Source organism: Camelus dromedarius, chromosome 14, assembly GCF_036321535.1.
Source record: "Camelus dromedarius isolate mCamDro1 chromosome 14, mCamDro1.pat, whole genome shotgun sequence".
In the NCBI taxonomy this organism is placed as follows: Eukaryota; Metazoa; Chordata; class Mammalia; order Artiodactyla; family Camelidae; genus Camelus; species Camelus dromedarius.
The window spans coordinates 65220256-65782603 of NC_087449.1; the positions used below are offsets into that span (position 1 = coordinate 65220256).

The 562348-nt window shown below is 43.9% G+C and overlaps 3 protein-coding genes, 1 long non-coding RNA gene and 4 other non-coding genes across 16 annotated transcripts; 6 read left to right on the plus strand and 2 right to left on the minus strand.

The window, feature by feature from the left end:
• The first annotated feature begins 29440 nt into the window (after positions 1–29440).
• On the plus strand, positions 29441–299116 carry RERE (arginine-glutamic acid dipeptide repeats). Of its 5 annotated transcripts, XM_031463992.2 has the most exons (23): positions 29441–29562; positions 67639–68107; positions 95345–95415; positions 104002–104127; positions 143866–143971; positions 145412–145508; positions 153511–153615; positions 181044–181092; positions 187890–188014; positions 189062–189161; positions 209799–209897; positions 244776–244856; positions 287054–287216; positions 288099–288191; positions 288676–288875; positions 290106–290267; positions 290647–290760; positions 291039–292366; positions 292446–292668; positions 292890–293610; positions 295392–295538; positions 295987–296167; positions 296459–299116. In XM_031463992.2, exons 2-23 carry the CDS (start codon positions 67783–67785, stop codon positions 296490–296492), a joined length of 4650 nt encoding a protein of 1549 aa, XP_031319852.1. In that variant the 5' UTR covers positions 29441–29562; positions 67639–67782; the 3' UTR covers positions 296493–299116. The 5 variants fall into 5 exon arrangements, with proteins under 5 accessions (XP_031319852.1, XP_064350162.1, XP_031319854.1 ...); XM_064494092.1 differs by lacking the exon at positions 104002–104127 and having other exon boundaries at positions 29442–29562; XM_031463994.2 differs by lacking the exons at positions 29441–29562; positions 67639–68107; positions 95345–95415; ... (2 more) ...; positions 145412–145508; positions 153511–153615 and adding an exon at positions 167048–167425.
• TRNAA-CGC (transfer RNA alanine (anticodon CGC)) lies at positions 169601–169673 on the plus strand. Its single transcript has one exon. It is a non-coding gene; the product is annotated as a tRNA-Ala (tRNA).
• On the plus strand, positions 224207–224278 carry TRNAT-GGU (transfer RNA threonine (anticodon GGU)). The gene has a single exon. It is a non-coding gene; the product is annotated as a tRNA-Thr (tRNA).
• On the minus strand, positions 234402–247006 carry LOC135322914 (uncharacterized). Of its 2 annotated transcripts, none has more exons than XR_010383992.1 (5): positions 246694–247006; positions 244530–244629; positions 237290–237387; positions 236585–237063; positions 234402–235344 (listed from the first exon to the last, which is right to left on the minus strand). It is a non-coding gene; the product is annotated as an uncharacterized LOC135322914 (long non-coding RNA). The 2 variants fall into 2 exon arrangements; XR_010383991.1 differs by lacking the exon at positions 234402–235344 and adding an exon at positions 236229–236482 and having other exon boundaries at positions 246694–247005.
• Positions 299117–305353: 6237 nt separating the features above from the next.
• SLC45A1 (solute carrier family 45 member 1) lies at positions 305354–325135 on the minus strand. 2 transcript variants are annotated; one of them, XM_031463989.2, is made up of 9 exons: positions 325033–325135; positions 320245–320665; positions 319615–319707; positions 318940–319164; positions 313818–314557; positions 311413–311566; positions 309555–309731; positions 307863–308068; positions 305354–305715 (listed from the first exon to the last, which is right to left on the minus strand). In XM_031463989.2, exons 2-9 carry the CDS (start codon positions 320639–320641, stop codon positions 305449–305451), a joined length of 2259 nt encoding a protein of 752 aa, XP_031319849.2. In that variant the 5' UTR covers positions 320642–320665; positions 325033–325135; the 3' UTR covers positions 305354–305448. The 2 variants fall into 2 exon arrangements, with proteins under 2 accessions (XP_031319849.2, XP_031319850.2); XM_031463990.2 differs by lacking the exon at positions 319615–319707.
• An 86371-nt stretch (positions 325136–411506) lies between these two features.
• LOC116157000 (U6 spliceosomal RNA) lies at positions 411507–411613 on the plus strand. Its single transcript, XR_004140965.1, has one exon. It is a non-coding gene; the product is annotated as a U6 spliceosomal RNA (small nuclear RNA).
• Positions 411614–441363: 29750 nt separating this feature from the next.
• On the plus strand, positions 441364–441436 carry TRNAA-GGC (transfer RNA alanine (anticodon GGC)). Its single transcript has one exon. It is a non-coding gene; the product is annotated as a tRNA-Ala (tRNA).
• Positions 441437–531907: 90471 nt separating this feature from the next.
• Positions 531908–545625, plus strand: ERRFI1 (ERBB receptor feedback inhibitor 1). Of its 3 annotated transcripts, none has more exons than XM_031463987.2 (4): positions 531908–532055; positions 541892–542085; positions 542196–542272; positions 543040–545625. In XM_031463987.2, exons 2-4 carry the CDS (start codon positions 541964–541966, stop codon positions 544212–544214), a joined length of 1374 nt encoding a protein of 457 aa, XP_031319847.1. In that variant the 5' UTR covers positions 531908–532055; positions 541892–541963; the 3' UTR covers positions 544215–545625. The 3 variants fall into 3 exon arrangements, with proteins under 3 accessions (XP_031319847.1, XP_031319848.1, XP_064350164.1); XM_031463988.2 differs by having other exon boundaries at positions 542199–542272; XM_064494094.1 differs by lacking the exon at positions 531908–532055 and having other exon boundaries at positions 536351–542085.
• The last annotated feature ends 16723 nt before the right edge of the window (positions 545626–562348 follow it).

Consider the following 562348-nt stretch of genomic DNA (forward strand, 5'->3'; position numbering starts at 1 on the left):
ATACTTTTAAAAAATAGACTTTATATTTCAGAACAGTTTTGGATTTATAAAAAAGCTGAGCTGATAGTACAGGAGAGTTCCTGTATAGCCAACACACACACATACACACACACACGTTTTCCATATTAATATCTTGCATTGGTATAGCGGTATATTTTTTATAATTAATGAACCCATATTGATATGTTATTAACTAAAGCCCATAGTTTGCATTAAGATTCACTGTTAGTGTTGTATAGTTCTATAGGTTTTGAGAAATGCATAATGTCTTGTGTCCACCATTACATTATCATGCAGAATAATTTTACTGCCCTTAAACTACCCCGTTCTTCACCTGTTCACCTCTCCCTCTTTCTCCCTTGAAGCCCTGGCAACCAGTGGTCTTTTTACATTCTGCAGTTAGCCTTTTCCAGAATGTTCTATAGTTGGAATCATGCAGTATATGTAGCCTTTTCAGACTGGCTTCTTTCACTTAACAATATGCATTTTAAAAGGTTCCTTCATGTTTTTGAGTGGGTGTGTGTATTGAGAACTCATTTCTTTTTATTGATGAATGGCATTCCATTGTGTGGATGTACCACAGTTTCCTTGTACATTGACCAGTTGAAGGACATCTTGGTTCCTTTCTGGTTTTGGTGATTATGGATAAAGTAGCTATAAATATCTATGTGCAGATTTTCGTGTGAATGTAAGTTTTCATGTCAATTAGGTAAATACATAGGAGTGCAATTGTGGGGTTGTATGGTAAGACTATGTTTATTTAGCTTTGTAAGTAACAGCCATGCCATTTAAAATGTTTGCTGTAGGTGTAGGTGCCAGATATTTCAGCTTCCTATAGTTTTTCTTGATTTTTTTCTTCCTCTGTTGTCTTTGGGTTTCCCTAAGAATTCCTTCTTAAATAAAGTCTGTCTTGCAGATGTAAGCCTCTGATATTTATCCTGGAACCCTGTTGATTCGGTGGTGAGACATTCCATAATCTTATATTAAATCTCAGTTTTTTAGTGGGCCTTAAGTCCATGGGCTGTGACCTTTAGAAGTTCCTTAGTGTTTTTTCCCCTCCTCTTATTTGAGACAGGAAGACAAGAGAGGGCTGGAGTTGATCAGTTGCCCTTTCCTCACATCACATAGTGAGTGATCTGGCAGAATAGTTTCCCTTAGAGAACAGGCCTTCCTTTCAGAGAAAGCTCTGATCTATTTCAAAATACTCTCCCTTCCCCCTGCCCAAAACACTAGGGGATTTTTTCCCTGATTTTCATGTGAGCACCTGGTGGGTCTCCCTGAACCTGAACATCCAGGAGTTTTTACTTCTCAGGCTAGTCCTTACTCAGTCTTTGGAAATTTGTCAAAATTACCATTTAAGTGTTCGTACCAGTTACTGGCTCCTGTAGCTTTTGCTTCAGGCCAGCTGAGCTTGGCTGTGGCTCTCAGTATTTTCCTTTGTCTCCAGATTTTGGAGGTGGTATGACTTCAGTTCTAAGATCTAAGAAAAGTCATTAATTTCAGGTTTTTAGCTTTTTTCTTGCTATGAAGATGGGAGTGATGATAGTCCAGGCTCTTCATGAGTCAGGGCTGGAACTGGAAGTCTGGTGCTCAGCAGTCTTTGTTTAAACAAATCCCTCTAGGTGATTCTGATGAATGCTGATGGTTGAGAACCGCTGATTTAGCCCATTTCCCTCATTTTACAGATGAGAACACTGAAGTCTGAAGAAGGGAAATGACTTTTCTAAGATTATAAGATTCAAAACCTAGAGGGAAGGGTATAGCTCAAGTGGTAGAGCGCATGCTTAGCATGCATGAGGTCCTGGGTTCAATCCCCAGTACCTCCTCAGAAAATAAAACGAATAAACCTAATTACCTCCCCCCTCAAAAACAAAACAAAACAAAAACCAAACAAACATAAAGAATCAAAACCTAGACTAGAATCTGGATCTCTTCACCAGAGCATCTTCATACTATTTTTTGTATTTAGATATAGTTACCTACAAAGGTATTAATCATATTTCATATTGTAGATTATGGAAAAAATCTTTATTTTGATGGTTCATTAATATAAATCCTTGGTATTTACCTCAAATTCACTTTGGGATCTGGATATAATCATACTCATTGTTGTAGCTATCTTGAGTCTTGCTTGAAATGTTCCCTTTGATGTAAATACCAAACCACCTTAGAAATGAGCTCTTAATGTAGCCTGGCTGTGAGTAAAATAGCATCCACCCCCCAACTTTAGAGTTCTCCGTTCAGTCTTTTGGAAAGCCTGATGTGAACCATATTATGGGAGGAATCAGCTGCATATATCACTTCTTCCTTGCTGTACATTCCCATTGTCTCATTTGCTTAATTGTTAGTATAGAGTGGACAGCAGCTGTAATCCCCCTTTCTCCAGACCAGCCCCTCTCCTGTGCTTGTACATGTGAAATGCTTCTAAATGTCTGGAAAAGGATGGGAATCTTTGTTCTAGAGCAGATTTGGCGGACTTTTTCTGTAAAGAGCCAGCTAGTTAATATTTTAGCTTTTGCAGGCCATGTGGTCCCTGTTACAACTACTCAACTCTGCCCTTATAGTGAGAAAGCAGCCATATGCAGTATGTAATGAATGGACGTGTCTGCCTTCCAGTAAAACTTTATTTACAAAATAGGCTGCTAGCCCATGTTCTAAAGCCTACAGAAATCCTATTTTCACTTTTGTGCCCCAAAGGATGCTATTTTTATTTACTGGATTGGAGCCCCTAGATCATTTTTATTAGATAGCTTTCAAAAGTAATGGTAGAAATTTTGTTGTGGAACATTGCATCTTAGTTTTGGTTTCTTTAAGACATGCTTTTTTGGTGTTGAAGATATCTACCTACCTACCTACCTACCTATCTATCTATCTATCTACCTACCTACCTACCTACCTACCTACCCCTATATCTATCCCTATCTCTATATCTATATCTGTATATCTATTTTTTTTCTTTAAATAAAGTCTGAGCAGTGTTGAGACCCTTATGGTCTTATGTGAATCTAGATTAAAACAAGGGCAGAAAATCCCTGGTTAATTACTATAACAGATAAGACAATCTATACTACCTGTGGTGCATGGTAAAACATGTCTTTTAATAAGTTCTTAAAGCTAAAGAATAATAAAAAAAAATCTCAAGTTATGGTATGTTATAGGTGTCTGTAGGTTTATTAGGTTAGAAGGATGGTTTTAATTTACTTTGAGTCCTTGGTAGGTTGTTTATAAGCATGCTTAGAAAAAGTGGTTGTTGGTGTTTGTGCTTTGCAGCTCATACAGGTCTTTGTTGTTTTAGGTTCTCATTAGCTCCTTAAGATCCCTTTAGGGCTCTGGTTGCCTGGCTAGAGAAAAGGTAGGAACTGTTAGGAACTGAGAGTTCAGAAGCAAGCTGAGAAGTAGCCCTAGGGAGTGCTGGCTATATGGGGCCAAGGCCTGAATGTTATGTCAAAGGTATGAACTTGAAGTTTTGCTAGAGAGAACGCCTGGCTAGCTGGTTTAATTACTATATGCTACAAGTCATCTTTGTTTTAGGGATCTCTGCAATTTGAGTTAATTAAAAATTTAAAAAATGCACATTATAAAATTCTGTTTTGGATGCTTTGCTATCCTTTGGGAAGTACTGCTGACCTTTAATAATGGTGGGTAATTGAAATATTATAGGTTTTAGTAGTGACTACTACCGATCCATTTAAAAAAGGTCAGTCCACAGTATTAGAACACTGAAAGCTTTCTTCTTAATTAGAAGAGTCTTATGATTAGAATTTAATTATTCTAGCCAAAAAGAATATCACAAGGAGACTCTAGAGGGCAGTGTTACGCAGCATGTTCATGCTTCTGGCCTTTTAAGTTTTGCTTTGGAAAAATAATCTTTGTGTTCTGAACTTTCTCCACTACATCGTGTCCCAATTTGGTAGATGTGAGTTTTGGAAAGAAGTGCTCTTGTTTGGCTTAGAGAGGTTATTTAGATAATATATCATAGTCATTGGCCCTTGGGAATATCCATGCTTGGTTTAAAACTTACTGGCTTACAAAACCTGGAATTCTCTTATTGATTCAACTAAATTGAATTGCGTTTGCTTTTCAGGCACCTGTGGAATATTAAGCAAAAGGAATGGCATATCTTGTATTTTCAAATATTTTGGGATAGGAAGTAATGTACACTCTATTAGAGAATTCAAACAAATGGGAAAAGTTTGACTTATTCTGACACATTTTTAAACATCTCTGCAAAGTGGAAAGGTTGAAGCTAAATGCTTGATTGGGGAATGTCTGAATCAGTGTTGAACTTTTCAGAACTTTTCAAATGTTTACATTTAGCAAAATCCAAAGGCCAATCATTTTCTCCCTGTAATTTTAAAACTTCTGTATATTTTTGGGAAGTCTCTGATTTTTTACTTCATTGATACATAAGTCATCAATTGCAGTTTAGAAAAAAACTGTCTTGAAGTCTAAGGAGCTTTTGGGTCGTTTACATTTTTTTTCCCTTAAAAGCAAAAACAGATTAGGGCAGACAAAATAATTAATCTCCTAGAACTTTGGGTTTGAGATTTGTAAACCATCAATCGTAAATTTAGGAAACATTTTGTGACTGTGTTTCCTGGTGTTACTACACCGTGGAAATTAGTATGTCCATTCTAATCATGAAGAATAGTATAAAGTAACTGTTCATGTGTGTAAAATGTATAGTACACACCAGTGCTTTCACCTGAATTGTATGTTTTAAAAATTTGTAAGAATTGGAATGGTATGTAGGTAAGCCAGAGAGGTTTTTTTGGTTGTTGTTTTCTTAAAAGTGAAGTTAGTTACAGAGAGTTCTTTGGAGAAGGTTTGAGATTGAGTATTTATTTACACTGTATCTAGAAATAGAAAGTAACATTTTTAAGCAGCTATATACTATGTAGAGAAAGCAACTGAATCTGATTTTACAAAGAGTTTGAGAGACATTTGCTTCATTATCAAAACTTGAAATTAACAGACTTATTTAATTTTTTTTTTGTTTTATTCTAGCAAATTCACAGAATATTACTTTGGTGTAAATAGTATTACTTTTTTTTTTTTAATGGAATTTGTCAAAGTCTCCTGTTATTTTGAAATACATATGGGGAATTTTCCTTAGCCTAAGAGTTAAATGGCATTTAAGTTTGTTCCATTCATTATATGTATTCTACTCAATTTATTACACTTTTGAAAACTTCCCCATGTACAGTACCTCACCCCCATCCTTTGAAATAAATTTTAATTACTGTTTTCTCCCAATTTCCCCAAACCCATTGTTTTGGTTTCCCCAATTTACCTGTTTGGTTCTCCATTTGGCTGATTTTGTTTTTGTTCTCTTTGATGTCAATAGCTCCTTTTGCTTAGAAGAAACATTTTCTCACGTCTGATTATAAAATGTCTTGAATTGTCTGTCTGAATGTCTTGTTTTCTATGGATACACACCTTTGGTTATTTCTTAGGTGAATCACACATCATGGTTATATGGCAACTTCAGATCTGGGATATTTCATGAAATATCTTGGTCAGTGCCAGCAGGAATTTCCTTTCCAACTCCAGATTTGCCTACCAGAGCATATTTCTTTCAGTAATTATACCCCTTCTGGTCATGGTGCTGTCCATTGCTGCTGCTGCTGGTGCTGGTGTTGCTTCTTCTTCTTCTTCCTCCTTCTTCTTCCTCCTTCTTCTTCTTCTTCTTCCCCCTCCCCCTCCCCCTCCCCCCCCCCCTCCTCCTCCTCCTCCTCCTCCTCCTCCTCCTCCTCCTCCTCCTCCTCCTCCTCCTCCTCCTTCTTCTTCTTCTTCTTCTTCTTCTTCTTCTTCTTCTTCTTCTTCTTCTTCTTCTTCTTCTTCTTCTTCTTCTTCTTCTTCTTCCTCCCCTTCCTCTTCCTCTTCCTCCTCCTCTTCTTCCTCCTCTTCTTCCTCCTCTTCTTCTTCCTCCTCCTCCTCCTCCTTCTTCTTTCTTCTTTCTTCTTCCTTCTCTCTCCTCTCTCCTCTCTTCTCCTTCTCCTCCTTCTCCCTTCTCCTTTCTTCTTCCTCTCCTTCTTCTTCCTCTTCTTCTTCTTTTTTTTTTTTGCTGTCCATTGCTTCTTAATAACATGTTCTGTAAGTCTCTGGCTTTTTCTGAAGAGGGCCGGATAATAAACACTGCGCTTTGTGGGCCATATAGTCCTGTTGCAATTACTCAGCCTTGCCTTTGCATCACAAAAGTAGCCAAATACAGTATGTAAATGTGTGACTGTTTCCAATAAAACTTTATTTATGGATACTAAAATTTGAATTTAACGTAATTTTCCTGTGTTGTGGAATATTCTTCTTCTTTTGATTTGTTTTTTCCCCAGAACATTTATAAATACAGAAATCATTCTTCACTTATACAAAAGCAGGCAGTGGGCTCTGACCCCTGGCCCACATTTTGCTGACTCCCTGAGCTAGTAACCCTGAGAAGGAGGCACACGGAACTGGTCACTTATTGACAACTTCAGTTCATGGAAATGTATATCCAGGGTTGCTTTTGTGACTATCAAAAATAAAATACATTATTTCTGGATATGGTGTAAGATATAAATGATGCCATTTTTAATGGTGCCTTCAAAGTTTGGGTTTAGTTATACTGAGGATTAAAGTTGGTTTGCTTCATCACATATTAAATATGGAAAATTGCTAAGGGCTCTGGAACAAAATCTTTCATTTACACTTTGTCAAAAGACTAAAACACACAGGAATTGTAAAGATTTATTTGATATAAAGGTTTCATTTAAGGGAAAGAACTGCCTTCAAGAGTATTTCAGCTCGTGATTTCTATTTTGGTGTGTTCTGTCCCTACCTGATGATCTTTTGCAACCTAATGATGGTAGTTCAGAGCTGGAAAGTAGGTTGTCTCTTAACTTTTATCCTTTCTTAGCATTATACAGTTTTTTTATCTGAAATAAGAGGCAAACTGTCTTTACAGGTAGGGAGTGCTTTCCTTCTCCTGCTTAAACTGAAAAAATACAGCCTGTTTGTATGCTTTTGTTGGCACTGAATCGTTCTTTGACACTAATGTATTTCACAGTGGGCATTTTTTCCTACTTAACATTGTGAGCAGTTGGTTAATTTGAAGACCTTACTTCTGTTGATCCTTGCTATGACAAAAATCAATGTACACAGCACAGTCTGAATTAATAGGGCTCAAACTCATTAGGCCATGAAAATGGTTTAATCAACAGTGAACCCTTTAAAGACCTTGTCAGATAGTATTTTAAAATAGATTCAAGGAAAAAAATGGTTAGCAATTTAAAGTATTATGTTCTTTTTAAAGCTTATTTGAGTAACTTCTGGGGTTGCCCCTATGTTCTATTTAGAGCAAAAAACCTCTGTTTTTTATATTGAACCGCAGCCATGCAATCTAATTACTAATCTCTTTTTAGTGAAGGCCCTTTCAGACACTGAAAGACACTTTGTTTATTCATCCTTATTTCTAACCTGAGGGTATATTCTGGACAGGTATTTAGATTTTCTTCTTCTGGGTTCTCATCCTGCAGTTTTAGGGTTCTCTGTCTTCTTGCCCTTATTTCCTCCCCCACTTCTTTAAGTTTGGTAATGCTTGGCTGATTGGATATTTGTGGGGTATTAAGGATTTGGTAGCTGTTAAGTGTGGATCAGCATTTCTTTCTAAGCATCCTTTTTCGTTTAATGAGAGCTCTCATTGGATTGGGCTCTGGGTAACTTGTGATAGCGTAGGTAAAAGTCAAAAGAGAAAACCTATGTTGACTAATAAATGGAATCTCCCTGTGGAGAGCTTTTTATTTTGGGGTGCAGAACCTGAGTTTAAATCTGGTTCTGAAACTTGCTAACTGCATGGCTTTATTGAACAGATGTCGTTACTGTGTTTGTTCATTTATAAAATGTAAATAAGTACCCATCCTACAGGAATAGTGCCATACATTTAAAGGGCTTAGAATAATACTGGGTGTACACAGTTAAGCACTCAGTAAATATTTATATTATCGTCATCATCATTATTCACAGTTTGGATGAAAAACAGCGAATGTGAGTTTTAAGCAGGAAAAGGACATTATCAGAAATGAATTTTGGGAAGATTGCTTTCATAGTTGGGGAGTTGGATGCAGGGCCAGGTGAGCAAAGGCAGAGGCAGGAAGACTAGTGGTATGGATTGAATTGTGTCCTTTACAAATTTATATGCTGCAGTCCCTATCCTATACCCCAGAATGTGTTCTTATTTGGATATTGGGTCGTTGCAATGTAATTATTTAAGATGGGGTCACTAGGGTGGACTGTAATCCAACATGCCTGGTGCCCTTATAAAAAGGGGAAATTTAGATACAGAGATGGACACATACAAAGGGAAACGATGTGAAGAGACATAGACCATCAATGAGCCAGGGCAGAGGAACTAGGACATATCCTTCGTTCACAGCTCTCAGAAGGAGCCAACTCTGTGGACATCATGATCTCTGGCCCAGAGCCTCCAGGGCTGTGAGAGAGTGAATTTCTACTGGTTAAGCTGCCCAGCTTGTGGTGCTGTGTTAGTGGAGCCCTGGGAAACTCATCCACCGACTAGGGAGGTAATGAGGCTCTGAGTGGAGGCGGCGGTGGCCGTACTGAAGAGAAGGAGATGAGGGATATTTAAGATGCAGAACCAAGAATTCAGTAACTGGCTGTGAGGAGGCGGGAGGAGTAAGAGATTGTTTTACTTGAGTGGATAATGGTACCATTAAGCGACACTGAAAATAGGTGAGGAAGAAAAGGTGTGAGGAGCCTGCTGAACTTAAGGAGCAGGTAGGACATTCATGGAGGGGCCGAATGTAGCCAGTTGGGTAGTTAGGTGTCTGAAGCTCAGGATGGAGGTTGGATCCAGAGATTTGGTAATTATCATTTATGTAAGCAGGAGTTGAGAACATTGTTGGAGGGGTGATTAGAATGAGTGTATATAAGTATGTGAAGACAAGCCCGCGGGTAGGTCCTCTGAGGAATACTCAGATGTAGAAGTGGCAGGCAAAAGACGGGTAGTTGCGGAACAGAAAAAGGAGCTGAGCAGAGACATGTAACAGGATGGTGCTAACAGAGGAAGACATAAATTAGTAGCATTTCCAGTCTACACGTTTAGGTGGTTTTGCCACTGTTGAGCGGCCCATATATAGAAGCTAATATTTTTAGTGCTTATTAAGTGTCAATCCGTGTGCCAAGATTTTATATGCATTAGTTTCTTTAACCCTGACACACAACTCTAAGCTAGGTATTACTGTTTTTATTTTTCATTGACGTATATAGTCAGTTTACAATGTTGTGTCAGTTTCTTCTGTACAGCAAAATGCTTCAGTCATATAGGAACATACATATATTCATTTTCATATTCTTTTTTCACCATAAGTTACTACAAGATACTGAATGTAGTTCCCTGTGCTATACAGTATGAACTTGTTGTTTAAGCTAGGTTTTATTCTTATAGATGGGGAAATGGAAGCTTAGAAAAATTAAGTAACTTGCCTCAGATTACACAGTGCGTAGGCAGTAGAGTCAAAATTTAAATCCAGGTGAGCTGACTCCTGAGCCTGAATTCTTAATTGCTGCACTAGGATGCTTCCTAACCCAGATTCAGGGTTGAAGATTTTCTGGGTAGATAGGAGGCAGGAGCAAAGGAAGTTGAAGGATGAAGATGCTAGAAAGACCAGTGGAATAAAAATAGAGAGTTCAGTTCATTGCAATAAGTGATACCTTGGGACAGAAGGAACAGATCAATGGACTGGAGTTCACATTTAAAGCCAGAAGTGTGACGGGAAAGATGGGCATGCAGGGAAAGTGCTGTCAAAAAGTCACATGGACCAAAGGCTTCTCTTACTGGGCATAGTTAATGCTTCAAGCTGAAGGCTGAACTAAGAACATAAAACCATTTTTTCAGTTGCCTATGCCAATCCTCAACTTCTAAAAACAGATGAAACCAAAGTGTATTGAGATTTTCATGGAAATAGTTTTAATTAATTTGAGGAATAAGGTGGAGGACTTTTTCTTGTAGAAACATATTAGTTTATTCAAGCCCTCAGTAAATTATGTGTGTGTATAATTTTAATATGACAAACACAACAAAGTTTTGTTTATAACATCCTATGTGTTTCCTCCTAAATTTATTCCTAAGAATATTTTTGTAGGTGAACCCCTCAGTTTCTAATAGGCTATTTTTAGTACTTAGGAAAGCAACTGATACTTATTTATTGCATAACAACATTACTAAACTCTTATTAGTCTAATACTTTTCTAGTTTATTCTCTTAGATTGTTCCCAGTTAAGCAGTCATATTGTCTACAAATAATAATTGTCTCTCTCTCTTTTTACCTCTTATTTCTTTTTCTTGCCTTAACTTCAATTAACTGGAACTTCCAAAAATAATGTTAAAGGTGGCAACAGTATAAATCCTTGCATTATTCAGGATTCCTCTAATATTTCAAATTCATAATGATGTTGAATATTGGCTTGAAATGTAGTTTTTAAATCATATTAAGGAAGAGAGTTTTGTTTGTTTGTTTGTTTGTTTTTAATTGGAGAATTTTATCAGTTGCATTTTTGGCAAGGCCTTCTTTAACAGAAATATCTTCATCTCTGCCATTGTGGGGCACTCTTGGCTGAATTAAGGATGGGCTTTGGAGATTTCCTGAGGGAAAGGGCTCCCAATTAGCCAGTTCTCTGACTGCCGCATCTGTGTCATTTAGCAGTTAGCAAGGCAAGCTCATGCTAATGTCTTATCGTGATCCGGATGTTAACGGAGTCTCCAAGGAAGAACAGGATGACTCTCTAGAAGTAGTTTGTTTGGATGAAGTTGACTAAATCCATCCAAATCAGATACATCAGTGCCTTTGTACTTAAAACTAGCCAAATTCCTAGAGCAGAGACCACTGCTGGGGCCCATAATCACATTCCCAGTCCTAGACCTGGAGTAGCTAGTCTCCTGGACCCCACAGATTGATGTAGCAGTCTAGTCACTATCTCGGGGGCCTGGAGAGTTGGGAGAGGACTCTACTTGTCCTGGGGCTTATGCTGAGCACTAATGCTTCTTAAAGCAACAATTGACCCTTTCCCCAAGGTTTTATTTCATTTTGCGGTGTACAAGGAGATTTTATTGTAGTGCGTAGTGGTTGAAGGACAAGCCAGGTGTTTTAGTTCTGTGGCCCACCTTTTTAAGAAAGAAAGGAAAAGGAGAGAAGATTTAGCAAATCTACCATTTGCTTAACTTTTTTTTCTAACTTTCTTATCTACTCCCTACAATTGAAGGAGGTGGGTGGGTTTTTGTTGTTGTTTTGTTTTGTTTTAAATAGCTCAATTGTAATAAAAAGACTGTGAACCAAATAGTGGGCAAATGTATGCAAATACTTCCCATTTGCATTTTTGCAGTACCACAGTTCCTCAAAGTAAGAAGTGTGAGATACCTCTTTTGAGAGAGTTGATGGTTTCTGTACTGAACTGTGGAATTTGTTTTCTTTCAGTTACCCTCAAGAAGAGTGGATGGGAAATTGTACCTTTAAAAAAATTTTTTTTTGATTTGGATTTGAATTGTGAGATTGTTATACAGTTCATTTAGGCAATTAAGATACACAAAAATACTTTGAAATTGACTTAGTTCAATATAAATGTCTAGAAGATTGGATCTGCTCTGTATAATCCAAGTCCCTTTCTCACTCTAGAATTCTCTTTTTCTTCAGACATTTGCACCAAATACTACGATAGCCTTAAGATCATACCATGTGGGTGGATTATAGGCAGAAATCTGACTAAAATGCCATGGAAAGATAAGGCGGTGAGACAATTGAATGTGCTGGTGAAAGTATTAAAGAGCTGGCTGGCCTTTGCTGGACAGGGAGTTAACTGGGGTCTTTAGAGAGCATTTGGCGGCAGTAGTTGAACCACGCCTATCAAGTTGGCTCTCCCTTGGAGTAAGTGGGACATTGTCTTGAGGATTGAAAGGACCTCAAAAAAAAAAATGTTGAAACTTGAGGGGCTTAGAATTTGCTGGCCTCTTGTTCTTCCCCTCTTAGCTTCACACAGCTGACCGATGATGTCTTTTGGCATGGCCCCTCTGTCATTCTGTCCTCAGCTCTGTCCCGGAAAGTTCTCAGGGACAACTGTCTTCCCCCACTCCCTATCTCTGACCCGTCCATACTGGGCTCTGCACACGTTGTATCACTAACTCCCTTTGCCTCAGCCTTTTCTTATCCATTTCATTCTGCCTCAGATGGTTCTTCCTGTCCATCGTTTCTGCTTTCTCTTTTAATTTTTCCCTTGGTTAGCCCAGGACAATATTTCTTTCCAAAAATTGCCCCTGATTATGACTGGTTAAATATAGAAAGTAGAACTAGTAATATTTGCACTAAGGAAGAGAAAAGCTGTCTATTTTACAAGTAAAAGCCAGTGTTGGAAAGAACCTCTTCATAGCCCTTGAAAATACCCAGAAGACCCATTTAAGCCCTCTGTAAGTATCTCCTTCTTTGTCAATTAAATATGTTTTTGCCTGAAATACTGACGTTCAAAATAAATAGAAAATGATTCTTAATTCATTTAAATACTTTTATAGGTATTCAGTATTTTCTACAGTTTTTCATTGGAAAAGTATATGCCAGCTTCTTAAGAGATTTAATAGGTTAGTGACCTAGCCTGGGAATGTAACTATGATTTATAAAATTGTTTCTGTGGAAAGGTGAACTTTAAATTATGAATCCACAAGTGAAATTGTGGAACATACTGAGGTTATCAGCTGAGAACAGCTTGTGTTTCCAAATATTTGTTTCAGTGGCTGCATTTTGTTTTGTTGTCTTTTTCTTGTATTGTTTGTTTTCTGAGGGGGAGGAAATGAGGCTTCTTCTTTGATATCTGCTTGGAGGCGGTATTGGGATTGAGCCCGGGACCTTGGGTGCTGAGCATGCGCTCTACCACTTGAGCTGTACCCTTCCCCCGAGAACAGCTTGTGTTTTATGTCATGTCTAAAAAATAGCCATGTTTTTACTTTTCTGATTTATCTCACCCCCTACCAGTTAATCATCATCTAGCCTTGTTGATCCTGTAACCTATATCTTACCTGATAATATCAAATTGAATTCTCATGCCTTTGTTTAAAGCTTTTTGATGGCTTCTGCAGCCCCCAGTGGGAAAGGGGGAGAATGCAAGATGGCAGCAACCTTAGCATGTCATGTCTTAGGAATCCTGCCTTATAAAATTAATAGGTGCCAGAGAGAGTGAGCCCTTTTAATATGTAACGATCATCCCAGCCATCAGTGAATGTGGTATAATCAGGGGCCTAGAATCTGACTTACCGTATTAGCAGTTCTTTTTTCCCTGGTCGGAGTAGAGTGATGGGATAACCAGTTTGTCTCTGTGCCTTTTCTGGTTTTAAAATGGTAAGTCCTGTGTCCTTCAAACCCTCTCAGTCCTGGGAAACTGGGACAGTTGGGCACCCTAAGTGGGAGAGCTAGCAAGAATGTGAATGTTTGAATTTATCATTCAGTCTCTTATCTCTGGGCCTTTGCACATGCTATTCCCTCTGAGTAGAAAGTACAGTGTAGATAGTACAGCTGTCTACAGAGCACTGTGTGCCAGGCACAGTGCTGGCAGTGTAGAGGGAAGGAGCCAGGCAGACGGCCTTGGCCTCGTGGTGCCTGCACTTGAGAGCTTTCCACCACAGCACTCTCCCTCAGTGTCAGTCGTTCACTCTGTGCCCCCTCATGATTTCTGCTACTTCTCCAAATACTTCTGAATTTATGAAAGTGTATTTATAAAAGTAAATTCCTGAGTGTGAGAAATAAAGCTGTTTATGGTCATTTAGTTGTAGGTGACTATCCAATCCCATGTCATGGCTATTAAGATAGAGATGAGGATTTTGGATTAATCAGATGGTTTAGTTTTGAGTTTTGATGTTAATTAGTGCTGAGAGATGAATTTCAAATGTTTAAGAGTCAAAAAGGCCAACATATTTGCCAGAATGTAATTACATTTTCTAATAGAGGCCTACAGCTCCCAGCAGAAAGAAAGGAGGTGTGGGACCAAATTGCCAAATTTCATTGGCTTAGGTCGGGTGGTTCTTTCCTACCCAGGAGAAGAGGTTTTAAGAAACTCATGGATGGGGGAAAAAATCCTCAGGCTGTTCCAGTTCAGCCCTTCTACAACCTGGATCTTCTGTAAGGCCCACAGAGAAGTCCCAGGCCATGCTGAGGGGCTCAGGACAGCAGACCCTCTGCACTGCTCCCAGGTGTTAGGCGAATACATTGTTAGCTGTCTCACCTGTGATAGCATAGGGCAGTGGTCTTCGAAGTGGGGTGCTGCTTCTCCAAGGGATGGGATGTGCAGGATGATCCATTGGGGTGCAGGAGAAACACCAAAGTCCTGTTTAAAAATTGTAATGGTGCCTGAGTACATTTCGTGTAAAATGTCTGTGAAATTTGGGATGTGACCTTCTTGTCTCCTCTTGGAGTTGTAATACAATTACAAGAACACTCCTGTAATGGCCTGTGAGGCCCTCTGACCTTGTTACTGGTGGTCAGCATCCCCCTCCCCTCCCCTTTCTATTCTAGCCCCTCTGGCCTTTTTGCTGTTTCTGAAAGGCTGCTGAACCACCAGCCTTCCCTCTGGCAGTCCCCTCGCCCTGGAACGCCCTTCTCCAGAGTTGCCTTTGATGCTCTTGGCTAACTTCCTCACCTCCCTAAAGGGTCTGCTCAGATGTGATGTCTAAGTGAGTCCTACCGTGACCACCCTTTTTAATACAGCAACTGGTGCCCTACTCTTCGCACACTCTTAATCCTCTTGTGTCTTACTCTACTTTTTCTTTTTCCTTAGCACTTAGAGCCTTTGAGTATACTGTGTAACGTATGTATTATATATGTTGGTTATGGTTTGTTTCCCCATGCAGGACTTAAGATCCATGGGGCCAGGCCTCTCTTTCTGCTTTGTTCACAGATACGTTCCAGATGCTTATTAGAACCATGTCAATTCAATACATTTTTGTTGAATGATTAAAGCATCTGATACATAGTAGGCTCAGTAGGTTTCTTTTAATAAGTGAATAAATTATTTAGGAAAATTGGAAATACAAAAATGACTAAAGCATGCTCATTGCCCTGAAATAGTTCTGTATAACAGTGGAGACCAACATATAAGAAAATAATTTTAAATATCTGAGAATTGTAGCAATAGAATTACGCGGAGGGTAGAGAGGTTGCATTGAGAAGATTGTGATTCACTCTTGGGGGTGGAGGCACTCCAAAATCAATGCCTCTGAAAGGAATGAGTCTAAATGTGAAAGCTTTAAGCATGAAGATACCTGCATAAACCCAGTATTTAACACGTATGTCGAGTGGACTTTGAAGAGGAAGAAGATGTATAAAACCAAGATTGCTATTTTATTTTTCATTTGTTTTTAAAGATTAGATTAATAGTAGTCTGTTCTTGGAGAATGATCTCATGGAAATTTTCAAATCATTTTATTTTCCCCCTGAGCAAGCTATTAACCAGAAAGGGAAGTGCTTTTCCACACACATTCACCAGTCCTTAATTCCTCCCCACTCCACCCCCCTTATTTCACCCTGTATTTTCCATGCTTTGGGCGAATCTAAGTCTGGGTTGTCTTCAAGCAACTGATAAGTCCGTAAGTATTTATTTGTTAAAAACTCACTATGTACCTAGCACTGTAAATAGAGAAAGAGTAACATCTCTGTATGAAAATATGTAGGGGTAGAAATTGCTTACCGGAAATACACTGATTACATTAAAAGCAACAAGAATAACAAAACCCCATGCCTTGACCCTCTTTGGATATTTAATAATACCTTAAGGACATGAACTAGGAACAAAAAATTTCATCAAAAGCTATGACCGGAATGCTTAGACAATAGCACTTTGACGTTGCGCTGCTGCTGTGTGCCACTGCACTGCTGGTCCATGGGGATGAGTAGGGAAGGGGAGGCAGGAAGAGGGAATGGGTTTGTTGCTGAGACCAGCATTGCCTGTTGTGATGGATGCTCTGCTTACAGGACCCAGCTGAGCATCTGTCCAGACACTCCTCCTCCATTCAAATAAATAATGCAGCAGTGGTGGTAACAGGACTGAAAAGCAAAATGCTGATTTTCCTCCCTCCTCTCTCCACCCTTTTTACAGAGCGATGTACTTTGTAAACAGATAATGAATTGCTAACTGCAGTGATGGGGTGATTCAGGCCCAGGCCGATTGTTTTAATCAGTTTCTTACAGTGAGTCCATGATGGAGCCTGTGATCACAGTGCTAGTAGTGCCTAGTATCAGAGAACGTTTCCTGAGGGTCCAGCACTCCACTCAGGGCTTTACTCGAATCGTTTCATGGTCATGATAACCGTGTGGGATAGGTACTGTTATTAATCTGCATTTTACAGATGGGCCTATGGAGACGTGCCCAAGGATACCCTGTTAGTACATCGTAGAGCAGGGACAGTCCTGGCCCTCTGTCTCCAGAGCTGATGCTCTCCACCGTTAGACTCAACTACCCGAAGACTGGGACGCTCAGTCAAGCTGGGCAGGAAATACTGCCTCCTGCTCGTAGAGCACCAGGTGAGGAGAGCATCACTCACCACTCAGGTCGCCTGGAAAAATGCACAGTGAAATGAAACAACGATTTTATCCCCAGAAGTGAAAAGAGTTTCAGCTGACTTAGTGCCTTGTTGCAGGTCAGAGACCTTTGGCTTGCACCATTGCTTTTTTCTTATGAACTAGAAGACATTTCTGCTTTTGCCTGTCTAGTTTGCTTGATTTTTCTGAATTTTGCCACTCTTCAGTGTGGAAGCAGGCACACTGCCGCAGCTAGTGGGAACTGAAAAACAGCAGACAGACTGCATTCTCATCTGACCTTCTTCTTCTTCTTCTTTAAAGTACATTTTTATTGAAGTATAGTCAGTTTACAATGTTGTGTCAATTTCTGATGTATAGCACAATACTTCAGTCATACAGGAACATTCATATATTCGTTTTCATGTTCTTTTAAACCATAAGTTGCTACAAGATATTGAATATAGTTCCCTGTGCTATACAGTATAAGCTTGCTGTTTATCTGTTTTATATATAGTATTTAGTATTTGCAAATCTCAGACTCCAAATTTATCCCCTCCCCGTAACATAAGTTGTTTTCTATGTCTGTGAGTCTGTTTCTGTTTTGTAAGTAAGTTCATTTGTCTTTTTTTTTTTTTTTAAGATTCCACATCTAAGTAATATCATATGGTATTTTTCTTTCTCTTTCTAGCTTACTTCACTTAGAATGACAATCTCCAGGTCCATCCATGTTGCTGCAAATAGCATTATTTTTTTTTTCTTTTTTTTTGGCTGAGTAAGTAGTCCATTGTATAAACTATACCACAACTTCTTTTTCCAGTCATCTGTCGATGGACATTTAGGTTGTTTCCATGTCTTGGCTATAGTAAATAGTGCTGCTATGAACATTGGGGTGCATGTGTCTTTCTGAGTTAAGGTTCCCTTTGGATATATGCCCAGGAGTAGGATTGCTGGATCATATGATAAGTCTATTTTTAATTTTTTTGAGGAATCTCCATACTGTTTTCTGTAATGGCTGCACCAAACTACATTCCCACCAGCAGTATAGGAGGGTTTCCTTTTCTCCACACCGTCTCCAGCATCTATCATTTGTGGACTTTTGAATGATGGCCATTCTGACTGGTGTAAGGTGATGACCTTACTTCTTAAAATCTGTAAAGTTCTAGAAATCTAATAGCTTTAGAATTTATAATTTTAGGAATGTATGTGCAGGGCCAGTATTCCCTGAGGTAAATTGACTTCTTTTTGTTTCATGTGTCATACCTGCTCTCACATTCTCTCTGAGCAAAGAAATGGAGGCTACAGCAAGGATACTATTAGGAAAACAGATGTTTCTTACTTGAAATTGGATGCACTTATGGTCTTGTGTGTTAACCACTCTTAACAACTGTGTTTACTATTGAAACTGGAAATACAGATTTGATTATAGTTGAGCCAGCTTTATTTTTGTATTGCTCTCCTGTAAATGGATTACTTTTAGGTTAAATTTTTGCTGCAAGTTCTTTCCCACTACTTAATTGACTCTTCCATCACTGCTTGCTGTGCACATGTCAGCATTCCCACGGACGCTAAACACACACAATGTAGTCAGCACAATGGCAGCTTCGCTGTGAATCATTGGGCTTTTTCTGTCTTTTAATGCTGAGAGTGGAATCTATTCTGGTTTCTTTCCAGTTTTCTAATGAAAATCTTGGGCGTGTATTGACAGTCTCCTTTTAAAGTTTATCAAAATAGCTCTTGGTGGTCATCGTAAAATTATTCATCTGAAACGTTACAGGTTGTGAATGAAATAGGTAGCCTAGTATTTGTCTTGCTGCTGCCTAATGATACCTCTGCTTGAGTCATTGAATGCTTCCAAAGCATAACCTTTAAAGTTTGTTCCCACATCTAAATTTGCCACTTGGCACATTTGATTCTAACAAACCAAAAGCAAATCTTGTTTCATGAGAAGCTGCTTGCCAAGCTTTAATTTAAGTCTTCTTAGAGGATTATTAATGAAGTGGACGTGAACACTTTTTATTGACAAAACAGTGACATTAAAATTCAGTGTTCTCAAAAGACAAGGCATGGCATTTGGGAGATACTGAAAAACACCACTGTTAACATAGTGATATGCTTGCAACTTTGCCTCTAACTAGTATTTGAAAACATCCTCGATTTTCCTTTATTTTATTCATCTTATTCTCTTCTTTAAAACCTTTTAGCTGATTATAGGACATAAATTTGAATAGACAAATTGGTAAAATGCTCCACACTGTTGAGAAAATTTATGTTAAATTCTTTGAGGCTACATAACGTCTTTGTACTTTTGCTTTTATGGCATTTATATTTAAAAGCTGTTACTATAGTTAGTGATGTCTGTATGAAATATATACTAAAATTATAGTGATTGAATTTGGTCATTGTATCATTTAGTTTTTGAGATCTTGGGATTGTTTCTATGTTTTTCCTTTCCTTTCCCTTTCCCTCTTCCTTTTCCTTTCCTTCCCTCTTTTCTCTTTCTGGCTAAATTTTAAGAATCTTGCCAGCAGGTGGCAAAATGTAGTACAGCTGCTGCAGGAAGAAAAATAAATTTCAGTTCTGGTGCCTGTGTCTTAAAATCCAGCTTCTTTGACTAGATTGATCTTTCTTCTGTCCCCTCCCTCTCCTACCCTCTGCTCCTCTGCCCTTTCCTGAAATTTCCAACTCTGTTCACCAGGTGACCAAAGGCCATCATGAAATGTTAATGGTGTGTGCTGGTCAATTTTTATAAAGAAGTAGCTAAGGTCTTTCAGCAACGTTTTTGTTAATATTTAGATTTAGGTAATTCATGTATATGGACTTAACCAGTCAAATGTGTTGCAATGTTTATTTATTTATTTTTTAATAGTTTTTTCTTCTATTCCTTCCACCCTCGAATTTCACTCCCCAGAGAACCGGTTTTAACTTTTAAAACCATTATTTTTGTTATTTCAGTATTGATAAAGAACATGCTTACGTTTTTACTTTCTATTTTAGACATTATTTGCTGACTTTGCCCAATCAGAGATGAGGGTTTCACCTTTTCATATCACCTGCCTTCTCCTCCATCTTCCTAACCTAGTCATGTCACAGTTCGTGATTAAATCAGTATCAAATATTTGTTATTATGACAACGTGTATATTTTTTATAGCTGAAGCACATATTGTATTATGATTTAATTCCTTTTCTTGTACAATTTCTTCATTTTCTTTGCTGGAGTTAATAATTCACCCTCCACCCTTTCCTTTGCTTAGGTTTATTTGTTCCCGTCTTGAAATCAGCCTCATATTTTCCAACAGAACTATATAAAGCTCCTCTCAATGTGATGGAAAATATTAGGGAATCTGTCAGTCACTCTTGGTGGTACCCTCCTGGAGCCCCTTTTCTTGATTTGCTCTCTTCACCTGCCACCTAGCTGTTGGAAGACATCTTCCCTTTTGTGTCACTCTGGACACCATCATCTTAGAGATGATTTTTTTGCAGAGTTTTGTTTAGTTCCTTTTCATTTGTGGAGTAACTCCCTGAGAAACAGTGCATGGGAAGTAAACGTTTTGAGGCTGTGTATGTCTGAAAATATCTTGATTTTACACTTGATTCATGGTTTTGCTGGGCATAGAATTTTAGGTTGGATACTATTTTTCCTCAAAAATTTGAAGGCACTGCTTTACTGTCTTCCAATTTTCAGGAGAAAAGCCTGAACATTATATAGTATACACTGAACTGGAAACCAGTAAGACTCTTTTAGGGTTAGTTGTTGCTAAAGGAATGCCTTTTGAAAGGTAAGGAGGACACCTAGTTGGTTGAGAGAATGTCGTTTTACTCCTATGTGTTAAGTGAAGGTAGTGCAGTCCCCTGTAGGATTACTGTGGAGGTAAATATTAAACTTTTTTTTAAGGTAGTTTTAACTATCAAATAGAAAAACATTTTCATTTGTTTCCCTTATTGACATACCTTGGGGTAAATGACAATTTTTTGTGGTAATAGCCCTTGTGTTTATATTTTAAAGGACTTAATTTTGATATTACAATTTTTCAAGCAGTGCCCTTTAGAACCCAAATGGATTTTAAATGGACAAGATGCATATAATAATATTGGATTTTTGCCTTAATGTTTTTATAGTATTTTAATTCCATGTGACAGAGTCCACAAATGATAAAACCATTCTTTTTTTTTTCACTTTAATATGTGCCATTTATTGTGTTGATAAAGCCATTCTTGATTGCCTGTGTAAACAAATGCCAAATAAAGAATAGAATCATGAAATTGAATTTTTGAAATAAAATATCTTTTTTTTAAATTTAGTGAGCTGACATTTTTATTGAGATACAATTGACATAACATTATATTAGTTTCAGGTGTACAAGATGATTTGATTTTTGTACATACTGTGAAATGATCACAGTAAGTCTAGTTAACATCCATTATCACACATAGTTACACAATTTTTTACTGTCATGAGAGCTTTTAAAATTTACTCTATTTAGCAACTTTCAAATCTGCAGTACAGTCCTATTAATTATAGTCACCATGCTGTACATTACATCCAATGACTTATTTATGAAATGAAGTATCTTTGGTGTTGGATATGTTAGGAATTTCTTTTGCAGTCTAGTAGAATTTAAAAAATTATAATGTCTTTAAAAGCAGAAACGAACCATTTTGTTGGGGATAAAGTTTTTTAAGTTAATTGACATTGATTTGGTTTTCTAGCAAGAATTTGCATTCAAGAAAGATTGTCATTCTTATATTTGATTACAATAATTAATTTAGTATAATGATAAAAAATGAGGTAATCAATAGACAACATGTTTTTATATAAAATGACAGGTATCAATTCTTAACTGCTAATTGTTGCTAGGCGGCTGTCTTAGCATTGGTTTCTATGGTTTTCCTCTAGCCTTTGTAAATGATCACAAAAGATAAATTGTTTCTCCGACTCTTACTAAATTAGCTCCTATGTAATGCTGAAAGGGGTAGCTAGGAAGATTTATAGTTCAGATTCTATAACAAGTCTTATTTTAGGATAATGTGCTTTCCCTAGTTGTTTGGGCACTTTTTTGGCCTTTTCCCCATGGACGTTAATCCTTGGCTGGAAAGAATAAACTCTAGTCCTCCATAACACCTGACTGCAAACTGCAACCATAAAGCCTTGGACTGTTAAAACAAACATTTCTCAACCTTATAGCACAGACTTCCTGTTTTTAAAGCTTGTCTGACCTTCCTGAGAAAAAGACCAATACAGCGATGGTTACATCCTGTGGTTATTGTCATTAAAAAATATCTATTGAATTTTTCTAAAGCCCTTGAGTATAAAAGTGATTAATGCACCCCAAAAATGTAAATAGCACCGGGCTCATGTCTGATCTTTGCTAGGCCTTCAATAAAAGATAATAGAACCAAGCCAGCTTTTAATGCGTCTCTGTTTGTTCAAGGTCGGCTACAATTGGAGTGTCAGGAAAAATCTCACATTAAAGGGACCTGCCCTATTCTGGAGAGACTGTAAAGGAAGCATTTGGCAGTCATTTCCTTTCACTGAGAGAATGAACATGCTTTACATTCTAATCGTTTAAACATACCAGAGTCTGCTGACAGGGCGCTCGCAGGTTTCATTGTAGAGTTAACTTGCTCTGAAGATTAGAGGGGATGATCATTGTTTAGAGTTTATTGTTAGAATTAATCAAATGGTGTAAATGTTAGAAGTTAGCCCGTGTCTTCCTTTGTGCTAAGTTGTGTTTCCTGCAGCCTAAATATTTGCTTTTTCTAGTCAGTTAAAATTAAACTTGAATGCATGTTCAAAATTTGTCTCCCTCCTCCAAAGAAAAGAAAAGAAACCACCCTGTGTTGTTTAGAGCAAATATTCTTGAGACTGGCCTTTGATTTTTGTTTTAGCTGTTGTACATCTAAGTGGATATTTTGAACTAGAGTCTTCTGATTTCTTATAGAGAGCTGGTTTTTAAGCAGGAAAGTACTGGATCGTTAACGCTACATGTGATGTTGAATCTAGCAAATGGTAGTCATTTATTGTTTTGAAACACTTTCATTTTTATTTTCCCTAAAAGAGATGTTGGTATTATTATTTTAAAGAGTTTAATTTATTGGAGGCATATTGCCAGAGAAAATGTACAGCAGAGTTGTTGTTGTTTTAATGAAAAGGGCAAAGCAGTGTTTTGTATTTGTAAGCATTATCTGGTTGATGCTTTGAATGCTTGGTGTAGTGATTCCAGTTGAGGTTTTTAGTTGTCTTAAGGTTACTTCCAATAAGCTTGGCTGGATCTCTACGCTGGTTTTACCACATATTGTCAGGCCCCATTCTCAACATCCTGTTAGGGTCCCGAGTTTCTGAGCCATTTCTTCCAGAAGCCTCTTTGTTTTTTTATTTGTAGCACTTTTTCAAATGAGAAGTCTCTCTTAACTGTGTTTTTGCCCTTTCAAAGTATCACTCTATTGGAACACTATAATTTCATCTATATAATCTGAGATCTCTAGTGAGTTTTAAAATAGAGATGAAAATGTTCTTAAAATGCTTAAAGTATATGCTGTCTTCAGAGTCTCTCTGTCTTCTCTCAAGTTGCTTTCCGGCTTATTTCATATCCTACATCCATGAGAGGGCCACACACTTCCAAAAACTGAAACCTGCAGGTCTGACCTTTGTTGACTTACTACATCTGAAGAGTTTGCTGTGGGTGCATAGTGGAGTTGGTGCCTCTGCTCTCTGTTCTTATCAAAGTGGGACTTGGTGTCCTGCAAGCTGGTTTTTTTTTTCCCTTTCCAGGAATGTATTTTAATAATGTTGATAATTTTGTGCTTCATGAAATAACACCTTAACTACTTATTAGCAGTGTATCACTGAGACATATACTTGGGGTTGTGTTGGGAAGTGTGAAACAAAAGGAAAGTTGTAATTAATGTCTAACGCTAATGTTGTAGCTATATGAATTAATTTTGGAGTATGTGCTGTTCATAGTTTTACTAAAGGTTAACTGCCTTGATTATTAGAATATGATGTTATTTCTAATTATTTTTCAAGGGTATATTAAGTAGATTCCAACATTTTCTAGGTTGAAATTAACTCAAATTTTATTCTTAAATGTAAGAGTAAGTATTAAGATTCTGGCATTACAGAACATAAAAACTCATTTCCCCCCAATAATTTGGAATATTTGCCTAATTATTGCAGCATACATGTTAATAGTTCTCTGTGTGAGTCTTTTTCTGTAGGTATAATTATTATCACCTAGTTTATTTAAGGCTGTTCTTCACACCCTTACCTACAAAGAAACTGTATGAGTTGATCATTAATGTTGGCTGAATGGAAAGTGATGTGATATATAAAGTAATTAGGAAAGTTATTTTAAAAATTCATATTAGTGACCTTGGTTTGCATTTAAGACTTAGAAACTATGGATTAGATGATAGTTACCTATTATTAAATAATACATCATTCAACAGTGTTAAAAGCTGAGAAGTATGCTGTGTTTAATGTGCTGATTCTGATTCCAGCTGCATTTTAGGATATAAGCCATAATCTCTTTTAAAAAGAAGCAGCATGGTATTAATACTTACACCAGGGTAACAGGAGCATCCTGAGACTGTGTTGGGGAAACTAGGGCATGTGGCGAAGAACATTTTGATTTTGTTTAGGATGGTAGGAGAGTGTGGAATACCATTGTGGTAGAACCCAGAGGACATTTGAAAACACGAATCTGTTGCTAAGAAGCAAGCTCAGGGCTAGAAAAATAAAATTTTGCAATCAGTAGTAACATAGAGGCAGCTTGAGAGCGAATCTTCTCACTCATGAGAGATGCTGGAGTGTGGTAAGAAGAGGCTGGACCTGGACTGAGTGTATTCAGGAGCAGTCATGGGGGGAAGTGGGGAATGGCCAGCGCCATAGGAGAACCAGGAGAGCGCGTGACGCAAAACTCAGACAAACCACCAGGATGCAAGTGTGGGAATGGGGCCTCTGTCGGGAAGACTAGTCTAAACTGGTCCACTTCTTTGGAGGGCAGCTTGAGTTAATCTCTTTGACTAAAAAGTTCATAAGCATTGAACTAGAGATTCCAGTGTAGAAATACTCATATATGTGCACAAAGATGTGCACAGAAGTGGGTTGCAGTCTTGATAATTATTGTACTCGCACGTAGTAGAATTTTGTGCAGCTCTAAAGAAGAGTAGGATGTTAATGGTCTGCTGTAAAGTTAGAGAGGCAAGTTGCCAAATAGCATGAATAGTAGAATTTTATTATCATGAAAATAAAATTAACAGAATTAGCCCCCAGGTGAATGAATATACATATTTAAAAATATTTGTGTATGTTTGTATACATATGTTCTAGAAGAAAGTCTGGAGAGGTACATTTCAACTTGTTGAATGGAATTGTTTGGATTTTCTGTAGGAATATAATAAATATTCCAAGAGGGCTTCAAAAAGAACTATATATTTTTCTTTTTTCTTTTGAAAAGTCTAGAGGTTTTGTGGTGGGGTGGCATTTTGTGAATTGGAAAAGGGAAAAAAATAGATGGTTTGCTTAAAATTATAACTCTGGCTTATACATAGTAATATGAAACAAAACCTCCACAGTCCTAGTCACTGACTAGTACTGACGCAGTCCCTGATTCAGTCACTGTTTGCTTGATTGACTTTGGCACTCTTTTCTTTTTCTTGATGGCGGTACTGGAGATTGAACCCCAAAACCTAGTGCATGCTAGGCATGCCCTCTACCACTGAGCTATATACCCTCACCCCCAATTTTGATAGTCTTTTGATACTTGGGTAAGCTAAATTACTTGATCTGAATGATAATACTATAGGAAGGAATGTTGATTGTCTCAACTTGATAGCTATAATTTTGGCAGACCTCACTAGTTATTCTTAGATGAATGTCATTTTTAAACTTTCCTGTAAAAATGCAGCCTCCTTCCTCCTTTGATGATCTTAGAGGGTAGTCCAAAGCTGCCATCTTTAGAAGAATCTTCTTGCTGCGACAGAAGCAAGGTGGCAGAGAGAGGAGAGGCAGGGTAGTTGTTCAAAGTTAAGGGTCTGGAATGACCTGAGCCCTGTTCAACTAATGCTAAGGTTATACTTCACATTTCTCCTGTGTACTGTTCCTGGTCATAGCTTTAATGTCAGTTTAACTAGACTTTATATTTAATTGTTAATGTTAGGGTAAAGTCAGATGTCAGCTCACTTGGCTGCATGCTGAGGCCTGTAGAATATGGAGTGCTTTGCTTCTAACCGCATCTGTTGTCTCCTCTCATTATCTGTTAATGGTACTCAACTTGACAGGGTTGTTTTGATAAGTGAGGAGTGTTATAAAACCTGGAGATGGAATTTACATGGAGTGGAACTTAGGACAAAAGGAAGCAAGAAGTATGACATAGAGAGGGCTGAGATCATGCGGGAACCAAGCAGTGCCCTGTGGAATGCTGAAAACAGCAGTGAGGGTTGACTTGGGAGTGAGGATGGGGTATAGCTCATAGTTTTCTATTCATCTCACACTTTCTCTTTCACTTTTTCTTATGCTTGTGTGCAGAACATCTGAGAAATTGTTGTTCTTGTTTTAATAACTCTCCTTTCTTATCTACAGGTCCCTTAATCTACAGGCTCACTTTAATGGGGTTTAAAGTGAATTCTTCACTTTGAGGAGTTGGGGAGGACAGTTTGGTAATGGTTCGTCGCCTGCGATTGGCAATCCTCGGGTCAGAAAAGCTCATAAAAAGGCTTCCATGTCAGAGAAGTAGAGGTTTTTCAGAGAGGAAAAAAACTGAAACTAAAGAAAAAATTCAGTGTAAAAGAGAGGTGAGGGTCAGCTCCATCCCCCCAATTAAAGCAGAATTTGGTAGTACTTTTGCGTTAAGAGAAATGTTGAAGACAAACTAGTCTTTGAAAAGCGGCATGCTTTCAAACTTTTGTATTCTGTTTATATTGCTCTCTGTGTCCGTACAGGATTTAGTAGTCCATCCAGTTTACCTGCTGCTGTTTGCCCCTTGCTTAAATGTCACATAAGTAGGAAGAACTTGTCTCGAGTATATTAATGATCGCCTCTGTACCTTATTACCTCTTTAAAAAAAAAAAGTATGGCTTGCATATTGGGCCTTAGTTCGGGTCTTAGTGTTTTTATGAGTTATCCCAGGCACAATTATGTGCATCTCTATCAAGTGGGGATAAAGATCTTCATTTTACTTAGACTTTTAATTATTTTTACTTATTTGCATAGATGCTACTTATTTGAGAGAGGCTTCTTTTGTGCCAGGAACTGTGCAAAGAACATACAAAATAAGTAAAGGGTTGTTACCCTCAATTCACTTATTCATTTTATAGATGTGTGTGCTTAATAATCGTTATTTGATGTTGAGCAAACATAGAGAAGTTTCTCTAATGGAACTTGCTGTCTAAAGGGGGCTATGGATATTAATCAGAAAATCACACCAATGAGTTACAAACTGAGAGAAATGCTCTCAAGGAAAGGAACACAGTTCCCGGAGCACTTACAGTAACAAAGGAACTTGACCTAGAATGAGGCCTCAGGGGAAGCATCTCTGACAAAGTGATATTTGACCTGCGATCTGAAGGAGTAGGCTTTAAACTGTGTATGTGTGGGGAGATTGGTGGGTGGGGGTGTGGGTGGCAGGGAGATATTTCTGTTCCAATGGGAAGAAGTAGCGATGGCCTTTGGTAGAAATCTCGATACCGTGGTGAAATGGAAAGACTGGTGTAACTAGCAGGTGAGGGGATGTGAGTGGATGGATTAGCAGAGGGTGCAAGACAAGGACAAAAGAATATAAATGTCATAAAGTACTGTCAGAGCATTTAGAATCCCTGTGAGAACAGGTACAGCATGGATTTAGAATAGAGCAGTTTGGTTGTTCTCACCACACTTTCCAACTTAGGATAAACCAGCACGTTTTTTAAAAGTACTGTAGACAACAACAACAAAAAACAAAACAAAACAAAACCAAACCCCTCTCTTCAGGCTCTGCCATGTGTCGATACATAGCTGGTGGGAAAATGGAAGTGTGTCCTAGGACAGGAGTGGCTTTTGTAGCTGGGCTTTAGGGTTGATTTCATCTCTGACATGGATGGAATGATCTTAAAGCCACTTGTCATGAAGCAGATTTTCAAGCCGCAGGTCCTCTCAGGATGGTCTCATTGAGGAGTGATGTTTAGCGGAGCTTATAGTAGGGCTGCTCTTGGCTGAAGACCACCTCTGATTTGTATTGATCACAGCCACCTTCAGGGTGGCAGAGGCATTATGCCTCATCAGCTTTTGCTCGCAGTACATGTGCTATGTTAGTAGTTTTAGATAGGTATTTCTATCTCCTGTAGAATAACTTAATTCTTCTTTAAAAGAAGTCAGCAGAATGATGTTTAAATAGCAAATGTGCATGTTGGCTGAGTTATCTGTACCAACAAGGCAGGACCCCTGGATTCTACTCCATGCTTCTCCTAAATCCTCCACTCCCCTGCTGAGAAACTTTGGGCAAATCACTTAATCTCCAAAATGGACCTTGGAAGGTCCAATAACATTTATAAAGATATTTGAGAGTTCCATGAAACTTGCCTGGAAGGCAAAATGCGTAATATTAAAGATACCAAAAGTGATCATTTAAATTTTGAGCTTGTAACTTTCAAGTTTGGGCCAACACTGAATGAGCTTAATATTTTGAATTCGTATTCTGTAGGGATAGATTTTTAAAAATTTGCTTTAGAATGTCTTATTTAATAGGACAAAATGGTTGTGGCTGTTATTACTAGGGAATACATGGTGTCAGTGTAGTTTAATTTTGGTAAATTTTAGAAAGTTGTTAGATATTTACCAGATTGGGGGTGGGGAAGAAACCAATTTGATATTTACTGTTGGCAGTTCTGTTTAGATGTACATAACAATGGAACTATTAAGGAGTCTGTAATCTGGTAGCTGGTGGGTTATCTGTTTATTTAAGGTTACGTGGCAAGGAATGTGCATTTATTTTGCTTTTTTATTAGATGAATTTCAATCAAGCCCAATTTAAGCTATGTCTTTTCTAGCAGATGGATCTTTATTTTCTTGGGGAAAAAAGGATCGGATAGGAGACTTTTAAACAAATGACTTACAGAGAATTCTTAAATCTTAAGGAAAATTGGGGTCAAAAATACTGCAGTGTTGTTCGACAGCACAGAATGCTGCTTTCTCTTGTGCATCTTTGAAACAAATGTTCGTCACGTCTGTGATTGTTGGTTATTTCATCTGCGTTTGTTAGACGTCAGAGGAGGTTGGCATTAATATTCCTGGCAGAAGCAGAGGCAGCTCTAGGATGTGTGAACTGCTGATCACTCCCGGGGATGCGCTGCCTCTTTAATATCTTGCTTGCAGATGCATTTTCTAGCTGACCACGCTATTAAGAGCTGCCATCAATCACACAGCCTCCCGGATCCGGCTCTCGGGAGGGGAGGGGGGGAGGACCGAGGAAGAGGAGAGGCTGGCCAAAGCTAGGCAGGAGAGAAAATTGCAGCGGCTTTGTGTGAGCGCGCGCCCGTAGTGGCGGCGGTAGGGGCGCGCGCGGAGCCGGCCGGGCTCCAGCCCAGGTTTTGCCGGCGGCCGCCGCCGCCGCCGCGGGGAGGCTGCTCTTTCTCTCCCACCGTCTGGGTCACAGGCATGTGGCAGTGTTGGCCCGGCCGCCCGGGCTGAAGGAGTGCGAGCCGCGGCGGCCGCTTTCCCCAGCCGCGGGCGGGGCCCGGCGCGGCCACCGCCTCCCGGAGCCGCTGAGCCGCGGGAACCTGCGCCCGCCCCGCGCTTTGCTGCCCGGCGGCCGCCCGGGCCTCCTTTTGTTTAGCAAGTGCATTTCATGCCGACCCCCAGCCCGTCCCAACGGTGCCCGCGGGCCTGAGTTTGTGGCGGGGTGGGGGGAGCTGAGGCGGAGGCCGGAGGGCTCAGCTCCTGCAGCGACCGGCCGCAGGCAAGTGGGCGGCCCCCCTCGTGCTGCGAGGGGGACGCGGGGCTCCGGCCGGGAAGTTGGACAAGTGTGAGCACAGGGGCTCTCGGAGGTGGGTGTACGCGAGTGTTGTCGCTAGCCCTAGAGAGATGAACAACTCGGGCATTAAGAATGGTGGTGGCTTTCCAGGAATCAGGAATAGGTATTTGTTGTGTCCCATTGCATTTCTCCTGGGCTTACTAGTTTTTTTAAATTGCCAAAACTCTAGAAATCCCAATTAAATAAATCAATTAAGCATGTTAAAGGCAGAGAAACCACTTTTTAAAGGTAGGTGTGTGTGTATGTGTGTTTGTGTGTCTTTGAAAGGAAAGTGAAAACGGGCCGTATATAATCCACAAGCCGCTGTTTGATCAGAAACTTTAGTTTAAAACTAAAGTGAATTGGATAGATTTGATTATAGATTAGTTTGGGGCTGCTTAATTGACAAAAATAATTTGTTTCTTGATCAAAATACTGTTATTTTAGCAGATTAGGTAAGATGCAGATACAGCTTTGAAGACGATTGCTTTAAGATTAAATTAACTTTTTCTTTTCTTCTCTTTTCTTTTATTTTCTTTTTTGGCTTGAGGTGGTGGCTTCTGGGCCCTCTCACCCTGTTTACTCCAGTCTTGCACTCTAGTTGAAGCTATGGGGAGACCTGCTTGACCACTTTCTGTTTGCTGAGAAAGAAACTCTTGTGATAGGTTACTTTGTTTTACTCACAGCCTTTCCCCTTCCTGGCCCACATGTGCCACTTCTCTCCTTGGGGCATTGTTTGGCTGGAGGCCTTCTCTCAGCCATATGGAAATTTAAAAAAATGGTATGTGAATGAACACAGGTCAATAAAGAGATTAATTTTTCCCTTTGAAATGTGTGTCTGTGTGCTTTAAGATTGAGACACTGAATAAAAGTTGAGAACAGAGTTGACAAAGTCCTTTATATTATGTGCCCAAATTACTACATTCTGGCCTTCCCCCAACACCCCCATTTAAAGTAGACATGGTTTGAAACCTTACAGACGGAAACAATATTCCATGTAAGCCCGTTGATCTGTGGGCAATTATTTCCAGATGCACAACCAACTCTACATTTTTATGCGTGTGTTAGATTTGGGCTCTAAGAGGCAATTGCCTTTCTGAAAATTTACATTGCCTAGTAAAATAACACAAAGCAGACATTTTAGAGGCTTAACAGCAACTTCACAATAGTATGGGAGCAGCAGTTAGAAGCCTTGTGTTTGTTTTTTTTTTTTTTCCGAACTCTGTAATTTAGTAGTGTTTAAACTATTTTATAAAGATCTCTGGGACCAGTGAAAGGTGGTTTTCAGTCCAGAGCACTTGAGTGCTCATTGTACTCTAGCAGGCCCTGGTGCTTGGCAGGCTGTGCTTGAAATGTTATTTGATCTGGTTGCGTGATAGAATTGACTAAGATTACACTTTTTCCCTCCCTGTGGCTGTTGAAAGTGAGGCATCACCAAGTACTGTTCAGTAACATAAAGACTTAACCTACATTCATTCACTCTAAGAAGGTTTCCAGCAAAAGGCCATTTAGGTTTTTGTCTTGTTTTGTGGTTTTGCATTTATGAATTGAGGCGAGAGCTGACGTAATGTAGCTGTACCACTTCCTTTGTGTGTGTATGGGTTTTTATAGCCTATAGGATACGTCTCAGTCTATGTGGTAGTGATTATTTCTGAAAGGCTTGAATGTATATATATTTTCAAATACGAGTACCTTCAGCTATGTGCCGATTAATTTTTTTTAGGTTGTAGGTCTGGCGGTGGTGGGGGTGGAGGGTGTCATGGTGAACCCTGTCAACTTATCTGTAAGGTTCAATGAATTGCCTGTGTGTTATGCAGACTAGCTCTTAATTTTAATTAGTGCAACTGTGTACAGCTGTTAGGTCAGAATGCATTGGCTGCTCCTGCAGGGTAGTTTTATCTTACACTGGAGGTTTTATGGACTTGTCTGGCTGTGTTTCTTAATCCCTCTCCCACAGCCAGTGTGCTTGCTTTTAAAAAGCAAATGATAGAACAAGACAAGCTTTTGTTTACTCGTGTAATAGTTTGCTTGTGAGATTTATTTTTGGTTGTGAGGAAATTGGTAAACCTTGTAATTTACTAGTAGGTATTACATTCACTATGCTTTTCCAAGGTCAGAGGGTTTTGCTTGCTATTGTGTTAGTCTGAGTAGCCAATGGAATCATCCATTTTATAGTGACATAGGAAACCATTTTTTTTTTTAAACTGGTTCTTTGTTTGCTATTCTCGGATTAGTTTGTAAAACTCAGAAATAAATGTTAGCTCCATGGAGATAACATGGTTAAAATGTTTCTCCCTGTCTCTTACCTCTTGTTACAGTGTACCAAAGGGACTGAGAAAACCATTGATTAACAGCACTTTGACCATGGGCTGGATGATTAATATGAGGGTTTTGAAATACCTCTGTTCAGGGACATGTGTGGCTACCTTTAAATTTTAAAATGTGTTTTTGTCTCCAAGTTATTGGAAAGTATTTATTATAAGATTGAATAGCTTTGAGTCTTTGAATATAGGTCTGTGACAAAGTCAGGCTTTTCAGGCTGTAAAATAGATTGTGGTTTGAATGGCATCATATTTTCTTAATAGTTTGGTCTCCTTATGGTCTGCCTTTGTCCTGAGGAGATGCTTACCACCACAGGTTTCTAAGACTGTCTACTACATTTTTTAAAAAGCAAAAATCAAACCCAAAGTTGGCTGAAATCTGTTTATATATAAAGCTAATGGGATGCCTTTTTCACTGGCCCAGTTTACTGGTAGAAGAACATGGGGCTGTGTTGTTGGAGGGACTCGCGCAGGTGCAATGGGGACTGGTGGAGTAGCGACGGGAGGGAAGTTGGCTCAGGTTGAGATTTTTTAAAAAAACTCATTGGAGAAGTGAATCCTGAAAATGACCTGGGATGAGGAAAGAGTGCAACATTTTCTAGAAAATGTGACATGTATAAAATGTTTTCTCTACATAAAAGAAACCAAGACATTTAGATTGGCAGCAGAGACTGCTGAATCCAAGTCAAAATAGAAGGAAGTATATAGTTAATATTTGGCCAAAAATCATGGCCCAATCATAAAAGGAAATATTATGCAACACTAAAAACCATGGTGGTATACAAATAAAATGTAAAGCTCAGTGAAAAAAAAAAAAAACTGTAGATGCCAAATGTTTATGCAGTATGATTCCAGTTACATGCACACCCACATTTACTCACAGAGGCTAAGGAAAAAGATTAGAAGAAAAATACCAAATGTTTGTAGTGCTGATGATGACTTCATTTCCTTAATGCTGTTCCTACTTTGCACGATTGATTCAATCCCTGTAGGTCTGAAGGCCTCAAGCGATTTTACCAAGGCTTCTGGCTGGTGAGTGGTGAGGCTGGGATTTTAAGCCAGATCCTGACCCGTTCTTACTTTGCCCACCTCATCCTGTAAGTGGTTACTTTTGTGAAAAGCAAATTCCACCCTCTTCCTCCACACAGCAGTGGCCCAGAGGGCTTTGAAATTTGTTGATGCTAACCAGAGGCTACTCACTGAATCTCACATAGGAGGATCCAGTGCTGAGGCAATGCTGTGCATGTAGTTATTGGAAAAGAAAAGCCAGTACTCTGGCAAGAGGAAGAAATGGAAGAATGATTTGAAAGAGGTCTGAAAAGTAAAGCAATATAAAGAGGATAAAGGGAGGAGGGTGCTTCAGGGTGGGGGTGGGGTGTGTGTTCTAGGTTTGGGACTAGGGAACGAGGACTGAGAAAGTTTAGTCAGGAGTCAGTGGAACCCCTGAGAATTTGTTGAAAGCAGAGCAGCCTGCGAGGTGGAGGATGGCCAGTGATGCTGGTTTGCAGTTAGTAAGAAACGTTGCAAAGTTTGATGGAGAAGTGATAGAAAGTAGCTGAAAGGGGCTGCAGGTTAAGGACATTAACTGGGTGATGCATGAGGAGGTTAATGGCAGTGGTGCTCAGTAGGTAGGCTTTTATGATGGTTCGTATGACAGTTGTGTTCAGGTTTTTGTGATAAAATGAGTTAATGGATGTGAATCACCTTAGGAAGCAGAAAACATTTGAATGTTAGAGGATTAGTCAAAAGTTACTTGTGAAGAAGAGTTTTAAGAATATGGCAGGTAAGTATGGGGCCCCTTTATAAAATTACTTTTGCCTGTAAAGCTTAGAAATAACCACTTGGTTCTAAAGATGAGCGATTAGATCTGTTTCTCTTGTCTTGTTTCCGCAAATTGAGTGAGCTTTTGTAGTTGCGTTTTTTAAAAAAAGGTCAGTTTATAAGTGACTCTTGAGCTTCAAAGAAATCAAATGGACCAAATATATTGTGCATTTGAAAAATTGCTTAAGTCAAAAGCCTCCAGATGGTGTATGCTGCTTTGTTCACAGCTGTATTTACCACAAGCTCACCAGATTATCTTCTAATAATTTAAAAATAGCTGGTTAGAAACTGGTATAGTCAAGTCTCTGATGGTTTTGAACCTCAACAGCAATACTGCTTTCACTTGTACACTTTTAGTAAAATACCAGTTGAAATTACTTACTTCCTTTTGCGTTGTTTTCAGGATTTCTTATTGGGCCAATTTAAGCTTTGTACAAACAACCAGTGTGCTTACATCCAGGTGCAGACAACCAGGTTCTTTTTATGTGGTCTCAGGAGAGAGACTGGAGAATGGCTCTTGATTGTCTTTAAAAGATATTTTTGTTGTTTTACTAATCGTTTATTTTAAAAAATATTTTAAGTATGTTAAACACATGCAGTTGATACCTTCCTTATATGTACGATGAACTTTCTGTATTTTTTAATATTACCAACAAACAAAAACCAAGACAAAAACCCTTCAGTACTCACATCTCCTTCCCAATATAAATGCTTTGTTCTCTTACAAAAATTTAATAAAAGTTCTTTTGGAAAGACTCAAATCACTAAATCTTAATTTTTTTGGCCACACATACTACTGTTATTTTTGCTTAACAAAACAGAGTTTTCATAAATTAGATGTAAAACATAGGAAAATAGTTTGGAACATCATCTAGGAGTTTTACATATGTGAGGGAGGTTGGTGAAGACATGCACATTTTTATTAACTGACTAAAATTACATAGAAAAACATCTGTATTGAATCATTTGAACAGTAATTTTCTCCTTTTGGTTTTAGGTATTCTTACTCTTGTGGTTTTTTTTTTGTGTGTGGGTATTTTATAATGAGAAAAATTATGCAGAAGACTTTACCTGTGTGTGTTCTTTGACCCCCTGCCTAGGCAGTCTGTTCTTTCAGAGACTGTGCTCTTTGCACAGAGCATGGTTCTCACACTGAACAGGTAAGGGGAGTGGTCAGTAAGGGAATGTTCACCTTTCAGAAAGCATGTTAGAGGTGCATGGAAGGAGGTACAGCAATTAGTAGTCACTCTTAAGTGTCCTGGAGGCAGGAGCAGTTTAAGTTTGGATCTTTGGAAAGGAAGATCAAAAAGTGCTGGAAAAAATGTAGTGTCTCAAGTAGTCTGGCATTTTTGGGGAAAGATTTCTTCAGTTTTGCTAACAGGTTTAAGTTGATTGCATAAACACTTATTATTGGATAAGTAATACTTTATTTATATAATACATTAAAACAGTAAAAAATAAAACCACTATTTAATAAATTGTAATAAGTTTTCAGTTCATTTGGATAAATACCAAGGAGCATGATTTTTGATCTATAATAAGAGAATGATTTTGTAAGAAATTAGCATACTATCTGTTTCTGTACTATTATGCAATCCCAGCAGCAATGAAGGAGAGTTCCTGTTGCTTCACATCCTTGCTAGCATTTGGTGGTGTCATTATTTTGGATTTTAGTTCCCTTTATTTAAAGAAATTAAAAATATCCACTCATTTCTGGTGTCAGCTATGCTATAGTTTTGACTTTTTCTACTATTTGCCATAGAGAAGGAGGAATGAGGACCATAAATGTCATGTACTACATGTGCCTAATTCTCCATCCTGTAGGGGAAAGGCATAAGGTATAAATTTGGGAATAATGCAGTCTGATTACACTTTCTTAAAAAATGGGCCTAATGCTGATGTAATGATGTCAGGTCATGGTTCGGGTAAAATGTAGCAGTATTCGTTTTTTTTAGTGATTCCATGTAAGCATTGTTTTCTCTCAGTTACCTCTGTTCCTCATTTTGCAAAAGATTTCATTTATAAGAAGGGAAAGGAATGCTTTAAATTTTTGAAATAGTCATTCTGGCCAAAGGTACTTATTTGCTTGATACTTATAAATGTAAATATTTGTATTAATTTCTTTATTGCAAGACCATTTATTGAATGGTCAGGGCACACAGAAATGAGGACCATTTGATCCTGTCCTTGGAGGGGATAATGTATCTAATAATTACAGCAATGGATGTTGATGGTTTAATAGGGTAGATACTGTGCACTTCTAAAATGAGGTTAGAATTACTTCCCAGCTATGCTTATTTAATGAGTATTTTTGACTTTGTGTTTATCTAGTTACTTACTGGAATTTAACATCAGCCTGTGTTCCGTACCAACCCCAAGCTTTGATGTGAAGATGGTTTGGATAGGCTCTCCTGGGGGTTATGCAGCTCATCAATTCCTCTGTCAGGAGTTCTTACCTTTATTTTTATCAGGGACTCCATTGAGTATTGGTGTAAGCTGTGGTTTTTCCCCCTGGAGCAGAACTGTGAACCTTGGCCTCCATGTTCATAATACGCACTTGTAGGTAGTTTATGGCAGTCCTGCATTGAAGAACATCTATTCTAGTGAGCTCTAAATCTCCTGTTTCAATTACTGGGAATCCTTGGCATTTCTTATTTTTGGCCAATTTGTTTTACTTGAGTAGTGTGGTTGTGAGGCCGTTGACTTCTGTGGAGCTTTGTGAAGCTTGCTGTTTGTGTTTCCTGAATGGTTTATCCAGGGAGTCCCAGGCTGCTGTTGGCCATGCAGACCTTGCTGTCTTTGTGAGGACCCAGGGGAGAAACTGTTCTCAGCTCTAAGTACCAGAAGGAACTGACCTCCTGAGTATGTGGTTTGTTTCTAACATATGGATTTAAAATCCTGTGACTGATTGTTTCTTTCGGGCACTTTGCTTATAAAATTTTTGCCACATCTGACAAAAGGTATAAAATGAACCTGAACACGTCTTTCTTTCTCCCCCTGCAGTTTTCCTTTGTCCCAAGGGAAAGAGAAGCCCTATAGTGTAAGTTTAGAGGGAGTACTGGGTCTGTAGCCGGCGTGACTGGTGAGACTTGCCGTGCGGCCCGAGGAAACTTGTTTCACCCCTGTGTGCCCAGGGTCCTCTTCTAGAAATCATTCCTACTTTGTGTGGCTGCTGTGAGGGTAAAATGGAAAGCTCCTAGAGCAGTAGCTGGTAGATAAATGCTGAATAAACTTAGCTATTGTTATCATTCCAGGTCCCTCATCTTTTTTATTTTTATTTACTTTTTGAGTAAAGATAGACTTATTTAGATAGATATATACTACATAGTGTAGGCTAAGAGAAAGGCCAAGAGGTGTAGGGGTTGGGTGCTCGGGTTAAAGTAAAAGTAGATACACACCCCATAGACATAGTGCGGGCTGTTTCCGAAGACTAGGGAGCGAGAGAGGCCTCCCTCATCTATTTTAAATTTTGTTTTATATTGTATGAATCTCAGTAAGCTGCCTTAAGTTAGCCCTTTTAAGAGTAAAGCATCCTTTAAATCTCCCCTACCCCCTGCTTATTTTTTTATACAAAGGTTTAATTTCTGCCTGAAGACAGTTGTTAAATAAATTATGTAGGAGAGTGCTATGGGCTGAATTCTGTTCCTCCAAATTTCATATGCTCTAGTCATAACCACCAGCTAAGTATTTGGAGGTGAGGCCTATGGGAAGTAATTAGGTTTAGCTGAGGTCATGAGGGTGGGGCGCCATAAGTGTCCTTATAAGAAGAGAGACTGGAGTCACTCTCTTTCGCTCAGCCGTGTGAGGGCCCAGAGAGAAGGCAGGGCACCAAATGAACTAAGTTGTCTGGAACCTTGATTTTGGACTTTCCAGCCCCCAGGACTGTAGGAAATACATTTCTTTAAGCCACCCAGTCTTTAATACCAATCTGTGGTATTCTGTTGTAGCAGCCTGAGCACACTAATACGGAGAGTAAATTTCATACATCCAGACTAGAAGGTGATCAATAGCTTATTACAGAGACAGCTTTTCAAGAGTGAAATGAGGATTATGCTTCTGTTTACAGAAGACTTTACACCTGCTGAATAGCCTTCCCTGACCTCTTTTGGTCCTCACAGCTAGCTACCTTATGAAGGAGGCAGAGCAGATGCCGGCTTCTCAAATTACAAGATGAGAGAGCCAAGTCTAGAGAATCTATTTGGGTTGCCTATGTTCACAGTTTCCATTTTGAAAGTGGGTGAGCCTCTTTTGTAGCTATGTTTTTTGACTTCTGTATCTATTGTTCCTATCATGAACACCTTAATATTGTCAGTTTAGTGTTATAATTCTTTTGTATAGATGAGCGTAACCTTTACTTTTAGTCTTTGTAGGGATATTGTTTTCAATGTGGAGAATGCCCCACTTTTTACATTTCAACATGGGAACTTTTGAAACATCAGTGGTGAATTTGTTGAATTTATATATCTTTCCTGTCTGAAGGAGAAAAGTGGAATTTGTGATTCTTTGGCCTGCCAGTTAGATTTGAAGTATAAAATTTCTGTGAATATCGTAAGTGTGAATTAGTACTTACGGCATTTTGTTCTTTTATTTTGGTCTAGATACTGGCTTGCCATTCAGTCTTGCTGATAAGTTTCTAAGACGTAGGAGTTATTTGGAGCTATCCACAGTCAAAATAGTCAAGGTGATTTGAGTATGTCTTGATCGAAAGAATAAAACAGACTTTAATTAGTTAACAAGGGAAAAAAAAACCCCAACTCCAAACCTCCAGCCAAATTCTGCCCTTCATTCTTAGTTCTAGATTCCTTCAAAGTTAATATTTATGAACCATCAAAACATACTGTATTTGCTTCATTTCCTGTTAAATTTTAACAAACTAAAACAAGAAATCAAACTTTTACTTCCTGATGATAAAATGATTTATTTGAGATGAAAAACTTAGAATAGATTTAAAAACCTTATTGAGATACTCTTTGCATAACAGACAATTCATCTTTTGAAAGTGTACAAATCAACAGTATTTAGTATATTCAGAGTTGTGCCATCAATCACCACAATATAATTACGAATAGATATTATAGGGCAGTTTCTGGTGATTAATTGAATGGTCCTGGATCATCTTTTATATATAAATTTGTACTTCTTACAATAAGAATATAACTTTACTATATGCTTTACTATTACAGGATATAATTGTCTTAAGGCAGTCAAGCCCAGCTTTTGTTTACAGGAGTCTGACAGAAGTTAACTTCAACCCAAGGTTGTGAAATCCTTCAGTGACTGATGACTCCCTCCAAGGGATGATAAAGCAGTTATGGATTTGGTGTGCAGATGGATTGTAGTCTCTTTCAGCGTATTATCTGGAGAAATTGCAACTTTCCCAGAGCATTGTTTTTACATTTGATGTGCTCAAATATGTTAGACATTTGCCATCCTCAGCAGTTTGTGTGAAAGACTCTTTCATTTGTGAACAGAAAGGCAGACAGCCACTGTGTCTCAGATTAGGGGAGTTTCTTAGTGTTAGTTCCTAGTTGGTTCGTAACATTCAAGTGGGCCCTGTTGGCTGCTGGGCAGTCATCCACCCTCCCCCCTGTCCACTCATTTGCCTGGTTTCCTAGATGGCCGTTTCTTACTTCCTCCCTGTCTTTATGCTGGGTTTCCTGCTTCAGCGAGGAAAATCAGAGCAGGGCAGAGAGTTCTGCAGACGCCCCCACCACGGGCCCACCTGGCAGCACAGACCCCTGCCCCCCACTGCCTGCAGTAGACCCCCAGTCTCCCCCCACCCCAGGCCTGTCCCACCGGCTGCCACCTCTGCCCCTCACAAGTCGTTTTCTGTCTCTCTTATCATGCGTGTTTTGCATTCTGCTGGATCATTCTCAGCAGCTTACAATTTTCCTGCTCTTCTCTCATCTTAAGACAAATACAAAAACACCCCCCCCCCTTTTGGACCCCACTCCCCCTGCCAGCTTTTACTTACTTCTCTGCTCCTTTTTGCAGCAAAACATCTCAACTAGAGTTTTCTGTACTTAAGGTTTCCAGCTCTCCTCTCCTGCCTTAAATCCATCACCCATCACTCCAGGGAAATTGCTGTGGTGAAGATTGCCAAGTCCTCTACACTGCTGTTCCCTGGAGTGTATCTCCTCAGATGACTGTGTGTCCTCACTTTCAAGGCACTGAGGCCTGCCTTGACCTTTGGTCTCTGCTCCTGGTCTCTCTTACCCTGCTGTGTTTTTTTTCTCAAATACTGTTTATGTATGTATTTTCATTGCTTACGGTCTCATTCCTCCCACTAGAATGCAAAGTCCTGAAGAGCAGGGATTCTTAACTGTCTGGTTCACTGATACATCCCCAGCATGTGGAACAGTAACTGACACACAGTTGGTGTCTGATAAATTTTCTCTGCACCATGCCCTAGGACCCATGGCTTTAAAAATTATCTAAATGAATATAGCTAAAATTTTATCTCTAGTCCAGGTCTACTGAGCTACTTCACATTTCCACCCTGATGTCTAATGAGCATCTAAAACCTAACATGCTCAAGTAGATGTGTTCCCCTACTCCACACATAGTTGTGGGGTTTTATGTTTTAACTTCTTCAGTCAGTAGGAACTTACTTGTCACCTCTTGTCTTTGGTGTATGAACTGTACCACCTGGAATGCCAGAGGGAGACTGGAGCAATCTTAGGTTACTTAGTTTTCATCTGGCACTTTTAAAGCAGTTATATTTTTGAATGCTGACAAAAATTCTAAACAGCATTGTACCAGTTTTAAAAAGTCAATGTCCATTATTTGATTTATTTTAATAAAATTTTTATTGTAGATTCCATAGAACCATTAGTTAGTATTTTGTTGTTTGATACTTGGAATTGTGTTTTTACCTTTCACATTAAAGAAAATATTATTGAAACTTTGATTTAAGGACATGTCAATTGCCATCTACTTAGCGAATATAAAATACTTTTTAGAAAGCTTTTATTAGTGTAGTGGGTGAATTGTTGAATCAGGAATTTGTACTTAGAAATTCTTCTCTGGGAGAATCAAATCAGCCCTCTTAAAATCCAAGCTTGAAGTTTGTTTTAGCGAGACATGGAGTTTAATGGCATTTCTTCAATAAATGCTGCTCAGGTCTCACAGCATCATAAATATTGAGGTAACTTTCTTCACATTGGCAATTACATTTACTGTCTACCAGTAAATTATTAGATTTCTTGCCCAAGAAACTCTTTCAAAGAATCCTACCCTTGTAGATTAATGTATGTTGATAGTTTATAGGACAGCACCCGAGCACTGTAAGCAGACTTGTTAGGTGGAAAAATTACTAGTGGTTTATTTAAATATATACATGTTTAATTTACTATTATATTTCTCTATGATGATAGAGATAAAAGAAACTTGCAATAATGTTTTCTCTTTTTTGGAACCTGTAAAGCAGCAGAACAATTCTGTTTAGCCTAATTTAGTGCAGTGGTGTCATAAAGAGAATCACAGTGTGCTCAGACCATGCCAGGACAACCCGGTGGATCAGTGAAAAATTCGTTTAATATATGATAGGTGAGGAAAGGATGAGGAATTTGCCTGAAGTTTTTACTTTTTATCTAATGGAGTTTCCTTTATGTGTCCAGTGCATTAACGTGGGATCTGTTTTTAAACAGTCTTGCGAAAAGTTTATTATGTGGTAGGTCTGTGATGAGCTGTAAAGATAGAGATACAGTCCTTGGTTTACAAGTCTAACACTGCCTTTCCTTTGACGCTAAAATTCTCTAAACTTAATTCTCAGCTTAACTGACGTCCACGATTCCCCTTTAACAAAGGAGAAAATAGCTGAGAGGTGAAGTTGCCTTCCTCACTGCCCCTCAATAACCTAGTTTGATTTCCATGTCTGATGTTATCTGCAGTACATTACAGGAATAGATGAGAAAGACATAGGAAAAGTGGATCACCGGGAGAGAGATTTCTGTAGACCAAAGGTGACTGAATGCACATGTGGAGGGAGAGCAGGAGAGAGAGGAAGCTTACTCTGAATGTTGTTGATTTGGCTAGATGACCTTTGAGAGGATCCTTAGAAGCTTGATTTTGGCCGTATCTAAGTATATCTGTTCTCTTTTGTGTAGGGTCGTATTAGAGAATTGTTTTGAAAGACAAGATAGTTTCACTGGACTTTTTCTAATAATGTATCTTTAGAATGAAAACACTGATCTGATTTCAGTTTTTCAGTTTCTCAGGAGATTCTCAATTTAGTTTGCCACAGGTTGAGTTTTAAAATAAAAAGATTCAGAAAAGAGTATGTTCAGTGTCTGTAAGAAGTCAGTTCCAGCATTTAACACTAAAACACAAGGAAGCAAAAGCTTAGTCTAGTGACAGTGCTAAGATTAATTCTACTTGTTGGAATTAATGTTCTTTTGATAAATAAACAATTTTCAGATTCCTGGTGGATGAATTTAACTGAGAACTGATTACAATTATTACATTAATTCACATGAGTTGTGCCAAATCTGAAAACAGAGAAAAAGAAACAACTTGTTTTTGCTGTTAGTAGATGTCCTGGTTTGGTCATACAGGTTCCACCCCCTTTTATCTTCTAATGCTTTCTCTTCTAAGATTAAAACCAAATCTCAGTATATTGACATGTAGCATTCAGATACTCTTATTAGTTAACTTAATTTCCTTTGATTTTTATAACACTCATTTGAAAAAAATGATGGAAACTTTTTCTGGTTTTCATAGCAATAGAAACAGTAGATAAAAATTTACTCAGAAACTAATAAGCTAAATTTTTAGACTTACCAGTTGGAATCTGAAGAGGATTAGTTTAAAAATGGACTTCAATCAGAAACTGATTGGTTAAATTGAATGCATCTTGAATTATGTAGTACAATTCAGGAGGTTAGCTCTAAATATCTGGACTGGTAAAGGGGTTTCTAATCCAACTTTGATATTTATCTTCTGAAGGTGACCAGTTTATCTTCTGTGTTCACTGCCATTGCAGGAGGAAAGATGGGATGTATAGACCTTGTCATCATGGGGTGGTGAGACCAGGGGGCATAAATTGGGCTTCATCTTGTCTTCCGTAGGAGCCACAATGATTACTTTAAGTATTTTTGAACTTGATTGTTGCTTAATTCATCATTCTTGTTTGTTTTTTAAATCCCTAGTTGAAATACACTGTTTTTGTTGTTTTGTTATAAGTCTGACACTTAGTGCTAATATAATAGTTTGACAGATGGTTTCATAAGCTTGTATGTTTCAGCATTAATTCCATCATGTGAAAGGAAGGAAGGACTTTTTGTTTATGCCTAGGACATTTTTAACATGAGAAACTATTTCTTGTTTAGTGACACTGGCTTTTCTAGTAAACTTGTGTATAGTTAAAGAGGATGAGTGTCAATATGCCTAATATATTATTCGGTGAATTGATTCTTTGAAAAAACATTTGGTCACTGAAGTATACTTTGAAATAAAGGCTTTTGGCACTCTTTGAACCATGAAAAATTTAAAGCATCCTTCAGCATGATTCTAAATGGAAATTTTATTTAGTATCTGTCTTTTATTACTAAAGAACCTCTAAAGCCAACAATAAAAACTAAAAACAAAAACAAAAACCAAGTAGCATTTTAAACCTGTTAAATAGTATTGTTGACCTAGCTTTGAAGGAGGACCTATGGAGTAAACTCAAGTTTGTTTTTTAATTGAGATTAGGTTTAATAACCCTGTAGAGTTATAGTTGTGATTTAAAAAAAAATCATACAGGTAGATATATTTTGTTTCTATTTTCTGCCATAAATGAATATTTTCTGTCTTACATCTTTATAGGTATTTTGTTAAAAGCAGCACCAGTAACTCTGGGGGATGGTTTTCCCCCAAGGCAGCAATCTATAGGACACAGTTAGTACAGTTTCTGTGCGTTACTGAAGGGGTCTATGGAGAGGTTCCCCCTCTTTTTTTTTCTTCCTTTTTTAAAGCAGGGTCCAGCAATTTAATTTCTCTAGTCCTCACGTAGAATCATTAGGTCTAAGCAATGCCCTTTGGTGCCACTCTCAAGCAGATAATTAGGGAAAAGTGAAGAACAAGCCTGGAGGGAGGAATGGGATAAAAAGGCAAAACAAGGGGGAAGAGGTGCATATGTGGGGTGTTGAGCTGTAAAATGCCTGCAGGTGGGGGAATGCCACCCGGCCTCAGTGATACCCCATAGCTCCTTCTATCTGAATATTTAAGCTTCGATGTTCTTAATCCTACAGGAATTTGGCACCTAAAATATTGAGAATTTGTAACATTTGGTCTATGAAGTTATTTAACTGAGATTTGCTGAATCATTCTAGTAGAACTTTAGAGTCCTATTCATTTAGTTTTTAAGGTGAAGAAAATGAGGTACAGAGTTGGCACGTAATACAGCCTGAATTCTGAGTGTCATCTTTGGGCTTCACCAGTGCTCATTCTACCAAATCGTAGCATCGAGTAGTTTTATTTCCCACTTTTGAATCTGTTATCTTCCTGAGACTCAGATTCTTTTTTGAAAATATTTTTACTTATTCATTTTTATTATTTGGGTAGGGGAAGGTAGTTAGGTTTATTTATTTATGTTTGTTTAGAGGAGGTGCTGGGGATTGAACCCAGGACCTTGTGCATGCTAAGCATGTGCTCTACCACTTGAGCTATTCCCCGCAGATTTTTGATTGCTCTTTGGATTGAATTAAGGCGTGTGAAAAAATCATTTGTCATTCTGATAAAGGCTTGGTTAACAAAACCTGACTGAGGCTGGTGTACCTGTGAAACACACATCATTACTTGCCTCTGTGATTTTTATTCTTGATTGTGTTACTAGAGTCAGTGTTTTTCTTAAATAACCACTGCATGCTTCACATTCCTGGACATAGAGACATCAGTGACTTAGTGTGCCGTTATCTTTGTTTGCAGATAACATTAATTTTTGTTATCTGTACATTGGAGGGCTTATTGTTAGTACATAGTGAACATTTTGACCTCAAAGAAACCAGGAAATACATTCATGAAGCAAGACGTGTCAGAATCATTTTGAGAGCATTTATGATGGATTATACTCAATTGGACGGATTATTAAAGTCAGTATCACAACAGAAATGTACATAGGTAAGTTTCACTTAAAAAAAACTCCCAAGAACCGCATAAAATTTTTATAGTGCCTCAGAACAGAAACTGGTTGCATAACTTAAGGAGCAAGGTCAAAAGCTCTACTTTTGATAGCAAGATTTGTGCTGAAATGTGAAGACTTTGTCATATTCCATAAATCTTATAATTATAAAGGACATGAGATGTAATTTACTTGCAATTATTAGTCATGACATTATGAGGAGTATAGAGCCTGACTCTGTTATAGATGGCCTGTAGTGTAAGGAGAGGAAAAGCCCCCAGTGCACACATGAATAAATAGGCTTAATTGCATATTGTGACAGAGCTACAGTATAGGGGACAGCCTGGGGGTGAGGAAGACAGAAATCTTTGTCGCTTAGCCAAAATAGGCTAGGGTTCCGAGTAAATCAGGTTTCTGATCAAAATGAGCCCCAAGTTTCATTAGGGCTTTGCATGATTATGCTGAAATGAGAGTAGAGTATAGAAAAATATTTTTGGTGTGGAGTTTATTGTACTTAGTGCGTACTTCTCAAGCTTAGAACCAAGTTGAATTTACTGTATTTGCCAAATCTCTCAATATGAATATTAGGGTATAAAATAATCAGTCTCTCCTTTCATTCCTGCCCTAATTCCTTAATGCTACCCTTAACATTCCAACTATGACTGTATGTCTTTATTTTTACTGGGCTCTGTGAAAATCTGTGGTGTTTATCTACTTCAGGTAATTTTTGTCTGTGCTGGTCTTATAGTATAAATAACTTCCATTTCATTTTCTTAATTTAATAGAGGGCCTGTGATGCAGAACTTAAAATGTTACCCAATCTCACATTTTGTTGAGTGGCAAATTTTAATTTGTGGCTGAATTTTGGCATTAATGATTTTAGGTTTATCTCACATTTTATATTTACAGGAGAAGTAGAATAATGTATAGAGAATGATTAAGCTAAGCAAATATTTGCACATTGCCACGGTGTTAGATGTTCTAAAGTCAAATGTTTGCTATAGAAATTAAAGCTTAGCCAAAGAACCTGCTGTCTTACCTTTTAAGATGGGTAAGATATGGCTTCCAAAACTTCATTTTCAAAGCACCTGACAAAAATATTAAGAAAAAGACTCTCTGGTTAATATAAATAATTTAACGTATGAACAGTGAATCTGTGAGGTCCTTATAATTTATTCCTTTTATGTAAAATTCATATCTGGTTTGGTTTGGAAGTACTTACGCATCTAAGAGCTGTTTGATGGGAGTGTAGCTCTTCTTGCTGCTCCTCCCTCTCCCCCTCCCCTGATTGTTTTTCTTTCTGGATGGTTTCTATTAGCATTTTTGTAAGTTAGAAATGACAAATAGTTTTTTTTTTAATTGAGGTATAGTCAGTTTACAAGACAAATAGTTTTAAAAGCCCAGGAAATTTGTTTCTAGGGACCTCCCCTCCCCATTTTCAGCATTTCTGTGTCTCTGTACTTAATCATTATTTTACAATGAATTCTCACACTTCCATTCTCGCTTTTGTTTTGCATGCTTTCCTACCTCCTTTCTCTGGCCCTCCACTCAGGTGTTTGAGCTATTGGAAAATTTTTTTTTGTCCTTTATTTGCCATTTGTAGAAGACGCACAGTACTGTTTTCCTGACATGTTTCTCCAGTTCCTGCAGAATTGACCCATATTAGCGAGAAGCAGTTTTATTCTTTTATTTACCTGTGCCTGTTCCCTGCACCATAGTGTTTGCAGTTCCTAATCTGAGCTGGATGTAAACAGTGAAAGGGTGGTGGTGTTCTCTCACTTCTAAACTGGTCAGGTTTTTCACACCCAAGTGGGGAACTAAGGTATAATTTTTTTCCTTTTTATCCTAGATGAGTGCTTTCTCTTCTCCCAAGGATCCATTTAAGCATAGATGTTATATTTCACAGTCTTTCTTTGGAGTCTGTAATTCTGATTCTCATGCCTCAAGATGTAAAATTTTCAGAATCCTCCTCTACCCTCCTCACTTGCCACTTTCCTCCCATCCCTTTGACATCACGTCCTTGTTCTCAGATTGCTCCTCCCTATTGTCAGAAGCCCTTCTGGAAGCATTTTCTGTGGAATCCTTTGCGTTCAAGCCAGAATTCCCTGGGGGGAAGTTGCTTTGTAGGCCACCACCCTACTTTGGTTTGCTTTCTCAGACTCTGAAGCTTTTTCAGTGGAAAGGAGTAGTTGCTGCTCACATATGGCCTCCTCTCCTGGCTGATGGCTGACCTTGCCTGTCAGAGATCCTTGGTGCCTGGTACCTGGGACTTGCAGGGTGAGAGGAAGTGTTCCAGAGAAATGCAATTCACACATACACTCAAGGCTTCTTATTTTCTTTGTTTTTGTAATGAAATAATAACCGAAAAGCTAGAATGGGTCACCAGTGAACACATTTTTCTGCCTTTCCCCACTCCCCCTCCAAGTCTCTAGGAAGAGGCTGTTTTCAACATTAAATCCCTTGCCCCACACACCCTTGTTGTAACACCTCCCTCAACATACATCACTCAGAAAACAGGTCTTCTTGATTATTGTTTTAAAGCTGGTACCGTAAGTGTGGCATTATGGAAAGATGTTTATAGTTCAAGTTTTAGAGAGGAATTTTATTAAAATATCCTTGCCCAAGGTTGCGAGTTTTTCCTCCCTTTGCCTCTTTTCTTGTGTATAAGCAGCCTGTTATAATCTGAATCTGCACAAGTGACAGATAAAACTGGCGAAGAGCTCAGGGAATGGTTTGAGATATTTCAATCATTATTGAGAAATAAGTGATTGAAAACGTATGCTCCTAAAAGCTCTAGTTTTGTAGAAAAACAGAATTTTGCCTGTCATCTTGTGTTATAAATACCGAGGTAACTTATCAACTTTGCAGAAATTGGCGTTTTGTTTTTATTTTAAAGAAAAATGTGCAGCCTCCCACACACCCACACAGCAATTGCATAGGATTGGAAAAATCCTCCTAGAGCAGATTAGGCTTATGATTTTATCCAGACTGTCATTACACACAGCCTGTCTGCCAGAGATTCAGCCCTGATTTGAGAGTGATGGTATGATACGTTGAGTGAGTCAGAAGAGATCAGTTTGTTAAGGGGAGTCTACAGCGGAGGAGTGCTGACGGAGTCAGATAAAGGAACCTGTGATTCGGAAACTTGGCAGATGTGACTGTGTTGGAGAAAAGATACAATACAATTGAGAAAAATGCTTTCTTGCTCTTTTTCCCTCAGGTCAGCCTGTGTAAATTGCTGAAAGAACAGACGAATGAAGCCCTAGGTTGCTATGGGATTCTCTCACTCTCTTTCGTAAGAATTGTGGTCTGTTGTCAAGGCTCAAGCCCCTCGGTTCATGTTTATGCATATTCTTGTACTTACAGCTGTTAGAGTTGATTAAAGGGAGTGACTTACTGATGAAATGGGAGTCTTAATATTTTTATGTACATTTAGATCTAGCTCAGTGCTAATAAACCTTTCTGTAACGTTGGTAATGTTCTGTATCTGTGCTGTCCAACGTGGTACTACTGACCACGTGCAACTGATGAGCACTTGAAATGCAACTAGAGTGACTGAGGAACTGAAATTTCTATTTTGCTTAATTTCAATTAATCAAAATAGCCGCATATGGCTAGTGGTAACCATATTGGACAGCACAGCCCCAGATTAAAGCTCATAAGTGATCACATGGCTATACAGTGAATAACATGGGAGGCGTTCTCATGTACACACAGGTTATAGTTGAGTTAAAATATAAAAAGGATACTCTTTTTACAGAGAAAGTTGAAATGAAAGAGGGAGTCTAAAGGTACTACTGGCGTGTGACAGGGAGAATTACAATTTAATTTTTAGAACAAAACCCCCAAAGGTAGCCTGTTTTAATGTATTTAATAAAAACATTAATGAGAACCTTACTATTCTTCCCTAAGAATCTGTGCTCTTTGATTATAAGAGGAAAGCTTGTTAGTGGGTAATGAAAAATGAAGTCTAATTAATAAATGGATTTTGTTCATTCATCAGATATTTGATTGCTGTCACAGAATGTGGCACCAGTTCCTACTCTGAGGAATTGAAACACAAACCAGGAGACTACGCTTGCACAGCCAGAGCAGGCCTGGTGTGGGGAAAGGTTCCCAGAGGGCTGTCACAGCCAGTTAGAGAGGTTTGAGGATTCAGAGCATGCTTCTCTGAGAACTGGTAGTTCTGTTGAGCAATACAAACGAAAACAATGTTCCTAGGACCAGCTGGATGTATCCTGACACCCTGTTGTCTGCCTGCAGAATGTTTACTGAGTTCCTCCGTGCTGTGGGAGGCTAAGCTGTGCAGAACTCGGGCTGTCTGTGAGCTGACGCACTGAGCCTCTTTCATCAGCTAGGCCCTGTGCAGATGAGTTCTTCACGTTGGGTTGTCTTATTTATTCCTCACAGCTCCTCGCCAGGTGTGCTGTATTACTATTTTCATTTCATAGATGAAGAAACCAAAGTTTAGACAGAGAAATTGACTGTTCACGGTTATAAACTGAGCAGGGACCAGGGTGTGTTTCTGTCAGTAGAGCCTTACAGAGAAGATGAAAGGAGGCAGTATGTGAAACATACAAGCTGATAAATAATAAAGTGTTTTACATTAGTAATGTATGTTAAAATGCTCAGCTGTAAAATACAGACTGTGCTTGCAAAAGACGTTAAAGAGGGGCAAGAATGGCATGGTGCGATTTGGCGGCATCAAGGATTACTTCTTGACAGTGTAGGGCTTGGAGTGGACTTGGATGAAGCGCAGTTAGTCAACAGATGTTTATTGAGCTAGCAGTAAGGACTGTGAGCAAAGGCGGAAGAGAGTGAGCCCAAGTAGGGGTACATATAGAGAAGGCTTCTCATTGGAGACTTGCTGGGGAGCAGGGTTAGGTACTGAGGACTGGAGAGGTGGTTTCCTGAAGGAGGAAATTGAACCTCATATGGTCTTTACTCAAAAGTTTCTTTTTTAAATTAAGATACAATTGACATAAAACATTACATTAGTTTCAGGTGTACAACACAGTGATTTGATACTTGTACACCGTGCAAAATGATCACCACAGTAAGTCTGGGTTAACAGTTCCTCACCCCACATGGTTACAAAAGTTTCTTTCTTATAATGAGAGCTTTTAAGATCTACTCTCTTAGCAACTTTCAGATATAGTCAGATGACTATGTTCCTGGGTTTTCCATCTACAATTGACTGATTCCAAGGATGCAAAACCCAGGGATATGGTGGGCCGACTGTATTCATTGTACTAGCCATTTTATAGGAGGAACTTGAGCATCAGAAGATTTTGGTATGGGTGGGGACCCCTGGAACCAATCCCTCTTGGATACCAAGGGACAACAGTATACAATACTGTATTACTAATATAGTCACCATGCTGTGCATTACATCTGTGACTTACTTACTTTGTATCTGGAAGGTTATTCCTTTGACTCACTTAACGCATTCCTCGAACCTTCTTGAATGAGGATATTAAAAAATGTGATTAAGGGTAGGTGTCATTTGTGTTTAGAGAGAGAATTGGGTCCCAAGATAAATGAGGGTGCTGGGAATGGGGAATATTGGCCATATTTTCCCAGTTTTCTTCTAAATACATGTGGTTCAAGATAGAGGCCTCTTGCTCACGTTATCTCCAGCCTGTTACGTGGTGCTCGTCGCTTTGGTCACCTCTGGTGACCACAGGGAGGTTCGGCCCTTTCCCTGGCTTAGAGGGTTGTGGTTGGGGCTCACTGAGGCCAGAGATACTCCCATTGCCTTGGCACCACAAGGTGGTTTTAGGATCTAGAGTCTTTTTTCTTGAGTTCCTGACGTCCCCCGTCTGTTTGTTCACATTTTAATGTCCCACTCAGGGGAGTTGTTTTCTTTTGCTGCTGACTGGCTGGCAGATTTTCTTTTCCTTTTCCTTTTCCTTTTCCTCTTTCTCTTTCTCTTTCCCTCTTTTCCTTTTCCTTTTTGTAAAAAAATACCTGATTTGCTTTATTTAGTTCTTTAGTTTGCCGTCTAAGAATGTTTTGTGAAGTGGATCATTCTTTATGTGGTTCTGGAGTTCGAGTTGATGCTGGTCTCTAAGAACTGAATAGAACAACCAGTTGAATAGTTTAGATTATTTTCTACAACCTGGTCAGTTGTTAAGGCACATGCTGATGGGGCAGGTTATCTGGGGAGCCATATTCCTACGAAGAACTCCTGAGATTAGTTAAGTACAATTAAATTGTAGAATTTCTGTTACTCTTATCCATGACTCATACTGTTCTAAGGAAGAATGAGGGTTGGCACTGATGATTTATAAGTTCTGTAACAAAACACTGGGAACATGTGCTTGGTATTTGAGTCTGTTGATAACTAACTATCTGAACAGTTTTCTTATCCACAGTCATCTTAGACAGTTTGGTATGACAAATACAGTGTAACTTTGAGTATTTGTAAGCAGTGTGTCTCACGCTTACTTTACATGGAAGGTTTTATTGTTGTGGTGGTTTTGGGCTGTCTGTCAGAGGGTCTTCAGATTTTTTTGGAGGGAGGTGGGGAAACTTGTTTTGGAAAATGCTTATGCTGTTTGTGTTTAGCTCTGTATTCTTCATCTAATGCTCTTCTGGGGTCATCTCACTTAGTATTTGTAGATACTGTATGGCTCTGACTCTCAAGGCCTTGCCTTGCTCGCTCTTCTCCCCCAGCATCAGACTATTTTTCTAGCTGCCTAGTAGATACCTCAGTCTTGATGGCTTTGTATTAACAGCTGAAACTCAACACTTTTCAAAATTAAAATCTCTTCTCTGTTCAGTTACATGCATCAGATCCCCCGTCTCTGCCCCCTTGTTGTCCAAGCTAGGGATAGAAGCCCTTTTATCATCTTCAGTTCACTGTCTTTGATTCTCAGCTGGTTGATTACCAGATCTAAAATCTATTGGAATGGCTAGTAGTATCACGAACAAACATGTACCCTCCTGTTTTGTTCCTGGTAGAGGGTAGGATTGGCTTAGTTGTGGATGTGGTAATGAGGCTCTCAGGATGCTTAAATTTTTTTCTGTGTTACTGGGGACCTTTGTGAAGTTTTCATTGGTGTGAAGAGCTGCCTTTTATATCAGTGCCTTTTCTACATGATTCTGAAATTCTGTAATATTCTAAAAAATGTTTTTTACCTATTCATATCATATCATTTGTTTAAAAAAAATACCAGAAGTGACAGACCTATAGGGAAGAAGCAACACTTCATATCCAGCTGGTGAAAAAAGCCAAACCAAAACAAAACTGTAAATTACCAATTGTGAAAATGGCACATGTGTCTCTAGGTAGTTAGTCATATCGTCAGTCAATTTGCAAGTTTCAGGATAAAGCCGGGAGGAGAATAAAGAAAGGAATCTCTGCATTTCCCGAAGGTCCCATAGATTTGATAAAATTATCTTTAATAAAAAGCAGTGGTTTTTCCATTGAAAGCATTTGAGGATAAATTCCCCTGTTTTCTAAAGTGAGGAAGAAGATTTCTTTTGAGAATGCTGTTGTAACCTCTGCTCCATTTACGTTGTAGCCTTCCAGGTTGCGTTTGTCAGTTGCTTTTGAAATGTATGTTCTCTCATGTTGAATATTGCCTTGCTTGCATTTTCCAGGTGTTCTTAAAGGTCACTAGAGACTAGAGCTCTTCAGTATGTGTTTACATTGGGCAGTAAACTGAGCTTCTGATATTTTTGTGGTTGTGGAGTATGGGATGAGTATTTTGCTTGTAGGTTTAATTTTTCCTTGACAGCAAAATTGAGGAAATTTGTCAAGGGAACTTGACTTTGAACAGTTGAGATACAGACCTTATTTAACCTGGCAATTGCTCTGCCATCTTTATCTTACACTATATGAGATGAAACCTTAGGAAAAAGTGCCTGTGTGGTATTGACTGTCTGCCAACACGTGACCAATACTAGTCTTGTTAGCAGATGTGCTTGCTTCTGGAAGAAATGCAGTCTCTGCCTCCTTCAGTCCTGCTCAGTGTTACCACAGTTACTGTCCATAGGTGTGACCCTATTCAGTTGCTTTCATATCTTTAAAAATCTTAGTTTGAAGAGCTCTGAAGACATAGCATTTCATTTTCTCTCCTCCCTGTGTTTCTTTCCTTCTGATGATAATGTTCAGGTCTGTAAATCAAAAGATTCTCTTATAGTCAAGAGATAGTTACAAGGCAGTGTTAATAACTTATAAATGTCAAAATGAGGCCTCTCTTAGGCCATTAGTCTATAGAAAAAGCTGCAACTTTGTACATATTATTTAATAACAGTTTGTGTTTTAAGTTGTAACGCAGTAGATTTAATATGGGTGTGTTTTAGTATAAACTGTAACACTGGGCTTTCTCACCCTAGGCTTTAAAGAAACATGATACTCAGCTTTCCTTATTTTGACACTTACCTTTGGAGCCCTTTATTTGTTTCACAAATTAATGGGGTTTCTCTGTAAAGATCTTTGCGAGATCTTGGCAGACATTTGCTTTAGAGAGATGTCTGTCTGTGTTGGAAACCCCTAATGTAGGCTTGATGGCATTCTCTTTTCATTCCCAGGAGGACCTGGCTTGAGAGGTACATGATTTTTTAAAATTAGAGAATGTGTTACATGCTGAGCTGGACTGGGGTGTATTACCTGTGATGTTGGGGCCATTATGTCATCCTCTAAAGCTTGTTGTAATACACAAATTAAGCTACTGCATAATAATAGGGGCTATTTATTCTTGAGTGCATGGCTGTTTCTCTTACCAAGAGGGTAAAAGTGAAAAACATTCTGCCCTCCATATGAATTTATTCTACTTATTGTTGATTATATATATTCAAGTTTTCTGGCAGAGAGAATCGGTATTTTTCCCTCACTATTTTCCCCTAGATGGATGTTGGCATGTTCTTAAGAGCTATTTTTATTTTGCAAGGGGACTCTTTGAAAACTGTGAAAGCACAGCAGGGTTAACATATGGGGACCAGAAGCCAAGAATATCTGAAGCTGAATAACCAGAGAGGTTACTGGTGACACCAAGCAGTGGGAGCTTCAGGCAACAGACATTCCATAGGTCTCTGCTGTCCTATGCTTCCTTTCATAGTTTCCTTCTTTCTACTTGGAGTTTCCACATTTCTAAGTTCTGAAATGGAAAGTGTCCATTCCGCTTAACCGTGCCCACAGATTTGACTGTTGGGCTTTTCGGCTTTTTACTGTATGTGTCATGTATCACCTGACTGCTCTGGCAGGCTTTGGGTACCATTTCTGGTCATGGAGAGACTTTAGTGCTGAGGAATCATTGCTGCTAAATGATAGCAGCTCACTAATTCTATGTAAGAATTCTTATTTAGAATCTAGACTCTGTTACTGGGCAGTGATACCACCCCCCCCCCACACCCTTGCCTTTTATGGCTCTTCCTACTCTGAATGTGAATGTAATCAGTCATCTGGTGCCAAACAAGGACAGGGAATCTGAAACAGTCAACTACAGAAGAACATGCTTGCGCTGTCAAGGTTACCTGGAGTCCATGCTTCCTGCTGTCCTGCACACATTAGAAGGTGGTGTTTGTAGAGTGTACTGGGTAAACTGGAGATATTTTGGGAGTGTTTATATAGGAGTTTGTGCAAAATTCATTACATATTCTCCCCCATTCTTTTATTGACAAATATAGTTGTAATTTTCTTGATAATGCAGTTTATTTTGAATGAAGTTAAACCTTTTCATATTAATTATTTTAAAACTATATATATATATATATATATATTTTTTTTTTTTTTTTGTCTGTTAGACTCAACAGTTCTTTAGGATTCAAATTATGGCACCCAACTAAACATCACTAGTGAGCCTACTAAATCTATTTTTTCTGGGATTGAACTTTTGTTTTAAATTCATATACTTAATCACTACGTGTTTTCTTTTCATGTGAACCTTAAAATAGTCAATTTAGGGCCTCAAAAATGTTACTTAAGAAAACTATTTTTTAGATCCAGTAATGCTCCTTTGTTAATTTGCTAGGTGAACCCCCCCCCCCCCGCCCCGTTCATTTGGATAGCTGGTGTATTTCCCTTTGAACCGGGATTTAGGGGAGTGGGGTGGAGTAGAGAGGGTATTTTCTATCTTACGTGTCTTCCTAAAGTGGAAGCCAGCCGAGTGTAGCAACCTGGATTTTATTAAATGCAGCACTTGGTAACATCATTAATATGTAATTTGTCTATAGGTAGCTGTTACTGTGTAGAGGGCTTCTCTATGAATAAAACTAACATTTTCACCTGAGGATTTTCAGATCACGGTCCTGATGCAGTCTTTCCACCATCCCATCACTGAAACTTCACTGGCAATTGGCTAATTTATTTGGCCTGTCTGTAGTGTCGTACTGGCTTCAAAGTATTCTCTTGCTGCCTTGAATATTGCAACTCCAGTAGTTTGTTTCCATACCATACAATCCCATGGTTGTTGGTGTGGGGTTTGTGTGGTGAGGACTCCCAGATTTAAATCTCTAGTCCTTTCTGACCTCTCAACCTGTACATGTATTTCTGCTTGGATATCTACAGGCATCTCAAATTTAACATGTTCCAAACAGAATTTGCAGTTTTCCTTCTCTTCCCCATCAGTAACTGACAGCTCTGCTCTTCCAGTTGCTCAGACCACATCTCAGCTTCTTCTTTGACTGTCCTTTGTCTCACCTCACATCCAGTCTGACAGCAGGACTTGCAGAACCTGGGCACCCACCACCTTGCCTGAATCGATAGTTTCCTAACCTTGCAGCCAGAGGGAGTCTGTTCAAAAGTAACTCAGGTCAGATCATTACTTCTCTATGCCAAAACCTTACAATGGCTTTTCTCTTATTTCAGGTAATTTACCTCCTTGACTCCCTTCCCTCTTCATCTGTGACTTTCCTTTTTGCTGTTACTGCTTTGGCCACCTTGGCCTTTTGCTGTTGTTTGGAGATGCCAGGCATGCCTCTGTCTCAGGCCTTTGTACTTGCTTCTCTCTCTACTTGGAATGCTTTCCCCCAGATAACCACACAACTTGCTGCTTTACTTCCTTCAGGTCAAATGACCCCTTATCAGTGATTACCTTACGTAAATTAGCCACCTCCCTTTGCTCAGTTTTATTTCTCTCTATAGCACTTTTTACCAGCTAATATAGTATGTATTTTCTTGTTTGCTTATGTCTGCTCCCTCCACTGCTACACTTATATTAAGCTCTCTGAGGCTAGGGATGTGTGCATTCTGGTCACGTGTGTATCTGTAGCTCCTAGGACAGTGCTTGGCACCTAGTAGATGCTCAGTATTTGCTGAACGAATGGAGGAATTGACAAGAACTCTGCTCTGGACATTGGTGTTTATTTGATGATTAGTGTTACAGCTGCAGCATTCACGTGTTACGATCCAGGCTCTGGGACCAGGGAAGGACCCCCCACCCTCCCTGGTCACTCTCTAGTTATTGGCATCATGAGCAATTCTGGTGGCTCGTCTGCTTTTCTCTTTGAATGACATCAGGGTAACAGAGATGGCAGGGAAATACATTTGGTCAACCCAGAGAGAATCATACCCAGTTAGAATAGCTCAGCCATAGAAAATGGTAAACTGAGTTTTGGCTTAGACTTATGCTTTTAAGTCAGAGCTATTTTGCATCTAAGACTCAGATTCTAAGTGTTTTTAGAAGGACTACTCTGGTGAGTTTTATGTTTCTATTTTTCCCTTGATAGAATTTGTACCCATGGATTAGAAGTGCATTATGAATGCTTTTGATTTTTCATATATATGTGGAGTGTAATTGTATTAAGTATAAAATCCACCCTGTCATTTCCTTTCATCAAATGCTGAGAGCTTATGTGCCATGATTGCAAATTAACTTTGAATCTTGGAGCTCTGCAGACTGAAAGAAGCCCTGTTTGACTTATCTGCTTTGGAGCATGTTGTGCAGAGGTAGGAAGCCTGACGAAGTTTTCTGCATAGTGAAGATTACTGCGATCCAAAGAAGGCTCTCTTTCATTCTCAGTGTTACATGAAATAATACTTCTCCTTCTGTATGTTTAATTAACTCTGCTTTTACAGTAAAGCTTTAAGAGGAGGTTTTTCTCAATTGCAGAGGTAGAGCTCATCTTTGCAAATTTTATAGCTAGATGCATCTTTTTTTTTAAGCTGTAGCAAAGCTTGAGCTTATTCTTATTAGTTTGTAATGTTGCTGTTTGTGTGTGTTGTGTTTTAATGGCTTTATTGAAATAATTCACATTATCATATAATTTACCTATTTAAAGTGTACAACTTAATGGCTTTTAATATAATCACAGATATGTGCAACTATCACCACAGTCAACTCTAGAGCATTTATATAGCCCCTAAAAGGAACCCATAACCATAGGACTCCCCACCCCGACCCCTAGACAACCACAAACCTGTTTTATGTCTTCATGGATTGGCCCTTTCTTGATATGTGATATAAATGAGATTGTACAATATGTGGTTTTTTGTGACTGGCATTTTTCGCATAGCATGGTTCCCGGATTCATCCATGTTGTAACAGGTATTGGTAGTTCATTTCTTTCTGTTGCTGAATAATGTTCTCTTGTATGGATGTACCATCTTTTATTTATCCATCTGCTTGGTTTTATATCTGTCTTTTCTATGTTTGGTTTTCTATTTGCAGTCATGCTTTGGTAAAGTGAGTTTAGGAATTCTTTCCCCTTTCACATCAGAGGCTTAGTTTCATAGGCATTTGATTTCCCTTGTTCTTGGCATCGTGGACACCAGGTTTTCTCAAGTACGCTGTGTCATAACAGACACATCCACTTAGCCCCAGGACCAGAGCAGTTCACCAGTGAGTAATTTATTCCTGACAACCCTTAGGGCTTGCCAGGAAGCATCAAGATTTTCAGAATATTTACTTCTGTTTTCCTAATTCAGCTTCACACATCTGTGTAATTATTATTTCAGGCAGTGTTTTAAATTAGTCCCGTTTATTTGAGAACAAAGACCATGCCACATGGTATAGTGTTTGTAATGGTGTCAGCCTTATGGATTCCGTGTTAGTCAAGAATGATTTTGAATAAAGCAGCACAGAAGCTTAGCCCTTTGAAATCCCTGTGATAGACAGAGCAGTGGCTCTCCACTGTGAACAGCTTTGCTCTCCGGAGGGTGGGTGGCAACATCTGGAGATATTTTTTGTTGTCCTGATTGGAACCTTGGGTTGTGTTGCTAGAGGCTACGTGAGCAGAGATCAGGGATGATGCCCCAGGACGCCCCGACCCCAAGAGTGGTCTGGCCCAGAAGATTAACTGTAGTGTGGCTGAGAAGGCCTGGTTTAGAGTGAGCAGTGCGTTTTCCTTCACACTGAATACAAGAGACACAACTGTAGGCAACATGCGAGGGGGGAAATTCGTGTGTAATTGGAGAAACTTAACAGTTAACAGTATAGGAAAGTAATTGCTCATATGAGTGAATTTGTGTGTCCTTTAAAGAAAGGAAGTTTTTTGTGTGTTTTTTTGTTTTTTTGTTTTTTTTTTTTGGTGGAAACCTTCTTGGGCGCCTCATCTTTGGAAATTCTTTGCTCCTACTTCAAATAAAAGATTGTATATTGTTCCTTAATTTTACTTGAATTGTTAATTGTAACCCAGAGTTTTGCTGTTCTGGGTACTTTCCCCACCTTTTGCAGGTCGTATGTTTTATTGTTATTAAGCCTTTTTGGAAGACATTAAGATATTTGTCAGAGTTCATCAATCATAGTTCCCTCAGTTTTTCTCAAGGAGTTGAGGAAGTGCTGCTCTAAGCATTGCACCCGCTTGTGATTGAGGGGCCTTCTTTCTGAGTCTCCTGTTTTGATACCACAGAGTCACAGACGTTGCTCACTGATTTTGACTAATGCATCCCATCTCGGTATTTAGGTTCTTTTAGTAAGACATGTATTCCAGGAACGAGTACATAAACTCAGGATTGATTGAGCTTAAATATTTATTAACGCCAAACATAGAGAGTGGTTGGTGGTGCACGTGTAGCTGTTTGCTTACATGGTTGGGTTTGGTCAGGTGAAGAACTGCTCTCAGCACAGTTTCAGGTAAACACAGCCTTACCTCTCCTGGGGTTTGGAGACCTGCTGACCCCATATGGCAGGGTACCTGCCTCTTCCTCAGTGATTCTCCAGCCTGTAGCAGTTTGCTGTTTATGGGAAAACTTTATTTCTTATCCAGGGAGTACAAGTGTTAGAGTGACATTTCCTTTTCCAGAGAAAAGTCAGTACGTTTTTACTCCCAGGAGGCTGACATGAAAGCGAGCAGGAGAAGAACACGGGCCTCCCTTTGACAGCAGTCGCCCAGCTGCCCGAGCTTCCTGGGGGTTCTGCTGCATGCTGGCTGCAGCTGCGTCTCTTGGAGCTGGAGTCCAGCAGAGTGGGTGGCTCATTTAGGTCTTCCACACTTTGACCATCCCATTTTGTTCCTTAAGGACAAGGTTAAAAGCGTTTATTGAGACACAGTAAATGTAGAGGTGGCAAAGGCAGAAGTTCTTGAGGTCCCTTGGCACTGATTTGGGCTTTCAGAAATAGTGGATGTGAAAGCAAGCTTGTTTGGATTTCACTAACAACTCTTGATGGAAAATACCTTGCCAGACAAGATGAATGTTCCCAAAATGCTATTTTCATTGTAAGAGCCTGCAGTGACGCTCTATTTGCTTAGCATACGGTATTGGCTGATGGGGCTTTTGAGGCCCTGTGATTGGAGGCAGTGTAGCCTTGTGGTTGAGAGCACAGGCGCTGGGGTCGGCGGCCCGGGTTTGTGTTGGCTCGCTAGCTGTGTGATCCTGCTCTGCCAAAGTACTGGCTGTGTGATTTTTTTCCTTGTCTGCTTGCTCAGCCCGTCAGTGCTTGCTTTTTGCATGGGGAGAATATACATAAGAGGAGCATCTGCTGAATACTTAAGAGTTAGGATGATCATATGACCTGGTTTATGTGTCTTTCCTGAGCAGTTATCAATCTTTTTGCTCTCAGATGTGTTCCAGTTTGAATGGTAAGTTATATTGTCATTCTTATTATAGTGCAAATGGAATGAATTAATGTGTAGGATGCTTAGCGCATGATAAGTGCTCAGTGAGTATTAGCTCACCTAGGCTTTCCCTCTGCTGCCATCAAGGATGGCGATTTAAAGGATGGTTCTTTTTACTGAGCTTCCTTGCACCTAGAATGTTTTCTCCTTCCTTTTGCTCCTCCACGCATCCTGTTTGTGGTAAATAAGCCAGCTCTAGCACTCCCGCAGTTATTCACTCATGCAATATTTTCTTTCCTGAATAACAGTCTCATCATAATGCCCTCTTGATTGATCCAGCTTAGGTGTGAGAGGGAGGGCAGGGAGAAGTAAACAGTGGCTTCGGATCTGAAACTACAACACAGAACAAAACAGAGTCAAACCCCACACGGAGCTTGGAGCTTGGAGCTTAGAGGTAGAGACAGATGTTAATCACGTCACACAGATAGATGTGAAGTGATAGTTGTAGAAAGCACTACAAAGGGTCCTTTTCGACAAGAAAGGACATCTGAGGAAGCAGCTGTTGAGGGAGGAGTGGGGACACCTAGGCCACGGAGAGTTGCTGAGCGTTGCAGCAGAAGGAAGCGCCTGAGCGGGGCTGGCTGCTGGTGGAGGACGCGGGTTTTCAGGAAACTGAGGGGGGACGGCAGAGTGTGGGACGTGGTGGTGGGAGAGATGGATACGGGGAGAAGGGCTGTGTAGATCATGGTAAGGAGAGCCTTGGCTGCCGTGTAGAAAGAATTGTGAGGGCTCAAAGGAGAGGATTTGAAGAGGAGCCACGTGAAGGGCTCCAGAGAAGCTACACTAGTAGCTTTAACGAAGATGTGGCGGTGGCGGTGTTCCAAGTAGATATGTTTGAGAGAAATTTATAAGGTAGGGGACATGGATTGTTGATGGTAGGAGGAAAGAGGAGGCGCTAAACATGTGTGCAGCGTAGGTGTCCAGAATGGGCAGGGCATCAGTCACTGAGAGAAACACCGTCTAGAAGAGGGGCTAATTTGGGGCCGGAATGTTTTGACATGTTGAGATACCTGTGAGCCACCCAAGAGGAGACTTCAGGTGGGCAGTTTTCCCAGGCATCTGGCTCTGCAGAGGCTGGTAGGCACTTGCATCTGTGGATCCCCTGTGTGGACATGGTACTTGGGGGCTGATGAACACGTTTGAGATTGCCTAGGGTGAAAGTGGAGGATGAAGAAAGACTGTTCCAGACAGCGCCCGAAAATCTTCTCCATTAGCTGGCCCAGTACTGGTGGTGGAAGAGCAGGTAACTGGACCTGGGAGGGGACTGTGCCAGGAAAGCCAAAGGAAGAGAGCCTTTCCAGAAGGAGGGTGTGTGGTCAGCTCCGTCAGATGATGCTGAATGGTCAAATGATAATGAGGACAAAAACTAGTGGATTTGTTACAGAGAGGAAATTGCTTTAGTGGGAGTTGTTCTGGTAACTACGATGCAGTAGCCATGGTCCTTGCTGGTTAGTGGAGACAGTGACACAAGTTAACAGCATATTACAGTAGTGAGATCTTGAGGCCACTTTATAGGCAGGGTGGGGAACAGTAAGAGGCTGGACTTTGGGTGGGTCTGGGAGGCTTCCTGGAGCTGGCCAGCAGAAATGCGTGAGGTCCTAGCGGGTGAGGAGGGGCTTGGCAGACAAAGGGAAGGAAAAGGGAAGGGGTCCTTGGCTGGAGCACACTGGAGGGGTGGAGGTGGGGCTGGAGAGGTGAAGGGGCAGTCAGAACAAGAAGGTACTCTAATCTTTGAAAAGGACTGATGGGTGATGCATTGTACTTTTAAGTGGTGAATTGTATGGTGTGTGAATTCTATCTCAATAAAGCTGTTTTTTAAAGAAGTGGTAGTGGGTCAGATATGCTTGGCTGGCTGCGTTGGAGGATGAATTGGAAGGAAGGCAGAAACAAAATCTTACAGTCACGGAGACAGAAGGCATTTGTATTAATCTGTGTGAAAGATGATGATGGCTTGAAATAGACACTTTCTGTTTCAGTTGGAGCAATGAATAAATTATAAAGGTATTCAGTATGTGACTGGTAGACCCTAAGAGCTGAGCAAAATGCTTAGTGTGTGGTTGGGCGTTGGACAAAAGTAAATATTTCCTGCTGTGGTTGAATGAGGAAGAATTAATTGGACCCCATTAACAGCTTTTGGTGTGAGTCAGATGTCTTCCAGAATCTGACCTGAGCAACTGAAGTGACTAGAACTCAGGGGCTGGGAACTCAGGAAGGAGGAGCAACTTTCTATGAATAAGTGAGTTTTACATGATCCAGGAGAAGATAATTTAAAAGTTTTACTCCATTTGTAGTCAGTTTTAGATGATTTAGTTCTTTTTGTAAAAATTAAAAAAAAATTGGGGAGGGGTAGGTAATTATGTTCACTTATTTATTATTGTTATTATTTTTTTAATGGAGGTACTGGGGATTGAACCTAGGACCTTGTGCATGCTAAGTACTGCACTCTAACACTGAGCTATACCCTCCCCACTTAGTTCTTAATCATGTGATAGGATCCCCCTCCTAACAAGTAGACAGTAAGTTCTTGAGGGTAAGGATGGTGTTTGGTTTGTATGTCTTGTATAGCGCAGTACACTGTTGGGTATTATCTGCTGTAGTAGATAGTAAGTCATGACTGCTTGAGGTATGTATTTGTGATAGTTTACACTTCAGTACAGCACGTTGCAATCTATAAGTGCGTTTACATGGAAGTATATACTGAAGGTAATTGCCACAACAGCTCTGTGAGGTAGCTACTTGTTGTCCCTATTTCACAGCAGTGAAACTGACTCAGAGAGGTAGAGTGATTTGCCCAAGGCGCTTGCCGTGGCACTGCCAAGAACTTGAATCTTGGCTTCTCAGTCCGGTATTGTTGCAGTTCTATTAAGGGGCCAAACCTCCTGGGACTGCTTAAATGGTGACAAGAGATAGTTTCCTTAAATTAGGTTTGGACCCTGAGCATGACCAAAATTTTAGTACTTTATGTAAATCACTTCTGATAAGTAATGTGGGGTTTTTGCTGGGAGTTGTTCGCTTCCTTTTGAACAGGCAAATGATGTTTGTGTAGAGATTTTGTTACCGGAGAGTAGGTTCTTGTTTTGCGCAGGAAAGAATTCAAGAGCCAGCCATAGTAAAGTGAAAGCAAATTTATTTAGAGAGAGAGACACATTCCATAGACAGAATGCGGTCAGTCTCAGGAGGGAGAACAGCCCCGGGGTTGGAGGCAGTGGGGTGGTTAGTTTTTATGCGCTGGGCAATTTCATGTGCTGACAAGTGGGAGCATTATTCCAACTGTTCTGGAGAAGGGGCAGGGATTTCCAGGCATTGGGGTTCAGCCACTTTTTGGCCTTTTATGGTCAGCCTGGAAACTGTTGTGGTGCCTGTGGGTGTGTCATGTACCATGCTAACGAATTACAGTGAGCCTTTAGTGAGGCTCAAGGCCTACTGGACGTCTTCTGCCCTCTTGGGCCTAAGTTGGCCCTAACCAGTTTATGTTGTACCTCAGCTGCTGTGTCATTCTTTTAATGGTTGTGTCCTGCTCCCTTCCCTCCTGTCTCAGTTTAAATAACCTGAAGTAATAAAGAACAGTTTTGTATCATTGACTCTTTGATTGTTGGCTTTTTGTTGAAGGACATTGATCCTGATTAGATTATGACAGAACTAAGCTAGCCAACCAAATTGTATCACTTAAAATAAAATGATGATGTGCAATCTGATAAATCTCGAAATTAGTGAGAGTAATATACTTTAAACAAATTAAATCCTATGGGACATTGTGCTGTACACCAGGTATTGACACATTGTAGCTGACTACTTCCATTTAAAAAAACATAATGATAACAAAATGCAAAAAAAAAAATCAGTTCTACTGGTACTGACTTCAGAAATGTGTAACTTGTAAGTCTCTTTTGAATATCCTCTCCATTCAAGTATGAGTAATATATGTTTTTATGGATTTTAAAGTTTTTGTCAGAAAAACAATACACACCCACTTCCTTGGTGAACTCACTCAATCTCATGGCTTTAAAAACTAAATTTTTATCTCCAGCCTGGACTACTGCCTATTTAAAAATCTTTATGTGGTTTTTATAGGCTTCTCAAACTTAACACATTCATACCTGAACTCATCTTCCCCCTGGACTCATACGATGTCAGCTCCATCCATCCAGGTGCTCACGTCAGAGCCTTTGGAGTCATTCCTGTCTTCTTCCTCTCACACCTTACCTCCCAGGTTGTCAGCATGTCCTGTTTGACTCTTACTTTGAAAATACATGGAAAGTAAGACTTCTTGCTGTCCCTATCACCCTCCACCCTGGTCCGTGCCAGTCACCTTCGCCTCTCAGCTGGGTTGTGGCATTAAGCCTCTTCCGTTACCAGTCGTCATGCTGCAGCCCTTTGGGGTTTTTCTCAACAGCCAGAGCGATCTTAAACAGGAGTCAGATCATATCTTTCTCTGCTACTTCGATCTCTACAGAGGCTGAAGTGTCATTCAAGTCACTTCATGTCACTTGAGTAAAGGCCAAAGTCCTTCCACTGGGCTGCAAGGCTGGATCCAGCCCCTGTCACCTCTCTGAGCTCATCTCTGGTCGCTCTCCCTCTTCTTCATGCCGCTCCAGCCCCTCTGGCCTCCTGTGTCTTGAATGTACCTTGCTCACTCCTGCCTCCGGACACTTGCACCTCCTTCTCCCTCTGCTGGAATGGTCTCCTTGTTTCCTCTGTACTCATTCTGACTTGAGGCAAAGCCACCTCAGTGAGGCTTCCTCTGATTGTCAATTAAAATTGCAGACCCCTTATACCTTCTTGTCCCCATTAGATTCCCCATTTAAGATCTTTTAATATAATATATACATTCCTGGAACATCAGTTCCATGAGGGCAAGCAAGTTTGTATGTGGTTCTCTGCTGTTTTCCCCACAACTAGACCAGTAGCTAGCACATCGCACACTGTAGGCATTCAGTAGACATTTGTTCATGAACAGATGAAGATTGATTTGAATCTGAAATGTGTTTTATATTAGACGTTTTTCCTTTTGTTATTTGTTAAGGTTATTTGTACCGTGTTTCCTGTTTAACTGGGTTGAGCAGTGGATTGAAGAGATATTTTCAGTATTTTGTCTACTTACTGGAGAAAATACCTTCTATTTTTTGGAGGGAGAGGTTAAAGTGAGTGTATTTCCTAAAACTGTGCGAATTATCAGCACGGATTCACGTGGGAGAAGTTGGCACCTGTGAAGGTACAGATTGTAACCTGAGCAGCACGCTATCATCAGGTCAGGTGGGGTTCAACTTTGGAAGAGCTGCTTCAGAATCACGGGCTGTGGGGCCTGGTGCGGGTGAGCTCGTCTTAGCTCGCCTTTTGTGGTCTGTAAAGCGGGGACAGCAACTTCCGTCTCTTTCACAGCACTGAGGTGCTGAGAGAGAGAATCGAATGAGATCCTGGCAGGGACCTGCTTTGTAAACCCTTTGTTTTATAAAGTCGCTGTGGTTGCCCTGTCTACTGGTAGGTCACGACAGCTACCCTTCTCAGTGCCACCTGCTTCCCCTCTGGGTCCCTTTCTTCAAATGTTGCATTATTGTCGTATTTGGTCATTTTTAAATGAGGGTCAGAAAAACTATGCTTAGTGTAGTAAATGCAGAGGGAAAAAATACATGCTTACTGGGCTATATTTTAGAGCCAAATGTAAATGGTGGTTGGATTGACTTTTGCTTTGGATTGTCAGTGTTCCCAGTTAATGAAAGCTACACACACACACACACATACACATTTCATTTTGTGGGTGCTTTCTCTAGTGATTATTGAATTTTTCTTTCTTGTTAACTCTTGACAGAAACAACGCAGATTTCTTTGTAAGTAGAAATACAGCATATGAGTTTGTGGGAAGTAGTGTTGAATGTACAATTTGGACTTCCTTTTTTTTTTCTCTTTTTTGAGTATTGAAATCATGTTTTTACAGTTTTCTGGAGCAGTTTTCTTCTTAACCTTAGGGAGAATGGTTTTTTTTCTTAAATTTATCAGAAGTATTGTCTGTCTTGAACTGCATCTGAGAGGTTTTCAGCCTAAACTCCTTGTTCTTTTTAGACACCCAGTAGACCTTGGTGTGTTTTCAGTGTCAAAGAGGAATGTTTCAACAACTGTGTTAGCTGATAGTTTTCCTTCTTGCATGATTGGCTTGTTCAGGCTCTAAACTTAAGCCTAGTGGAGAAGTAATATTCTCTGTGTGTGTTTTCAGTTGCTAGCACTAGTGGCTACGGGGCTTGGGAGTTTTGTTACTTTCTGTTTAACAGATGGTTCGTCTAGGCAGAACCTTTGCAGTTATTAGAATAATTTTTCATTTTCTGGAAATATGTTTTGAAAATTGAAATCCTATCTGAAAGTGCATTTCCTATGTAGAAGGAAGCAATTTAGGTTTGTGGTACATGCTTTCCCTTTCTGACATTGCTTATAGATTGTCAGCATTATTGCTCCTTCATCTGTCTCCCAAAGATGGTTGTTTACATTTTTATTGTCCTGAATGCCTAAGGGTATTTGAACTGCTTATGGCGAGGTCCTTCCTGATATCAGGTTTGACCTAAAAGCTTTGGAGAGAGTATATGATAATTGTTATGGTTTTGGCATGACCAAAGAGAATTTTCTCTGCATCTGAGGCATGTAATTACAAACTGACTGGTTTATTGTTGTCTAAGTAAAGAGGAGCAATCTTTTGTTTGTTGTGCATGTATTTTCCTATCCGGCCTTAGTAACATGAGAAACAGATGGTTCTCGTATTGATCAGTTGTTTCCATTTTTTTTGCATTAGAGCATTGAGGGTAAGAACCATGAGCCTTTCCCTCGTGGTATCTTTAGTTCCAAACACTTGGCACATAAATAATGTTTAGTACAGATTGTTGAACAAATAAGATGAGATATTGATGAAGATGATAAACGATAGAAAGAGATAAATTGTTGGTTATTATGACTTTTCCAAAATTAACTTGCCATTAAAACCGTATTCTTCTTGCCCTTTTAAAATTTTTATAAGAATTGTGTTCAGTTGGAGTTTGGGATTCACTTGTCTTATGATAAATTCTTAAAAACTTCAGACTTTCCTTTTTGGTTTAGTTCTAGGGAGGAGTTTGTTAGGGAAGCTATTAACAGTGGAAATTTGGAAGAGTGTGTAAACCACCTAATATCCCCTAAAGGTGGAAGGTGGTTTTGGGACGCTGTTATATTTTGTTAAGGCAGAGATAGTAAATCTTTAGAGAAAACAGTGGAAAGTAACTAGAATAGTAGACTCAGAAGGTGTAAAATGTTACAATTGAAGGCAGAAGAATCTTGCTTTGAGGTTGTCACTTTCGAGTCAGTTCTTAGGTTTATTCTTGAGAGGAGCCCTGGAAGTTTGGAGAAATTTGGCTAGAGTCTTCAGAAGATAGTTCACTGTGAGACATCCGGAGACATTTTCTGAGGCTGTTCGGATTGCTCTTTTCTTCGTGTGGAAATCATTTTTACTACAGATTCTTTCCCTTTTAAATTAATATTGTGGGTTATGAAGCTTCTTTTGTATAATTATACCCATTATATGTTGTTTACTAGGGAATACTTTATCCTTTAAAAGGAGAAAACAATTTGCATACAGAAAGTATAGTTTACTCTTATGCATTTAGACATGTTCATTACTGGTGTGCTAGAAAAATCCCAAACCATATGCTGGCTGAGGCCAAAAATTGCTTTTAAAAAAATTTTATATCACTTGTCCTAACTTTTTTCCTATGAGCAGTTAGAAGTTTTTAGTGCTAAAGCATGAGTAAGTTAAGTGATTTAACAAAACATTAGTTTAGGAAGAAAATATGAGAAAATGTTAAAGGACAAAAATCAATCTCTCTTTCTCTCTCTCTCTCTCCTCTCCTAGCATTTTTGAAACGTGGGGGTTGTTGGAGTGGTTGGATTTTCCCTGGAATTGAGTGAGAAATTCAGAAGACTGAAGCCCAGGCTTACTGTCTACCTTTCACGGAGGCCCAGCCGTGAGAGGACAGAAGAAGGCACGTGGCGAATCATGACAGCTGACAAAGACAAAGACAAAGACAAAGAGAAGGATCGGGACCGAGATCGGGACCGAGAGAGAGAGAAAAGAGACAAGGTGAGAGAGAGCGAGAACTCCAGGCCTCGCAGGAGCTGTACCTTGGAAGGAGGGGCCAAAAATTATGCTGAGAGTGATCACAGCGAAGATGAGGACAATGACAACAACAGTGCCACCACGGAGGAGTCCACAAAGAAGAACAAAAAGAAGCCCCCGAAAAAAAAATCTCGTTATGAAAGGACAGATACGGGCGAGATAACCTCGTACATCACTGAGGATGACGTCGTCTACAGGCCCGGAGGTGAGGCGCATTTGGGTCTTTCAGTGTCTGGGGCGGAGAAACGATGTCAGCGTAGACGGAGGGAGGCTTGGAACCCTGCGAGGAGGCAGTGGGTTTGGGCCGGGAAACTCCAGTCAGTGAACACTGGCTTTAACCCGCTTTGGTCCGCTGGGTTCACTCACTCCTTCCCTCTTGTCTGCCTCCACTCTCGCTCCTGCCCTGGCTGGTGCGCTTGTCAGTTCTTCCCTTGTGTCTGCCTGCTCCCTGTTCTCTCGCCTCACTGTCCCTGAGTAGTTTTCCTCTTCTGACTTCCTCCTTGCTTGAATCCTTAACACAGATGAGGCCCTGGTGAGACCCTGCAGAATGGAATGCATGGTGGGTCAAGTAAACTTTACAGGTCTTGGAAACAGGGAATTTTACATTGGCTTCAGGAGTGACCAGAAGGTAGAGAGGTATTTTTAATGGCCTTCAGACCAAGGTTTATTCCTTCTGATAACCCCTTTTTCCAAAGCATTGAGCTACAGGGTCTCTGTCATTGATAATAGATGAAGCCAACTAACCTGCTTTGTTTTCCAGAAAAGATAACTGTGTTCAGTGTATTGAGGTTTACAGCATTGTTCAGAGAGAGACACCCAGCATTCAGATGAGATGCAGGGAAACAAGTGGTTTCAGAACCTGTTGGACACCAGCAAGACCTTCCTTTTTCATTTGGTGTAATGGGTCTAGTAAGGTATTTTGCATACAGAAGTCAGTAAAACTAGCTAAAATCATTTTGTTTGAATTACCTGTAATGCTGAGGAATAACATGAATTTCATGAGATGTAATTAACAGGTTAAAATCCTCCCAGTTTGATGTTTTTCCAGGGGTGGAGATGAAAGAGATTATGTTATGTCATTAACCTCATACAGTTGTCTTCCTGAGAGCACTGTAACTGTTCTGGGCCACGTAAAGTACCAGATTTTTTTCCCCCATATGGGAATTAGTTTTGAATTTCAAAACATAATCAATATTAGAACTTACACAGATATACTTGTATTCACAACTACAATTTTTTGGTTGACGATTAACTGAAAAGATACTTATGTGAGAGAAAATTATCAAAGTTGATGTTTCAGGGAAGTTGAAGCTCTGCTGCAGAGACTTGGATGTGTAGTTTAGTTTATAAGATGGTCAGGAGTTTTGATTCGAACTTAAATATTGGACAAATTGGAATATCTTAGCCACTGAAGAACACGTCATTATAGACTTCACCCAGGTGGCTTGCTGTGGGCCTGTGCAGTTACAGATCATGAGAAAGGAGCAGAGTGTGTTAACTTCTTAGACATAGATTACAGGATGGTACGTTAAAAATAAGTAAAGACTTTATTTGCTGTCCTTTTCTCTTGATGCACAGCAGTTCAGCGTGGACTGGGATCATTTGGATCATTGTCAGAAGGCCGGCCGCCTTGTGTGGTACTGAACGCCAGCCTTTCTCAACGGAATGTTACTCCTGTGTCAGTGGGGACCCTTTCCCCAAAATACTTGTAGTGAGATACATGTGGGAAATGTCGCACACATGCTGTCCCTCTCGTGAGAGATTCATAATTAATAACTCTGAGAAGTCCTGCAGTTAAGGAAACCTTTTAAGAACATCTAAAAAAAAAGCCATTTTTCCCATTTTTGGGCCTGTGGCATCCTGTTTTTACTGAATAACTTCCTAAGAAAAACCGTTTTTGAGAACACTGGTAGAGCTGTTGCACATTCGTATTGCGCCTTCTACAGGATGATTTCCTGCTCGGTGTTTAGAAGACCGTGTGGAGGGAGGTTGCTAATGGCTTATTTACAGAATAGTGAGTTCTTGTTTTGATGAAGAACTTTGTACTAGGGAGGCAGACTTTGTTTCGGTGAATCTGAGGGCCTTTGTGAAGTGTAAAGAAGACACAGGCTCTCTGGAAGATACATGTGTTTGAAAGATCTCCAGAAACCCCAAGTGGCTTGAAAGTTTTCTGTGGCACTCAGCGCATAACCACTTCCTGTGAGGTGCCTCGTGTGCTTGGGAGAGCGGCAGTGCTGTGGCCTAGGGTTTGCACCCTGCCAGGTCCCTGGGTGTTCACTCTTTGGTAAGGAGACTGTCTTTGACCTTCTCGGTGGTTTCATTTCTTTTGAGGTTATGCATTTGGAGCCAAATGACTTGGTTGCCTTCTCCAAATAGCTCCTTTCTAAATGGAGGGCTTTAAAATAATGCCTATTCTTTAGGTTTACTTAAACCGAGGACTCAGAAGTTAGGGTACTGTGATTAGATTCCTAGATAGGACTTGGTTTCTTCCCCTTTCCTTTGTCTTCCTTTCTGGTCGTCTTCTTTCTTGGTGCGAAGTCCTACAACATCATCTTTTGTTAGTGGTGAAAAACCATCACCCTCGCCCAGCTGCAAAGGTTCTGTGTGGTTGTATCTTAAGGGTTTCAGCAGGGATTTTATGGAGCATTATAAGGGATTTCTTCAGTGTGTTACTAGTTTGGAATGGTAAATATTTTATACTCATTTGTTTCCTTAGGAAGTAAATCACAGATTAATTTTTTCCTTTTTACTTCTCAGAATTGGTTTTAATACTCAAATTAAGTATAAATTATAGATACCTCCCAAAATGTCATTAAGAATGAGCCAAGCAGGGAGTGATACTGTGCAGATAAAAATAGACTATTATATAACTATTCTTCCTTGTCCTGGGGGATAGGCCTATGTTCAGATTATTTGGTCTGAGAGAAATGAGATTTTATTGAGAAATTGGATATTTAGAATTTGTTACTAGGTAAGATTTATTTCATGCATGGTTACAACCAGTTCTTTTTTGTTCCTGCTCCTCATCTCTGTGTGTGTCTTTATTTTACCCTTTGGAGCTCAGCATAATGGGCTTGTAGTTAGTTGCACTACTAGTGTTACCTCCTGCCTCAGGGCCTTTGCACTTGCTGTTGCCTCAGGTTAGTGAACCCCATACACATGCAGACATTTAACTTAATTTCTGTCCTTTCTTCAGTGCTCTCATTCCAGTGTCATTGCCTTTTCCCTCCCAGGTTATCCAGATTTCCTTAATAGATACTGTCACAGCATCATGTATCTTTTCTAGCACTTATAACTAATAATTTACTATTTATTTCTGTTACTGTTTTAGGATTACTAGCTATCTCTCTCCTCCGTAAAGGCAGCAACTTTGTTTTTGCTTATCATTGAATTCTTGGAATCTACAACAGTAGTGTATATTCCATAAAAATATTTGTTGAATAAGTAAGTTTCTGAAAATTTTTTTTCAAAAGTGTGTTGACTGATTAATGATGTCAGAGTTAGAATAATGCTTCTGAAAGTCCATGTTGAATAATTTATTTTCCAATGAATGATTTAACAGACTTGTTATAAAATAAAAACCAAAACAAAAACCTTGTGGGGCTCTGTTTATATATTGCCTCTGTGTCTAATCTAACTTCTTTGTTGTCTTTCAACCATTACTCTGCTTTTGAGATGACTGTCATGGTAACAAATTGATTTATTACACATCTGTGTGCAGCCAGATTTCCCTTGTGGGCCTTTTTTAGCAAAGGATATTGATTGTAAAATTTGCTGGGTAGCATATTAATTTCTTTCTACTATTTTCTTCCTTCTTCTCCCTAGCTTTATTGAGATATAATTGACATAAAACATTGCTTAAGGTGTATAACATAGTGATTTTATATATGTGTATATTGCAAAATGGTTACAATGAGGTTAGTTAATACTTCCATCATCACCCATAATTACAGTTTGTGTGTGTGTGTATGTGGTGAGAACTTTTAAAATCTGTTCTTCTAGCAACTTCAAAAATATTCACTGCAGTATTCTTAACTATAATCACCATACTATGCATTATATCCCCCAAACTTACTCATCTTATAACTGGAAGTTTGTACCCTTTGACTACTTTCACCCATTTCTTTTACCCCTTGCCCCCACTTCCCTACCTGTGGCAACCACTAATCTGTTTTCTGTTTCTGGGTTTGATTTTCTTAGATTCCACAGATAAGTGATATCATGCATATTTCTCTGTCTGACTTTTTCACTTAGCATAATGCTAAGGTGTTGCAAATGGCAGGATTTCCTTCTTTTTATGGCTGAATAATGTTCCATTGTATATCTGTACCACATTTTCTTTATTTGTTCATCCATCAGTGGACACTTAATAGATTGTTTCTGGGTCTTGGTTATTGTAAATAATGCTGCAGTGAACCTAGGGGTGCAGATACCTCTTCCAGATAGTGATTTTATTTCTTTCAGATATATACCCAGAGATGGAATTGCCAGATCGTATGGCCGTCCTGTTTTTACTTTTTGGAGGAACTTCCATGCTGTTTTCCAGTTTACATTCCCACCAAAAGTATATCCACTATTTTCAGTTAGATACTATGATTCCTTTATTCCTGATCAAGTAAAACAGTCAAAAAAATTAAATTCAAATCAGTTGGGAGCGGTTTTTTCATTTTGGCGTGTCAGTTTTGCTTACTATTTTGATAAGGAAACGTGTCCTTTACAAAGTGCCTATTAAGCTGGTTCTCTGTTTCTTGTATTCTGTCATTTCAACTGATAATATTTTATTCTCTGATTGACCTTAGGTATTTTCCTAGAGTAGCAGAAACCTCTAGCACATACATGGAGGGGGAAAACACCAAGACAGGAATTTCAAGTTTGTTATATTATGTTCCTTCTGCTTTCATGAACAAAGTGTGAAATTTTTCATGAATATAAATTTTATATATAAAAGGCTAAAACTTTTAAGTCTGTGGTTTATGAAATCTTAGATGAAATTAAAGATTTCCTCTTTTATTTGCAAATTTTCCTCATTATCGTGTGGAATTGGGGACTTGACCTGATGAAGGACCTGGAAACTAGAATTGATTCTATATTGAACATTGAGGTGTTAATTTCTTTTGATGCAAATGGAATTTAAGCTGGAAAAATCTAAACGAATTGAAACCTGGGGATCTGGGTTGAATCAATATGAACTATTGAAGTTAAAAGTAGACTATTAATCAAGCATAATGTTGAGTGGACACAAAAGAGTTAATACTATCGATTCTTTCTATATAAAGTTAAAAAACAGGCAAAACTAATCTTCAGTGTTTTGAAGTCAGGATAGTAGTTACACTGATGGACACTGGGTGTCTGAAATAGAGCGTGAGGGGGAACCTCAGTGGTCTGGTCCTGTTCTGTCTTGTGGTGACAGTGCTGGTTGTAGACTTACTCACTTTGTGAGAATTTATCATGCTTGTACTTCTCTGCATGTGTGTTAGACTTCAATGAAAAATTTACTTAAAAAGAAAAAGTAAAGTTAAAACATGGAACTTTTGAAGATGGATAGTTCCCCCTTTGGTACAAGTTCCTATTTAAAGAGGGAAGAGAATTACCAGCATTTTAACAAACAGTATGTCCTAACATTTAGCTACTGATTCTTGCGGGGTTGGTCTCAGACCAATTATGAGGCTGAATTTGGTTTCAGAGTCTTGCTTTTCTGAGTAATTGAAAGCCTATCTATTGCAGTCACTCAGACAAGAATTCCGTCTCTAAAATAAAGCAGAACCGAACTCTGGCACTTGGTGTTCCAGGACATATATTTTGGGCAAAATAAAAGCACATTTGATTTGTAACTTTTTATCCATGTTTCATGTCTAGAAGAATTGTAGATAGAAGTGACATGCAGGTGAAGGTGTCTTCTTGAGACATTCTTATTTGGTGTAGGGGTGGCATGAGTTTTTCTGATGATTGTAAGAGTATTTTTTGTGTAACAGGAAACACAAATTCTGGCATAAAGGAACCTTTAGGACCAGTTTGAATGATAGTGGTTTGCCTTGTGTTACAAGTTCATTTGCACTTAATAAACCTAATATTAACCTGCTTAAAGCCTTTCATTGGATCCTTTTTACCAGTAGGATTAAGTCCAGAATCTTCACATGGGACACCCGACTGATGTGATTGCATGTCTGCACAGTCATCTTTAGATTTTGTTTTTTATTTGGGAAGAAGCACAGTGAGGCAGTGCATTAGTTTGCAAGGGCTGTCATAATTACCACAAACTCAGTAGCTTAAACAACAGAAATAATATTGTCTCACAGTTCTCTAGGCCACAAGTTTGAGATCAAGGTGTCAGCATGATCCTGCTCCCACCTAAGGCACCAGGAGAGAATCTGTCTGTTCCAAGTCTCTTCTAGCTTCTGGTTGCTCCTTGACTTGTGCCAGGATAACTGCAGCCCTCACGTGGCATTCTCCTTGTGTGCCTATTTTTGTGTCTGACCAAATTTCTCCTTTTTATAAACACACCAATCATACTGGCTTAGGGCCCCACCACATGGTAGCTAATTATGTCTGCAGTGACCCCTCTTCAAGGAAGGTCACATTTTGAGGTCTGGATGGTTAGAGCTTTAACATATGAATTTGGGACGGGGGACAGGGATGCAGTTCACTCCAGAACAGGCAGGATGAGCTTTGTTGCTAGGTGGACTCAGGTTTGAGCAAGTTTTAACGACCATTTCCGCTCTCTTAGTTGTGTGTCCTTGGAACAGTTGTGAAAATGTCTCTTATTGTTAATCACATTATTGTGTACTTTTAGTTGTGAATTGCATTAATTTTTATTTCTTCTCTTTCTATGGAAATTTTATTTAATCTTTTTCCAGGCCTCAAGTAATGATTGCCTTTTAATGTTTATTAGGAAGTTATTCAACTCTTGCATGTGTAAAAGAAAAAATTTTAGCACATAAAGTGCTTTATGAGGGGAGAAGAAGCCAGAGAAACTGCTGAAGTTATTCTAACCAAAAGAATGGAAAGTGGTGAAAATTTTGAGACTAATTAACTGTATCTGTTTCTGTGTCGTAAGGAAAGGGTCGTTAAGTATAGTGCAGTGTGTGCTCTAGACAGGTGTTCAGTGTTGGCCACAGATGGGCATCCGTGAGGGTTTACTGGAAATGCAGAGTCTCAGGTTCCACCTTGGATTTATTGAATCAGAATTTTTGTTTTTGTAAGATTCCCAGGTGATTTAAATACGCATTAAAGTTTGAGAACCACTGCTCTGGGACCAGTGCTTCCCAGGCCTTTTCAGGCTAACGCACAAATAGAATATGAGCGCACTGCCTTGAGCTCCCAGAGGCTCGGCGTCCCAGCACGCTTGGCGCTTCTTCACACGGCCTAGAATTTAGGCAGGTCCCAAAAAGGGGGGAAAGGGAAGATGGTCCTTCATGGCTCGTGATTTTGATGTGAAATAGAGCATATATAGTTCAGGAGGAACAGAGGTGGCTGTGGAGTTAAATTCCGACCAGTCAGTCTGGAAGGTTAGGGTCTTCTCCAGTACCTGATTGCAAAGGGAACTGTGAACTTGGGTGCAAGTAGACAGACACGAGGGAGAGAGGAAGCTGTAACCACGGATGAGAACCCACCATCGTTTCAAAAGCACCTGCTCTTTTCTAATAGTGGACTTGCTTTACACATGTTTAGTCCTTCAAGTCTCTGCGCAACTGAGTCTTTGTTTTCCTGTTGTACGTATCGGGAAACGAAGGCCAGCCAGCTAGTTTGTAAGGTGTCATGGGCCTCTGAGGACTGGTTAAAGCCATGGATGGATGGATGGATATTTGCATAAACTACTGAAGATAATAAAAGAACAAACATTTATGTTGAAAGGAAAAGAAGGGATAGGCCCATCTCTTAGAAAATGAAAATCGTATAATTACTTTGTTCTTTTTCTTTCTGTTACTGCTAAAATTAGTTGTATTTTGCCTGCTTCTGAAAATTGTTTCTCTCTCACTTGGTAGATATATATATATATATATATATATATATATATATATATATATATATATAAAGAATGCTTGTTAAAAACGGAAATGAGTAACAGTTACGGGAAGTATGCTGAGTAGGGAGAGGTAAATTGTTCCAGAATATTTAGGCGAATGTTGGTTACTGGATTTGAAGTCTTAACTCAGCAACTGAAAGGGAAAATACATAGTTTATGTGATCTAGTAAGTGTGAGCATATTGTAGTCATTAAAATTTTTTTGAATGCAAGCTGGGGAGCATTGGCCACATCACACACAAAAATAATTTGCTTGTGGAGTAACTCACAGGATGGGTGGAACCCTGCCTGGATCGAGGGCAGTTCAGATTTTGGGTCAGTGGGAGCTGCTGACCCTTCCGTCTGGTGCTCCCGCTGGAATAGGTGCCCTTCAGCATATTCCTGTCTTGCTGCCACTCGGCTCCAGTCACAGCCTCAGAAGAGTAGTTTCAGTTGGTGAAGCCTGAATTGCATGTCCATGTCTGGGGTAAAAAAAAAAAAAAAAGAAATCTTGATTTCTTGCTCCCCCAAAACTGCACATGGTCAGGCTACGGTAATGCCCCTCAGTGAACCTGGGGAGCCTTAGGGTGGAAGAAGTAGATGAGAGATGGCCAGAAAAACAAATGTGTTCACTGTGTGCACTTCATTGGGAGACTCACACTGCGCAGGAGATTCGGTGAGAACTGTAACAACATATGGGTATTTATAAATAGTTTGTTTTGCTACGTATGTGATAGGTAAATAGAGGGATGATGCTGGTGGAGTGTGTAATTTGTGCTGGTTCATATGCAGCCTTTTCTAGGCAAGAGGTGTGTGAATAGAGGGAGTAGGATCATAATAAATAATTATATGCTGTAATACAGGGTTATATTTTAGCAGAAAACGAAAAAGTAGGTGAGAATTTAAACCTTCAATTTGGCTGTTGCACTGGTGAGAGCCTTTTCAGAGGTGCACGCCACCTTACCTGCTTTGTCTCTAGGAGGTTGCCTTGCCTGCTGCGCTCACCTTCACAGAAGCCTCCTGTTAATCTGCATTGTCTGGGTGCCTTCAAGCCAGCATCTGTTACTTTTACCTATCTTAAATATTCTCTTAAGGCAGCTTTAAGTCACTCTGGTTACCTGCTTGGGCTGGGCTGTCTTATTTCTTGAGTTTATAGCTATTGCATTTTCAAAAAAATGGTAATCTGACTTTAGAGTTGCAAAAGTTTTGAGTAATCTGCCCCTTGCTCTGTATTTCATATACACCCTTTTATTTTCAGTAAACATTTTTTTTTGCAGAACATGAGGTTTTCCTAGCAGCATATATATTGTGTTACAGCAGAAGTGTCTGTGTGAGAAACACTGAACCAAAATGTATTCTCAACCTGTGTTTTCCAAAAGAAGTAGAAAGGTTCTATATGTGGCCATTGAAAAGTCACCCTTGACAATGTCAAGTACATGTTAAATGGTAATCCTTTGAAGGTGTTTTGGTGAGCAGTTAATCTCAAATTCAGAAATGTAGCTTTCTGGTAATCTCCTCAGCTCAGTTTGCTGGATTCCACTCAGCCAGGCAGGCCCTGAATCCAGAAATTGTTTGACCCCACTAGGACCTCCTGTCTGTGTCTCACCACCTTCTCACAGTCCCTTACCCCTTAATGTCTCACACCTGGTTTAAATGCCACCATTCCCATTCCTCGTGTGCCTTTTACCTGCTGGCTTACTCCAGAAGGACAGGGGTCTTCTTCCTTGTAGCTCATTGATGTACCTCAGGTGCCTAGAAAAGTGTCAGCACATCCTAGGCACTTTGTTATTCATTCCCCAAATGTTCAGTAGCATAGGCAGGGGGCGTGAGTGTTGATTTACCCTGTGTTTCTCTAGTGGCCCTGCTTGAACAGCACTGTCTCAGCTGTGCTTCCTTCAGGAGCCGGGCAGTAAGTAGTCCCACGTGCTAGTGGTTGACGTGAGGACTTTTTTGGGGAGGGTCCACAGGCTGCTGTTTATATGTGGAAAAGACTATCCTGAAAGGTCACTTTCATTTAAAAAATTGGTGTTCAGTTTGTTAAAGTTATAAATTAAAAGACATGGCTCTCCTTTTTTAAAGTTCAGCTTATAAATCTTGTCCCTTTTATAAGTTAAACAAATTTTAACAGTCAGTTTTGAGGTATTTTTGAATTGTGATTGGTCTTGTTTATAAAGTAGTTACTATCTTCAACAGTTAGGCTTGCTTATTAAATAAAATAAATTAAAATTTTGATTTCTATTGTTATGGGATCTTTTAGTACAAACCTTCCCAAAGTACTTAATGCTTATTATAAATGAGATAAATCATACCAAAACTGAAGTGAGCCTAAATGGTGCCTTAGATATCTCAGTGCTGTGCATAAACTCACTGCAGTTTCAATCTTGACTGCCTGTCTGAATCATCTTCACACAGAGAAGCACTGCAGGGCAATCCAGTTCCACCACTGGGGAAGGGGGTCGTGGCAAGGGACAAGCTCTGTGCCTTTTTTTTTTTTTTTTTTAATCAGTAAAATAGGGATCAGAGTACCCACCTCACAGACTGTAAAGGGAATTCCATGAGTATATGCACATGCATGTGGGGTTTCTTCAGAAAGGGCCTGGCGTGTAATAAGGTCTAGGTAGTGTTACTTTGTAAAATTGGAGTTACAAGGGTATCATTCTAAGCCACATTCTTCTAACTATAAAAAGAATAAAGATGTCAAATACGTCCTGATTTCTTATAAGCCCCAAGAATGTTAATATGCTTTTGATTCTCTTAAATCTTTCTTTACTTAATTCTAAATCTTCTCAGGGATAAAAGATACATATCAATTTAAGGAGATAATTACCACCACAGTTAATTCGGGTTACTTAATTTTTAATCTTTCTAGGTTGAAAAGATATGTACCTACTAAAGGAAGATATTTATAGTCGCTAAACTTACGTCTTCAAAACTCCGAAAGGAATGGCTTCTGACCTCACATTATCTAAATCTTCTGACTCTTCATCTAAGTCTGAAACTGTTTTATGGTCGCCTGCCTATTTTTTCTTTTTTTAAAATGTAAACATTTATATCACTTTTGGCTCTGAAGGCTGTTGAACGCGATGGCACCGGAAGATTGTGTGCTTCCTTTGCAGAGGTCTCTGGAGATCTTTGAGTCTGTTAGGATCTTGTGTTCTTCTGTTTTCTTAGGACTGTGTATTCCTTATGAATATTTAAAATGTTCAGTGGAACGTTTGCCTGCCTGGTGGTGACGACAGCTCATGAAGTTACTCTGTGACACAGGAGTCGGCTTGGGCCAAAACTTTTCCTGGGAAGCTGCTTTGCAGTGCAGATGCTCAGAATGTGTCTCAGTGAAGTGTGGAAAACCCACGCAGTTCCTGGCTGAGGTTCTTTTGAGAGGAGACATTACACTGTTCTCACACCTCTGCTCTGACGTTAATGTGGCCACTGTTGAACTTGAGCTCTGGCTGTTGAGGACTTTATTTGGGTGGGTCTGTCAGGACGCCTTCCTGGTCGTGCGTATTTGTGTGTCTGAATCCGGATTGGACTTGCTTCTTGCTATGGCTTGTTTGCCATAGTGGATACAGAGCTTTTCTTTTGGTGGTAATGGTTGCCAAGTTTAGCTGTTGGTTCTTTTTTTTTTTTTTTAATTTTTTTTGGGGATGAGAGAGGTAATTAGGTTTATTTATTTACTAATTTATTTTTGGAGGAGATACCAGGGATTGAACCTAGAACCTTATGCTTGCTAAACATACACTCTGCCACTTGAGTGGTACCCTTCCCTAGCTGTTGTTTCTTAAGACCCTCTCTGGAGTAGCGTGGTAAACACAGAAAGAAGCATTTTATTTATTTTTTTGGGTCACAGTAGATTCTGCATCTTTGTAGTTCATTTAAAGCATTATAGTTAAAGTTATATATATTATATATATTAAAGTTAAAAAAGGAAGCAGGATGCAGAGTTTATCAAGAACCCCTTCATACTCAATATTTTCATAGAGACTTAGAAGCTCCCCCCCCCGCCCCCCAGCTTTTTAAAATTGGTGATATGTTACTTGGCCTGTTAATGCCATGTTAGCAGATCACCGAGATCAGGCACACCTGTTCACTTTCGTTTCGCTTTTGTCTTCTGCGTCAAGTTCTGAGCATGGCTTTCCCACAAGCAAACATACAAGAACAATGATAAAGGAAAAATGAATAGTGAAGAGGCCCAGACTAGATGAGAAGACTAGGTGAGATCATCTAGATTAGACGGCAGGTGGAGTTCACCTCCTGGTCCAGGTGCTGGGGGCTGAATGTGGCCTATTTGGAAGGACAGTGCTGTTCTCGGAGATAGGTGTGGGAATGGGGACCATCCCTGGTCTAGGTTCATAAAATGAGCTGAGTTTTCAGCCTATATGGAGAACGTGACAAGGAACTTGGAGATGCAGTGTTGGAGGCCCTCTGCTATCCTTGTAGGCTTTGGTTAAAAGATTTATTTTGTAAGCTTCAGGTCACTATGTTTGATATTAACCACTGGAAAAATTCTTAAGCATTTTATAAACAGAAGGTTTCTGAGCAAATATATCATTAACCAGTAAAAACCCTTTTTTACAAGGTAGTCTCCTGTGGTATACATCTTACGTTATCAGCTAAGCTGCTTTACTTATTTCGTGAGCATTTCTAGAGCAGTGGTCAGCAAACTCTGTAAAGGACCAGAGAAGAAGTATTTTCAGCTTTGCTGTAGGCCACATGGCCTCTGTGGCAGCTGCTCAGCTCTGCCTTTGGGGTGTGGAAGCAGCGACAGGTAAGACACTAATGAATGAGGTGGCTGTGTTCCAGTACAGCTTTATTTATGAACACTGAAATTTGAATTTCATATAATTTTCACGTGTAAACAAATGTTCTTTTTTTCCCTCCCGACCATTAAAAAATCTGAAAACCATTCTTCACTTGTGGGTCTTGAAAGAACTGGCAGTGGGTCAGACTTGCCCTGCAGGCCGTCCTGCCTGCCTTTGCTCTGTGGGTTTCTTGCCTCAGCCTCTAGTTCTGCCTGTTCTTAGAATCCTTAAAATTCTTCCATCACCTAGTATTTTATGCTCTGTTAAAAAATATAATTTGATTTATCTAGTTAAATTAAAAAATAATTTTAATTGTATTGTTGAAACTACTTAGATATTAAATTGTAACTTTTTCTGCCTCCTATCAAACTCTGCGAGGCATAGAATGATGCCTTATAAACAAGGTATTTGTTGGGATGATGACACGTTGAGACTATTTCTGTTTTCCTTTTGAAAGAATTTACATAGGTATCCTCTGTATAGACTGACTAGAAACTGAATGGGGAAGAAAATGAATCAAGATGTCATCATTGTAAACTGGCACAAATCATGAACATCTTCAGAGATGCTGTTATCTCACAGTTGTGTGATACATTTTGGGGAGTCTTCATTGGTTGGTTGTAAAACGAAGCTAACAGCCTTCTGGAGACTTCAGTTCGATGGAACCTGGAGTAACTGGATAAAGGCGGTCGCATGAGGAGGGATCCGAGGGAGGCAGGGGTTTCTTTTGTTTGACTCTCCAGGCTGGGTACCAAGATCAGCCTGGTGGACTGTGACGAACAGAGTCCCAGTCACAGTGGAACAAGATTTATATTTACCTAGAGTCTAATTGGACTGAGATTTCCTGCAGTTATGTTAAAATCCTCTGCCCTTTTGCTTAGTGAGCAAGCGTTTGAACTCGTAAGCTCTGGAGGTTTAGCTTTTGCTGGCTCAATTAATCGTTAAATGTTCCCTTTATTGTAATTGTACATTGATGCCTTGCTTTTTAGTAGCTGAGGCAACTGCTGAAAGAGTTGTTTAATCTGTTATACGCTATCAGTTTCATAAAAACCTCTTTTTAAAAGGAAGCAATTTTGATTTGAAGTGGCATGGTAGTATTTGGGTTGGATAACATCATTTAAATTGAAATGCAGGAATTTGGCTCTGCTCTTGACAGAGATTGGCTTGTATTTGACATTGACCCATGTGTTTGTCGTCTTTCCAGATATTGCCTTCTGTTTATTCTGACAGCTTCACCAGCTGAGAGAACTAGACTTTCCACAATTAAAAATATTGTCTGTGTATTTAAAGATGGAGCAGTAGACTCTATTTGTTGAATTACTTTAGGACGTGTGTGCATAAGAGTGATTTGTTTTCCTTTTGCAAAACGTTTAAATACAGCAGAATAGATACTTGTGTGCCTGAGTTTTGATTTGGAGATATCTGAGTACCCTAAATACTAGGAAAGGTAAAAACATATGTTTTTGTTTTCTGCTCCTTCATACATTTGTGTTGGTATACGTTTTGTAATGGATTTTAAATACCATAAAATAGGTGGGGGAAGGTCAGTAAGTTATCTAATTCTTTTAAGTTAATTCTTAAAATGCCTGAAATGGATGAACTTACAAAGTCACTTTCCAAGTCTGTTATGACTCTTTATCATTATTTATGCATTAAATATCCAGTACCTTTAAATCTTTTTCATTATTTCACCATTAAATAAATATGTGCTCAAACTGATGAGACAGCATGCTTATGTTACATATGAAAGATATTCCACCTTTGTTCGCTCATTTAACCCCTAAATTTATTTTCTCACATGTCTCTAAGTTTCCTTACTCATTTGCCTTTGCAAGGAATGCCTTTTCAGTGATGTCCAGTGTGATAATTAGTGTAATGTGTAAAAGGTGTAAACTGAACTGTAAAAGGCCAAGGTATGGTGTTTTATGTTCCCTGTGGAGACAGTGGGCATTGTTCTGGCTTCCTTTGTGTGCCGGGCAGATGCTGATGCTTGACAGATGGTGTGCTAGTCTCACTTCAGACTGATCAATAGAGATACAGTAAAAATACATTTGGGGTGGGGGATTTGATTATAGCTACACGTTCCTTTTAAAAAGGAGAAATGGATTGAGTTTATAATACAGATTTTTAACATTATTTCTGTATGTTGCTTTTCATTATTGTCAGCTTTTACGTTAGTATTTTTATTTGTAAAGCTTTGCATAACCGTTGGCTCTGAAGCAAGCTATTAGTATTATTAAGTGATATTTAGTTCTTAGACTTTACTTGTCCTGAATATCCCATTGGTGCTGGTATTATAAAACATAGGTACTGTACAATTACCAAACTGAGGGAATGTTAATAATACTTTTCTCTTTAGTAGAGGGAAGGAAAATGTCACAAAAAGGTCTCACCTGATACGTTGTATTTTTATATTGTCAGGAATAGTTTAGCTGAAGAATAGTGTTTTAATTACCACTCTTCACACCTGAAGGTTTCACGTTTGCATTTGAGAATTAATTCTAACAGTACTTAGAATTGGAGAAATTATGCTTCTTCCTTACAAGGGATTTTATACCTCATATTTCCAGCTAAACAATGGAGACTCGATTTCCAGTTTACTCTCTGTACTGGCTAGAAGACATTTTGAGGGAGAAAGCCCCTGGGCTGTCTTTCAGGCTCATAAACTAGAATGCTTTCAAAGTCTGCAGCAACTATCCAGAAAATAGATACTTGGCATCATGGAGGGCAGTCTTTTTACAGACTGCATTGGCGTTCCGATCATGATTGGTGGAGGCTAGTTGTTGCAGAGACCATCAGTTTTGTCATATGTTTTACTTCTGTTATCTCCCAGCTGCTAGGATTCTCGTTGCTGTCACATCTGATACACCAACATATGGATTTCCAGCTCTTTTCAGCATTGTCTCTGTTTCCCAGCATTAGAGGTTCTCCATTTTTATGTTCTCTCCCCAGGAATTTACCTGCTGCTTTTTGCCTTTGCTCTTTGAGTGCATTTATAATATTTTGTTATGGATGTTTGTTTTTATTTCTCCCCCATATTTTCCTGCATTTGTTCTCTTTGATGAACAGATAATGTATTTTCAAGGAAGAAAATTGAAATATCCAGAGAAGCAAAAGATACAAATTAAAGCCCCTAAATTACTGTTAATATTTTGTTGTGAGGTCACTTTCCGTGGTAAACATGTATAGGATTATGCTAGTCACTGTTTTATAATAATGCTTTTTAACTTAACATGTCCTGAATTTATTGCCATGTCAGAAATTATCGATCTGAATCATTATTGCTGCTTAGCATGCCATTAATATTGGAATTCTTAACCTGGGATCAATGGTCAACCTAGGGGACTGTGAATAGAATTCAGGAAACTGAACTTGGGTAAAAAATTACATCTTTACTAATTCATTACATTTCAGACGACATTTAGTATTCACTTCAATTATGAAGGTAGGCAGTAGATCGTAGTAGGATTTGTAGTGCCTGTGACATCAATAAAAATGACAGACATTCTCATATCACACCATGTAGAGAAAAATAATGTTTATGCTCATCACTGCTTTGAAATTATGGAGGTTATTAGATGTATAACCCAGCCAATCTTATCATTTAATGAATCAGTAAAGAAGTACATATATTACATTGCAATTTTTTCTCGTATTGTGCCAAGTGCGCGTTTTTGTGAATTTAAAACTTTTTTTGGGGGGGTGGGGAAATGGGTGTATAAATTGCTAAAGGCATCCGTGACACAAAAAAACATTCGACACACCCACATTAGTTGATAGATTCCATAATGTAGCAAGTTATATATAGTTGGATTTTAGGTTCCTTCCAAATTCTGCATTATAAACAACAGTGGTGAACATTTACCTGTTCATTTCCACTCACTTTCCTTAGAAGTGGGATTGCTCAGTTAAAGGATATGTCTGGACTTCTAAAGATTTTTAATGAATTGCCATTACAGTTCTTCCTACCTAGCCCTCGTGTGCCATAGGACTTTGGCCTCTGCAAGTGACTGAATTTGTGATTTTGAAAGTGGAGAAATGTTCTCTAGGTAGAGCAGGAGACTTTATGTCACCTTTAGATAGTAAATCTTCACCTCAGAATGATCAGACACATATGTGTGCTGTGTTTTTTATCCGCGGTTAATGGTGTGGAAAGGAGGAGATAAAGCTGTGACATCGTGTCTTCTTTCTAGTATGAAGTAAAATATGGAGTATAATTCTGAGAACTTAGTATCATATGAATTCTGGTCCGCTTTTAACTTCAATAAATGATACAGTGTTATAGAAAGTTTGGGTATCAGTGGTCCTTGTATTTTCATTGGAGGAGCAGCCACATAACCTCTCTAAAGATAGTCCTAAAATCAAGCCCACGTAGAAGTGGAAAGGAAAGAGGGGAGCCTGAGCAGTGGCATTAGACACCATCAACCTGCCTGCCGCACAGGTGCCAGTCAGGATGCAGGGGGAGAAGTTACTAGCCCCTGTTCCTGCTTGTGAAACCTTGGGGTAGGGTCATGCTAGGAACTTGCCTTAGCCGCCAAGTCTCTTCAGGGAGGCAGTTGTGGCCTTTGTTCTGCCTTATTTCATCTGCCTCTAGGGCTTGATTCTTAATCCGTCTGGAAGGTAATGATTTCAACTGTCTAATCAAACTGTTTTAGGGATTCTGAGTCAAGAGCTCTGTGGTCTGTGTTTTTATATACTTGCTGGGGTCATCTGTTTTTCCCTAGCTTTTCCTATTAAAGAAAGTAGAATATTTCCCCTCAATCATTGTTTTAGATGCCACTCTGTTCATGAATATAGCTTAAAAATTTTGCCCCATTTAAAAATAATGTAAAGATAATTGTGTACAGTGGCCAGAAGTGCTGAATTGTGAACCAGCAAATTCCTGGTCTGGTTCTTTGGCTTCGGTCAAGGATTTTGTTACTCCATTCTGCGTGGCCTCCATTCTCATTGTCCTGTGAACCATCTCATGCTTCACCGACAGATAATATATTTGCCTTCAGTTTAACAGGAAGGCTAAGAGAAGGGCCTCTTCTTTTAAGGCTTCAGTTTCCAGAAATTGAAATACGGTGCCTGCTTATATCCCATGCCCAGAACGTAGTCACGTGACCAAGTCAGCTGTAAGGGAGGCTGGGGAATGTGGTCTTTATTCTGAGGGGCCACGAGCCTGCTAAACACCAGATGTTCTTTTATTAAGGAAGAAGGCAAGAGTGGAATTATACTCAGCTAGCAGTCTCTGTTATAGAGAGTAAACAAGTACAATTCAAGTTCTTGAAGACATACAGTTACTTATTGGTTCTCATGTCTAGCTCTAATATTAGATGGTGACATGTCAGGGAAGGACAGTATTTTTATTCACCTCCGTATCTCTAGCACTTAGCTGGTATGTAGCTGATACCAGGAAGTCTGTATGTGAATGTCTTATAAGAGTTTATGATTCTGTTCCTTGTAGAATTTATGTATCTTCATTTCCTAGCTTTAATGTAATCTTGACAAGATTTGCCTGTTACCACTTTGGTTAAAATGGAGAAGTCTGAGTTTCCTCACCCAAAGTTCTGATTTATTTTGTCTCAGCAGATGTTCGAAACATGATTTCTTTCAAGGTACAAATTACAAAAAGCAGAACTCTCATTAAACGTTATATTGGCCCAGAGCAACTGCACTCATTTGTTGAAGTGTGTTGAGTACAGTTTCATGTAGAGCATCCAGAGCTACTTATGGCCCCAACATTAAATGAAATCTCTCGTCCCATTTCAGGCATCAGTAGGCCTTTAGATACTCTAAATACTGCTGCCTTGCTCAGGTCTTTGCTGATTTTGATTATAAAAGTGAGAGGGGTTTGGCAGATTACCAGATAAGATTCTGCCTGCTTCCTTCCCCCAGTACTTTTTAGCCTGAGAAAGATACATATGTTATAAAGCAAAATTATTACACGTAGAATCCTAAGGAGATAGATAATTGGAAATTGTTGTGTAGGTGGAACTGTCTTTTTCCCCAATACCTGTTAAATACTTATAAAATGACATTTATAATTCACAGTGGACCAAAGATCGGTGATGAAAAGCTGAGGTCTCTGCATCCATTCAGTCAGGTGAAAGTGACGCGATGGTTTAAATTAATCTAAAAGCATCTTTAGTCTTTGACTTTAACCTAAATGAAGCACCTGACCAAACAACAGTAACTGCAACAACAAAAACCCAAATGAAAATAATAACGATTTAAGGGGGAGACAGAGATGCGGGTAGACTAGGAGAGTCAGGGAACAGGCTTTATTTGCCCTTAGAAGTTTATGTAAATTAAAGCAAATGATTAAATTTGAGGTCCACTGAAACTGGGATAGGCTTTGAGTAAGCGAGTAGAATTTAATGGGGTTTGTTACTACAGGCTAATACTGTAGTATTGTAATACTACTAATACTAAGAACATTTTGTTAATCAGCTAATAACAAAAAAGCACACTCCTGTATGTCTATAACTTTGCGCAGGATGTTGTAGAGGTGAGATAGGGCAGGATTCAGAAATACACAGGATTTTTTTAGTCTTTCATTCTTCGTTTTATGGGAAGAAATTACACTCATTCAGGTAACATTATATATCAGTAACAGGCAGTGAGTGGGCCATACCAGCTGAACAGGACAGACTGTACATTGGTGCATTGGGGAAGACGTGAAGGACCATGCAAACCTTGATTTGGGTCCTGGAGGTTGGACAGAATTGCAGTAGGACCAAGTGGAGGTAGAGCATCTCTAATAGGGGCAACAGCGTGAGGATGGGGCACGACTGGAATGTGCCTGTGGAAGAATCAGAAACCAGCTGAGCATATGTAGAAGATCAGGCTGAGAAAAGGAACGAAATGGGTAGCTTGTGGTTTTTCTTTACTTCTGTTATTTTTGTGTGGATTGCTGTCTGTCAGTCTGTGACCCTGGTGGTTATAGTTTTAGGGCAGCAAATTTTGGATGTTTGCCTTATTACTGTCTGAGTCTTGATTGGTACGTTTCTCTGAAGGTGTTTTTTTGCATGCCCTTTTCTCCTTTAAGATACAGATTCTTAGGTGAAAGACTAATCACTCAGTAAGGAAAACCACTCACAGGATTATTGTGTTGTCTGGTAAATAAAACTCAGAAGTAAACTGATGTTAAACAGAATATCAATCTCAGAGGCAATTCAGTACAGTGTTTATTAGTATGTGCTGTGTGCCTTGCTTGTCTGTCTAAACCCATGTGGTAAGTTTAGCCTACTTTTAATAAATTTTCCTTAATGTTGACATTGTGACTGATTTGAAATATATAAGAAAACCATCCAGTGGTACACAAAGAAATATATAGAGAGAAAACGTTCATCTTCAGGTTGGCTAGCTTAAAAAAATCTGTAATAATTGAGCATCTCTGTTCAGACTGACAATTAAACTTTCATTTCCCCAGCCTTTAGTTATAATTTAAGTCCTGACTCTTTCTGGAAAGTTGGTAGTAAATATTTGATTGAGAAGAAATATTAAATGAATATGTACATTTAGTCTTATAGGGAAGGCTTATAAGATGTAGATGCCCATAAAGTACAAAAAAATAATTGGTGTGGGAAATTTTGTAGCTTGATGCTTGAACTGTGGAACACTTGCTTTTACAAAATTGAGAACTGCAGACTACAATTAACTGTCATTAATTTCGTTGAGTAGAAATATGTTCCATTTACTGTACAATCAGGAGCCAGGCTTGAACGAGTTTAAATAGATGGAATCTGAATTATACTGACAGTCCATTAAACAGTAGCAGAAAACCCATAAAGAAAATGGATTCACTGTGATACGAGTTTATAATAAAATCATTTGCCAAATAGGAATTACAGCCAGGCATTGTGAACTCTCCTGTGTGTTTCCAGTGAGCACTGCAAATTGGTTGAACCATTTATTGTAAAGCCCAGGCTCCTAGCACATTGTTTTCAGAAAAGGAGCAGGCAGTGTTGCTTGACATCTGCTCTGCAGGATGTGACACCAGAAGATCAGACTAGCAATTTGTTTGTTGTCAGCCATATGGGAGAGAAGAGTCTTCACTCCAGCCTACCTGTCACTGGTTATTTTCCTATGAACACTGGGTATTCCTGGAAGTGTTTGAACCCTTTCCATGTTGGTTTCCTAAATATACATATTTCAGCCACGTTTTAGTTGTAATCTTTCCGTTAAGGACATTTCCATTAGCAATCATCCTCTAATTAATAGGGATTTTATAGCAGAATTTATTTATTTTTGATAGGAATCACTGAATTGGGATTAGAGTTGTTACCTGCCTTCTCAGGCATTAGAAAGGTAGATACAGTGGGGCCGCAGAAGTGAGAGTGGCCTCGAAAGTCCCTTCCCTCGTTTCTCTAATGCCCTAAGACAGTTTGCTTCATGGGGCAGATGGCTGTCACTGATTTGGAAAATAGATTCCTCCTCAGATTTCCTGTGGTCTCTTATGGCATGTAAGCTATATACTAACACAGCAGTTAGTAAGTATAAGAGAGATCCACATCACTTAACTGGAGTCTTGATGTTAAGCTGGCTAGAACCTTTTTCATAATATGGACTTAATATGGGTTTGTACAAGGAGGGCTTCTTAAGGAACATGTTCAGAATGAAATGTGGTGATGAGAGTGCTTAAAATGTTTTTTGCTTGAGTAATACAAGTATCAAAGCATGGCTAATATTTAGTGTATCAGTATAACTAATAAGATTTCTGCTACTGGCAAGATGATCTTGCTTTTTCCTGTTTTGCAGTGTTTCCAAGTTGGTGTAACATAGGATTCATTTGGGAGTGGGGGAGAAGGTCTCGCTGCAGCAGTTATCCCAAAACTATCAGCATCACTTCTTAAAGTTAGAAAGAGAATCATCTTCAGTCAATCTTTAAGCTTTTGATATATTTTACATTGGAAGATTTTCCAACTTCTAGAGGAAAAGAGAAAAATATGGGAAATTAAAACAAATTTCCATTTAGTTTGTTATGACCTGCTTCCCTGTCCCTCTCCCCCTCCCCAAACTTGGTTTTTCTCATAATTTAATTCCCTGTTAGCATGATAATTCCCCTGTTAGCAATGAGGATAAAGATAGGTAAGTGGTTTCTAAATGTATATAGTGTTCTGTTTTTAGACAAAACCCCACATCACTTTTGTAGTACTGGTTGGAAATCTGTAGACGTCTGAGTACATGGAATTTAATTTTCATGAAATCTGAAAAGGAAGGAACCAAGGATATATGGTACCTGAGATCTCTTCCCCCAAGTTTAGAATCTTTAACAAGATGTTATCAGCCAATTTTGGTGGCAGTGTTGAGGGTCAAAACATAGGATAAGGATAAGGACTAAAAAGATTTCACTTGCAGAGATGCTGTGTTCCCAGTTGTTGTTCCCTTTTCCCTTTTAAGTTCTCCACGAGTCCCACCCAGTGCAGGGACCCTTTCCCCGCAGAAGAATCTAGTGGAAAACTAAAGGTAGGTCATCCTGCAGTTGAGTTATTTATTTCTTAAAGAAGTATTTATTAGAAACCAGCATCCTTCATGTTTGTGTTGATAGAGCATGGCTTTCTTGCTAGGATTTTATATAACTTCTTTTCAGTTTTAATATTTTTGTTCAGTTCATTTGTTTCTCATATAGTTTTTGAGTGTTTCCTGTCTCGATGTAGTATATCGTTGGTGGGGGTGAGGCACGGTGACAGGTTTGACTGTTGTCTGGAAGGGGAAAGGAGACCAGAGGCTGTGTTAGAGGCCTCGCGCTACGCGTGGATTGAAAGTTGGGGTTTCCGTATTCCTAGTGCACACGCCCACACCAACACCCTGTTGTATGTTGGAAATTTGGAAACAGCCGTATTCACTGGTGAGATGCTTGTGGACTTTATTCTGCAGGATTAGACTAACTGCTGTTACCTCACTGAGTGGTTCAGAGTGTCGAGGGTGGAGGAATCCTGTGTAAGAGAAATGGAAAGCTGATGGAGCAGTCCTGGGGGTCAGCCTCCACGCCCACCGCTGTGCCACCCAGCTGGGTCTTTGGGAAATTTGTTGAGGAGAAAGTCTTTGTTCGTACGTGCTTTTCCTAAGTAAAGGTTTTCTATTGGCTTTGCAAAGGGGTGAGAAGATATTTCAGAGATTAATGGCAGAAATAGGTCCATGGAGGGGAAACTCTTTTATGGGACAGAGCACCGTGGCTGAGCGATGCCTGAGCGCAGCTTTAACACCGGGCTCCCAGTGCCGCGTGCTCGGTCAGTGGGCAAAGTCTGTGTCCACTGTGCTTGTGAGGAGGCTGTCAGGAAATGTGCTGACAGGTTCTTTGTGTTTCAGGATGACAAACTGCGTGATGCTTCAGGCTGTGGTTTTTACCCTGGAGAGGACCCTGCTCTTGTTCTATTTACATAAACCTGCTGATTTGCTGAGGATTGGAAAAGCAGAGAGAGCTTTCCTTGCCTCCAGAATCTGCCTTTCTGTTTTGGCTGACTTCCTTCTCCAGCCTAGCGAATGCTCTGTTGTTTGCAGATGGCACAAGAGAGTCTTGGACACAAAGCTATGCTGAGGTTGTAAGAAAGAGCCAGAAACACCCTGTTCAACGTCATGGCCCAAAACATGGACACAGGATTTGAGATCACTTAATCGTGTGATCCATTTCCAGGCAGAGGCTACGTGTTAGAGAATAAGTCTTAACCTGGACCCATGGTTTCATTTCCAGACACCCCTAGTAAGAAAAAAAAATGTATTATCCTGTGTTGTTTGGAATAATTGATATTGATGGTAATAGCCTCACCCATTTTTCTGGCCCATTTCAGGCTTGCTGATTTTAAGATTAAAATATATATATATTTGCCCTGCAGCAGCCGTTAGCTCAGTCTGGTAAATATGCATTTTCATGTGGGCAATTTTGAAAATGTGCATTATGCACTTAATGGATTGCATCAGCTTTGCTCAGTTCTTTCAGAACTGCTTGCTTGCTTTTAAAAAATTTTTTTTTTTCTTTTTTCTTTTCTTTCTTTTTTTTTTTTTTTTTTTCAAGAAAAGGTGTCTGCAGTACTTGAGTTGGCCATGGGGAATTTTCAGGTTGAGGCTCATTGATCCAGCTGACTGAAACCAATTTTATCATCAGCTTCAGACAATCTATACTCTTATAAATTGCATGAAAACTCTTGGCAAATTCTTTTGGCTTTAAAAGATTACTGGGCACATATCCTAACTGAGAGTGTAACGTTGCATTGACTTATGTTCTCATCATTCCCTTCCCAAATAAACCTCTTTATTTTTGTACTAACTGAACATCTATATAAAGTTACTTTCTTAAATAGCTGCTTAATCAGTGAGACAGGAGGGAGATACTTCTGAGTGTTTGGCCTTATTTAACCTTGTTTTGAAAATCGTTGAGAGTAATAATAAGTAGATTTTTGTTTGTGTGTGAGAGACTTAAATTCCGCATCGTTTCTTAGGAGGTACTCTTTTTTAGTTGGATCCTCCTAATTTTTTATGAGAGAGTTACAAAGGAAAGTTTGATTCTACAATAATTTTTCATGCTTTTGTTTTAAAAACGAATTAGGGGGGAGGGTATAGCGCAAGTGGTAGAGCTTAGCATGCACGAGGCCCTGGTTTCAATCCCCGGTATCACCATTAAATAAATAAATAAACCTAATTATCTCCCTCCCCTTCCCAAATAACAATACAATAAATAAATTTAAAAAAATGAATTAGAAAAGTGAGATCAAAACAATGTATTTTTTTCCATTCCTATGGCAAGTTTGACATGGTGTGAAAAATTTTAAATCTGGTCAGAAATTTTAATGACCTGATCTTGGTCATTTTGTGTCTTACGACTCTTTATGTAAAATAAACTCTTTAAGTTTTGTCACTTAATTTTGAAGTGAACTTATCTGACTTTTTCACATACAAGTTTCAAAATACTGATAGAGATCACTTGATACAGTGACCTGTTTTACAGATTACTACCCTTATGCATTGGAATCTCATAAATGAATTTATAGCTTTGGATCCATTTGCGTTGCCATGATAACCTTTTAAACAAAAAGAGGTGACCTTACCTAGTACTAAGGCATCAGTAAGTAAATAGGGTAATTCCCTAAGTTAGGTTTGAGGATCTGCCCCCTCCCTCTGCCTTGTCCCTCCTGGCAGCATTCCTCAGGCGGGGCTGCAAGGCGGCCTCCAGGTGTGCAGGCAGAGGGGCATCAGATTTACATCCAGGTATATTTACAGATAATCATTTTCCTGAATGTAACTTTGTAGTGAGAAATGAAAAAATATAGATTCTCTCTCTCATTCTGGAAACCATTCTTATATACCAGTTAATAGCTACTCTATGTCTTTATGTAAGAGGGTTTATAGTAAATAATGATTCTGCTGATTATGAGCAAAATATATAATAAAGCTTTTCTTTGTGTAAAAAGAACATTGTTATACATAATCCTAACTGTGTTACCGTCTTTCATCTACTTCAGTTCTCTCTGGTCTCACCAACACCAGTGTCAGACATTAGTCTCCTTTGGGGGTACAGAGAATGCAGAAATGAGTAAGTTTATTTGAGCTCAAAACTGAAAGTGGACAGTGTAGACCGTCTTGACTGCCAAATAACTGAACAAACAGGGAATGTGAATTGCCAGTTTTATATAAAGGAAAGGAAATTTTATAGCAAGGAGAGGAGGCGTTGTCATTTCTTTACCGAGGAGCCACGAGAATTTACTGCCACTGAAGGTCACTCATAAAGTTGCAGGTACTTGTAGAACAAAGCAGTGAAGGGGGTTTGGTGTGGAGATAGGGGATTGGTGTTTCTTCAGGACAGCGCAGCCTAGGGGAGGGTGAGGTGTACTGTGGGATCAGACCGTTGAATGCAGCAAGTTTGCTTATCATGTGAGCTCTACAAAAGTAGAGATAATTAGTTAGGAAGGGACCTATTAGTTTTGAAGTCAGTGAATAGTAGCTAGGTATGACAGTGATACGTTATGAGATACAAAAAATACTTCTTTCTAGAAGAAGATAGGGAGAAGCGGGCATATAGACTGATTTGTGTTCGCATTGAGTGAGATGAGTAAATAGTTGATATCTAGATGTTTGAAATGCTGGTAGTGTGTACAACAGGGATTAGAACACAGAAATTAAGAATCTGGCATTGTCCCCAAGTTGTGCAAGTTGGGGCTGCAGTTTTTATTTAGGGAGTGGTGTCGTCGGTTTTTACTCAAATACCGAATTAGGCGTAGGAAGAGAAATATCCACCACAGTGGAAAGAGTTGTTTTGTTTGTCCCTTAAAGTGATCAGCATGTTAAATGGATGTAGCCTGAATGTTGAATGGAGTTTTTTTTTTTTTTTTTTTTTTTTAGCGTGTTGGACTTTGGGATAAGATAGAAAGCTCAATCAACAGTTTGTTCTTGAGCTGCTATTTTACATGGATTCAGAGCTCGAATCGCTGCTGCTGAGTCTGTGTCTGAGTAGAGAAATCAGCTGGGAAATCTTGGATGCCTCAGCAGTTGGCTTTTAGGCTTCTTCTTTTTCTGTAGTAACTTTGGGCTACAAGAATCCTGATGCCTTTCAGGAGGTGTCCTGGAAAGGAGTGCCCTTTAGTCTTTTTCACGTCTTTTTTCGAGGTCTGCCTCTTGGTGGGTCTGCTAGGGCCATGGTGGGACTAGAGCTTCCCCTGGGCTGAATCTCCCAACATCTGCTCCTTTGCTTTTTTATTTTTGAGGCTCTTAACATGTGTGAAATGAGGAAATAGAGAAGTCTGTCTGTGTTCTCAAGCATCTGAGTTAATCTAAGGCATGTTTGTTGTTAAGGCATGTTTGTTATCAAGGGTCATGAAGAAGGATAAAACAAATGGTATTTTAAATATGGGCATTGTGGTCACTGTCCCTGGAACATTTGGTTGACTGCAGATGCCTCTACTTCTCAGTAAATAATACATAGACTTTCCTGTCCTAAGTGTCAAATGTAATTACCCATCCATTGCCATGGCAAATACAATTTAAGGACGTACTCGTCTTCCCTGAGGAAAACGTAATTTGGTTTATTTCATTCCATCTCTGATTGGCTGCCTTGGCTTTCTTTACTATTAGAAAATGAAATATGTTTAGGTTAAATTTTACTAGAAGGTTATCCGCAAGATGCTAGATTGGCTTTCTTTTTCTTTCTTTCTTTGGGTGAAAAGGTCATTGTAATAGCATGTTCAATCTAGTCTTCTTTACACATTTCATGTATTTCCTCACAAAATATTTATTAAAAAATAAAGCAGAACATGGCAAAGCTGCTTCTCTTTGTGAAGACAGGGAAACGTCTATCTAAATAAGATGCTCAGGATTTCGTCTTGGTGTGTAACCTTGAGCACGTAATTCCCTTTATCAGAGTCTCTTCATCTGAATGTGGATGATCCCATGGGATTCCCACCCCTCCTATTTTCAGGGATGCTGGGAACAGTAATTGAGGCTTTATCAAATTCTTAAATTATCAGAAAAGTTGTCAAAAAGAACCCAAGAGCTGTTTTCCTTTAGCTTAAAATTATTTGTAATTTAATGTCACCTTTGAAAACTTTTTTTAATGTAAAAGGTATGTGCTTTGTCATTTATTTGTTTATGCAGTGGCTTTAGGGGCCCTGTCTGTGTTCCCTTAAAGGTAAATGCCATTGTTTTTAAAATTTCTTTTTCTTTTAAAGACTGTGTGTATATCGAGAGTCGGAGGCCAAACACACCGTATTTCATCTGTAGCATTCAAGACTTCAAACTGGTAAGCATTTTCCATGTGCTGTTGATTCTCCTCTGTACCTTATCTTCCCTAGTCCCATCGGCTGTCTCTCTGGGTTGCTTCTCTCTTGTATTGACTTGATAACCAGTTCACCTTCTGCGTGCTAAGGGCCTGGTGGCTGCAGCACCCCAGGAAGGCAGGGCGCAGTTTTAGAACACTTAGTGTTATAAAGCTCCTACTGTAAACAGATGTTTCTGAAGTTTTTATTCCTTTAGTAGCTGTTCTGAGAACAGTTTCAGAGATTCCCGTGTTCCTACGGTAGTGGTTTTTTCTCAGCCATTGTGAAGAATCTGAAGTAAGGTAAAATTGGGATTTGATGATGAGTAGGGAAAAAAAAAGAATATCAACGGGCCAGAGATGAGTTTTCTGTGGCAATTGTAATTTACTTAGGTATTTTAAACAAGTAGGGAGTATATTTTGAACTTTGTTTTGGGGTTTCCTGGTGTTAGAGGTTGGGGGGAGGAAGTGTGGCCTCGGGGAGGTATAGCTGCAGTACTTCCCTGTTGAAAACTTTTCACAGGTGCCTAAGTGTTAATGTTGCCCATCATGAAATCTCTTGTTTTGAGACCACTGGTTCTCACTTTTGGGGCTTTGGATCCCTCGATATCCGTAGGCAGTTTGCAGAGGTCTGTAAATAAACATCAGTCTTAAATAAATATACCTCACTATGTGTCTGAGCTACTGGTTTTCAAATGTATTGATATGCGGCTGTGATTTGAAAAATTGGCTTATGTACTGACAGTACAGTTAAGAATCACTTTATTATGTAGTTTCCTCAAACAATTGATATGTGAAATACTGTCATTTGGAGATCTTTTGAAATATTTAGATGTTCAAACAGGATCCTTGTACTTGAAGGTTGTGAACCACTGCGTACATTTTTAGGTCTAGAGAAATCCTGATTGTTTAGCTTTGTAGAGATATGTGTCAGTATTTGTGAATACCGTTATTTCCAAAACCCTTAGTAACTTTTGACAGTACTTGTGTTTTGACATACATTGTATGTGATATTTCAGTCTAAAGAAAAGTAATGTGTTCTGAACTCTGCTTGTCCTTTTTTAACAAAAGTCATTTTAAATGACTCCAAATGTCCAGTTAGTGTACCTGACTTAATTTTAGAAGTTGCATGCCCTGTATTTTTCTTTATTCAGAAATTGTCACGTAAGTAATAAATACATGCTTTTTTTTTTTTAACTTCTTTAAAAGAAAGTAAAATGGGTCATTTACTTCTAAGATTTCTTCATTCTTGATAGGCTGCTTTTACCTTCTAGTTGTTTTATAAGGTGGCCTTGCAGTTTAACCTTGTAAATCAAATGCTTTCTATTCAGATTTTATGTCAACATGAAGTTTTACCATTTTTAAAGGTCTCTGCTGTTTATTGTATGTTTCCTTCCAAGGATTTTTTTTTACAGATGCTGCACTGACATCTGAAAATATGGGTGGTGGCCTTGCTTCCTGAAGACTTTTCTTTTGCTCGTGGCTGCTGCTGCTGCTCTGTCCCTGCTCCTTGTCTTTGTGTGTGATTTTTACCAAATGTAATACCAGAAAAGATAAATCTGGGAAATAAAACTGCAGAGATTTTTCTTTTACCTATTAGAGTCTGAGCCCCTTTTGTACAATTTTTGCCCTTTAGCAGGTGCCTTGATGTTTGAACGACGTCTCTTATGAAGTGCTCATTACAAAGTAATAGTTGTTGTTCGGGGCAGAGGCTCCTGCTGAGCTACAGTAATTGCTCAGGGTATTAACAGCAATAAAAGCTGAAGCTTCTGTTGTCAGTACTCGTCTAGGACAGCGCATTAAAGCTGTCTGCAAAAGCAGTGTGGGAGGTGGGGTGCCATATGTTTAGATACCTTTTTCTAAGTCACATATTGCTATGTCTTATGCTTTTGTTTGAGTTCTGTATTCAGCACATATTCGTCGTCGTTATGTAAGAATAACAGAGATGATGATGAAATATTTGCTCCTGGAAGGAATGTATTGTCTGGATACCCACTTTCTTTCCTTGATTCTCGGTATTACTTATGAAAAGATAACCTAGGAGATGAGAATAAACAGAGACCTTTTTTCCTTTAGCTTACCCAGCCTGTAAAGGGGAAAGATGAACAGAAGGAAATGTGCTTTGTTTCTCTGCAAGATTTTAAAAAGAAGAAATTGGAGTTGGTTTTGCCCACAGCAAATACCATGCATGGCAAGTGGAACAATGGAAAACAGAAACCCAGTAGCTTTGAAATGTTGTTCATTAATTATGTATTTTATCTTTTTAGCCTTTTTTTTTTTTGGTTTGAGGTTTAACTGAGAGATGTATTTCTTTGTTTATATCATAAATTAGAATTAATCATTTATCATGGTGAGTTCTTTAGTATAAAGTAAATTTTGGGACAGTCTATGGCACCAGGTGAATGCCCTTTGTAGGGCAGGAAGCTGGGAGAAGCAGAGGGTTGGAGCAAGGGTGCAGAGAGCAGGGTGAGAGCCCGCTCTCCCTAAGTCCTGCTGCACGGATGCTTCTCCCACTGGATTCTCAGATTGTCCTTATCATTACCTCTCAGCAAAGGGCTCTTTTCCTGGGCCAGGTTGAGCAGAAATCTAGTAACTGTAATTGAAAGAGCCTGTTGAGACATCTGCAACCCTTTCTTCTGCTGCGCTCCTGTAGGTCTTCCAGGTCATTGTGTGACTGAGTTTGCTTTGGGGGTTTGTTCTGGAATGAGTCAGTATCACCAGGGAGCATTGCATTATATCCTCGAGTGCAGTTAGTGGTGTTGGGGTGTCATCAGTGACTTTGGCAGGTGTTTATTGTGTTCTTTGTTGAGCGCAGCACCATAGGGGGACTGAAGAACATAAGGTACAATTCCCTCCCTCAGTGATTCTGGGTTCTAATTGGACGAACAGTGGTGGTACTGTCAGATGTCAGCCCTCTTTAGGGGACACTGAGTAGAACTGATGTGGAGGAAGCCATTCACTTTTTGTCCCAAGAGAAGGATTCCTTTCTTTAACTAAAAAAAAAATGAAATTCCATTTTTATAGAAATTCAGGCCTTAGCACAATAGAATTCATTTGTATCCAGAAGTAATCATGGACTCTGAGATTGCATAAGAAGCTTATTGAGATGAGTAGCTTCCACTCAGTGTAACACCAAGGAATTCCTTGTCTGGCGCTAACAGTGGTACTCACGCTGAATTCCTCACTCACGGGAGAGTAGGTGAAGCTGTTTCTTTGATATTCTACATGGGAGTTCTGTGTGGATTTCTAATGAGTTTCTGTCATTCATTAAATAGAAAAAAATATGATTTTTATTTCCTTGAGTTACATAATTATCCCTTTTTAAGCTGACATATGAAATGGATTTTCAGGTAGGATGGGTAATTATTGCAAATATTATTTTGAACAAATAGCATTTTTGCTTCTATTTGATTTATTAAAACTTAACTGTCATTAAAATTAAGCCTGGTCTAGAGATTCCTTAGAGTTGGGGATATGCCTCTCAGGATATCATGGTATTTTCAGTTGACTTCTAGGGCTCAGTGTGTTATGGCTCTGCATGGGTGAGTGTGCTGTTGTGCCGTTTATGTCCCTGACAGTCACGTACTGTAAGTGCTGATTTTCAAAGTAGGATGGCTAAGGGTGCATATACCACTAGTTACCTTGGAGAAGGCACATCTCCATTACTGCTGTGATGTAGGGGCCAAGTTATTTAAGATTTAATATGGCATGCCTCTTTGTTTCACTGCCAAATGTGAGCAACTGGGAGAGGAACATTTGGAATTTTCTTTCCAGTTCCTGGTTTGTACCCATAACACTACCCCAAAAGCTGATCACCACAGCATGACACACAGGGACTTCAGCTTAGGTTCCACTTATCATTGAAATTGCCCTCTCTCCACCAAATTGAGTTTCTCAGAAGTGTATGTTAAAAGCAGGAAAATGATTTTTGTTCTTTAAAATGAACACTTACTGAGAATAAGTAATTATATCTTCTCACTTTTCGTTAGAGACCTTACACAGGTAATTCTGGGAGGTAGGGAGTCTTCGGGAACATGCCCTCTGTGTGCACACCCACAAATGCACAAGGAGTTAATGTCATTTATGATAATTTATAATGTACCACGATTATTTAATCCCAGCTTGGCTGTTGTGACCGCTCAGCACAGAATGTATGGTGGATGGAAGTTCAGGAAATGGGCATTTATTTTAAATTAAGTAAATCTTGTTTTCAAAACTTTTTGGGGGGTGTTCAGGAAATCCACATTAATGTGAACATGGCTAATTCAGAGTTGAGATGTTATTCTGGGACTGGGTTTGAGGGTGGCAGAGTGCATGGGTTGAGACTGATATCAGCTGGCCTGTTTCATCAGCTGCTTGCTGTCTTTTATGGCCTTGGGCAAGACTCTAAACCCTCCGAACCTTGCTTTATTTACCTATAAAGTTGGGCTATGAAGCACCTACTTTGCAGATAGGTTGTTTTTAGATTAAAAGATCAAGCCTGCAAAGTGGATGGTGCAGTGTCTGGGCCATGGGATGTTCATGATGCCGACGTTCAGTTGGCGCCCTAGGTTTGAGGGCGGATATTAGTGTTTTATTCATTGATGTATACTTGGCATGGCCCATGTTAGATCCAAAGTAAATATTTACTGAACATTGAATGAAGTTACATTTCAGTGGAAAAAATCGACTGGATAAGGTTTTCAAGGGGCTTTAGTAGTAGTTTGATACGATGCATGCATTAAGTACAGATTAGCCTTCTGTTTCTTAAACAGGCCAAAGATAAATCTGTTTCTTTACCTTCAGTTAGCCTGCAGTGTATAGTATTTTATATACTTAAATAATAAAATTCTAAAAATACTTTAAAACTCAGTTTTTTATTTTCTTCTGGAAGTTTATGAGTGTTGCCAAAATCATAACTTTTTTAGGCTTTATTATATTCTGTTTTGAATTTTCTATATTACTTTTAGCAAAGATAAATGAGGGCTTAGTGTATGTGTAGACGTCCCAGAGAAGGCCAGCTGATAAGAAAAGTGCCTTAGGGTACTACCGACTTTCTGTGTCAAACTGGTTTTGCTCGCTCTTTTTTTTTTCATGGTCCCTCAAGTTAGGCCTGCAGAATTGAGTCTGTCTACAGTTTTTTTGTTTTTCGTTTTTTTCCCTCTTTACCCTGTTTGGTTCGTTCCCTATAAAAAGGACAGTACCACTTGGTTATAGCAGTGTGACTTAAGCATAGTGTTGGATAATGAAGTGAAAACCTTGACATTTGTTATCAAGTGTCTTCAGTTTACAGAGTGAGGGAGTAAGTATTACTTAAAGAGATAATGGAAGGTACAGCACAGACAGTTCTTTACAAAAGATTTGCTCCTTCTTGTTGGCTTAGTTGCTCTCACCTGTCAGGGGTGAGTGCCTCAGTGTGACTGTGCTCGTCTCCCGCAGTGATTCCTAAGTCAAGACAAGGTTGGGAAAAAGAAGGAAAATTTGTCATTTGCAACAATATGGGTGCACTTCTAGGGCATTTACTCTAAATGACATAAGTCAGACAGAGAAAGACAAATACCGTATATCATTTATATGTAGAATCTAAAAGATGCAGCAAACTAGGGAATATAACAAAAAATAGAACAGGCTCCCAGATACAGAGAATGAATTAGTGGTTACCAGTGGGGAGGAGGACAGGGGAGGGACAGCATAGGGGCGGAGGATTAAGAGGTGCAGACTGCGTGTATAAAGGAAGCTACAGGGGTACATGGTACAGCGCAGGGAAGATGCCCAGTGTTCTCTAATAACTGTAAATGGAGTATAATCTTTAAAAATTGTGAATCACTGTATTGTACACCTGTAACTTATATATTATACATCAACTATACTTTAATTTAAAAAGTAAAAAAAAAAAAAAGGAAAAGGTTTGAATTACTAATTTGGTGCTAGAGTATTCTTCTGAAGGCCATACCTTTTCCCCTTCTTTGTTTAAAATACAGGTCATGGTTGCTTAGTTATTAGGGATAAGCATTGTGATAAACTACAGTGAGGTTTTGGGCTTCCTCCACGCTGTGTCTGGAGTAAGCCACTGATAATAAATGTATGTGCAAGGACTAAATGTCCTTTTCACATGTGACTTTGAAGTTTATAATTGTATTTAATCCTTTAAGAGGCAAGAGGAGGATGAACTTGCACAGCCTGGAGTCTGATGGACACAGTCAGATGAGGTGGTGTTGGATTTCTGCTGCGCCTGCCCCTCACCTCCACCCCAGTTATGAAACAATCCTGTTGAAAGTTATTTTGAATCGCCCAGCCTTTTCGCATGATGTGAACATCACTTTATAAGCGGAGGGATGTGGTGATACAAGTGAAAATCAAAACGAGGCTTTGGGAATAAATAATCTCAGAGCATCTTATTGGCCCCATTTACTCAGCTTCTCAGCAGTCCATTTTCACTTGTGACTGACAGTCATCGTAGGCCACGTGGGATTTAAAATTTTAATGGTTCACAATTACTGTGAAGTTGGGTAATTAATGTTTCTCCTGATTTATTTGTGTTTTAGGACTCTATGAAATGACTGAAAAAAATTTTGTTTAATTATATTTACTTCCATGAAAAAATTATCTAAAAATGTCATTTTGGTAAACCTGTTCTCTATATGTGAAATGTTTTCAATGCAGAAAACTCTAGGTATTCTAATCTTTTTGAAAAAGAACTTGAAGTTTGAGACAGTTTGATATTTTCAGAAAGCTCCTGTGCAAGAATCAATATTCTTGTAAAGTCCTATCATTTACACTCTATTTCTTAGGACTGGAAATTTGTAATTTGTATGTATATGTGGATGTTTATGTTAAGGAACAACTCAAAATAATACAAGAAAAAACCCATTAGGAGACTTGAAAGAAAACTAGGGCAACTGAGATATTGTCAGTGTTTTCTGATTAATAGAATAAAGAAATGCTTTGAAATGATGCTTTAATGTTTAAAGTGTTTTAACAATTACTTGAACTTTTGCGTATTAAATAATACCAGAGTGCTTAGAAATGCTTTACTAGGTATCTGTTTGTTTAAAACCCTTGATTCGAATGAAAAAGGATTTGAGTGGCCTGGTTAATTGAATTCCTAGTGCAAGAGATTAACCAGATTCATTTTTATTTGACACGGTAAAAATTGAGTGTACTGTACACGCTATTGCACAGTTGAATTTTTGATTTGGAATTTGCAGTGCTGGTGTGGGGAGGAGGGAGTTATGTGGAGAATGTTATGGCTACTAACACTTGATATCCATGTAGATCATATATGTATATTATCACTGAGACAGTGGGAGTCCGAGACTGACCACACAGAAAGTGTAATGTGAGGGAGCCCCAGATGTGCTCTCGGGGGTGACCTGCAGAGGAAGAAAAGAAAGAAAAGCATCAAGATAAAGACATTCCCAATATTAGCTTATTTTCTTGGGATTTGTCTTTTTTGTTTGTTTTCAAAGAGACATAAAAAATAAGTAGTTAATGGAGCATATTAATACCTTGGTCCGTAGAAAGATGTTAGAGAGTGATTCTTTGCTTCTCAAAAGGAACTACATGTAACAGGGCTCCCTAAAAATGATTTAATATTAAAAGTTTGCTTATCTGTAGTTTTAAAACAATTTTAAAAACAGAGATTCTTATAAGTATTTGGATTTTATGGGGTTTTAGTTCATTTACAACCACATGAAATTGGGTTGGTTAGGTTTAGGGAAATGTTATGTACTCTAGAGTATTTGAAAAGGGACGTACTCAAACTATTATCTGAGGTACCTTTTTTTGATGCTTATCCGGACTTTGCTGGCTTTCAGAAGTTGCTAATTTTTTGCTCATTTTAAATGTTTTCAGAGTTTCTTTAAAAAAAAAAAGATATACGATACATACACCAAACTGACTTTGCTTCTAAAAGAAATAGTGTCTTGCTAGAACTTTATGCTCTGGCCTGTTCACTATACTTACCCTGTGGGCATTGTGAGCAAATTAAAGCTAGTTTGAATGGTATCTTTCTTTCCTCTGGTATTAAGCTTTTGTCTTTTACATTGTCTTTAGCTTTACAAAATTAAACCTGGACTTTAAGAAAATGGTAGGATCTTTCTTTGAGGTTCCCCCCACCCCACCCTAATATCTTGAATATCTTACGAAGTAATGTCAATATCTCTAGCATCTCTCATTAGAAACTCTTCTGAAAGCTCAGTTTGTCCACTTGCGGTTCATTTTATAGGCGTATTTATCTGACACCACTGCATTTTGATTTTGATTATAAGCAAAGCATGCCACTGTCACTGTGCTTTGACACTGTGTCACATCTTAACTTGGTTATTTTGGGGGCACACACCATACTGCTTCATGACAGGCCCACGTGAAAGTGTGGAGTCAGAGGGTCATATGTTTTTTCCTGCTGAAGTAAGGAAATGGCTTTGATTGATGCAGAGAAGTTAACTTTAGTGATAGAATCAATTCTCTGAGATTTCCGAAGCCATCTGCTAAAGGATTTGTGCAGATACCTGCTTGTGTGCTGAGTGCCCCTAATAACCAGGGTATGAGGGGACATTGGGCATGTTAACTTAAAACTTTTTTCTTTTTTAGGTCCACAACTCCCAGGCCTGTTGCAGATCTCCAACTCCTGCTTTGTGTGACCCCCCAGCATGCTCTCTGCCGGTGGCATCACAGCCACCACAGCATCTTTCTGAAGCCGGGAGAGGGCCTGTAGGGGTAAGGAGAATCCCGTTTTTAAAAGCTGTCAATATTTTATATCCCATAGGGTATAAAATAGGAATATTACCTCCCTCCCCAGAGCCCCTTTAAAAATGTGCTGTATTGTATGTGTTTTTAAAGGAGTAACAAGTACATGCACAGAGGAAGCAAAATACGGGACTTGCCTTACCCCTCTAGGACAGTTCCAGAAGCGGGTGGGGTTTGGTGGTGTGGGGTATTCTGGCACCAGCAGAGAGCATGCTGGGCTGCTGCAGGAAGCAGGAGCTGGCAATCAGCAGCGAGTATGGATGTTGGCAACTGAAATGGGGGAAACAGGGGGTAAGTTTGAGTCCACGTGTGGAGGATGCATTTCCCCAGGATTCCTGGGACTCATGGCCCGTGAATCTAAACTATCTTGGGTGCTGTCCTCTCAGGGGACGATTTATAGAGTATTGCTCGGAAGTAGCCAGGCTTTTCTGCAATGCCAGACGTAGAAGGAAAGCCTTTTGAAAGCCTTGGGCTGTAGATGTAATGCCCTCAGCTGTTCTCTGGTAAATCCTCTTTACCTGCCGGTAATGTGGGATGACTGTGAGAGGTAGCAGGGTGAGCTGTCTTCAGCGCTTTATCCCTCAGAATGCAGGGCCTGCTGTTAGTGATCCACGAGGGTTCTTTTTGTGTCATGTGAGTCACCTTCTCTGAGAGCTGTGTGTACACCTGTCTTCCTTGTCCTTCCTTTATGAGGATTTAATGCTGAAGTTTTCTGAAAGATAGGTGTTTATTCTGATCACCTGCTGTTAATTACTAAAGAACTTTGAGACCTTTCTCTTGTTGTATGTGGGGCTCAAACTCACACTCAGAAAATAACACAAGAGAATAGTTATCACACATGCACGCACAATTCAAATTAGTGGCGATGTGTAATGAATTGTTCAGTTGCGTGTAGAACATTGATACCTTGAGACTAAGAGAGTGCTCTGAACGGGCTGTAGCACTTGGGGAAGTTTTGTGAAGGCAGATAGGTTTGAAGAGCTGAGTATGTGTTTGATATGTCAGTAATGTATGGGCAGGCAGAGTGGATGAGCCTTCCGGGTGTACATGTCAGCCTGGCCCTGTAGGCAGCCTAGGCAATGAGCCGGGTGAAGCTGGGAGTTGTCAGAAGATAACCACGGGATGGCACCGAAGAGCACAGGTTAGTGGGTTTGGGGAGGCAGTGGTGGGGTTATATAAAATGCGGCCAGATCACAGAGGCTCTTAAAGGTTAGACAAGGCAAGATTTTACGTGCTAGACAGAAGAGAGCCTTTGCAGGCTTTTTTATTCCAGGCAAGCTGATTTGCAAATCACTGCTTAAGAAGATTTCATTGGGTAGCAGTGTGCAGTATGGAGTGGGGACAGATTATGAAAGTTCCAATTATGTGGCTAGGGCTGTCATCCATGCGTAAAATGAAGAAAACCAAGACAATGGAGATTGGATATTAGTAACTATAATAAAATGACAAACAATTATCACAGCAACATTTTCTTGTTTAGATAGTTGCCAGTGTAATTTATCAAGAATTAGACGAGAAAAAAGGTCCACGTTATGGAAGCCTTGGAATTCTTGATATAATAGCCATTCACAATGAAAGATAAAACCCAATGTAGTGGATAAAAATCTGATTTTAACCCCTGGAGAGATATTGACATCTTAAGGGACAAATTAGCAGAGTTCTGACTTGACTGCCTATTTCAAAAGTCTTGGCATTTTACCAGTTACCATTGTGCGCGTGCGTGCGTGCCTGTGTGTGTGCAATCTTTCAGGCCTGTATTATCTTTATCCTCTAATCAGTGTGGCTGTTATTGTTAGACTGTTTCATTTACTGCAGTACTCACTAACCAGGGTTTTCTGAGTGGATTTTAAATTTTACCCATAATAACATTGATTTTTTTTTTTTAGTCAGCTTTTTTTTTTATATAAGCATTAGTGATGACCAGTATTTATTTTTTTAGCAGTAAAAATCTTGTGCCCACTGAGGATTAAAATAAATTCATGATTGGTGCTGTACTCAGATACCATCATATGTCTGTTGGAGAAGATTCCGTAATAAGATGATAAATCTTTCAGTCAAGATGACACTGCATAAAGCTAACGTACTGATTGTTCTTTAACAACGCTTCATGCTGCCAGAGTCATTTGAGCTGGATCTGAATCCGATCCAGTTGGCAGAGCTCCTCTCCATGTGTGGAGCTCTCATAAATTCTGCAGGCACGCAGATCTAATACAGTATAATGAGAGAGCTGCTGGGAGGAAAAATTGATTACAGGGTTGCAGACAATATCATTAATGTTTCCTGCCATGATACACCAGATGTCTTCCCTAATAGACAATTTTTGTTAATTTGGTTTTTATAGGATAGCATTGATTGCATAATAATTTAACTTTTTTGTGCATATTCAGGTATATATGATCTGTGTTTCTGTACTAATGATGACATCAACTCGTAAGATGTAATTTTATCAATTTTTATCTGTTCATTTAAAAAGTATTTGTGCTGGAAAGGCAATATTTTTGCTTATTGAGGATAGGTTAGCTTGGTTGTCTTCTAGCAAAATGTTCGTGGGTAGTGAGGGAGGTGAGGAGGTTAAGAAAACATTAAAGGAGACTTAAAAATGCGTGTTCATTTCCTCTCGTGGAGGTGGCTCATGGCTCTGCGGGCTGGAGCGCTTGTTGGGTGCATTCATCCCCCTCCTCACCAGAAAAATCAAGGGCTGGTTAGGGCATTAGTTATTTAGCATTTTTAGTTTTTAGTCTTTTTGTGTGCTTAAGACCTCTGCGGAGTGGCTGACATACAGAAATAAGACAGTGTTATAATTGTGGGTGGAGCTATTTTATTTAAGTTATTATTTCTTTAACTACTGGTTTTGCTTTGGGGGCGTTATCCTTTAGAGAACAGTTTTTTTTTTCTTTTAATGAGTTCCTGTCTCATGTAGGACACATTAATTAACCTTTCTAACCCTTAGTTTTCTCACTTACGAGATGGGTACGTACTACTGCTGCTTACCTCAAAGGGTTGTTGCAAGGATGAATGAAACCATTCATTAAATTGCTTAGCATGGTGTCTAGCATGTAATAAGCATTCATTAAGCATTTTCTGTTATCACGTAGAATTTTGTTGTACAAATTCAGGTTTAAATAATTTATTGATTTTCTGGGTATTCTTAATCTGAAGTCCATGGGTACCTAGGTGGTCTCCTTGAATTTAAGAGGGTCTTTGAACTTCCTGAAATTGCTTGCAAAGTCTTCTATGTATGTGCATTTTCCTGGAGAAAGTATATACTTTTCAACCATGGATGCTAATCAGTAGATTCCTAAAATGTTGAAAAAATGTTTAAATTAAGTTTAGAAACAGCTACTTTCTTAAGTCTCTTGAGGTGGGTTGCTTGCAACCTCAGATCAGCTCGCTGTTTGCTAAGGAAGTGAACTAACGAGGAGCGTTTGCTTTGTGCCGAGGCTCACCGCTGCTCTGCTCATGTGCTCTAACCCATGTCACCTCCCCTGCGGTCTGTGATGTATCTTGTATGTGACAGAACGCGAGCTTTGTCTTTGGTGAGTGGCCAGACTACGGTTTAACTCAGGAAGTCACCCTGGGTGATCCCTGCCTCGACGCCCCCTGCCTTCACTTTACTAGCGAGTTTTTCACTAACATGCTGTTTATTCACATGGAAGAGTAGAAGGCTTCTGCCACAGAGAGCCTTACAGGCTGGCCTTTACCCTGAACAGGTGGACAGTGTTGCTAAGAGCGTGGTGTGTGGACCCTGTTTAGTGTTGGTGAGTTTTGTTTTCCTGTTGGCACTTGTGGTCGTCATATCTTTAATGTCCTTTTGTCTAAAAAAATGCATAACTAGCAAACACCAATGATGAATTCTCTTTTCACTCATCTTAACAGTTCATTTGAAAAATTATCCCCACCGTCTGTTTGTTAGCCTGTGTTTGTTTCAGATAAAACTTCGTGCGTGTGCGAAATTGGGCTTTGCATCTCTCTTGGAATAAATCCACACCCCTGGTCTAGACAAATCTGCCCCCCAACACAGAGCAGGGAGCTGGGCCCAGTGCCTCTCCAAGCCCCAGCTTCATGAGGGGCTGCCTAGGCCAGAAACCCGGTCTCCTGGGTCTCTGGTTAATGTTCTTTCTACTGCTGCTTGCGACCTTCCTGACCCATAGGGTGGTCTCACAGCCAGCCCATGTCAGACACCATTTACTTCTTTTAAAGCTAAGAATACTTTGCCAGATACCTAGTTTAAACTTTTTGACTGAGTCTCAAACCAGTGTTAAAACACTGTTGTTTTTTGCTTATGTAGGGCATTTATCATTTTTAAGTGTCATTTCTAACACTGGTACTTTTTATACTTGGGACTTTTGGTTCTATTTAATAATTAAAAGTGAACATTTATTATAAAATGCTATTTTCAAAGTAAAGTTAATTATATTTCTTACCTACCTGGTGCTTGTAAAGAATTGTCATCTGGTTGCCTGTTTAGTTACATAGGAGTTTTGAGGGCATCCTCCTTTTTCAGAGTTTACTGTGGTTTCCCCGATTGCCATTAAGTGTGCCAAAAATAACCATTGTCTTTTTATATTTGATTGTAGTGAAAGGTGTTAAAACCACTGATCTTCAGAAAAATTGCCAATACAGATACTGTATTAGTTGAGGGATTAATTCATGTACCCTAATGGAAGATGATTGCTAGCTGTTGAATTAAAAAAAAAATTCTTAAAACGCACAGCTGACCAATGTTAGTTTTAGAGAGCACAGACCCTGCTTCTGGATGAACTCCTTTCCTTTAGAGCAGTTGTTTTCACACCCTGCTCTCCCTTAGAAGTTAGTTGTCAGTTAATTTATTCTTAAGGCTACCTTCCATTACAGTTATCTTTTTCTTTTCACAAAAGGGTCATCAAGCCACATTTTCAGAACATAGATTTCAATAACCTCATGATTTTATAAAACTGCCTACTGTCCTTTTTTTTTAAACTGCCCACTGTTTAAGCATTTTTTTTGTTTTGTTTTGTTTTGTTTTGTTTTGTTACCGTAGGTCTATGGGAAATGTAATGATTACTTGTAAGTTTTACTGAACTTCCCTTTCTTTGAGAGGTAATGCATCACCCTGTATTACTTACAGGCACAGTTAGGCCTTTCAGCCTTTCCTGTTTTGGGGCTGTTTGTACTGTTTGAAAAGTATCTAAGCAAATGTGTAGAATTCCCAGGCTTTACAGGTTCTCCAGGATCAGTTTTACTCATAAATTGCCAAAGACATTTTAGCACGTGGAAGTAGAGCTTGCAGTTCTGTTTGGTTTAACTTTGTTTTTAGTGTCATTCCTCATTTTAGGATATCATAGTATTTGTAGTGACAGTATCTCTTAAAATATCAAGGTCTTCAGTTTTTCTTAGGGCCTGGGTCAAGTTTAAGTAATACACCTGAGGTTAATCAGTCCTTTTCAGAGTCTAGAAATTATTATGCCTCATGCCTGGAAGTTGGCATTTTCTGTTTTATCTTTGCTTGAATATCAGACACTTGTCATTCCCACCCCTCCCTTTTTTTCTTTGTAAATAGACTTTAGTTTTTAGAGCAGTTTTCGGTTCACAGCAAAATTGAGTGGAAGGTATAGATTTCCCACATACCTCCTACCGCTCTTTGTGAATAGCCTTCCCTTCCCCGTTAGCAGGATGCCCCGCCAGAGTGGTACATATATTACAGTTGATGAACCTACACTTCATCATCACATCATTATCACCCCAAGTGCATAGTTTACATTAGGGTTCACTGTGTGTTGTACATTCTTTGGGTTTGGGCAAGTTTGTAGTGCCGTGTATCCACTGTTAGAGCTTCATACCAGAGTAGTTTCACTGCCCTGAAAGTCTCCTGTGCTCTGCTTATTCCTCCCTCCTTCCTCCTAACCCCTGGCAGCCACTGATCTCTTTGCTGTCTCCATAATATTGCCTTTTCCAGAATGTCATATAGTTGGAATCATACAGTATGTAGCATTTTCATTTTGGCTTCTTTAACTTACTAACATGCACCTAAGATTCCTCCAAGTCTTTTCATGGCTTGACAATTTATTTCTTTTTCATGCTGAATAATATTACACTGTTTGGATGTACCACAGTTTATTTATCCTTTCACCTACTGAAAGACATCTTTGTTCTTCCAAGTTTTAGCAGTTATAAATAAATCTGCTCTAACATCTGTGTGCACATTATTGGGTGGACATAAGTTTATAACTCATTTGAGAGCCCAGTTGCAGGATTATATGGTAAGAGTGTATTTAGTTTTCTAACCAAACTGCTTTCTGAAGTAGCTGTGCCCGTTTTCATTCCCACCGGCAATGAATGAAAAGTTCCTGTTGCTCCACAAATGTTCTCACCAGCATTTGGTGTTGTCGGTGTTCTGGGTTTTGGCCATTCTAATAGGTGTGCAGTGGGATCTCACTGTAGCTTGAATTTGCATTTCCCTGATGACATGTGATATAGAGCATCTTTTCATATACTTATTTGCTATATATGTGTCGTCTTTGGTAAGTTGACTGTTAGGGTCTCTGGACCGTTGTTTAATCACATTGTTTTCTTATTGTTGAATGTTAAGAGTTCTTTGTATGTTTTGGATAACAGTTCTTTATCAGATGTGTCCCTTGCAAATACTTTCTCCCACTCTGTGGTTTGTCTTTTTCTTTTCTTGACAATATCTCTTTCTAAGCAGAGGTTTTTAATTTTAATGAAGTTTAACTCATCAGTTCTTTCCTTCGTACATTGTGCCTTTGGGTTGAATATAAAAAGTGATGTCCAAACCCAGGGTCATCTAGATTTTATTCTATGTCGTCTTCTAGGGCTTTGTAGTTTCACATTCTGCATTTAGGTCTGTGATCCATTTTGAGTTGATTTTTGTGTCTAGATTTTTTTTTCCTATCCTCTTTTTCTTTTTTGCATATGGATGTCTACTCGTTCAGCACCATTTGTTGAAAAAACTATCTTTTCTGTATTGTATTGCTTTCTTTCCTTTGTCAGACACTGGTTGACTATATTTACATGGGTCCATAATAGGGCTGGCCAATCTATTCCATTGTTCTGAGTTGAGAATGAAATGCAGACATCTTGACTATTTACTCTTAAATACTTAGGTGTGTATTTTGTAAGAATAAGGACATTCAGTTATATAGCCACTGTGTAGTTATCAAAATCAGGAAATTTAAGAGCAGTGGACTACTAACTGAATCTAGAAACAGTCACATTTTGCCACAGGTACCAGTACTGCTCTCTATGGCAATTTGTTTTTCTGGCCTAATATCCAAACCAGCATCATACTTACATCTAGTTACCATGTCTCTTTAGTATCCTTTAATCTGGAACAGGGAACAGTTCCTTAGCCTTTGTCTTTCATGACATTGACATGTTTTTAAAGCATACAGCCCAGTTTTGTGTAGTTTGCTGTTTCCCAGTGATTGGGTTTGGGTTCTTCATCTAAGGCAGGGCTGTTGTATCAGTGGTATTGTGTCCTGAATGCCTTACATTAGAGGACACATGATGACCAATTTGTTGCATTATTGATACTGTCAACTTTGATCACTTGGATAAGTTACTGAGTTTCCCTTTGTAATTAATTAAGTAATTTGGGAAAACTTTGAGACCATGTAATATCCTGTTCGTCATCAAATTTTCACCCACTAACGTTAGCACCTATTGATTATTTTTTTGCCTGAATTGCTGCGGTGATTGTGGAATGTACCTCTTATTTTCTTTTTTCCCTCAAACTGAATTGCTCTGTCTTTGAAAAATAGATCAGGATTCACCTACTGGTAACTTAAATGTGGATTTTTTGAGTAAAGTGAAAGAAAGAGAGGGAGACAAGGAGGGAGGAAGAGAGGGTGGGGAGGGAGGGAGGAGTGAGGAAGAGGGGTGAGGAGGAAGCCCTCAGAACTGTTGAGCCCTCAGGATGTCTTTCATTTTTAGCAGCACAAGGGTTTCATGAATTTTCATTACTTTTGTAGAAAGAGGAAAAACCTGTGATGGTGTTTTGTTCATTTTTATGCTCCAGAGGAGAGAAAAGCTGCTTAGAAGTAATAGATCATGGATGTAGTTTAAAAAAAATACACAGTTTTACTGTTGAAATAATGGAGTTGCTTTGATTCATGTTGGTGACATTTATTAGTGATCAAGTTACTTCATCTCTCTGCACCTCAGTTTCATCACTTATAAAGCCGGAATATTATTTCCGTAGTTCTGGAGTGAGGCCCAGGAACCCAGAGTTTTTCCAGGCCCTCCCCAGGATACCCGGATGGGCAGTCAGCTTTAGCAGATGGGAGTCTGCCGCCTGTGACTGCTGTAGATGCAGATCTGATCCTGTCCTTTGCAGGGTGCAGAACTTTGGGTGCAGCTCCAGGTCCTCTTAATGCTTTTTAAACCTGAATATTTTATGCCCTTAAGAAATTGTTTTTTTTTTTTGGTTCTCCCATATTATTAATTTCCTACCTTCCCCAACACACAAATTAAGTATAATTGCATGTATATCCCTAATCCAGTGTTAAGAGACAATTTATAAATTAATTCAAACCAAACTACAAACCCAATAAAATTCTAATTACCAACATTAATTAAATAGAATGGATGTTGATGTTTTGCTAAAATGAAATAGCCACTTGTGACAGAAGTTGGTTACTGATTGCTTCCGGCCCAGATTACTGGGGGCTAGCGGATGATGTAGATGTGTTTAGATTCCTGGGTTCCACGTGGTGACGCTCTTCTCTCGATTTCATTTTCATTGTTATCACTGGGGAACCCCTCTCAGTGTAGCTGCCGTGAAGGGACTTTGTCCTTACCTGGCACCAGGGTGACATATTGGGTTCGTCTTATTTGTGTACTAGCTTGTGGTAAGTAAAGTAGTGCTACTTAGGTTTTGATTGCATGTAAATTTATTGAGTCAAAATCATGTGGCTCTGAACTCCTAATGAAATTATAAAATAGGTAATTCAGAAAGTATGTTAAAAAAATTTAAGATACACATTGAGATGAAAACAAAATCTAGCTGTCTCCTTCCTCTGCCTCCCCATCTCTTGTTCCTCTCTGAGAGAGGCAGCCAGTGACCCTGACATTGTGCCTTGGCTATTTCTGTATACAGCTGTCGCCTAGTGTCTGTGGGGATTGGTTTTAGGACCTGCCTCAGATACCAAAATCTGCGGATGCTCAAGTCCCGTGGTTTGCCCTTGTATCCACGGACTCCACATCCTCAGACACAGAGGATGACTGTTCTGTGATTCAGCAGATAATCACTGACTGCTTAACTACTGAAAAAAGCCCTGCATATAAGTGGATCCATACAGTTCAAGCCCATGTAGTCCAAAGGTCAACTGTGCAATCTGTCGTTTCGGCTAGATTAAATCAAGGGCTGTTCCATTCATCTTTTGGTTTGTAGTGCCAAGAGCAGTTCTTGGCTCCAAGTAGTTGCTTCTTAACAATTGAATTAATAGTTTGCTTCATTTACAAGATAGGAAAAGAGCATTTTTAAAAACCAGGTTAAGAGGAACTTTTAAAAAAGGAATACATTAAATGTGACTGAATGGGACCATCATCTAGAATTACAGCACTTCATACAGTCAAGAGAAACATTGGCCAGCACCAGCCAGAGAAACCTAGTAAGCATGTTTATAGTTATATGTTCTAGAAGGACATGACTGTTGGGTGTCTTTCCACCTTGCCTTCTACCTCCCCTGGAAATGAGAGAGAGTTGTGGGCCCAGGAGAGTTTAATGATTAGATAGCAATGTATGGCTCAAGTTTACCTTTTTTCCTTACCTGTTGGAATTCTCATGGGCTTGTGGAACTCGTACCACATACACCTCGTCCACGCGTGCCTATCAGTCTTTTAGCTAACATAGCATGAGGCTGTTTTGATGTCTGATCTGTAATGCTGGTTTTTGGCTCTTTGACTCTTTTTTATAGGGGAGCTTGTGTGATCTTATAGCAGAAAAGTGGTTCATGGCCGCAGAGAGGGATGTGTCGTCAGCTGTGAGGCTGCTGCCCTTGGTTGCAGCCTCTTGACAGCACTGCTTCTCCTTGATGCCGGAGCCGAGTGGTGCTGGCTGCTGCCCTGCCCCAGGGCCCTGTAACAATTCGTATAGTTTGGGTGGAAAAGCAGAAGGACCTAAACAGGCAGCTGTGAAATGCCTTTGGTGTCCCGTAACAGGAAGTGTGTGTGGTGACCTTGGCCCGCTGGACCCCGCGGGGTTACAGTGCTTTGATCCAGAGGATCCTGGAGGGCTGCTTTGGAATCACATCCAAAGGCAGATGAGCAGCAGAAATGGCTGCCTCCAGCCCCACTCTCACACACTCAGTGGAGGGTGGAGCTAATTGTCCACAACAACAGAATTAAAATTGAGTAACATTAGTGAAGTATTAGGATGGTGTCATTGGAGGGCAGAACATTCTGTCAGGGATGAGAGCAGTTCCATTTGTACTTAAATCAAGAATCATTGGCTTCTTTTCAGTCTAAAAATTTTGGGGGGTGGGTGAATATTTTTCTAGTAGATAAATATACAGGGATACTCTTAAATTTAGTATTCACCAAATTTATGATTTGGTTAATTTTTCCTGAAAGTTGAGGGACTTTAAGACCTGTCATGTTGGAATGAGGAAATAGTGGTTGATACCTACACTGATTCTTCCTAAGTTTTCCTTTTGTTAGTAGTGTCTTCTTGGATGTATTAAAAATGTTCGCAGATGTCCAGAGATTGGTGCACTGAACATTGTGATTGAATATTAATCTGCTCTTAAGATAATTCAGCAGATCTATTAACAAACAAAAGGGAATGCACAAAGCTACCTGATGCATTGTTAAATTACTTAAAAGAAATTGTCAAATGATAATTGACAGATAGGTCTGTTTAATCTGTAGAACTTGAAATGCTGCTGTGGTTTTTGTGGGCTAAGTAGGGAAGACACATCCATGAGACCTGGGGGTTCTTTAGAAATGGATGAAGCATGACAAGGAATACCGGGTGGCAGTTTAAGGATTGCAGGGCAGGAAAGCACTGTGATTAAACTCCCTGGTGTTGTCACTGAGCTGTAAGGCTGAAGATAACACTTGCTCCTTCTGCTAAAAACAAGAATCAATACTCACTCCTCGATGGGCTAAATTATTAAAAAGAGCCCTTCTTACAATGTTTCATTAGCCAGGATTTGCCTCTGCTGGTGATCTGTTGGCAGCACAGAGAGATTTGCTAGGCATTTTGTATGAAGATTATTCAGTCGGCAGTGGAGCCCTTTGGATAATTCCCTTCCATCTTACATGCTCTTGAATGGATTTGTGATTTGCTTTTGCCTAAGTGGCTTTGTACCTTTTGGAGTTACTAAACAGTGTTAGGCACGTATACACATTTTTAAAAAACCTTGTTTGTTTTGTTTTCTCTCTTGTAGCTGTGGGTGAATGGTTAACCGATAGTTTTAGTGATGCCATTAGCAAACATCAAATGCATTTGGCTTATGATGTCAGTGTGACATGTTGATTAATGATGCTGAGTTTAGTATTCTTCCCTTATGAAGAAAATTATATAAGAAGTTGACTTGCTTTTTTGGGGGTAGCTTTTAATGAGGAGGGGGGGGGTGTTCATTTGTCAGGCAGCTGGTGTGATTTCAGCCAACGAGTTGAAAAAGAAAGCAGCCCCATCTTGTGCCCTTCAGGGAAAGAAAAAAAGCAACTAGTGCTGGGGCTCCTCTAGTGCTGGTGGTGCCACCGGTCCCAGCGAGGAATACAGGCTGGGGAGCGGAGACCGGGAGGAGCCTGGGCGGCTGAGCTGCCTGCTCCCGCTGTCCTTTGCTGGGGGGCTCTGCCCGAGGCGCCTTTCTAGAGCAGCGGAAAGGGGCCTGCCTGTTGGACTGGCAGAGTTGCAACCTTCTGGATGAAGTTTGAAGCTTTCTGGCCCTCTACAGTCTGTCTGAGGGGAGATAAGGCTCTGCATCAGTAGTTCAGGATTGGTGGCATGATAAATTTAGACTGTTTTGGTGGAGACAGAACTGTTTATAGAGATTTTTAAATTCAGTCTCAGAAAGAGTGCGGTCAGCTGGACAAAGCCGTGTTAAGACATGCTAGTCCCTGTTGCGGAACCATAAGGTGAGGCTAAAGAACAATGTAAAATCACATTTCTGCTTCCCTGGAAAACTGATCAGATTTTAAAAGCCTTCTATCTAGTGTGGAGGGAGTTGGGAGAGGGGAGGGAGACTGATACAGAGAGGCTGGGGAGAAAGGGGTCTTGGAAATCCACCTCAGTGCCAATGCCGTGGCAGTGGCTTCCATGCATGGAGGGGCTCTGGTGTGGGAGGCTCACCCGGTGGGGAAGGGTCTCTGGAGAGGAAGGTGCGGCTCCTGAACATTGGAGGGGGAGCCCCCTCCGCCCCCCTCCGCTCCTCGACAGCGGATGTGCTGCGGGGCTGGAGGTGCCGGAGGTGCCCTTCAGGTCCCACCTGTCACCCGCTGTGGGCAGCCGCTCTTCCAGCAGATAGTTAATTATTTTCTCTCCTGTGCTCTCTTTCTCCCTGGCCTGAGCTTTTGTTGTGCTGCTTTTTGCAGTATACTGTGTGTCATTTGTTTCCAATTTCAGACTCACAGCTCTACTTCCTGTCCAGTTCAATTTGGTTGAACGAGTAAGGAAAGGACATGGTGGTGGTGTCTGTCCAGTAGCAAAGGAGGGGTGATGTCCCAGCAGACTGAGTCACCGTACGGGGTCTGATTCTGTGAGGAAGCTTTAGAATACACACTTGGTCCTGTCACAGTAATCTGAAGAACACAGTCTACCTTTTCAGCTTGCTTTATGAAGCTGCATTGAATCCACCTGGAATTCTTCTGCACAAATTGCTTTATCTGAAAGAGACACATTGCCCTTTTATATTTTGGGGAGAGAGGCAGAGGGCTGAGACCTTGACAGCCTCTGGTCTAATGTCTTGCTTGCATGAAATGATGCCTTTCTGCTGCTTCTTGAGGAAATGTAGTTCTAACAGTGACTACTGAATATCAGGCAGTGAGTTGAGCAGAGGAATGTGTTCTTTTAGAGATGGTCTAGAAAACTGTCAATAGGATTGATCATTAAAAAAAAATCCATTGAGATGTTTATTTACAAGATTACAGTGAAACTCCCTTGCTTTACAGACCTGATTATTTGTCCAGATCAAATCGGCTTGCCCAACTGTGCACTTTAATATCTGACTCTGCTCGGAATAAAGACTGCCACAGGCCTTCTCCCTTCCCTCTGACAGCAACCTTGTAACAGTGAGGTTGCAGGGTGAATGCTTTTGTATCTAAATCTTTTAGTCACGGAATTTTAACACACTAGTTTTTCTTCTTACCCAGTTTTCTAGTCTTATGTATTTTTTATGCCCATTGGCTTAATTGTTTGGGTTATCATTTTAGAAATCTGGTTTAACAAGGAGCAGCATGAATTTCTTTGAAAATCCAAATGCCTGTTTTAAAAAATTAGCATCACTACAAATTAAATGGTTAAGTCCTTGATGCTTTAACTCCTCATGAATGCAATGAGTGATGAAACTCAGTTAACTTTCCCTTTTAACTGATGCATGCCCTGGGCATCTGTCCTGTTGTAACAATGCTTTTGACCTTTAGGGGTAGTGAACTTGGAATTTCTCTCAGGTCTTTTGGGGTGGGGCTAGTGGTACTTAAGCACTGTCACATACTCTATGTCAGCATTGTCTCCACAGATACATCATACCAGAATATAAATCACTAGGGAAGTTAATTCAGTAGGGAAGATTTGTTTTCTTACTCAAATTGGGTTTTCTCTGTAAGGGAGATAAAATATCAGTACAGTTTCCTAGATGTCTAAGTCATAGGCTGGTTCGTGTCTGGGATACTGGTTGGAGACGTTTTGTGCTTGGGTCACCTTTTTTCTAGGCAAATTTTATGTTTCATAAACTAAAATTGCATATATATTTACACACACACACACACACACACACACACACACACACACACACACACAAAGGTGTTTATGACAGAGGCTCATTCCTACCAGTTTCCATAGAGGTCTTACTTTGTGTTACTGATCAGGTGACTGATTAGTAACATTATTACTTATTGACAGATGGTTTTTATACCCGGGGTGGCAACCTTTTCTGTAAAAGGCCAGATAGGAGACGTTCGGTTTTGTCTTCTCTGTGGCTACTACTCGTGTTGGTCGCAGACAGTACAGTACAGCCTTACTGTGTTCCAGTAAGACTTTGTTTTCAGAAATAGGTGGACTGGGCTTGTAGTTAGCTGACCCCTGAACTGGTGTGATCTCATGAGGATTATTCCCCTGAAGGAGTCACTCTAAAGCTTTTTCCTTCTTCATTGTGACCTCACGCCTCTGTATGGGTCATGGTGGTTTGCAGACTTCGTGAGCAGTTCCTTTTTCTTTCCTATATTATTTTGAACAATAAATGAACGTGAATATTTTATATATTTAAACTCTCTCTCTAACCTCTCCCCTGCACCCCAACCTTAATAGTTTGTGTACCATGCACTAACAGATAAGGATTCCTTGTAAGAACTCATTCTCACTAATGACCCTGAGGGTTTTACAGTGTGATACATTAGGAGCAGTTAAACTTTTTCAGCTTGTTTTTTCTTTGGTAATTAGCTGATGTCTGTGGAGAAAATTTGAAAGGTTAAATGTGTATGATAAAATACATTAAAGTTCCATGTCCTAATTTTCTTGTGGGTCTTTTGGTCTGTTTTTTAAATTAAAAAAATATTGCAACAAAGTATTTAAGGTAGTATTTTATTTGTATTTAATGAAAAGTATGACTTCTGTTTAATTTAGTATTTAACAGATAAATATCGATATGGGCAAATACTTTAGTGTATGTTGCTGATGAAATAAAATACTTGATTACCCACATAGGCAGAGAAAACTTAGCCAGATAAAAATTAGTCCACAGTCCCAGATCTCATGGCTGATCCTAACAACCATCCGCTTTTAAATGTGCTTTGTAATATGCTTTTGCTCGCAAAGCATCCTGGGAGGTGACTGGGGCTGGCTTTCTTTTCTTCACTGTTGGAAGAACAACATGGAACCTCATCTGATTGACAGTGGTTCTCAGAGATCTTACTATATTAAAGGACAGTATTGTTATTACTATGACATAATTATGCAAACTGTTTTTAAGAAACGTTATTACTTATTGACAGATTCTCTTCATATCCAGATGGAATATTAGGGTTTCAACTTTTATTTGAGGTAAGGGTTTGAAGGTGTATGGCATAAGCTGAACTAATCTGATATGTATTATTTGCTTTTAGTTCAGTTGCTACGTTTCTGGCTAACTGTAGAAAATTGTTATAAAGTTGTTATAGAATTGTCTGTGATTTCTACCCCTCCATCTCCTTTTCACAAATGCTTTGTTACAAATGCAGTATATTGTCACCACAGCCATTAAATCTGATTTTGTCTTCACTAGTTGACCATGGTGTTTTTGTTACACCTTACTACCCAGTGGCGCACACACTTTATGTAATTTATTGTGCGTATTCACCCCTGCACATTTATTTATTTTAAATATTTATTTATTTTGCGTGGGGGCAGTAATTAGCTTTACTTATTTATTTTTTTGATGGAGGTACTAGGGATTGAACCTAGGACCTTGTGCATGCTAGGCATGCACTCTACCACTGAGCTATACCCTCCCCCTTGCTCATTTATTTATTTTACTTATGATCATGATTAATTTCATCTCACTGAGAGGTAGATTGCTTATGGAAAGAGTAGCCAGTTGGTTTCTGTTTTCATTTCTACTACCAGTTCTTCCTAGCTGTGCTACTTTAGGCAAGCTGTTAATATTTTAGAACATTAGTTTCCATCTATCTGTCAAATCAAGGTAATACTTTGTGCTGCTTGCTTCACAGTGGGGTTATTCTCATGTGAGAGTAGAAAGAGGTAATAGAGTACTTCAGACATTTTGCACGGGTCTACAAATGTAAGAGTATTGGATATTGTTAGGATTGGCCGTATATGATAAAAACCCAGATCACAGTAGTAAAAAGTCTATATTCACCTTTAAAACAAGGTGTTTTCCAGGGTGTGCTATCCAGAGTTGATAAGAGTGACCACAGTCCTCAAGCATCTAGTTTCTTACTGTCTGCACTAGTGTCCCTAGTGCATGGTTTCCATTCTCAAGGTTTCCTCGTGGTCACAGATGACTGTTGCAGCTGCAGTGGTCAGATCCATGTTCTAGGCCAGTGTTCCTCAAATTGTGGTCTATAAACTGAACTATTTGTTATTAGTCCACCAGGTGTTAAGTACAGAAACTGAAAGTAACTGTTTAGAAACTTTTACAGCCATTTGACATTGCCACACCATTTTATTTTGTTTTATTAAAGTTTTACTCTGCAATGAATTGGGGAAACTGATTCTCCACTATAGCCAGGCAGCTGCAAGAGGAGGGCACCCCGATGAAGACTAAGGCAGGCCCATTCTAGAGCTTTTCTAGTACCCCTGCCTAGCGACTTCAGTCTATGTAGGTCTTCAGGAGAGGCTGGAGTTGTTTCCAGCTGTGTTCCTATAATATAAGGGCTCTGTTATTAAGGAAAATGGGGAGAGTGGGAGTTGAGTTAGGAACTAGCAATCTCTGCCACAGTTGGACACGTCTTAAACCTTAGCTCTGTCCAGCACGGACTCAGACCCACAGATGCAGCCTGGTTCCTGAGCAGCAAGGACGCTAGGTCTGCAGCCGTTTCTGGGATTAGGAGGATTACTGCCTCTCTCAGGTGGGAAGACATGCTGAGAATGCCAAACACAGAGTAAAATGATGCAAGAGCGCATGCAGTTATCATTTCTAGAAAAGAATACTTTCAACAGATTTTAAATTTTCTTATATTTTTATAACTTAGAGCTTAATTTGTGAATTTAGTTACATTTAATTACAGGTCCTCTTCTTAAACCAACATGAATTAGCTTCGTGTAAATATGATTAAGTTTGATTCTCCTTGGATAAGATGTAGAAGTAGAACTCTTTACAAAGATGACTTTTAAAAGGTACCTTTTTCCTGGTTTGAAATAGGCATGATCCTCTTTGTACGTTGCAGTGCATACGAGTGTGTGTTTGTATGACTGCAAATGCATACGGGTGGACGTGGTAGGCAGGGTTTTAAAAGACTTACTGGAATGAAGTGGCTCGTTATTTAGTTGGATTTTGTTTGTATTTTCAAATTTTAATTTCATCATCCTCTTTCATTGAGAAGAGGAGGTATGGTAAAATGTCTTCGCTATGAATGTAATATGTCACATTGGCATTGTAGCAGTATTTTTCCCCTGCTATAAAAGTCTGTTTCCTTCTGGTGTATTGTCATTGTGTATTAAGCCCTCTTTATTGTATGGCATTTGATACTAATCACGTTTAGAGAAAGGGATTTTAAAAAAGAATGACAGCTGCATCTTGAAGAGAAAGTCAGAGTTCTTGCCTGCAACTGTTTGTGAGAGGTGAGGGCATACTAAATATCTTTAAAGGAGCTAAAAAGTAGTGTGTTTGCCATGGTGTGTGTGCATTGCAGAGAAGGCACAAAGCAGTGGAACTGGCCGTCGGGCAGGTGAAGGAGGAGGTGTCCTAATAAATGGAAGGACTTGGGGTTGGCTCATATGAGTGGTGGTGGGATGAGAGGAAAGTGGGTCCTGGGGGAGAAGACGGTTCCACGAGTTGCTTGTTGGTGTCTGTCCTCTGTAGTTCCCGTCACCCGGACTTTTTTCAGTCGCTGTGGCTGGATTTGGAATTTGGGAAGATGGTAGGCAGGGTCCATTAATTGACTTGTATGGACAGTTTTGCATTGAAAATAGATGTTTGTGCTTGGCTTTTCATCCAAAGGTGTAAATTGGCATCTTTATTTTTCCCTTGAATCAGTGAAGATGGTGCTGATGGGTGTTTGCTGTTCACTGTCAGTGACAAAACCTACCTTGGTCACAGATGGTCAGGGGCTGTCGGGAGGGTCAGGGCTTTTCTTGCTTTCAGACCACCTGTTTTTTTGCCCATTCTGTTTGAAGCATATTTACCTTTTCCTCTTGTTTTATCCCAGAAAAGCCTCTGCACACCACCAAGTTATCCATAGAGAAAAACTTGCCTTAACTGCCAGCGCCGGCGGCTTGATCTTTACTCTCCTGCCGCCCTGCGGAAGGTGGGACAAGACGTAGTGCATCTGAGGGCAGCGCCACGGGATGCCCTTGCAGCCTTCTCTTCAGAGCCTCAGTTGAAGAGCCCGCTGGCTCTCTCCTTTATAGTGAGCAAACATTTGGGAGGCTCCTGCTCAGGTCCTCACATCTGAAGTAACTGAGTAACTTCCAGTTGCTCCGGATACTGGCAGAACGATGCACTTGAGTCAGGATGGTTTGAAGACTAATTGGTTGGCAGCTCTTTCTACTCAGCAGTTCTTCAGCTGTTGTTAGGAAGAGAAACAGCTAGAAGATTCTGGGTGAGCATGTGGTCAGTGGGCGGGAAGCAGCAGCTGTGAATCAGCAAGGCTGAGAAGGCTGCCCGACTGGGAAGTCAAGGAGCCTTATAGTTAAGTGGAGGAAATGCAATTTGAGGGCTAGGTTTTCCAGATAAGCAAATTAACAGTGTGTTTACCCTCCTGCCTGGAAGCATTGCCTTCGTATTTCCTTTCTAAGTGGGAACTAATTAAGATGAGAAAAATTTCAGCTTTCACTTTGGAAAGCTTAAAGACATGGTTTTTGTACTTTTCCCAGCAGAATCAGAGTCAGAATCCCAAATCGACTAGCTTGGCCTTTGAGTGACTGACCTGTAGGCTGCAAAGCAGTCGACGTTTCCCTGTCCTCAGGGCTGCTCTGGCTTCCTGCTTAATTCTGTACCATTTCATGAAATGTATTTCATGAGTGAATTTACCTCCCTAAATGGATATTAAGCTTCTCGAGGGAACAAACTGTGTTGTAAGCATTTCTGATATTCTCTGTGGTCCGTAGTATTGTTCAGTGTGGGTTGTAGGCTGTTTCTTGATTTGATGGATTTGCTCCGAATCTCTGAGAGACCAGCTCCTCATCTTTCAGGTCTCAGCTCAAGTGTCGCCTACTCTACATGGTTTCTCTGACCATCTTATTCATGGCCTCATCCTCTCTCCTACTTAGTCGTTCTCTCAGATGTTGGCCAACCTTAAGGTCTTGTTTTTATGACATTGATAATCACCTGAAATTATCTTGTTGGTTTACAGGCAGACCTAGGAGATACTGCAGAGTTTGATTCCAGACCATTAAAATAAAGCAAATATCACAATAAAGCGAGTCAAATCAAGTGTTTTGTTTCCTAGTGCATATAAAACTTATGTTTACACTATATATAACATATTATGTGTGCAAAAGCAATATGTCTAAAAAAAGTACATACTTTAATTAAAAAATACCTTATTGTTAAAAAATGTTAACCATCATCTGAGCCTTCAGTGAGTCACAATCTTTTTGCAATAGCAATATCAAAGATCACAGATCACCATAACAAATACGATAATAATGAAAAAGTTTGAAGTATTGTGAGAACTACAGAAGTGTGACACAGAGAGATATGACATGGGCAAATGCTTTTGGAAAAGTGGCACCCGTAGTCTTATTTGATGCGGGTTTATCATAACCTTCAGTTTGTAAAAACAAAATACAATTATCTGCGGAATACAACAGAGAGAAGTGAAATGAAAGAGGGCATGACTGGTTTTCTTTTCCTTTCCCCTGCAGAGCATAGAATTTCCACTTTACTTATTTTCTGTTCCCCAGTGGAACAAAAAGCTTTTTGAGAACAAAGGCCTCATTTGTCTTATTCTGTGCCTATTACAGGACCTAGCACTCAGTTAGACATTCAGTACATAGTCATTGAATGAATGAGTGAATGAATGAAAGTGTTTGCAGTTTATCAGACTCTAATTATCTGGTTTTTATCTGGGGCAGTGGTTTCTTATGCTGTGTTCTGAGCTGGTGCATTTGGTGGTCACAGTGGAAGATGGTCAGGAGGGGCTCCACGAGATAAGCCCTGGGCCCTGCCTCTACTTGAGGGATTATTTGGATTTCAGTGTATAAAGATTTTGTTTGGAGAAGATAAATGAAAGGCTCATCTCCACTATGGCATCTGTCAACCTTGAGCTCCACTTTAACCTAGTTACCACTTCATGTTACCTAGTTACCATTTCATGTTACCTAGTTACCATTTCAAGTTGCTGGGGGAACTTGGTGCCTGAATTCTCTACCCTGGACCATACGTGTTGGCTTTGCTCAGGGAGTGGCTATCTCCTGGATCAGGTGTCACACCTCATACAGCTGAAGGCTCTGCCAGAGTCACAGAAGACAAAGCATGGCCACTGCAGAGGCTGGGCAGGGCAACTGCCCTTAGAGGGAGTGTGAGAAGGGGGAGCCTGGTGAGTTCTCCAGCCCCGGTACCTGATAGGGACTTCTGATGAAAGTTAAAAGTGGCAGACATGTTTCTGAAAAAGAGGTACTGGAATAGGTTGGATTTGCAAGTTAGTTGGTCTTTTTTTCCCCCCTCCTCAAGTTAAATGAGGATTTTCAATGATTTATTTTAGATTACTCCAGCGTGTTAATTGTTCTTTGTAAATGTTTCTGTATAATTCAGCCAATATGTTAAGCGAATACTGTGTGTATAACACTGCTGTGTATGAGGAAAGAGGTACTCATCTCCCCCTCAGGAATGGCCAGCTCCAAGAGGGGAGGTTGGAGATATTTGCTTGTTTTGTTTATTGCTGTAGCCCCAGGGCCGTACAGTGTTTGACACATAGTAGGAGCTTAAATATTTATTGAATATAAAATTATGGCCCCTGCACTCAAGTGGTTCAGGATGGGTAGGAGGGATCACCACATACTGTCGAGAGTCGGGGCTTGGAGAAGTGTGAGAGTGCTTTCCCTGGATAGGACTTGGGCAAGGGTACCCCAGAGTGGTAACTTCAGAGTTGAGCTTTGATGGATTGGAAGGATTTTGACTGAAAAACAGAAAAGATTTTTAGATAAAAGGTAGAGACACAATAGTTTTGTTGAATATTGGAGTCTAGCTTGGTTTGGTGAAGGGTGTTTGGAGATACTGCTGGAAAGGTGGGCCTGGCTATGAAAGTCATGCTGAGAAACTGTTAGTCATAGGGGAACCATGGATGGTTTTTTACCAATTGAGTACATGATCAGAACTGGGCATTAAGAAAATTAGATTAGAGATAGAAATAGAAAGAAGTCGTTAGGAAGACACCGGTAACAGGATTTCCCGATCATGGACTAGCTGTTAGCCGTGAAAGAAGGAGGTGAGGAATCCTTTAAGGTTTTTGAGACACAGAGACTGGGAAAGGGGTTTGTTCCATCAGAAACTGTGGCATTTGTTATGGGTATGGAAAAATAATGCCAAGTTTTAAGTTTTGTTTCACTTGTTTATATTTCAACATTGCTCTTAAATTTTAGTTTCCTGGCCTGTATTCTTACTCCAAGGTTGCCATTCAGATCAATCAGCCTCTTGTCTGCTATGTGCTAAGCAGCTCTTCATTCATTCCTTTTGTGGAATCCTGTGACAATTCCAGCTGCTCTCTTATATCTTGTCTCTAGTTCCTTACATACATTTTCTAATTTTGTTCTTTTGGTTTGGTTGGTATTTTGTCTTTTAACTAGAAACTACACAATTATGAAATGTATAAATTTGTGAACATTGAGGAAATAACATCTTTTATCTGCTGCACATGTTGCATCTGCAGCATCTGGTCTCCAGCTGCAACCCGCCTGAGAAATGCAGTTCGTTTACTCCGTCACGATGAGACCGCCCTTTAGGCATGCTCCCTTCCTCCTGGGTTCCCTCCTCTGGTTACCAGAGGTTTTAGCTGATGCCTGTTCTCACGCAGAATGCAGGCGAGGTCTGTTAGTGTTTTCTTTAAAAGAAAAAATCTCCTCGCTGTAAATTATAAATACAACCGCCCACCCAAAGCACATGTATAGTTTAATGAATTACAGTGTGTACTGCCTCCCAGGTCAAGAGTTCGGACTTGGCCGGCCATCTCCCAATTCCTCTGCAGTGCCATCTCCCTCCTTCCCCACAAAACTGACCACTGCCCTGACTTTCAAAGTAGTCATTTCTTTATGTTCCTTTATAGTTTTATCTCCCACGCGTGGATCTCTATAGTTTAGTTTTTACCTCTGATGTCTTTTAAGTCTGTTATAACCTATAGATTTCCCCCATCCCTCATCCCTTTATTTTCTTAACACTTTGCTGAAGAAGCCCAGCCGTCTGACCTGAGGTCTCTGCCACAGACTGGACGCTGTTGGCTGCCGGCACAGTTAGAGATGTGCTTCTGTCCACTGTGTTTCCTGCACTTCAATAGCTGGGTCCAGAGGTTTGTTCAGACACTTGAGTCTCATCTCAGCATTTGGGCAGGATTACAAATGGTTGAGTCTGCTTTCACCAGGAGGCATATTATGATGTTTTTTGGGGGGGTGGTTGTTCTGTTTTGGATGTTATTACCCATATTCATTAATTCCTTGGGAGTTGCACAATTGTGAGATGCTAATTTTATCATTTCATTTTCACTTATTAGCTAGAATAATTTTGTGTGGCAGTGCTTCCTGTCATCTCCTATTTGCTTACCTACTTACTCAGTTTCTTTAGGAAAGAACGAATAAAAGCTTGATTCTTTCTCTTTATTTACCCAATTTTCAAATAATGAATTGAGTACCCTTAAGCATATTTGATGGGTTTAAAATAATTACAATTCTTAATCCCTATTGAAGCCCAGATTGCTCCATGGTTGCTACGGAGCCTCCTCAAGTTTGCTTCTGAGTCCTAGTATGACCCTGGTGGCCTCGTACCGTCCTTGCTACCTGTGTGTCTAGATGCTCCGTCCTCATCTTGTACATTTCCACAGCAGGCCTGGACTCACCATTTCATCCAGACTTCCTGGTTTCTTTTAGTAAGAAATGATATTTCAAGAGCACAATCTGGGCCACGTGGGTCTTATTTCTGCTGGGTTGGTCATTATGTGTACCCCTTAGGAGGTAACTTAAAACTAACTTTTCAGAAAAACTTTATATTGAGGAAAAGGAGTAACTGGTTTGGTAAGTGAGGTTGGAGATTTGAGGAAATACTCTGTTTTGTATGATTATTTCTGGTATGTACATTTATCTGATGTAATATATCAGCAAGCAATTATAGCTAAGATTTTATATGTTTCACAGACATAAACATAAGCCATTACAGGTGTCACAATTCAGTGTATATGCGTATATTAAATAAGTATATATTTATAAAATATAGTTGAATAATTCAAATGAGAAAACCTCAAAAAGTATAACCATTGGGTCAATATTTCTATTGATTTTATGTAAATATTAAGTATTTTAATAAGAGGAAATGATACTGTCCAATATTGGTGATACTGTACAAAGTGAGATTAAGATGCCAGTGATCTCATGGGCTAAGATGTACCTTTTATTTCTTGAATGCAAATTTAAATGAATCTAAACATACAGCATCAAGCTATTTTCAATGGGAAAAGGAAAGTCTTTTCAACAAATAGGCTGGAACAACTGAATATCCATATGGCAAAAACCAAAAGACAAAACCCAGCCGTAACTCATACCATACACAGGAGTTAATTTGAGCATGGATCATGGACTAAATATAAGGTAAAAACTGTCTTTACAACCTTGATGTAGACAAAGATTTCTTAAAGAGGAGTTAGAAAATACTAACCATAAAATAAAAAAATTGAATTCTTCGAGAGACATTGTTAATATTCATAGGGAAGCTTCAGACTGTGAGAAAATGTTTATAACACACATCTGAGAAAGGAATTGAATCCAGAATATATTAAAAACCTAAGACAGAACTGCTACAACTTAGTAATAAGGCAACTCAGTGTTTTTAAGTGGGCAGAGACTTGAATAGAGACACTTTATGAAAGAAGAAATATGGCTGGAGGATACGCCCATGAGAAAGTGCTCAAAGGTCATTAGGTATCAGGGAAACGTAGGTTAGAACTGCAGTGAAGACTGCCGTGTAGCCGCCAGAAGGGCTGAGGGGAGAAGGCCGGCAGGCCCCGTGTGCAGGACGCCTGCTCCGGCCAGGAGCTCTCTTTCTTTGCTGGTGGGAATAAAAGTGGTGCAACCACTTAAACAGTTTGACAGTTTCTTACAAATTTAAATACGTAGAACTATCCTGGTCTTTATAGTAGAAGTCAGATAAGTGATTTCTTCTACAAGAAGGGTGGAGATTGGGTGGGAAAGTGCTTGACAGAACTTTCTGAAAGAGTAGAAATATTTTGGGTTTAGGTTATAAAGGGGTCTATGGACATCTTCATAAAAACTAAATGAACAGTGTACCTAAAGTCTCTGCATTTTGCTGTATGTGAATTATATCTCAATTTTTAAAATCCAGTGCAGATTAAAAAACATTTTATACAGTTTGCTAAGTGTAAATGTTTAATGCTGTTTTCATAAAATTGCAGTTTTGGGATTTAATCCAAATTTTATTTGTATTGCATTTTAATTTTATCATGCCATACCTTAGAGTAAAACATAAATCAAAGGTTTCACATTTAGTTTTGCCTGCCATTATCAGACTAGTTGCAGGGTATTGCAGGAGAAGAGTTCCAGAACAAATGGACCAAGTTATGTGGTAAATACAGTTAAAGGATGTTTGGTTATGTTATAAACTTTTCAGGTCACCTCGGTTGTTACTCATGAAGTTTTTTCTAGATGTTTAGGGAATCTAATACCAGCTTGTAGTAATTTGCCTGCCATTGTTCTCTGTGAGGGCCTGTTATATAGGGTCCTGTGATAGGATGATAAACTTAAAAGAGAAGATCTTGCTAAAAATCATTTTGTTAATTTTTGAGGTGTCCTTCCATTTTACTATTTATATTTGGTTAGTTTTTAGGCTCTTTTGTCTTGATTTATTATAGTCAACCTCCAGAACATGCTGGTTCCTACAGATACAACCTAGTTTGAATTCTTCTGCCCCGTTTTTCATATCCTAGCTAATTTGTTGATTTTATATAAAAAACTCAGTTCTGCATGAAGCGCACTTATTTATTAATTTTGATATATTTATCACATAGTCCACTTTATTACTGTGTCCTTTTTATAAGAAGGGGAATGTTATACCTGGATAATACTATGGTTTTCCCAGAGTTAATTGGGAGGACTTTCATGGCAAGCTCGGAGTTCATGCTTTATGTAGCATACATTTTTGTGGACTGCTTTGTGGAAAAAAATCATAGAAAAATGCTCTTAAGAGTTCATTCAAATATATTTACAACAAAGTGCCGTGGCAGTGTTTATTTTTTCAAAATGTTAAGTTAGGAAATATTCTGTATCTTGTTCCCAGAATAAATGTGGCCAGAGTTTCAAAAAACAGTGAATTTCTGCTATGTAAGAAGCTTCAGTTTTGATGAGATTTGAATACAACATAATTTTTATGAACCTTCATTAAAATATGACTGTACATTCTTCTTCTCTAAATGCTTCACTTTTCTAACCTAATTCTGGGTATATCGTATCTGTGTGATATAAAGGCTTATCAAAATATAGACTGCACATTGGGACATCACAGCTGGGTCAACTAAAAATATACCAGACTGTTTATGACACTTTTGGGAAAGGACACCAAAAGGACAGTCATGGTATTTTCTGCTTGTAATAGAAGACAGTGGTTATCATTTCTCTGCCTCTGTTACCTAATATAGGCATAATAATGAATTTTTTGCACAGTAACTAAATCTGGGTTTATGGTATCATAGATTGAGAAATTTACACATAACACACAAATAGAAAAATCTAAAATTCAGTACTGTTGTTTAGAAACTATGATTTATTTTTGATTACCGTGTTATTTAAAATCAGCTTTGTTGGAGCCAGCATTTGTTAACAGACTGTCTAGGGGTAATCTGCCATTAGAATGATTTGCTTAGAGGGTTAGGACCTCAGATTGATAGGATAACATCAGAATACTTTTCCTCCCTATTCAGCTGTTTTAGCAAATGAGTGGAAGGGTGAGGAGCTGGGTTTAGTTAATACATAGGAGTGTTGTAGTGTTCACTGTTAGGGCCAGGTGAAGGTTTTCAAATTTTGTATTTTAAGTTGTCTGTTTGGGGTAACTTAATGTGTTATTGCTTGGGGTAATTACATTTGTGTGTGTGTGTGTGTTTAATTGCCATTCATTCAGTCACTCATTGATTGCTGTTGGCAGTATTTTAGCCCCTGGGAATAGTGGGGAACAAAACTGATCCTGTTGCCCTTGTGGTTCCCTTGGGGTGCCGGGTGCTGAAGGTACATAAGCAAATGTTACAATGTGGTGCTAAGTGTAGTAGTTCTTAAACTGGGAGCCTGTGAATGTTCAGATATTTTATGCAATAGTTTGCATGTATACACATTTTCTTGCAAAGACAGAAGGTCTTAGCAAAGGTTACGAACCAGGTTCTAGAGCCTGATTTGAAGTATAGGTATTGATTTCTGCATAAATGCGAAGAGGCAGGAGTAACCTCTATAAATTCCCAGCAGTTGGTTCTACTGTCTCCTCTATTGTGTGGTCGTATTAAATTTTCTTGGGCATTGTTTCATTTTATGTCCCAATAATTATTTACTGCCAGTTAGAACTCTGACAGTCTCTCTTGTTAGCCTACCTGATGTCGCACTGGGAGAGCTAGAGAGCGATTTCCTGCAGTCCCCTCTGTAGTGATTCCCCCTCATGTGATAGAGTATGGTAATACTGTTAATAGGTGAGTGGTGACTGTGTTGTGTGGTAATTGCCGAGAGTCAGCTGTTAGTATTTTCTCTCGACAATAAAGGCTTTTCTGGACTTAGAGAATTAAGGAGGTTATTGTGATTCTTGTTTTAAAGATCATCATTGGTGATGGGTGGAGAACTCTAATGTGTCTTTCTCTAAATCTGTGGAATTTAGTTTGCACCAATCATGGTGACCGTACATGAATGGTGACAGCAATACAGCAGAGCACAGCCTTGAACTTGGTGGCTGGTTTAGATTTAGGGTCCAAGTACAGACTTCAGGAAGGCTTTCTCTGTTCTTAAAAACTAGGAAATTAATAGATCTTCTCTCCAGGAGGGCTTCCTAATTTCAGTGGGACACTGGCCAAAAACAAGTACTCCGTAGGTATTAATATGACTTTGCTTCTTTGTTAGCAGCCTTGACAAAAGCTCCCTTTTTCTGTGTATTTATTTTTCATATAAAGGACCTTTTACTATTTTGTATTTTAACACAAGGGGCAGATGTCTCAAGCTCTGAGCTGGGCTTTGCAACATGTTCTGCCTTTTGAATGCTTCTTTCAACTTGGGTAGCTCTCTTTGTTAAAAGGCCAAACCCCTTAGTGAGATGTTCTGGGAAAGAGGACCCCTTGATACTTGAAAGGTGAGAAATCCATTTAAGCCATGTGATGGCCACCGACAGCCCTACTGCTGGGTTCTGCTTGTTTTAATGTAAGTGATAGATGCTCGGGCTGGTTGTGTTCAGTAATTGGATGTGAACTATGTAAGTGACATCTCATGGCAAATGTGAGGCCACTGTGGATGGCACGCGATTTTTGTGTTGCTACCTTTAGGCTTAAAGGTAGAAACCATAATGGAATTTAATTATTAGAACATATATTCAAAAATTAGTTCAATGCATTTGAAATACCCTTAGTTGTTAGGTAACTACTTGATTATATTATAATCACGACACTGAGTGCATGTGATTTATAATGCCAGTATATGCAGTGCGGCAATAGAAATGCTAATAAGGCTGTGTGAGGAGGGCTGTCATCAATACTTTGTCAGCAGTTTGCTGCCAAATAGTCTTGTTGGAAAGACATAATCTGTAATCAAAGAGGAGTTTGTGGAAATAGCAAACATAGACAAAAAATGTTATGATAAAAAATAGTGTTCATTGCTTTCTTTCAGGAGAGGTTTCAATTACATCTTATTAATAACATCCTTCCCTTTTTTAGCGTGTGTACAGCCTTGATGGTCTATCGCAGGATGAGGAGGAGTTGGCTGTACTCTATTTTCATTTCAGGACTGGTTTTGTAGGGTAGCACTGTGTGGAGCACCTTATATTCAATTAGAGCTTCTCTAGATGTCATTATTTAAAGGCTCTATGCCTTTTAACATCTGTAACACTATGAGCATTTTTGAGGTGAGGTGGTTTCTGTCAGTGGATGGGATGGTATGTGTGGGGGGCAGAGGAGTAGGTGGCTTTCTTCTGCAAACAGTTGAGAACATGTATGACTGCTTTAAAAAGTCATTCCTCAGTATCCTCGGGGGATTGGTCCAGGACCCTCTGTGGATACCCAAATCCTCAGATGCTCCAGTCCTTTATGTGCTAGGAAACCAAAAAAACCATGTCACTCACTTGATTGTGCTGTTCACTTTATTGCAGTGGCCTGGAATTGAACCCACAATATTGCCGAGATACGCCTGTGTACTTACTATGTGTATAGTACACCGCTATACATAGTAATGTATATACACGTACTTCAGATGTACAATTTGATGGATTTTGATAGATGTATGCACCCATGAAACCACTAGTGGCTTTTTAAAAGCACTTAACTGTTCTCTGACCTGTTTTTGGATGAGTAGAGGGGTTGGCAAAGGTCTGTCCCTCCACTGAAATGTAAGCTCTATCAAGACGGGGACTTTATCTGTTCTTTCCTTTCCTGAATCCTCAGTATCTCTCCAGAATAATTTCGCATACCTGGTAGAAGCTCATTCAGTATTGGTTACATGATTTGAGGAAAGTATATTGTAAAACTAATTTGAAATATTTTTCCACTTTCATAGCTGTTATCACTGTAACTGTTATCATATTCTGGGATGTTTAGGAGATCACTCAATGTCTCAGCTCAGAAGTCTTATCTAGCAAATTATTTGATCTTGAGGAACACGGATTGTTGTCTGTGCTGGTCTCCAGCATCAGCTGGGAGGAAGAAGCGTCACAGCCGACTCAGAGTTGTTTTTCTCCACGTTAATGTTTCTGTGTGTTAACGTGGAGGAAGGAATTTAGATTAGAATGTTTTCCTAGCATTTTCTGGCACAAAAGCTTTTTCAGCGGAGCAGATTCATCAGTTCTAAAGGAAGCTAGTCTTTTTGTGGTAATGGAAATATTCCCTGTCTTGCTTGTGGTGGTTGGTTACACATTTGTCACACACAGTTTTATTGAATATAAATTACTCAATAAACTGATTTAGACTAGAAAAAAAAAAGATAAACCAAAAGCCAAACAACAGAACAAAACTCCCAAATTAAAATGTTTCTGAGAAAGGATAGAAGATGAAGGATTTTGAAGAAAAAGTTCTTCCTTTAAAAGATACTGACATTTATTTAAGTTTTGTTAGTGCTTGAATGTGATGGGGAATCTTCTTGGCAAAAATTAACCTATTTTAAAATGAATTGTGGCTCCAGTCACATGCTCTTTGATTTTCTTCCTTTTTTTTAAGCAGCGTTTCCTCAGCTTGGCTCATACTTGACTGAATACACTGATCGATTATCTGGGGATTAACTAAGCCTTCTCATTTCCTGCTTTCCGTTTCTCCTCGCCAGCCGGCCAGTGGGCCTTTGTTGTCTGGCATGTGGACTGAGATAAGCTATCAGGGCATGTTTGTATTAGAAAAATGGTTGTAGATGGAATAGTTATAAATAGACTAACAGGTATTAACTGTTACAGTCTTTGTTTTGGTTTAAGTTAAAAAGAGAGAAGAATAAATAAGATACTTAAGACAGACTAGTTTACATAATGTGAAATAGAAAAACGTAAATTTTAAGTGTTCCTACCCGTTTCCCCCCCTTTAAACCAAACTATTTGAATTTGTTTATTGACAAGTTGAAAATGTTTGCTAGCTGTAATTGGATTCATATTATGTAGGCTGGTTTTATTTAAATTTAAATAATTTCGGAACCTGTGTTAGTTTTCCTTAAAAGGGCAAATACTTATTCAGTTGTAAAACACTTTGTGGTACTAAAAGGCATTTTATTTTATGGTGTTATGTTTTACAGTTTAATTCAGAAAACGGTATGAAAACAATAGTCTGAAAAGGTTATCACCTAGAAAGAGAGGAATTGCTGGATTCACATCAAACAGATGTGTTCATCTTTATAAAAGATGATGATTCAATATAGTATTGTAAGCTAAAAGTGGGGCTTTTTCCCCTTAAAAGCTGATGTTGTTGCATGTGGCCAGTTTTCTCAGGTAGGAGGCAATGCCATTTTTAATTGGCCACAAAGTTGCCTGGAATTGCAGATTGCTAAACAAAAGTTACCCTGGTTTCTGCCTATTTTCTGCTTGCATGCTTTCAGCTTAATAGGTTCACCATTGTTTTAAAGTGTGTATTTTTAGTGTATTTGTATTCTGGTTTGAATCAAGCTTTAAATATTTCTCAATATCACAAGCTCAAATTTTAGAAAAATATCTTAAATTGAAATGAGAGGCTTCTTACCTAGATTTTCTTCTCATTAACAAGAATTTAGCTTCCTGCTCACTATTGGAATGTCTGTTTGTATGAATGAAAATAGCAGCTTCTGTTTTTTGGTAGTTATCTCACTTCTCAATGCATGTGTGTTCTAACATTCCAGCCATGGTTCCGTTTGGGGAGCCTGTTAAGGTTGTTTAAACTACCGGAGTCTGAGAGGGACCTTGTGCGGCTCGTGCCCTTCATCCCACAGAGCAGCGTTTCACGTGCTGTCCATGGGTCTGCAGGGCCAGACCGCTTTCATGGTTATGCCCAGACATCATTTCCCTTTTTCTTTCTCATTCTCCCACGAGTGAAGTGTACAGTGGGGCTTTACAAAGGTAAGTGATGTGTGGTGTATCCCAGCAGGTTAAATGCAGAGTCAGATATGAGAATCTGTTTTCTTAAGCCAGATATAAAAGAGATTTGTAAAAACAGAAGTGTCACTTGTTTCCTAAATTTTGTTTTTTTGGAAGTTTAGTTACTTGTAGTTAGTTATGTTAGCATATAATGGGGTTATTATCATTAAATGAATTAGTAAAAATGTCAAATTTTTCCTTATTTTCATTTTCTACTATAGCAAACACTAAGATATAACCCACATAAACGAAAGTTCTTTGAACTCCTCCATTTTGATGAAAGTAAGGAATCCTGAGCCTAACAAGCTTGAGAACCACATGTTGCTTGAAAGCACATGTTGACTCAGTGAAATCTTTTCAAGATATTTCAGCATCAATTTTTAATAGTAAAATCTGTGTGATGTACCTTTAATCATAAGTTAGTAATTTTTATTTCTAAAATAGTGTGATAGTTTAATTTGTGAAACTTCTAGAGAATTTTGGAAGGCTGCAGCCCAGGTCCTCCTCCCTTAACTTCCTCTTTCCTCCCACCCCATCAGTGATTTGATAATTGCTCCGACTCTGTCCCGTGCAGGAAGTAATCAGCTCCCCCGGAAGGAGTGACATTGCTGCTACGACCTCCACCAGCACCAAACAACAAGCAGCGTATTGCAGACATGTTAAATAAACTTTGTGGTATTTGGGCCTGATTTTTTTTTTTTTAAGAAATTCAGTAGACTGTTTAATTCCATTTAGTAGAGGTTAAGAGCAGTTTGGCAGTTTCTTACGGTGCTGCCTACAAACAGCTATTTTCTCTTCCTTTATGAGGAAAGTCTTTTGGGCCAAATAGAAAATTTGTGGTTATGGATTTATCTGGTATAATCATAATTGCTGGAATGAATAGTGGCTTTTAGAAAGGGATTTATTTTGGGAATCCAGGTATAGGGTCTTAATTTCTCTGTGAGATTTCATCTTCCTAGCTTGACCCTTCAGCCTGAATTTTGGGACCTTTTAAATCCGGAATCTGACATTCAGTATTTTTGTCAGTATGATGTACATCAGTGTGATTCGTGTGGGAAATTACAGGAATGTTCTTTGGTTTGTTATGTCCGTCCCCGTGTGCTAAGTCCCCCTTTAAAGTGCTGCTTATCTTTCTGTATGTGACATAAACTGGTTTTCAGCTTAAGAGGACAGGGACAGCAGAGGCTGCCTAGTGACCCTGCCTCCTATCTTATGAGGCCAAGAAGTAGGAATTTTCCCGGGGCTTTACCTGTTCTCAGCTTTGGTCTCCCCACTGCAAATACAGGAATTCACTGTCTGAAAATTTCACTGTTCATGCATAATGTAATTGTCGATAGAAATTGCCTCACAGTAAGTTTTGACTCCATAGTTAGCAGTTTGTATTCATGCACCTTTTGGGTCCTACCAAAATAGTGATTGATTTTTGTCCAGATTGAAGTGTAAGAATAATTAACCGGAACACGGAAGTTTGGTTAATAAGCAAGACATCACTAAGAAGCAGTGATTTTGAAATTTATTTCTGATCATTGGAGACTGTTTCAGCACTTACTTAGTTGCATCATCTTTCTGGGGATTTGTATGTAACCAGTTGTTTACACATCTTGGTTGTAAACACTGTAAAAAGTCATCTGCTTGGCCAGAGTTCCACGTTCTTGCTTCACCATCTGATACCAGGTGATTCAAATCCTCTTACAAAGGCCCGGATGCTGATGCAACCTCTTGAAAACAGTCTTTTGGATTGAGCGCCACAAGTTTGGAAAACAAGCCTGCAACAACTTTGGTTCTAGTGCCTAATGGCAATAAGCAGTTTACTCAAATAGATATGGTTTGTTTCTGTGTTCCTTTTAACTATTTTTACCCATTTCATTTATTGTGCTAGTTCTGAGCAGACCCCTGTGTAGTTCAGGTTCTGTCCATTTACGGACGCCAAGACATGGCCACTGTTGTAGTCAGGGTTCTCCGCAGAAGTGGAACCGAGAGGAGAGACATACATATATACACCATCCGAATTGTCTCGTGATGTTATAGAGGTTGAGAAGCCCCATAATTCTGCTGTCTGCCCGCTGGTGAGCCAGGAAGGCAGGTGGAATAATTAGGCCCAAGTCGAAGGCCTGAGAACCAGGGGAGCCAGTGGTGTAACTCCCAGTCTGAGGCCGAAGGCCCGACAGCCAGGAGGGCTGCTGATACAAGTCCCAGAGTGCAAAGGCCCAAGAGTCAAGAGCCCTGATGTCTGATGACAGGAAAAGATGAACGGCTCAAGAAAAGAGAGAGAATTTCTCTTCCTTATCCTTTTTGTTCCATTTGGGCCCCCAACAGATTGGATGCTGCGTGCCCACACTGGGGAGGGCCAATCTCTTTACTTAGTCTACTGAATCAAATTCTAATCTCTGCCAGAAACACCACACGGGCACACCCAGAAATAACGTTTTACCAGCTCTCTGGGCATCTCTTAGCACAGTGAAGTTGATACGTAAAATTACCATCACACTGCTAAACAGGTTTCTGTGTTACAAACTCAAGTGTTGTGGTCCCCACAAGGGAGATGTGGTATAATCATGGTTCTTTCACAGGTCAGTTCAGTCACCATTGGGCAGTGGATGCTTCTGAGAAAGTTGGAAGAAGGGCATTTGAGGACAAAGCAAGAGTGGATGCTCTGTTTACTCAATGGCAGGAGAAGTGTACCCGCCTTACTCCACCCTCTGAAATAAAAGGAAACGTTTAGTTCATGTCTCAGTACATTAGGGAGATTTGTACTTAATAGTGAGATTATTTGTAGGAAATACTCAACGCCCTTTCTTCTCTGAGAACAAGACTCTGAAGTCTGTGTTTCCGCCTTTCCTCTAACCTTCTGGTACCCATGTCAGAGCAGAGCTCTGAGATGGTGGACCTTGATGGCCTGAGCCCTGATGGCACTTAACATTTTCCTGTAACTCTTTCATGGCACTTGGAGCCGCAGTGGCTGTAACACTGTTTAGATCTAGATGTATAGAAAATGTTCCATCCCGAGTGTCTTATGTGAGGAGTAGAGTGGTGGCTTGAAATGATATTATAAGATGTTTCCTACCCAATGTTTTACACACAAAGTTGAGTAATGATGATCCTCTGACTGGTACAGAAAGCTTATCTTTAGGTTGGTTCCCCTGTGCATATGCCTGGAGTTACATTAGGCCTTTGAGGAATAGTAATCTTAGACCTCTTTGTCCCTGCGCCCCTCCCCCAAAGTCAGGAATGATTGGAGCCACTAAGACTGTGTACCCAAAGTCTTCCTGAGGGCGATCTTCCCCACAGACACCGCCCTGTGGGTGGTGGTGGCTCCACAGGGCTGGAACACCGCCTCCCGCCAGCCACGCAGCACACTGGAAGGGGGGCTGCTCTGTTTCTGCTAGGCCGTTGCCCCCGCCTCTGCAGACTTAGCGTCCTTGTTCCCAATTCAGAGTTTGTGTAGACATTTCTGAATTACACAGCAAACTTGTAGTACTCATAGAGCTCAACCTTGTCATCACCGTTTTGTGGAGGTGCCTGGAAAGTTTCTTCAAAAGGAATCTTAAGCCATACTGTATACAAATGTTAGCTATTTCTCTTTCCCAAATTTCTGGAGAAACCTGATTGGCTATTTTGGCTTTATAAAACAAGAATTTTGGTCTGATTTCACCTGACTCTGAATCTAGATCTTCTTTTGTTTGAAATATGAGCTCCCAGGAACTAGCAGTTAAGAACTTGAAGGAAGTTGCTCTGTTACCTCTAGCAGATTATTTGGACTTCGCAAAAATTGTTCAATTGGCGATACCCATCTTCATATCCTAGTTAGGTTGTCTTTGGCCTTGATCCTCTGTCACATTTGATAACAGTGGGGGACTAGAATGATGTGTTTGGAGGGCTTTGGGAGCCCTGGTACCTGCCAATCCCTGGTAGGTGATTGATGGGGGGCAAAGAAGGTCCTTCCTCTGTAATGCAGATGAGTATAAAATTATTGTCCCCATTCTGGTTTGGAATAAAGAATGTTGAAAGGGGAGTCTCTGCACTTGTCAAATTGGTCATTTATTAACTCCTACCCTTCTTCTCAGCCCTGCTATCCTCCACACCGCTGCATTTCTTTTATTTTTCTATGTTGTGTAAAAAGGTTTTCCCAGAGGATGATGTTAAGATTGGTCCTAGGAAGGACACACTTGGCTATTTAGATCAATGAAAGTAACCATATTAATAATCATGGAAGATCCCTAGGAAGGGAAATTTACCTTGGCTCTTGTGCATTTGTATTTGGGATGGTCAGGTTGTGTGCTGCTGGTAAAATGAGCCAGTGTCCCTTCAGTAGCAACCTCCTGTTTGCCTTTCTGGTCTCTACTGCCTACCTTACCCCCTAGTCTGCTTTTGCCAGTTACCTTATTCTGAATGTTTAATTTCAGATCTGACTTTTTAATTCATTAATTCTCAACCTATTGCCTGACATGCAGAGATCTAGAACTCCTCCCTGTTCTGCTCCTAAACAACTCCCATTAAACTGTCTTTTTTCTAAACCCAGGTGGGGATGGGTTTTGTCCTCTATTAAACTCTGTATTTCCTTCAATTTACGTACATCCCTAATTTAACCCAGAATCAGCTCCTCTCTTTAAAGAGTCTGTGCAAGCTTACTGTGAGCAGGTTGGACGCGCTGCTGTTTGGTGGCTTCCTCCCAACGCTGGCACATCCACCACCTGTAATCAATCATTCTCTAAAGAAAAAATGGTGGGAAATTACTTGCTTCCCAGTGGGCTCATCTCTATATTCAGAAATATACCCCAGGATACCTTCACATAGGAAACTTTGCACCATTTCCTTCTTCACTCAGCATTGTGTTTAAAATGTGTCATTTAAAACCACTTTGACCTTTACGCATCTTCCAGTTATGTCACCTGTCAGCAATGAGGCAAATTTGTTAGAAATACCTGTATGCTTCTTGAATTGCTGCAAAAATGAAGAAACTGTCACCCTGATTTGCTACTTGATTTGTTTTTGTATTGCTATTACTAGCATAATTTTGGATCTGAGAAAAGCCAAATTTATAACCAACCTCTCAACTATAGCTTGACTTCTTTCTTCATCTGTAAAACAGAGATAGTAATATCCAGCATTTGTTGAGAGCCAGTCCGGTCTATATTCATCTGTTTAATCCTCACAGCCGAGTGAAATGTAGACTGTTCATTTTTCCTTTTTATGTGTACAAGAGGATTAAGGCTGGGAGGAAGTAATTGGCCGAAGTCACGCAACATAGTTGCAAAGCCATCAAACCCAGGTGGTTTGGGTTGAATTTGATGGTCTCTAAGTCCACTTCTGCCTTTAATTTTCTGTGATTTTGAGTAGAGGCCTTTGGCTAGTGAAAAGTGCAAGGAAGAAGAAGATGGCCCGTGGTAGACATCCGAGCAGTGCCGTGTGTCTGAGATGGCTTTGGGAGCACGTCCTGGGAAGGGGCTGCTCTCCCCCCTTTTGCTGTTCCTCAGCTCACAGCAGTCAGCTTCGTGGAAGATGACATTTTAATTTGTAGATCTTCTTTAGGATGATGATGTTAGCTAACACCATTGTGCGATACAGAGAAAACAAGAGGGTTCTCTCCTAATTCCATTTTATCTATTAAGTTTCATCTGGGGGAGAAATATAAACATAAGCATATAGGATGGAACCATCTTCACCAGTCAGGTGGCAAGGTGACTCCACTAAAGTCACCCCCAGTTACTAGTAATTGCAGACACTACCAGGGTCCTAGATTACATAATTTAGTGCCCTCTGAAACAACACAGTGCCTCCCTTTGTAGATGATTAATCTTTAACTAAATTGCTGGCCTGTTTAAGAAGATTGTGACTTTTACAGCTGCTTAAATTTGTTCGGAACTTCTGTTTACTTTGAGCCTGCCTACCTTTGTGGTGTTGTCTGTGAAATTCAGAATCTGGAAGCTTTTTTAACACAATACCGCCACTCCATGGTTGTTAGGTAGTATTGCATTAGGAAATCCAGTAGGCTTTCAACTCCCCCTTGTAAAGGCTGATAATTGGAGTCATAAATCTAGGTACAAACAAACCAGAGTGGTAATTTTGTGTGGGTGGAATCATTAGATGTGCCTGGGTCAAAAGGTAGCACACAGATTATACCTCAAAGGTCACCAGAATCACTGGCTTGGTTCTGAAAAATGTGATTGCCAGTTCTGGTAACTTTAAAAGGTTATTTCTTGCGCCCTTCAGGTTTCCGCATGTATTAGACATGCTGCAGAAATACTTAAAGTATGAATTTTCAAACAGCTGTTGCTAGGACTGCTGGTAGATCTGAGTTCCTTTGTGCTCTGTTGAGTAATTCATTACTCTGAGTGTTGAGTCATCCTTCAGCAGCCCAGTGACTAGAAATCACTCATCTTTTGAAGGAAACCATATTCTGGAGGAGACATAACTCCTACAATTAATTCTCAGCAAAGTTGTTGAAATTTTCTGTGAGTCACTGGTTACAGTCACCTACTATCACAGAAGACAGTACTCCTGGGCACCTGCTCAGTTCCAGATGCGTTTCCATCTTTGTAATTCTTTCATGAGCCCTTTACGTAGGTTTCAATATTCCTATTTTACAGTGAGGACAGACTCAGAGGATCTTAGAAATGTGCCCAGGGTGGTGTGACTGGGAAGTGATGGAGCTGGGATGTGAACCTTGATGGACTTTCCTGTGTTCTTATCTGTAGTTCACGTTCCCAGCCCGGTAATGCTGGAACCAGGTTTTAGTCTTACTGTTCTGGTTTAGCAGTCCTTAAAAAGGAAACTGTTAGGCCATTGGTTTTCATCTGGAGGTATTTTGTCCCTGAAGGGAATATTTGGCAATGTTTGAAGATATTTTGGGTTATCGCAATGAGGGAGGGGTTGCCGCTGGCAATTAGTGGTTGGAGGCCAGGGTTGCTGTTAAACATCTAACAGTGCACTGGATAGCACCCCCCCCCCCCGACTTACCTGGACCAAAAGTCATTAGTTTTTAGGTTGAGAACCCTGTGCTGGACAGTGTGTCACTTACGTGGGTTGGTCCCTGGATTGTCCCCTCCTTCCCACGATGGGTGCCTCTGTCTGGCCTTGCTCTCCAGCATCCTGCCTGGGAAGGAGGCCGTAGCTTCCTAGCTGCTCTCCCTCGTCCTGGTGTTTTGTACCTCACTGCTTGTGGCTTTGGTCAGCGGTGGAGCTAGAAGGCCCATTTTCTCAGAGAGTTAGAAGCCCACGAACGGCCGGACTGTAGCCAGGATTCAGGTTCTTCTCAGTGTCACGCAGAGTGTTCTCCTGTGCTGAGTGCAGATGGACCCCGTGCACGTCTCATGTATATCTAGTGCTTTCTTTGTGTTTGTGTCTTTTTCAGGTCTCCTCCTTTGCCTAGAAAAGAATCCATTGAAACACTTCCCATTTTTCCCCAGGTCGGATGGCACTCCCTCAGTAATCCCTTGCTGGAAGTAATTGCACCTGTCTGTAAACTCCTGCACGTAACATGTATTCTTTTTATGTGGCCTACTTACTTGTTCTCTTTTTCCCGCCTGCCGTATGAACCTGTATAGAATATAAAAGTGCAAGACGGGTAAAACCTAAAAAGTGCCCGTTATGGAGGATTATTCTCTGCACACGGCCTGGTTTACTCGCACTAGTGACGACGCCCTACATCTGTGGGCTTGTCTGCTGGGCACAGGCAGTTGCAGAGGAAGCGTCTTCGTGTTTGTGACAGTCGCTGTGGAATAGCGCTTCTTCACACGTGAGTTCAGTCCAGGCTTTTGGTGGTGGTTTTCTTTCCGGTCCGTTAAATGGCTTAAATATTTTTGCCAGGGTATTTTTGAACCCTCTGGTCTTTCAGTGGAGACTTTATATATACCTCTCGTTAAAGAATAAAGTGTCTTACTTCATTAGAGAAGGCTCCTTTGACATACTTTAGGATTTGACCACCTACTGTATTATACATGAGGTGTTCCTCGAATTTTAGCTCTCATTCATTTCTGACCCACTGACTTGTGGTGAAAAGGTAGGGCCTGCTAAGAGGACTGGTACTGCGCTCACCTTGGGAAGTCTCGTCTGGTTCTCACCTGGGCTGGAAAAGTGCTTCGTGAGGCCACAGGAAGCCTTAGTGTTCTGCCATGTCTCCATGTTTCACGGCCAGGTGCAGAGAGATGATCTACCTTAAGCTGTAGCCTCACAGCCTTCAAATGGAAATTTGATCCTTTATTCTTCGGGTGAACTAGGAACAAAGTTAACTTGGAAGGATAACGTGGTTGAGTGTCCCACAAGCATTTACGGGACCCTGATCAACATAGAACTCTTCATTATTAACAAATATTTATGTACGAGGTGTTCTTTTCCTGGGAAGTTTGAAGATAAATAAGACAGGGTCCTTGCTCCATGGACTCAAAAGTGCCTCCCTCACCACCCATAGTGTACGTATCAGTTTGCCATACAGCAGTAAGTGCAGACACAGTGGCAGGAGTGGAGGGACTGGCAGCCCTTGGAAAGATGGCTCTGTGCCAGGCTTTGCTGGGTGAGTTCGTTCTGACTTACTGCCCTTACTGGCCTTGACGGTGTGCTGACAGTTTATATTTACCATAATAATTAAAAGTTAAGATACAAGAAGAGTGTATTTCTGTAGTGCTACGTAGTTAATGCTAAGCTAAAAAATATATAATATTGAATGAATTAATCAAACTGGGGAGATTACAGATTCAGGTTTAGTCTCCTTTGTTTCAAGGATAAGCTCAGAGGGGTTTTATGCCTGGGATTTTTCAAAAAATGAAATTTGACCTAACAATTGACGTATGGATTGTTGTGGTCCTGGTGATGGTGTGTGTCTCCCTCTCTGCCTGTCCACCTGTTTCCAGGGGCTTTTGATCATGGGTATGGTATGCACCTGTGGGCACTCGAAATCCTGTTCCTAATGCTGTTAGATTTTCCTTTTCAGAGTAAGAGGGACCATCTACTCATGAACGTCAAATGGTACTACCGTCAGTCTGAAGTTCCAGATTCTGTGTATCAGCATTTGGTTCAGGATCGACATAATGAAAATGGTAAATATGTCTTTCTGGTTTGATTCTTATACTTTCTTAGCTTGGAGCAAAGTTCTTTCTTAAAAACATTCATTAAATGGAAATAACCGCTAGGAAAAATTTTCCCTAAAAAGCTTTTTATAAATAAAAACAGTATTGGAATGTTTTCTTTTTATAAGGGCTCTTTCATTATTTTTGCCTTAAAAAAGAAACAACCTGATCATGTGCTGAGAGCATCTTCCCCTTATACTTGGAGTAGAGATAGTTCTTTGGAAATGACAGTAACTCCATTTTTTATTTCCTTTTTCTCACCTAATGTTGAAGTAATGATACTTAAAGCCCTCTAGGATTGGATTTTCTTTCTTTTTTTCCTTTTCAATAATCTGTATTGTTGAACTTCTCTGTATTCAGGGTTGTGAACACTTCAGTTATCAAAGCAAAACTTTCCTGATATTTTGGAATTCACATTTGAATATAAGAAATGCGAATGAGCTAGAATGAGGTCGAGCATATTTTAAGAAAAAAATCAATAAAAAGGAGCCATTATACATCTAAACAAATGTAATACAGATTTTATGTATGTATCTCATGTGTCAATACAATTATTGAGTAGAAACTGCAATGCCAGAAGGAGAAAAAAAATAAAAAGATGCTCTGAACTACCTTCCTGTTGTTCGGAAAGTCAATACTGAATTCCAAAATATTCGGGAAATGCGCTCGACCTCATTCTAGCTCATTCACATTTGTTGCCCATAAATTATATGAGTTAGAGGTTGTCACTCCCCACTTTCAGATGAGGAAATTGAGGCTTAGAGATGCTAAGGGAGTTGATAAAGCTGCATGTCTTCTGAGTGGAGACTGGGGCAGGGGTCCAGTTGTGTCTGGCCCTGATGCCTGTCCCTTCCCACCCTCTCACACTGCTTTGGTTGACAGGTTTTGAGTCAACAAATCAGCAGTAAAAACATTTTTGATGAATAATGTTCTTATATATTTTACTTTTTTTTTCTTTTTTGAAACTTAAAATCTCTGTTAAAGCCATTAAATTGTGGGTTCTTATTTTAAAGAAGTAGCTTAGTTATTCTTTCAATGGAAACAGTGTGATTTCTCTTTGTCCCAGCTGGGATATTTAACAGTAAAATATAAGATGCACAGGTTCACTAAAAATGTTAGTAGCTAAAAGTTGCTAAGATGCGATGGCTGCTTCTTCTCCTTTTCCTTCGATTTTCGTTTTGCTCTTAAAGCAGACTGGCTAAAGGGTGAAAGCGCACCCAGGAGGGCACTTGGCTCCTGTGTATTATCCCTGTGTGTTACTGCTCTTCTCTGTGTTGCTGACCAGGCCTGGCTATTTATTGTGCGTTCTATAATGGGAGGTGAACCTGAAAGAAGAATTTTGTGAAATTTTCCTAGTTGTTTTGGAAAGCTCAATTTTAATATACTCTTAATGTTTTTTTTTGTGGACAGACTCTGGAAGAGAACTTGTCATAACAGACCCAGTCATCAAGAACCGAGAGCTCTTCATCTCTGATTACGTTGACACTTACCACGCTGCTGCCCTTAGGTGAGTGCCGCAGGTGTGCGGTCCTTCCTGAGGAGGAGAGGTCGTGGAGCGCGGGAGGCGGAGGGTCCGAGCTACCCTGGTCTCTTCTGATAATCACCCCGCCAGGCAAACCACCCCCGGGCCGCAGCAGCCACCCTCCGGGGGGGTTGACTCTGTGGCTGTTAGGATCTTGGGTGTTCCCTCCATCTCCACGAATCTGTGTGTGGTGGGGAACACAATTTTTTTTTTTCTGTTTTGTTTTTCTCTTATGCCCTTTCTGTAGTTTTACATCTTATTTCCTTGAAAATTGGTTGCTGGGTTATTTAGGGTGAGGTGTTAGGATGGTCTGCCAATGATTTCCTAAAGATTGAGTCACTGCCACTACAAACGACAGATAAAGAAATGGATGAAACAAATGTGGCAGCAGGTAATTACATGAGAATCTAGGCAGCGTTTATTGGAATTTTCATTGACCTATTCTCTTAAATTTCTGTGTGTATAAAAAATTTCCTACTGAAAAGCTTGAGGGTAAGGAAAATATATTGAAGATTTTATTCTTAGGTTAACATTGCCACCAGTCTTAATGTCAGGTAATAATGCCAAAAAGTGACCAGGAGCCCCTGCTTTGCACTGTCTGGTATTTTTTTTGTCCCTCTCAAGAAAAAGATACTTGTTTGTTCTGCTATATTTTGTATGTAAGTGGAAGACTCTGGGCTTCTTAAGTGGTAAAGGGAGTAAGACAGGTAGTTTTCTTACACCTTTTCCCCCGCTGGGAGTAACAAAATGGTGAAAGAGCTACTTTCTTTGTTAAAGAATATGCTTTAGAAATAGTCATGGGGGTTTGATGACTTTTAGCTTAACTACAATGAGGTACAGTTATTTCTCTGTTCCTTTGCTCAGATGGTATTCAGTAAAGCCATCTGGAGTCTCTTGTGCAAAGCTACATAGCTCAATCCAGTTACTTCAAGGCAAATTAGTAGCAACTTTTGGAGGGGGTTAGGTTTGTTTGTTTGTTTGTTTGCTTTCATTTAACATATGCTGGGGATCGAACCCATGACCTCGTGCATGCTAGGCATTTGCTCTACCACTGAGCTATATACCCTCCCCACCGGCAACTTTTAATATAGGGAGGATTTTGGCAAACTTTGGTTCAGATAGTCTTTCATATGGTATCTGTTGAACTACTCAGCTCAGCCATTGTGGCGCAGAAGCCATAGGCAACATGTAAATAAATGAGGTAACTCTGTGCCAATAGAACTTTATTTGTGGACACTGAAATTTGAATCTCATTTAATTTCCACATGTCAGGAGATGTGACTCTTCTTTTGATTTTTTTTTTTTTTTTAGCCATTTAAAAATGTGAAAGCCATTAGTTCTCAGGCTGTACAAGAACAGGTGGGCCAGATTTGGCTTGCAGACCATAGTTTGCCAACCCACTAAGGAGTGTATGTGGATAGATCTGGCTTCTTCCAGGACTTTAGATAAATACAGAGAATTCCTGTGGTGTTTTGTAAACTTCTTCCAGAATTCCCTCGAGCTTTCCATGTCTTCTCGGCGGTGGCTTTCCAGTCTGATACGTGCTTGCTGGACAAAGCGGAAGGCAAGCTAATGGGAGGTTGGGTAGATGGTGGAACCATTACACTTTTGGCTAAGTCAAGTGGCTTGATCCTGCGATTGTTTCTTCTCCTGCTTTGCATACTTCCCCCTCCTCTTTCCGTCTCATTTCATTGATCGAGGGGAATGATTTTAAGCAATTTAGACTCCAAGTTAAAACAAGTGAATACGTGAGATCTGTATCTCTGGTTATTCAATGTGCTTTCTTACATTTGCTTAAAATTAATATATTTGAATATTTATCAGACTATTTAGATTTGTGGAGTCATTTTATACTATTTTAGCATTTTTAGAAGAACCAGTTGTCCCAGATAATTCTAGCTGGACCTAGGTGAATTTACTTTAACTAGGTTCACAATCAAGTATGTTCTGGAAATTTGTGTGATTGTATAGGTCACTACCTGTTTCCCAGCCACCAAAGAGCTGAAGTGCTAGAGTGGCCATTCCTTACCTTCTTTTCACTGTGCGTGGGACTAGAACCCATTTTGATTAGTTTTCCCTCTTGTGTTATTTCTTTAAAGTGACCATAAAGTCATTTTATAAAGCAGTCATCTTAAATTTGATCTTATAAACTTCAAACAGAGCCTCTCTTATGTGACTTGACATGTGGGCTGTTTTTCAGAGACACCAGATGACAGTGGTCACATAGTTACTGAACGATCTGGCCTGGTGGCTGCTCAGTCAAGTACCTGTGGGTGTGCTGACAGTTGCCTGCATCTGGAGCTCACCTGTGCGGTTCTCACTGTTGCTTGGGAACCTCGCCGGTTCTCCATGGCACAGTGCTCCCTGCACGGTCATCTCTGGTGAAAGCAGGCTTGAATAGCAGTGCCCCTGGGAGTCTCTGTTTCTTCCTTTTCTCTTCACTAAAGCTAGATTACTTTTAAAGTATGGGGTGGGAGATTAGACTTTTATTTTTCTTACAACTTTCCTTCACCATTTATCCAAAGAAAGGGTTTTTTTTTTTCTCCACAGATATAAAGTAGTATTGCCAAAAATAAATTCAGTTTTGAAAGAGGACAGATAAAATAGTCCATAGGCACATGAAAGAGGATCAAATGAATGTAATGAAAATAACATGGAGGACAAAGAAAGAAAGAAACAGACTAATGGTGCTTAGGGCTTAGCCCCGTTCTTCTTGGAGATCAATGTGCTCCGTTGTGTGGACTCCCTGGGCTCACAGCAGCTCTGCGAGGGCCCTTGCCATTCCATTCACTCAGGAGGAAACTGATGTGTAACTTTCTCTTTCAAGCTGGTGCTTGGGTTGGGTTATAAAGGAGAGAGAGCTTGGTCCTTTAGCCATCCTGAATCAGAAGGAAAACAAAGTCCTCGGCAGCCTCTCTGTGTAGATTGAGATTGTAGCATGTCCCTACCCAGAGTACGTTCACTCCCAGAAGAGGCAGTGTAGAATCCGTGCTGAGGTCCAGCAGTACCGCTTTGCCACTGTTTGCATTCTTGCCTTGGCTGTCTCTCATTCCTACCTTTCAAGGTAAGTTTCTACAGCTGTTCATTTTCTTTTCTTTGTTACATTTATCAATAACCATATAGCAATACTAAGTTAGTTATCTTGAGTAGAGTCTTTCTGAGTTCTCCTTATTCCTAGAGAAGTATTTTTGGTTGACACTGGTATAACAGAAAAGGTTCCAGATTGAAATCAGAAGACGCCAGTTTGACTCCTGCCACATTGTTTTATGACCAAGGTCAAGTTTGTTAACTTTTGTGCCATCTCTTTGACAGACTTTTAAAAAGTCACATGACTAAGTGACAGAACCCTGAACTGGCTCTATACCAGTAAGATAAGGGGCGTGAAGAAGCCTCTTGCAGAGTATCTCACACTCAGGAGCATGAGTGGTGCTTATGCCCATTGAAGTGGAATTGGATTCTTAAAGGCATAAAAGGAGGAAATGAAAAAGCGAAATTAAGTATAATTACGTGTTGAGTTACTGATGGTACAGTTACTCAGCATCTGTTTATTTCTCGGTGGCCTCTGGGTTGGGCTGACTGTGCACTCAGATTGCTTTAGGCACGGGGAGGGGGGGTTGTTTAGCACAGGGAGCCATTCCAGATGCTCTGGGAATGAGCAGATTGGCTTTATTAAGCTAAATAAAAATTGTAGCTTGCATTTGTTTGCTGTGTTAGTTTTTTCACCCTAAGGATCACATTTCATTGATGATCAATGATCTGGAGAGAGTGCTTTGTGATTGACTATGAACACATGACCTGGGCAACATTTTCAGGTTTACTGTGCACTTGTAACAGTGAATTCTCAAGTATTGATTGTGGAGGGCTGGCAGGAGATCATAACTGTCTCATCAGCTTGAGGACTGTTTTCCAACCTTATGATTATCTGCTTCCTATTGGGGAAAAAAAAATATCCTAAGGTAGGTCAGGTCATTAAGCTATCATCTTACCTAGGAATTCATATTAATAGGAATATGTTGTAGAGTGAATCTTCTGGAAGCCCAGGGGCCAAGAAACCCTCAGCTAGGTCTGTAGGGCTTTTTATTGCCCTCTTTCCATCCTGAATCAGTTTCTCTCTTTACTTTGTAATGGTGCTAGAATCATGTATGTATAGTGATTGAAACAGATGAATTACATCTTTGTGCAGTTGCCCCGCCATTCCTTAGAATTCACAAAGTTCCTGTAGCTCCTGCAAGTTCCCTGGGGGCTGTCATGCAGCCTCGGAGTGCTTAGTTTTGCATCTTTCATTATCCTGGCTTTAATCCACTGTTCCTTTTATATATGAAATAACTTTGACCTGTGGCATTTATATTGTTATGTCTATACATGTGTATTACTTGATTAGACACCATAACTTGTCACTTATTTATTTATTCAGTCATCATTTGAGACATTATTGAGCTGCTAGTATTGGAAGGGCTCTGTAGGTGCTGGGAACACCTGAGGAGCATTCTCTCTGCCCTTGACTATGTCACAGTCTTTTAGAAATTCTTTTATTTGGAGCTACTTTTGGAAACATAGAAAAGTTGTTAAGTACTGAGTTTCCACGTATCCCTCTCCCTATCTTTGTTGGTGGTAGCATCTTACGTAACTACAATGCAGTTATCAGAACCAAGAAATAGCATGAGAGCAGCAGCATTGAACTGAAGACCCTATTTGAATTTCATGGACACCTTCCTTCGTTGGTCTGCTAGAAACGAAATACCATGGACTGGGTGGCTTATAAACGACAGAAATTTCTTAGGGCTTTGGAGCCTGGAAGTCCAAGATCAGGGTGGCAGCATTTTTGAGTTCTGGTGAGGGCCCTCTTCGTGGTGCAGACTGCTGGCTTCTCCGTGTGTCCTCACATGGCCCAAGCAGAGAGGACATTGCCAGCTCAGCACCACCAGATTGCCCCCTAACCCCCTTATCTGTGACTTCTCTCCTTAGTCCTGAAGAACTCAATTCTTATTGTTCAAAATACATTTGCTTATTTTTATTCAATTCTGCAATACATGTAACTTAGTTTCAGAAATTGTAACCCATGTGCCTGTAAGAAGCACATTCACTGACTACATTGTTGTCTTTAGTCATACATGGTATGCAGGCAATATCGTGTTTTCCTAGCTCCTTAAGTGTGCTTGTGTTATTCATTTGTTAGACTTTGCATTCCATTTTTGGTTCCTCTTGGTTGATTTGGACTGTTTGTTTACTTTGTGGGTAAGGGAGGGTTGTGGGCTGTTGCTGTGGTCTTGAGGGTCAGAGCTGTAACAACGCTGTAGTCCTCACCCTGCTGCTGTGTTCCCGGCCCCCACTTCTTTCCCCCTCCTTCTACCTTCCTGCTGTAGATGACTGATCACTTACTTCTTAGTTTATCCTCCTTGCATTTTCTTTTCACAAATGAGCAAATACGTATCTGTTTTCTTATAACTTCTTTTCTTTTGTGAAGGGTAGCATACTATCAACATTCTTGCACTTTGCTTTTTCTATGGAGCAGCATGTTCTGGAAATTGCTCCTTGTCAGTTCATAGAGCTCATTCTCCTTCACAGCTGCGTAAACTCCATTGCGTGTATGCACCTTGGTTTACTCATCTGCTCTCTGGTGTATGGGCATTTAGGCTGTTTCCAGGGTGTTTCAATTATGAATGATGCTGCGGTGAATATCAGCAATTGTATTGCCCTTCCTAGGGAACATTCTGGCATCGTTCTTGGTTGTCACAATGATGTGCGTGCGGGTGCTCTGGGTGGAGGCCTGCCATGCTCCTACATGCAGGACAGTGCCGCCAGCAGAGGATTGCTCAGTGTGAGATGTCAGGAGTGCTGAGATTGAGGACCCTGTCTTACACGTACCTGATTTCCCATGCCTGTGTTTAGAGCTGTGGGTTGGTAGGGTTTCTATATGTTTCATCTATTAATTACTCAAGTTTATGGGTAAACTTAAATTTGAGTAATGAGAATAATGAAGAAGAATCACTTTCCTTTAGTAATGAACACTGATGGAAATAACCTACTTCACGTAACGCTGAATAGTATACGGAGTTCCGTGGATTTCTTATTTGATCTTAATATTTTTATGAGATAGGCATAATAGGTTTATGTATACCTATTTAACTGACAGGGGCATAGCTGTTTCTTGTAGGCTTCAGGACTAAACCGTTTCAGATAGATGGGTGGTTAGTTGCAGGGTGAGTGCACTGTCCATCTAGACCAGTTATCTTGCCTGCTTTTTCTTTCCCAGAAGCTCATTTTAGTTCCAGTTAAATACAAGAGGGACTGGTCCTGGGCCTGGGAAGTTGATACCTAATCCACATTTTCCTTTACTTGTATCTTGTTACTGACAAAACAGTGTGCCCAATAGAACTTTCCATGATGATGGAAGTAGTATATAAATCTGTGCTGTTTGATATAGTGGCCACTAGCTGCGTGTGGCTATTTATATTTACATCAATTAAGATTAAATAAAATTTAAAGTTCCACTCTCTTCAGTTGTACCAGCCACATTTCAAGCGCTCACTAACCCTGCATTATCGTCTGACCAGTAGTGCCCAAGGGGCTTCGAGAAATCAGTAGTATTTCTGTTTAATTTTAAAAATGGAGATTGAACTCATCTTACCTTCTGCCCACGCCTGAGGCTTTGGTCACAGATGACTTAAGCCCTGCGGGAAGGGAGGACGTTGCTTTTTAATTTGGTAGGAAGTGAACGAATGTCCATCACCATGTTGACACCCCTTAGTTTCTTTCACTGACGCCTTAGCCATGAGCTGGTGTGTATGTTGTTAACGTGCCGACTCCTGGAGTCTTTGTGGGAAAGGACTGCCTGTTCAGCAGTGGGAGGTCACACCCCTGGAAGCATCCTGCCTGTGCCGTGCTGTGTCTTTGATCCTCCGGGTCCGTTTACTCTGATCGCAGCTTTGGGCTTCCCCTTGACAGCTGCCTTCTGTGACTGCTGAGGGAGTTGAAATTCTTAAGACCTCCCTGCTTTCTTGGGAACTCTCTCACCTCTCCTGTGTATGTGTGTCTGTGTAGTGGGAAGGTGGGCCCTACTGTGTGGGATGATGTTTCTGACATTTACGTTTGGTGCGTGGAAACACTGCTTAAGGAGTTCTGTGGTGGTGTAGAGTTTTCAGCTGTACTGTGGGTTAGCTTTTTTGTTAGTAGATGAACCTGAAGGCCTTATTTCTCTTTATTGCAATATTTCCATGGGAAACTGTTCCAACTACAGTCGTTTAATGTTACCTGAAAATTTGGGAAGAGTGTGTTTGTAGTCAGTATCTTTTTTTTTTTTTTTTTTTTAAATTGGAGGTACTGGTGATTAAACTCAGGACCTTGTACATGCTAAGCATGTGTTCTTTCTTGGGGGGAGCTATTATCCCCCTCCCCGGGAAAGGTGTGTTTTTATGTAAAACCCATCTATATGTTTAAAAAGTTAAAATTTCTCTAGATTTTAATCTCTAAGACAGTTTATTTCTTGCATGCTTATGGAGAAGGAAAGTATTTAACAGTTACTCATTCTACTTACAAGGTAACAGGAAGAAAAGGTCCATTTTGTTTTGATGATTTACAAAGGTGGATTTTTTGGGTAAAGTAATATAACTGAGGTTTAAAATTTTCCCATCGTTTCTAATTTCATATCCTTTCATCACAATCCTGCCCTCAATTTATCTTTGGTTTAGTTAATTTTATTCTAAGACTAAAATGCTGAGCTAAAAGCAATTAGGTTGTAGGCTGTAAAGTTGTAAGTCGTTGAAGCAATCATGGAACAAAAAATACTATGTTGGACATTTTCTTGCTTTGGGGGAACACCCGTTGTTTTGACTAGGTAAGTACAGTTAGTAGCTCTCCTCTGTGTGTTCGCAGACTGCGTGCTCATGGGCTTAGGTGCGTCTCCCGCCGCCCCTCCTCTTCTGGAGTATTTTGGTTTGCAAAGCAGTTGAGGGTATTGCTAACATTTTTTTTGTCTGTTTATTTTCAGAGGGAAGTGTAACATCTCCCATTTTTCTGACATATTTGCTGCTAGAGAGTTTAAAGCCCGAGTGGATTCATTTTTCTACATATTAGGCTACAATCCTGAGACGAGGTAAGTAAGACACTTGGGCCCCCTCAGCGAGGACTTCTGCTTTTCTCGTGTATGTGTCTGTGTGCGTGCACTTCTGGGCAGGTACTGTTAAGATGAGAGAAAAGACACGAAAAGTCCTTTAGTAGACCCCTTTGGAAGATGTTAGAACTGGTGTCTACAGCAGCTTATTGTTTGCTCTTTTTTGTTGTTGTTAAGAAAAGGAAAAGTAAGAAAATTTGGGTTTAGAGAGGGCAAGATAAAGACATATATTTTGTTGATCTGTGTTTTGAACTTACTTATCATGAATTGGGACACCATTACCCTCATGCACATTCAGTCAAGACTTCCATGATACCTTACTGAAAAGGCCATTACAGAAAGTTTATTGATTAGTAATTTGTTCACTTAATAAAATCCCAGGAACACTCACTGAAATATCTCTGGTAAGACTACTGGTGTGAGATGGACACATCCAGTTCTCAACCGTCTTGGTAAGATCTGTGTAACAGGTGGAATCATTATTTTTTAAATGAAAAGCAATAGAGTCAAAATAATTTAACAAAGACTTTTTTATGTCTGTAATAGACTGTAGTTAGTCCTTGGAAGAACTTCTGTAAGAGTACATGCATTCATGCTTATCCTGTATTAATCATGCAACTACAGGTAAGGATTTTAAAAAAACAAAGAATATTATTTAGGTGATCAAGTAGTCTCTGCTCAGAACAGTCAAGACATAGTCTACACATACAAGGATTTAGAAAGAGAGAAAAGATGCTCAGCTCAGGGAAGTTAGTGGAAGAACTCAAGTATAATTGCAAGATGAGTAGTTTCGGGAAAACATCTCCCTGGAGGATACTGAGAAATTATATGTAAAATTTGGAATGTTGCTGTTCAGGTAGTCAACTTGGGGTCAATAAAAGGTGGCACATTATCTGTCATGGCTGCAAGAGGCTGCATACAGCTCTTTCGGGGTGTGTACCCTAGTGACTTTCTCCATATATACACTGGACAGCAACTATTGGGTCGTAGTGTAACGGTCACCTTTTTTGCTTATCTTTTTTTCTGTAGAAAACAGTGAATTTGAGCTCTTTTCATTTCAAAGCATGCCCTATTCTAATGGCAGAGAGGCTGATCAGTGATAATATTTCAAAAGCGTATTATATTAGGAAATGTTTATTTTATGTATCCAGTCATTAACTGCTTGGTCATAGCTTCCTGCTGCCCAAGTGAAGTGTGAAACACTTGAACTTGGATGTCTGTCTAGATATACAGTAGTCCGTTACTCCTCTGATGCCATGTGTATTTCACTATCTGATAGGTAGCTGCCATATTGCACAAGTTAGACTGTATTAGAGAATTGACCCAATAGCTTTTGTGTTTTAAATGTGTAGCTCTTGGGTTCATAACAGCTAATCAAATTTATTTTTCATTAGGTTTGGTTATGCACCTGTTTTTGCCAATTGCTTATTTAAAGTGATACGTAACTGTGTAAGCTAGAAACTCACACATGTTCTTCGCTCATTTTTTATTGTCTGTTGCTGGCAGTCATTCAGGGTGATATTCCCATCAGTTTTGTCTTAAAATGTGGGTTGGATATGCAGTGGAAGGTTTTATTTATCTCGCCTGAAAAAGCAACACAAATGTGTGCCTGTGGCAGTGCGCTTATAGGATCTGCATCCTGAGTCTCCCTTTAGTGCTTTGACCTTCCTGTTCCCGCTGGCTCATGTCTATGCCTGTGCTCCCCATGTCCAGCTTGTGCTGAATATGGTGTAAGTGCTTAAAGGTTGTTGGATGAGTTGAAGTGAGCAGATATTTGAATGTCTACTTACAGATAGTAAGTCTGTGGCAGGTCTCAAACTTCTCACAAAGTCAATGTGAAAACTTGCAGCAGGGGAGCCAGCGTGGCTTAACAGCGCGAGCTCACTGCTTCACCCTCAACGTCAGTTTCTAACTTTGAGGTTCCCACAGCTGCTCAAATTACCAAAAGTGTGTATGTGATTTAACAGAGTATAGAAAACTGTGTTTTCTCCACCTGGCTTACCTACAGCCCAATCCCTAGAGTGCTCAGGGTGCACTCCCTCAGAGAATTCACCTGTTTCTGTCTGCTTCGGTTTTGTGAGGGACGGGGCTGTGTGGTGAGCTGGTTTCTGGTGTAGGTCTCCCTTGTTTGGATGAGCAAGACTAGCATGTAATTGTGGCTGCGTGGTGCTGTGTGCTCATTCCTGGTGCCCTGAATCATTTGGGGAGGCAATGTCAGTGTTCTAACAGCCCTGTGAAGTAGTGCCTGGATCAGTAGGACCCCTGGAAGTTAGGGTGGTGATTCTGTGACTCCAAACTTGATGACTTCTCCTCCCCTTAAGTAGTGTGAGAACTCTGGGTGAGCAGTTAAAGCTGAAGTTCAGGATGGAATTGTGTATTTCTCACAGCAAATTTTCTGATAGTAGTAAAAAATTGATTTATCTTGTTTGCCATAATTTATTTAGCATCTTAAGCTGCAACTGAAAGTTTGTTTTTCCCCCCTAAGTTTGTCATAGATCCTTTTTAAACCCTAGTGTTTAGCTACCTTTCCCCCCAACCTAGTTATTATATTTCTGAATATTATATCTTATCAGGGGCCTGGTTGTCCAGAACGTTTTGGTTTTGATAGTATTACCTTATTGAACACATGCTTGATAGTGGGAAACAGACTTTTCTGTATTCTTTGGTTCATTGCCTTTAAATTTGGCAAGGGTGGATTTCTTGTAATTGGCTAGAATTGATTCGGTATTATAAGGTATACATTTATATTTCATTAATTATTTTTTTCTACTTAGAGTACTATTAATATAATAAAGCACCCACTATAATATAGATTCATAATCTTTTATTTTCAATTCTGAAATCTGAAAGCTTTGAGGATCAAAAACTCTTTATGCTAAGTTGGGTGCTAAAACTCATTTGACCCTGAGGTCAAACTTGATCTGAACTGGTGTGTGGCTTTTTAATTCTTTATTCAGTTCACTTGATGCGAATTTGCACAACTTCCACTACAGAAGTACCAGTGTGACAGAACAGAGGTTATTCCTCAGACACTGCTGGGGCCTTGCATAGTATGTGACGTATTCACTGCAGTGCCTTTCTGAATCCACAAGTTCTGAATTCTTGAAATCCTCTGATCCTAAGGACCTTTGCTAAGGGATTGTGACACTGCATTCTTGGTAAGCCATGACATTTAAGGAACAAAACTTGGGCAAAAAATGTGGGAGTAGATGTTTCTAGCTTCAGGTAGGATGAGAGGCTGGCAAATGAGAGAGAACTTTGAACCTTTGGTAACTGGCTTTGCTTTTGGAGTTTGTTTTGACATTTCTGCACTCAGGGAGTGTTCCCTTTTGCTCAGTAGATTAGAGGCACTCCAAATTTACTTCTGCAGTCAGCATTCCCTGAAACATAATGTCATTATATTCTCATTTTGTTCGGAGCGTCTGATCCAAAATCTGGTTAGAAACTTAAAGTCAGTGAATTTCAGCTCAGAGGTCCTAATACATAAAGTCAGTTAGACCTTATATATATTTAACCAAAACACCAGCATCCTTGGTTAAACTAAAGTAGGTTGGTCCTAGCTTATAAAAAGGGATGAGTGTAGGGACCTTGTTACATCCAGCCTTTTACTCTCCTTAGTTGCTTTTTTATTTGTCTGGTACCTCATGGCCATTAATTTGAGTGCTTGATCCTTTTGTTAAGACCAAAAACCTGGAAAGATCTCTCCTCCTCTTCCTCGGACCCAGGCAACCTGGATTCCAATTCTGTGCTCCCACTTCATCTTTCTGTCCATGGGTGAAGCTTATATTTCCCAGACTCTGTTTCCACTTCAATAAAATGAGGCTAACGAAAGCTACCCATTGGGTAGGTTTTGTAAACTGTCATTTTTTTTGTTGCTTCTTTGGAATTGCAAAAATAATTATAATTTTCCTTTGAAGAAAAAGTTGAAAAATATCAAAGTTTTTTTTTTTTTTTTTGAACCCTGTAAAATGTGAAATCCAAAAGCAGAACATGAGCTGCTTCCTAAGATGTCTGGATTCTACCAGGTAGACCGTAACCCGTCTGGTTGATTTGCTAACATACGGAAGTTTGAGCACTGGAGATTCTTGACTTTGTTTGGAGTATTAATTATAAAATTCTTTGAAAATATACAGCTGCTCAAAACGTAGGGTAAATTTTTCACTGACCGTAATGAAACTGACCCAATAATTATAAAAAACAAGTGGTATTGCTGTGAAATAATACATGTCTCCAGTCAATATTTTATTGAAAAATTGAGAACCAAAATTGAAAAAAATATTTGTTGAGAAAGAGATTTGGGCATTTTATAGCAAACAGACCTGTCCTCTGTATAGCACGGAGGGTTTGTTGAAATTCTGTTGTTCGTTCTTTCACCTCAGCAAGTTCAGCCTATTGGCCAGTGCCTTTTTTATCGTACTTTGACCTTTTCTGAATCTGTGCCTTTCGTTTCTTAGAAAAGTTCTGCTTACCTTTCTGCCTCAGGCCAGTGAGTTAGGAGGGGAAGGAAATGATGGCGAATGGAGTCCCAGTAAGAACAAAAGATGGCATAGTGGCCATTTGAGAGGAGGTGCCTTTCTTGGTTTATTTATTTAATTTTTTTTTAGCAGAGATACTGGAGAGTGAACCCAAGACCTCATGGATGCTGAGTACACACTCTGCCAGTGAGCTATACCCTCCCCACGAGATGTCTTTACTTTTAAATAATTAAGCATGAATTTTCCCAGGAACCAGTCTGTTTCCCCTTGCTAAATAAGAGTTTCTTAGGTCCCTAAAGTGCATTCAGGAATAGTGAAGAGAATGTATTATTTAAAATGTAGCATTCTGTGTATCGGTGTCACTGAGCCGTCCCGCTCTCTAATACTGGCTTATGCAAGTGTCAGAGGTCTCTTCAGAGGCTTGGTCTGCAGCATGAAACGTGATTATGTTCTTGGTTCTTTGCTTCTTGAATGTGAGTCTTCTCTTGGTAATAGCTGCTCTTCTGTCTAACCCAGGAGAGGACGTCCCCGGTCATGGGATCACCTGTAACCTCCTGTGCCCTCTCTGCTTTTCTTCTTCCAAGAAAAGGAGGGCTTTTTAAAAAACAATATTGAGGTTTAAGCATTACTATTATTATACTTAGTAGCAATCACAAACTGAGGCCCTTGCAAGGATTTATATTTAATCTCTCCCATGACCGTGGCAATGTTATGTTACTAATAATAGCTATAGTTAGTGAGGACTGTGCACCTGGCACTGCTCTGAGTGTTTAACTTTCATGGTTCATGTTATTTTATTTTGTTTTGAAACAATATCAACCTTACAGAACAGTCGCAAGCACAGTAGAAGACCTTTGCTTAACTGAACTGTTTGAAAGTATGTTGTCAGCAAGAGGCTGTATTATTGTATATTTCCCATGAATAAAAACATTCTCTTACATAGCCACAATGCAGCCCTCAAAATCAGAAAATTCACAAGGGACTATTACTGCTCTGGAATGTTCAGACCCCATTCAAGTTTTATAGCAAAGGGAACCCAGTTCAGCATTATGGATTTAGTTGGCATATCTGTTTAGGCTCCTTCAATCTGAAACAGTCTCTTAGTCTTACCTTCACTTCATGACCTTGGTACTTTGGAAGATTATAAGCTAATTATTTTGTAGACTTTCCCTCAGTTTGTATTTATTTTGTTTATCGTTAGATTTAGGTCATGTATCTTTGACGGGGACAATACAAAAGTCGTGTGTTCTTTTTATACATCCTATCAAGTGCTACACAATTCTAGTTTGTCCCATTGCTGGTAATGTTCATTTTGATTTGTTGAATAAGGTGGTGTCTGCCAGTCTTTGGAATTGTGCAAGTTCTCTGTTTCCTTTTATAGTTGACGACTGCTTTGTAGGAGGTTGCTTTGAGACCGTATAGATATCCTCTTCCTCATCAAACTTTGAATTATTCATTCATTTATATCAGGATGGCTTGATGGCTGCTTGTTTTATTCAGTCGTTTGTAGTCTGTTACTATCATTCATCTGGGTCAGATTGTCCCAGATTTTGGAGAATGCTATTTAGGAACCCAGATCTGGTGTTAGGTGTGTGTGTTACTTTGTATCCCTGCTCTCAGGCTTGGGGAAAGGACGGAGGGAGACAATGTGCACTTTTAGCTTGTATTTCATTGTGTGTGTGTGTGTGTGTCCCCATGAGTTCATACCAGATTTTCTCTGTGTGTGTGTGTCTATGTATGTATCCATGAATTCATACCAGATTTTCTAATTCTAATCCAATATCACAAGTTTCCTGCTAGTTTTTTCCCTTTTTCTTTATTTGTGATTCTCATCTTTAACAGTGGAAAAGGATCTGTAAAAAAGAATATATATGTAGCTGAATCACTTTGCTCTATACCTGAAACTAACACAACATTGCAAATAAACTTAATTGAAATCAATTTTTTAAAATTACTTAAAAATTATTTTTTAAAAATGTGGAAAACCGTATCTCATTGTCTGTAATATTTTTACTTAGAATTTCTTGTCACAGCTCTGCTCTCTCCCACACATGGGTGGGTTTTGACATCTTGAGCTGTATTTTTAGTAGGTTTATCATATGATACTCCTTAGTGTTACTCAAGGAATCAAATTTTGTAATGTCATCTGTCAAGGTGTGTGGGAGAATAGCTGCTACTACCATGTAGTGGGTGCTGACTTTGCACTAGATCGTTTAATTTTTTAAATATGTTTTTGTTTTGTTTTTTAGGTTTTTTGTTGGGGGAGTTGATTAGGTTTATTTATTCATTTTTTCATGGAGGTACTGGGGATCGAACCCAGGACCTCGTGCGTGCTAGGCATGTTACTACTCACTTTTCCACTGAGCTATACCCGCCCCCTAAATTGTTTAATTTTTAAATTACCATAAGAGCTCAGTGAAGCTGGTAATATCTTTATTTTATAAATGAAGAAATTGATGCTATATTAAACAGCTACCTAAGGCACACAGTTAGTAAACAGGAAACCCCCAAACCTATTTGACTCAAAACATGTGCTCTTAATTTCTGTGATTTCATCACAGATTGGGTCACTTACAAGTGAATTTTCTTATGGCTAAGCTGGCAAATAACTTTTAGTTTTTCTAATGAAGAAAAAAGTATGTGTTCACTGGAGAATAACTTGACAAACACAGAAGTTAAAGAAGCAAACTGATAGAATATGTAATTCTATAACCTATATTTGAGTTTTTCCTTAAATATACATCTGTGTGCATATGTATAGGTATATGTGTATATATTAAGATTGTCATCAAAATATTCTTTATATATGATGTACATATCATGCATTCCTCTATTCATTCATCTTCTATTATGAGCAGAGTACCATGTCATTAAACATTTTACAAAAATATTTTAATGAGCACCTTGTATAGGCCATCATATGGATGTCCCATAATTCATCTGTTCTCATATTGTTGAACACTTATGGCTTTTCCAGTACTTAAATAATATGGTCAGATAACACTGTGACCATCCTTTTTCAACATAAATATTTATACTTCACCTGGAAAGTGGCACTCGAGATCCCCTTTATCTCAGTTAATTTGGAGTTCTAAATTTGTTTCTGTTTTAGTGAAGCCACCTTTTCTACTCATCACAGCTCGTGGCAGTTGTATTGCTTTCAGGTACAAGAAGCTAGAGCTGGGTATAAATATTTTCTTGTTGCTTTTGCTCTGCCATCACACTGAACTCTCAGAGCATTTCCCTGAGGTGGCACGTGTTGGAGACAGTTGAGCACACAAGTCCATCTGGAGACACAGCCTAGTGAATATAAAAGAACTTTAATAAGACCCCAAAAATCAGATTTGTTAATTCCAAAAAAGGTTCTGCCAGTAAATATCTACAAATGTTGAATAAAATACAGCATAATAAATGCAGAGCTGAGCTTGCAAGAATGAGGAGAACTGAGAAGTTCAGCAGCCCACAGTGAGAAGGTCGGGTCATCGTCTGTCTCCTTCACGCAGGGTCTTTGGTTTTAACACCCACCAGGTACAGGAGATGAGGTCTTGATTTCAAGTGTTTTGGGAGTTGGAGCTGAGAGCCTGTACAAAGTTAGGATCAACAAAGGTCTGTCCTTTTGGTGGAAGGTGAACTAGGGTGAACTACCTCTGGAACTGGAGGGAAGTGACAGGGAAACCTTTTTGGCTTTGGGACTTTAGATCAAAAACAGAAGAGGAGGAATAGAAGGAGAATTCCCCTTACAGTTCATAACTTTGGGCCTTGCCACCATGAGTGTTGGGGCTTGAATTTACACTCTTGAAAAATACGAGAACTCCAGGATGAAAAGATAATGTAAAAAGTGGTCTTGTACCAGTGAGCTGCCCTGGACAGCTGACAGAAGCACACGTACAATTATGGAGAAGGACACACCCTCATTCAGAACCTGCAGGGGTATCTGCAGATGCAGATCTTTGAATGCTGAGCTCACTGTCAGAAATTCCAAAATGTTGGAAGAAACTATGTGCCTTCAACTTGAGTCAGGTAAAACAGTTGATGAGATACACATCTGAGAACTTCAGTGCCAGAGCTGTCATAAAGAGACTATGTAACAGACTTTAAGTAGAATTTTTATTTCTCTCTCAATAAGCCAAGTTTGAAAGGAAGCAATCCTAGGCTGGTATGAGGCCCTCCAGACATCAGAGACCCACCCTCTACTGTCCCTAACTTCAGCTCTTACCTTGTGCCCAAGGTGGTGATGGAATGGTGGCCCTGACATCCAAATTTAAGGCTGGAAGAAAGAGGATGTGGGTAAAAATGCATGCCTTCTCCCTTTAAAGACCGTTTTCATCATTTGTACAGGACACTCCCTTTCTTCTCATTAGATGAAAAAAAAAATTAGACTCACACTTTATAGGTGAATTCTACCAGTGTTCCAGAGAACAGAGAAAGATGGTGTACGTTCCCCAAGTTATTTTATTAGTAAAACCTTTATATCAAAACCAGATAAAAAAGTAAAATTTATAGGTTAGTCTTATAAACAGGCATGTAAAATGTTTAACTAAAATATTAGAAAGTGGAATATGCAAAGCATGAAAAATAGGCTTGTCCAAGTTAGTCGGGTTTATAGAATACAAGGATGGTTTAATAATGATCTGTTACTGTATTTTATAAAGTTTTAAACATATTGAAGAAGAAAAAATATACAGTCATCTTGATGTAGGAAAACACTTGATAATATTCAACACCCATTCAGTACTAGGTGGGGGGAAACTCTTAACGAGTTAACTGTATAATGAAACTTCCTTATTCTGGCAGAATACTTACCAGACACCTACAGCAAGGACCATACTTAAGGGCCGTGTTGGAAGTGTTTTCTCTAAAATCAGAAAGAATAGAAGGATTCCCATGACCGTGAAGACATGAAAAAGAAAATACACGAGAATCGAGAGTGATGAAATGAAACTTTATTAAGATGGTGCAATAGTTTTTAGCATAGAAAATCTGAGAAAACATGTGAACAGATAGTTAGAACTGACAGATAAGTCAGCCTGCTTGCTGGCTGTAAGACCGTCAGATGTAAAAACTCAGCTGCATTTCCACACAGCAGGGACAGTCACAAAATAAAATTTAAATGAACTGTTTCTGAAACCTTCCCTTCTCTTGAAGGGAAAGTAGTACTAATAGGAGTCAGGGTATCTTCTTTCCAGCAAGTGTTTTTTTCTCTGGAGTTTCCTGAATGTTACTTTTCTTTGCTATTTTTGCTTTACAGTTTCTTATTGTAAATACATTTTTCTATTTTTGGTAAGTAGAAAAAACTTTAAAATTAAATCTAGGAAGTGTCCATGTTACAGCTGTTACTTTACCTTTGATGAACAGATTTTCTGCTCACTAAAAATTAAGTACTAGAATGGACAGAGTGATTGTTCAGTCAGTTTTTGTATAATATTAATTTTTAATTTTAGAAAAAATATTAATATAATATATGCTTTTCACCTGCTCAGCCCCAACTCCCCTTTGTTTAGAAGTGCTAATCCTTCCCCTGTTCTCTCCGGGTTAGGGGTTAATTGGAGGCGAGAGGGGGTCTAAGATCCAGGGACAGCGGGGAGGTGCTGGGATCACAGGACTTCTGGGGAGACCCAGCAGCAGGCCTCAGAAGGAAGCACCTGGGGGCCCGTGTGCAAAGTGCGGGCATTACCCTGCAGGCAGCACGACAGACAAGGGAAGCAGGAGTGAGGTCCGGGCAGGTTGTCAGCAGTAAGGAAGCATCTAGTGTTCAAGACCAGTGGAGAAGGCAAGGCCTAGGTCCTCGAGGCCTGTCAGCACTGAGTAGGTTCCAGGTGTCCTCAGTGTAAGACAAGACGTCAGTGGAAACAGGGCCTGTTTCTAGAATTGGAATGTATGGTTAAAAGTGCACACTGGCTTAATTACCAAACCACCAGGTTCCAGGGCTCCCTCATTTCCTCTGATGAGGAGGCCTGAGCCCATATTCTGAGGCTGGATTGAACTTCAGCTGGGTCTTCAGTGGATTTAGTTTGGGGATTAGAGAGTGCTCTGGAAGCAGGTAGCGAGGCAGGTCACTCACTGCCACTGGTGTGTCCACTCTCCAGATTCCGTGAGGAGTGAGGGCTGAAGGCTACTACCAGGTATTTTTTGTTTTATATATTTAAAAATTTTCTGCGTGTAATTTTATATTCATAACTAAGAGTTAAAGTTTAGCACGTGGAACTCATGTGTCTTTCACCCAGTTCACTAGTTGTTAACATTTTCCAGTATTTGCTTTATTATTTTATTTGTATTGATTTTACTTTATGTGTTACCTTTTGAACTTTACTACAGATTTGCTGATCATCTGTTTTGCCGTGATGTTCTCTGTGTTTGTCATCCTTGATTAATTATTCTCTCCATAGTATTTTCCTTTCCTGAACCATTTGAGAATGAAATGCAGATGTCAAGTTGCTTTCCCCTTAAATATTTAAATGTCCAAGAACAAAGACATTCTCTTACATAACCTATGGTATAGTTATCAAAATCAGGAAAGTTAATGTTGCTATAATACCATATAGTCTAATACAGTCCACATTCAAATTTTGCCAGTTTTTCTAACACTGACCTTCATAGTGATTTTTCCCCTATGGTCATGCATTGGTGTTTAGTTGTTGTATCTCTTTAATATCCTTTGTTTTCATAACATGTTTCCTAGCCTTTTGTTTGTTTGTTTGTTTTGTTGTGATATTAACATTTTTGAAGAGTAGAAGCCAGTTTTGCCAAAATTCTTCGATTTGTTGTGTTGATACTCCTCACGATTAGATTATCTTATGTAATCCTTCTAGGTGTAAACTATGTGTGAGTGCTACTGTGCCGTTCTCAGTGCATCCAGTTATGTATATTTTTGAGGTACAAAACGAGAGACTTGTGTGGCTTCAGTGAAGAGTATTTTGAGCTTAGCATCTGTTAAGAGAGTTGAGGCGCCCCAGCAAAGGGCGTGATGAGTTAAGGTTCAGCAGGAGAACAGAGTTCTCCCTCAGATGTGCAGGCTGCTCCTAGTGAAGAGCTGTCTCCAGAGAGGAGCTTGTTGGAGGAGGGCGTGGCTTCTTCACACGGGAGATTGTGAAAGAGAGGAGGCCTCAAGAGTGAGCCCTGGGGTATGCTGCCTGAGGGGTCATGGGAGGAGGAAAGCCTGTCCAAGTGGTATGGAAAGGACAGCTGTGGGCTGACAGTGTCAAGAAAGGCAATGAAGAGGGTGTTGACATGGGCAGGGTTCACTCCTGGGATCCAGTATCCCAGAGATGCGGCCGTAGGATGTTGGTAACTTGCCCCTAGTGTTGCTCATGGCATTTTGTGGGACCAAGATTATAGTCCACATTTCTTGACTTGCCATCACAAGAACTGTTTGTATCCTGTGTTCCATGGAACAGCTCCCGTGGTTTTTCAGAGTAATGATGAATTTTTAAAATTATTATTTTATGCTGATTTCTCCAAGTAAGTAATTTACATGTGAAAGGGTTTACTTATTTTTTTAAAGCACTTTTGAAGGAAACATTTTGGTGGTCATATTTATGCTGTTTGGCTGCTAGGTTCCAATTCAGCTGCTCTTGTTTTTAGAAAGTCTTTGTCTCTAGACTGTTTCTAGTCAAATTTCTAGGGACATGATGTCTCAGATAGCAATAGGTAAGGTGGTCGTCCAATGTGTAGACACTTGCTTCATGTGCGGGGTCAAAAGTAAAACTTTGACCAAACTGTGTTTGGCATTTCTTGTGTAAATTACATTTTCAGCAAGATGAAAATTTTATTATTTAATCATAGTCTCAATTTAGTTTATTTGAGAGCATAAACAGGGACACTGAGGAAGGGAGATGGGTTCTGTGTTTAGGAATCTTGAGGACACTGAATCTTCTTTTAAGCAGGTTTAATTTCTTCACACTCCATTACATTTGTGGGAAACAGAGTTGGTACTGCCCCTTCCTACCCTCTCTTGTCCTTTATAAAATTTTGAGAGTTTCATGGTATTCCTTTTGTTTTAACATTATAGCTAAGTAATCATATGTAGAATCATTTCTTAGTTTGCAAATGGAAACTAAGCCGACGTCCACATGCAGAACTAGGATTTCTTACATGGCTGACAGCCCAGTTTGCCTACTGTTGGAGGTAGAGGTTGGGGAAGAGGCCACAAAACGTGTTTTTAAGGATTTTTAACAGAAAATGTTCTGGCTGGTGCTGTGGGCAGTGTGAAAACTTCGTGGTGCTCAGTGTGACCAGGATGGTGTGGTCTTCCTTATGTGGCTTTAGAAGTCTTTTCTGATTAAGTTTGAAATGAATTTAGCTTTCATGGGCAGCGTCACAAAGAACTGCCTGGAGTTTTGAGTCGAGACCGACCCTGAGGTGGTCAGGTGCTCGGGTGTTTGTGGCAGGGTGTTCTCTGACCTCCTGATCTGAGCCTTCCTGCGCTTCTTGTTGTGAGAAGGACAGTACTTGTGCTGCACACCCTTGATTGGGTTAGTATCGAGTTAGGAGATATTTTTATTTATTATTCAGGTGATTTTAGAACTTCTTATCTAAGGGAGACTGAGCTCTTTGCATAAAATACGGTGTTCTTCATTTGCATACTCCACTTGCTGGGCCTTCCACCCTGTCTGTAGCCGTGATGACACCCAGTGCTCCGTAACTTGCCCAGCACTGTTGCTGTGGCCCTTTTCCGAACGGTCAAAGTCTCCAAAAACAAATGTGTGGGGTTGCTCCCCTTGAGTAGCCACTGCTGTGTTTTTAAGTATACTGCAGTATTTCTGTTAATCAGTCTCACAGAGACTCATTCATATCTGTGCTTTTTGATTCTGTTCTTTCTTGATGATCTTGTTATTTAAAAGCATAATTAATTTTTTTAAAAGAAAAGACAGAACAAAACTTGTTGTCTTGACCGAGCCTCTCGACGGCCCTGCTCGCCGAGTGCCCGGGGTCGGCTGTCTGGATCCCCCTGCCAAGGCCCCACTTCCCTGCACACTAGCTTGGTGTGCGGGAGGCTGCGGAGGCTGCCGGCTGGGCTTTATTTACGGAAACGGCAGGGCTGAGATTGATTGCGCCGAGAGACAGTGTGTGGATGAGGGAGGGTCACAGCACATGCTCAGTCCTGTCAGTGTGGGGGGAAGTTTCTGCGTTCTGCGTGAAGGCTTAGGTCATAGCACAAGCTCAGTGGAAGCTCTCTGAGGTCTCTCAGACGGCATGTGCCTCCATTTTGAGTTGTTAGAGTAGAAAAGGGCAGAGTTTCCACAGTCAGTAGAGAGCCGAGGACACAGCTAGACTCAGCAGAGCCTGTTAGTCATGGACGAGCCGCTCAGCCCCTGCAGGTAGGCTCCCTCCTCTGGCCTCACCTCCAGAGTGATGGTGTCGCTGCCCTTTCTCACTTCGGAGGATGTTTATGAACCATGCCATCATTCCCGGTGCTCGTTCTGAGCCTGCATCAGCCCTGGCTGGCCTGGTCGGTGGTGTCGCGAAGCGTGAGATCAGAGCTGAGAGTGGGGTCTCCTCAGAGATCATTAAGCAAATGGAGAACGTTCTGGGTCCCCCTGGTCCCTGTCCTCTCCCCCTTCCCCTCACCTCTTCCTCTCCGGGTGCAGTTTTAACCCGGGATTCGCTGGGTGTCTGGTGCTTGTTGGCCTTCAGGCACCTGCAGAGCAAGCCCGCAGGCTGGCCGGCCGGCTGGCTGTGTGGCTGGTGGGACCGGCGGGCCGAGAGCCGCTCTGTTTGGACGGTTTAGGAAGGGTGGTAGGTGGGCAGCTATTGGTTGCTTTGAAGGTGGGTGGAACTTGTTTTGATTGAGAGCCTGTTTGCTTGAGCAAATTATAATTCTTGTGCTCTTTTTCTGAAGTCTGAAAATGAAATGGTGCATACGTTTTGACATACGCAGGGGACAGTTGTGGATTATGGTTGCAACTGTATCACCTTAAAATGGATTTTTTTTAAGAAATGATAACTTATATGTCACATAATTTTCTATTGCTTCCAAAGGAAGCAGTCCATCCTGTCTTTTGGAGCTTATGGACATTTTCTTGGCAATTAAAAAAGAAACATGTGCATTGACATTTGTGTTAGAAGTTGAGATTCCAGGGTTTTTGTTTATTTTGTTTGTTTCAGCAAAGATGGCATTTGTTGTGTATGTCTGTTTTGTTGTGTGACTTGTGAATTCTGTAGGGGAGGAGTAAAGGGAGGAGTTGATGCCTGAGAAGGTGGAGGCATTCCCAAGACCGGGTTTTGTGCCCTCTGCTTGGTGGGACTGGACTCCAGTCTTTTCTGTGAGGGGAGGTTATGCTTTTTTGTGTGTCCTGTTTGCAGACAGGGCTCAGACAGACAGCTCTCACTGGAGTTAACTTAGGGAGCCGATCATAATAAGCAGATTTAGGACAAGTTGAATTCTTACCCGAATAGATATTAAGTGAAGTTTTTGAATTGTATTAATTGTTCCTTTTTGTTTCCTCTCCCCTTTCTTCTGATAGAAGTTGGGAACAAATTTTGAAGGGACACTTAAGTTTTGCGCATTTGTCAGGGTAAAAGGTAGCATGAAATACAGAAGAACGTGCAAATGAAAAACTCATAGGTGGGGGAAGACCTTTACTGCACGTTGATGGTACGGGGAGGAATTCTTCACGTGAGCTCTTCGTGGTGTATCAGTGTGGAGCTGTGTGTGGTTAGCTCCTGTCAGAGGAGGCCCCTGATTTACAGGATGGAAAATTTTTAGGAAGGCAAATGATGAATTATACCAGTGAAAATATTACTGAAGTAGAATCTGGCTCCTAGCAGGTTCAATTTTAGGATTGTAATGAAGGAGATGACTTTACAGGGATAACTTAGGGTTAATGCACTTTATCACCTTCCGTTTTTTGCTCTCTTTCTCCATTCATGTCAGGGCTGCCTTCCGCTTATGATCACGTATATTTGAACATTGCGTTTGGAAGTTTTGGGCAGATCCCCCTTTTACTTCTCCCCGTACCATGTAGTGTTGCTTCTGAAACTTGTCTTCTTTCACTTCCCTTGGAAGTGCCGTTGCTCTTCCCGCTCCTTCTGTGAGTCTGGAAGGGCCCTTCCTCCAGACTGAGGGGCTGGGCCTGGCGCATGTGGGACCCTTGCAGGACTCGAGTTTCTGACTCGGTTCAGAAAACCCATTGTCTGAGTCAGGGGAATACTTGGTAGGAGGACACTGGAACTGCCTTTGTGTTGTTCTCTTCAATTCTTCTTCAACTTTTTTTGCATTTAGCAAATCAGATGTGATCAGGAAGCTCTTCTTGTGGCTGAATCCACTCTGGCTAGGGTCCTCCTGCTTGGCTAGCTGGCCTGGCCTCATGAGACGTGCATCTGTGGGGCTCGCATATAGCCATCTGTTGAGATGGTGAGGACATGTAGTTACTACCGGGGTCTGTGTAAAAGTTCCCCCAAATATCATCCTATTATTAGCTTTTCCTGTCATTATATCAACATCTTGAATCAGAATTTGAGGTTGATCCTTACATTTGAAGTGTTCCTTGAGGGGAGGGTGTAGCTCAGTGGTAGAGCACATGCTTCGCCTGCACAAGGTCCTGGGTTCAATCCCCAGCACCTCCATTAAAAAATAATAAATAAATGACCTAATCACCCCCCCCCCCACCCCGATAAAACGTTCCTCTGGCAACATAAATTTTGCAGTCTGTGAATCTGCTCATAACATCCCTCTGCCTTTGACCACTTCCGAGACTTGGCTGGTGTGTTAGCTTAAGAATTAATTGGAAGACCCTGATGCACCTACAACCTGAGGTTCACCATGTCTGTGATTCTTCAGTTGTTCATTGGTCCTGATCCTTTTTCCAAGTTCATTTTTCCTTTTATTTTTTGGTCATTATTGAACAAAGTTGTCCTTCCACCAGACACACGTTCATTTTAAAGCTGCAAAACAACTATCTGACAGAATGAGAGAAAAAATAGAAAATATGGGCTGAAGAGAGATTGGAAATTATGTGTGCATTTGTGAATCTCCTCCCAAACCGACAGTCATGAGTACGGAGCAGTTTCTGATCGGGGAGGGAACTGGTTCTTGACCATATCTTTACAGCAAATCTGAAAGAAAACTCAAGTCTCTTGTCTGCTCTCTGATACTTTGGGACGAAGCTAAGACAGTTCATTTTAATTCAGTTGAGATAATTAGACATTATTTCCGTCAGAGTTCTTTGAACTCTGCATGTGTTTGTGACTATTCAAGTGATTGTCTTCCTTGATGAACTTCAGCCTTCTGGGGCAGGGACTGTGCCCTCAGCTCCCAGGGCAGAGTCTGACAGGTGGGCCTCTGGCACAAACATGTTGAGTTAAATGAGTGGCATCTGTGGTAAGAGAGGAGAGTGGACTTGGAGCTAGATGATGTGGTTCAGATTCCACTTGATGAGTGCCTTGGACAAGCCGTGCCATTGGGTAAGTTCCTTCCCTCCTCTGAACCTCTGTTTTCTTGTGGGTCGTATGGGGTTAAATATTTCTCACAGTTAAAAAGATTGGAAGGAAACAGTGTGAAAGTGCTTGGCACATAGTTGCTCACGTATTACTGTTATTAATTCAAAGTCCAAATCTATGATCTTATGTAGGTAAAGTTATAACAATGTCTGTATTTTTTGGTCAGCCCTATTCAACTATGACAGTCTTAGGAATTGTGTTAGGAATTATGGTAATTAAATTAATGATCAGTGGCTTAGCCACCATTTTTTTGGCTGCTCTTTGGGTGTTTACATTTTTCTTTACACTTGAATTTTTTTTAAAAAAGCTCTACTTCCACATCATGTAACATTTGGTGTGCGCAGCATCAAACGTTACTCTCTTCTTATGCGTTTATCTCCTATAGCGGGCACGGTGTGTGTGTGTGTTAATGCTCGTGTCGCCACCACCATTTCCACCACCTCCTCTCCCCTCACCTCCCTGCCCCCCACATTCACACCACTGCACTGAAGAGGAATAAGGTGATGGTCCTATTTTTTTAAATAGCGTTTCCCAGAGACTTCCCTGTGGGAACAGAGAGACATTTAGACACGCATTGTAGACGTACTTGCTTGGTCCAAAATCCCTCTTTTTCTGGGGACACTCCATTCCTGTTTATTATAAAGTTTGATTTCAGTGCAGAAAGCCAGCAACATTTTTGATAAGGAGATTGGCTTTATCTTTGAATCCTGCTGCTTTATAAATTCCGGTGGGATTTTAAAAATAAATTTGTTTTCTGAAGTCTTTGTGTGTGTGCGTGAGCGTGCATGTGCACGCAGCTTGGTGTTGGGTGCGGTCCTGGCAGCCGTTTCCTTCTTTGCAGCAGGTGATGACTGTAAGCCAGTGAGGAGCCTGCTGTGGGCCGGAGGTGTGTGCCCTGGGCTGATGCGCTGCGCGTTACTACCTAATGGGGGAGAGTGTGGGCAAATAAGAACTTTGGACAGTGGCGCAAGGTCACTGTAGTGCTTTGAAATGGAATCCTTTCTCACATGTTATTTAAAAAAAATGATTTGGCCAGTTTTCTTTCTGATGTTACATCTTATTTTGTAGAGGCCATTTTTACTGCATCTTATCGTCAGCATGGAAATTCTCATTCCTTAGCCAATGCCTGGATTCTTGGTTCTGGACTCTGAATTATATTCACGGGGACTCTGAAAGGAGAGGGGTTGAGGATCCTCTGTAATTAATTCACTGTAAGCCCTCAAATGAACACCTTTATCCCCACGGGCTTTGGTGTCTTCTGTCAAGCTAGAAGACTGGAGTCAGACGGCCTCTAAGGAACCTTTCATCAGAGAAAACTTAAAATATATGGTTCTGGATTTTAAAGAGTTCCTGTCTTGACCTTGGCATTGGCGTGTGAATTTGGAACATTAACTCTTTCAAATGTTGACTGATCATCTTTTTCTTTCATTTTGAATGAATACTGAGTTTTACTCCTCCTGGGCATTTTATCAATTCTGTTTCAGATCACTTTTGCTTGGAGGGGGCCAGCCTTCTGTCACACGTGACTTGACTTAATTCTGCAGTAAAGCACTTGGTTGCTATTTATGGCTAAACAACAGTTGAGTTAAAATATTGGAGTCGTTTATTCATATATAATGGATTTGGTGAGTGGCAGTGGGCTCTGGGATGAAACGGTGAGCTGAAATTACACTTGGTTCCTGCCTACATGGTGCTTTCAGTCAGGATAATTACACAAATTAAATTAAGGTCACGGCTGTGGTTAAGAGGCTAAAGGGGAGGTAGGTGGTGCTGGGATCTCATAAGCGAGGAATTATGTCCTCTTCTCTCTGTTGCCAGTGCTCAGAGTTAATAATAGTAATGACGGCCTAGCAGCAGGCACTGTGCCTACTTCTTCCCGTAGGTCGTCTTTTATTTTTATAGCAGTCTTGCTGTCTTATGAACTTGGTTTTATAGATGGGCTCTGAGAGACTGAATTGTGTCCTCGAGATCACACTGAGAGCTAACAGAACCTTGGTACTGAAATTGTAATCCAGGTCCATTACACTCTGAAGTCTGTGCCGGTCCCCTGCACCTGAGCATCTAGACGCAGGTGTGTGTACCAACGCCTCACTCCAGGCGGTGGGACATCCTGAGGGTACACAGAACACAGTGACTTTACTCAGATTTAGGGAAATTTTCTTTTTCTATCTTAAAATGAATGGGAATTTGTTATGGAATAGAATACAAAATTTACATGGATTTTTAAGAAGCTATGTCAGACTTCAGAGAAATTTCAGACTTTTGAGAAGACTGCTTTAGAAACACGTGTTCATCCTGGAGAAACCTGAGACACCCAGCCTGCCGTTCTAGGCTTGCTTCTTATTAGCCTCATTCTCATTCCTGCCTTTTGATTTTCCTAAAATTTGGTGTATCTCATTCTGGACCCACAGTCAGTTTCTGTGGTCATTTTCTGAATGAGCTAGTATGTAGGTTTCTAGAGTCTTCTTTGTATTGATTTCATGTCAGTCTTCCTGCTCAACTTGACACCCTATAGAAAAGATAAGAATGATCTACTGTTTGAGCCTTGCAATCTGAAGAAACAGGTAAAGGAAGACTGCACGGTGATTTCATTCACACTCAACACCAGCCACAGATCAGGGGTCTGATTTGAGAGTAACCGGTCCCAGCCTTTAGGGGAATGGGCCAGGGGCCACACTGCTGTTACCTTCTGGGCGTGGATTATGTTGAGAAGCCAGCTGCCTGTAAAAGGCCTCTGTTCTACCATCTTGTCTTCTCCCCAGGACCCTTTGTCATAAGCAGTCACCATGGTCACGTAGAGATGTTTGGGTGTCTTGAGCGAACAGACCCTTGCCTCCCACACACCGTCGCCTCTTTTCTGGTGCAGAAGTGGTCTGATCTGGGGAGGGGCGCCTCTTTCCTGGGCAAAGCCTCCTGCGTCCGGCCCACCGCTGCCTCGTCTGCTTTGCATAGAGGCTTTCTCCCTTTTTGATATTCAGTTGCAGGCTTCCTGCTCCTTTCTGTCCATTCCCTGTTTACTTCTTAGACTAAAATGTTTCCATGGTAACAGGTTACTTTTCAAAGGGAACATCTTGTCATTTTATTTAATCCACTGCAGCTGAAGAGGACTGAAATATTAAGTTGTAGTTGCCATGGATACTGCTTTGTTACATCGGTTTCTTTTGTATCAGATTTCATATACAATGAATTTCTTTATTTTTTTTTTTTAGCTCAAGGAATAAACACAGTAACTTACATTATTGTTGTAATTTGGCTCCGGAACTATTTTTTCAGATTCCAGAGCAAAGATTTGTAGAATAATGGGGATTAAACTCAGCTGTTTTAAAAAAATTATTACTTACATTAGCTGCACAGAGAAATTCTTCTTTGCTGGTGAGGGTGGGTTTTTTTTGTTTGTTTTGTTTTGTTTTGTTTTGTTTTGTTTTGTTTTGTTTTGTTTTGTTTTGCTTTTGATACTATGATTCACAGCTAAGGCCATCCCAAAAAGGATGACCCCACACCAGAGATCCCCAGTAAGTACAGGAAAAAGAGAAATATGTGACTTGAGTTAATTCCTTCAATTTCATTGCTCATTAACTGTGGTGTTATTTCTTCAGCTACTTAGTTCAGCTGTTTGCAGTATATATCAAAGGAATCTATTTGTCGTTTAATCAGCTTTTCTCGTGTTTGGCTTTCTTTCTTATCCTCAGTGTGTCTGTAATACATAACTCAACTAACCTCTTCTTTTGACTTAATTTTTTTAGATTCATAGAAAGTTGGAAGATACTACAGAATGCTCCATGTACCTTCCTACTCCCAGTAGGCACATTGTATAGAACTCCAGTGCAGCATCAGAGCCCGGAGTTGGGACATTAGTACAGTGTGTGTATAGTTCTGTGCCATTTCCTCACAAGTGTAGCTTTGTGTAACCATCATAATCAAGATCGATTCCATCATCACTAAAATTCAATTCCCTCCCTGCTTCCCCCACCATCCCTAACATCAGGTGGCTAGTAATTCGTTCTCCACCTCTGTAATTTTCTCATTTTGACAATTGGCCATTAACTTTGATAGGAGAGTTTTTATATATGTGTGTGTGTATATATATATATATATATATATATATATATATATATATATGTTTCCTTATACTTTTATATATATATACTTTTTATATTTTTTTTTATTGAAGTCCGTTTACAATGTTGTGTCAATTTCTGGTGTACAGCATAATGCTTCAGTCATACATGAACATACATATACTTGTTTTCATATTGTTTTTCACCATAAGTTACTACAAGATACTGAATATAGTTCTCTGTGTATGAACTTGTTACTTAATCAGTTTTCTCTTTTAACATGATTTTCAAACTTAAAAATAACTTTTTGATTATTTTCTCTTGCTTCGATGTTAGAAATGAACATAGAGCTGAATTAGGGAAAGGATATGGCTTCTTGTAGTGTTTTTGTTTATAATTATTTGTGTAATTTTGGTTCGGTAACTTAATCACTGCTGTATGGGAGTGTGGTTAGGAGCTCTGACTTTGGAGTCAACTAAACTTGAGTTTGAATCCTGGTTTTTCCATCCTGTTAGCTGTGTAATCTTAGGCAATTTCATAACCTCTCTTAGCTTCAGTTTCCTTATCTGGGTAGATAATAACAGCAGCTACCTTACAGGTCATCCTTAAGATTAGATAAGAACATGTTTGGAATTTGCTCAGCTCAAAATGCCTGGTACGTAGTAAATGTTCAGTGTGTACATTAGTTTCTTTATCAAGGTTACAAATACTGCTGTTAATATTATCTATAAAGTGTAGATTCTGCCTCATAGAGTGTCATGGGAATAAATAAATAATTACACGTGGCATAGAGAGCACCTAATAAATGAAAACTAGTATTATTATTTTGCTTGTGTTTGTCATACAACTATGAGATAACTGAATTTAAGATAAGTAGGTGGAAACCCTGAGGTGAGAATAAAGATGTACATAGATATGTCTTGCATTATCCTGGGGTATGATTTCCATCTTTGGCTTCTTATTTCATATGTAGTATCCTGTATCTGACCTTGCTGGGATTTATACTGTCCTTCGCCTGGATTTTCCTTCCTTAATTAATGGCCTCCCTGGCTTTGTCCAGACTTACTGTGTTAATTAAGGAATGGTGTACATCAAGCAGAAATCTCTTTAATAGCTATGTTTTTTAAACTCAAAATAGAATAAGATCTGAATTTCTATGAGTAACACTACTGGTGTGCTCATTAATATCAAAATATGAATTAAATGAATTAATACATAGAAATGAGATAATACTGTAGAGGACCTAGAATAGACAGAAAGTACTTAAATGTTAGCCTTTGTTACTAGTTGAAGGATTAACCTGGCATTTTCTAGGTTAGGGCCTTTTGAATTTTAGCCTCCAATATTTAAAAAACTTTAGTCCAATGAACATTTATTGGACAGTGACCCCCAAGTTAATCCCAGTCCTTGTGACTTCAGAAAGTGGCTCCAGACTTCACTTTGCTTTCCATTAATGTGGATGCAGTCAGTGTCTGTTCTCTTCTTGTGAACATCCCTGTGTAACAGGGTCATAGTTCTTAAGCAGGTTACATGCGTGAATGTCTCTATTTTTCAACAGAAGTAGAAGGTCTCATATTTCACGTTGATGAGCTAGAGTGAGGAAGACGTGTGTGTAGATAGAGTAGGGGAACAAGTAATACACAACAGGAGGCAATAAATCATCATAGTTAGTTAGTGCCAGTATTTTCTGAAGCTCAGAATGTATCATAATCAGTGCTTCTCAGAGCTGGGTTGTGGGCCCCATTATTAATTTTGTCAAATTCTGACCCTTGAGTTTCTGTCTCTGTAATATTCTTTATGATGAAATGGGAAGCACCATGGAAGACCTCCAGACGCACACACCCAGGGATGCGCAATGCTTGTTTGAGTCAGAAGCTTAACTGGCCACTTCTTTCATGGAACACCATTTTAATTTAAAAGAATAACTGACAAACTGTGCTCATTTGCGTGGCTGACTGGCAGACATTATCTTGAAAATGAATGAAGGGAAGGAAACAACTGATAGTATTTTGCCAATGCAAGATGAGGGCTTTAAAATAATAATTAGAATCTTGAAAGACTTGTACCCACTGCTCTGAGCTTGACAGCTTCGGTACACTTAACAGGCTTTTCTTACAAGATGTTTGGTGATATTAATGAATATGACTTTAAAAAATTGTATAATTGACTGTGTTAATGTTTTGGAAGATCTGCAAAACTTAGTGAACTAGTATTTTTCATCCAACCAATGCATGACAGAATCATGGGTGGAAGATCCATCCAAAGGCCAAGACAGACCAATAGATTTTAATATAAAAGAGTCCAGAAGATCACTGATAAGATTTTAGATTCATATTGTGGAGAAAAATTTAAGAAACAATCATGTGTTGAGTTTTGGTATAGTATCAAAAAGAATATTCATAATTATCAAAAAAAACTTCAAATATCCTTTAATTTCCCAGTTATACAGATGTGCGAGGCTAGATTTTTTCATAGATTTGCAAAAATGTAAAACAGAGCCTCTATTTTCACTGGTTTTTGAATTTAAATACAATTACTTTTCATGAGTATATTTTATTATGTAATGAACCTATCGCTATTTTTAAATAAGTAAATAAGTAAATAAATAAATAAATAAGTTTTCGGACTTCCTCAAAAATACAGCTTTCTTGGGATGCTCAATAGTTTAAAAGGGTGTAAAGGGGTTTTGAGACCAAAAAGCTTGAGAAATGCTGTGTTAAATAGAAGGAAGAATGTAGTGGTCAGCATATGATGGTTAACAGTGTTTTCTATAAGCTGTTGATACTGCATTTAAAAAATAATTCCTGTTGATTTTTGTCAAGTTTTACATCTTCGTAGTCGAGAAATATTCATACAGCCAGGTTTTCGGTTTGTTCTGAGGGAGTAATACCGTTCGGCAGGTACTAGGTTGGGTTCTGGGGGATATAGAGTGAGTTAAATCTCAGTCTCTGATCCAGAAGCCCGGAGTCCCAGAGTGGATGGAGGTAGGAGATGCTGCCCTCTAATAGTGAGGTAGGAACCACAGAAGGGGCGAGGGTGGCGGCAGGGGAGGAACATTTAGAGTTTGGATGCTGTCAAAAGAAGACAGGATTGTAATTGTTCGCTGAATTCTAGACATTGCTGGTTACTGGCAATTTCCCATGAAGCCTATTTTTTGTTTTTCATCTTTAGTTCATATTCTGATAGTTTTTCTGTCAGAGGTGTCCAGTTTTCTCTAATGGGGTGTGTTGCTACCTACCTCTTTTTATCTTGGACCTAAAAAGTATTTCTGCCATTTATTCTGTATTTGAGAGGGAGTTCCTGGGTATGGTAGGCTAATGCCGTTGGCTGCTTACCTTGGATCTTAATCCTTTTCAAAAATAACTTTGTTGAGGAGAAAGGGTATATAGCTCAGTGGTGGAGTGTGTGCTTAGCATGCATGAGGTCCTGGGTTCAATCCCCAGTACCTCCATTAAAATAAATAAGTAAATAAATAAACCTAATTACCCCCCCAAAACAAAACAAACATAAATAAATAAAATATTTTAAAAATTCTGTTGTATCTCTTGCTATGAAACCCTAATATTTAAAAATTACGTATGATAAATACTTTTATGGTAAGAACTGATTTTTAATTTTAAAAGGTTCTTTGTTTTATTTTGTCCTTTTCAATCTACTCACTAATAAAGGCACTTATTAGTACCTTTCATTGACATAAACGTAAAAGAAACAGATTTCTAATTTAGGCTCTTAAGATACCCCAGCACATTTTTGTCTCACTTGTATCGTTACTAGTGGCATTAATAATTATTAGCCTCCTATTTTTTGCACAAAATAAGTGGGGTATAAGCAGTTCTATTCAATAAGATATTTTGAGAGGTTGTTTTTTGTATTGTGGCATAATTTTGAGCTAAATGTGATAATATTGGCTTACTAAAATATTAAAAGAAAACAAAAGAAATAAAAACAAACCCATGCAAAAAAATAAAAAAGAGAAATAAAATTAAAATGAACCAAGGATGTTTGTCCTGCTGTTATCAAGGACTTTGCAGTGTATGTAGCAGTGACGGGGAAAGGCTTTCATAACCAACCACTTGAGAACCTTGGCAGGACATAGATCTTCTAGAAGAACCTGAAAGTTGAGCTGTGGTACAAGTTACTGGACAGGCTGTGGCTGAAGCTTTCTGAGATGATACATTTTGGCTCGACCTACTTGTAGGCAGGCAAGCGTTTGGAAAGTATTTAGAAATAAAGGAGAGAGCTTTTGGCAGCTAGTTTTTGCTCATAGCTAGTTACGAAACAGAAAGGGACAAGTTGGAAGGGAAATGGTTGGTAACACTGACTGCTTGTTTTTTTAAAGAAGTGCTCGGATTAAAATAGCCTCCTGGCTTGTTGGATTCCTCTACATCCCTCCTAAAACAGCTTCTCGTGATTGCTGCACAAACCTTCTGGAACTCCAGCCCCACTTCTAGCTTCTGCATTTCAACATGCCGTCCCCCTGCTAAAGAAACGAAGACACGGACGTGGGTGGGGAGCGCTCAAGTGGTAGAGCGCACGCACGCTCAGCATGCGCGAGGTCCTGGGTTCAGTCCCCAGTGCCTCCTCTAAAAATAAATAAGTAAATAAACTGAATTACCCCCCAAGTTAAAAAAGTTTTTTTTTTTTTAAATAAAGAAACGAAGACGGCTTGTATGTTGAAATCAGCACTTAGCACAAGCTTTTCTTCCACCACAGTCTCTCTTTTTTAGTGTCTGTCTCAGGGTTTTAGTTGCTCTTGGGAAACCCCTGCAGTTTTGCTCCTTATCCCCTTGAGGGGTCTCTTTGGAACTTCGTAGACTGTCTGCTTTTGAAACCTGCCTAATTTTGATCCCTCCCCTTAGCATTTTTGTGCCCTGCTTTTCCTGAAATGTTTTGTGCTTGTGAATGCAGTGACTGGACCTGTTCTGGTGTTTGGGGCATGGATGCTCCCTCCCCAGGTAGATGGATTGTAAGCTTCTTAAGGATTAGCCCATTTTCTTTCTGTTAGTCTCTCTCTTCCTTTATCAGATCTGCTGCCCACTATTCCAAAATTAGACTCTTCATAAGAAAAACTGTCAGGTTTAAAGAAGAAAGTGTTGGACCTGAAGGAAATAATAGTTTACCAAAACTCTTTTAACGGCTTCAAAACTAATGGTGGAGGGTATCAGATCCATGGGAGAGAAACGAGAGACTGCTTCCTCTTTGTCTTTGCTGCCTTATTATGCTCTTCAGCTCAGTCCAAGTCACCAGATCATCACTGAGCAGCCCTCGCTGTGTGAAAGCCTGCTCTTCAGCAGCAGTGGAAATTCAGAGGTGATTGCAAAACACAGTAAAGGCTTGTCACTGGGCACGGAAAGGGTTTTCCTAAGATAGCCCACAGACAGTCGAGATTGAAAGTTGAGGGGAACAGGGAACTCTGGGAACTGAGCTCTGGGAGGCTGGGGGCTGTGTTTCTTTGTCCAACACGTGTGCCCACTGCGTGCCCTGTGCGAGGCCTGGGGTGAAAAGGCATTCAATGCATATTCCCTGAAGGAGTGAAAAGAGGAAGGCACCCCGCACTTACGGGGGTGTGTGAGGTGGCACGGGGAGGAGATCAAGAAAAGCTTCAGTGAAACAGTGGTTTTTAGAAGGAACCGGGCAGTTTGGATCTGGAACAAGGAGGAGTGAGTATTGCAGGTGCGGCAGGAGTGACGCAGCAGTGAGACAGGTCTTTCGCTGCCGAGCCTGCCGGGCTCACCCCCTCACCTCCATTACACCTCTGCCCAAGTTCCACTTCATTAATAAGGCCTCTTCTGACCCTCCTGTATAAAGAGCTGTAAAAGTGTTTCATCATTTACTGTCTCTTTAATTCCTTGGTCCTTATCATCATCTGAGCTATTGTTTGTTTCTTTGTGTTTTACTCAAATTAGAATAAAAATTGCAGTAAGGCAGGAATGTTGTTTTTGTTCCATTGCTTTATCTTCACCTAGGGCAGTTCCTGGCTGATAGTAGGTACTTAATAAATATTTGTTGAATGAATGAATGAATGACCGACCCAGTGTGTGTGCTAGGAATTGTAAGCTATCTTGTTTATATTTTAATAAGATTTATAGTGTAGGGCACCCTGAAATGTTTCGAAAGAAAGGAACATGTATTGGGGTTGTGCTATAGGATTGTTCATCTCTTCTGAGGTGTCAGATAATGATGGTGTAGGTACTCAAGCCAGGAAGCTACAGTGAAGGGCTTTTTAGAAGGAAAAGGTTTTAGCGCTCTGTGTGTGTGTGTGGGGGGGGTGTGTTGCTGGGGGTTACACATGTCCAGGGCAACATTAGAAGTAGTGGAAAAGTTCATTCTTCCTGAGTTACCCCTCATGTGTTTCAAGTGATTTATTTTCTTTGAAAAACGTGTGACTGTTTACATCAAAACTATATTGTGCTAACCTGATCTGTTCTTTTCATGACAGGAGGCTGAACAGTACCCAAGGAGAAATTCGTGTTGGTCCTAGCCATCAGGTAAAGCAAATTTCAGTAGCTTCTTCAGTAGGTTTTTATTTGTTAATATTCAACTGGCCCTTTATTCTGTTGAGCAGCAACTTAGAACTGTTGTTATGCTACTGAGAATTTTATGTAAATGTAGAGATTTAATTTTTTTTAGATTACCATGTATTTTTAAAAACTGTGGTAAAATATATATAACATAAAATTGACTATTCTGACCGCTTTTTAAAAATCTTTGGAGCTTTATTTAGTCTTTTGAACAAGAGCTTATTCTTAAAATATTTCTAGAACTGTATTAATGAGATTTCATGTTTCATTGGCATTATATAATATTAAAAATTGTTTTACATTGCCCTTTGTTTATTTTATTGAGTTATAGTCAGTTTACAATGTTGTTATTCTGACCATTTTTAAGTGTATATATAGTTTAGTGGCATTAAGTACATTCATATTGTTGTGCAACCATCACCACCATCCACTTACAGAACTTTTTCATCTTCCCAGACTGAAACTCGGTACCCATTAAACAGGAACTCCTCGTTCTTCCTGCCCCCATTTTCTAGCAACACCCCCTTGTACTTTCTGTGGCCCTGAATTTGACCATTCTAGATTCCTTGTGTCAGTCGAATTGCACAGCATTTGCCCTTTTAGTAGATGCATCTAGAGGTCTTCAAGGTGCTCCCATATTGTAGCATGTAGCAGAATTTAGTTTCTTTTCAAGGCTGAATAATTCATTGTACATCTGTCCGTCTGTTGATGAACACTGGGTCACCACGTACTTTCCTGTTAACTTCCCTTCAGAAAAGTCAAACTGGTTAAGATGTTTGTCAGTTGGAAGCTTGTTGTGTCATGACCTGTGCCCTTCCTTCCATGTTTTATTCAGTTTACAGGGATTCTAGTTACATTTGTCATCTCTTTTTTAATCTCTGTGTCAGTTAGGATGTTTGACAGGCAGGGCCAGAAAACTCTGGCTGAACGTGGCTGCTGATGGTTTCACATATCATTACATCCTGGTCAGGCAGGACCAGGGCTCTGCTCTGCTTCTCTGTGGTTCCCCTGGTTTGGTGCTCAGCTCTCCCCAGGGGCTGCCTTCTTTCCTTCACATTTTATTATCTCTGATGTCAGGCTTCACTGGACCTGACATCGATAGTGTGATTATTTAATTGGTAGCATTTCTTCCTTCTAAATGCACGTAAAGTAATAGTGGATCTTACAGTGAACGCAGATACAGCAAATGTTGAAAGGAGGAAAGGGCTCATCCTTCTTTTCCTCTTAGGAGGAAAAATTTCTCAGGTCTCCATTAGTCCCACATCTCAGTGCCAGGGATTGGGTCATGTGATCATTTCTAGACTTGAGGAAAATGGGTTTATTAGCACGATGGGCTTGGACTGTCTCGTGAGGTGGAGTGGATGTTGGACCTGAGTCACAGTAGCCGTCATGTACTAGGACATGCATTCCAGGCGTCTCCTTTATCAGAGTATAGAGGATTTTCTGTTTAAATGTTGAGCATTTCTTACATATCATAGGTATTTTTAAGAATCTGTTTTAACTGTAACGAAAAAGAAATTAAGAAGTGAAGGAATATTAAAACTAAAACACAGAAACTGTTAGAGGCATCTGACTTGTAGAAGATACTTCTTGTCCCAGGGCTGGGCTTGTAACTAAGACAGGCAGAAGAAGGCTGCAGGAGGACCCCCCTTGGCCCCTGCCTGTTCAGGCGCACCCTTCTCTTGCTGTGGCCCAGTAGGCGGGTCTGACTGCTACATCTCAGCTGTGTTTTTCATGCCTTCAGGCCTACAAGTTACATTTTGATCACAGGATCCAGGTCATCCTGGTCCCACCTCATGACACCTCCCCCCGTGCTCTCTCTAGCTACTGTATTTCCCCACCCATGTCTTCTTCCTCCGTGTGTTTCTAGTGTCTTGCTTTAGATCTTTGTACTAGTTTTATTTTACAGATTTTTCCCCTGCCATAACAGAAAGAGTGGTTCTTAAGTAAAAGATGCTTAAAATCTTGGAAAGGAGCAGATTTACTATGCTTGGATTTTTGTGTACTTTCATTTAAAATCAAATATTTATTGTATATCATATTTTAAATATGTATTATGCTTCATTTTCAAAAAGAAGTGTTTTGGAGCACTAAATAGGACTTTCTGTGAATTGGCAGTATTCCTTTCTTAAAATTTTTAAATTAGGTACAAGGTTAACATGTGAAAACAGGGAAAGATAACATGGTGAAAATGCCCTTATCCTCGCCACTCAGCTTTCCTACCTGTCAAGTTACGGGCAGCCTTATTTGTCTGTTCTCCTCTGCACTTCTGCCTTCGTTGCTTTGAAATGAATCACAAATGAATCATTTTACTTGTGAATGTCCTAAAAACAGGAGCTTTTTCAAAAAACAGAATCACACAGAGAAACACAAATATCAAACGATATCACTTACATGTGGAAACTAAAAAACTGACACAGATGAACTTACTTACAAAACAGAAAGAGACTCACAGACACAGAAAACAAACTTATGGTTACCAGAGGGGAAAGGGGGAGGAAGAGATAAACTGGGAGTTTGGGATAGGCAGATCCTAACTACTATGTGCAGAACAGATAAACAAGAAGAGCCTACTGTATAGCACAGGGAACTATTCAGTGGCTTGTAGTAACCTGTAATGAAAAAGAATATGGAAAAGAAAAGAAAAGAAAAATATATATATATAACTGAATCACTATAATATACACCAGAAACTAGCACAACATTGTAAATCCAACTATGCTTCAATTAACAAAAAAAGTTTAAAAAAAGCCCAGAATCACAGTGTATCACACCTAATGAAAATAAGCAGTTTCTTAATACTCAAGTGTCTGCTATGTCCAGAATTCCCTCATTGATTGCTTCCCTTTTCTCCCTCCCTTTCTTTTTTCTACAGTTCAAACTGTAATCTAAATAAGAGCTATGCATTACAATTGGTTGATATGTCTCTTAAATCTCTTTTAATTTATCCATTTCTTTTATTTTCCCCCTCTCAGTACATATGGGAAGAAGCAGAGTGTTTTGTCTGGTGGGGTTCGCTGCAGTCTGGAGGTGACTGATTGCGTCTTCATGTGTCATGAAACTTGTTCCCCTGTTCCTGACACGTCTGGAGACCTAGTAGTTAAATTGAGAGGTTAATTGCGCTCCAGCTGGGTGCCCTGCCCCCCGGCAGGAACACGCGTGTGCGGTGCCGCGTGCTCCGTCCGGCACATGTGCGTCGTGGTGACTGGAGCCGACGGTTGTTACTTCGATCCACTCTAAAAATGTGACACTAATTCTCATTCCTTCATTTATTAGCTGATCAACTTTCCCTCTTGTCAACTTTTGATTCACTGAAATACATAAGAAAGGCAAGATAAATGCTTGGATCTTCCCCTCTTTTTACCAGTATTCAAAATGCGGAGTTGGTTCCCCACCTTCCAGCGTCGTCAGTGGACTTAAAATTACCTGCAGCCAGCTGCAGTTGTTCTTGCTGATGGTTAGATCATCCATATGGGGGCTGGTCTTCCTGCTGTCTTGTGTCCTGTGAACTCAACCCCAGTGTCTTCAGCGGAGTCTTTTATCCGGTGTGCCATGGTTTTTAATGTGTCATCATGTGTACTCCCTGCCCTAGGTCTAGGACTGACCTTCTACAGGAGCCCTCATTGTCTTAGTGGGAAGCGGCGTCTTTTGACTGGCTGCTGGGACATTCATTCTTACTGGGTCGGTTACTGTTGCTGGGCCTCTTCAGGGAGCAGATTAGGAGATAACGCTTTTTCCCTCCTTTTCTTTCTTTTGAGATGTGATGTTTTCTTTCTGATACTTCTAATTCAAATTCAGAATTTTATCTAGGCCTTACGTTTAATCCTATAGATGAAGTAGTTCTTTCATCTGCGTCTGTTTCTTTTTCCCATGTCTCAAAACTAATTTTTAAATGATACCTGCATAATTATTCATTTGCTTTAATCCTCTAATACATCTGTAGCAGCTCAGAATAACAATACTCCACTGCTACGAACAATATGATTATTGAAAACAGATTACTATTAAGCCTGTTTTTTGGCCTTGGAATATAAGGCTCTGTAGGCCAATTAATATGTTTTGAAGTTACTTGAAATGGTTCCTAGAGAGGAACCAGCTGAAAACATAGTTTGGTGCATTTATTTCATTTTGCTTTAGAATTTTTAAGGGATTGCTGTTTTTTAAACTTAATTTTGCCTTTATAATTATGTAAAATGTTTACCTGGCTCCAAAGTCAAACATACAAATGAGGTATATTCAAAAAAAGTTCACCTTCTTTCCCTTTCTCCTCCACACGTTCCCTGCCTCTCTGATGGATTATTGTTATTTTAGTGTTTTTTAGCTTAAGGTTTTATCATTCTTATTTTTGTTCCCCACGCCCCTGTTCTTAGGTAAATGGCAGCATAATGTAAACACTTTTACCTCCTTTCTTTTATCTTCTTGACACTATATCCTGATGCTCCCTCCATAGCAATATGTAGGGCTCCTCCTCATTTCCTTCTGCAGCCTTCTGGGACTCCACTAGCTGGGCGGAGAAGTTCATCCTTCCAGTCCCTCCCGTTGGTATTTGTGTTGCTTCCAGTCATTTGCTATCAGAAGTAATGCCTCAATGAATAGCTTGTACACAGAGATTTTTATTTTGCCAACATGTCTTTGGGCTATTATGTTATCCCCAGAAGGGGATGGCTGGCTTAGAGGGCAGATGCACCTATAATCCTGAGGGTTGACAGAATTCCCCTCCATGGAGATTGTACCACTTTGCATTCATACTAGGAGCTCATGTGAGTGCTAACACGCAGCCTTGTGCATTGTCACACTTTGGCATTTATGTCAGTCTGATAGATGGGAAATTGTATCTCTGTCATTAATTTGCATATCTGTTGTCAGCAAGGTTGATCATCTTTTTCTATGATTAAGAGCCATTTGCATTTCTTTTTCTGTAAACTAACTTTTGTTTGTTTTTTATTTTGGGGGTGGTAATTTGACTGATATGGAGGAACTGGGGGCTAAACCCAAACCTTGCACGTGCTGGAGCTGTAACCCCCCCCCCATTTTATTTCTAGCCTATTTTTCTCTAGAGGGGTTAGTCCTCTCCTGTAGCAATAGTCCTTTTTAATTAATGTAACAAACAGCTATTGGAGAGCTGCTGCACCGGGCACTGTACCTGTGCTGGAAAAGAGCAGCTCAGTACAGATGTCAAAGACTTTTTGATAGGAACAGCTATCGTGTTTCAATGTTATCCTTATACTTTTGCTATGTGTATCAAGCAGAGCTAATTAAAAAAGAGCATCCTTGTTTGAGGGAGGTCAGCACTTAACACGCATTGGAGGCACCAGAGCCAGCCGATGCAGCGGATCGCAGACTGCAGCCTGCGAGCTGCGTGGCCTGCTAATGTTGTGTCTTGCCATACAGTTGCTTTTAAAACTTCAATAACCAACATTTAAAACCATGAACTTTCACATTAAAGTCAAGATTCCTGGACTTTGGGAGAAACTAGAGGATGTACAGACACTGGTTCTCATTCCTGCATGGCAGTGTTCCCTTGTTCCCTTTACCCTGATTCCCTTTGCTCCTTGGTACCTAATACCTGCACGCCCAGTACGGGGGCCACTGCCGCAGGGTGCGAAGCACTGGAGTTGTGGCCAGTTGAAACTGGGATGTAGGGCTGGGTTTACTGTGGACAGTAGAATACTGAAAGTGAAATACGTGGTTCTTGTTTTATTTCTATTGGCTGTACACTCTGCCTGCTTCATTCATTTAAATTTTTTGCCTGGGTTCCACGGACACTGGAGCTTTTTAACTTCAGCTTTTAATTTAAAATATTAGACTAAATTTGACCATGTTTGTAAGTTGAGAAAATAAAAACACGTGTGTTTTGCAGACGGCTGACTTCTTACAGGGCTCTGATGGTTATGGTAGTTAGAGTGCCTGCTGACTCTTGCCCCGTCCCAGCAGAGAAGGATGAGAAAACGCTGCAGATATTTAAATCTCTAACAGAGTTCCCTTAGAATCTTGGTTGTTGAGCACTCGTGTTCAGATATTTCAAAAAATGTTTTAAATTGAGGCATGCTTTATGTATAGGGACCTATTCGTATCTTACGTATACCGTGCAGTCTGCTGTGACAGTTCATATCAAGACACAGAACATTTGTCATCTCAGAAAGTTCCTTCCTGCCCCGTCGCAAGCAGTTCTCTCCTCCTGAAGCCACTACTTACCTAATTTCCATTGTCATCATTGAGTGCAGCTGTGTTTGTAATGTGACCGTCATGGCTTTTTCGGATGGTCACTCTGACTCATTGTTACTGACTCAGTTGAAAGTACCATTAGTTCAGTAGGATAGTTCACTGAAGTTTTTTAGCAAATATCCTGAGGTGAGGTTTCGTTATTTGTATAAACGTCTCTTGGTAAACTTGTTATATTGGAAATGTGTGTGGTTTTCCCTTCCTTATCAAGGAGCTGTTATCTCCTGAGACATGTCTTGTTTTATAATTTCTTTTATTCACATGTGCTTTTCTTTTTCCCTCTTTGGACCATGCTTGCACTGGTTTACTTTGACAGTTTGCTGCTCCTTAAGTAGAGGTTAAGCAGTCCGTTGTGAAATCATCCATAGTGGAATGATCCTAAAATTTGCAATAGGCCATGTTCAGTGACTAGATTTTTCTCTTATTTCTGTGCTACCTAAGGAAAGAGGCTCAATGCACTTCTGGATCTGTCCCCAAGACCTGCCTGCTGAGGCAGCTCTTTAAATGTGCCTTGATTGTAACTCTTCATCCCTGTCTTACAGGCTAAGCTTCCCGACTTGCAACCATTCCCTTCTCCCGATGGAGACACTGTGACCCAACACGAGGAACTGGTCTGGATGCCTGGAGTCAATGACTGTGACCTCCTGATGTACTTGAGGGCAGCAAGGTAATAGGAATCCACAGCGTCCTGCTTTCTGAATTGATTAGCAGAAACTTCCTCTTTCCCCCTGAAATTTGTATATTGGGAATTCTCTGACTTTGTTATACCTTCTATAATCAGAACCCTGATCCTTTCTACCAGAGAGAAGTGGCTTACCATGGTAAAGTCACTTTTTTCTTCTTGGTGTTTGCCTCACATCAGATTTTAGAACTCTTCAGAAAGAGAGCATCTTAGGCCATACGTGCAGTTGTCAACATTTCTCAATACAGTTGGGTAATTGGCTCATCTTAAAATCCCATTACAGATTTCTCTACTTTATGGCTGTTTATTGGTACCTGACCTAAACTTTACATTTTTGTAGCTTACCTGTGTGAGTACTTGCTAACCTTTAGAAAATGCCTGAACTACAAAATGAGAAGTTTTAATCTGTCCCAGACACATCACAGTGCAGGCAGAGCACCTTCCTGTCTGCAGTGGTTGCTGGGACTCACCTCCTGCAGCGTCAACAGTGTGCAACAAACACACTAGAACAAAACACAGTGACTGGCTTTTAGCTCAGGCTCTTGTGTGGTTAGCAGTGCAGCGTGGAGGTATGTGGGGGCGAATGACTGCTGCGAGTTCTTTTCATCTCCTTTCCACTTTCAGTTCACCTAAAGGTAGTTGTTGTATGGTATGAAAGGAGTTAAGTAAAGTCTCAGAGGACTTAACTTTACATGTTTTCTGGAGCCTTTTTTCAAAAGATTGCAATCTAGCTAACTGTTATGGCAAATAGTTTTATTCATGCCCTCACATCTAAAATCTGAGGACTGATAAAGCACGGAAAGAAGTAACAAATGGACCTGGATAAAAGTCATATTTCTCTTTCTCAGTGAGTGAAGCGTGAACGCAGAGGAACTTAAAATAATTTTTTTTCTAAACAAGACCAGAAGCAGGGCCGAGAACTCTGGCTTACTCACGCACATAGTAATGGAATTTGGTCTGGGTTGAAGATATACTGTGCAAACTGAGGGTTAAAAATTTCCACACTGATGTTTTCCCATCCCTCCCCCCAAGGAGCATGGCGGCCTTTGCAGGGATGTGTGACGGAGGCTCCACGGAAGATGGCTGCGTGGCAGCATCTCGGGACGACACCACTCTGAATGCACTGAACACAGTGAGTCTTGGGAAGTTGCCCTGGTGGGAAGAAAGTTCTTTTTTCTCCTGTGTTGGCTGTAGGGATCCTCTGTGTAATGATCATAGAATCTTAGGAGTAAGTGCTGTGGTATGCTGCTGGGGCTGAAAGATGAGTCGCAGTCTGGGCCAGAGGGCTCCCTGCCCTCAGCCAGTGGTGCGGCACCTCCAGATTCACCTCCTGACCTGTGCCTGGGCTGCAGGATTGCGGGGAGCCTCAGATGGGAGCCTGATGCTAGGGGTAACCTTCACTGAGATCTCACAAAGCTGAGCACCACGCGTAGTGATCTTACTTAATCCTCACAGCACTGTCAGTAAGGAAGGAGGAGGCTCTGTCAGTGTCACCTTGTGGACTCGAGGACATAAGCGAAGTCACAGTACAGGCTGTTCACTCGAGATGTGAACCCAGAGCCCATGCTTTTCACCTTAATGTGTTCAGAAGTGTGTGGAGGGAATGGAGAAGAAGCTTGACTTCTTTGAACAGATTTGTTTTTTATAGATTTGGATTTGGAGCCATGTAAATATTTCACATAATTATAAAACAAAATTAAGTTGAAAAAATAACAATCCTTAAAAAAAGCTAAACTAAAATGTCACACATGAGCATAAGGGTCTTGAGTTGGCTGCAGGACATCCCGCGTGAGCCCTCATCTGCTTCTGTTCTGGGATGTACACCACAGCCCAGAACAGCACTTGAACTGTTGGAAGTGGTTTAATTACTGAAACCAGTTTCCTTTTTTGGACACTCCTTTTTGACCTTAGAATATATCCTGTAGGGCTGTATAGGAAAATTAATGTATCTTAATGTTCCTTGAAATAATTCTTCTCTGTGTGTTTGCTTATGTGAGATCATTAAATCTGAAGTAATCATCAAGTGTTATGGATTTCTGATATATTAATAAAGAGTCTGCTTGGTTACGTATACTTACATAAGACTGAGCATGGGGCTGAGCAGCTCTTCAGATGATTAACTAATGTAATTTAAATACCCTTTTTCTTTTTCTCTTGAGAGGTCACTGTTGTTGGAAGGGACTTCCAAAATGATCTGTTCCAATCTCTAAATAGATAAGAATCCAAGGCTCAGACCAGATGACTTGTTTGAATGCCAACAATCCAGAAAGTTGATAACAGATTCCAATTTGAGTATCTTTCTACTATGTGGCTTGCTTTCAGGGAAAACAGGTAGATATCTGAGCGATATAGTTGATTTTTATTCCTAGTGTAGTTGTGTTTTTTGAGTTTTACATAAGGTTGTAATAGTCTTTTGTATGTTGGAAGTTGGATGATCTTGCTGGAAATATGCTGTGTTCTAAAGAAGTGAATGATTTTTTATATTCCCATTTACTTTCTCACCTATTTGATGCTTAGAGTTTTTGTTTTTACCAGGAATCCTTATTCTGAACATTTAGTGATACAGCCAGATGGGATCTTTGAGATTATTTTACAGGTGAGGAAACTGAGACTTACAGATTGGTGAAACTGCAGACAGTGGCAATGGTAGATGTAGGTGTGAATGTCTGAATTCAAAATACCCTAAACGTTATGTGTATATTCAGAGTAACTCTTTGATAAGAGTTTGTGTTCTATTGGGTGTTAGTTTAAGCTTTATGAAAAAAATTCTCCTTTCATGATTATGCATCCCATGATTACAGAGATCATTTCTATGCTTTCTTCTTCATGTTTTAGTTATTACATTTAGGCCTGTCATTCATTTCAAATCAACTTTGTATGTGATGTAAGTAGAGGTGAAAGTTCATTCTTTTCTACACAGATGGCGAGTTATTGGAGCAACATTTGTTGAAAATAACCTTTTCTCATTTAATTGCCTTGATGCCTTTATTGAACATCAACTGCTTGTATATATTTGGGTCTTTTCCTTTTATGAACGTTTCTTTGAGCACCCCATGATTACAGAGATCATTTCTATGCTTTCATTGAATCTATGGATCAGTTTAGGAAGAATTTACATCTTAACAATTTGAATCCTCCAGTCCATGAACATTATATAGTGTCTCTCCATTTTTATTTTTATTTTTTTTAATAGTGGTGCTGAGGATTGAACCCAGGACCTCATGTGTGCTAAGCATACTCTCTGCCACTGAGCTCAAACCCCCTTTTGTGTGTGTGTGTGTGTGTGTGTGTGTGTCTATTTTTAAAAAAGAGTTCTTTAATTTTTTGAGTAAGATTTTGTAGTTTTCAATGTATAGGTTTTACACATACTTTGTAAAGTTTATTTGGTAATTAATTATTGTTTAAAGATTCTATTATTAATAAAATTGTATTTTTAAATTTCAGTTTCTAAATGTTCCTTGATAGAGTAGAAATACAGTCAATTTTTGTGAGTTGAAGGAATACAAAGGTCAACATTAATAGCTTTCTGGTTGGTTCCTTAGGATTTTCTGTTTGCACCATCATGTTATTTGCAAATAAGTACAGCTTTACCTCTTCCTGATTTATGTGTTTGATTTCTTTTTTATGCTTTATTGCACTTGCTTGGACCTCCAGTAGAATATGGAATAGAAGTGATGAGAATGGACGTCTTGCTTGCTGTCTCATCTTAAGGAGAAAACACTCAGTTTCCATTGTTAAGTACAGTATAGTGTTTTTTGTTGTAATCAAGTTGAGAATGTTTCCTTTTATATCTGAGTTTGTTGAGGGTTTTTTTTTTTAAACCATGAATGGGCTTTGAATTTGGTATCTAATGAGATGATCTTATGGTTGTTATATTTAATTTGTTAGTATGGTGAATTACATTGATTAATTTCAAATATTAAACCAACTGTGTCTTCCTAGATCAAATCCTGATTAGGTATTATGTACTTTTGGATTCAATTTGCTATAATTTTGTTAAAAACTTTTAAATTTGTGTTCATGAGGGATAGTGAGCTATAGTCTTTTTTTCTTTGCAATGTTCTTGTCTGGTTTTTGTATCAGAGTAAAACTGACTTCAAAATATTAGTTGAGAAGTATTTCCTCCTTTTTTTTTTTTTTTTTTTCCTCCTTAAAGAGTTGATAAAGGATTGATCTTTTTTCTTTGTTAAATGTCTGATACAATTCACAGTGAAGCTGTCTGGAGCTAAATTTTTGTAATGGAAAGTTTAAAAGTGTTCCTGAGTCCAAGCTCATACTGTTAATTGCACAACAGGCCAATAAATCGAGACAAGGCATTGGGGCAAGAAATAGTAACTTTATTTGGAAAGCCAGCAGACTGAGAAGATGGTGGACTGGTGTCCCAAAGAACCATCATCTCGCCTGAGTTAAGAGTCAGGCTTCTTTCATACTAAAAGAGGAGGGGATATGGCTGTTTGTGGCAAACTTCCTGGTGCCAGAATCCTTTGCCCTTGTAGCTGTTCTCGTACATCTGGTCACGATGTTCCTGTAAACCTCCAACAAGACAATTGTTATTTTCTGTTCTGCAGCTTTTTGCCTCTCTGTGAATGGAAAAATGTTATACCTTTAAAGATCAGAGCCTTGGTAAGGGGCTGTCATCTACATTTCAGGCTCTAGGCAACATTCCTTTACAAGGTGTAGAGCCAGCATGACGAAGCACAGGCAGCAGAGCACAAGGGTTAAAGCTAAAGGAATAGATTCACTCGATACGGAGTCAGGTTTGTTCTCTGTTACAAAAGTACAAATAGATATAGGCCTGTTCAGACTTTATACTTCATCATGTGTCACTGGTAATCTGTTGGTCTTTGTCTCTTAAATGTTTTGTCCATTTCATCTGGGTTATCAAATTTATTGGTAAAAATTTCCGATTATTCCTGTAGTATCTTTTAATGTGTATAAAGATCTGTAATTTTGACCTTTTTTTCTTCTTAATATTGCTTATTTGTTTCCTTTTAATCAGTCTAAATAGAGGTTTATCAACATTATTGATCTTTTTCAGAGAGGTAGCATTTGGTTTCATTGATTTTCTTTATTTGTTTTCTATTTCATTGATCTCTGATCTTATTTTTATTATTTCTTTTCTCTGTATTTTGGCTTAATTTATTTTCCCCCCTAGTTTCCTAAAGTGGGGTCTTAGATAATTGATTTTATCACAAATTCTAATGTGTTATTCTTCCATTATCATGTTAAAATTAAACAATTTTTTATTTGTGTGTAATTTCTTTTTTTACCCATGAATTGTTTAGAATTAAACTGTTTAATTGCCAGGGACTTCAGATCTCTCCCTCTCTCCCTGTGTCTCTGTCTCTCTCTCCCTCTCCCCATCTCCCCCCCATCTCTCCCCCTTCTCCCCCCCATCTCCCTGCCCCCTTTGGAATGGGATTGATTTCTAATTTAGTTCTGTTGTGGTCAGAGAGTACTCAGTAAGATTTCAGTCTTTTGAGATCTTTGAGATCTGCTTCTTGGTTGAGCATGTGATTTATTTTGATGAATGGTTCATGTGTGTTTGTAACGGATTTATATTCTGAAGTTATTAGGTGTACTGTTTTATAATTGTCAGTTTCTTTAAGGTGGTTGATACTATTATTCAGGTTTTCTCTATCGTACTAATTCTTTTATCTAGTTGTTAGTTACTGAGAGAGATGTATTAAACTCTTCAACAGTGATCTGGATTTGGTTATTCCTCTTGCTTCTGTTAGTTTTTGCTTCATATATATGTAAATTGTGTCATTAGGTGCATGAACATTTATAATAGTTATCTTTCTCTGTGTATTGACCCTTCTGCCTTTTTGGTGTGACCCTTTTTATAATGTTCTTTGTCTTGAACTCGGTTTTATCTGGTATTAATACAACTACTCTAGCTTTCTTATGCCTGTTGTCTGTGTGGTGTATCTTCTGCTAGCTACTTACTTTGAATCTTGCTTTTTGCTTTTATTTAAAGTACTTCTCTTGTGAACTTTAGTTATTTGTTTCTTGCTTTTTTAATCTAGTCTGGCAAACTCTACCTTTTGTTCAGAGTGTTTAGTCCAGATGATTCTAGATTATATAAAACTTGAGCCACATACGTTCTTAATAGCAGAGGCCTCAATGGAGAATCACAGAAGTAGTTAATATGTAAATATCGAATTTTTTAATGGCTACATGACATTACTTTGGATCCAGTGGTGAACTTACAGAATAGTCAGATATACAGTTCTTCTTTGTTTGCTCATTCATGTTAAAAAGTAATTTTTATGTTTTTACTTCTTACATGAAAAACAGTTTTATACTGATACAGAGGAAGAAGATGTAATAATCATGATGGCATCTCTAACTGCAAGAGGAGGGTATTCTTAGTGACTGTGGACGTACTCTTTAATATATGTCAGCAAAGATGTGTTTTATTATATTTTACTATTTTAAATTGTGAACACCTATAAATGCAAAATTTGTTTTTTTTAAATAAACTTATGTTATATATATTAAATAATATATGACAAAACGATGGTGCTCCTTCTGGAAGATCTTAGAAACGTTTCTGTGTGTGCTGTACCAAGTATGTTTCTTCATGTGCAGTTTTAAGTAGGCTTGTCTGTATACATTTGCCTCACATGTACTTTGTAAGCATAATTGCTTCTATGTAACATATAAATGGCCCATGTTATTCTAATGGGATTAATTCAGCCATCTTGAGGTGCTCGTGTTTATTTGGTCTTTTACAAAATAGACCTTTGTATTTATGCCCAGAAATTGCAATAGAACCTTATAGTTTGAGGCTAAGATTTTCTAGAAAATATCATGCTGATGTATTTTTACTAAATTGATACTGGATTTCATTCTTTGAGCTCAGGTGTCTTTTCCCATTTCCTAATAAAATTAAAACTCTTTGACTTCTCTTTCTCAGAAACTTATTTGCCTGCTTATGTTTTACTTCCTCTCTCTAACACCAAACATGTATATATTCACTATGTGTAGGTAAAATTTATAATCATGCAGCAAAGATTTCACCTTTGCCTGGACAGTTTTATTCCCTGAAATATGGATAGCTGTTAGACATTTGGATTAAGCTTTTTACAGATTCAAGGGAGTATGTATTTGTTTGCTTACTTATTTATGCACACCCACATCTCCTTCAGCAAAGGATTAAAGGCTTCGAATAACTTAATAGTTTTTTTTTTTATCTCTCATCTATAAATATCACTATTTGTTAACCATCGAGTATTAATCATCTATGTTTTCTGAGCTATATAGCCTGAAGCCTGATACATGGTAGAGAGGCACTGAATATTTGTTGAATGATTGAGTAAATAGACCACGTTCAAGTCTAGATCACATTTGATCACCCAGAACTTGGTGGTGTGAAGTTGGCAGAGCAGAGTATGCAGATAAGCCTACTCTAAGGGTTATTTTCATCTTCCTCTCTTTTATTCTAAAAAATGAAGTCTATAGAATTTCTGTGAGAGATTTTCTGCTTGTTCCTCATAAATGGACTTCACTAAAGCATCTGGTGCTGGGTTAGCCTTGCAGTCCTTAGGACTTAAAGGAATGTTGAGTTTCCAAGCTCCCAAATAAGGTGTTGCCAGGAGGCCCTTTTATTATAGTTTGTCTAAAGTATATGATCAGAATTCTTCTGAAATTCATCCCACTCTCATACCCTTTACTTAAATTCTTCTCTTTTTAACGTTTCTCCATTCGGATTAGTCAGCATTGATTGGTTGTAGGGAGGTGGGTGTTTATCTCTCAGGATTTTGATTTGTTGAAAAGAGTAATGGGGAAAGTTGATACGCTATATGGTTTCTTTTTATGGAAATCCAATAATTTTAGGAACACCTTATATCAGTAAGTCTTGACAAGCACCTTTGCTAGTGTTTTATTTACGTTGTAACAGGATGTTGGAGGGTAAGTGAAGATGCAGAAAGAGACCGTGGAAGTCGAAGTTTTCTGTATAACCAGAGCCTTTTGGCTGATTATCAGCCTAATAGTATACAAATTTGAATTTTTACTTATTGTTCTTTGACCAATTAGAAACATTTGAACTTTTGTTTCAAAAATTTTTTGTTTCGAAATTTACCAGCGTGGTTCCCATAGGGTGGAGAACTTCACACATTCACTTCTGTCAAAGTTCCAGGTTCCAGGCACCAGCACTTGTGACACAAATACATGACATGCATTTTGTCTCACTGGGTGAAGATGACTTTTTAAATTTAATACTTTTAATATTTTGTTCCTTGTTAGATAATCTATGACTTTACTTAAAGTTGAACTTTATGCCTCATTCTGTTCTTTCCCCTAAATATAACAGCATTATCAAAGGTTCCCGGGGGTGGATGGGAGATAAAAGGCCACTTACACTAAGAACCTCTGATAATGGCATCTTCGTTACGTAACGCAGCGGTGATTTCCTTTTTGATAATTTTAACACAAGTCTGGCTATAGGTTCTTCTCATCTCTTGTGCTCCTGGTGCAGCTCGGCACAGTTGTGGCCCCTACTTTCCTTCACGGTGTGAACCACTCGCAAATTTCTTTAGCCATTTTTTTCTTTTTTCTTTTCTCTCACTTTATGTAATAGCTTTATTGAGATAGAATTCACATACTGTATGTTTCACACATTTAAAGTATACAGTCTAATGGCTTTCAGTATACTCAGATTTGTGCAACCACCGTCACAATCAATTTTAGAATATTTTCATCCCCCAGAGAAACCTGTGCTCTTTCGTCACCCCCACCTCCTCTCACCCCACCCCAGGCAGCCGTTATTCTGCCCAGCTGTTTTCTTCCTCCTTCTGGTCAGCTTTGTCTGTATGTCTTCTGAAATGTGGCACCTACACTGAAGTAGCACTTGCCAGATTTGATCGGCATCTGGTGGCAAGGAGTTATCTTCAGTTATCCTAAAATCTCATTTTAGTGCAGTCTGAGCTTTCCTGAATGTGTGCTTATAACATCCTTTTTCCTCTTGTGTTTTGTCTTTGTCTTGTTTCGTTTCATTTTTCTTTGTATAATTGCCTTTGCTAAGCCATTTCTCCTGCACTCTCAGCTTTCTGACTGAATTTTGAACCAGGCGCGGGACCTCAAGCTCATCACTGTTACTTGCATTTTAGTAGGAATCGACTATTGGTCAGCTGCCTGAAGTCATTAGTAACAACAGTATTAATAATAAAATTAAAATGTGTTTCTTGGTTGAGTATTTATGTATTAGGCAAAAGTTTAAGTGCTTTTTATGAGTGGATTCATTTAATCAGTAAAACCATTCTGTGAGATATGTGGTTATCACCTGCAGATTAATGAGTACGTTCTGTCATATATTTACCTATATAATCATTTAAACTTAAGGATAGTATAGAATTGAGGCCAGTGCCTTATAACAGTCCTCTTGAAACGTCCGGTGAATCTGCAGTTTGGGGGCTTTGTTGTTCAGGCAGTTAAAACAGCCTGTTCATGCTGCAGCCTGTCCGTGCACCTCTGTCCTTTCTCCTCGGCTCTCAGCAGGGATTAACAAATACGATTCAGCTTTTGTGTTTGTTTGCCGAAAGTTAGAAAGTTCCTTTGCTAATTTAAGAAATTTCTTTCTCATATGATTTTTTTGTGTGTGTGCTGAATACTGAAAATGTTTGGAGATTTACTTGATGTTTTGAAAAATGTCCATTTAACATCAGCTAGTTAGAATTTTAACATCTGTGAACCTGTATCAATCATTAACATTAACATAGTGAGTATTTAGGAAATCAGGAGGAAAGCCTTTAGTCTTTCTACATTTTAGAAGAGGTTTTAATGAAATCATGCATTCATTTATTTATTCAGTGAGAAATGTGGTCGAGTCCCTGCTCTTTTGCAAAGAAAGCCCTTATGGGAGAGTGTTTGATGAAAGTGTTGATATCTAAGTAAGCATTTAATCCTAGAACAAAGTAGGCCCATGAGTTATAAAGGGACTCATATATTAACATCACTTTTAAAATGTCCTATAGAATACTAAAATTTATAATTTTTGTCCTAGTGTGTATGTTTTCCATGCTAGTTTGAAGTATATTTTGGAATACTTTCTTTTATAGCTCTCCTAGATAAATTTTTTTACTCCCAAATTTTGAAGATGGGTGTATTAGTTTCCTGTGGCTGCAGTAACAAATTAACCACAAACTTGGTGGCTTAAAACAACAGATTGTATTCTCTCCTAGTTCTGGAGGCCTGAAGTTTGAAATAAAGGCATCTCTGGGCCTCCCTCCGTCCAGCTCCATGGTGGGGAGTCATTCTTTGCCTCTCCCAGCATTCAGTAACTCGTGGTTTCCGTGGTTTGTGGCCACATATTTCTCTGCTTGTCTTTACGTTGTCTTCTTCTCTGTGTCATGTCTTCTCTGGTTTGTGTTTTTCCATTGCCCCTCTTTTATAAGAATGCTTGTCATTGGATATAGAGCCCACATGGATAATCTAGAATTATTTCCTCATCTTAAGATTCTTAACTTAATCAAAATCACACCTGCAAAAGACCCTTTTTCCAGATAAATTCACAATCATGTGTTCCAGAGATTTGATGTGATGTCTTCTTGTGGTCGTTTTTCAGCCTGGCACAGTTGGATTTTACTGTTACATAAAATGTTACTAAAATGAATTTTACAATGCTTAGTTTTAATTTTTTGTAATAGTTCATTTGTATTTTCTTTTCTATCAGTTATAATTTATTTAGATTTAACTGGAATTTTTAATATTGAGGGTATGAAAATATTCTAGTAGTGGCTGTGATATTTCTGTAACATCTGAAGGTATTTGATTTATAAAATTGGTATATAGTATAATGTATTTGGCTTCCTTTGTACAGAGAACGTATTTATTTAGATAACAGGCTTGCCGTACGTACCCAACACGGTAACGGGTGTATTCTGACCTGTCCGGGTGCTGAGGATTTCCTCCTTGGGTTTACCCTGGCCCCACGCAGCTCTGAACCCAGCTTGTCCAGGTCCTGGCCTGGGCCTAACGGAGTCTGCTCCTCGGGGGCCCTCGGGGACAAGGGCTCGTGACGCTTATAGCCTTGATCTCTCAGATCTCTGAGATGGCCTGGGGTAAGCCCTGGCTACCTGCGAAGCTGTTGCTCTTTTAAATCTCTGTCCTCTGTTCCATTTCCACTCCTGCAGCCTTGCCCTGAGCTCAGCCCTCTTCCCCAGGAGATGGACCTTCCCCACAGCTGGGCACTGGCTGGGCTTCTGAGGTCACTACCCCGACTGCCACGCCCTTGCCCTTCTTGCTGCTCTGTCTGCTGACTGGCCTTGCCTGCTCCCTGCCCACAGTATTGTTGGGCTGTGTGTTCCAGCTAACTCCAGTGCTTTGGAGGACTAGTTAGGAAGGTTCAATCTTAATTTTCCTCCATAGTTTTTTTTCCCATTTCACGAATGAGGTACATGTTTTCATGTGTTCTCAAATCAGGTCTGCCTTCACTTGATGCCACTGAGTCACAGTACTGGTGGCCATCACACCAGGTGTGTGTGACTGTCAGAGTTTGAGATCTGTGGTTTGCATAATATTTTGCTAAGTTCAGGCTCTCTTCTAACTCTGCTCTGTTCTGAAATCACACAGTCTTTCTCATTTGTTCTTTTGAGACCTGTCATCAGACTGGGAAATCCAGAATTGTGAGGAAGGTACTTGTGTGAGGCTCAGAGGGGAGGGCTGCTTGGTTCTCTGGGCTGTTGCTTGAGGGCACTGCTATGGTTGCTCAGAGCCTTTTTGCTCATTTCTTAGTCACTAGCTTTGTTCTTGGTTGAGATTTCTAGATAAAAGAGCAGTCAATCAGAAATTTTCCCGACTCTGTGGTCTCACATGCTTTGGTATATGCCTCTTTGATTTTCTTTGTTCCATTACTTTATCACTGCAACCAAAAAGAAAAGCTGTGCTGTTGTTTACACAGCCTTAAAATTACTAGTCAAAAATCTCCAAGGTTAAGGTTGCTGAGCCCCATGGATTGGAAGCAGCCATTTCTCCACCTAAATTCTACTGAGTAGGATTTAAAGCACTTTCTGTAAATGTTTTTTTCTTAATACTGATGCAGCTGGTCTTGGGGTTGTTTTTGTTTGTTTTATTTATTTAGTTTTAAATTAACTATTTGAAGGAATCTGCTTAAACTTGACCTATTGCTGACCTTTCACATACGCTTTCTAGTTGAGTTTAGTTGGGCTCACTAATGCCTACACTCGGTGGATAGAATCGTGTTTTTTCTGTCACCCTCTAGATTAAAGCTTTACATATTGTTTTTCTCTTTTCAGTACTGTGAAGATTCTAAGAATAAGAGAAAAAAGGATTTTAATTTCCACTGTGGCCCTGAACTGTTTCCACTTGTGATCTGACACGGGTCTTTCTAAATTGACAAATAATTATGATTCCTGAATCTGCCGGTAGTTTTTCTCTGTGGCCAGTCACACTCATTCTCTATCATTAAGCTGCGTCTTACCACTGGTGGTTTTGTTCCCTGGGCCCTAAGGGATCAGCCTCCCCTTAGATGCATGGGCTGGAGTCTCAGTGCCCTGGCAGCCTCTGTGCATCCTGTGCTGGGGCTCACACGTGGAAAGCAGGAGGAACGGTTTTGTTTCTGAGAAGCAAGTTTATATACATGTTAACTGTGTAGTTGATTAACTACTCATGACTTCATTTAAAGACATGTGGCATAAACTGTTCCTGCTTTCACAGAGACCTGAAAACTAAGAGACACTAACCTTAATCCCTAAGGTGTGAGTCAAGCCTCTGCAGTAGCTAGTCAGTGTTTGGCCTAGTTCTGTGGCTATATTGTTTGTTTATTTTTCCAAATGAATGTATTAATATTATTACCATTTATTTATTCATTTTTTAAAAGAATGTTCTTTAGTATTTCACCTTTAAAAAATGTCTATAAACAGAAGGAATGTGAAAAACTGGAAAGTTCCCCGAAGTGACCTACTTCAGCCCCTCTGCTGCAGATGCGGAGCAACTGGGGCCACACTGCTGCGTGGAGGCCGTGCCCCCGGCCCCCTTTGCCTGGCCCGTGGCTCTTCCCCCTGCAGCCCGGGAACCCTCGCCAGAGAAGCCTGGTTACCCCGAGTCAGCATTCCTCTAGATTCCCAACAAACCACCAGGTTCTCTGGTGTTTCCCTTCTCAGTCCCATCTTTCGTCTTGTCCTTTAAGTGCTGTGGAGTACAGTCCATTCCTAGGGTGCTCTGAAGCTGGTCTGCTGTCCTTAGCACAGAGCTGTTTCCCATGACAGTCATCCCTCCTCATCCCTGAGAGTCAGCTCTCCTTAGTGGAACATTTCCTTCTCCAGGAATCATGCCCAATGATTGCCATGTATCTTATTTCATCCTAAACAGTCCTTTAAAATAGGTTCTGTATTCTCCCTTTCTACAGTCAGGAAAACTGAGGTTTAGAAAAATGATTTGCTTTTTTTGCACAGCTAGTGGCAGACCTAGAGAGCCAGGCACCCTATCCTGTTTCAACGTCAGCTCCGTGGAATCCCCATCCTGTATCTTTGGCTGCAGGGTCTCCACCTCTGGTTCTCCTTTCTAGGTGTTGTGTTTGTAAAGACAGCGTCAAATTAGAGCCTCGAAATAGACAATAGTCATAAGTGGCCAAGACATTCAGAGTTTGAATTGTTCTATATTTTAAAATGAGTTTACTGACTTCAGTTGAAGTGCCAGCATTTGGTGTTTACTTTCTAATCACCTTTAGATTGAGGCTCCGTTCGGTGGATTTAGAATACCTTCAAAAACACCACAGCCAGGAGATGGTGGCGCATTAATTTTTAGATAGACTGTAATGTGGGAAGTAAGTGTGAATGAGAAATAGGGCAGTGTTGTATCAGCCATGGGAAATTCAGTTACAAGTAGGAGATTACCTAGACATAATACTGCCTATTTTTACTTGTTCCTTGTGTTTTTAATTTGGTGGTTTTTCATTAAGTGTAGACAAGGTTAATCGTACTACACTGACTGTTGATTTTTTAACTCTGCTCTGTGAAGTCATCTTGGTTTTTCAGCAGTGTAAATCTCACCCTAATCGTTGGCACTTTGTGTGTTTTTATCATACATCTATTTCATTACTTTGTTTATGTGTGTGTGTTTCTTCTTCTCTGAACTCGGCTGGTTACTTCCTCCTGCCTGCGCCCCCCGACCCCCAGGTTAGGAGAAGACCTCGTGCTTGCTGTGGCCCTGCCTCCGGAGGGGTCCCTGAGCGCATGGTTCCCACCAGCCGCTGGTCAGGACGGGCGGCTCCAGCATGGATGCTTGGGGTGGGGCTAAGTCTCAGGCTTCCTAGGCGTCACGTTAGAGGTCACGTTAAAGTCCTTGCTCTGCTGCCTACTAGGGACGTGGCCCTGAGCAAGATACTGAACGTCTCAGTTTTGTTTCCTCATTTTTAGTCCTCTTGCCACAAAAGAGTGGAACGAGGGATGACGGAACCATAAAGACCTAGGAGTTCCGGGCGGACGCGCTGCTCAGCAAACATTGATCCCATACCTTTCTCCCCTGGCCTCCAGGGTCTGCCAAAACTCCTGGGACATTGCACTTATTCAGAGAGGGTTGGAGGGGGAGGACTGGTCCAGCGACTGTGTATTTCCTTCTGAAAATGAACAAGATCTTTCCCTCAACCCTTGCTTTCAGCAGCTAAATTTTGTCTTTGCCATTATCTCTTAGATGAGTGCCCAGAAGAGTATTTAGATAAATTTATCCTCTCCAGTGCTTACATAGCATTATTTGGAGTGACAGTGGCCAAATAAAAATAAACATTGTGCTTTTAGTTTTAACTCTAGTTTTAAACTGTATACATGTATCAATTTCGAGCTTGGTATTAGGTCACTGGTAAAGGAGGTATGAATCGAAATACATTGGTATTTGTGAATTATGGACGGTGAGAAAAATTTTTTTAGAGTTTTGTCTTGGATTTCAGCAAGGTCTTTCTCATGTTAGTGAGAAATAATTAAAATTACATAAAGAATTTTAAGATCTTTTCCAAATTCCACCACTTTTTCCTTTCTAAGTTATTTTGGTAGTTTCTTGTAAATAAACAGTGTATTTTGCAGAACAGAAGATTTTGAAATCTGATCATTGTTTTTAATGGACTGCAATTAGTTAAAATCTAGCATGAATGCAGTCTCACTCAGATAGGCTTTTTCTACAGTTATTATAATGGCTATAATTGCAAAAGGATGCTTTAGTGTAGCAGAAACTGCCAGATGCAGTGCCATTTGATCTAAAAAGGTCACAGGAAAAGGGACATTTAAATTAAGTTATAAATTACAATTGAAGAACAATATTTTGATGTGTGAGACCAGGGATGACAGAGCAGGGAGATGTAATTCATGGGTTCATTACAGAACAGAGGTGCCTGACAGCTGAGCCGTGCCAAGAGGAAAATTTATTTGCAACATCACGCAGACAGAAAATGGCAGCTAAGATGAGAAGCCAGAGTGGAAACTTGAAACCCTGTGGTAATACGCAGAGTTTATGCTAATAAGACTGCCCCAGATCCAGAGAAGTTTAATGATTGCTGTAATATAAATGAGGTGTTTGGACATGTGCACATTTTCCGTCTTATTTAAATTAAGACCTCGTCCCTGCTGTATAAAATAACACACTGTATAACCAGGCATTAAGGTCGATTCTCTCACCTCTCTGTCCAATATACAGATTTGCTAAAATGTCTGAATTATTTTAGGCAGAGAGTTAAAGCTTGAACCAAGATTTCCATCCATGGCGGCTTTGAGGAAGGATATAATTTAATGTTTATAGCAATCCATAAGAAGTTCAATCATGAGTTAATTAAACTGTAGCCAGTCATTAAGTATTATTTATTTTTTTGAGAAGCTTGCCAGTAAAGCACTTATATAGATTAAATTATATAGAAAGTCCTAAGCAGAGAATGGTTTGTCAGGCTGAGTGAGAGTGGCAGATTAAACTTGGGCAATTATGCAGAAATGTGTTTTTCTTCTTGTGTCCTGACCCTTTCTTCCTGCTAATCACGGAGAGGTCAGAGGCTGTAGCAAGACAGTGGAAGGTGTATTGTCACCAGCACCGTTGGCTCCATTGACCCTCTGGTGGCTTGACTAGTCTTAGGTAAGAGCCATTTACCTGCAGTAAGTATCACTCCCCACAGTGATCCCCTAGGCACTTCATAGCTCTTTGGCATTTCAGTGTCTTGTCACTTTGTGTCTCATTTACTGCTTTCCATTGTCCTTTGACACAGCTGAGCGGTGGTGGTGTTAGGCCCATTTGTCAGATGAAAACCTCAGCTCAGCGGGTTTGTGACGGAGCTGCTAACAGGGCTTTGTCTCCTGCCCGCATCCCGCACTGTGTTCCCTCGGCTGCAGGAGCACTGATGGTGGAGCAGTTTGTGTAGAAGCGGCCATCTGAGCAACTGAGTCCTGAGGGCTTTTCACGCAGCAGCTGAATGTGTCCAGTGGCGTGTGGCGCAGGGTCTTTGGCTCTGCGGGATTCAGTGCAGTGGTTGCGTTACTTATGGTAGAGCCAAACCAGGAGTTTGTTACTCAGAAGCTGCTGTTGTTTTCAGCACGTCTTCCCTCCCCCGTCCACTCTGCCAGTGTCTGTGTGCCGTCCTGCGGCCGGGGCACTGGTACCTGCTGCGGGTGCTGACACAGGATGGGGGCCAGTGGTCGCTCAGGAGCTCTTTGTTAAGTGGATGGAAGGTAGAAAATGGGGTGTAAGCAGCCTGCCTCTAGGGCTGGGATGCCCCGCTGGGTCTCGTGGGCACCGAAAGGCGTGGCTGAGGAGGGCTGGGTACCCAATAGGGGAAGAGCTCCCTTGTGCTCACTCTTTCACAACAAACAAACCAAGACAGGAGGATTCTGTGGATTGAGTCCGGGAACCAGATGACAGACTGCTGGGAAACAGCAAACGGGTAGTTCCACTATGGAGTGACTTAAAAGGCTAGTAGATTGGTGAAAAATCACCATTTTTGTTACCAGGTTCCCCAGATACTGACCTGTGGTTTAGGGAAGATGGCTTTTCTTGTGTCTAAGTGCAGACTTGCAGTTCAGTGATGTGGAAGTGGCAGATTTACAAGTGCACACTTCCCCAGTCATTGGATTAAACACACACATGCACACCCAGACCCTGTGGTGATGAATTTGAAAACAGTGGTTTTTGCTGAATGACATCCTGCTTTAGTGGCTGGCAGGTAATGGGGATGGTGGAAAACCTCAGTTCTTCCTCAGCCAGTAGCTTATGAAGATTGGAAGTTGATTGAATAAAGGTGCTGTATTTGTGGCCCTGCTTTTTGCAATGATCTTTTCCCAGTAGCTCCAAAATGGTGCATTTCTCTTTACATTAAAATTGCGTTTAATCCCAGATTTTCTCAGCCTGACTTGGCTGCAAAATTTATGGAAAGGTTTACTTATCTTGCTTTAATTGCTTTTCTAAAACTGCAAAGTGAAGCTGTAAGACATCTGAGGTTCTTCATTGCAGCGTCTTTGAGCAGTCTTTTCTGGGCAAGTGGTAGGGAAGTCTTACCCGCACTACGGGGCCTTTTACCTTAGAGATTTCGGGAAGCCTGCACGGACTTCCTGTACTGATGTACCTGTGTGGTCGTGACTGAGTGTTTAAAATTTGAAACCCACGTCATGTTTTTCCCAGAATGAGATTATCCCAGTTCTTCAGAGCTCAATGCTGTATTTGAGGGGAATATTTTTAATGATAGTTTTTAGAGAGTTGAGATAACCAGTATTTTGGTAAACTTACCATCTTTCACTTATATGAGGATACATTTGAAACAACCAGTTAAGCTCTTCCTCGAACATTATTTTGGCCCTAGTCTGAAGAAAGAAAATCTTCATAATCATCTAGAAAACAGACCCCTTTTAAGAAGGGCTTTCTTGTGCCTGATAAGATATTGAGCAAAGAAGGTAGAACCCAACAGCTCAGCCTTGCAGGACCTGAGGGTTTGGATGTGACGTGTAGATAGGCGTGTCACACTGGAGCAGTAACTGATTCTCTCAGTCAGACGTTTCTGCTGTCCACTGTCGGTGTTACGCACAGCTCTGTCTGCCCCTGTCACCTGGAATGGTATCTGGCACAGTTCAGCACTCAGTAAATATTTGTGGAAGGAATGAAGGATGTCCTGAACTCCAATAATTTTCCCAAAGTGCTCGGAAGATAATCATCATTCTTGTGAAGCTATGCAGGCAGTAACAGCTTTTAATATGTTAAAAAGTATATCTTTAATAAAATATAATTGAAGTATTTCTTTAAAGATGTAAAGCTTTCAGAATTTCCTCAGACACAATTCCTGGAAAGTGGAAATAAATGTTTGTAACGTAAAGAAGAGTGTGACTTTTAGAACCATTCCTTTGGGTTCCTAGGGCGAGGGTGTGCTGGAACAGAACTTTGTATTAGCCTTTATGAAATTAGTAACACAGCACAGCAACATCTAACACAACCTTTACTTTTCAGCTGTGTCTTTGTGTAGCCCTGGGAGAGGCAGGCACTGAATATTTATTGGGGTTATAGCATGCAAAGGTCAGGAACAGGAATATTGTAAGAGGACAGGCTGACAGTGGATCAAGGGAGAGGAGGAAATGACCCTTCTTCAGAGGATGGAGGAGCCAGAGGAAGCTCAGTTTATCACATAAATCGCAGCAACTTTTTCGGGGGAAAGTGTAATCTGAAGTAAAGGTTTGTAAAGGAAGCATGAATACTGGGATATGTTTAGGGGAAAACTTTCTCTCCTAAGCCCCTCACTAGAAATTTGACTGGCGGGCATTGTGCAAGCAGCAGCTGGCCTCTCCAGTAAACTGAACAGCCACAAGCTCAGTACGTCACTCAGAGCATTTCTTCCAGCTCATTTAAAGCTCTCCTTGGTTCACCAAAAGGCAGGAATGTCATGGGGATTAATGACTTCATTCACTCGTTCACTTTTGGAATGGGCCTTGTGTTCTTATGAGTAATTTCCTGTTATCAGGCATATATGATTTAAAATTTTAAGGTTTTTTCTGTGTGCTATACCAGAGTTTTAATCAAGTTTCATTAATTATTAACATGAGTAATTATGTGAAACATAAGTGGTTTTGTTTATACTTTAACAATTCTTTTTCTGTCTCCAAAAAGGCTACTCTCTATTCTAGAAAAATTGATGAAAATTGAGTAGAGACTGCTTCCTTCATTTTTTTCCTCTTTCCTTTTAAAAACAAAAAGCTAACATTCATTTATTTAGCATACTGTGTGCCAGGTACATTCTAAGCGATTTTACATGTATTTTCTAATGTTACCCTCACAGTAGCCCTAAGAGGTAGGTGTTATTATTATACTCACTTTTAAAAAGTGATAAAATTGAGGGCCAAAGAGGATAAGTAACTTGCCCGAGATCACACAGCTAGTTAAGTAGTAGAGCTGGAATTCGAGTCCAGATAGTCTGGCTCCAGGGTCCCTAGTTTTTGATCACTCTCTTTGTAATTACCCTCATTTACTCTAATTACCTCTTATAAAATATTGTTAATTAGCCATGAGCTTTTTATTAAGAATTTATGATTTGATCAACTTGAATTGATTTCAAAGTATCACTAAAATGTATGTTTTTTAAAAAGTTAAATAGCCGTTCAGTTTTCCCTTTTACTCAGTTTCGATCCATGTTGTTAAGCTCTCATTATAGATCCGCATTATATTACAGAACTTGGCAAATATCTGCTTGTTTGGAATACTAGGCAAGGTATGAAAATCTGACTTTACTTTTATTTCTTATACCCCTGAAAGAAGGCTAGATTGGACAGTTTTCAAATATTTGAAAATTATAGTTTAGTACAGTATTTAGTTAGTATAGTACTTACAGTATACTGTTTTATTTTTAAAGTAGTCTAATGATGAATGTCATAAAAATACATAAGTTAATATTTAGCATTTACATACGCTCCACACGGATACACTCACCCACACTCTACCACCAGCACAACAGGATTCTACACTGATCATTGTTTTAGCTATTTTGTTTTAAGGTAGTTGACTTCCTGTTAGAATTAACGTATGGCCTGGCCTTCTTTGGGTGGTCTGGGCTTAAAATAAATTGGGGTCTTGTAAAGTGTGAGAATAACTTGGGAAATTTTAATTTTTAGTAACTTTCTGTTTTGCTGAACGAGCAATGAAGATGGGTATTTGTGATATCCTTTCCAACAGCAGTTGAATAGTTAGAAGAGATTTGCAGTGTATGTCTCAGATAGATTGGTTGATTTATACATACATACATACATACATACAAACACTTATCACGGGTTTACTATATGCCCAGCCCTGGGGCTGCAGCTGCTAGGAAGGCAGTCTGTAGGTTCTTCTTAAAAGTCTTCTATTAAAGAAGGAGATGCAGGGCTCTGTCCTTGACTGAGTCTGTAGCTCCTGGTCTACACCTAGTTAATAGGAATTACTGTGACCTGCTTGATCTTTTCATCTTGTGTGTGTGGTATCCCCACAACACATCCTCACTAGTTTGTGAGTTTCCAGAAATAAACTAAGGTTTGTATTTTATTTGTATTGAGGATTCAGCAAATTCTGGTGAATTTTTCAAGTAAGGGTTTGAAGCACTGGTGAAAGGGTGAGAGTGTTTACTGCATGAGGGCATTTTGTTTATTGCTGTATCCCGGGGGTCTGGTACGTGGCCTGGAACGTAATAGGCACTCAGTCAGCATTAGGCTGATAGAATTTGAAGACACCGAGATTTAGATTTGGGTTGAGTCTATATAGGGACAGTAGTTGAAGGTGTTTGTTTATTAATTTGACAAGTATTTCTCTGTATCACCTTATGCTACAGACTGTGTTAGGTACTGGAGGTAAGAGTCTTAGCCAAAACAGAGTCTTGTGTCAGAGGAATAGATGTGTAAAGCAAAGGCAGATTTGCAGTGAGAAATGTGGAGGGACAGCCACGGTGCGGGACGGCCGATCGAGCAGGAGGCTCTTTCTACCTGCTGCTTCTCTCTGTGGTCTGCAAGGGGACACTCAGGACCAGGGAGTGGGTGGGGTCCCAGGAGCCAAGGTAGGAGATTCTTTGCACTATAGAGAGGGATCGGTGGTGCCAGGCAGTGCCCAGAGCTGAGAAGGATGTGGAGCGAAAGGACGTTCAATAGCTTTGTCTGGAGAGAAGTGCGGTCCTGAAGTGCCGTGCAGGTGAGCCGGCATCTTTGTTCGCATGTGCTGAGAAGTTAGTGTACTGTTACGGGGTGAGAGTTAAGGCTTCCATGTTTAGGTACTTGAGATTTCTTTTGCTGGGATGACTATAGTTGATGCTAAAGAACATACTCTAGTTTGTCTTTAGGTTGCTTTGGGGAAAATGGGACAATAGTCAGGATCACATGGGCTGGGTTCAAGCCTTGGCTCCACCGCCTGCTGGCTCATGATTGTGGGCACTTTTGCTTGACCTTTCAGTGCCTCAGTCTCCTCATCCGTAAACTCTTACCCCGGAAGACTAAATGAAGGAATACCTTCCTTGCAGGACTAAGAACGATAATGAGTGCGTGGAATGTACTTAGCAGTGGGCCAGGCCCGGTATTCAATAAGTATTTGTTATTGCTACTCTCATCTTATCCCTGTTACGGCCAGAATGTTCTCTGCCTTCCCTGTTTCCCTCTCCCAGAGCAGCTGGAACTGGGGACTGGTTAAGAACAAATCATCATGCTGACTGAAACGACCCTGACTCTTGTATGCCCATTTCATGACTCTTCTGTTAGAGTAAATGCAGGGTTCCCCTTGTATTGATTTGCTTCCAATTGTGTCCTTTGGCACAATTAACAAACTAAAATGGTTGTTGTTGTTTTAGCTCCATGAAAGCGGTTACGATGCTGGCAAAGCCCTGCAGCGCCTGGTGAAGAAGCCTGTGCCCAAGCTGATCGAGAAGAGCTGGACAGAGGACGAAGTGGTGAGCTCAGCGGGGGGCTGCTTCGGGGCCTGGGGCGTCGGGGACTTGCTGGTCGCTGTTGCACAAGTCCAGTCATGGGTGCAGACTGTCCATCCACGGCATCGTCAGTCACGGGAAGGGGCCGTTGAGCCTCAACGCTGAACGGGAAGGCTTGGTTTTAGTGAGCGTTGGTTCTGTAGGTCATGGGAGAGATCTTCCCAGGTTCATGGAAGGGCAGAAGGAATGAACAGCTGCTCTTTTAAAAAGTTAGTTTTGGTTGGTTGGTTTGTTTTGGGTGCAGGCTTGATTTTGATACCTCCCTATATTAAAACACAGTCAAGTGAGGCTGGTAACTTGCTTTTGTTTTGAAGGCTGGCAGGATCCCTGACCCTCTAAGGGACATCTGTCGAGATCAGGAAGCACAGATTTGATTAAATAAATACAGTGGCTTTTATATATTCATTCTGCTAGGATGGCCCATCAGAGGAGGTGGGGAGATAGATATGTACCCACAAATACAGATTTTCAAACCTGTGGATTTTTATCCCAGCAGAAAGTGTTCTCATGAAACTCCATCCCCTGTCTCATGACTTTCAAAAGGAATTATGGTAAAAAACAGAGATTTCATGAGGGAGGGTATAGCTCAGTGGTGAAGCGCGTGCTTAGCATGCATGAGGTCCTGGGTTCCATCCCCAGTACCTCCATTAACAAAAATCAATTAATTTTTGTTTTTTTCAGAAGACTTAAAAGATTTCTCGTGCTTTTGCAAACACAGTTTCAGGATGAGTGTTAGGCTTGACGTTTGCCCTTTAAGGTGAATGGAATTGAGATGAAGGCCAGCACTGGCACACGTATTGAGTGATTGTAAGTTCCTCACCTGTATTTAAAAATACGCTAAGAAAGAGTGTTCAGAAATTGTACAGCCGTCCGGATCCTGCTCTTTTTTCCTGCAGCGTCTATTGAGTGTTATTAAGTGCCAAGTGGGGTGCTCGGAGGCCTCTAGGGGAACACCCGGGCCCACCTCAGGAGGCTCACGATTTAGGAGGGGAGACCTGTGCACATCAGTGTGTGTCCAGTGGCGGTGCCCGCGTTGCGGAGAGCCGAGTAGGGCGACGAGGATGGGGACGGACTGGGCGGGTGCTGCCTTTTGTAAGGAGGCTTGGGAAGGGCCTGGTAAGTACTGCTGGCGCAGAGACCTTAGTGACGTGAGGTGGCAAGCCTTTTGGACGTCAGAGGCCTAAAGCAAGTTTAAGAGCTAAGCAGGAATGTGTCCGAGAGGAGGGCAGTAGGAGAGGCGGGTTGAGGGGGAGGGTCCTGCAGGGGCAGAGCCTGGTGGTCTGAGAACTGAGGTCAAGGCCTTGCTGTTTGCTCTGCGGGAGCAGCTTCTGAGCAGAGGACAGTCTGCCGGGGGGCTCTCTCTGGCCACTGTTTCAGGTGTGGGCTTTGGAGGCTATTGTGAGAGTCCAGTCCCGAGACTGGTGGTTGAGTAGCAGGACCGCAGTGGTGTGGGAAGCGGTGAGCTCCGGGACGTGCACTGAGCAGAGCCGGGATGAACTGGCTGTGGATGAGCGCGGGGAGCTGAGAGCGATGGGGAGACCGGGAGGCAGAGGGGAGGCACTGGAATGGTCCTGGAAGGCTGGGTGTTAGAGTGCTCTTTCCCTGCTCCCCTAAGACTCCTGAGTTTATCAGACTTAGGATGATGCTGATGTTGCTGTTTTGAGATTTAAAATGTTAAAACCTTACATGATTAATGAAGAGAGAGAAACATCTCAAACACTTGTTGTTTCAGATAGTGGCCAAAGTGAAAATGTCACACTCAGTTGTTTTGAAAATCATGTTGATGTTGTTTTCCACCGTAGGCTTGTTTATGTAGGAAGGAGGTAAGAGTTTTGATAGATACAAATAAAAAATTCTGCAAAAACCCTTTGTGGACAAATGACATAAGAGGATGAAAAGGGAGGGACGGACGTGGCCAGTGTGGCCCGTTGCGGTCCTTGTCCCTGCGGACGTGCCTGGCTGCTGCTTCTTAGTCTCTCTCTCCTTCAGTGCGGCTCTGTTTCCTTTTGGTCTCTCCTTGTCTTCCGTCTTCCTGTGCCTCCCCCATCGTCCCTCCCTTTTCAGTCCTGCCTCCCGGGCTGGCGGCTGGCTCCTCAACAGCCAGGGCGCTCTCTCCTCTCTGTTCATCTCTCCCTTGACCTTTCATTCCCTCTGGAGTTTTCAGATTCCGGCGTAAAGAAAGCTCTTTCTGCTTGAAAGAAAACCGGCTTCCTTTCCCTGTGGCACTTGCTTGCTTTGGGTGCAGTGTGGACTGTGTCCCTGCTGCTGCTTTTTGGGGACTTTTAGGGAACAGTAGGGTGGAAATGGGGAGGGGGCTTACACATCAGGAAGAGCCCAGCTTAACTCTGAAAAATGAGATGACTCCAAAGTGCTGCCCATTCTGAGTCCCGGATGATTCATAACTGGGTAAATCCTTGTCAGTTTGGGCTCATTTTTGTCATGTTTGCTTCTTGTTTTAGTGGAAGCTATGAGAAATATTTTGGCAGCCATCCAGCCCTTGCAGAGCCCAGAGATCAAAGGGTTCCCATATTCATGCAAAGTTAAGCCTCACTTTCTCAAATCCCAAAAGTGAATGAGAGAGTGATTGAATAATTGATAGGCTGAAGGAAGCTTCAGATAAATGTGTCCAGATCAAATATTTGAATCATTTTATGTGGTAACAGGGCACATAAATCAAAAAGACTCTTCACCTTAGCCTGATTTGGGCTGTGGGTAAACACCTGCTCTGTGCATGTGGCCCCCTTCTGTTCAGTTTCCCACATTTTCTCACCCCAGGAATCACGAGAATAAGCAAAATAAATATTTCCCAACTCAAATAAATACATGGACCTCTTTTTTTCCCTCTCAGTTTTCTGTATACTTGAACATTCTGATTATTTTTAAACTTCATTGTCCCCAGTATATCAGTTTGATACAACTACCCAACTTCTGATCTGACTACAATTTTGATGAACTTGCTTTCCTTTAATGTAAATTGAGCCCTTCATGTAGGTTGGTTGCAGAACGAGCACCTGGTGGTGTGCATCCCTTGCTGTGCTGTGAGCAGGCAGCCGGTACCTCCTGGCTCTGTAGATCCTCTGCTCCATGAGCAGACTAATGTCTCTTGCCAACCCAGGCCCTAACCAGCCTCAAGGCTTAGTGCAGTTTCTGGCAGAGAGCTTCCTGTCCTGAGCTGAGTCTCCTATTTGCATCCTTTACTGGCGGCTTATCCTTTGCCTCCTCGTGCAGCTTTGTGCTGCCATCACTAGCCCTTGGTTCCTCACAGTCTTTATGTCTGTGTTGATCTCCCTCTTAGTTTGTGAACTTATTAAGAGTGAGGACTTTTTAATGGTGAGAATAATATGTCTACCTATGAGGGACTTGAGGAATATTGACAACTCTTTATTCAAGATTATTGTTTTTAAAGATTCTTCACTATAACTGACATCATCCTAATTCCAGCATTTTTAAACTTATAATGGTTAATAGTTATGCATCAGCATCAAAGAGGAAAACTTCTACATGCATCCAGTGCTAACCTTGGAAGTTTTGCTTTAGAAAAAGTTCCCAAATTATGACTGATAATGTCGCTCAGCCTCTTCTTCCTAGGTCTTTCAGATGATCATGAATTCTTGAGCTCTTAGGCCTCAGAGTCACACAATAGGAGGCCTTTCATTTCACACTTTCTCTCAGTAATACTGTGTGTGTAGATATGGTATTTCTTATTGAAGTTGCTTTGGAGCTGAGGTAGCTTACATTTTGTTGAACTGAAAGCCAGATTTGTGCCAGTTTCTATCAAATTCTAGGCCAGACAGTGATAAATGAACTCTGCTTTAGTGGAGAGACTGTGAGAAACACCTTGGTAACTAGCTCATAGCAAAGTCTTTCAGGCTAAATAAACCAGGACAGATCAGAGAAGCATTTTTGCTTCAATTCATGAAGCGTATTGCATACCATGGTATGGGCAAGGATGGAGCCAAAGGAAGCGGCTGGCTGCTGCGTTGGATAGTACACTGATGGTGAGCCAGTTTCACCTGCATTATGCTGAAAATACTGTTCTTTTTCAGGAAGCCATCCAAATAAGTAGAACTTAAAAAGAGAAAGAGGTGGAAAATACAGATCAGAACTTAAAAAACAAAAAGAAAAAAACCCCCCTAGATTATTAGGTTTTTAATTAAACATGATAAACACATTTAAATATAACACAAAGGCCCCAGGCTGAACTGCACCTAATCGAAACAGATTAAGTCACCCTTCCATGCTTGGACAGTTATTAATTCTGTTTATTTATGCATGCAAGCTGAAGGTAGCATTTGCTGCTGTTGTGTTGTTGCTTATTGCGCTGGGATTCCATTGCTGCTTGATGCTGTGCTCTTAATTAGCATTCAGCTGTTGATTATGGAAATGCTGGGGATGCTAATTGAATTCTTTTTAAAATTCAGGGCCTGCATTTTCCTTGTGGAGTTTGGCCTGACTTGCAAGGTTGTAAGATTGGGTGCTTCACTGAGCTGTGCATTTCACCCTTTGCTTCCCATCCACTTGGCTCTGTTTGTTTTGGAAATTATTTTCACATTATGTTAGCTTTCAGCAAAACTCCAGGTGTTGCGTAAGGTAGAGGTTTTGTTGCTTCTGATATCCCTACAGAGTGTTTCCATTTCATCTGGAGTAACTAACTTTTGTCTTGAAATATGTTTCCCTTTAATATTTAATATTTCATACCGATTTTGATGTAATACATTGAGATGAGCAGCCTAGATACAAATAACCTCTGAAATTTGTATCCAACAGTATTTAATCTGTGGTGGTGATAAACCTTAATTGGCCACATACATGGATTTACAAATTCATAAATTTTAAAACATCTGAGCCATCCTTCAATTTAAAGCTCAGTTTACCATAAATATAAATGAAAGTCCTTCTTTCAAAATTGACATGACAGGGCAAACTAATTTTCTGAATGTCTATAATCCAATGAACCAGTGTGGCCGGCCAAGGAATCACTCAACACCGGGACACATGCAGCTCTTTCCACAGTCTTCTCCGGCAGCATCTTCACATGCCTTTGTTACGCCCTTTTTGGGATGCATGCTCAAGAAAACATTGTTTTCATTGTTCACTCTCTTCAGGCCAGGCATCTGGATGTGCTAGAAGACAGAGCTGCTTAGTGGGGCAAAAATACAATGACTTTTATTTACTGTTTGTGTGGCAGCTGCAGAAAATGGAATTCACAGCAAAACCAAAGTTAAGGTCCTCTAGCAGCAGGTGGTGGTAGAGGGGAAAGCGCGGGGTGGGGGCGGTCTCCACAGCCTGCAGTGATCAGCATGTGAATTTCAAGACGTCCATAATCTTGGTGTTTAGTTTTAAATTTTATATATTCAGCATAGGGGAAGGCTTAGTTTTATGATATTTATTTTAGGAATGGTCAGATTTCCTGAGTTGTTGAGCATTTTATGTGGTCATTCAAAAAATGTTGATGATAAGAGGGTCCTGTAGGTCATTTAATATAAATCCATCCCTTTTCCTCTTTTTTTTTTTTTTTGTAAATTTTGTATGAATTTTCCCTCTTGTTGGAACATTATTATAAAATATTAAAGGGGAGTTGAATCCTCACCACCATCTCACAGTTTCCTGGTTTCATACTGTCTTCAGAGCACTTTACCTCATGTACATAAGTCGTTTTATGTTATTGTAAACTTATGTAAATTGAATCATAACATTAGAATTCTCACTTCCTAAAGAAGTCTTAATTGGAAAACTTTTACAGTTTGCTTAGAACCCAAAATATAGACATACTATATTTGGTGCAACACATAGTATGTACTTAGTAAATTTTAAATTGAATCAAAGTAGATTCTTCTCTCTACTGATTACCCCTCCTGTAATTTTAAACTAAACTGATACTGTTTCTTATGAATTGCTTAATTCTTAGATATGAGAGTAGAAAAAATAAGAGAAATATAAATACTGACATATTTCTTGCATGTAAGTAATATACACGTTGCTCATTCCTGTTTGTATTCTTATTATGGTGCATGGTAAAAGTCAGTCGTTAATATTAGAAAAGGAAAAGGTAGATTCAGGTAAAATTTGCCTAATGTTTCAGGTATTAATGAAACAGAACTATTTTTTTCCTGTAATTGACTCCTAGCAGCCTTTGAATCAAACCCTTGTTTAAGGAAGTCGATTGTGTGAATAGAGTGGAGTTTATTGTCAAGTCCTTTTGGAAATGAGACATCAAATTAAAAATCAATTATATGTGCAGAAAAGTTAGTGTAAGGCAATCAATTCTGTCAACTAGTTTGGAGAAAGATTCTACTGTGTAACAGGCTGTAAAGAGAAACGTACTTTAGAAACCTTTAGTAAATGAAATAGACCAAGCATTAGAAGGGGAGAGATATTTCAAAAATTTATTTCAGTACTTCATGCAGTAGAAGTTGGCCTCTGGGTTAAATCTACAAATTCAGCCATGACCTTGCCTTTCACATACATGGCTTTATTGCTTTCTAGGCTTCCTCTGTGTACTGTGGTCAGAGTTAGTACGCCTGTTTCTCTCTTTCTTTTTAAACGTCATTCTTTTTTTCCATTGTCTTTAACCAATATGTTTTTAAGTTCTTTTCCTCAAGCCCTAATTTTAGGTGGTTTGTGGGGGGCGGGGGGTTGTTTTGTTTAGGAAGCCAACAGTAAATTGTGCCATTCTTTGGGGCTCCATGTCTCTGTGTCTATTTGCATGTTCAAGCATGTGTCCGTGTTCAGGCCTTGGGGGCGTGGAGAACAGAGCAGAGATCTGGGAACTAACCCCATGTTGAAAATAAGCACACCCTAAATTATTCCTCGCTGCTCAGGATAATCTTTTAAAATCAAAGAGTAATTTTTATGGGACATTTTTCATTTTTGCTTGAAGTGGGGGAATGTTGGGGAGAGTCTTCAGCTTGAAAGATTAATAAATATGAGAGCAGTGGGTTATTGAAAACATGTTTTCCGTCTCATTTTCAAGGGCGTGTGAAAAAAAAAAATGGAGATAGCGTACACTTTGAGCCACTCTCGATCATCTTTCTCTGTTCACTTAAAAAATGAGAACAAGGCACAAGGGGACTTGAGAGATTGCATTTGTCCCCCCGTAGACAAAGTGGTTATTCTATAAATGAAGAGGATGGAAAACCCTCTCCTACTGCAGTTTCTTAGCAACAGAACTGGAGTCAGCTTTAACATGTACGCATGGAGCACTCTGCGTATAGTGACATTGGGGCCTTACATTTTCACAGCTGAAACATCCTGTGTTAGCCTGGTAACAAGAATTCAGGGCTGGGGGTAGGAAACAAGAAGTGAGGGGAAAAAAAATAGGAAACCTACAATGAGGAGAAGTAAGTCATTTAAGGCTGTCTCCTCTCTCCTGGCATGCTTGTATCTTGAATCTAAAGTCTCTCTTAGGTAGAAGTAGTCATGGCCTCGGTAGCCCCCTAATTGCTGCGTTCATGGAGTGCCAGCCTGGCTTTTCTTATTTCCTAGTAGTGTTTTGTTCTTCTCCTACTACCCTGCCTGCTGTTAAGTGACACTTATGACTGATGTTTGAGCTCTTGTTCTAGGATATTTTTCCAGAGTATATGTATATGGGTAAATTCCAGCATGTTTTCCACACGTATGAAGCAAGGTACTGAGGTGTTAGGGAGCAGAATATGTTTGGTGGTCGTGAGGAAGGAAGACAGTCTGCAGTTGGCCTCACCAGCTCAGCGCCCAGGCCCAGGTCTGTCTGTGCAGCTTTGCATTTCTGGAGTTCCATGCTGGGGCTTGGCAGATGGCAGGTGAGCAGGAAGATAGGATGGCTCCATCACAGTGTTTACCAGGATACTTACTCGGATTTTAGATTACGGGTTGAAACTCTTCATTTATATCATAAATGTCTGTAGAGCACCGGCAGTCCGCCTGGCACCATGTTATGTGCTGGTGGTACAGCAGTGAACGAAACAGACAGAAACCCCTGTCCTCGTGGAGCTGACGGTCTAGTGGGGGAGACAGATGAAAACAAGACGGCTGAGTGACGTACAGCGTGTCGGCTAAGTGCTAGTCTCATATCCCCGGAATGAAGCCCAGGGACCGGAGCACAGCTGATTGTCAGAGAGCGTTGTTTGCGTTTGCCTGGGTTGATTGGAAGAGAAACCTCATGGAGGCGGTTTCCCCTCAGCTCTTCGGATCACTTCAGTGGAATTAGCCAGTTTGGCTGAGCCCGTACACTGATGCAATCAAGGAGGGCCTCTCCTTCGACCTGCTCAGGGCAAGTGCCCATTATGGCTCCAGCAGGATTAACTGGTCACTCCCCTCTTCTCTTCTTCTCAGTAGCTTCCCTTGGAAGGAGCAACCAACCCCCTCCAGTTGTCTGGTTTTATTTTCTAGACTCCAGTTTTAAAAAGCCCATTCTTTGCCAGTGTCACTTAATACTTACTGATCTGTGTGTGAGCTGTTCTGCTGCGAGAGAGTGAGTGATGGGGGGAGAGCACGAGGAAGGGTCAGTAGAGAGCCCAGTGTGAAGCTGGTCACTCCGACTAGCCTACCTTCCCACCAACCCGTCCCTCTTCCCAAAGCAGAATGACCAGTTTGCTCATCTCTTTCTTAAGGGTGCCTGGTTATCTTGGGCAGTCTTTTTTTTATGACTGTGAGATGTGGATAATACATTTTCCTCTCAAGTTTCCTCTAAACCTCCAGTGTGCTCCCACTGTCCGGTCACTTTTGGAATGTTTTCTTCCCTTGCAAAGGGCTGGATCCCATGTAGTTAATCCCAGCAGTAGGAAACCAAAAAACTATCACATAAAAATACCAAAGAACTAATAAGGAGGAGGCCAGGAAAGTTGTAAGTGAAAGAAACAGAAAGTAAGAGAATTGAGCAGAATGACTAAAATCACATCATGTTGCCCAAGGGCTAAAAAGTCAACAACACTGACTTCAGATATATGTCTAGCGCTGTTTTTATTAAAGTATATACTCTGTCAGTCTTGATTATTTTATTAAATGATCAGAAATTATGACCCCCGAGAACAGCAGGAAGATCTCTGCTCTGAAAAGGGGAGGCGGCCCTGGACACGCTGAGTCACTGCTGCTTTGCTGCTGTGCCCCGTGTCCTGCATGGCTGTGCCGTCCAAGTGACACAGGAAAATGTGGGGCGAGAGGAGGGCCACGTCTCAGGTCTCAGTTGAGTCTCTGGGACACGCCCCACCAAGTGTGGATCCTTGACTTCGTGCGGGAAAAAAATTCAAGAGCTAGCCACAGTTGAGTAAAAGTAGATTTATTTAGAAAGATACATACTCCATAGACTGCAGGCTGACTTGGAAGGCGAGGGAGCAAGAGGCCACCAGGCGTGGGGTGGGTGTTTAGTTTAAGGTAAAAGTAGGTACACACTCCATAGACTGAATGCGGTCCCTCTCACTCAGAGGGCAGAGAGGCCTCGAGGTATAGGGGTGGTTAGATTTTAGGGGCTCGGTAACTTCATATGCTAACAAGTGGGAGGATTATCCCAACTACTTTGGGAAAGGGACAGGGATTCCCAGGAATTCCTCCACCGCCCACTTTCTGACCTTTTAAGGTCGGCCTCGGAACTGTCCTGGCGCCTGTGGGAGTGCCAGTCACCGGTCTAGGGTATTACAGTGAGCGTGTAATGAAGCTCAAGGTCTATTGGGAGTTGAATCTCTGCCATCTTGGTGCTAACTGCTGTGTCATTCCTTGAATGGCTGTGCCCTACCCCCTTCCTTACTGTCTCAGGAGAACATAGAGTGCACAGTGGAAACACAGGCCACTGGAGCTCTGGGGAGGGAAAGGAGATGGGGTCAAGCTCGTTGTTGGGGGGGAGGCGCGGAGGGGCCACCATCAAGAGGAGGCCTGGAGGTTTGAGAGAGAACGCAGACCTGAGGGCCAGAGGGCCTGACAATCCTCAGACCGACAGCACCTTTAAGACCTCAAGGAAGTTGGGTCCCCCCTTGGGTCTTAGCTTTCTTGTCTGAGAAATAAAAGAAGGAAGAGGGAAAGGACGAACCTTGTGATGGCTGGCAGGTGTGTTTGACGAGGAATTTGGACCTGATGCCAGTCTCGGCCTGCTGCCCACCCCCACCCTTTTCCTTCCCAAGTGAAAAGTTAGCAGGTATTTTGCCTAAAGTGAATGGAATCACCTCTGTTTAAGACATCTGGGGGAAAAGGGGTGGGAAGGGATAAAGTGGGAGTTCCAGATGTGCAAATACTAACTACTTTATATAAAATAGATAAAAAACAAACTTCTGTATAGCACAGGGAACTATATTCAATATCTTGTAAAGATAACAAAAAAATATGAAAACAAAACAAAGCAAAAAAAGAAGTCTGAAAACATGGACACCTGTACACTCACGTGTCCTTTTAGTATTAAGAGTTCTTGGTTTCTCCTTGCAGCTGATTTGTAGGTTTTGACTATAAATGTATTTATTTATTTTATTTTTCTCATCTTTTACATCAGCAATAATGTTTTATTACTGTTTTTAGAACCTAGAACTGTAGAGATGCACTTTAACGAGAATCGCAGGCCCTGCCGGGTGGGAGGGAAGGACCACCGTCTTCAGCGGCTCTGCTTTATGTTACTTCAGCTCCTCTCCTCCTCCTTGCAGCCCTGCATCTTCTCTGGGAACCTCTGTTGCTGAATCTGTCGGGGTGTCACACATTTGCTAATAAGCTGCTTTCCAAATAGGCATGGTCAGCCTAAATTAATCATTTTCTTTATGTAGGGCCTCTAAGTTTTAGGCAGATGATGTAAGCAAGCTTGGTTATCCATTTGAAAGGAAAGTTTTAGAAAATGAATTTAACAAGGTCTTATGAAGCATAAATTTGGGGAACCAGTTGACTCGGACCAAAACCCATCTAACGTTAATCTCAAAACAGAGAAGCTTCGCTTGTAGAAGGCGCTGGGCTCTTGGTGCCTCTGCTCCCAGCCGAGCACCACTTGGGACTCTTGATGCCGTTGATCAAAGCTGTTTGAAACTCTTGAAGCAGCTTAAAGAGTGGGATAGACTCCGAATGTTTGGTATCTTCCCTCTCAGTTCAGTCTGTGGAAATGACATTCTCCAATCTTTTAGCAATAACAAAACTTAGAAATTTATTTTCAGATCATCCTTTGGGATTGCCCAACTTCTTTGTCAGCTTCCCAAGTTTTTGACCTCAGAGCAGCCTGACCTTGGTTGGTTGTTTTCCTCCTTAGAACACTCTGACTTTCTAATCGGCTCACATTTTTCCTCCCTCCCTCCCTCCTTCTGCCCCTCACCTGCCTCCTTTCTTTAAAACTCATGTCAAACATTCCAAGGATTCAATTAGATTATCTTGCTTTTAGGCAGACTTTCAGATGGATCATTCAGTTACTCACACATTTAGAGGAGTCAGTCAGTAAGCATCACACCATATTATCCTCCACTGGCTTGAAATATCTTTAGGCAGCCAAGAATTCCATCATTACGAGGATGTGCATATGTAGGAGAGGCCCCCTCCTTCAGACGGATGTCTTCACCAGAGGGTGGTGGGTTCTCGGAGCGCAGAACCAAACATCATTGTCAGTCTCTAGATGACCAACTTTAGATTCTCCTTAGATAATACGATGCAGGGAATAAGCGAGAGGAAGGGCTGCTTCTTCACCTTGTGTTGAATTTAATTCACTGCATGTCCCTAGCTGCTCTGTGCAGGGCTCTGCTGGGTGCTGGTGAAACCCCTCCAGCGTCCGCTGTTCACTGTCATTGTTCTTCCTCAAGCTGAATCTTGGGTTCCCACTGTTGTTTGTTTGTTCTTCTGTTATTCAAGTGATGTGTTTTGTATTTAGCTTAGTTTTTTAGAAACAGGGTTTAAAAACAATGCTGATTTCTTTATCCAAAAGGAAGGGAACTTCTTGCTGACTTTAGACAAATGAACGTCATCTGTTCTTTAACTGCTAAGATCTCTGCAGGAGTCACCACTAACCTTGATAATTGCCTGGCAGTGTGGCATCCTTGACTGATTTTGGCAGTGGGTGAAAATGAGCACTTGAGTTGGATGTTGCCGCTGCAGGCAGCCTAGCGAGGAAGTAGCAGCCGCACATGGAAAGCCCTTTTTGAGTGCCTCTTCTTCCCCCGGCAGTGTGCTCTGGTCTAGAGGGGCTGGAGGGGTGACCTGGCTGCTTTTTCTGCTCTCCGACAGGGGGTCGGGAAGGACTCTGAGGGGGAAGTGTTATTTCAGAGGAACCCTGAAGGGTGGGTAGGGTTGCACCGGGCACAGCTGACAGAGGTTCATGGAAGAACAAAGGCATAAAAGATCGTGGGTGGGTGGTTAGGAGCCGGTTGCCCAGTTTGAAGGAAGCTGTGGGTATAGGATACCTGATTTAAAGCTACCCAGTCTTTATGGGAAGAGAAGTTTATGTTTAATTGAATAGGAAATAAGGAATAATTATGTATGTTTGGATGTGGGGAGTGATGGGGCTGGGACCGTCATTGACGATGAGTCTGGCAGTAATGGGATGATGAATTGAAGTGTGTAGAGGAAAGAGTCCTGGCTCTGAAACCTGGCTACACATTAGAATCACCTGGAGAACTTGAAAATGCCCCACGCCCAGGCTGCACTGCACCCAGCTGGATCAGACTCTGGGGTGGCACCCAGGTGTCCATGTTCCTGGCTCTGAGAACTGTGGGTCTGGGTAAGGACTGTGGTCCTAGTTAGAGATGTCGAGGGCTCTGTGTTTATAGCAGTAGTTCTCAACCTTGGCACACACTGGAATCACACAGGGAACTTTAACACACATAGACACAGACAGTGGAGTCTTGGGTCCCACCCCGGAGACTGATTTAATTCACCTGGGCTATAGCCAGGACTTTGGGGTTCTCTGTACACTCTAGGTTGAGAAGAACTGAGGTAGAGGTGGTGAGAAGCAAGAGGAGGGACTGACATTGAGAGGCCGTATGGAAATACAGGAAGACTTTTACTATGTGCCAGGTGCTGTTCTGGGCACTTGACGTGAATTGACTCATTTATTGGCATTCTACAAACGAAGAAGCCGCGTCATACACAGGTCGGAGTACTTTCCTGAAGTCACAGACAGATTGGCAGAGCCTGCTTTTCAACCTGGCCTCCGGGTTTCAGAGCCCAGCTCCCAACTTACTACACTGCATGGCCTCTCTAGAGAAGCCTAGCTGAGTGGAGGTGGGAAGCAAGAAGCAGCGGAGAGATGCCCTTCAGATTCTGTGTTTTGGGAGAAGGGAGGAGGCGGATGGTACTGTAATCAAGTTGTGAAACCAGAAGCATTTGCTTTAGGGAAGGAGAGAGTTTATGTTGAATTTGAAGTAACTGTGCAAGATGCAGGTGGGTATTGTGGACAGAAATGAGGGTCTGAAGATAGGAAAGCTTTCTGGTTTGCAGAGAAAGTTCACAGTTGAGGAAACTGGGCTTGAAGAGGTTAATTAGCGTGCTGAGGATATCCGAACTGGTAATTGGCAGAGCCAGGATCTGATGAGGCTGCCAGGGAACACAGTGCCGAGGGAGAAGAGGCTCTTGGGGGATTTTCATGTCAAGGGGCAGAAGGACGGACAGAGTGATGAAGCCACTTGGTATGAAGTCAGAAAAGGAATAGCTCAAAAGGCAGGAGAAAGACTGGGGTTCTGTGTTGTTCAATTTGTTAAACATTATGCTTAACTTAATAGGGAATGAGGGGTAGTTAGTATTTTTTAATGTGGACATGATAGGACTGGGTCTGTGCTTGACATAACTTAATTGCAAGGTTGGGGTCAGAAGTTGGTCCAAGGTCAGGATGCTGAGGCATGTCTAGTAGTGTTGACTGCGTTGCTGACGTAACCGAGGGTGAGTCCCAGGCTGCCTACGGGGCTTGGGGAACCAGGACAGAGACGATAGAGGAGTTGAGGAGCTGGAGGCCACAGTCAAGAAGAAGAGATTTTGTGGGATTCATAGTGGCTGTGCAGTAGTAAATAAAAGAAAATTTCTAGTTTTAGCTCTTAGATTGTTTTACAGATGTCCAGTCATAAGTGGATGGCTAGGGGCCAGGGTACATAGCTCAAGGGGTAGAGTGCGTATTTAGCATGCACGAGGTCCTGGGTTCAGTCCCCAGTATCTCCTCTAAAAATAAATAAATGAACCTAATTACCTCCCCTCCCAACACCCCACCCCCCAAAAAAGTTAAGTGGATGGCTAGTTTGGAAAAAACGGGGGCACCAAGAATTGTGGTTGCAGGGGAAGGGTATAGCTCAGTGGTAGAGCGTGTGCTTAGCATGCACAAGGTTCTGGGTTCAATTCCCAGTACCTCCATTTAAAAGGGGGTGGGGAATATAGCTTGGTGGTAGAGCACGTGCTTGGTATGCACGAGGTCCTGGGTTCAATCCCCAGTGCCTCTTTTAAGGAGGGAAAAAAGAATTGCAGTTGCAAACAGAATATTAGAAGGGCTGTGGGCAAGATTTTTCACATTCCTGAGTGTGCTGTCAGAAGATGGGGCTGAGAAAGGGACTTTTAGCCAGATGTAGGTCACTGATTAAGGGGGAGGCTGGCTTGCCTTGGTTGGTTGATGTTATGGTGAGGAAAAGCAGCTGGAGGTGGTAGATGATGTGGTCAGACAGGGCTGTCCCTTTTGGAGTTGCAGAGTGGACCCAGAACTGAACTCCTGGCACTGTATTTGGAGGGATTGAGAGGGATGTTGTGTGGGTCTTAAAGTGAGGATGCTGAGGGAGGGGGCTTTGAGTATCAGGGCATTTGGAGAGCAGAGAGAGGGAGAGAGAAGATGGTAGGTCTCTGGGGGACATGGTATCAGGAAGTTGTTGGGGTGAGATGCCTGGTCAGAAGCAGTGATGGGGGTGAGGTGACGGGGAGGGTGGGAGGGAAGTTGGTGCTGGTGGTGATCATTCTGGGGCCAATGGGCAGAGAAATGAGTTGGCCCCTCACTACTCTGCAGGATGATGGGCTTCTCGAGGGCCAGTGTGTGTCTCCCAGGGCCCTCCTGTCAGTGGGGCTCAGTATGTGGCAAACTAAATTGAATTAAAGATGGAGGCAAGTGGTGAGAAGGCAAGATTTGTGAATTGAAAAATATTTAGAATTTCAGATGGCAGATTGGAACGTCAGCTCCAGAATGTATTGTGCTTTTTTTGTTTCCTTGTTCACTCAGCAAATATTAGGCTGTGTACTAGGCACTGTCCAAGCTCTGGAGAGAGAAATGCCAGTGGACGCTCTGTTCTCATGGAGCTTGCGTTCTGGTAGGGAACAAGGACAAACACGTTAACACAGGTAAGGTAGTTCAGGTGGGCGCTGTGGAGAAGACAAACCTGCTGCTCTCGGCTCTGAGCAGGGCGGGTGGCTGCTCGCTGCATAGCCCCTCTGGGCAGGCGGTGCCTCGGGCAGTTTAGGTCAGTTCATCAAGAGCGACAGAGGCTTCTCTAATAATCCAAGTTACTTGACCCCCATCCGGTGATCTTTGGGATCATGTCTTCATTGTGTATCAACTGGTCCTTACAGAACCACATAAATGCCTTGAGGACTCAGGAACTTCTGAGAGCTTAGGACTGGGTTTGGCTGGAGGGAGCGGTGGGAACGTTGCTGTGGAAGGAAGGCGGTGCAGCTCTTTCCCGTCAAGCCGTTGCTCGTGTCTTGCATAGACACGCATTTCTTAGTATGGAGGCCATGAGAACAGGGTGTTTTTAAATGCCAGAAAGAGTCTAAACCTTTTTCATGGCTTTTTGGATTGTGGTTAGGACTAGAAGACAAGGGTCTGGCTCTTGTTCAAACTTTCTCTGATAATCCTGCAGTGGCTTTGGATTTACATTCTCTCTGGTCGGGAGAGAGAGGGTGGGGAGAAGTTGTGCCTGATCCCCAAAGAGGGCTCTGTCTAGCCTTTGGGCTTCCTTTCAGGTGTCACTATGGTTTCCTTTTTATGGATGCTTCTTCAATATGATAAGTTTTATCAAGCAGGACTTAAAGAAAAAAAAAACACATGAAGGAGCTTGATGAGTAAAAAAGATGTATTTCCTTATTATATAGAACACTTCTTTCATCCTTTATTAGGCCATGAGAATTTTTGTTCCCACTGTCAGTTGTCCTAGACGATGTTGAGAAGGTCCCACCACCCTGCCTGCCTGTAGCCGGAGCAGCCGTGTCTTCTGCGGCCTGGGAGAGGCTATGAACGCTGACCCCGGGTCCCAGCGCTGTCCCCAAATTAACCAGCGGAAAGAACCCACTGCTGGTGAGCGAGAGTTCCCTGAATGTTTGCTGCCACTGTGTCCTGTTATTTTTTTGGTTTGTGATTTGGTCAAAAACAGGAAACTCTAGTTTCTCATCAGTATTTCTTATCCTACCTCCTACCTCCACTTCTGCTGTTCTCAGATAACTCCCCATCTATCTGTAGAAGACCACCTATTGTGACATAAAGTTTGGTGGAAAAAAACAAAAGTGTTGGTAAGCCTGCTTCTGGTTGAGTCTGTGTCTCAGACCAGGTTTTGAACCCTGGGCAAGTCATTGGTCTTCTCTAAAAAATTAGAGTGGTAACTAAATGATGAGGCCCCTTCTCGCCCTGAAAGGCTTAGGTACTGATAATAGGATTTGTCACTGAAGAAACATTTATTAAATGCCCGACTTACTTGTGCGAAGGACTCTTCCAGGGGCCCCAGACAGGACCTCCCCACCTCAAGGAGATAGGTTCTAATGGCAGTGGTGGTCGTGGTGCCCCAAACCCGGTGCCTGGCCGAATGTGGGAGATTCCAGGGTGGGGCGCACAGAAGGGTGGGAGGACGCGGAGGACGACAGAGCCCAGGCATGAGCTAGCAAGCGTGCTTGTTCAGAGTCACACCAGTGGGCAGTGAAGACACTCAGGAGTCCAAGCCGGACAGTTCAGTGCGAGATCAGCTCCGTGGCAATGTCGCACAGGATCCCTGACAGAGGGTCAGGGTGGAGATGTGGAGGGGGGGAACGCAGGCCAGCGGGGGCAGTGGCGGGGACAGTGGTGGCCGGCGCACGGCACGGGTGCCACCCCCTTCCTTCTTCTTGCCTTTCTCGCAGACATTGTTTAACACAGCACTGTCTACCCCTGAACTGAAATGAAACTCAGAATCTATTTTTTCTTAATATATTTTTATTGAAGTATAGTCTGTTTACAATGTTGTGTTAACTTCTGGTGTACAGCACAATGCTTTAGTCATACAGGATCATTCATGTATTTGTTTTCATATTCTTTTTCACCATAAGTTACTATAAGATGTCGAATGTAGTTCCCTGTGTTAATACAGTATGAACTTATTGTTTATTGGATTTTGTGAGGAATCCTCCTGTATTTAGAAGCGAGAGACACCCTGTCAGAGTTCAGCAGGTGTTCTGTGTAATTCAAGGGGTCTGTAGATATAATTCTTGGTGTATTTGTGGGAGAGGGCGAGCTGTGAGTCTCTCTACCCAGCCATTGTGGCTCAGCACCCCCCTCAGAATCCATTTTAACCCAGCTTCTCATCCAGGCACTTGTGCAGGGTGGGCGCTAGGGCCAGAGTGATAGCTGGAGGTCCCGGCGCACTTTAACTGCATGCTGAGGAGTGTGAGCTCTTTATTCTGAAACAGAGAAGTGCCATACTCGGTGCTGGCATTCTAAGAAAGGATGACCTTTATTTACATCAATGGAACAGCAGTTACACAGTGTAGGGTCTTCAGTGGTGCCATCTTTCTGGGGTCTAGAAAGTTTTTAATAAGCCTAGTTTGACTCTGTTAGGTAAAACCAGAGTCTCATAAATCTAGCTGAGTTGTGGAAGCATGGTTGTCCTCCCCAAGAATTCCTGTCTTTTTTTAGGTACAAAGTTAAAGAAAAGATTTCCCCATAAAGCCTCTATAAAAGTTTTGCTTATTAAAAAGATACATACTCCCTCCCGAGTTTAAATTGGCATACACTTTTTTCATCATAAGGATGTAATTTCTAATACATCATGGATACTGTCATTTGAAAATAAAAGTGTCCTATCACTCTTTTAAACACATCCAGTGCATTTTGAATGCCATTGTGATTTATACCCATTATCTATTTTATTTTATTTTATTTTATTTTATTTTATTTTATTTTATTTTATTTTTTAACACCTTTATTGTGGTATGATTCCTGTATGGTAAACTACACATATTTCAGATGAAAAATTTGATGAATTTTGATAGATGTATACACCAATGAAGCCACCACCATAATCAAGATAGCTGACGTTTCCATCACTCCCCAAGAGGTGCAGATCTCAAACTCCCAATTTATCCCTTCTCACCCTGTTTTCTCCCTGGTAACCGTAAGTTTATTCTCTATGTCTGTAAGTCTGTTTCTGTTTTGTAGATAAGTTCATTTGTGTCCTTTTTAAAATATTACACATATAAGTAATATCATATGGTATTTTTCTTTCTCTTTCTGGGTAGTATTCCATTGTATTATGTATGTGTACGTACACACACACACACACACAGCCTCTTCTTTATCCAGTCTTCTGTCATTAGACATTTAGGTTGCTTTCATGTCTTGACTGATGCTACTGTGAACATTGGGGGGTGTGTATATTTTCAAATTAAAATTTTCTCCAGATGTATGTCCAGGAGTGGGATTGCTGGATCATATGGTAAGTTAATTTTAGTTTTTTAACGAACCTCCATATTGGTTTCCATAGTGGCTACACCAGTTTACATTCCCACCAACAGTGTAGGAGAGACCTATTATCTATTTTAAAAATACATGAATGGGTTCCTTTTTAGCAGTAATATTTTACAGTTTATCTCCCTGCTTTAACTTATATACATAGTAACTTTTCAGTCTAGTTCCCTGTAGACTTTATTCCTGATGTAAAGTATTTGGCGCTTGAGAGTCTATTGTCAGATCAGTCTTTTCCACTCCCTGCAACAGAAGTGTGTGTATCAGTCATGCATGCTTGTTACTTCCTTTAGCAGTAAAGCTCTAAGTGTTAAAAAAAAAAAATCCTTTCTGATTATCTTATCATAATAATTATTAGTGCAAGTTAATCAAAACAAGGTATAAATGTTGATAAAATTTTACTTTTGTTTAATGTTTATTGGAAATTAGATGAGTCATTTTTAAAAGCACATTAGTTCTTTTTTTCATTGAAATATAGTCAATTTACAATGTTGTGTTAAGGTCTAATGTACAACATAGTGATTCATTTATATATATATATATATTCCTTCTCATATTCTTTTTCACTTTAGGCCGTTACAGAGTATTGAATATAGTTCCTTTAAACACATTAGTTCTTGGATCAGTATTACTTATTGTTAGAATGAGGCCATGTTCTGCATCAATTTATTTCTTTAAAAAATTTTTTTTTATTATTTTGCATCAATTTTATTCCAGCTCTACTTATTTGTAGATGTAAGTGCTCAGAAATAGATAGGAATGATAGTTTTGTCACTCGGTTATTAAATTCCTTGCATAATCAAAAAATATAATTTATCATCAGGCATGATTTTCAGTAAACTATCAGATGACACCTCCACTTGATCTTCCCTCAATTTTGTTGAAAGAATTGGAAAGTACCTGACTTGCATGAGGCTTCCTATTGTGACCTTAGAGTTAGTCACTGTGTCAACATGAACATTAGTGTCTTGAATTGACCCTTTGTTTGGTGCCTGGAGTTTCTGCATCAGGGGCAGTGCCGCCTAGGAGCATTCCAGACTGGAGAGAGGAGTGCCTCTTGTGTGTGTAGAGGGAGGAGGGTGATTGCGAAAGGGAAGGTGGGGGAGGACAGCTGCGCCCTCCCTGCGGGGTGTGTTCTCAGGCAGGTGAATTTTAGCAAAGAAAATACGTGAAAGTTGAAGGTTTGGAAAGGAATTCTTTGAAAACTATTTGAGTCCATGTACTCTTAAGAAAGTCTTTTCATGTCTGCCACCCTAGTTTGCAGACCATGGACCCACAAATCTTGTTCGCCAGGCCCACTTATGGGCGCTGGGAAAAACCAGAGAAGATCAGGCCCTGGTAGGATCTGGGCTGGCTGGGTGGAGAGGGCAGCCTGGGAGCCTTACAAACATCTTCCAGGATTCAGTCGGTCAGCCATAGGCATTATACATGGCTTTGGTGATTAAAGGATGAATAAATTACTGCCCTTGCCCTCCAGGAGTTTATAATCTGAGCTCATATTATAAAACAAAACAAAACAGCACCCCCCCCCAAAAATGACAGAAGTCAAAATCCTCTACGAGATCTTGTTTAATAAGTTAAAATAAGTTATTAAATGTTTGCATTTTTTAATGTTTTGATAACTAGATTTCAATATAACTGGTTTCCTTTGTAATCTCATTATATTTTAGTCATTTAAAAACCATTTTTAGAAGAGGTTAGGCTTTACCAGACTGCCAAAAGGGCCATGGCTCAAAAAAGATGAACTGTGGTCTGAGTGCTGGCCTCTTCCAAATACCACATAGTTTCCAAAGAGCCCTAGACGACCATTTCAATGAAGTGGTTTCATGGAAGGACGCCACCTAGACATTATGCTGGGTAGGACTGTGGTTACTGGCTTGGGGCATGCCCCAGAGATGTGTAAAATGTTGCATTAGACTATCAGACTCAGACCTGGATTAGTCGGCCCTCCCCATCTGCAGATTCTGCATCTGTGGATTCAGCCAACTATAGATGGAAAATATTCAGGGAAAGAAAATTCTAGTAAGTTCCAGAAAGCCAAACTTGAATTTGCTGCACAGCAGCAACTATTTACATAGCATTTACATTATATTAGGTATTGTAAGTAATCTAGAGATGATTTAAAATGTGCATAAGTTATATGCAAATACTCTGCCATTTTATATAAGGGACTTGAGCATCCGTGGATTTTGGTGTCCTGGGGACTCCTGGAACCAGTCCTCTCCAGATACTGAGGAACAGCTGTATTATCAAGCATTATCTGAAGGATATTAGTCTCTCTTGTAATTCAGTTTACTGTCAAGCATTAGGGAATCATCCCCAGAATCGCCAGGGGGGCATGGTTCTCAAGGGTCATTGGCGCCCCCCCGCCCCCGCACCTTCCACCTTAAGAAATCGAGTGAGGGAGAAAACTGTCATTGACTCTAGATTGCGTTTGGTAACAGTTGAGTGTGTTCTTGGTTTTATCATTAAGTAATCTGAACCCATGGCTTCTTGGTTATTGTTTGGTTTGTTTCTTTAACATCTCAATATTCATTACTTTCTTCCCAGCATTTTCTTAGGCAAGTGATTGGCTCCACGCACCAGGTCCCCTGACTTGAAGCTGCAGAGCTGCATTTAGATCAGGTTTCTTGCATGCTGCTGACTTTATCTCATTTACAGTATCAGATTTCTGTTGCCATACACTGTGTGATCTGGGCCTCCCCACAGCTTTTTAACAATTAGTAAGCGAGCAGGAAGTGTGTTTTTATTACAGTTGCCTTTTGAGTTTGATTTTACAATCGTGTAGTGTTTGGCCGAGAGCAGAGGTGGGGAAGTGGCCCTCTGAAACACATTTTTGACAGAGAGAAGTCTGTTGTTTCAGCCGCTTGGCTATCTGTCAGCAGTTCTCAGACTTCCCCCTTGTGCTGGTTGCCTGGCAACCTGGGGCTGGAGCAATCAAACCGTGGCCAGTGCTTTTCCAAGCCCAGATTGGGAGATGATTTATTGGTGGAACTGTAAGCACAGTAAACCCAGGCCTCAGAAATGGACCTTTTTTTCCTCTCTCTTTTTTAAACCAGTTTATAAAAACCACATCAAGAAAAAATAAGAGGGAAAGAATATCGACTGGAGGATTTTGTAGCAAAAATTTTAAAGAATAAAATTGAGGCCTATAGTGAGCTTGTTATTACGTGTCTATCCACATGTGTATAGGATGATATTTTTACTTATGTGGATTATTACCCTTTTTCCCTTTTATTTTACTGGAACACTCAGCATTGTAAAAGTTAGTGCTTTTTTTGGGTAAATTAGGATACTTGGGATGTCATCTTACCATGAGAAACCTAGCCCAGGAAATGTTCATGCCTCGCCTGGGGTCATCGGTGAAGCTTTGGTAGAATCAGGCACAGAACCAGAGCCCAGCTTTGCTGATGCCTGTGTCCATATTCTGGATTTAATGCAGTAAGCATACAATGCTGATTGCTCTTCTCCCTATGTTTCAAAATTAGCTGAAAACTCCAAAGACCCTGCATTACTGTGTGCTGTGTTAAGGGTGCTTAAATGGTCTTCCCCTGCATATGTGTGTGGAGTCGGTGTGGGCAAGGGAATGCTGTCCTTGTAGGACAGATCAATTCTGAACTTTCAGATTCTTACTACTTTCTGCTTCTGCCTCCCCTACCCCCAGTGTATAATTATAACTTTTTAACTTTGAAAATTATCCCATATTGATTAATGTTTGCTATAGAAGTGAGTTTTAAAGCTCTTTTGGCGGGGAGAGTATAGCTCAGTTGGTAGAGCACGGGCTTAGCATGCACAGGGTCCTGGGTTCAATCCCCAGCACCTCCATCAAAAATAAATAAATAAAAACTTGACTCCCCTGCCCCCCAGAAGCTCTTTTTGAGGATCCTCCTGCATAGAGTCTCAAATACACCCTCCAGTATTGCAAATGAGGAATATTTTGGGAGGCATTCTGCATGGGGGGGGGGGAGGGGACAGAAGAGCCTCAGCCTGATTTAGCAGGCTAAGCATTTCCTAAGCATTTCTTTTTGTAAAATTTTAAGGAAATACTTTGAAGCTGAGATTCCACTCTGCATGCTGCCCAGAGTATCCAACTGTGTATGTAAATGCACTATTACTATATTTGTATTCCTTATAAATATACAGATCGAATCTGTTTGTATGTGTAATTTACACACAGCTGTGTTCATGCTCCCTTAATACCAATATTTTCAGCAAGAGTGAGGTATCCTGGGAGTGCTGTTTCAAACAAAAGCCAGCAGAGCAGCCTCAAGGCAGGGCCATTATCAGCCCCTGATGTGGAAAACACACACACACACACACAGACACACACACACACACAGACACACAGACACACACACACACACACCCTCCCTCCCTCTCTCTCTCTCTCTCTCTCTCTCTCTCTCTCTCTCTCTCTCTCTCTCGATGGGTGTCCCGCATGGGGGTAATATGAGACCGAAAGGGTCCCTGTCATACAAAGGGAACAGTGGTCAGACAGGGATCTGCCTTATAACCATGTTTTGCATTTTGTAATTGAAATACACTCCCCTTCCCTTCTCACCCTGCTGTACTTCCTAAAGGGATCACTGATTTTCCTCCCATTTTGGAGAGCATTTAAAGTGACCAAACTTAAAGGAGGAGCCCTGGCCTTTATGAAAGGGAAACAAAGTCCAGGAGCTCCTTCTGTGGGCGCCCTCGGAGCTGGACAGGGCCTCAGCTTCCCGCCTGGGGAGTGGGGCTGATTGTAACAGCGTCTGGATTTGATTGAGTTCTTCTGGAAGATACGTTTCACTTAATTTGAAATAACAGGTCTTTATGATTTTATTTCAGTTAGGACTATATGATATCATTGTCCATAATTATAACAATCTATTTATTTTACCTCCCTACTTGAGAACTTTTAGTGCCTTAGGAGTTTTAATGTTTTACCAAAAAGGAGCAAAAGGAACATTCTAGACCTGTGCTATCCAGTATGGTAACCACTAACCACATGGAGCTGTTGAGCACCTGAAATATGCTAGTCCAAGTTGAGATGTGCTGTTAGAATAAAATACACAGTGAATTTCACAGACTGCATAGGAAAGAGAGAATGTGAACTATTTCATTCATCATTTTTATATTGATTGCATATTGAAATAATATTTTGGATATATTGACTTAAGATGTATTATTACTATTAATTTTATGTTTCTTTAAAAAACATGGCTACTAGAAAATTAAAGTTACATGTTTGTCTCACATTTGTGGCTCGCATTCAGTTTTTATTGGGCAACCATTGATTTAGACTCCTCTAATTATAATTTTTGCAAAAGGTTTCCCACTAAAGATTCCTCCTTCTTTGTTCTCTTGTAACTTACAGACAAGCCACATTTCTTTTTCCAGTTTATTCTTCTTTCCTCCTGTGTGGAGATCTACTTTGTTAAAGAAGGTAAACTTTTTAGTGACTTCTTTATGAGCCACTTGACAGGGACATTTACCTGGAGACAGCGGTGGTATCGCAGGGAGAGAAGGCGCCTCGAGGGCCCATTTGGGTTCTGTTATTAGTGTTGGGTTATTTTTAATGTGGGTGTAGCTGGGCAGCCATAATTGGTAGGAGGTGTTTAGCTGGCGCTGTTTCTACATCTGTTAATGCTGCTGCTTAACTAGCCAGTTCTCGTTTGACTTGAAAGTGCATTGAAGCGTGCTGCTCTGACACCCACCCAGCGGCAGGGCTGTTAGGCCTGCAGTAGTAAAAGCACTTCAGCTGCTCGGTGTAATCATCTAGACTCCGAGGGTCGTAGAGACAGAGACGTGTAGGAAGGCTCAGTGGCCTTCTTAGAGGGCACAGTTGCTATGTAACCCACCCACCAGGAGGTCATTTTCCTACTGGGCATGTGGTCTTTGAGTGAAAAATAGTGACTTTTATTTGATGTTTGAGACCACCTGGTAAGGATCAGCACACAGGAATGCTGAGAAGGGACCTCCTCATCGGCTTTGCTCCGGGTGCTAAGCTGGCATCGTGGAGTGGGACAGCGTGGTTTCTCTGGTGAGACGTGTACGTTTGAACCAACCAGAAATTTGGTGTCGCGTTATTTTGTAGGTAGTCATTGGAGAGTCAGAAACTCAGCAGTGAGCACATATCAGGAGACCCTGAGTCAAGCTGAAGGGCAGATCCTGGGAAGTCGAACAGCACTGTAGGAAAACCCAGCCAGCTCACCCCCCAGGTGCATTATGACAGGTTCATTCCACAGCCACAGTGATCACCTGCTCCGTGTGTCAGGTGCTGGAGATCCCTTGTGCATTCAGGGTCCTGTCATGTGGCAGTGAGGGCTCAGTGTCAACACAGAGCAGAGGAAGGTCGTAGAGAGTAAGAGGGCCTGCAGGTTGTCTGAAGACATCTGATTGGAGGGTGCTTTACTGGCTCATTTAATTAATAGTTGACTGACTTTGAGGTTAAAGTTTTTAGTGGTTTTTGTAATGAATCTCATATTGATTTCCTATTGCCGCACAACGAATTACTCCCAGCAATCAAAATCACCTCAGCTTAAAACCATGATCATTTGTTCTCTCTCTCAGTTTCTGCAGGACAAGAATTTAGGAATGGCTTAGCTGTGTGGCTCTGACTTGGGGTGCTTCCGTGAGGCTGCAGTCAGGTGGTGGATGGGATGGGAGTCATGTTGAAGGCTCCTTCACTTGTGAGTCTGGACTAGGAAAACTCAGATGGCTGGGGGCTGAACAGCTGGAGCTGCTGAGGCCACTATGCCTATGTGGTCTCCTCAGCAGGGCAGCTTCAGGATAACCACACTTCTTAACGTGGTGGCTCAGGGCTCCAAAGACACGTGTCTGGAGAGGGAGAGGCAAGCAGAAGCTGTGGTACTTCTCATGTGTGGCCCAACCTCGGATGTTACCCAGAACCGATTCCGCCTGTTGGTCAAGACAGTTAGGGTCCACCCAGACCCAAGGGCGGGGACAGAGACCCACCCAGACTCAAGGGCGGGGACAGAGACCCACATCTCAGCCGAGGAGTATCTTCACCACACTGCAGGAGCAGCATGTGAGATGGGAAGGAAATACGGTCTGTCACAAATTCAAAGCTCTTGTGGGCAGATGTGTTTCAGTTTGTTTTGTTTCAAGTGTATAATCCTGTCTGTGAAGTGAGAGTATTGACCACTTAGATGTGCTAAAGCTTCCTTCCGACCTTGACGTTCTCCTGGTCTACTATTATTACACATATGGCGGGGAGTGAGTGTGGGGTTGATGAACTGCCCAGCTTTTGTAGACATCTCTGGAGCGCAGCAGCGGACGAGTCAGCTGGGAGTAGGAGGCCTGCTGGGCTCTTCCTGCTGGCCTCAGGCACCCTAGGACCTGGCGTTTTAGTCACCCTTTGTGTTTCTCTAGCTAATCTTCTGGAGCCAGGGTGGATAAAACAGGGATGAAACCAGGAGCTGTCACCATTCTCATGAACAGAGGCGGGTAGAAGAATCAGGGCAGGATCGTGTTAGACCTGCCTTCCCCAGTTCTCATTCTCATGCTCTTTGGCCTTCGGAAGACTGGCAAGGAAGGGAAAGGAACCAGGAAAGGGAATGCTTTGGCATTACTCCTCCACGACAGTGGGACAGCTGCCATGTTTGACCCTAGAGAAGACCTCTTTTAGAAATGGGCAGGCTTGGATTTGGATTTCTGTTCTAACCATCAAATCTTTTGGGATAAGGCAGGGAAATAGGTCCTTTTGCAAAAACTAGGATTTATTTAATATCAGAGATATCCTGAATTCCCAGGTCAGACAGTTGACACAACAGACTGTGCATTAACAGGGTCTCTCTTTGGAAAGAGCTTAGCCACCCTCTTCTCTCTTTGTAGGAGAGAGGCTGCATGTCTGACTGTGGCTCCCAGGGATGGGGAACTAGAGGCTTCCACTGTCGAGGCCCAGACACTTGCCCTGCACGCGAGCACACGGAAGCCCTGACAGAGGGCTGGTGACCTAGACAAGGAAGTAGTGATTTAGTGGCAGAGCCACGTACTCTGAGCCATGTTGTTTTGTGGGGTTTTTTTGGGGGGGGGGTAATTAGGTTTATTTACTTACTTATTCTTAGAGATGGTACTGGGGATTGAACCCAGGACCTCATGCATGCGAAGCATGTGCTCTGCCACTTCCTCTGCCACTTTCCTCCCTCTGTGGAAAAAATTTTAACATGGTTATACAGCATACAACCTCTGACACTTCTGCTTCCAAGAGCAAGTGTTTATATGTAAAATTTCCTTTATAGGTTTTTTTTTTTAAAGACGATTAATGCCCTTTAATTCCTCTGATACAAGTAGATACAGAGGATTTTTTCTGCACTGAGATTCCAAGCAGTTAATCCTATTTTGAAATCTCATTTACTTCTCCACCTTTCCTGATTAGCTATGGATTGGGACAGGATTTTAATTTATTTAAACTTAGGTTTCTTCATCTTCATCTGTAGAATGGACCCAGTGACACGAATCTTGGAGAGTATGTTGAGGAGCTCTGAGGAGGGTGTTGTCAGGGCCCATCAGTGTCCTTGTAGAGATGGTGATGTCCTGAGACAAGAGAAGATGTTACTCTGAATAGAAAGCGTGGGTACAAGTCTTGAGTTGGGGAAAAATAAAAATGTCAGGTCTAGGGAGAGATTTGAGAATCATCAATAAAAATGTCATTATTACTTTAAATTGTTATCCTACTTGCTGTTTTTGAACTATAACAAGTTTAATGAAACTATCAACTAGTTACCCTGGAATAATGGTAGTAAGTTCCAAATGTACTTACAAGGTTGAGTCAGAAATCAGCAGCAACATCGGAGAGGTCTTGGGAGCGCCCACCGTGGTTTGCTGGCACGTCTCCTCCTGGACACTTTGGTTCTGGTGCTATTTATTGAAAAAGTCATACTTTACTTGGCTCACCCTTTCTTTGACGTGTTAAATATTTTAAACCAAAAACCAAATGATAACTTTTCAAAGCAATGTCAGTAGTCTGCCTCCAGCTGGAAGTAGCTATGAGGTGATGGGAATCTGTAGCAAACAGGATTGCATGGGTGAAGAGCAGCAGGTCCTAATCTACTGGCTGGTCAGTAAGAGCCACTGATGAACAGGTAGGCGCCGTGTGGTACGGTGTTTGGAAAGGCTTTTATGTCTTCTGCTTGGCATCAGTGTTCTCTTTTTTCACCCCTCATTAACATAGGCCCACATCTAGGAAACGTCTTCCGTTTTCTTCTGTCACTCTGTGTCTTCAGAAGAGCAGTGGACATACACCTCTTACTCCCAGCCTGGCCTTAGTATTTCTGCTGGGGGACTGTGGTTTACCTACTTATTTGCAGATCTACCTGTTCTTCAGTCCCCTAAGAAGCGGTAAGTTATTAGCATAAAATTTTGTGCAGAAAATAGGGTAGAGCAGAAGGAGCCATTTTCACAGTGGGACTCATTTTAATACCTGCAGTGTTTTCCAAACAGTTATGTAAGAAGGACTGAGTAGAAGTGGCTTTTCAGAGGTCCTAGTGAGTTTCTGACTGTGATACACTAGTTAAAATTCACCAGAGGGAGTTAATTTTGAAGGCTCTCAGCCAGGGGTTAATGCAGAGTTATCTTGCGTCTAGTTTTGTAACGTAGCCCCTGTCTTCTGGCTTCGCTTCTGCGCTGTAGACACAGGTCAGACCCAGCACTTGGGACGCGCCATGTTGGGAGTTCCACGTGTAGACGCAGGATGAGCACACCTTATCACTCTTCTGTGTGCAGTCCGGCTTATTGTTAAGAATAATTTTTTTTGTGATTGGTAGGGCAGGCATTTTATGGCCAATTTAAAAGATGAACGAACCGAAGCAAGCATAAGTTATGAGAATATAGCCTTTACTTGTCCTTTTGTAGGTTTCTGGAAACACTCAGAATCCTGCAATGCAAAAACACAGGCAACCGATGCCCAGCACTCCCCTGATCCACACACTGTCTTCGACTCTGTTCTTAGGCCTCACCCCACACTGAGGTTCCCCGATTATTTACATTTGTCACCTTTAATCCTTTCACACTGCTTCAAGAATTTGTGGCATATGGTTAGTTTTCCCATCTGTAAAATGGAGATACTGGTAGTCCCAGCCTTGTAAGGTTGTCATGATGCTTAAATCAGTCAGTTCAGTGAATATGTGTATATACATGTGTGACTGAAGCATCGTGCTATACATCAGAAATTGACAAAATATTGTAAACTGACTATACTTCAATTTAAAAAAGTAAAAAAAAAATTAGTTCACGAAGAGCCTTTAAGATAGTGCTTGGCATCATAGGCACGCCGGAGCACTGTGCAGCGCTAGCTGCTGTCGTTGTTAAACAGGGTGGTGTTTCCCTACCTTCTTCACATCATGACATGTAACAGTGACCCTGCAGGCCCCAGGCCAGCCCTGCCAGCCTGAGGGGCCAGCAAGGCGGCCAGTTGCCCTCAGGCACAGGGCTTGGGAGGCTCCGGCCTGGGGCAGGCCCAGCAGTGACATGAGGCACTTTTGAACGTGTTACTTTGTCATCAGAGAAGATGCTACCGCACTTTGACCCAATTATGTTTATCCCTATTAAGTATCTCCCATTTCAAAGTGGCTGCGTCTAAACAGTCATGTCAGACTTCCTTTACGGAAGAGAGGAGCAGACCAGATCCTGGGGCTTCAGAGTTTGAATCTCATGTTCTTTCCATTCTACCAAAAATGAGAAATGCAGTTTTCCAGATTCTGTTAAAACCCAGAGTTAACGTAAGTAGTGTGTTCATATAACTCACTGTTGTTTAAAGCCAGGAGTTAAATGTTCTCTACCAGGAACTTCAGATCGAAAGTAGAAAACTATAGCAATCTGTCTAAAAACTGGAGCATAATTATGTAGCAGGATAGAAGTGCTAATTATCACTATGGCAATCATAGGACAGTACTTAGATGTTTGAAATTAACATTTTGTATACCTTAACACAATGTTATATGTAAAAATACATTTCAGTAAATAAAATAAAGTGAAAATTGGAGCACAATCACAACCTGAGTTGTAAAACAAAGCAAAGAACGATCTTGCCAGAAATACATCTGTATTTATATTTGGATCTCATCTGTAGGGACTCAAAAATAGGAAAGGACTTGTTTTGTGCTCTCAAGGGACAGGAGGGTGATTAGAAACAAACAGCACCAGAGAAACCAGTGCCAACACCCAAGGAACCTCAGCTCGTGGATCCGAGAGTGGCCAGATTGCGTGCCTGGGGAGCATAAAAATAAAAAGCAGGGCTGCCGAGTGCTTGGAGCGACGACCCAGCCACAGCTCCCGCCTCGTAAATAAACGGTCTTTCTCCTTCATACTTGGCAGCTTAGCCTTCTAATATCTAAACACCATCAGGGACTGAAAAGCTAATGGACATAGACATAATTCATGAGGCCTTGAATTTCAGTACTGGAAGTGCTAGATTTCAGCTCAACTGCTGGAATGCTATTAAGAAGCAGACTGTGTCTGTGAACTTTCGTTTAGAAGCTTTATAGCACCTGTCTGTTTGTAAGTCGATAGTGTTAATTATTAAATTAAGGTCTTAAAAACTTCAGGGTCTTCCTTTGAAGAGAGATGAATTAATAGAAGGAAAGGAGACCACAGCCTGTTTAACATATCAGCCTATTCTAATTCTTGACGGAGCTGAGTGGGTTGGCTTTGTTTCGATTTTAAAGGCTACTCTGCATTTCTGGTAAACCACAAGGTAAAGGCTGGTCTCTGAGAAGCAGATGTTTTGCCAGTTCTGAGGCCTTGTGGCTTTCCATAGAGAAGTAACAGTACAGGCCACATGAAGCTTTTGCTTCCTTTTTTTTTTTTAAAGTGAGGCCAATGGTGCTTTGCACTTGATAGCATAGTCATTGATACACATTGACAGCAGTGGTCTGTGTTCACCGTCAGATGTCAAATTCATATTTCTGGAAGTAGTTTGCTTGAATTGTCTATAATACAAGTGTTCCCAGTGCACTTGGACTATAGATTTAGCCTTAGAAATAGTAGGAGAGTCTTGGATGATATTTAAAGCCAAGGGAGCAGTGGAAATCATACTGAGGGCAGTTTGGAGAGCAGCAAACCTAGAACAAAGCTGGGGAAGACTCTAATATTTAGAGGTTGAGTAGAGAATGAAGCAGGTAGGTGGTAAGAGGAAAATCAGCAGAATTTGGTGTCACGGAGCCAACAAGGTCAACTCTATTATCAAAGTTTGAAATGGATCCTTTGGCCTTTAACAGTCTGTTTCCACTGTGACCACCCTAGCCCAGGCCCCTGTCATCTCATGGTTTGTTTCACTTGTATATCAAAAACTTGGGAACTCCAACTGCCTGACACTATAGGGAGGCAAAGTGGTATTTAAGATGCAACTCCTGTCTGTTCAGAGTTTATAGACTCTGTGAGTACACGAGAGCTTATGCAAATAAATCAATGCTACGTGACTGGGAGGGGATGGTCAGGGAAGTTTCATTTTGTAGTTGGAGGGATTTGAGCCTGAGGTAAAGTGGAGGTGTCTTGGGTAGGCTGTGGAGAGGAGTATTAAAGGTATCCCAGAGTCTGGAGTTCAGACAAGGTTGTAGCACAAGCCAGCTGGCATTACTGGATGTCTGGTTGGAAAGGTAGGCAGGGGCAGGATCATGGTGGGCCTTGAATTCAGGGCTAAAGGGTGTAAACACCACCCTGACGAGGTCAAAGAGCTATTCTTAGGTAGGGGCTGGAGGCAAGATGGTGTAGGCCCATGATAAAACCTGTGGTTTTGAAAAAAAATTTTGGCAGAGGCTTGTAAGTGGCTGGATGGGGGAGATGGGTTAATAGGCCCATCTAGGAAAGAAAGGATAAGGGTTTGGTCTGGGACTAGAGTTAGAATGGCCAGGAAAGGAAGACACTGAAAGACCTTTCTTAGGAAGAATACCGAGGACGTGGTGATTTGATTTGGGGGCCAAATGGAAAGGGCAGAGTCACAGATAATGGTACCAGGACTGCAAATGGTTCCGTCTGTAGACTCTTCCACTGTGCAGACAGTCTGGCAGTAGTGCTGGGCATGGGTTTTGGAGCCTGGATTTGAATTCTGCCTTTACCGCTGAGGAGTTGGGTGGCCCTGGTCTGGTTACTTAACCATCCATGCCTCAGCTTCCTTGTCTGTAAAATGGAGATGATAACACTACTTCCTTCTAGGTTGTGAGGACTTTGAATTAATATATATGAGGCTCTTGGCACATAGTAGGTACTTAATAACTAACTGTTGAATGGATGATGTTTAGAGGATTATAACAAGTAGAAGAATCAGGATCTGAACTCAAGTTTGCCCAGCTCCACCTGCTGTTCCAGATTGTCTTTCTCAGATGCTTCCTTCATTGTGCTGGCATGAAGGCACAGTGAACCTGCTGTGTGTCCTTTGGTATTGAGCCCACGTTCGGATTGCCTGGTCCTGCCATTCTACCATCTGACTTGCGCCAGACTGTCCGCCTCAGCTTTGTATAGACTCTTCCTGTCCAGTAACCCACTTGCCATCCACTGCCTCTGTATTTCCTGGTGGGCCTCCCTCCCACCATGGCCCTGCAAATGCTGCCTGTCCTTTGTGATCTGGCCTTGGTGAAGGCGTGCTGGACAACTATAGTCCATCCCTCTTCTTGGCTCCCTTGCCGCACTGGTGAGCTGCCCTTCACTACTTTATGCTTGGCTGACTTTAGTCTCAGATGGTTCTGTAATGACTTCATGCACATTTATCTTACCTGCAAAAAATGAATTAGGTTTTTTTTTGAATCAGTTTTAATAAAGGTGCATGGCTACCTTTTTAAAAAATTGTTATTTAAAAAATACCTCCCAGTGTTACGTGCTCAGGAAATACTTAAATTCTTAAAGAATGGATTAAGAAATTAATTCTCAAGGCTGAGGTTGAGTCCAGGGCCCCCTCATCTCACGCCTGGGTTCTCTCACCAGCCTCTTTATTGTGTTGCAGCCAGTCTGTTTCTAATCCACGCAGAGGGCCCCACGGCCCCTGCAGCAGCCCCTGTCCAGTCTTTTCATGAACGCCCATGCTTAGACATCTCTGCTGCCCTACAGTGAGACCATAACTCTGCAGCCTGGCCTAGAAGGCCCTCTGCAACCCGATCCTCTCCTGCCTCTTCAGTCTTACCTGCTGCACTCAGTCTGCAGTTCCCAGAATGTTCTGTGTGCCCTTCCTGGCTGACTCCTCTGCAGGAGCCCACCTGGCAGGCTCTTGCTCTTCCTTGTCACTTCCTCTGAGACCGCAGCAGAGTAAGTTGCTTCCTCCTCCTGGCCCCACCTACCGCCCTTTGTTCCACAACTGCTTTTCACTGGTGCCCAGAGGTTGATCTGTTTGCCCATCTGCCCTGCCAGCTCCTTGAGGGCAGGGCAGCCTCATTGCTTTCCACAGCCGGGGTGGAGATGCTCTGCACATAGCCCAGGATGTGTGCTGATCATATATATCATATATTTATATGTGTATGTATGTATGTATGTGTATATATAGTGTGTGTATATGTGTGTGTGTGTATATATGATACTTTTGTCAAGTAACAAAGGTCACTCTTCAGACGAGAGTAGAGCTGCTTCCTTGCACCTTGACATATTTCTCCTTTGAACCATTCAAATTATATTGAAAACTGACAGTGATGAGTCATATCTTAGAAAGGGGTGAAATCTGAAAATGCAGAGCCTCCAGGAATGGAGTAGGAGGTTACAGATCGGTCTTGCAGGCCAAGTCTGGCTCTTGGCTGAATTTGCCCGGCTGGTCTCAAACACGGGGAGTGGGAGGGACTCTCCTCCCGGTGGGCAGGTGATTTATTGGCTGGGAAGCTTCCGCGGTGATTTAGTTGTGAAACGGCGCCCTGCGAGGTGCAGGCTAATGCCCGGGCCGCGCTGGAGCGCCGCCCACCATCCCGGGCCGGAAGAGAGCGCGGGGGTCGTCGGGGACCAGCACCCCACTGCGCAGCCCCGGGGCGGCGGGCGTGCGGCCGTCGCGCTGCCGACTAGGCCCGCCGGGAGGGAGGCCTGGAGACGGAGCGGCCTGGGAAGGGCCCCGAGTGCCGGTTCGGCCCCAGCCCTTCGGGCGCCCTCTGCTCGCGCTCGACGCAGTGGGGAGGAAGTTTCTGCGCTCCACCGCCTGGGTTGAGCCCCGCAGTTGGGAAGGAGGAAACTGAGGTACCAGCGCCGGGGTCCCGAGTGCCCGGGCCGCGGGCCCGGCACAGAGCCTCGGGGTGGGGGCCGGGGCTGGTGGGCGGCGCGGCGATCCAGGCCGCCTTTTGCAGCCGCCCGTGGCCGCGCGGGGCTCTGCGCGCCGCTCAAGCCTCCTCCCCCGGCGGCAGCGGCGGCAGTGGCGGCGGCCCCAGCCCCGCGCCCCGCGCCCCGCGCGGCCCCGCCGCGGTCACACGCCGAGCCGCCCGGCCGCCTCCGCCCTGCGCTTTGTGGAGCGGGAGCCCGAGCCTGAGCCTAGTGACAAGCGCGGCCTCTCGCCGCCCCGGACGCTGAGTGCCGCCCGCGCCGGCCCGGCGTACCTGTAGCTGCCGGGGGTGGGCCGCGCGGGACCCCGCTTCTAGCCCCGAGGTGGGGCCGGGACCCCGGGAGTTGCCCCCCTTGCGGCGGGGAGGGGCTGCCTGGGGGAATCGGACCAAGTGAAAGTCTCCGGACTGCTAAGGAAATGGGGGGTGGGGGGCGTCGGGAAGAAGGCAGGAGTGCGCGTGATTATTTGTTCCTTGGAGTGGCTTTTAATGACGGCGATGGCGGGGCAGGCCAGCTGGGGTTCGGGCTCCCAGGGGCTTCTGCGATATCGGTGCCTTTCTGCCGAATTTCTCGGATTAACGAAAGGGCCTTTTAACCCTCGAGGGTGCCTGGAGAAAAGTCTCCAGGTTTGGTTCTGTTTCCCCCTTCTGTTCGACACTTGGGGAAGCCTCGTCCTCCGGTGGAAACCAGTTGTGCTGTTCTACTGAAACACGGAGCATATTTGTTTATACCTCCGTGGACCGATGCGGGGAGCGGAGGCACAGAGGGCGCAGACTGCTGCTTACCTCGGGCGTAGGACGTCCTTCTAAATCGGCCTGGTGTGCGGGCCTGGGGTTCTGATGGAGGCTGTCCGCGGCCTGCCGGGCGTGGGTCCCAGCTGTGCTGCTGAAATATCCCCCAGCCTAGTCAGTATTCCCTAGCTCAGACTTTTTTGTGGTGGTTATTCTGCTGATTGAAGATATCTTTGCTTTGCTGACATCCTGTTTTGTTTTTTGTTTTTACATTCCATTTGTTGTTTCTTTTTATCACAGAAACGCTTCGTTAAGGGGCTCAGGCAGTACGGCAAGAACTTCTTCAGAATTAGAAAGGAGCTGCTTCCCAATAAGGAAACAGTGAGTACAATTGGACTTTATGTAACTTGATTTTTTTCCTCTTTGCTCCCGCTGCTTCTCTGCACTTGATCTTACGAAATGGTTTCCTTTAACCCTGCGTTGTGCTCGGACTCAAGCTGGCCTCTAAGATCCTATTCATTTTACTTCCTTCACTTTTAGTTTTAGCTCATGATTCTATCTAGATCGTTAAGTGACAGATTATGCTTATCCCCACCCCCAAGAAAGCAGATTTCTGAACAGAAAAGTCTGGCAACAGAGGGTTGGTTGCTGGGCGGTGGGTGTCTGGGTTGTTGGAGAGTCAACATCTAACTTTAAATACAGTGTCTGAAACAGAAAAGATCATGTCTGACTACTTTGGATTTGGTTATTGACAAAATTCATCAAAAAACAATAGAGTTAAGAGTGAGTTTGTAGCTCACTATACTTTGAATTCCCGTGGGACTTTTTATTTCATGTAGCTATGTTTCAAAGAGTACTTTTAACTGTTTTTTTAACCCTAGAAGTTTGCACTTTTTATTGGACAGATACATAAGAGTTCCTAGAAATTCTTTAGAACGAGGCTTTTAAAAATTCCTTTGATACTTCACAAAGCTGAGAATCAGATCTCATGAGTGCTCTTGCTAAACCTGGGGTAGGCAGGTTTGCTATGGAAAATTGAGAGTGAAGTTGTATGAAGAGAATGCTAGCAATGGAGTCATTCAGTCTTACTTGAATTTACCTATGATTTCCTGCAGGTGGTATTGGAGGAGGGTGGGGAGAGGCCTTGTGGCTAGGTCAAGGAATAGGGGAGACTGGGGGTGGAGTAGCACCAGTCACTTCCCGAAGCAGAAGTGCGCTCCAGGACCCCGGGATGGGAGGTTGAATATTCAGACCTTGAGCCGCTTCCCCCATCCCCCTTTTCGGAAGTGGAAGGAGGAGGTGGTAGAAAAATATCCATTATAAAAGCAGGTGGGTTGGTTTGGTATTTGATTTTCTAATAAGGTGTTATTTACTGATTTCCTCTTATTCAGTTTAGGTTCTTTTATTTAGTTTTTTTTTCCCTAATCGAATTGTTTCTGGACACTTTTTCTGTACCCTATCTTATAAATAGCAAGACCTCAAATTAGGAAAGAAGGTTTCTGAGATTTAAATTGGTGTCTTGCATTAATCAATCATAATACAATTAAGCTTTCAATATTTATTACATATCTAAATATGCTGAGTTGGGTCATTTTGAGAATGGTTAAACAAAAAGCTGTTTGTAGACATTAAACTAAAATATATTATGTAATCAATCTATATATATAAAATCAGTTTATTTTTTGTTCTTTCCAGAACAGTTTGGGGTGAGGTATTTAATATGGAACAATGAAAGAAATACCTTTAAGTTTTCTGAAGATTTCAGTTATTTGAAGTAAAAACAAAAAAGCCTTTACCCAAGTTTAGGAATTTTGGTTTAGCCAAATTGGAGTGAAAATGAGAGAGATCAGTGAGCTGATACGATGGGCCAGATTATAACCTCTCAACACAAGTTTTCTCTCCCTGTGCTCTGCTGAAAGTTGTGAACCATGGAGACTTTGATACACCACATCCCTCGATAATTATTTTATCTTTCTGTTTTCAAAAATAAACTTAATAGAGATACTAAGCATTGAATCTCAAATCTAGTCTCTAACATTTGGAAATACCAGACAGTTTGCACTTTATCTGCCTTATGGAAACTGATCTGAATTAACCTTGGTAAGGGTCTTCTAATCTGTTTATCTTCTTACTCTTGGTTGTCCCTCATACTTATTGATGACGTCTGACTCAGTAAGCAGCCTTTCCTTCCCCACAGAGAAGCTCTCACTACACCAACCTTTTGAGCAGGTTCTCTGGTCTTTTTCAGGCACCTCTTTTCCAAGACTCTTTCCCATTGCTTCTCTGCCATCCCTGTTTCCCAGGGCACGTCTTCCTCAGGGCGCAGTCGTTAGAGCTGATGGGAGAGTTGTTCGCGGCACTGGAAAGTTTATTAGGGCCGACATTGGCCAACTGTCTTAGTGTCCTGCTGTCTTTTGCATGGAATTGGAGGAGGTTGGTAGCAGGGTAAATCTAAGTGCTCTAGGCGGCTGGGGGAGGCACTCATCTTACATTTTCCTTAGTTATCAGCATGGCCAAGCTAATCATTCACAGCTCCTAGGGGAGGGAGGGCGAAGGTTATTTTTCATTTTTGCTGCAGAAGATGAGAAAATTTGCAGATACCAGTGTTCTTGGTTCAAAACTTCCTTGGTAGAAATCTTCATATGGTCATGCTTTATATACACAGCAGATATCTCTAGTCTAGATACTCCACGTTCTCTTCTGTTTACCAGAGTTATTAACTCATTTCTTTGCTATTCTCAAATGACTTGAAACTTCAGAAGGGTGTCAGCATCCAAAAGAACATGCCTAATTGGGCGTGGGCTCAGGATCAGCAGCCCTGTGTTCTATTCTTGGTCTCACCGGTAACTGGTGTCTGGTGATCTCTCAACTGGGCAGTCTGCTCTGAGCTGTTCATTGGGAAGCTCAGGTCAGATCCTGCCAAGACCTGGTAGATTATTTTCTCTCAAATGATGTTTCTTTGAATGAGAATTTTATAGGTGTTACAATCTTTAAAAAGTGTTTGCACATCTTTGGCTGTCGCTGTACCTGAGAGCAAAGTCGTGGTTCTTGCCTTCTTTGTGGGGCCTCCAGCACATTATTCACCCTCTCTGTCCTGTAATGTCTGTTTCGGTAAAATGGGGTGATCCTTCCACCTCTTAGAATTGTTTTGAGAATTTAAACAAGATAATGTCTATGAGGAGTATATAAAATCCCTTCAAAATGGTTGTTCTGATCTACCCCAAAGACTACATAAAGTAGCTAAATGCTATGAAAAAAAGTTATTTTCTGCTTATCAACATTGAGCCTATATAAAAAGAAATTACTTGCTTTTTATTAATCTGTCTTACAGAAAAACCCTCTAATTGAAAAACTGAGAGGAGGTGGAGAGCACTGCCTAGTTTAAAGGATGTATTTCCTCTGTCTTGAAGCTTTGAGCTTCCATCCTTACCAGGCCCTTCCGTGCCGTTATGCAGACGGCGCTTCCTGGTGGGCGTGGACACGGACAGCTTTCCTGGCTCTTTTGGCTTCTGGTGTTTATTACTCAGGAGCTAAATCTGGCTTTTCTCTGAACACTGCTGCCCACTACAGTGGGAATAGTGGCTGTGATTGTGGAAAACCAACTGTTTATAGAGGTTTAGTTGAATGGGTATTACATGTTAGCCTCATGGTACCCAAGAGAATAACTGCAAGTCGGATAATTCAGTGTAACGGTTGTGTGAATGTCCTGTGGTTTACCTTTCTCCTCACTTTCCCTCTCTCTAGAACTGCTTGCTTCCCTCAGTATGCTTATGAGGTGTGTAATGAGTAGTGAAATATGGTAAAGAATTTTCACTCAGCATCTCAGGTTCCCCTTGGCTTTATACCTCTTCTCTTTAAAGGCACAGTTTGGCCTAAACCACATCAGAGTCTTGGGTGTTAGCACATTTGTATAAATCACGGTGAGTGCCCCATCGCTGAGCTTCTGAGACGGTGATGGGGAACAAGGCTGCTGCGTTTTGCTTTAAGCACTGCCATGGAATCTTTGGATTGATAAATCACATGAGCATTGATAACTAAGGTAATGCCTGAAAAAAGAGACCTAATAGAGTTGAATCTTAATTACTAAGAGGGGAGTCCATGTTATAAGTAATACAAAATCATGGGTGTTCCAAAAAATAACACTTGTTTGACTTTTACACATTGTAGTTTTCTTAAAAATCATGAGATGATTACTCAGGTGACAGTGACATATAGTATCTTCTTTCATGCTGAGAACATCTGTTTGTTGTTTGAACCAAAGACTTTCTGTGTCTGACACCTAGGCGGTTGTCCTGTCCCTGGAATCCTGGCTGGCCTTTGTTTAAAGCTCTGTTGCTTGGATAGATTGAGCCAGCAGACCTGTGTCTGGTGCCTCTAATGTTAGTGAGAAGACCATTTGATCCGGAAGAGGTGCACCCAAACGATTTTTTACCTCTGGAGGGAGCAGGGGAACAGGTGCACACCCTCAGTTACCTTTCCTCATCTCTTAGTTTTATTTTTGAATACCCAGCCCATTGGAGATTAGGCTTTTGTTATTTGTAAAACCTGTTGCTGTTGCATTAATATTTTCTGTACCAGAAATTCATTTTCACACATTTCCCATTTTCAGAGCTAGCTAAACATTACGTATAGTTCAATTTTTAGAAAATTTTGTATACCACTGAACGCAGTAATGGTGCATGTCTGTAAGGAGAAGCAAGGTGCCACCCATCCTGCAGGGTGTCCCGCAGGGAGCCGGCATTGCAGCGGGGAAGGTGAGCCTCTGCGTGCCTGCCATGTTTGGCAGGACGTGCCAAGGGCCCTGGTGGAGGTCCAAGCCCCACAACGTGAGCACAGAGGCGGGAGGGTTTCTGGAATACTAATTGGAGGATATGGTGTTTAAACTGGAGCTTTGAAGGAAGGATATGTTTTTTTAACAGGCTGTGGTTGGGAGGGTGGAGGAAAAGCGAGTTTCCAGCTGGAGGAAACATCATGTGCAAAGGCATGGAGACAGGAAATTGCAAAACGTGCCCAGCAAGTACATGAGTGTAGATGGTAAGAAGGCTGCGTGAGCTGATGCATTGGGACTTGCGCCAAAATTACGGCTGGAGGTAGACTTTGGGGGACCTTGCAGTCTCTCCAAAGAGAACATTTGGGGACCCGTTGAAGGCTTTTAGAAGAGAGGAGAGAGCCTGGGAGCAGCGCCAACAACATGGAGACCACAGACGAGGCTCTTAATAGTCCAGTCTTGCCATAGGACAGAAAATGAGGGGTTGAAAGTGATTTCTGGAAATGGAAGTCTTTTATCTTGATTTTTCTCCATTGAAAATGTGTCACTCCTCCCCCTACCCTTTTGAATTGGACCAAGGGGCAGCTGTTTTTGATGTTTTGAGGTTTAACGTTGATAGGATGAAAAGTATTGGAGATTTAAAATTTTAATTTGAGAAATAACATGAAAATCAACCACCTTTCTCAGTCACATTTCTGGGAACGAATTCTATTAAATGTGTGCATAAGTACTGAATATTAATTGTTCGTTTCTTCAGACAAATATCTTTTGCATAGAGCGTATGCCTCCAGCAAAGAATAACCGCTGTAGAGGAAGGGCTGTAATCAGGGCTCTGTTAATATTAAGAGGTTAAAAATGACTCTAGCGTTTAATATGAGCATTCAGCATGAAGTTTTATTTAACTTCAGGTTACAACCTTAGATAAACAATTTTCTAGCCTCATTAATGCTTAATCTAATGTTACATAACGAAGTGTGGACTTCCTGAATAGGTTGATACTGTTGAGGACAGTGTTTTACAGCCGCGTAGGGATACTTGGTTTTGAGCCAGAGACCTACTGCAGACGCTGTGTGTCTGCACAGCTCACAGTATGGTCCTCGGGCCCGTGTTAGCATCACTACCTGGAGCTAGTTAAAACTGCAGCCTCTCAGCCTCCTGCCCATTCCTTGAAGGAGAATCTGCGTTTTAATAAGCTCACCAGGTGATTCAAATGCAGAGTAAAGTTTAAGAAGCACTGTTGTTTACAATAATGAAGTCTTGTAGAATTCGAATCCTGTAGGTCATATTCATTCTGAAAATAATGTTGTTTTCATTCTGTTAAAGTTGTAAATTGTTTGAGTGTTAAATCAGGCTTGATTTTGTTTTTCAAATGATTATAGAGTATTTCAAACATAGAAAAGTATCTGGGCTTTTTTTCATTGTCAGTAATAGAATTTCCTAATGCAGCTTTCCTCTTTCCATTGCCCATTTTTTCCTAGAAACACAGTTGTAGCTCCTGTCACATTTCACATGAAAACTGTTGTCCCCCTCTGTATCTGTTGACATGCAGTCATCATATGTGAGTTAGGCTAGGCTGGACCCTACTTAAGTTTCGAACAGAAACCTTTTTATTTGAAATGATGACCTTCTCTTATTAATGTGAAGTTGACATATTTAGTACCACAGTGTTTTTAGGTGTTACTTTCTTCCACTGGAACCCCTGTATATGAAGAAGAAATATAAATATTGCGAGAGGTTGGCAAGAAGTGGGTACAGGGACTGACATGTGCCATACTTTTTCTCTTAATAACTTGACCTCGAGTAGATGCAGATAGGGTTGGAATTTTCCACTCAGGGCAGGAGTGATTACCCATGGAAGCAGGCACTGCATTTTGGCAGCAAGTACTGTGATCCTATAGTTGTTCCCATTAAAATGGAGCAGAGCCTTGAATCTGTTCATGCTGATCGTCTAAACTGTATGGATGTTTGACTGGGCAGTGGTCCAGTTTTGACTAGGGTAATCTAGGAGAGATTGGCCAATTCCCTTGTGTAAGTGAAGCAGTTAAGAAATTTGCATGTAAGAAACTTCTGCTGCTGCTATTGGGAGGTGGGGGAGGGGGTCTTTAAAATTTTGGTAACTTTTAAATTTTTGATATTTATTTTTAGAGTAATTATTTTAAAAATAATTTTGAAGTCAGTTTTATGAGGTGCAGGTTAAACAGATTATATTGAAACTTCCATAGAATCAGATGACTCTTTAAACCAAGGGCCTTGGATATTTGCCGTTCTCAGTGTCAACATCGTAGGCCTGTCCTTGGTCTTACCCTGCCTGTTAGCGTCGGTGGGATTGGCACAGGTGTGCCTCAGTTATATGCAGTGTATTCCTTGTGGGAACTTCACTCACATGAAAGCCGCCTTGGACTTGCAGCGTGTTGCTGAACACAGTGCTGCTTGTTGGTTAGTTATTTGCTGTTGGTATTTATTAGCCTGTATTTCTTTTATGGTTTGGCTGGATCTTGGTTACCTGGTGACTTTTAAGATGGAACATTTATGACTTTTAAGCCTAAATAGGCACACTCATTTTATTAGATGGTAAAACAAGTGGAAGGTTTGAAATGGTGTTTAAGAAGACTTATAAGTTGTGATTGCTGTAGTTATGGTCAATGTGTTTATCAACTTGTAACTCATATTTTATATCATACGTAGATTTTTTTAGCCTTAATGAGATCTATGAATCCATCCTAACTTTGAAAATCCAGTTTGCTGATATTTTAAAAAATAAATCTGGTCTGTTAAAAACTGACATTAAAGAAGTTTTAAAATGTATCTGAAATCATAATCCTTGAGTAATTGGTTCATTTTAATCTTACTTGAAGTTATGTCCTTGAGTAATACTTAGGGGAAAAAAACAGAGTAAAAATTAATTGTATTGTTTTGAAAAGTGAAGCAGAGCGTTCGTCTCCGTCTCATTCACAGCTGTTCACCAGTGGTGGGAAGGACACCCCCGCCGCATGAAGAATTTTTTCCTGTTGTGTGTAATTTGAAAAACATTAATTGTATTATGGAACTAGGAAAAGCAAGCAAGAGCAAGCTGTCTTGGGACACCAGAAATCCATTAAGCTAAGTTTTCTTTTTGACATGTTTAATTTTTAAATTAAGTTTCAATATTACTGACCTTTGTTATTTTTTCCACCTTGGAAATATGATTCTCCTGTGCTAGTGTCTTAAATCCTTCTTCTGAACCCTCTAAACTGTGGCATCATAATTCCCAGGACTTGGCCTCCAAGATGACTAAACCATCAGCACAGCTGGCAGAATTGGGAGAGTTTGGGGAGAATTGTTTTTGCGGAACCTTTGCTACCCAAGGCTGTGCTCCTGGAGGTGGGGGGGGGGGGTCTCAGGTGCTCAAAAGGGTCTTTACCCTCGAGGAGCTCACAGTCTAGTGAGGAGGCCAGCAGACTTTGTGTTCTTCTCTGGAAGGTGCCTGAGTCACGGTCACTGAGACTGTGTCCGGAGCTCACTTGTCGGGGTCCTGCTTGGGAAGCACATCTGTAAAAGCCACAAAGCCTTTTTCTTTGTGGACTGGTGGCCGTTAAACAAAGAACCCAGCTCCCCTCAGCAGAGTTGTGTTTTGTTCTGTCCTTTAAAGATTAGTATTTCTTTAATTTTAGCCTTGGGTGTGGACTCTGCTCCCCGCTTCTCTTCAATGCATTTCTCTTCTGCACGTGTACATGCATCTGTGTATTTATATAGAATGTAAGGCCTTCTGGGCAGGAACCTCACTTTAATACCTCTTTATATTACCTTTACAGCCTTATAACAATCCCTCACTTAGTATTTGTTAAAAATGAAGTGTGTATGTGTTCACATGTGTGTGAATGAAGGGGTAGAAATGTGTTGTGTGTGTACATATGTTTTAAAAGATTAAAACTCCTCAGTGATTTTAAGGAAAAGTTTTCCTCATCTTTTGCTCTTTGTGTTGGTTTTCATGATCTGCTTTGATGCTGGTTTAAAGACCAGTTGAAACCTGGACATCCCAGGCATTAGACTGTATCGTGGACAGAAAATCCTTGTTAATGCTCGTGTCCCAAGACAGTAAGACTGTGACTGAGGGTTCACTGTGCACGTTGGACTTTCCTGTTCTGTTTATCATGGGCAGTAAATCAACTATACTGTTTGCACAGCAATTCTGTTTTCTAGATTATTTATAAGATTGAAACCCATTGTTTATTTTTCTCAGCAGGTTTATTGAGCGAGTCAAGAATAAAATACTGTCTTAAGCAGTAGAGTAAGCCATTAGCCAGTTGCAGCTTGGCCTCAAAACGATCAAAAGAGGGTGTCTGTGTCTGTCTGTCTCTCTCTACTGGAGGTGAGAGCCAAGAAGGTGGAGGAGGTTCAGTGTTGCCAGATCTCTGCAGCTTTGCAAGGTTCCTGTGACTGTTTATGGATTTTCTTTTCCTTTTAGTCAGTTAGTGAGTCACCATCATATGCTATTTTATTATCTTGAAAACAGTCTGAAATTTTTATCCTGCGTCTTTGCTGTATGAGTGAAACCACTGAGGATGTTCTGAACAATATTAAATTAAAAGGTTTTTTTTTTTCTATGATGTTTTGGTTATATATTTCCAGCTGCAGCCATTGTCTCTGTGTTCCCATGTGCAGGAGTTGGATTTTTCTTGAGTTTGGCAAGAAATGGTAACTTTCATGTGTTTGATTATTTTAGAGGGCTGGAAGCAGCATAGGTCCAGTGTCTCTGGGGTTTGATGATTATTGATTTAGGCACATGCCTCCTAAGATCAGAACTTGATTCTTGCCACAAATGCTCTGTTTTAGAAATGTGTTAATGAGGTACATTTAATCAGGTCAGAGGCTTGTGGCCTTAAGTTGTCCAGGGGAGGTGTTTAAGTTTTGGAAGGAGAATCTAGAATTTGTGGAATAATTGAATCCTAAAGGAAATTGGCCCAGTGAATCTGTATACATGGCCAGCAGCAAAGTAAAGGAAGCAGCAAGTGCACTGGGCAAACTGGGGAGTGTGGGATAAAAAACCAGAACAAAAATTTTTAAGTAAGTTTCTAAATTCTCTAATTACCTCCTCCTCCCCTTAAAAAAAAAACAAAACTAAATTTACTCTGTCCTCTGGGCTGAATTTACTTATTAAAACTTGAAGCTTATTTCTGATGTAAGCCTATCAGGTGACTCAGGAGAAAAGGCCACATGCTTCCCTGTCAGATGTTTAGGCAGAATAATACAGTTAAAGGACAGAAAGCTTCTTAAAAGCGCAGTCAACTCGTGTTCATATTAAAATGTGCGAGCTTAAAGTTAATATGCACCCAGTTGTCCAGTGTATTTGTCTTAGACTCAAGCTAAAGCATACTGTTTTCCTTTGTGCTGTGTTCTGTTCAAATGACTAATTTCCCACGTGCTGGGTACCTTACCAGACGTATCTATAAATACTTGTATCGTTATAAAATTTTTCTAGAAAACAGTGACTTTTCAGCATTTAGATAGTGTGAATGTAAACAGTTTATTCCTCATCCAGTTGATCAACAAGCCCTTAGAGTTCACTGAGTTATGAGAAGCTAGGAGATGGGGCTCTGCTCCCCGGCTCGCTCTGTTTATGTTACCACGTGTGAGTCGGCATGAACCCAAGAGCTCACGCGGTGGTGTGGACATGAAGTGGTGAGGAATCAGAGGAGCTGAAGGAATTGTGTGCCCCTGGAAGGTGTGCAGGCAGGGCTGGAAGCTGTTTGAAGGATAGGTTTTTTAAATGTTAGAACTTGTTTGAAATGCCTTATGAGAAAAAGCCTTGTCTGTGGAGGACTTGTCCAGGTTCCTGAAACCCTCACAGCATCCCTGCACAGTGGCTGCCCTGCTGGTCCCAAGAACCTGGTGACAAGGAGCCTGTTAAACACAACCGCAATGGTTTTGGACAGTTGCGATATTTTAAGTGTCCTCCTTTATTGAGCTGGACTCTGAGTCACTTCACCTTCTAATAAGGCATCCGGGTCATGTCCCTTGATGGCAGAGAGAATTATTCCACAACCCTCCCTCGCCGAGGCTCTTCAGATGGGCCAGGGAGGTTGGCTCGCCCCATCTGGGCTTCTGGCTCTGGGCCCTGCCCCGTCCATTCTAGGCGCGCTCCAGGGACCTGTGTCGTTTGGGCCCCATCCTTGCCAAAGCTCGTATGTTAATTCAGGGCACACTTACTAGTGTAACAGAAAGCCATATTTTAGGTTTCGTTTATTCCGTCTAGTTCAGCACGTCTTCAGGTTAGCATTTGTAACCCAGCTCTCATTTCCCACAGGAGAAGGTATTAATATTAAGATTTAGTAAAGGACGCTACCTGATACAGCAGTGCGTACTCAGACTAACCATCAGTTAGGCCGATTAAACACCTGGAGGGGACTTGCGTAAAGATTACTCTGCCAAACCACAGCATGACCGTGCATGGAACGGTGGGCTCTCCCCTTGTGGGAAAGACCATTAGCTTTAATCACGGCCCCAGACCCTCCCCGGAACCTGTCCTCACTGCTCATCTGGGCACCGAGTCAGCCCCTCAGCCCGGTCCTAGGAGGTGGAGATGGCGGTACTGGAGCAGACGTGCCCTCAGCTGGTGCCGCGCTTGTCCAGCTGCGGATGGAGGCAAAGCGGGAGTGCCAGGTTCTCCTCCCCTCCCTCAGAAACAGGAAGCCTGCAAACGGGCCACTCAGCTGGGAGCCCTGGGTTTTAAGGTCAGCCGTCGCTCCGGCGCTTCCTGTCAGTCTCCACGGTGGACTTGCTGCCTTTCACTGAGCCTCCCGTCCCAGGCTGGCGGGGAGCGCACTGGCCAGCGCTCCGCTTTTCTGCCCCCGCCTCACCCGGGGTACTGACAGCCCAGCCTGGGGAGGAAGTCTGGCTTTTCAGCCAGTTCACCACTGCTGCGTAACCCGAGGGCAGGTCCCAAGTCTGCCCCTGAGCTTCCCAAGCACTGTAGTGGGTAAATACAAGTCCTTAGTTGACCACTTCCTGCTCCCAGATGCTCTACTCCCTCTGCTGGTTTTGAGACCGCTCACGCTTCCTTGAGAAATATGCGGCCCCATGTTTAAGGTGACACAGCCGTTCCCCCAGGTCTTCAGCTGTGTGTGTTGCACAAGAAACAAGAGAATGCCTTCTGGCTGGGGGAAAATTATTTGAATTCTTAAGCAAGGATGGCCAGGAGTAGATGTGATAGAAATACCTTTCTAGTACCGTTCCTCTGCCTCACATCCCACCCTTAAAAATTACCAGACCTTGTTTAGGGCACCCCCAAACCAAGCATTTCTCTGTTTGACTTTTTATTCAATTCTTGTTTTCTTTCACTGCCACCCACTGCCCTCTGCCCAGCCCCACCTCCCCCCACCAGCACTCATGGCAGGAGTCATTTTTTTATGACACACATAACCTTTAAACCAAAAAGAAAGTGCAGTGCTTATAACAAAATGAATCTCTTTTCTGCTTTTATTTTGAAAAGTCCTCCCTGTTGTTTAATGTGGAGGATATTCGTGCTGAAAGCGTGTTCCAAGTAAGCATCTGTTCATCCCAGAGGAACTTTTGATTTATTTCCTTAACTCTGCCCTCCTTTCTCTGTGGTTCAGAAACCTTTAATGATCTGTGAAGCTCTGAGACTTCAGTGCAAAACAGTAGTGGTTTTAAGAACCCCTCCCACTATATAAAAGGCCTACGGGTTTCCACATGCTGGGTTTTTGACTCCCTGAAAGGCTGACCTCTCACAAATTTTGGTTCTACAGCATGGCATCCTGGGTTGGGGCCTTGATAATGCTTTTGTGAAATATTTTTTCTCCTTCTCTCCCTCTTTAAAAAGTTGTAATGAAAATTCCGGGCTCTTAGCCAGCCTGTGGGATGTGATGCAGTAGAAATGTTTCTGGTGCCCTTTGTTACTGTTCAGCTTTGATTAGGTTTATTTCCCGTAAGCTTAATTTTGCTCCCCCCTCCCCTTTTCTTTATGGCTAAGAGGGTTAACTTAGCCAGGGGTAAGCATTTTATTGCACAAGCTGCTGCAGCCTTAGTGGAGTCACCATGTCAGGCTTGTGTGGCAGAAAGAGACAAGGGGAAACAACTTCTTCCCGATGTATCTGCATTTCTTCCCCTCAAGACTGCCTTCTGCTTTAATGCCTGCTTCCACAGAAGAAACAAACTACGCAAGTTATGTTGGTTTCCTCCATTCTCCTACTCAAGGTGTTCCAGTAAACCATTGTTCAGCTTGACTTGAGATTTTGTAAGCTAAGTATCATGGTGGACCTCTATCTCTGGGGTTTCTGCCAGGTGGGGAGAGGCCCCCAAGCGGCAGTCAGCAGTGACAGCCCTTTGATCCTCCCTGTGGTTCTCCATTTCAAAAGGCAGAAGTGGTCGCAGCTCTCCTGCTGCTTTGACTTTGTATTTATAGCTCTTTTCATCCTTGCAGATGAGAGCACTTTACAGACATTATTTCATCAGTCCCCTACCCCCCAGGGGGCCCTGCAGTGTCACTGCGCAGGGAGGGAAACTGAGGCCCAGTGACACCAAAGGGACTGGAAGGCCCCGACCAGGCGGGAGTGAGGGGGGCCCACCACCTCACCTGTGGTGCAGGTGCTCGAGTTTGGGGCCACATTTGCTTTTTATAGGAGGAAAGTGAGATTTTATTGTCACGGAAATGCTTTATTCCCAGTAAGATTCCTTGGCCTACCGATAGCGATGAAGGGAAAGTGCCTGTCAGGCCTCGGGCTGAGAGCCACGTGGCTGTGGGTCGCTGTTCCCCCATCCACTCCGTCCCTGTCTCTTGGGGGAAGTGGCCCTGTTCCTTGTGGGTTGGGTGCTGGGAGCCTGTCACAGTTCTGTCACAGCAAGATGGAGTTTTTCCACGGCTTCCGGTATGGCTTCATCTTTTCCATCTTTTCTGTGCTAACAGTGTACAAATTCAGGCCAGAACTGGCCGCACTGGCTCTGATCTCCCCGGACCCTGCAGGCCGTGCTCTGGACTGGGGCCCTCGGTGTCGCCAGCTTTCCATCCGTTTCACAGCCCTGATCTGTGTTAGTCTTGTCCCATTTTGATGCAGTCAGTCTTTGAGGCTTAGGTTTTGGTTCTAGATTTCTCTGTGGAGACAACAGAGGGCCCTGCTCTGACTGACGTGTGTGGCGAGGTCCTCCTCAGTCCTTCCCCTGGACTCACAGGACTCTCCTGCTTGAGCTGAAAACTTGACCGAAAGTTATAGGTGTCAGCAATACCTCTTGGATTTTTAAACAATCTGGACTAAATGGGATAGAAATCTCAAACTGCTCTGATCATTCCCAGCTAGTCTCTGTCTCTGTCTCTCTCTCTCACGCGCGTGCACACACACCATTTGCATATATGATACTGCAGTTTTTTTAAAGCTTGGGTTATTCTGTGCACAATTCCCTTTTAAAACCTTTTAGTTAGAATTAATTTCAAACTTAAAGAAAAGGTGCAAGACTAATATAAAGAATTCCCATATATCCTTTACCCAGATTCCCCAAATGTTTTATTACATTGCTTTCAACTCACTTTTTAATTCTCCCTTTAAAAACCTATGTGGTTTTTTTTTCCCCCCCTTGAACTGTTTGAAGGTAAGTTGCAGACCTAGTGCCCCTTTCTTCCTGGAAATACACTCAGGATTTGATGAAAGCTGTATTATTGCCTACTTCTCTTTAAAAATGCTTATCTGGTTGGCTCACCCAGAACCCTACTCCTACAGTAAAAATCTTAGCCCACATAAGTTTATGCTTTGTAAGTGTGTTTTTAGTAAATTTTCCCCTTAAAAACACAGGAAAATATATAAAATATATATGCAGGAGAAAATTAGAATCACCGATAGTTCATCACCAAGAGATGATTGCTAGTTAATATTTTGGTCCATATTCTTCAGATTCTAGGCATATATCAGCAAATATTTTACATAGAGATGTTCTGTAAGCTTTTTAAACTTAATGGTGATCTTCTACGTTAGACATACATCTATATCATCATTTTTGATGGCTGTATTTTTAAAGATACCATAATTTTATTAACCAATTTCTAAATTTGAACATTTATTTCCAGTTTCTAGGGCTTTTTTTGTATGTTTTTCCCCCTACTGTTAACAGGATTTTCCTTTGATGTTTTGTCTTATTTTGGGGTCTTTTTCATTTAATATTGAGATATATTCCTAGTGTATCTTAAGTGTAAAGGCTGTTTATTTCAAAGACTATGTATATTTTTAAGGTCTTAAACACACAGTACCAAATTGTGCTTCAGAGAGATTAAATTAGGTTACGCTCCTGCCAGCAGCGCCAGGGAACCACAAGCTCTTGACCACTGGCGGCTGTTCTTTTCGGTGTTTTAACTTATCCTACAAGGCTTCTTGTTGTGGGAAAGCTTTGTGTTACTTGGAAAAACACTTACCCAAAACAAAACAAAAATAAAAACAAAACCAAAAACTGACGCCTAGTCAGTGGTGGATTTATCCAGGAGCAGATGAATGGTGCAGAGACCTGGGGCTGCTTCTCCCCAGCCCTGGCAATGTTTAGGTGGCTGATTAGAGCTGATTGGCGTCCTCGAAGAGGGTGAGGTGAGTGAGGGGTCCTGCGTTAGGGGCAGGGCTCTGAACCTGTCGGGTCCCGTCAGCTAGAGAAGCCCTCCCTCCCGTCTGACTTGCCCATGTAGGTGACTGCGTGGGTAGTTAACCTGTTTTGTTTAACTGTGATTTGCGTTGACCGTGGACTCTTCCCCCCTTTCTTCTCACTCCCACTCCTTTTAATGGAAGGTTGCTTGCTTTCATGCTTGGTGAAGTGGTGTCGTCTAGTCAGCAGGTACTGTGGGAGTGGAAGCCCAGTACTAGTCACCTCAGTCCAGAACCTCCGGAATCTGGTTGAGGGGTCAGGCTGAGCTTTCTCATCTCCTTACATCTGAATTAAAGGCCTGTCTGGTTCATGAAAATATGATTATGTAAAGATTAAGACTGGTATGCGAATTTAAACTGTTAAATATGTACATTTAAACCTGTTCTTCTAGAATGTTTACTATATTCTAGTGACAATCTAAAAAGATTAGAAACAAAAATGCTAAGTATTTTATTGAAGTAGATAAAGAACAACAACCAAAAGTCATTATTTTAAAGGGGAAATAATAAGGTAAGGGCAGATATCAATGAAATATGAGGGAAAAAATGAGATGATCCACACCACAAAATGAGATGAGCTTTGAAGATAACAATAGAATGGACAAAGCAAGACTGATCATGAAAAAAAGAGAGAGAGAAGGCACAAGTAAATAGCATGAGAAACAAAGGAGCCAGCACGGAGAGCCAGACAGAGTTGTAAAAACACAACAACAAAAAATAGGACTAGTGTAAAAATTTTTATGACAGGAAATTCTAAAAGGGAGACAGGAAAGAATTACCAGAATTGACTCAAGGCAGAAGCTCTGAACAGATTAATAATCATTAAAGAAATGGAATCAGTGGCTTAAGAACCCCTCTCCCAGCACCAGCCCCAGACAGTTTTACAGAATAATTGTACCAAATACTTAATTAAGAAATAAATGTTAAATAAACTCTTACAGAGACTAGGAAAAGAAGGAAAGCACCCCAATTTATTTTAAAAGTTAAGTTTGCCTTTGATATCAAAACCATATAAAGATAATCTAAAAAGCGAAAATTGTAGTCCAGTTTCTCACTTCATAAACAGGAACAAAACGTTCTAAGAAATATACCAGTCTGAACTGAGCAATGTATAGAAAGTACTGCATGGTGACCAAGAAGGGCGTATCCCAGGAGTGCAAGGATAGTTTCACATCAGCGGTCCAGTTACCTATTGCCGCATGTCTTCCCACCCCAAGCTGGGTGGTATGAAACGAACTATTTTACCACATTCATGGATCCCATGGCTCAGCAGTTCTGAATAGGACATAGCGAGGGTGACTTGTCTTTGCTGTATGATTTCTGAGCCCTCAGGTGGGAAGATAGAAATGGCTGAGGGTGGTGAACCGCTGTGGTCTTCTTTATCACACGTCTGGCACCTGGCTGTGGTGATGGAGTCGTCTCTAAGGCAGGGCTCAGCGGGCACTGTCAGCTGCAGGACTTGTGCCTGGCCCTTACCTTTGGCTTGGGCTTCTCAGAGCATGATGGCTGGCTCTTCCAAGAAAGCTAGGCAGAGGAGAGGCTACATGGCCATTTCTGACATCACTTTAGATGTCACGCAGCATCATCTCCACCCCGTTGTATTGGTTGCAAACAAGTCACCGAGGCCAGCTCGGATCCAGGGAAGGGAAATCAGACTTCGCCCTTTGATGGAGGAGTGACAGTCACATTAAAGAAGAGCATGTGGGATGGGATATACGACTAGATAGTTGCATAAAAAACACTCGGTAAAGTGCAATGTTCTTCGTAGTGACGACTCTTAGCAAACTAGGAATGTAGTTGCCCCTTGAACAAGTGAGGGTAGGGGCAGCATCACCCCTTCCTCCCACACGGTTGAAAATTTGCATGTAGCTCACAGCCAGCCCTCTGTAACCTCGGTTCCTCTGTGTCTGCGGATTCAGCCGACCTCGGATGGTGTGGTGCTGCAGTATTACTGTAAAAAAGCCATGGATAAGGGGACCCATGCATTTCAAACCTGTGTTGTTCAAGGGTCAACTGTAGTAGGAAATCTTAATCTGAAAAGGAGTATCTACCAAAGACCTACATTAAACATCAGTCATACTTAAAGGCAAAACTTTTAGAATTACTTAACTTAAAATAAAGGTGCCCACTGTTGGCACTAATACTAGACTGTACTCAGATTTTTACATAATATAATCAGCTGAAAACATGTACAAGACACAAGGAATGGAATGGAAGAGACAGAATTGTGGTTTGCATTGACATAATTTAACTAGGTAGAAAAACTAGAGGCTTAATTAGTGGAACAAATGAGAATAAAGTAAAATGGTTGTAGCGGAAAGATTAAAAAATCGTTGGTGTTCCTATGGAACAGAAATAACCGAGTAGTAAGTGTAATAGATTAAAAATACTGTTCCTAGTGGTAACATAAACTGTAAGACTCTTAGCAATAGGAGTAACAAATGATATGTGAGACCTTTATTTTTTAAAGACAGGTTAAAACGTATAAATAAAAAAGATTTTAAAAAGACCTGATACATGGAGAGATGATGTGACAATGTTGATTGATATAAGTACTCAACGTTATAAAGGTATCTTTATTCTCATTACTTTAATCATAAATTGAATATGATTTCAATAAAAATTCAACTTTTTTATGGAGCTAGCAAACTGATTTATAATGGAGAATAAAGGTTCAAGAATAGCAAGAAAATTCGGAATAAATGAGATAGGCTTTGCCCAGAAGGTAAGACTTGTTAAGCTAGAGTAATTAAGACAGTGTAGTATTGATGTAAAATAGACAGATGTCATCGACAGAACCAAGGCAGGCCTGTGTTGTCTTGTGTTGTTGTCTGTGTTGCCACGGTCGGTGGCCGGCAGAGGTCAGAGTGTAGCTGCTCGTGGATCGGAGGGGAGGAGGCACCGCACCTGCCAAATTCAGTGCTGACTCTTCGGCCACTCCTAACTCAAGGCCCGTTACATTGTGGCCCATGTTGGCTTTCCCAGCCTCCTTTCTCACTGTTCTCACTTGTGCATCTCAAGCCCTAGCAAACACCAGGCTCCTCTCTTTGTCTTATGTTTCTTTCTGCCCAGAATGCCTACCCTTCCTTACTCCAGGTAGAAAACTCTGTACACTTGCCAGCTTGCTTTCCTTCATTGATCTTTTTCCTGATCTGAAGAGGGTGTAGTTCCTATGCTCTCTCCCTCCTTTGAACCCGCACAGAATTGCGCGCCTCTCTTAGGGCATTTGTCTGGGTCTGTTTTGTCTTAGGGAGTTACAGCTTATGCATCCTTTTTGACTAAACTCCTGAAGGCAGGGACTGTCTTGCTCATATGGATTTGTCTCTGCCATAGTGCCTTGCACGTAGGTGCTCAAGAAATATCTGTAATACTATGTTAAAGGTGAAGGTGGCAGCCAGTTTGAAGATTATTCTGGCAGTGGTATTGCATTGGAGAATAAAGAGCCTGAGATCAGAAAGGACAAATGACAGAAGGTTGTGGGAGCTGGAGGTGTGAGTGTTGAGTGCCTGAAGTCAGAGGATAGCGCTCAGGGAAGATGGAAAAGACCAGAAGAGCCAGAACTGATCACGCTGGAGACAAAGGCGGTAAATGTCGAAGGCACACGAGTTCCCAGGGCTTAGAGCACTGAGGAACCAGCATTAAATGGAAGAATAGCAAAGTCAGGTGCTGCCGTTTGGTTACTAAGTTTCAGATATGTTGAGTTTTTTACATTTTCATTCTCACAGGTGATTTGTTTAGTCTGGTAGGTGTGACAAGGGAGGCTTTGTTCTGTGGTAGAAAGCCTCGTCCCCAAGCAAACAGAAGGCAAAGTCATAGCCCGGCTCTGCCCCTCAGCCCCTGGGGGCTTTTGATAGTTCTCTCTGTACCGCTGCTGTAAAAGTTGGCTTCCTCCCTGGTGAAACGGAGGCACCATTAGAACCGCCTCCCTCGAGGAGTTGTGGCGAAGGTGAGAGAAGGCTGCAGTGATGGGTCTCGCCAGGTGCGAGCTGTCTCCTGAGCAAGCACTTAAGCTGTCGCAGCCTCACGGCAGCTCCTCGGGCGTGCAGACCGCCCAGGTGAGTACTGTCTTCACGTTACTCATGAGGAAACCGAGGCAGATTCCATCGGCTTTCCCAGAAGACACACAGTTCACGCTGAATCAGGACTGGAACTTGGACGTGTGGCTGCAGAGCCTGTCGGAACCGCGGTGTCACGCGGTTTCTGCTGCAGTGTCTGTCGCGTCATAAACACGCCGTTAGTGCCGCCACTGCTGTTGCTTCCTCCCAGAGGGCGCAGCCCGAGCTGTCTCACCTGGCGGGTAGGAAGTCACATGACAGGTTGGAGAACGTATTTCTAGGTATTTGTTCTCACTACCTTTTGAATTTCTCTGAGAAGGTGCTGTTGGAAATGAGTAAACTGACACTTTGTGGAGAAAGGAATCCTGTAGTCACAATAAATATCATTAGAGTTTTTCCCCTTCTAAAGCTTGATGTGGACTACTTCATGAGGGGTGCAGGTTTCCTTTGCGGGGTTGATAAGAGTTAAGAGTGTTTTGGAACTTGACAGAGGTGATGGCTGCACACACTGTGAAGGTACTGACTACCTCAGAATTGTGTACTTTAAAGTGGTTGATTTTGTGTTAAGTGAATCTCACCTTAATAAAAAAATGTTTTAAGTTAATTTGAGTTTGATTTTACCTTTGGAAGTATGTAAGTACCAAGAGGAGTAAAGGGTAGTATTTCATATTGTTAGAATTCAGCTAGATTTATCAGACTGCTGACTACTTTAACTGTTATCCATGGTTGACGGAAAGGTCAGGAAAGTCCTGCTGTGGCTGAGCGGCCTTTAGAATTCAGCTGCAGCCCTCCCAGAGCCCACCGGTCTAGCCAAGAGTCAGAGGGTTTGATGGCAGGGGACTGAGTCCAAGAGGGCAGTGCTTTTTAATGTGAGTTTTCATATACATCACGTCATGTCCATGTCACACTCCTCAGCTCGATCAGCTTTGAACTTGGGGCACGGGCAGCAAACCTTACACTGAATTCAGGTCTAGAGGCTGGGATTCAAGTGTGTGCCACACAGAAGAGGTGTCATCACAGAATGGGCCCCAAGGGACCCCTCAGCAGCCTGTCCCCTGGGCCAGCCTACAGACACTGATGGGAATTACTGTGTCCCCCAGGACTGGGATAAGAAACTGTGAGTCACAGGAGTTGTCTTCTGCCCAGTCGCTTTGTGCCTCTCGTTGATTCGAATCAGTAAGGCTCTTAGCACTGGCTTGAAGGCTTCTGCTAACGCTCCTGGGAGGCAGCCCTTTCTCTAGAATCCACTCCGGGTAGATAGTTAATAGAACAGCCATCCTTTAAGCATAGAGAGAGGAGTAGTTGTCCCCGGTGCCTTGTTGGAGCAGAACAGTAAGTGCTAAAATGACACTTGGAGCATTCCTTCTCCTGTTTGTGTCCCCATCTTCTTCTGGCTCTCAGTGTCTAACTTCATCCAGACATCTCTCCAGCTCAATCATCAGCCCAGTCGGTTGAGCTGCACTCTCATCGCTAGCATTCATTTGAAGTTTGGGGTTTTATTTCCCTCCCTGTTTAAAAACACAGATGTCTTCCATCCCTACAAAAGAATTTTGGAAGTTAACCTATTTACAGAAAGATCCAGACACGTTTGACATTGTTTTCTCAAAGCACATTGTCCAGAGTCTTCAGCAAATATGCTGTTCTTCCAAGTCAAGCACCCCCTCTTTTTTTTTTTTTCTTCCTCAGCCTCATGTCCTCAGATGCCTGCACAGCTGAGCAGGAAATAGGTTCCTTTTTTCCCTAAACTAGTAATGCAAACAAGGCCAAAGAGGAAATTGCTCATTCTTTGGCATTAAGTTTATTTTTAGTTTTCTAGTACTTGATTTATTTCAGGGGGAGGAGGGGGTAAAACATAATATCTTATTAAGGGAAATACTAGACACCTTATCTGAAGGTTTATTACTAAGTTAACAAACTTCCCACATTGAATGCTTTTTGACTGGCTCTTAAAATGTATATTATTCTTCTTTTAAATTTTATTTACATCTATTTTTTTCAGCCAGGCAGTTACTCAAAGACATTTGAATTCCTGTGTGGAAGACTTTGGGTAGGTGCTGAGGGTATAGAAATGAGTAAGAGATTTTCTTCTACCCTTACAATGTTCCTGGCCTGCTACGAAAAACAAACCTAACTCCAGGTGATAACTGCTACTACATGGAGATGTAATCAACTTGCTTTTTTTTTTTTTTTTATAGTTTTATGGTTTGCAAAGCAGTTTCACATGTTTCACGTATTCTCTCTTACTTCCTCTTAATGGCCGTCTCCTGAAGCAGTCAGGTAGCTGGCTAGGGGGCGGGACTCAGGCCTCTGGTTCGTCATCATTTCTTACCTCCTCCTCCCGCCTCCCGAGCACCACATGGTGGTCCGCATGGTGGTCCGCTGGGCAGCGTTTCCCGTCCTGCTGTGAGATTCCTTGACTGATGAGTTTGTCACCTCTACAGCAACCTCTTCTTCCTTCGTACAGGAAATTGCTCGCAAATGTGTGTGAATTCTTTTTTCACTCTTTCTGTCCTTGGACGAGTGACTTGATCACTTTGTGTCTAGTTTTCTCATCCATAAAATGGAGATCATACGACCTCCATCCTCGCATGGTTGTGAGGATTAATTGATTACTTGGAGGTCAAAATTGTCTTACGTGTGTATGGTTGTCAAACCTAAAACGTTCTGAAACTCTGAAAAGCAAAAGCTCTTACTCAGAATCGTACAGTTTGGAATTGTGCACAGTATGTTTGGCTTACCTTTTTGGGCGGGAGTGGGGCTCACTCTTCATCAAGATTTCTGTTACGCTTCTCAGATAGTAATGGGGAAAGCTCTGTACAACAGTGTTGTGTGCCCAAGGTGAATTGTGTGGATTTGTGTTGGATTTTGTCTCTGTCCTGTCTGCAGTTAGAGCTCTTGAATTAGGAATTGAAATTTGGAGTTTCAGAATGAGAAAGCAAGGGCTGTCCTTGGACTGTGCTGTAGAGGATCCCCTGCTGTGTCAGTCGCAGGTGAGCAGGGGCGGCATCAGTCCCCAGGGTGGAAGCTGGGCCTTGAGTTTCTCTTAAACAGAAAATGAAGGGAGTTAAAAAAGATAGTCTTGCATTTTAATATCTTTTCTTGAGATATTTTGAACTTCAGTTTATAGTTTTCATTTTTACCAGGATACTAGTAAATCCATAATTAATTTGAGGCCATCGCACTTTTATTGATTAAATTATCTCTGTTCAGTTGCTCAGCTCTGGATGTATCTGAGTTGAGGGTTATTTTATCTTACCTATGCCTGATTCATCTGATATGAATAACAGAAATAACGCCTTGCTTGTGCTTGAGTCCCTTTGTTGAGAAGGGCCCAATATGCCAGTAATATAGGATATTTTGTATTATTACTAAAGCATCTTGACCGTTGGGGCCAGAGATCAACCCCATTTCTAAATGAGACCTGAGGAAGGCGGGTTCACCCATTGTAAGGTAGCAGGTGTGGCGACTGAGTCAGCAGAAGAAGGAGGTCCCCTAGACCACTGCTTACTGTCATGCTGTGGCTCAGGGCTCCCAGTGAGGACCCTGCAGCTTCCCTGGCATTTTTTGCCGTTAGTGGGGATAGAGATAAGAACTTGCATTTGGATCCTTGCAGATTAATTGATGAATTAAGGGAAAGACTTAAGGCTAAAAAATGCACAGAAATGCCTGGAAAGGTAAGATAAAGTAATGCAAAGTGTAGGGCGGTTTCGGCAAGCAGTATCGTCCTGGGGGCTGAGCAGTCACTCAGGGGCCTGATCCTGGGACGTCCTGTCTGAGCATCTTCCCTCCTTATGAATAAGCCCTCATGTACTCCTTCTCAAGCTTCCTGATGCACGTCCTTCCTTTTTCAGAGCACGTCTTGTCTTCTCTGGGGAGTGGGTAGCATCACCTCCACTGGGTGGTACAAACTGTGTTGTTGACCCTGCTCTACATAATTGAAAATTCTTATGTTTTCTATGAAATAGAAGCCATTGAAAATGATCACTGGGATGACATGTCACATTTTCTGCAGCTGTGTCTGTATGTGTCACTTGCGTTGGTCAGAGGGCTGCTTCACGAATGGCTGAAACTTTCCAGACAGGGTGACCCAGTTGATAAAAATGTTTCACCACAACTTTAGTCTTGGTGTCCTGGCTTAATGGATGCTGCCCATAACTCCTAGGGTCTCCACATCCCTTAGAAATAGACTCCACTGCTGGTGTGAATTATGACTCGTTTGGGTCCATAATTAAAGCCACTGCAGTGAAGGGAAGGATGGGAGCGGTGTGGGCTGTGTGGGCTGTGTTCAGGGCAGGTGTTCAGTGTTGATAGGGAAGAGCAAATACTTTATCTCTGCTGAATTTTTAGAAAACTAGAAGTGAAAATGAGACCCATAGAGAGAGAAAGGAGGCTTTCTAAGCTGGTTCAATGTATATCCAATATCCAGATTAGGGAAAATACCAGGCTGAAAAGGTAAAGGGTGTGGCTAGATTCGACTTTTTGATTTTTCAGCTGTTTGGTATTTTGCTGATCTCTGTTTCTTGCAGTGCACCCTGAGTTTTTTAATCTTAAAAAATGAAGCAGTATGCTTAACTTGTAACCTCTTGAGCATATACTTTTTTAGATTATTTCTTAAACGCAAAGTCAGGTTGGTATTAGATTCTCTTAAACTCACTGATTTTGCAAATATTTATTGATCATCTACAGAATGCCGAGCGTTGTGTCAGGTGCTGAGAGTGTAGCACTCAACAAAAGAATACGCTCCCTGATTCACGGAATTTTACAGTGAAGAAGTCAGATTAAGTGAATAATCCTTAGGTATATAATTATAAATCCTGATAAGTACTGTGAAGGAAAAGTACTAGAAATACAACAGAGAGACCTGACTGCAGTAAAGATATGTCCAAAGATGTTTCATCTAAATTGTGACCCCGGGGATGAAGAGGGAAGGATAGAATCAGAAGAGCCCCCAGGCCGAGGGACCAGCTCATACAGAAGCGCTGGAGAAGGGTGTGTCTGGAACTCGGGTGGAGCTGGAAGAGAGTAAGTGTAGTGGCAGTGCCTTGAGCGAAAAGGAGAATGGTGAAGGGAAGGGTAGAAGTGATGGGGCAGGGTCAGATCGAGGTGACCTTGCAGGCCCCAGCAGTACTAATAGCGTGTCCTGAGGGCCTCTAATGTGCCAGGCACTGTCCTTGGACCTCGTTCACAGGAGGCTGGATAACTTGCCCAAGTTCACAAAGTGGCATAGCCAAGATTGGATCTCAGACAGTCTGGCTTCAGAATCCACGCTTTTGAACACTGTTACGTTTTTATGCTAAGAAATATGGTAAGTCGTTAAAGAATTTGAAACACGGAAGTGGCCATCAGATTTGGGTTTTTCCTGTTTATTTAGTTTTATGATACAGGATGGAAAATGGAGTGTGGCAGATCAGGAATGGACACTGAGAGACCGGGCAGCAGCCTTGACTTCATGTGCTTGTCCGTCCCCGCTGGGCTTCACTCAAGTAGCTGTATCCACTGAGCCAAATGAAGGGGACGGCGAGGAGGTTTCTGAGTGAAGAGCAAGACAGTGATCGGACTCACCCAGCAGATGCTGGGGGTGAGGGTTTAGAACCTTGTCTCTCCGTACACACATGGAGTGTTCCAGGTTCTGCACAGACGTCAGAGTGGGTTGACTTGAGCTCAGAGACATATTCTTTGTACCACGTGAGCCTGCCTCTCCTGTCGGGACAGTTTTGGGAATGGTGTCCCTACAGGACAGTTGACATCTGTAGAGTAGTCACTTACCTAGAAGCGCAGCTCCACTTATTTTAAGCTGATTTGGGTCATTCTGGAGACTAACCTGGGGGTGAAGGGCTTCTGTCATCCTGCCCAGCGCACACGTGGTTTCTAAGGAGTGTCGTTTTATAAGCACTGCACGTTCCTTAAGATAGTACAACACTCAGGAGAGCAGTAATCCTTACACCTACCGGGGAGAGTAAGAGGAGAGGTCTCAGCTGGAGGCCCACCTGTGGACTTGAAGAGCCTGCACACAGGTAGAGGCAGGAAACCAAAGGCTAAGCGGCCTGCGGGTGGGTGTGCTGTTGATGTGGGAGAGCAGGTAGAGCAGAAGCTCCAGCAGTGTAGGAGCAGGTGGGACAGGTGAGCAGGGGCGGAATAAGCCCTCAGGCTGCTGCCTTACGAACAGGAAGCACCTGTGTATAACATCCAGCGTTCCCTGTAGAGAAGAGGAACCCCTCTAATACGGCAGAATTGGGATGTTTGACAATCTTCTGGGTAGTTTTTGTTTTAGTTAATATTGAGAGTTACAGAACAATCTCTGTAAAATATGTATTTAAACGTAAGAACGTCAGAATTCCAGCGTGCTGCCACGAAGTTTCAGATGGCACGTGTGTTCCCTCCCCAGTCTGGTTCCGCGTCCTCTCCACTCAGAGGTGACACTTTGCTGAGTGCTCTGTTATTATCCCTTCCCTTTTCTTTATGGTTTTGCCTGAAATATTTGTATCCTTACAGGGTACATTGTTTAGTTTTGCATGTTTTTGAACCTTATGTAGATGAAATCATGGAGGAAGCGTGTACTTTGCAACTTGCTCTTTTCAGTCACTTTTATCCTGAGATTCGGCTGTGTCGTTTGCATTTCATAGCATTGTATGAATATAACACGTTTTACTTTTCTGCTCTCAGTGGACATTTCAGCTCCAGATTTTTTGCTCTTGCGAACAGTTCTGTTGTCCGTGTCTCCTATTATGTGTGTAAAAGGAATTCTTTAGGAAATGCCCAGGAGTACAGTTGCTGGGGTATAGGTACGCAGATCTTTTACTAGAGCTGGTTATTCCCAGCTGTATATGATTCCAGAAGTTTCACAGCCTTGCCAACACTTGATAGAGCCAGCCAGGCATTAAACCCTTTGCTAATACTGTGAGTTTGCACTATCTTAGAGTAGTTTTAATTTATATTTTCCTGATAATTACTGATAATAGGCATCTTGTAATGCATTTATTGGCCATTTATCTCCTTTCCCATGAAGGAACTATGGAAATCTTTTGCTCGTTTTTCAGTTGAATTTCTTCTTTTTGATTTTTAAGAGTTCTAGATACTCATTTTTTTAAAATCTGTGTTGCGAATATACTTCCCAGTTTGTGGTTTATCTTTTCTTGTTTTTTTGTGGTAGAACTAGTATATTTTTAATTTTTATGTAATTAAATTTATCAGTCTTTATGATTTGAGTTCGTAGTATTTAAGGAATCCTTCGATGGTTGTAAAGGCAGACTCCTAAATTTATTGTCTTTCAAGGGTTTTTTTTGTAATTTTGCTTATCATATTTAAGTCTTTAATCCCCTGGAATTGGTTATTGTATGAGGTAGGGATCAAGTCTGTTTGCTTTCATGTGTAGTGTATATTGGGACCAGGTGTCCCAGTACCACCTTTTGAGAAGTCCAGCCTCTTCTGCATTAACTTATAGTGCCTGTTACGTTAGAAATGAAGTTTCCAGAAATGCGTGAATGTGTTTCTGTTTTGCTCCATTGGTCTATCTGCTGCTGTCCCAGTGCCTCGCTGTCTAGCTTTGGAATAACTGTTGACATTTGGTATGACGGTCCCCCACCTTGTTCTTCTTTCTCAGGGAAGATCTCAGTTATTGGCGCTGGGCGGCTCCCCACAGCTTTTAGAAGCTTTAGGTCTCGCTCCACAGCCGAGCCCGTTGGTGTCGTGAATGAACTTGCATCGAGTGGCTCTAGATCCATTTGCGTTTTGGGCCTTCCTTACTCTCGCTTCTCCACTTGGACGGTCCCTTCAGGTCACATTATGAAATACTTCTCTACACTGTTTCCTGCATCCTAAGTTGCAGCCTACCCTTGAGAGGATATAGAGCAGATTTCAAAACCTTTGTCTCTTGTGGTATGTCTTTGTGGTAGAACTTTGCTTGAAAATCCAGCCCTAAGAGTTTGGAGCCACTGCTCAATTTGCTGCCTCCAGAGAGGAAACTGGCTGATTGGAATTCTGCCTTGGCTGCATTTGAGAATCTAGTGCTGTGGAGGGGAAGCTTGCTCGGGTGGCTTTGCTGTCTTTATGGGACAGTGCTGCACGAGCTAATGGGAGCTCATGAATGCTCTTGTTATTAGTAACGCCCAAATGCGGGAAGTGTGTCTTGGTTTGGAATTAGAAAGGTTTGTGGGAAGTTTTCTTGGCTCTGTTTTCTCCTTAAGATTTATACAGGACACAACAGTAAGGTTTTGTTTTGTTTTGTTTTTTCTGTTTTTCTAACTCAATAATAATTTTTAAGGAGAGATTAGCTAACCTCAGTGTCACAAGTTTTTCTAAGAGCGCTGGTATTTTGGCCAGTTGGGACATAAGTGCACATTAAAATCAAGAAAACGCCTTTGCTTCCCTGCTTAGAAGCTTGGAGACAGCTGCTACTTCACATTTCTTTTGACTCCCCTGAACCAGGACTGTTTTGGGTAGAAACCTTCCTTTCTGGAGATAAAAGCTCAGCAAATAGCTGAGCAGGCCTCCTCAGGCCATGGGTTTGTTTTGTGTTGTGTTGTTTTGTTTTGCCACCAGGAGCTAGAAGTACATGATCTGATATTCTTCAGGGTCTTTCTGAAACCCATGGAATTAAGGTGAAGCCAGATTTAACATTTCCTGCTTACCTGTCCTACTACCATTCGATTTTTAGGGATCTGATCAGGCCTTCCTTGTATCATTTTTGACTTACTGGAGGCTGTGCTTTACTCAGAACTTCTGAGGAGACCTGAGCCTCTATGTAGGCAAAGGGCAAGTGGGCAGCCAGAGGCCCTGCAAGGAGGGGCCTTGGGGCATCGTTAAGGTCATTTAATGATCAGTCAGCTCAAGTCATAACACTGTGGTAGGTGTCAGTATTACTCATTCAACTGTTTGTGTGTGTGATCCACCTTGATTTGATTCCAGACAGTGAAGGTCTTAAATTCTCGAGTATAGCTAGAACGGCTCAGGAGCTGCATTTCTCACCTCTGCTTCCTGTAAAGCGCAGCACAGGCCCAAGGCCACACCTGACCTAGTCTTGCTAGGAATCCCGGGAATGGAAGGTGGTGGCAGGAATAGCTCTGAGGAGCTGCTTTTGGGCAGGCAGGCCCTGGAGGAGATGTGCGCAAGCGGGACTTGGTAGGCTGCTTCGGGTTTGTCTTTAGATTGCCGTTGAACTGACTGTAGTCCTTTCACCCCCGTTTGGCACATTGACGGCCACTGTTAACCTCTGTTACCGGGGAGCACTAGTCACATTCCGTTCCCACCCATGCCCATGGGAGGGAGGCATAAAGTTTAGTTGGGACTTCTTAGAAATTAAGTCATAGGGCTAAAAATTGTACAGCTTGACTACTTGGTTAGCATCCTTTCTAGAACAGTTGAGCAAAAGTGTACAGAACTGTGCTGTTTCCTATAACTAAAGGGAGCGAGCAAAGACAGTGTCTTCAAAGCATCTGGTTGTGACATCAGAGCTTTTCTGATTTGGATCATATGTGACAAGAATTTTTAAGTGGTGCAAATCAGGCCAGTTTTCCTCTTATCTGGGAGTAGTATGTAACCTTTAATCTCTGCTGCTGTCTTTAGAGTTAACACTTGCTTCTTTATTTATTTGCTGCCATACGTGAGTCACTGTTGACATGATTGCGTCAATTCCCAGGAGAGGGCCCCTACTCTTACTGTTAATGCTGTGTTAAGATGGAGGAATTCTGGTACCTCGGTGCATCCGAACAGCACATTGGCTTTTATGTCCAGAAAGCAGTATGGAATTACCCTTGTGTCCTGAGGGAGAAAAGTGAGACAGCTGGAAGAGGACACGGGTAACTCAGGGGTAGAGCAGACTGCGTTCCCCAATCACACAGCGCAGAGCGGCAGAGGGACGGCCGCTGTGTGGGACCCGTCATAAAGCCTGGGCCCCTGGGGCCAGCGGGCCCGAGGGTGCTTGGGTAACACTGCAGGTTGTACAGTGTTTCTCCCATCCTCAGCTCGGCACCAGAAACAGGTTCTTTCCAGCTTTAACTCTCAGTGGTTTTGACTTGATTTCTGCTTAAAAAGTTTATAGTCTAAGCCAGCAATTTTCATCCTGGGGTTTGTGATACCATTATATTCCACGTTATTATAAGAGAGTAGTTTTAAAGTTCAGTAACAAAGTTCATTGTAATAAATGTTCTTTGGCCTGAAGTTACGGTGTCATGAAGTGAAATCATGGGATGTTGCAAGTCCCCCAAGCTGGACCTTTCCAATCTGTCTATCATAGTTAATTCTGTATTGACGCGTAGGGACAGCTGGTAAACCCCAGAGTGGTCCTTTGTAGAGTAGCAGGTACCTTTTCTTAGCTCATTCCTGCTGAAATGTTTAATGTACTATGTGTTCTCATTCTCTTTATGATTATCTAAGAATGGAAGCTGGGGCTGGGCAGATACAAGACTTTTTAAATTGCCTCAGGATTTTAGGTAGGTATACATTGTTTCGGTGGTTCTGTTGGGGTCTTTGGGGAGAATGCTGATCTCTTTACCTGTGTTATCTTTCACACTGTGAACTTGCCCAAAATAGCATTGTCATTCGCTACTCCTAACAGTCCCCTATTCTTTGACTTTATAGAGTGCCAGTAGTTTTGGGGCAGCCATGATAAGGCAAGGAAGTCACTTACAGAAACTATTCTTTGGAATTTTTTTTTTTTAATTCAGTTAATTAAACTAGTTCTTTAAGTTGAACTTAGTTTTGAGTTTCTAGTCCTTTTCCCGAATGGAAAGAGAATAAACATAATAGCTGTCATTAATGAGCATATGTGCCAGGCCCGTCGTAGGCATTTCATTCCTGACCACAACCTTGGAAAGGAGGAGCTCCTGTTGAACTGTCTCTAGTTTACAGATGAGGAAACGGAGTCTCAGAGAGGTTAATTAACCTTCCTGTGGACACATGGCTGTAATGGAGGACGGGGAAGAACTCAGTATGGCACTGGGGGTTCCAGCTCATCACACTGTTTTGGTTTGTGCTGAGTGTAGGTAAATGGGTGCAGGCGAGAAGTGGTCGTTTGGTAGCAGAAGGTGCTGACTTGGGATATGTGGGTCTCCTTGGCCACACCAGTGAGATTTCTGGCATTGCCAGGGCTTGGCTATGTGCCTGTGACTCCCAGGGGTGGGTGTGGCCAGCCCAGAAATACAGCAAGTTCATCTCTCAGGCCAGTGTAGGCGTTTGGACCACTCAGATCCTTGTCTCTTAAATATAGTTGTTCTCTTCAGCCAGTTCAGCTCAATTCTGCTTTCTTTGAGTCAGAATTTTGAAAAATCTATAATGCTTTTGCTATTTATAGAAATACCAAGTTTGCTTTCTCTTACCTAGGGCTTTGTGTGTCATTTGTGACTGTGATAACAGTTATTTTTTAGTCAGGCAGAAGAACAGACATTGTAGCGAGTCCCCACCCCCGTGACTTTCTGGTTGTTCCAGTGTCCTATCCAAAAGATTTCTGTATCTTTCACAACATGCCACATGCTGTACTAAGTGCTTTATAAGCATAAGCTCTTCTTAATGTCACAGTCTGCTTCTAAAACAGAGGCCAGGGCCCTGAGGGCTGTCTCTTTGGAAACCCTACTCCCTGCCCTGACTCTGGCTTCTCTGTCAGCAGAGTGGGGCTCTGTGGCCATGAGTTCAAGTCTGAAGTCTCCTCACAGAGGAATTTCTAGCTTTCTGTTCTCCTTCATTGCAGAGGGCTTTGATTTCTCTGGAGAAGTGAAGCAGAACTCGATAAAGGCCGTTTCTGAGGCTTTCTGCAGCTGGAAACTCTTAAGCTTTTAAAACTCTTGATTAATGAAAAGTTTGTTGACTTTTTAGAGTTGTCTCTGGAACTCAGGTTTGAGTAATAAGAATGCAGAGCTCATCTGTCAGTGTCCTCCCTTTGTGTCACTTTTTTGTGTCATTGTCCAAGAGTGACCTTTTAACAACATGTGGGCATGAAGGAAAAATTATTTCCCAAGAGCAGGCCAAGAACACCTCTTTGTCTCAGACCAGCCTCAACATACAGCTGAGGGTGGTGAGGGTTCCCCCCCGGGAGCACTTTGCCACAACCCAGATCAGTCCAGCGGAGGGGGCTGGCTAGCGTGGGGTGACTGAAGTCACCAAGGATGGTGACATTGCTAATATGCCTGCAGAACAAGAGGTGCCAGGGTTTTGATGTGAACATAAGGCACGCTTCTTGTACGTTTGTGCCGTATCGCACCGGAGGGAAGAGAGCCCAGTCTTCCACACCGCGTGGTTTGTTTCAGAGATCTGGGTCCATCCAGCTTTCTGAAGATGTGTATTAGGTGGCCAGCGAGGCTCCCAGCTCTCCTCTGGGTAATCAGCCTGACAGTAGCAGCAGCCAGGTTCACAGAGGGGTCCCCAGAGAGTAACCCATACAAGGCAGCAGGGCCAGCCACGCACTGCCTGGGCCCTCGCGGGGAGCCAGCCTCCCTCTGACAAGAAGGATCACGGAGACCTAGATATGAACCAGGAGGGCAAGCCCTCTGAGCTCGTGTCACAAACTGCGATTAGGGACCTGCAGGTTGTTTCCATAGACTACAGCCAGAGCCCTGGTAGTTCGGACGCCTGTGTTCCGAACCCCAGCGAGCATGTGCATGCGAGTGGCCCAGAGCGAGGCCCCGGGACCACAGGACCTTTCAGTCCTCGTGGCGACTTGGTGTGGGTGCCACGTGGGGAGCACAGGCCTCTCTCCTGTGGTGACTCGGGGGAGCTCTTCCTGCATTCTGCTGGCAGCTGTTTGCCTATCTCATGGTCCTCTTCCTTCTTGCCATGCCTGTCCGGGTGAGCTGTCTTGAATCCCAGGAATCTGTGAGGTGTTCCGGAGTTGAGCTGATCCTCCTGGGTCGTGGTGAAGCAGTGGTGAGGAAACCCACGTGGAGACCTGCCGTCCAGGGCTGCGGGGTCAGCGGGGAGCCTTGGTCGCGCTGGTAGGGGCCTCAGTGCCCACATGGTGGCCAGAGGTGTAAGTGACCAGTTATTTTACCATTTGTCCCACACTGCTGCTCCTCTTTGGTCCCTGTTCTTTCCCTCCAAGCAAAATCTGGCCACCCCTGCTGCCCCTGATGGCGATTATAAGCTCTTACCACAGCCTGGAAGAGCCTGAGGTCCGGTGGGTGTCTCCTTGCCACACCTTTCCTCCAAGCTAAGCAGGAGGGGCACACCTCAGTCCGAGACAGCTCTTACTTGGACAGCAGTGGGCCCCTCCACCTCCCTCCTGGAGTTCTTTTGCGCTGAGAGCCACTGTGAACCGGCCACTTGCTGGCCGTTGTGCAAGACTGGCCAAATAAGCCCAGGTTTGGTTTGCAAGCTTGTCTGGATTTTTCCAAGATCTTTGCCTGAGGTTAATCCAAAATTCAGGCAAAGGAGATGACTTCTTCCACATCTAAGGAGGAGGATGTGGTACCGTATAGTATTTTTGTGCTTTGAAGAGTAATCTTTGCTTCTGTTCCTTTTATTAAACAAATGTGATAGAATGGCAAACTTAAATGCCCCTTTCCCTCCTTTCTTTGCAATGAGGAAGTCTGTCTTTTATTTTAAAATTCAACTTGCAGAAATGGATTGTACTTGATAATTTGCTGTACATCCATAAAAACCATAAAATATAAAAAGCAATGTTGCTGGAGTAGCTGTTCTCATTTCCTGGCAGTCATTACATGCTTCCAATACAAAAACATTTTTCTCCTAACTACCCTTTCTGAGCTCAAAAATGGATTTCCCTCCAGCCCCTGTTATTCAATTATCACCTCGGGAAATGCAGAGATAACTGATGATCCCTTTAAAACACCCTGCAGCCTGCCACCCTCTCCCATCCTTCATCTTTTGTCCCGTTCTTGTCATTAAATGTTACATTGCCTGTATGTGTTTTATAGGGTGACCCTGACGGATGTCACTTTGATACTGTGCAGGGATAATAAGATTGCACGTATAATGAAAGGCCGATAAATAGAAAAATGTTTACGAGATGGAGAGTGGCAGTTTTAACAGTTTTATGGCTGTCTTTACTCTTCTCCCCTTTTGCTGGTAGAATTGTGGTTTTTGTTACGGGAACTAGAAAACATCAAGAAGGGTGATGTGGTGACAGAGCCAGCGGCGCAGAAAGCCCGCTTGCCCTGTTGCTGAACCCCAGTGAGATGAAGTGCTCAGCTCATGGGAAAGAAAACTGATTTCAGGGAATGAATTCTTGAGGTTTGGGAGGCCCTACAGAGAAAATGAGATCCCTTGTGTTGGCATTATTATATTTAAACTATTAACAGTCTGTATTTAAACAAACAGTTCAGTAAAGCAAAAATAAAAACTCCCCAACGGGCGCTTATGTGTGGGTCCGTGTTAAGTGGAGGCCAGTCATGTCGCTGTGTCAGGGCTGCCCAGCTTCTGTGCCAGAGGCTGCTGTGGGCCCCGCACGTGGCTGGGAGCCCTTCCGTTCAGGCTTTAGCGCACTTGTGATGGTCTTGATCTGTGTCTTCAAATGAACCATTTCCAAATGTGTTGCTTATTTTTTGTTACTGTTTTGGTTAAGTGGAAGAACCTTCTGTTCAGTGCTCAGCTGATAGATGGATTTCTTAATGGAGCTGCCTGGAGAGCTGGCAACAAGAGTGTGGAGGTCAGGAGATCCACCCCAATGACCCTTGAGTCACCTCCATGGTTTAGCACTGTTAGAAATCACTGCTTTAATTAGATGATTTTAGCTGGAGGTAGGTTGGAAGGATGCTCCGTAGCATGTGCAGAAGTCTTTTCTTGAGGGACTCTACCTGGTCTAAACTCTCAAATTTCCTCAGGGAAAGAAGAGTCAGTGGTTTGGAGTCAAGAGGCTTGTGAAGGCCCCTTGCTTGGCATGTCTCTGTGACATCCATCGCCTAGAGCCAGAAGGCGGCCAGAGGGCACCTCCTGCAGCCTGAGCCTCTGGACGGCCCAGGTGTGGTGAACAGGCCATGAGGGGTGTTCATGGCTGTGGGCTCCCGGAGTCCATCCGATCTTATCTCTTATCTCTGGAGTCTGTTCTTGGTATGGGAAGTAGAAAATATTTCTCCAGGCTTGGGCATAATTCTGATTGTGCACTTGTGCCCACCAAACGTGTTTCTGCTCTTGGTCCTCCTGAGAGCTGCTTCAGGCGGTGTGGTTCTGTAATTCACGGGTGCTGGGGGTGAGGGGTCACCCTGAGGTGGGAAGACGGCTGCCCAGTGTGATGCCGGGTGCACAGTACTCTTCTGTGCTCTTCAGCCACCGCTGTTTAGGGTTCAGATACTATTGAACTGAACTCTGTAGATCAAAGGTAACCTGAATTTGAGCCTCTGGTTAAAAAACGGACGGCTCTTTCCCCTTAGTTCACAGCAGAGTGGTTAAGAACAGAGGACGCTGGAGCCAGACCCCGGGGCTGCCTCTTGCAGTGCTGTGATCTTGACCATGTCACTTCGTCCCCTGGGCCTTAGCTGTCTCATTTGTAAAGCAGAGATAACGAAGGTATTAGGGTGTCATGAAGGTTAAATATATTAAGGCGTGGAAAGCACGTATGTTTAGCTACTGTTATTTTAGGTTTTATGGCCCAGTAAAAGTTTGTTGGTTTGTAAATAAAGCCACTGGGTCCGGGGAAGTGGTGGCATTGGATTCCTAAGCCCACCCTCCAGCCCATGACCCCTACCTTTAGAGCAGCTGCTTCCAGCATGTGCAGGGGTTAAATTTTCACTGGCCCGTGGGAAATGAGAAATAAGAACAGGGTAGTCATTTTGGATAACACTAAATGTCAAACTAAGGAACTCTTATTTGGAGATTATCTTTTCTACCTTTTTTAGTGATAAAATGTCATTTCTTTTATAAAATAGTGGTGAGATCAGGCAGTTATTTTTAATGACCTTGCTTGGCAAAATGAAAAGGTGGCAGTCTTGCATCCATTTCTCAAAAGTTTTATCCTTTCAGAGTTATTTTCAGGTTAATTTTAGTTCTTTGGAAATACTCATTCTATTAGATGTTTATTGAACACTCATCATGTTCAAGATATTACCCTAGGCCTCGCAGATGAGGCGGACACAGAACTGGGAATTGGGTAGGCTCGTTCGTGGTTCCAGGCAGAGGAGAGCCTGTGTACACAGGAGGGAGGCAAGAATGGAAGAGGAGTGAAATCACGTCACAACCTTGTGGTTGGGGAGAGAGGCAGCCAAGGAGGGCTTCAGGGAGAAGATGGAATCTGTGATGACCGGAGCCCTGAGTGGTGAGGAGCACCTGGAGCAGACATCAGGGAGTCAGTAAGGAAGGGTATACCGGACTGCATCCTGCTGGCAGAAGGAAAGCACTGAGTGAGCTGGCTGTCAGGTTTGGCAGAAGCCAAAAACCCGGAGAGCTGGGGAATGCAGTCAAAAGTTCTTCTGGGGACAGAGGAAAAAGCCTGGAGGGAGCGGTGGGGCAGTGGGGTGTTTGTTCCTGTAGGCCTTGAGGAGCCTTCTGTGATTCGGGGAGAGGAAAGTTGACGCGGTCAGAGCTGTACTTTGGGAAGACTGATCTAGTCTCTGTGTGGGAGGGGACAGGCCAGCCTGACACCTCAGGTCTGGAAATGCGAGTTAAGGTGTGGGACACCTGCAGGTGGCTGAGGTCAGCGACTAAAGCAACGTAGAGCTTAGGAAATCTCATTACAGTTTCGGGTAAAAACTGGTCCCATTCCTTCACCGTGTTCAAATGTAGTGGTCATAATGTTAAAAAAAAAAAAAGAGAGAGAGAGAAGAAAGAAAAAATTTTTCCTTCTTTGACCTGCACAGGGATTTACAGAAAGGGCAGCGGGAGTGCCTGGTTCGGGAACATCCCTGTGAGTGTCTTCGCCTCATCGTTACAACCAGTTAAACCCAGGAGACCTTCAAGTTCTTCCAGAGTCTTCCTGTTCCTCCCTTCCCTTTGTCCTTCCCGGGAGAGGAGCTGAGGTGGGTAGGGAGGGGGAGGAGCCTGCCCGGAGCAGGCGGCCTCCTCACACCGGTGCTGCACGTAAGGGCTGGGCCCTGCCGGCCATGGGAACGCTGGCGCCTGTGATCCTGCCTTGTGCCTTCAAGCGTATCACCATCCTACCAGATGCACCTGAGACCGCAGAGGTGGTATTTAACCGTGAGCAGCAGAGCTGCCCACAGTGTCAGGGCTCCTTTAGGGATTAGGGGATTCGGTTGGTTAACAGAAGGAGGAGCCCAGGAGAGCGTTGCTTTAATTACCAGAGTCCTTGCTGGAGGACAGCCAGTTGCCTGCTGCAGAAAGATCTGTAAAGGTGGCTGCCCCTAAACACGGTGGATGGTTAGACCCAGGCCCAGCTTCTCACCTCACATGTTCCAAACAGTTGTCCGAGCAGCCCTTGGATCCTCGGGGAGTGAAAGGAAAGAATGACTCGTGTGGGAGTCTGTGCCAGGAAATTTTACCGACTTGCTTCACTACCCTTGAATGAGTAGTTTTTGCCAAGAAACAATGCAGCTGTAACTCCCAGGCGGGGTGGCCTGAGCTCGGCTGCAGGGCAGGCACATCTCCTGGGGCCCTGGGCTGGGGAGCAGTCTGGGAAGCAGCTCTAGGCCATGTTTCCTTCTCCCTCCTGCCCCACTGGATTTGGGGCCTTGCTTCATCACTACGCACCACTTCCTGGAACTTCTCCTTGGAAAACATACTTTTTTTTTTTTTTTAAAAAAAAGCTTTAGGTCTCTCTGTTCTATCCAGAAAGTAAGTGGTGGATTTCTTCACCCTCTTTACCTGGACCACCAAGGAAGGAGCCAAATGGTGACTGAAGGGCATCGTTCAAACAAGTTTTAGAGAAACAACACTTTGACCGATAGTACACTGGTGTTAGACTTGAGGCTTTGTGTAGAGATCATTTAGCTGCGCTCTCTCTGCATACTCAAGTTAAAATAATTTGGCATCAGCATAGTTAATAATCTATTGTAAAGATGTAAGATAATTTCTCTCACTGCTTACTTCCTGACCGCGCAGTGGGGTGTGTGTGTCAGCCCTGCCCCGCCGTCCAATGACAGTGGGAGGTGGGCTCGGAGGGCCTGTAAAACAGCTTCAGAGAGCAGCTGTATTCGTAATGCCGCTATCCAGGCCTGCCTCCCCACCCTCCCTCTCTTCTGCTGCCCCCTCCATTTTAGTAGGAGGTGCCTGGCCCAGAGTGGATGCTTGTTGAAACTTTGGTAAAGAAGAAATTAACTTTCCCTCACGAGCTGAAGAAGCATTTGTGGGCGGCCTCTGCTGGGTACTGTCTGGGGCCGGTGCCTGGGTACTCCCCGTACCGCGGGGACCTGGATTAAGTGACCTCCTGCCTACCCGCGCCCACCCCCCCGCCCCCCGCCGTGTACAAGGAGGCGGGACGCTGGTGTTCAGCGCCTCCTGTAACAGCTGGAAGACCAGTGATCGTCACAGGTGCTTTCTGCTGGTTCCCAGGACCACGCTGTGAGAATGAAAGATGAAGGACCACTGTTCCGTACACTGAATTGAGAGTGGGGTGTGTATGTGTGCGGGGTTATTTCCAAAAGACTGAGGCCTTCCTCGGCTCGTAAAGAGAAGGCCTGACAGTAGGTGGCAGCCCTGGACTCTGCACCAGGGTCCCTGGACCTCATCTTCCACCACCTCGGGGTGTTCAGACTCCTTTGGAAGGTTGTAGCACTAATAATATGTTGTAATCGCAAAAAAACTGAACTCAATCTTGGGTGCACCCTTAGGCTTCTGATAATGGGGTGAGAATAATTGACTGCCTTTTCCTGTCTCCACACCAGTCTCCCAGAGGGCCCCTGTCTGAGCAGTCAGTGCTGGGCTCAGGCAAGAGGGTGCCCAGGGAGCGTGCTCCAGGCTCGGTACTGGGGACAGACGTGCTTGCTGAGTGAATCTTTGATACTTGAAATGCTTACAGCGCGTTCCTCTTCAACAAGCTGTTCTATGCTTTCATTTCCCCAAGGTCCCTTAGAGAGAAGACATGCAACTCATCTTACTTAAAAAAAAAAAAAAAAGAAATTATCTTTTTTAATTGGGCAGGACAGGTTACAGGTTTTCCTCCCTTAGCATTGCCCATGGGTGTCTGAGGGAAATCAGACAGCAGTGGCATTCATGGGCAGCTCACCAAGCGCCTGTGGGTTAAACTGATCTGCTAGAAGATTGGAAGGAGGCTGGGTCAGGCTGTCTCCTGCAACAGGGCTGTCCATGCCCTCCTGGCCCCCTCCCCGCCTTGGGCCTTGGAACTTGTCTCCAGGCAGCTGTTTACCCAACAAGCTAAAGCAGAACTTACCTGAAAAGCTACCTGTAAGAGCTCTGAGCTGCCCTGACCCCTGTTGCTTCAGCCCACATGCCCCAGAGCAATGCAGGGAGCCTGCCCTGAACTTGCTGGACTGGCAGCAAACATGGGGGAGGCCCACAGAAGTAAAACGGTGTCAGAGGAGGAGGAACCATTTCTCCAGTGATTCCAAGTGGCCCAGGATGCTCTCAGATGGAGCCTCTATCCACCTGACTCCTCTGTGCTTCCCTCTCTCCTCCCGGCCCCCAGCCCACCCAGATAGAGCGCCACGCTGAGCAGCTTATTCCTCTTTCCCTTCTCATTCTCCTGTGCCTGGCACTCCCCACCCCCTGTTTTTCTTTCGGTGGAAAATCAGAGAAACCTAACGTGGCTTGTTCTTCAACCCTGGGAAAAGATCTGCTGTGTGTGGAGCACCTGCCCCACGGAGGGAAGCTGGTACCTACCACCAGGAGCAGAGCTCTTATTGCCAAGGCCTTTTGCAGATGACCTGTCAGGAAAACCCACCCCACCCTCCACACCAACAGAACCGGCAGAGGAGCTGGAGAAAGAGAATCTGCTAAATATAGACCGATGGACGGAGGGCTCCTCCTGCAGGAGCTGCAGCCTGTAACAGAGCCATCGGGAGACGTCACCTCCCTTCTCTTCCTGTTTTGCTCGGGCACTAAACCAGTGTAGTTCTCCCAGCTGTGTGCAGTTAGAGCACCGGGATGCGAGGTATGCTGACTGTGAGGCCTTGTTGGGAGACGAGGTGAGAGCACTGGGAACAAAATGATCATTAGAGGCCGTTCGTGTCGACAACATTTATGCCTCTGTGTTTGCTCACAAGCAGACGCGGGAGCTCATTTGCAAGGCTGCCTTTGTGGAGCTGCCTTCTGATCAATGGTGGCCTGTGTTAATGTTTCAGTAAGCTATTGATTTCTGCAGCAGCTTTTGTTCCCTGAATTTATGTGCAGTGGGTCTCCGTGGCACACACTATGCATGTTTGATTAAAGTTCAATTGACTTCATTCCTGGTGAGGCCCCGAGCTGCTTCACTCCCTATTTGTAGAACCAGGGCTTTTCCCGATGTAGTCTTTTGTTTGTGCTCAAGACCTAGCCACCCATGCAGTCACCAATAGGCTGTGCCTAATCCTCCTAGATTTGCTCCATTCCAATGTTTAATCCCTTCCTAGACATTACTGTGGTGGAGAGGCAGCTGATAAAACCTGGTCTGGATTTTCTTCTTCTTCTTCTTCTTCTTTTTTTTTTTTAATTTGTTAATTTCATTGATGTGCAACTGTGCATACCATATATACCGTAAAAATGCACCACTTAAAATTGCAGAGTATGGTGAGTTTTGACAACTGTATACACCGCTATAAATAGCACCACAGGTGATTTGTAGAACTTCCTCGTCACCCCAAGAGATTTCCTCATGTCCTTTATAGGCAGTTTCCTCCCCCTCCCCCTCCAGACTCCATATGACCACTAATTTGCTTTTAGTGATTATAGATTTGCCTTTTCCAGAATGGAACCACACAGTCTGTGTGGCTGCTTTCACTCAGCACAATATCTTTGCGCTTCATGCATGCTGTGTGTTACCAGTAGTTTGTTCCGTTTTACTGACATACAGTATTCTCGTGAGTGGCTCCCAGTCCTCCTGTTGAGGGGCTCTGTGGGCTGTTCGCGGTTTGGGCTACTAAGAGTAAAGCTCCTGTGAACATTTGCATCAAAGTTTGCGCGCGTTTTTACTCCTTTTGGGTAAACACCCCGGAGTGGAATCAGTTGCTAGGTTGTAGGTACATGTTTGCTTGGCTTTGTAGGAACTGCCAGTTTACAAAGTGGTTTGACCGTTTTACATTCCCTCCAGCAGTGTGTGAGATTCCTTGTCACTCCCCCGTCTTCCGGAATATAGAAATTTATCGTCTTTCATGTTGACATCAGCAGCCCTTTGGGCTTGGCCACTTTGATCCCTGGTACTCAGATAATGGAATCTCTTCCAGGTTTCTTGTTTAAAAACTTACTTAAGTGTTGTCAGAAAGTTAATATTTATTTCAGTATTAGGTTTGTGTGTGTGTGTGTGTGTGTCCTGATTTTTCTCACATACTCGGAGAGGACACGATGCAGGAGTGGAGGTTTAAGGTCGTGAACCTGAGCTTTTCCTGAGTTCTTTTCTGTCTGGTGTCTGATGTTGGGCCTGAACCCTGGCTTCCCCTATCTGAATTTGCAAGTTACACCATCTTTTAATACCATTTGAAACTCTCTCAAAATGTTCATGTTGGAGAAATTGAAATGATCCGTCGTAGCCGTGTGAGTCAGTGGTACGCACAGAGCAGCGCTGTGCAGAAACTTCAGGGCGGCCGTGGGTCACAGCCTTCAGGTCAGACCGAGGTTTGACAGAGACCCTGGTGGTAGTGCCTCCTCACCAGCTTTCTCTCCCACTGTTTCCTTCTGTGTCCTGTAGCTTCACATTTCCCCTACCTCCCAGGCCTCTGTCATCCCCTGGCCCCTTCAACAACTTCAGCTAAAGGAGGAGGTGAGAGGAACCGCTTTGGGTTTCTCCTTCTTTCTGGCTTTGGGATTGGGCTGTGATTTACAGCACCGGCTGCCCTTTTGAACTAATAAAGCACACCACTCTGACACAGTGTTTGAAGGGTGATGGTGACCTGCCCTGGTTCTGTTCTCTACTTTCTCATAGGAAAACCAGAGCCAGGTCACTTTTTATGTCAGCACAGTTCTCTTAATGCCCTATCGGATTTATAGATTTGTGCCCTCCAGCCAGCCAACACCAGAAGATCAGTACAGATAAATGACTTTACAAGTCAGGAAGGTAGGAAGTGAAGAGGCAGGACCCAGGAGGTTTCTCAGATGGTGACCTGGGCTCAGGATGCTCCAGTCACCAGGGGGACAGTTGTAGCCCGCATTTGTAGAATAACATGTAATAGACAAGTTAGAAATACACAGGCAATTACTACGTTTTCCCTTATTCCGGTGCTGTCTCATGGAGTGGAAAAGAGACGGGGAAGGGTGTGCACATGCAGTCAGGCATGTGTGGGCTCGTCCTTGGTGGCTGGCTCCTGGCCTCCTTGGCCTGGGGTCTTGCTTCATGTGTTAAGTCACAAGCCTGTGCACTGCTGAGCCCCTTGGGGCTGGGAGTGCCAAAGATGCCATTTTTTTCAAAGTGCATTTGGGCTCATGTCTGCTTGCAGTGGTTTTTTTAAAAAGATGTCTTGCCTCCCATTCTTCCGGGCTGTACATGAAAAGAGGAGCTCCTTTTGCCTTAAGCACTGTGACATACGACATTTCATCTTTGCACCAGCATACCGTGTGGTGTGTCCCCACTTGGTCTTTTTTGTCAAGCCCCAGTCTTGCCTTGAGGACTCTGCCAGCTTGTCCACTGCAGGCATTGGGGGGAGCGGTTTTCCTGGTTTTGGGGTCTGTTCTTCCTGGCCTTCCTCCTGGCCCGAGGTCCCACCACCTCAGTTATTTGCTTTGGTTATTTCTGGAATAGTCTAACTGGCCAGGCATTTCCCCGGCACACCTGTGTGGAGTCACTGGGATGCTGTGTGGAGAACATCCCATGTGTGCACACATGCACACACTCACGCACAGAAAGGGCAGGGATTTTCCTTTCTGTCGATTGTTTAGTGATGCAATGCAGCTCTGGTGCTTAGCACAGTGGCGGCGTCTGGCGCACAGTAGGCACCCAGCAGATACCTGTTGAGCCAGTGAATGTTCCTGATGTCCAGAAGTCACGCTCTGCGGGGCTGACGGGACCGGCCCTCTCACCGGCGCACGAGCAGCCCTGTGAGCATGACTCGAGCAGGCCTGGGTCCCCTGCCCCCGACTTGCCTCCAGTTCCCCTGCTCCCAGGCCGAAGAGGAGGCCGTGCTGGGAGACGCGGGCGCTCCCCTCACAGCTGGCCTTTCTTCCTTGCAGGGAGAGCTGATCACCTTCTATTACTACTGGAAGAAAACCCCCGAAGCAGCCAGCTCCCGGGCCCACCGCCGGCACCGCAGGCAGGCCGTGTTCAGGAGGATTAAGACCCGCACTGCGTCCACGCCCGTCAACACGCCCTCCAGACCCCCATCCAGTGAATTCTGTAAGTGGGGGCTTTGGGCACCAGCCACGCGCTCAGTGTCCAAGCTCAGGGCCTGCCCTCATGGGCAACCTGGGCACAGCTTGTGTGTGTGCGCGATGCCTGAGCTCAGCATCTCTCAGTAGGGAGAGTTTTACAAATTATTCGTACATTTAAATTTTTCTGATAAGCTCAACATCATTTTTATGTTTTACATAAATGTAAGTCTTGGCCTTAGGTGTTTTTGATAATTTCAGAAGTGTTCTCCCCCAGCGGATGATGGTGTGCTGTGTGCATTCTCACTGCGCTAGTATGGTGGCCACAGTATGATCAGAGTAACAATTTCTTCCTACTTTACCAAGATCAGTCTCTTGGTCCTGGAGTGCCTCGTAATCTGAGATGACAGCAAAGCCCAAGCTTTCTTATCCTCTAAAAGTCAGAAAATAGTGCCTTGTGGTTCTGCCTTGGCCCAGGGCACTCACCCTGAGGGCCGTTTATGTTGCTTCTGTAAATAAGAAATAATCCAGTAGGGCCAGGGGCTGGGGCTTGAGAGGGAATTGCTCAGGGTGCTTGGGCGTGTCAGGGAGGCACAGTATTCGAGTTCACCAGTTGTGGGTGTCGGTGCCGGCCACCCCAGGGTCGGTGTGTAACATCGGCACCCCCTACCCCCCCACAACTGGCAGGGCAGGCCCTTGGGCACCGCCCCTGAGTTCTTCCTTCTGATGACTGGCTGGCTGGCCTGGAGAAATTCAGAGTAGTCCTTCCTGAACACTGTCCCACCTCAGCCTCCTGGGCCGCTCTGCCTGTTGGCTCAGAGTCTGGGGCAGGTCGGAAGAAGTAAGTGGTCCCAGGCTTGGCCGAGCATAACGGTGTCCCCCCCACCCCCTGTGTGCCTGTGACACCCAGTGGACCTGAGCTCAGCCAGTGAGGATGACTTCGACAGCGAGGACAGCGAGCAGGAGCTGAAGGGGTACGCCTGCCGCCACTGCTTCACCACCAGTAAGTGGGGCTGGGGCTGGGGCGGGGCAGTCAATCACTGGAGCAGGCCAGGCCCAGATGCTTCCCCGTTCCAAATGTTTGGGGAGTTGAATTGAAAACCCGTCAGGGCAGTCATTGACTTGACGTGTGCACTGTCTTCAGGGCTATTCAGAAAGTTGAAGATCTTTATTTTACTTCACTCTCCTGTGCGCAGTCAGTATGGGGTGCTGACCAGTGGGTAGGATAGACTTGCTCGAGGTTGGGGTGGAGGCGCCTGTGTTTCTTGAAAGTCTGCTGCCAGCTCTTCCTGGGTCTCCTGAGATGAGATGAGGGTGGTGGATATTCCTGAAATCCTCCCCGTTCCAGGAAGAGAGGAGGACAGCATGAGCATCTGAGCCCCCTGAGGATGCGTCTGTCCGAGCCCATAGAAGGGTCCCTTTGCTCGAATGTCTGTCCCCAAAGATGTTGGGTTTTGAGTTTGGGCCCACCTCTCTTTCTCACGCAGCCTCCAAAGACTGGCACCACGGGGGCCGGGAGAACATCCTGCTGTGTACAGACTGCCGCATCCACTTCAAGAAATACGGCGAGCTCCCCCCCATCGAGAAGCCCGTGGACCCCCCACCATTTATGTTCAAACCTGTCAAAGAGGAAGACGATGGGCTCAGTGGGAAACATAGCATGAGGACACGGCGGAGTCGTGGCTCGGTGAGTCCTGTGGCCGGCAGCCTGCCCTCAGGCGCCGCTGACCACTGCTCCAGGTTCCTGGGAGGCTGGGGGCCAGCGCCCACCAGGAAGACAGGAAGTGTTTACTTGCGGCAGAGAAACAGACCCCTGGAGGTGGAATGATTCGCCCAAAGGCATTAGCTTTGCCTGCGGGGTTGGGAAGAGCCCTCTGTTCCTCGCATCTTCCTTGGGCAGTCAGCAGGTGTTGGTGTTGAGGGGCCAGATACACGCCCTCAGCTTCTTTCTACAGGGAGCTCTTCCGTCTGGGTTTCTGGCTCATTGCAGGCTCTCCAAGGCTCTCACACCTTCCTCTGGCCCGTGGGCCAGTCACCCTCTTGTGTCGCGTATCTCCGCTATTTGAAACTTGCAATCTCTTTTTTAAATATTTGATCCAGTTTGGGGAAACTTTAGGTACATTTTTCTACTCACTGCATAGCCTCTTCCATTAGAGGCTTGTTTCCCAGGTTAAAAATACGACAAGGACTTTTGAGAGAAAAGTTTTCCCAGGTGAGGGGCAAAAGGTACCGCCAGAGTCTCCCTAGAGCGCTGGCCTCCCCAGTGGCACCGTGCACGTTCCCCTGACCCTGGCGTCCTGGCCTCTGCTTGCTCAGAGGGGAGCTGGTGGACTAGCATGAAGCACTGTACCCCCGTCTCTCCTGAGCCCCCAGGCTTTGCAGAAACATTACTAAAGGCTTGGTGGTTTTAGGAGTTGAGCTGCATTGACAGCTCAGCTCTTTGGGTCACTTCCCATTCTGTCAGATGAAATCAGCGTGTGTGTGTGTTTGGATCTGGTGGGAAGAGTGGGCAGTTACATGGAGTAAACAGAAAGGGGGAGGTGACTTCAGGCTGACTTTCGGTGTAATTGTCACTCCGGGGAACGTGGCAGAGTAGCTGCCTTCGTCCCCCAGAGGGCCTCCCTCACGTCAGCTGCCCATCATTCAGGACAGTCCCCGAAGATGTGAGCTTAGTTTAAGCTGTGAGTTTTTCTCTTTTTCCATGTGAACCCACCCATTCACCCCCTCCTCCCTTTGCTCCACATTGACCCTCATGCAGCGGGGGACGGCTAGAGGTGCCTGTGGTTTGCCAGGGGCCGGGATTTGCTGTGTGGCTGTTGGTGGGAACTGCTCTTGAGGCTCCTGTGGGGGAGTGGGCTCAGGTGGCCCGTGTGGAGACTGGGGTCCAGTCTGAACAGCCTCCCTTTTGGGTGGGCAGATGTCTACACTGCGCAGTGGTCGAAAGAAGCAGCCAGCCAGCCCTGATGGTCGGGCCTCGCCCATCAATGAAGACATCCGCTCCAGCGGCCGGAACTCCCCCAGTGCTGCCAGCACCTCCAGCAACGACAGCAAAGCAGAGACAGTGAAGAAGTCGGCCAAGGTGAGGTGCTGGGGGCCGGGGTGGGAGCTGGACACCACTGACACCTGGGGTGGCTGCTGGAGCTCAGCCCCCTTGAGTCCCTCCCATTCACAGAGCTTCCCCAGTCACCAGCACAGCCTCAGCCTGAGGCTGCAGACTGGGGCCTGGAGAAAGGGGGTCCCTGCGGCTCCCAGCACTGACCCTCAGGGGCCACCTCTGCCTTGAGATTCCTGTCCCCAGATACTTGTTCCTTCCTTGCTGCACTGGCCCCTTCTAGAGCTTTCTTGCCCCTGGGGATGGAGCTCAGAATGCGGGACCAGGTGTCAGCCGGCCACAGTCTTCAGAGGCTGCTGGGCCATCCTCCTCGACCTGAGGCTTCTTGTGGGCTTTCCCACTGCAGAAGGTGAAGGAGGAAGCCTCGTCACCTCTTAAGAGCACCAAGCGCCAGCGGGAAAAGGTGGCCTCTGATACGGATGAGGCCGACAGGACCAGCTCCAAAAAGACAAAAACCCAGGTGAGGTTTTCAGCTGAGTCAAGTGATGGCAGCCAGCAACTAGTGTCTTTTGAAAAGCTCCCCTCCCAGATTCTCCCTGGGTGGTGGCAGTGTCCTGGCTTCTAGGGAGGGGCCTAGAGTGGCCCCCGAGACTGGCTGGATCAGGGCCGGGCCCGTGGTCCCTGGAGCCACGCTCGCTGCCTCATTGCACAAACCTTGCTATGGTCCGGGTGCCAGCATCGCGGGGCGGAGAGAGCCACCCTCCCCTAGAGCCTCCATCCTCCCTTGTCTGGCCCTAGGAGATCAGCCGGCCCAACTCACCGTCTGAAGGCGAGGGAGAGAGTTCAGACAGCCGCAGCGTCAACGATGAGGGCAGCAGTGACCCCAAAGACATTGACCAGGACAATCGCAGCACGTCCCCCAGCATCCCCAGCCCTCAGGACAATGAGAGCGACTCAGACTCCTCGGCCCAGCAGCAGATGCTGCAAGCCCAGCCTGCAGCCTTGCAGGCCCCCGGCGGGGCTGCTCCAGCAGCCTCCTCAGCCCCCCCCGGAACCACCCAGCTGCCCACATCAGGGCCCACGCCTGCTGCCACTTCTGTCCCTTCACAGGGCTCCCCCTCAGCCTCCCAGCCCCCCAGCCAGCCGCAGGCTCCGTCAGCTCCTGCTCCCCACACCCACATCCAGCAGGCGCCTGCCCTACACCCGCAGCGGCTGCCCTCACCGCATCCCCCGCTGCAGCCTCTGACAGGGCCAGCAGGCCAGACGTCTGGCCCGCAGCATCCCCAGCCCCCGCTACACGGTCAGGGCCCGCCTGGCCCTCACGGCCTCCAGGCTGGGCCTCTGCTTCAGCACCCAGGCCCCCCTCAGCCCTTTGGCCTCCCTCCCCAGGTCTCCCAGGCAGCAGCTCACCCTCACACCTCCCTGCAGCCCCCAGGCTCTCAGTCGGCCTTGCAGCCCCAGCAGCCCCCACGGGAGCAGCCCCTGCCGCCAGCACCCTTGGCCATGCCGCACATCAAGCCCCCGCCCACCACGCCCATCCCCCAGCTGCCGGCACCCCAGGCCCACAAGCACCCACCTCACCTTTCAGGGCCCTCACCCTTCTCCATGAATGCCAACCTTCCACCCCCACCAGCCTTGAAGCCCCTGAGCTCCCTGTCCACCCACCACCCTCCTTCGGCCCATCCTCCTCCCCTGCAGCTCATGCCTCAGAGCCAGCAGCTGCCCTCCTCCCCGGCCCAGCTGCCTGTGCTGACCCAGAGCCAGAGCCTGCCCCCTGCCACTGCCTCCCATCCTCCTGCAGGCCTCCACCCCATCCCCCCTCAGCCCCCATTTGCTCAACACCCCTTTGTCCCTGGGGGCCCTCCTCCCATCACCCCTCCAACTTGCCCCTCCACCTCCACTCCTCCGGCGGGACCCGGTCCCTCGGCCCAGCCACCCTGCTCTGCTGCTGTTTCTTCGGGAGGCAGCGTACCTGGGGGGGCAGCCTGCCCACTCCCCACGGTCCAGATCAAGGAAGAGGCTCTGGACGATGCTGAGGAGCCAGAGAGCCCCCCGCCCCCGCCTCGGAGCCCATCCCCTGAGCCCACGGTGGTGGACACCCCCAGCCACGCCAGCCAGTCGGCCAGGTATTGGTCCCCAGGGATCTGGGGTTGGGGCAGCCTCGGCCTCGGCAGGGACCCCAGCGAGACACCGGGCCTTTTTTAGGTTCTACAAACACCTGGATCGGGGTTACAACTCGTGTGCGCGGACGGACCTGTACTTCATGCCTCTGGCGGGATCCAAGCTGGCCAAGAAGAGGGAGGAGGCCATCGAGAAGGCCAAGCGGGAGGCCGAGCAGAAGGCTCGAGAGGAGCGGGAGCGGGAGAAGGAGAAAGAGAAGGAACGCGAGCGGGAACGCGAGCGGGAGCGGGAGGCAGAGCGAGCCGCCGTGAGTTGGGCCTCAGGCAGCCCTGCCTGGTGGGCTCCCAGGGGGCTGGTCCCGTGGGTGGGCTGGCCCCGCGCACCTGCCTGCTTTCTCTCGGCACCACGTGCTTTACCTTCGCGGCCCCGGGAGGCTCGGTCACTGCAGGGTGCAGGCGGGCAGCGTGGCCCAGACCCCCGCCCCCGGACGACTGCGCCCCAGGCTCATACCCTCCCTTCCTTTCGCAGAAGGCGTCCAGCTCCGCCCACGAAGGCCGCCTCAGCGACCCCCAGCTCAGTGGTCCCGGCCACATGCGGCCATCCTTCGAGCCTCCGCCAACCACCATCGCGGCCGTGCCCCCATACATCGGGCCCGACACGCCAGCCCTCCGGACTCTGAGCGAGTACGCGCGACCCCATGTCATGTCGCCCACCAACCGCAACCACCCCTTCTACATGCCCCTCAACCCCACCGACCCGCTGCTGGCCTACCACATGCCTGGCCTCTACAACGTCGACCCCACCATCCGCGAGCGGGAGCTCCGGGAGCGCGAGATCCGGGAGCGCGAGATCCGGGAGCGCGAGCTGCGAGAGCGCATGAAGCCGGGCTTTGAGGTGAAGCCCCCGGAGCTGGACCCCCTGCACCCGGCTGCTAATCCCATGGAGCACTTCGCCCGGCACAGTGCCCTCACCATCCCCCCGGCCGCGGGCCCCCACCCTTTCGCGTCTTTCCACCCGGGCCTGAACCCCTTGGAGAGGGAGAGACTGGCCCTGGCGGGCCCCCAGCTGCGGCCTGAAATGAGCTACCCGGACAGACTGGCGGCCGAGCGGATCCATGCTGAGCGCATGGCATCCCTGACCAGCGACCCCCTGGCCCGGCTGCAGATGTTCAACGTGACCCCGCACCATCACCAGCACTCGCACATCCACTCTCATCTCCACCTCCACCAGCAGGACCCCCTCCACCAAGGTGGGTGCCCTCGTGGGGCTCTGAGAGGGTGGTGGGTTGAGCTCTGGTGTGAAGGAGGTTTGGACCCCAGACGGAGCCTCTGCCCCAGAGCAGAGATTGCTGGCTCCTGGCAGATCTTAGGATATCCAGCCTCCACCTAGGAAGCCGTTGTCCTTGCTGGGCCCCTCAGCTCTCCAGAGCTGCAGGTCCCCCAGAAAGCTGAGTCACTCTGAGGCCTTCTGCCCACAGCCTCATGAGAAAGCTTAGTTTCTTGGTCCTGTGCCCGGGGTAGGGGGCGGGGAGCGGGATGGAGAGGAGCAGCCTGTACTCATTGGAGCAGGTTAAGAGCAGAAGGCAGGACCCAAGGAGCAGGACGAGGCTGGGGGCCTTTGGGGCCAGGTAGAGACACCTAGCACTCCCAGGGAGGCTACAGGTTGTCACTGAGTGGGAACTTTTCCGTTCTCCTTCAAGGAATGGGGCTTGGGCTTCTGCTGGTTTTGAGCTGGCTCTCCTGGCCAGGGCCACCCAGTCCTGTGTACTCTGGGAGCATGAGCTTCTGAAGGCCCGATGACTGGCCAACTGCAGGTGCAGACTGGTCTGAGGCGGAGACAGGACCGGCTGGAGCCCTGCTCCCTGTGCAGCTCTGCAGAGCAGCCAGACGGGGTGGGAGACGGCCTAGCCCTGCTCCCAAGTCAGCAGATGTGCCTCCACCCTAGGCCAGGGCCTGCCATAGGGGCGCGTGGGTCCGCCCCCGTGCTGGGAACGGGATGCGGGACAGAGTGGGCCACAGAGGGAGGGAGGGCAGCCCCTTTATCCCTGTCTGACGAAGGAGCCAAGAGCTGTCACACCCACCCTGTGGTCCCAGCGCCTGGCACCTCGATGCCACTTGTGTGATCAGCGGATGTAGGTGGTCCTGTGTGAGGACAGACAGGCATTCATTCACACCACGTTAGTTCATTTGACGGATGTCTGCTGAGCACCTGCCGAGGGCCAGGCCCAGCTGTAGATGCTGGTGACACCCTGTCCTTTAGCTACCACGCCTGGTGGGCAGCCAGTACACGTCTCGGTTTATGAAGAGCAGTCAGCGTTCCGAAGGAAAACTGAGCAGGGAGAGGGAGGAAGAGAGCTGGGGGCAGCTTGGCAGTTGTAAAGAGGGCAGTGGGCTAGCCTCACCAAGAAGGTAACTGCTGAGCCAAGATGCCACTGGGGTGAAAAGACGAGGAGGAGCGGCAGGAGCACCTCCAGGCTGAGATCCAGCGCAGAGGGCCCGAGGCCAGGCAGTGCTGACTCCAGGGAACCAAGGGGTCCCCTGGGATTTGTTGCCAGCAGAGAGCCCCCCTGGCTCATGGCCCCATCCGGCAGTGCCTGCTTTACTGGCCTTTTTGGGGTTCGACAGCTGAAGGGCCAGAGAGGCAGCCCTGGGAAGGGTGCTGGTCCAGCCAGTGGCTGGGAGGAGGAACACTGGCTGGGGCAGGACTGGAGTGGCCTTGGGGTTCCTGTGGACCTGCCAGGTGCAGGGCGGGGGCGGTTGGCCCGGTGGGCTCTGCTGATCTGGAGTCCTCAATGAAGCGAGTCTGGGGAGGCTCTGCCTGAGGGGGGCACGCGGTAGTGGGAGGAGAACAGGTGTGTGTAAGTGGTCAGCTCTTCGCTGCTTTGTTACTTTCTGGAGGTGGGAGGAGGGCAACAGCCACTTTGGGTCAGGGTTATTGGTGACCAGGAGCTAGCTGTGGAGAGGACGGGGTCACTGGGGGTTACCGCCAAGGAGGGTGCCGCCTGCATCTGCACTTCTGCCCCCTTTTTAGGCTCAGCCGGCCCAGTTCACCCACTGGTTGACCCCCTGACCGCTGGCCCTCACCTGGCTCGTTTTCCCTACCCACCCGGCACCCTCCCCAACCCTTTGCTTGGACAGCCCCCCCATGAGCACGAGATGCTTCGTCATCCGGTTTTTGGTAAGAACGCACCTGGGGGAGGAAGGGTCCAGGGTGAGAGGTGGGTTGGTGGGCTGGCCCGGTGTCCCTTCCGTTCGCTTATTCGTGTGTTGAGCACAGACGTCCTGTGTGTTGGGAATCTGCTTGCGGACAACACAGGCAAACTCTTGTCCCCAGAGAGCTGGGGGGTGGGTATAAATGCCCAGTGAGTGCCAAGACCGTGGGGGACAGTGGAGGACAAGCAGAGGTGCCAAACTCAAATGAGGCTCAGGGAAGGTGTCTGTGAACGAGAAACACTGGGCTGGGGACTGGGGCCCCGGGCAGGGGATCCAGGGGTCGTTTTCCTCTCTCCCCTGGGGGTCTCTGCTCTAAGGGTCCCTGCTGAGTAAGTAGCTTCTTGCTCGTCCCCTGTCCCCTTGGGAAGCTCTCTCCTGACCTGACCTCTTGCCTCTGGCTGTGTGTTTGGCAGGCACCCCCTACCCCCGCGACCTGCCTGGGGCCATCCCACCTCCCATGTCGGCGGCCCACCAGCTGCAGGCCATGCACGCCCAGTCGGCCGAGCTGCAGAGACTGGCCATGGAGCAGCAGTGGCTGCACGGACATCCGCACATGCATGGTGGCCACCTGCCGAGTCAGGAGGATTATTACAGGTGGGGCGGGGCGGGGCGCGGCCGGATGGGGCAGGGCGGGAGGCCCCTGACCTGGCCTAAGGGCCGCCCCTCCTGGCTGTGCCCATGCTGCCCCCTCCCCCTTGTCTACCCCCCATGTCGGAGTCAGACTCCTCCCCCTTATCAGACTCCTCCCTCTAGTCTCTACCAGGCCCTGGCCTCTTGGCCCGTCTTGGGGAGGGGAGATGTGGGAAGGGGCAGCAGTGGGCCCGGTCCTGCCGGCCCAGTCCTGATAGTGATTCCTTTTTCTTTTTTTTTTTTCCCCCATTCCAGTCGACTGAAGAAAGAAGGTGACAAGCAGTTATAAGTTATTTATTTGTTAACGCTGGCTGTGGAAACCTCAGTTCTTGAGGGGGGAGAAACAGGACTTTTTACATACAATAGGAGCTGCAAAAGCAAAAGGAATATCTTCTGAAGATTTCTTTATATATTTAAAAACCCCACAACTGAAAATGTATCAGCATAATAGTGCTTGTTTGTAGAGAGGGTTCCTCGAGACTGGTTTGGGTCTCCCTGCATGACAGTCCCCCAGAAACTTAGTGAGGCCTGGACTGGACTGAACATTTGGAAAACTCGCCTGCGATCTTGGGGTTTGCCTTCAGTTTTCTTTTCTCTCCTTGATTTCTGCAGTAGGTGCTAGAATCCAGCTCACGCCCTCCACTGTGCGTGCAGACACACTCAGCTGCGTGTGTTCCAGAGCCCACAAGGTTTGCAGATAGGCAGCATATGAGTTTGGAATCCAAGAGCTATAATTTTTAAAAAATCTTTTATTTTAATACATTGTAGGAAATCTTCATAATTTGAGAAAGTTCTGCAGCATGGCTTTTTACGTCTGTAAATAAATAATTTTAGAACAGCCTTTTATTTCTTCCACAAACTACTATTCTGATCTATTTTTTCCAGCCATGTCACTAATTGTGAATTCCTACCAGCTATTGACAGAATACAGAGTTGATTTTTTAATAAAAAGTTATATATAATTATCCCTTTAATTAAAGGGAACAGATGGGCGTTACTAGTTACAAACGGGCAAAAGTGTGGAACTAGGTTTGGGCGCAGCAGGGAGCAGCCAGGGACAGTGTTTTGCAGGGACAGTGTTACAAACCGTGTCTTTGTTTTGCTGTTTGGTTTTCACTTCGGTCTGTTCCCGGCTTGTGCTTTGCCAGCGGTGCGGACATCTGCTAGCTTGAGCCTCTTTTATTTTGCACCAGGAGCACGGGAGTTAAATGTCCCCCGTTCTGTCTCTGCGCAATCGAAAGCACATGTTTCTGTGTGTCTGACTGTAGATTTCCGTATAGATTTCTCTGCACGTGCATTTGATTGTTCTGGACGGACTGCCTTTTTTAGTACTTGGACAGTTTCATAAGCATTCTGGAAAGTTCAAGAAAGTGATTCCCTACAAGTCACTCACACGTTTGCTCGCCAAAGGAATCTGTTAGAAATCTGAATTTTTGTGTGTGTCGTCGTTTGGATTGTCTTGTGGTGAGGCCGGGCCATCCTCGCCACAGCCCCAGGCGGCTTTTGAGTGCGGGGAATCCTGGAGTTGGCCTGGTGTGGGTGGCAGCCTGTGTGTTACCCTAGGAGCACTGACCCACGTTGGACTGGGAGGCCATTTGGGTCCCGCTTTTCATCCTGGAAGTAAGGCGGGAGTCGGGGCCGCCGACACGGGGCGGGAAGCAGGCTTCCACCTGGGGGCCACTCCCCAGGGGTCAGGCATCCTTCAGAGAGCCCACCTCTGCTTTCTAAGCTGCCCATGTGATGGGTTTTCTCCAGAAAGTGTTCTGCACCTGTTGAGCAAGCTTTCTGCGAGGATGTGACCTTTTCTGTTCCTCTTCTCTCCGATTCTTGAGGTTGTTTCTGCCGTTGTATGCGGTGGTCACATCCAAGCGTTGTCAGACCACAAGGGAGACTGAGGGTCAGTGGACGTGATGTGGGTCCAGGACCGGAGTCACAGCAGGTAGGTCGAGGGGCTGGTGCTTTGACCCAGAAACCAGCAGGTGTTAGCTCAGGTTCAGGTTCCGGATTCAAACCTGCACCGAGGGCATTTCCAGTTTCTATTAAAACCATGTTTGGTTTCAGTTGGGACAGGTAGAGGATGGCTTTGTCTGTTGAAAATGTAGGGTTTTTTTTTTCTTTGTTTTCTCGCATTCCATTTCTGCCTTAACTTCAGCTTCTTGAGGGGAGGCAAGCGCAGATGAACACTTTGTCATCACTTTGGTGGCCGCATTGGCAGGAGGCGTTTGCGTCCCTGGGGCTAGTGACGGGCCATGGCGCCTCTTCCCGTGGGACCCGGGCCTCCTGCTGCTCCCCGACTCCTGCGCTGAGGCCCCACCTTCCCCCCTTCTTTCCCCCTCTTGGTAGAACATGATGCCTACCTTTCGGACAAACCTTTATCTCTTCTGTCACCCGTTTTTCCAAAGAAGGGAGAGTGAAGTACTTTGAAGTCTGTACTTGAAAACTGTCTGAAGGTGTTCTCTCGTTAGGTTTTGATTTTCTCCCCACACCCCCAGGTGAAGCACTGAGATTTTCCATGAAAAACCCACAACCTGAAACCCTCACCTGGTCACCTGCAGTGTGTTTAGGAGGCCCCAGACCTTCTCGGTGTCTTTGAAGCCCGACCCCTTGGTTTCCGTTTGGGTTTCCTTCCTTTGTTCGGAGTTCAGTTTCACTTTTCCCTGTTTTATGTGTATCTTGTTCCACGTCGTCAAGGTTGAGCTTCTCGTCGCCACAGCGGGAGCGGAGTGTACATTCTGATTTGCTACGTTTATATATATCTTGAAGCTAAATGTATATATGAGTAGTTTGCCATGAGACAACACAGTGTAAACAGTAGACACCCAGAAATCGTGACTTCTGTGTTCTCTCCATTTGAGTATTTTGTAATTTTTTTGAAATATTTGTGGACATAAATAAAACCAAGCTACACTACAACTTGTGGTGGACTGTGGTGCACTGCGTCTCGTTCCTGGGGGGGGGGCTCGGGCGGAGGCTTGGCGGTTGACCCCAGCCAGCCAGCCCGCCCCCCCGCCCCCTGAGTGGGGAAGGGGCAGCGGCTTACCAGCACCCCGCTTACCTTCCGGAGCGGCTTCCAGAGAGATCCCGTCTGCACTGAAGAAGGGCTTCTCTGGTGAGAACAATTGCCTTCTCTCACCTGCAGCTATTGGGCCCAAGGGGGTGTCACTGGGACCAAGAACACCCTCTCCTCTGCTCGGGAGGGCTCTGAGCCACCAGCCCGTGCAGTGGTCTCCTGGCCACTCCTCCTGCCTCGTCCCCTCCCTGAAGCCTGCCAGTGCCCCACCCTACCCTCAGCTGGAGTTGGCCTCCAGGTTGAGGACGCATCTTAACCTCCCCAGTCCCCTCCCTAGGAATCTTACCCACAGACTTCATACCAGGTGACCTGCTAGGTGTGGGTATGGCCACAAGGGGGCAGCAGTCACCAGGGTGCGGCCCTCCTGCGGTTTCAGAGCTTGTCAAGGGTGTTGAAGTGTCAAGACCCCCTGGAAACGTATATGCTCGCCTTTTCACCTGGGATGTGGCCGTGAGTTTCCAGATGTTTTGGGAGATGTAGCAGGAGCGACCCAGAGCACTTGAGTCAAACCACGCAGGGTCTGCCTTGTGGAGGCTTGGGGAACAGCCCGTGGCGGGCACTACCTGGTTCAGGCGCGAGGAAGGTGGGCCCCAGAGGTGTGCTTGCCTGTGGCCCTGGAGACAGTCTTGTGTCCTCCAGTGGCAGTGTGGGTGGTGGGGGGCGGGAGGGAGGGGCCTGCAGACGTGGAGGAGGCTCGTCTGCCTGGGTCGTGGGTAAGAACGTGGGAAGGAGTGGCCAGGGGCGCGGAGGGGCGAGTGGATGGGGTCCCGGCACCATCTACCCTCAGCAGCCCCTCCGGTTCCACTGCCACGTGGACGAAGAAAGTGGCACTTCGCGGGGCTGGGTGCGCAGCCACCACGCTGATAGGTGTCCGTGCTGAGGGCAGGTGAGCGTCACTTAGGCACCACCTGGGTAAATCGAGGACACTTACCCGCCAGATTAGGGCGCACCAGGGAGAGATGGGCTGTGACCTCCCACGCCGACGTCGAGTTCAGGGTCGTACCGCTGTGCAGTCGTGGGTGCGAACCACCGGTGAGCAAGGGCTGGCGCTGCGGGGCCTCTGTAGGGAGACATTCGGGGAGCCCCCCTCATCCGAGCTGGGTGCCCTTTGCCAGCCTCAGGCCCTATGATACACGCTCCGCCTGCACGGAGACCTGGGGCAGTGCAAGGGCACCACACGGACTACAGTCGCCCTCAGCCTCTGGGCTGAGCCAGCGGGTGCAGGCATGTCCTGAGCTCAGCTGCGGAATCAAAGCCCCACCAGTTACCCTGACCCCTGGGGTCAGGCTGACAAACCCTGAGACCAGGGGACGTGGCTGTCCTGCACTGGACCCCTGAGCAGGACAGGCACTGGCCTCTGGAGACACTGAGGGACGGGCGGAAGTTGTCCTGTTTGGCTTGTTGAGGCCACAGGGTCGAGTGAGCCCTTTCTGGATTCCTGGAGCTCAGGACTGGGCTGCTGGGACTATAGTTATGACTGCGGATGGAGCAGTGCAAGCTCTCCCCTGAGACTCGCCTGCCCTCACTGGGTTCTCTGTCCTGAGTTGGTGGCCCTTGGGGGTCTCAGTATCTGAGGCATCCTTTCCAGGGTCCTTGCTGGGTTCCCTGCTGCCCCAGTGAGTCCTTGGGCCTGATTGTCTGCTCCGACCCCAGGTGGCTTCTCGGGCAGCTGCCTGCCAGGAGCAGCTTCCACGGTGTGTGTAATTGTTTCCTTCTGATGCATCAGGGGGCGCAGGCTGCAGAGGCTGCCCCCGCATACCCCGACCCAGCTCTGCTGCATGAGGTCCCTGCTCCCCACTACCCTGGGCATCTCATTACTGGGCCAGGTTCCAGTGTGTGGGAGGCACTTGCTCTGTAAATATTTGCTGGATGAATGAACCGGCCCCACAGAAGAAGCTGGGTGCACACTTTCCAGGGGTGCTGTACGTTGTAGGCATGGATGAGCAGACAGAGGGGCCTTTAGCCCCATCTGGGGAGCTGGACCCACTGCTGTGGCTCCAGAAGTGGCCCCTCTCCCTCCCTCCCGTTTCTCGTAGTCCTGCCTCCCCCCACGGGCTGTGCCTGCTTCAGGATCTCACAGCCCCTCTGACTCCAGTCCTGATTTACACTGTTCATGGAAGTTTGGGTGGGGAGGGAGGACCTGCCTTCCAACAGTGACTGCTGGTGAGCTCCTAGGGTGAGGACAGCCAGTGCAGTGAGTGAGATTAAAAATAGCACTTTAAGGCACTTCTTAGAAGACCTTTTTAGCCTAGGGAGGACTCCTGAGGTCAGCAGACTGTTTAAGGGCCAGCCGGTTTCTTCTATGTGCCTGACCACCACTTGTCACTCCCAGGTCCTCTTGTCCATTGCCCGGGCTCTGCTGCAGAAAAGAAGTGGAACTCAATCCTCATCGCCATACTCACTCTTGGCCACCAGGTGGCAGAGTCTGCAAAGCCCAGGAACCATGCCTCTGGGTCTACCAGCCCCGGGAGACAAAGAATAGAATTCAGGCTGCAGAGAACAGTCAAGGTCCCCCCAGCCCCCAACCCCACCCCGCGGCTGAGATGATCCGGGGGGAGGTGTGTGGGTACCACAAGTATTTTGTAAAAGAACTGACATTTCCTGGAGGCAGGGAGCCAGGCAGGGGGTCAGAGATGAAGGGACGAGGTGTTCTGGGCAAAGGGCAGCTGGAACTGGTCACAGCTGGAGCAGGGGCAAGAGATGGGCGTGGAAGGGGACTGGGGGCTGCGGTGGGGCGGGCAGGCGTGGATGTTACAGTAAGGGAAAGACTGTCTCTCATTCCTGGCCGCATCCTCCGTGCTGGCTGGTACACAGTAGGCACTCAGTAAACATTCGCTGAGTGTGGAAAGGACCCATGATGCGTCCTCAGCAGTGGATAGTTACCAAGCACACGGCCCCAGGAACCCCCTGCAAAGTCCCCCCGAGCTGCTGCTGCCCTGTGTGTCCCGAGTGTGCCCCCGACGCAGGACACCTGCTCCTCTCCTCCAAGCCTCCCAGGAGGAAGGCTCTCGGGTGCCCTCAGACCACACAGCTGGGACCTCGTGAGCCCTACAAACACCCTGAGAGCAGGGTGCAGCTGAGGGGCTTCTGTCCATTCTGGCAGATTCCAGGGAAGCCACCTCCATCCTCTAGAAATCTGTGGCCCAGTGTGGTGGGTGTGGGGACCCCCTCACCCAGCCCCAGTATGCCAGGCTGTGCTGCGGGGTTGGTCCAGCAGCCCAGGAAGGCAGAAACCAGTCTGACAAAGGCTGTGGTTTCGCCCTGGGTTCTGAGCGCTGTGGACGGCATGGCTCACAGAGGCCGGGGTGCTTGTTACCAAGGAGCAGTGGGGAGCAGTGTCCGCCTTCAGGCTTTTGGAGGGGAAAGTCAGGAGTGCCTTCAACATCCAGGCATGGTCCTTGTTTTTGTTTTTAGTGGCCTTCATTTTCACCCCATCACAGGACCACAGAGCAAAGGCTCTCCCTCCCCGTCCTCCATCCTCGGATTGGAGCCAGGAGCTCCCTCGGGGCAGAGGCAGGAGGACTGGTGGCCAAGGCCACAGGGAAGGGGCCAGGCACTCAGCAGCAGGTCCAGAGTCAGACTCCTGGGATATGTATGTGTGGCCTGGCGTGAGCAGGTCCACCAGTGTGCAGGTCTCAGGGCCCGGGGCCGCCTTCCCAGCCATGGGAGGAGGACGCGCTCAGCTCAGCACAGGCGAGCAGGGGTCACTACCATCGCCAGCATCACAGCTCGATTTTTGAGTCGAGAGTGGTTCTCCGAGATGTGGAAATCAAGCAGGCATGGGTCACAGCGAGTCCTGGGCCTCCCGGTTAGGATCCTGTGGTTGCGTCCGTGGCCCTCTGCTGGCGACAGACCAGAAGGTCAGGTGGCTTTTTGGAGCCGGCCTAGGGCAGGCCCGATGCTCCGCTCAGCTCACTGTCTCCAAGCAGTGCCTGACTCAGTGGAGTCTTAGGAAAAAGAGGCCGATGGCAACCCTTCCCATGTGTAGAAGTATTTTTGTTTACTTAGGAAGTTCTAGGAAGAGGACCCAGGGTTTGATAAGCCAGGAGTGAGGAGGAGCCGCCCCGTTCCTCGGCTCCCTTGCAGATTTGAGCATTCTGGGCAAAAACAGTCTAGACCAGGGGACAGCCATCCAACATCACACCTCCTAGAAAACCTAAAGCTCTTCTAGAGCAAGATAAATGTGAGGAGGACAAATCTGGGGTCCCAGAAAAAGCATAGGACTAACGGGAGGCCCAAAGGGGCTGTGTGACTCTGAAAAGTCACCAGACCTCTCTGTGCTTCACCTATGCATGGAGCAGGGACAATGAGACCTGCCTCACTTACCTCGTTACCACGAAGGATAAAACGACATGGCATTTATCCAGTGGGTTCACAGGGAAAGGACTCACTGATTTCAAGCAGGGTGGGGTGCTGGGAGGAGGTGGCATCTTAGACAGCTCTTAGTAGATGAATCAAATCAATGAGCAGAAAAGAGGTGGGAAGTCTTCACTTGTAGGACGAGCCTGAGCATAGGCAGAGAGCATGTCTGTGGTTGAAGAGGGCTTTGTGGCTGCAGCCGGCCAGAGGGTGATGGGCTCTGGGAGGCAGGTTGGGCATGAGGAGTTTAGACCTGGTCCCTTAGGCTCTGGGCGGCCACGGGATGTGTTAAGAGGGAAAGGATGAGCTCAGACCTGTTTACAGCTTCCCGGGCTGCAGGGTGCAGATGGATGGTGAGGGCAGACGAGACAAGTGCTCCTGGCCCAGGGCAGGAGGCCTGGACCCCGGGGACCCTGCAGGAACCACCTCAGCTCTGGAGGGCAGCAGGCAATGGCACTGAGAAAGGCCTGGGGGAAGCTGTGGACGGGGCAAGAAGGCTGTGGCCCAGGTGGGGAGGTGGCCAACGTCGCCGGCAGAGGGTCGTGGTTTCTACACCCAACTGTCCCTAGCCGGTCGGGGCAGGATGATGGGACACATCAGCTGCCCATAAACCAGACTCTCCATGGAGGCTGGCAACAGGCCCGGGACCCCTGTTGCCTGTTTGGGACTTGTGGTCAGTTTGTCCTGTATGTCCCCCAAACATAGGGACCGTGCAGTGAGGGGGCGAGGGGCCAGGCCCCAGTGCAGCGGGCACAACAGTGACGGGCCGGTCCCTCCCGCCTGGGCACGCACAGCCAGCGCGCCCAGCACGGGGAGCCCTCCCAGCCAGCTCGAGAGTCCAGCGATGGAAGATGGTGAGAAGCCACGTGGTGAAGGACCGAGACACCCGCAGGATGTCGGAGATTCGTCCAGATCCATAACCAGGCACTGGAAGATGGTGGGTGCAGGTGGCTGGGTCAAGTCCGAGGGCAGGATGGGCGCTCACCTGGCGCGCCTGCCCCACCCTCTGGAGGCTCCCGCCTTACCTGGCCTCTCGTAATCCGAGCATCTGATCCTTTGAACACACCATCCCCTTCTCCCTAGGACAGCAACCTCCTGACCCCATCACCCCATCCTCCTACCCGGCCCATGTTCTTCACAGCACTTACCTTCATCCTCAGGCCTACAGATGAGCGTGTTCTCTGTCCCCCTCCTCTCCTGTCAGCTCCCTGGGGGCAGAGACTTGCTCACAGCTGGATCCCCAGCACCTACCACTGCCTGCCACCCCCAGGGCACTGCTGAGTGTCTCTTGGGTGGATGGGTGGACGTGTCGCTGGCTGGCCAGATATAAGGATGGATGGCTGGATGGCTGGATGGCTGGCTGAGAGAATGAGTGAGTGAATGAGGCCTTCTGACCCAAAAGCACTGTAAGCTCTAACTATTCTGGGCTGCAACGTACAGTTAGACAAGGCTTCCTCCGCCCAGCACTGTGGACACGCGGGGCCGGGTAGCTGCTGTGGGTGGCTGCCCTGTGCTCTGGGGGCCGTTTTCAGCACCGTGGGCGGCAGCGGCCCCCCCCCCCCCAAGCCGTGCCTACGGAGAATAACTTCAGACGCTGCCAAGGGTCTTCAGGGTGGGAGGTGGGGGTGGGAGGGGCTGCAGAGCGGCAGCCGGCTCTGCACACGTGCACCAGCGATCCTCGCAGCCCCTCCCGTGACCTCTCACCCCTCGGGGGAGCCACGACTGGAAACCGCGGGCTTTGCTGCTGCCCTTTATTGTTTGATCACATAGTTAAACCCCTTGGTTTTCGGCGGCCCGCCTGCCCCAGACCCGGGCGTCAGACGTTCAGCAGGAGCGGCCGGTGCTCCTCGGCGGCGGTGTCGCCGGGAGGGATTTCGTAAACGACGAACAGGGAGGAGTACAAGCAGCCCAGGAAGGACACCAGGCTGGAGAAGTACATCACGCCGCTGGCGCTGCCCACGGCCGCCGTTAGGGGCCCCAGCACCAGGGACACCAGGATCTGGGCCAGGAAGTACTGGCAGCTGAGCAGCGAGATGTCCACGCCCATGCCCCGCCGCGTGCCGTCCGCGCTGGACCCTGCGAACTGAGCGGGGACGGGCGTCAGCGGGCCTTCCCAGCCCGCTTGCCTCCGGGGGGCCCGGCCCCGACTTGACCCTTGTGTTCAGAGAGGACGCACAAGAAATGGAATCCATGGCCGGGCGCACGAGGCTCTCCCTGCCCATACCCACCCCCTACTCTCCCTAAAGGAAACAGCGCCCGCCTGCCCCCACACAAGCTCATCCCCTTTCTTAACCCTTGTCGCCACAAGGCCTGCCACACGTCACCCACCAGAGATCCAGGCACCGTCTGCAGCACCGGGCCCTCTAGCCCTGGCTCCACCTGGGACACATCACTCTCCCTCCATCCTCACCCATGACCCCTGGGGGCCCCGGGGGTGCTGGTGGAACGTGGTCTTGGAGCAGAGCTGCCAGGGCGGTGGGAGTGAGTCTGCCCCCTGTGTGGGCCACCCTCACCCACAGACTGCTGCTGGGCACGCCCAGGGGCCAGCACGGCCGGGTCCTGTGTGCAGATGTAACTGTGGCCACCTCTGGGATGCTGCTGGACACCCCCCGGGGCTGTGTCCCCACGAACTCTGTGAACTGGGAGGACACGGTGAACCCTGAGCCCGCAGCCCAGCAGGGACCAGGAGGAACCCGTGTGTGCAGGAGCCTCAACAGGCAACAGAGGCCAGAGCTTCTGGTCAGCTCCAACCCAACCCGGGTGGAGTGGCCCGAGGCCCTGGGTCCCCTCCCACGGGGCAGGGCAGCCCTTCGCCAAAGACCAGCCCATCCGTGTGTCCCGGGGAAGGGGTCTCCAGGCTGCAGGGAGCCGACAAGGGGGCAGTGACACTCAGGTCGCCTGCAGGGCTCACAGGGCCACTGCCTCAGCACCACCCTTGGGGAGGATCAGCCGGTGACCACACTATGTCCCAGGGACGTCGGGGCCGGTGGCTGCAGCAGCTGCGGCTCCAGGCCACTTGACTTTTTGTAAAAACCACTGTCTTCAGGCTGCCTGGCTGGGCTCAGAGCCTCCAAACTCCTTCAGACAAATCAGGGCACCGCCCGGGGCCGGGGCTGGGGGAGGCGATGGAGGCCCAGAGTTAAAGGGGCAGGGGCGGGGGTGTGGCTCAGTGGCAGAGCATGTGCTTAGCATGCATGAGGTCCTGGGTTCAGTCCCCAGTACCTCCATTAAAAGAAAAAAAAAAGATTTGAATCCAAAGTTAAAGTGTCTTTGAGAAAGCCGGTTATCAAGGTGGTCTTTGAATGCAGTATTTTAAAATCTCAAAGTTACTGCCACACATCAATGATGGGGACGTTATTTGGCCACAAGAAGGGGTGAGGCAGGGACCCATGCTCCACGTGGATGAACCGTGACAATGTGAGGCAGGGAGGAGCCAGACACAAAAGGCCACGGATCATCTGGTCCCACTGATGAGACATGCCCAGGACAGGCAAGTGCGCGGACACAGAGATCAGCGGCTGCCGGGGGCTGGGGAGGGGAGAGGAGGGCTGGAGGGTGATGGCTAATGGGTAGGGGCTTCTTTTCGGGGTGACGAGAGTGTTCTAGAATTGATGGTGGCGATGGTCCCCCACCCCTGTGAATACACTGACAGCCACCAAGCTGTCACCCGAAATGGCTGAATGTGCAGTGTTGGGGTGAATTCTGCCCCAATAAAGCTGTTCAAGGAAAGTCATGCTGAGCGAAATGCCAGCATTCTACACGAAGACAGGCTCCGTATTCCTGACTCCCCCCCAGCCCCGAGACCTGGGTGGCCCTGTCCCTCGTCCTGTCTTCACTTCAGGATGGGCTCTGGGCGTTGATTCTCATTTTCACAGATACCGTGTTGACATATTATCATTGATCCTGATTGCTGAGCTTCTGGTGCTGTAGGTGAGAGCCTCCCGCCCTCCCTCCCTCCCCTGAGGCTCCGTACTCACAGGTGGCCCCGAAGCCTGGCAGATGGGACCCACGGGGGGGGGCCGCCCCCTCCGCCCTCCCCACCGCCCAGCTCCCTGGGTGGGCAGCTACCTGCCCGGGTTCACGCTCTGCTGATGCTTCCCGGTAATGTGCACGCTCGAACGCGGCCCACGAGCCGTGCAGCGGGTCCGGGGACCCTGCCCCCGTGGAGTTGCTCCCAAAGCTGGGCGGTGCCCTTTTCGGGGACCCGAAGCCATTAAGCGGGGCACTGACCTGCCTGCTGTGGTAGTAGTCACACAGCAGCGAGTAGGGCAGAGTGCACAGCGTGGAGAACAGGACCCCGTAGGTGATGCAGAGGGACAGGACCACGTAGAGGTTCCTGGACAGGGTGGCCAGCCCGGTCCCCAGGCCGAAGGCCAGGTAGGCGATGAAGTACAGCGTGCGGACACTCAGGTGCTCTTCCAGCTTCTCCAGAATAGCTGCGGGCCAGATGGGAGGGTGAGCGGCGCCCCATCCCGAGGCAGCGGCCACCTTCTCCAGGCTGACTCTGGGGCTGGCAGGCAGCTTGCCCTTGGCCTGGAGACCCACGCAGGGGCCCAGGGGAGCCGGGGGACCTCTGTCTGGCAGCTCAGACTCCACACCATGCCCCTCTCAGCATCAAATGCCCCAGCCGTGGGAGAACCCGGCACCCAGGGCCCCGGGGTCAGCCAGGGAGAGCCAAGAGCTTCTTTCTTAAGACGGTCCCCCCCCCCCCCCAAGAGTCCTGGTCCTGGACTGTGGCGCTGGAACTCACTAACAGGCTAGAAACACAGCCGGGGGCCGCGGTCCCCAGCTCTCAGGATGGGTCCGGCCGGCAGTCTGTTTTTGTACCGCCTGGAGCTAAGAATGGTTTTTATATTTTTAAATAGTCAAAACACATCCAGAGAAGACAAATACTGTGGCACATGAAAATGACACCAAATTCAAAATCATCAGCTGTGGGAGAAGGGCAAGAAAATGTAGGTTACTTCTCTCATTCTTTTTAGGATGTGTTTGAGCCTGAATGACTACCAGTCTAAAGCAAATGTAAGGGGTTAACATTCTTGAAAAACAGGATAACCACAAATCAAAAACATACAAGAGTCACAGAAACCAAGAAGAAAAGAAATCAAGCTAATACAAAAGAAAACGATCAAACTACAAAAGGAAAAACAAAAAGAAAAAGAAAGGAACAAATCCCTGTGACGCTGAGTGACATGCTGCTGGAACTCGGCCACGTGCATACGCCACGTCTCAGCCACCGCGGTTTCTGAGCCTCTGGGGCAGCACCAGTTGCCCCAGTGGAGCTTGTGGCCTAAAAGGCCAAAGGGTGGACTCGGGGGCCTTGTACAGAAAAGGTGGGGGGCCCCTGAGATGAAGTTTGCAGGCTGCACACCACCAGGCAGGCTCCCCACTGGACGCCCCAGGAACCAGCAGGAATTCAGCACAGCATCCCTGTGTCTGTGGTCACCCCGGGTGAAACCTCAGGGTCACCCTGGACTCCGTCCCGGCCCACCCCACGTGCTCCACGATCTCACTCCACTGGCCCCTGTGGTCTCACCTGCACCCTCCCCACTCCGGTCCCTCTTGGGGAAGGACTGGGGAGGTGGGGGTGGCCTCACGGTTCATCCCTGGGCCTCTACTTGGCCCTGACTCACCAGTCTGGCCCTCTCTGCCCAGCAGCTTGCTCAGGTCTGGACACACGCCCGGTCCCCACCCGGCCCTGCCCCGCCACCCAGCACAGGGCAGTGCGCCCAGCTAACCCCCTGCAGGTCACTGAATAACAGAGAAAAAGACAGTGCTCTCTCTCCCCCCGAATTGGGACGCCGTGTCTGCAGCTGTAAAGACACAACCTTCCCTCACTGACCGTCCTCCACCCCCCGCCCCCGGCCAGGGCCGTTATCACCCCCACGAGGTCGCCGCCCCGCTGCGCCGGACGCCGGGTACCTGAGTAGAAGGCGGCGCTGAAGGCGTAGATGCACATGCCCCAGCAGCCCATGGTGACGCCGCTGTTGTACTTCTGATACGCTTCCGACGTGTGCGGGGCCTTGGGGTCGCCCTGAAATACCACCTCGCCCATGAAGTCCGTGTAGAAGAGCAGCAACCCCTCGAAGGAGAGCCACCCTGGGAAGGGAGAAGGGCCCGTGACCGGGGGCAGGCGCGGGCGCACGGCCCCGCCTCAGCCAGCAGCACGTGCGTTTGACCGGTGATCAAAGTCGACTCATAGATTCAAAACTTAAACAAATGATCTTTTGGGTGTTTGAGATTTGCAGATGTTAACCTCTCTCTCTATAAAATAGATTAAAAAAACAAATTTCTTCTGTCCAGCACAGGGAACTATATTCAACATCTTGCAATAGCCTTAAATGAAAAAGAATATGAAAATGAGTGTGTGTATATATACGCATGACTGGGACACTGTGCTGTACACCAGAAATGGATACACTGTAACTGACTGTACTTCAGTTAAAAAATATGAAAACGAAAAAAACCAAAACCAAACAAACCAAAAAAAGAAGAGGCGACCTGTAGCTTCACCACCCAGAGAAGACTTTACCTGTTAAAATTTTGTAGGTTTCCTCCCTGCCTTTTGAAAAGTAAATACATATTCTAACAGGCTCTGTTGCGTGAAGGTTTTGTGTTCTGTTCTCTCTGAACGTTATTGCCATGAGGAGAGGGAGCCCCCCACCTCCTTGTCCTCTTCTTCAGGGGAGACAAGGTCTGTGGGAGGGGCTCCAGCCACAGGGCAGGGGAGGGGTCGCCTGCTTACCGGGGGGGGGGGGGGCACATTAGGGAGTGAAAGTGTGGATGCAGATCAACCTGCTCTGTTACCGAGAAAACCGCAGCGCTCCTGCCTCTGACTTGCGAGCCAATTTCCTCTCTGACAGAGGAAGGAGGTGGGGTTTACTGGGCCTCTTGAACCCCAATAATGATCATGCCTGCTTCTTACGCTGTTAAAAATTCTTAAACAGCCTCATTTCAATGGCAGTAAACGATTTCACAATGTGGAGACCCCCTAATATATTTACCCTGACTCCCACTGTGGGACACTCACACCTTCCCAACCCCTCAGGCTTCGGCTATTATAAGTCACACTGTGATAAGCACCCCGCACATGTAATCCTGATGCAACCCCCTACTGCATCCTGGCACAGAACGCCACATAGGAACACTGGGGTAACAGTTACGGGCGTTTCTGAGATTCTTGCTTGTGTTGCCAAACTGGCTTCCAGAAAGTCATTCTGGTGTGCATCCCGCAGTTCTCGAGAGCCCCGGATTATCTCCGATTCTCAAAGATCCTCAGATGTTCAGCAACCCAACAGCAAAGAGACGTCAAAGGCAATGAAATGTACATTGGGGCTTTTCAGTCCTGAACGGAGGCAGGGCCTGTGAACCTGAGACCAGCCCCAGACGTATGTACCAGACGGACGTACGTGTCTGCCTGTGGCTCTGTCTCAGCTCTAAGGGGGAGATGGCGGCAGGGCCCACTCCCATCAGTGGGGAAGGGCCATCCCTCCCTTAACTGCGAGTTGCTGGAAGAGCTCTTGGTCCTGAGGCTCCGGGCTCCGCGGAGACACAGGTGTCCGGCCGCGGGAGGAGGCTGCTCTCAGGAACACCTGGTTTACTCTGGGGCTGCCGCGAGCAGGCACCTCTCCGGCTTCTCCTGGAGCAAAGCCCTCCGGTCCCCCCACCAGCCTCTGGGAAGTGGGGGTCCGGGATCCCGAGCCCCGGGCGGGAACCCCCACCCCCACGCAGGGCCGCCCGAGCGGGACGGGACACGCAGGAGGCTTTGCCGGGAGCTCACCCAGGAAGTGGTTGACGCAGAGGTGGCGCAGGGCCCTGGGCATGTTGCAGATGGTGACACAGAGGTGCCTCATGGACAGAGGCCGCCCCGAGGGCTCACCGGAGCCCGTCAGCTGGCTCTCGTATTTCACACCATTCAGTAAAATATTTGCCACCTGTAAGGGAAGCCCCAAAAGTCCCTGGTCAGAGCATCCAACCCCGGCTTCCCCACCCTGCAGAAGTGTGTCTTTTGCTCCCGTGAGAAAGTCAATCGGAGATGCAGACCCAGAAGCTGTGAAGGTTTGCCTTCCTGGACGGTGTTAACGGGGCCCCAGCACCACCCAAAGGAGAGAAGGGCTCCAGCTCATCCCTGCAGTGACGGGAGCAGCGGAGAATCGAGTCTCCCTCCTGTGCCGGCCTTCTGGCCATAGGGAGGAAGTTTGTACTTTGCCAAATGTGAAATGCAGTTGAAAGAAAAGAAATACGGGTCAGTTCAACTCAGAGCATGATGAAGCCTGTCTTTTCCATAAGAAAGGATGTAAAAGACTGATTTGAAGGTGATTTGGGGTCTGTTCAAACTTCTCTCTGGACACGTGGACTCCTATCTACACTGGGGTTAGGGTGGCCAAGGGAGCAGGTGCAGGGCATGACGGCGAAGGCTCGCCATGCGCCCAGACGGCCCAGTGTCACCGGCAAGGGAACTGGACCCAGCGGGGCTCAGGGGCAACGTTCCATCGACAAATACGCTCACACGTCGCTTAGCTGCCTCTTCCCGGAATCTCGAGGCCCCTTTGCAGACACCAGGCAGGTGAACGAATCACTTTGGAAGGCAGATGCCTCCAGAGAAGAGACAACACCTTACTCTGGCTCCACAGGGGAGCGGCACCTGGATGTTCCGGATGGGAATGTTAAAAGGACGGAAACAGCCCAGATGCTGGCTCCCAGGGGAGCCGTGTCAACAGAGCCTGTCACCCATGGCTGCCCGAGGGAGACTTAAACTGACACCTACGTCCCCACTGAGCCTGGATGTATTATATTTAGCTCAAGGTTTTCACTTTCCTCAAAGAACTGATTCGAGAATGGAAATTTTTAAAGAGATTTAAAAGAGATATTCAACCATAATCTAACAACTGTGTCTGGAAGCCAGATGGAATTTTTGGAAACAGGACAGGATGACTGGTACTGACAAAAGGCTCGAGGAACTCACTGCTCTGGTGTCATCAAGGACTGTGCGCTTGGCTCGAGCAGTTAGAGAAACCGCTTTCCTTTGCCAATGATGGGATTTCCTAACCCTCCAGTGATCTCTGGTTCTTCAAACGCTTTCCAGATCAGAGCTCATGGTGCTGCCTGTGGGGGCCCGAGGACTTCCCTGCAGGACTGGAGCCTACCTTTGCAGAGTGCCTCCTCAAAGTGAGACGACACGGACCCGAAGATGCGATAAAAGTGGCACTAAGACTGGCTGGCAGTAACGCGAAGGAGGCATGGTCGTGCTTAAGAATCTAACAAGGAGGAGAACACGGGCAGCCACCTCCACATGTCTCCGAGCGGCCCCCCACAAAATCAGGGGGTCCCTTGGGGGGATACGCGACAGATGTGTCCAAGGGGTGTGGCCAGGGCACCTGCCCCCAGAACTGCCGCCCCCCCCCCCCCCCGGTGGGGGCCTGTGCAGGTTGAACACGGGTCACAGATTCCTGCTCAGGAAGCTCCAAGCACCCTGGACGCCCCCGAGGGCAGGTGGGCCATAGAACCCTTACCTCTGCTTTAAATGAGAGAATAACTCCCTTTTATTTAAAGTAACCTCTTCCAGATCACGGACTCTGAAACAACCCAGATCCCATGTATCAGCTCATGGCCTTTTGGTCAGTCTGGCCTATACGGCATACACCACCAGCAGCCTTTCCGGAAGATGGTCTGTCTTCCCAGAACATGCTGGTGCCTTTGAAGATCCAGAGTTTTGACAGCCTCTGGGCTGGTTGGTTAAGGTTGCCCACCCGGAGAGGGAGGTGGGGAGGACGGAGGCCCTGGAAACATCCGCCTGGGCTCATCAGGAAGACAGTTTGGTTGGCACTGGGCGCATGTAGCCAAAATGGGCTGTGGACATGGTGGGGGGGAGACCAGAAGCGACCGAAATGGGTCGGATGCTGCAACAGACTCACGGCAGGCAAACGCAAGGGTGTTTACAAGTACCTGCCCTGCGCCACCCAGCTCCCAGCAGAGGCCTGGGTGGCGCCCTCTGGGCTCACGGTGGGCACAGACTCCTCCACCGACCCTGGGTAAGGATGTGAGGTGAGGGTGTCCTGGGGCTTGTCTCTTTAGACCCAGGTCCTTCCTGACGGACGTCATCTAGATGGGCTGGCAATCTCCCTCCCAGTCATCTAATTGATGGGGGGGCGGTGGCGCACGGTGCCCTCCCACATTTGCTTTTACCTGTTGACTGAAGGTCACATTCCTTCTCCTGCTGGTGTCGGGGCCTCCTCCTCCGGCCGCATCTGGAATGGCCAGGGTCTGGGGTCTCTTCAGGATCCCAGCCGACCGCGGCTTGGACGTGTCCAGGGAGCCCACCCTCAGCACGTCGCCGTCCAGGCCGGCGGCCAGGGCGGCCTCCCGCCTCTCCCCGAGGCCGCGCTCCTGGCGGTAGAAGCTGTCGGGGGCCCGGGGGAAGCTGACGCTGATGGGCTGTCTGGGGACACTGCTGGGGATGGCCAGGTAGCTGTCGGGGCCGCCCGTGAAACAGTCGATGAGGACGCTGTCTATGTTGGACGTGGCGAAGGATGAGGCGAACTCGTTGATGCCGGTCAGGGAGCTGTCCCTGCTGATGAAGCTGCCGTACTTGGGCGTGAGGGGGCTGAGCGGGGAGATGGGGCTGGAGAAGCTGGCGTACAGGCTGCTGGCCGCGTGGCAGGGGAGGGTCTGGCCAGTGCCCTCCTCGCACAGAACGGGCGGGGAGGGGGGCAGCGGGAGGCTGGGGCTCTTCATGGCCGTCCTCTTCTCGCCCGGGGGCCTCAGGGGCCTCTCGGGGATGCTGACCAGGGTCAGGACGGTGGTGATGCTCAGGGTGACCGCCGTGAAGATGTAGATGACCCTCAGCTGCCCGCCCAGGGCTCTCCCGAAGCTGGTTTTGTCCCAGTGGATCCCCCCGACCACATATCCGAACCCTCCTCCGAGGCCTGGGGAGAGAAGCAGGGGTCAACGCCCGCGCAGGCAGGGAAGAAAGCCTGGAGGAAGGCGTTCCCTCCTTACCTGACTCGCAAAATCTACTCCAAGGACCGAGATGTCCCACCCACTCCCCATAACACAAAGGAGAAGAGAATAGGGCTCTGGGGGGCCCCTGCTCTCGAGGGCTGCCTCCTGGGGCCTGATAACTGCCTGCTCACATTCTCTTCCCCTTTTACATGGCCTTTTAGAAATACCAAAAATGAGCGTCGACACCAGGTCACCTCTCCCATTCCAGGACCCACTGCCCCCAACGTCAACGCTGCGTTAGCAGGGGCGACCTCGTCCCCAGCACGTGGACCACTGCACGATACACCCGGGAGTTTGCACAGCCGTGCTGGTCTTGCTCACCTGGTGACACCATCCTTGGGCACAACCACCATTAAGAAAGTCACCCCTAGCGGGTCACCCCAGTGGCCGGCTTTCCGGGCCATCGAGCCATCGGGAACCACAGAGCTGGAGGAACCTGGTTCTTTCCTTGGTTCTCACTCACTGACTCCACGGCCTCAGGGACCCGGCCAACGCCAGCGGCTCACGCAGCACAACGTAAAAACGCGGGTGAGGTCTCATTGCTCCCAGCCAGGGGTCACCGACATTCTCACCTCCAGAACGTGCTGCTTCCTCCTGCCCAGCGCGGAGCTTCCAGCCGCAAGTGCAAGGCCCGGCGGCCCCCGAGCCCTGCCCGCCCAGCCCCTTCGCCGCTCGAAGCAGCTGATGGGCTTCTATTTTTGGGTCCAGCTGTAGTTTGACCAGGCTCCTGGCGGGGAGGCGCCTGCTCTCAGCTTGGTGCTGGTGATGCAGAGAAGCCTGCATCTCTTCGGCACCTGCCCTCCGCTTGGGGAGACCCGGGCGTATCAGAGGTTGGCCTTGGACAGAATCGTCTATGGAAAGGCCTGGGCTTGGACCCAACCTTCTGCATGTCCCTCGGTGGGACATGACCCTGAATCTAGTTATTCAGTGGTTCCTCTGTAGAGCTTCCTTCACCCAGACTGTCCTCACCGGCCTTTAACCTCATGTCCACAGCCCCCATCCCCAATTATTCTTAACTTTCTACGTTCATGGTCCTAATTAGCTCCCCCCACCCCTTTGGAAGAAAACAATTGCTATTTTGTGACCCTCAATCACAGTCAAATTTGAGAGAACTTGATTATTTTTTTTAATGATTGAAGTGATAACCAAACATTGACTCAACAACAAAGAAACAAACAACCTGATTCAAAAAACAGGCAAAGGACCTGACTAGACATTTCTCCAGTGACATAATGAACAGCCAGCGAGCACATGAAAAGATGCTCAGCTTCACTGATCATTAGGGAGATGTCAATCAAAGCCATGACGAGACATCACTTCACGTCCATTAGGACCGCTACTATCAGAAAACCAAAAACCAAGCCAACAAAAAGCCCAGAAGACAATAAGCTGGTAAGGATGTGGAGAAACTGGAACCTTTGTTCTGTGCTGGTGGGAATGTAAAATGGTGCAGCTGCTGTGAAAAACAGTATGAAGTATCCTCAAAAATTTTTAAAAAACAGGATTATCATATGACCCAGTAATCCTACTTCTGGCTATAGACCCAAAAGAACTGAAAGCAGGGTCTCCAAGAGAGATTTGCACACCCGCGTTTACGACAGCGTCATTCACAACAGCCAAAGGTGGAAACAACACGTGTCCATCAAAGGATGAATGGATAAGCAAAGTGTAGTCTGTAAAAGCAATGAAATATTATTATTCAGCCTTAAAAAGGTAGGAATTCTAACACATGCGACAACATGGATGAACCGTCACGACATCATACTCAGCGAAATAAGCCAGTCACAAAAACAAACACTGCTCGATTTTGCTCACATGGGGTACTTAGAGTAGCCAAATTCATAGAGACAGAAAATAGAATGATGGTTGTCCAGGACTGTGGGGAGGAGAGATTGGGGAGTTATTATTTCATGGTTATAGCGTTTCAGTTTTACAAGATGAAAAGTGGACGGGGTGATACACACAAAAGTGGATGGGGCTACATAAACAGCGCAAAAGTACTTAATACCACAGAACTGTGCACTTAAAAATCATTAAGATGGGGGACGGGTATAGCTCAGTGTAGAGAGCATGCTCAGCATGCACGAGGTCCTGGGTTCAATCCCCAGTGCCTCCATTAAAAAAAAAAAAAACGGTTATGAAGATAAACTTAATGTGTATTTTAACACAATTTTAGAAAAGGAAAAAGAAAGATACACTACAGAAGAGTGCAGATCTGCCTATTCTTATGATGGGATTACATTCTGGTAAACCCAGCCTAAATTGGAAATACTGGAAGTTGAAGATGCATTTAATACACCTAACCTACCAAACGGCACAGCTGCGCCTCGCCTGCCTAGGATGTGCTCAGAACACACCCATCAGTCTACAGTTGGGCAAAATCATGGAACTCAAAGCCTACTGTATGACCAGGTGTTGACCGTCTCATGTCATTCATGGAACACGGTCCTGAAAGTGAAGGGCAGACCTTTCTGAGGGCAGGATGGTCGGCAGGCTGGTTGTGGACCCTCGTCACACTAGTGATTGTGGGCCGACTGGGAGCCCAGCATCACAAGAGAGGACCCAACGGCATGTCTCTAGCCCAGGAGAAGATCAAAAACCAAAGCTGAAAGTAAAGTTTCTACTGAATGTGCACAGCTTTTGCAATACAGTAAAGGCAGAAAAATCATTACGTCAAACCCATAAGCTGGGGGCCGTCTACAGAAGATAAAAAAACGAATTCCTTCTTCCTACCCTCCAAACCCCTGCCTGGCTGAGACCCAGGCAGATGTTCCCTGGGCCTACATCCATCCAGGTGTGTAATTAGAGAGCCATGAACAATGGCATTTTCTAGAAGAAGCGACTGAGGCTTGGGGAAGTCAAGCAGGTGCCCGAAGCCCCACAAAGAACAGGAGGAAAAGGCCAAAACCGACTCCGGGTTTCAGCTCTGAGAGGCCCTGCATCTCGCCACCGGGCACCCCCCAACCCGCCTCTTCACTCAGGTCCCGCCCACGGCTTGTGGCATCTTTCCCTTGATTTGCAGAGATCTTCCCCCTTGCTGTTTTAAACGAGATTGTTTACTTCCACTATATTTTGTAACAAGATAAGTGTTTTATATGCAAACACTGCAAACACCAGAGGTATTGATTTTCATATAACACTTTGAAAACCAAACACCATACTGAATTCTCTTACTGTTTTGCAGCTAATTATCTTGCAGGTTTCACATGTACAATCACAGAGGCCACTGGGGATGGTTCTCACCCTCCACACCTGGTGTTTATTTCTATGTCTAATCACTTCGGCTCTGTGGGCTCGGTGCTCACTCCTGCCTCGTTCCTGACTTCCACGGGAACGTTTCTCATGCCGGGTATTAGCGCAGCACAGGGGTGTGAGTGTGTGTGTGTGTGTGTGTGTAACCGCGCGTGCACACACACACACAGTCAATTATCATTATTCACGGATTCCATATTTTGAATTTAATCTCACTAAAATGGATTGTAACCCTAATAAACACACATGTAATACGCAATCATTCTCGGAGATGTGCAGAACGCAAACATTTTCAGTCGCCCAACACGCACGGTCCCGGCTGAGGTTTTGCACAGTGATGTTCTGCCTTCTTGTTCCAACTCTCACACTGTAAACAACCGTCCCTTTTTGCAGTCTACATGGTGCGACATTTTTGCACTTTTGTGCTTGTTTGGGGTGACATCGCTGTTTAAAATGGCCCCCAAGTGTGGTGCCGACAGACCAACCCCCAGCAGCCCGTGATGTGCCTTAAGGGGAAAAAAGGTGAGTCAGATGAGCTGTGCTCAGGCTCGAGTTACAGTCCTGTCGGCCGTGAGTTCAACAGTAACGGATCCGTGACGCACACTAAATAAGGCGTCTCTAAGCAGAAACACACCAAACAAGGTCACGTGCTGATCGGGGGGTGAAAGCGATGCGACAAGACACTTGCAGGAACCTGACTCTGGACGTCTCCGAGGGGCCACGACGGGGTTGGCTAATTCAGGGCCCCCTCTAGACTGTCTACAAAAGTACCGAGATGCAACTATGTATAACCTACATGTGGTTATACACACACAGAGTTACATGCACACATATATACACATACATACATTACATATGTAATATTGCACACATATATACGTACACACACATATGCAATGTATATAATATGTACATTATATATAATATATGCATATAATATATATGTATACATATTATAATATGTAATACATACATATCGTTTGAGACAGGCACTTTCAATCACGTCGGTGTTCACCTACAGCCTTGAAGTTCGCCCCTGCTGACAGAGCCTTACCTGCTAGGAGGGCGTGGATGTTCAGGCCGCGGTCCTGGTCGGCGGGGCTGCACACGTCCATCATGTAGGCGTGGCTGGGGTTGTCGGCCGAGTCGGCGCTGAAGTCCATCAGCACGACGCCGCACACGGTGAAGAGGATGCCCCACTTGTGGTCGCTGGCCGTGTCGGCCAGCGCCGTGCCGATGTCCCTGCCGTTGAGCAGGAGGGAGAGGCCCAGCAACGCCCCTGGAGACGGAGAACCAAGTCACCTGAGACGCAGACCCGCTGTCCCCAGCGGCCACCACTTCAGGCTAGAATCTTTAGGGCCCCGAGAATTCCTTTGTAATCAAACCTCAAGCAGAGCCTGTTGGAAAAGCCACATGCAGACTCCCTATATATATATATTTTTTTTTTTTTGATGCTCAGATCAGTTTTTATTTTACCAAGCAGAGCAGGGATGACATACATTTTATTAAGTAATTTTAAAAAAATGATCAAAGTGAGCTATTTTCACAGTGAACTCGGGCCAGGCTACAGGGTGCTCCCCACCATCATGCCAGTGAAATGATCTGGGTAACTGTTTTGGTCAACACTCTTTGAAATTTTCCTAAGAGGAAGCAGTTGGGGACTTTTCTCTTTCTCTCTCTCTCTTTTTTTTTTTTTTTTTCGTTTTATTTCAATTCCAAAACAACAGACCTATAGCCAGGACAAGAATGAAAGGGCGTCTCCTTCCAAACCTTGAGGTACACCGGTCACTCCAAGCACCCAACAATGGCTGCAGTAGGAATCCTGAAACAGAGCAGGCCAGCGGTCACTGCTGGGGTCCCCCCGGGACACGGGGGCCAGCACTGAGCATCATCAGATTCCTGAAACACCTGCACTCAGACGTCCCCAGGGCATCAGAAGAACATGGTGATGAAACTCGAGATTCAGCACCAAAACCCTAAGCCAGAAAACGAAAGCTAAACAGACTCTTGGAATCACTCAGCTTCTCCCTAGGTTTTACACTCAGGCTCCTGTAAGGCATGAAGCAGCCACGACCTTTCTGGGAACCCAAGAAACCCCAGGGCCTCCCACCCAAACCGCACCAGGCTGTGTTGCGTGGACCCGCTAACCGCAGCTTGGCACAGGATGGTGGAGTCCTTGGGGTCTGCTGAGCTCCGGGCCTGCAGCCTGGTGTAGACAAACTCACTTGAAATACGGGGTCTGACCGACCGTATCTGTGCTTTCCTACAAGTGCACGCTGATGAGGGGACGGACCCCGGGGGACCCTTCCGGAGGCCGGCAGCTGGGTGGGTGGGGAGGGGGCGCCGGGGGGGTGCTCACCGAGGATGGGGCTGACGAACCACACCAGGCTGTACAGCTGGTCGGGCAGGCCCATTTGCAGGAGCACCGGCGTCACGTACGCCGTCTCCATGGCGTAGCTGAACTCGATGCCGAAGAGGATGCAGCCGTTGAAGAGCAGCTCCCGGAAGGACCGCTGTGGGTGCAGGTCCCCGAAGTCCACCAGCTCGATCGGACACGGGGTGTTGGGGGGCGGGGGCGGCGAGGGCCGGATGCACTTCCTCCTCTTGGGGTGGCGTTTGAAGTTGTTGGCCCGGTGGCTGATGTGCTGGGTCACGGACCCCGCGTAGCCGGCGAAGGGAGGCTTCCAGAAGTCCTGAGGGGCCAAGGCGGGGAAGAGGGCCTCTCCCGGGGGGGCGCTGCTCGCCGCGGGGATCATCGTAGGGGGCGCCGCTGGGTGCTCCTGCGGGGAGAGCCCGGGGGCGGGGGGGGGGGGTCACCGCCGGGGCCTCCGCCACCGGAGCGCATCTGCCCGGGTGGCTCCCCTCCCTCTCCACGTGGGGAAGGGGGGGCTCACAGCCGGGGCCCTCGGAAGGAACCCCGAGCCCCCAGAGCGGAGCCTGCGGTGTGGATGGTGTTGCTGGGCCTCTCTTTCACATCGGAGCAGCTCACCCGCCCAGGGAGACCGGAGCCCGGTACCCTCTCCCTGCTCCGAAAGGGGGCTGCGTCCTTTGGGTCCCCACACTGAGATGCAAAGGGACGGTTCCCCAGACAGGCTCTGCCAGGAGGGCCCTGCAAAGCACCATGAGGAGTGGGAGCCACCAAGAGCCCCATGGCTGCTCCCAGGCCCCGAAGAACGCCGGGCTATTTCAGGACCTGCGGCCCATTTCCAGGGCTAATTTTGCCCTTCCTTGCAGGCCCCAGGGGAGCCGGGGGTGGGGGGGACGAGGCATGGGACAGGACCCACAGCACCCTGAGTGCTTGTGTGCGGCCAGGGGACAGCCCTTCCTTCTCAGGATGGAGAGTCGCAGGGGTCACCCTCCCTAACATGTGCGTTTACTCCGCCAGGCCCTAGGCCAGGGGGAGGGGTCTGAGCCTAAAAGCAGCTGAATGAGTTTAACTCAAGTCCTTTCCTTACAGCATCACCTGGATGAATGCATTTTCTCAGTCGAGTCTCTTGAAAGAAATATACCGAGCTCCCTGAATCCTGCTTGCCACAGACAACATGCTGAATAGGGACACTGCTCACAAATTTAAAAAAAAAAAAAAAAAAAAAAGTGAGGGCCAAAAAGAACCAGGGAGGAGTGAGAAATAGATATTCTTCCATCCTCAAATTATTTATTTGAGCAATTTTTGCAACGCTGTCACCCTGGGGAGGGAATTAGCAGGTGCCCAGGCCTTCCCAGACTCTCCCCACCCTCTCTGTCCCCTACCCCCTGGGGTCTGCAATCTGTGCCTCTCGGAGACCTGCCCCTGGGCATCCGACTGTTTTCACTGCTTAGAAATTAATCTAGATTGTAAATATTAAAGGAGTGGATTCTAGCATGTTGGCCTGTGCATTTTAGCCAAGGTCAGTTTTACTAAGCACAGGAAGAGGAAAGCTCCTAAGATCAGAGGGAACGACACAGACCAAACACAAGCGGGGAAGTTCTGGGCTTGGGTTTGATCTCTGACCTAGCCCACCCCATGTGCCTACAGAAAACTGATGGCCTAAGTTTCCTATGCAGTCCGTCCTGAGAAACAGACTCTAGACCTGAGCCGACGGTCCCAGCATTGACAGGTTTTCCTACAAGAATACCTGTTATGTACCAAGATCAGTGGTAGAGGCTTCCTTTCAAAATTAGTTTTTAAGGGGGAAGGTATAGCTCATGTGGTAGAGTATATGCTTAGCATGCATGCGGTCCTGGGTTCAAGCCCCAGTACGCCCTCTAAGAATAAATAATTAAACCTAATTACCTACCCTGACTGAAAACAAATTAAAAAAATTAGTTTTTAAGCTTTAAGAATGAGACCCTTATTTCTGACACTAACTTACCATGACTGCCCTCCATCGCACTATTGCTAGTCAATAGCTTCTTTATGAATCACTCTGAAATTCCTCATCACTCCAGATTTGCATCCCAAACTCCCTCAGCAGCCTACCCACTCAGGGATGGTCTTCCTTCTCTTCAGAAGACATCAGTGGTAGAAATGATTTACTTTAGGGATGTGCCAGCAGGATTTAGAATCCACTGATCCACCCATCCACCCACCCACTCATCCACCCATCCATCCACATCCACATATCCATCCGTCCACTTACATATTCACCCACCCATCCTCTAATCTACCCATCTACCCACCCACTCTTCCAAATATCCATCCATCCATTTATCCATCCACTCCCCCTCCTACCCACCCATCCTCCTATGTGGCTGATTACTGAGAACTAAGACCCTGAGTTTATAGAGAGAAAAGAGAATTCTTGACCTTGAGTGAGGTGAAACTGTGGAGGAAAGGCATTCTTAGCAGTGGGAGCCACCCATGTAGAGGAGCGATGGGTAACAGCTGGGCATAATGGCAGTGTGGTGGGGAGAGATGAACCCATCAGGAAGGGATTAGCTGATCAGGAAGACTTGATAAGAGATGGATTTCACACCGAGATGCCAGGGGTTGACAAAACCAGAGAATCAGTCTGCTCTCACTTCTATAAAAGGCTCATCTTGTGACTCAGAAAAATCCCATGCTCACCTCCAGAACAAGAGCAGGCGTTCCTAAGAACTATGTGGACAAGTAGCACTTCATTAAACACATAGTTCATTTATGAAGATTAGATCAAAAATTGAAAAAAAAACTGGCTAAGCATCTCGTTTATATACCTCTCGGGTCTAGTGCAGGCCCTTGTAAATAGTAAACACGCCAGAAAAATTGGCTGGTCTTGCCTTCATAAACCCAGGTGGTTGTTAGCAGTCCCTGGAGCTTCACTCATTAAGATCACACAAATAGAGGACCTGCTGGAACACCAAAGAATGACTGTCTCCTTAAAAGTCAGAAGGAAGACCTTCAGCACAGGTGTGTTGGAGAGTTTGCCCTGACTCTACCTGTCTGGTCGCAGCCCCACCTGTGCCCCCGCGGCTAGGTCCCCCTCTGCCTCTCTACCTGCCCCTTCAGGCATGCAACGCCCCTCTTTCCCATTAGCACTTTGCCCCCATAAAGTGACCTTAAGTGCACATCCATTAGAAATCTTCCCTTTCATTTTGGAATGAAGAGCCATGGGCCCAGTCTGGAACAATTTCAGACTTCAACAGCACAGGGTGGAAGTATATTTTTGAGAAGGGGAACCTTTTGGACCCTACTTAAAAGGGACACGTAAACAGCTCACGTCTCTACCTGAGATGAGACCATTTCACCACCACCTGCCCACCACCCCCAGCTTGAAAACACAGCCTGCAGCCTGTCCTCACAAAAGTGAGACCCTCTCACCCCCATCCTACCTCCCCTCTCCCACATCTAAACCAGAATTAAACCTGAGCTAAAACAGTCTTCACTAAGGGTTCGCCTTCAAGTTTGGGGATCAGCGTTACCACTTTTATTTAAAAATACATCTATTAAAAGCTACTCATGGATGTTTATTCTAAGAACTGTACAGTTTTGAAGGTTATAAAACCTGAAAGTGAAAGTTAAGATACTAACATAGAATTTTAATACACGAATACAAATATTCACCAGACCATCTTCATCACACTATATTATCATTTACTCAGCCCCCCAAAATATGTGCATGTTCTTGGACCCCCTAAAGTTTATATGCTGGGCCCACTGTGCTTCCAGAATACAGAGAATGTTTCAAGTAATAAATCCCTCAAATTGTGTTATGAGATGATTAAGTAGCAAATGATTAATAGAAATAAACAATGCCCATGTAATTTGAATGCTTAAAATTACCCTACTCTGAGCTCAGATCATTTCCTCATTTCTCCTCTTCTCTGTCTGAAACCAGGCTCCCACCATGAGAGTCACATGGGGCCACAGCCCTCCCCCACCCTTCCTTCTACCAAGTCTCAAAGTTAATACTTCAAAGAAATCTTCCCAGATCATTAAAGAGCTCTGTGGACTCAAAGGGATGTATTTGCTAGTTACTAAACTGTGGGCCACTTCTCCTGATCCGTGGCAATCCGGCCCCTACCTGACAACCAATTGATTCCAAAAGTCCTGATCCGACCCTTAACGAATCTGAGTTTCATTAGCAGCCGGTTCTACTTCCCTATAAAAGCTGAACAACATAAACATTTTGGTAATCCCAGAAATGACTTGAGAAGTTTTTTCTTGTCAAGGACAGAGTGAACCAAATTGCTATAACCCTCCTGTTTCAACCTCAGCATGTTACCCTTGGCAAGGAAGCACAAATCCTCCGTGCTTATCATAAAGTTAATCCTGGGATGCTCAGGAAGGTTACACCGGGGCCGCTGGCCATCCAGAGCGTTCCACCTCCCGCGAGGTGAACCGGAAGCTGATGACACCTGCCCAGGTGACCTGGGAACTGGCCTCCGGCACCCATAGCACAGAGTAAGCCTGGGGCAAATTCCAGCGTTTGCTCTCTTTCCTAGCAAAGGTGAAATAAACCTGTCACCCAACTGCTACCCTGCTCTGGGCGGGAGAATTCTGCACTCAGGGGAGAAGATGGGGTCTCCGTTTACAGTTCAATTAATTAGACATTCAGGAAGAACAAAGGTCTCCGTGCCAACCTCCAGTCCCAGCCTGGGCACTCCGATTACCCTGGGGCCTAAGCCGCGGCGCTCCCAGCACAAAGCAAGGCAGCTGTGCGGAGGGCGCAGGAGGAAATGGAAGTACCTGCGGTTCGAGCCAGGAGGCATCCCTTTCCGAGGCCGGGCTCCTGTCAGCCCCGTGCGCAGCTCGGGTCCCGGCCCCGCCGCCCCCGGCCCGCCGCTGCTGCTGCAGCATCACCCCGCGGGGCGGGGCCGTGACGTCATGGCTGCATCTTCGCCGCCGCGGCCGGCACCCGCAGAGCATCCTTAAAGCGGCACCGCCCGCCGCGGAGGCGGCGCCGGACCCCGCGCAGGGCCCCCACCCCTCGCCAGCCGCTCATCCTCCCGAAGTTTAAAGGCCGGCAGGGTCTGCAACGAAAGCTCCAGAAACAAGCCCCCTATTACTTCCATGGGCTGAAGCATTCTTGCCTTGGCCGGCCTCTTTCTCCTCTAAAAAAAGAATTAAGATTTTATTTTACAGCTGTGTTGGTTTAAAGATGAATATATTAATACTATATATTAAAACATTTCCCTTGATCTAAGAATTCCCCCTTTTCCCCTTTGGATTTTAAAAGAAATGAACCCATTTTCGTGGATCCTGAAAAGCATTGTGTGGTCCAGACACTGCCCACTGCACAGAATGGTTAAGTTGGCTCCACCTAGAAACATTGTTGGGGATATGGCAGTGAACAAACAGACAAAAGTTCCTGGCCCTGTGGCATGACGTTGTAGAGAGGGAGAAACACATTAAATGAGACAAATAACATAAATGTGTGTTAGAAGACAGTCACCCCCAGAGAAGGGGCTTAGGGAGTCTGGGCCTGAGGAGAGGTGGCGTTGCTGTTCACATAGGGCTGTTAATGAGTCCTCACCTAGAAGATGACATTTGAAGACTTGGACGAGGTGAGGGAGCTAGCTGTGCTGATGTCTGCGGGAAGGTCGTGCCAGGCAGCGGGAAGAGCAAGTGCAAAGGTCCTGGGGTAGGAGCTGGGTTGAATCAAATAATGACAGAGTAAAGACAGCTTGTAGTGAAGTTACAGTGCAGAAAGTGCTACTGGGGGAGACATGTGGCCCTGTGAGCATTTCTAACAGGAGGATTTGACCTCAATGGGAGGGTCGGGTGTCCTTGAGGAAGTGACACTGGAGAGGTCATTAATGCTGAGTCGGGAGGGCAGCGTGTTCCACATAGAGGGGTCAGCATGTCCAGAGACCTTGTGACAGGAGCAAGCAGGGTAAGCACAGAAATGAAGGGAGGGCAGTGGGGCTGGAATGCAGAGGTGAGTGGGAGTGGGCTGGGGTGGCAGGTTGGGCCAAGCCTGTGAGCCTCGTGGACAGCTGTCATTTTGTGGACGGCTGCCATTTTCTAAGAGTAAGGAGACACTTGATGGATCCTGTGTGGCAGAGTGGGTGACATAAATCACACTCAAATTTTGCAAAGATTGTGTAGCTCAGAGCAGAAAACAAATTACAAGGGATTAGAAGGACCAGGTGGATGCACCAGGTGGGCGCTTACAGAACTGCCCAGCTGGGACAGGATGGGGGTGATGGTGGAGGGACGGAGGCGGTGGATTGGTGAGGCATTTGGGGTTAAAACCCACAGGGCGTGGTGACAGTTTGAAAGTGGGGGGTATGGGAAGGAGGGAGGGATGGGTCAAGAAGTTTCCAGCTTGAGCACCTGGGTGAAGGCAAGGAGACTAGGTGGGCTGGTGGGGTGTCACAGGTTGGCTTTGGGACAGGATGAGTTCCAGGGAAGTTTCAGGTGCAGAGACCATTAGAGATGGGCTTCTGGAGCTCAGAGATGATCTTTGGCAAGTCATTTGCCCACAGGAAGCCAAACTGTGGACAGTGGCATCAACAGAGAGAGACGCAGCACAGTGGCCCCAGATGAAGCCACGTCTGTCACTGGCCAGGGGGAGGAGAGTGAGCCACTGGAGACTGGTCCATCTTAGCACAGCTCTAAACAGGAGTAACAGTGCGGAAAAAGTACCAATGTGTTTTCTTACTCTGTATTTACACACAAAAGACCTGCTATTTCATTAGTACAGAGCTCACAGCTGGAACGGAAACCTCAACATCTCGAGAGCTTAACACAATAGACATTGGTTTTTGGCTCATGTGCAGTCCAAGGGGGTGTTTCTGATGCACAGGGGAGCTCCATGCTGTCATTCAGGGACCCTGCTTGAGCAAGGCTTGCAAGAGGCAGACGTCCCACCCATTCCATTAGCTGGGACTCAGTGACACAGTCACACCCCACCGCAAGGGAGGCCGGGGTCCCGGGGGCCCCTGCACAGGTCCGGGGGGAAGCAGGTGTGGGGAGTACACGACATCAGAGCTTCTTTAGCTTTTATCTACTTGGGGGGTGGGAGGGGAAGGGCAGTCGGGAATTCTCGGAAAACAAAATTAGCATCTCGTTTCTAATGTTCAAAATAGGATTTTGCGGCCCGAGAAAAGGCTTGAAATCTAGACATTGTTGAAAAAGAAAGGACTTACACAAATTCCTTTGACCTTTTTTAACCTTACAAGGTTAGACGCTTCCTTTCCTCACCCTCCAAGGCCAGAGCAGACTGTGGTGTTTCTCCTGCTCCACGGACCCGAGTCCCGTCTTGCCAGGGGGTCTGACAGGACCCCAGGGTGGAAGGAGAGCGGCAGAACAGGGAGGAAACACAAGGAAGCCCACCCGTCTGCCCCTGGGCTCAGGGGAGGCAGGGGGAGGCACGTGGGAAGAAGTGGGCAGGCAGATGGGGAGTTGTGTTGAGAAGGACCCCGGGGGTAAGGGCTCAGCCTCCCCCAGCCCTGGGAGGAGGGTACCTGGGCAGAGCTGCCCGGCTGGGGGCCACGGGGGTGGGTCTTGCTGTTCTAGCCGGCAGCGCTGAAGGCTGCAGTGGCCCTTGGGAGGGATGACCAGAAAGGGGTGACGGTGTGGACGGGTGGTCAGGACAGGAGGCGGGTGGAGGCTGGCAGAGAGAGCTGGGGTCTACAGGGCCCCACAGGGCCCAGCCAACTTCACAGCAGAACCTTGGAAATCGGGGGTCCGCCAAATCCCACCGGGCCCTGCAGTGTGCACCGGTGACCAGCCTGCAGCCAGGTCACGTGAGCCCCGCCCTGTTCCCAGCTGCACCCCAGAGAGGAACTGGAGGGCAAAGACCCCAAAGGCCATTATCCTAAAGAGACCGAGTCAGACCCAAAGGGACAGTTCAAAGGATCAATATATAATCCAATTATATATTGTTCAGTCAGAGTTAATGCGTCTCTGACACACCCTCCAGGCACGCGGTAGGGGATGGTTCATGAGAAAGCTCAGGTCAGCCATAGACAAAAGACTGGACGCCTTTCCTTTGCATCTAAGTGTGGCGTGAGCAGCTCAGCCGGCCCGCCGGGCTCTAACCACAGAGGGGGGAGGAGAAGGAGGGGCGGGGGGGCACCTCAGGTGGGTCCGCGCGGCGATGGCTCCCCTGCCTCCCGGGGCGTCCACAAGGTGGTGGAAGAGCCCCACCTTCCCCGGCCAGAGCGGAGCCGGAGCGCAGGGAGGGCCGGCTGGGGGAGCCAGCGGCGTTTCTAGTATTTCTCTGGCACAAAAGGGAAGAAGAGATGCTTCTTCTCTGACCTTGCAAGGATTCCTTGGTTCAATGGCTGAATTTTTTTTTTTTTTTTTACTTTGTAAACACACTTTTTCTGCAAAGCACATAGCTGCTTGGTGTTTTTTAATGAATAATATTATTTTTAATAACACATCTTGTGCTAGGCCCTGTGTTAAGGCTTTTATGTACTTTAAACTTCATGTAACCATCTTACCTTTATGAAGTGGGCATTACCTCCACCATGTTTTTTGGATCCAGAAGTCTGAGGTCTGGTGAGCCTAAGGCCACTTGGTAGTCACTGTAGAATCCAGGACTCCAACCCGGGACTGGAATCCAGGACTGCGGGACCCCGGGGCCTACGCCTCCTGCAGCGCGTGGAGGCTGCACCTGCAGTGTTTGCAGTCTTGGTTGGGGTCGTTCATAGGTTCACCTAGCGATTATTTACTGAGCACCTGCTTTCCACTGGTCGGGCTAGGAGTAGAGCTAGAAGAGAGATGCTCCATCAACAAAACTGCCTTTCGTTTTCCAGTTCAGGACTGGGCTGTTACAGAGCTGCAGGGGTGTGTGTGTGTGTGTGTGCGAGCACGCTCATGCCCGTGAAAGTGTGTGCTTCCACAAGTGATGCAGAGAAAGATGCCTTCTCTTAATTTATTCAGAGTTACAGTCTACACTGCTTTTCACTCTTTAGGGAAGCCTCGGTGGATCTGACGTGTCCTACGCACATGCACACACACCAGGCACCCATGCGCACACACGCACAGTCCAGGAGGAGAGGACACCCCTACTCCTTTGCATCCTCCGTAAAACTTGGCGGGGAGAAGGCCAACCACATGGTAGACACCCAAACGTAAAATTTATTTGACCTACGCAAAATGGGATCAGTTGAAATTGTGTGGATCTACCTGTGTCCGCACAGGTACGTGATGGGTTAGAATGGATTGTTATGCGCTGGCCTGGGAGCTTCATCAGACCCTTTCCAAACAGCTGCCCTCCTCATACCTGGACCCTCGGCTGTCCAAAGGCTGGGACACAGGGGTTGTGTGTGGAGTCTGAGCTGAGCCAGGGCAGGAACCCAGGGTCCGGATGTCATTCGGTGCTAGACCTGGGAGTATTGGCTTCAGGTTCTAGAACCAAGGCAGTGGCACCCAGGCTGCCTGTGGACTTCTCCACAGGAGGAGTGGGCTGAGAGACAGCCCCTTGGGGACACAGGTTCACTAGAGAAAATGCAGGACACCCAGTTAAATTCAAATCTCCAATCAACAGCAAATAGTTCAATGGATAAGTACGTTCCAGGCAACGTTCAGCATCCTGTATTTTGATGTGCTCCATCTGGCAGCCGTATTGGGACAGCTGCTGGGACCTGGCGGAAGAAGCCACCCCAGGGAACCTGAGCCTCTTTCTTGAAGCTGCCAGGCGATCAGGACCTCCAGGTCCAGTGCCTGCCAGGCTCAGCTTTGGTTTGCTGTCCCCTTGGGGGAGCAGTGAACACCCAGCGTGGACAGAGAAGTGCCAGCCAAACTTTGGGCTGGTCCTGAGAGCAGAAGCTCCAGGATCATACTCACTGGGATCTTTAAAGTTCCCAGTGGCTTTTGTGCATTACCTAGATGGTCAATTTATTAATATTCTGAATCTACTAAATGGAACTTTCCAGCACTTAAATACTATTTATACAACGAATACATTTAAGACCTATTATGTTTTCAACTGATTTTTATCTTTTCTCTTAGTGCTTGTGAATTATTAAACTTTTATATTAAGAAACAGAACATAGAAAAGTGCACAGAACAAAACGAATAGCTCAGTGACTTATCACACACGTGGAACCACAGCCAAGTCTAGACAGAATATTCACCGGCTCCCTAGAACTCCTCCCCGTGCAGTATCTTTTTCTGCTCTAAACCCCTGCCAAGAGGTAATCACTCTTCCGACTTTTCTGTTTGTTGCCTTCTGGCTTTTTTTGTTTGTTTTTTCATTTTTCAGTTTTATTAGGTAGACTTGTTACAATTTGACTGCACATACACAATGTATTGCATGTAGATACATGTATACAGTGCACTGCGCATTTTTTTAGTATGTGTACAGATCATTGTTTCTAAGAACAGATTAGAGCTTTAGCTTTTCAAACTTACAGAGTTATCGAAGGAATAAAGCCAACCACAAAATAAGAATTAATTCAAAAAGATACATACATCCTGCTATTAACAGCAACATTATTTATAATCTGGCCTTTTAAAAACAACAGCTGTATCAGACATGCCGTGTCTGAGTTTGCTCCCCCCACCTCTACGCCCACCTTGGCCAAAGCTGGTAGTTTATTGAGGAGGTGATTCCAGGAAGCAGGTGTAAGGAGACTGAGAGAGGGGAGGGGGAAATGCTACTAACAAACACTTGAACGACCAGGTCACCAGTATGGGCAGCTGGGGCTCAGCCTCGTTGGGGGCCCTGAGAAGCCGTGTGGAACAAGAGTTATCATTGTCCTGCTGCAGGATGGGGCACCGAGGCGTCTGTCTACCAACTCCGAGTCCCTTCGGCTGGAGGGGTACCACTCGGGGCCTTAACTGCCTTGCACTGTAGCTGCATCTTTTGGAGGAAGAACAGACTCTCAGGGTGCTGGAGAAATCTCAGCCGCTCAAGGTGGGAACCTGTGGCATGCTGGGAGCCGTCTCCTGCAGCTACAAGTGAACCTTGAACCCAGATGAGCCTAGGACGTGCACCGTGGTGATACTCAGAGGGCCAGTCCGCTGCAAGATGTAGGGCTGGTACCAGGATTTAAATCAATGCACTGCTTCTTTCATCTGGAAAGTCTTACTCCAAAAAAAAAAAAAAAAAAAAAAAAAAAAAAGTCAGCTGAACTAAGTAGTGTGTGTCACCAAGTGACACTCTGGTGCAAGCTCCTTGTTTCCTTGGACAGGATGAATGGGAAGCCTTTTGCAGGTTCTGTGCAGCAGCATGCATCCTTAAAATCTAGTGTTTAGTTTAGCTTTTTTTTTTTTTTTTAATGTAACCAAAATCAGAAGTATGTATTCTTTTGTGGGTTTTTGTTGGTGATGATCATCTTGATTTGGAAAGTCGTCCACGTAGCTCTTGCCCCTTTTCAGAGCTGTAATGTGCAGGCACACCCTGGGATAGTTAATCCATCCTTCTGTTGACAGACATTTGGGATGTTTCCGTTTTAGAGTTAATTATAATAAGGTTACTCTGGACGTAATGCATGTTTTACGTAGACATACACAGGCATTTCTTTTGGGTATATACCCAGAAATGGCATCTCAGGGTAGATATATATTGACCTTTAGCAGATCATCTCAAACGGCTTCCCAAAAGATTGTATGAAGGCGCACTCCTAACAGCAATGTGTATTGTGCAATACTTGGCACATTGCCTTTTACTTTTAGCCACCCGGGAGATGTATACTGGCGTGTAATGGTGGTTATAATTTACATTTCCCTGTGACCGAAGGCACAGCATCTCTTCCTACGTTCATTAGTTATCTCAGTATCTGCTCTGCATGGCGCCTGATCAAGCCTCCCCCCATATTTCTGTTGGGTGATCTGTTCTTCTTACTGATTTCTAAGCACTTACTTTGTATTTATAGTTTAATCTTTTGCATAATTTTAATATAGTTCAAATAGTCAGTTGTTTTCTTTCGGGAATTTTTTGGTGTCCTACTTAAGTCTTTCCTTACCTCAAAGTTATAAGTATATTCTCCTATGTTTTTAGAAATTTTATTTTTGACTTTTTATGTTTAGGCCTATAATTTATCAAGAAGTGATTTATTTTTAATATAACATAGGTGTCAAGCTTGATTTTTTTCCATATGAATGTCTGCTTGGCTGAACAACATTTATTGAAGAATGTTCTTCCCTCACTATTCCACAGTGCCATCTTTGTCCCAACTCAAGAACCTACATGTGGGGGTCTGTTTCTGGACTCTGTTCTGTTCCAGTGACCCATTAGCCTATGTGCATGTAGCTTTATGGTAAATCTATGTCTGGGAGAGTAAATTCTCCAACTTTGTGCTTCTTTGAAAGTTTTCTGACTGTTCTTGACTCTTGTGTATGTTTAAGAATCAGTCTTTCAATTTCCATACATATTTATTATAAAACCTCTTGGATTTTTAAACTTTGGGATTTTAAAATGATAGATTTATCTGGAAGGATTGAAAATTTTGCAATTTGCAATCTGGGAACATTGTATATGTATATATCTCTCCATTTATTTAGGTCTTTTAAGATTTCAGTAATGTATTATGATATACAGGACTTGCATGTCATTTATTTATTCCTAGGTACTTGCAATTTTTTGTGCTATTGTAAGTGGTATCATTTTTAAATTTTTCATTTTCAGTTTGTTATTAGTATCTAGAAATGCAATTTTTTGTGTATTTACCTTATATCTAGCAATCTTGCTAAGTAATTCATTTCAATAATTTGTTTAGCTCTTTTAAGCTTTTCTATATCAACAGACATGTTGTCTGTGAATAATGACAATTTCTACCTTTCTTTCCAATTTTTATGTCTTTTATGTCTTTTTCTTGCCGTACTGCACTGTCTAGTACCTCCAAAACAATGTTGAATAGAACCAGAGTTAGCAGACATTCTCATCCATTCTTAATTTTGAGGAAAAGCTTTTAACATTTTACCTTAAGCACGATGCATGCTGTAGGTTCTTTGTAGACATTCCTATCATTTTAAGGAAGCTCTCTTCTATTTCTAGTTAAGAATTTTTCTCATGAATGAGTATTGAATTTAATCAAAGGCTTTAAAAATCCATTGATAGGTTCATAATTTTTACTTTTGCTTTTAACATGGTAAATTAATTTTCAAATGTTATACCAACATTACTTTCTAGGGCAAAACACAGTTTAGCTGTGATATATCATTCTATTTATGTATTGATTGACTTGCCTTGCTAATATTTTGCTCAAGAGAGATTAGTCTGTCTCAGTTTTCCTTTTTAAAAATGTCTCATCAGATTTGATTTCAAGGTTGTGCTGGCCTCATAAAACGAATTAAAGTGTGCTTCTCTCTCCTCTTCCCCCCAACCCCCATTTCCAGGAAGAATTTGGGTAATATTAGGTAATTTTTATTAAATGTTGAGATGAATTCACCAGTGAGCCAGCTGGGCCTGGAGGTTTCTTTGTGTAAACATTTTCATTGTGAATTAAGTTGCTTTAATAATTATAGGCTATTTAGATTTTCTATTTCTTTTTGTGATGGTTTGGGTCTATATGTTTTCCAAGAAAATTGTCCACTTCATCTTAATTTAAAAAAGATTTTGGCACAAATTTGTTTATATCTGCTTATGCCCTTTTTGATGTCTCTAAGATCTGTACTAATGCCCCTGTTATGAGCTGAATTGTGTCTCCCCCTCCCTCCCAAATTCATATGTTAAAGTCCTAACCCTTAGTACCTCAGAACGTGACTGTCTTTGGAGACAAGGCTTTTCAAAGAGGTAATTAAGGTAGAATGAGGTGACAAGGCTTTTCAAAGAGGTAATTAAGGTAGAATGAGGTCATATGGGTGGTCTCTACTCCAAGGTGACTGGTGTCCTTATAGGAAGAAAAGAGTAGAACAGAGACACCCACAGAGGGAAGACCATGTGAACACACGGAGAACACGGCCATCTACATGCTGAGGAGAGAGGGGTGGAACAGATCCTTCCCTGGAACCAACCCTGCTGACACCTTGGTCTTGGACTTCTAGGCTCCATGACGGAGAAAATGTCAGTGGTACTATGTTATGGCAGCCTGAACAAACCAATACAGTACCATTTTTCATTCCTGATATTAATTATTTAGTCTTTCTTCTTTCTTGATCAGTCTTGTCAATTACCAAGAAAAACTTGGATCACACTTAGGGACCCACAGAGGTTTGGGAGACAAGTATTAGTTGCTTCTACAGGGGTGTCCCGCAGTCAGAAGATGATCTGTCCTCCGCAGCACAGACAGACTCACTGGTTCTAAATATCAACTGAAAGTATCTATGACCATGTCCCACATCGCGAAACCTAAACACGCTGCCTAATTTTCTGGGCCCTCCATCATGTGCTTCCCTCTGTCTACTCAGTCATTTCTGTCCTCAAACTGTATAAGCCACTCTCGTAACCCCAGACCCACCCTTGTCTGTGAATGACTCTCCTCTTTCCTGGATCACTGCCTTTCCCAGGGATGTACTGAAATCCTACCAAATCTTGAAGTTTCGCCTGCTTTCTCTAACCATTCTCTGTCTCCTCTGCACTTGCCTGTCTGTGCCACATAATTTAGCTCCTAATTGGACAGTGGCTCTCCCTGTTCAATATCATGTCATTTGTGTTTGTCTTCTGTCCCTAAATAAGTCTGTCGGCCCCCAAGCTATTTAGCACATTTTCAGTTCTCACTCAACACTCCCCGCTTGTTAACTGATAGAGATTGATTTAGAACATCGACAGAGACTTTTTCTAGCTTTGGAAATCCTCACCTCCTCTGCATAGGAGGCCTCGCCCTTGCATTTGATTTCTGCCTGCGCACAGGGCTCTGAGACCCCTCAGGTCCGTTCCCATCTATTGGCCTTAATGTTTTCTTTGCCACAAGGTGGCCTGAAATAAGCCACAGGGAACAGACAGGGCTTCTTTCTTCTTTTTTCCTTCTGTTCTCTTGGACAACAGTTTTCACTCTGTGGTGTGACTAAGGTCCAATGTGGGGGCTTTTAAAAATGCTTGTTACAAGTTCCCCAGAGATTCTGACGCCGTACATCTGGGATGGCGAGCTTAACAAACATCCGGGTACTTCTGGGCAGATGGAACTGGGACCACAGCGTGAGACACCAGGTCCCACAACTCCCCCTGCGAGTTTTGGATGATTTTAACTACTAATTGCCCCTTGGTTCTTGGAATTTCTTTTCTTACACGGTCTCCTTTGTCCTTCTAGTTTTAAATGAAAGTGTTGCACCCCGTTTCCTTTTAGGTTTCCCTCAAAGACCATCAAAGCTTGAACAGATTTAAAACAACCCCCTTTGGGCTCGCAGACACTCACTCCCTGCAGAGGTGAGTTCAAACCTGCATCCCAGGTCGACATTTAGGTCTCCTTGCAGTGACTGGTGGAGCTATGAGCTTCCAAGCATATAAGGTTGGAGCTATAAGACTGGGGTCCTGGTTCATGATCACCTCAATGACTATGGGTTGAAAAGGTTAAAGCGTGGCTCTGACTGCAGCACCTGGCATTGTTAGAGCAGGCAGGTAGCTAGGCATGAGCGGAGAAAGGGGGACGGGGACCAAATGGAAGGAAACCATGCATCTTGTGAACTACGGGGGTCCTTGGACAGACCAAGAAAAACAGGATCCTCTGGACTGATAAAAAACCATACCTTCTGGGTTGACAAATGTCCTGGAGGCAGAAGGGTGGGACAGGGCAGGAATCCCCATCACCTGAATGTAACCTTTCCATCATTGTGACCTCCCGTCCAAATGTAACCTTTTGCTTATGACACCCCCATCTGAATGTTACCTTTTGTTCATTAGGACCTCATCCAACTTCCCGATCGAGACTAAATAAGGACAAAAAGTCCCTCCTCCCCACCTGGGAAGGTGGAGCTGGGATGAAGATCAGGAAAGACGACCGCACACCCCTCCCTGTCAGTGAATATCCTGCCCATTCACTTTTACACCCATGTAATGAGCTTGCCAAGGAAACTTGGGGTGGCTACCCACCCGGGTCTGCCTGCTCTCCCCTTGAATGTGCACTATCTATCCTTTATCAATCCTTGCTTTGCTTTCTTGACCTCTGTGTCTTGTTTCTGAATTCTTTCTGTGACAAGACAAGAACCTCTCGCCATCACATCTTCTAGCAGGATTTCCCAAGAAAAAGCCTTCTGGTTTAAATCAGGGTTCAACCCAGCACTGAGTTATCAAATACAACCCAAGAGAAAGGAATATTTAAATGCTGGTCTTCATTTTATAATCTAGAAGCTTGGAGGGAAAAGAGGTACATGTTCCTGTAGGTTTTTATATGCAAAGAAAGGGTCTGGAATGATCCACACTGAACCACAATAGCGCCTCCCCTTGGGCAGTGGCATTGGGGTGGGACAGGTGACATTAACCTTTAACTCAGCCACTTGAGTACTCTTTGTGGAGGGCAGGGGAGCATGTGCTCCTTCTGTAACCAAAATAAGTCACAGAGCAAAAAACCCTGCGCCGTCTTTTCAAACAAAACATCCAGCACAGGTACTCGGTGTTCTTTCTGTGTGATTAAAGGAGTGAGGCACAGCGCCTTCTCTCTTGGACTACTGCGTTCACAAATTACCAGAATGTTCTAACACAGATTTGTGATTTAGGACCAAGTCCCAAGATTAGAGAAGGATCTTTGGAGAAATTACGAGTGTGGAATAGCTAAACAGTTCTTGTTGTCCAGGAAGGAACTCCTTCAGTAATTTATAGGGCAGTAGAATTGAAAGATTTCTGGGTGACTCTGGGCTCTTAATTCTATTTTTTGCACGATTTAAAGTATTGTTTCCCAACTTCTAATTTTCTCAGCGACATCAGCCAGGTGCTTGTGAACTTCAGCCCGACAGAAGTTAACAGCTCTCCATGCACCGCCCGCTGTAGCATTGTGTCCGCCGTCAGGGCTTGGGTTTTGTCTTCATTTAAACTTGACCAACAAGGGCCTGTTGGGACCCTCCCACCTCCACAAATCTCCACTCTGCCCTCCCACCGTGATGTGTCTCCTGTTTGTGAGTCGTTTGGTATCAATGAAACGGCTCAGCTTTCTCCTCCCGTGAATTCCGCCTTCTGCAGTGCATTCATCCCGCCCTTACTGTCAGCTACACTTGGGCCCAACATTTCAGCCGCCAACAGACAGACACCTCATTATTTACCCAGCTTCAATTGGGACTCTTTCTATTTCTTGGAAACCTCCCTCAAGAGCTCCATAATCCTTTCTCTGATGAAAACAGTTGTTCCTGCCGAGTGAAATTCCGCTTACGGGTGCAACACAGCCCACGTTGTTCTCTGTCTTAAAAGAGACTTTTTTTTTTTAACCGCATTTAGCTTGTTTTTCAACGAGGCTCAGTGGATTAGACTTCTCCATTCAGGAGGCACCTGGTTGGCAGCAGTTGTCCTTTTTCAAATAAAATTAGATTCTTTACTTGAGGACCTATGTTTCGGAAGCAGCCAACTCAGTAACCTTGAGGTCTGTCTCTGGCCAGCTGGAGGGCGGTGGTGGTCCTGCTCTGTTTGGGACAGTTCGGGCCCCAAACTGGCCAAGACTGTATCTGCTGGTGGTCTTACCAGTGAGCTGGGCCGCCTCCTGTTTTTTCCTCTAGGAATTTGCTGTAAAACAATTTGCTGGCTCCTTTCCAGACAGAAAATTCCAAGGGCTGATGAGAGAGGTCTCTGAAGGTGCTAAGGTCTCTTGTTAGACACCTGGAGGAACGGAAGTGGAGAGCATCTTTTAAAAAATATATATTTTATTTATTTATTGGTCTTGTTTGTTTTTGGGGGGGAGGTTTATTTATTCACTTATTTATTTTAGTGGAAGTACCGGGGATTGAACCCAGGACCTCGTGTATGCTAGGCAAGCGCTCTGCCACTGAGCTGTATCTTCCCCCAAGAGCATCTTTTAGGGCAAGGGAGCAGAGAGGAGTCTCTGTTATGGAAACAACTGGAATGACCATCTCCAGGGGATTCTTGAGGCATAATCAGTCTTCAGACACTGCTCACGTGTTATAGGAATTCTCTCTGGGAAAACAGCGTTCAAAGAGTTTGCTGAAGAACGGGGAACATACAGTTTTCGGTCATATATTTTAAGAGGTCTAATATATCGTCTGTTACATTTTAAATTGCTTTTAAGTTATTTTCAGATCTATTTTTAATCGTGTTTCAATCACGACCAAGGCCTTTGGGGCTTGCAGACAACTTCACTCATGGATCACAAAGTCCCAAAGCGGAAGGTTCTACAAGATGGTCCAGTACAGCGTCAACACTTCAACAACAGGGAAAGCAGGTCTGGAGAGACAGGTGACTGGCCCAGGGCCACTCGGCTTTCAGACAGCGCTGCCGGCCGGAGGTCTCTGAATCTCCGTCTCCGTCCAGGGCCTCTTGTTTGTTCCTTGACACCAGTGAGTCTCAGTTCTCAACCCAGACAGACCCAGCTCTCCTTTACTCTCCCGATGACGTTCACAGGTAATGTAATTTCAACCAGTCAGCCTGCTGGCCGAATTGTAACACAGAGGAGGAATAAGACAAGGCCATTTCCTCAACAAGAAAGGCCCTTTGCTACAGAATCTTCTAGGCATTTCTCTACCCCCATTCCCTGTGAGTATTTGGGCATCACTGGGACGGGGACCCCTTCCCATTGCTTCTCCCACGAGGCACCCAGGCCTGCTGTACCTGCCCTACGTGGACCTCTCCAGCGGGTAACCAGAGCTCAGAGGATTGCTTCTCTGCTTAAAAATTTTCTCCCAATTGACTGCGCATTTACACCGCTTGGTGCCTGAAATGCCTGCCTCCTTTGTGCGCCGCCTCTGTGTCTTGAAGATGCTCGCAAGGGGCTGCGGCCCCCGAGAATGCCTCGGGGTCCCATGCCTGCTGTGTTCCTCTCCTAAAACTGGATGGGTCTCTGGGGGGAGGGGCTGGGAGGGGATAAACTGGGAGTTCGAGATTTGCAGATACTAACTGATCTATATAGAATAGATAAACAACCAGTTCATGCTGTATAGTGCAGGGAACTATTCTCAATATCTTGTAGTAACGTATGGTGAAAAAGAATATGAAAACAAATAGATGTATGTTCACGTATGACGGAGGCTTCTCTTAAAGACCTGCCTGGGCTCTGTCTACCATGTGATCCGGTTTTCATCATTTGTTTTCTTCAGCTCTACCTCCAGGCACCAGCACCAGGGAACGGGGATGCAAGCCACTCTCTGGGGCCAGGTTTATGACTGTGTAGTCAGCATCACCCTGCCAAGGAACAAATGCTTCTCCTTGAGTTTTTATTAAGCATGGGTTTTTATTGCTGGGTATTTGTTTAGACATTTAAAATAACTGTTAACATTTAAAGAACTTCAATTTTTTTTTTTTTTTGCTCTATACAACTTTCATCTTTTATAGGGCAGTTAATCCCTGCAAACATTCTGCTTCTTTCAGTGCTGGAGAACTCCTTGGAAACATGTGTTCCCCATCCTTTAGCCACCAAGACGATCACACATGCAAATGTGCACATCACAGTGCCCCTCTCTGTTGCTTGTGGTCATCTAAAAACAGTCTTGAGTTGCTGGCTTCTACCTCTGCAGGACCAAACTTCTGGGTCAGACTTAGAAATAGGCAACTGTATAAGGAGAGAGCTGGCTTGAGGAAAATTTTCATCCACAGAGGATCCAGGTTTCCTCCCGAGCAAAGTTACTTGCCTGACATCATCAAAAGTGAGTTGATTTGATGAAGCTTTGTCTGTCTTCTGACAGACCTTAGTATAGTTAAATATAATGAAGACACTTGTTTTCTACATACACGGGACCTGGAGAATGTCAGACCACATTCACCACACCATTTCTTCTCACTGGGGACCCAGCAAGACTGTGTTTCCCAGCATCTGTTGAGGTAGGGAGGGATCATGTGACTGAGTTCTTGGCGATGGAATGTGAGTGGAAGTAACTGGTTACTATCAGTTCAAAGCATTTAAGAGCAGGTGCAAGCTCCCTACGCTTTCTCTCTCATTCAGGGGCTGTTAAGAAAGAACTTCTAGATGACAGAGGTAGAAGATGGAAGCAGACAGGATCCCTGAGTTCCTATTGGAGGAGAGCCCCCTCCACTGGGCTGTCTTTTCACTGTTGTATTTGAATCCTGAGCTTTGCAGTTATTTGTGACCTAGTGACTATCAACACTAACACAACATACTTTTAAGGCATTACATTTTCACAGGGGTTAAAGGCATCTTAGATGTCTGAGTCCTGCATTGTGTCACGAGAGGCCACATTCGGGGCTGTCATTAATCTGGTAATCAATAGCCAATGAGTACAGCTATTCTTGGAACCATCTCATTAATGTGAGTGGTCCGGATACATTTCTTGGGAGGTTAGGAGATCTCCTTGTGACTCAGTCAGCAAGTAGGTACCGACTCCCTGCCTGTAGCCAGCTTACAGTTGCTCATTTCAGATCTGAAAAGGAATTAGAGGGAAGAGAGAGTCAGAGCTCCACCACGTTTCAAGTCATGAAGACAACGAGAACTCGCTTTCCACCACGGTCGGTAGTTTCCCATCACTGTGTGAATAACTGGCTGCCACTCGTCTCACAGCTCCCCAGAGCCAGCGGGGCTCAGCTGAGCACGTCCGCCCCTTCTCCAAATGTACTCATCACAGAACTCGCTCCTTGGCCTCTGGGGCTGTCCTAAGACCTCCCCCTACCCCCAAATACCATTCGCTGCTCTCCTTGGGGGCGGCCTCAAGACTGCTGCCGAGTCCTAAGATCTACTCCAATAGATTTGGTCTCTGCAGATTCTGAAATGGATAAAAAGAGTATTCATTAAGAGAACACCATATGATATCACTCACATATGGAATCAAAAAAAAAAAAAAAAAAAGAAGACAAATGAACTTAAATATAAAATAGAAACAGATTCATAGACATAGAATACTAATTTGTGGTTGCCCAGGGAGAGGCGGGGGGAAGGGACAGACTGGGAGTTCGAAATTTGTAGATACTGACAGACATATATAGAATAGATAAACAAGTTTATACTGTATAGCACAGGGAAATATATACAAGATCTTGTGGTAGCTCATTGTGAAAAATAATGTGAAAATGAATATACATGTTCTGTATGGCTGAAAAATTGTGCTCTACACCGGAAATTGACGCAACATTATAAACTGACTGTAACTCAATAAAATTAGAAGAAAAAAAAAAAAAAGAAAAGAAAAGAGAACGCCAAGAGCACTTCAAATTCTTGGCTGAGAAAACATGTCTTCTTCTATGTCTCCATCTTAATTACTTCCAGGAATATTTTCAGTACAGCTGATCAGAGGCACTGAATGAGATTAAGGATAACATGAAGGTACAAATTAGCCAAAACAGAGAAGTCCCACATTTGAATACAAACCCCCTTCCTATCGTCACATTTTTGGGGAGTCACTGAAGTGCAAGGATTAATTTCCCTTGCAAGCTGAAGTTCAAAAGAATGAGATGCTTGAAAATCACATTCTTCTTGCCCCGTGAGGTAAACAATGTGAAGGAAATGGAGTACCAGTGCGTCCTGCCCCTTGTCCCCCGAGCCTGGGAGGAGCCAGGTTCCTTCAGCTGCTGGGCCTGGGCTGCTGCTGCTGCTGGAGGGTGATTGCAGCAGGACCTCACCCCTACCTGACTCAGAAAACAAGCCCCTCCAGCTGTGGCTATGAGGAAAGTTCCAGAACCCAGACCTCGCAGGGTGGATGGCCAGGGTGTGTGAGTGAAGGAGGCTGGGAGGAGACCCTTCCTGCTTCCAGCCTGGCCAGAGTGCTCGTGGGTCCCTGCTCTCAGCCCAGCGCCATGGCCTTGACCGTCAGAAGCGATGCCTGACCGCACCTGGGAGGACACCCACCCCCGAACTCCGTCTCCCATTCAGAAAGAGGCATTACAGATATTCTTGCCTTTCTGTAAGGTATGGATATTTAAGAGCATAGGGTACAGACCGTCTGAGAGCCCCCTGCCCCCAAGGTCCTACTCAGGCTTGTAGGCTTTGTAGGCACCGCCCCTCCCCTCCCTGCAGCCTGTCCGGTTCAGCTCAGCAGGCCCCCCGGCAGCCTCTCCTTGGCCCCGCCTCCTGCCCGGTGACTCCGCCCCGAAGAGCTGGTCTCGGGTCCCTTGTCTGTCTTCCTGGGCCGGGAGCCACCTGAACTCAAGGAGGGGATTAAGCGCGTCTCTGAGTCCCGGGATCCAGAGCAGTTCCTGATGGAGAACGAGCAAACGAGCCGGCCTTGAACTGACTTAGCGTCCTGCCTCTTGTCCAAGTGTCTTTGCTCCAAGAAACGGGGTCTAAGAAGGACTGAGTTTCCCCTCCATCCTTGCTGCACTCTGGCCTCTCTTTTTTTTTATGTCTTCTCTCTCTCCATCTTCACTGCTTGTGACCTAGATGGGTCACATCCATCCTACCTACTGTCAGCTGTCCCCACACTCCCTGTAAATACTGTAGTGTTGCAACCCTGGATCTTTCTGGAAAAGGACAATGCCGGGGAACATTTGCTTTGGAGGTAAAGTGTTTTGAGGAAGATAAGTAACCAGATCAAGAGGGATTCAGTCCACTTTCCCCCAGAATGCTGGCACCTCTCACTGAAACTCATGCTTTCCCACCTGATCACTATTCCTCGCAGGAAGAACCAGCGAGAACGCTCTGTGATGAGATTTTATCTGTTAGTTGGGTCAGAATTCCAACTCAAAGCCAAGCAAACCCTGGCTCTGCCTTTTTCTATAAACAAACTCGTAAACGTCCCTCATTTTCTGAAGGGTAATGTTGCCAGCCTGACACAGACTTTCTGACTCACTTCTAAGCCGCATCGCTGCCAATTTTCCAGTTTAAAAAGAGGGGAAACTTCGTAAAAAGCTTCATTTCCATTTGCCCTGTGGAGGAGGTTGGAGTACGTGGTGAGTCGGAAGCTGTGAACAAAACAAGTTTATGAAAATTCCAAATAAAGCAGTACTTCTCATGGAATTAGCCAGATGTAACGTGGCCAGGTTGCCAACTCTGTGTGGGTTGATGTAACAGAGCCACATGGAGAAAGGCTGGGCTGGTGGGGGTGGTGGGCAGGAGAAATCTGGGGAGACACGTGGACCCAGGAGAGGACAGCTCTAGGGCACAAGGAAATAACAAATTCTCCAAACAGATGATTACTGTAAGAGAGCTAGAAAGGTCCTCAATACATCCTCTCTCCCATCCCCTGCCTTCCAGAAATTCAGAACAAGAAAGTAGATGCAAAATAATAATTTCTATTAAATTCCATCCTCTACGTTGTTAGTAAAGGAGTCCAGGACGTGCCACTCTAAAACACACCACTTTGGCATATTGATTCTTTTGGGCTGAAGGCATTTAAAAGACAGCACATACAGAGAGGTCTTCTCTGAATGACCTTCCCCTCCCTTTTATCTGCCTAAAGACAGACATCTGAAAGGAACCCAATTGTCATAAATCCCCCTCCCCAGGAGTTTCATGAACCGGGAAGATGGACTCTTATCACAGGAGAGGAAACTAGAAATTGACATCACACCAAAGTTTGTCACAAACGGTCACTCTTCTCATCTGTGCTTCTAAGGACCTCTTCATCCTTCCTCTTCTTTTCTCCTATTAAGGTGATATATACACTTTCAAATATCACCTCCATTTGGGGTATAATGTTAATTTACTATATGAAATTAATATACAATGAATTTTTAATTAAAATGAATAGATTTGCACACTTTTCTCCTGTTGTCAGTTTATTTCATAGACCCAGCTATCAAAACTGGGAGGGTAAGGGAAGTCTTTCCCTTGAAATATCTGAGAAACAGTAAAAGTACAATTTATACTTGATTTTTTTTTCCAGACTTTTTAAAAAACTGAAGTACAGTCAGTTACAATGTGTCAATTTCTGGTGTACAGCACAATGTCCCAGGCATGCATAAACATGCGTATATTCATTTTCATATTCTTTTTTATTAAAGGTTATTATAAGATATTGAATATTACAAGATATTGAATTACAGGGAGAAATAAACAAATCCACATTTACAGTGGGAGATTTTAATACACCTCTCTCAATAACTAATAGGCAAGAAGGTAAAATAATCATTAAGGATATAGAAGATTTTATTAACATGATTAACAAATTTGATTTAATTGGTGTTTTTAGGGCTGTCGCCAACTGCAGAATCCATATCCCTTTTAAGTGCACATGGAGCACTGACAAAAATGGATCAAATGCTGGACCTTAAAGCAAATCTTAACACATTTCAGAGGATTCAATTGTACAGAGGATGTTCTCTGTGAATAGTGGAATTAAGCTTGAAATTAATAGCAGAAGATAAATAGAAAAGCCCCCCACCAAATGTGGACATTAAATAATATGCTTCTAAATAGTCAGAGTCAAAGAAGAAAACTCTTTAGCAGCAAATCAGAAAATATTTTGAACTGAATGAAAATGAATATTCCACTTGTCAAACTTACGGGATGCTGTGATCCACTGAAGAGGGGCCTTCTGGTCCTCCACGCATGTGGAACATAAAGAAGAAAGGCTGGAAATCAATGAACTAAATATTCAACTAAAATTTTTAGAAAAAGAATAGAAAATTGAAAAATAAAGAAAATTGAACCTCAAGAAAGTAAAAGTACAGAAATAATAAATATAAGGGCCAACGTGAATGAAATGGAAAATGAAAGTGCAAAAGAAAGAATTGGCAAAGTTCAACCTGATTCTTTGAAAAGATGAACCTGGGAAGAGTTACGGAGAAAAAAGAGAGAAAGTAACCAGTCTCCGAAAGGAAGCAGAGGACATCACTACAGTCCCTACAGAGGTTAAAAAAATGATACACATACATAACTTTATGCCAGTGAACCTGAAAATTAAGATAAAAATTCCTAGAAAAATACAACATACCCCAAATATATTTAGTACTATGGCTATTAAAGAACTCAGATCCATAATTTTGAATGTTCCCACAAAAAACTCCAGGCCCACATGGCTTCATCTGTAAATTCTTTCCAACAGTGAGGGAAGATAAAACGCCAACAGAAAAAGAAAGAACATTTCCCAGCTCACTGTGAGGTCAACATGAACTCAATGCCAAAACCTGACAAGGCTGTTAAAAGAAAGAAAAATCTTTCTTGTGATTATTTTTGATAAAATCCCAAATGACAAGCCTAAACTAAAACCAATTTCATTGATTACGTATAAAAGTTAATAAATCAAGATCAAATTGGGCTTATTCCAGGAATGTGAGGTTAGTTTGCGATTCACATTAACTACCTCATCAGAATAAGAGAACCTACATGATCATGTCAATACATGCACAGAAATCATTTGATAAAATTTAACAGCCATTCATGATGAATATTTTCAGCAAATAATAGGAAGAAACTTCCTTAATATTATAAATGGTAAGTACAAAAACCCTATAACAAATATTGTAGATCCTAGCCAGTTCAGCAAATCAAAAAGAAAAAAAGATACGAAGATTCAAAAGCAGGAAACAGACTGTCTTTATCCACATACCTCATGATAGGTTGGGTAGAAAAGAATTTTAAATATATTGATAAACTCTTAGAATTAATAAGTGGATTTAGCAAGGTCACTGAATGCAAGGTCAATGTAAAAAAAAAAAACAACCCTACTTCTATATTCCAGTAACAACTAGAAAGTGAACTTTCAAAATAAAATACTATTTACAATTGTTTCCAAGAACATCAAAAACACCAGAATAAATCTAACAGAAGAGGTTCACGATGTCTACACAGAAAACTACAAAACATGACTGAGATTAATTAAAGAAGATCCAACTAAATGTTCATGGATTAAGTACTCAATTCCATAAAGCTGCCAATTCTGCCAAATTGATCTGCAGATTCAACAAAATCCCAACATAAATATGAGCAAGACTTGTGTGTGTGTGTGTGTATTGAAAAACAGATTCAAAAATGTCTATAGAAATGCAAAGATCCAGGAATATCCAACACAATCATGGAAAATAAAAGTTGGAAAACTTTATCAGATATCAAGAGTTTTTTCCAGTCTTCTGCTATTACTCCCAGTGCTGCACTAAATTGCCTTTGCATTTATCTTTTGGGCATTTTTGCAGTGTATGTTTGGGATAGATTCTCTTTTTTAGTTAATTAATTTATTTATTTTTATTTTGAGAGGAGGTAATTAGGTGTATTTATTCACTTGTTTATTTCAATGGATGTACTGGGGATTGAACCCAGGACCTCATGCACGCTAAGCACGCGCTCTACCGCTGAGCTATGCCCTCCCCCGGCTCTGTTGATTCTTAGGAGTATGTTTCAGCACCTTTTCATATGGCTAAAAGCCATTTACATTTTTATTTTGTAAATTATGTGTTCATATCTGTAGTTCATTATTTGATGGGGATCTTGCCCATTTTATTTTTTAGAAGTTCTTTATAATTGGTTATGAAGTTGAGCCACATAAAATTGCTATTTTGCTAGGTCAAAAATGGTCAAATACCACCAATTTCAGATGGTTTAAGCTAATATATTAATCCTCTTATCTGAAGTAAAAATTGTAAATGTTTCCCCATTTCATGTTTTTACTTACTTATGGTGCTTTTGGCCATGCAAATTTGATATTTTTATGTAAACATGTTAGTCAATCCTTTTCCTTACCGCCTCCAGGATTTCAGTCATAGGTAAGAAAATTTCTTGGTTATGAATCCTAGTATAACCTAGGATTTCTCCATGGTTTCTTCATTTTATATCTAAATCTGTGTTCCATTTAGAATATATTCTGGTGTATGGTAATATAAGAATGAGTTCAACTGTGTATTTTTCATATGCCTTCTGGATACCTCAACATCACACATTTAAATTTCCCCCTGATTTGTGATGTCACCTTCATCTGTATTAAATTTCTGTAATCATTTGGGTTTATTTCTGGATTTTCTATTCCATTCGGTTTGTCTGTCTTCATATGCACATACCGACACCACGATGTTTTAACTATAGAAGGTTTAAAATGTGCTTGCACGTCTGCTTGTGCTGGCCATCGCTTCATCACTGCACTTCTCTTGGTGGTGGGGGGAGTATTGTCCTGGCAATTTTGCTTGTTTATTCTTCCAGAGGACCTTTATGATTAACATGTCCAGCTCTAGAAAGAAGCACGATAATCTTCTCATTTGGATTGTGCTGTAAATTAACTTAGGGAAGACTGGGTTTTCCATTTCTTCTCCAGTTTTTAACAAGCTATTTTTTTTCCCCTAGGAATTTGTCCATTGAATCTAAGTTTTCATCTTCCCTTGGCATGAAGTTTTTATAATATTGTCTTACTATATGTTACATTTCTGTTGATTTTGTAGTTTTGTCCTTTTTTTTCATTCTTAGTGTTGTTTATTATTTTTTTCTTTATCTCTTTTTTCCCATGAGCAAGCTTTCCAGAGGGTTTTTTTATTTTCTTTGAATTTTTAAAACAAACTTCTGTCCTCTCATGTTTCTGTTTTCTCCTTTATATTATTGGGTGTCTATATATATTGGGTGTTTATATTATTGGGTTTTCATCTCTTTATTTTTACTGCTACAGGGGCTGAATGTTATAATTTTAGCTCTCCATCATAGATGTTTCAATGTGTTTTCATCATTGTTATTTCAAGGCATTCTGCAATTTCATATTTCTTCATTGACTTGACATACCAGAAGTTCTAAAATTTCCAGGTGAAAGGTCTTCCCATTTTTTACTTGTCATTAATTTCTAGTTTTATTGTAAGGTCATCTCACAAACGAGGCTCAAAGAGGTTAAGTGACTTGCCCAAGGTCACACATTTAGCAAGAGGTGGGGCTTGACTGGAAACTCAAAGTCCATTTCCCTTCCACTGCCCTACCCTGCCCCTAAGGTTCATAGGTAGAGACACTCTTTACTCATCACCAGCACAATTCCAGCAGGTGTCATTATGAGACAGTTAAGCTAAATTGATAAACCTGTAATGGAATATTAACATTTAATTTCTGTGGGTAGGAAATTAAAATGTTGATAGAGGTAATAATTAAGTGGGGGATTTGTCTTGAAATAAATTCAAGTCACTTTTTTAATTGAAGTATAGTCAGTTACAGTGTGTCAATTTCTGGTGCGCAGCATAATGTTTCAGTCATACATATACATACATATATTCCTTTTCATATGCTTTTTCATTATAGGTTACTACAAGAAACTGGATCTAGTTCCCTGGGCTATGCAGTATAAACTTGTTTATCTATTTTATATACAGTAGTTAGTATATGCAACTCTCGAATTAAGTCAGTCTTGATCTGGGTTCCCTCCAAAGCAGAGCCTGAGAAACACTTGTGTGGAGGTAGTTAACCTGGGAGCATAAACCCAGGAAGCAGAAGTGAGGGTCAGGGAGACGGACATGAAAGGGAGAGAAGCCAGTTCCAGGATGCACTGCTGAGTCGGCCAGGTGGTTCCGTCTGGTGGGACCCTCTTAGGAGCCTTACGAAACCACTCTCAGAACTGTCCCCTGGGAAAGACGGGGGAAGGACGTAGCGACCAGGTCCTGTCCACCATTGGTCAAAGGGTGACCCCGAGCTCTCTCTCTCCACACCTCTGGGCTGGGCAGGAGTCAATGCTGACCAGTCCTCCTGCATCACCTGTCACCAGAGATGCCCCACATGAGCTTGAGACAGGTGTGGTCCTCCCCCCAACCCCTCTGCCCTGGGCAAAGCTTGTAGAATTCTGCTCAGAACTAACTGGAGTAACAATGGAGGTGGAGAGGATTTGAAGTGGAGGCCAGACATGTCTGGTGTAGGCACTTTAAAAAGAAACGTATTTTGATGCAAATTTTCAAAATTGTAGATCTCCTGAAAATTATGGATCCCTATTCTGCTAGGACTGATCCATTACCAGTGGATGAGGATCTGAGAATTTCATTATGACCAGGCATATTTAATGAAGTTTTCTTGGTTCTTGTAGGCATTCACTTTGTGTATGTGTGTGTGTGTGTGTGTGTGTGTGTGTGTCGGGGGTAAGAATCTCAGGCTACCAGCAAAGGCCTTTTTACAAATGAAGGAAGGACAAAATGAAAGGATTCAAATCTATCTTGACAGAGAACTCCTCTTGAAATGTGGGAGCTAAGTGATCACTTGTTCTATAAGCAGGCTTTTCCCCTCCAAAACTAGTGTGTCCTCTAACAATACGTGCAGACCCACAGAAACAGAGGACCCAGTGACATTCACATACACTTAAAATAGAATCTCTGATTCTAGAAGTTTTTCCAGACCCCCTGGGTATTCTATCTTTCCGATTCTAGGTTAATGTTTAAAAATCTACACGTCTCTATAGTGGTTCTGACTCATTTGTGCCATTAATGCGGGCAGTGAAATAAATAATGCCCAGCAAACAGCTTACTCCACACTCTGTTGACACACATTTTCGGTTCCCCAGTCAAAGACTCAGTGCAATCTGCCTAATTCTTCCCGGGAAACAAACAGCTGGGGGACATTTCAGCCACAACAAAATGGCAAAAGTTATTTTTGCCCCTGACCCAAATATTCCATGGTGGGGTGACCCTGTGTTGAAACGTGAGGTTACTCTGTAAATACAAGGTGCTTATATTATCAGCAAATAGCCCAGCAGAGAAGAAAGGCAGAGACAGCGTGGGGACACACTGTGTAAGTTTCCTGGGGACGCCCAAGTAGACGTGCCCAGCTGCTGCCTCTGGGAAAAGTGGAGGGTCACTTGCCCACGTGGTTTAACCTTGAACAATTTATGTTCTACCATGTTATCAAAAGACAACCTTTTTTTTTTTTTTTTTTTTTTGCAGTTCTGAGCCTTTCAGGAAAAAACTCACATGCTACAAAGTACAGGCTTAAACTCGTGCACATGTGTGGATTCCAGAATGCCATTTAAGAGCAGGAAAACGATTTTCTTCTCCCTGACTAGTCTCCCTGTTCAACATCAGTGGGGGCATCACTTCGAGGAAAAGTGTCGTGGTCCTTGGTGGTGGTGGTATATTATTATGGTAATAATCACGTCTCAGGAACTGGTTCCTCACGGAAACCGAACGAGTAAATAAGATGCTCACAAAGTCTTTTGGCTGCACCTGACGGGTAGCTGATAGACTTGGTTAAATCTGGGAGGAGGAAAGGTTATGGAAGACCCCTGCCCACTCCCACCCCATCACCAGCTCCCCCAAAAGTTTTATCTAGAAATGGTTGACACAGAGCACGACCAATCTCAGATCACCCCTGGAGGCGGCAGTCCCGGGACTGAAAGGGTGACAGAGCCTCATTAAGTCTCTGGGTGCCGCTCACCCCTTGACTCATATGTGTCATAGTTCATATGAATAAGACTTTCCTGGATTAACTCAGATACAACTAAATTGCCCAGCGAGGAGGAGCAAGTCTCACTTACGGAAGACTATTACGGACCATAGAACTCTTCGCCCGTGACGTTCACCAATTACTGATGACCCAGGACGGCGACATCCTTCCTGCGCCGCCCCCACACGGCAGGGCAGCCAGCCCTCCCCACCTGACCCAGGCACAGGGTCACCGCTCACGTCCCAACATCTTTCCAAACATAAAAAGAACATCTTTTCGTCACATGTTTATGCACGATGCCTGTTATTCAGGAAAATGCATGCATTTGCTTAAAAAGGTCTAAGTAATAAAAAAAAAAAATAGAAGTTTGACTTTATGGGAGGTTGAGTCTCGTCATTACTCCTCCCCAGACCTCTGCAGAGACAAAGAAGACGAAGCTTTTTTTTTTTTTTTCTCCTGTACGGTGGTCTGTGAGAGGAATTGGAATGATGGCATCATCATTTCAAGAAAATCATCCCCATTTCTTTCCTCATGTGGACTTTGGGTGGAGGAACCCAGCTCTCTGCTTTCTTGAAGCCTGAGTCCGGTTTGCTCTGCGCCCTTGACTGTGATCTCGCACCACCAGGATCAGGGCTACGGTGGTCAACCTCACCTGTGCTCTGAGCCCTGCCAAGCGATCCCACCATGACCGGCCTCCCAGCAAGGACCATTTCTGTCCTGCCTCAGTCAAACACCAAGCCACCCTCCGTCCCTCTCAATTTTAGCAGGTGACTTGGTTTCCTATTTTACCCAGAAAATGGCAGCAAACAGACGCTCTTAGCTGCCAACCACCAAGCTCACAAACCTGTTTCCTTCTGCTCTTTCCTCCTTCCCGTCATCCTGTCCAAGGCCAAGTTCTCTATCAGTGCACTGACCTACAGTGTCCTCCTCTCCAAGGCCTCCCTCTACTGCCAACTCGTTTTCTTCTTCTTCTTTTAATTGAAGAATAGTCGATTTACAATGTTGTGTGAATTTCTGGTGTATGGCATAGTGAGTCAGTTATACATAAATATATATATTCCTTTTCCTCTTCTTTTTCATTTTAGGCTATTACAAGATATTGAACATAGTTCTCTGTGCTGTACAGTAGGTCCTTGTTGTTTATCTATTTTATATATAGTAGTTAGTATCTGCAAGTCTTGAACTCCAATTTATCTCTTCCAACCCCCTTTACCCTCTGGTAACCATAAGTTTATTTTCTATGTCTATGAATCTGTTTCTGCTTTGTAAGTTCATTTGTGCCTTTTTGTTTTTGATTCCACATATAAGTCATAGTATAAGGTATTTGTCTTCTTCCTTCTGACTTAATTTCACTTAGTATGATAATCTCTAGGTCCATCCATGTTGCTGCAAATGGCATTTCATTTTTTATAGCTGAGTAGTATTCCATTGTATAACTATACCACAACTTCTTTACCCAGTCATCTGTTGATGGACATTTAGGTTGCTTTCATGTCTTGGCTATTGTAAATAGTGCTGCTGTGAACATTGGCGTGCATGTATCTTTTCAAATTACAATTCCCTCTGGATATATGCCCAGGAGTGGGATTGCTGTATCATATAGGAAGTCTATTTTTAGGTTTTTGAGGAATCGCCATACTGTTTTTCATAACAGCTGTATCAAACTACACTCCCACCCCCAGTGTAGGAGGGTTCCCTTTTCTCCACACCCTCCCCAGCACCTATCGTTTGTGGACTTTTTAATGGTGGCCATTCCGACTAGTGTGAGGTGATACCTTGTTGTAGTTTTGATTTGCATTCCTCTGATAATTAGCGCTATTGAGCATTTTTTCATGTGCCTGTTGGCCATTTGTATGTCTTCATCAGAGAGTTTTTTAGGTCTTCTGCCCAGTTTTGGACTGGGTTGTTTGTTTTTGTTATTGAGTTGTAGTCATCTCTTATTCTTGTGTCGTCAGCATCCCTCTGTCCTGGTGCTGGAACGGGGGCCCCAGTTCCCCTCTAGCTCATCTCCTTCCCTCACAGCTCAACTGCTTGGCACTCTTGGCTGTGGCAGTGACTGCCATTGGCTCCCTATCATCCACTCCCCTTTTTCCTTTTGGAAGTAAACCTCCCTGGCTTTGGCTGGTCACAGACTGGTGACTATGTGGCCAGCCTCTCTGGGCAGCAGGGGTGGCCGTGCCCCTGAGCTCCAGCCTGGGGTCTGCATGGGGCGGTGTGAGCAGCTCTGATGTGAGTCTCAGAGAAGCAGCTTGCCCTTGCCTCCTCCTTTCCCTCCCTGAGGACCGGACTGTGGCCCCGAGGCTGTGAGCTGCCTTTGACAGTGGATGCAGACAGCACCCTGGGGGGCAGCGGGGCAGGCTGGAGATGGAACCACAGGGTGACTTCAGGGAAGGAGCCGCCCACGCGCTGTACCCTGGGCTTCGATGTGAGAGGGAAGTAAGCTCCCATCCTGTCTGAACCGCTGCCGTCTCCGTGAAAGCAGCTCAACCTCGACCCTAACTTAGACATTGTCTGAGCTCACTGTCCACGCCTCACTTCCACATGCTCCTCAACCTGCTGCAACCAAGGTTTCCCCGTCCCAGGCTGCACAAGTGCGCTCAGCAAGGTCCACGATGAAACCGGCAGCAGATCCAGGGGGTACTTAACCATCCTCAGCCTCCTGGTGGGTTCTGGCCGTCCCCCCGGAGTCTCCCATGGGTACTGTCTCTCCCTTGGCTTCCATCTCATGGACTCTCCCGGCCTTCCTCCAGCCCTCTCATCCCTTCCATCCTCACCACACACCCTCCCAGGGCGATTCTATTGGCTGCCGTGCGTTCCACCTGCAGAGACAGTAGCTCTGGGCAGTTTAAGCTGAAATGGAATCCATGAGAAAGAAATGGAGATGCTCAAAGGACCAAAGTGAAGAACTAGGCTTAGAAAGAACAAGAACAAGGATGGGGAGAGGGGAACAGGAGCAAAGTGAGTCCAGCAGGCTGCTCCCTCTGGGATAACCCAGCTCCGGGCGTGCGGAACGTTTTGTGTTGTTCTGCTCAGGACTCCAATCTAACTTGTGTCATGAATCCAGCCTTCGGCAGGGGAAGGAAGAGCGTTTTAAGGGACAGTTTTATCAAGGCTGCATCCAGCAGGAGAGGGCTAGGTTCCCACCCATACCAGTCAGGAGACAGAGGATGAGCAGCGCCAGGCAAGCGGAGGTAACACTCACCACAACCCCCCTTGTCTGCCTGATGCCCGCACATCCTGCTTCGTGTACAGGCAACTCCAGAACTGCTGGAATAAAACACAACTATTATACACACAAGCGAAAACGAGCCTCCTTACCAGCCAGCACCCAGTAACTCACACGCCAGTGCATCCAGCTTCAAGTTCAGGATCTGGAGGAAAGCCTGCTCTTTCTTTTGGTTCGATCACAATTCCAGACTCAGGACCACGTGTCCCCACCATGAGCAGCAACCTCGTTCTCCTCAATAGGATGGCTCATTTGAGCCAATATTATAAACCCCTCCCCCTTTTGGACCTATTCATCCAAAGGAGTAAGGTGTTAAAAATAGCCTGGAGGGAATACCTGGGAGGACTCTCATTGTGTCCTTTGGAAATGAAAACCTTAAAACCAGCAGAGTCCGCAGTGGAGGGGTTAGGAAAGAAACATTTTGAAAGAGTTATTGGGTAATATCAAAAGAGGCACCACGCCCACCTCCACTCCTGGGTCCCCAGTCGTACATATCTCTGGGAGAAGGGAACCAAGCATGGGCCTCTGGATGGAGGCTGGACATCCTGGACATCCTACCTCCTGAAGAACAGTTCTCACCTTCACAAGCTCCTGACTCTCAACAGACACCATAATTGAGCTTTCAGAGGGCCATTTCAGCATCTGTATTAGTCAGGATTCTCCAGAGAAATGGAAAACATAGGATGTATATAGATCTATAAGGAGCTTTATCATAAGGGATTAGCTCACATGATCATGGAGGCTGGCAAGTCCCAAGATCTACAGTCAGCAACCCAAGGGAGCTGATGGTGTAAGTTCCAGTTTGAATGCTAGCAGGATGGAGACCCAGGAAGAGCCAGTGTTTCGGTCTGAGTCCAAAGGCAGGAGAAAGATGGATGTCCCAGATCAAGGCAGTCAGGCAGGAGGTGTTCCCCCTTACTCATAAGAGGCTCGGCCTTTTTGTTCTATGTAGGCCTTCAACTGATTGGACGGGGCCCACCACATTGGGGAGGGCAATCTGCTTTATTCAGTCTCCCGATTCCCATGTCAATCTTGTCCAGAAACACCCCGGCAGACCCACTAAAAACAATACTTGATCCAATATCTGGGCACCTTGTGGCCCAGTCAAGTCAACACAAAATTAACCATCACAGCATTCTACCGAGCCAGGGTTTTAGGGGCTAGTGTAGATGTGTGAAGCTGATCTGTAAGTGCTGAAGGTCAGAGCCACCACAGTGTAGCCTGCTCCAGCTAAAGCCCCATCTCTTGCTCACCGGCCCCCTCCGGACTGGTGGCTTTTGGATCACACAGTAAATTGGTGAGACCAGGTCATCCTACTGTGACATACGTGGCCTCCAAAACCCAGCCATCTTCTGAGCACATGCCTCTTTCTTACTTGGTGGCAGGGACCAAAGAGTAGCAGCTGTCCCTTCGCTTTGGAGGAAAGGTCCTGGCACACCCCAGACCCCCAGACCCCCAGAAATTTCACAGACCCTTTCACCTTCACAGCACTGAATCTTCCACCATCAGACACTCATGTTTCTCACCCAGTTTATCTATGACACCTGCTACCTCCTACAGTTATGTCTAAACTGAGGGATTTGGGATTATGGCTGTTTACCCACCACAAACCATCAATGAGTTCAAGATAAACAGTACACAGGATACAACGATGGTATACAAGGCGTACTTATTAGAAGACAAAAATTGAAAATGCACGGCGAGCAAGAAAAATCAGCTTCATTATTTTATTGTCACCGGTTTGAAATACACTTGCCTCATGTTTATGGGGCTTTTGAGAAGCCTTTTGTTCTGTCCCATTGACTTGAGCTTAACAAGGGTAATGAACTTGGAAACCGAAAAGAGTTACAGCCTGGGCAGCTCTTCTAGGTTCCCGACGTCTCTTTTCATGTGGTCTGTTTCCTGGTGGCTGTAACATTTGTTTGCCTTGAAAATGAGAGAAGACACTTTTATGGCAGGATGTCTCCATGGTGCGTTGCTCTGAGCTCACGAGGCTGGGCACATCCTCTTTCTGGGAGGAGCTGGGAAACATGGTGAGAGTGGCTGGCTCCATCAGAAGCAATATTCAGCCGCAGAAAAGGGAAAGGGACAGATTTATTCCCGTCCTCCAGAACACTCGTTTCATCAGAATGCAAAGAGGATCAGCCCCAGAAGAGAAGAGTTTCTACTGCATTGAAAATGTCGTCTGGGTTTTGAGGTGAGGAGTTTGGGAACATTAACTCTTATTCTGTGATCCCGGCATTCAATATGCTTCGCATTTTTCAATTTCTAATGTTTAACCTATGTGTTTACGAACATTTCCCCCTTCTTGAAATCATCAAAGTTTTCATGAAGGATCACACATTAAACATTTTCTAATCTTTACAATGAGGTGACGTGTAGCCTGTGAAACAAACAAAAGTGGGTTCTCATGGGAGAATGGGAAGTGCAATTTCACCTATAGGCTCTGTGTGGAAGCCACTGTACCGGCATGACCCAGCTCCCCGTTGCCTCCCATCCGCAGGGAGACAGGAGTGTTGCCTACAGCGTCCTCATCCTTGTAGGCCTGAGGCACGTTTGGTTCCTGATTTTACAGAAGTTGTCATGGGAAGAGTTTTAAGATGCTAACTTTTTTTTTGATGAATATCTTTTTAGAGATGGCAATAAAAGCTAATAAATCTGTGAAGGTTTCTGCTTAATTTATTTTTATTGAAGTTGATTTATAATGTGTTAGTTTCTGGTGTACAGTAAAGTGATTCAGTTTTATGTATTTTATATATATATATATATATATATATATATATATATATATATATATTCTCTCTCTCTCTCTCTCTCTCTCTCTCTATATATATATATACACTCTTTTTCGGAGTCTTTTCCATTATAGGTTACTACAAGATATTGAATATAGCCCCCTGTGCTGTACAGTAGGTCCTGCTGTTTATCTATTTTATATGCAGTAGTGTTAATCTCGAACTCCTCACACACACGTCTAGTTTACAGGCCTCCACTCTACCAGCTGAGCTATCAAACGGTGCACAATCCCCAACTCCTAATTTATTCCTCCCCTCCTCCCCTTTCCCCTTTGGTAGCCATAACTTAGTTTTCTATGTCTGTGAGTCTATTTCTGTTTTGTAATAAGTTCTGTTTTTTAAATAAGTTCCTTTGTATCATTTTTTTTAGATTCCACATGTAAGTGAATCATAGGCTATTTGTCTTCTCTGTCTGACTTACTTCATTTAGTATGATCATCTTTAGTTCCATCCATGTTGCTGCAAATGGCATGATTTCATTCTTTTTTGTGGCTGAGTAATATTCCATCATGTATATTTACCACATCTTCTTGATCCACTCATCTGTCAGTGGATAGTTAGGTTGCTTCCAAGTCTTGGCTATTGTAAATAGTGCTTCTGCTTATATATTTTAAAAAGTTTTTTTGTTAGAAGAATCCAAGCTTCTTTAGAGGTCCAGAGGACTCTGGTTTCTAAACTAGTTTATATTTGAGACAATAGATAGTTTTGGAGAAAACATCAGAGTGCATGCAGTGGGTGTAAATAGTCAGCAGTGCCCAGCAGCAGGTAGTATTCGTGAGAAGAGAGACATGTTGCTTCCTTTTTAAGCATAAAGTGGAAAATCTCTCCCTTCTGAATAGAAAAGCCATCACTAGAGCTTCCTCATTTTGTGTGGTGACGTACTATAATTCTTCTCATTTTGGCTTCTTTCTTGTGTTGGAAAAAGTTAAGAGGGCCAAAGAGGAAAATCACTGTCTTTTCTCTGATTAGTTGGGGGCAATTTGAGAAGACTGTTCTCACCAAAGAAGAAAAGCTACTGGCAGATTAAAGGAGCTGCACGCAAAGGCTGCTCATAGCAACGGACTCCCCCCAGAGCCATGCTGGGGAGGGAGAACGTGGAAGGAAAACTCTGACCAAGCTCAGTGAGATAAACTGACAGAGGTTAAGGGCGAATGTGGGGAAACCACATCATAAATTTGTTTTAAAATTGGTTGAAATGATTTAAATTTTTTTTATTATAAAAAAGTTCAAACACATATAAACATAAGAGAAGTCATGAACTCCATATAGCCGTGGTGAAGCTTCAACAGTGTCCCCACTCCCCGACCATCACTGTGAAATCAGCCCCAGGTATTAGTCTACCAGTAAATTTTCCAGTATGTATCTCTACAAGATAACAATTCTTTTTAAAAATTAAAAAAAGTTTAATTATTAAAAAAAATTTAATGTATTTTTATTGAAATATAATCAATTTATAATGTTATGTTAAAACATAAAGATTCCTTAAAAAAGGGCATTATCATCCCCCCAAATTAAGAGAATTCCCTATATTTTCCAAGCTCATACGTTGCCATTGGTCTATTGGAAGCAGGATTTTCAAATAAGGTGTATCCATTGCACTTGGCCTTTTAAAAATGCGTGGGGTTTATGGGGAGTGGTGTGGATTGGGACAGGGGCCACGTGTGTAAAAGCCGGCCACACAGGGGTAACAGGAGTCTGGCTCTCTGCGTGGATCCTGGCTGAGTGGATGAGACGGGACATGGCCCTTGGGCTTGGAGGTGGCAGAGAAAGTGGCTTTAGCTGGGTTGCTCGGTGTCCCACGTCTTTCCCAGTCAAAGCGGAGTAGTCATGAGTCCTGGCTCCTGGCAGCCACTTCTTGGGCAGGGGCAGAGACGATGCCCCCCCTTTCTGTTACCACAAAAGGGGAAAGGGAAAAGACCCCAGTTCTTGCCATACCCAGAAAAGGATTCAAACAGGCGACCAAAGCACGGTGTGGTGAAAGATTTTAAAGACTTTACTAGCAGAGCAGAAGTACGCCTCCAAGAATGGGAGCAGGCTTATCCAAGGGGGGGCAGCAGTGGTCTTTGTCTGTCCCTTCTGTTACACCCTCGCTTAGAGGTGGTCTCTTGATTGACGGCTCTTGCCCAGCCCCCAGTGCTTAGTCATGCCCCTTCCCTTTTGCACATGCCCTTCCCATGACACACACAGGAAGACCCACAGAGCGGGGGCTAAACCGCAACGCTAACTGTATTACAATGAGCACCGTGTCACGTCCCGTTAGGTCCTTGTTGGTACTGCGCGGTCGGGGTGTCGTGTTCTAACTGGTTTCCTCCTGTCGCTCATTTAGAGGAAGTGGAGCCCTAAAGGTGGGCAAACCTCCATTCTGGACCATCCTCCCTCTCCTCCCCCTTATCTGCCCTGTGCCCCCACTTATCTAACTACCTAGCATTTCTAGGAACAGAAATCAGACCCACCAGTATGGACCCAGCGCCCTGTGCTCTGTCACCGTTCAGGGAGCCAAGTGGCACCTGCCTGTCTTGTTCCCAGGGCTGATGGAGAGCTTGGCTGGGACAGGGTCCCATGCATGGCAGTGGCTACTTTCTTGGAGCCCTTGACCTTTGAACCTGCAAGGCCACTGGAATTCCAAAAGCCACCAAAGTCTTGCACCTGCTTAGCTGGCCAGCCCCGTTCTCCTACTTCACAGGCGTGATATTCAGGCCCTCCCCCTGGAGTGACGGCCCTGGAAGCAGTGACCTCAGACTCCAGACGGGCAGGGGAGGAGACCGTCTCCTCCAGACCCTTGACTTCTACGCAGCTGACAAGGTGGCCAGGCCTGCCTGCCCCTGCCCGGGGTCTCACTCCTGCTGCAGCAGCGGCCTCACCTAGTGCCTGGGGTTTTCTCGGGAAACATTAGATTGTGGTGAATGTGCAAATTCCCAGTCCAGAGTACTTGGCTGTAACTTGCTGTGTTGTGTGTGGTGAAGAGCTTGAGCTCCTGGCCAGATGGTGGAGACTCCCTGGGTCTACCTCGTGTGGCCCTGGAGAAGCTACTCAGCCTCAGTGTCCTCACCCCTCAAGGGATCTGGGGAGGATGCAATGAGTTTGTGCAGGTGAAGCACCCAGTACTAACTGGATGGAGAGAGGGGTGCCCTGAGGCCTGGGTGTGGCCTGGCGTCTTCCCTTCTGCTGCAAGTGCATGGACGCTCATTCACATTCTGTCAGACTTTCCAAGTCCATGCCTCTCCTCCCGACCTGGCCGTCCTCCTCTTGTTCCTCCAGCTTTTCTCACTGTCAGCACCGAGAATCTCAGTCATCTTATATCCGTTTCTCTTTCTTTTCCGCTTTGTCAACAACGGCCTCCTAACTGACCTCTCGGCCTTCAGCCTTTGCTCAGCAGACCCACCCTCCACGGTTGTCCCCTCCTCCTTTGACATCATCCACTTCCACCGCCCCCGACCCTCTGTCAGAGTTCTCGCCATCTGGATCCGAAGGTATTCCATTTGTTTGTTTTTCACTTGTGAATTGTCTTGTATCTGGACTTGTCTCTCTCCCCACTCCGTGAGCCTTGTCCGGGGGCCCGGGACCCAGCACTGGGCAAGAGAGAGAAGACTGTTGCATTCAGGGAACTTACGCTCCAGTGGCAGCTGGACTGGCAACAAGCAAATACATAAATGAACAAGATCCTTGCTGAGCGACAAGTGCTGCAAAGACAAAACACGCCCCCCAACAAAGCCAAAAACCAAACCCCAACCTGATCCGGGATTAGGGCCAAAGAATGACGGGGGGTTGTAGAGAGACGGCTTCCATAGATGCTTTGTGTTTCTAGGTGTCTTGGGAACAGGGGCACACCACCCTTTGCCCCGGATTCTCTTTGCAAGGATGTTTGTTTAGTCAACACCCTTGGAAGACGGAGATAGAGTCTCCCTCCGGGGCAGAAGGCAGGGCTGTTTACTGTCCAACATGATAACGATAATGTCACCCTCGGGGCAGAGGTCGAGCAAGTGTTTGGCGCCCATCATAACAGATCTGGGTTCCCCACACCCGGAGCTCCTCATCAGGGCCCCGGACCTGCTGACCAGGCCGCGTCCGGCTGGACTGCTCCCCGCTGCCCACGTGGCTCTTGAGGGAACCAGCGCAGACGTGGAGCCCCGCCGCCTGCTGCGCTGTGAGCGACGGCATCCTGTGTCTCTGACCCAGGCGTCCCGTGCCTTTTGCCCACACCCATGAAACTGTGGCAGGCTCAGAGGCTCAGACCCTTCGTGGTCCCGGTGAGTGAGGGGATCCATTCCCTCATTCATGTGTGTTTACTGCACCCCCACCGTGTGCCGGGCACTGCCTCAAGTACTTGGGATACACGGTTTGGATAAAATGGTCAAATACCCCGGGCGTCATGGAAGTTATATTTTACTGCAAAAGAAAGCAAATAATAAACTAACTACCTAAAAAACAGAGAGAGGGAGAGAGAGAGACATCAAGTCTTATATAGTAATAACATATAATGTGATAAATAAAATGGAAAGAATAAAAAGGGGGGGCTGTGCAGTGCTGGGGGAGGGGAGAAGGTTTATCATTTTAAACGGATACAAAATCAGAGGCAGCCTAGTTTTTGTACAGTTTTATTGGCTCAGGGAGAGACTTTAGACTCTACTCTAGGCGGAAAGGGCACCACTGAATGGCATTTGCAGGGGAAGGGTGACATCTGACTTACTTTTTCGAAGATCACCCGGGCTGCAGTGCAGGGAGTGCGTTGCAGTGGAGAAAGAAAGGAAACAGACGCCAGGTAGGAGGCTGCCCAGGGGACAGGTGCTGCTTGGGGGGTGGGGTTGGAGGGTGGGACAGAGATGGACAGAAGGGAAGGGACCCAGGGGACAGGTGCTGCTTGGGGGTTGGGGTCGGGGGTGGGACAGAGATGGACAGAAGGGAAGGGAGAGGACTATGTTTGGAAATAGAACTGATGGGTCCTTTTGGTGGGTTGGTTGTAGAGTGTGAGAAAGAGAGAAGAGTCAGGGATGGCCTCTGGATTTGGGATGTGAACCACTGAGTACGTGGTGGTACCGCTGACTGAGGTGGGGGAGGCTGGGGATGGAACAGCCCTGCACAGAGCCCGACCATACTGTGTGTGAGTTCTAGATTTCAACCTATGAATGAAAGACCTTATAATTTCAAACAGGAGCCTTATTTCATTACAACCTCCTGAATGTGGGAACCTTCCTCATCCTGGGACGGTTTCATCAGCACTTCTCTGCACTGTACCCAGTTCCCACAAGTGTGAATGTGTAAGTCAATGCGAACGTATGTGGAGGTGTAATATTCAAAATGTTTGATAATGTCATGGCAATAGGAATAAATAAAATTATGACATAAAACTTAAATATGACATTTTATAAAATATGTCAATAATTTACACAATGCATTAAATTTTTAAATATGCATTTTCAATTTCTTTTTAAAATATTTTACTTATTTATTTTTGTATTACTTAATTATTTTATTTTGATGGTGATGGGGAGGTAATTTGGCTTATTTAGTTTTAGAGGAGGCACTGGGGATTGAACCCAGGACCTCATGCATGCTAAGCATGCACTCTGCCACTTAGGTTATACCCTCCCCCTCAACTTCTAAATAAAAGAAATTACATATTTTTATAAGATTGACTATCAAATGATAAGTTGTGGTGTGAGTCACTTATCACCTTGATCTAGCAATACCTAAATCACTTGTTGATCTTTAGAAATTGTAGGTATAATTTTTTTAAAGTTTTTTGGTGGGGGGAAGTAATTAGGTTTATTTTACTGTTGTTTTTTTTTTTTTCTGAAGGGCGAGGTAATTAGGTTTAGTTACTTATCCATTTTTAATTTTTTTGAATGGAGGTCCTGGGGATTGAACTGACTGCCTCATGCACATTAGCATGTGCTCTACCAATGAGCTATACCCTCCCCTCTAAAAACTGTACGTATAATTTTTGTTTGTTTGTTGGGCATGTGTATCACCGATAGGAGGTCTGAGCTGTGATTTGACATAGAAAATGACACTGCCTAGAAAAATTGTGAGAAACTTGGAAATGGGCAAAAAAAGAGTGGTGGATGTCCTGACTCCTTCTGGCTTACGTGCACCCTTGTGTTTGAGCTAGTTCACAGCTCTGTAAGTTGTCGAGGCCAACAGTGATACCACTGTTCTCTGTCCATAGAAATGCAAACAAATATTGTCCAATGGAGATGCAACAGACTGCTGCCCTGGGGACACTGACTTGCTTTGCATCAATTCGCACATTTGTTTATTTCAACATTCCTAATTTTCTACACAGTGTATGGTCTCCGAATTTTCCTTTGAGCTGAGTGTAACATCTTACTGGCCCCTTCATCAATGAGTTAAGTAAAATCTTTGACATGTGTTTATCTAATATGTGTATGAGCTAAGACGATTTTTAATACTTTTTGACAACATCAAAATCTTCTAAGGCCCCTCCATTAAATGGAGAGCTATTAAGTTATCTGTAGTCTACATAACTTGCGATTTTTCTCCTGACATCAGCGATCTTGATCCTGAATCCTCTTTCAGGCGTAACTGAACTAGCAGCACTTACATTAACTTTTTTTCTGGCTGTTTTTATACTTCCTGAGGTTTTTAAAAAATTCAACATCCTTATTATTAAGTCATAAACATTGTTTGTTGACACCTTATATTTAATTAATTGGCTTAATTTACTAATTTTCTTCTGTATCTTCAATCAACAAACTTCTGTAAACCTCATTTGGCCACATTTCAGGATTCAGTAACTTGGAGTGACTTACAAGTTTTAAAGTCTTTTCACATTTTGTCCTCAAATAACAAATTTATTTTCATACAATTTATTATAAAATAGGCTAATATTCCTAATCTTGAAATTGTGAAGATTTTTTTCAGACTGTTACATATCCCTTTTCTGTTCGTGTAATATCTTTCTCTTCTTTCTCCTATATTATTTCTTTAATTTTTATGAGTTCAAGGACTTTATCAATTATTGCATTAATGTCAGCTCTGATAACGGAAGCATTTCCTTTTTATAAAGCTAAGAAAGAATTGAGCGCTCTTTCCTGATACCACTTCTTAAAGTCAAACATCTAAACAATTTTTCATTTTCCAAATTGTTTCTTTCCGTTTCTCAGTTGACAAGGGTTAACGTTCATGGTTTCCTTCCATTTCCAAATTTCTTCTGCAGCTCTGGTAGATCCGAGGGTCCTTCCCATGTTCATAGTTTCTATTCCTAATTTGCAGATAGAGTATTTGATTCTCTTTGAAAGTCACTACATACCTGGTGGAAGATATTTAAAGTGATGTATGTGGTGTGTATCTTTTATTTTACTGACCCCAAATAATTGAAAAACTTCTGACTGTTAAACAAGAGTTTCTTCATGTATTTTTTTTACAGTGGATTATCAGATCTCCAATCAGTCCATGTAGATTCTATCTAGATATATTCAAAAGAATGATGGAAGAGGTGTGTTTTAAAGTGTCTGTATTACCTCTTTGACTTTTTAAACTTGAGATACGTTAGATGTCAAATTAAACATATGTGAGGGGAATATAGTTTTACAAAATCCCAGTAAGGATTATATGAGCAAACACGGAAGCTCACAGCCGTCTACTAGTCTAAGGATAAAGATAGTTTATGATTTGTTTACTTTTTTACCTGTCGAAGGACGTTCACTTTCTTTCCAGCTTCTCGCTCTCATGAACAACGCTGCCAGGAACATCCATGTGTGTTCACGCGCTCACGAGCAAGTTTCTCTAGGATTCACTGTCTGCACGTGGAAATGACCGCTGAACGGAACGGGCGGTTTTATCTTTACTAGATGTTTTTAACCTGTTCCTCAAAGTGGCCGCCCCCATTTACAAACCCACGGCAGTGTCTCAGTGTTCCTGAGTCTCCGCATCCTGGCTTACACTCGGCCCCACCAGACTTCCTGATCTTTGTCCATCTCGTAGGTCTGACTGACGTTCCATCACCGGTCTTCGTCCGATGACCAGGCACTGGGCGAGGCCACTCCACCAGAGGGACATGGCCCACCTTAAAGCTCACTGCTGAGCAGGGGGTGCAACGCAGGGTAATCACTGGCTACCCATTTGTGGTGCGTTCACTGGGGGTGGGGCAGGTGGGCAGAAGTTATTGGAAGTCACCCCCTCCTTGGGTTCTGGAAAAGCCTAAACTCCCTGGGGCGTGAGAGCAGGCTGTCCCTGGCCAGGAAGAGTCCCTGAGATCAAGTGCCATGAGGAGAGTGGCCCTGTGCCTTACTCCTGGGGGCAGCTTGGGCACCAGAGCGCCTGTCTGGGCCAAGATGCCCGCATCCGGGAAAGGTTAGGAGCAGAGCGAGCTGGATAAACAAGGGTGTCCTGAGTTACCAAGCGTGGCCCTTGGATGGGAGGGACTGCTTCCCATGTTTCACCTGGTGCGGGAACTGGGTTGGGACAGGGAGGGGGTCAGGAGTCCAAGAAGGAACGACATGAACTTTCCCGCTTGCCTGGCAGCACCGAGGCTTGGAGTTGACTTTGATTGAAAAGGAATAGGGAAATGGCTGTTTCTGTGCACCTGCGCACCTGCGTGTGTGGGTAAGCCGCACATCGTAGACAAGCGATCTCAATGCCTCGAAAATACGTGCCCTGCAGAGGAGGGACCTGGCACTACATCAACTCAGCTCAGCCCCCACGTCAGGGAGGCTGAAGGGGCAAGTTTCCCAGAAGGGCAAGGAGAACCCTTCACTTAGACTGGATGTCAAGTTGAGGAAATGGGCTTCACCTTTGGAGCAATAAATGGGAAGATATCCGAGGGCTCTTGTCTTTCTTTATGAGGAATGTGACATGAATAGATTTGCATTCTTGAAAGACCATCCCAGCTGCAGTGCAGATGATGGACTAGAAGGTAGGAGACTTGGCAGTGATGCAGGTGACCAGTGATGGTGACCTGGGTGGTGGCAACGCGGAGGGAGGTGAGGGTGGGCATAAAGACGGGGACAGGGGTGGGGGTGGGGGTGAGGTCAGGGATGGGGATGGGTGTGGGGACAGCGGTGAGGATGGGGATGAGGTCAGGGATGGGGATGGGTGTGGGGACAGGGGTGGGGACAGGGATGAGGGTGAGGACTGGGTTAGGGACAGGGATGGGGTGGGGATGGGGATAAGGATGGGGACAGGGTCAGGGATGGGGACAGCGATGAGGATGGGGAGGGGGTCAGGCACAGGGATAAGTGTGGGGACAGGGGTGGGGACAAGGATGAGGATGGGGATGAGGTCGGGGATGGGGATGGGGGTGGGGACAGGGGTGGGGACAGGGGTGAGGATGGGGATGAGGTCAGGGATGGGGATGGGGGTGGGGACAGGGGTGGGGACAGGGATGAGGATGGGGATGAGGTCAGGGATAGGGGTGGGGGTGGGGGTGGGGACGGAGATGAGAATGGGGATGAGGATGGGGACAGGGCCAGGGACAGGGATGGGGGTGGAGATGGGGACAGGGATGAGGATGAGGATGGGGACTGGGTTAGGGACAGGGATGGGGTGGGGATGGGGACAGGGATGAGGATAGGGATGAGGATGGGGACGGGGACAGGGATAGGGGTGGGGACAGGGGTGGGGAAAAGGATGAAGATGAGGTCAGGGATGGGGATGAGGACAGGGCTTGTGTAAAAGGATCAGGAACAGAACCACCACAGCCCGATGCTGCCCTGGTGGGGAGGTGGTGCTGTTTATACTCTGGCAGGCCTGGGGAAGAGCAGGTGTGCGTGGGAAGATGACAGTTCTGTTGGGGCATGTTCACTTCTGGAGCCTTTGACTGCAGGGACCTAACAGGAAGTGGGGGGACCCAACCAGCTGCTCCCAAGCAGGACCAGGCTCCGATAATGCAGTTCTGAAGTCACCAGGCTTTGTGGATAATAAGTAAAGCCCCAGGGCTGATGGCATCACCCGGGCAGAGTCAGAAGGAAAGGGAACCTGGGACAGATGTGATTGTTTCTGTGGATTTAAAATGTAATGAAGTTCTCTGTTTGAGCTGGCTGCCTCTACCTGATACTTACAGTTATTCCTCCAGCCTCATCTTGCAGAGCATTTCACATAAAAACGGCTTCCACCTCAGCTAGTCCTTCTTTCTGTTATCAAGGACACCATCCCAAGTCTGAGAAAACCCGAGTCATGAGCTGAGGCAGCCCTCTGCCCCGCGGTTACGGACTTCCCACCACACGGTGTTTTGATCATGAGACTCTTAGCTCATGGCTTGCTTCTAAAGTTCCTCATTAAACGGGAACGGGAAATATATTTACTATTTATTTATAAGCAAACAGCCTTTGATAGTGAAGCCAGGCCTCTTTACGACATGCGAGGGCACGATCTTCTAAAATCTGGGCTCATAAGGAACGGCCGTGAAGAAGCGGGATGGACCGTTTTTACAAACACACCAGGACTCGCACATTCAAAGAGTGTTTTCCTCTTCAAAGTGGGAGGATTAGTCAAATGATTGTGACCTTTGAAACCACATTCTGGTAACTCCTTTTGAGGGGCAGGAGGCTCTCCTGATGATCTGCTACAGGGGCTCCTCCATTTCTTTTGAGGAGGATGAGGGGGCCAAGTCACTTGGAGCCAAATGTGATGAGTAAGAGGAAAGCTCACGTCATAGCAGCTCAGCAAGCTGGCGGGGCCCCCGCCCCCCCGAACCTGCTCCTCCCCAGGCTTCACCTTGTCGTGAAAAGCATCACCACCCACCAGCCCGAAAACTAACTTCACTAAAGCATTTGTCTAGAACCTGGACATCTTTGTGTTTCCTCTCTTTTCAGCACACCCGCACCTAATTCACCCCCAGTCTACTTCGTTTTTCTCTCTAACGTGTGCCTCAGAACGTTCCCTGTCCGTCCTCTCGCTGCACCATCCTAGTGTGGGGACCACACCTCCTGATCAGGCTCCTGGCTCCCGCTCCTCCGTCCCTTCCACGACCTTCTACGAGGCAGGTTCTGCTGTCCTCCTGCTTAGCCCCCTCCACCAGTCCCCGTCACCATCACAAGCCTCCAGGCAAGTTCCAGGTGGGGCTGGACCTCCTTAGCTTTCTTCCGGGCCCTTGAACTTGCCAAGGTGTTTGCTCCTTAGAGCCCCTGCAGATGAGCCTGGGCTGAGAGCCTGGAGACCCTCCTCCCTCGTTAATTGCGAGCCTGGCCCCTTTGCATTGGTATCTGCTTCCTCAGGCTACTATAACAAAGGACTGAAAACTGGCTCAACACACAAATATCTTCTCTTAGAGTTCTGGAAGCAGGAAACCCCAAATCAAGGGGTTGGCAGAGTCCCATTCCCTCTGACACCTGCAGAGGGGGGTCCTTCCTTGCCTGTTGCAGGTGCCAGCAGTTCCCGGCTTGTAGACGTATTGCTCCGGCCTCTGCCTCCGTCTTCACGTGGCACCTTCCTTTGTGTCTGTCTCCTCTTCTAAGGACGCTAGTCATTGGGTGAGGGCTCACCCTACTCCAGTATGACCTCATCTTAACTAGCTACATCTGCCGCAACCCGATTTCTAATTAGGGTCACAGTGCTCTGCCTTTGGGAAGGAGGAGGGAGCAGAATTCAACCCCTAACGGCAGCCTTTACGTCTCAGCCCAGTCATCCCTCCTCCAGGATGACTGAGCTCTCCCGGGTGAGCTGTGTGTCTTCAGCTCGGCCCTTAGCCGGCTCCCTCGGCAGCGCGTCTCTCATCTTAGGTGAACGTGTGTAATCGACCAGTTGGCTCGTCCCTGTGTCCGTCTCTCTCTTGAACGTAAGCATCTTGAGCGCTGCATCCACGTGCCTGCTGATTCCCTGGAGCCTGGAACAGAGTTGGCACAGGGTCGATGCTTCATACATTTTCATTTATTGGACTTCAAAATGAGTTGCAGGCTAGAGAAAGGAGCGGTGGTCTGAAGATCGGAGAACATGTGGTAACAAGACTGTCACCTCCATCCAGCTAGTGTTTTATAATTTTCACGGTCATCACAGCCTTTATCTCATGGAATCCGTCCAACCAGCCAGCAAGATAGGCCAAGCAGGTCCCGTTTTACAGAGGGGAGCACAGAAGTCAAGCACGTGACTAAAGGAGACACTGTGGTTAAGACAGGACCATGGGCTGTTTGAGCTGGAAGGAATCTCTTAAGACATCCCGCCTGGTCATGCTTTACGAGGCAGAAAACAGAGGCTGGAGAATGGAAGTGATTCACTTGTAATATCTTAGCTGCTGACTAGCAGAGCTGGAATTAGATTCTGAGTCCTTCCATTTCTCATCAAATTCCAAGTAATTCCAAACACGTTTGGGGAATGGCAGGATTGTTGCAGTCAACGTGTACCCTCCCAAAATGATGACGTGGTTGGCCACACTCATTTGGAATACACGTAGTCAGACTGCCGGGGTGGGAGTCCTGACTCCACCCTTCCGGGCTTGGTGAACTTGAGGACCTCATGAATCGATCCACACCAAGACATCCGTGATTCATGTGAATTCTATCCCAGCTGAACCTACTTTTTAAAAGAGAATGAGTACAAATCGTCAGCCCCAGGCACAAGCCTCCGTGGCCGGTGCTTCGCATAATATCTGACACAGAGTCAGCGGCCAGTAAACAGGGAGTGGATGACCACAGCTGGAGCTCAGGCGCAGCTGAACTGGGATGTGGGGAAGGCTCTGGAGCAAGAGGGACCCTCCCGAAGGTCCTCCGCCCGTTCCACAGTTGTGAGGCCTCGCCTGTTCCCCACGTGCGCAGGGCTTACGTAGCCCTGAAAACTCATTTCAGGGTGGACAAGTACAAGCTTATGAATCAGGGGAACTTGACCTTGTCACATTAAATTACAATTATAGGATAATTAACTCCATTATATTAGTTTCCAGGGAGTTACACTGGACTGTTCCATTGAAGACAAGGGCTAACAGATGGCTGTGGCCAAAAGCCCATAAAATGCATCAAGGATTTTGGAAGCAGAGCTGAAAATATGTCCCTACTTTTGTATATGACCAAGGATGCCATATGCATCTTTTTTTAAGTTTTTTTTTTTTTTATCAAAGTGTAGTTGACTTACTATGTTAGTTTCAGGTGTATAGCAAACCGATTCAGTTATACATACACATATATATATAAAAATATATTTATACATATACATACACATATATATATAATATATATAGTTTTAGATGCTTCCTCATTATATATTATTATAAGAAATTGAATGTAGTTCCCTGTGCTACACAGCAGGTCCTTGTTGTTTACCTAACATTTTAAAATATTTATGTCAGGAAAATGTCTTGGAGAATGATTAAAATCATCACGAGAAGAAGAGGCTGATGTCGGGGTTAGAATAAAAAGGTTAGTTTTTTGGTTTGGGGGGGTTTTATCTTATTTTATTTTATTTTATTTCATTTTTGCATAGGAAGAGGATTGTTGGACGGAAACTAGAGAATAATTTCTGCGTGGATTTTCTGTCCACTAGACAAACATTTATCAAATGCCTACTTAGTCCAGGCACATCTAGGTACTGAAATTCAAAACGCACAAGATAGAACGAGCCCTCACACGGACACTGGGTATTAACGTGAACTTGTTCACCAAATTTTGGAAAATTAGTTGGAAGGATTATCTCACAAAGCTTGGAAGGGGGACATTTAGAACAAATAGAAGAACCCATGAACAGTTCCCAGGACCAGAGGGGTGCCCAGGAGACAGCTGGTGATTTTATATAACAAAAGAAGTGTCACCATGCTTCGTGTCCTTTACATAGGTGATGGTGAAACTCCAACAGAAAAAAAAGGAGGCAAAGGACCACAGGCAATTCAGAAAGGAGAGCTACAAATGGCCAACTGAATTACATGCAAATTAAAATATCTGCATGGAAGGAAGGGGGTAGCTCAGTAGCTTAGCACACATGAGGTCCTGGGTTCAGTCCCCAGGATCTCCATTAAAAAATTTAAAACAATAAAAATAAATAAATAAACCTAAATTTGCCACTCTCGCCCCCTAAAAAAAGAATTAAAAAAAAAATTGACACAAGACAGATCAGCAGGAGGAAAAAAAAAGAAATAATTAAAAAATAATAAAATATATGCAAAATTAAATGCAAATTAAAATATAACAACGCAGAGTTGCTAGCAAACCTACAGAGCTAGTAGCTCAGTGGGTAGAAGAGACTGAGAGACTCGAAATAGGTTCTGATAAACGCACACCAGGCTCATAACGATCCACTAGGAAGAACCAGGATGCTGGAGGCTACGAAAACCAACACTTGAAAAGCAGCTTGTTGGTAGAGTTTCCCTGCACGTGAGCTCATTGGGTCTAAGTCCGAAGGTTCACGAGTCCGTTCCTCGGGACCGCCGTGGGGAGGTGGGAAAAAGCTGCGTTGACCTGTTGGCCCCCAGCCCAGCTGGGCTTCCTTACGTAACAATTCCCTGAGCTCCCTGGTACAAGAACTTGTGAAATGAAAGCTCAGAGTGGCCAAAGCAAATACGTGGCCAGATGCAAGCCAACTTGGCCGATGTTTCTCTAACATTCGCGTTTTATAAACAGAAAACTAATAAAATCAAAGGCTGGGCTTTTGCCGCAAACCATGGTTGTGACTCTTGTTTGTCCGTATCTCTGTTACATCAGCTTCACTATCAAAAGCTTGAACATTCCATAAAGTCCTTGGAAAGCATTCGAGACACAAACCAAAACAAGCAAGTCCGGAGTGGGGAAATGCGGGCTTTCTGCTCCCTGGTGGGGGTACCGCAGTTTTCTCTCTCATGGCGGCCGTTGGATCTTTCTAGCAAACACCTAGAACCCTCCCCTCTGGAAAGCAGGTATTTGTGGACCAGGGGATGTATTTGTTTCGCATCCTGTGCCTTCATTCCCAGAAGAAAGGGAATGAGACAGAACAGCCTGTCAAATAAGCAATTGCCCAATGTCTTGAGCAAAAGAAACTGGGACAGGAAGCAGACAGAAGACTCGTTGCCCCAGGTAACTGCCTGATAACGTAAACACGCATGTACAACGCGTTCCTGTCCTCCTGTGATAAATATTTATATGCTGAGCCTTGTATTTGAAAGCACAAAACCACTTCTCAGTGTGAATATTGACCTTTGGATGTAAAGCACAAGGCTAATTTTGCAGGTGATGTAATTAATTTTGTGGCTCAAAGCTGTACTGGGAATAAGAGAAACTGTTATTTTGGTGAGTGTTCAAAAAGTGATTCAGCAGGTGTGTGCAGCTTTCAGGGAAACGTGTCAATTTACAATCTGAGGCTTTTCTTAGGGGCTCTGGAATTCAACGTGTTTAGGGAGAGGGTGGTGTGTGACTTTATCATAAGCAAACTCACGTTCTCCTGATGTTAGACACGATGAACTAACTTTGGGTTCATGCATCGGTTTATATTATTTCGCAGAGATACCGAGGACTTTATAGTTAGGATATCAGTTTAGCGTAGCCCCAACTTTCTGTGACCTAGATGTAGTTTCTAAAGTGTACAGGTAAACCATCCTCTTGTGTGAGCCAAATTAACCCCACCCCAAACAAGTACAAGGCAAATGACAAACAAGGAAAGATATTTGGCACCAACACCACCACCATCTTTCCAGGTGGTACAAGCTGGGGACTCCAGTCCGTCCTTGTCACTTCCACCTCTCTGACTCCCTGTGTTCAGTGTATTGAAAGCTCTTACTGTTTCCCCCCGAAACAGCTCAGATCCATGTACTGCCCCTTCCCTGCCTCCTCCAACGTGCTATTTGCTCACGAGCCTCCACGCACTAACTCACCAAGACCAAACTCAAAGTCCTTCCTGCCAGTGGGGCCCTCCCAGGGTTCCGTTTCTCATTAAATAGCACCCTCTGCAGATCTGCTCTCAGGACCTGGGGCTACATCCTGGGCTCTCTCCCTCCCCTGACACATCCTTCGCCAGGTCTTGTAGCTTGTCCTTCCTGAACACCTGGGAGACGTCCATCCACGTCAGTCCATGTCCACTGGCTCCGTTCTTTCTCAGAGCATCCTCGCCGCCCACCTGGACCACCAAGGTGGCCTCCTATGACCTCTGGGGTCCACTCTGCTGCCCTGGCTCCATCATTTCCAGCCAAGCCAGGGAACTTTCCTAACCCTAACCCTTGATGGAACCACTTTCTGACTGAAAATCATCTGTGACTTCCCTTTGCCCTGAAGATGAAGAAAAAGATTTCATCTCCACCTCCCGGGGTCTGCACCCTTCTCCTCCTTCTAGCCTCACGGTGGTTTCTTGAAGCTCCAGCCAAACCGGCTTCCACCACAAGGCCCAGCTGACTCTCCACTCTTTCTCCTCTTAGTTCACCTCCAAGAACTTATCAATGTCAGAGAGAAGCTCATTGATTAGCCTGCACATCACAGGTGCTCAGTGAATATTTGTGAATAATAAATGAATGAATGAATGGATGAACCAGTCAAGGAAAATGCCAGGGTGATGAATGGTGAATTCATCCAAAAAAAAAAAAATGGCAGAACTTAGGAGAAGACCATGAGCAGTGAGCCAAAAAGCTTCAAGTGGCCGTCATTCACAGCTATCAACCCAGAGTCTAGAAAGGTGAGACTTTCTGACCAACTGGATGCCTGACTCCCACTTCCCTTTACTCTTATCCTTCACATCTCAGTGCAAGCCACCTTCTTTCATATCCTTATATATACCCAGCTCCTTTGGCCTCAGGGCCTTTGCACATGCTATAACTTTGCCAGGAATGCTCTCAAACACCACACATCATCTTTAGCTATTTCCTACTCATCGAATTGCAGCTCCAATGCCATTTCTTGATAAAAGACTTACCTATACCAGATCAGAGCCCTTTCATAGCACAGTGGTCCTTGCCTTTATATCACCTCTCCTAATTTATAATTATGTATTTGGGTAATTCTTTCACTTCTGTCTACCCACCTTCCTGCCCCAAAAGCACAGGGATTATGGCTTTTTTTCCCCACCTCACCACGTAGACCAATATCTAACACAGGGCCTCATCTAAAGAGATGCCCATGAGTATTTGGTGATTTTATATAGCAAAAGAAGTGTTGATATTCTTAATACCCTTTACATAGGTGATAGTAAAACTCTAATAGAAAGAGTGGCAAAAGATAGTAGGCAATTCAGTAACGAAAGACACAAATGGCCAATTTTATCTGCAATAAAAGAAATGCATATTAAAATATAGCAAAATACCATTTCAATATGCCAGTTTGGCAAACTTTCTAAAAAAGTAATTGTAACACCTTGTAGATTCGATGCAATTGCAGCCAAAATCCTGACTTGTTTCTTGCAGACCTCAAAGAACTCTGAGTGGTCAAAACAGCCATGAAAAAGAACAAAGCTGGCGGCCTCACGCCTCCTGATTTCACCACTTACTGCAAAGCCACAGTAATCAAAACAGTGTGGTACCGGGGGAGGGCGTAGCTCAGTGGTAGAGTGTGTGCTTAGCAGGCACAAGGTCCTGGGTTCGATCCCCAGTACCTCCATTAAAAAATAAATACATAAATAAATCTAATTACCTCCCCTGCCCCTCACTTGAAAAAATCATTTTTTGATTTTTTCATTAAGACACATGGACCAACGGAATAGAACACATGGCCCAGAAATAAACCCTTACATTTAGAGTCAAATCATTTTCAAAAGGTGCCAAGGCCACTCCATGAAGGAGAGAATGGTCTTCTCAACAAATGGTACCAGGACAGTGGGGCACCTGCACGGGGGTGATGCCTGCACAGCAATGCAAATACACTTACGGCCACTGAACTGCACACTTTATGATGCTACACTTTGCTATGTCTATTTTCACAGTTTTCTAAAACAAATAATATATTTTGAAAGGTAACACGAGCTCACATGACGTAATCCTTACCAGGCAGGTGCTGTCCTCTGCCCAGTGATAGTCTTCAGAACAGAATGTTCTTCCCACTCTTTCTGTGGGGGGAGCCGAAGAACTAGCTTGATGACTGGGGCTCACAGGCCCCAGCCCGCCTGCACACTGGGTTTGCGGGTACAGTTTTACTGGAGCACAGCCGCTCCCCTCTGCTGTGTATGGTGGAGGGACCGAGCGGTCGTCCCGGAGGTCACGTGGTGTGGGGCGGGGCTGAAGGCGGGGAGCGCTGAGAGGTAGACCAGGGGCCAGAGGTGATATTTGAGTTTGCTGTCCCCACGAAAGCCCACGAAAGCCCAGGGTAGGTCTACATGCTTTATTTTATTTCCTGTAGTTAATTGATTTATAATATTCAAATATTCAGACATGAGTAACGAGAGCCTCCATTGGTCTGGGGCCTCACAGGTCCTTCGTAGCCTGATGGGCTGGGGGAGGGTGGGGGCTTCGGAAGGACCCACGAAAGGCAGTATCCTTCTGCCAGTTGTGTTCCAGTAGTAGGCCATTATACTAATTCAGCGGGCTGCCACCTACACTTAAATACAAGATGGGACAGAACAGAGAATACTGGACCCTAGCATGTCTGTAAGGACATTTTAGTAAACTACTTGTTTTTGCTGTGGAGGCCGGTCCTGATGTCAAATGTATCTCCTCCTTTGGGTCCCAGTCAGAGAAGCCCGCCCGCCCCAGCTCCGGGGAGAAGGACACGGAGGTGGGGTGCACCCACGCTCCTCCAGGTGGCAGAGAGAGATGCCGGGCGCTGTGACCCCAGAGCGCTCAGACCAGCTGGACCAGGCAGCCGGGCTCTAATCAGCTCCAGCCGAGGTGGCCTGAATCCGGGTTCTGTCCTCCATCCCCACCATGACCACCCTCACCTGGACCACTCTTGACTCACCTGGACACCTGCAGAAGCCTCCTGCCTCATCTCCTGGCCTGCTCCCCTCCGTCCCTCTCCCCTCCGCCTTCCATCCTGCTCAGCTGCCCCCCCCCCCCAGTCTCTCTTAGAACCCCTGTGGCTTCTCGTTGGACGTCTCTTACCCCAGCTGCCTGGCTCAGACCCAAACAAGCGGGACTCGCTGGTCTCAGCGCCCTTGCTCCCCCTTCCGGTGCAAGTACTTCCTCTTTGATATTCATAGCTGGTCCCTAGTACCACCCCGGTTTCACCTTCAACGACATCTCTTCAGAATGGTCTGCTCGGACCCGCCTAGTCCCTGTCACAGCGCCTACCGATCCTGTGGACTCGCTAGCCTATTGCCCGTCTACCTTTCTCCTCCCGCAAGAGGTCAGCGCCCGGAGGCCAGCTACTGTTGCGGCTGGGATCAGGTTACGGTCCCGTGTCTGGCACAGAGTAGGTGCCCAATAAATGCTTGTAGGATGAATAAATGTGTGTCAGCGTGATTGTTTAAATTACAAGAGTGCAGAGTCTGAAATGTCAGTCACCCATCAGCCTTGATGGGTTAACCTCTCCAGGGTCCTGAAACCAATGACCTTGGCCAAGTCATTTGACCTTCCTGAGCTCTGGTTTCCTCTTTCTACGAAATAAACAGTTGAACTAGAGGCTTCCTGAGGGTCTTTTTAATTCTAAAATTCTACAACTGTATCAGAATAAAGCTACTGACTACCACCTTCCTATTCCATCCCCCTCGCAGTAGGATAAGAATCAAAAAGGGTGTATTTACAGTGTTTAAAGAGATGAAGGCACCTAACCATGCAAAGAAAAAAAAAGTTACTGTCTCATTTTAAGGTGTTTTGCCTTTGGCATTTGTGTTTTTAATGCTATAGCTTTTTCACATTTTGAAAGACAATTTACCACCTAGACTCATTCTAAGAGTCTAACGGAGCTTTCCTATGTGGGGCTGTTTGGATGACAAAAGAAAAAAATATATACACTGATGGCCTTAGGCTGTTACTGAAGCAAATTTAAAATCCTACTCCTGCAGAATTCTCCAGAGTGAACGTACAAAAATTTCTTTTAGTGTGTTCTGTCTAGACTCCTTGGAAACATCTGAAAGTATGTGCATAATCATTAACTTTTATGATGGATGTATCATGAATACTGGGGGGCAGAAGTACTGCAATTACTTGCTCGCTTTCCACCACTCTCATCCCTTAGAGGCAGGAGGATGTGTGGGGAGCACTTCTATCTGGGACAGAGGTTTTCCTCCATCACTTTCCAGTCTTGACACTGGGGAGAGGCCATAAAATTGATATCCGGCACCAGGTCACTTTTACAGTTGGAAACAAATTCACTTGGTTGTGAAACAACCAAAGCTGCTGTATCCTCGTGCTAAGACTAGAACGAAACCACGAGAAATCTCAACACCCCACGTGCTCCCGGTGTTTTCATTTTCTTTGGTTTTTTGGCAGCGGCGTCCACCAGCAGAGTCAGAGTTCTATTTTCTCTGTCTTTGGTTGTCGACGGCTGCTGACATGCACTTGGACTCTAGGACCCTCTATGTCTTAGTTCCCCTAATCACACGGCCCCAGGGATATTGGCATTCTGTTTCTCTCTCCAACATCCAAATCTGTGCAATTGGAAAGGTTGTCACGGGGTCGCAGAAGTTTATCAGCAACACCCAGTTTTACTAATAGGCTGTCCCAAACTTTTCTAAAAAAGCTAACGGAGCTTGGAAATTCATGACAGCTGTGACATTGCTTAGTGGTTCACTGTGGCTGCAAAGTGGATATTCACGGGATTTTTGGAAAAGAGAAACTTTCATTTTTAATAGCTTTATTGAGCTATAACTCACATAACCATATACTTCATCCATTTAAAGAATCTAATTCTATGGCTTTCAGTGTATTCACAGAGTTGTGCAACCAACAGCACAACCCATTTCAGAACGTTTTCATCACCCAAAGAGAAATTCACACTTTTTTGCCAACACCCTTCCAATTGTCTCCCTCCTCCCACCCTAGCAACCATTCCCTCTTTCTGTCTCTATGGATTTGTCTGTTCTGGACATTTCACATAAATCGAATCATACAATACATGGCCCTTTGGATGTGGCCCCTTATGTTGCATAATGTTTTCCAGGTTCATCCACATCGTAGCACCTGCCAGTCCTTCATTCCTTTTGCTGTCAGATCATACCCCATGGTGTAGGGGCACCACGTTTGCTTTATCCATTCATCAGTTGATGAGTCACTGAAGTTAAGGACTGGAACGGACGTGGCAGACCCTCTCAGGCAACCTTCAATTTTACAAAGGAGAACAGAGATTCAGAGAGTGGAGGTGACTTGTTCAAGGTGACTGTAGCCAGACTGGGAGACCTGGCATTAGGGCTTTGGTTTCTTTCCATCATGAAATGTTGCCAGCATGCTGCAAAGTACAGAAAAATTATATGAACATGCATGTTCTTACCACTCAGCTTTGAAACCATCTTTCCATATTTGCACGTTACATAATTTAAAGAATAAAATATTACAAATACCACTGAAGCTCCACATCTACCCCCCTTCCTGATTCCTGGCCCCTGATCCTGGTCCGTCTCTCCCCAGAGACAACTCCTTGACTGAATTTGGTGTTTCCACAAGCATTTTAATTCTGTTACTACAAACACACATATCTATAAACAAGCATAATATTTTGTGCTTTCATCCAAACTTTATATATATATAGCATCGAACTGTATGTTTCCATTTGTAATTTGCTTTTAGGACTTTTTTTTTTTTAATTGAGTTATGTTGATACATGAAGTGATGGTCCACTATTTTCACTGCTTTATAGTATCTATTTAAAAAACACACACACATGTATTAATCTAGCTTCCCTTGATGAGTGTTTAGATCAGGGGTCAGTAAAGTTTTTCTATAGAGAGTCAGATTATAAATGTTTTAGGCTTTCTCTGTCCCCGCTGCTGTTGTAGCCGGAAAGCAGTCTCGGACAATATGAAAACAAATGGCTGCATTTCAATAAAACTTTATTTAGAAAACCAGAGGACCAGATTTGGTCCGTGGTCTGATTTCCTGATCCTGATTTAGATTATTTTCAAGCGTGCTAGTACAAATGCAGCTGGATCGATTAAATAGGAATACACTTGAGTTTTATGTATTAATCTGACATCCAGCAATCAGGATAAAGTCTCTTAGCCTCCCCCTCCCCCCCCAAATGTATTAGCTTCAAAATTCTCTGGGATTTCTATGCAGGTGATCAGATTATCTGCAAATTTTGACTTTTTTTTTTTTCCCTGTCCACTTTCTACCTTGTACTTCTTTTTCTGTCCTAAATACACAGGTTAGGGCCTGCATTTCCACTATATGGTTGAACAGAAGTGGTGACAGTGGACTATACTGGGTCATGCCTGACAGGAAAGGGATGTTTCTCATTTGAAATCTGGGTAATAATTACTGCAGGCTTTTGGCAAATGCCCCCTCCTTCCTCCAATTATGGGAGATCCTTTCGATTTCTAGTGAGTTATGAGTCTTTATCCTGGTTTTAAAAATCATGTTCATTAATTACTATTCTTGTTATAGAAGTAAGATATACTCATAGAAATGGAAATCAAAGAAGTAAAAAGCAGAAGTGCCCCTTCCCAGCCCAGCCCTTCTCTTCAGACACAACCACTGTTAAGTTTGTCTCCTTCCAGAAATATTTCTGTGCCTCTGTGTTTTCACGCAAATACATCACACTGTACACGCCTTTCCACAGTTTGCTTTTTTCAAATTAAGTATCTTGGACCGTATTCTCTGTCAGTGCACACGGGTCTTCCTCATTCCTTGTGGTGGCTGCACCATGTCCTGTTCTGTGGCTACCCGTGATGTGTTTAACCGACTTCCCACTGATGCACATGCAGGCTGTTTCCTTGTTTGTTTATTAGTCTGTTTGCTATGACAAGTAACGCCTTAATGAACATCCCTGGACACAGATTTTGGTCCATTTGTGCAGGTACACTTACAGGATACACAGGAAAAGTTCTAGTTGTAAACTCCATTCTCTAACCCCCAACCCCTTTCCCTGAATCACCCTACCCTTCACTGAAGGAGACCTCACAAGACTGTGTTTGCTTTGATCAAGACCCTCCAGTACATGTGGGTCTTGGCATCTCCCTCCCTCCCAGGCAAGAAGACAGACCAGGGGCTCAGAGGGCAGACAGCCTGCCTTCTGGACTTTCCCCATGGACTCATTGGTTCCTCCCGGCCTGTCCTAGTCTCTGCAGACTTTGGACCTGATCGTTTATCTAGACTCACAGTGCCTCCTGCACTTTCCTCCTCCATGGCCTGCTGACTGGGGTGCCTGGTACCTGCCGGTTCCTCCTCACCTTCAAGGACACCCTGGGTCTTGAACTTGGCTCTCTGGTAGCTGCTTGCTCTTCCTGTCTCCAAAGGACTCTCAGACTCCCACGCTATGTCTCCTGCATCTGTAATATTTCTTTTCTCCTTCCTATAATAGCTGGCCTCCCTCCCAACCCTTGGCCTGCTTGATTCTAGCCCCATACTTTTGAAGGAGATCAGAATAAGGTTTGCATAAAGTTTATTTTGGGCTGAAGGCAACTGAGAAGAAGCAGGCCCAGGAGGGGCTCTCTGTGTTCTTTGTTAAAATAGTATATAAGCCCTCAAGTCTAGCTACTTCTTTGGTTTTTAATTTTTTTTCTATTAATCTTTCTTTTGTCAGTTTAATTCACACACCCCAGTCACAGAACTGAGACAGGAGGGAAGGGGGCAGGGCACAACCATTCAAGGAATGACAGCAATTAGCACCAAGATGGCAGGAGATTCAACTGCCAGTAGACCCCGAGGCCTAAGGTGGTAGGAGATTTGACTCCCAGTAGACCTTGAGCTTCATTACACGCTCACTGTAATATACTAGCATGGTGACTGGCGCTCCCACAGGCACCAGGACAGTTCTGAGGCCGACTGTAAAAGGTCAAAAAGTGGGCGGTGGCCCAATCCCTGGGAATCCCCACCCCTTCCCCTAAGTAGTTGGAGTAATCCTCCCACTTGTTAGCGTGTGAAGCTACCGAGCCCATAAAGACTAGCCACCCCCCACATCTCGTGGCCGGGCTCACTCCTGAGGGAGACGGACTGCACTCTGTGGAGAGTGTACCTACTTTTCCCTTAGTAACCCCCCCACCCCCCTACCCACCACACCCTCCCCGCTTCCCCACCTTGTGGCCTCTCTGGCCTTCTGAGATGGCCTACACCCAGTCTGTGGCGTGTACATCTCTCTGAATAAATCTAACTTTGCCCAGCTGTGGCTCACTCTTGAATTCTTTCCTGCATGAAGCCAAGGACCCTGCCTTAATGGGGTGTGTCCCAGGGACTTGCCTGTGACCTGGGACATGGCCATCCTCTGATGCCCCACTTTTTCCTGCCTCAGAACCTAAGAGGATAGAGGGCAAGTTCCCCTCTCTACACATTCCACGCCCCACCCTCATCCACAACCCGGTGCTGACTGAGCACCCACCCAGGGCACCTACCTCTCCAGTATATTCTCTACCACCCCCCACCCCAGGCAGGGCAACCTTCTCAGGTGAAGGTCAGATCATGTTACATTCTTTTGTAAGATCCTTGTGTGGTTTCTCAGTGCCCTGAGGGAAGACCCAACCACCACCGAGAGCGGTCTGCCTCTCTCTCCGCTTCCAACCCACTCCGACCAGGGGGGCCTTCAAGCTGTCCCTCCCTCAGCTCCTGCTCTGTCTCACTTCATGGCTTTGAACTTGCTGCTTTCTCCCTGGACACACCCTCCCCCATCTCTCTGCAAGCTCAGCTCCATCCCCAGCGTCTCACCAGCCCATTAAAAATAGGTGTATTCCTTATCACCTTCCTCCTTTATCACGAACGTCCCTTGTCTCCTCAACTAGAATGCAACTGATCTTCTGGGGAGGAATTACCCGTTCTCCATAAGGTGGTGACAACCCACACGCCCTACCCGCCTGGGGGGCCTGGCCAAAGCTCAGCCAGTCAGATTCCCCCTGACTCTGGAATTTGACTTTTGACCCTCGTGGCATCAGGATTTACAACAACAACAGAACAATTGGGGCAGATCAATTTCAGAGGCCGTGCCCTGAAGAGAACATCCGTCAGCTGCCGCTCTTTGGACAGCCCATCCCTGCCTGCCCACCCGACACCCTCCCTTCTTCACTCCTGCCCGCACCCCCTCCATTCTTTACCATCCCTGCCTTTTCCTTCCAACCTATGACTTTCCCTCATCCTTCCTTCAAACCCTCTCTCTTATCTATCTAGCTGGCTGGCTTTCTGTTCTTTGCACTCAAAGAAACTTGCTTGACCTGATACTCTCCACTCTCTTCCGAGGGCCCCCTCCTCCAGCCCCTTCTCCCCCTCCCCATTCATCCAGTGCCCTCCGTAAATATTCAGTGAAGGAATAACAAAGGCTGATAATAAACGCATGGCCCTTTTCTAGGGGAAAAGACATACTGAAGGGAATAGGAGTGAAGCCTTCTGAGAAAGACGCAGACGACATAATTTTTTTTTTTTTTTTTGATATCCATAATGTTCATTGGGATGGTTTCCCCTTCACCTTGACTCTGGGTGCTTTTTGTGCTGCTTCCATCTGAAGGAGCATCCTTCTACAAGCCTGGCTTTTTCCTCTTGTCAGCCGGCCGAGGACAGGAGAGCAACCAACACAGAAAGCTTCTGTTTGTGCCTGGCTCAAGACGGCGGTAATCTGCGGCATCCTTGGCATTTCACATCCATCCAACAGGCTCCACACCAGGTGCTCTTGCTTGCATCTCCTCCTCTGGAGAGAGATGAAGGAACTCCTTCCGAGAGGCACGTTCCCGTGGGGAGGTCATCACCTCCAGGAAGAACATGAACTATCACTTACATCACATGCTTTTGGTTTCGTCTACGCCGCTTCCTTTGCACAGGTGTGGTTTCCGGGAAGTGTCTGGGAGGGAAGAACGAAGCATCTTGCACAGTACACTACTCAGTCCTGAAACATCCAATCTAACCACCTTTGACATTGTGGCTGATACCGGCGGCAAATCTATGGAATGTTTTTCTTTGGATGGAAGGGGAAGTGTGACTGATGAGGGGGTGGAACAGTTATGCATCTTAACTTTCTAGTAATTTTCTAAATGCTGGAGACTCTGTGCTTCATCTTCATGTGTCAAGGGTTCTTAAGTCAATTGTTAAACTGGTTCATTTCTCTTTTCAACGATGATCTTTTGCTGTGCTCCAACGACCAACAGGAAAATGTGGAGATGATCGCTGAATCGCACTTTCTGGATAAAAGGGAAACATGCGCCTACACAGGGGCCTGAAGGCGTCCTACCCAAATTCCCTGGAGGCCGGGCAGCTCTGCCCGTGGCTCTGACTGGTGTCCCAGTGCCCAGCACGCTGCAGGAGCTCACTAAATATGTGTCAAATGACTGGGTTTAGTTACATTCTAATAAAAAAAAACTAACTTTGAAATAAAGCGAAATCTTCTCCACCACCCCTCCTTATTTCAGATATAGGCTAGAACTTGAACAATAAAACTCAGGTGGGAAGATCGTCTCCTCCACGTGCCCATCTGAAGATGAAGTCCCCTAGGTCATTTTGACCATCTCTGCCTGGCTTTGGATCTGGGCAATTTTTCCTTATGTTAATTCAAAGACCACCTTGCAAGTGTAGACAAAGTGAGTCTACACCCTTACATGTGGTTACTCCTCAGATATTTAGAGGCATGCTATCTTCTTCTTCTAGGACAACCACCGCCACCACTGCCACACCCAGCCCCACCCTAAGACTCTTATTATTTCAGCTATCAGTGTGTTCCCAAACTCCACCTGCTCCCACCTGCCCCTCTCCCAGCCCTCCCTCTGCTGCTCAAACAGAAACCTGGGGGTCTGGCTGTTTCCTTCCTTCACCCTCACCCCTCAGATTCAATTCAGCACCGGGGCTGATTGATTCTATCTCAAAAGATTTCCCAAATTCACCCGTCTCCCTCCGTCGTCACAGCCATCACTCCAGTACAAGTCACCTGACTTTCTCACCTGACCTATTTCAGGCATCTCCTTTCATTCCTTGCCTACAAATCTTTGATGACTTCCCATGGGACCTAGAATAAAATCCAAACACGATCTGGCCTCCCTGCCTCTTTAACTCCACTTGCCGCGTCTCTCCTCTGTGATCACAACTGTTTGCTGTGTTGGCCTGATTTTGGCTCCCTGGGCAGACCAACTTCTTTCTGCCACAGGACCTTTGCATATGCTGTCTGGGTCCTCTCCTTTGCCTAGCATGTTCTTCCCTTCCTCTCAGCACAGTTGTCTCCTACTTCCCCTTCCTAGACCCCTCAGTTGCTGTCTCATAGCACTTCGAATAATCTGTCATCACATATTTACTTATACATATTTTTGTTATATGTCTCCCTACCTAAATTCTAAACTCCATGCAGGCAGGAATCTGGTTCGTTCTCTTGCTCCCATGACATTCCCAGCACTTAGGAAAGCTTGTGGCACATATTAAGTGCATGATAAATATTTGCTGAATGAACATGCTGACGATTCAAATGTGCATTTCCAGACAGTGTCTCTCCCCTGGTGGCCCTCAGGGCCAAACATCTCTAATTCTTCAAAACTGATCCCATTACCTCTCCCCAGTCTGTGCCTCCTCGTGCAACCTTGGTCTCTGAAATGGCCCCCTCACCCTGGGGACCCCATCACGCCCACATCTCAAGAGCCAAAGCAAGTCTTATCCATTTGGTTTCCTTAACAACTGGCTTTTCTGTCCCCAACTCACCACTGTAACTGCTCTGAAAGTTTTGTTTGATCCTCAGATCTCACATCCTGTTGTCTTGGTAGCTTCTGACCCTGGGACCCCCTCGTTCCAGCAACACATTTGTGTCATATCAGCAGATGGTTGGGGAGGCAACTCTGTGGTAGGGGGTCCTGGACATCCCTCTACTCCACCCGCCCCTCCTCCAGGAAAAGGATCACTTCCCTGACCAGTGCATGTGGGAGAAGGAACCCCATGCTGGCCACGCCCTGCTCCTCAGTCCCAGGGGCTTTCTAACTTAGGGGAGAATCAGTAAGTCCTCTCAGCCAGGAAATCCAGCAAGGCCAAGCTGTGTTCACAAAGCCCCTTTTTTCCGCGATAAAAATGACGCTGCGGTCTCCATCTCCTAACCCCTCTATTTCTTTCTCAATTGCACTGGAAAATGGGAACCATCCCAGTGTCTCCCTCCTGGAATAGCGAGCATTGAATGTAAGTGAAGAGGTCCGAAGGATGCAGAAGAGTGCCCGGCAGGGAAGAAGTTCTGCAGAAACATTAGGTGACACCACCGGTATTATGATAAACTCAGATGAAGGGAAGGGGATTGCCATCAGCCCTGGAAAACCTCACCAGTCCCCGCCTGACCTCCAGCCCTGGGGACACACGCACAGACCCGGTGGAGGTGAGCATCCAAAGTAAAGTTTTACATTCACGTGGGAGGGCAAAACCGCATTTCCTAAGCAAGCCCTGAAGCCACCAGGTCACCCTGCGAACCACACCAGGATCCCTACAAACCAGCAGGATGTTGCCGAGAAAGCCAGGCGCCAGAAACCTTCGGGGGAGCTGCTCTTCTGTCCTTGAAGCTGCAGTTCACTTAATCTGTAGTGAAGGCGAAAGCTTGAGGCTGCGACTCAAACCTCCGTCATCTTCCGATTGGTTTCTTCCTCCCCACTTCCTCCTTCCTCTGCTTCCTCTTCCTTCTCCTCTTCTTTCTCCTCCTGCCCCTGATCAAATCCCAGACCTGCCAGGTCCACCTCTGAATGGTTCTCCAACTGCCTCCTCCTTCCACTGCCCTCCCCCAACTTTACTCCTCTGGACGATTTACTATCAGTTCCCAATCCCATGGCTTCCAACCCACCCCTCCCGGACTCTGCAGCCAGAGATCTCTCTGATGATGTCACCGCCGTCTCGGAAACCTGACAGCTCCCACTGCGCACAAAGTAAAGTCCAGACACGTCCCTCACCAGCTCCCTTTCCAGCTCCTTGTCCAGCTAAGCCTCCCTCATACCCCATCTAGCATCCTACTTCCACACAAGCCTACTTTCCGTTCCTCACTGGTTGTGCCACCTCCAGACTTCCAGCGATGTGTCGACCTTCCAAAGGTGGCAGGCCAGTCAGAGTCCTAGTTCCCAGTGGCAAAACGGACTGGTTAACTCAGACAGAAAGGCAGCTTATTGGAAGGATATTGGGTGGAGCGGTAACTAGTAAGAAGGCTCAGAACCAGACTTTAAAACAGCCAGGCCCACGCACACACTGCGCCAGCTCGATGTCCCAGTCCTGGGGTCCTGCTGTGGTCACGCGGGGTATAACCACAGCGGGAGAAGGAGACGCAGGATCTGTCTACAGTCACTGTAACTTGCTGTGGATCTTTACTTATTTCAAAATAAAAACTTTGGGAAGAAAGACAAAGCAGGCAGGGATGGGGTGGGGGCGCTGGCTGCAGGGGACACAGCCCAAGCCCCGCCCGCCTTCGGTACGGGCACTAACACCGCCAGTGCCCACGGAATCTTTACTGGTGAAAACTCTCCAGGTCCTGCTTCCAGCAGAGCCTGCGATCAGCCAGCTGGGAGTCTCAGATCCAGGCCCTGGCACCAGGGAGAAGGGCTCGTCCCCTCCCGCTTCTGTAGAGGCAGGTGACGGCTGCCTCCCGCCAGAGCTCCCAAAGAAAAGGGCAAAGTCCTGTTTAGGGAGAATCTGACCCCCAGCCTGGACAGTCTGCACATGTCTTTACCACGGGAGCATCCCAATGCCTGCATTATCATCCATCCATTCACGCGTGCCCGCGTACGTGTGCAGTCACTCAACACGCACCAGCCAGTGCCTGCCTGGGGCTCTTCGTGCAGGGGATGCTGCAGCCAGCAAAGCCAGTAGGAACCCCCAGCCCTCACAGAGCCCCACCCTGGCTGTCCTCCACAGGTTCCCCCCATCCTGGCCGAAGGCATCCCCTTGACATAAACCCCAAAACAATGTAGGAGATGAGGAACTACCCCAACTTTCTCCACTGCATCCCAGAGTGGTCTTGCCCTAATCGCTTCTGTCTGTTAATTTGTTTTGCTTTCTCTTGCGCTCTGCAATCCTGAGACTACTCTTAGAGGCCCGTACCAGTCTCTCGTATTTGTCCATGGTTAGGTAGCCTTCTTCCTTTTTACAAACCTGTCCCTTCGCAATCTCAGCTTCACCACAGAATGACGTCTACAGTCACCATCCATTTTTCCCTCCTTAGAAAGAAAGTCGCTTGTAATTACACAGTCAGAATGTCCAGCTTTTCTGAACTGGTCTCCTCTTTTGAGATGCACACGTCAGAATCGTAGGGCTTCTCAACATCTTTGGAAACCTCCCACGCTGCAGATCCGAAAATGTACCTGCCTATGACATCCTTCTAGGCTATCATGAACCCTAAGGTTACAGGGTCGCTTTCTTCAGGTTTCTATCATTTCTGCTTGGCTACCAGCCCCTCCATACGGTGGCCATTTCTGGGGGTACTTCCTTTGAGACATGAAACGTTAATAAGGCAAGTCAAAAATCTTTCAGAAGACCCCACAATCTAGTTTCCACATAGCACTGAAAACGGCCTTCTTAAAACATGAGCAGGTCACGTCACCTCCTTGCGGAACACCCTGAAAGCCCCTGCCCTGCTCACCAAGCTCATCCTATAAGTACTCCTACCCTGTTCTTTCCAGTCTTGGAATATGTCCAACTCTTTCCTGCCCCAGGACCTTGGCACCTGCTATTTTCACTCCTCTTGCTTAGCTAGCTCCCTTTAGGTCTCAGGCTGAATTCCACATCCTCTGATTATCCTGCCCTCAGTTAGTCTCCATCTTTGCCCCTTGTTTCTTCAGAGCTGCCATTACTGTATTTATCCATCAGTTTACTTGCTGGTTTTGGTTTCAGTTTTTGCTTGCTTCCCACCATTGAAAAGTCAGGTCCAGGAGGGCAGGGACTCTGCTATCTGCCTTGTTCACCACTGTGTCCCAGTACCTGCCTAATGACTGACACTCAGGAAACTGTGGTGATGAAGGAACCTGATTTACATGAAGAGGGCTCCCGTGGATGTCACTCCTAGGCTCTGCTCTCTGCCCAGCTGGGGAGCTCTGTCTGACCCAGGGGAGGATTTCTCCTGGGTCCAGGCGGCCTACGACGTGCTGTGACAAAAGCTACCTCTGTCCTTCTCTTACCTTCACCTTAAGTGTCTCTTCACCCCGCCTCCCTCAGACCCACGGCCGGTCTCTCTGTTTGGGAAGGGGCACACTCTCGCACCGCCAGCATCTTTCTGTGAGAGCCTATTTCCGGGCCACAGGAACTATTTCTGCCTGTCCTGACCATTCCCTGGGTGACTCACTGGGCCCTTCCTGCCCTCCAGCTCTTTCTACATCCCAACACTGAGCCACGGAGACCCTGGCCACTGATGCCCGGGTATTTTTCTCCCTCCTCCGCAATCTTCAGCTTCAAGCTTGCTCAGTACCAGTCAGTCCTTGGGCAAACACATTCCTGTCCCTGGCCCATGGGCTCACTTCTAGCTAAGAGCATCCTTATCCTGGTATCGTAAGAGGTGCAAGCACCAGGAAGTCAAACCAAACCAACCAACCACTCATCTCCCTCGTCTTCTCGTCCAACTGTTCCCATGTCAGCGGGAGGAAAGTGGGAAAACCTCTTCTGCCTCCTTCAGCGATGAGCCCAGGACCCCACAGTCTCCTGGTGGTGCTGCACGGACCCATGGCCGCTGGGAGGACAGTGCAGCGGGTGGGCGTGTGGCCAGGTGGCCGCTCCAGGTAACACTCCGGGGAGACAGCACATCGCCTACACATGGCCGTGCCAGGTCCAGTCGGCCCGGCCGCTCCCCTGGGCTGGGAGCACCCCACCCCCGTGACTCATCTCTCTCCCGGAGACTTTCCTCGGCCCTGCTTCTCTTGAAGATGTGGTTTCTCCCTGGGCCTCGGGTATCTCCAGCAGCACCTGCCCTCTGCTTCCACTTCCTCTCCGGGCCCTTCCCAACAGCCTCCTTTCTCCCCTCCCCCCAACTCAGGTTTTGACCCCTCGAGCCCTGCGAGCGTGTGTGACCTGGGGCCGCGCTCTGCAGGAAGCCCAGCTTCTCCACACCGGGACCGTCTAGGGAGCAGCTAGACTGCTCTCCTCGATGTCACAGCCCGCTGCCCTCGTTGATCCTGGCCTGGGTTTGGGAGGATCAGAACCTTCGACTGCTTGCTTCCTCCGTTCCTACTGGTTCCATTTAAAAAGGCAAGACTGAGGTCAGGACCAGCTCTGCCCACTTCATCCTTGTGTCCCCAGCACCTCGCACAGTCCCTGCTCCTTCCAGGTGCTCCAGATCTGTGTTGAATGAATGAATATATTATTTCTGGGAGCTCTTCCTCCTCTCTGAGAAGCCCAAACTGGTCCTGAACTGGTTCATCTTCTCTTTGCACCCAGTAACCAGCTTGCATTTGCTGCTCTACTCAGACAGGAAGATGCGCATGTCTCGCTGTCTGTCCCCGGAACTGTCACCATGGTGTCTCGGATAGGAGCGCCATCCCAAGGAAGATTTTGTTCTTCCATGACTGCAAGACGATGCTTGCGAAGTGCTTGCTTTGGTGCTGGGCACAGTGTACATACGGGGGGCAGGTCCGATGATTGGATGATGACGATGTGGGTGAGGAGGAGGAAGAGAAGGATGACAAAGGTGATGGTGATGACGAAGGTGGTGATGTGGGCACCCCTGGCTCACTGCTGAGTTAAACTGCATTGTCTCCCAGATTCCAGTTCACCTCCACCCCACCCCCAACCCCCCACCCCAAAGAAGGAAGCTGCAAGCCACTTCCTTCTCACACTCTCACATCTTCTCCTGCACAGGATCAGGAATAAAGGCTTGGCTTTACTATACTAATGACGACCAATGGGCACAGCCAGTGAGAGCAGCCAGGCAGTGAATCACCTGGCAAGTGGGGAGAAAAGCGTTCACATTGGTTTTGTTTTAGACTTTAAATCTCATCAGTCAGAACCTCTTATCTGTTTGTTTCTAGACCCAGGAAATGGACATTCTTGGGGGTTCTGGGGAGGATGCAAATAAGCCTAGAAAGAATTTTCAAGTGGCCCCACACTATGGTGATAAATTGGATGTTTCTTTTCCAAAATTAATGATCACATAATAAATTCTTATAGACCGGATTGAATGATAAGACTGCCCATTTTAATTAGTCTAGTTAGAAAACATTGTTGGGCAGGAAAAACTTTCCTCTTCCCTCTTAGGTTCTGTAGCTGGAGCCTGCAAATTAGACTGACAAAAGCCAGATGAACAGGAGAAAAGGCATACAAATGTTATTTGATGTTAATACGTTAATTTTAGTGTGCACAGGCTAACATTTTCATTTTATCATGTACGAAGGACTTCACAGAAAAGAAATGACAACCCAAAGAAGTGGTTAAACTCAGGGGGCTGCCATATCATTTTAACAAAAAGTGATAAATTTTTGAGAAGCAAAAAGACAAAGGAAAAAGAGTTTGGGTTTCGAGGAGCGGTAAATTGTGGGAAGGTGAATATGCTGGAGAAACTAATGTAAGATACTAGTTAGTTACAAGTTTCTACTGTCCAGCACAGGGAACTATATTCAGTATCTTGTAGTAACCTATAATGAAAAAGAATATGAAAAGCAATATACAAATATATAAACATAACTGAATCATTACACTGTACACCAGAAATTGATACAACATTGTAAACTGACTCTACTTCAATTTTTAAAAAGTGTTATTTAGTAGGCTTTTGTCTATGCAGACTCATCTTGGCGCCATCCCCACCTCCGGTGATAAAGGGTGCTTTGCTCTTCCTGGTCTGAGAGCAGGAAGAGTGTCTTCATCAGGGAAATTTATGCCCTCCTTTCAGGCAGATAGTGCGGTGGCAGACTGCCTTTCCTGTGTCTGCTTTTTCTCAATTGCCTTCAGCTCAAAAAAATCCTTCTGCCAAAGTGGTATGTTTTGAGGTGGCATATTTTGAGCTCCTTCAATATTTAAAAAGAAATGTAGTTTTACTACCTTCAAAACTGTACAGAAACCCAAAGTAGAAGAAAATAGAACCTTGCCCCCTGGAGACACTGGCAGATGTATTTAGGGAAGAGAGAAGGATCATTAAATCAACATTAAATTACAAATACACAAATGAGGGCTTCTAAAGTCAGGACACACGTGTTATTCTGTCACATAAATGAAATGTTTTCCCTCTGATCTTCCTTTACAACATGTGTGTAAATTCTTACATACTTCCAACCGGTGAGGTTGAAGTCAATCACGGTCGATGTCACTGTCATTATTCAGAAGGGAGTCAATCATTTAAGAGGAAAAATACCTTATTTCTAGGTGTCCTGAGAAGCGTGGTTTTACAACACTGGTGACTGGAGGGGACCAGGCTCCCTGACTTTCCACGTGCCTTCACCCCACAACATCTCTGCTTGGCCAGTCACGGTCTCGGGGGCTCAGCCCCAGGGTTGGGCACCTGGGTTCTTGCCAGGCCTGCTTTCTCCTCTTGAATCATGTGTAACACAGAAAATAGAAGAGCAGACAGAAAGTATCACCTCCAGATCCAGCCACCTTCCGCGGTCTGGTTGCTGGTTCATTTTAGTGGCTGCTAAGACTGGTGTTCATTTGTGTCCAGGAACACAGTGAGCAATGTTTATTCAGAATGTTCCCTTCAAACAGCCCAACGTTTTACAAAATCACATTGAACATTCTCTTCCATCTCCTGAAGCATAAAGGGAAGAAAATGAAATTCATTTCATTACAGGCGTATCTTGGAGATATTATGGGTTCGGTTCCAGACGGTTGCAATAAAGCAAATATCCCAATAAAGCAAGTCACACGAATGTTTTGGTTTCCCAGTACATACAAAGTTACGGTCACACTATACCACCATCTATTAAGTGTGCAATAGCCTTATATCTAAAAAAACAATGTCTCTACCTTAATTACTTTGTCAAAAAAAATGCTAACCATCACCTGAGCCTTCAGCAAGCTGTAATCTTTTCGCAACAGTAACATCAAAGATCACTAATCACAGATCACCCTGACAAATACAATGATCATGAAAAAGTTTCAGATATTGAGAAAATTACCAAAATGTGACACAGAGACACGAAGTGAGCAAATACTGTTAGAAAAATAGTGCCGACAGACTTGCTTGATGCTGAGTTGCCACAAAACTTCCAGTTTCTAAGAGAAGTAGGATCTGCCCATCACGATAACATGAAGTGCAATAAAAGGTCTACCTGTATGCCCATAAGCAAATCAGGCCAAAATCACAGAGAACTGTAGAAAGTAGAGAATTATACCCATTGCGACATTAAAAGTGCTTTTTGCCTTTGTGCTCTTCGGAGTGTCATGATTTTCGTAACTGTTCAGTAAGCAATTCTTTCAACTAATGAAACATAAAGGAATGAAGTTAAGAGAAGAAAGCATTGTTTTATTTATTTGTTAAACAGTTTTAATTGAAGTATAGTCAGTTACAATGTGTCAATTTCTGGTGCACAGCGTAATGTTTCAGTCATACCTATACATACATACATCCCTTTTCATATTTTTTTTCATTATAGGTTCCTACAAGATATTGAATATAGTTCCCTGGACAGAAGAAACTTGTCTATCTATTTTATATATAGCAGTTAGTATCTGCAAATCTTGAACTCCCAGTTTGTCCCTTCCCACCTATTTTCCCTCCTGGTAACTGTAAGTTTGACTTCTATGTCTGTGAGCCTGTTTTTTGTTTTGTCAATAAGTTCATTTGTGTCTTTTTTTCTTTTCTTTTCTTTCTTTTTTTTTTTTTTTAAGATTCCACATATGACTGATATCACAAGGTATTTTTCTTTCTCTTTCTGGCTTACTTCACTTAGAATGATGATCTCCAGGTCTGTCCATGTAGAAAGCGCTGTTTTAAATAACCCAAAGTTCAAATCACACTTTAGAATGAGTGTCTGCCTACCTGCTTTAGGGTAGGGCAATAACTTAGGTCAAGACCAAGCCCCCACACAGAGTGGATGCTTTCCATCAGTATTCAGCTGGCTGCAGCAGGCATTTCTCTCCTACAGGGTAGAAAGAAAAAGAGGAAACACCACATGCTAGCAATATGCCAGCCCAGGATGGTCTCCCAGCAGCAGCTGTGAAACTGCAGAACCATGAGGGTTTAAAAGGCATCCAGGCTGAGGGGAGACTTAGTGGGAGGTCTCCCCACCGGAGGCCAGTTTAAGCAGAAAGTATTTTCCGCTTCAACTCTCCCTTACTGGTTCTCCTTCCTTTGCACACCCATCCATCTACCTGAGGCGCCCCCAGGCTCTGGTCCAGAAGTAGGGCCCCCACCCCACCCTCATCCTGGGCCAGTCACCAGGAGCTGCAGAATCTCCGCCTCTGACCACAGGGTTGTAATCCCTCGGCTCCCACCCACAGACCCATTTTCTGGAAAGTGTAGAAGCAAAATGCAACAAAAGAGCACTATACTCTGATCCGTTCTTTTATCCTCAACTGCTGGGCTGGTGGGGTTTTATGGTCCTGAGCTGAATGAGGATGACTTCAGCCAAATTCGGAGTGTTTCAGAATAAATGTGAAATAAATTCAGCAGGCCCTGACTCATGAGAGATCATGGAAAATCTAGCTGCTCCAGGCAAATGTAAATGAACCAAGATGGGGAGTATTCGGTGCTGGGCTGTGTCTGGAGGCGGAGAGCCCCAAGGATTACCCTGAAAGGCTGGCTCCACCAGGCCTGAGCAAGCCAGTTACACCGGGAATCCAAACACTCAAGTCCAAATCCAGAGTTTTGGCCAGAATTGTATTCCAGGTCTGTAAGTGCACACCCTCTCCGGGCAGCCCCTGGGGAATTTCACCGCGATTAACCCACGCAAGGGGGCCCGCGTGTGGCGGCGGCTTTGAAACCCATTCTTTACGTCACACCTCGTCCTTTTTCCATTTCTAAAGCGGCTCTTTCCTTGTTTGAGAGCGCGTCCGTCAACTATGACAGGGAACAGCTCCTCGAGGCCCCCACCCCACAACCCCCTGCCACTTAGGAAACTTCTCTGTTCTGTGACGTGGGGCTCCCAGGGATGTCACCGCATGGAGCCCCCAGGAGACTCCGAGGATGTGTACGCCAGACCTTTAGGGTCAAGTAAAAGATAAACCATCATTTCCCTCAAAGGTCTGATGCCCACAACCATCAAGGGCGGAGGAGGGTGGTCTGCTTTGCCATCCGGAGTCGGGGTATCGGGGTGGGGCTGCGGTCTCTGAAATTAACGTGCACCGCGGGAGGGGCGGGGTGGCCAGCGTCGCTTTACGCCCGCCCGGGGGTCTCCGGCAGCGCCCCCAGCCCGGCCCTGAACGTCCTGGGCGCCGCGGGGGCTCCCCCGGGTCTCGGGCTGCGCTGGAAGGCAAACCCGGCCCTGCCGCCGGATCCGCGGTGGGACGGCCAGGATTCACTCCAGATCTACCGCCGCCCCGACGAGCACTTACAAAGGCTCAAGTTCAGGACGTGAGTAAAAATAAACTCGGGCTATAAATAAGCCGGGAAATTTCTTCAAGGCCCAAGCGCGACAAGGAGAGGGTGCCGCCGCACAAGTGCTCACTTGAAAATTGCTCAACGCACAAAAATAACCTAGATAAAGGCGCGAAGACGCCTGGCTCAGGGGAAAGGAATGGAGCCCGCGCCGAGAGCCCACTTCCTGCGCCGCGGCCGCGGAGGGAGGGGTGACGGGGTGGGCGGGGCGCGGGGCGGCCCGGGGCCCCGGGGGCGGGGCGATGAGGGCGGGGCACCTCCACGGGGCGGGCCTGCGTGACTCACCGCCGCGGCTCGCGCCTTAAAAGGGCAATCGCTTCCGGTGGCCGACTGGGGGACCCTTTTACTCACGCGGGGGCGAAGGGCCCCATCCTCCAAAGGGTGGCCCCCCTCCACTCTAAGGCAGACCCTGGGCTCCACCCCACGGTTTCCAACCCGGTTCAATTCCTCCCCCTCCTTCCTTTGTCCCCCTCCCCCTCCTTCCCCTTGCCCTCCTCTGAGACTGTAGTTTCAGCCCGAAAATGTGCTCAAGTACCTACTCCTCCCTGATCCCCACCGTAGGGAAGAAAACAATTCCACCCTTCAAATGATCAGCGCCCTCGTTTTCCTTTTCTTCGCCCTCAAACTTGTCCAAAGCTTGGTCTGCAGGGGCTAGCCCACCACTGTCTGGCTAGCATCTTGCACTCTGCCAAGTCTTCTTTTTAAAACAGGGAGATTTTTATGTTTATATCATTTCAAACTTAAAGTTGGAGGAATATTTCAGAGGACTTCCCAAACCCTTTGCCCAGCTTTCCCACCTAGGAACATTTTGCCACATTTGCTTTATGACTCTCTGTATGTACGTATGTATTAATTTTTTTCTAAACCATTTGCAGGTAAATTACAGGCAGCATGTCTCCATATCTCCAGGTACTTGGCTGTTTCTACTAAGGACGAGGACACCTATGGCGCAGTTAGCAAAAGAAGAGACTTTTACGGGAGCCCAGTGCCCTCTGAGCCTCCCAGTCCAATGGCCTCACAGGGTTCATTCGCTTGACCTTTCTGCCCCTAGTTCTCTGCCTGTCTCTCTGTCTTTGTCTCTCCCTTCTCTAATTCTCCCCTTTCATGGGCTCCTCTCCTGACTCTCCTCAGAGGTGAGTCTCTCCAGGGTCTTGCCTCCTGTCTTATTTTACAATCTCTATCTGAAGGAGGCCATGGACTGTCACCCATAGTCATTGAGCCTGGGCCCCCTTCTAAACTTCTACTTGAATATCCACAGCTTTCTAGGAACCTCTGCCTGAGTCCCTCGAAGTCCTTTCACTCATTGTAAACTGGAGGTGTCAAAGAACTGGGCCATTGTCCCTGCATCCCCACCCCCCTGCCCCTTTCTGCAGGGCTGTCCAAGGGGGAGCCTCCTTCACTTTGAATTCTGCCCCGTCCAGGCTCTTGCTCAGTTGTTGTCACACACCCTGGCCTCCACATTCTGACTGTCTCTCATCTACCTCCTCTGTTCCTGTGAACTCCTGGGTCAGACCTCCATCTTCACTTGCTTGTTAGCTGGACTTCCCACCTGGAGCCCGTGGCCCACCCATCACCCCTACACCACTGTGAGAACTCCCACCTGGAGCCTGTGGCCCACCCATCACCTCTACACCACTGTCGTTGATGTAATCCATCCTCTCTCTTGATTGAAATCACTGCCCCCAAGGTTCTCCCACTGGGTTCCAAAGGGCAGACTCTTGGGTCCCTGAAAAGCTATTCAAATATTGGGGAAGAAGGAAAGCATTTTCTGGGGAAAGACTTATAAATTTCATCAGATATTTACAAGAATTTGTGACCTCTCCTGCAAAAAAAAAAAAAAAAAAAAAAAAGCAATGGGCTGTGTGTGAAGGTTCAGAATCCTTATGGGATCCAAGACTATTTCCCGTGGCTCAGTCCCGCTTTCCTAACTCAGTGCCCACTGCCCCCCAAACTTGCTGGGCACAGAGTGACCCCAGGCACTAGGTAAAAATTCAGACTCCGTGGCCCCACCCTTGCAGATTGTGATTCAGCAGGTCTGAGTGGTGATGTTAGGGGGAGGGTGGAGGGAACCCCAAGAATCTGTACTTAACAAGCAGGAGAGTCTAATGGGGAAACACCATCTGACCGGGCTCTGATCACCAAGGGCTTTCTTGCCTCCAGACTTTTGCATTCAGTGTGGTTCCCTCTTTCTAGAATTTGTACTCACCCTACCTTTCCACTGATGAATTCCTCTTTATCTTTCGATGTCCAGTTCAGCGTTAGTGCCTTGGGTGAAGTCTTCCCCATCATTCTGGGTTAGGGAGGTGGAGGCAAAGCTGCTGTAGCCAAGCAGCCTCTGAATGCAAAGGCTTAACCGAGAGTGTTCCTCTTCCCTCTCCCATGACAGCCCAGGTGGCGTGGGCTCGCTAGGAAGCCATCTGTGGCTCACCCTCCTCGTTTCTGTTGTGTTCCGGGCATTGTACACATCCCTGTGGCTGCAGCTTGGTCCCTGCCAAGCCTGTCAGGCCAGAGACAGGGGAGGGAAGTGACAAGTCATTCATGCCCAGTGTTTTAAGTCCCTAGCAGGATGGTCGCATGCCTGATGGGAGCTCTCATCGGCCTGACCTGGGTTAAAGGGTGCTGCTAGCTGCAAGGGAAGCTGGGGAGTGTACTTCCTAGCAGGATGGTCCTGTGCCCACCTGCCCTAATCACCTGCCCTGGTGCCCTGGTACCCTGGTAGAAATAATTGCCATCTGTCTGCTCTGTGGGAGAACCAGGGCAAAGACGTGTTGGGTACTTGCCACGTGACTGGCATTACATGGTTGTATTCCTGCATCATCTCTTTTCATCTTCACGAGCACTTAACCTGCACTGAGACATCTAGGACAGCCCTGCAAGGCCTGTTCTGCTGAAGCCCTCTCCGTTGGGGTTCCGACTTAGGTTTTATTTTTGGCATGTCTGTTTCCCCCACTGAGGGGGAATAACAAACGTCATGCTAAGTGGTGAATCAGAGTGGGATTATTAAATAAGCTTATTGGGTCATCTCATTGGCTCTTCTGGTTTATCCCCATCTCTGTTCCCTGAATGAGAATAAGCTCTCGGTCCCTGCAAGAGGTCAGGCAGAGTCTGGACACCCACCGCAGGGGTGCGGCCCAGGAGCCTCCCAACCCTAACTGCTGTGTTTCTCCTCTACCTCAACTGTGATCTTTTAATCGGTGACAATTCAGAGCGCATTCATCCTCTCACTCAGCAAGCCTGTGCTGAGTGGGCCCAGGTCCTCTCTGGGAACTAAGGAGGTCCCCGCTCTCAGGAATGGGCATCCTGGGAAGAAAAGACAGGCAGTAAACACATCAATAAGAAAATAAACAGCAGTAACTCAGAGATTAGGGCTAGGAAGAAAACAGAATAGGGCAAGATGAGAACTGCACATTTGAGGGCAGGGAAGTCCTCTCCCTGGAGATGACAATGACGTGAGGACCTGGGTAAGAGGGGGCTGCCGTTGGGAGTTTTCCTAGCGGAGAGAATGAGCTCCAGGCTGGAGTGTCTGAGGTTCCCAAAAGGAGCCAGGGTGGCCGGAGCACAGCGGGTGTGAGGAGAGAGACAGGAGAACCAGGTCAGGGCCAGGTGGCACAAGGATGCACAGATGGGGGTTCGCACCTGTTCTAATGGGACCATAAGTCATGCCTGGCTACGAGCAGGCCAGTGACGTAATTCTGTTTGGATTGTTAGACAATTATCCCTGCTGCTGTGTGGAAACTGGATTTTGCAGAGTCAGAGTGGAAGCGGGTCACACGGCAGGAAGAGGCTTGAATGGTCCACCAGAGACCTGATGGAGGCTTTAGCCAGGGTGATAGCATCCAAGTTGAGAAGCGGTGGATCTGTTTTGTTGGTTCCCACAGGTCCTGCTGAAAATGCTTCTCCTTAGATAGCTTCCATGTCCTGACCTCCTATGGTGGTAATACTTAATCATTACATCCCGTGCCATAAAGGCGTCACACCAGGGGGCCTTCATGGGGATCACTGTGGCCTCCCCCATCCCAGGTGCTCTAAGGCTGTGCCTCGTCTTTGACTTGGCAGATCACACTCATGGCTGGGCTGGTCAAGTTGGCTTTGTCACTCTTTGGGAGATGATGGTGGACATTGGCCCTGCCTCCATCAGGCTCAGTCCCATTGGAGAGACTGACAACTAACAAATAAAGTCACAAATAAACCTAAAATGACACTGGAGAGGAGAGGTGTAACACAATGCCAGGAGGACTCCCAGGAGGGGCTTTGACCTGCCAAGAGCAGTCAGGGAGGGCTTTGAAGAGGCACTGCAGGAACTGACACTGGAAGGAAGGGGTGGGCTAGGGGTGGAGAGCACGTGGGCAGCGTTGATAGCATGTGCAAAGGCACTGGGGCGAGAAGCTTTATTGAGCAGACAGCAAGGAAGATAGGATGGGGCCCAGTGTGGGTGGGTTTTTTTGCAGCAGAAGAGAGAGGCATTCCTTTGCGATGTCTGGGTCATCGGTGAGGGTGAGAAACCAGGTCAGAAGCTTAGAGAGCAGGGAGGGTTGATAAAGGCATATTTAAAATAGCATCTCACAGACTATTCCTGATTTGAGGAAAAGCTATGTCACTGAAAATGGATATTGGACCTAGAGATGGAAGTTTCATTTGATAGTTTATACTGATGATCCAAGTTCAGAAATCTCTCCACCAGCCCCTGAAGCACATTCACATCTGTCCAGCATGTATAAGCGCCTATGGTCCTGGCATCTTTGGATGGGATTCCTGAATAACTCCATGCATAGAGAGGAAGAATGGCCCAGTTACTTATTCAATTATCATTTTATCCCTGTGACGGTCCTAAGCAGTCCAGAGATTGTGCAAAACTGCTACAGCCAATTCAAAGATTTTCCATATCTCCAGACCCAGGAACCTCACTTACTACGCTTGTCCTTATCAAAACCAGAAAATGGCCCACTAGGCGAGCGAGAATGAATTACCCATTAGCATGCAGGGGACATCCCCTAATATTTTTTGTTTACTATTAACTTGGAGCACTTTGAAGAAAGTAGGCCCAACTTCCCCCCTCCCCACCCGGACCCCTGCCCTGCTTTTTAAAGAGTTTTCTGGGGAGAAACTGCCACATTGCAAAACTTGTGAAATGCCTGCCAATTAGGAAAAAGTTCCTATAACCTGAGGCAATATGGGCGTGAAAGCAAATCAAAAGCAACCCAAAAACTAGGGGGAGGAAGGTGCTTACGTACATAATGCTTTAAAATGAAAATGATTTTTTCTTGATAAAATGATAACTGGGACTTTACTTAAAAGAGGAAAAGAAAATACGGGCAGAATCAGGGCACAGAAATTAAGATTTTTTTTTTCCTACAGACCTTAAAAGCATTTTTATGGGGGGGGGAATGTAGGGGACGGGGTGCATTCATACTCAGTGTCACAAGGCAAGTGGACATGTTGATGCGCCATGACATCCCGAACCCTTCAGCCTGGGGAATTTATCCCAAGGAAATAATTTGAATGAAAAAGCCGAGTTGTAGGTACATGGTTGTTTATTGCTTCGTTGTTTGCAATATTTTAAAGAAGTTCGACTTTTTCTGGAAAGAGTGGGAGTGGGGTGTTAGGTGTGAGTCCAGTGGTCCAACAGCATCTAGAGTTGGTGAAAATGTGGAGGATGGTCTACGGGGCGGAAGGACTCCAGGTAAGGAGGTGGTGAATTGGGACAGATGAGAGATGAGGAGGGTTTGACCAAGGCTGTAGCCTCAAGGTCAGAGAGGAGAGCTTAGTCCAAGAGATCTTCAAAGACTCATTTAAATGTGATGGGGAGGGAGGGAAAAGTCTTGAATGATGCTCAGTTTGGGTAGATAGCGGTGGAGCCAAAGAAGATGGAGAATACGGGTGAATGAGTCTGGTGTCTGTGTCTCTGCCCGTCTGATTGGGGGCTGGAGTGAAGGGACTGAGGGAGAAGCCAGTTCTGATGTTAAGTCCGAACCACTCGCAGGATATTCAGGTAGTGGCATCCAGGAGGAGGTGGTGGAAAATGTAGGTCTGAGCTGAGAGAGGAAGGTGGTTGGAGAGAAATAACAATAAATAAATGTTTTCCCAATAACTGCTGGGGAGGGTGTGGAGAAGAGGGACCCTCCTACACGGCTGGTGGGAATGTAATTTGGTGCAGTCACTATAGAAAACAGTATGGAGATTCCTTAAAAAACTAGAAGTATACTTACCCTATGATCCAGCAATCCCACTCCTGGGCGTATATCCAGAGAAAAGTCCAATTCGAGAGGATACATGAACCCCAATGTTCACAGCAGCACTATTTACAATAGCCAAGACTTTCAAGCAACCTAAATGTCCATCGACAGATGACTGGATAAAGAAGTTCTGGTGTGTGTGTGTATATATATATGGACTACTACTCAAACATAAAAAACAATGAAATAATGCCATTTGCACAACATGGATGGACCTGGAGATCATCATACTAAGCAAGTAAGTCAGACAGAGAAACACAAATAGCATATGGTATCACTCACATGTGAAATCTAAAAAAATGAGACAAATGAACTTATTTACAAAACAGAAACAGACTCACAGACATAGAAAACAAACTTATGGTTCCCAAAGGGGAAAGGCGGGTGGAGGGATAAATTAGGAGTTTGGGATTAATATATATACACTACTATATATATAATAGATAAGCAACAAGGTCCTACTGTATAGCACAGGGAACTATATTCAATAGCTTGTAATAGCCTATAATGAAAAACAATATGAAAAAGAATATACATATATGTGTAACTGAATCACTATGGTGTACATCAGAAATTGTAAATCAACTATACTCCAAATTAAAAAATAGATAAATAAACAAAAGTTTTCTGTAAGATACGTGAGGTCCTTCTTGGCTCCCACCTTTCTTTTTTTTTTTTTTTAACATTTTTTATTGATTTATAATCATTTTAATGGCTCCCACCTTTCCTCATCTTGGTCTTCCTCCCATTGAATCTTTCAGAGGCAGCTGATACTGACTACCTTCTGGAAAGTCTCTCCTTCATAAGTCCTTGAACTCACACATCCTTTAACTTTTCTTATTTCTACCTCTGTCGCTTTCCATTCCATTTAAAAAATTATTTTAAAATTAAACATTTCCATTTATGGAATAGTATTTATTCCAAGTAATCCATTTTTTACTATAGGAAAGAAAACTAGAAAATGTAGATAATTAAAAAGAAAATTTAAAGTCAAAAGCATTTTGACAGATATCCTTCCAGCTCATACACCCTTCAAGTGCCCCCGGCTAACCTGGCTGGCTTTCTGCCCCATCACATACACTCAGTGCAGGCTCTTCCGATGAACATTTATCACAATTAAACTAAATAATTACTCGCAGTGCTACTTTTCCAAAAACTTGAATTGCTTAATGAATGTATTCATATGAATGCATTTTTTAGCCAAAATAAGAGCAATTGGTAGATAATGTTTTATAGTGTATTTTCCTTGTGTTAATAAATCATGAACAGTCTTTACATACCCACGTCAGTCTATGTGATCTTTTTTTTTTTGAAGTGTTGTCAGTTACAACGTGTCAATTTCTGGTGTACATTACAGTGTTTCAGTCATACATATGCATACATATATTCGTTTTCATATTCTTTCTCATTATAAGTTACTATAGGATATTGAATATAGTTCTCTGTGTTATACAGAAGAAACTTGTTGTTTATCTATTTTATATATACTGGTTAATATTTGCAGATCTCTAACTCCCAATTTATCCCTTCCCACCCTGTTTCCCCCCCCAGTAACCATAAGTTTGTTTACTATGTCTGTGAGTCTGTTTCTGTTTTGTAGATAAGTTCATTAGGGTTGGTCTTCTTTTTTCTTTTCTTAGATTCCACATATGCGTGATATCATATGGTATTTTTCTTTCTCTTTCTGGCTTACTTCACTTAGAATGACATTCTCCAGGGCCATCCATGTTGCTGCAAATGGCATTATTTTATTATTTTTTATGGCTGAGTAGTATTTCATTGTATAATTATACTGCAGCTTCTTTGTCCAGCCATCTGTCCACGGACATTTAGGTTGTTTCTGTGTCTTGGCTATTGTAAATAGTGCTGCTGTAAACTTTGGGTACGTGTATCTTTTTGAATTAGAGTTTCCTCTGGATACAGGCACAGGAGTGGGTTTGCTGGATCTTGGTGATCCTTTTTGATTCTACCTACTATTAAATTCAACTGTATGGCTGAGCCAAAATTTATCTCCATCCCTTACTATTGGACATTTAAGGTTTTTCCAAGTTTTCTCTAATCTATTGCTTTATACACACTGGTCTGCCTGTTTATTTTCTAAAAATAGAATTGTTGGGTCGATGAACATGCCAAATTTTCAGCTTTTGATGGAAGTTGGAAAGTGGTCTTCCAGAAAGTCTACCAACTTACACATCCACCTTTTTGCTTTTATTAAACTCTTTTTTTCTCCTATTAACAAAAATAGTGCATATTAAGTAGAGACAGATGCAGATGGGCAAATAAAGGAAATGTGAGGTGCCTAGCATCCCAGTGCTGTTTACAACCCGTTAGGTGACTCTGTCCCATACGTGTCCACATGGATGCCCTTGGGAGTCAGACTTTGGCTCAAGTCCCAGGTTTACTGTTACCAACAGTGTGGCCTTGGATCATTACTTAGTATCTCCAGGATTCTGTTTACTCACCTATAGCTGAAGGTGGCAATAGCAGTGTGTCACAGGTTGTCAGAAGGATGCCCGGCAAGCATGAACTCAGGACCTGGCACATGACAGACCGTGCTCCTCTAATCCTGTTCACACTTTGCTTTTCTATCCCGGTGATATATACAAACACCGTCCCTTGGTACCAAGTCCACGCTTCTAGCCCCACCATTTACAGGAACCCTGGGCCCACAGCTCCATCTCAGACTGTTAATGCCACCCATGGTATTTTGCTGGTGTCAGGTTTCCTTTCAGCCCCAGCCAACCTACTTACAAGTTCCTCCTCCCCACCTGCCTGCCCCGTCTTACCCACAGTCATCTGTCCTCAGAGGCACCCAGGCAGAAACCACCGGAACACCCCCTCCTGCTCGCACAGTTAACTGGATTCCAAGCAGTTCTGTTATTCCACTCTACAGGGCGTGGCTGGAGTCAGACTGACTTCAGTTGAAATCCTGGCCCTGCTGCTTACATACTGTGTGACCCATGAGCAGTTTCCTCCCTTCTCTGAGCCTCAGTTTCTTCATCTGTAAGATGGAGTGATAGCAGACCTGCCACTTAGGGCCATGGTTCTGATGGTAAAGGAGACAGTAAGTGCTCAGCGCCTCAAAAGCACAAGCTGCGCTGAGACCCCTCAGCGCTGTCATCGTGTTTCATGTTCTCTGGTCTTTGCTGTTGGTCAAGGGCAGCCCAAGCCTTCCCTGCACTTTCTCACCTTCTTTGTGATGGTCCCGCCCCCTGCATGAGTACCTCTTCCCAGAATCCCAGCAGTCTCCCAGCCCGGCTCAAACACCCCTCCTGCATCTGGTCTCCCCAGCCCTCCCCCACGGCGTGGGGCACCCTCTCCCCTGAGCCCCACGCCTGGCGTCCCCCTTCCCTGCCCTCCATTCTCCACCGCGACACTGTGCCCTTCTGGAATCCCATATCCTTCTTGTCACTCTGCATCCACCGTCCCTGCCCCAGCCTCCTCCACAGCCCCCGCCACGTCTGTCTGTTAACCACACCCTTAATAAGTAACATTCCTCTGGGATTTCGATGTGCAAAAGTTGACCCACGGGCCAAAGATTCACAGAGATCATGTACCTTATTCTGAGATGACAAGAACATAGAATTTGTAAAAAACCATGATCCCCCTCACGCGAACCAAGGTGTCATCGTTGCCGAGTACTCGCGTTGTGACGCACGTGGTGGTGCCTTGACTGTCATGTTACTGTTTTTTCATGATTACGAAGTAAGGTCTGTCTTTCTTACGCTTGCAAAGGCAAGAGAGCCGTCGCCAGTGACACCTTCCCCCGCCCCCCGGGGCAGGACTCCCGGCTACAGAGAGGGGCGGGGCTCGGACAAGGACGCCCTCCTCGCTCCCCTAAAGGCACGTAAGCTTCGTGTAAATCTGTTCGGTCCTGTTGGGAAAGATGATGCAACGTGACGAGAAAGGAAGTGGGAGTTGCCTGGCTCCTCGCAGCTAAGGAATGTCACGTCGCGGAGCCCTCGGCACATTCCCAGAAACACGTCGGGGTTGAGAAGGAGGCGGATGACTCAGAGTTCCCCCCGCTTTCGACAGATCGATGGCCGAGCCCGAGCAAGGCTAGCGAGGACGGGCTGGCGGAAAGTGCCCTCTGCCAAGCCCGGCGGGTCCGCGGGGCACACGTGGGAACGCTCCGCCGCCCAGATGTGCCAGACCGGGTGCCGATGAATATTCCTTTGCAGGAACGGGGTGGGGGTGGGGGTGGGGGGCTCTGTCCTGTCACGCGGTTCCCGTGGCAACGTTCCTCTCTGATTTTCCGAGACCTTGGAGCTTTATTCTAACTTGGTGATTCCTTCCTGGTCTTTCTGCTTCCTCCCTCCCCTATTCTCCAAATTAAAGCTTTTTTTTCTAGTAGAAAGACCCGGAAAATTATTTCCATAGCGAGAATTTGGCAACTGTCCCTAAACACAAAGCACATGCTTTGCAGGGGTTTTAGGATGTTGCAGAGGGGAGCAACCTGTCCGCTTCCACCCACCTCCCGGCGCCCAGCCAGGGGGCTCATGAGCCGTGAGGCAGGACCAGTCAGCAGCCTTGCCGCACCAGGCGGAGGTTTTCAGAGGCCACCTCTAACCCACAGCCCCCTCTGCATCCTCTTAAAACAGGATCCCCACTGCCAGCCAGTGGTCGTCCCTGTTCCCAGGCTAATAGCCCAAAGCGATGCCGAGCTGTGGACTGCCCCCAGGCGTTATTTACAAACTCATATTTGTAAATCACCTGAAAGAGAGAGACCTCAGCTTCCCGAAGGTTGCCAAGAGGAGCCTCACACCAACCAAAGGCAACGGGGTGCAGCACAGACTCTGAAGAATCCCTGAGATGCTCACCAAACTAGCATCAATTTGCGATGAGAAGCCCGGAAGGAGGCAGTTTTAGAAAGTGTCATTTTTTTTTTATTGAAGTATAGTCAGTTTACAATATTATGTCAATTTCTGGTGTACAGCATAATGTTTCAGTCATACACATATATACATATATTCCTTTTCATATTCTTTTTCATTATAGGTTACTACAAGATACTGAATATAGTTCCCTATGCTGTACAGTAGAAACTTCTTGTTTATCTATTTTATATATAGTAGTTAGTATCTGCAAATCTCGAACTCCCAATTTATCCCTTCCCACTCCTTTCCCCCTACTGATAACCACGAGTTTGTTTGTTACGTCTTTGAGTCTGTCTCTGTTTTATAAATAAGTTCATTTATGTCATTTTTTTTTAGATTCCACATATGAGTGATATCATATGGTATTTTTCTTTCTCTTTCTGGCTTACTTCATGTAGCATGATGATCTCCAGGTCCATCCATGTTGCTATAAACGGGGTTATTTTATTCTTTTTTATGACCAAGTAATATTCCATTGTATAAACACACCACAGGTTCTTTATCCAGTCATCTGTCAATGGACAGTTAGGTTGCTTAATGTCTTGGCTACTGTATATAGTGCTGCTATGAACACTGGGGTGCGTGTATCTTTTTGAATTAGAGTTTCCTCTGGATATATGCCCAGAAGTGGGATTGCTGGATCGTATGGTAAGTCTATTTTTCGTTTTTTGAGGCCATTCACCCTCTAACCTGAGAATTCTTTCAGACACCAGCTGAGATAAAGTCCACCCTCAAATCTTCTACCATCAGGGTTCTGCTGGTCAGGAACCAGAGCCCCACCCTGCTGCCCTCCCAGGAAAGGTTGTAGGTCAAGGCTGAAGGTAAGAAAGACTCAAGCTTGCATCCCTGCATGACCTGGGCGTCTGTAACTCCAGGCCATTACAGAGGTCCCAGCCTGCTCACCACTGGCCAGACTCTGCTTCCTGGGCATGTGATGGTGCAGACACACAGCATTCAGAGGAGACCCACGCGTAGGGTTTTATGCTCTGCGATCTCAGTCTTGAACTTACTCATTTTATCACTGACCTTGTGGTTTGAATGTGAAGTTCACCAGGGATGATGGAGCGTGTGCTAGGGGCTTGGAGCCACATGCATGACTGTGCATTGCCTACTTCCAGTGGGTCCTTGGCTGTCTATTCCCCAGTTCCTTGGTGTCCTGGGGGACCCAGATCCCCCTCTCTGCCCCAAGGAGGGCCTGGCCCCAAGCAAGAGTCAGGACTGGGGGTGCTCACCGCCACACAGAGTCATAAGGCAGGAGTCCCAGGAACATGGTGGAAGGAGGGTGGTCTGCACTCCCAGAGAGGTTTGCACCAATCCCCCTGCCCCAGGAAGTACCTCATTAAATAGCAAATAGAAAACACTATGATAGATCGAGAGAGAGAGACCATGGGAAAAAGACAAAGCTTCCTTCTTGCTTTTTGGAACAAGGAGTACTGCACTGTCATTTTGTGCTGGGGCCCCACACGTGCTGTAGCATCCTGACCTGGTACCCTCCCCCCCTCCCATGTGTGTCATCTAACCTCCGCTAGAGAGGCTGCCCAGGCTGATGCATTCAGGTTCCTGTATCTTAGAGCTGTGTGCATTTTGCATGTTGCAAAGCAGAAGGCGAGCTCCCTCTTATCCCGAGGCCCGTGGGCTCGGCCACCACAGCCTGAGCCCAACGTCACCTGCTCCAAGCCTGACTTCCTCACCTGTGAAAAGAGATTAGGCAACACAACCTTCAAGATCTTTTCTAGCTCTAAAAGCATCTTTTGATTCCAAGTTCTTGATAAGGCTCATTTTCTGCTCTGAAAACCCAGAGTGGGAGATACAGAATCCTCTAGTTTCCTGGTGACAAAAATTTTAAAATAATCATTAGCAATGGAAAATAACAGAGGGGGATCAATGTTTGATGTGCTGTTCCACCACCCAGTTTACTGTATGAGATACTGGGCAGCGTCTCAGATCCTGGGCTCGATGGATGATGAAAGGAGAGGGTAGGAGACACCCCTTGTGCTACTGGGCAGGGCACAGTAAGCAGGGCCATGTATCGGTCAGGAGGACATAAAACTCCTGGAACCCTCTCTGTGACAGTGTCCCATGATTTTTGCTCTTAAAAAATTTTTTCTTTTATTATTGGGAAATGGATTAAAACATGAGGCTTAATTTAGCATCATATCCTAAATTAGCTAACATCGCCTTGATCCTGGGGCCCACCACAGGCTACAGATGGAGAACCATGTGAGGTTCGTAACACTGGAGCATACATAGTTATCATTCTCCAAAAGACCATGGAAATAGGCTTAGAAAAGACGTAAGCATATTCCAGATTGGTGTCTGAGGTCTTCTCTTCCAGATCATCACATAAATCCAAGGTCATCCAGAAAAGAAAATACACATGCAGCGGAAGCTCCCTGTCCTGGATGCTGTAAAATTCCCCCCTAGGAGACCTTCAGAGCCCTTCAATCCTGCCACATCCAAGAAAAAGCTTTCCTGGGCTTCGCAGCCCGTCCCAGCCCATGTAGGGAGCCCGACCCACAGCTGGCATCCAAGTCCTTTTCCTCTAACCCAGATCTGTGACGGGCAGTTTTCCACCCCTGAGAGACTGAAATCTGAAATCCCCTAAAATTATTTTACTTTTCCCTCAAGTGGGATGTAGTCTAAGCAACAGTATTATCACCTCATTAAATATGTCAGTAAGTTTTAAAACAAACTAATGTAACATTGTAAATCAACTATTCTTTGATTGAAAAAAAAGAAAAAAAACTTGGGATGGGAAGTTAGCAAACATGGGTCCAGCAGTGTTTGCTTGTGAGATTTCTCTAGCGTGGTAAGTATTTCCTACACTCAAAGCTGCAGTGATCTGTTTATCTTTATTTTTTGGAGGGGGAGGAAATTAGGTTCATTTATTTACGTATCATTTTTAGTGGCGGTATCAAGGATTGAACCTAGGACCTCAGGCACAGCTGAACATGCGCTCCACCACTGAGCTACACCCTCCCCCAAGGCTGCATTTGATTTGTATCGTGGGAGAGGGTTTTAATGAAATCCAGACACCGATGTTTCTATCTGGTGTCCTTCCTTCCAACCTGATGAATTGTCTTTCATTGTAAGCGGGGCTGCAGCTCTTTGTCTGTTACCCACCAGAGGCCGATGTTCTAAAAGCAGCTCACAGGGCCCCACTGAACAAAATCGTCTTTGGGGAAAGAAGAACAGTTGGGATTTCAGAAGTCTTATTGTTTCAGATTGTCAGGCTGGTTCAGGAAAAGGGCCAGACATGTGGGGAAGGAATGTAAGGGGGAGAGAGTCACCAGAAAAATTAACAAAAGGCTTTAAAGATTGTGTCATAACAGCAGATGCTTAAAACAGTTAAAAACACACACACTGTTACGTCTCCTGGTCCAAGCCATTTCCTAACACGGTGAAATTAACACCGGAGGAATTTCCTTCTGTGCCCCGAGTGAAGGTCTGCCTGCAGGTCCAAGGGTCTTGAAAGGCAGAGAGAAGACAGAGGTTCAATGGCAGCGCTCAGGAATCTGTTCTAATTGCACAGCAGGTGCAGTAATTGGGGGGCAGATAATTGAGGCACAGCAGGCAGCAACGCTCTTCTCTTCAAAGATGTGATGGGTGGAGATCCCAGTGCTTGCCAAAAAGTTTCTCTCCCTCTTGTCACATTCTGGAAAAATGACCCAACCTTCCTGCACATCAGTTTTCCCAAGTGCAAAATCAGAGACCTTATTTTAACCCATTTTATACTCCTTCAAGGAAACACAACCATGGATAACGCGCGAGAAGTATTCGCTTGTAGCTAATTGTCTCATAAACGCCTAAGATTGCCAGGCCCCCGGGGGGCAGCCTGCATGGTGTGAAGTTACAGCCTCTAGATCAATTCACCTGATTGGAACCCCTGGTCAGGGTCTTAGGAAACATCCCATTTGGGGAAAGAAAAGCCGCAGGAAACCGGCAGGTGCATGGCACACTTGCAGTAGCTTGGGGCTAACCTGGGGGGCAAAATGCTTCTGTCCTCTTTCTTGGTCCACTGCAGAAAAGATTTTTATTTATCACATGCGCATTTTCCTCCCCCCCCACCTTGGTCATGAACCAGAACACTTCACTTTAGTTAGGAGTTTTAGGGATGTTCTAGTGATTTCTCATTTTACAAACAGCAGGTCCTGGAGCTCAGAGTGACCGGGTTTTCTGAGTCAGAGAATTGTTCAGAGGAACTGCTTGGCTCAAGCCGGTGCAGCAGCCCGTTGCCCGACTCCCCCCGCACGGCAAACTCATCCCGAAGGGCATTCTTCCTGGGACTTGGGGGACACGTGCGGTTTTGGAGAAGACCCCTTGGGGGCCGAGCGCCAAAGGCTGCGCTCAGGACAGCACCCTCAGTCCTTGGAGGAAAAGGTGGAGGCGACCGCTGTCCACAGAGGCTGCCACATGCTCGGCCACTTCCCAAGTGAGCACCCTGTGATCTTCTAAAACTGGCATCTTATTCCCATGCTCGGAAAATGTGGATTAGACGTGTAAGCAACTTCTCCCTGGGGGTGGGAGACCCAGGCTTCATGCCTAGACTCCAAGGCTTCCCCAGAGGCGTTATCAGAAAAACTGTGTCCCGGGCAGATGACCCGGGCGAGGACTCAGCCCGCGGGGTGGGAGGGGGCAGGGGGGAGAAGTCTTGGATGGATTCCTGACGCTGGAGGATGCACTTGAAGGAACAGGGCAAGAAGCCAGTTCACAGACCGGGGGTCAAGGAGGGCATTGCTAACGACGTGGGGCCTGGGAGCCCCGGGCCCTGGAGTCCGCGTGTCACTTGTACCCTGTCCTGAGTGATCCCAGGCCCCGTGCCTTGTGGAGTCTGGAAGGAACAGCCCTCCTGACTCCTAACCAGACATTTCCTGCTGAGTTGACTGCCTTTTCAGCAACTTTAAGCACACAACAGCTGGGGCGTGGGACCCTCCCCTCGACACGGTCACGGGGACACAGTCACAAGCCTCCCTCGCTTGACAGCTGCACCAGCTGGGGCAGGTCCCGGAGCCTCTGTGTGCCTCCGTGTCCCCATCTGCACGATGGAGGAGGAAACAACAGGCGATGCCGGCGCTGTCTCCTGGAGCAGCTGGTGATGAAATGATGGCGTCCCCTCGCCGGGGCTGAGAACGGCACCGGGCACGGAGTGGGTGCTCAAAAGTGGGTGGTGGTCACTGATTTCTGCACAAGGCTATCACAGCAAAGGGAGCGCTCCCCTGAAGGGACCTCTCCGGGACCTCGTCCAGGCTGGGGACATGCTGTCTTCTGAGTCAGGCCGGTCCATTTTTGGATGGCGGTGACTAAGAGCATTCTTCCTCGCTTTCAGCCAAGTCCACCTCCCCACAACTCCCACTCCCGGGCCCTGGCTCTGCCAGAAGGCAAATGTCAAAAAAATATTCTTGCAAGAGAGGACAGAGAATGTAAATACTACCAATAGAATCGGGTTGAGGGATTGCAGTCTCCCTGGCTGTGGCCGTTCCCACAGCTAAGCCTGGATGGACGGGGTCTGGGGGGTGTCAAAGACCCTTCAGGTCAATTGGAAAACCAGTAAAAGCTCCAAGCTCTTCTCTGCTTCCTTTAGAAACACATTAAACATTAAACCACCCTTTTCTCCATTCTTTGCAGACCACAGCGGGCCGCTGACTGCCTTGAGACCCAGTGACAAGTCACTCCACGTGAGACAGGGTGACGATCACCAGGCTGCAGGGCCACGACCTCATCTCATTCATACGTGCCGTCCACCCTGTAATCACCGAGCATCCGAGGAGCGTGCCCGCCAGGCAGGACACGCGGCCTGCCTCCTGTTTACAGAGCCTTTCTGGCGTCAGGTATACAATCACGACCTGTGTGTCCCTTCCCCGCCTTCTGTGGCATGTATGGTGACATAAGAAGAATGCACACATCTTTTTTTCAGACAGGTTAGACAGTTTGGCTCTCTAGTGACTCTCGTTAAAAATAGTTTGAAATAGAGTTTCAGTCTTGCAAGGTGAAAAAGTTCTCTGAGGTCTGTTGCAAGATGTGAATACACTTTAATGCTACTGAACTGTAGACCTAAAAATGATTAAGATGGTAAACATAAAGGTATGTGCTTTTTGCCACAATAAAAAAATATATGAGGATGAAATAAGTAGATGAAATAATATGACCAATTTTCTTCAAAATGATGCAAGAGGGATGAAATAATGCCATTTGCAGCAACATGGATGGACCTGGAGATCATCATACTAAGTGAAGAAAGCTAGAAAGAGAAAGAAAAATACCATATGATATCACTTTTATATGTGGAATCTAAAAAAAAAAAATGACACAAATGAACTTATTTACAAAACAGAAACAGACTCACAGACATAGAAAACAAACTTATGGTTCCCAAAGGGGAAAGGAGAGGGAAGGGATAAATTAGGAGTTTGGGATTAGCAGATACAAACTACTATGTACAAAATAGGTAAACAACAAGATCTTACTGTATAGCACAGGGAATTATATTTAATAGCTTGTAAAAACCTGTAAAGAAAAAGAATATGAAAAATAACATTTATGTATAACTGAATCACTATGCTGTAACTAGAAACTAACACAACATTGCAAATCAAATCTACTTCCGTAAAAAACAAGTAAGTGCTCACTTTGGCAGCACATATACTAAAATTGGGATGATACAGAGAAGACTGGCATGGCCCCTGGGCAAGGATGGCCCACAAATTCATGAAGCATTCCATGTTTTTAAAATGTCCATCAACCAATGACTGGATAAGGAAGTGGTATATATACACACACATATATACCCATAATGGAATACTGCTCAACCATAAAAAAGTATAAAGTAATGCCATTTGTGGCAACACGGATGGACCTGGAGATCATCATTCTAAGTGAAGTAAGCCAGAAAGAGAAAGAAAAATACCATATGATATCACTCATATGTGGGATCTAAAAAAAAAAAAAAAAAAAAAAAAAGCAGAAATGAACTTATTTACAAAACAGAAACAGACTCACAGACACAGAAAACAAACTTATGGTTACCAGGTGGGAAAGGAGGTGGGAAGGGATAAACTGGGGGTTCAAGATTTGCAGATACTAACTACTATATATAAAATAGATATATGAAAAGTTTCTACTATACAGCACAGGGAGCTGTATATTCAATATCTTGTAGTAACGTACAGTGAAAAAGGATATGTATATGTGTACGTCTGACTGAAACAGGCTGTACACCAGCAATTGGCACATTGTAAACTGACTATACTTCTCCCATAAAAAAAGTAAAAAAAAAAAAACACAAAGTAATAATACAAGAGGATGCAGAAGTTCATCAAGCTGTAGATGCACTCTTCTTTAATATTAGACTTCATTAAAAAGTTTATGTATGGAAAATAGTAACAGAGGAGGAGGAAGTAAAGGGGGTGTACATTTGAAACAAGATTGCCAGGAGCTGGTAACTGTTGAAGTTGGGTGCGTCGCTAGTCAATTCTTGTGTGCCTTCGTAAGTTTTCATAATAAAAGAAAAGAAATGCATGAAGCATTTCAAATGTTAGAAAAGTGATTTGAACATCTTAAGTAGAAACTAGCCAAAATTCGGGACATGTGTGTCAACTGCTCTCAGCCGCTCTGGCGCAGGGCAGGAGTGAAATTCGTAGAAACAAAACAAAACAAAACAAAACAAAACAAAACAAAACAAAACAAAAAACTGCCCCGTCACGTTCTACAGGGCAAGGTAGACAGCAATGCCAGTCACTATCAGGGCACTTTTGTCCCTCCAAGTGCTCATTCAAGAATCTGAGACAAAGAGAAGGGTCCTGTCTTTGGTCCGCGGCTCCCTTCTCCCCACTTCCTCTGGCTGCGCATCGCTGTAGTCCTCCAGGCCCTGCAGATCCCAGCTCCAAGGACTTGGCCCCACACACCGTCCAGCCTCTCTCAAGGTCAAGTGCAGCCTTATCCTTTCCTACAGAGGCGCTATGTGCAGAGGGCCCCCTCTGCGCTCCCAGTTTCCTCCCCAAAGCCCTGTGGCTCCCCAGGGACAAAGAAACTTTCCGCTCTCTGTGGCCTGGGGTGAGCCCTGCTCCCTCGCCATGAGACAATCCAATTAATCTCCCTCTATGGGTCTGAAATAAAAAAGCTTTTTAGCTCCCCGTTTCTGGTGGGTGTTGGAGCTCAGACCTCTCAAGATGCAAAAGGGGTTCTCGAAGAAAAGGTCTGCCCTTCGCCAAGCCTCCTCCTCTGCCAGGTTGGGATCAAAACAAGCAAGTGCCAAGGGAAGAAGATGTCGTGGTCTGGGCTCCTCCTCACCTCAAGGAATCAGAGCATCAGATCAGTGTCTACTGTCAGTGATCAGAAGCCCACATGAGGAGCCCCTCTCCCGCCCTGGTGACAATCACCATTACCCAGCACGTAACTGCTAGGCGGGACAGTTCCGCGGGATCCAGCAACACCCCATGAAGTCAGACCTGGGGCGGGGGCAGCGCCATCGCCTCACCTTCTCTGTCCTCCAGTGAGAGGTTAGGGCTGGTGACTGGCAGGCAGGGGCAGTGGGTGCAGAGAGAAAAATCTGGGTGTGATTCGGACACAGTTTGCCTTTCCGTGTTTTACGTGTTAACTGGTGCCAACCACGTCCTCACTCAGGTCAGTCCTTCATCCTTTGAAATCAGACCGGTGACCAAAACACTCGGAGTCCTCATGGCCACCTGACACGCCCACCACGTCCCCACTCCCACTAGGTGACTCTCCGGGGGCCACCCTTGGAGCTGACCCTCCCCTCGGGCTCTGAGCACCAAGCCTCTGGTTGTCCTCCTGTTTCTCTGGCCACTCCTTTCCTGTGCTTTCACTTGTCTGCCTCGCTCCTCCCTCCTCCCTGCAGGTGGACACGTCCAAAGGTTCTGGCCTTGGGCCTCCTGTCCCTCCCTCCCTCCCCCGTCCCGCCTCGGTCATGACCACTCCTAGTTTACCGAGGGCATGAACTCCCTCCTGAATCAACACGGGGCACTGACTCAGCGCGGGGGAGGCTGTCCTGGGCACCCGGACCCTCTCCTGACACCGAAGCCCGGGCTCCACCGCCCCCCTGTGGCCCCACTGCCCCCGCCAGCGTCGGGGACCCCTGCTATCCACTGAGCCCCTCCCTGGGCCCCCTCCTCCTGCTCCCAGGTCACAGGAAGCTCTTGGGAGACACAGAGCCTGGTGTCCCACTAGGTCAGTCCTTCTAGTCGCCTCTCACTTTCTTCCAGCAAAACCCCCCAGTACCTCTCTCCACCCTTTTCAGAAAACCCGAATAGGATGGGGGGACTGAACCCGCAGCGTGGACTCCCAGTCACACGCCAATAATCCCAACAAACTGTCTCCTTGCTTCCAGTTTTAGGGGACGATGTTTCTCACTTCCCCTCCCCTCTGCAGACTCTGCCTGTCCCTTCTCAGACCCTTGGCTGAATCCCAGGCCTCCCACCGATCACCTGTCTGTCTCTCTCAGCCTCAGACTCCTTATCTGCAAAGCAGGGATAATCGTCCCTGCCTGTTAGCTAGTAAGTGCTCAATTCACGGAGCTGTGATGATGATGCAAGGACGGGTCTGTCCCTAATGATCTGTGGTCCAATCCAGAAGGTGCTCCCTGGGACACACAGCCCTGCCACAGCGGTCCTGCCACATGGCTGGCACCCCAACACCTGTAGACACACGAAATCAAGTTAAAGCCCATCCCATCTCCTGTTTAATTGATTCTTCCACCATCGGTGCCCTCACATCTTCCAGAGGCGGGGTTTGCAGAATGAAGGGGCTTGCTGAGTGAGGGGTCCAGCTCCACGTGCCTTCTTGAAGTCCCCTCTTTCCCCCTTGCCCTCCCACCACTTCTGCCTAAACTCGGTCATCCAACAACTTATTGAGTACCTACTATGTGCCGGGTGCTCTGCTAAACAGTGACAAGAATGGTGGTGATGAAGATGGAGGAGGAGAATGACTTCTGTTTCCTGAGCACTCAGTATACACGCGAGGCACCGTCCCGTGGACGGCACATCCTTGGACTCATTTAACTGCCGTAATGGACCCATCTGTTTCTCAGAAACCCCAGTGAAATGGGTGTTGTCATCATCCTTGTTCCATAAATGGACAAGCTGGGGATGAGCTGCCCGAGGTCACATGGTCCCAGGAGTCCACCCGCGGAGCCCAGACCACCAGCCCCTAGAGACCACCGCTCGCGGAGGGGAAAGACGATAAAGGAGGATGTGGACCAAGAGACCCCGGATGGAGCCAGGGGTTAAGGGCGGCGGGAGGGGCTCAGGCTCGGTGCAGGAGGTGCAGCAGAGGTGCAGCAGGGGTGCGACTACATGGGAATAAGGGGCCCAGGTGCGCAAGGTGGGGCGGAGGAGGGAGCCGCCACCCTGGGCTCGAGCCGGGGCACTATCCGGACAAGTGATGGAATTCAAATATGGAAAATGGATTGGATCCTGGCTTTCTATTTCTGTGTAATTTCCTGATTTGGATCGTTGTGCTGTGGTGGTGTCCGGCGATGTCTTTGTGATTCAGGAACACGCCCTGTAGTGTGTGGGGCACCGTGCCTCCTGCTTGTTCTCAGAGGGTTCAGGAAAAATATGCACATGGGGTGTGTGTGTGTGTGTGTGTGTGTGTGTGTGTGTGTGTGTGTGGTGAGAGCTAGAGTAAGAGTGAGAATGACACAGCCTACAGAGCAAAGTGTGGCCAATGAGTGAATCTAGGTAAGGAGTGTATGGGAGTTCCTTGCACTATTCTTGCAACTTTTCAGGAAATTTTAGTTTATTCCAAAATAAAAAGTTACCAAAAAGATATGCTCTACCCAAATGGCAACGTCTCACAAAGAACCAAATGACACCCCTCAAATACGTAAGAGGGGTTGGAGGGGGATGTGAGTGGCAGAGGGAGAGGCAAGAGAATAAAAAACATTCAGGGGCACAGACAAGAAAGTAAGAGCTAAAGGCAGGGGAGGGAGGGTACGCGGTCCAGGTGCTCTGTACTTTTGCTCCTGGGGTGCGTTCCTCGGTTCTCCTGACATCGACTTTGCATCTGCAGGACCATGGCTCCTAAATCCCTCTCCCCAGCTTGGTCAGCTGGCCGGTCCTGTCTTTAGAACTGCTTGGCACAGGACATCTTTTGATACCCCACCGTTAACTATGATTCATGACCCAGATTCACCTCACTCCTTCCCTCCCAGCCAACCCTATTTTGCCCAAGGTCAAGGGCTCCAGGCTCCAGCGCCTCCCTCACCTTCATCCCTTGGTCCAAGTTATCGTCACATCTCACTCTTTCTTCCTTTGCCCTGCTCCTCCTCTTCTTGGGTGGCTCCGGATGGCTCGCATGGCCTCCTGCCTCGGCTCACTACGCCCAGACAGTGGGCCTTCAGTTCAACGACATCTGCGGCCAGCCCAACTTTCCTGCAACTCAAGAATACTCTCCTGGGTCTGATTTTTCTTTCTTTCTTTTTTTTTTTTTTCACTGATATTTGTTCTAGCTTCCAGCTTTATCACATCCCTCGAAGCAAGCTCTAACCCTGTCTGGGGGCTGGAGGCAGAGCAGTGGGTGTATAACAGATCCCTAATCAATGAATTGGTGTTTCTTTGTTTCTAGGTTACCCAGTTATACCGAAAGAAATCCTCATGCCCCTGTTACGTGTTTGGAGTAACAATGGGTGAGATTAAAAGGACAAGATCTAAAAAAAAATCTTAAAAAAAGAAAAAAGACACTAACGAATTTATTTACAAAACAGAGACAGACTCACAGACATAGAAAACAAACCTCTGGTTACCAGAGGGGAAAGGGGATGGGAAGGGATAGATTGGGGGTTGGAGACTTGCAGATACTAATACTATATATAAAATAGATAAACAACCGGGTCCTACTGTACAGCACAGGGAACTACATTCAATATCTCATAGTAGCCTATAATGAAAAAGAAAAGGAATTTATGTATGTATGACTGAAACATTATGCTGTGCACCAGAAATTGACACAACATTATAAACTGACTATACTTCAATAAAAATAAATTAAAAAAAAAGAAGAAGAAAAAAGGACACAATCAGAACCCTAAGGCTGTTTGGGGTCGCTCATCAGGTGTGTCCCGATGTCAGCCCTCAAGATCATCCACAAAGCTCTGCTGAAACCTGCTTCAGAGAAACTAAAAGCCCATTCTGGGCAGCTTTGTATTTTCATGTTTCGCATAGAAAGGATTTTTTTTTTTAAGTGTGACATTGTTTTTAGTATATATGTCAATTTCTGTAAACATTCCAAAGCTCAACCCAGATTAAAACACACTTCCTAATCGTTTGCAGCTTCCTAGTCCTCTTTTCCCAGCCCAAGACATATGTTTTTGAGATCACAGCACACGGCAATTGATTCCGTACCTAGATGTTTCAGAAACAACCCTCATGGCTGCCCCATCACTGTCCAAACAAGGGACGGGCTGGGTGAATCAGCCTTCTTATGTCATCGCCCCAAGTCGGGTCATCGGAGCTAAACGTCTCACAGCCCCCGGTCCCATATATTTAATTCCTTCTCTTGGTATTTCATAATTTCAGCTCATTAAAGAGAGAGCGATGTCATGCCCAATAAATGCCAAAGGAGCCTTTGAGAGAAGCGACACCACACGTGGGCAGAAAGCTGCAGTCCTGTTTGCTCAGGCAAACCCTCAGAGACCGGTCATCAGCTCAGCGTTCCTCTGAGATGCTGCTTCAGAGACAGATTCCCGAGAGGTTTGGGTCTATTTGAACTTCCCAGCATCATGGTTGGAGCCCACACAAGATGCACATGCTGGTGTCTCGGCATCACCGAGGGAACAAGCACCAGAACACACACATCCTCCCAGGGACACAACGCTATTGTCAAGGACCCCTTAGTGTGGGTGGTTTTTGTTTTTTTTTTACTATATTGTCAACTTCCTGTTGCTATTTGAACCAATTTCCTCCCATTCAGTGCTCGGGGGAGATGGTAAACAGTTCATCATCATTCTCTGAACAATGTGTCAGCGTTTCTATATGAACGTAGCATGACCGATCTTTGCTCTACGGACCATCTGCTTTGAGTTGTTTGTCCAGGTGCGATGCATTTTTCTCATTAATTCCCAAGTTCTTCTCTGTTCCCTTGTGCAATGAAGACATATGCTGCCTGCGCACGGATCCAGAGGACAGAATAGCGCCTTGGCCACAGGAGGCTGTTCAGACGATGAGTTAGGCTCACCAGATACCATGCTCCAAACCACTGGCTTAGTGAGCCCTTCACAGACTCAGTGACGACAGGGGAGGAGGGAATCTCAGGGATGCTCTGGTCCAGCCTTCTCCTGTGTGGGCTTCTGTGGAAGCCAAAATCATCCACAGTTGGGGTCTTTAATAGACACAGGTGAGAGGCACGTGTCCAGAATTACCCATGTGATGGATTCCCTCCTCCTCCACCCTTTGTGCTGAAACAACCCAACAAATGAACTGGGACAATTCTAGGCTACCCTGAACCCTCATTTAGCTGCAGAGACCCCTGGGATAAAAAAATGTGCAAGAAAGGCCACTGCAGGGAGCCGGGCAGGGGCTCAGCAGAGGGGATGTCACCGTGGCTGGGGGAAGCAGGGCGAGGTCCCAGGTGGCTCCGGGGTTCCTTGAGAGACCACATCCGCCCCCACACTCCCTCTCTCTCCATCGTCTCCCTGGACTACCAAAGAAAAATTTAAATGCAGCATCAAAATAAATTTAAAATACTCCCTCCTTGGCTTCCGACTGGGTCTGAATAAATGCGACCCGTGCCAGTGGCTTCAAACTTTGTTAGTGATTCTGTTCCACTGAGATCCCAAAGGAAGCTGAAGTCTGTTCTAGGGCTGGGGGTGATGCCCGCCTTCGTGAGCACAGTCTGGGAGAAAGAGGGCTGCTAGCCAGGAGGTTGCAAGGGACATGCTTGTACTAAACAACCACACAGAGTTTATCTGAGGTTCACACTTAATTGGGTGTCCTGAATTTTTATTTGCTTAATCTGGCAACCCTAACTATGTAAGGTAGACATGATTAGGGAGACAAAAAGCCTCTCACACAGGAAAGGCCCCCAGCCCAACGCTTACTGGGGACTTAGTAAAGTTGGGGGGGGTCCCCTGGAAGTGGAATCTCCCTGACAATGACTAAGTCTTTGTGTGTGTGTGTTTGTTTTGGCCTTCACCCTGACTTTGAATGCAAATGACCTGACATGGTGGGGATGCTTTGCGGGTCACCTTGCCTTTGCCCTTATGCCCACTCTCCACCCTTCTCCATCCTGCACGGAGATCCTTGGCCCCCTGGCTTCCATTGGGTTTGGTCAATGGGAGGCCCCAGCAGGAGGCAGAGGTCAGGAGAGCAGTGACCAAAGGCCACAGCCCCTGATACAGCTACTCTCTCTCAGGGCGCCCCTGGTCTCCCAAATCTCACCTTGTCTCAGTTCCCCACCCCAGTGGGTGTCCCACAACCTTGTAAATAAATTGGATGAAATTACCTACTCTGAGCACCGATTTCCTGCAGAGAACTGGACCAACACAGCAATCAGTTTTCCCCCCAATTAAACTATAAATGTAACACAAATCAACTCAAAATCCCATAAGGATTTTTTGATTTTGTTTTTTAATTGACTAAATGATTATAAAACACGTTTGGGACAAAGGTATGAAGAATAGCCAAAAAAAAATTTTTTTTTGAGAAGGGATATTGAGGGGAAATTTGCCCTAAAAATTTTTTAAGCCATTATTAAGCTATAATTACTAAAATAACAGGTGGCAGAGAATAGTAAGTTTAGAAACAGACCAAGTAAATGTGGGAATATAGTCTGTGACAAAAGATAGCATATTGAATCATCTTTAAAACATTTAACAAATAGTTTGGGAACTTATGCTTCGGGAAAAAGAAAAAAAAAGCTAAATCGCTACCTCACATCTTATTCAAAAATAAATTTTAAATGGGTTAAAATGTTAATGTCTAAAATAAAATTAAAGCATTTGACGAAAGCATAAGGAAATATTGTCATAATGTAGGGATAAAGAGGAATGTTTTGTACCAGAGCAAGAAACCATAATTTTAAACATTCTGAGATTTTAATACATAATTATATTTCTGCATGCAAAAACACCATAGTCAAAGTTAAAAGTTTGACAACAAACATATTTTCTGCAAACATAGAAAAAAAAAATCACACGTTAAATTATATAAAGAAGTCTTACAAATCAACCAAAAAAAAGATGAATTCTCCAATGGAAAAATAGACAAAGACTATAGACTTTTTTTTTAAACAGCTGATGCACTGCAAAGATATTTGAAATAAATCTGATTTTTTAGACTATTATGTATATATTTAAACTTAGTATAGAAACCACTGTGGATAAGGTTACAGGTGAGGGACACATTGGTGGTATCTTTCTGGAAAGATATTTGTAGATATCCATCAAAGAAAGATCACTGTTTTAACATACAGGAGAAATTTACAAGAGCAAATCGCAAATACACACTGAAGTGTAAGGCTGGCCACTGCAGGGCTGTGTGTAATAGCAAAAGCTCAAAGCAAGTGCAGTGGCCCCCAGGAGGGGTCATTTACGTTATCGCACTATCTTTCAATGAAATACAACGCAGGTATTTAGAGTTACTGCATTTATTGGCTTGGAGTGATAGCTACCATTTAATGTTACTTGTAAAAGTAACACAAATGCCTATTAAATGATTTTGTCTCTTTTCTCCTCCTCCTCCTTCTTAAAAACCTAGTTAGGTACCACTTCTCACCCACTAAGGTGGCTGTAATCGACAATAAGAAGTGTTGGTGAGGCTGTGCAGAAATTGGAATCCCCATACCTTGCTGGTGGGAATGTAACATGGTGCAGTTGCTTTGGAAAAGAGTTTGGCAGTTCCTCAAAAGATTAAACAGAGTCACCATATGACTCAGCGATTCCATGCCTAGGTGTATACCCAAGAAGAATAAAAACGTATGTCCACACAAAAACCTGCAGACACATTTCACAGGAGCATCATTCACAAGAGCCCCAAAGTGAAAATGACCCAAATGTCCATCAGCTGATGCATGGATAAATAAAATGTGGTCCATCTGCACAACGGAATATTATTTACCATAAAAAGAAATGAAGTTCTGACATGCTACAGCGTGGATGAAACTTGAAAGCATTATGTTTCGTGAAATAAGCCAGACACAAAAGACCACACTTTGTCTAATTCAGTTTACATGAAATGTCCAGAACAGGCAAGTCCATAGAAACAAAAAGTAGATTAGTGGTTACCTAGGGCTGGGCTGGGAGTGGTTTGTAGTGAAATGTGCTGTGGCTGCTAATGGGTACAGGGTTTCTTTGGAGGATGATTAAAAAAAAAAAAGTTCTAAAATTGAGTGTGGTGATGGTTGCACAACACTGTGAATATATTAAAAAACATTTAAAGGTACACTTGAAATGGGTGAGTTAAGTGGCATGTGAATTATATCTCAATAAAGGTGTTTAAAAATCTATTTATGTGTGTTGAGGCATAGAAAAAACTTTGGAAAGTATTTTGAATCAAAATGTTAATAATGCCATTTGCAGCAACGTGCATGGACCTAGAGATGATCATACTTAGTGAAGTAAGTCAGACGGAGAAACACAAATATCATATGGCATCTCTTATATGCGGAATTTTTACAAAAATGACACAGATGAGCTTATTTACAAACCAGAAATAGACTCACAGACTTAGAAAACAAACTACAGTTACCAAAGGGGGGAAGGGGTAGCGGGGAGGGATAAATTAGGAGTTGAGGATTAGACATACACACTAGTATATACAAAATAGATAAACAACAAGGACCTACTACTGTAGAGCACAAGGAACTATATTAAATATCTTGCAATAATCTATGATGGAAACGAATCTGAGAAAGACTATACATGTATATGTATGATTGAATCAATTTGCTGTGCACCTGAAACTAACACAACATCGTAAATCAATAAAAATAAATAAAGAAATAAATAATTTTTAAAATGTTAATAGGGGCTGTTTCAAAGTGTGGGATTATCTTCAGTTTGCACTGTGTACCTTCTAGTATCTTTTGAAGTGTGCAAAGACTGTGTACTTATGTAATCAGAGAAGCAAAACAAATCTCTCATCAGTTCCGGGACTTAGACCTAAGGACGCCTTCGCGGGGGACCCCACCGCACATCATATCGGATACGGAAAGAAGCACTTGAGCCCCACATTAACAGTGCTTCTGTCCATGAAAATACCTGAAACAACTTTTATAATTTTGCTTTTGAAATTATCAGGCTACAGGTAACTAATTGATGGCTGCCCACGACTTCCTCCGCAGTCATCATGCAAACTCGAGCATTTGTGCAAGAGGGAAAGGATGTAGTCTGCAGACAGCTCTCTAATGTGACGAGACTTTTACGGTTTATAAATTATAAACCGACAGCGTTGACATCGTGTTATACTTCTTAGACATTCAAACGTTAATTTTTTCAGGTTTTTTTTCTCCTGTATTTTCCTTCAGAAGTGCGATTTTATTTGAAAGTCTTTCCTCTTTTTCAGACCTCCATAGGCATGGTGAACACCTGTTTCTTCCTTCCATTAAAAACCCTTCACATTTCCTGAGAAAGGAATCATTCAACACTTTGATTGATGAAACAAATTCCAGCTCTTCTAACCAGTCACTAAAGCACCCCTATTTTTGTGATCAGTTCTATACCTTGTCTCGTGTGTACATGTCATTGTCCTCTCTTACTGGGTATAACATTTCAAGAGTGTTTGATTCAAAACAGAGAGTTCATCCTTCAAATCATACTGGTGGTGATTCGTGATTGTTAACGCCAACTGTCATTCAGCTTGAGGTCATCCGATTCCAGGCTCTTAATCTTTCTACCTTGAATCTAGTTGACTTCCTCCTTATCCCATATTTGAGTGATTGCTTTTCCTTCTGTCACTACTGTCTTGTAATTCTCTGCTGGATTTTATAATTTTCAAGAAAATGTTAAATTTCATTCCTGTTACAGAATTGTAACTACTAGAGGTTCAGTGAATGCACAGTTTGGCCAAATGTTGAATGTGCAGCTATTAAAACCAGTATTTGACCTAAGATAAATAATCCTCATAAAATAAACTTCTAGGATATAACAGAGTATCTGTAATTTTAGATTAAATATTCAAGAAGTAGAACCTCTAAAATTTGATAGTTACATTTTATTTATTTTTTTTAGGGGGGGAGAGAGGTAATTAGATTTATTTATTTACTTACTTTTTTTTTTTTTTTAAGAGGAGGTATTGGGGATTGAACCTAGGACTTCATATATGCTAAGCATGTGCTCTACCACTTTGAGCTATACCCTCCCCCCTTGATAGTTATATTTTAAAGGTTTAACATTCTAGTGTGGGAAAAGGTTTCTCAGTGTTTTCAACTACATCACTCTCCTGGGCAGAGGTAAAACATTAAGCAGGTGTTCATTCCCACTTGCTGAGGGAAGAATGCCGTAGTTGAATGCGTCTCACATTTCTCTAACACCATCTCCATCTAGTCACATTTTGTATATTCTGTACTCTGTCTGGATAATTGATAATTTATCATTACTATATTATACATAAATTTGGAGACTTTTTCTCTTTGCAAAACTTTGATGTCCTGCTTTTAATTTATCCCACAAGACATGAAGACTTTCCAAATGGGGCTTTTCTCAGAAGATTCATCATCTAAATGGATTTAACTATAAATTAAATGTAGCCATGAACGTTTTGCCTAAGGTTATAAATGCAAGTCACTAAGAATTCCATGACCATTAGAATTATGATAAAGTCAAATCTCTCTCATTTTGCCTTATATAATTATTTACATTTTTATAAACCTTTGTTGGCACAATGTTCTTCTTAAAGTTGTCCAGTGAACACATTCTAACTATTTATATGGTGTCAACCTATTTCCCTATTTATTAACTTTTTTGAATGTCCTTAATTGTTTTTACACATAAAATTAATAATTACTGCAGCATTTTTGGTGATAATAATTATGCACTTATTCTTTTTTTAATTCTTATTTTTTATTAAAATGTAGTCAATTTACAATGTTAGCTTCAGGTGTACAGCAAAGCAATTCAGTTATACATTGCATATGTACATACATTTTCAGTTTCTTTTCCATTACGGCTCATTACAAGAAATTGAATATAGTTCCCTGGGCTATACGGTAGGTCCTTGTTGTTTATCTATTTTATATATAGTAGTGTACATATGTTCATCCCAAACTCCTAATCTGTCCCTTCTCCCTCTTCCCCCCTGCTGGTAACCACAGTTTGTGTTCAGCTGACTGACAGAATTTTAAAATAAAGAGCACGTAGGAGATTTTTTTTCTCCAAGGAGCATCAAAAATAGCTAATTACATTCCAAGGGAATTTGCCAATATGGACACAATATCCTCATTATAGTCTTACGTATGATCCTGCCATGAAGCTGCTGAGTCAGGGTGGCAGCCTTCGCAATCACACACACACACACACACACACACACACACAGGGTCGAGGATGCCAGAAACGGCGTTGAGGTGGGCATTTGGCTCTCCTTCCAAAGCCAGAGCAGATCTTGGCCAAATACTGAGGCCAAAGCTAAATTTTGATGCAGTCCTATAGAGTCAAAGAGCATGGATGGTGGGGCTGAATGACCTGGGTTTGAATCTTGGTTCTGCCACTTACTGGCTATGTGAACTTGACCTTAGTCTCCTCATCCTTAAAATATGGATAATAAGACACCTGCCTCGCTGGGCTGTGATGAGAACTCTATGAACTAATATATATGTGCCAAGTGGTGAAAAGCATGCCTCTCTTATCTGAATGCAAGTGTCTAAGTGTTCCCCGCTGTTATTATGATGATGATGATCAATTTTTGATTGGTACCAATGAAACTTAACTCATAATTTACTGCTTTTAATGAATTTTATTCTCAAAATGGCAGAAAGGAGAAAAATCAGACAAGAAGAAACAAGCTTTCTATATTGCTTATTAAACTTCTTAAGAATATAAACAACAGGGTTAATCATAATTCCATATCATTCTTTATTCTGTATAAAGGGCTTTTATTTCTCTGGGCAAATATTTTAAAACTTTTAATTATGGAAATTGTCCAATGCACACAAGGCAGAGAGATGAGTGTAAGGCCACATTTGAGCCCAGACCCACCTTTCACAAGGAGTGGCACGCCGCCTTCTTGCTTAATTGAGTGCATTCAATCCAAATCCACAAATCACTAGCGCCACTGGTCACGTGACGAACAGGGCAGCACGGAGCCTGCTGTTGCACAAAATCACCTTTTTAAGGTGTGAGAGCTTTAAATTTATCTGAGAAATGGAAGGTGGGAGTAGGAATTTAGCCCCTAGTACACATATTTATGCTAAAGCATCATTTTTCACATTTTTAATTCAAAACCTATTCCAACTCTAGATAATAGAAGAGGCACGTATCATTTGAGTTGTTTTTGGTCTTGGCTGTGCTCACAAGCATCAAATACATTTGCTACCAGCAGATCAAATAAATGTTCAAAAACTGGGGTGGGGGTGCATAGCTCAGTGGTAGAGCACGTGCTTAGCACACACGAGGTCCTGGGTTCAATCCCCAGCACCTCTATTAAAAATAAATAAGTGAACTTAATTATCCCCCCCCACCACCAAAAGTTCAAAAACCTCTGATGTCAATACACCAAGTCCAGACTCTCAACGGTGGCCTTGTCTGGTTGCACTGATGTATTTTTCTACCAAGATACCCACATCCTCGGGGCAGAGAACCAGACCTGACTTTGTCAGGCTTTGTCATTGCATCACTGAGAGGCCACCGTTCTAGGTACACTGCAGAAACAGACAGAGATGCTTATAGCCAAGTGCCTGGGACCAACAGGTGCATCACCCACTTGAAGTCTGTATACACTGCCTGCAGGTTGGGAAGCTCTAGACCACAGCAAGCGCTTTATAGATACTGACTCATTTAATCCTTACAACTACCCTATAGACACTACCAGTCTCTAACTATGGTTGAAGAAACTGAGGCACAGAGAGGTAAAGCGACTTGCCCAAGATCACACAGCCAGAAAATGGCAGCCATAGCCAGTGCAAGATTCTGCATACTATCATCCTTTCCAGTAAACCTTTCCTGATGACCCCATGTCTCCACCTTGGCCAAACCCTGGCAGGCAGGGAAAACACAAATGTACGGGTTTTCTGTGTGCGTTCTCACACTTCCTCTATCTCATCTTTCCTGCTGAGATGCCATACAAAATTCCAAACTGCTGGAAAGCACTAACAAAAAGATGCTGATGACAGAGATACTCAAATACCTTCTGGCCAAATGACAATCACATAAAAACTATTTAACTCTAACGCTCACGAACACTCAAAATATTTGATGCCAATAAAAATGGAGAAAAAGAAGCGAGACAAGATCTGTGACAGATTATTAAGATCCTGCTTTATCAGCATCTGATGGGTCAGGAGAGCCCGGAAAAGAGTACTCCTCAGCTCCTCGTCTATACAAGAGCCCGACGTTGAATGTTTTCGCTTTCTCCTGCTTCTCTGCTCTTACACGTTGGGAACTTCTTATTCCTTCTGGCACTTTTCAGATCTGTGTTTTGATCTCTGTGAATTCCTGAGGCTGCAATCATATTACCTAAGTCACACTTTAACCGCCCTCAGACAAATATGCAAACAAAAAGCTTCAGAAAGCTCAGTAATTACCCGAAATCGATGTCAGTGCAGACTGACATCAGGGCCACCACAGAACAGGCTGCTGAAATGAAGCAGTCACAATTTCGCAAGGTTTCTGTCGGCCCAAACAGCATAAATCTTTCTTTTGGTTGAGGTGAATCACCTAAGTCAGAAGGCAAAGTGATTTTAATAAGTAAGAATCACAGTGACACATCTTATTTGTAGTATTTACAAAATGTTCTTGACATCATTAAGGCCGTGCCCCTGGAAAGAGGGAGGAGGAACAGAAAAAGCGAGAACATCCTCTGAGCACCTGCCCTCTGCCAGGCGATCCCATTCACAGGGTAAGCAGGTGTGATCATTCTTGATTTCCAGATGAAAAAAGAGACTTAGAAATTTGGAGGAACCCCAAATCACACAGCTAGAAAGAAGCAGAGTGAAGATTAGCAGCCAGTTCTGCCCAGCACTATTAAACTCACATTTTCTCCTCAACACTCTGCTACCTCTCAGAAATGCACTGAGAAATTAGGTGGATTCATTAATTTACAAAAGATTTGGGTTCATCCCTATACCTAATCAGAAATTAACATTTTCTCAAGAAGCAAAACTTAATAGAAGCCTGACTGAGGAAAGGTCAAAGGCAACTGACATGTCTGAATTGTCAGATCACTTACTTTGATGTCTGGTAAAGCCATACGACCTTGGGACTCTCATTCTCCACTGCACCTTCATTAGGATGGTGGAGACTTGTATGTCACAGTAGTCATAATCCTCTCAAATATAAATAGATTAAACCCGTACATTAAAAGGCAGACATCATCATACTGGGAGAAATCCCATTTGGGAGACACCTAAAGCAAAAGGACATGGAAAAGCTGAGACTGAAAAAATGGAAGGAGATATACCAGGAAAATAGTAACTAAAAAAGAACTGGCAAACCTTCATTAATATCACACACACACACACACACAAAATGAACTCTAAGACAAAAAAGTTACCATATAATGGTAAATTTTTCAACTCACCAGGAAGACATAAGAATTCTAAGTGTATATGCACCTGATAAAAGTCTCACACCATCCAAATCAAAAATCAGTAGAAGTGCAGGGAGGAATTGACAAATCCATCAACATTTCTCTCTCAATTATTGGTAAGTCAAGCAGCAAAAAATAATCAATAAATACATTTGGACAACTTTGATCTAATGGACATAGGTAAAATCCTGAATACAACTATTAGAGAATATCCATTTTTGGTAAGCATACATGAAACAGGTACAAGAATTAATCAGACACTAGATCATAAAGTACATCTCAACAAATTTCAAAAAATAAATGTCAGGGTGAGGGTATAGCTCAAGTGGTAGAGCACATGCTTAGCATTCACGAGGCCCTGGGTTCAATCCCCAGCACCTCCTCTAAAAACAAATAAACCTAGTTACCTCCCCCAACCAAAATAAAATAATAAATAATACAAAAATAAATTTAAAAAACATAAAGCTAAAAAACAAACAAACAAACATACTCATCACATTCTTTGAATACAATGTAATTAAGTAGAGTCAATAACAAAAAGATAAGACATTTTCATACTTTGGAACTTAAAAAACAGAATTCTAAATAATTCATGACTCAATAAAGAAATGAGAATGGAAATTTAGAAATATTTGGGAAAACAATGAAAAGAAAAACACAGAGAACTTGTGTATTATAGTGAAAACTGCACGCAGAGGGAATTACATGGTCTTAAATTTTTATATTTGCAAAGAATAAAGAATGAAAATTAATGAACTAACTCCAGCTAAAAAAATTAGAGGGAAAAAGCACAACAAATATCTAAAGAAAGAGAAAAGAAAACATAATAAAGAAAAGAGTAGGCATCAATGAACAGGAGGGGAAATATCATGCAGTAGAAAGAATAACAAAGCCAAATGCTGGTCCTCTGGAAAGACTAACAAGATAGATTGATCTCTGGCAATCCTGATCAAGAAAAAACAAAAGGCACAAATATTTAACTGCAAACCTAGCTGAAGGTACTTAGCCTCAAATACAGCAGAGATGAAAAACAAAAGGGAATGTAATAAATAGTTTTATGCTGATGTACTTGACAATTACATGAAATAGACCCATTTCTAGAACAATGTAATTTATTAATCCTGACTCAAGAAGAAATAGAAAGCTTCAGTAACCTTATCATTACTTAAAAAATTGAAACAGTATTAAAACTCCTTCCACAACAGAACACCAGGCTCAGGTAGTTTTATAGGTGAGTTCCTCAAATTTCCAGAGGACCCATCTAATTCCAATCTAACAAAAATTCTTTGAGCATGCAGAAGGAAAGGGAACACACTCTCCAGCTCATTCTATGAGCTCAGTGTAATCTTAATTTTAAGAATCAGGCAAAGTCAGTAAAAGAAAAGAAAATTATAAAGCAATCTCATTCATAAACATTGGTGAAAAATTCTTTTAAAAATTAGCAAAATGGATCCAACAATGTTTAAAAACAAAAAGATAATGGTATATTATTCCAGGAATGCAAGGTTGGATTGACATCAGAAAACCTACAAATGTCATTGTATAGTGGAGAATTAACTTTCCTCAAAGAGAAATCTGGCCTTTGTCCCAGATCCTGGGAGGTAACCTTTAAACTCATGAAATTTCCTGAGTAATAGGAGTGTCTTTGTTATTCACGGTGGGCCCCTTGGGCCACACCTGAGAGTTTATGCTAATAAAATGACTCAGGGTGGGGACTAGCCATGCCAGAAAGACCAACTAGGTGATTAGAGATGTGGGGCTTTGGGCCACTCGAATCCAGTCTGACCTGGGGAGAGGGGAGCTGTTGCTGGAAATTGAAGTCAATCACATGAACAATCATTTAATCAGTCATACCAATTTAATGAAGCCTCAATCGAAATAGGGACACCAAGGCTGGGGGAGCTTCCTGGGTTCGCAGCTCTGAATATTGACACACACTGAAGCTGGGGAGGGGGTCAGCAACGCATCCCTGAGGACACAGAAGCTTTGTGTCCAAAACCTTCCCAGTTCCATATTCTGCTTTTGTATCCCTTCCCTCTGCTGGTTCTGTTTTGTATTCTTTTGCTGTAATAAAACTGTAACAGTTATATATAGCTCATTCCTGAGATCTGTGAGCTGTTCGAGTGGGTCTGAGGGAGTCCAGATCCCTGAATTGGTAGCCAGCTGGTTTGAGCAAGGGTAGCCTTGGGACCCCTGAACTTGAGGCTGGTGTCGGAAGTTTTAGGCAGACGTGGTAGTCTGGAGGACTGTCTCCTTCACTTCGAGCTTGGCTAACTCTGGGGAGTGGACTGAATGAGAAAAAACATTTGGTAATCTCAATGGATGCAGAAAAATTACGATAAAATTTCCAAATTATTTCCATTAAAAAGAAAAACCTTAGTAAACTAGGATTGGGATAAAACTTCCTTAATCTGATAAAGAAAATACAAATAAACAAACAGGATCAACATAAAACGTTCAAAGTACTTTCTTTCAGATTGGAGGCAGATCGCAGATGTCACTGTCTTACTGCTTTCCCCCTAGATTTACTGGCATTCTGGAGGATGAAATAACAAGAAAAATAAATTTGAGGCATAAGGATTAGAAAAGAAGGAACAAGATGGTAATTATTTGTAGATTATATGATTTTTCTATGTACAAAACCAAAAGATAGTTTTTTTAAAATAGTAAGCTAGTTGAGCAAGTGACTGCCTGTAAGAGCTATTTTTAAAAACTCAGTTGCATGTCACAACACAGATTAATCTTGGAGACAAAATGCTAAGTGGAAAAAAAGTCCCAGAAGACCTCTTATCACATGATGCCTCTTCTATAAAGCTGAGCCCAGCAAAACTAAGTAATAAACAAGCATACATACATTTGAGACAAAACCTTGCCTATATATTTAAAAAAAGCAATGAAGTACACAAAAAAGAATACCCGTCATAGAATTATTCGCAACAGCCTCAAATTGGAAGCAACTTAAATAATCATCAACAAATAAATGAATAACCGAAGTGTGGTATATTCATACCATAAAATATTCTACAAGGACAAATAACTGTGGGCATTCTCAATAACGTGGATGAAACTCAAAAAACATTATGGTGAACAATAATTTAAAAAAGGAAAGAGTAAATATTGTATGAGTCTATTTGTATGAAATCCTAAAACAGGCAAATCTAATTTCTGGAGAGAGCAAAAAGAAGATTTGTGGCCTCTGACAGAGGAGAGAGGATTGGCTGGAAGAGGATACAAAGAACTTTCTGGGGAAATGGAAATATATTTTTTGAATGGGGTAGTGGTTCCATGGGTATAAATATTTTCCAAAACTCATCAAACTATACACTTAAAATGTGTGCTTTCTTTGCATAATAAATTATACTTCAATTAAAAAAAAGAACATACGGGGGGAAAAGTCATAGAACCTAAAAAAAAAGGAAGGCAACGTCTTGATAAACACAAAATTTAAGATCGTAATTACCTGGGGTGGGTAATGGGAAGAATCACACAGGTAGATACAAGTCATTGGTGACTTTCTAGTTCTGGGTTTGGGTTCTGGGCCCCAGTATTCATTACGTTATTATGCTTTAATTAACGTATATGTTACATTCCATATTTTGCAAACGTCAAATAATATATTTTTAAAGATACTGAAAGCGAATGATCACTTTGAGATAGGAAAACCAAAAAAGGGTGCATGGAAGAAGTAGTCCTCAATGGAGAGAGAAGATTTTTTACACAGAGGGGGTCAGCACTAGAAATTCTAGACAGAATGCCAGTTTTGGCAAACTCACAGAGGCAGGACTGAATGAGGCCTTTTTGAACTGAAACATTTAATGATAGCCTATTTTATACTGTTCTTGTTTCCAGTAAGAAAATCTTATGTCACCAACAAGATGAACTTTTTGAGCATCTGGACCAAGTAAAATACTACTTTTTTTTTTAGCGTCTCTTAAGGAGTCACACATTTCTATGCTGCATCTGACTGGATTCCATGATTAAACAGAATGTAAAAATTAGGTGCATTTTCTTTCTCTGGTTACTATCGACTTAAATTTATACGGTGAGTTGAGGTCATTTTTTCAGGGGTGTGTGTGTGTGTGTGAGATGAGGACGTTTATACAGCTTGGTTCAAGGAATATACCATTTTTGATAAACACATGGAATCACTGAATGTTGTGATTTGCTTTGTTTCACGTTCTTTTTTATTAAAGTATAGTCAGTTTACAATGTTGCATCAGTTGGATGTTGTGATTTGCTACAGAATATTGGAGAATAGGAAAAATCCTAAAATCCAAAGCAATTAGGACCTGACATTGGCTGGATAATTGAAAATTTGGGTTAAAGCAAGCAATTGTAATAAGCAAAATATGCAACCCCCAACATGTTTTTACTACAACTTGAAGTGTGCAAATGAGTTGTATGCCATCCACATTCTTGTGCTGCAGGGTCAAATCAAGCTTTCTCTCTGCGTGTGGGGTCTGCTGACTGGAGTTAAGCTGGGTTGGTTCTGCATGGACCCCTGGTGCTGTGCGGGGTCCCAGGGGCCACACATCTCCCTTTGGCACTCCGCCGGGTTGCAAACACCCTACCTCTGCTTCCCCGCTCTTCAAGACACGCCTCCCACGCGCCCCTTAATCGTGAACACCAGTGCCTCTCCGCGTGGGAGCCCAGGACTGCAGCTCCAGCATCCCCTGGGAATGTGCTGGAAACACTGATGCTCTGGCCCCGCCCCAGACCTGCTGAACCAGGAACTTGGGGGGTAGGGCCCGGCTGTGTGTTCTGACACAGTCTCCCGTGATTCTGACGCACGCTAACCTTTGAGAACCACTGTTCTCTGCTCCAAACTCTCCCTTTCAGCTGAGCATCCTTCCTGAGGCTTCACTGAAAAAAACAGACAGAAACCAACCTCCCACCGCAGGAATGACTCATGTCACATTCACACTGCAAAGACAGGGATCCTCCTTTCTGTCACTTACAACTTCCACTCCTTGCTGGAGTCCTGTTAGTCCAAAGCGTGTCCCAGGTCACCCACGTCTGTCCCCCTCCCAGCGGGAGTCAGCATCTTGTGCCTGGATTCTGCCACAACCTCCTCCCTGCTCTCCCGGCTCCCACCCCAACACCCAGAGTCCATCCTCCACCGGTACCCAGGATGCTCCGTTAAGGTGTAAATCAGATCCCATCACTTCCCTGCTCAAATCCCCTTATGGAGACTTTCCCATGTACCCCGGGTAAAAGTCAGACTCTTTATCTGGATTTAAAGGCCCATCTCCCCACATCCCTCTTACTGCTCCACCCACACTCCTGCTCCGCGAACTCCAGCTACACTGACTTTCTGGAAACATGCCAGGCTCATTTCTGCCTCAGGGGCTTTGCACAAGCTGTTCTGTCTGCCTAAAAGGCTCTTCCTCAACTCTTTGTGCTACTGGATTCTTCTTGTCATTCAGATCACAGTTGAAACAACGCAGAGAGCTTCCCGCCTGCCTGATCTGGAGTGACTATACCTGACGCAACCTAGCTGTATTTCTGCCTTTCCCCACGAGACCCGCATGGGGCAGAGACCCTCTGGGTCCTGCTCACCAGCCCAGCCTCTAGAGCAGAGCACATAATGGGTCCTCGTTAATTGTTAGTGAATGATGAACAAATGTTGAGGGGAGAGATGGGGAAGGCGTTCCAGAATGGCCCATTGTGTAGGTTACATGAGACGATTCCCTCTGCCAGGTGCTCAGAAGAGGTGGCAGGGAAACAGACGTGTATTTCTCTTGAAAGCCTTTTGAAGTCAGCTTTGTGCTTCATGTATCGCTGCGCTAAAATCAAGGTTTATCCATGCTACGTTTTATTTAGAAACTCTGTAATCTAGACTCCCTATAGAGACAGACACCGAACAAGTCCTCCAAATTCTTATGATCTGCACTTAGAATTAATCAGAATTTTTTTACTTGCAGGCTCAGAAGCCCATAATTATATAAGCTTTTCTTTTCTTCCTTTTTTTTTTTTTTTTTTTTTTTGGTTGGAGGTACTGGGGGTTGAACCCAGGGCCTCTCGTGCACGCTGAGTACATACTTTACCACTGGGCTATACCCTCCCTCCCACCACCGGACGTCTGAAACCCTCACAGTTTCCTGCGCTATTCCCGGCTCCCCTCGGCCACTGCGCCGTCTCTCCCCCCGTGGCTTTGTCGCCCTGGCGCAGTCCTCAGGCCTCTTCACCTGCAACCGCCCGCGGCCACCCCCGGGCACTGGTTCCACACGACTGCAAAAGAGCCTCTGAAAGCGCGCTTGCCATCAAAGCAGCCCCCGCCGAGGAGCGCCAGCAGCCCCTCTGCCCGCAGGCGGGCCGGGCAAGCGGGCACCTGGGCACGCGGCTGTGACTTCCCTCTGCGCCCCCACCGGCCAGCTCCAGGGAACTTCTTGCTGCTTTTTGCTCCCTCCCTGCCCCTGTCGGTCCCTTTCCTTTCTTTCCTGGCGCCACCTGCAGCTCCCCATCCCCTCCCCCGCGCCGCCGCCGGCGTTTCTGGCTCAGCTCGGCCCCGGCGTTTCGGCGGCCCCGGTGGAAGGCGCCCGATTCAGCGCGGCCGCCGGGTCAGGCGCTGTCCTGGGCCTTCCCCCGCCTTCCCCGCCGATCCACCCCGAGAGGACAGCCCTGTCCCGATCCTCCAGGGGAGGCCGCCGAGGCGCCTTGAGGAAGGTGCCCACCACAGAGCAAGGGGGCTGGAGCCGCAGGCACACAGCCCTGAGCATCACCTCCTGCCGCCCACACAGCAGCCACAGCCCTTCTTCCCCAGGAGGAGGTGGGGGGGGGGGACAGGTCCCTGCCCTGGAGCTCTGTGCTGCAGAACCAGAGGTCGCGTGCCGCGGACGGGACCCCGCAAATCCGTCCCACGGGTGCGCCGGCCGGCATTTAAGGCAGCCCCTCCACGTGGTTTGAACAGGATGAAACTCTGGCCTTTGTCACGTTTTACTTTTTTACGTTTTTAATTAAATGGCCTGGGTCACTGACACCCTGCAGAGACTGAAACACAACCTTGCATTTTGTTAATGATACACCATCTGTTTGTTCACACTGTGATCACATGATCTTTGCTCTGCAGAACATCCTGTCTCACTGGCCTAAACCAGTTTGTGGGTGAAATGTTTGGGACGAGTGCCAGACGGTCCCTTCCTTTCTCTCTTTCTTTTCTTCCTTTCTTTTCCCCTTCCTTCCTTCATTCCTCTCTCTCTTTCCCTCCCTTCTTCCCTCCCCTCTCTCTCTCTTTTCTTTCTCTCTCTCTTTTCTTTCTTTCTTTCTTTCTTTCTTTCTTTCTTTCTTTCTTTCTTTCTTTCTTTCTTTCTTTCTTTCTTTCTTTCTTTCTTTCTTTCTTTCTTTTCTCTCTCTTTCTTTCTTTCTTCTCTTTCTTTCTTTCTTTCTTTCTTTCTTTCTTTCTTTCTTTCTTTCTTTTCTCTCTCTTTCTTTCTTCTCTTTCTTTCTTTCTTTCTTTCTTTCTTTCTTTCTTTCTTTCTTTCTTTCTTTCTTTCTTTCTTTCTTTCTTTCTTTCCCTTCATTCCTTTCCTTCCTTTCCTTTTTCCTCTCTTCCTTCTTCGCTCTTTCTCTCACTCGTTTTAAGATTGGCCGTTGACCCCAAACTCATTGGCAGGATTTGTGTTACTGCTCATGGCGCCTAATCATCCCACATCCACTGCAGTATTTCAGCCCAAATTCTGTGGGTGCCAGCAGAGACCAGAGAAGGTGGAGGTAGCTCAGACAAGAGGGGAGAAGGCCCACAGGAGGCATTCCAGGGCAGCGCCACCCAACTAAGGCTCAGAGGTTGCAGAGAAATCAGCGGGGAGCCCCAGGGAGAGAGGCTGAAGCTGACCCCTCTGACGTCACTAACGAGCGCTGCTGACTCACCTTTACCTGTAACGTTCGAGATGACTGACTCATCGCACACGGGAATTAGATTAAGTCCCTGAAAAGTGTTGTGTCCTGGGTATGTTTAAGGGGTTTAAATTTTATTCATCTTAATGAAGATGGGGTCTCAAAAAGAAAAAAGTAGTGGAGGTACAGATTCTGATCTCTGGTGGGAATTCCATCCCTTGTTGAAGAGAGAAAGAGAGACAGAGAGGATACTCTGAGGGGAGCTTACCAGACACTGGTGCGGCGGGAAAGCCAGCAACGAGAGACTCGGAGGCTGACCTGGAGGAACTTGGTGAACTTGGTTTCCATGCAACCGAAGATGTACTGCCATGAAATATTATTTATAAAACATTCAGAACTTTGACAACTCCGGAGTGCTGGAGTGCCTGCCCTCCAACACGCGCCTTCGTAGCCTAGCTCTGAGCAGCCGTCGCTCAGTGGCCGTGTGACGATGTGTGATCGGGGATGCGCCCCGCAGTGAGGGACTTTGTCCTGGGGGTGCACCTCTGAAGGGCCCAGGTGACCGGAATGCTGGGGAGGTGGTGGGTAGGGTACCCAGAGGTGGCTCATTCCACGGGCATTCAAAAGCCGGGAATGCTCATGCACGGGGAATCTCAACAATGCACCTGCCAGCGATAACTCCTGTGCACATCTCCTCCGTGGTGTGGCGATTTCCTTATGATGATTCCCTCACGGCTGCCCTGCTCCTTTCTTTCTATCAGATTTCACTTTCTGGTTGTAATTGGGGAGTGGGGGCGGGGTGCACAACATCTGTCTGATTTCACCACTTCCTCGGGGGCCCTGTTTACCAGATTTAAGGTGTGCGTGCCTCTGTGTGTGTGTGTGTGTGTGTTTGTGCCAATAAATAGATTTTTGTGTGTGTGGAAAACAGGCCCATGTGGATGATTCACCCTCAGCTGTCTCACACTTGGGGTTTATGAAATATGTCTCCAGTCGGCGGACAACCAATGGCCCAGAACCTCCCTTATCAACTTCTGATAGGAGTTTGCAGCCCATAAAACCCAGCTCGCACACTCCCTGCAGAGAAAACACCCGCACCTGGGCTTCTTGGCCCAGAAGGTTGTTATTTAGTCACTTGTGAGTAAACTGGACCATTGTTCCTCCTCCCTTTGTCACTGGAGGAAAACAATCCAGCTCCGGCAGCAGGCGGCCTGCGGGGGACCCTGGCTGGGTGTGTGTTTCTCTGATAAATCCTGCAGCCCACAAGTGAAACCGCAGCGATGGTTTTCCTGGACAAGCAGTGAGTGAGGACTAATCACAGTGTTTTTCTGAAATCCTATCAACACCTCCATCCCGACACAGTTTTGGTAAATTAACTCAGACCAGGACTAAAATAACTCCTGTCATTATTTCTGAAGCATGAGACAAATGAAGTTACAGAAAACAGTGACGGGTGACCTGTGGTGTGAAAGGAACACGGAGCGCTTTACAAACTTCTGTGAAGAGCTCCAGCCCGGCTTCACCGGCGACCACTTTGGCTTTTAGGCAGAAGACTGACCATGAGCCGCCATCACCCAGGCTCGGGCGTGGTGCTTTGGACAAGAACACAATTCGCTGTGAGAGGTCCTGACCGTTGTTACGTGAGTTGTGCTGCAGGACACCTGCTGTTTCCTCTTCTTTCACCTGCACGCCAGCATTGGGTACTTTTGTGATGGAGAGAGAGCAGAAATATTTTACACGTGGTTGGATCTGCTACAAAGTAAAATAAGATGCAGAATGAAGGACCAACCTGTGTTCACCCAAGAAGTATAATAAAATGTGTAATAATGGGATCTCTTCCTAGGGGGTACGTGGAAGCAGCTCTACCCCTGGGAGGAAAACAGAGGGAGTGTGGTCTTTGCAAGTAGCGATCTCAGCTGAAACTTGCCAGGGGGCAGCACATTGCCTCCTCAGACCTGCTCTGACTCTCACCCCCTGGCCCTCTGCCCGTCCCAGCCTTACCTGTCCTTCAGGACCTCGGTCCACCCCGCCTCGGACAGCAGCCACTCCACATCCTCTCTTGGACTGATTCCTGGACATGGGGTTCATATTGGTTAGGATGCGGGCTAGGTCAAGCCACGGTCCTGTATGACCTCCAAGTCCTACGTGATGTGTCCATCGTGGTCTGGAAAATTCTGATCTGCAGAGTCACCCAGGCAGAAGGAGGCCCCACTGGTCATGTGCCCCCATGGTCAGCACAGCCTGGAGCAGGAAACAATGCCCACTAGTCCTTAATGTTTCCGTTCCCAGTGATTCACATTGCTCTGTCCACATTCCACGGAGTCAAATGGCCACCCCCGCCACACAGCGGGGTGGGAAGTGCCTTCCTACCAAGAGCTTAGAAAGAGAAGAGCCACAAGGTTCTGGTAAAACATATGATGCAGCAATCCCACTCCTGGGTGTATATCCGGAAGGAACTCTAACTAAAATATACGTGCACCCCAATGTTCACAGCAGCGCTATTTACAATAGCCAAGACACGGAGGCAGCCTAAACGTCCATCAACAGATGATTGGATAAAGAAGTTATAGTATATATGGAATACTACTCAGCCATAAAAAAGAGTGAAGTAATGCCATTTACAGCAACATGGATGGGCCTGGAGATGATCATACTAAGTGAAGTGAGTCAGACAAAGACAAATACTGTATGATACTACTTATATGGAGAATCTAAAAAAATGACACAAATGAACTTGTTTACAAAACAAACAGACTCACAGACATAGAAAACACACATAGTTACTAAAGGGGAAAGGTGGGGGGAGGGATATAAATTAGGAGTTTAGGATTTGCAGGTACACATGACTATATACAAAATGGATAAACAACAAGGATGTATGTCTGAATTGCTTTGCTGTACACCAGAAACTGACCCAACATTGTAAGTCAACAATACTTCAATTAAAAAAAAAAGATTCTGGGTGGAAGGTGTAGCTCCGTGGTAGAGTGCATGCCTAGCATGCAGGAAGTCCTGGGTTCAATCCTCAGTACCTTCATTTTAAAAAAAAAGATTCTGGTGAGGAACCCTAGTGACTGCCGTGGGCCCGGATCGTCATATGCGGCGCCGGCTTTGCACAGGGGACACCGCTATGTGAGTGCCCTCACCCAGAGAGCCTGGCTGGAGGCCATGTATTCACGGCTGAGGCCGCACCGGGTGTGTTCAGTTCCACTGGGACTTGAAGGTTTCTTTTCTGTCTATGGTTGTGCCCCTGCCACCAGCACGGGGCCGGGAACGAATAGGCACTCAACAAACGTTGTGCGAGGAATGAACGCCTTGGCAGTTCACCACCGTCTTGTGATGCAAGTGGTGTCGCCCTGATTAGATGTTCAGCTTTCTGAGAGTAAAGGGTTAGTCTTGCCCTTCTGGGCTTTTGTTAATTCAATAAGCCTACATGGTGCTCAGCCCTCAACTTGGGGACAGAGATGAAACCAATCAACCCACCCCGGCCTCCGGCCTCAAAGGGCTTAGACGGGCTTGGTGGTGAAAACCACAAGCGATGTGCCGGATGGCAGCGTCCTGCCTGAGACAGGTGTTCCCAGAACGCACCAGGGCAAATGGGGGCACGGGGCGACCACGAGTTTTCCCTGGAAATGAGATCACCTCCAGCCTTCAGGGAGAAGGCATCTAACCGGTAGAAAGGGGATTCACAGCCTTCACACTCGTCAGATCAGTGAGCAGAAACAGAGCTGGAGCACTTTTCTTTCCCACTCTGGGCGAGAAGGCTGCGGGGATGGCCAAGGTTACAGGGCAGACAGTAAAAGTTTAATTATGGCTTTGGGGGTCACATACCATCTCTGTCACATTATCTTCCTCCGTGTGTGTGTTATAACCCTTTAAAAATATAAAAACTATTCTTAGCTTTCAGGCCACACAAAAAAGGAAACAGGCTAAGTCATGCCCACAGGATGGCTAAAATCCCAAAGAATAACACATGCTGGTGAGGATGTGGAGAAGTGCGCGCCTCACGCCCTGCTGGCGGGGACGCAAAACGGGGCAGCTGCAGTGGAAAACAGCCCGGCAGTTCCTCAAAAGGTTAAATATAGAGTTACCACAGGACCCAGAGATTCCACTCCGAGGTGTCCACCCGGGAGGCGTGAAAACGTATGTCCACACAAAAACCTGCACGTAAGTGCTCACAGCAGCATGACTCAGTAGCCAAAAAGTGGAAACATCCCAGTGTCCATCAGCTGGTGAGTGGACAGGTCACGCGGACTCTCTCTGCACAAGGGACTATTCAGACACACGCGACAACATGGGTGAACTTTGAAAACGTCGTACAAAGTTAAAGAAGCCAGACGCACGAAACCACGTACTGGGTGATTCCATTTATATAAAATGTCCAGAACGGGCAAATCCACAGAAACAGAAAATAGATCAGTGGCCACCTTGGGCTGGAGGGGTAAGGGAAGCAGAGAGGCACTACTAGTGAGAGGAGGGCCAATAGTGCTCAGAAACTCTTTTTCTAGATTGATTCACATTAACAGAACTCACAGCAAACACGTTACAAATTAATAAACCAGAATAAATACAACAATATAATTGCCAAGTGAACCGTTTTTGTTCACATCACCTCTGACATCAATTGTGTGTTTTTTTTCCTCACACCAGTACCGCCTGGGTGTCCAGGAATTCAGTTCAGTTCTGACATCACCTGTCAGACCCCACAATTGAGGGCTTGGTGCCACGTGACCGGCCTCACTTCCGTTGCCAATCTCACATCCCCAGGCCACTCCAGCTTCTTCTGATGCAAACAAATCAGGGGTTCTCATAACTCCCTCCTCAGGTTTGATAATTTGCTAGAACTAGCTCAGAGCACTGAGGACAGAGCTTTCCCTACTATTGCTGTTTTAGTATAAAGGATACAATTCAGGAAGAGTCAAGCGGAAGAGATGCCCAGGGCACAGGATGTTGGACAGGTGTGGTTCTGTGCCCTCCCCGGGTGCGCCTCCCTCCCAGAACCGGGGTGTGTGCACCAACCTGGAGGCTCCCAAACCCTGTCGTCGAGGGGCTGTATGGAGTCTCATTACATAAGCAGAATTCACCAAATCTTTGGCCGTTGGTGATTAACTCACTCTCCGGTCCCTCTTCCCTTTCCAGAAGCTGGGGTTGGGGGTGGTGCTGATGGAAGCCTCCCCCTCTAGTCATGCCTGGGTGACCAGCCCCCACCCTGAGCTATCTAAGGGCCCCAGCCACAGGCCGTCTCATAGCATTCAAGAGACACCCATCATTTGAGGCATTCCAAGGGTTTGAGAAGCTGTGTACCAAGGACCGAAGACGGAGACCACGTATCTGTTTCACATTGTACGACACCAAGTAACCGAATATTTGTGTCAACCCGCCTGCACCTCCCTTCCCAGCGGGGAAAGCTTGCTCGGTTCATAGAAGAAAAGTATGAGACTCATGGAATAACAGGTGAAACCCTCCTCCACCAGAGAGGAGCCCAGCCTGCAGGTAACACACCTCCGTTATTAACCCCCCAGAGCTTCTTTACAATGAAGTCGATTGTGCTTAAACAAAATAAAACTGCATCCATTGTAGAGGCCTGGTTGTAAACAGCTGGGGCCAAGCAGGCCAGCCATGAGGAAGAGGAGGAGGGGCAGCTGGTCTGAAGGCCACGGGCTGGAGGCAGAGCAGAGCGACCGGGAAGAGGAGCAAGGAGAGATTCTGGCCCTTGGAGGACCAACCGCAGCGCAGCGCCGGCCTCCAGGGACCGCCTCCCTGTCTTCCCTGCTCCGCCACCGGCCGCGCTCCCAGAGAGGCAGAGGCTGAAGCCAAGTGCTCCTGTCAGGACTGGGCAGCCGTGGCCATCGCCTTCAGCTCCCGGTTCCTCCAAGGCTTCCAGGAACCACAAAGGTCTGGCTGGGTGAACAGAGCTGATGCAGAGAAGACCACAGAAGCAGCAACTCATGGCGGGAGAGCATAGCTCAGTGGTAGAGCGTGTGCTTGGCATGCGCGAGATCCTGGGTTCAATCCCCAGTGCCTCCATTAAAAAAAGAAGAAAAGGAAAGAAAAAGAAACAACTCGTGAGTTAATTATGCCTCAGTCTCATTGCCAAAACCACATTGCTTTCAAAAAACGGTAAACCACGTGAACATAGTAAATTCCACTGAGGGACACAGGGTGGGTTCTTTCAAGGGCAGAATGAGGACCCGTTGATACTTGTCAGTGTGTAGGGTGCGAACCTCTCTGAACCTTGCCTTCCTAGGACGAGGGTTAGGCAAATGAGGTGATTTCTCCCTTTCTAATAATCAAGGATTATGTTTACTGCTTTTTCTCTTTTTACTCTGTTTTCCTTTTTTAAAACTTACTATTATTTCAAAAGTATTTCCATTTTTCAATAAGTCTGTAACTTAAAAAAATCTGGACTGTGCACATAGCTTAATTACATCTTTCCTTTTAAGAAAACATATCCTCTTCCCCAGATGTAGTACAAGAAATGTCTTCCTTCCTCTTCTACGGAAATGGGAGATCTCAAAGGGCAAAAGCAGAATCACGTCCATCTTTGTTTTTTTTTTTAGATAAAAATGCAGTTGATATTTATCACTTCTGACAACGGAATTATTTCCTATGGAGTGTGGATTTAGTCTTCACAAGGTGACATGTGTATATATGTAAGGTGGGATTTACCCTGGGCTGTCTGACCTCAGACAGAGTCGGCTGCTCCAATAATAATTCCCACACGGAGTCCGCGGGGCGGTCGGGTGGAGAAAGGCTGTCCAGTCGGCCCCGGCAGCTCAGTCCAGCAGCGGCCGGAGATGCTCCTGAACAAGCTCTTTGTCTTCGAGGGAGGAAGAAAGTGCAGGCGTCCGTTTACCCTGGAGCTGCCATCGGCATCGGAGCCCGCGGTCCACACACCAGGGCAGGAAACCTACTGATGGAGAATGGACATGCTCGATCGGCTTGATCCACTAGCCTAAAGGGTCACGTGAACAGCTTCGGCTTTGCCGCCCCTTAGTTACCCGAATCAACATTTCGCAGCAACAGCAAACCAGACGTGCCTCCTGCAGGGGTTTTCCCCAACTGGGGAAAACAAACACACCCACCAGGAATGTCAGCACAGGCCACCGACAGCAAAGACCAGGGCACGGCCGCTGGGGCTCTGCCGACGGGGCCATGGCCCTTCCTCGAGGCGCCCTCACGGGCTTCGAGCAGCAGGAGTGGGACAAGCTTGTCCTTTTAGGCCGAGGGCAGCTGCAGTTGTTCTGGTGAGGGGTGAAAGGTGTTGAGAGGCCTCTGATTTCCTGATCAGCGTTTCCCAGGCCTATTCGCTGCTGATCTGTCAGCCAGGACCCATCTCTCCACATCTGGGTCAGCGGCCATCGTGTGAAACCGAGCTTTCTACGTGGCCGCTGGAAACCCTGCAAGGTCAAACAGCACACATTTTCTGAGAGGTGGGCAGTTGGCTGGAGGGGGACGCCCTGGCGTGTCAGTGGCAATCAGGCCGCCTGCTTGAGGGCGGTCACGTGCTCTCCTCCTTCTGGGCGTGTCCCTGCCGACATCACGATGAATGCCCTAGAATGTGGCCTGACCCAGAACAGTAATTTTATGTTAGCGGAAGGGTCAGGAATATTACTTAACTGATACCAGCCCGGGTCCTGGAACCAGCTCTGCTGTTAACCAGTCATGTGCCAATGAGCAGATCATTTACATCTGCCTGGATCCCTGCATCTGGACACGAGCGGGACCCCCTGGCCATCAAAGTCTCTTCAATTCTAACATCGATGGTATCATAATTTCCTTGGTTAATGCAAGGAAAGGAACAAGAGGATTATATCCTAAAACACCGAATCTATCATAATAAGAACACTGCTTGTGCACTGATTTTTAAAGCAGCCTTTGAAAAGAAATTGAGCAGATGAGGAGATGGATAAGCATATAAAGCATGTCTGACCCAGACTTGACTCAACTTAGAAGCCGAGGGACAAATCAACATTCCAAAAACTGGATCACGGTAAACGCTCACCCAGGAGGAGGTTCCCACCCCCCGCTCCCCACCCTCCCACGGGTCTGCCTTGATTAACGACAACGTAGCATCAGACACTCTGGGATTTTTTCAATCAGCAGGTTAACACGAAATACCTAGTGAAAGTCCAAACAAGGTCATCCTCCATCATGCTGGCTGTCTCTTAGGAACAAAAACCGCGGGACAAATCCATCCCTGAGTCGGCCTGTCTCACCTGACAAACTGGTCTGCTTCCTTTCGGTGGACGATACACCGTGCAATCCATGCTCCGCGGACCTGCCGGCGGGAGAACTCAGAATAAAGGCCTGTGCTCAGCTGAGTCCTTTTCCTTACCCTGAGTTCTCTGTTGTGACGGTACCTGTCACTTCATTCTTATTTTAATGGATTTTGGTTTCCTGGAGGTACGGATTTTTTTTTTAATGAATTAATTCATTCATGCATTCATTCATTCATTCATTCAAGCAGTTTTAGATTTATGGAAAAACTGAACAGAAAGTACAGGGAACTCCCATATATCCCTTTCCCCTCCTTGTATACAGTTTCCCCTACTATTAACCTCATGCATCAGTGTGGTACACTTGCTATAGTTCATGAGCAAGTATTAATGCGTTACTATTGACTAAAGCCTGTAGCGGACCTTAGGGTTCAATCTGTGTTGTGTTCTAAGGTTTTATTTTTAACTGAGGTATAGTCAGTTACCATGTGTCAGTTTCTGGTGTACAGCACACTGCTTCAGTCATACAGACACTTACATATATTTGTCTTCGTCTCCTTTTTCATTATAGGTTACTACAAGACACTGAATATAGTTCCCTGTGCTCTACAGAATAAATTTGTTTTTAATCTATTTCCTGTATAGTTGTTACCAAGGGTTTTGATGAACACATGATGTCATGTGTCCACCATGATGCACAGTACCATCCTGAATAGCTTCACTGCCCTAAGCATTCCCTGGTGCCAGGTATCCATCTCTCCTTGCCCATGAACCCCTGCAACCCTGATCTTTCTGCTGTCTCCATAGTTTTGCTTTTTCCAGAAGGTCGTATAGCTGGAATCATACAGGGTGTACATAGCGTTTTCGCACTGGCTTCTTCCACTTAGTAATATGTGTTTGAGGCTCCATCCTGTCCTTCTGTGGCTTGAGAGCTCGTTTCTTTTTATGGCTGAGTACTATTCCATTGTCTGGATGTGCCACAATTTGTTTATCCATGCACCTACCAAAGAACACCTGGATTGCTTCTCATTTTTAGCAGTTATGACCCAAAGCTAGGATTTATACTGATTTTCATTACTATTATTTTACTGTAAGCTGCCTCAAAATTCTTTTGGAAGTAGATGGGAACACAAGTTAGTATTGAAATATGCTTAAAAGATAGATATCAGTTTTTAAAACCCTGCAGGTCTGGCTAACAGAATCAAATGTGTGGGAGTACTCTGTTACCTCTAGCTCTGGAAGCCCCATGCTTTCCACGTGCTTTCTACCTATGATATGAACCAAGCATCACTGTGTTAGGTAAAGAACTCAGCGGGGTTACCTCCACAAAAATTACAGACCCCCAGATTCTCCTGTTTCCTAGCTGGAATCACACTCAAATTGCTACTTATCAGAAACAAGCAGAAAGAAATGCACTTTCCGTTATTAACGACACTCTGGAATTCTCCATATGTAGCTAATTGTTTTTGTTCCCAATGATACGTTCTGATTATGCACTGAGAGTGTGCACAGCTTGGTGATCTGCCAGAGATTAAAAAAGAGGGGGCAGAAGTTCTTCATGGGGTATATATTGGGTTACACTTGCCTTCTGACAGATCTGGGTGGGAGCTGAGAACTGAATACAAACCCAAGCTGGTTTTTTTTTTTTACTTTAAATTTTTATCAAAGTGAAACATGGGTGACTGGTTCCTTTCGGGGTTTTGTTTCCCTTTTTTGGTCAAGTAGTGTTAAAAGGCTTATTACAAAGCCCAAACAAAACAACAGAGCGATCTCCTGTCCTACTCAATTTCACTGGATACTTCCAGCTCTTAGCAGTTCTTCTGATAGTTATTTCCATATTTTTAAGTACAGTTATACCACTCTGTCTGTCTGGATTAATCCGTTTTAGACATTACTGCCTTCCTATGCCTTCCTATGGTATAATGTCTTCCTACCATAATAGGAAGAGAGTAGATAATGTCTACACTGCATCCTAACATAGTTAATCAGTATTCACATACTATCAGTACCATTAGGACCATGTGAAATATTGTTCACTGCTGAGTCAGGTCATAAATGATGACTGTAGTTCCTTTCTTTTGCAACTTTTTGTTTGTCTCCAAGTTAATAGTTGCCTGAAATTTGGATCTGCTTCACTTTATTGGTACCTGTGCCGTCTCCCTCCACCCCTTAACATCCTCTCATCCTATCTGATAATCAGTTGGTACCATTTTCCTTTCCAGGAGACTCCTTCCTGGGCCCTGGGCTTCCTGATTCTGGGTTAACTTCATTCCCACAGCAGCTGCAGTAAATTTGTCTTCGGACTTCCTGTCACCATCACCCTGGAAATCCCCCATGCTCCTTGAAGCCCTCCTTCCTGGGATTTCCTGTCTTCCTTGTTCTTGGCTGTTCTTGTTACGCCCTCACCCTGATGGACCACATCGTCCACTAGCGCTCTGAGAAAGCAGGTGGAGCTAGCTGAAAGATGGGTTCTGGAGTCAGACAGACGGGGATCAAAAAACCCCACCAGCTTTCTCACTGCAAGGGCTGTTTGGAGGAGGCAGCTCCTTGCCTGCTGGCCAAGGGAGCACCCACCCGCTACGCCCTAGAATTAAGTGCACCCACTCAGCTGTGCCGGAAAACGGTGGCCTCCCCAGATGGGCGAGAAGGACGGGACACCTGCTCTCTGCAGGCGGGCAGAGTCCAAAGAGAAACGGGGAGGGGCACCGGGTGGAGTCCACATCGTTCTCCTCCACGTCCCCAGTCACATAAGTCACAGCTCCGGGGAGGTGGCGTGAGTGGAGGAGCGTGGCTGGCCTGAACATCCTCGTTTTTAATCAGCCCCTTAGTGACTGCACGAAGCTAGGGCGAGATCCCTGCTCGGGGCCTGACTTAAGCAGGAGACGTGAGCAGCAGGTGCAAACTGCTCCTGTGATGGCCCGCTGTCGCCGGGGCCGGGCCGCTGCTCGCCTCCCTCCCTCCCCTCCACAGCCTCTGGGCTGCTCCTCACCTCTGTCCGCTCTCTTGATCACCAATGACAGCTCCACTGTGCGACCCTCTCCTGTTTCATCCAGGACTGAGTCTGTGTTTCCGTTTCTCATTCTTCCTGTCTTGAGAGAGATTTCCATGCATTGATGGAGGAGGAGGAAGGCATTCTCTGCCATCTCAAAAGCAAACTGTGGGTTTAAAAAAATTCTGTGAACTATGGACACAGCCAAATGGAACGGCTTCTTTTACCAAGAGTTTCTCATACACTTTTTAGAAATGCCCCAGAGAGATAACAAATGGATCTATTTCTTTGAAAATATTTCTTGTTTTCAAAGAGAATCACAGATAAAGGGTCATCAGAGTCTGGATCCAAGAGTGGCCAGCTGTCAGTTCACACGTGAGGGAGGTGAGTGGGACCCAGACCTGCCCGCCCTGGCCTGGTGAGGAGGGGAGCCCAGCCAGATGTTCTCTCCTTAAGGAGCCTTTTTAATTTACATGATATAAATCAGTTTATCGGGGTGATTTCCCCCATGTCCCCGTCAGTCAGCATCACACAGCATCACCATTTATCTTCCCTACGTGAGCAGGGCATCCAGGGTCTGGCGTTCACCAGCAGCTATGAGATCTTGGCCAAGGCATCTAACACCCCTGTGCCTCAGTTTTACCATCTCTGAAATAGACATACTGGTATGTGCACTCCATGCCTCACAGAGTTAATATGAGGCACCGAGGTGATGACATCTGAGTAAGTGTTTGTGAACCCGAGGGCATTCATGAGCGGTGTCACTATTTTCATCCACCCGATCCTTTTCCTCCAAGTCAAATGGGCAGAATCAACTGATGGGCAGCCTTCTCTCAGGGCACAGCCTTCTGCATGGCCTAGATAAATAAATAAAAAGGTCCATTCTACTTTCACGTTCAAATACAATGATCAGGGGAAAGGAAAAAGCCCGTAAGTCCAAACGTGAAGTATCGTATATGGGTTTTAAAAATTATTATTATTTTAAATTTGTACTTGTTCATTTATTTTTAATGGAGGTCCTGGGGGTTGAAGCTGGGGCCTCAAGCATGCTAAGCATGCTCTCTACTGCTAAGCTATACCCTCCCCAGAAATATCCTATATTTTCAAACAAGTGGTCCATCCTTATACAACATCCTGGGAAGGAGAAGTCTAGGGAAGCATGGACCAGGTTTAGATGAGAAATGAGCTCCTACCGCAGTGGTCTGCTCAAGCTGCCATGATAAAACCCCACAGACAGCAACAGAAATTTATTTTCTCATAGTTCGGGAAGCTGAAGGTCCACGATCAAGATCCAGTATGGTCAGGTTCTGGTGAGAGCTCTCTTCCCGGCTTGCAGATGGCCACCTTTTGGCTGAGCGCTCACATTCTGTTGAACAGTTTGTTCGCTTGATGGATAATTTTTGAAATTTGGACACAATATGAGGCCCCATTTGTACTCTTGCCCAGGCCCCACAAAGGTTAGGACAGGCCTACCCTCTACCACATGCCATTCCAGACTCCTTTTATCTTTCTGCTCCACCACCCTTAGCTTGTGACTTTTAGCTTCTTCTTCTTTTTTTTTTTTATTTACCTCATGGTCTCAAGATAGCTGCTGAAGCTCCAGTTTCATGGCTATTTTCCAAGCAGGAAGATGAAGACAAAAAGAAAGAGGATATGGTTGATGTTACAACACAAAAGCAAAATATTTCCAGAAATCCCTGGCAGACTGCCCACACAACTCAGAACCATGTCACCTGGCTACCCTTAGTGGCAAAGGTGGATGTTTTAAGCAGGTAGAGTGTGACCCTAAACAAAAGTGGGCTTCTGATAATTAGGGAAAGGGGGAGGATGGTTATCAAGCAGACAAGTAGCAGTGTCTGCCACACACAGGGCCAAGAACAGTGACTCTTAAGGATGCCTGGTCTCAGGGTTCATGGGTCACTTGAAGTCACCTGGGTCACATGATGCCTGCCAGTCACACCTGCATGACTGTCCACACCAAATGCTACTGGAAGGTTGAGGTTCTGATGGCCCTGAACGTGGAACCTGGAGTAGGGCTGAGACCACAGACGAGGGACCATCAGGGAGCCCAGCCTGGAATAGCTGCCAAAGGAAGAGGCCCACGGAGGGAGGCACAAGACTCCCAGAACTGTTCTGGAAGGCAACCGGGAGACTCATATCAAAAGCTTTGACAAAATGGGAACTCCCACTTCTGAAGAGCCTGTTTGTCTGTTCCCGGTACCCAGGTCCCTGGAGCTGTTCTGAGACCAGGTGACTCAGCTTCCCCACCCCCGACTCCACTGAGCTCCCTCACAACCACTTCACTTGTTTTTCTGTGCCTCCATCAGCCAGAATTGGTTTTATTGGCAGCCCCAGATCTTCCATACCATGGGCCAAAGGGGCAGCATTCTGGTGGGGAGTGAGGTGAAGAGACGTGGCAAATGTTGCCAGGCAGGGTTTGCATAGCGAGATGCTGGCATTTACAGACTATGGTTTATTTAGGTTGTTGGGGTGGAAGTGGGCGGATTGATGGTAAGTTTCTACTGCCACCCCCAAATCCCAACTTATGTAAACATATTTATTTCAACTCTATCACACTTAAGGAGAGACATATCCTCTTTAATTTACTTTAAATTAATTACATTAGGAAAATTACAAATTTTAAAGCAATATATTTTGTGACAAATGTAGATTCAAAGTTAAGTGTGTATTATGGCATCAGAAAAAAAAAAGATAAAAGCTGATTCTATGAATGGTTTGGAATTTTTGCATTTTTTTTTAAACTAAGTTTTAGTAACTGAGGGTTTTATAGATAGATAAATCTCACCATTTTGCTTGTAAATGAAAAATAAAGAAGGTTCCAGACTGCCCCTCAGCCAAACACAATGGGGTGTGGGTAATCTATTCCCAGCAATTGACAAGCAAGATTGGCCATCCTTGTCATTCTATTTTTAGCTTTTAATTTTGGAGAAATTTAACTTTGGTCTGATGAACACAACTAAGAAATCTGGGAAAACCTGTCTTATGGCCAATTTGTGGAAATTTTATCATACTATTTTAGCCTTTATTTTCATCATCAGTGTTTCTTAAACTTTCTTTCATCTGACATGCATTATGGATATAAATTTTAAAATGAAAATGATTTCTGTGTGTGTCAGTTAAGGATCCAGACTAACAATCCGGGGTGTTAATTCCACTCACTGCTCAGAGGCAACCAACTGTTCCACTTGGAAGTTTGAAAGAAGTTTAGCCATCATTTTACTTTGAAAAGCTAGAAATGGAAGCAGACATTTTTCTGTCTGCAAGGATGTGAACCTTCGCGTCCACCATCATAAACTTCCTTTCCTCCCCAATCTCTTGCTCTCTTGCTGACATCTCGGATCCCTGAGCTGAGGGGCCGTCGGGCTGTTCCTCCGTCTGCCTCTGGTCAGCTGTCCTGAGCAATGAAGGCTGTAATTTCTGTGACCAGAGAGAACCACTCAGCCCTGCTGTCCCTTGGCCAAGATGAACTAAGCCTGTGGTCCCCAGAGAGCTGGTGAGACAGCAGCTGTAGAAACACACAGTTCTGTGTTTCAAAATGCAAATGACCACATTTCCCTGACCCCGGGTGTCCTCGGAAACATTCCCTACCAATGATTATAAACCCCGCTCTTGGAATGTGGTAAATTGAGAACTTAAACACAAATACTCCAATCCGATAGCTTTCCTTCTGGCCTTTCATGGTATTGTTTATGCTACCAAGATTTCAGGGTTTTGTTTTTTTTTTTAGCCCAGAAACTCTTTTTTTCCCTAATAAGAGGAAGTTGGTCGTGTTCCTCTTGCTTTACGTAAAGGGAACGTGGATAGTGTCAGGTTTCAGTTGCCTGGTAACCATTCCCCCCATCCTGATGGCACCTGAATTTCCTTTTATTGAATTGCCTCTCCCCTTTAGGGCAATCTGATGGAGCTGAAAATCCTGGCATGTGCTTCCCACTGAGGGCATGAAGGGGGCAGTGCTTCACTTCCATCTCCAAACTCAGTTCCTTAATCGCACATCCCTTCCAAGCCCCTGAGTCCCTAACCCTTTGCTGAAACTAGATTCTAACTGGTGGCCCCAGTCTAAACCATCAGAACCCCTCTGTATCTGCTCCGATCAGCTCCCTGGGCAGAACCTAGTTTTATCTCAAATACATATTCTTCCGTCAAAGCACATGCGAATCAGTTAGCTGTGGATGAGAGTTTCTCACACTTCATGGAACTCTGGCCCAGAGATGCACTCTCACAGGCCCACAGTTCTTTACAAAAGTATTTTGTTTTCTTTTCAATGAATATCTTCAAAGGATTTATACTGTCTTCTTGTGGAGGGATTATGGGCCTCACATCAAACTCTGAAACAAATATTCATATTAAAGAGCATTAATGCAAGGGGGAGTGGGTATAGCTCAGTGGTAGAATGCATGCTTAGTATGCCTGAGGTTCCGGGTTCAATCCCCAGTATCTCCATTAAAAAAAAAAAATCATTGGACGGTTGTGGGAAATCATCCCCAATAAAGAGCATTAATGCAGAGTCTTAGGGCCAACAACTGTGGGAAATGGACTTTCCAGAACATTGGGGATCTGGAAGCAGAGATGGAGATCAGGGAAACACAAGGAGTTCAGGGAAACCCAGGCACCAACTCCAATTTCTCTTCCTCAGTGAAGAAGTGAGCTCGCTTGAAACTGAGTTTGGGTCAAGAAACAAGAGGGTCCAATGGTGATAAACATTCCTTGAGCAAAAGCATGACTCCTAAAGCAAGTGCTTCTTCTTGAATTGGGATGATGAGCCCAGAGTATGAAAGTTCAAGATCACAGCAAAAATCACAGGCAGCATTGGTCGCCCCGTTTGAGTCCCTGGAGGCATCCACTTCGGTCCCTTGAAAGCTGTGAAATGTGTTGAATCTGCTGCCACCCCGGTGGGGGAGGGGCACCCTACCTTCTGTAAGCATCAGTGACCTTGGTTCAATAAATAGGGAATTTAACCTTATCTTCTGGGAAGGGGGGTGTGCAGGCTCTTCCTAATAGATGATGGTCCAGCTGACATACTACAGCTGGTGTCAAAAATGAAATTCGCACCACTGTGCTGACAATATTCAGCAGGCTGGAGGAAGAGCCAGTGGGCTGACTGTGGCCAGGGGGAGACAGACTAGCCCACGGTGTGAGGCCAGGGGTGGTTGAGGGAATCACACCCGCGGAACTGATCCAGTTCCCTAAGTAAGACCATTCGGGCTCAGTAATGATGCGAAAGATGCTGACCTGGGGCAGGGTAGCCAGCTGACTGTTTCCTGGCTTCTCCCAGCCACACCAGCCTGAGATGTGTGGACAGCTCAGGATCCCCAAGGGAGTCGAAACGCTAAGAAGCCTCAGGTATTCTTGCCAAAACAGAACGACGACAACGGACGTCTAATCAGGCTTCCAGAGTTCACTGCCCTTGTACCAGGAGGACACAACTGGCCAGATTCGAAGTGCGGGGAATTTCTACAGGACAGACAACCCAGGTTGTCCGACAAACAAATGCCACAGAAGAGAAGGAGAGGGAGACCTAACAGGCAAATGCAATGTGTGGTTCTTGTCTGGACCCCAATTTGAACAAATTGACTGTAAAAACCCATCATGGAGGCCCCGGGGGACATGTGAACTTGGACTGGGTATCAGATGGTTGAGGTGGTTTCTACTGTGTCTCCTTGGCTAAGCTGGAGCTAGATTCTCCGAAATCCCTTTCCCAGGGTAATTCTGGGTTAGAAGAGGCCAAGCGCGGAGTTCTCACGAGACTTGGGAGGCGGAGGGGTGAAGCCATTGCTCTCCGAGGTTGCTGTAATTCTGAGGCGGGAAGCCCCATAAAAAGACCGGCAGGACCCCCCCAAGCAGGGCCACTACTCTCCTGCCAGCACCACCCGGTTCCCTGGCCCAGAGGCTCTATCTCACGTTTTGCCTCTGAAACGGCTTACTTACCGTTAAAATTCTATTGGTTCCCTGAGTTCGCTTCTGATTGGTTACTTCCTTCACTCCTGATTGGTTATTACTCTCACTTCTGATTGGTCCATTTGTAGTACTTTATTTGCATGGAGCTCACTCCTGATTGGCCCATTCCCCTCACTCCTGATTGGTTATTTCTGTCACTCCTGATCGGTCTATTTCTACAAAGCTTGTTCCTAGTTGGTCAACTTCTGTTATACTTTATTTGCTTATGATGTTGCAAAGTATAAAACTGGCAGCCTATAAAGGCCTGTGTAAACCAGCAGACAGGATTCAGAGCTTGGAGTGTTAACTCTTCTGGGCTGGCTGGAGTAAAAAACTTGGGTTCTCCAACTCTCCAAGTGCAGCTTGGTTTTTCACCCGGATCCAGGTTGCTGTCACAACTGAGCTGTAACACCAAGCTATAACACATTTTTCTGCAACGATTCGATGTGTGACAGACAGATAGACAGATACAGAGGAATCAGTGGATTCGGGCATGTCCTCCTCCTCCTCCTCCTCCTCTGTACCTACCCCAACCCTCCTGCCCGGCTACCAACTCTGCTGACCACCAGCGGCCCTGAGCCAATCCCCAGATGCTGCGCTGTGGTGCACTCTCAACCCAAGCGGTAACTATTAAAGGAGTTTTGTTAATTGTGTTAAGTTGATAATGGTGTTGCATTTAGGTTAGAAAAAAAGAAAAAGCCTTCACCTGTCCCAGGTACACACTGAGGTATTTTTGGGGAGAATTATGTCCTGTTTGGAAGATGATGAAACAATTGAGAAAAGATGATGATGATTAAAGCTGGATGGCGGACACTGAAAAGGTTTGAAATCTTCATGACAAGTAGTGGGACCTGGGTGGAGGGGTAAGGTGTTCAGAAAGTGGAAAAGACCCTGAAGACTCCCTCAAGGCCCCCTCCTTCAGATGAACAAAGGGTAAGATGGAGGGGTGGGAGGGGTTGGAGGGGTTAGGGGGTGGGAGGGTGGGGGAAAGCCGGAAAATTCTTCAATTCTTCTTGAGAATGTGAGTTACAAAGAAGGAGGGGAAACTAAGGGTGACAGGCATCTGATTAACACACCCCCAAAGAAAAAAAGAAAACTAATTAAGTTTTACTATTACTTTTAACCGTGAGTAATGCATTTTAACGTGTGTGAGCTGGTCTTGCTGTTCTTACAAACAAGTTTAAAGAAATCTGTGCCCTTGGAAATCTGAGACGTGTGTAAATGATTGAATTTTTTAAAATGATGTTTGGAGGACAGGATTTCAGATCCAAGTTTGTCCTTTTTAAAAGTTTCCTTTCTAAATTGAAATTTTAAATATTTGAGATGTAGAATTTTTTTTTTTTTAGACAAAATGTAAAAATCCTCATCATCTCAGACATTGTTTTGGTTAGGAGAGAAGCTGGCGGCCTGGGACAGGGGCCAACCCAAACAGGAGGGCGGAGGATGGCCGGGGGCCCGCGGTTTTGTTCACGAACGTTCTTCTCCAAGGCTGAACTTCTTGGAAAGGATTGGTTTTATTTCACTCTCCCCCAGTTCCACTTTTGGGCCATTTTCAGCTTTTGAGGTTTTTAAGCGAAGCCTCTTTGCCCTTCCTTTATTTATTTTTTTTTTAAAGGGGGGCACATTATTTAAGTAAGAAGATGTTATTTGGACAATATTAAACAGAAGAAAATATTTTGTCTTGGAAGAAGAATTACCAGTGTTCATAAAATGTGTAAACTCAGGGAATTCAGACAAAATGTTAATCGGACAGAAACAAAGTCAAGAGGGAAAATCCTGCCTGGTGTTTCATGTACATATGTATGTATGTGTGTATTTTTGACTAGTGTTTTAAAAGTGATCAGAATCATCCCTGGTGCTCCAGCTCAGGCTTCGAGAGTGGAGAGGGAAGACGTCAGAAAGTCAGACACTGGGGGTGCCCGAGGCAAGAGGAGGACCAGACTCAGATACACAGACGAGGACATACTCAAGATGCAAAATGTCAGCCCCAAAGGTGGCACCAGCTCAGTCCTCAAGGCTGGCACGAGGCTCTGTTACCTCCCTGCCCCACGATCAAGTAACAATAAAACCGCTGGGGAGCCAAGGCACAAAGTCTTCAAAATGGTTCGGTTCCTGGTGGTTTTCCCTGGGCAGGGGATTAGAATCCACCACCCCCAAATATGTCTTTTTGGCAGAAGGACTATTTTGAATTGAAAACAACAGAGACAATTTCTTGTAATAACATGTAACAGAAAAGAATCTGAAAGTAAAAAAAAATATATGTATGCATGCATATGTATAACTGAATTGCTTTCCTGTACACCTGAAACTGACACTGTAGATCAGCTACACCTCAATAAAAAATAAAATAAAAAGAATAGAAAACAATTAAGAATCAACAAATGCAGCTCTCTGCCCTCCGCTTAACTGCCTAAGAGCAGGGCACGAATTCCTTCTTGTAAAGATGTCCCCTGCCCCTACCCCCCAGTCCCCAGTTCCCACCCTCCCACCCAGGCCTGTAGCAGAAAGACGAGAGAACTCTTCTGACCCAAGCGCAGAGTGACACCAGGACGAGCCTGCATAACCAGACCTGGGTAGAAGGGCCCTTATCTTGCATGAGTTCCCTTCTATGGCACCCAGTTCCTCCCCGCTGGTTTATCGTCTCTGAAAGTCCAAACCCCCTTTCCTTTGTTAAAATGATATTCAATCCCCCAAATCTACTGCCCCTTTTAGTTCTACTTCTTTTCTGTGAACCCTCCTGAATCTTCCATGCATGTGTGTGTGTGTGTGTGTGTGTGTTTTTAATTGCATACTTTTTCTCCATTTACACTTGTCTTTTAGTTTAATTTGAATGCCCTTGGTACTGAACCTAAGAGGACAGAGGAAACTTGCTTCCCTGACACCTGCGTGCAAAGACTAATGAATATTAAGACACAAAATGAAGCCCTTGGTTAATTACCAGCCCCCGTGCAAACAATTCCTTGAAGGCAGTTAAGACCGTGAGGCCAATATGACCTGTCAATAGAATTTATTTCCACAATAAATTACTGCCCCAGTTCCAAGCAGAAAGCACAATACGAGGTTGACCTGTTCAGATTGTGACACAGTCGGCAATGATAATACTGGTTTTACTATTATTGTACACCATATTTTTAAAAAGACCTTTATTAACACATCAAATGAAACAGACGTAAAGTAAACTGCACATTTCGAAGTGTACAATTAGATAAGGTTTGACATATACACACATCCGGGAAACCGTCACCCCAAACAAGACAGTAAACACAGCCGTTACTCCCCCAAAACTTCCTCACGCCCTTTGATACCAAAGCATTTTTTAGGTACCAAAATAGAAATATGTTTGTGGATGTGACACCGTTATTTTAGACTTTTGTGGACAATTTGTTTAGATTGCTGGCTCTTCAATCCTTTTCCCCTCTGTACGCGCCCCCCCCCCCCCCCCGACGTCTCTCAGTCCTGACACCGTCACCCAAGACCTCCCAACCCTCATCACCACTCACCTCTGGCAACTCCCCACCAGATGCTCTTGCCTCCATTTCCGAAACAAGCACCCTGCTCCCCGACTCAGGGGCCATGAGCTCACACGACTCCAAGGGCGACTGGGGGCAGGGGTCTGAGGTGAAGGGGACAGCAAAGCCAGGACAAAGCCAGACTCTGAGAGATGTAATGTTTAGGGAGTTTCAGTTTTGAGCTTCGGTTTCACCATTTCATGAATTTGAAAAGTTTTGAATAAAACTGTGATGTCATTAAAAGTGGCATTTTGATACTGCTTGAATTAAGCACTAAAATTCCAGTTTTGTCATTTGGCTGTGATACTGGCAAAAGCACCTGTCATGGGGACTGAGCCACCAGGTTCCCCTAAGTAAGATAACTTTGATCTCGGACGTGTCTGATGCCTTGGGTGCTCCTACAACCCATGCAAGGAGCTGGACGTTCATATGCGAGCTTTCTATAGTTGCCCTGGTCTTGCTTCGATTAAAAACAACAAACAAACCCTAAGATGTACCACTTCCCAAGGTAAACACAATGTAAAATTAAATTTTCAGCTGAAATATGTGATAGCTCCAATTGTTCTCAGGGCTCTTTGTTTTTGTTTATTAATTCATCCTAATGGAACCAGACGATACTGGTTCAAGCTTCATTTTGAAATATTACACTTAAATTTAGGGGGTACCTTTACATTCAAAGTCTCTAATAATTCTTAGTATTTACTTGGTTGTATTTTTCTGACGTTCTTAGATCGCTTTAGGAAAGTTGAACTGATATAATGCTGAGGTAAGGAATATCTGTACTTAGTTAACTGAGAAAACTATCTGAATATCAGATAAACAACGGTGCTAATTCGCATTTTATAAGTGGGAAAAAAGGATCTGTCCTTAAAAGGATGTATTTATCTGTCTTTTCCTTTTCAGAGCTATGATCTCATAATTGCATGGAATTACATCTGAGATATCAGGTGTCCCGTGCCTTCATTCTGCTTGCTAAATTCTTCATCCTTTTCAAACAACTGGTTCTTCAATGACACGGACAAACTGGATGGGCCAGAACGGCACATTCTGGAGCGGATTCCGAGGTGGCTGAGACCAGGATGGTTGGATTATTGGGCACAGACAGGGAGATTGAAAGAGGAGTGGAGAGATGGCTGAACCAGGGGCACCTGTGCAGAGACATCCTTCTGATGTGATGATAGATAATATGAAACTTCAAAGGTGCAACCAAGAAAACAGAAGCTGAACAGTGTAAATGGTCCTTCCTGTCCTCCTTCACATCTGTCTTCCATTTCCTATGCTTTTTCTTTCCCTTTCTCCCTTTCTCCTTCCCTTAGCTTTCTCTTCCTTCCTCAACAATTAAGTCCTTGAGTCATGAAGGGTGATAGGGCAAGTGAAGTGTCTGCGAGGAGAGGCGGCCAGTGGGGGAATTCAGAGCTCAGGCTTCGGTGCATGTGATGGACCCAGACGGGGTGTCAGAGCTGGGAGAGGAGAGAGTCCACACAGAGGCGGGGGTGGTGGCAGAGATTGATTCAACACCGGACATGGGTCAAATAAGTAAGTTAGTATCCTTCGAAAAATGGGATTCAGGTTTCTCACTGTCAGAAAAAGGAGTTAACAAACACGGAAAGGGAGAAAACTACAATGAGCCCTGTGGTGTTGGGCTGGAATTGAAGGTGTTGGTGTGGACTCAAGGGTTTCTTTAAAGATACACATAGAAACAAATATGTGTATTTACAAATAAATTTATTGTCTAGCTCTGTCACCCAGAGGCCCTTGGAGCAGCAATAGCCCAACAGCAGTGAGCACACCCAGTGCCCAGATCTTGGTTTCTAAATACCACGTTCCACTAAAAGCTCCTTGGAGAAGTAGCTGAAGAGCTAGGATGGCAACATAGAAGTTGAACCTAGAACATGTATGTGTGTCAGAGAAAAACAGAAATGCTCAAGGGGTGACTGGGATGTGTCACAAGGACAGGCATCAGCTTGAAAGGGCAAGCAAATACAGGACAATTTGAGCATAAAAAAAGATTGTACAGATTACACCCCATGGAATAAAATATGAAATCATGAACTCATACTAAATTAAGTGTTTGGTAAGAAATGGGATGTTTTTCAGTTCCTACTTCAAAAGACATATTAATTCCAGAGGGCAAAAGAATGACTTCACAGGGAAGAAGCTTAGCTGATGCCACTTTCTCTAGTGACCCGTGACGGGACAACTCAAAAGTCCTGCACTGCCAGTTTCGGTGCAGTGGGGAACGCAACAACACCTCCTCGGATATGTTTCTGCTAAAGACACACAGCATAAATCTGACCACGAGGAAAGAACAGACAAATGAAAATTGAGGGACAGTCTGCAAAGTCACTGTCCCATTCTCTTCAAAAGTAGCAAGGTCACAAAGGTCAAGGAAGAACTTAGGAAGGGGAGATGGCAACCCAATCACTGTGTGACTGCGAGCTGGATCCTTTCACCATAAAGGCCATTCTTGAGACAACTGGCAGAACTGGAGTGGGGTCTGAGGCTACGATGGTGGCCGTGAGTCACAGCTGACTTCCTGATGCTGACGGCCCCATGGCCGTGATGAAACAGAATGTCCGTGTCTGTAGAGACACACACTAAGCATTTGGTTTTGTTGGCTCTCCAGGTTGGCAACTGACTCTTCAATGGCTCAGGAGGGGAAAAAAAAAAGGTTTTTGCACTGTATTTGCAACTTTTCTGTAGGTTTGTGGTTGTTAGTAAAAATACAACAAAAACTTAAATAAATAAGGCATCATATTATTTTCTGTTAAATATATGTCTTAAAGGAGTTTATTCACCACCTCAAAGAAGTCGGTCTAGAAGGAAGCAGACAGAAAGAAGGAGACCTTCCCTGGCCTGGATGAATCATCCCCTCATCTTGCCTTTCCCCGAAAGTCAAGGGCGGAGCCCTCCTGAGGGATGTCTGCATGCCCCTCGACTTGGCCCATCACAGCGCTGTCATTGTAACTGCCTGTTTCCTTATACATTCTATGAGATCGGGGATACTGTCTGACTTGGTCACCACTCTGTTCCCAGAGATTAGGACAATCCCATGTCTCTTAGGAAAAACACATTGTTTTTCTCTATCTCAAGTCTTCACTTCTGACACCAGATGAGGGGGGCGGATTTCCCACACCAAACAATTCTCCAGCCCTCCTGCAGACACATCTACGTGTCCTACAGTTAAACTCAACGCTGACACTCTCGACCTGGAGCTAGCAGCATGTCCCACAGGGCGAGGGCTACGTCCCACAAGACTGGCCCCAATCCAGATGCCACTTGCGAATCCAGGTTGCCACCTGTGCTTCTGACCGACTGGCTGTAAGTCAGGATTCCTACAACCCCCTCCTTGGGCTCGAGCATGAGCTACAATGACTCACAGAACTCGGGAAAATGCTCACTTACATTTACCAGCTTATTACACAATAAAAGACAACCAGCTGAAGATGTACACAGGGTCCCAAGGGTCCTAAGCCCAGGAGCTCCTGTCCCCATGGAGTTGGGCTGTGTCACTCTCCTGGGACGTAGATGTATTTACCAACCAGAAACTCTCTGAATCCTGTACTTTGGGGATTTTTATGGAGACCTCATCATGCAGGCAAGATCGATCATTAACTCATTTTTCCAGCTCCTCTGCCTTCTCTGGAGAATGGGGAGCGAGGCTGAAAGTTCCAAGCTTCTAATCATGTTTTGGTTTTCTGGTGACCAGCCCCACCCAGGAGCCATCCAGGAGTCACCGCATTAGAACAGAAGATGCTCTTTTTGCCCAGGAGCTCTGTGTCGAGAACCAGGGCCAAAGACCAAATATCAGAACGTGGGGCAGAAACATGTATGTACATTTCTTACTACTTCACACGGGTACATGCTAGTTCCTGAATAAGCATGAGCTGAATGAAAAAAAGAATAGCTCACGCTGATCCCAAAGAAGGCTTTCCCTGTAGTTACGAAAGTCTTTAAGTCAAATAATTAAAAGCTAAAGGTCAAGGGACACGGCTGAGTGAAGAGTGTGTTCCCCAGTTTTGATGGCACCCTTTCCCCTCCATCAGGGAACCATCCCGAGGTGCTGCTCTCGACAGTTGAGTCTTTGCCGAGGAGGCATGGAAAGGTCTGGCGTGAGTCACTGCTGCAGATCAACATGACCGTGTTCTGTGCAGGGCTCGCAGCGGGGAACCTAAAAAGGAAGAAAGTCAGGGAGCTGCCAAGGCTTCTGAGCAAGGGGTCTCGGATTACAGCCCGAGCTGCGGACTCTCAGTAAATGAGGTTATCAAGTGACGCAAACCTTTCGTCCCTTCTCCAGCTGGAGAGTTGATGCTGGGCCTTCTGAAGCGCTCGGAGTGCCTTCCTTCCAGGACCACTGTTCTAAGGAACCCAAGGACATTTCAGCTGAACCCTTGACAGTCTACAAGCTGCCCACGAAGCAAATCTCGCTGGATTTTCTCACCGCAAAGCCGGGCGACTTCGACGGCCCTTGGCAGAGCTGACTTCTTCTGTTCAGCCTCTCCGCTGGGTAGAGTTTGCGTGAAAAGGAACAGAAACCAGTATTCATTCCACAATAGGGGCAATTGTTCTGAGCTGCCACATTCCCTTAAATGTTTACCTTTTTGTTTCGCAATCTCACAGGAAATGAGGGGGTCAAGAACTTTTGAGTCTCCACTTCCCCTCTGGTCAAGACTAAAGGAGATCCCTGTTTTTACAGTTGTTCAAACCGGAAGTGGTAACAGGTAGGAAACTAATGTAGCCCAAGACCCCACATGACAACTTTGGGTTTCAACCAAATTCTCCAGCCACTGCATGAAGCGTTTCCTTGGAATGACAGAGCGGGGGCCTTGGTCAGCCTTTCCCTGCTTTCGATGTCCGTCCGGGATGTTGACAAATGGGGCTGAGCATCTTACCCCTCCTCTTTCTGATCCCTTGGACATCGCCGACAACCTGGATGGAAAGCTGGCCAGAGAGATTAGGCTCCTTACTAACCAAGTGCAAGCCGGATAGTGACGCAAAGCTGTGAAGAACCGGGAAGCGGCACGAGGGCCTCGCAGCACCCTCCTCCTCCATTTCAGACTCGGTCTTCACGACCAGATCACCACCAGCTTTGACTTCTAGGCCAAGTCAGTACTCGCGTACAGATTCGCTGGTAGAATGGTCTAGCTGGGATGGAGATCTGACACGAGAATTCTAGCACCAGCTGAAAAGCAAGGGAAATCCGTGGGCTAGAGACTCCTAATGTGTAAGTTCAAGTCATAGAGTAGAATACCTTTCAGGACATTTCTAACTTTTTAATTGCCTTGAAAAACCAGCAAAAAATGATTTCAAAAAATTAAAAACCTGTGATTCAGTTTTAAACAATATTGTCATAACTGAATAAAATCAGTGGTCTTCAGTATTTCCACATTAAAAGTTCAGTCTCTAAACTTACAAAGCTTGTGTTCGAATCTTGTCGCTGCCACTAAAGAGCTGGGTAACCTCAGGGGAACTGTTTAACCTTTCTGTGCCTCAGTTTCCACATCTGTAAAATGGGGAAATGACAATATGTATTTCATAGGTTTTTATGAGGATGGAAAGAGTTAATATAAATAAAGTAGTATCTGGCACATACTAACGCTCAATAAATGCTCACATTTATAACTGTTGTGTTTCTATAACACTGTAAGAAAAAATTTGGGGGGAGGGGAAGAGATAGCTCAACTAGTAGAGCGCATGTTTAGCATACACAAGGTCCTTCGTTCAATCCCCAGTACCTCCTCTAAAAACAAAATAAATTAAAAAAAAAAAAAACAAGTTTGTGTTTGGAAAAGAATGTGAATGTTAAAAAAAAAAACAAAACCAAAAACCTAAAATGGACAGATTCGCACACAGACCACAGATTTGCACTTTCAAATTTCAAACAATTTTTTATGAATGTTGAAGCTTAACATGCATTTTCTGATCACAAGGGGGAGTCCACTGCTTCTTTCCTGCTGGTGCACATATTATCCTTCAAGACTCCTTCCATTGTAAATGATGCAAACTGGATTCAAACTAGCTCAGGCAAGAGGCTATAGGTGTAGGCAGGCCCGCGCAAGTACACTGCAGGAAGGCAAGGACAGAGTTTGCCTTAGGAGACAAACAGGACCCACGTCTCTCCGTGTCCCCTGAATGTCCCCTCACTCTCACCTACTAGTGCATCAGTCTGACTGACTGGGTTTGAAGCCACTTAAATCTTACTTGTCTCCAGACCCCCTCTTACCACAGAATGGCTGCCAGCACCTTCAGGTCCCACATCCTAATAATTCCAAGAACACGGAGGAAAGTCGGTTTTGTCTCTCAGACCCAACTTGAAAAAATCTTGAGGAAGAAGTGGGATTGGTGTGCTTTGGGTCCCCTAAACCCTACACCAAGTCCTAGCACTGGGCTCCGGGAGAGAGGAGAGCGGGCAGAGGAGGGAGACTGATCAAAATGAGGACAGAGAAGGAGTTGCATTAGGTGTCCACTGTGACATCCACTACTCTCGGAGGACACCAGGCCCACTTTTATAAGTGCTTTATAAGTCGGAGTGCCTATGGATTAAAAGGATTTTACAGCGGGCAATCGCGGTCACAGTCTATAACATGTATGAGGCTGTCCTCCGGACAAACTCGTTCATGACCATCCATCCATCCATTCATCATTCTCGAGAGGTCCTCCAGGCGTAAAGTTCTGTTTATCCAATAATCAAGGATGCTGCCCTCCCACCAGCCCCCAGGGCGGGCACTGGACGCAAAGGACCAGCCATCAAGTCGTCCCCTCCCGGAAGGGAGTCTCAAGAGACAGGGGTGTGCAGAGAAGGGATGGCTGGCCCAGTCCTAAGGGCATGACTTCATTGCCAAGCTGGAGATTGATGAAAACAAGTGTTTCAGATCCACTTCAAACCCCCGGATTTCAGCGGACTTTGTGAAATTTCCACTATCTAGTGCAGTTGTAAAGTTGGGTTAAATACGTTTTTTGGGTCCAGCTCTGTTCTCTGACTTCCTCACACTTTCAAGTTCATTTCTAGTCCCTCAGGTCTGTCTGGAAGTTCTAAGAAAGATCTTTTTTTTTTTTAAATAAATTCTGCTCAACGTTGCAGAGGAACTGTTTGTTTTTATTCGTCATGTACTGACACAGGCCCACCTCCAGGTCTCTGGGGGAACCGTATGAGGCATTTTCCAGAGTTATTTCCAGAATAAACAAGGCTTGAAAGGCCGGCCTCGCTTAACCACGGCCGCAGCTCCAGGCGGGTGGAGAAACTCCTTGACCTTCTGTAAATATTTCAACACAGCCAGTTCTCGAAGGAATTAGAATTGGTATTTTTCAGTCCACTCTGTAACGCCCACGAAAAAGGCATCTTTTTTTTTTTTGTTGCCATGGGCAACTTTATTGACATTGCAAAGTTCCAAAGTGATATATTTTTACAGTTATTAACAAAGAAATTTTTAAAAATAAAATTAAATTTAAAAAAGAAATAATTGAGAACCTACTTCATTCCAAGCACTAATAAATACAACTTTCTTATTGTATTAAATGATTTTAAACATCCCAAACTCTAGGGCAAAAAGTGGACAAAAGAAGTAGCAAGGTTGGAGGGGCCGCGTTACCCAGTGTGGCGATGCAAAATGCTCAGAAACATTCTCTGTGATTGAGAAATATTTCTGGCCAATGGTGCCACCTACTATAAAACACCCAATGCCCTGAAAATGGAACTTAAAAAAAGAAAACACAATGATGGTATGAGGACAGAATGTTGCAAACATATTAAAAGTATTTAAACGACCCAATTTGTCATTGTCGCGTATACCGGGAGAAGGTTGTGACCTGTCTTCCAAAAGGGACTCCTAGACCTTCCGCTGGCCCTCTCTGTCCACACACAGCGGGGAAGAAGTCTTTACATTGATTATTACAGGAAAGAAACACCAAGGTATTTTGAGACTAGCAGTTAGCTCTGTGTGTTGCGAAACATGAGAACTTGAACTCACCTTTGCCTTCGATGCTTCTCAGTTGTAGAAACACGACAAACCTAGAGTAACGCAAACAAAGACCACGTGCAGGTGGCGGTCCTCTCCTGGGGCTGGGAAGGCTGCGTGCGGGGCATGGAGGGGACTGCGTTGAGCTGGAGAGGACACATCTGCCCCCAGACACAGCCCTGTTCACCACTGGACAGTTGGTGCCGATGCACCTTTACCATGGCCCCTTCTAATTTTTTTAAGAGAAACCAGAAATCTCCAAGTTTTTAATATTGAAAACTAATTAAAATGTAAAAGGCTGTGAGCTAACACTGACAGATTCTCAAGGTAGTCAACAAAGATCTGATCCTCCCATGATGACTTCTTAACTTCCTTGTCTGAAATCTCAAATAAAAAGTTTCTCTAAAGGATGCTGTGGTACCCTGCCTGGGTGTCATCCTCATCATCCCACGTGGGGCTGGTCATGGAATAAGCAGAGGTTCCAGAAGGCGCCTGTGGTATAACATGAATATATGTGGTCTTCGCCCCTTTCCTGGCCACAGAGCTCCTAAAACCCTTGGAATTTCCTGAGTGATGGGACTGCCTTTTGTTATTCCATATGAGCCCCTTTTGACCACACCTGAGTTGATGCTAATGAGGTAACAGGGTGGGAGCCCTAGGTGACCCCTGATGGGGCTGGTCACCAGAGGACCAGATGGTTAGAGTGTTGGAAATTTCAACCCCACTCACCAACCTCCAAAAAAGCAGGGGGGAGGATGGAGCTGAAGACTAAACTCTAAAAACTCAGGCACAACAAGCTTTGATGTGCATCCGAGTCGGTGAACACGGGGAGGAGCTGGGAGAGTCCTGTGCCCAGAAACACACCCCACCGTCTCCCATGCCTGGCCCTGTACAGCTCTTGCTTTCAGCTGTTCTTGAGTTCTGTCCCTTATAATAAACCAGCAAGCATAAATACAGCGCCCTCCTGAGTTCTGTGTGCCATGCTAGCAAACGGTCAAAACTTAGAAGGGGTTAATGGGACCCCAGGTTTATAGCCAGTTGGTCAGAAGTACAGTAGTAGGTGGCACCTGGTGTCTGAAGTGGGGACAGTTTTGTGGGACTGAACCCTTAAGCTGTGGGGTCCACACTAACTCTAGGCAGTTAATGTCCAAATGGGATTGACTTGTAGGACTTCCGGTTGGTGCTGGAGAGTTAGAGAATATGTGGTCAGTGTTCACTCCAGAACACTCCAGAACACCCAAATCTCAAGACACAGGCCTCGGGATTTACAAGTCAGTGTATCTGGCATCCAGTTTTAAGGTCCCTAGTGTCATCTGTCATATCACAGTTTCATTGAAAATAATAGCATGGCCTTTTCTAGCCCTGTGAGGAATTGCAGGGAGGGTCTAGAAAGTGAGGGAGGTGCCCAGCAGGACTCTAGCAGGTGAAGACTGGAATCATGGCCTGACGGCCAGCTCAGGTGGATTGGTACACAAGTAAGTGGCCTCGGGGAGAAGAACCAGGTGACAAACAGGACAAACAGAACTTCCTATAGTCGGGCAGGTGCTGTTACCAAACTCAGGTTCAGCTGCTCACTGCTTGAAAGCCAGTACTCCAGAGGCAAGTGTTGGCTGGAAAGGAAAGTTTGCTTTATTCAGGAGGCCAGCAACCTGAGGAGATGGCAGACTCATGTCCAAAAACCAACTCTGAAGATTCTTCTCGACCATGAAAGTTTTTAAAGGAAGAGTCATTTGGGAAGGGGGTCAGAGTGTTCGTCATTGCCACTATGTGCAGACTGCCTTCTGATTGGCTGGTTGTGAGATGACAGGGCAGAGTTCCAGGAATCTTGTGCTCAGCCTGAAGTTACCATCTTCCACCTGGGTGGGGCCTTAGTTCCTGCGAAAGAGCTCAAAGATATCGTTATATATTCCTTGAGGAGGAACCAGGACCCTGCCCCTTGGCTGCACTATTGTTTCTTGGCTGCTCCTCCTTTGTCTCTGCACCCCCTCCCTTCCCTGATTAGCAACTGTTTGAATCTGCCCTTTGGAACTCAGGGAAGATCAAGGGGGCTGAATGAAGCCTATGTCCTACTAACAAGAAATGGGGGACATAGACAGGGTTTGTATCCAGGAGGGCTGCCCGGGGTCTTGCTCTGTTTCAGTAGAAACTAGGGTGACTATAATTCCAGCATTAAAGAAAGTGTGGCATCACAGAGGAGTAAACTCAGAACATTTGGGTTACGTGAAAAACCTGAAGACACACCATGCCATGCCAGGCCCATAGGCCAGCTCGGTTGTCCCTGTTCCCTTCTCCACTGTCTGTGTCCTTCTCATTCCCAACCTTGTCTCACCTGCCAGGGTCTCGCTCACTCCATCATGCTCTGGAATAGTTAGACATGTTGATAAATGAAGAATGCCACCCAAAACATCCTTAGTGCCTAAATGTGTACACCTTTTACCATTTCTGTGCTGTTTTCATTTTTCATTTTTAAAAATGAATAGACTTTTTTTAAAAATCAGTTTGAGGTTTATGGGGAAAAACTGAGCCAAAAGTGCAGAGTTCCCACAAACCTTCTTGCTTCTTCCAATTTCTCTACTCTTAACATCTTGCTTTGGTGTGGTGTATTTGTTACAAGTGATGAGTCAATACAGATACATTGGTATTAACTAAAGTTTGAAGCTGGAAGTTCTAGCTTCCATTAGGGTTCACTCCTGATGTTGCACATTCTAAGGGTTTTGATGAATGGAATGGCATCCATCCACCATTGTAGTATTGTACAGAGTAGTTTCACTGCCCTAAAATTCCTCCTCTTCATCCCTGCCACCCCCCACCCTTGGTAACCACCGAGATTTTAACTATCTCCGTCGTTTTGCCTTTTTCAGAACATCACATAGTTGGAATTACACAGTATGGATATTTTTCAGATTGGCTTCTTTCACTTAGTAAGATGCATTTTAAGGTTCCTCCATGTCTTTTTTTTGTTTGTTTGTTTCTTATTTTATTTTATTTTTATTGAAGTATAGTCAGTTACAATGTGTCAATTTCTGGTGTACAGCATAATATCTCAGTCATGCATATATACATATAGATATTCATTTTCATATTATTTTTCAAGAAGGTTATTACAAGATATTGAATATAGTACTCTGTGCTATACAGAAGAAATTTGATTTTATCCATTTTTATATATAGTGGTTATCATTTGCAAATCTCAAACTCCCACCTCCATGTCTTTTGGTGGCTGATAGCTCATTCCTTTTCACTGCTGAATAATATTCCACTGTATGCATATACCACAGTTTCTTTATCCATACACTTATTGAGGAACAACTTGGTTGTTTCAAAGTTTTGTTGATTATGAGTAAAGCTGCTATAAACACTTGTATGCAAGTTTTTGTGTGGACATAAGTTTTCATTTCCTTTGGGTAAATACCAAGAAGTACAATTGCTGGCTCATGTGGTAAGAGTATGTTTAGTTTAGGAAGAAACTGCCAAACTGTCCTCAAAGTGACTACACTTTTTGCATTGTTTCTGTGCATCTTTAAAGCATATTGTTTTTTGGATTTATAAAATCAGCAAATATCTATATGTGGGTCTTTTTCTAGGGTTTGCTTATGTATGTATTCTAAGATATGGGTTAAGCTGTCTTGCTTTAAAACTTTGATAACTTTAGTAAATTTCATGGCATCCCCTCTCAGTCATTAACCTTATAGACCAAGCCATTCTCCTGACCATCTGAGCTCCAGTGCTTCCCTCCAGTGTGGGGGCTGTGAAAGGATTTCTTTCCTCAGCACCACCAGGTCCATAAACCCACTGTCTCCTCCCTGCAGTATCAGCAGGAGAAGTGACCCTCCACTTCTAGATCCTGGTCTCCTCCCATCTTTGACCCTTTGGTTAGCCTGCCTCTTCAGACTCATGCTCTCTCCAGGATCACACTCATCAGTAGTCCAGCCTTCTCTATTATTTCCTATCCTAAAACAAGAAGAACAAATAATACAACAAGATATCCTGGACCCTGTATCCTCTTTCAATTATTTTCTGACTCTGCTCCCTTTCATAGTCAAACTCCTCAAGAGTGGTCTACACATCTTTACTTGATAACTTCTTATTCACTTTTTAATACTATTTTTCAGTCTTCCCCGTAAGTACTCAATGCACCTCCCTTCACCTCCAATGCAAGCTTCCAAATATTGTAGATGAGTTTTTAACAAACCTGCAGTGACAGAAAAATCTCTGTTATGCAAGTTGTTTCAGTAAAAAAGAAAAAAGAAAAAAGAGGAAAAGAATGAGAAAAAAATTGAGAAAAAATCTGCTCAACAGATTTAATGAGATAAATATAACTTTTTTTTTTTTTAATGGAGGTACTGGGGATAAAGCCCAGGATGTTGTGCATTCTAAGCATGTGCTCTACCACTGAGCTACACCCTCCCTCCGCCAAAGATTAATATAACTTTGATTCTGAAACTGAAAACTGGATGAGAACATTAAAAGAAAAAAAAATAAGCCAATTTCACTTACAAACTGAGATGAGAAATTTGGCATTGGCAATGAATAAGTGAATTACAGAAGGAGAGGTTTAAAAACAAATGAAAATTTACTCCAACTCATTAGCATTCACATAAACTGAAGAGCATGTTTAAATTTTATTTAATTTTTTAAAATATTTATATAAAAAAACACTGTGGCCCATGAACATAAAGATGGTTTAACATCAGAAAACCCACCAACGTAATTCACGATATTGATGGTTTAATGGCAAAAATAATACTATTATTTAAAAAGATACAGAGAGAACATTTGACAATATTCAACAATTTATGGTTCAAAAACAACTTATTTAATAAGGCTTTATACCAAGAGCATAAAACAAACATTATGCTTAATAAAGAAATTTTAAATACAAAAAAAGGCAACATTGAACAATTGTGAAATGTATAGAAGCACACATATGTATAAATCCACCATCTCACTGTGGTGGACAGAATTCTAAGATGCAACCCCCACCGAAATTCCAGCCTCCTGGAACACACATACCTTCTTCCAGTTATCCAGTCAAACACTAATCTAGGTCCTGCCAGGAAGAGGATTTACAGATGTAATTAAGATATCTGTAATTAATTGACCTCAAAATAGGGAAAATATTCAGGTGGGCCTGACCTAAACACATGAGCCCTTTAAAAGCAGGATTTTCTCTGACTGAGCACAGAAAAGGAAGTCAGAGATCTGAAGCATAAGAAGGGTTTGCTGCACTATCGCTGGCTTGAAGACGGAGTGAACCCCATGGCAGTGAATGTGGGCAGCTTATAAGTATTGAGAACAGTCTTCAACTGACAGTCAGCAAGGAAACAGGACCTCAGTCCTACAACCCCAAGGAGCTGAATTTTGCCAACAAGGAAGAGCTTAGAAGCAGATGTTCTCACTGAGCCTCCAAACAAGAACTCACCCCAATCCACATCTTGATATTAGCTTTGTGATTTCCTGAGCAGAAAACTCAGACGTACCATGCGAGACCTCTGTTCTACAGAACCATGAGTTAATAAGTAGATGTTGTCTTAGACGGCTAAATCTGTGCTAATTTGTAACACAGCAATAGAAAGCAAACATTCCCTCCACCTGAATTTTTTTCCAGAGCATTTATGCATGCAGTGAATGTGCACATTGTCCTTTTACAAAATGAAATTTTCTTGTATGTACTATTTTACAACCAGTATAAGGTTTAGTTTGCCAGATTCCCTCAAACAAGACAAAACAGTGTGTTGGAATTTTTGTTGGAATAACATTAAATCTGCAGGTCAGTTGGGGGAGAATTGGTTTGTTTAAGAGGTTATGGAAATAAGGCAGACAGAGAAAGACAGATGCTGTATGATATTACTTAGTTCTGGAATCTAAAAAAGCCAAATTCATGGAAACAAAACAGAATGGTGGTTACCAAGGGCCAGGGGGTGGGGGAAATGGGAAGATGTTGATCAAACAGTGCAAACTTTCACTTAGAAAATGAATAAGATCTGGAGATCTAATGTACAGCATTGTGATTATAGGTAACCATGCTGACTATACACTTGAAAGTTGCTAAGAGACTAGATCTTAAATGTTCTCACCACAAAAAAAGAAACGGTAATTATGTGACATGATGGAGGTGTGAGGTAAGGCTTCAGTGGTAACCACAGTGCACTACATACGTGTATCAAACCAGCATGTTGTAGTTACACAACGTTATACGTCAATTATATCTCAGTAAAGTTGGAGGAGAAAAAAAAGCGAGTTGATATCTTCGAAAGCATAATGTAACTCTCCTTTTGTTTAAGTCTTCTAAATCTGTTGGGCAAATTTTATAACACTGTCTACAAAAGCCTTATTCATTATTATTATTTTATTCCCAAGTACTATTGCAAATGGTATTGTTTTTATTACCTATTCTTCACTGTTGGTGGTGGTGGGGCAACACTGTAGAAATGATCTTCGGATTGTGACTTTGTAGTCGCCTTTCTAAAACCCTTTATTAATGTGCCTGTTGATTCCTTAGGATTCTCCAAGAAGCCGGTCAAATAAATCCTGAATGGTTTCTGTTGCACTTCTTCCTTTCCAGTTCCATACTGTTTCTTTTTCCCCCCTTGTCTTGCTGCATTGGCTAGCATCTCCATCACCACCACAAGTGGACCAGAAGAGGTAGGATTTGGTGTCATTGAGTTGTTCCTAATTTTAAAGAGAATGTTTTAATCTTTCATCATTAAGTTTGAGTTTTACTGTAGTTTTGTTTTTTCTTTCTCTCTTTTCAATCGTCTTCATTAAGTTAAAGATATTCTCGTCTACTTGTAGTCCATTAAGATTTTTTAAAAATCATGGATGACTATTAAATTTTATAACTTGCTTTTCTATATTGATTGGGGGCAATCACATCATTTTTCTCCTTTAATAGACTGAAGGGGCAAATTACAATAGATTTTCCCAGGATAAACTTTATCTTTCTCATATATTCCTTGATTCTGTTTGCTAATAGTTTGATTTTACAGCTATCTTCATGAGTGAAATTGGTCAGGAATTCTCCTTTCTTGTACTGTCTTTGTCTGGTTTTAGCATTATAGCTGTACAAAATGATTTGAGCATCAATAAATTAGGTAAGTCATGTTCCCTCCAACTCTATTAGCTGGAAGAGTTTGTGCAAAATTGAACTTACCTTTCCCTTGACTGTCTGGCAAAAGTTATCTGCAGAATCATTTGGGCTTGACATTTCCTCGAAGGAAGACTTTATCTTGTGTTTCAATTTCTTTAATGGGTTTAGAACCAATCAGGTTTACTATTGCTTCCTGAGTCTCTGCGGATAAGTTATATTTTTCAAGGAATTTATCAATTTGTAGTCCTAAAGATGTCTATAATATTTTCTTATCATGTTAAACTCCCCTCCATCTGTATTTATGTGCCCCAATTTAGTCTCAGTACGGTTTATTTGCACCTTCTCTCTTCCTGTTTTGGATCAGCTTTATTGGTAAGCACAGTGCTCGGAATGAATAATAAATGTTTCTCCTATCACAGCATGTCTGTAATCCTCATGTGTATATTATAGTTATATACATATGGTTAGCTATGTTATAAACAATATGGCTAAAGTATTATTACATATTGTGCCAGTCATTAAATGTCTTATTTTAATCTACTATGCTGTTTGGGTGGGAGGTGGGAGGCGGGTACAAGCTACAAAAGGACCATATCGGTGATGTAGAGACTACAGACCAATTCTTGTCATCACACAGGCCAAGGTGTAATTTCCGGATAAAAGATTAGGGAAAAAAACTTCCATGTTACTACATACCAGATGTTTACAACAGAGTTTCACTTTTTGCAAGGACACCTGATTCCTGAATCAAGAGGATAATCTAAATTTTAAAAGTCTCTGTACAGACCATGGGTCTCAAATCTATTTTAATTTTAAATAGGGGGAAAATTCCCCCCCCCCAAATTATCCATTTTCCTGACTTAACCTCATGCAAAATAGGTTATCACCACTGGACTAGTTAATTCACCCATTAGTCAATAATGGCCTAGAAACCCAAATCAAGAAGAGAGACTACATGGTCTGAGGGTTGTTAGTCCAGGGAAAAAGGAAAGGTATGCATTTTAAACAGGAAGGCCATTTTTGTGTTTGTCCTGAGGGCCAAGAAGACAAGTCATTGGCTAAATTTGTTCATTAATTCATTCATCCACCAGGTATTGATGAAATGGCATGATGATACCATTGTCTGTCTTCAACATCCCTCCGCATGACCCACAGCTCTGTTTGACTTGGCACTACGATTTATAGATCTCCTTCCTGGGTTATAATCAACACCTTGAACTGCATCTCCAGCCTAAAGATAGTTTACGGTCTATTTCTTTAAACAGATGTACCATATACTTATACAGGATGCTCATCTCCTATTTGTCCCATCACATGGGCTGGGGTTGCAACTGGTCCCCATCACCTTGAAACTTCAAGTCACCATGGCCACATCGCTTCCCCGTGCTGCTCTGTTATTTGGTGATCATAATAAATGCTTAGCACATTAAGGTCCTCTATAAACATTGAAGTAATGACAGAGTCTATCCTTGATAACCACTGACTTCAAAAAATTAATGAGGCAGCTGCCTTTGTACCTCAATATGGTCAATACAAACTATCATTACTTGCTGCTATGGAATCTGTCTGCAGAACATGTGTCTTAGACGCATGTCAAGCTGTGACTTCAAGCGTGCTGAGGTGTGTCAGAAAAAACAGACCAACTGGACACAGGAAGTGAGGGTCATTGTGTTCTTGAGGGTCTCAGGCGATGCCCTACATCTGGTCTCCTCCCTTTTGACTTTTCCCTTAATAAAAGGACTTCTGTTTCCCCTTTCTGCCTAATGGGAATTCTCTTCGCTGAATATGCTCTTTCTTCCCAATCTGTGGGTTTCACTATTTTGTAGCCAGCTTTAAACCCTGGGGGGACAAGGAAATATCCCCACTACAAGACAGTGATGGTAAAGCAAGGGTTGTGATGGTGATCCCAAGAAATGACAGGAGTGACAGCCAGCACCACAAAGAGTGCTGTCAATGAGACACTGGGAAGTGTGCAATGAGACCCAGGGCAATATGGCAGAGGTTTTGCGTGCTATAGGAAGCCACTGTCATGGATCCTCAAAAAGTCTATATGAATGTATAAAACTTGGGGACATTATGCTAAGTGAAATAAACCAATTACAGAAAGACGAATAGCTTATAATTCCACTTACAGGAGGTACCTAGACTAGTCCAATTCATAGAGACAGAAAGTAGAACGGTGGCTGCCAGAGGGTGGAGGAGGGGAAGCGAGGAGCTGTTGTTTAACGGTGTATAGTTTCCGTTTTGCAAGATGAAAAGAGTTCTGGAGACTGAAACTCAACTTTACTAAGAAAGAATTTACATAAAATAAAATACATACACTTGAAATGTACAATTTGATGAGTTTTGACAAATGTACACATACACCCATGGACCCACCATCACACCTAATATATAGAACATTTCCATCACCATTAAAGTTTTCCTTGTGCCCCTTCCCGGTAAATCTGGACTGGCCACACCTGGCCCACGTCAACTGGAGATCTGCTTTTTAGAATCTATTTGTCCTTCCTAGCCTTTCATATGAATCGAATCAGACAGTAGTTATTCTTTTATGTCTGTCTTCCTTCATCTAGCTCATTTTTAAAAATTCATCCATGTGAGTCACTAATTTGTTCCTTTGGATTGCAAAATAGTATTTCATTGTGTAGATATATCACTATTCATCTGTACACCCATGGATGGACATTTTGGTTGCTTCTGGTTCTTTGGCAATTATTATTAATAAATACGCTGTGAACATTTGTGTATGAACAAGTCTTTGTATAGACCTACGTTTTCATTTACCTTGGATAAGTAACCAGGAGTGGAACTGATTCATATATATAACTTTATAAGAAACTGCCAAGCTGTTTTCCAAAGTAGTTGTACTAGCAATGCATGAGAGTTCCAAGTGTTCCACATTCTCATCGACACTGGTATTGTTATGTTCTTAAATTTTAGCCATTCCAAGGGGTGTGTGTGTTTCCATGATGCCAAGCATCTTTTCTTGTGCCTATTGTATTGCAAATACTCTCCGAGTCTGTGACTTACTTTTTAATTTTCTTAACAGTGTCTTTACCAAGAGCAAAAGTTTTTAATGCTGATGGAGTCCATTTAAAACGTCCTTTGCGGCTTTTGGTTTTGTGTCCTAGTGAAGAAATTTTTGCCTATCCCAAGGTTTCAAAGATTTTTCTCCTATATATTCATCCTCAAGTTTTATGTGAAGGAATGTGATCCATTTCAAGTTAATTTTGTGTAGGATGCTAGATAAACATCAAGTTTCTTATTTTCCATGTGGACATCCAGTTTTTCCTGCACAATGTGCTGAAAAGATCCTCTTTTCTCCCAACTGAATTATCCTGGCCACTTTGTCACAAACCAATTGACTGAATATACATGTGTCTATTCTTAGTACACTATACTGTTTCATCAATCTATATGTCTACCTTTACACCAATACCACAATGTCTTGATTACTGTAGCTGAATATTGCATCCTGAAAAGATAATGTGAGTCTCCCAACTTTGTTCCTCACTTTCAAAATTTTTTTGGCTATTTCAGGTTCTTTGCATCTCCATATAAATTTAGGATCAGTTTGCCAACTTCTACAAAAAGCCTGCTGGAATTTTGATTAGGATTACAATGAATCTCTACATTTTTTAAATTACATTTTTTTAAAATTGAGTTTCCCATCCATGCACATGGTCTACCTACCCATTTATTTATATTTTTAAAATTGCTCTTGGCAATTTTTGGAATTTTCTGTGTATAAGTCTCATACATATTTTGTTAAGATGATCCCTGAGTACTTCATAATTTCAGAATCTATCATAAATGGTATTTTTACTTGAATTTTTAATTGTATATTGTTAGTATATAGAAATCCAATTGATTTTTGTATATTGACTTAGTATCCTATAACTGTACTAAACTCAGTTATATCTAATAACATTTCTGTATATTCCTCAAGATTTTCTATGTGCAAGATTGTACTGTCCATGAATAAAAGTGGTCTACATCTTCCCAATATGTATACTTTTAATTTCTTTTTCTTGCTTTATTGCACAGACCAGCATCTCTAGTACAGTGTTGAAGAGGAAAAGTGAGAGTGGACATCCCTGTCTTTTTCCCAATCTCAGGGAAAAAAAAGGTTTTTTGTAGATGTTCTTTATTACACTGAGGCCTTTCCATTCCCAATTTGCCAACAGTTATAAATAGGCACTAAATTTTGTCAAAAGATTTCCCTGAGTGTGTGTAGGGGGTACATCTTTAGAGATACTATGCAGATGAGAGTTACCATGGCAGGCCTGAGACTGTCTGTGGTCCTTTGAAAGGCCTACTTGCGAGGTTGGCCTTTGGCTGCATCTGGGAATGTAGGTTTTGGGAGGTTTCCCGCCATTCCCAGAACTGATGAGTGGCTCATTGTGCCTAAACTGTTTGTACAAGCAATGTGGTTTTGCTGAACACCTGCTTTTGTTCTGGAAGTCTGGAATTTTGGTATGTACCCAGAAGATTGCCCACGTGATCAGCCCGCCAAGAAAAACCCTGGGCAGAGTCTCTACTGAGCTTCTCTGGTAAAGAGCATTTCCTGCGTGTTGTGACAACACAGTGCTGTGGGAATTAAGCACAGGGAGAGGACTTTGGGTTTGGCCTGATTTCTTCCAGATTTCACCTCATTGCTGGTTTTGGTTTATATATTTTGGCTGCAATAAGTCTTGGCCATGAGTATGACTATATGGTGAACCCTATGAGTCTTCGAGTGGTTTGGGGACCACCAACATAGATATCACATCCTTTTCTCCTTTATCCTCTGAGTCATATTAGTTGATTTTGAAAATTAAACTAATCTTGAATTTCTGGAATAAAGCCCATTTGGTGTATATCCTCTCTCTATATTATCTTTTCTGTCTCTCTCTTTCTCTCAGTATATACTTATATACGTTGAAAGAGAGATTTGTTAATGTGTTGTTAAAGATTTTGCCTTTATGTTAATCAGGAACATTGGTCTATAGTTTTATTTGTAATAATTTTGTCTGGTTTAAGTACCAGGGCCATCCTAGCCTCATGAAATGAGTTGGACAATGTTACTTCTATTTTCCAAAAGCTTGTGTAGGATGGACATTATTTCTTTCTGAAATATTTGATAGAATTCTCTGATGAAGTCATCTGAGCCCAGTGTCTTCTTTGTCAGAAGTTTTAAAATTACAAATTGAATTTCTTTAGTAGATATAAGATTTTCTGTTTCTTCTTGAGTCAGTTTCAGTCATTTGTATGTTTCATTTAAGTTATCAAATTTATTGGCATTGCGTTGCTCAAAGTACTCCCTCATAATCCTTTTGTTGTCTGTGGGACCCATGGTGACGTCCTTCTTACACTAATTCCTGCTATTGGGAATTTCCCCCCCCACTTTTTATCTTGGTCATTTTGTCCAGAGGTTTATCGACTTTATTCATCTTTTCAAAGAACTAGCTATTACCTCCATTGATTTCTCTCTATTATGTTATTATTTTGTATTATTTTAATGTTATACACTTTATATTGTATATTATTTTAGTATATTTGTGTATATTTTAATATTTTATTTATTTTTATTTAATATACATTATTTCCTGTTTCATTTAGTTTCCACTCTTCTCTTTACTTATGCTTATGTTTGGTTTAATTTGCTCTTCTTTTTCTAGTCTCTTAAGGTGGAAGCTTAGATCATTAATTTTAGACACTTCTTTTTTTTTCCTAACATATGCATTTAATGCTGTAAGCTTCCCGCTAAGCACTGCTTTAGCTGCATGACACAAGTTTTGATTTATTTGTGTTTTCATTTTCATTTAGTTCAAAATATTTTCTAATTCCCCTTATGATTGTTTCTTTGACTCATGGGTTATTTAGAAATGTGTGTAATTTAGAAATTTTATTTTTCTAATATTTGGATATTTTTCAGAGATTTTTCTGTCCTTTGTTACTGTTGTTTGTTTACTTAATTTTAGCTAAGTTCCAGTGGCAGGGGATTGGTAGTAGTTGGTGCTGTCCCTTGGCTGAAAGCTTCTCAGACACTTAAACTCTTTAATTTATTTAGCCAAGAGTTTTTTTTTAGATGTGATTAACATTGGCGGGGGTGGGGCCTGGGGGGGGTGATAAACAAACTTTATCCTGTAAAAGCAACTCATTGAGAGATAAAACTGTTTTTAAATTTACATATATATACTGTTCATTGTTTCTAAGAACAGTTTAGAGCTTTAGCTTTTAAACTTACATAGTTATCAAAGGAATAAAGCCAACCACAAAATAAGAATCAAAATAAAAATACAGTAATCCAATCCAAGAGATTTTTTTTCATGGCTACTGCAAAGGTAAATTTCAGACACATGTCTGAAGTACCATAATCTTAATATGAATGTTGACATTTAACACTTAATATTACATACTTTTAGTAAAAATACTAATGATTTTTTAACAACCACTACATTTGAGTTAAACCCTTGGGTTCTTGTGCTTAAAAAAATTGTTGAATTTTAACCCATTTAGATCATTAAATTTGAAACTAAAGCTTGGGAGGGGTGTAGCTCAGTGGTAGAGCACATGTTTAACCATGCATGAGGTCCTGGGTTCAATCCCCAGTACCTCCGTTGGGGGTGAAAAGAAAAAAGGTAAGTTGAACTTCATCAAAGATAAAAAACTAAAACAATAAAATAATTATACGATCTCTGAGTAGGCAGAGCACAGAGGTTTTTAGGGCAGAAAAACTACTCTGTGGTCTACTAAAACGGTGAGTATGTGTCTTTGTACATTTGTCCAAACCCACAGAATGTACACCACCAAGAGTGAACTCTAGTGTAAACTATGGACTTTGGGTGATTAAGATTTGTCAGTGTGGATTCATCGATTGTAGCAAAGGTACCACTCGGGTGGGGGATGCTGATAGTGGAGGAGGCTGTACATGTGAGGGGGGCAGGGGGCATATGGACTTTCTGTACTTTCTGCTCAATTCTACTGTGAACCTAAAACTCATGTAACAAATAAAGTCTACTTTTAAAAAGTAATCATCAGACGCTCTCGTGACATTCCAAATGCTGGATTCATGGTTAATATTTTTGCTTTTTTTTTTTTTTTTTTTTTGCTGCTACTAAATCATTTCAATTTCTCTAATCCCATGTGGTTTCAAATGTGACTTTTAAAAAAATCCCCCTTAAACTTCAGAAAGCTTTGCCAGGGGTGACAGCAAAATTAGATTAAGCCTATGTTCATTTGGAAATGAAGTATTTTGAGGACTCAATCAAGTCGCTGGGACGTGAGTCAGCTGTTCAGTTAATGTGATCTTCAGGAAGAAGTACCCCCTTGACGGCTCACTCACAGCCTTCCTCGCTGAGAGTGTCAGATTAGCCCTGAGTTACGTGTGTGTTGCTTCCTCTCTCTGGAGCTCCGTGGAGCTTGGTAAATAATATCAGAACTGAGTCATTTATGGTCGAATGACACAGAATGAAAAATAAATGCCTTTCAGGCAGTTCCTGTTGCCTAATATGGACTAAGAAGTAGACACTTTAACTGAACTGCCCCACCTGTGACCAAGTGAACCTTTCCCTATAAGGGTGTTGATCTGATTTCCTGATCAAAAAAGGAATCCAAAAAATACTGTAAATGATCTGTCTGGGCCTGAAAGCAGGCTTATTTTCTTTCCTCAAGGGCCTTGTCATCGTAAGTCTGTTATTCCTTGCCTAGCCGAGGGTATTTTGGGGTTTTTCCTTTCCTGGAAGAATTTCAGTTAAAGCTGTGTCTTTCATTCTAGTGAAAGGGCATGGGACCCAGGGCTCTACGTGTGGCCAGAATTTATGGCATGGAGAGGCAGAAACAAGATAACTGAAAACAGAGAATTCATGTTTAGAACCTGGAAAACCAGGACTGGTATTTTTATAAGGTTTTTTTTTTTCTCCCCCAAAACAACTATCCATTCGATTGTGACTTATGAGCCCAGAACAGGGATGTTTCAGGTAATATTCACCACTCGTCCCTAAGCCTTCATACCTGCTAATAAAGGTGAAATTTCTTCAAGCAGTAGGACAGTTGAGGTTAAATTGACAGCTTTCAGAAAACTGAATGAAGCTTTAAAAAGCTATAAGGAAAGGGAACCCTTTTCTAAGGAAGTGACAACAGATTCATAAACGGAGTGACTCATAAGCTGCTTTCAAATTGCAAAACCGATTATGAATCACTGAAGAAAAACTTAAAATCGCCCCAAATCTGAGTTCTTGTTTAAAAAATCAACAAACATAGACTCTGCTGTTCATTTACATATTCTTATTCACCGACCTGAAATAACCTCTTGGTGACACTAAATTAGGTCAGCTTTTACAAAACACTGCTTAGAAATATTTGTTTAAAAGGTGGATTTGGCTCTGGATTTCTTTTGAATGAATCATAAGAGTCTGGAAGATACAAAGAATTAGGTTCAGAAAAACTTATTTGAAAAGAGGCATTGGATAAAATAACAGAAATTTCTTTCAGTGGAAATCTGTGTATTTCTGAATCTTCCTTCAGAAGGTAGTTCCCTTGAAGTAAGACCCTGGTTCAACAACAACGTGGTAAAGGAGGAAGTGGCTTTGACCGTCACGACTACCAGTGAGGAGGGGAGATGTCCAAAAGTGGAGACCAACAGGACGGTTCATTAGATGAAAAACCATCAGAATGGCCACCATTTAAAAATCCACAAATGGTAAGTGCTGGAGAGGGCGTGGAGAAAAGGGAGCCCTGCTACACTGTTGGTGGGAATGTAGTTTGATGCAGCCACTATGGAAAACAGCATGGAGATTCCTCAAAAAACTAAAAATAGATGTCCTATATGATCCAGCAATCCCACTCCTGGGCCTATATCCAGAGGGGACTCTGATTTGAAAAGATACCTGCACCCCAACATTCATAGCAGCACTATTTACAATAGCCAAGACATGGAAACAGCCTAAATGTCCATTGACAGATGACTGGATAAAGAAGTTGTGGTATATTTATACAATGGAATACTATTCAGCCATAAAAATAATAAAATAATGCCATTTGCAGCAACATGGATGGACCTGGAGATTGTCATTCCAAGTGAAGTAAGCCAGAAAGAGAAAGAAAAATATCATATGATATCACTTATATGTGGAATCTAAAACAAAAGAAAAGGAAAAAGAGGACACTAATGAACTCATCTATAAAACAGAAACAGACTCACAGACATGGTAAGCAATCTTACCGTTACTGGGGGGAAGAGGGTGGAAAGGGATAAATTTGGGAGTTTGAGATTTGCAAATGTTAACCACTGTATATAAAAATAGATTTTAAAAAATTTCTGTATAGCATAAGGAACTGTATTCAATATCTTGTAATAACCTTTCATGAAAAAGAATATGAAAATGAATACATGTATACATACTCATGACTGGGACACTGTGCTGTACACCAGAAATTGACACATTGTAACTGACTGTGCTTCAATTAAAAAAAACAAACCATCAGCAACAGGTGGGATTCTCAAGAGATCAGAGTCTATATCATGCTGTTCGGGAATCTACACAATGCTTTTTCAGAACTGGAAACTAATGGATGACCCAAGAGGGCTCCCAAGAAATGATGAATCATGACCACGCGGAGAAGACTTTAATCATTAACTTCAAAGCAACCTTAGACTGGTGTCCAATTTCAGGAACAAGCGAGGAAAGACAGAGGGAGCAAAGATGACTTATTATTTAACAGCCGGGAAAGCTTAGAGACAGCGAAGGCAGATAACAAAAATATTAAGTGTTGAGAATTTTTTTTCATGTTTATATAAGGGCAGTTTTACTACCAGTAGTTAGGAAACTGAAATATACATAAACAATAAAGATTTATCTAGACCATGTAAACATTATGGGTTTTACGATTTGGCCTGAAAAATCTCCCTTAGGTTTGCTTGTTGGATTTCCACATGATAGCCTCATTGAATATTAACCCCCGAAATGGGAACATGGGTGAGACGGGATCCTGAAACCAAACGGCCCTCAGCTCAGAAGCCTATTCCTCAAGAGGATTTTAAATTCCCTTCACTTCAGGGTATAGGCAGATTTTTTCCATCAGTCTAGGGATGAATCTGTTCTCAGTGCTTTTTCTTCTGGGATGGCTGTGGTTGAGTGGGAGGGCAGAGAATTTACAACCTGAACACCTGGGTTTCAGTTCTTTTTCTGTTGTTTACTAGTATGAGGTTAGGGAACTTATGCAACCTCTCTGAGCCTCAGTTTCCTTCTCTCTAAAATGGGGGTGATAAAACTATCTCACAAGGTGTCCGTGGTCCCCGAATAAGGTAAGATCTGGGAAAGTCTGGGGTGGGCACCCCGTGAATGTTTAGCCAATGTGAATCTTAAACCAAACGGGAATCGTTACCTTATACTGGTAGCACTTTGTGGTTTAAATTATTTTAAAAATCGTGATTACTCAGAGAGAAATACTTTTTTTTAATCTAATTTTTTTGTTTTTATTTTTTACCTTTTTTTTTATTGAGTTATAGTCATTTTACAATGCTGTGTCAAAGAGAAATATTTTCAGTGTCATCACCGAGGATACCAGTTTCAAAGCTGGTATTTGTGAAGACTGCATTGTGCATCAATAAAGCGTTCTAAATACTCCTCAGCAAACCCTTGGAATTACGTTAGAAACTATTATATGAAAATAAATGAGGGCGTTGTGTGTACAGAGTAGAAACTGTGTCTCCTTCATGCTGAAAACAATCTTCTAACCATAGTAAACACTCCACAAGTACCTGGGGAGACAAGTGTTTACAAGGAATTTGAAGGGATTCTGATGTTTTCTTGCCACCTCCACTTCAGCTCCCTCCCCTGTGGAAAATGTCACTTGGGCTGACCCCGGGGGAGCTGCCTGCCCCTTCTGATTTATAGTCCTTTCCTGTGAGCCGCCTCTCTCTGAGGCTTCATCCTGAAAGCAGGATGTTATGTTCATGTTTGTTTCACTTCTCCCCTCTGGCCTGGCGTTTAAATCAACTTAGATTAAGGAGCCCAAATCTCCACTATGCTTTTTGATCTTTGGGTGAAGTTCAGTGGGACAACCATACTGCTAAGGGCACCTTGCCCTTCTCCTCACCTCCAGGGGCGATGTGGAGGGGACCCTGGGTCTCAGAGGACCAGCTCCTGTTTGGGGAATGGCCGTGTCTGCCTAGGAGTCCTTGGAGGCACTCATGAGAGTGTGGCATCCAAACTTTTGGATTCCTTTCAAAAAAAAGAAAAAAAAATCATTAAATCTCTGCCAAGATTGAAAAAGTAAAGTGGATGAAGTGACTTCATATTCGAATGAAAGAAGCAGTTCATTGGGTGGAGTTAATAGGGGCAGAGGTGAGTCATGGAGCCCGGAGTTGTGAATATAATTACAGCCCATTTAGCAACGAGCACGTATGTACATGACCTTTATTCTCCACCAAAGCTGCACGAACGTTCACTTCCAGGCTGACACAGACAACCCGTGGACAGAAATCCAAACAGCAGGAACCAGACATCTGATCACGTTCACGGAGATTAGAGGCTCGGAGCGGATGAGGCGTCGGGAAACACTGTGCTTCCTTGATCACACACCTAGAGGGCTCCCGAGCCCACCTGGCCGCGGGCCGGACTCCCCGTCGCAGGTGGTTTGAGTTGATGATAATTCCCCGGGTTGAGATTACATCTCTAAACTTCCCTAATCTGTGTCACCATTTTCCAGCCAGGTTTTTCTCCTGGAACTCCCTGGCTCCAGGCTATCTGACGGCCACCCCTCCGTAACACACCCTTCGGGTTTCAGGCCAGGGTCTTGGCCTGGAATATCCTCCTCCTGGCTCCTCTGTGCCCATGAAGTCCCACCTGGCAGGTGCACCCCTGTGGGAGAAGTGGTACCCGACCGTCACTTGGCTTCTTTCTCCCTTCAACTCGAATGCACTGCCAGCTGCCTGCTCAGACATCAGCTCCTCCATAAAGTGTCCCTGACACTCGGAGCCAGAGGGGTTCTCGCCACCCGACTGCTTATGACACGCACCACAAACTGCCTGACTTGATAGTGATTTCCTTGTTAGATTCTAAGCTCATTGGCCACAAGGACTGTGTCTCACTTATCTTTTTCATGCCCTACGGCACTCATCACAGTATATTACCAAAAAGTATCTGTTGAATGAATAGACTAAGCAGTTAAAGGGTGCTGTCAGGGCAACAGACGTCTTGACCCCAATTGAGAAGTCCTTTAGTGCCCTCCTCATAGACCACTTACCCTGTGTCTTTAAGGAAGATCTACCATCTCACAGAAACAGGGCAGACAAAATCAGCTGGGAACAGTAGAGGTAATCCTCCAGATTCTTTGGACAGATCATCTTGCTTTAAAAGATAACAAAACAGAGTAAAGGCTTTCTGAATTGGAAGAAAGAAAGAAAGAATGGAAGAAAGGGAATGAGGGAAGGAAGGAAGGAAAGAAAGAAGAAAAAGAGAAAAAAGGAAAAAGAAAGAAAGAGAGAAAGAAACGAAGACAGAAAAAAAGACAGACCTACCATGGTCCACCTCATTATTCATCAGAAGTTGTGGCAAATTATATGAGATTTTACGGTTTTGTTCGAGAAATTAATGTGTAATGAGGAAAATAATTAGCACATATTCCAGTATGCCTACAATCATCCTTGGCATATGTGACAGAGGTCAGCCTTGCTGGCTCTTTGAACACACTGCTCAAAAATACAAGGTACCCTTGTCATACACAACAACGAAGCATTAAGAAGGGAGGAAGGCGTCACGTGTACCGAGTGCTGTAAATTGCCGTAATTTAACACACTGTCTCTTTTTCCCTCATCCTCCTCACGGGTCCACGTCTATATAAGCAGCATTGCAAAATCCCTGGTCACATACAGGAATTAAATGTCATTCTCCCTCCCTCTCATCTCTTTCCAGATACACAGCAGTCTCCTCCTGATCGCCCACAGCTTTTCCTGTCTGTGAACCGTTTGGGTGCTAAAATGCCATGTGTTTCTTATAATAACGACACTAATTGGTCACCAACACAGTTCTATGTCATGCCGATTTCAAAGACACTCAGAGTGTTTTATGACCATCAGATGATTAACATGTTATTAATTGACATGGTAGTTCCATAAAGTAATTACCAATTCTGCTCTCCACTGAGGAAACTAAAGCTCAGAAAGATTAAGTAATCCGCCCTGGGTTATGACAAGGTCAAAGTGAGACCAAGCCTGGATGCAAGGTCTCTGAATTCAGGGCTAGACTTGGAGGGCTCTGCTTCCTTATCTTTCTCCACCGTGTGCTCTAGAAGAGGCAACAAGAAACCAGCAGCAGGCCATTTTTTAAAAATGCGAGCTTCTAAAAATACCATCACCCATTTAATCCCCAAGGGCTCAGTTATCTGAACAATGGCTGTGCGTTACTTTTGCTTGTCTGGGGAGACCTGACCTGAATGGAAACACGGGGAACAGTCTTTCCTGTCTTCAGAAGAATTTTTGAGCTTCCTTCTCTGGTTCAGTTGAGCCTCTCAGCCGCTCTCTCTGCTTCAGGTGCTAAGAGACAATTCCAATCATGTCATTCTCAGCTCAAAACCCTCCAGTGGCTTCCCGCATCACTCAGAGTAAAAGCGCAAATGCTCACCATGAGGCCTTTTGGGATGTGTTCCCTCTCTGTCCTCATCCCCAAATACTCTCTCTCTCATTCAGTGCATTCCGGCCAAGCCCATTTGTTCCTCAGGTGCACTCCTGCCCCAGGGCCTTTGCACACACTCTCCCCTTCAGCTGGAATGTTCTTCCCCAGATGTCCATATGACTCACATACTACAGAGATCTTTACTCAAATGTCACCTCCTCAGTGACGCCTTCCCTGATCACTGATCTATCATCTCAGTGGCCTCCCTTCCCCCACCCCAGCATGCTCGGCATCCTGTCCCCCCCTAATTTTTTTCCTCTAGCACTTGATCCTCTCCAACACGTTTTAACATGTTTTGCTGATTTATCTTGTTTGCTGTCACAACCCGGTCCACCCACCCAGTGAACACAGTAGAAGAGAAACACACATCTTTGCGTGGGGGTTACTACGTGCAAATGTGACTAATGCTGTCATAAACTGCGCTCCAGCCCTTTTTATGCTGCTGCTAGGCACTGTAGCAAAGTCGCTTGCGGTTGGAATTACTCGGAACACTTCTAGTTTCCGGCGAACAATTCCAAGAACATGGTACTTGGGGAAGAATGAAAATGTTTTCAGAACAGCACAGAGAGCTGCCTGCCGTGGATCTGGGGGGAAGGACCGTCCTGCTGAAGTCATTTTCCTGTTTAGGAAACCACAGCAGGCCGCTCCGTGGATATTTTGAGATTTACTGTACTCTGATTCATTCCAAATGAGATTCCACATGATAATATGTGTCTTTAAAGTGTTTTGGAAGAAAGTCATTTCCACTTCAGTTCGTACTTCATTTAAAAAAAAAAAAAATTACCATTTCCAAGTTTAGAAATGGCTGTGTTATACCGAAAAGTTTTCTTACAGGTTATTCAAAACAATTTTTAAGAGAAAGAGAGAGGTTTAAATGGGCACAGTTATTCAACCAAATTCAGTGTTCACTGAGTGCCTTCCATGGTATGGCCCCGAGCAAATTATTTAGCCACCTTTTGGCCTTATTTTGTGCACGTCTAAGAGCTGGAAGGGGCCTGTCACCTTAGACAGCTGCTGACAGCGCAGCCCCCCTCGACCCCACAAAACCAAGGTGGGTACCGTGCTTGGCTGCCACTTCAGCTCCTGGATCTGCCCCCGGACGCGTCGGCTGCGTCCAGAGGTGAGCTGGCACCAGCCAGCTGGAGACGCTTCCTGACGCCGTCGTCCCGCCTCCCATTTGGCAGCGCAGCTCTGGCCCCTGTGCTGGCCTCCGCTTTGGTCTCACTCGTTCCCTGCGCCTGCCCATCCCTGTCCACAGCCCTGAGCTCACCCGACAAAGCCAATGCTTGGTCGGACCGTCAGAACTGATAAAGGGGAACATGGGGCGCGAGAGGGTGGCCGTGTCCCAGGTCTCAGTTGAGCCCCAGGGATGTGCCCCGCCAAGTGAGGGTCCTTGGCTTCGTGCAGGAAGGAGTTCAAGAGTGAGCCACCGGTGAGTAAAGGAAGACTTATTCGGAGAGCTGTACACTCTGTAGACGGAGGGCAGGCCATCTCAGAAGGCAAGGGAAGGGCCTAGGAGATACGCAGTCCGCAGGCAGAATGCGGCCCCCTTACTCGGAAGGGGGAGCGCGGCCTCAGGGCACGGGGTCAGCTGGGAAAATGAGGCCGGCCCCGAGGGGTGTTTGGGGGGGTCGTTTTTATGGGCTCGGTGACTTCACATGCTAACAAGTGGGAGGATTATTCCAGCTACTTTGGGGAAGGGGTGGGGACTCCCATGGACTGGGCCATCACCCACATTTTGACCTTTGATGGTCACCTCGGAGCCTTCGTGGCGCCTGTGGGAGGGCCGTGTAGCAGCTGCTGCGTTACACTGAGCGTATATGGAAGGCCAGGGTCTGGTGGGAGCGGGGTCTCCCGCCATCTTGGAGCTAATGGCTGTGTCTCTCTTTTAATGGTTGTGCCCTGCCCCCTTCCCGCCTGTCTCAAAACTACTGGTTTGGAAGATCGCCGCACTTCTCGTGAGATTGGGAGGAAACAGGTGAGAAGATTGAGACTGTCACAGAACATTCTCTCTCTGACGCCATCCTCATGTATCTCGAATGCGCTAAAACATCCACCAAACAACCCTCTGTCTTCCTCATGCCTGGGTTCCCAAATGCCCAACACAGTAACTGGCATATAATAAATGTTCAAGAAATATTTACTGAACCAGGTTTTTGAGGGGTGAATTTTTCAACATTAAATATCTTAAGGGACATTTATTGGTCTATATAGAGAATCTAATCATGTTTTAACACTGAGTTTTTTGAAAGAAAAGCACTCGGCATTTATGTAAAAGGCTGTATGAATAAAGCTGAGTTATTTAAAATAATTTAAATGCTCGTAGCCTGGCTGTTGTAACACCAGAAGAATTTGAAGCATCAGATGAAAAAAGGCTAACTGCACATACACGGAAAACCTTCATTTTTTATCGCTGCATTTCAAAAACCGATTACCAACACACTGTGGTATGTTCATACAGTGAAACTCTACAGGCAGTAATAGCAACACTGACCGCGACATGGATGTATTTCAAACCCTTGTGCTGGGTGAAAGGCTTTACACAAAAGAGTCCAATTGTATGGTTCCATTTATACAAAGTTCTAGAACAGGCCAAACCAACCAAGAGGGGGGAAAAATGAGATTACCAGTTGTCTCACGGGCTGGAGCAGGAAGTAACTGGATGGGAGTCTGAGGGGACGTTATGAGGTCATAGTGACATTCTACATTCTGTTGGTGTTTGCATTAAACAAGTGTATATATTTGTCAAAACTTAACCGATGGTATATTCAAGAGTCATGAATTTTATTGCATGTGAATTTTACCATAAAAGAAATAAAGGTAACCATTCGCAAAAACTGAACTCTACTTAGAGACGATCATGCTGAAGAGTCTAGGGGCAAGGGGGGCTGAGAGCTGCAACTGACTGTGAAGTGCGCTGAAAAAGGAAGATGCAGTTACGTGAGAAAGGAAGAGATACATGGAAATGTCTGCAAATCTGCTCATTTGTGTAAAAGAAATAGAGGAAGGCTAAACCAGAATCAAACGAGGTTGGGTGCCTGCAAGGAGTAGATGGAATTCAGTGGAAAGAGTTGGGGAAAGTGACGCTCCTCCGAACGTACATGTCTTTGTAGTCCTGACTTTAGAATCAGGGCAACATTTCTCAAAATGCCCTCCCTCACAAATAATAAACGCAAATATTTAAAATCAGTCACGACATGGAGGAAACCCAAAATGGAGTACAAATGGTAACAAAAGAACCTTATTATAAAGAAGTAACACAACCCCATTGAAGAGGGTGGGGGAAAAAAAGAGCTAAGTAAGTTTGGAAAACATTATTTTGGCTAGAAACGATAATGCTAAAGAAAAAAGAACTGTATACAGATATCGTACGCTAGTTAGTAAATTTACTTCTTACAGACGTATGGGCTGGCCACTCTGAAACTGCTTGACGTGTGTGCTGGGATTGAACAAGTAAGTACATACGTTGCAGACAATGAGAACCAAAATTTTCACTGCTGGACAGAGAAGTGACTAATAAGAGGAAGTCCAGAAGGAGCCTATGGTACTGAGTTGGACTAAGGCATTGCTATAAACACATGATGTCATATAGATATAAATGTGTATATGCCCATATATACTCACACAGACAGATGGAGAAGTACAGAAATACAGATGCATGTATAGATCTGTGCAGGTGTTAATAAACATACATGTATGTCCTAGCTCCACCTGCTGAGAGGGCCTGGAAGCAACGACACCCCCATAACAGTGAGCACAGTTAGTGCCCAGATCTTGGTTTCTAAACACCATTCTCCAGTTAAGGTACCCAGAATGCCTTAGAAAAGAAGGAAAATGCAAAATGAGCCTCTCACACCTTGTGGTGCCAGAAAGTAGGAAAATGCTCCCCTACATGCTGGACCGTGTCAAAGGGACTCGGGAGTTAATCTGAAGGGAGCAGCCAATGATCAAACTGGGACAACTTGAGCAATAGAATAATGGTAATACTGGATGATAACCCAAAGAGTAAAATAAATATCCCTGACTCCATCCTGATAGAAAGAAAGAAAAGAAAGAAGGAAAGAAGGAAGGAAGAAGGTAAAAGAGAAAGAAAGAAAGAGAAAGAAAGAGAGAAAGAGAGAAAGAAAGAGAGAAAGAGAGAAAGAAAGGAAGGAAGGAAGGAAGGAAGGAAGGAAGGAAGGAAGGAAGGAAGGAAGGAAACCAAAGGAAGAAAGAACATCTCTTCCTTACACATGAATTCCAGCAAAACATGTAGATAGAATGAGGGACATAGAAAATTGCCATTTGAAAACCACAGAATAATTGTTGCAGGCAAAATCCTGCCATGCTTGCTAAAATGAGTAGGTGAAAATTTAAACAGAAGCAAGATATTTGCCTGGTCTCAAACTATCTCCTCCAAAACGCGTGTTATTTACAGAGTGAGAAATTGTAACTTGACAGTGGAGAGTGATGAAGGCAGCATCAGTGATCAATACCTTTAGAGGGTGACACGTACCACCCCTCCCCCCCACCAAATAACCATGGCCCGAGAAAGGCATCATCACACTTCTGTGGTACTCTTGTAAAAAGTGCATAGTCTCAATCTTATCATGAGAAACCTTCAGACAAGCCACACTGAGGGACATTCAACAAAATAAATGGCCAGTACACTTCAAAAAGGTCAAGGTTATTAAAGACAAACACCGAAGAACTATTATAGTTGGCGGAGCCTAAGGAGACACAAAAACTGAATGCGGCGTGGGATGCTGGATGGAGTTCTGCACCAGAAAAAGGATGTTAGTGGGAAGCTGGATGAAATTCAAATAAGATCTGTAGATTCATGAAGAGTGTTGTGTTAATGTTAATTTTTTTAGCTTTGATCATTCGTCTTACGGTTCTGCGAGATGCTAACATTAAGGGAAACTGGTGAGGGGTATATGGGAACCCTCTGTATTATTTTTGCAACTTTTCTATCAGTCTAACATTATTTCAAAATGAAAATTTTTTTTTAAATAAGATGGATTGATGGATGAATAGACAATTAAATGACAAATAAATATATTAAAATGCTCATTATAGACTTCAAGTGATGGGTACAGAGGTGTTCACTGTGCGATTTTCTCAACTTTCCTGTATATGTGAAACTTGTGAAAATAAAATGTTGTGAACATCCAATTTTTAATAAACTAAGTATAACTTTGATTTCAATTTAAATTTATCTATTCTTAATGGAACATAAAGAGCTTTGGAATCAGTAATTTGACATAAGCACAGTGCAATACAATGACTTGTGTGGATCAGGAGAACACAGGACAGGAGACCCAGGTTCTGGAGTTAGGAACCCGGACAATCTAATCTCGACAACAAAGGACCTAGTAAACAAAAGCAAGGGAACACTCAAAACCTTAAAAGTAAAAGTGGAATTATTTACGGGAGAGAATTGCCTGTATTTTCAGGTTCATAGAATCCTCTTGTCCTGGACGTCCCTTAGTGGAGACACGGCTCTGTTAAGAAGCTCATGTTCCATCTCCCAGTCAAGGTCTATCCCTGGGAGTACAGATCCACTTTATCAAACTACTGATTACAGGAGGGAGGAGGAGGTGGAGTCAGCTACTCCAGGGCTGGTGTAAGTTGGTACAGTTGCCTTATTTACTATTATTTAATTGCTAAATAAACGGATTCGGTGAATCAGCCCTGCAGTAAAATGATATAAGAGGCAATAAATCTGTCCTGGTAACCTTTGGTGTCCTGTGTGGACATACACGCTGTAACCCACATATTTATCATTGAATGTGGGAAACGGTGGAGCTGTAATGAAATACACACGTGTTCCTCGGAGACTGAGCATCGGGAGATGATGAAGGGAAAAACATGATCTTCATGCTCTAAAGATTCACAGATCAGGAAACGTCCTATGAGATAATTCAGAAAGCTTCTGGTTCCCAGCATCAAGCAGGAAACGCCAAAGGTCCAACTCAGCCCTAGGAGGGGGTCATTCAGGGAGAATTCCAAACCTCCTGGTCCTCCTGGGGACCCAGAAAGGAGTCAGACCCAGGAGGTGGAGAGCTTCTTCGGCTGCTAAATGTATCTGGTTCTACAAGTGAACTGTGAGAGTTTGAAAACGCTGTAATACACAAGTCAGTTTCAAAGCTGGAGTGGAACTGAAAACAAGCTCTTTCCCAGTGATGAATGGCTGTCTTTGAACGTGTGTAGCATGAAAGTTGAGTATCTCGGTCTAGAACTGACAGATCGTATGTGTAGAGAAGGGACTCTGCCTGTGATCATGACCCTTTCAGATACAGTGCTGACGACAATTTCTCTAAACCCTCCTACTTTTTAGGTGCACGTCGGAATCTTTCTTACACAAGGTTTAGTGTTTCTGATTAAATCCTAGGAAGTTAATAATAATTCTGACCAATCATATTTTCTTAAGGTTTCACTTTCTTTAAAGTTATTTTTTAATGCTTTAAAATTTTTATTTCTTTATTGGAGGCGGTAATTAGATTTATTTCTTTATTTAATAGAGGTACTGGGGATTGAACCCAGGACCTCATGCATGCTAAGGGTGCACTCTACCACTGAGCTACACCCTCCCCCAACCAATAATTTTTTAAAACAATAATAACTAACATTCATTAAATGCTTAGAATGTACCAGGCCCTATGCTCTGGAATTAGATGTAGTACCTCCTTTAATAACAATAATTTCTTCCCAGAGTGCTCACTGAACCTCAGCAGGACACAGAGCTGGCCTACAGTTTACTGGCAATTCTAGGAGATACAGTGATGACTGAGCATAGTCTTTGAGCCTCCTCCACAGCTTGCCTGCTTTTCTTTTTTTTTTTTTTTCCCCTGTACACTGAAGGCTTGCCAGGGGTTGAATGGAAGATGACTCCAGCTGCATTTATTTCAAAATTGGCGAGCAGGGCCAGTCCTCCAGCCAGTACTGCACTCCTCATTTCCAATTCAAAATGGCACGTTCCTACCACACTGCTCCCTCTGATCTTCAAAGAATATGCCTTTTATAGACAAGAGTCATTTTGTGACAAGCTGCATTCAAACCTGGAAAAGAATAGGAAACATCACAGATAAATGCAGATTCACTCAGAGATTCTGCAATTAGAATCTATGTTAAAAAAAAAATCAGAGCATATGCCATTCTAAAAGGTATTCCATAAGTATAGTTTCACAAAAAAGTACATTAATCCCTTCAGATAATTATTTAAAAGGCCCCACTTAACTAATTCTTTTTCTGAATTAGAACAGCAAATAAGCACCTTTGGTTTGACAGGTCTGACACACGATTTCTCATAATATCTTTCATTAAACTTAAAAACAAATGTATCTAGGGGAAGGGTACAGCTCAGTAGTAGAACGTGTGCTTAGCACGAACGAGGTCCTAGGTTCAGTCCCCAGTACCTCCATTAAATAAACAAACCTAATTACCTCCCCTCCAAAAAAAGAAAAAGAAAGAGAAAAAGAAAACACGTGAATGTGTCTGTCTTTAAAGAACGATCCGTGTCAGGGGTTTTCCGGCAGCTGGACTACGTTGTGAGCATTAAGCGCAAATTAACATGCCGTTTGAAATACAGACGTCTGTAGGTGCCTAGCCTGTACGAAAGTGAAAACGGCCCAGTTCTTCCAAGTGATAAGTCCATTCTCTTCCTCACTTTACTGTAACCACCCGACCAACCCCGCTCCCAACAGCAGAGCCAACCACCTCGTGGATTCAGGGGAAAAAAAAAAGATTGCTTAATAGAGCTCCAGACATCTGTTTGGACATTTGGACGTATAAAACTCCCGGACTGTTTCCAGTTACAGAATTTCAACATGGACTTTGCAGGGGACGAGGAGGGCCAGGCAAGGTTCGCGCACAGACACAGAGGGCAGCCACGCCCCTTCCATGTGCCCGCTGGGAGTGCCTCCATACCCTGTTGTTTTGGTGGCCGCAGCCTCACCCCAAAACACATGGGAGCCCCTCTTTGTGGATCCAGCCTTCAAGCCCCAGCTTGCCTCCTTTCTACCTAGAAACCTACCTATATGGTCTCCTCACCTTACAGATCAGTGTTTCTTTTATTTATTTACTTATTTATTTAAGTTTATATTTTATTGAACTGTAGTTGATTTACAGTGTTAATTTCAGGTGTACAGCAAAGTGATTCAGTTATGCATATATATATATGTCTCCCTTGCCAGGATGCTGCCATTCTTTCTCACCTGGGCTCTTCTTCTTTGTTTCAAAATGCAAAACTGATTATGTTCCGCCATCCACGCGTTAGCAATTTCCTGATGGTTCCTAGACTCCAGTCCTCCCTACCGTTTACCAGACGCAGCATGTTACCCACTATGCTCTCTCGACCCTCTTTCCCCATTGCGTGCAACATTCTGCTCTCTGCTGCCGCCCCCAACTATTTCACTCCTATTCTTCCTTCAGGTCTGAGCTCACACATTCTCAGGGAGCCTTCTTTGACCTCAGATTAGGTCACGTTCCATGTGGGGCACCATGTTTCTTCCCACCAAACCGCTGACTCCATGCACTTACTTTGGGTCATTATTTGATTAACGCCTCTCTCTCCACAAGACCATAGGATCCACAGGAACAAAGCTTAGGTCACGTTGCTCATGTCTACAATGAATGGTACAAGTCCCAGCCCTTCTCAGGAACTCAGCAAATACTCGCTTTTATCAAATGTCAACTTTCCAGGGAGAGAAGGCTAGACTTACCGTCCCTGCTCCCCGATCCCTGCTCTCTGTTTATCACCACGCCTCTTCCATTCACACTGCCTTCCTGAAACTGCTCTCAGGAAAGTCACTGATGATTCCCCAATGGTCAGTCCAATGTGTTCTTTTCATCCTGCCCAACTTCAATACACCATGCTCTCTGTGGCCTCCTGACTGACGTACTCCTGACCTCTGGGATGGATTTCTGCCCTCCTTATCTCTTTGGCCTCTTTGCATGGTTTCTCTCTGCTTCCTCCTTAAACGCTGATTTCCTCTCAGAGTCTGACCCTTTTCTCTTATCTATGCTTATCTATTCCCTTCTACATCACTGATTCATTAACCTTTGGATACCTCCAAGAAGCTGATCAAATCTGTGGAATTGACACACTCCATCCCAGCATGCCAAGTGGAAACTCCTTGACAACATTGCTTATAATTTCTGATGGTTATGAGACAGGAAGAAAGGGGGCAGGGCACAGCCATTCAAGGAGTGACACAGTAATTAACACCAAGATGGCGGGAGATTCAACTCCCAGTAGACCTTGAACCTCATCATATGCTGATTGTAATATATTAGTCTGGTGACTGGCACACCCACAGGCGCCAGGACAGTTCCAAGGCTGACTGTAAAAGGTCAAAAAGTGGGCAGTGACCCAATTCCTGGGAATCTCCACCACTTTCCCAAAGTAGTTGGAATAATCCTCCCACTTGTTAGCATATGAAGTTACCGAGCCCATAAAACTAACCACCTCGCACCTTGTGGCCTCTCTCCTTTCTGAGTGAAACAGACTGCACTCTGTCTATGGAGTGTGTATCTACTTTTACTTTAAACTAAACACACACCCCCACGCCTCGTGGCCTCTCTGGCCTTCTGAAACAGCCTGCACTCTGTCTATGGAGTGTGCACCTCTCTGAATAAATCTACCTTTACTCAACTGTGGCTCACTCTTGAATTCTTTCATGCATGAAGCCAAGGACCCTCACTTGACAGGGCGCATCCCAGGGACTCATCTGAGACCTGGGACACAGCCATCCACTTGCGCCCCATTTCTTCCTGTATCAGTTCCAGAGCCTCGAGTCCTAATCACTGAGCCGCCAGGGATCCCAGCGGAGAAGCCCTTCCCACATGCTCGCCTGGCATCCTGTTCCACTTCTAACTACTATGTGTGTCGGCTGAATCTCTTTCAGCTCCAACTTCTCTTGAACTCAAGCCCTGATGTCAAATGGCCATTTCTATTACTTCTGAGATGCCCCACAAGCAATGTCAACAGGAAAACTCATTTCTTTCCTCAAATCTGCTATTTTTCCTACCTTCCCTATCTCCAGCCGTTGCCCGAAGTTAAATCTCTTTCTGATTTTAAAGAATATCTTTTTTTTTCATCCATGGCATCTCTAACAAAGTCAGGCAGGATTCTTCCAGAAAAAAAAAAAAGAAAAAAAAGTAGAAGAAGAAAGAAGAAACTTTACTTTTCTCAGTCCAATTTTCAAATCAGTTTTTGAAAAGGCACCCAGCCTCTTCCCCGAAAACAAACCAATTCCAAAACAAACTAATAAATAAACAAAACATACACATTCCAAGAATGGAAGGATGAAATCATATTAACAGACCCCACCAACCCCTCAACACCACCAAAAACATAATAAATGTACTAAGGAACAATTGAAGAAGAAGAGAGCGTTCTGGGCACAAAATAGGGGAAAGGAGAAATGCTATTAACGCTACACCCATCCCAACCACGGCAACTCTGGGAGGCCCTCCTGCTTTATGTAGCCACCCGAATGCTCCACTCTCCAGCACATCTTGGCTGGCCTCCTCGTTGATCCCTTATTTTGTCAAACAAACACTCAGCTCTGCTGTGGTCATTCCACCAACCTAGCGGGAGTCCCCACTCTGTTTTGACTTTTCAAATTCTTCTCAAGGTCCAGGACAAATGACTCACATGTGGGCGGTGTGTTACCATCCAACGGCCCCCTCTCTGTCTAAAGCATAGTCCAAGCTCCACGTTCTCGAGAAAGCCTTACCCAATACAATTATGTCAGCAACCACTATGTGTAACGAGCTGAGTTCCATGGCCGGGGAGGGAGCTGTCGCTGAATGTACTGGAGAAGACAGGGGATTGAAAGATGAAAATAATGTAGCCTCCAACACAAGGTGTTTACCATCCAGGAGAACCATTTTTCAAAAACAACACCAAAACCAAGTGAACCGCCAGGCTGAAAGGTACAGGCACTAGGCTACCAGCTGGGGCAAAACCAATTTCTCCTTTCTCTGCAACTGCATCTTCCTGTCTTTCTTTTTTATTGAAGTAGAGTTGACTTACACTGCTGTGTTTCAGGTGTGCAGCAAAGTGATTCAGTTATACATACACCTATGTACCTGTATTCTTTTTCAGATTCTTTTCCATTACAGATTATTAGAGGATATGGAATATAGTTCCCTGTGCTCTGCGGTAGGTCCTTGTGGTTGATCTATTTTATATAGAGTAGTTTGTATACAAAATTGAACTTGCATCTTACTTGCACTCCTTTGTGGTTCTCTGAGTCTCCTGTGTTAACCCATATCCACAACTGGTTTGGAAGCTTTCTGAGGGCAGGAACGACACTTTTCCTTCTCTAAAGAAGACTCGATGCCATTTGCAGTGACACGGAGGAAGCTGAGACCATCACACTAAGTGAAGTAAGTCAGACAGAGAAAGACGAATAGCACAGGATGTCACTTGTATGTGGAATCTAAAAAAATGATGCAATGAACTTATTGGCAAAACCAAAACAGACTCACAGACGTAGAGCACAAACTTACAGTTACCAAAGGGGAAAAAGGGTGGGAAGGGATAAATTAGGAGTTTGGGATTAACAGATACACACTACTATATACAAAATAGATAAACAACAAGGTCCTACTGTAGAGCACAGGGAACTATATTCAATATCTTGTAATAACCTATAATGAAAAAGAATACATATGTATAACTGAATCACTATGCTGTACACCAGAAACTAACACAACATTGTAAATCAACTATACTTCAATTGAAAAAAGTAAATAAAGGCATTGGAGAAGCCTTAGAAAAGGGAGGGGAAAAAAAAAAAAGCAGCCCCAAGACCTGGTCTTTGAGCAGAGGAGAGGCAAGTTAGAGGCTGAAGAAGAGGCCAGAGACCATCCCATTCACAGAACGAGTGCTTGTGAAGGTAGCTGACCGCAGGCTTATGAAACAGCAGCAGATAATAACCAAGCCTCAGACTCCCCACCCCCTTTATTTTTCAAGGCATTCATCATTTACGCGCCAAAGGACACGCATCAGAATTTTCAACAACGACACTGTGAATTGCGTTGGCGGAAAAACATCCTCAGCTGGAAGTTCAGATAAAAACGTGTCTTCCAAGATCTTTCAGCTGCGATGGAGAAGTACATTTGAGAAAAGGCGAGTCCAAGTATCTGTGTCGAAGCCCCACCGTTACTAAGGTAATACCAGCGGTCCTCAACAAAGCGAGCCGGGTTAAGCCAAGCAGAAGCGGCCGCGGGCGGCCGGCCTGGTACGTGTCCAGCTGGTACAGTAGGTGGTTTGCGCTTGCCTGTGAGTCACTCATGACAGAAACTGCATCCTCGACCAGTCCTGGAGGCGCTAAGATCCGGTATTTGCTTTTCGACTGTGGGAGCAAAGACTAATAAGGAAAATACACCAGAACAGCTGGGAAACAAATTCCCTTCTGACTGCACAAAACGCGCTACTTGCCAAGTCATCTTCCGTCCCAGAGACAGGGGAGGTCTACGCGGATGTGTGCTTTCCTGTCCTTCGAATCCATTTCTTTTGCTCATTTATTGCTTTACACCCCCCCACCCCCACCCCAAATGATACTGAGCTTCGACTCGGTTTTGTAATACGGAGCACCACCAAAACATACCGTTGGACAAGTACCTAAGAACATTTTCATTTGAGTGTCTTTCTTTCATCCTTTTGAATGTTGCATATTCAGCAATTTTAAGATTCCAGATATGGAATCTGTCAGTGTTAGTTTGTCTTGTGGCGTGATGTGACTTCTTCCTGCCGAGACAGTTTCCTCACTTTTTATAGTCTTGTCGTCTGTGCCACCGAAATGAATATTTGGACCTCATGAAAACACTACTGGACGGAGAGAGAATTCTGTAAGCCTGAGAGAATGCAAATGAACACTCACCCGCTCTCTTGATTTCAAGAGAGGGCGAACAGTCTTGTCAGGAAACCGCCAATTCTCTTGGAAAACCACTTGGATTCCAGCAAAACCCCTGAACAATCGAAATAAACCAGCTGTTGGAAGAATTCACGCATTTTAGGAACTATGGTTTATCATTCAAAGCTTAGAATTAAAAGTAAGTTTTTGGCCAGGCAGGTTTTTTTTTTTTTTTTTTTTTAATTTAGCTCAGGGATAAATCCATTTTTTCTGGCTACAAAGATCTCTAGCAACAAGATCTTCCTTTTTTGACGTTAATTTTTGGGGCATACACAATCTTGAAGTTTCAGCAACACTTCCTCTGAGCTGGTTCTTCCCAGTGAGATGTTAGTTATCAACAGCGCGTATTGCGGCGTTCCTATATAAAGACTGCTATTCTTGTAGAGAACGTGCAAAATTTATCATCTACTTGAGAAAAAGTACACAAACTAATTATGCCTACATGGAAGTTATTTTTCATTCGCCAGCTCCGGATCTGATCAACTTGTAGCTTTCCGGCCCCATCCTAGCCCTGTGGCTTCCTTGGCCTCCAGCGAGGCTGAAATGAAGGAGTAAAGTTGCAGGAGAGAAAATACGAAGTTAGTAATATCTCACTTAACAGTAACACAGAGGGGACAAAACCAGTGTCATCCACGTGGAGGAGCAGACATGGAAAACAAGTGGTAACTACCTGGGGAGGAAAGAAACCTACTGGAACTACTGCAGAACAAGCCAGTTTGGAGGCAAAAAGTGCTAACGTTCTCAAGAGGCCTCACACGCCTATCCCTGTAACGGGATAGAAAAAGCTGCCAGCATGAGGCGATGCTAATCGGAAAAGACACCTGCACCCCAGAGTTCACAGCGGCCCTATTTACAATAGCCAAGACACGGAAGCAACCTAAGTGTCCATTGACAGATGACGGGATAAAGAAGCTGTGGTGCATTTACACAATGCAATACTACTCAGTCATAAAAAAGAATAAAATAATAACATTTGCAGCAACATGGATGGACCTGGAGATCATCATTCTAATGAAATAGGCCGGAAAGAGAAAGATAAACATCATGTGATATCACTTATATGTGGAATCTAAAAAAGGGACACAGATGAACTTACTTACAAAACAGAAAGAGACTCACAGACACAGAAAACAAACTTACGGTTACCAAAGGGGAAGGTGGGGAGGGATAAATTAGGAGTTTGGGATCAGCACGTACAAACTACTCTATATAAAATAGATAAACAACAAGGTCCCACTGTAGAGCACAGGGAACTATATTCAGTATCTTGTAATAACCTATAATGAAAAAGAATATATATGTATAACTGAATCACTGTGCTGTACATCAGAAATTAACACAACACTGTAAATCAACTGTATTTCACGAATAATATAGCCCATACCCTGCTAATTCAAATCTGAACAATTTGCATATTTGTTTCAGACTTCTTTTAAAGTAAGAAAGCTTTCTAGATACAGACGCAAAAAAAAAAATTAGCAACCAGCACATAGGAGGCCCTCAGGATGCACCCAGCACATAGTAGGCCCTCAGGGTGCATTCACTGATGAATAATGGACAACAGTTGTTCTAAAAGATGACCCAAGACCTCAGCAATTAGATCATTGTAAATATGATTGTACTTAGGTATGACTAGAATTAGAATAACACTTTATAATTTTTTTTTCAAAAAGCTTTTTATATAATAAAGCACACATCAGAAGTGGACAATGGTTCTATTGGTTCTAAAACAGAATCTGGGTAGTCATCTAAGAGAAATGGAGTTCTGTCATGCTCCAGCAGGGAATGGCCTGGTGTAGAATTCTGTACAAAAGGGCAACTTTAATTTCCATTCCTCTTGGGCAATGTATGGCATTTCTTTCCTACACATGTAGATTAAAGACAATTGCCCTAAAGTAATCTCTGTATCACTTCAGAGTTCACAAACACACGGGATAACTAATAGGCATGTCATTTTTATGGAAGCTGAGCCCCTCATCTGTCCCCCAAAACGCGCTCTCCCCAAAGTCTCCTCGCCTCCTTGTTGGCAACCCCATCCTCTGGCCACCCAGGCCAAAACCCCAGGAACCATCGCTTCCCCTCGCCTCTCACACCCAATCGATCCACCAGCAAATCCTCTTGGCCCTTCCTTCAGAATAGATCTGGAATCTAACTGCTTCTCCGCACGCCCACTACCAACACTCTGGGGCAAACCACCTCCATCTTCTGCCTAGATTATTGCAAAGCCTCTCCACTAGCCTCCCTGCTCTCTGTCTTGCCTCCTTTGACTCAATTTTCCATGCAGAGGTCGGAGAGATCCTTTTACAATGTAAGTCAGATGTACCCCTCTCCGTAGCTCAGACCCTTCAATGGCCTCCTTCTCACACAGAATAAAATTCAAAATCCTTAGTTCCGCCTCCTGTTTTCCCAGCTCACTCTGCTCCAGGCTACCAGCCCTCTGAGTGCTCCTTGAAAATGCCTGCTTGGCACCGCTGTTCCCTCTTCTGGGATGTTCTCCCCCAAATATCCGTCTAGCTCATGCCTCGCCTCCTGCAGGTTCAGTCGCCTCTTCCATGAAGCCTTCCCTACTAACCTATTAAAAACAAAAACGTACCTGCTGCCACCTCCCCTAATGTGCCCCATCCTCCTCTCCTGCTTGCTTATTCTCCAGCACTTGCTACCAGCTAAGACACTCCATATCTGACTTCATTTGTCATCAGTCTCTCCCTACTAGGATATAAACCCCACGAGGGCAAGAATCTGTGGCTGCACAGTTCACTGCTGTGTCCCCAGCCCCCAGAACAGTGCCCAGCACAGGGTATGGGGTCAATAACTGAATGAGCTAGTACCACGAGAAGTTAAATGTTAGATCTTTGGCTGGGTGGCCATAACACTTCTGTTTAAATGAACACATACCTGGCACCTCCCGTGTGAGGCCCATCCCGTGCTCTGCGGGGTCTGGAGGTGTAGAGGCGAACGGCAGAGGCGTGCCCCTGCCTTCGTGGAGCGGACAGTCGGGTCTGGAGAAGGAGACATCAGAGCGTAGCAAGTGGTACAAAGGGAGATATTCAGGAGGCACGTCACAAGGACACTAGGGGGTCAGGAAAGCCGCTCCCCGCCCCCATGAAGAAGTGACATTGAAACTGAGACCTGGTTGATAGCACAGTTGGCCAGATGCAAAGAAAGGAGTGAGTATTCCAGGCAGAGGAAGGAGCAGGGCAAGGTCTGGGCTTGAGAACTGGCTCTGGCTCACTGGAGGACGATGAGAGAGGACAACGGCAGAGAGAGAGAGAGAGAGAGGCAGACGGAGAGATGCAATGTGAAGCAGCAGCTCCAGCAGGCAACGAGGGACAAGCCTGGACTTACTCCCGGTCAGCGAGAGGCCAGGCTTTAAGTCAGGAGTGATAGGGTCAGCTTTGCATGTTTTTAGCATTTGCTCTATATTATGGAAAGTGAATTGAGAGACAGGCACAGATGGCTTTGGGGAGCTAAGTTAGGCGGCCAGAGCTGGTAGGGGGTTGTACGAGGCTCGTGGTCACAGGTGGTCCGTACCAGGAACACAGTACTGGGTTTATGTAAAACCATCATCCCTACTCAGGTACTCTGTCTGCCTCACACCTTCCTGATTCAAATCATCCAACGGCCTGAACCAAAAGAGAGGCGTCGAGACTTGCAGATGAGCTAAAAGCGATTCTATCATTACAATGCTTTGTCTTATCTTAGAAATATATTGCCAAGTATTTCAGTATTATTTTGTTATTTATTTCGCAGAAATAGTCAAAACAAAAGTATCTTAGAGCCTTTGCCAAATTAAATGTGCCGTTGACAAAGAACAAAAATGGCTTCTTAATGTTGCGGAGAACGACAAAAGCCCAAGGAGGTGTTTTATTCCAGTTTACAAATGAGGAAATTGAAGCTCAGAGAGGTTAAGTCACTTCCCCAAGGTAACACAGCTAAGATGTGAGAATGCTAGGACTCACAGCTAGTCTTTTGGACACCAAGCCTGGTTTCAATCCACTGATTTTTCTGTACAGCATTAAATGTCCATCAGAGTCCTTTGATGTATGACCTTGTCTGATGTAATGCCTCCCTCAGGATTTTACTTATGAGAAATAGTTTTCACTTGTTTCTTAAGTGTGCACAATGCCAGGCTCTGTGGACACAATGATGGATAAGACCAGGTCCTGATCTCAAGGGACTTGGAGCCTCGTAATCAGACCATGGTAACACCATCTGCAAAACACAAAGGGCACAAGAGTACCGGTTGGCAGGGGAGCACCTGAGGAGCACAGACCTGGGTGTGGGAAAGGGTGGGGGCAGGGGAACTTCCTAGAGGAACTGTCGCCTGAATTACCCAAGGAGGACTCTTCTCAGTGCCCCCCACAGCCTCCCTCCAGAATGAATTCCCAGTGCAGAGGCACCTTCCTGCCTGTCTCTTACATTTTCTTTCCAAGATAATAATGACATGTTACTTACAGAAAGAGCTTTAGAAAGTGATTTTTACAAAGTGATTCTGCAGACAGTGTCTCATTGGATTTCCATAGCCATCCTAGGGAAACAGGTCCCAGGGGGGTTATCACTTCTGTTTTATAAGCAAAGAAAATGGACGCGAGAGGTTAGATGACATCATGCAATTCCACACAACCAGGCAGAGGGCTCAGCCTGGAACTCAGGTTTCCAGCCTTCTGGTCTACCGCTCTTTCCAGGAACTCCCACCTTCCCCGTGTAGTTTGCACTCTCTCCTTCCTGACCAGTTTCTCCCCACCTGTTTTCTTCCCTTCAGGCTCTGAAAACAAACTGGACATCTGGAGCCTGTGAGCTGGCTGGTGAGAACGTTTACAGAAAAATTCACAAGTGAATGGAAGATAAGTTAGTGCTTAGTAGGTAAATTCCGAAAGGAACCAATCAATTTAATTCAAAATAAACATACACCAGGCTCCCCACAATTAGTTAAGAACCTTCCATCATGACTTTTGATGATAGTTTTGAAGGAAGGGGAGGGAGAAAAAATGACAGGAATGAACAGTGTAATCGACTCCTTTTTATCAGGACTGGAACAAGATGTACTCCTAAATTCTAGGAGTACATGTTGTTTTTATTTAACTAATTAGTCACAGGTTAAGTGAAACAACCAAAAAAAAAAAAAATGTAGCAAGAAGGAATCTACACACAGATGCCGGTCATCTGAGAAATATAAATAAACAAATTGCCATCTGCGAAAGTGGGAAATCAAAGTCATCTGAAATCAAAATGACGATTTCAAAGTCACTGTTACTCAGGGGGTAATGTCACGCTGAATGAGAAAGGAATCAACAGCTCTGAAAAGAGAGAGACCGATTTGCAGACTAGATCCCAGGGGTTTCCAGTTCGCAGGGGTGTGCCGTCGGCCTAGGCCTCGCAGGGTCAGTTATCGTGAATAACCTGAGGAAGTCAGGGATGCTGTCTTGGGTTTATGGGGTCAAGTCTGTTCGAGGCACTGCGGGGCCCTGGCCTCCCTTTCTGTTACTAGAAAGCCCCCCCGCCGGTGCATCTTCTCCGTGTCCCATCTCAGAAAACTGCCAGACCCAAGCACTTCTCTCTGGAACAAAGGAGCAGCCATTCCCAAAGCCCCGTCCAACCTGAAATACCAGATTTCCTAATGAGAAGTCAGCCCTGAGGCCTGTCCCAGCAACTTCCTACCGTGATTAACCCCTTCCTTCCCTCCCGCAGGTCCCCAGGAGTCTACCTTCAAATACCACGGAGATTATTTGGATTTAAACTATGTGTATGTCTCTGAAAACCCTCACATCTGACTCCTTTTCAGATGTAAGTACGCATGGCATTCCTGTACACAGACATCACCATTCCCAGCAGTGCCCATGGAGAACCCTGCCGGAGGTCACACATGGAACCACCAGTCACCACCAAGTCAGGTACTCATCGTTCTCATTCATGGACACTTTTGGATTAAAAATCAAATTAAATGAATAGCTCTGATTATTTTTCAAACTCGGTCAGCATGAAATTCTGAGTTGGTTCCCAAACAATATAGCTCAGATGTCACTGAAATCACCCGAAGTCTATTACTAAACTTAATATGCTCCCATCCAAGTCAGTGAAGACACTAAGTTCCAAACTGAGTTTCTTCGACTCCAATTGTTCAGATTCCTGTTTTCCTTTTTAAAAGTCAGTCTTGAGCTCCTGGAGTTGAAAGTGTTGTGATCTTTCTTAATCTGACTTAATATATGTAATGGCAACACCTAACAAGCTGTTTCTCCTCTTGTGTTCAACTTACGTAGGTTTTTTGTTTTTCACTTATTAGATAGGAAAAGTTTTGGTTGTTACAAATCCTGTGAACAAGAAAACAGTGGAATGTGAAGCATACATTTTTCATTAGAAACTAATCAAGAAATGGAAACGAGAGTGATGGCTTTCCTCTCCCGCAGGAGCGAGCGGAGCCTTCTTCATTCTTCCTGTCCCTCCCTCTCCTCCTCCCCCTTCTTCTTCGTTTTAATTTTGCTTATGATGTTAAGAAAAATAAAAAACAGACAAATACTCTCTGATAGCAGAGATATGGAGGAAATGAACACTTTCAAATACTTTTGGTAAGAGTATAAATGAGTAAAAACCTATGTGGAAGATAAGCTAGCAATTAGCACACACAAACTCAGTCATTTCCTTTGACCTGATGGTTCCGTTTTGATCCACTTATTCTAAGGGAATAATTAAAGATGCACAAAAGTTTTGGGTAAAATATGTTCCTTTTAGCATCATTTATAATGGTGAAAATTGGAGGCATCCATAGGAGAGCTGAAAAACTAAACTGCAGCCCCCCCCCAGCCCCCCCATTACAGTGGCCCAGGAGCCAGCGGCAGAAGACTCAGTCTCACTTCTGGTTCTGCGGACGCATTAAAGGAACTTAATCCATGCCCTGGAGTCTTCAAACCAAGTAAATGAGTTCAATAAATTGTAGCTCATCAGTCAAGGCTCCGGCTAAAATTACTAAAATTCAAGAACTGTGTTCAACTTTTCTGCCGGAGCATATACAATTCTTTTACTTTAAAAGTTTTTCATAGCAGTTTGCTGCAACTGATTTTTAACCTGATCCAACTCTTCATCTTACAAATGAATACAGTAATATTTATTCATCATTTAATGAACGTAATTCAATGAATCATTTAAAAATAAAACATGTTTAAAGTACTTTCTCCATAAGACCTGTGCAATTCACATAATGGATTCCTCACAGAATGAGCAATGTGACAATTAGCTTGTCACAGTCAGTGAGTGTTCCAAGAGTTGGACATGCATCTATTCACTGAATCTTCACTCCAGCCCTAGGAAGTGGGAGCTCTTATGATGCCCATTTTACAGAGGAGGAAAGTGAAGGACAAGAGCTTAAGTAATTTGCCCAACAACCCAGCTAGGAAATGGTGAGGCTGCAGTCAGAATCCAGGCAGTCAAGCAGGCAGAGCTCAAGGTCTGAGCAGCCTGCCACATTGCTATTAAAATAAAATAGATACAAATGAAATAATTAAAACTTCTGTAACCTAGATTAATATTGAAAACAATTTGAGGTGGGTGGGTAGAGCTCAGGGATATAGTGCCTGCTTAGCATGCATGAGGTCCTGGGTTCAATCCCCAGTCCCTCCATTAAAAATAAATAAATAAGCTTAATTACCACCCTCCAACCAAAAGTAAAACAAACCAAAAAAAATTTTTTTTAATTAAAAAAAAATTTTAAGAAAGGAAACACCTTGGGCTTTTGGTTTAATAGAAGCAAAGGAGGGAGGGAAGAGATAATCAGGGAAGGGTTATCAAGGAGGTGATGATGCCAAAACCTTCAGTGGGCCTCAGGGAGGGGAGGCAGCCTGGAGAAGAACATTGCAGACCAACAGCACATTGTGATCAAAAGGACAGACCCAGGAGTAATTGGCTTGTCCCTGAGGCTGGAATACCAGCGGAGGAAAAAGGAAGGGGGGGGGGAGGGGCGAGGATTAGCAGGCAGGGCCGTGTGTTCTATCTTGTCTCTATCTTTATTTTGTGTCTATTTGAGTATGTATTTATTAGTTCTTAATTTTATCAGTCTTTGACAATGATTTGGACAACTTACTGAGTTAGAACCGAATTGCAGTTCAGATAAGACAAAAGACACACTTACTATCGACAAAGACATTCAAACTGGTCGTCTAATTATCCTCCAGAAGCTAAAGTTGTCACTGTAGCCCTTTAGAGGCATTTTAGAGAACTGAACTGACAACTTCAAGGATGACACTGGAGAGAGGTGAAGTGGAGATTTTTAGGGTACGGGGATTTCTACGTCAGAATCAGATCTAGACATTAAAAACAACTTTTATGTTTGAAAAAAGCAAGGATGCTAGGCATTATCTATCCAACTCTAACCGAATTCCGTCTCTCGGTTGTTGGTTTTTGTTTTTGTTTTTTTCTGTGAGAAGTGGAGATGGGAGGATTTTAAGTGGCAGGTGACAGGACCAGGTACGTGTTCGGAGGAGCCATCACTCGGGCAGGCCTGTGAACGGCGGGTGGGAGAATGGAAGATTTTGGGGTCAAGAAGACCAATTAAAAGGGAAGAAGTAAGGTAGCAGCTGGGCAGTGGGATCGGAGAGGAAGGGACAGATTAAGAGCTTAATTTAGCAGATAGAATTCAGGGCTTTGATCACCAATTAGACGTGAGGGATCAAAGCAACGTAATGGGACAGAGAACGCTGACTAAAGAAAAATTACTTAAACACATCTATATGCATCTATTTTAGAGATAATAGCGCTGAGTAAACTACTTTTCAGCAGCCACTTAAGTTCCAGAGAGGGGAATTTTCTTTCTTCCTTGTATTTCCCCCTCCTTAACATAACATCCTGAATCACAATTGCTCTGTTTTCACTTTTGGTTACTGAATCACCTCAAAATGAACAGAACATGAAAGACAGGATTGGTTTCTCAACCATCTTTCCATAATCAGACCTCTTTTGAATTTGTTAAGGACTCAAGAACGCACATTGATTACAGACAATTCCTAGTAACCTTGTTTTTTCAAAAATAAAAGTTGTTTTTGACGTCTAGACCTGATTCTGACATAGAAATCCCCGTACCCTAAACATCTCCACTTCACCTCTCTCCAGTGTCATCCTTGAAGTCGTCAGTTCAGTTCTCTAAAATACCTCTAAAGGGCTACAGGGATAAATTTGTGTTCTGGAGGATAATTAGAAGACCAGTTTGAATGTCTTTGTCGATAGTAAATGTGTCTTTTGTCTTATCTGAACTGCAATTCGGTTGTAACTCAGTAAGTTGTCCAAATCATTGTCAAAGACTGATTAAGAACTAACAAATACATATTTCAATAAAATAATAAAAGTCTTTGAGAATGACTAAAAACATCAAAAAACAGTTATCCGCGGGGAACCAGAGAGCGGCATCTGAAAACCCCATACGAGGAACAATAAGGCTGACGCACCAGGGAGGCATGTAACCAATCGACTGTTCTCTGAGACAGGACGCAGATCTCTGTGAAAGCTGCCTGTTCCGACCTCCACGGCCGGGGGCCTGAATCACAGCCTAATTAGAGCCAAAGAAGAAGGCTTTGTCTCTCTTCTCCCAAGAGATGCAAAGGTAAAGCTGGAATTGCCATTTGCTGGGCGGCCTGGACTAAGCACTGTTTTGCACCATCCTCTGAAGTCAAAGCTGAGTGTCTCAAGGAAAAGCTTTCATGGAACTATAAGACATCAGAACCGTTACAAAGAAAGCTATTTCAGAAAAACGACGGAGTACCCGTATTTTCTAAACCCAGTAGCACTCCTTTTTAGCAATAGATTCTGTTACTTGGTAATAATGAAAATAAGATGAAGTACACCGGCTTTGAAGTCGGACAGACCGCCACCACTGAGCAGCTGTGTGACCTTGGGCAAGTTACTCAACCTCTCTGACACCTCATTTCCTCCATCTGCAAAAGGGTGGTAATTATACCTAAGACTATAGAACCTTTCGAGAGCTGGCATAAAGATGGAATGAAATGATACATGTAAATAAATAAAGTGTCTAGTACAATGCCTGGCACATAACAGGTTCCCATTAATGGTCATTGCATTAGTGTGCCTGACGGTTCTTCATTTTTTTTTTTTACACTTTAAATTGCTGAATTTTACTGTATACAAATTATACCTTGGTAAATAGAATTAAAAATCAAGATAGCAATTATTTCAGGGTGGGAAGGTAGTCATGAGAACAGAGTAAGTAGGACTTCACAGTAACAGCTTTGCTAATTCCACTGTTGATTTGAATAGGCAGATTGTGGGCGTTCATATAAGATTTATTTCTCTTTTTTAAAATTTACATATATGTACTATTCATTGTTTCTAAGAACAATTTAGAGCTTTTGCTTTTTAAACTTACGTAGTTGTCTGAAGTTTCTTCCCTGACTTTGTATTTCTAAAATAAAAATTGTCAGAGATTTTTTTTTCCTTTTTGGCACCAAGTGAACCAAAGTTGCCTCTTCTCCTCCTGCGTCATGGCAAAAACAAAACCAGTAAAACTCGAGTACCTTCTACAGGTGGCCCGTACCTTGCCAAGTGCTGTGGTAGATATGAAAGAAGAGAAAAGACAGTCTCTGTCCTCGTGGGTCCTGACACAAAAACAAGAAAGTGAAACCTCCAGAGATGAAGCACCTAGAATAAAACTCAAAAAGTTTAAGGTCCAGCGCGAGATCACAGGGTCCCGACTGAATCACCATGGCGAGTCACGGGCGGGAAGAAGTGATACAGGTTAGAGCAGTGATGCTCAAACTCTCTGCGGTGAGGGACCACTTTCGTCACGTCTTAATTTCCAGTCCACCATGCGGCTCACCTCACGCTACATTCTGCTCACCCTGTGCCTTACTCACCCTGTGCCTTCGACAGCGCTCAGGGCTGCCCTCCGCCCTGTCCCCAGGACAAACTCGTCAGTCACGTGCTCAGATGCTGGGGTAATGCTAAAATGCCAAAAAGGCTTTAAATGCTAGGCCCAACTTCTCGGCTCATCTTGTGGCTGACCGTAATAAACATATTTTGAACTAGTCTTGAACTGGTAGTCCGTGGGCCGGTCTCCAAGTTGTCCTGAGCTGGATCCAAGGGGCAGGGTTTCTACTGTTCCAGAAGGAACAGTAGCAGGCAGACAAAGCAGAAGTCTGGGGGCCGGAATGAGCCCTGTATGTACTGGGATCATAATTTTTATCACAACTTGAAACAAATCAGTGGAATTTGGGGCAGGGTCTAACAAAGTATAGCAAGTAACTCTAGATCTCATAACTCAAGGGAACAACTCAGTCAGCAGTGAGCCCAGGAACAAGAAAGAGGGGAGCGGGGAGGGTGTAGCTCAAGTGGCAGAGCGCATGCTGGGCACGTGTGAGGTCCTGGGTTCAGTCCCCAGCACCTCCTCTAAAGATAAATAAATAAATAAACCTAACTACCCCCCCTAGAAAAAATTAAGAGAATAATAAAAGAACAAGAAAAAGGGGCAGGCCCACCGGAAGGGCGTCCCCCAGCCGCCGTCCGGTTGGCTTCTCAGCTACAGAGGCGCAGAATCCAGAGCACATTCCTCGGTGGGGACAGCCAGCGGTCCGTGTGTCTGCGCACACCTCGGGAATCCTCTCAGCCGTCAGAGGGAAAGGGGCAGGAATGAGCTCAAGGTCTGGGTCAAGCTGGTGCCTGTTGTGCACCCGTGAGCTCGGCCCCTCAAGCCGCAGTCTCAGGGTTCAAGCCCTGGCTCTTCCACGTCCCAGCTGTGCGACCTTGGCCCAGGGGCTCGATCTTTCTTCGCTTCGGTTTCTTCAGCTGTCAAGTGGGGGTAACAGTAGCTCCTTCCTCAGAGGGTCACGGTGAGCACCGAGGGACGGAATGCGTGTGGGCCCCTCAGAAGAGCGCGGGCCGCTGCGAGGGTCAGCTGCCAGGATTATTATTCCTCCCCCGCCTCCTCCTCTTACTACTATTGTGAGACTTTTCTCCTCCAACCGGTTCATTCCCAAGGCCAGTTCTAGCGGAGACGTCTCCAACACCCTTGAACGCAGACTGTGACCCCTCGGCATTAAAAAGACGCCCGTCCAAGCAGAGCACTCGGGAAGTGTTCTTTCCTTGGTCCCCCTTTCCAGTTAGTAGCTACTCACATCCTTCAACACGCAGTTGACATGTCGCGTCCTCACGTAAGCCGTACTCGTGAAAAATTGCTTCCAGCTGCGTGAAGTGGAAACCTGTCTGCTGCGGCATCATGAAATAGGGGCTAATTGTTAGTGCCAAACATGAGATCAGAGTGTGGGAAACCCAGGGCTGGAGGAGCAGGTCCTCAGCATCACCAAGGCCCTGGGTGGGTTTTTTTTTTTTTTTTTTTTACATCTTTCAGCTTTACCATCTTTAGCATGTGACCTCAGTCTGCCCATCACTCCATGAACACCCCCATCAGGCCAGAAGTGGAAGGAAGAGCTGAGGGAGGAGAGGTGGGGCCCATCCCTGGGAGGCAGCAACCCACCCAGCACTCTCCAGGCCACTTCCACCATCTCGCTGGTGGAGGCTGGGACGGGTGGACACCCCAAGTTGCAAGGGACATTCAAAAATGGAGTTCTTAAAGCTGGAGAGTTTGCTGATCCAAAAAAAATCGAGGTTCTGTTCATCGCACAGGTGGGAAGGGATAAAATGGGGGCTCAAGATTGGCAGATACCAACTACTATATAAAAAAATAGATCAACAACAAGGTCCTCCCGCACAGCACACGGAACTGTATTCAATATCTCACGGCAACCCGCAGTGAAAAAGCACATGAGAAGGAGTACATGTGGACACGTGCACGACTGAAACAGTATGCTGTGCCCCGAAACTGACGCAGCATCGTAAACTGACTCTACTTCAATAAAAAAATTAAAATTAAAAAAATTAAAAATTAATTTAAAAAGGAAAGAAAGGTTATTGAAAAGGCAACAACAGAGATACCTTCCTTGCTGCTAAGATTGCAAGATGCTTTCATATCATCACCTATTCCTTCTTTGCGAGTCACTCACATGTACGTTGTGATTCAGTAACGTCTTATGTAAATAACTTCTAATGTCTTTCTCACAACAGAACATAAGCTTTGGGAAGGTAGGAACCCTGTGTCTCCTGCTCGGCTAAGCCCAGGACCCCCAGGGCCTAGCCCAACGCCTTGTATACAGCAAGCACACAATAAATAATGCAGAATTGGCCCCCAAAAACCCACTTAATAAAAGCTAACTGATATATTTCTTAGCTGTAGACAATTAACTTCACATTTTTCTTGTTAAAACTCAGACTAGAAATATTTATATGCCTTATAAGGTTAATGTTATAAAGAATAGGGAAAAGAAAATCAAGAAACACTGGGAAAATATGCTGGGTCAAAATCTGATACATGTGGTAAGGGGAGAAAAACAGAGCCTTCGTTTTCATAAGGTATACGCTGTCAGGTTGTGGGAACAGAGCAATGCCACACAGGAGAACGCCAGGAACAGAACTATATTATTTGGCAGGAAGGATGGGAGGCAGAGACAGATTCACAGGGCTTCCCTTTCCTTTTCTTCTCTTTCTTTCCTCACAGTAAAAGACAGACTTTTTTTTTTTAAAAAAGCTGAATTAGACTATTTAGGGAAACTGATTTACTGGTAGAAGTTTATCTTTGTTCACTCACTTAACCAACACTTGTGGGAACATGAACCGTGTTAGGTCCTAGGAGAGCAACAGTCATCCAACAAACACTGTCTTGACCTACATGGCTCTTACTTGCCAGTTGGGGTCATAGGGCAAGACAATAAAGAAGTAGATTTACTGCTGGTGATAAATGCTATGAGGTGCTGTGACCCAGAATACTGAGAGGGAGGTGACATTGAAGCCACAACCCAAGAATGAGAAGGCAACCATTAGAACAGCCAGGGAAAGAACACCAGGTGGCCAGAACATCACAGGCCAGGGGAGAGCGGCTTGATATGGTCCATTTCTCTGACGGCATCCTTCACCCCTCACCTTGACTCAGTGGCCAACCCTGCTGTTACTTGAACATGCCGAGCACGCTCTTGCCTCAGGCCCTTTGCATGTACTGACCTCCCACACTCTCCTTAAACCCTCTTCCCTGGAACCATCTTACTGTTCACTGATTCAGAGCTCTGCTCAGGGAAGTAGTAGGGAAATAGATGATGCTACTATGACATTCATTCTTGCATTAATTCAACACATATTTATTGAGCGCCTACAGGGCACCTGGGATGACTCCAGGCCCTGGGGATGTCATGATCAGATGCAGGAGTAACTTCCTGCTCTCACAGATACTACCTTCTGGTTGGGGAAATGTACAGCAAACAAAAAAATGTCAGACAGTGATCCTTGTGAGCCAATGGGAGTTTCCGTTTCAGACAGGGTGGTCACAGGAGGCCCCTTTGAAGAGATCAGGTATAAGCAGATGGATGAATGGTCTACGCAAGTCATGAGAAGACCGAGGGGAAAGAAGATTGAAGCAGAGACCCAGCAAATGCAAAGCCCTAAGGCAGAAACTCTTTCAAAAAACCGCAAGAGGATATCTCAACAGAGCTGTTTTATACAAATTCTATTAAAATGTTGTGTGCCCCCAAAAACACATGTTGAAGTCCCAGCGGCCAAGTACCTTACAATGTGAACTTATTAGGGAAAAGGGTCTTACAGACGTCATTAGCTAAGATGAGATCGTACTGGGGGTGGTTGGCCCTTAATCCAATAATATGATGAGAATGTCCTTACGTGAAGGTCATCACGTGACAAGGGGGACAGGATTGGAGTGAATCAGCTGCAGGTCAAGGAGCACCAAGGAAGGGTGGCCACCAGCAGAAACCAGAAGAGGCAAGGAAGAATTGTACCTTGAGTCCCAGGGACGATGGCCCTGCCAACACCTTGATTTTAGACTTCCGGCCTCCAGAGCTATGTGACCACACAGATCTGTTGTTTTAAGCCACCTGGTTTGTGGTGTGTTGTCATGGCAACCCTGGGACCCTAACACAGATGCCTACTAGACATCCAAGGTCTGGAGTTGAGGGGAGAGTCTGGGGCTAAAGATGTAAATATGGAGATATAATTATAAAACCACGAGCAAGTAGACTAGACTCCATGGCGGAGCAAAATCCAACTGTCTGCTACATGCAGACTACAGGAGTACACCCGCACAGATGTCAGCCTTTGAAGTCACAAGATGGTCTACATTCCAAGACATCTGCACAAGTGTAAGAGGTGTGGAGCAATCACCATAGTGTTGGATTAAATTAATGCCACCGCAGGACGCACGTGCTGGGAGGGGAGGGTATAGCTCACTGGTATAGGGCGTGCTTAGCAGGCATGAGGTCCTGGGTTCAATCCCCAGCACCTCCTCTAAAAATAAATAAGCCTAATTACCTCCCCCCCACCAAAAATTAAAAGATAATAAAATAATAAATAAACAAAATATTAAAAAATAAGTAAATAATAAATAAGCCTGGTTACCTCCCCTACCAAATAAAACCAACAACAAAAAAAGTAATAAAAATTTTTTAAAAGAAGCATTAGCAGATAAAATCATCATATAATGGTAAACCGTTAGACAATAAAAACATAATACTAAATCTGTGCGCCAGTGAATAGAATAAAAATGTCTTAAAATGGAGAAGTGCGGCAAATATATTTATCTTATGGTACCTGGTGACCTCTATACTTACCCAAGCGACAAAATTAAATATCAAAGAAAGCAGCCGCGGAGGAGATAAATAAATGTGGTAGAACTAGCAGGTATAAATGGAGAAAAGCTGCAGGTAAGCAGCCAGCTTCCTTTACGAGTATACGGGTCTCTCTGATAAAAATGTTCCAAGTCCTAGAACAGAATTTGGTTAGTCTTGGATCCAAACCGCAATTAAAAAACAAAAAAAAAAAAAGAAGAACAAAAAAAAAAGAGGTTCCTTAAAGTAATCTAAACCTACAAAGGATGAAACAGCATCTGGAATGGGATAAAATTTAGGACACGTCACACTGTTCTCCAGTGATTAAGACGAATGTCGCAGCGGGGAGGGTGTAGCTCGGCGGTAGCGCGAGTGCTTAGCGTGCATGAGGTCCTGGGTTCAATTCCCAGCATCCCTACTAAGAATAAATAAATAAACCTAATTACCCCCCCCCCCCCCAATTAAAGACAAATATCACAGCTCAATTTAGGAGATGCTGTCTTAAAAGTCTTGTCCATTAGGCTCTTGGGTGTGGGAGGAGCAGGCCTGGGAGCTCCGTCACACAGCCCCGGGACCGCGGGGCGGGCTGGTGGGTCGGGCCCAGTGCGCCCCTACTCAGGGCTCAGGCCCCATCCGTCCCGAGGGGACAGGCTGGGCTTTTCATGGAGAAGCCGTTTTTCCCTTTACAGGAACTTTACCAATTTTTCTCTTTCCTTTTCTTTCTCTAAAAAGCCCCTTAAGAGGCTCATTGTTAAAGAAATCGCATTGCCTCTGAACTTCAGGTCCACGTCTCTGTCCCAGCAGGCCTGATAATCAAATTAAAAACTGTGCAGAATCCGTTTTAACAAACAATGATCCTCAGACTCCAGTCAGTTCAAGTGGGTGTCTGGCAGCGGTAGGGATTTCCTGCCTCCTGTTTGATGAAATCTCTAGTTGACATTGTTATGTCACCAAGACGCGGAGCTTGCCAAACCTCATCTTAGACATTTATGTGGGTTTTCCCGAATTCCCTTCAGCCACTTAAATCCTCGATGTGATTGCCAGCTACCAGGGAAATGAAACAGGGAATATTCAGGAAATAGAAAGTGACTAACAGTTCGGGGTTGCACAACTCGTTCTCACGGGCAATTTCCACGGCTGGGAAACAATCTTGAGGGTGCAGTGGAACACAGTCCAATGCTCGCAGACCCTGAGGGTCAGAGTCTACAGACGTAGGCAGGCGTTCCCGGTCCTGTTCCTGGAAGGACAGTTTTCGTCGTGAAGGTCTCTGCCTGGGGCTTGTTCAGTTACGTCTTAGCAGTCGTGATTAAACACAGTTGGAACCCTGCAGGTTAGCGAGGGTCAGCGTCTAAAAGTTTTATAATTATATGATCGCCTTTCCCTCTTAAAAATAAGGGATCCACACTCGTCTGAAATCAAGAAGAACCATCTAAAGAAGCAGGATTTAGACCCTCCTATTCAAACTTAACAATCCACAGTCATTTGAAATTGTGCCTTTATACCTTCATGACACAAAACCCAGAAAACACGGGGGTGGGTATAGTTCAGTGGCAGAGCGTGTGCTTAGCGTGCACAAGGTCCTGGGTTCAACCCTTAGTAACTCCATTAAAAAAAAAAACCCAAAACAGAAAATCTGAATAATAAGTGCTAATTTCTTATACAGAATGGGGGAAATGTTAGGAGTTGGCTAAACATGGACATTACCTAACAGTACCACAAGCCTTCTAGAGGCGAGGACGCCCAGGAAGGAAGTGTAATTCTTAGGGAAGTAAAGGAATGAGGTCAACGCCAGCTGTCTGAGCTCATATTCAAATATATGCAAACAGAACTGAAACCGGAAAATACAACACACGTGCCTGCTTGAAACGGACTGAAAAGATTCCTTCCACAAAACGGAAAACAGAATTTTTTCACCAGGATCACGATATGTCTGAAATCCCCTCTATTCTTAGACAAAACCGTCAGGGAAAAATTCACTTTTATAGTTTTTATAATTTCTTTTCTCTTAGGTTTTTCTATGGCAGTTCATTTACATTTCTATTTAAACTTAATTATATATAAAGGTGCTTATTTGTGAAACGAATGGCATGTGCCTCTTCTGTCCCCACGCATCCTGTAACTAACAAAAAGAGGCGGGGAAACGCCGGACCTCTAAAAGCCTGCTTGCGTGAAGTGTTTTTGTACCTACTGACCCACCTCACAAACCGATCAACTGTTTGACTCTGTGCTAGTCTGCCCTCCAGGATACACCCTGGAGCCAGATGGAAATTCCACTGACTAAATTAAAACACACTAATTGGGCATCAAATTTCTCCCGAAAATGTTCCTCCCCAGCGTCACAGATGAGGTAGCGTGTGGGTGTCGGATGTAAGACCAAGAGGAAATTCATTCTTTCTGTACAAATAAATCATTCAGATTCACTTTCCTAAACTTTCTTATTGGCTCCTGGAAATGATGAAATGTAGAGTGTGGGGATTTAACTGCTCAAACGTTCAAGAGGGTTTATTCAGTGAATGGAAACAAGACAGCTAAACCGTTTCTAGATAAGATGTGTTCCTTTGCAAAACAATGCCAGAAGGTCAGATGCTACATCTGGGACACAGACCCGTACAGGCGTTCTTATCTTTCCACGGACGCACGCAAGTATTTTTGCAGTTCACATAATACGCCCAATGTTTTGAAGAACTGATCTTAAAACTTTCTGTTCTGACATGAATTCCCAGTTGGTAGTACCACCAAAAACCACACTGTATAACATTAACCTTATAGCTAAGGAATTTCCATCAATATATTATTCAGGCCCATGAACTGCAATGAGTAGAACAGTTCTCTAGCTATTGGACAGTCTTCATGATGATGAAAAGATAGCTTGAACCTCGAAGTTTTGTTCAGGATAGTTGACTTGACCCAAATACCACAGGTGGTGTTTGTGCAGACCTGGAAGTCTGTCTTCCCCAGCTCAAGGTCAGTATCACCAGTGACAAATCATGCTAATAGTACATGTCCTTGACATGAAGTGATGAAAATGGCCCTTTACTTCCGTGGTCTTCCTCCCCCAAAATCGGTAACATCATGAGAAAAACATTAGGTAAATTCCAATAGAGAGACATTCGACAAAATACCTGGCCTCAAAACTCTCAAGGTCTTCAAGATCAAGAAGAGTCTGAGAAACTGTCCAGCCGAGAGGAACCTGAAGAGATACGATGAACAAATGCCACGTGGTGTCCTGAATGGAAAAAACAGGAAAAGGACAGTGCGTAAAAAGTAAAGAAGTCTTAATAAGTGATGGACTTGAGCTGATAACAGTGTATCGGTGTTGGTTCATTAATTGTAAGTATGATGTGAATCACAGGGCAACCTGTTTGTGGGGTAAATGGGAACTCCAGACTAGCCTCTCAATTCTTCCGTAAGTCTAAAACTATCTTTAAAAAAAAAAAGTCTATTTTAAACATTGTTATGGTTATTTTTTAAATGCCATAGCTTCATGTCTATAACTTATGGCTTGTATAAAAGTTATATAGATAGAGAAAACAGAAAGAAGAGACTAAGATGAAGGTAATAAAATGTTAACATTTGAAGATTCTGTGTGAAGGTACTAGAGAATTCTTTGTAATCTTGCAACTTTCCTCTAAGTCTGAAATTAAGTCAAAACTTTAAATAATTGTCATAAATAAAAAGGAGAGACATATACTAAAATGTATATTCTATATTTTTAATATATGTGATAGACAATGAATTAATTCCTCAAGGTATATATTTTTATTTTCTAATTATTTTTTATTTTTATATTTTTTACTATTTTTTTAATTTTTAAATTGAAGTTCAATATATTAATCATAAGAAAAAAACAAATGCCACAGTAAAAAAGATAAATGAACAAATGAGTCACAAAAGATGTGTAAGAGCCAATCAACATGTGTGTATTTATATATGTGTACATATGTGTACAGATATATATTCAACTTCAGTACCGATAAGAGAAATGCACATTTTCATTAAACTATGATAAAATTTTGCCTAATAAATTGACCTTCAAAAACAAATAAACAAACTAAGAAAAAAAAGATCTGAAACTAGCATCAAACTCCAAAGTTGGAGCGTGTATCGTTAATTGAGCATTTTAGTGCAGGTAGGTGTCCCAACACTCTGGTGGCAATTTGGCAACTGAAAAAATTTTTAAAGATGATCAGTAGCCTTGATCCAACGTTTCCTTTCCTTGGTAGAATTAATCCTGAGGAAATAAGCAGTGAGGTGAAAAATTACATACAAGGCAGTTCATGATAACATTATTTATAATAATATTATGTTAAAAGTCTAGTAGTCAGGACCGGTCAGACGTGAATCGTGCTATATCCGTATGATGGATTACTAAGTAGCTATGAAAAAATCATTGTGAAAGAGTGCTTACTGACAGTGGGAACAATATTGTAATGTTAACAACATGTACACTGTTAACGGCAGTTATCTCTGGGTGGTGTCATTACTTTGCGGGCAGTAACTTTCAGACACCGTGAAAAGAGATTCTACCTGGATTCGATTCCTGATGGAAGGCGATGGCTCTAAGGGAGGCTGAGGAGCCTGAGGAAGACCTGAAGATCCACCTTTGAGAAATGGCATGGGCTTTGCAACCAAGCACTGGGTTTTCCCCCACTTTAAAAAATTCTATATATTCATCCATTTTACAAATATTTGAGTACCTGCTATATTCAAAACATTATGCTGGGGCTCCGTGAAGGAAAGAGACAAGTCTACAGAGTCAGGTAAGGGATGTTCTCTGTCCTAAATGAGCTTACAGTTTGGCAGGGATGAGCAAAACAAGCTTACAGAGAACCAGAATACAAGGCGGAACGCTGGAGGAGGGAGACAGTATATCCAACTGAGATGAAAATAAAGGGGACGGTACCTGAACTGACATCTGGAAAGAGTCATCTTTTACCTGGCTGCTGTTGCCATGGGAACACCACGAGTGAAACGCGTCAGGGTGGTACAGGGAACAGCATGGAATGGGAGAGAGATGGGGGAAAGGCTTATTCAAGAAAGCGTGAGTATTCTGATTTGGCTGAAAACATGGTAATTGTAAGGCAGTAGAGGGAGCTAAGAATAAAGGTTAAAGACAGAGAATAAAAAGCCTTAAATGCCCACCCGAGAAGTTTGGATTTAATATGCTAAGCTAGCGTGATTATTAAAGGTCTCCTAGCAGTTTGAAAGTTTGAGAAAATCTTCGCCGATGAGACGAATCTGACTCTCACTGCTGACTTCGATCCAGAGAAATCCTCCCAGCGCAGAACAACTGACCTGCAAACAAAATATTTTAAAACATCTTTATAAATACATTGCTGGACCGGCAAAACCGTTTAAGGGAAATCTTCAGAGACCTCACAAAGGAAAAAAGCGTGACTCCCAGTAGGTAAGAAAATGATGAAGTTGGCATCTGTTCTGAGGGCATCTGGCAATTCCCGGTGGCCTAGAGCAGAGGTCAGAAAACTATGGCCCAGGGGCTACAACCAGCTTATTGCCTGTTTTTGTACATAAAGTTTTATTGGAGCACAGCCCCACCCATTCATTTATGTACTGTCTGCGGCTGCTTTCATGCCACAACAACAGGGATGAGTAGCTGCCACAGAAACCATATGGTCTGCAAAGCCAAATATATTTACTATCAGGCCCTTTAGAGAAAAATCTTTGCTAACTCCTGGCCTTGAGTTTTAGTGGGTTGAGTTTATGGGATTTGGGAGACAAAGCCAGGCACCTATCTAGAGTGGGATGTCTTATGAAAGACTGCACAAAATTGGGACCCTAAAAGGTGACGCCTTTAGTAGATGAATTAGGAAAATGTTTGTCCTGAAGAGGGAGATGGAAAGGTTACTTGCTTGTTCGTATCTTCACTGTGGTGGAAAGGAAAATGTTTCTCCTGAGAATTCTTATCATAAGCCCATCCTCACACAGGTCAGAACCCACATTCTCTATGCAGTGGCCCCAAAAAGTTCTTAGTCAAGACTTCAGTTTATTCAAATGACCCTGGCTCGGCAGTGCCTAGCATAAACAAACACTAAACGTTAAATTCTCATGAAGTTCCAAAAAATTAAAGCTTCAAATCAAAAAGGACAAAATGCATGGTAAACAAGTTACTAAAAGTAAAACTAAGCAGAAAAAAACCAACAACAAGAGTAGACCCACAAAGACTGCAGATATTTGAATTATTAGGTACCAAATATAAAACATTATGTTGACTATAATTAAAGAAATAAAAGAAAATATCAGAGAAAGAAAAAGAGATTAAAAATGACCAAGCAGATTTAAAATAGAACCAAATACAACATCTAAAAATGACAAATATAATAACTGATATTTTAAAGGCAATTGATGTTAAGTAGCAGATACAGTTAAAGTGAGTAATAACAGATTAGAAGATAGGTTTGAAGAAATTACACAAAATCCAGCACAGAGAGGCAGAAATGGAAAACACAAAAGAGTTAAGAGACACAAAGGACAGAGTAAGACGGTCTATTGCTCACCAACGTTACAGGAGATAAAAAGAATGGGGACGAGGTAATAGAAATAATGCCTTAACATTTTTCCAGAACTGATGAAACACAACATTCCTGAAATATAGATGAAAGAACCTCCACAAACCAACTGTCAATAAACTGCAATGATCAGTAAAGAGAAAGTCTTTAAAGACAGAGATAAAAAATAATACCTACAAGAAAGGAAAATTAAACTGACAATTAACTTTTAATCGATAATGGTAATATTAAAAGACAGTGAAATAATACTTTCAAAGTTCTGAGGAAAAAATTGTCAACTTAGAGTTGTATATACATGAAACTCTCTCTTGAGAAGAAGGGTGAAAAAAAGACATCGTTAAGCAAACAAAAATTGATAGAGTTTTCAATCAATATGTCACCCCCAAAGGAACTTTTAAAAGAAATATATTTCAGGAAGATAGAAAACTAACCCTAAAATATCATCTGAAGGACAGAAAGAAATGATGAACAACAACAAAAAGAGATATATAGTTAAATCTAAATAAATATTGACTGTATAAGCAATAATGATAATGTCCAATTAGTGGTGCTAAAGAGAGAAAAAATAAAAATCTGGACAAGCAAATGAAAAGAGGGAGGCAGTGATGTGAATTAACATGTCCCTAAAGTGTTTCTTGTATGTTTTAGGAGGATAAAGATATTCTCTTTAGACTTTGCTATGTCAAGTGTGCATTTTACAATCTATGTAACTACTAAAAAAGAGAAATTGAGGATATAACTTCTAAACTTAGGATGAGAAAAAAATAGAATGAGCACAAACAAAGCAAGAAAGAAGAAGAAAGAAACTCCTTATAAAGCAAGACAAATAGAAAGTTCAGAATAATATGGTAAAAATGAATTCTAATTATCAGTAAATACATCGGTAATCACAATAATTATTAGTAACTAAACTCTCCATTTAAAAGACAGAGTTTTTTTTTTAATCTAGCCCCATATTCTTTACAAGATATACCTAAAACTTAAGGGAACTCAAAGATTAAGAAGAAAATTAAAAAAAAAAAAAGATTCACCAACATACTAAGTAAAAGAAAGCCAATGTAACAATAGTAATATCGAACAAAACGAACTTTAAAGCAAAAATTATTATTAGAGGTAGAGGTTCATTGCATGTTAACAGAATGTTCAATTTACCAACAGGTTTAACAATTCTAAACTTGTATGCACCTAATAACATAGTCTCAAAATATCTAAGTAAAAACATCAACAGAACTACTAGGAGAATAGAAAGAGGAAGGGTAGGCTAAGAGCAGGGAGAACAAAATGAAGCTACTTTGATGAGCTATCCAGATTTTCCTTGAGGACTGAAAGTCTTACTTCTAGGATTAGTTTCCATCTTTCTAGGATTAGTCCCCATCCTTCTAGGATTTCTGGCAGAGAATGGCCCTTAGCTGTCAACTCTCTTTGCAGACTGCCCCAGCTGAAGAAAAGTATCTTGCCCAAGGTTACTCCTGCCCCCAAGGTTAACCCACATCCAATGACGGGCTGATAAGGCTGGAAGGAAGACAGGCCCAGCTCCCTCACCCAAGCTGGGACAGCTCTGAAGGGCCAGGCTGGTTGCAGAGTTTTCCATAGGATCACCTGAGGCCTACATTGGACCTGTATCACAGCTCAGCCTCTTCTGCCCAAGTCTGCTTCCTCCTCCTCCTTCAACAGATCCCAAGAGCACATTCTAATAAACGTCCTCAGTCTCAGAGTCTGCTTCTTAAGGAAAGCAGTCTGCAACAAGTGTCCCAGGGAAAAGCCCTGGAAAGAAATTGAAGATATGGAATTAAAGGTCAGGAAGGAAGATAGGGCTACAATTAGACTTTGGTGCAATTCATATAGAGGTGATAATAAAAGTTCAGGAATCGAATGAGACGGCTAAATCATAAACAAAGATGGCTTCGGAGGATGACAGCTCAACACCCAGGGAGGAGAAGCATAGGAGACCGAGGAGAGGCATCAAAAAGGTGTGACTTCAAGGTCAAAGAGCAGACGACATGAAGAAATGTGTAAGTTAACGTTAAATGCTTAACTTATCGATAAGAAAATTGTTACGTGCACTTGATATACACTGAAAGCATCCATTCCTCTTTTCTCCTCGACCATTATTTAATTTTACTGCAGGAAACTACCGCCCCCTCTGCTCTTAGCTGATGTGCTTGGAATGGTGCTGATTCTCCCCTCGGCTCCAAAGGTGGGCTCACGCTCAGGCCTGGCCAGACAGAGGGTGGTATTCGCTGGCCTTCAGTTTGAACTAGTGACACTAAGGCCCAGGGGTTTTGTTAGAACCAGTAAGCGAGCTCTTTTTTTTTTTTTTTTTTTTGGCTGACCTTAGGGTTTGCTGGCTGCTGTCATGCCATTGAGGAACCTCAAGATGGGGTCAGTACAAAAGAGAACAAAGCCACGAGTAAGATAAAGTCTTAAGCTGGCTGACAGTATTTGAGCACCTGAATAAAACAGTGCATGTGGCTACACATCCTTAGACTTTTCCATTACCGAACCACTGAATTACCTTTTGTCTTTTTTACTCCAACGTGAGTTGGGTTTTCTTTCACTAGCAGGTAAAAAAATCCCACATAATACCATGAGGGTAGCTATTCCATAATCAATTTGCATTCCACTTTTTTCACTGAACATGAAAAATGGAAGAATTTTTAGTGGTTAAAAGTAAATTAGCAATAAGTTTCTTCCATATATCACAGGGAACTATATTCAATATCTTGCAGTAACGTATAATGAGAAAAGAATATGAAAACAAATAACTGTGTGTATACATATGACTGATACGTGATGCTGTATACCAGAAACTGACACAACATTGTAAACTGACTATAGTTCCATAAAAAACATTTAAATAAATAATATCTTTTAAAAAGTAAATTAACTGCCTAGGTTTGAATCCACAGTTGCAAGCTGTGCATCCTTGGGCAGGTTACTGACCCTCAGTCATAACCTGGGTATAGTAACAGCATGTACCTCACAGAGTTGTGAAGTTTAAATTAATAGATGTAAAACCCTAAGACTGTGTCTAATTCTTAGTAAGTGGTATAAAACTGTTAGCTATCATTAGTTACTAGTATTTCTAATCACAAAATCTTCATAAGCATCATTTTAACAGACGATTAGATACTCCACACTTTACTTAGCCAGCTGTCCTACTAACAGACCGATTTTTCGCTCTTATAAATAACAATGCACTGAACATCTTTGGGCACAATGCGTACTCTATTTATGATCATTTCCTTAGTTTAGAGTACCAGTGCAAATACCGATGCAAAGAGTCTGAGTCTCAAAGATTTTTTAGGGAGGTTGAATCTACAGCCTTGCTCCAAAGATGCTTCTTTTGCATTTTCATATCAATTAGGCTGTCTGCTGTCATCCAAACCTTCCTTCCTATAATGTAAGCTTCTACCTATGACCAAGTCTGTTGACCAAGAGTCAACAGCGGTGCTACGTACTACGGGAGATACCAAATTCAGGCATACCTCGTTTTATTGGGCTTCACTTTACTGCCCTTCACAGATACTGTGTTTTACATAAATTGAAGGCCTGTGGCCACCTCACATCAAGCAAGTCTATCCAGTGCTGTTTCTCTGACAGCATTTGCTCACTTCTTGTCTCTGTGTCACAGTTCAGTAATTCTCACAATATTGCAGACATTTTCTTTATATTTGTTATGGTGATTTGTGATGAGTGATTTTTTATTATTACCACTGCAAAAAGATTATGACTCACTGAAGGCCCAGATGATGGTTAGCATTTTTTAGCAAGAAAGTATTCTTAATGAAGGTATGTACACTGTTTTTTTTGTTTGTTTGTTTTAGATATAATGCTATTGCACAGAATAGACTACAATAGAACGCAGATATATTTTTATATGTCCTGGGAAACCAAAAACTTCACGTGACTTGCTTTACTGGGATGTTCACTTGATTGCAGTAGTCTGGAACCAAACCTGCAATATCTTTGAGGTCAGCCTGTAAATAAGAGTCTTTACTAGGATCAGAGACTCTAATGAGACAGAGCAAATGCATATAACATATTGAAAATACTTTGGAATAGAGACGATCAGAAAGCTCAAATGACTGGAAATCTTTCTGAATTTTACTTTGGGAAAGTAGAAACAGCAGAAGTATACATAGTGGACACTCAGTAAATATTTATGGAGTGGATGTAATGCTGACCCTAGGTGCCCTGCCGTGCCTTCTGATGGGGGCATATGATAGTATGGATTAATAGGCGGTAGATTTTATTATATTTCTCAACCAGTGAAAACTAAGTTTTTTGTCACATTTTCGCCCAGTTTCATCAATGACGAGTCCCTAAAGTTAATGATATAATCACATGTTTTACCACATAAGGAACTAAGCAAAGGAATGGTGACTTGAGTTAATTACAAACTCAAATATGCCTTTTTCTAAAAATTGAAGTATAGTTGTTTTACAATGTTGTGTTAGTTTCTGGTGTACAGCACAGTGATTCAGTCATAAATATACACACTTACATATATATTCCTTTTCATTACAGGTTATTACAAGATATTGAATACAGTTCTCTGTGCTCTACCATAAGACCTTGTGTATCTATTTTGTATTTAGTGGTTTGTATCTACTAATTCTCCTAGTTTATCCCTCCCCTCCTTTTCCCCTTCGGTATCCCTAAGCTTGTTTTCTGTCTGTGAATTTGTTTCTGACACAAATTCATTTGTCATTTCTTTTAGATTCCACATGTAAGTGATGTCATATGATATGTGTCTTTCTTTGTCTGGCTTACTTCACTCAGAACGATCATCTCTAGGTCCATCTATGTTTCTGCAAATGGCATGATTTCACTCTTTTTTGTGGCTGGGTAGTATTCCACTATATATATATCTCACAACTTCTTTATCCAGTCATCTGCCCATAAACATTTAGTTTGCTTCCATGTCTTGGCTATTGTAAATAGTGCTGTTGTGAACACTGGGGTGCATGTATCTTTTTGAGTTGGAGTTTTCTCTGGATATATGCCCAGGAGGTGGAATTGCTGGATCATATGGTAACTCTATTTTTAGTTTTCTAAGGAATCTCCATACTGTTTTCCATAGTGGCTGCACCAAATTACATTCCCACCAGCCATGAAGGAGGGTTCTCTTTTCTCTACATCCTCTCCAGCATTTATCGTTTGTGGACATTCTGACCAGTAAGAGGTGATACCTCATTATAGTTCTGATTTGCATTTCTCTGATAATTAGTGACACTGAGCATTTTTTCATGTGCCTGTTGTCAAATATGCCTTTTTACAGCAAAAAGAAAAAATGCTGCCACTTTTAAAATATCAGTCATTCACAATCATTATTTTAAGAAAAGAATAATCTGGAAAGAAGATGACTTTATTCCACAGTCTTAAATTGACTAAGGGAGAGATCAGAAATGACTCAGAAGAAATGACAGTGGCAAATGTATTGGCAAATTTAACTGAAGTGTCAACTAACATTCATCCCACCTTCACAATAGATGTGAAGTTCATAGCCTGTCTTATAAAAAACCATTGAACCTAAAGTCCTTACCTCCACTACAAGTGTGTGACTTCTGTGACGTTATAGACGCCGATGGGTTTATTATAAAATACTACGAACACCAACTTGTATTCCCCTAAAGGGGGCCCCAGCCACAGATGACAGTCCCGTCACCCCAAATGGCTGAAAACCAAGGAGCTGACCACAGATCTGTGTATTTGTCTCTTTCTCTCGGTCCCCTTTCTCGTTTTCCATCTGCTCCATCACTGCTGCCAAGAACTGGTGCGGGTCCCCATGTCCTGGGGCCAGAAGGACTGATGCCCTGGTCAGAAGTGATAACTCAGAACTAAGAAGAGAACTCAGCAGCCCCCATTGTAACTCTTTTGGTCACACGATGCCTATGGCAATGAGAGTGACATCTCTAACGTGCAAATGCAAACGTTTCACTGTGCACTTTAATTAAGCCTTTCAAACACCAACACCCCCCTCCGCCCCCCACACGCTTTTAGCACAGTCTAACTTTCTCAACATGTACCTACACAGTCGGGTGGAATCCAGCCTCTCCTTGGCCTCTCCAACCTCCTCTGTAACCGTCTTGTCATTGAGAAGGAACTTGACCTCCTCAAACAACAACATTCTGAACATTTGCTGTCTGCCCTGTTCTTCCCCCTTCGTTTTCCCACTGCTGAAGCAGGCTTCAGTTCTCATGGAAGAGCTCACTCGGTTGGAAAAGCTCCCCCGACTCCTCCAGGTCTGGGGGAGGGGGGCGCCTGTCCTGTTAGCCCCACGGCGCCCTGCCGCCCGGCACATCACCAGGGCCCACGCGCGCCAGCCTGTAACCTCTTGCTCATGGATGGGTACCTAGTGTGGCCCAGGACGTAGGGGTTCAACAGACATTTATCGATGGATGAGTGAATAAATGTCTGAAAGGACAAAATGAGAAATACCTAGAGGGGTTAGCATTCGTTCCATTCTTAAAGGATCTAGTTACCAGGTACATCCCATTGTGTCTGCATTCCAGAGAAGATGGTAAAATTGTTCATATTAAAAAGTTCTCTAGGGACTTGAAGTTTATAGACAAACCAAATCTATTCTTTTTAAAAGAAACATGCTGATAGATGTTTGCTTTTTCACCTTTTCTTTTTTGAAGTATAGTCAGTTTACAACGTTGTGTCAGTTTCTGGTGTACAGCATCATGTTCGGTCATATGTATACATACATATATTCATTTTCATATTCTTTTTCACCATAAGCTACAACAAGATATCAAATATAGTTCCCTGTGCTACACAGTATTAACTTGTTTATCTGTTTTATACGTACCAGTCAGTATCTGCAAATCCCAATAGATATTTATGAATACGGGCTTACAAGGAACTTCTCCTAGACGTACGAGCACAGGTAACCTTTGCTTTAGAGAGTCAAGGAAGATTCTCCCTGCCTGTAGTTTATCTCCCCGAGAAAGGCTGGTGCCTGAAATTTCACTGTGACAGGTCCCTTTCTTTGGCCTAAGGTTTTATAGCCTCTTACATAGAAATACAGCAAATACTGCAAATAAAGTAAGACATTTTATCTTATGAATCATTTATGCTCCTGGAATTTAACAAAACCACCTCCTGGATAAATTAAATCATGCATACTAAGAAGCCATAGAGAATTTTGGAATCTTGCAATAAAAGGTGCTCAAAAATCTTTCTCAAAGAATATATAAGAATATTGATTTTTTAAAAATTAGCTAACATTTACTGAACCCCGAACGGGGCCAGGCTGTGATCTAAATACTTTAACGTCATTTGTCTGTGCAGTGACCCTACGGAGTAGGAAGCACTGTTACCCTCATCTTACAAGGTGTCGAGAGGTTAAGTAGCGAGCCTGAGTCACAGCTCTGGTGACAGAGCTGGGATCCCAGCCCAAACCCTCTGACTGCAGAGCCCGAGATCGCCGCCACTGCATCGTCTTCCTTCTTCTTCTTTCATCCAGGATGAAAGAAAGCATCTACTACCAAGGGACCAATTTGGTAAAATAACACCAAGTTAGTTTAGAACTAAATCCAAAGAAGTAACATCTCAAAGTTTTCTTGTTTCCACAGAACCAGTTAACATTCCATTACGTCGTGTTTGCCGAGCCGTCTGCTGTGTCCGTTTAAACACATCTCATCTGTGTCAGTGACAATGAAGGAGTGAAATATATTTCTGAAAGCTCTTAATAAAGAGTTTACATTAAAATTTTTAATTAATTAATTTATTTGGCAAGGGACGAGAGCACACCCTACTGGTCAGCAAATGGGAAATACAGCATTTACTTGGAAGAAAATGTCATGTTAAATTTTGCAGATAAAATCAGATGAATGCTTAAAAGGAACCTGAAAACACTGTCTTGTAAACATCTATATATTAGATTAATGTCTTTATAAGACATTAAAAGATTTTTTAAAGGCTATAAGTTCTAGAAATGGGATAAAAGTAGAAATACAGTAACTACCATTAGCATCAGATTTTCGTTAAGGAAGCATTAGGTAAATTAAAAAGTGGCTCAATTAAAAAACTGTACAAATAGTCCTTCAAAAGTCATACTAAGCAAAAGCAGGGAAGCCCTGGTCCTAACACTTAAAACAGCAGATAGAGAAATTAAATCCAACTTCTTCAGTCTTTTCCCAGGCTGAGTACACTGCATTTTTTTTTTTTTTTTAAGGGGGAAAGCGGAGAAGACGGAGTAACATCCCTAACTACATACGGGGAAAATGGAAATTGTAAAGAAATCTTTTTCTGCACAACTTCTCAAACAGCTGCTAAATTGGAAAGCTCAATAGAAACTTTGATGTGAGGAGACACTCTCTGCGGATGAATCTCTGCTTTTATCAGCATGTGTGTTTTAAAATAATCCACCAAGTTTATCGGAAATACTGTATCAATATATATACATATATGACCTGATGTTTCCAAAACAGAAAGTGGCAAGTAAACAAATGACCTATATGAAATGCAATTCTTTCATTGTCGTGTTTTTTTTTATTGTGCACACCTAGAAATTAGTTTTTAAAAATGCGCAACTACATATACTGTGAACACAAAAGGAAAGGCTCTAGGACCTGGAGGGTAATTCAGAAAGTATCTCACTTTAAAATATGTCTTTATGGGCGCTGGGATGTATAGCTCAGTGGTACAGTGCATGGCTAGCATGTGCAAGGTCCTCGGTTCAATCCACATTACCTCCATCAAAATAAATAAACCTAATTACCCACCCACCCCCAAAAGAAAAGACAAAATAAAATAAAATATGTCTTGATGAACATAGCCGTAACACAGAAAACATCTATAATCAAGCTGAATAAACATCAAATTGTGTATCCTCTTCTTCTGGATTCACATAGTATCACAACACAAATCTGACAGAATCGTGAGCTTCTACGTGCCTTCTGGGGCTTCTGGGAGAGGAGAGAAAGGAACAGTGTCCTTAGGAGAGCAGAGGCTGTGATTCTAAGGTTTCTGAGCCAGAACCTCCCTCTGTTCTCACTCCAAGGACGGCCTCTTCTTCCTCTGAAAAAGGGCAAGGGCAGAGTGACACTCTGGGTCAGTGTGATGTGAGCCTAACATTTCAGATGTTATGTTGAGGGGTTTTTATGTTAAATAACCACCAGCTAATATAAATTCCTCGGGAACTGGCCTCAAAATGAAATGATTGGGAGAGAAGGAAAAAAACATTGTCTGACTGTACATTTCTTTCTTACCGGAGATAATTTAAAACATGTTAGATTCAGTTCGAAGAGAGTATTTTTTTTCCCTAAACCTCTAGACTAGAGTTCCAGTTACAAGTCAATAGACAATCACTTGATAAACACAATATGCTAATTTCAAGTTGCTTAGCATTTTCCTTGTAAACTCTTCCCCAATATTCTACAATATTATTGACATGTCAGTGTTATTACAAAATAGCACTAATAGACTCTTAGATAAAAGATCTGTGGGGTGTTGTCTTCTCGTGTACTTTATCCACAGCTGAGAAAGTTGCATTGTACCAGTATAACTGTCAGCAAAATTCAATACGCTATCAGCTGTAACTGGTTTTCCCCCAATAGAAATAAATCAGGATGTTTATTTTGCAAGTTTTAACTAGATCAGAAGAAAAAAAAATCAGATTAATCAAGAATTACTCATGTGATTTTTTTTTTTAAATTGAAGTACCATCAGTTACAATGTGCCAATTTCTGGTGTACAGCACAACGTCCCAGACATGCATGTACATACATATATTCGTTTCCATATTTTTTTCATTAAAGGTTATTACAAGATATTGAACATAGTTCCCTGTGCTACACAGCAGAAACTTTTAAAAAATCTATTTTTATATATAGTGGCTAACATTTGTAAATCTCAAAATCCCAAATTTATCCCTTCCCACCCCTTTTCCCTGGTAACCGTAAGATTTTTGATAATTTACCGAAACATTAGCACATCACACAGCTCCCAACCATATAGTGAGTATCCTGTTGATCTTCTTTCTCTAAAGAAGGGGTGTGTTTGATGGTTGCTCTGGTGATTATCACTGTTTAATGAATAGGGGAATGTAAAAGCACGCCAATAAGGCCAAAGCACAAATTACAGCTGTATTGTGGTGACTTGAAATAGTGAGACCAGGGTTCCTTTTGGATGCCACCTGAGCTCATCTAGGTCCCCATTCAGTAAATGCTGTACTGTGAGGTCTGAAAAGGTGTTCTCTGGCAAATTCTCAGGCTGATCTTTTTTTACACTGATAACAGTGTATGGGTAAGCCGTAAACATAAATGAAACCAAAATGGGAAAAGAATCTAGATGGATTCTCTGTGACTCAAAAAACAGAGTTAGTTTGGTACGAAAACTAGCCATGAGTTGTCACTAATTTTCATCATTCTAAAATAATACTAAATGAATGGCAAGAAGTAAGAAAAGATAACAGAAGGATGGAATAACTGAGTTGCTGGTAAGCAGCGCAGGCATGAAGATGACCCAGCAACCCCGTAGTCCAGAGGATAGAGTTTTTTCTGCTGGACATTTGTTTGTCTTGCAAATAAAAGAGGGCAAAAGGATCTTTCAGTTTTTCTGAGGTTTGGGTTTTTTGTTTTTTTGTTTGTGTGTGTGTGGGTTTTTTTTTGTTTTGTTTTGTTTTAATGTTTAAGGCCTTGAATTCAAAATTAGGCCTTTGAATTAAATTTAAAAGAAATGTAAGCAAATAAGAGGGGAGAAAAGGCAAATCACTTCATGCGGTGCAAAGTTAATAGTTAACCTGATAATGAAGTCGGAATCTCATTCCATATGTTAAACTACCCCAATTAGGTAGTGCTAAATGTCTAACTATCGGGGCATTACTGCTGAAATGCAAGAAGGGCCTCTGAGGAGACCAAAGAGGTCAGCTGGAGGTCTCTGGCCTCTACTCAATAGAGAGTACCATTCAGGGGATTTGTTCTAGTTAAAACTGGAGGGTTTCTGTCTATTTGCTTTTTTTCTTACTTTAGTTACTCTTGGTTTGTTATCATTTGTATTATTTATTTTACGGTTAAACTATAAGCCTAAGTTGCATCACCGGCGCCCTGAGAAACCTCCTCCCGCGGCGCCTGCTGGTGTTTTGTCCTTGGGCATCAGTGGCTGCCCTGATGCCAAGAGATGTTGAGGTCAGCGTGGGTCCATTAAGTAAACACGGGACTGGGGACTCGAGCGGACGCCAAGATGAGGGTGGGGGCTCCTTCTGGAAGCCCGTGGGCGGCCCTATCGGGTCCAACTGCCACCAGTGCCTGACCTCCATCTGCAAACACGTGGTCAGAGGAGAGGTGGCTGGGCACTCTCGTGAAAGGCCCTCACCAGCATGGCCTTGCCGCCACTCACCGTCCCACGCCGCCCTTCCCTCTCCCGCGCTGTCTCCTGATGTCCCACACTGTCCCGCATGTCCCTCCCTCTCCCGCGCTTTCCTTTGATGTCCCACACTGTCCCTCCCTCTCTCGCGCAGTTTCTTGATGTCCCTGACGTCCCCCGCCGTCCCTCCCACGCCCGCGGGCCTCGTGGTGAGCGCGGGGCCTGCAGGCGGCACACGCGGCCCCACGGAGGCCGCCCCCGGACACTCCGCTCGCCTTCTCCCGGTGCCCTCGACCCGCTCGTGCGGCGGCCGGCGGACAGAGGGAAACAAAACCCACCCCGGGGCTGGAAACGATGGAAACTTTGGTTCGTGCAGGAACCGCGGCCGAGGCCGAGCGGCCCGCACACTTTGGAGGAAAATTCAGGGTAAGGGGTTCCCAGAGCTCGGCAGCGGCCGCCCGGATCCGTTGGAGGTGGGGCGCGAAGACTGCGGCCGCCCAGAAACACGTCCGTCGGGAGACAAAGGCGGCTTCACCGCAGGGCCGCGCGTCGCGGGTGGACCCGCCGCGAGCGCCTCGGCCGCGACATCGCCCCTTTAAGCGGCTTGCGGCCGGGATTGGCTGCGCGGGGGAGGTGGGGCGGTGAGCGGCGACGTCACGGCCCCGCCCACTCGCTATATAGTGAGGCGGCGGCGGCAGAGGCGACGGCGGCCGAGTGCGAGCAGGGAGCGCGAGCGGCAGCGAACGGCCAGCGAGCGGGGAGGCGCCTGCGCGGTGGCCGGGCCCCTGAGCCCGCGGCGCTGAGCCAGCCGGGACGGACATGCGCGGGAGGGCGCCGTGGGGCAGCGGCAGCTCCGCGGGGGTAAGGGGCCTGCGGTCCGGGGGCGGGGAGGGTGGCGCCGCGCCCCTCGGGGCTCGGGGCGGCTCCCGACGCGGGGCGGGTCCCCAGGGCGCGGGGAGGGTCTCCCGACGCCGAGTCTCCCCGGGACGGAGGGACGGACGGAGGGAGGGGCCGGCCCGGGGCGCCCGGGACGCGGCTCCGGCAGCGAAGAGCCGGGGTCCTGCGCCCGCGGGCTGGCGGCGGCCTCGGGCTGTCTCCTCCCCACGGGGGCTGCGCTGCCCGGTCCACACCGCGCGCCCACCAGCCCGGTCCTGGAAGCTGCAGGCGGCCCGGGATCGGCACCGGCTCCGACCCGCGCAGTCCCTCTGCTTGGTCTCGGCGGCCACGGTCATCCCCAGTCAGTGTTCCTAATTCATCCGAGCAGCTCCGTGCCCTCCTCCTCCTCCTCCCAGGAACGTGATTCTTGCTCTGAATGTCTTAAATACGGCCTCAAAGGGAAAGGAACTGCAGAATTCAATGTCGGAGACGTGAACGCTTATTGGATAGTTCTCGTGTGTGTGTATTTATACCTACATCATAGCCTTGTACAAATTAGATGACTCCTTTACCATGATTGGTACTGCACTGGTGCTTGCGAAGTCTTTATTAGGATTTCGTCATTGCTTGAAAGAAACCAGCCTCTTACCTGATAAAAAACATGAATAGATTGTTAGTCATAAACTTAAGTGCAGTCAGAATAGAGACTGTAGCTTTAAAAGAGATGTGTTGGTGACTTTAGGTACACCTGCAACACAGGTAGGGCAGGACTGGTTTCTAGGCAACTGTCAGAGGTGAAGAAAGGTGAGGTTAAAATGCCTTTTTTTTTTTCCTCCTGGAGAACAAGTGTTCTGCAAAGTTTTAAGCTTTTATAAATCTGTTAAGAAAGCAGTGGGCATAGGTTTGTTGAGACAGAAACATGTAAGTTAACCATACCTAGTGTTGCCTTTTTTTAACCACATTTCTTTTTTTTCTAATCTTTGTTATTTTATAGTTGTAAGTGAAGTTTTAGTTAAACAAAGGCATTTTTTGGTGTCTGTTTCAATAAATGACCCGATTTTGCGAAGACCAAAATAAAAGAAGTCGGTTTCTTGTTAACGTGCTATGATTGGTTATCAGTATGTTATCAACCAAGCTCTTTTCCAGATATCAGCAAATTTGAAGAGAAGTACATACAGGTTTTAGTGCAGTTTGGACACTCTTTGTCATTGCCCTCACTTCACAGAGAGGTTCATTTTCAGCTGTGTGTTCCCATAGATACTTACGGATAGATGGGAGAGATCTGGGGCTAACAATTTATAACCCAACAGATATTAGATTGTAAACTCCTTACGGGCAGGAACTCTGCCTCATACAGCTTCTGTCTTACACAGTTGATAATTGATGATTGATAAATGCAGGAAAGCATGTTTTACATTGTAAAGCTGAGCAGGATTGGACCAGTCACTGATAAGGATCGGACAGCAAATCTGGTTTTGTTTTGTTTTTTCAATGGCTCTTAGGAAATGTCTGAATTATTCATATTTTTGATAGGTAAAAATCAGTGTTTTGATGCATTGGGTTTACTGCTTTCAGTTCACAATAGATACAAGTCGCTCTCTTTCTGTGAGATTTAATTATACTTTGGCCTTGAGTTTTTGTGTGAAAATGACTCTTCACTGCTGCTTCTCAGAAGTTGAACCAGATACTACTTCCTTTCTGCTAATACTAATGGTAGCTTTTAAAAGCAAGTCACCTAAATTACAGGCACAGTCGAACATGCTTGAAACTGACCTGAATGTCTGCATACCATCGGGTTGCTTTAGGAAGATGAGCAGAGGAGGGAAAAGGTGGTGCCGAGGGTAATTCCAGGAATTTGAATGTTGCAGGCTCCCTCTGCCAGAGAAACAACTCTGCTCTTAATCTAAATACATTTGAATTGGTGCCTCACCATCAGGATTCCTTTAGCATCCTTCAGTGCTGGTGTTTGGCCATGCTTTATGAAAGCTAATGTATAACTCACTAGATGAATGAAATCCATTTGTGGCCTTCTGGTATTATTTACACAGTATGAACACACGCTTTGTAAAGACGCTTTGGTGAGTTTCAGGGTTCTGTATGTGAGTTACTAGCTGAATACAGAAATTCATTTTAAGGTAAGGGAAAGTTAGTGTGGGATTCAGATTTCAGAAAAGAAAAAAGATCCTGCAATTTGGAGTCATTGTTGGTACTCCAGTCTAACTCCTTATGCCATAAAATCGGGCAGTATTACTCAAAGGCCGTTGAATATATTTTTAAAATACGGGAGTGTGGCTGCATGAATGAGCCCTTTTCAACGCCAAAGTGCCACAATTCAATAAAACATTACCGTTTAATAGAGGAAACATTCAGGAGGTAAGCTTTAGAAGACATTGTCCAAAAGCTCTTGTTAGACCCCCAGAATATGAAACCTGACTAGTTACAGATTGATTTTTTAAAAAATACTCTAACCCCTCTGCAAGGAACACGCTTCTCCTGACCCCTCTTAGCGCTGCCTTTCTTTCATCCTTTAGACTTGAATTTTAAAAGTCACCTGAGAGCCTTCCCTAACCGCCTGTGTAAATAGGTTCTCGTGTCCTCTCGCTGTTCTCCGCCCGTTTCCTTGGAAGTGGCCACCGTCCACGGTTGCCTGCTTGCTTGTTACCTCTCTCCTCGCTGGACTGAGACTTCCTCAGGCAGCATCCCGTCCCTTTCCCTTTCCCCCGGCGCCGTGTCTGGTGCACAATCAGCATTTAATAACCATTTGTGAACATAGTTAAGCCTTCCCCCCTAAGAACCCCTAAGAATGCATGAGCCAAACACCCCAGGCTGAGTTCATTTTTCATCTCTGCCATTGATTAGCGCTTGGGTCCTGTCCTCTGGGTCACTTTCCCCATTTGTGAACAAGAATGTTAGGAGGAGGACTGGGGCTGTTGCCTAAAATGAAGCTACTCTAGAAAGGAGAGGCAGTGAGAGTGTGGCGGGGAAGATGCCGGCTTACAGCGCAGGAGAGCTGCGCTGGCCTCTTGCTGACAAACCTCACTTCATTTCCTCCTCTGCAAAGTGGGGATTATAATCCCTGCCTCTTCTTACAGGGATGTTTTGGGGATCAAGGGACATAACATGTTAGAAAGTGCTTTGTAATTTGTGGAGTGTGTTCCAAATACAAGATATTCTATTATTAAATCCTGGATTTTACAATAGAGCCTGGTTATAACTCCACCATCAGGATCCACGCTGCAAATGTATTCAGAGGAGGCCCGTTGGGTATATGTAGTGACGCCATTCTATAGGTGAACACAGACCTGTGTTATATTGAATACTACGTTGTAATGGGTTCTAGGACGGTGGGGCATCAGTGTGTCACTAAAGGTTGAGGGTTTCCAAGTAGTCTTAGAACATAGAGCTGATACCTTAACCCACCCTTTTTAGAGGATACATAGTGCAAATCTGCAGGTAATGACTCTTACAGGGGAATTTGAGGACTTTCATAGGCTAAGAGTGACCCAAGAAAAAGTATTACCAGGCAGCAAATCCCCAGAAAAGTCTGTCTGAGCCACCCTTAAAGCTTGAGCCTTGCAGTGGTCAAATCCTACCCCAGTTTAAGAGCCTAGAGGCGTGGAGAGCAGCATGGTGTGTGGGGAGAGCCTGGCGTCGCCTCGGCCCCACCACTGGCCAGGCGTGACCTGGAGCAGGTTACTTAACTCTGCGCCTCCAGCTCCTCCTCTGTAAATGAGGGTAATAGGAGTCCCCCACCTCGCAGGGTTGTTGAGAGGATTAAATAAGTTAATACACGTAGAGCACTTAGAACAATGCCTGCCACGTAAGTGTCCGATGAAGCAGCTATTACTCTTGCCGGGTTTGTGTTCCTGGTAACAATCCAGAGTTACCCATCGGGTGACTTAAACGCTCATTAAATGAATTTGAAGTTTTAAAGACTCGCTTCCCATCATCAGACTGTTGTGTCCATTGTCATTAAGGTTGGAATAGAAATCACGTCTCTTTTACAACTAGAAATCTATTGTGTGCATGTGTAAAACGACTAATATTTTCCATCCTGTGTGTGTGTGTGTGTGTGTGTGTGTGTTTGTGATGCCCATGGGAGTTACTCCGTAGGAAAAGGACCAGGGAGGTTCTGCCGTCACTGAAGACCTCCAGGAGACCAGGGGATCCAGAGGCCGGTGATGACCGGGTAGTCAGAGGAGTAGGTTTTTTGTTAGCTTGCCGTTTCTTAAAGTACTTAGCTAAAAAATATTCCAAATTTTTCAAGTCATCATGTCGCTTAGCTTTGAGCGTGACGGCGTGAAGTTAAAATATTTTCCTTGCTGCCTCAGTTTTTACCACCTACAAATGGGCCATCAGGTGCCAGGCGCGGGCAAGGGGAGGAAGGCCCGGAGCCCCGTCCCCGCTGCGCTGGACCACACGCTCCTCCTGACTGAGACCTTGAGCTTAGCTGCATGTTATTAACTTAATATAACACATTTTTAAGTCACCTATGCTTTTTTTTTTTTTAAATTGAAGTGTAGTTGATTTACAGTGTTGTGTTAGTTTCTGGTGTACGGCACAGTGATTCAGTTAATACTTGTACATGTATCTACTTTCTCATCACAGGCTATTACAGGCCATTGAATCTAGTCCCCTGCGCTGTGCGGTAGGACCTCACTGTTCTTCTGCTGCGTACGTGGCAGTTTGTATCTGCTGATGCTCTGATGCTCCCGGTGGGGCAGGACACGGACGGGGCGGGGGGCCTCCCCTCCCTCGCCACCACCCCATTCCTTTCCCGCATCATAGCTGTTAAAATGGAATCGGAGAAAAACTCCGAATGAGGGCCTGTGCCTTTTGAAGACTCTTTAGTTTTCAGGGAATAAACTTGGGTCACATGGCACTGTAATTAATAACTGTCATAAACACTGACACTGTGAGGTGCGTGTCAAATCGGTAAGTTCTCTCATATTGTTAATAAAAGTTAAAGTTCCACGAAACAGCTGAACTGAATCCTCAAGGCGAGTAGCTCGGCTCCGAGTGCTGTGGACACGAGTCACAGTCAAAGTGGCGAGGCCTTGGCTTCTTTTTTTGTTCTCCCAAAGGTGATTATTTTAGACATTTTGAAAATGAAGATAAGTTGATGTGGGGAGGGTCTAAAGTCATGGTGTTCACCATGTTCTCGAGTCAGTTTCTTTTCACAAATTTGGGCTCTAAATATAGTTACCTCCTGTCTCCCTGGACATTGGAAATAGTTATGTAGGTAATTGTTAAATGCAGCTGAAAAGACTATTTATCACCCTGAATAAACAGAAATCAGGTTCTTAAACCAGATTGAAAGAAGGAAATTACATCACACTTAAATAAGGAAGCACTGGGCAGAACTGGATGAGTTGTATGACAAAAATGTGCCCCTCCTCCTTGAGTGGATTGGTCCTCGGCTTATTCATGAGGTCTGGCGGCAAGGTGAGCATATCTAGGTTGCTGTCTTAAGGGAGCCTAGTCTTTTCAAGAACAGTTTCAAAGAGGCCGTCCTCAAGCAAAAAGCATGTGATTTCACCTTAATACTAAGAATGTGCAGTGTGCTTTCTTATGTAACTTTTTTTTCTTAAGGAACATGGCCTTAAATTTAGCAGCGAAAACACACAGTAGGTGCCTTATAACCCGGAAGAGAAGAGAAGGTGAAATTCCTTGTTTCTAGAAAGCACCATTGCTCTAAGTAAACATTGAGTAGCAGAAGCCAGTTTAGAAAGTTGCCTTGTTACCCGTTTAAGCTTCTGATTTTTGCCCAGTCTCAGACTGCCCAGTTTGAATTTGGGGAGTGAATTTAATGAAAGTTCCCTGCCTGCTCCAAATCCTAGACTTACTCTATTATCCCGGGGCAGTGTCCGCACACAGGAAGGTTTTCCCTCCACTGATTTATACTCTACGTGAATCTTCCGTGTAATTACTTTTTTTTTTAATGAGATGAATATTTTCTCAAAATTCGCATAAGTATGTATCAGAAAAGAATGAAGCCAGGATCTGCGGAGGGCTGGGGCTGGGGGCCAGGGTTGGGGGCCAGGGAGCCACCCTGGGAAATCAGGATGATGGACAGGGAACGGGGTGCAGCACAAAATAATCCGAGACCATCGAGACACTGCCCTGGCCTCTCAGAAGGGCGCGGGTCTGTGGAGACAGTGGCATAAGGGAGGGTCCCGAAGGCCTCACTGATCTCTGACAGCAAAGAGGAGCAAGGGCAGGAAGAAGGTGGAGCCAGACCGGGCAGCTTTCCCTTAGAAGCCCTCCAGGACCCTGGAGCGGTGGACGATCTTAATTCGAGCTGTAGTTTGGGAATTCTGATCCGGCCAGTCGGGTGGAAGGGGGATTTTCAGACCCCAGGCAGATGGGTACCAGTGAACAGGAGGAAGGTCCATTAGAGAAATGACGCAGAAATAGGCACCGGAACTTGGGAGCTGAACGCAGATCTCCCGTAACTCAGGTGAAGAATGGTGCCTTGAGGAGTAGCATGGTCCTCTCAGAACACAAACTGGTCCGGCAGGGGGAGGGGGTGAAGTAAGTGACAGGAGGAGTTTGGTTTGCAGAGTTGGAGATGCCAGAGGGCCATCCAAGTGGAAAGATAATCACCAGACAATAGGAAATGCAAAGTGGAGGCTCGAGCCAGGGCTGGAGTCAAGATTCGGGAGCCGTCAGAGCCAGGCTCAGAAGTCCCCGCGGGGCCGGGTGGGAGGCAAAGAAAGGCTGGACGGCCTGGGGAAACACAGGGTTTTAGGGTTTGTTGTTTTTTAATTCCCCTTGAATTAAACAAAACCAAGTGATGTTAATGGGAAGCAGTAGTTCCCATCTGGAATGAGTACTTAACCACATTTTTGACAGACTCGGAGGCTGAAGAGTAGGTCATGTATTTGAAGAGTTACTGTGTCCAAAGTTCCTTAGATCCCAGTCTAGACCATGCTGCCCGGATGAACGCTAGCTGTCATCTTTTTGCAGTTCCTCCCAGAATGCCGTCTCCTCCTTGGAGCTACTGATTTTCCCACATAGATACCTCTTTGCAGTCGGTTCCCTAATGAATTGTGAGGCAGAGCTAGCTTTAGCCACAGGAAACCAAATTCGAAACACTGCAGCGTTAGTTACATTTCACTTGAAGACTGTGTTTCTTTTGAACATGAACTTGACCAAATGGATTGATTCCCACCCCTGACTCCAGGGAGTGCGCGCGCGTGTGTGTGTGTGTGTGTGTGTGTAGTATAAATATATATGTAATAGTTGCAGAGTTTGGGGAGAGGTGTAGAAGGATTTCAGGTGGTTCCAAAACCCTCAGTTTATAGTCTGAGGGACACCCTCTCGAAGTTTGCTCCCAGGCCCCCTGCAGGCTTGCCCTTTTGCGTCTGCAGTTGGACATTACTTTCCGAAAGGAGAGAGCGCACAGCGACCCAGCCCCGGGAGCTCCGCGCAAGCCAGTAGGAAGTGCGGCCGGTTTCATAACACGGCCCATTCACAATTCCCCATTGAAAGTGGAGGCAGGTCACCTGCTCTGAATGCACAAAGACACTATTGTGGCCACAAGGGAGCTGCCTTGGTGAACACAATTCTTTTTATACTACAGGATTTTTTTCCTCCAGAAAGCTAACAAGTCGGTGATGGAAACAATGACTAAAAAAAATAACTTTTTCTAGAACGCACAAATAATGTTAAGGGGCCATTGAAATGGAAGTTTAGGATTCCGAGGCAATCTCAGCCCAGGCGATAGTTACACAATCATCCTGTTGAAAGCTGAGATTTAGATGGCATTAGGAGGCTGACACACAGTAATTACTGGTCGTTCTCGTCAGCTTGCAGACAGGTGGGGGTTGGGCCTCCAGAATCCCCCGCAGCGTTTCCCTGTAATCGGGACGGGTGATCTTCAAACGTGTGCTTTCAAACCACTTAAATGCCATATTCTCCTTCCTATCTGGCCTTCCATTTTTGCATCACCACACTCCCTGCAGCCCTCCTGCCGGTGCTTGTAGATTGCTTTGAAAAAGCACCACAAACTGCAGGGCAGGGACAGGGAGGGAGGGTCTAGCAATTTTTTCGAAAACTTGGTATTTTACATTTTTCTTACAGCTTCCACCTGATTCTGGTGAAGTAAAAATACATTGGTTTTGCTTCTCATCTAAAAACCCAACAGTGAGGAAGACGTCCCAGTAATTTAGATCTGAATTGATGGATTCTTCCCCCCTTTTCTTAATCCCATGTCTTTAGAGACTGACTAAAGAAGGATAATGCTTGACCATTTGAAATAATATTTTAAAGCTGTTTAAATCTCTGCCTACTATATTGAAATAGCTGACTTGCGGAAAGTAAAAAGCTGAGAGAATAGGTCATTGGGCCCCTTCCTCCTTACTTTGTCACTGAAACATTACTCTCTCTCCATTCCTTCTTATGTGAAAAAAATGAATATTGCAAGTAGTTTTTTAGAGCCTTAGCTACAGAAGCCCTGTGCCTTCAGTGCTGTTCACGCCCAGGCAACACTGACGATGATAATAATCAGGCGGTATTGTCCAGAGCTTCATCCCCAAACGCCCGCTTACTGAGCACCTGCCAGTGCTCCAGGTATTGGCAATGAATGACTGGGACATGACCCCTTTCCTGGGCTCACAGTATTGTTCTGGCAACAAAACGATGCCCTGTATGCCCCTCCCCGTGTCCCAGCACACGTCCCACTCATCTGTGTCATCCTCTGTCCTCAGCCCAGGGCCCCCAGCTCTCAGTCTGTGCAAAAATATTTGTCAAGAGAACACGAAAGCGTCATAAAGCATATAGACACATCGCCAGAGGGGTCAGTGTGACTCGGAGAAGTTGACAGACGATGTCCTGAATTTACTCTAAGCAGACATGACTATCTGAGATGGCAAAGACGGATGCGAATGAACACCTCTGTAATGAATATGGAAAGTTCACCAGAGGCAGTGGCGATGGGGGACTCCAGAACACCTGATGAGGGCATGGAGGGGCCCAAAACTGAGGAACCACTGGCTTAAAAAAAGTTGTACTTACCTCACCCCTGTAACCTGTGCCTCGCAGCTAGGCGGGACAGAAAAGACGAGGCACTTCACGAGGGGGAATGCGGGGAATGCACTCTTAAGTTTGCCTTTAAAAGGGGGGAGGACGCTGTCCAGGCCTCCGCTGAAGCAGTCATCCTGCAGAACTTGATTTTTACGGGAGGATGGAAATTAGTGTCTTTGTATATAACTCTTTCTTCATTCTTAAACAAGTGATAATTGGAGACCTTGTCTTCCCGTGGCCCACCCTGAAATACAGAATCCAAAGAAATGCTAGGCTCCCGGGTAATCTGGGGCCGTCCACAGACTCTTGCTTAATCAAAGCGTTGGGTTCAGTGACTCTTAGTGCTGCAGTATTGAATATGGTAATTTCCGAAATTACCTTTTTATCCTGGGGGAGAAGGAGCCCCACGCCCTGCACAGCCACACTGGAAGGTCGCTTTCCCGGGAGAGGCTGGAGGAATACTTGTTTGCTTTGGCAAGTGAGCCTGGTTGGCTGTACAGCTGGTCAGCTCTGCAGCAGGTCTGCCGTAGCTGGCGACGGATTATTTCTCATTTGCTGAACACGTTTCAAATCTTGGATCAGTATTTACCCCCTCCCCAATTCGTTATTTTTAATGTCTGCTTTTAAATACCCTCGTGAAAAGGAAGAATCAGTGAATGTAAAAGTGTCAGAATTGAGTGAGAGTCCACAGTTGAATGTTTCTATTCAGCAGCCCCCAGAATTACTCCTCTTCGCTAGTCCGGCGTGTTTCTGAATCATTTCCTTTACTCGCTCTTCCTTGTCACACCCTCTAGGGAATGAAAGCAACTGGCTGACTACACATCCCTGGGCTTCACCAGTTTGAAGACATCCCCGAGTAAGGCACCATGTCCACGGCAGGAGTGGCTGCTCAGGAGGTCAGAGTCCCGTTAAAAACCGGATTTCTGCACCATGGCCAAGCCATGGGGAGTCTGAAGGCCTGCTGGGGCAGCCGCAGCGAGTTTGAAAAGTAAGCTGAAAACAGGACGCCCCTGGGATCCATGGACGGCGGTGCTGGAAGGAGGGAGAGGAGGTGGCTCCTGCCTGTTTCTGACCAAGATGTCTCTCTTTTTCTTTCAGTAGCTTTTTAAATATTGACCCAATAACCATGGCCTACAGTCTGAACTCTGCCACCCCAGGCCACCTGACGTCCATCGGTAGGTGTTCCAAAAACCCCGGCGGAGCTGGCGCTCAGAGCAGAAGCTGGCAGCCGAGGGTGCTGGTTTGTGCTCCAGTGTCACTTTCTGCCTGAGGAAGTGACTGCGCTGGCTCCGGGAGGAGTCTGACCCCTAGTGGCAGCAGACTCCGCAGATGACCACGTCTTTAGACTTGTCTGCCCGCTCCTGAGTCACCCATTCTTCATGCCACTCATCTGTGGACGCGTGATTTTCTAAAATTAAGAATGAAGTTCTCATTTCTGTTCTGATCTCTACTTTTAGAAGCCTTGGACAGGGCCTCTCATCTTTCTCACTAGCACTGAATGCTTGTTTGAAAGTGGGAAAGTAAATGAGTCCCTTATTGCCGGGGGCCGCGTGTCGGCCTGCAGGCGAGGCCACCGGCTGGCAGCCCGCGTGGGGCAGGGTGAGCCCGGGCCTTCTCTGTCCTGCCCTGAGCGCGGCGCGGCCGCCGCGTAAATTACACGCTGCACACCTTCTGCCGGTTCTGCGCACGTCACCCGACCTGTCTGAGGCGTGGGGGTGTGCGCGTGCACATGTCCAAGGCAGAGAGAGGAGATAATTTGTTCTTTGAACCAGATCATGTGCGTTCCCAACCTCTGGGCTCTAATTACCCCCGCGGTTGTTGCCTGGGTGTTCCCCGCGCTCCAGTCTCTGAGAGCCACCGGGGCCTCCGGCGGCCGGGGTCTGGCCCCACGGTGGGTAGAGGGGCACGGTCGATCTTTGCTAACCTGTCGTGTTCCTCGTAGGGTCCGCGTCCAGATCCGCCCCGATGCACAGCAGCCACTTTGCAGAAAGTGGCCCCTCGCGGAAGCCCAGCCTGCCCCCTCTCATCATCCCCCCGAGTGAGGGCTGGGGGCGCCAGGAGGAGGAGCCGGTGGTCTGTGGTTTTAAGAAGCTCTCAGTGAACGGGGTGTGCGCGGCGACGCCTCCGCTCACCCCCATCAAGAACTCCCCGGCCCTCTTCCCCTGCGCCGGCCCCTGCGAGCGGGGCTCCAGGCCCCTGCCGCCGCTGCCCATCTCCGAGGACCTCTCCCTGGACGAGACCGACTGCGAGGTGGAGTTCCTGACCAGCTCGGACACGGACTTTCTGCTGGAGGACTGTGCGCCGGGTGACTTCAGGTCCGACGGCCCGGGCCGGCGCAGCTTCCGTGGGTGCGGGCAGATCAACTACGCCTACTTCGACACCCCGGCCGTTTCCGCGGCCGACCTCACCCAGGCGCCCGACCACGCCGCGGGGGCGCCGGGGGCAGACCCCGCTCCGCCCCAGGCCCACCGGAGACTGAGAAGGTCGCACTCGGGGCCGGCGGGCTCCTTTAACAAGCCAGCCATCAGGGTTTCCAGCTACGTCCACAGAGCCTCCCCGACCTCCGACGAAGACAAGCCTGAGGTGCCCCCGCGGGTCCCCCTCCCTCCCCGGCCGGTGAAGCCCGACTACAGGAGGTGGTCGGCCGAAGTGACGTCCAGCACCTACAGCGACGAGGACAGGCCTCCCAAAGTCCCGCCGAGAGAGCCTCTGTCCCGGAGTAACTCCCGCACCCCGAGCCCCAAAAGCCTCCCGTCTTACCTCAATGGGGTCATGCCCCCCACGCAGAGCTTTGCCCCAGACCCCAAGTACGTCAGCAGCAAGGCCCTGCAGAGACAGCACAGCGAGGGAGCGGCCAGCAAGGTTCCCTGCATCCTGCCCATCATCGAAAATGGAAAGAAGGTGAGTTCGACGCATTATTACCTGCTGCCCGAGCGGCCGCCCTACCTGGACAGATACGAGAAGTTTTTTCAGGAAGCAGAAGAAACACACGCCATCCAGCCGCTGCCCGCCGACTGCGGGGTCGTGTCAGGCACGGAAAAGCCAGACTCGAAACCAAAGACGGACATGGGGGGCCACGGGAAGCGCAAACATTTATCCTACGTGGTTTCTCCTTAGACTCTGGGGTCCGGGCTCGGCAGAGCTGCCGTAGGAGCAGACAGTCCCCCAGCAGGTGTCCAGCAGGATCGAGGCCCACAGGAGGGAGGAAAGAGCTGAACTCTCCGCCTGAAAGACGAGGGCTGGGAGCGTCGTGAGGCGCTGTCGCGTGAGGACCACGCTCGGTCGTGTGAGCATCAAGTCTGTGACTTAAAGATGTGATTCAGGGAGAGCAGGAGGGGGACTTCTGTGCACGCACGTTATATACCTATGTATTCACTTGTGGTGTAATCATAGACACTAGTTGCAAGTTAACCCCTTAGTTACTATCTTAGAGTAATATATATTCAGAATGAGAAAAGCTCAAGCTGGAGGATGGCTCCCAAAAGACTGAAAATAGAGCAAAGGGAAGCAAATACAGTATTGTTTAGATCAGAAACATTAAAAAAAATTTTTTTTTGTTTAGTGTGAAGATTTCTGAGTCTGAGGCCTGTTATATTTTTGTTTCATTTATTTTTTACAGACAGTTCTTCACGGAGGGCAGGCCGTCCATCCTGCCTGTGATTTAACCTGCCTTGTTTAAAAATCGTCCCAAGACCCAGAGGCTTTAGGTCCTGCTCTCTGTTTTGTTGAGGGGAGGGATGGCAGCATGTTTGGTACCATAGTCCCACCTGTCTATGTCTCACATCTTGAAAAATGGGACAAGATAGAATTAGTAAATCATTGTTCCTTACAGTCCCTGTTTTACTCCCCCCATGGAAACCGTGGGGCGCATGGATGCCCAGGGGAGAGCAGACTCTTCACCAGGGTTGAGGATGTCAGCTGAGGTGATGAGGAAGGTCAGCCACGTGACTGGGGAGTATCCATGTGGGGGTGTGTGTTGTGTTTTTGGCTCTGGGTTTTTTCTCCCCCCTTTTTTAGACTGTCTGAATAAACAAATACAACACAAGCTGGCCTTGTGTTGCTGGTTCCTTTTCAGTATTTCCTGGGGATTGTTTGGTTTTTAAGTAAAACACTTCTGATCAAGAGCCCAGTAGGTCACATCAGCACCTGCTTGCAAGGCCCACGGCCGCTGCTTCCCTCGGATTCGGCGAGACACAGCACGTGCGCTGGGATTCTCACACCTCAGCTGTGTTTATCTCGTGCGCAGAAGCACAGAGCAGAGGCGCGTGCTCGCTCCCGGAGTCGCGCGCCGCTACAGTGTTCACAGGTAAACGACCTGTTTACGGTTGAAACTGCTGAGCGATACTGTTTGAGCTATTTAAAGCTTTTATTTTAGTATGAACTAAATGAAGGTTAAAACATGCTTTAGAAAAATGCACTGATTTCTGCATTCTCTGTACAGTATTGGACAAAGGATTTTATTCATTTTTGTTGCATTATTTTGAATATTGTCTTTCCATTTTAATAAAGTTATAATACTTATTTATGACACCATTAACAACGTTTCTTGCCTAAACTCTTATAAAATTTGATGTCTTGAGTAATAATGACACTGGCCAGTTTTAAGCACCAGGGAAGGTTCTGTGCAGTTTAATATACACTTGAAATGTACCATCATTCCCTAAGATGACAGATAACTTGAGCAGTTTGTATTGAAATACACAAACACACAGTGAAAACGAACTGTTTGTATTTGCCTTTAACAACTAAGAAGGTGAACTTGGACTGGTGCTGGTCTGTTACTCTCAAAATAGGGTCCACCTGGGGAGGGGCGTCCCACCCCAGCGGCTGTCACAGGAAGGCTCTGGTGAGGGCCTGATGTGACTCATTTTGAGTTTTAGGACTGGGTCCCAGTTGCTCTCGGCCCTTGGGGAGGCTCTGCTTCTTGCTTGATGTGAGGCCCCCAAAGGAAGCCCAGCCTCCCTGGCTGCTCATGGAGACAGCGAGTCACACCCCCAGGAGGCGGGAGTGAGCTGGGATGCTGTTTGCCAGGGCATTTGTCCCGTGTCACCAGGCCCTTTGCTTTATTCTCTTCCGTTTCCTCTGTCCTGTCACTGAAATCCAGCTGCCCTGCCTCCTGCTCTCAACACGCCCCCGGTTCTCTGCGATCTGAACCGCACACCTGCCTGGGCTCGGTTCCCTCCAGAGTCGAGAGTGAGGCCTCAGAAGAAGTGGAAGATGCGGGCTGAAAGTGCCACTCCGCCTCTTTCTAGTTCGGGTCAGGCGGACCCTTCGAAGTCTCTACCTCAGTTCTCCCACTGATGTAAGGGGAGGGGGCTGATACCTGCAAGTGGGAATTACCTGTGACAGCTGCACACAGACCAGTGATCGGTACATAGTGAGGGCCCCGTACAGGAGCTACGTGATTGGTACCCACCAGCACCCCGACAGTTTGCATGATTTCTGGCGTTTCACAGACGAAGAAATGGGCTTGCGGGGGTTCATTCAACAGACATTTGTTGAATAACAGCCACACGCTAGATCGTGGGAAACACACGTGCCCTTCTGGAATAGAAAGCAACACGTAATTACAATTTGTGGTAAATGCTAAGGAGTGCACGGCGGTGGGGACAGTGACAGAGGGGCTCTCACCTCTCCGAGGCCATCAGCTCTGAAGGGCTGGAACCAGAGCTGAAGGAGGCAGGAAACCAGGGTGTGTGAGCCCGGAGGCTGGAGGAAAGCTGTGCGTGCTCCAGGGGCCGGGGGCTGGAGGTTGTGCGGTGAGATGGACAGTGGGAGACCTCAGCGGGGAATCAGTGGGGCAGGATTTGTTTCCAAAAAGACAAGTGCTGTTGAATGGAGACCAGGCGGGGAGACTTCAGGGTGGAGGCTGTCAGAACTGAGATCCGCACGTCAGGTGCTGAGAGGGAGAAAAACTGGCTTGGAAGATACTTCGAGGTAGAAACAGGAGGTTCGAGGCCTCAGGGGAGGCAGGCCCGGGGTGCACGTGCTCCCAGGGACTCCCGATGGCGGCATGGCCTCTGCTCCACCTGCATCTCGGGTCCGCGTCTGTCGCCGCTTCGTCACCTCAATGCCTTGTCTTCGCACGGTGGTCAAAACTCCATGTTTGCTTTCCTCTCACCTTCGTGTTTTCCCTTGATTTTCCGAGAATGTTGTCTTTTCCTTCCTTCTTCCTGGCCAGCGCCCCACGACTAGAATGCTGTCACAGCACCGTTGGGTAGCTCCGTCCTTGGCCAGCACGCGGAGCAGACTGAATTCCAGTTCCCCTGGGCTGGGTCAGCCCTGGCCGGGCTCTCAGTGCTGCTGAGACCGTTATCAGTGGGGAGACAGTGGCTCTCAGCTGCCCCTGGGTGCCCCGTTGGGTCCTCTCTCGAAGACAGGCATTACCTAGTGACAGGGATCTGGCCTCAAGTCAGGACCTGCGGCCTCCAGGCTCAGCCTCCCACCTCCTCCATAAAGGATGCCCTGAGCTTCCCGGAGCCTCCCTTCCCCGTTCATGTGAGGCCACGGCAGAGGAGGGCCCGGTCCTGTACAAATGGAAGGACTTTATTAGGGACTGTTTCATAACAGAAGAAAACAGAAGCTAACTAAATTCAAGAGGATGTTTTTGTAAGTCAACCCCAGCCTGGCTAATACCTAACTCCAGGTCCTCCTGGGCTGCAGTCGTCAAGTGTGCGCTGCAGGTCTGCTTAAATTTCACGTGCTGATGGGCGTTTGATCTTGTTTATATGCTTATTTCTCTTTAGGACTCAAAGGATGTCTTAACTATGTTACGAAAAGAACTCTCTTCAAGAGGATGTTTCTTCCATGCTAGGGGCCCTAGTTGAAACCAGAGCCACAGATTTTTCTAAAGCAGCTCATAGTCAGAGAGAAGAGAACTAAGTATGTCTACCGATTCAAGAATCCAAATGTGTATTGAGCTGTTCTCTATTTCAGCTCTTAATTTCATCATATAGTTTATCGTTTTAGGGCATATGGAGACTTTCTCTTGAAAATAAGCTCCCAGCGTGGTTATTTTATACGCAGTTTTTTTTTTCCACTTTATTTTGAGATTACTTGCAGATTCATAAGTTTCAAAGACAGTACAGAGAGGTCCCTTGTACCTGTTACCCGGATTCCCCCAGTGACAATCATATAATCATAGTCCATTTATCAAAATGGGGAAATTGACGTCACAATGCTCATAGTGTTTTCATTAGCAGCAGTTACTATCAAAATGGACTTGGGTCATACTTTTTAAAATTAACTCAAACATTCATTTTGGCATTCTGTTAGGCATTTTGTGAAAAGCTAATAAAGCTTCAAAAATATGCTGCCACATAAAAACGTCTACATTATGGTAATGGCGAGTGAGAAGACCACACTGACACACGCTAACTTCTGGCCTGCCAAGGTTTTCCGCACGATTCGTTTGCATCAGCTCTAGTGAGGATATTTCTTCACACTCTGAGGATTCGTGAGTGATCTTTCCCTTCTTGACGTTCCACATCTTAAATCCAAAACGGAGGCAAACCGTGAATTTCTAAACCAGTGCTAACCCTCGGGGTATTCTTGTTCTTAAGTAAGTTTGGATCAAAATAAAATCTCCTCAGACACTTGCCTGCTCTGCAGACTAGATCGTGTGACCAGTGTTCTGGCCCTTTTCCTCTCCACGTTTGAATCCTACAACTTTTAAGACAAGTTTGGGGGTTTTATCTGAGGAAGTCGAGAGAGGAGAGGATAGGGTAGAAGGTTCAAAGGTGTCTGAACTTGGTCAACCTCTCTTTTTACTTCTTGCAAATAAGTGAGATCATGTAATTCAAGCATGTCTAATGCAGTCGGAGGGTGTTAATGTGCTGCTTTCTTTTCACATGAATGTATCAAACTTCAAGATACTTCTGCCTAAGCGGCTGAGATCTGTTACTAGAACGTGTTTAGACAAGCTCACCTCAGCCTTCCTGGGATCTGCCCAGAATTCAGTGGCAAATATACATGGCGTGTGTGTTTTCCTGCACCTGCAGGAACGTTTCACATCAGAGCAGACCTGCTGGCCCTCTGCGCCTCAGGTCCACCACCACCTGGCAGGGCAGCAGGTGGGGTTTGGGATGGGGAGGGGTTGGGGATGGTCAGAAAGGCCCGGAAAGACAGCTGCTAGCAGACCATTGGGCTTCCACGTGCCTCTCCTATGCTGTCATCCCTCACCCTGTGATCCCACAAAACTGCCAGGAACCCCAAGCAAGCCCACCCGTAACAAGTTCACGAAAACAGCATCCTTGACAAATGTCCATCTGCTCCTTCCCCCACCCTACCCTCACCCAAACTACAAAGCAGGCAGTGGGGGCGATGGCTGCTTATCACCAAGGGGGCCAGTCCTTGGGAATGTCCGTGCATGAGTCAACTTGGCAGCACCTTCATTCCTCGGAAATAATGTTGGATCCAAGTCAAATAAACCTCTTCATCGCATACTTCGTGCATGTTTCTTCACTTCACCGTCAGGAGGGAGGGGCCAGTGCCTCCCCCGGGACTGCGTGACTTCGGTACACTCCCCTCTTGGGTAAGGCAGGCTGAGTCTGTCTGGCCTGGGCCCTGAGCTGCCTCGGGCACAGCACGCAGGCAGCTGCACGTGCCAGCTCCCAGGGTACTCGCGGGCCCGCATGTCCTGTACGCCGTTTTCTGTTTAGTGATGGATCACAGTTCTTGGATAAGCAGAAGCCAGGGCCAGATCCCAAGGTTGCGGGAGGCCCCGGAGCCCGGCTCCAAGGCTCCAGGCTGCAGAGGGAACTCGAGCACCCACAGCAGCCCAGACACATGATAAGACTTGTCTGTGCATCATCCTGGCCCGGGAGCCTCTAATTACACGTCTGGGGCTTGCAGGAGCCCAGGTGGCCCGGCTCACATGATCCCAGAACCGTGAAGATAGCGCGGGCACGGTTCTCACTGCCCGCGCAGCCGGGTGGGGGAGGCACCTCCAATGCCCCGTGCGTCATTTCAGTACAAATTTAATAACCGCACGCCAAAGACAGCAGATGTCCATTTAACCAGGCAGCTCTTCTCCAAGCCCCGCTACAGTTTTATCTTCCCACCAAGGCTCCAAGTCCTACCTTTTTAGTCTTTCCTTCTCAACTTGCCACCTGCCCACTTGACCCAGCACAGCAGAAACCTGCTGAGCATTGCAGCAGAGTTAGTGCAAAAACACACAATCTCGGGTCCCCAGGCAGCCGTGTGTTCCTCCACACAGTGTAGCTCTGGCCAGCGAGGTGGCCCCTGTGATGGAATTTTAGCTGATTGAACCTGTTCCCAGGTTTCCTTGACAGTATTCACAGCCACCAGTCATCAGAAACTTGCTGCAGGGGGAGGGGATAGCTCAGTGGTAGAGCACAGTGCTTAGCATGCACGAGGTCTGGGTTCAATTCCCCGGGACCTCCATTAAAAGTAAAAATACATAAATAAGCATAATTACCCACCACCAGCCCCCCCGCCAAAAAAGAATACTTGCTCTTTGCCAAGTGCTGTGCTGGACACACTGATGCCATCATCTTAGAACCAAGTGACCTGGACCAAAATTTCTACAGGCACACGCCCGTGGGCGACTTATTGAGGAGAACCGTGCTGTGGGGCAGGTAACCCAGCAGGCGTTGGTCCTGTTGTTAATCAGCTGCGTAGGAGGGTTCTGAGGACAGCAGCCCAAAATCTGTTTTTGTTTTTGTTTTCGAAGCTGCAGTTTTTTTTTTTTTCTTCCAAGCCTAGAGGCTGCTGAATCAGTTCAATTGTTCCTTTTGCAAGAATCCACAAACTTTCAGGAGGCAGACCCTACTTATCTGGTCACTGATAAGGATCTCAGAATGAAACTGATTTACCAAACTGAAATCCTCACTTTAAATGTTTTCCTCCAAAACCCGGAGTCTCGGTCTATAGAGACAACTTCTATTCATGCCATTTTTCTTTCTTAAATCATATTCTTCACGATTCTGTGTCTTCAGGAATCCTAAAAAGACAGCTTTTTGGATTACAGAGTTTTCTCTGAGCAGCCTTATAGGCATAAGGAAGTGTTACCATCCCACCCGGAGTGCATTATAATTCTGCCCTTGCTTAATCCCCACCCAAATGCCCATTTCCAGCTATACAAACTCATATTATTCTCTCTGAATCATACATAAATACCACACCCTGAGTTGCACATAAAACTTTGCCATGTTATTTATAATCAGTGTTACTGACACAAGTTATGGTTGACTTCTAAGTCCGTTTATGTTTTTTTTTATGTTTTTGGAATTATTTATCCCCTCACCTCCCCATAACTGGTTCTAGGTGGGAATTTCACTGAAAGATTTTCTTATAAAGTTTTGTAGCCTAAAAGTTAAAAAAAAAAACAAACTGTTTAAACAAAAACAAAACAAAAAAATTAGCCAGAAAAAAGTTTTTAAAAAAAGAAATTCTGGAGCCTAATTTTGAGGATATGTTTTCAATTCCTTTTCTGGTTATAAATCCTGATGTGGCAGGTCTGTTTCCTTTAAGGTTGAACTTCAACCAGGACCGGCTACACTGTATTATTCGGGGTGGTGTTGAGGTCCTGTTCTGTTGTTCATAGCCAGAAACGTATTGTTGGAAAGTTGTGGGGAGGCCTCCACAGCCTAACTCGTGGGGGCCTCCTGCCTCCCTGCTAAACATCTCCTACAATCTCCTGAAATTAAGACTAAATCTATAAGTAAAAACCGAAAATGTCTATTGGCACACCGGGCTGTCTCAGGAATTCATGGAAGATAACAGAGCAGAGAGGTGTGGTTTGACAGAGAAATAGGATCAAAGGAAAAGGAGGCCTAAAATATTCATAGGCAATGACTTCTATGAAAGCAATTCCAAGAGTTCTGAGAAAGCTCTGTGTTTATGGAAACAGGGCAAGAAGGAGCCCCAGGGTAGTAGACAGGGTGATTATCTGGGGAACCGCTTTCCGAGCATCTGCGGGCCAGCGGCTCCCACCCTCCACCCTTGTGCAAATCCGTGCCAGTGGGTGTGTGCCTCCTGGTGAGAGCACTGGTGTCAGAGAGAGAGGCCCCAGGTAGCAGGACCTCTCCGGGGGGGCTGGAAGGCCCTCCCTGATGAAGAGCACCCCTCCCCACTGCACACCCTGTCCAGAGCACAGACCCTTCCTCTTCCAAGTGCAGGTGATCCTGGGTCCACAGACAGCAGAAAGGGGGCTTTCCAACACAAATATTACAATTAAAAATCGCTGAACATCTGAGGAAAAGTAGTATCAATAAAAGCACAAAGCTCAACAAACAGAGACCAGCACCCACACAAACGCTGCACAAAGTAAAGAGACGTGAAAGTAATCCTCAGAGATTGGACACAATATTACACCCACGACGCAAAAACAAGGTATTACGGGGAAAAAAATCTAAGGAACAGATTATAGGAAGAAAAGTGAAGAGGCATTTAGAGTCTGAAAGGACAGAAATAGAGAGTGGCATAAAAGGAATCATCAAATCATAATAGAAGATAAAAATAGATAAATTTCTTCTGGAAAGCACAGGGAACTATATTCAATATCTTGTAATAATCTTTAATGAAAAAAGAATAAGAAAAGGAATATATGTATATGTAAGCATGGCTGGGACATTGTGCTGTACACCAGAAATTGACATATTGTAACTGACTATACTTCAGTAAAAAAAAAAATTTTTTTTTAAACATAACAGAAAACAAGTTTCCCAGATTGGAAGAAAGATACAGGTCTTCACGTGGAAAGGGCCCTCAGATGCCAAATTATTTAGTTGAAAATAAGACACACACGGGCACATTTCCCAAAACTTCAAAATACCAAGGATTTTAAAAATTAATAAATAAACCTTCCAAAAGGAAAAACAAACAGAAAATTGCCTACAAAGAAGGAAGAACTCCATGAGCCCCAGCAACCAACACAGGATGCTGGAAGAAAATGGCGCAAGGTCATCAAGGTTCAAAGGGAGGATGATTTTGAACCCAGAGTCCTGTATTCAGCCGCATCAGCATTCAAGTGAAAGGTCACATGGGAATATTTGGGGCATACAAACCTCAGGAAGTCTGTCATGCTCAGATTTGCTCTCGGAAAGAATTTCTCAAGGATTGCAACACGGTGAGACAAGAGGAATCCAAGAAGGAGGCGGCTGTGGTATCCAATGGATAGTAACCAACAGAGCCGTCATTATAACTCAGGGAAGTTTAAACAGTTTTTATGCATTTTTATGCACAACTGAAAAACAGTCATAATAGAGAACTAAGACCCCGGATTAATTCAAGAAAAAGGAGAATGAAGATGGAAATAAAACCAGACTAAGATTTCTGTCTTTTTGGAGGAGAGGCTAGACTTGATTAATTCTGAACATTATTCAATGCTGTTAAGTATACATTAAAAATCTAGAAGATAAATGCCACTTCAGGTCATAGCACAGAAGCTTGTATCAGATTAACCATCCTGCCGATGACAATGAGAAACTCAGGGAAAAATATAAAAAACAACAATGTGAAGGTACTGGAGAGCAACCAGGGATCCGGAAGGAAAGAAACAAGGGGAGATCTGCGTGTAACCAGCCTCCCCCACCCCAGAGAGTGGTCCTTAATGCTCTCAGCACACAAGAAATAGATTTCAAACGGAAGTGGCCGTCTTACTGGGCTGGAAAGACGGACGTTGGCTTTCGGGGCTGCTAGGGTAGCTGGGAATCGAGGGAGGGCAGAACCTGAAAGGAGAAAGCCCCCAAACCCGTGTTCAAACACCCCTTAGTCCTTGGCTGACACCGGAGCTGTGCGTGTGCAGGTCACGCCCCCCAGGAGCCCGGCTGAAAGCGACAACTGGGGCAGGGATTTCAGGGGCTGCCCCACTGCGGACACAAGTTTGGAACTCGAGCACAGCCGAGTTCGAGGCGCCTGGTAAACCCGCTGGGCTTTCCACTAAAACCCCAGAAGGGCCATGTTTTAGAGGTGAGGGCCACATCCCAGACTGAGGGCAAAACCGAAATAAACCTACCGTGACAGAGCCTAGAGCTAAGTGGCCACAGGATCAGGGTTACAGGCCAGTAATTCAACTGCCTCCTAGGACAAAGCTCATCACTTTCCGAGGAAGACAACAGCAACCACGTACTACAGCGGATCGCCCATCACGCTCAGTGTATGATCACCATTTATGAGACACACAGAGGAGAATATACCCAGTACAAGAGAAAAAAAAGCGTCAACTGAAGCAGAGCCACAGAAGTGCCAGATGCTGGAATTAATGAAGACTCAAAAAAAGTATTACGAATATGTTACAGATTTGACAGGAAAAGAGGGATATAATGGGCGGGAAGATTCGCAGTGATATAGAAACTCTAAAAACAATCAATAAAAACAAGCACGTACTGTATACACAAGGAACTATATTCAATATCTTGTAATAACCTACAGTTGAAAAGAATCTGAAAAAGTCACACATAACTGAATCACTTTGCTGTATACCTGAAACTAACACAACATCGTAAATCAACTATAGCTTAATAAAAAACTGCCATACCAAAAATAAAATAAAATTAAATTAAACTTAAAAAGAATCAAGTGGAAAACTTAGACCTGAAAAATGCTGTATCTGAAAAAAATTAGTTTTAGGAGATTGACAGCAGACTGGATAGTGCAGAAGAAAGTACCGTAATGTGAACATAAAACCAGATAAGTAGAAGGTATTCAGACTACAACACGGAAAGAAAAAAGACTGGAAAATTGTCTCAGGTGAGACGGCAGAAATTGGCCAGCTTCTGAATCACTTGAAGAAAAAGAAATGAAACTTTGAGAAAATGATCAATTCAACAAACAGTAAGAAGGAGGGGAAATTAAACATGAAGAACCACGGCAAAGCGCAAACATAAAATAGCAAGTCAAAACATTTCAGTAATTATAAAAGAAGAAAGCATTAATGCCCATTTAAAAAGACAGACTCTTAGATTAAGTTAACAACAGCAACTAAATCAGTATGTTATTCACAGAAGACATATGTAAGAAGAAAGTTATATATTGGTTGGAGTAAAAATAACAGAAACACCAACTAACAGAGGCTAACAAAGTGGGTTTAATTTTCTTGTACAAGTTTGGAAATATGTGGCTGCTGGGGCTGGTTCAGCAGAGGAGGGATGGTATCTCAGCAATTCTCTTGGCCTTTCCCTCATGGTCACAGAATGGCTGCCAAGGCTTCAGGCATTGCATTCACAGAGAAGGCAGGAAGGGGAGAAAAGCAATACTGGTCACTTGGCTTCCTTTCTCAGGAAGAGCAAAAACTTTCCCAGAGTTCTCCACAGACTTCTGCTTGGGTTTCAGTAATCAAAAATATTGTCAGCTGGCAGGAGAAGAGGTCACCCCCATCTTATTTAGTAAAAGTAGACAAGAGAGAAGGGAATTTGAAATGAGTGTTCAGTAGCCAGTGAATAGTGTTTCACATGGGTTCCAAATAAGGGGATGGAAAAGATACACCAGGCAAATGCTGACAGAAAGGTAACAACACCTGAGCAGTTGGGGAATGATGAGAAGCTACCAGGAGCTGTGTGCAGGGCACAATCGACAGGACCCAGCACCCCTTCCCAACTCCTGTGTTGTAGAGGCTGGAATAGGAAAGATGCCCTTTTGCAGCTAGGTTTTAGATGTAAAGTAAGTTCTGCCAATTGCACGGACCTGCATGAGATCTGACAGATGGAACTGAGGCAGAGGCAACCAAGGTCATGGAGACGAGTATGAAAGATTGGCAGGGGCCAGACTCAGCGTTTCGGGGTTTGTCAGCAGCTCTGTGGGTAGAGACGGTCGTCATGGTAACAGCGGCGGCAGCAGTGGCCTCCTAACCCTGGCTTCCTTGTGCCTGAATCAAAACTACAGGGATGTGGTCAACTCGGTAGTTCCAGGGGAGGCCTCCTGATTACCATGACTCCAGGTCTTCCAGAGATTTCATAAGCAACCAATTCCCTGCTTTAAACCCCTTTCTGCGTAAAGTACACTGAGTGGTTTCTATTTCCTGCACCGAACTCTGAAACTGATCTCTCTCTGTCTCTCTCACACACACACACACACTCTCTCTCTCTCTCTCTCTCTCTCTCTCAGGTCTTAGAATGATAGCAGCTGATGTAAACCCTCTCTGGGAAGAAGTCAATCTCAGCCTGAACTTCAAAGAATTCCTCCAGAATGAAAAAATAAAGGAAAACGAACACTTCCCAAGCAAACCCCACAAAACACACAGAGAAACAAAGCATCACAAATAAAAGCTGCAGGAACCACAGACAGCAGAGACACAGCCGTGGAGACTTCAGGTTTTTAGGATTATCAGACACAGAACGTGAAGCACACCTGTCTGGTGTGTTTAAATAACCAAATATGTGCGTAAAAGAAACAGATTCAAAAAAGAATAAAACACTTCAAAACAAAATTAATATGTAATAATCAAAACGAATAATTTAAAGGATGTGTCAACCACCAGACTGGACGCTGCTGAAGAATTAATAAACTAAAATGACGGATCTGAAGAAATTACACAGAATGCAGTGCCGAAAGTCAAAAAGATGGAAAAAGAGAGGTTAAGAGATAGGAAAGACAGAATGAAAGGAGGCAAGCTACATTATCTGGAAGGAGAGACCAGAGGGAACGAGGGAGAAGCCGTATTTGACAAAATAATGGATGAGAATTTGCCAGAAATTTTTGAAATAGCCTCAAACCCAGAAATCCTAGTGAATCCCAACAGATTAAAAGGAAGAAAGGAAGGAAGGAGGGTGGAAAGAAAGGAAGATAAAGGAGGGAGGGAAGGAAGGAGGAGATAAATCCACAAATTGTGGATTGGCGGTGAGACTGCAAAACACCAAAGGAAAGCAAAAGTTTCAGAAGCAGCCAGAGCAGGGGGAAAATCACTGCAAAGGAGCAACAATCGGACGACTCAAGTCTCACCTGCAACAATGGGAGTCAGAGGAAAACTGCTAGCGGAAAGAAGACATCGCTGGGCCAGACTTTATAATCCCTTTACATGCCATTCACAGGAGGTGCTTCCGAAACATAAGGACACTAAAATTTTTAAATATAGAAAACGATAAACTGGAAAGTAGTGGTCGTAAGAAAGCTGGAATAGCTTATTAAACATCAGACAAAACAGATATGAAAGCAAAAAGCAATAAGGAGGAAGGAACACATTACTACACAATGATTTTCAAAAATTCAGTTTACCAGGAAGCAAATCTCAAAATTAATGAACCAAGCATCCAACTGGAGAGGTTGAAAATTCTGGAAAGGAAAGGTTAAGAAATTTCTGAAAAGTAGGGAAAACAAAATAGTATTATCAAAGCCAGAAGTTGATTCTTTGACAAGACTAAAAATAAAATAGACAAATCCTTTGCATGATTATTAATCAAGAAAAAGAAAAGAAGAAGGCATAAATAAACAATACTAAGAATGAGAAGGACAAAATCACAGATGGTGGTCTAGGTTAAAACTGTTCGAAGAGATTATAAACCAGCTGCTGCCAATAAATTTGAAAACTTAGATAACGTAGAAAAATTCCTAGGAAAAGATACGACTTAACCAAAACCATCTCAGGAAGATAAAAGAACCTGCATAAGCCCACTGCCTGTAATAATCCAAACAGTGGCTCTGCAAAAAGTTAAAACACAGTATCACCGAACCCATAGAAAACCCAGCAATTCCATTCCTAGGTACACAAACAGAATAACTGAAAAGAGGTGCTCGCATGGCTGTGCCTGGACTCTCACAGCAGCGCTATGCGCCACCAGAAGGTGGGAACAGCCCAAAGGCCCATCAGTGGATGAGTGGATGAATGAAATGTGGTCCATCCATGCAATGGAATAGTATTCAGCCTTCAAAAGGAATGAAATTCTGACACGTGCTACATCAGTGAACCTTGAAACAGTGTGTTAAGTGCAAGAAGCCAGACCTAAAAGGTCACATATTATGTAATCCCTTTTACATGAAGTATCCAGAATAGGCAAATCCACAGAGATGGGATGTGGAATGGAGGTTAACAGGGCTTGAGGGGGGAGAGAAAGGGAGTGGCTGTTAATTGGTACAGGGTCTCCTTTGAGGGTGATGAAATGTTTTGGAATTAGATAGAGGGGACGCTTGCACAACAGTGTGAATGTCCTAAACGCCCCTGGATTGTATGCTGTAAAATGGCTGGTTTCATGTTATATGAATTTTGGTTCAATTAAAACAAAAATCTCACCACAAAGGAAATACCAGGTCTTGCTGGATTTAGAGGGGAATTGCATCAGATATTCAAAGAATACATAATTTTCACCACTTACAAGTACAGAAAAGAAACAAAGGGATATTCCCCAACTCGTTACAACCAAGGTAAATAGCCTTGATACCAAAAGTCATACAAGAAAGGAAAATTCCAGTTCTGCCTTACACGAGATGCAAAAATTCCTAAATTAAATACTTACCCAACAGAATCTGGTAAAGTATGAAAAAGATACCACATGATGACCAAGCTGGGTTTATCTCAGGCACGCAAGAGATCAGTAGATTAGGAAATCTACTCATGTAACTCATCACATTAACAGATTAAAGGAGAAAAACCATATAATCTCAAGTGACATGGAAAAGCAGTTAATAAATTTCAACATCCATTCATGACAAAAATTCAGCACACAAAGAATGGAAGAGTGTTTCCTTAAGCTAACAGAGAAGATACCGTAGGCAGACTAACCCTCCTGACCCCGAGATGCCCCTGCTCTAAACTCCAGAACCTGTATGTTACCTTTCATGGCAAAAGAGTCTCAAGATCTGATTAAGGTTCAGGACCTTGAAATAGGAGATGATTTGGAGTTATCCAGGTGGGCCCAAACTAGTCATGTGAATCCTTAAAAGGGGAGAAACCTTCCTGGCTGCAGTCAGTCAGAGAGGGAGATGTGACCACAGAGAACAGACAGAGAGACGCAACACTGCTGGCTCTGAGGGTGGAGGAAGGGGCCACGAGCCAAGGCTTGCAGAGGCCCCTGCGAGCTGGACAAGGCAAACAGCTGACAATAGAAACCTAACAATATAACACAAACAAACAAATTTAAAACTCTACAGCAAATGTTATATTTCTTTCTCTTTAAAACCCGGCACCACCTAGGATGTCCACTGTGACCCCTGAATTTGGAATTGTACTGAGATGCTAACCAGGATAGAACAGCAAGAAAAAGTAAAACATTTAAGGGTTGGAAAGAGAGAGAAATAGTCATTCTTTGCTGATGATACGAATGTCTACATAAAAATTTGGTACAATTTATAGCTACATTATATTAGAATAAGAGAGAGTAAAAAGGCTGAGTAAATGATCAATATATAAAAGTATTTGCAACAATCAGAAGACAATTTTTAAAAGCACAGTATCACAAGAAAAGAAGGAAGGAAGGAAGGAAGAAAAAGAAAGGAGGGAGGGAGAAAAACCAAATAATAATTCTAACAAAAGATGTGCCAGCCCTTGATGGAGAAATTAGAAAAGTTAGAAAAGTTTATTAAAGACAGATATTAAAGAAGAAAATAGACAGACAGTGTATACTATGTTCTTGGGTAGGATCAATATCAGAACAATGTCAACTTTCCCTAAATTGCTCTACAGATTCAATGCAATCCCAATTTAAAAAAATCCCAACAGTATGTTTTATGAGATTGAGAAGCTGATTGTAACATTTATCTGGAAGAGCTGAGGCTACAAGTAGCCAAGGTACTTCCGGAGAAGTCTGAGGAATCGCCTCCACCAGGTAAAGAAATCAGCCTGTGTGATATCAACGCAGACACAGACCAACAGACTGATGAAACAGAAGAGAGCCCAGAATCAAAGACAAACTCTTATGGAAATTTGATTTAGGACAGAACTGAAATTGCAGATTAGTGGGGAAAAAGATGGACCATTCACCGATTGGTGCTGGGACAACTAATGAACCATTTGGGAAAAAAATGAAATCAGATCTCTACCTCACACATACGCAAGATTAATTCCAGATGGATTAAAGGCTTACTGTAAATAATTCAGCAAACAATGTAAGTGGGCATCTTTACAATCTCGAGATAGAAAAGAACTTAGCACAAACTACAAAGACAAATGCTGAGATCTACTATATTAAAATGAAGAATTTCTCTTTCTCACAGAGGCCATGAAGAGTGAAAAGGCAAGCCACAACCCAGAAGAATGTATCTGCAAAACAAATAAACAACAGGGTTTCTTTTGTTTTGTTTTTTTCTTCTTTATTTAAGCTAAAACCCGGGGAGGGTATAGCTCAAGTGGTAGAGTGCATGCTCTGGTCCTCGAGGTCCTGGGTTCAATCCCCTGTGCCTCCTCTAAAAAGAAAGAAAGAAATAAACCTAATTACCCCCCCCAAAACTAAACAAACTAAAACCAAAAACAGTTCAATCATATCTCCCCATAAAAATAATTACACTGGAATTTGACACAACATTGTAAAATGATTATAAATCAATAAAAAAAATTAAGTAAATAAAAGTTAAAAAATTAAAAAAAAAACTAATAGTGATTAACATCCAGGATGCATGAAGAATTCCTACAAATCAAATAGAAAAAGACAAGAACCCCAACAGGAAAATGAGCAAAAGACAGTCATTACACAGAAGAAACAGTAGGAAAAATGCTTGCTGAGTAATCAGGAAAATAAATGCACATTAGAGCCGCAAGGAGATACCGTTTCACACCCACCAAACTGGCAGTAACTTAAGAACCAGACAGCAGCTAGTGGTGACCGGCTCTGAAGCAGCGGTCAGCCTCACTCACCGCTCACGAAGTATGAACTGTCAGAAGCGCTTGGGAAGTGGCTTAGCGTTTCCGGGCGCAGGGGTTCTTCACATGGGGAAGGCGGTTAGCACTCAGGGGGCCTGTGCTTGAACGGAAAAAAAACTGTGTCTGTGTTTTCACTCATCTCTAACTAAAACGTCTATTTCCTTCTTTTAGGAACCAAATCAAATTAGTGTTAGTAAAACTATGATTACCAAAGGGGACAAGGGATAAATTAGGAGTTTGGGATTAACAGAAACACAGTGCTATATATAAAATAATAAACAACAAGGTCCTACTGTACCGCACAGGGAACTATATTCAGTACTGTGTAATAACCTATCATGGAAAAGAATCTGAAAAAAAAATGTATGTATGTGTATAACTGGATCGTTCTGCTGTACACCTGAAACTAACATTGTAAATCAACTACACATCAATAAAAAATAAAATTAAAACAACAACAATTAAAAAAAGCAGTGTTAGTGGTACTGATGACTTCTACCAACCAAGAGAACACAGATTCTGTGCATCACGCTCTCAGTATTGCTTAAGCTCACCACAACTTCAAAATTACGGTCGTTATGAGACCGATTGCTAAATATTACCATGTAATGGTAGAAGGAAATGTATTGCTTCACCACAAATCTGTATTTTTAATATTTTGAAAACTCTATTCCAATCCAATGGGTTCCCCTTGCAGTCCAATGTATTTTATTCTGTGTTTTAAAATGCTGTTCTAAGAAGTCACTCAAGACTTCACTACTGTGCCAAACGGGTCCACAAAACATACAAGTGCTACTAAAATAAAACGCGAATCGTTCACAACAAAGTGTCCAACCTGGAGGGACTCTTGTCCTCATGTATCAAGAGATACATGCAAATCTTGGAAGCTTGGAAAGCAGCCCAAATGCTCACCAACAGTACAATGGATAAATTGTGGAATATGCCTGCCGTATAATTACATTTTTTAAAAAGTGTTTTAAGACTCAAGTGGCACTGAGCTAGCTGCCTCACGGACTAATGACATGGTATTATCCACAGTCCGGAGGTAATTTACTCTGTCGTAAGCACGCGGAGTGCCCGTCATTCTTGGGTGAGGGATGTCAAAGCGTAACCAAGTATTAAAACAGGGTGAGTGCATTCCTGCTTGCACTCCCGTGCATTATTCGTGCTTGATTCATTGCTTAAGGCAAACTGAAGGGACGGTCCAAGGCTCTGCTAAGCCCTGACTATCAGTTTCTGAACCATCACCTTCTACCTGCCTCTCACCTGGCCAGTCGTCCCTAACAAGACTGCCACCTCGTCACCTGACACCCGAGCCAGTCACTCAGCAAGGCCGGACGGGAGAAGTCTGCTTCTGGTGAAACTGACCACACATCACGTCGGGGGCCTGAGACCTGCACCCTACAGGCGGGAGGGGGCGGGAGCCGCGGGGACAAACCCTCAGGATGCAAGGATTCAGGACTGACGCTGGCTACGTTCCATTTGTCTTTTAAAACCAAGCACA

Excerpts from the sequence above, each read along its gene's own strand:
- RERE (XM_031463992.2), top strand. The coding sequence starts at position 67,783 with ATGACAGCTGACAAAGACAAAGACAAAGACAAAGAGAAGGATCGGGAC. Across the intron at positions 189,162-209,798 it reads CTCTGAATGCACTGAACACA|CTCCATGAAAGCGGTTACGA; the intron begins GTGAGTCTTGGG and ends TTGTTGTTTTAG. Across the intron at positions 292,669-292,889 it reads GGGAGGCAGAGCGAGCCGCC|AAGGCGTCCAGCTCCGCCCA; the intron begins GTGAGTTGGGCC and ends TTCCTTTCGCAG.
- SLC45A1 (XM_031463989.2), bottom strand. The coding sequence starts at position 320,641 with ATGATCCCCGCGGCGAGCAGCGCCCCCCCGGGAGAGGCCCTCTTCCCC. Across the intron at positions 319,165-319,614 it reads CATTCTTGTCCTGGCTATAG|GGGCGTTGCTGGGCCTCTCC; the intron begins GTCTGTTGTTTT and ends CTCCGTCTCCAG. Across the intron at positions 309,732-311,412 it reads CTGCGTCAACCACTTCCTGG|GGTGGCTCTCCTTCGAGGGG; the intron begins GTGAGCTCCCGG and ends CTCCCTTCCCAG.
- ERRFI1 (XM_031463987.2), top strand. The coding sequence starts at position 541,964 with ATGTCCACGGCAGGAGTGGCTGCTCAGGAGGTCAGAGTCCCGTTAAAA. Across the intron at positions 542,086-542,195 it reads AGCCGCAGCGAGTTTGAAAA|TAGCTTTTTAAATATTGACC; the intron begins GTAAGCTGAAAA and ends TTTTTCTTTCAG. Across the intron at positions 542,273-543,039 it reads AGGCCACCTGACGTCCATCG|GGTCCGCGTCCAGATCCGCC; the intron begins GTAGGTGTTCCA and ends TGTTCCTCGTAG.